The sequence below is a fragment of the Euprymna scolopes genome, chromosome 5 (genome assembly GCF_053919585.1).
Source record: "Euprymna scolopes isolate OS-2025 chromosome 5, ASM5391958v1, whole genome shotgun sequence".
Classification (NCBI taxonomy): Eukaryota; Metazoa; Mollusca; class Cephalopoda; order Sepiida; family Sepiolidae; genus Euprymna; species Euprymna scolopes.
Window position 1 is genome coordinate 117837336 of NC_136486.1, and position 527500 is coordinate 118364835.

At 34.0% G+C, this 527500-nt stretch overlaps 1 protein-coding gene across 2 annotated transcripts; it reads right to left on the reverse strand.

Moving 5' to 3' along the window:
• Nucleotides 1-158976: 158976 nt before the first annotated feature.
• Nucleotides 158977-419273, reverse strand: LOC145276965 (protein O-linked-mannose beta-1,2-N-acetylglucosaminyltransferase 1-like). Of its 2 annotated transcripts, XM_080128507.1 has the most exons (27): nucleotides 418738-419258; nucleotides 400047-400115; nucleotides 390851-390925; nucleotides 384473-384514; nucleotides 349568-349594; nucleotides 345857-345959; nucleotides 341815-341873; nucleotides 336177-336227; nucleotides 322747-322831; nucleotides 322104-322230; nucleotides 318462-318525; nucleotides 315215-315398; nucleotides 309839-309948; nucleotides 304584-304668; nucleotides 296504-296630; nucleotides 274732-274801; nucleotides 269445-269543; nucleotides 266306-266401; nucleotides 263374-263450; nucleotides 258717-258810; nucleotides 248092-248141; nucleotides 220898-221024; nucleotides 219707-219839; nucleotides 182330-182479; nucleotides 177125-177292; nucleotides 166321-166449; nucleotides 158977-161420 (listed from the first exon to the last, which is right to left on the reverse strand). In XM_080128507.1, exons 2-27 carry the CDS (start codon nucleotides 400105-400107, stop codon nucleotides 161303-161305), a joined length of 2511 nt encoding a protein of 836 aa, XP_079984633.1. In that variant the 5' UTR covers nucleotides 400108-400115; nucleotides 418738-419258; the 3' UTR covers nucleotides 158977-161302. The 2 variants fall into 2 exon arrangements, with proteins under 2 accessions (XP_079984633.1, XP_079984634.1); XM_080128508.1 differs by lacking the exon at nucleotides 349568-349594 and having other exon boundaries at nucleotides 418738-419273.
• Nucleotides 419274-527500: the final 108227 nt, after the last annotated feature.

The following is a 527500-nucleotide window of genomic DNA, read 5'->3' on the forward strand; positions in this document are numbered from 1 at the left end:
GTGTGCGAGATTTTTTTATTCACCTTCACCCCAAACAAGGCATATCGTCAATTGGACGCAAGGGGCTTCTAATTGGGAGCATGCCTAAGAAAGATTAAGATGTTGGTTTACGTTACATTTGAACTTCTGCATATCAATACAGTTAAGCAAGCAGGTTGCAGGAAGAGAATTCCAAAGTGTAGCTGCTTGACGGAACGAGGTATTAGAATGGAAAACTTTCTGACATTTAGGTAATTCAACAATAAAGGTGTATTATTTTGTTGCAAGGCGTGTTTGTTGGGGATATGTATGCTAAGGGGGCACAAGTGCAATGAGTTTATCAAAGCACATTCCATAAACTTGTAAAACACACACAGGGATGCAACATTGTGGCGATAGGACAAGGCTTTGAGCCTATTTGACAAGCGGGACCGATTTTTTGATCCTGTGGCACTATATCCTAGTGCCCCGGTAGTGGTAGTTGTTAACATACCTTTCAGCTAGGTAGAAATTTGGCCGTAAGCGGAGGGATACACAGAAAAAAAATGCAATCCCATGATTCCCTCCTTTTATCGACCTCTTTCTGTCCGGATCGCCATGAGGTGAACACGTATTTTCTGTCCCTTTGTAAATGAGAGGAGGGGGAGCACCTCCCTCCCTCAGCACTAGTTAGGTTAGTTAGTTTTAAAGACGTAATGGTAAAAGCCAATTGTAGAATCTGTAAATGTCTGCATTAAGTAATGAAGCGGCCCTGAGGACAAGGAAGATTCTAGCCAGAATGCCATCAGAGATCAAGACATTTTCCTGGGAGATGAAGGAACCACACACCCACATCCGACATCTTAGACATGCTTTTCTTATTGATACTCAGACCTAAATGACTGGCCCATCGTCACATTAGCATGGGACCGTTTCTAAGACATTTAGTGTAACACGTGGGTCGGTCACATGCCAGTGACCGACAGATCGTGTTATAATCCTACCCGAGAGACTAATGGTAGATACATCAGCCCAAATGTGGCAACAATACTCCATGAATAGGCAAATGGTGACTTTGTAGAGATGCAGGGTACTGTCAAGTGTGAGTACTTTTCTAGCACGATAGAGATAGCCTACATTCCTTACAGCAGTCTTAACAATGTCCTCTATATATTAGTTCCAGTTCATATTTCCTATTAATGATAAACTGAGGAGTTTGAAGGGAAAATTCTCAGGTAGGGAGTTATTTATCATGGATATTGGTGGTTGGGGAGGCTTCTTGTAATTGTTAAAGAATAGCAGCTTAGTCTTACTAGCATTAAAAGTTACCTTCCAATTTCGTCCCTATTCGCCTACGGTCTGGAGGTCATTCAACCATTGTCTTAGATTTGTGTGCATCCATTCTTCTCTCGTGCATGTTATAGAGAGTAGTATTATCAGCAAATATAATCATCAATATTTGTGTCCGAGATGAGTATATCTACTGATGTATATTAGTGATGGTTACAAAATGGTATATCAGTGCTAGTTATAAAACAAGACAAGGAATAATGAAAATGAATTAGACGCTTACTTGTTTTCATATTGTGTTTTAATATATACTGATTAGCCACTGCATATCAAGACGAAAGGATACTTTATCTTGGACTTATTTCACTACTAAGATCAATTGCCGGCGACACTTCGAGGTAAGCGACATCCTATTTCTATTCTTGCTTGATCTACAAAAATATTATTACTAAAACAACTAACTCATCATGTATTCGTTCAATATTCACGATAAAACGAAATGCTTCAATAGAAACCCCATCAAACTGACCAGTTATATAATTCTCCAAGAATAAAGGAGAGAGAAGAGAGAGAGAGAAAGAGAGACAAAGGGAACCTATTAACAGTGATTGTAACGAGACGAGATTTTATTGTGAATGTTTTACAAATGAAGCAACATTTTAAATTCCATTGCGAGCTTTTATGTAAAATATACAAATACAAAGTCCCCATTATAGAAATATTTTTCCATTACTACATTACTAAGGCGTATTAAAACTAGTTAATTTTATCATCTTTATTATTTATTATTATGGCGTATTAAAAGGTAAATCGTTAGTGACAGCGGGAGGAATCTAATTAGCATAAAGGCATACAACAACGCCACGCCGCCACGCCGCCACGCCACCCACCTGTGATAAGTAAATGCATGACAAAAGAAAACTAAATAATAATGGCCGTTTATTGTTTGAGTGGCACTGATGCAACCCACAGATCTGGTTGACTTCATCTCGCATTATGTTACCTTGAGAAAGGCAAGAATGTTGGTTAATACGTGTGGAGAGTTAAGTGTCCTCGGAGCATCAAGCGATTGCGCTGTGGCCGATGAGAGCTGAAAACCTTAGAATTTTGATTATCCTGATTAGCATGGAGACTGAAGAGTGGGCGACAGAAGAAGAAGAAGAAGAAGAAGAAGAAGAAGAAGAAGATTATCTCTTCTCCTTCTTCTTATTCTTCTTCTTCTTCGTATTGATAACAGAAAAATGAAGAAGATATAATGAAGAATGAACAAAAGCGAAAGGATTATGATTTGGAAAAGAAAATGATGATGATGAAAAAGATTATTATTATTATTATTATTATTATTATTATTATTATTATTATTATTATTATTATTATTAACTCACAAGGAGTATCCAAACAAGCCATCATCAAAGATTTTATTTGATAACAACTTGTGGTGTCCCCTGGTGTCTGAGTGACAGCAAGTCTCCCCAGATTTCCAGTACTCTTCACCTCTTTCGATAACCTTTGCAAACTATTTTGCGTTATCACAACAGCCGCTTACCATTGATTTCTCGTTGGCAGCGACCATTGGTCTTCGGTAGAATTTGGGTGGCAATAAGCCTCCCCAGATCCCAGTCTTCATTACACATCTCCAGCGGAGGTCTGGCTAGGTCTTCCTCTCCTCAGTCTTTCCCTCTTCCTTGACGTTTATTATTTGGAGTTGTGCCTGTTTATGATGACACTCACAAAAAAAAAGGAAAAAAAAAAGTGGACGCAGTCTTTTCCATGTATACAGTTTCAGTTTTCATGATTTCATTTGATGTTTCTTTCTGTTTTGATCTGTAGCCGTTTCTGTATCCAACTTGTGTGTAGTTTATGTGTGATGTACGTCTTCATATTCAAGTATTCTTCACTTAGTATTTCTGCAGTTTTCAATATTGAAATTCGTTGTATTTTCTCGGACATTCCTCTGATTCCAATATCTCTCATTCTATTTTCAAAGTCTTTTGGTATGTTTCCTCTTGTTGTTGTTGTTGTTGTTGTTATTATTATTATTATTATTATTATTATTATTATTATTATTATTATTATTATTATTATTATTATTCTCACTAGCAGTTCTCATACATGCCATCGTCAGAAAACTCATTGACAACAATCGGTTGCTGTCTCTAGAGTCTGAGTGACAACAAGTATCTACAGATTTCCCGTATCCTTCCTTTCTTTCAATAAAATGAATTTGCGTATTTGCAGCAGCCGTTTACCATTGGTTTTCGTTATTAGTGACCATTGGTCTCCATTGAAATTTGGGTAGCAATAAGCCTCCCCAAAATCCCAGTTCCCTTTATACTAATCCAATGGAGGTCTAGGTACTGCTTTCTCTCCTCGGTCTGCCTATCCTCCTTGGCCTTCCTCGAATATTTGGTGTGTTATCCGTTGACGTCGACACGTTGTTGTTGTTGTTGTTGTTGTTGTTGTTGTTGTTGTTGTTGTTACTATTATTATTATTATTATTATTATTAGTTCTCGTTCAAATTAATTAAGAGGATCAAACTGATATTCAAGATCTCTCAAAGAGATACCGTGAAGGCCGCATGTTCCACATTAATGTCTCACTTGAGGATATGGCGAAAGCCGAAGGATATCTGTCCAAATTCTGTGTATCTGACAGATAATTCTCTAAGAAATGCATTTCTATTATTAGTCAACATATGATGCTTATTATTTCCGTCCTGAGAGTGTCAAATGTATCCCGAAAATCTTTTGCCTCTTTATCTAGCTCAGAGCACACTTCGTTGTACAGGGTTCAAAATCAACTTCGAATTTTAACGGGAGATAATCTCCACATTATATAAAAGTCACTGTGTGCGTGTGTGTGTGTGTGTGTGTGTGTGTGTGTGTGTGTGTGTGTGTGTGTGTGTGAGAGAGAGAGAGAGAGAGGGAGAGAGATAGGGATAGTTCGTTCCTCATAGGTACTGAAACAGTTGAGCTGTATTTTGCAAATTTCAGACAAAAGTAAATTATACGTCTTAACCGTGTTCTTAGCCGTTTTGTATAGACATTCATTCAATAAGTATAAAAAAATTCGATCTTAAAAATAATCTTTTCTCTATTATAGATACAAAAAGAAGAATTTTTACAAGGGAACATTGTACGCTACATTCGCTAAGAGAAATAATAAAATCTCAACAAATAATTTTCGAAAATACAAAAAAAAAAAACGATTTAAAAAAATAGTCTTTCTCTCTTTTAGATAAAAAAGAATAATTTTACGGGGGAATATTTTACATTACACCGGCCAAGGAAAATAATAAAATCTCAGCAGATCATTTTTCTTAAAAAAGGCAGGTATACTATCATCCGGAGATATAGTTCAGTGGTAAAGCATTCGACTTTGAGATCGAATGGTTCCCCTATTCAAGCCTGGTAGTACCTCACCACTTTAATTAATTTTTTTATTAATAATTTACGATAAAATAAGATGCACCATTTAAAATCGCCTCACATTCTTTCTTCGTTTGCATATTTTAAAGCTAAACATTAATCAGAAGTGACTTTTTTATCATGAAGCCCAATTATCAACTGAGGTTATATTGTAAACAAACACAGACGGAATTTGATGAACGACATTATCATTTTTATTTTTTTACTTTTCTGTTATTGTTTTGCGAATTAGTCTACTGAGCAAATTATTTTTCATTATATATAATAATCAATAGAGGATTGATTCTATAGTAATGCATATGCAATCTGCATAAATAAAAATATTATATGTAAGCGTATTGTACGGCCGGGCCACGCCGCGCGTCCAGCTCAGCTAGTCTCTTCTATTACTGATGAGTTATTACGGAAGCAACATTGTTATTCTCTCGTTACTCTATCATTATTTCTCCGGAAGATACATACATGTTATTCTCAGTAATTATTTCACTGACAAGTGCAAGTTGTGTTCTCTGGTGTCTAAATGACAGCAAGTCTCCCTAGACTTCCAACACTTTTCACCTCTTTTGAGACCTGCTGTGATAGAGAAAGGAATGGGTAGCAGGAAGGACCATCATAAATCAAAGTTCAAAATTGACTGCGAAATCTAGTGGGTATGATCTATTCTATTCCTTACAGCCTTTTTGTTTGTTTGTTTGTTTGTTTGTTTTTCACAGAAGCGACGTTACTACTCCATCTCTACTCTATCCTTATTTCTGTAGAAACTACTCAGCTGATCCCCAATATCTGAATCATGTTCTTGTATTCTTATCACGATGAAATCTTTTTTTTTCCTCAATGTATCGGGCGGAATTTCGATGAATAGAGATTCTTTACAAATTAAACACATTAAAAGGGGGTTGTTTACCTACAATTTACAGCGAGGTCGCCTTGAAGTTCAATTCCAACAGATTATTGCCATAAACTCTTCCTGTACATGGTAGGAAGATAAAATTATCGTCATAAGAAAATAATACTACAGCTTTATTTTAAAACTTTTATTGAAAAATCAATTCAGGTAACTTGATTATCTAGTAGAACTGACATCTGTTATATGTAGCCGTCTTCAGCCTCAATCACCGCCTCGATACGGGTTTGAAACTGGAAGCATGCCTTTTTCACAACCGCCGGCGGGAGCTTGACGATTATTCGGCGCCTAGCGGCGATCAGGCTGGCTTTCGTGTTGTGGGAGCTCATGTTGGTGATGTTCTCGACATATGACCAAACAAAGTAGTTCAGCAGGTTCAGGTCGGGGGAGAAGTGGGACCAATGAGCGAAAGATACAAAGTCGTAGTATTCCTTTTGAAGCCAAGCCTGCGACTCTTTGGACTTGTGAGCAGACGCCGAGCCCTGCTGTCACAGCCAGGTTCTGGCAGCGGCCACCTGGTTGCATCACACTCCTCAGCACATCCAGGTACACATTGATGTTGACTTTCAAGCTGACTTCGAAGATTTGAGGACTCATGATGTGGCCCTCACTTGAAACTATACCAAATACCACAACCATGGGTCGTGCGATGCGTTGAACTATGCCCTCAAGCGTTTAACCGTCAGAGTTTGCATTTTAAGTGTGCCGGCAATCGTCCTGTCGTCAAAACTGGAGCATTAATTGTACAGCGGCGTATCTCCGATCTTTGTTAAACATTATATCACATTCGGACATGATAGACGCCTTTTACTGCTCTTGAGATTTGTACACAAATGGCCAACTAGTAGATGGTCTGCAACAAAAGAAAAAAACTGGTTTTCATCAAACGGAAATGGAATCATATTGTCTTTTCTTTTGCGACAATTTTATCGTGGCACGCTGTATATAATCCAATTTCGTTTATTTTAGTAATGATCTTAATCTACTCATACATTTATACATCTTTCAATTGACAATCATTCTACATCATTAACTCTTGTTTTCAAGTGGCCTGTTAGCCTTGATAAATGATATCTCATTAGTGAAAATGGGATTTTTACGATTCAGTGGTTAACGACGCAGACTGACGATCTAGGTGTCCTAATTTCGAATCCAGTTCGTTCCACAAAAATCACTTTGACTTAGGACGTTGGCAACCTTCACGTGGTCTTTCCCGTAAGTACCTGAGATCTTTCTACAAATTGTTCTGAACAGAAAAATATCGAGGAAACCAATGGCATCAATAGAATATTCGGATCCATACGAGATGATGATGATGATGATGATGATGATGATGATGATGATGATGATGATGATGATGATGATGATGGTGATGATGATGATGATGATGATGATGATGATGATGATGATCCACGGACTCGATGGGATACGAACTCATTTTGTTCATTTTGTTATTCATGTTGATAACCATTTGGCTCTCTTTATCGATCAATAAAGTTAACAAAAAGGATAAATTATAAGAAAAAAGAGAAAACAATAACAATCATTAAATTTCAAGCGAATGATAAAACTAAAAAGGTGCAACAAGACGCAAAGTCTCTTGAAATTTAAACATTAAATAAAAATAATAAAAAAGCAAAGAATGAACAAAATTTGCTTAATTATGCCACTTCTGGACAATTTGCGTTATGATAAAAGGGAAAATACTTGGTTCAGAGTAAATTTTTCATTTTAATTGAATCGATAAAGAAAACTTGAAAATTCAAGAATAATTAGGTTAAAGTCATAATGGCGTCCATTTCAATTACTAAGATACACTTGTTTAATAAACTCCTTTAATTCATGTTGTTTTCACGAGGTCGATTTTATTAGAGATTAAAAGCACTTGACATTATACGATACGCTATAATACTTTTATTGCAGCGTTCGTGTGTTGTCTAAGCTATTAAAACCATGTTTAAAGATGAAACTAATGCAGATCACAACGATCACATGACACGGAATAGTTATGGCCCTTTGTCGACTCTAAAAACCTGAGGTTTAAAATGTTGAAAGAAGAACAAGAAGGCTTCGTAACAGTGAAAATAACTATATATGAACAGAAAATGCAGAAACGTATATTAGTTAAGTGGGACACCGTTCAACAGAAAGGACAAAGCAAGATTACGACCCATTCCCTCTGTGTCTCAAATCCAGACTACTCGATAGTAGAAATTGGTAACCGGAAGTGACGTCAGGAATAGTCGATCGTCAGACTCTGTAGAGGTGCTACTCCAACAAGAAGAAAAGCTTGAGTCAGGATAGTCAGGTTTATCTGACCTAATTTCCAGCAAAATTACGGTCTCTGTCGTCTTCTGCTTCTCTAATACCTCGATTGTTTTGTATAAATATAGAAACATTTAATTTATAACCAAATAAAGCTTTTGATTACAGTTAAAATTATATACACTAAAACGTAAATACAAAAGTAAATTAACAAACGATGAAACGACTACAAATAAAAATGGTAAAATGTCCAACAGTAATAGCATTTTTACGAATTTAAATAACAAACATTAAATACTAGTTTTAAAAACATGCAAAGAAAAATGAGGAAGTAAATAATAACTAATTAAATGACTGTAGTTTGAGATGCATTCATTTGCAGATAAATGAATTGGTTGGGTTAAAAATGAACGAATTCGGGAGAAGAGGGTGTCGAATGTTTGTCACTGAAGAGAACACGTCGGAATTTAATTCTATATATTTTTTTTATTATTGGACGTTATTGGATAACAAGCTATTTACAAGAAGAAATGAGGGAGTTTTCACTATGTTTCAATGTTCAGACTTTGAAAATCGCCGTATAGAGAATTAAAAATAAAATTCCGAGAGCCGGACTTTGTGAAAATTATCGTCGCCCTTTGAACAGTTGTAAATACGTATTCGAGCATCGGACTTTTGGAAAATTATCGTTGCGTTATGGAAAATATTTAATTTCGATTCGAGTCGGACTTTTGAAACTTGGCGACGTAATATTACGGAAAAAATTAAATTACGATTCAAATAAGGCTTCTTTTTAAATTGTCATGGTCATGTAAAGGAGAAGATAATTACGAATCGACATATATACCCCCACTGACACGACAATCAGCAAAATTCCACCCCTTTATCATAGCGGTCCATAAATGGTAAAAAGTTGTTTTGACTTTAATACTTTTCTGTATCGTACATGACGCCTTTGGTGTTCCTTTCTATATCACTGTTTTTCAGGCTATGCAATAATCCAGAAATTTAAACGTAATGTTAACAAAAACCTCGCTTAACAATTCGCCACCTAAGATGCACTTGTACGTATGGCCTATGATTCATAGTAGCGCGTTACGTCACAGTGGCAGTGTGCCTTGTTTCGGTTGAAACAAAAGAAATAAATGATCAGCACATGAAAATAGACCACAAGGGAAATTATAGATGGTGTGCTATCATAAAAGTAATCACCACATAAAGTGGCTCTTGTACATATAAATATCAGAATTCTTATATTATGCCATCGATTTTCAAAACAGCTTTTATAGATATATACAGGATTGATAGATAAAATTGCCGCTCTAGAAAAGACAACATGATTCCATTTCGGTTTGATGAAAACAAGTTTTTTTTGGGGGGTGCAGGCTATTTACTTGTTTGTCAGTTGTGCACAAATCCCAAGAGGGATAAGAGTCTTCTATCATATCTGAAAGTGACACAATGTTCAACAAGCAAGATCGAGAATGCGCCACTGTACAACTCATGCCCTCTACCGAAGTTATGAAAACAAGACCTTTGTCAGCATCCTCAAAATGCAAATCTGGACGGTTCAACACTTGGGGGCACAGTTCAACGAAGTTTTCGGTCACGGTTATGATCTTTGGTGTAGTTTCAAGAGAGACACATCATGACACCTCACATCTTTTAAGTCGGCTTGAAAGTCAACACCAAAGTGTCCCTTATGTGAGGGAGAGTGTGGTAATCCACTGGCTGGTGCAATCAGATGGCTGATGGTAGACCCATGTGGTATCAGAACTCGGCGCAGGTTCAGAAGTCCAAAGAGTCGCAGGCTTGGCTTCAGAAGGAGCGCTACAAATTTGTATCTTTGTCTTACTGGTTCCCTCTTCATCCAACCTGAACCCGCTGAACTACTTCGTTTGGTTATACGTCGAGAATATCACCAACACGACCTCCCATAATCCCAAAACCAGCCTGATCGTCGCCATGCACAGTGTATTCGCCGAGTTCTCGCTGGCGCTTGTGGACAAGACACGCTCCCAGTTCCGGACCCGTATCAAGGCACTGATTTAGACTGAAGGCGGCTACATTGAATAGATGTCAACTCTACTACATTATCAAGTTACTTTAATTGATTTTTTTTCAATAAAAGTGTTTAAATAAAACTGAAGTGTTGTTTTTTAGGCTGAAAAATTTATTGTTTTACACTGTACCTAATACATTTTTAATAATTTTTATATACTTTTTAAATTTGTATACTTAAGCATTACATGGTTTCTTTCATAAAGAAATACTTGTTCTAATAAACTCTTAACGTCGGCCATATTTATTTCAATGAATATAAATAACTATCACATTTGAATTCATTACGAAAGTCGTTTATTATTTTATTTTATTTTATTTCTATCTTCCTTCTGTATTGTTTCTTTTTAAGTTCAACTCTATTTACAAGCTTGCATATTCCAATTCTAGATCGCATTCAATATCGTATTCCATTCTGTTATTTTGATTTTATAATTTTATGATCATTGGCTTTTCTCCTTAGTTTTTATAAAGACCATAGTTTCTGGGAGGCTTTTACATGGATCAATTTAAGTTAATTAAAAATACTAATTTGCCTTTTCGATACATATTAATTTATTAACCTTGTATCTTCTGGGGTGTGTTGTTTTTATTTTATTTCTTTGTTTATCATGAAGAAAACTGAACTTTATCAGCATAACAACCTTTATGTCAATGAAACTTGCGAAGTCTTACGGGGTTGATGCTGCAGGACGTTTCATGGTGTTAACAATGTTTACGATTGATCGAATCAAAATTCTAATGTAGAAATAGTTTTTCTATAGCTATGCTAATAACCGAATTAAATGAGTGTTTTCTCTTTATCTGGTGCTTTTGAACATTTGAAAAAAATGTAATCAGAAAATTACAGTCTTTAGGCATCTTCGCACGAGAATAGAATGTGACACGAGTTCGTTCATCATGGAGGAGCCACGCACCAAACCACACAGCTTTATGGTGACCTACCACAAGTATCACTGAAAGTACAGCAGAGAAGAATGGGGGTAGTCCGTCACTGCATGAGACACAGCGAAGAGGAAGCCTGCAAGCTAGATCTTTGGATACCAACGGATGGACACCCAACCCGTGGCAGAAGAAGAATGACCCGCGTTAATAATCTGCAGCAGGACACAGCATTAGAAAGTGTTCGGGGCGTGCAAACTGTCATGCGAGATCGAGAGAACTGGAGAAGTCGTGCAGATTCGATGGTGAAGCGTCCTGAAAAAACGACAGAGATGAGATGAGATGGCGAGTTCGCTTTTATCTGGAATAAATTTAACTGCCCAAAAAACGGAACATTCCGAATCGGAACAAAAATCAAAATTTCCTCACTGTAGAGGGATTTTTTTTCCTTTCAAAATCGCCTCCCACGGTGGTAACATTACGCTTAAGGTTAATTTATAGTGTGAAGCAACTGATACAAATAACTTTGTATTAGATACTGTTTTACTACGCCAGACAGAAATTAAACTTTCATTAATGTTTACAAGTGGATGGAAATGGATAAGAGACAACACAATACGTGCAAAGAGCTGTAGCTCGTGGTTCTTTATTCAGGGTCAAAACCACAATAAAACCGCTAAAAGTGGTGTAAACCCTAATTCAAGACGTCTTAAACCAGTAGCTTCTGCGTGAAAAATATTATTTTTGGTAGAAAAAATTGCAATCAAATAGAAAAAGAGGCACTTGGTATAATATTTGCAGTAAAAAACATTATGACATATTATAATTCGATGAACAAAGAATCTGTGATTTTTACCAAATTTTACACCTTTCACATCCTAACATAACAAATGCGTTCGAGAAGTTTTATCACCACACAAGCCGAAAGGCTAGACATATAACATCAATGATAGGTTCTTTGATATGTTAGGGGTGCGTTCGAAATAATTTTTTCTGCTAAAGGACAATTATATCATGATAACTGATGTGTTCACTTTATATTTAAACCCAAGCTATTATCACCGTACAGGTAAAGACAGATATAGAATCAACAGTAGGTTCTTTGATATAACAAGGGCGCGTTCGAAATGAGTGTTCTTGTAAAGAGCACGATTAAAGCATGATACTGAAGTTTTGCCATTCAAAACTCAATTTAACCGATTATATATGAAAATAATTTTATAAAATCCATAGTAGCTTCTCTACAGTGAAATGTAGATAATGTGTTGTGGACTAAGTCGGTGCGGAAAGGCATGTAAAGCTTATTCACTGTAAACCGCGATGGGTCCCCAACTAAAGCAAACAATTTATCGAGTTGATTTTTTAAAAATGTCGATTTAACCGATTTCGATGACAATAAAAGCATGGGGGTATGAAACATTCGTTGACCATCATTCAATCCTGGACAACGTTGGGTCTCCTTGCTTATATATATATATATATATATATATATATATATATATATATATATTACGTACACGGCACAAGGCACAATCACGTTGTCACACCGGTCCCCGTCAGATCACCGAAGTTAAGCAACGTTGAGCCGAGCTAGTGCTAGATGTGTGAGCATTTGGGGAATTATAGGCGATGTATGTGCTTTCCGCTTATCTCGGCATTATTTCCAGTCGTTCTGAACCTCCACTTGCCACAAAAATTTCACGCGCAGGCACTCTTACCCTGGGTATCCATAGTCTGTCAAGCCTGGAGGAAGCCTTTATATATATATATATATATATATATATATATATATATATATATATATATATATATATATATATATATATATATATATATATGAGAGAGAGAGAGGGCAATGTATGTTATTACTTGCTTGTAATCTGCAAACCTACTGGGCGGATTGCTACGATATTTTGGTATAGCATTTTCATCGTACCCATGCGTGTTTTTATAATCTCTTTTTAATTATAAGGTTCTACTTAATTTTTATTTAATAAATTAGGTATTTTTCTTTGTAACTGTGTTGCTATCTTTTTATATGAGAAACTATTACCGCCGGTAATTCACTGGTCACAGGACTCCGATTATACCTATACAATGCAATTTTTTTGGTATTCTGTCAATTTTTGCAATCTACCGAAAGAAAAGGCAAAAAAGAAAAAAAAAATATTTAATGACTTTTAGAGGGTGCTCAGTTTCTAATAAAATCTTTCTGGTAAATCTATTCCCCATAATTGAACTGTTTGACGGATACAAGAAACCGATTTATTGAAGAGTGGCTTTGTTTATCATTGTTTCGTAGCAATTTTACCAATTGTAGTTAATTCCTATTTTAGTCGCCTAAATTACTTTAATTAAAATGAGTTTTGGAATTTCCACCCAAACATCGTATTTTACTTTAAAAAATAACATTAAGACTCTAAATGTTTACAAGTTTCATCGTGGAATCATCACAAACTTTTACTTCTACTTACGTTGTATTAGAAACTGAGCAACTCCTTAAAGTCTGTAAATAGTAATTTTTAGCATTTTTTTTATTTTTGAAGAATATATTAAATAAGTGTTTAATCAATAATATTATATTGAAAATATTGAAAAAGACGAAAGGAACCCCCGAACAATAAATCGGTTTTGGGTTTCCGTCGAGTGTTTTTAATAAGGAGCATCAATTTATTCGGACTCTGTATTAGAAACTGAGCACCCAATGCATATTATATTTTTTAGTTTCATTTTGGATACTCTAGGATATTAGTTCCAAATCGCTAATAGTTCGCTGGAAAAATTGAATAAAAAAACGAAATAAAAAGTATATATATAAGGAGTGTTTATTGTACAGGTTTCCCGATAAAAAAAGTGCTATTTCGTTTATTGTAGCGAAATCCGACGACTGAAATGTTGATTTTTAATTTTAAAAATGGCAATGCTAACTACTTACATGTTTGTCAATTTCAACAATAAATAATATCATTTACCTAATTGACATGTTACAGTTAGTTAAGCATTTCTGGAATATTTCATAAAACATTTACTTCCATTATTACACGAAAAAATGATTTCGACTATGTTTTTATTGTACGCCATATGTGATGTAAACACAAGGAAAATAGTTAAAATTTCTAATATCTGCGAAAACTATTCTCTTTTAAAATTAATTTTCTACCTTATCGTGTCACGTTATGCTGTAGTTCTATTGTTTTTATCGAGTTTTCTATTTACTTCATAAATCGTGTGCCAAAACACGCGGCGAATATATATAGCAGACACTGACAATTTTGGGTATATAAAAAGTGGCAATTTATTGTCTTCAAAATACTTTCACAGTATGCTAGAGAGAAACGGAGAGAGAGATAGAGAAAGACAGAGGTCAGCTTCTTCCACTGACTTTTTTCTTCTCTCCCATTTCCAATGTTATGATTTCTGATGACATTTCTTGGTTAGAAGACTTGTCAACAATATTTACGTGTGTGCAAAATATTTGCATGTGTGTACAACCACATGCCCAGAATACTATTTAACAATCGTTTTACGTAATTTTTGGATATTGTCATTAGTGCGAGATGATAATTGAGCAGATATCACTTAAAAATAGTCAATATTTCAATTTTTTAATTTTGCTACAATAACGAAGAAACGCAAAAATGTTTACGAGTATTAAATTTGAAAGCGACATTTTTTCTCCAAAAAGAACGCGCGAAAATAAGCATATTTATTTGAATAAAAAGCACAACAGTTTGACGAACTATTTCCTTTTTTCTACAACATTTTTTACGTTCGTTTCTCCTTTATTTCTTCTTTCTGAATTATCATCGGCCTCCCACTTTCTTTATTATTCTTCAAAAGTGTTCTTTTCATTTTTCTATCTATTTATTGTCGATAATACTTTCATGCAAAAAGAAAATCTGCTATTTTTTTTTAAATATAATATTTTCCAGTGCGTGCTCACTTAGATGTCCATAGTGAAATTAATCCCTCATATTTTCCCTCTGTGTGAGCTCAGCGAACATTCATAAAATTATTTCAATAGATATACCATTTTAATTTGACGTATTGCACTTGACAATTCGCTTGGTGTTTGCAATAAACATCAACAAAGGTTACGGACAATTTTTACTTTTTTTACTTACATCTACTCACTGATTGTTTCTCACATGAACAAGTATATGTTGCGTGTTCTACAGTGGTAAGCAGAGACTTTTTATATCTGCACAGAAAACGGAACAGCACAAAATATTGCGTAGCCACAAGTATTAAAAACATAAACATATAAGAAGAATGCATTATCTGTTTTGTTTATTTCCATTTAACCTAACTGAGCCACAGCAACGCCTGAGTGGCTAGTATATATATATATATATATATATATATATATATATATATATATATATATATGTATATACTAGCATTTCAGCCCAGCGTTGCCCGGGTGCTTGAGGGTGTTTGGAGGTGTTTAGAGGCGTATGTTAAGCAGAAAAAGCGGTCAATTTTGTTAACTTTGACCTTAATTATGACCCCTTTACACTTAAGAGGAAAAGAACGGGAAAAACGTGACGTCTTTGCTGTTACGACCACAGCCAAACCGGAAGTGACTTATGTTTATCTTAACGCTAGACAATCGAAAGGAGAGGATGATTTTCGAAAATAACGGCGAAAAAGCGACCCCCCCCCTGTAGAAAAGTGCCCAGTTATGGTTAAGATATTAATGTTTTAGCCAATTTTTCGATATTTGTTGTCTGAAAGGTTGAACTTCAAAACGATAGTGATCTTGGTAAAATCCGTCGCCCCGGCGAAAGTTTTAGGCAGACATGTAAACATACCTACATACATTTATATATTGGTAACTAAAGATTTTCGACCGAAACCGATTAAAAAGCTTACCCTATCTCTGATAACTCTTTATGTAAAATTTAAAATGTTTAGACCAGAAATTGTTTGAGTAATTTGGTAGAGACCACAGTAGTCAATTTCTTTTAATTTTTACTCCTATTATGAGCTCTTAAAATTTATTGTTTTGGGCTCAAATACAGTTATTAAGTTAGATTCATTTCTAAGGAAGGTATATCTAAAATTTCAAGGGTTTTGACCCAAAATTGTCGGAGGAGTTTGGTAGAGTTCTCAGAGGTCAAATCGTTGAACTTCGGCCCTTTAACAGCCAAATTTCTGATCGAAAAGGTATCACAAAGATTTTCCCAAATCTCAGTACCCCGAGTTAAGGGATCATAAATACTAGTATATATATATATATATATATATATATATATATATATATATATATATATAGCAATTACAATTAATGATTTTTCTCTCTTTTTAATTCATTGTCAAGATTTATCATTGGTGTGGTTTTCATTTGTTTCCCGTTTCCTTTTCTAACTAAGTGCAAAATCGTTAAACTGTTGAAAATAATGTTCATGCTTCTTTCTTCATTTCTATTATATATATATATATATATATATATATATATATATATATATATATATATATATATATATATATATACATATCTATCACAAAAGTTATCATGTTTTCCGTTTATTTTTTCTGTTAAATATGGAAACAGACATTGAACCATTCAATAATATTGGACTGTTTACATTCGTTGTTCCTCGAATGTTTCTCTTTAGTTTTTTGGGTTTTTTTTTTTTTAACAGCCTAAAGAAAGAGGTCACTTTTTTTCTTTTTTCTTTGTCATTTCCAATCGTCTCCGTTTATTTTCTTTCTCTATCTTCGGATTTTCTTTTTTCCTTTTTTTTTTTTTGTCGTCTTTCCATGGAACCTAGTTTGTTACGCACCCTTGTGGTAAGCTTAAGGCAAATTTTGTTATATATTTTCAGAAAACAATAAAACGTTCAATGACGGGAAGTACAAGGAGCACACAGTCTTTTTACGCACACACACATACACTAAAAACACACACACACGTGTTCCTGTGCATTTTAACAAATGAACACCTGTGAGCAATTAGGAATAAAAATTATTTTTAAGTTTTTAGTACAGACGTGCGGTGTAGTCCTCGTCCTTTCCACCATCACTTCTCCAGTGGTCAGTTGCTTTTGATCTTCTCCTGTTTAGTCAAGACAGATAATTGAAACACAAAGAAATTTGTAAAGATTTTAATGAAGATAGATTAGTTCACGAGGAGAAGCTAAAAATGAATCTTTTATAAAAAGAAAAACTATTAATTTTTTTTTATTGAATTTTACTTTGCTTAATTAAAAGTTGGTCGACAAACGGACAGCTCGTGTTGATTCGTCGCTCCTCGCAGCTGTAACTGCTTGAATAACTCTGTGTTGATCACATAGTGCAATTTCTATCTATCAGTTCGACTCCTGCTTCGCGTGTTTTATTTTTTCGGAAGCTGACCCCTGAACTCACTTAATGCACCAAGTATATTTCCGATCATTGCTAAGCCGTGCTGAGATGCACTTAATGACACATTCTCGAATTTCCCACTAGTTGGACTAAGGTAGAGCCTTAATATATGACACACCCATAAACACATTGTATACAGATCCCCATTAGAGGACGAGCCTTAAACACATATCTTCTATATACAGTATAACGAGACAAAAGTGTTGAAAATATCTGATCAGAAATAACTTGATTTCGTGACGTCTGCTTTGGATCACCTCAGATCCTTAAAAATGACACTCGGTCTTTTTTCAATCGAAGACGACTCTCCTTATATAACAATGTAAACTTCGCTTTTATTCTCGTAATTTCAGAATTACTGTTAGAAATTGCGTTTTTAATTCATGTGCGTTTTAGTTGATGCATTTGTTATCATTTGTTAAAAATTACATTCAAAAGAATCCATCAATTAAATTAACAGACGAAATCAAAACAATACCAACCAGCGAAGTATACTTCAACGATGTTCGCATCAATACATCTCGTGTTATTTGATCCAACTGCTATTAAGAATAAAACAAAATGGTGACTCAGATTTGATAACCACATGCGTGTCAATACATTGATAGATTTTGCTAATTTTTGCCGTATACACCTCAATAGATTGTATGAAAGAAAAAGACTACATATTTCACATGTAAGAGTAATCACAACCGTGAATAAAGATATTTATTTTCGCTGATCCAAACTGAAGTCTGTTGATATCGGTTCATTTAGTTTGCTTGGCTAATAGAACAATTGTTATTTCACAACATTTCTGATTCAGATACGCTTCGTCTAAATTGGTCACCAGATATTCGTATCAGTCGTCTCATTACGCACAGACAAAGAACGTCGGTCTAATCACAAGTTGCATTCGACATAAACTGATCAATTTGCTTGAATATAGAACAATAGAGACGGGGCATATTTCTTACGACTAACATTCCAGACTGTCTCTTTCGTGTTAATGACATCCCTTACATGTACGCTTACCTTGTCCTCCCTCCCTCCCTCTCTCCTCCTCCTCTCTTTCCTAATACATATATATATATATATATATATATATATATATATATATATATATATGTACTCCTTAAATAGAAGCAAGCGCCAATCTAACGGTCTATTACACGTCGTATTACCGTTTAATTACCTCGTTTCCGTTTCGATTATTGTCTCATCTTCTACGATTAATCTGCTGTTTCTTTTAGGCGTTGAAACGATCGACCCGCCAATCTCATGTCTAAAATGAGATAGTATTTCACAAAATGGTTGAACGAGGTAGTACAAGTTGTCTGGTGTAGGAACAGAAGTACCTATTTACCCCAACCCCAACACACGCACGGATTTAGGCCAACAAATATATTCACTACGGATGCTGATTTATATCACGTCCTACTTCCCGCCATGTGCCAGCAAATCCTCCATTACATTACGAATCATTCGACCTCACATAAAACGATTTCTGTCATTACAGCGACTTTTATGATTTTTTATGCGCGCAATTCCTCTTACAAAACTTGGATACGTTATCGATTGTATTTCATATTTCCCATTAAATCGATTCACAACGTTCAGGTTGATCAGAATAACATTCATTTTTTGACGTCATGAATAATATATCAGAGGATGTTTAGAAATATAGTTCCAACGTATTTCATGAAATCGTAGTCGTCCCCATTGTAAACTTGTTAACGTCTTTGTCTTGCCAATGGCTTCCATTTCCCAAGTATGAGCATTATCAGTTGATTTCTAAACACACACACATACACACACAAATGTATGCATACAGCTGTAATATTTTTCAAATAAATATAAACAATTAGTTTTATGCCTACAGATAGTAGTGTTTCATGCTTACACAATGACCAGAGTAGAAAGTGATAATTACAGCTCATTAAAAGATTCGAACCAACTCGCAAAGTAGCTTTTTACTTCGTAGACTAGCATCTTACCTCAAGTGCACTGAATTGAGAGAAATTAGCTTCATATTAATGTAAAATCTGCGCATCCATATAATAAACAGTCAGAGAGAGTATTCACCGATGACAATTTGATATGGCAATTTTTTACATATATATATATATATATATATATATATATACTCCTATAAAGTTGTTGGGGTTTTTTTTGCGTGTATCGATATTCATATTATAAACCCTTTTTCCTATTTATTTAAAACAATGAAAATTTAATATATGTATCGTGGAATTGCATTCATCTGCAAAAGATCTAGCTAACTTGCATATTCTTTTAAAAATTCATTTTAATTAATTTTCTATTAGTTTTTTTTCGGTTTTCTCATGTGATGTTTATCTTTAGTTAACTATTACGTGTAATTATATTTATGCAGATATTCTGCATGATTTATATTTGCGTAATATTTGCACAAAGCTCTTTCTATAAATATTTGTGTATGCGTATATACATTTGTTTTAAAAAAAATGCTTAGCAAACTCCTCTGTTAGTTTTTGGTCTACAGACATGAAAATTCATATATAGGGTATTCAAACCCATGCAAAACTTAATATTAGCTGAAGAAAATCGATGCAAAAATGTGACAATTTAAAAAATGGAATTTGTCAGGTGAAGGTCAAACGACGACATTACGAATATGCATGCGTAACGTAATAGCTATTTGTGTATGTTTTAAATTTAGCTTTGTAGCAAACATGTCTTCATAGCTCATACATTATCGTCAAAGTAAATCGTAAGCTAAACGTTTTGGTTTCGATTCTCGGTGGTGCACGGACCATTTTTTTTTAATCATTACTACATATTGGGTCCAATATAATATAAAAATAAATTTAAGCGTATTTCACGACGGGGCAATTCCTTAGAATTGCACTCTCTTCCTATTGCCTGCTTTCCAGCTGACTACAATCTGTCTTCAAGTCCAAAGTAAACAAGTTCTTGATTAACCGTCCCCCTAAGTAATCCAATTTACAATATTCCCACTTCTTATGTTTACTACGCTATAATTACATTGACTAATGTATATCCATTAACACTTATCCTCGAGTGGCCTTTGGACCTTGATAAGTGGTTATTACTGTGTAAAAAAAATACAGATCGCTTAATTTAAGTTCTCATTCTCCTTTTCAGGCGTCTTTTAAAATTATAAATATAGGAATCACGATTTACCATTACAAACATAACACTTTTCATATAAAAAGTACGTATTGAATATTCTCTCAATTTTCTAACATCAAAAAAAATTATATTAAAGTGCAAAGATTGCATATTAAATTACAATTTTATTTTTCAGTTTTACACCCGGTTTTCATCTTTTTACACGTCACGAAATAAACACATCAAATTCATAGGCGTCACGTGTGTAATTCTCTTCCTGGGTCCTATTTTTCGTTATTTGTTTGTAAAATGTCGAATTCATACCTCTGTTCGAAAGTATACTTCATTTAAAAAGAAAATAGATTTATTTGATGGATATAATTTCCTTTGAAAACACCAAGGACAAATCACTTTTTATTTTCAATTGGAATTTGTTCGCAGTTATATTTTATTTCTCTCTTTTTTCACTTACCTTTTTTTTAAAGTTTGACATTTCCTCCTCTTTTGCTGTTTATTTTCTAAACGTGAGACTTGTTCTTTAACAAAACACGTACAAATAAATGTACAGATACCCACGCCTTTCGATGGGGTCATTTTTCTCTTTAATGTAACCTAACGTTATTCTATTGGATCAGTCATATTCGGCATTTTTTCTTTTAGTTAACATATCGATTATTCATAAAATCACTACCGTCTCGACATCTCCCCATCCCCATCTGCCTGGATGACACAACCATGTTGGTGATCAGCTTAAAACTTGGAGGACAACAATTAAGGATGACCTGACGATATTATCGGGCCTACAAGTTGTTGGTATCGGGCGTTGGAATAGGAAGCGGTTAGACATTTCTGTGAACCTAGCCCGGATCGATGAAACAGGACTGTGATGGTTCGAGATGCAATTCGTGCTCAGGAGGAAGCTGGTTCAGTCAGACTAGGATGATAGCAACTACAAATGCAAGTACGTTTCTACATCGGATATTTTATGGACGACTATTTTTTCTACTTTTTTGTTTTCTTTAAGTATAAACTAAGCCCGATGCTATTTTTTCTTTTCATAGTTTTGTTATAATTTGGGGGGAATTTGTGCATTGAAGAAAGATGGTAACAACATAATAGACTTAATCTGTCTAAAATTGCTATACACTAAGGAAAAAGTAAACAGAATAACCGTGAGTAACGTTGTCCGCGGACTAACACACGCTGTGTACAGTTTCAGTCGCAAAATAGATCAAGACAAAGAATAGGAAATAACTCCGACTCGATGTTTGGTTCTGTACAACGATATTTATTTCCTCATCGTTTCGGTCGTGATGTCACCCACGTGGTCTCGAATATTATCACGTCTCTCACGAGATCTCGAACGTTACCTTGTCTCTCTCGAGATCTTTCTCGTTTGTATAGTCCTTTTTTCAACGCCAGTGACGTCACTTCTCACGCATTTACATACGTGCATCCGCGCTATGTTACACGTGTATTTTTACACAAAGAGCAGGCAACACCATTCCTACGTGTAGTAGATGTACGAGGGCCGTTCCAAAAATTATGCCTCTTTTTTTAACCCAAAAACTAAAATCTCGAAGAACTACGAAGACGGGAGTGTTACCATTAAATCTTTTATGCTTCAGAATTTATTTTTCTAGATAATAAGCATCATTCTCCGTGCACTTTTACCAGTCTTTTATATGCTTAAGTCGTAAAAGTCTGGAACGCACTTTGTCACCCATATTTTTGTCGCCACTCTGGACTCAACGAATCCGTCTCCTTATTATGCTGACATCAATTGCATCGTGCTCGTAAAAGTTCAATAAGTAGATATTGTTTGGCTCAATCTTTTTGCATTTGGAGTACTGAAAGACGTATATCTACTTCTGACGCACATCCATGACAGGGGTTGCTTTCTTATAGCGAAACACCGTCAATATCTGCATCAGAGAGATGCGTCTTCTCGGTCATAAATGTATAAGTTCTATCTTAATAACTATGTAGTTTTAAATTCTCTTTGATCCTTTCGGACGATATAAAAATAGGAGTCATTTTTTGGAGCGTCCTCCGTTACAGTTTATAGTGGCCCTCAGCAATTTGGAGAAACCTATGTGACGTAGATATATGAAGTAGCCAAGTACCAGCTTAAATTTTACGATGAGAAAAAAGTAAGAAATGCAATATAGCAAATAAGCGTTAGAAGACGTTAGAATTTTCATATTTCATGACGTTTTCAACTGCCGCAAATTTCATCTTTGATTTTATATATGAAGCAGATTTATTTCACATTTATTTTTTAAAAGTTGCTAACACACAATTAATTGCCTTTCACTTCGTTTAACAAAATGAAGCATTACATTTCTGATTTGCTTTAAAGATGAGGATTAGTTATTCGTATTATTTGGATTTTTCGGATTATTGTTCTCATTTTGATTGCCATTTTCACAAATCTTCGGTCGGTGTAACCTCCGACTTTCTTCGGGTGTATCTTGTCGAACTCAGGAATGTGTCTGTCGAAATCGAGAATCTGGACGGGATTTCGAACGGAACCTTTATTTACTTCACGGAGGTAGTATGCTCTTGTTCCGTCAGCTATGACTGGCTAGAGGCCCTAAGTAATTCGCAATTGTATTTTCCGGTCGCCACAATAAGAATTAAACCATTTAACGTGCAGAAGGATATCACTTTTACAACTGATTTTTCCAAGTACGCCCACCACTGCAAGATGAGAACAGTAGTTCGAAGAAGCCAAATAATTACGAATAAAATGCAAGATGTTATATAAAACCATTAATTATCACACTTTAAAATGAGGTTTTAATTTTTAATATGGAACCAAAGAAATGGAAATAGCTAAATGAAATTAATATGCAATTAGACATAGGCAGTAAAATTATTCCTATGGGAAAATTAAAACAAAAAGTAATTACTCTGCGCTTGGATTCTTCGGACTACTGTTCTCATATTCAGTGCCATTTTCACAATGGCATTTGCAATGATTATTATGATTATTGGTTGTATGATTATAGTAAGAAAGAGTTCAAATAGGTATTATGTTTTTTTACATAGACATCACCACGTATCAAGGCCAAGAGACCACTCCAGGATAAGGGTTAAAGAGTGCACAGTAGAAACTGGATAATATAGTAATCGTTAGTAATGGAAATTCGGTAAATTTGTTAACTTATATAGAACGGCTCATCAAAAACTTCTTTACGTTAGACTTGAAAACAACCATATTGTAGTCAGCTGGAAAGCAGGAAAACAAGACAATTCCACAGGCGGGCAGTTCTAGGGAAAAAGATTTGTGAGATGGGTATATATGCTGATGACACCACGCTCTATAATAGACACGACAGGAAAACAAATGAGCACATATCTAAAGTAATGGCAGAAACACTAGAGGATGACCTCCGATCTTTAGTGGAATGGGGACAAAAATGGATGGTCACATTCAATGCTGCCAAGACTAAACTTGTTTCCTTCAATAATTACAAGAAACATTCTCTACCACCAATAGCAATAGCCAAAGACTCTTTATCTGAAAGTACATCTTTTAAACTCCTCGGCCTAACGTTCACAGGAAACATGAGTTGGAACAATTACATTGAGAGTATTGCCAGGACCGCTGCGAGAAAGGTAGGTTCTCTACCGTGCTAGAAAGCTACTAACGCCCGAAAGTATCCTGCACCTCTATAAGGCCACCATTCGCCCATGTATGGACTACTGTTGCATCTGCTACTAGTCTCTCGCTCCTGGACAAGGTTCAAAAGAGAGTCGCCAACCTAATAGGTCCTGAACTGTCATCTAAGTTTCAGCCTCTGTCCCATCGACGAAATGTTGCATCCCTCTGCCTGTTCTACAGTACTTTAACGGTGAATGCTCTGACGAACTGCAAACACTTGTACCCCCCCCGACGTAAATACCCCCGAAAGACCCGACAAGCAGCTAAATTCCACCCTTTCACAGTAGAGATCCCTAGACGTAAGAGAGACTTCTGCTCCAGTAGGTTCTTCCCCAGAACCGCTAGACTTTGGAATTCCCTTCCGGGACCCTGCTTCCCCAACTGTACAGACATGCAGAAGTTCAAGTTTAACGTGAACCGATATCTTGCTTCCCAACTCCCTACATAGTACCTCTGTAGCTTATGTCCCTGATAGTACATCAAAGTGGCGATGTGCCTTGTTTGGGGTGAAAATGTAATTAATTTGTTTTTTTATTAAGTTATATATAATTGTAATTTGATATTTATATAGTAATATGAAATATTCTTACATCAACGTATTTCATTTTAAAACAAGTTTAAAATTAGTTTGAGCTGTTCTCTTTATTTTTGTTGTATTGATTTAAAAATATGTAATAATTGGGCTATACCTACAAATAAATGTAAACACTATATAAAATCAATGGAAATTATTCTCAGTGATTTTATTTAGAAATATTTTACTTAAATTTCTGTTGTGATGTATTGGTATGAGGATCGACAATTGGGATTATTACGGGGTTTTTTTCGGACACTTGTTCTCATTATGAGTGTTATTCTCAAAACGTTTCGGTCAACGTAACTTTCGATCTTCTCCGTGTGTTCGCAAGGATCTATGGCTTAACGGATACATTACTAGGTAAAATTCAGTTCCAGTTACATTCTTCTTAAAGATGGGGGTTCAATATTGAATGCGGACGATACTAAGAATACAACTGTAAATTACTTAAGACTTCTGTCTGGTCATGGCTGACTGAATGAAGACACGCTACCCCCATGGATTAAATAAAAACTTCGTTCGAAACTTAGTACTAATTCACAAGTTCGACAGAAAGATTTACGAGTTTGACAAGATATACGTCAAGAAGGTCAAAGGTTACATCGCCAAAACGTTTTAACAGTAACACTGAAGATAGGAACAGGATTGCGAATAATATAAATAATACAATAATTTCAAAATTACTCTCGGTTATTTTTTGTAATTTATTGTGTAAATATTTATTTGTATATCTTATAGAAATCAGTTAATTCTTTAGTTAGCACGAAGGGGCAGGCATTTGGCCATACAATTTCAATCATGTAATGTAGCACCGTGAAAGCATGCGTTAGAACTAACTTATCCGTGCGTTAGACAATCGCGGTCGAGTTGATGGCCTTTGTTAACAAGGTTGACATCACTGAATCACTAAAAAGGATGCTATTAAAATAGCGAACTCGCCTACATGGACACATCATTGACTCAGTTATAGTCCAAACCAATGACATACCCAGTTTCGTTTAAAGAATACAGTAGAACCCCGGGATGCAGCATTAAAAATTAGTTACAAAATACAGTACAATATATAATCAAATAACATTATAAATAACACCGTAAGGCGAGGCAAATATTGTCACCAAAGACCGGAAAAACATCGTATTCCACATCGTAACCTGAAAAAAAAACGTATCCTAGAATCACCGTGCCCCGGGGTTCTACTGTATTTTTAAGAAGCAGTTTGAACACACACACACACACACATACACACTGATATATTGGCATTTTTTTATTTATATAGAAGCAAGTACATTCTTACATTTACAACAGTTTTTATTTCGTCTGACAAAAATGAGTAGCGTAAAGTTAATTTCAAAAAGTGTTAAATGAATAAATTTACGCATCATTAAAGATTAAACTAATTCGAACGAGATACTCTTTCATAAAAAAGAAAACAACTGATAAGAATCGTGAAATCCGCGTGGTTTATATTTTTTTGCAACAAAAGAAAATGTTGCACAACTTCTACGATCATAATCAGCTTTTGTTCATATACTTTTAATTTATCTTCTTTTCGATTCAATCATATTTTATTCTAATCTTAATTTATTTTGTTTGAGTTTGGTTTAATTTTATTTGCATTGTAATGTACTAGTCAATATATGAACATATTTTTTTTATAATACATCACTACTCCTTCCAAATAAGGAGATCTTGCCATGAGAACAGAAATATATATATATATATATATATATAGAGAGAGAGAGAGAGAGAAAGAGAGAGAGAGAGAGGGGTGAAAGAAAAAAGAGAGACAGACAGACAGACAGTCATGCGAGATGAGAGATAGTAATGGAAGCGAGAGTGACACACGACGTTTACATTAAAGAGGGGCTGTCAAACAACATATAATTAGAGAAAATTAACGTGCTAGATACAAGGTTAGAAACGGATGTCACCTGATGAGTTAATTGCAAATTACCTTTAATGAAAACAATTAAAATTTAGGTTATTTCAAATATCCTTTTTAACACTTAATACAAAACTACTTCACCTTAATATAACACTACCTCACCATAAGGAAAAGTGGGTAATGCCCGAGAGGGTGGTACCATGACAAATGAACATATACCACACTACCTGCCTCCACTAAAAAGATAAACAGTGATACTAATGTCCGCAGGCATGGTCTGATGACAACAGAGCAAATATTACAATAGATCACTAAAAAGGGGAGATGCCTGGGAGAATGGTTTTATTATTTAAAAATAACTATTAAAAGCGTTTTTGCTTATATGTATTGTTATCATTTCGTTGTATATAACTGAAAACGAACACGTCTGGAAACAGTTGTGAACTTGAAAGTTTTAATGTGATTTCATTACCTTGAACTATGATGAGCTACTAATTTATATCTTAATGCTTCCGTTCATTTTCAAGGGCCAAAATATACCCACTGTAAGGATAACAGCACGTGTAATTGTGGAATAAACGTTGCGTAATTTTCAACCATACGTCTCCTGAATCGGCACTGCTTGTGCCCAATGCTAATGAGAAGATCAGAATGACTGGAAACAATGTCGAGATAAGTGGAGAGCACTTACAGCACTTGAAATTCTCAAATGGTCACCCGTTTTAGTACTAACAAGTCTCAATGCTGCTAACTTCGGTTTTCTAACGGGAGCCCGTGGGTTAACGTAATTATGCCTTATATAAAAATTAATACCTATATATTAATACGATAGTGTTTGTGTTATTTAGTGTGTCATGTTTACATCCTTTTTTTTCTTTCGAGTGACTGTTGTTTAATTGTTATGACCTTCCATTTCTTGTAATAAATAATTTTACCAAGAATTCTTCATAAGTTTTAGTTTCGATTTCGATAATAGCTGATGGCACTAAAGTTACATTTTTTATAAATAATTTTACCAAGAATTCTTAATATTTTGGTTTCAGTTTTAGTTTCGGTTTTGATTCAATTCATATGGATATATTTTCTTATTTTTTGAAATCGCTACTTTATAATATATAAGAATCAATAGAAAATTGACTCTATAATAAAATATACGAAATCTGCATGAATTAAAATATCATATTTAAGCGTATTTCACGACCGGGCTACGCCGTGCGTCCATGCTTGCTTAGATAAATACTTTTGCAGATTTAAGAAAAGAGCTCCAATAATATCAGGGCGTTTCCATTTACGCTGAACATCCATAAAAAAGAACACATCAATATATTACATATGAAAGAGACCGCTGTGAAATTTCAACAGGTCCCGCTAGTATATACATACTAGATATACTTATGCATCATCCTTTCATTTAAGCGTATTTCATTTAATAGCGCAGATATTTTATGCCTAATAATTCAAGTTTTGATCGTTTCCAACCTTATAATTATATTTTTTCTTCAGACAAGAATCGGCTGATGTAGTTGTCATAATCACTTTAGGTCCAAGTACTTTCGCATCCGTCTAGCTTTATAGTCAAGGAGAATTAATCCGAACTGATTTCGAAATAGTTATAAAACGATTTTTTTAACCATTCATCATTCGGAAAACTAGGTCATTGCTAAACTCCTTATTTACTATGCTGATTTTTTTCTCTAACATTCATATTAAAAGCCGACGTTTTATATTAAAAAGTATTAAAACAAGCTTCTTAATATACATAGTTATAGATATGTGAGCGACTACATGGAGGTTTACTAATTTTGCATATTCCTTTGAAAAACTAGCGTTAATTAATTACTTATTTATTTTAATAGTTTCTTATTTAATGATTATTTTCATTTAATCAGTATGCTGGATTTTATTTAGGCATAGTTTCTACATTCTGTATAATTGTGTAGAATTAAAGGCGAACACATTCTAGCACACAGAAATATATATATATATATATATATATATATATATATATATATATATATATATATATATATATATATATATATATACGTAAATATTTCAGCGTGTGAGCGAAAAGTTTCTATCAAACTCCTCTCTGAATATTTGGTCTAGAAATATGGAAATTTGATATATAAGATACGTGGACTTGTAGCACACTATATTTGCTTTGTAGCGCGCAAGAATTGTTACTAAGGAAATTAAAAAAATAAACAAACCTTGGCAGGAATAATCAACTAAACTTGTTTCCATACACAAATCTACATTCATTTGTTAAACAACGTTATTTTTGCACTATTTATATGCATATGGGCAAGGGTAAGAGGCTATGGAATTAAGCTGGAAGGTCCATATGAAGTATTTGGCCCTCCCGCTGAAATAATAACGTTATTTGGAAAGCCACCTGACTAAAACTTGGACGTCTTCAAGTCCAACATAAACAAACTCCTGACAAACCGCCCCCTTAAGTAAGCCAGTCTATCAAAACCACCAATACTAATGATTACTACAATACTATCTCATTGATTACTGTACACACAATAACCCTCATCCCTGAGTGGCCTTCGGGCCTTGATAAATGGTGACCCCTATGTAAAAAAATGGGGAGGGTGTTTTGTAACTATTATGTACTGTCCCTAACATGTTAATGAAAAACAATATCAGAAAACTTGAATTTAACTTGAAAATATTATTTTAAAAATAGTGACTGTCAAATTGTTCATAAGCGCCTGTTTTATGTTCAATTCTAGACAATGAAACCCAAGTCATATTTTTTTTTTTTTTTGACATTTCGAAATCAATATACAGGTAGTCCGTAAAATTACTATACAGTCTTATTGTTTTATTGTATTATATTTGTATTAATAGTTAATATTTTGCTGTATAGTAACTTTACGGACATCCTGTATATTGAAAACACAATAATAATCGATAGAGGATTGGCTCTTATAATAATAAATACGAGATCTACATGAGTTAAAATATATTTAATTTTTTTTTTTTTTTGCGACTGGGCAACGCTGGGCGGTCTGTTTTCTTACCTATAAAGTTGAATTATTTCTCGCTCAGACAGTAATATTATAGCGTTCTTTTTCTACTCAAATATTAGTAAAATGAGCATTTTAAAATACTCAGTCATGGATATGCCTGCGACTACATGAAGGTCAGTTAATGTGTATATGCCTTTGAAAACAAAAGAAACAGAAAAACGCGCATATGCAAATTAGGAAGCGTGCGCAAAAACGAGGAAGGATAAAAGGAGAAAAATGCAACAGGTGCTCACAGCAAAAGAATCTCGAAGTCTAAGGAAATAGACGTGTAAAGTTGCAGCCGAGAATGGGCCGACTGTGTCCGGCGTGCGCTGGGAAAATGGTGGCATCTTTCTACCGCTCCAGTAGATACCCCACTCCTGATGCAATTCTCTACCTATATAAAAGCAAGGTACGGCCAATGATGGAGTACTGTTGCCACATCTGGGCAGGAGCTGCTAGAAGCAGCTTATCCCGCCTTGAGAGAGTTCAAAATAGACTTAGTGGGGTATGCCCTTTTCTCTTCCCTGCAACCGCTTTTCCACAGAAGAGCCGTTGTGAGCCTGTCTCTGTTTTACCGTTATTTCCATGGCAATTGTTCGACTGAGTTTCAATCTATGGTTCCCCCCTCTCCAAACTTTCACGAAAAACACGTGTCTAGCCAAAACCACCATCAATAATGTTGCACACTCTTTATCTGTGTCTAGAACTACACGCTTTTGGAACTCTCTTCCAATGTCCTGCTTTGCAGTTGACTAAAATCTGATTGTCTTCAAGTCCAACATAAACAAATTATTGATTAACTGTCCCCCTAAGTAATCCCATTTACAAAATTTCTACTACTTATGTTTACTGTTTACGCTATAATCCCATTGACTAATGTATACCCATTAACCTTTATCCCCGAGTGGCCTCCGGGACTTCATAAGTGCCGATTCTTATGTAAAAAAAGAAACTCAACCAGGCTAAAATGGACATGTGGCAGTGAAAGATAATAAAAATGTTTGTTGAGAAAGAAAAAATGGTGACCCAGATTTTTATTTATCTATTTGCTTTATTTGTTTGTCCATTAACGACGATAGCATCGTTACGTATGAGCTTGACGATAAGAATGTTACTGTCTCTATTCCACTTAAAATAGTGATTTTAATTAATTGGTGCTAAAAGAAAGACAAAGTGGTATATATATATATATATATATATATATATATATATATATATATATATATATATATATATATTTATATATATATATATATATATATATATATATATATATATATGGTTGTTGAGCTAGAGTAAATCCGACGATATGAAATAAAATGGAGGTGAAAGGACCTGAATACTCGAATACTCAACGCTTTGCCCGCTTTATGCGGGCTTTTTCAAGAGGGATGGTCATTGACGAAAGAGTCGGAAGATTTGGGGCTATATATAATGATGGGGGAGAGCAGCGTGTTTTCCTTATGTAAATTAGATGTCTATATGCATAAATACATTTTATGAGAGAAAATAAATTAGAGTAATACTAGCGTAGTGGATTACGTCTAAAAGTTAAAATATCGTAGAGATTTAAAAGATCGCGTCTGGAAAAATAACCGTGATAGATTAAGTAAATAAAATGAAACGAGATTGCGAAGGGAGTTTTTAAAAATTAGAGATAATTGAATTGGGATAAAATAGCGTAGTAACTGTAGATGGCGTCTAAAAATAAGAATAGGAGGTGATAAAATGGGGTCTAAAAATAGAAATAAAATACAGTAAATAAGTAAAATAAAAATAATAAAGTGAAGTGAAATTACAAAGGAAAAACTGCTCTCCCCCATCATTATATATAGCCCCAAATCTTCCGACTCTCTCGTCAATGACCATCCCTCTTGAAAAAGCCCGCATAAATCGGGCGAAACGTTGAGTATTCAGGTCCTTTCACCTCTATTTTATTTCATATATATATATATATATATATATATATATATATATATATATATATATATATATATATGTATATATATATAGGAATGAAAAGTAATTAAAACTGTAAATTAAAATTTACAATTAAATTTATTATCCGACAGGACTCCAAAAACAATTTTCAAAAATTCTTATTCAGCAGAGTTTTAAAGAATGCTATTCTTGCTATTCTTCTAATCAAAGAAAAGAAAGCAATTATCAAATTATTTTAATAGCAGTGCTAAACTTTGCTGATTAAGACATTAAATAAAACAGCAATTTATGATAGTTAATCATAAATTGCTATAGTTCATGTTAGTTAAAAACATGTGAAAATCTGGAGGAAATGGGAAAGAAAGAACAAAGAAAACCTGGAGGAAATGGAAAAGAAAAAAAAGACAAGTCGGAATTAAAAGAATCACTCGATGGTAAATCTGAAAAGCGAAGGAAATTGAAAAATATAAATAAATATAAATAAATTTAAAAGTCAGTGAAACGCCAAGTAGGGTAAAAACAATAACCAGAATCGAGAAGTAATCTCAGAGCGATAAATAATCCACTGATGAAAAAGCCCCAAAATCGCAAAATTAATTTTCAGTCAGTTACACATAACTATCAGGGCCGGTTCCACGGTTGGCTTGGCGTCAAATAGTAGGAGCAGACTTTATATTTGAAATTTAAGTCAGTTCAAATTAAATTTGCAAAAGGGTAGGCGTAAACCTAGACAGAGTAAATCGTCTAGACAGTATGATTGGCATGATTCAATGCATGCTAAAAAGTGTTACAAGGTCATACAATCCTAACATTAAAAGGAGAGAAGGTTAAATTTTATTTAAATGTGATATATATATATATATATATATATATATATATATATATATATATATATATCTTTATACTATCAATGCTGAGATTTTTCTGCGACCCAGTTGCCACTTCGATTCTCAGTTCACATGGTTTAAGGAGATTTTAAACAATCGCCATTTAAAAAAGAGGATTTTCCTCGAAATATATTATGGAACAATATCATGTACAGTATATCACTCTGCAGAAGCGTGACTTTTAAATAAGTCTTAATATTGATATAAAATAACATAATAAATATATATGTACGAGGGGGGGGTGCAATAAGTAATGCCCTGACCAACTTCTCATAGCAGTAGAGCAACGAAACTTGGCACAGTTATTAGTTTTTCTCTACATAGGAACCACCCAGAGTTATGCATTTCTCCTATCGATTGATGCAGCTCTGGAGACCGTTTTTGTAGAACACCCCAGGTTGGTCCTCCAACCACGACGTGACTTCAGAAATCAAGGCTGCATCATCTGGGAAACGCTTTCTTTTCAAAAACAACTTCATAGCTGGGAAGAGGTGAAAGTCAGAAGGTTCAAGGTCAGGAGAGTAGGGATGATGGGGGAGGATTTCATAACCACACGCCCATGCTTCTGATATGGCGACATGCGAATTGTGGACCGGAGCGTTGTCCTGCAGGAGGAGGGTACTTTTGCTGATCTTGCCCTGCCTCTTGATTTTGATAGCTTCCCTTAATTTCCTCAAAAGTGAAGCATAATAGGCTCCTGTAATTGTGGTACCCTTATCCAGGAAATCTGTCATCACTACTCCGTCCTAGTCCCAGAAGACTGCGAGCATGACCTTGCCAGCGGAGGGCTGCACGCTTGCCTTCTTTGGAGGTGGTGAGTCCAAGTGCTTCCACTGCATTGACTGGGCTTTAGTCTCTGGATCATAGTGATGGACCCAGGTTTCATCCTGTGTAATAAATCTTTTGAAAAACTTTCACTCATCTTCTTGGCACATCTCCAAATTCATCCTCGAGCACTCGACGCGTTCTCCTTCTGAAATGATGTGAGCAATCTGGGAATCTATCTGGCAGACACCTTATGAATATGCAAATGGTCATGAATGATAGTTTCCACAGACCCTGTACTAATCTTGACATCTGGGCTATTTGGAGAATGGTAATGCGCCGATTTTCCAAAATGGCAGCCTCAACTTGACGGACAGATGCCTCATCAATGGCAGAAGGGGGAGACCAGGTCTGGGAGCTGTTTCCGCAGATTTCCAGCCATGTTTGAATTCACGATGCCAGCGTTTTACAAGGTCATATGATGGGGCATTATCACCATAAGTTTCTATCATTTCCTCAAAAGTCTCCTGTGGTGTGCGTCCTTTCAAATACAAAAACCGGACCAATGCTCGACATTCAACAGGCTCCATTTCACACTTGACTCAGTTCAAACACCTGTAAAACAGAAACCGCAATTAGTTCAGAGCTGTAATTTGCTACATAACCTGTCGAGATCTAAATCATTGCACATGCAAAATTTTAGCTAGATCAGACAGTGATATTTATTTCCGGGTACTTTTTCAAATAAAACGTGATCGTGCCCCTTCTCTCTGACTTCTGTTCTCTCGAACGTGATCGTTGGTCTGTGCACGCGTTTTTGTTATAATCTTTTTTCTTTTTCTTACTCGTGACGTCACTTCGCACATACAGCTGCCATACGCACGCCCGCTCTCTGCTACAGGTAAACATCATCAATATCGTTTGAATTTATTTAAAAAGTCCTTAACAATTTACTTAAGTAGTGTATGCAGTTGTTTCACAATTATATAATTCTCACATGTTATGAATAATACGCAACTGGAGGGAACATATATTTGTTAGTATAAGTAAAGCTTAATTTTTAAACTCCCCATTAAATGGTTTTACTTGACAGCAATTACATATAAAAGTTAATCTGAAATTGATTGATCTAATTCAATCTATTCTGTTATCCTTATCTTTAGATTTATTTACTAATTTATTTTTCGCATTCATTAATCAATGAATCAACTTAGACTTAACTGAAATAATGTTTCTGTCATCGTTGTCGTTCAATTCAATCTTTAATCAAAGTTATCATTCTAATAAAAGAATAAAACTTATAAATCTCACTAAATATTTTTTTCTGTTAGATTAACGAAAAAGAATTTTAAAAAAAATACTGGGAGAATTCGAAATGGATGACTTCTGTATAAATATTTTTTTCTTTGTATTACATCTAGCATCGTAAAGTTTTTTCATACAAGATTTGATGCACTTCTCAATAGTGTTTGATCTAAGTGCTAATAATAAAAATAAATAGTGGTAGTGTTAGAGAAAGAAGAAAATTAATTTGGACTTTATAAGATACACTCAGCATCCTAATGACAACTAATGATAAATTATCATATTTTGCCACGGTTGAAATAAATATACTATACTCGGGTCGGTGCGTAGTTCCACCTATCACAAGGTAATATACATAAAAAATGCTATACTTTTAAAAGCTCGTTAGACTAGTATATACTCCGGATCTGAAATCAAAGACCCGTATAAAATCTGTTGCTAAAGTCCTTAAAAAATAGTTGGTTCATTCTACCTCTCCAGACGTTTCATGCAATCGTCTATCTATATAACGATTAGAAACGTCTTAGGATGAAGCATTACTGCCACATCTGTTGTTATTTCGTGCAAAGCCATCTCTTACACCTCAACAAAGTGCAAAACCGACTTCGCAATATAGGAGGAGTAATATCTTCTTTTGAAGATACGTTAAAGATATGTTGCTAGTCTTTTTCTACTCTATCGCTTTTCCATGGTATATGCTCTAAAATCCGGTACCTCCCTCTGAAACATTCACAGTCACGTTTTTAAAAATGTTCGAACAGAACCCTTTATTTAATCATGGGGTATTGTGCACTGATTCGATCAGCCTAGACCAAAAGTAATTCGCAATTGTATCCATATTATCTCCCACACTAATGATTGAACATTCAATCTACAGAAGAGTGTCACTTAGAACTGAATTTTACTTAGCACTTCATACGTTTCTCCACGAGAGCCGTATGTAATGGATAATATACTAAGTTTCATTCCTGAGTTCGACAAGATAGACCTAAAGAAATTCGAAATTACATCAGTCAAACAGTTGTGAGAAAAACATTCAAGATCTGAAGGATAGTTTGAATAATCAAATAATACATATTCCCTTGTAATAGATGGAACAGCGCACCGGCCTGAGTATAGTATCGTGTTGTATCACCATAGATAAATCCCTAGGAAACTCAGGCGATACGCTATGGCCTCCAGTCGGCCACCGTAACAAATGCGCAAGGGCGGCGTTAGTCAATGAAACTATCCCTTGTATTTCGTTTTGCGATCCTGAATATCGGCATGTTGACTAAACGGTTTAGCGAACTGACTGCTGCCCTCAGAGATGTATTGACATGCTAACAAATCAGAAACACATTTGAACGGATCCAAGGCCAGACATCTTGGTGATGATTACAAGCTATATTAAACTTATTTTAAAGAGTAGGGATTTTATACAAAAGTTGGAATGGAAGAAATGTTTTATCTGAGTTTTAAATTTAGATGAGATCAGATATAAAAAAAAAGATACGACATGGATTATCTTCCCCTGCAAAATCTACTTTTTGATTAATTTTAATAACAATTAAACAAAATTCTTGTTGAATGGAATGTAACTATTGGACCGATAAAATTGTCGCCAATAAAATTGGCGACAGAATTCTATTTCTGTTTAATAAAAACTGTGTTTTTTTTGTTTTTGTTTTTTTGCTGCAGCCCATCCACTAATTGGTAAGTTGTGTATAAAACCCAGGAGCAATAAAAGCCTTCTATCATGTCTGAAAGTGGCAGAATATTCAACGAGGTAGATCGGAGATGTGCCTCTGTACAAATCATACTCTCTACCGATCCAAGTTATGACAACAGGACCATTGCCAGCACTCTTAAATACACAGCTGGATTGCCATGGCTAACAGGGACTACCCGGAGTGATGAAAACAAAGTTTCCAGCCACGGTTATGGTTCTTGGTGTGGTTTCAAGTGAGGGGCACGTCTTGCCAACTCACATCTTTGAAGTCGACTTGAAAGTCAACACCAAAATGTACCTTCTCACTGGCTGCCCTCCTCTCCCCCAATCTGAACCCACTGGAAAATTTAGTTTGGTCATAGAGAACATCACGAACATGACTTCCACCAACCTCTCTGAAAACCCTTTATGTAAAATTTCAAATGTTTAGATCAACAATCGTCTGAGTAATTTGGTAGAGACCGCAGGGGTCAATTTTTTTTTATTATTGACCCCTATTATGACCTCTTAACATTTATTGTTTTGGACTCAAATAAAGTTATTAAGTTAGATCCATGTCCAAGGAACCTATATCTAAAATTTCAAGTGTTTATACTCAAAATTGGCGGAGGAGTTTTGTAGAGTTCTCAAAGGCCAAATCGTTGAACTTTGACCCCTTACCAGCCAAATTTCTGGTCGAAAACGAATTCCAAAGATTTTCCCAAATCTCAGTACTCTGTATATCAAATTTTGAGTTTGTAGACTTAAAATTGACAGAGTTATTGTGTAGGGAAATGTGCACAGACAGACAGACACTTTTATAGATACATAGATTTTACGTAAAATGAGCTCCTACCTTACGGACAGCTTGTCTGTAAAGTGAGTGTATATTTTACGCTAAATTAATATAGAAAAGTGACCCCCCACCCCACTTTTTAAAACTATAATTTATTCATATCATTGAAATCACTCGTTTCCTGGAATTGTGGAGATAATGCACCTTTTCTAATATTTCAACTATAGTCATTTGTTTTCCTAGTTTTGCATATGAATTAAAAATATCTCTGGGCTTTCACGGAGGGAAGACTAAAACTTACTGCTAATGACCTTAAATAACAGCAAGGGGAGACTTGATTCCAACTATTTTTCAAATGTTATATCTTCCCTCTTTGGTTTTCATACATAAAGTAAATTTCAAAGTGTATAAAGATATTTGATACTGGAGATATTCGTAATCATACCCTATTTCCAAAAGAGGGGAAATATAACATATGAAAAATATTTGGAATCAAATCTCCCCTTGTTGTTATTTCAGATCATTTCAAATCATAGCAGCAAGTTTTAGTCTTCCCTCAATCAAGGCCAGAGGTTTTAGAAATATATATATATATATATATATATATATATATATATATATATATATATATATATATATATATATATATATATGATGAAAATGATGGAAATAGTATTCCGACAAAATAGAAAAAATAAAAAAGAACAAACCGTATTATGTGTTCATCAACGTTTCGTCTTTATTTCGATTCATTTAATATTTATTCATCCAGAGGAAGTCTCGAAATAAAGACGAAACGTTGATGAACACATAATACGGTTTGTTCCTTTTTATTTTCTCTCTCTCTCTCTCTCTCTCTCTATATATATATATATATATATATATATATATATATATATATATATATAGTATAAATAAAGAGCGAACACTTTCTGCCTTTGAAGTTTTGTTCTCTCAACTGAGACATAATGTCCCTAATTCTCCGGAAAGAATTTCTGAGATGAAATCTAGTTTAGTTGCCTTAGCTCACCGATACAGTAACACACCTGTTGATTATAACGACTTTGTCTGGAATATAACGCAATTTAAAACCATGAAAGCGTTAAATTTTAATACTGATATTTATATGTGCAAACCAGACAAAGGTGCAGGACTGGTGATTTTGGACAAATCGGACTACGTTGAGAAAATGGCAGTTATTCTCAATGATGTTTCGAAATTCCGTAAACTCGGTCCTGTCGAGAACGAGGCAAAAATGCAAAGACGTCTACTTGCATTATTTAAAAAGAAAGTGTTTTGCAAGGACGTCTATGACAGGATTAGACACTCTGGTTCACAACGTCATAGAATGTATGGCCTCCCCAAATACACAAGCAAGGTGTTCCACTGAGACCTATTTTATCAATGGTTGGTACGGCACAACATTCTTTGGCTCAGTCGCTTGTTGAAATTCTGCAACCTGTGCGCGGTTTATATACCACGCAGTGTATCCCTGATTCTTTTCAGTTTGTTGATTATGTTCGTGGGTTGGATTCTAATGCAGAGACGTCTTTTATGTGCTCTTTTGCTGTCTCTAGTCTCTTTACCAACATACCGTTGGATGAGACTATACGTATATGTACCGACGCGCTTTACGATGGTCGCCTGATTGCTCCACGTTTTTCTAAAGAGATTCTTATTGAACTCATTTTAATGTGCACAAAATCTGTGGAGTTTAGTTTATGTGATATTATGTACTCTCAGATTGATGGGGTTTCAATGGGGAGTCCGTTCGCCCCAGCTTTAGCGGATATTTTCGTCGGGTACAATGAATCCATTTTGTTTAATTTTATAACAAAACCCACTGCATATTTCAGATATGTTGACGACACTTTTGCTGTTTTTCCATCGCAAAGTGAAGCGTCAATATTTTTTGATTGGTTGAATTCTTTGCATGGAGCTCTAAAGTTCACTATGGAAAGTGAGAAGGACAATTCGCTTCCCTTCTTGGATGGTCTTGTCGAACGTTCAAAGGGGGGGGGGGGCTTTCTCACTACAAATTATAGGAAGCCGACATTTACTGGCCTATATGTGAACTGGTTGTCTTTTGTACCAAAATCACGTAAGGTCGGCTTAATTAATACTTTGGTACATAGAGCCCTGATGATTTGTTCACATAACAGATTGGACGCCGAACTCGATAAGATCAGGGAAATATTCATCAATAATGGTTATCCTGTTGACCTTATTGATGACTGTATTTGCAAAAAGGTTGCGGGTTTTAAATCCCCTAAAAAGTTTGGACCTTTGAAATGCCCGGTTTATTTAAAATTACCGTGGATTGGGGAAGAGAGTAACAGACTTTTCAAACAGATTCGCAGAAGTATTTATGACTGCTTTTATTCTGTGTCCTTGCTTTTGGTATATATTACGAGACCTGCATTTCCTTCTTTTCGCAAGGATAGTTTGCCTTACATCAAAAATAGCAATATTGTATATCAATTCAAATGCCAGTGTGATGCTGGTAATGTTGGGCGAACATCCTTGCATCTTTGGACTCGTATAAACCAGCATGTTCCATCGAAGATAAGACAGATGGGGTCTGGTAGTCTCCTTCCTTTTGCAGCCTTGGACGCTGCTATTGGCCAGCATTTGGTTGACAACCCGTGCTGTGCCGATAGATATAAAATTGAATGGTTCGAGGTGCTTCATAGAGCGGACTCCAGAAACAATTTAAAGATTTTGGAGTCTGTCTCTTGCTGTGCGGAAACCTTCTTTGTGCCGGCAGAAAGAAACATCTAATACATTGTTTCTTTTTTGGGGAACTGTGAATCTTTTCTCCCGTTTTTTTTTTTGTTGTTTGTTTTCCCCCCTCGTTGTGCCATTATTTTAATCGTTTTTTAAACGTTATTAAACTTTATTTTAGTGTCCCCGTAATTTTTGGCACATTCAATAGTTCCCCATCAGAACTCTTTACTTTCGAGATAGTATTATTTTTACGCTAGCGATTTTCTCCTGATGAGATGATAGCTGAAAGAGCTCTCGAGAGACTTCCGCCCATTATATTTAAAACTTTATTTAGCTGCTGTACCTCTAAACACACACACACACACACACACACACACATATATATATATATATATATATATATATATATATATATATCTTTTATAAGTTTTGGTTTCGTTTCAAGCTGATGCACCCAAGTCATATGGATATATTTTCTTATTTTTTAAATCATAACTTTAGATTATATTTCGATAGAAAAGTGACTCTATAGTAATATACACGAAATCTTCATTAATTAAAATATCATATTTAAGCGTATTTTGCTACCGGGCTACGCTGGGCGTCCCTGCTTGCTTAGATAAATACTTTTACAGTTTTAACAAAAGAGCTACAATAATCTCAGCGCGTCTGTATTTACGCTAAACATCCAGAAAATACCAACATCAATATATTATACATGGAAGAGTCTGCTTTGGAATTTCCACAGATCCTGCTAGTTGTAGATTAATAGGAGTAACAGCACAGGTGCTGTTTGAGATGGATATATGCTAAATCTCCGTTAATTGTAGATAATACATGATATATTTCTTGCTCTACTGATGTGATACGCCTCCGTCCTTTCAAACCAAAAGAAAATTTTTTTTCTACTGAAACTTATGTATCTAAAACCTGACAGGCCGAATAATTGAGCCAACCTCTTGAATAATGCCAACCAATTTCCGCCGTCTTTCAACACAATCGTTCGCCCAAAACAATTTGCAGGTGGCTGGTTTTGTTTTATCATTTAATTCTGCTTTGTTTATTTCACATGCTAGATTTTTCAAGTCATAACACTCACCAATTGATACGCGATGATTACTATTCATTTCACCTGCCATTCTACATTTCATTTTGAAAAGATATTTAAGAGAAGTGTTGTCACATATGTTCAGATGCGTTTGCACACACAGGCACATTCAAACATATACATCCACACTACATACATGCGTTTTGACGCATGCGCTTAAAAATACACACAATAACACACAATAACACACATAACACACAATAACATACATAACACCCACGCACACAATTTGTTACACTCGCATACGCATGCACCTGTTGGCATTGTCAGCTTGTTTTCAATCTCGATAGACAATAGATATATCATGTGGGGGCATTATTTTAGCAAAGGTTGCGCAATTCTTACACTCACATGTTCTGAATGGGTATTCTTTTAGAAAGTATAGTATAGCGCTTGTTATTTCGGGGTTTTCCTTCTCCTAGATTGATTGCACAACTAATGCGTATGACTCTAAGCAACTTTTAAACCACTATCTAGAGGACGGATCCAAAGATATTACTGAAACGTATGCAGTTACACGGAGAAAAATCGAACATAGTACGCCGACACCACAATCCCCGTCTTACACCACTACACTAAGTCTAAGACATTTAGGCGTTTATATACACACTCACACACACAAACAGACAACATTCCCCACACTCAACCACATACACTCACAAACTAGCACATAATTCAACCTCACAAAAACTTACCATTTTAGACTCACTCAAACAAACACATTGTACGGCCCAATCACGTTGGCACACAGGTTTTTGTTGGATCACAGAAGTTAAGCAATGTTGAGCCTGGTCAGTACCAGATGGGTGAGCAATTTTAGAATTCCAGGCGTTGTATGTTGGCGGACGTCGACACTGCCCTGCAAACGTTACAAAAACCTAACGTTGTCATCTCCCTTAACGGAGATATACATGCGACTGGCGATTTCTTGTGAATTTCATACTCCCATGGAACTTCCTCCTCTAGAGGAAGCCGGTTAAACCCGCATATGGTTAGTGCCGTTTTTAAACAAACAAAATCTCGCACATATACGTTTACATGATAGGTTCTTTTAGTCTTGACAGACTGCAGATATCCACTATAAGAGTGCCTACACGTGGAATTTTTGTGGCAAGAGTTGCGCAATCACCAACCACATTTCTCCTGAGTTATTGAATACCAGTGGCAAGAACAGGTTTAGAACGACTGGAAACAATGCAGGGATGTGATGATAGCACATAGAGCGCCGAGAATTCCCAAATTGTTATTCATCTGGTACTAGCCAGGCTCAACGTTGCTTAACTTCTGTGAACTGACGAGAACAATGATTATGCCGTATATATATATATATATATATATATATATATATATATATATATATATATATATATATATATAGACACACTTGTCTGAATAATAGATATAATGTTTTCATCAAATATTTTGTCTGGTCTCCGCTTTATATAAGTAATTATACTCAGCTATGACATTGTTAATCAAAGATAGTACAGCTTGACATTCGAAGAGGCATAAAAGATGGCCAAAAACTCAGTAGGTGCAAAAGTACTAAAATATTGTCAAGTATAAATGGAAATGCTGGCATCGATATTCGAAGAAGGTAAATCCTTTCTATATTATACAGCGTGGAACGATAAAATTGTCGCCCTAGGAAAAACGACATGATCTCATTTCCGTTTGATGAAAACAGGTTTTCTTTTTTTTTTTTTTTTTGCAGACAATCTGCTAGTTAGCCAGTTGTGTACAAATTTCAAGAGTGATAGTAGTCTTCTATCATGTCTGAAACCGACACAATGTTCAACGAGCGAGATCACAGATGCGCCACTTTAATACTCATGCTCTCTACCGATCCATTTTATGACAACAGATCCATTGCCATTACCCTCGAAATATATTGCTGGATTGCTACGAATAACAGTGACGTGCCCTGGATAATAAAAACAGTTTCAGGCCACGGTTACGCAATTGGTGTGGTTTTTAAGTGAGGGCCGCATCATGCCACCTCTCATCTTTGAAGTCGGCTTGCAAGTCAATACCAGAGTGTACCTTAATATGCTGAAGTGTGTGGTGATCCCTTCGTGCAATGAGGTGGCCGCTAGCAGACTCTGGGTGTGGCAGTAAGACTCGGCACTGGTCCACGTCCAAAGAGCCCTGGCTTCACTTCAGAAGGAGTGCTACGACTTTGGACCATTCTCCCACTGCCCCTCTCCTCTACCGACCTGAACCCACAGTCTTTGGTCATACATGACATCCCACAACACCAAAGCTAGCGTGATCGTCGTTATCCGCCGAGTATTGGCCGAGCTACTTGCGGCGCTTGTGGAAAAGGCATGCTCCTATATCGAGGCGGTGATTGGGGGTGAAGGCGGCTGAATAGATGCCAGCTCTACTACATAATCAAGTTAACTGAATTGATTTTTTCTATAAAAAATTAAAATGAAGCTGTAATGTTATTTTCTGTAGGGTGACAATTTATCGTTCCACCCTGTAATACTAGGAGGATAGCAGACGTTACACGGGGCAAAAGTGTACTTATTTTATTAAAACTTCGATCTTTTAACCCCCCCCCCAATCATCTTTCTCCATTTCCTTCTATCGCGTTCCTTCACCCTCCCCTAATCCCCACTGTTTCCTTCACCTGAATCGAGATTTTTATTTCATACTTAAGACATGAAATGGCTGAAAAACACGCCTTAATGAATGCTGACACAGATGATCCTGAAATAATATTTTTTTAGATATTCATCCAGGATAACGCTGCTGAAAAAAATATAACAACCTTTTGGGTGTTTATTTTGTAGAATATTTAAATATTTCTAAATACTATATCGAGTTTAATATTGTTTTCTTTTTGTTTTGAACTGGCATAGCTACCCAGCGTTAGCCGACGTGGGGGGTCATATAAAACATTTATCTTTTCTCTTCGTTCTTCTTTATAGAAAGGATAAGATTTGTATGATAGGTTAGGGAAACAGATTGATAATCTTCTAAAACCAGGCTAAAACAAACCTGATGGTTCCAACTTTGAGCTAATGCAATGAGAGATAGATATACAAGCATCCATATTTGGCTTTTATATGATAATATCGGAGGTACCCGACGTTACCCGGGTGTTTTGATGTGTGTGTGAAGGGGGGGGGGTAAAGAATAAGCGAAGTAATAACTATGTTTAAACTTCTTTAAAAAATCGGAAAACCAAAACAAAAAAAAACAGCAAACGAACGTAAAACTTCTTTTAAAAAATCGGTAAAACAAAAACAAAAAAAAGGACGGCGTTGCCCGGGTGTTTGGAGGTGTGTATGTGGGGTGGAGGGGGGGTAAAGAATAAGCAAATTAATAACCCCGTTTAAACTTTTTTTAAAAATCGAAAAAAGAAAACAAAAAAAAACAGCGAACGGACGTAAAACTTTTCTAAAACAATCGGATAAACAAAAACCAAAAAAGGGGGAAAACAGCGAAAAGTGAAAAAATTGGAATAAATAACCTTGTTTCAATATTAAATGTTCAAAAATCGAGAAAATAATATACCTGATAACTGGGATTGAACCTGAAATCTTAAGGTAACGACGCTTTCACCCATCGCGCTATAGACGTGTAGGCGTAAGTACGTCGGTTTTTATAGTATTTAAACGAATTCCAGTACAACGTCTTTGCTGGTGTCGACGCATGCGTAGAAGCCATCTTGTCATGAAGATAAGATTTTTTCCGACTCCTCCTGGTAAAAACGGGTCTGGTTGAGGGTGAAGGAATTAATGTTTTGGGCCAACTTTTTTATATTTGTCGGCGAAGGTTCGAGCTTGAAAATTATACCTATCGGGCGAAAATCCGTGGCCTGCGTCGAAAGTTTTTGACGGACATATAAACACACACACACACACTAACACACACACATTTTGCCTTTTATATATATAGACCATCGGGATACTCGGCGTTTCCTGGGTGTTTTTAAATGTGTGTAGGGGGTAAGTAATAACCTGTTTAAATATTATTTAAAAAAAAAAAAAACGATGTTAAAAAAATCGAAAAAAGTAAAACAAAAAAAAACAGCGAACCTCTCCTTCCCCTCCCCCAAAAAACAGCGAAAAGTAGAAAAAGTGGCATAAATAACCCAGTCGGATCGAACCTGCAATCTTATGATGACAACGCTGTGTGTAGGGGGGGGGTAAACTAAAGAATAAGCGAAGTAATAACCCTGTTTAAATTTAAAAAAAAAAAAAAAAAAAAAACGTTGCCCGAGTGTTTGGATGTGTAAAAGAAAAAAAAGTTTTGGGAGGGAGGTAGGCTTGAAACCGAAGCCTCGAGACTAAGGCGGTAAAAACAGTTTCGACACGGTTCTCCTACGCCAAAGGGACATACAACAGAGACGGGATAAAATTCAACCTTTAAAAACACTTGCAGGTGGTTCAAACAAACGTCAACGTTTTCTAGGTCAAACATGACGTCGTTGTTATAGTAGCAGGAGGAGATAAAATGAAGAAACGATTTTTTCGCCACCACTCCTTGTAGAAAAGAGTCCATTTTAGGCTGAAGGAATTAATGTTTTGGGCCCTTTTTTCGATATTTTTCGGCCGAAGGTTCGAGCTTGAAAATGATACCTATCTCGTGAAAATCCGTCGCCTCTGTCGAAAGTTTTGGGCGGACATACAAACACACATACATTCATACACACACACAGTTTGCCTTTTTTATATATATAGACTAGCGGGAGTACCCGGCGTTGCCCGGGTGTTTGGAGGTGTGTGTGTGTAAGGGGAGGGGGGTAAAAAACTTCTTAAAAAATCGGAAAACCACGAACAAAAAAAAAACAGCCAACGAACATAAAACTTCTTTTAAAAAATCGGAAAAATCAAACCCCCCTCCCCAAAAAAGGACGGCGTTGCCCGGGTGTTTGGAGGTGTGTATGTAGGGGGAGGGAAAGAATAAGCGAATTAATAACCCTGTTTAAACTTTTTTAAAAAATCGGAAAAAACAAAACAAATCAAACAGCGAATGGACGTAAAACTTCTTTAAAACAATCGTATAAATAAAAAAAAACAAAAAAAAGGGAAAAAACAAACAAAAAAAACACAGCAAAAAGCGGAGAAACTGTATAAATAACCTCGTTTCAATAATAAATGTTTAAAAATTGAGAAAAAAGTATATCTGATAATCGGGATTGAACTTGGATTTTTTAGATACTGACTCTGTCAGGTAACCCATCGCGCTACAGACGCGTGGATGAAAGTAGGTCGGTTTTTTAACATTTAAAACGATTTCAATGTACAACATCTTTTGCGCGTATTGACGCATGCGTAAAGCCATCTTGTCATGAAGATAACATTTTTTTCACCCCTCACTGTAAAAAAGAGGGCCGTTAAGGATAAAGGAATGAATGTTTTTGTCCAATTTTTGATATTTGTCGGCCGGAGGTTCGAGCTTTAGAATGATATCTGTCTGGTTAAAATCTCTGGGCTCTGTCGAAAGTTTTTGCGAGACATACAAACACACACACACACTCACACACATTTTGCCTAAAATATATATAGACTAGCGGGGTGTACCCGGCGTTGCCGTGTGTTTGGAGGTGCGTGTGTTAAAAAAAAAGACGTTGGCCAGGTGTAAAAGAAAAAAAAAGTTTTGATCGGAAGGTAGGATAGAAACCTTGACGCGAATATGGTAACGAAAGGGGAAAAAAGCCCGGCACCTAACCATCTCGGCCACGAAGGAGAGGAATTGATGTGTGTTCAGTTAAGGTTTATAAACTTAAATATACAGGTGCGAGGAAGTGGTGTGATATTTGACCTACTTTTGCGCTGCAAGCCAGTTACTATTTCCCAGCGTCCTATCATTCGCTTTTCGAAGACGCAGTGAGCTGGTAAAAGTCGGGCAAATTAAATAGACAGGCCATCCCCGTTGTTAAGTCGTAAATATTATCATTTAGACGTGATATAAAAAGTTTTAAGAATGAAACACCAGTTCCCTTTTCTGTACCCATATAAACATTTTACTCAATATTTTAATATTTATAAGTATTATCCTCGCAGCAACGTACTTAGAAAAGATTATTTTTATGTGCTTATTTTTGTGAGTTAGGTGCGCGTATATATTAGTTAATATCTACAAATATTGGAATTATAGGAATTAGAGTATTTTTAATTAATTAATTTTATAGATGTTATTAGTAAAAATATAAACGATTAAACGAATAATTTGTTTATAAGCCGATTCACAATTTGAATGATAATTAACATATAAATTAAATTTAAGTTACAATAAAATAATAAATAAAAATGTATAATTAAATGAATTCTAATACATTGATCTTGGGTTGAATTATTTTACTAGTGCACCCTACAACTATGCTATGATTTCTATTGCAACAGACTGGTAATAACTGTGGGGTTTTCTTAGCTCGAATTTGTTAACTCCTATTAAGACCTTTCTTGTATGTTAGGCAAAGAGACCAAAAATCAAAACGCGTAGGCTTAACAATTTATAGTAAAATATATTAACTGTAAGGTATGTTTTATTATGAATTTAAAAAAAAACATAACCGGAAAGAAAATTGTTAATGTTACTATAGTAATTATAATATGGAAACCTAGCTTTAAAAAGTCGCTTTTATTAGCCACGTAATGGTTGATATGTGCAATGATTAATACAGATTGCGCTTAGACCTGGTTTAATATAATAAGATAACCTTAATTAGGTTGCTACTCTATTATTATAGTGCTCTACAACTATAGATGAGAAATAAGCACAAGAAAGGCATTACCTTTGAATTCAGAGTTGAATTACTAAGCAAACAAAAACGACAGAGAAGGTAGAATTCAAGCAAAACATTTTGGGAGAAAGCGCATTCAAATAAGCTACTGAGACGCATACAAAGCAGATTCTATACGTAGTTTTCATTCATAAACTATACCGGACAATGAAATTGAGGGAAATTCTGACTTTAGCTTATACACGTTCTCATTATCTTCAGAGCGCCATGAGATGATTTATTGCAAGATATAGAATTACATTGTTTCGTCACTAAGTGTAACTATATTTATGCAAGAGACTGTAGGACTATTACAACTACTACTACTACTAATAATAATAATAATAATAATAATAATAATAATAATAATAATAATAATAATAATAATAATAATAATATGAAGAATAAGAATTATACTCATGCGATAATCTAAATAAATATGACATGACGACGAGAACTGATTTTGTTATAAATGTCGTCGTTTCAAACATTTCTGATAGATTCAATTGCATGTCTCGGTTCCTTTTAGAAGTTATTGCTAATTTTGTTTTGAAATGCCATTATTTATGTAAACTTGTAGGTGAAACTTGGAAATAAACATTGGGTCTGTTTGTTGGATAAACACAAGTTAAACAAAATAAAGCAGCAATAAAAAAAAATAAGCAATCTAATATCGTTTGTATTTGTAATCCAATTTAAAGAAAAGGAATTTTCTCTAAATACAAGATAAATATAATGGTCGACAGAAACAATGGCCGATTTTTTAGTTTTTCTTTTTTTTATAACGTCATGTATTCAATGACGATATTTTCACGGCTTATGAATAAAAAATAAACAATACCACGAATAACAATTTAAAGACTATTGCTGATGACTGTGTGTGATAGCCTGAGTGTTACACAAGTACTGTGTTACCACTGGTCTAACTTCAAATTTCGCTCTTATATGATTAAATTGATCAAGTATCTATCTTCCTATACAGTGACAACGCGGTGGAAAAACTCGTCACTCATATCTACGTAAACAGTTGCAGCTAGCAAGTTATTTCTATGCTTATCTGCAAATGCACATGGTCTCATTGATATGATAAGCCGTTAATATGAGGTTGTATTGATAGAATTATTGTATTATAATCAGATATCACAAGTTCAATTCTGATTCCCGCTACTTTCGGGAACTACCAAAAAAGTGCATGGTGACACTATATGCTATCCCACCCGACAAACTTCTGTGCTGTGACTTGTTCTCCATCTTTTGTTCTTCTTATGGAGGTATCGTCATTTTCTCACATTGGAGGCTGTCGATGGAACGCACTTGTTCACAAGTGGAAAAATAAAATAAAAGCACAACGAAGCAAAACACAGACGCTGATGCTTTACATAGATGTCGGTTGGACTCTATTTGTGTGTCCACGTGTTAAGGTTCACATCTATATCTACTGCCAAGGACATTTCTGTAAGTTAATCAATTCATTTCGGTCTGTGCAAGGGCTCTCGATCTGACTCAAGCCATGATCCATCTTCACCAGCGTCCAAACTCGAACTGCTGTTAAAGCCCAAATGGACTCCTCGGAATCCGAGCTCCAACTGTTCCCCGCAAGTATACTGTCGTAAATCGTTTCTATTGTCGCTCACTCAACGTCACTCCTTAATGTAATAAAACTAAATAAATCTCTATCCATTGTTCGGTCCTTTTGTTATCATCATTCATCACACTCTTATTTAAACCCTATTTTTGCCTCTCTTTTTCTATCTTGCAAAACCCACTTCCTTTTCTTTTTTCACCTATATTTTTGTATTTTTCTCTTACTTCTTAGCACTTAACGACCATAGTATCACAGAATGCCAGGGATCGTTCACTGAAATTCGGTGCAATGAAACTGTTTAGAACCGCTAGATAACATTTGTCTGGATTTGTACAGGTGCAGTTAGGGTTTGTTAGGACAAGATGGTTTGTATGATTAATCTCAATTATTAATTTATTTCTTATGAATCAGATGATTCTATTATTTGTATTTGTTTCCTCGATATTTTTCAGTTTGAATTATTTGTAGAAATATACCGAATACGTACAGAAAGGCCACATAATTGTGTAAAGTTTTAAGGAAATCAACACGTTTTAACCTCCGTCGCAAAGTAGACAATGAATAGGAAAGAACTTTAACTCTTTTCTTTTCTTATTGTACAGCGACATTTATTTTCTTGTCCTCTCGTTACGCATGAATTCTCGTTACGGCTGTGATTTCTTTTACGTGATCGTCTTCTTGAACGTGCTCTCACACGTCATCTACATCCCTAATGTGATCATCTTCTCTAGCGTGCTGTCTCTCTCCTTTTTATAGTCTTCCTTTTCCTTGCCGTGACGTCATTTTCGGTATTAGCATATCGCCACCCACGCTATGTCACTGTTGCCAACCTTCTCAGTGAAATGAACTGTATTAAAACTTGGCACACCCAGGTTGCCAGTCCGTGTTGTAAACTAATTAGCCACTGTCACCTTTCAACAACTATTATGCAATTCACCTGCAATTCTGAATTAAAAAATACGTACGATTAACGCTAATACTAGCTTAACCTGCCATCGCACATAACTCGTTGTTTGGTTTATTAATCATGTTACCTACAAGGATTCGAAGTTATAGAAGTTGCAGATCAGTGCTTAGTGATGTAATACCATGATTGTTAAAACAGCAATAAAACATTGTAAGGTGCTTTTTAGGAATAGGTATGTAAGAATATTTTAGTACTTACGCCATAAATTTGTAGTTTCATCTGGATATCTATTGCTAAAATTGTAAATTAAATTTCATGGAATTTTCCCCAGTAACCTTCAATCACTGGTTTATTATTATAATTTTTTACAGCAAAAAACTCGGCAGAACTTTATTTTCTCCCCAAGTATGCCTAACATCAAACGGATTTTTACCATGAATTCAAAAATGTCTAATTTGTTGGAAAATTGCTGCAATATTTTTTCCCTGAAGACTACAATATATGTAAAATAGCGCGGATAGCGTAGGTAACTGCGTGCGAAATGACGTCACCGGTAGAGAAATATAGAGACTATTAAAAGGACGATCAAATTACATAACGTTCGCGGTCACGTTGGTGACGTCAAGGCCATAACAATGAGGAAATAAATGTCGTTGTTACAAAGGAAAAAAGCGAGTTGAAGTTCTTTTCTATTCCTCATCTACTTTGCGACTGAGATTATGTGTTTTGGTTTCCGGGCCACGTTACATATAGTCATCTTTAGATCTAATGCTAACAAACACTTGTCATGAACTGTTCTCATATGTTATCAAATTTTGTTAATTTCTCTTATTATTTCCAACCTGCTTATAGCATTCGTCATCAGTCAATTTATCAATCGATGCATCTCATCGAATATTTTCCTCGGGTGGTGTTCAGTTTTAATAAGTGCTCACTCATTATTTAGAAAAGGAAAATAGTTGCAAATGAGTGTACAGGATGTCTCAAAAGAAGCTGATGGATTTGAAATTTGAGTTCAACCGAAAGCGCTACTCTACGACAAATATCCGCTTCTCGGTAGGGTAACAACATAAGATGACTTTAGTAGAGTTTCTTTCGAAGCTGTGAAAAAAATAAAGAAAAGAAAGATGTGAGGAAAATGTTGTTTGGTTGCTTGAGATATAACGTGTAGAGTTAAAGGATGTTTTTTTAAAGCAATACAATGTCATTTTTTCCGCTGCTTGTACGCTTTTACAAGTATTTGAAAATATTGAATAACAATTTTTGGTCCCTCGATATAAGGAAGGTGGATCAGTAAATTCATCCTTATCCGTTCGTCCGTTCGTCCGTTCGTTCATTCGTCTGTCTGCACTTTTCTCAATAACTACGCTTTAGAATTTTTTTAATTTTTACACAAACAGTAAACATGATACGAGTAAAAAAAAGTAAGAGAAGGGATTTTTCGGGAAAACTCCGGTTGCCCCCTTCCCCTAGTTTCGGGTTAAAATGACTAAAATTGACACTTTTGTGCTTATTAACCAAAATTAATGCCTTGGAATTTTTATAACGCTTTCTGAAAAATTGTAGCTAACTGATTTCTATATAATTTTGTTTGTCTATACTTCACGATGTCTCTTAGGTGTGCCCAGGGGCTCTTTTAGGGTTAATAAAAACAGTCCATTTTTGGGACTATTTTACCATATTTGCCCGAAATTGTCTGTGTATGACTATTTAGCAGTTTTGCATGGTGCTGAACTCAAATTTAAATATGTTAAGGCCTTGGGGATTTTGGGGGCTAAATGGGGGGGGGAGAATAATGGACTTAGTCATTTATTATTTTTTTTTTTTTTTTTTTTTTTTGCATGGTGCAGAACTCAAATTTACTTCACGGCCTAAAACAGCACCGTTTGTTCATTTTCATCAGGATTTGACCTCCTCTGGGGACTGTTGGGGCTAAATGGGAGGGGATGCTGAATTTAGTCATTTTTTATGCTTCGTTCACTGGGCACTTACGGGGAACAATGCATGCTTCACTTGTTTTTCAATAATTTTCTTTATAACCTGTTAGGTGTACAGGGTGTTGTTAGCGTGGAACCCAAACTTACGGGATTAAAATCCCATTGTTAAAGATAACGTTAGAAAAAGATATGTTTGGTCTTATATTTTTCCTCTCTAGTCTGTCGTTATTGGAACGAACGCAGATTGACATCAAATCAATTTCGATTTAATTTCTTTTTCAACATTTTGCATGTACATATAATAAGTATGTTTATTTACTTGTTATGTTTCTTTATTTATTATTTATTTGTTTCCTATTTATTATTAATTTACTATAAAATTTATTATTAATTTACAATAAGATTTATTATTAATTTACTATAAATCTTTATTAAAAAGGTAAATTCATTTTTCTTTAACGGCATCCCTGACAATGGAATTTTAATCCAGAAAATTCGGATTCCACAGAAACAACGCCCTATACAGCCAAAAGGTAATAATGAAAACTAGCGGAACCTGTCGAAATTCCACAGGGAACTCATTCATATGTAATATATTGATGTTGGCATTCTGTAGATGTTCAGTGTAAATGGAGACGCTCTAACGTTATTGTAGTTTTTTTTAACTGCAAAAGTATTTATCTAAGCTAGCACGAACGCCCGGCAAAATCCGGTCCTAAAGTACACTTAAATATGATATTCAAGTCTTGCAGATTTCGTATATATTATTATAGAGATAATGTTCTATCGATTTTCATATATTATAAAGTTGCGATTTAAAAAATTAAAATATATATATCTATATGACTCGGTCGCATTAGCTTGAATCGAAACCAAAATAAAAACTCATAAAAAATATATGTATATTTATATAACTTGTGTTCCTTCAGCCATAATGAAAACCGAAACCAAAACTTATGAAGAATTCGCGATAAAATTATTAATATAAAAAAAGATTACCGGAATGCCATCAGTTATAATCGAAACCGAAACCAAAACTTATGAAGAATTCTGGATAAAAGTATTTATTTAAAAAATAGATGACTAAAGTGCCATCAGCTATAATCAAAACTGAAACCAAAACTTAAGAATTTTTGATAAAATTATTCATGACAAGAAATGGAAGTACATAATTATTAAACGACCTGGATGTAAACATGACAAAGAAAATAACAGCCACCTATCGTATTAATATATAGATTATTGAAAAAAAAAATTGTTATTTAATATTTTCAAATACTTGTAAAAGCGGAAGAGAAAAAAAGAGAAAAAATTACATTGCATTGCCTTTTAAAAGAAAAATATTAAAAATGAAGGAAGTTAAGATGTTTTTTTATCGGTCAGCTTCTTTGGGAACACCCTCTATATATCAATTTAGCAGGAAGTTATAATTCGCCAATAAATTACGTGAAATAATGATAAAACGTAAAAATTAACACATTTTAAAAATCCAGGTGACAACATGTTATTTACAAAGAAATGGTTTGTGAAGAGATTGTGATATTAAAGTTTAAAGGAATAAAATAGATTTATTTCTATGTTCTTTTTTATAAAACAATTTTGTACTTTTCGGTTTTTCTTTGGAAATTTGTTTGGCTGCTCCCGGATGATTGCGATGCGCATGCGTGCATTTTTATTATTGTCGTGGAATTCTTTTCTGTGGATTCGTTGATTTATCTAATCTTGATAAATCTCCGCCATTGTTCATGCTTTCAAGGAGTGGACAGGCGCCTCAAATATTTATGAAAGCCTAACAACGCCTTATTATATTTGGCCGCGAGACATTGATACATGGATTTCAAATAGTTCAATACGGCATTTCTCCAATAATACATGTGTGTATGCATATATATAAACATATATATATATATATGTATGTGTGTTTGTGTGTGCTGCTACAATCCTTTGTGCGAATACATTTTATTTCCATATTATATTTTGTTGACTTGTCGTTTTCTCGTTGAGTTATATTTTTTTTTCTCTTTTGTCAATCGTTATAAGATCAATAGTGTTTTCTTTGAAAACTAAAATCATAAAAACGGGAACTTATATGCACACAGAAACATCTCTTTATATATCTTTCTACATATCTAACAAGCTCTCTCTCTCTTTCTTATTCTATCTCTCTATCTTTATATATATATATGTGTGTGTGTGTGTGTTGTGTGTGTGTGTGCGCGTGTGTGTGTGTATGTGTGTGTGTGTACTTACTAGCAGGGAGACTCGACGTTGCCCGGATTTGAATGGTGATCAACGAATGTTTCAAACTTCCATATTTTTTATTGTCATTGAAATCGGTAAAATCGCCATTTTCAATCAAATCGATTCATTGTTTGCTCTAGTTGTGCACTGGGGGTAGGCTTCACATGCCTCCTCGCAGTGACTTAGTCTACAATACATTGTAGTTTACATTACACTGTAGAGAACCTACTGTTGACTTTATAAAATTATTTTTATATATTGCAACTCCAACGCTTTATTTGCCACGTTTCTGACAAGCGTGCTGTTTTCTGAGTGGAATTTGTTTATATGATACTTATTGTTGGCTGTATTTTTTTTTTAATTTTAAGTGATATTTAGTTCCTTACATCTTTATGCCTTGTCTGAAGTGACTTTCATTAAAAACAGTTATAGAGAGGAACAAGCTGTACAACACACTCACAGAACAGCGCATAATAAAGTAAAGATCTAAAAGTTTGTTCAAATTTACAAAAACAAGAATCAATACAATTAAGTGCCAACTTTAATTAGTAAAAACCACGAAATAAATATATACAGTGAACGATTACAAGGAAATAACTCAAAAAGCTTCCTGTCCGCAAACAAAATAGAATACACTTAGCAATTTTTAATTCAATAAGTCCGCACCACATTCGGAGATGATGCGAGCTTAACGGGAAAGCTAAAAGAAGATAATAGGTTTTTTTTTTTGTATTTTTTTATGCGTTATCTGACTGAATATAATTAATAGTGAGTATTATGAAAGATAGTAAGATCAATCTTATTGGTACTGGAAAACAAGAGACTTGTGGCGCAGTGGTTACAGTAAGTGATATTCTCCTAAAGGTTGAAGGTTCAATTCTCAGCAGGGGGGGGATTGCGAATTACTTAGCATCTCTATGCAGTCAGTGCTGATGGAACACGCAAAGTAAATAAAGTTCCGATCGAAAATTGTGTCCAGATTCGTCAGAAACATTTCCGAGTTTTTTTGTTTTGTTTTTTTTATACACAGTGACCACCACTTATCAAGGCCCGGAAGCCACTCAGGGATAAGGGTTATTACAAGTACATTACGTTAGTGTGGAGATTTGATGAAGCGTTTACTTAATGGGGCGGTTCATTAGGAATTTGTTAACGTTGGACTTGAAGACATCCAAGTTGTAGTCCGGTGGGAAGCAGGCAGACGGAACAGAGTTCGACAAAATATACCTGAAGAAGGTCGGAGATTTCATCGTCCGAAACGTAATGAAAATGACAATCAAGATGAGAACAAATAATAGGAATAACCAATGTGCCATCGTTGAAATGTATTTTTTCCATTTTGATTTTGGAATGTTACTGATCCTGTGCGGTTTTATAAAGTCCGCTATCTAAGGTATTGCCTTTTTTCTTCGATAGGAGTTAATTTATTGCGAATCGCCTGATGTGCCTTTACTTATGCAACGTCGATCAGGTTGCCTTGGCATTTTTTTTTTTTTTTTTTTTTTTTTTTTTGCAGGACAGTGTATTCTTCATTTATGGTGCTGGCTCTTTAATCTTACTTACCCATTCTTGTGTCACATCATCCCACTGTGAAAGGACGATCAATAATGCGGTGGAGCTTATTTTTGAAACAGAGCTTGAAACATTCGATGCGACGATGCCAACGATCTGAAGTAATCCGTTAGTTGTGCATGCGCCTACATGAGGAGAATTTTGCACCTTCTTCTGACCTTGCGCTTAACGCTGAGGGTGGGTGTATTGATTAATAGTATTATGTGGACGCATAATAAAATATTTAAATAACAATATTTGCCTGACTACATTCAGAAAATCATTGTTTCGGATGTTGAAAGAAAGACAAAGTAAAACAGAGGATAATCGCAAAGCATGGCATATATATTCAGCAAGGTTTAGCCATAAAAAGAATATGTCTAAAATATTATTATTATGGTTTTTGTTTTGTTTTTTACTTTATATAATCACTACTCATCAAGACGACTCAAGGATAAAGATTAATGGGTACCGTTATGGAAATTTGATAATAATTTATTTTAGAGGATGTTTCTTCAAGAAACTTTTCACGTGGGACTTGAAAACTAATAAAAGATCGGTATGATCTAAGCCAATCACGATCACGATAGTTGTAAGGGAGAAGTCATTATTTTTCGAATAGACGGACGGCTATAAGCTTATGAATTTGGTAATAACGGTGTAAACGCAGTATCCGTAACTTGTATATAAATGTACACGGTGTGGAATGGGGTGTAAGAGGACTGGTGGACGAGGTGGTGAAAATCTCGCTACTTCCTATGTAGGTTACGACGATGAGGAACATGGCGCTCCTCGGAATATAAGTAATGTTTTAATAAAACGAAATAACGTGCATTTAAATGCGTTCTAGAGGTAAATAAGGTAATGGCTAATGGTGTAACCGTAATAATTTTTTATGTGTCCTCTGTGAATTTCAACCTGTGCTAGTTTCGTCCAGAGAGGAAAAATGTCACCTACTTTATATATATATATATATATATATATATATATATATATATATATATGATAAATATAAATATATATAAAATATATATAATAACAATATATAATATATATAATATAATATATATATATAATTCAAAAGCGTAGTTTATCAGGCAACAATATTTGCGAAAGAAACCCCGAATAACAAGAAATATTACGTAGGTATGATTTCCTTCGATTTCAAAACCCGATACTATGACCACAAAAGTACATTCAACAATAAAAAACACCGTATAAAAACAACACTAGCGAATAAATACTGGGAATTCAAAGAAAGCGGGCATTCGCTGGAAGTCGAATGGAAAATAATAAGACAAGCTACCACGTGTAGGGACCTAGACGACCCATGTAGATTATGCCTTCATGAAAAATTTGCTATGCTGTACTTTAAAGAACCCCAACATCTATTAAACTGTAGAAGAGAAATAGTAAATAACTGTGTTCACAAGATAAAATTTACTCTAGGATAGCGATACAAAATAGTTTTAAAAATAACAAAAACAATAGAAAATAAACAAATAAATAAATTAATAAAAATAAATTAAATAAACATGAATATACATAAACGATCACGCATATATGTATGTATATATATGTATATATATATGTGCATATATGTATGTACACATATATATTTATATATAAAATAACAATAAAAAAATAAAAAATAAAAAAACACTAACCTAGTTTTAAAACAGATCCTTTGTCCTATAAAATGCATGCCCATTGGCTGATAGGAAGGGCGCGGTGGGTACTAGAAAGCTGATTGGCTAACTAAAATTTCAATAGAAGAAGAGCATATAAAAACGATAAACAACCACAGAATTCGCGCATAAGCCTGAAGAGCTCTAGAGTGGATGAAACGCGGAATATTCAGTGTAGCTTAATTACCATATATATTTTATAAATTACTATATATATATATATATATATATATATATAATATATATATATACAGAAAGAATATAATATATATATATATATATACAGAAAGAAGAAGGCAAGAAGACAAGAAGACGAGAAGAAGAAGAAGAAAAAGAAGAAGAAGAAGAAAAACATTCATCCAGATTATAGATATTAGAATTGTATTTATTTTTTCTATTAATTTAAACAATCGAGTTATTTTTATATAATATACAATGTGAAGTCATCATTTCCTAAATTGTATTATTATTTAAGCGAATTATCGTTGTATTTATCACAAGATGGAATTTTTAAAAAGAGGTCTACCATACTGCCACATGATCATAATGTTGCGAGATCAGGATAAGAACAGTTCATTTAATCGATGCAATTGTCAGTAGAGTTACCAGGACCTGAAGATCCAGAGTTTCGTGATTAAGTTAAGTCTTTAATGGTACATGGTCTAACTTCAATATAATTGTTTGATTATGTGATAAGATGTTTCTTACTGATGTTTGTGTTTTTTTTTTCAACTACTGTGAAATTTCTACGGCTTCTGCTAGTTATTATTATTACTCATTAAAAATTTTCACACAGGCCATCAAAGAATTCTCTTTGAAACAACTTGTGATGTTTTCTGGAGTCTGAGTGACAAATACCATAAATTTCTAGTAGTCGCCACCTATTTCAATAACCTTTGTAAATTAGTTTGCGTTATTGCAACATCCGTTTACCATTGATTTCTCGTTGGTAACGACCATTAGTCTTCACTGGAATTTGTATGCCAATAAGCCTTGACAAAGGTTCTAGTCCACGTCACACTCATCCAGTGTAGATCTGGTTAGTGTTCCTCTCCTCGGTTTTTCCATCTTCCTTGACCCTCCTCGCTTATTTGGTGTGGCACTAGTTTATGGTGACACTTGTGGGGGTAGGGCGGAAGGTGGTGAATTAGGGGGTTAACTTATAATTATAGTTTTAGTTTTCATGATTCCATGTGCTGTGTATTTGTGTTTTATATCTGTAGCAGTTTCTATATGTCTAGCTTGCGCTTGTAGCTCATGTGTCTCCACATTCAAGGGTTTTCTTAATATTTCAGCCGTTTTCATTATTGCTATCCGTTGTATCTTCTCAGCCATCCTTCTGATTCCAATCTCTTCCATTCTTTTTGCAAATAATTTTTGTGCTCCTACTATTATTGATGTTATTTTTACTTTCTTCATCTTCCAGGTCCCTTTCAGATCTTTAGCCAGGTCTGTGTATTTTTTCCGCTTCTCTGTGTCTTTGATCTTCACTTTGTGGACTGCTGGAACAGCAAAATCTACGATCTGGCAAAACTTATCCTTTTTGTTAATTATTATAACACCTGGTCTTCTTGTTTGGCTGTATATCCATATCCCATAAGATTTTGTAACTTTCATGTTCAAGCACTGTTGCTTGTTTGTGCTTGTATCATTTGTCTGGGTGTTTAGTTTAATCGTGTCTATTTTTATATTCTTTTTGTCTAGTTTGTGCATTCGCTTATTATATGGTCTATCGTTTTCTCTCTTTATTGTCATCTTTATGAATCGTCACGTAGCTGATTCTCGTCCCACTTTTCTTTTCTCGTCTTATTCATTGCCTCTCTTTTTTTCTGTTTTGTTCATTTTTTTAGTGTCTCTTGCTGCCGTAATTTTCGTTTGGTGTTCTGCATTATGTATTTTTCTAATTCCTTTTTTGTATTATTTACACAGTCCCATTCCTCTATTTTTCCTTTTCGCATAGAGTCGATCAACATCATCCTTTGGGTGTGGTTCATTCTACATAATCATGAGTTTCCTGGTCTTCTAGTCGAAATGTTTCAGTTTTACTTTAGTCCATATTATCAATGGTCCAGAATATCTTACTAATAACACTGCCAAAGTGTTTATAACTTTTATTACGTTTCTACTATATATTTTAGTTCTAAAGAGTTTTCTAATTTTTCTGGGATATTCCTTTCTAATTTACTCATTCATTTTTGTTGCATTGATGGTGTCTGCAACAGAACTTCCATATATTTGTAGCTATTATGTTCTTCTAGTGTTGTCATCGCTGTTTGGTTGGGTAGTATAATAGCTTCCGTTGCTTCCAGTTTTCCCATTCTGATGAGCAAAAGTGTGCACTTTGCCATGCCAAATTCCATTCGGATATCCTGGTTGAATATTCTAGTTATTTATTAGCATCTATAGTTTCTTCTTTTTTAAAACAGTTTCAAGACATCCATGTACATTAGGTGGTTCATTTTTTCATCTGCGTTAGTAAACATGTATCCGCATTTTTTTTAGTATATTGTTAAGGGTATCATGCTTATGATGAACAGTAGTGGTTTTAGGGAATCACCTTGGAAGATACTTCTTTGTATTTTAATCTAAGTTTTGTATTATTCATCAGCTCTCAGTTGAAGTCTTCATGATCTCATAGCATTTTCTTTTAAATTGATAATCTTGCCTGGTATTTTGTAAATTCTCAGGCAATCTTTTATCTATGCATGCGGGGTCTTATCATATGATTTCTAGTAGTAGTCGTAGTAGTAGTAGTAGTAGTAGTAATTTTTTGTCAAATATATTGTATCCTGCATTCTAGAGTGAACTTTCAATTTATAGGCTTTGAAAAGGGTTTACTTACGTATAGTGTTGACTTATATATTAAAAACTTGAAACCTAAGAACTTTGAGACGGATAAATGGATTCATAATTAAATAACATGAAATCGGTTGTATGTCATCAAATCAATAAAACGGACAAAATAAAACAATAAGCTCTGTATTTTGGTTCATGGTTAAATTTAATAAAATTATTTGATTCGATTTGTTCATTTTACTGCCTATAAACCCAGTTTTTACTCATCTAATGCTGAAACACAATATATATATATATATGTATAAATATATATAAATATATATAAATAGATATATATAAATATATATATATATATATTAAACGATTCGAGGTATACGATTAGTTAAAAACATATTACTAGGTGCTACATAAAGCTTTTCTTTCCTGTCTTAAACATGTACAAAATCGACTTAAATCTCTAACAAGGAGTCATATCTTCTCTAAAAGCCCTTTCTTTAGACATTTATCTCTCTCTTTCTCTTTCTCTCTCTCTCTCTCTTTCTCTGTCTATCTATCTATCTATCTCTTTACTGTATCGTTATTTCCATAGAAAGTGTTTGACAGAGCTCCAGTATTTGGTTCCACCATTGTAAGACGTTCACAGTATAAACTCATCTTTCAGAAACGACATGTGCGTCGCCTTTTTGACAACCAATACCCTAACCGTTGTAGATTGTGGTTTTGTACTCGTTTTTAACTAATCTTCTTGTGCTCATTCTCATTCTGATCGTGTCGTCGTATTTGACATTGGCGATTGTCGAGGGTGCGAACACTGGCTTACAAGAATAATAAAATAGAACAATGCAAACTCACAAGTTAAAACAAAACTCCGTACATCATTCACAAATCAGTTGTGAACCCTGAAATCTTGTGTGTTAATAGCTGTCTGTCAAGGTATGTTTGTCAGTTGGTTGATTAATTTATCACATTATCTGCTAAAGCTTTTCCATCATGTACCAAGCTGCAAATTGTCGCTAACTGTCGCAAGCATAAAAACTACCGGAAACTAACTCTTACTTTTAAATTTATTGGTTCAAAATCAGAAATCTTTTCTGATCTTTTGCTTAAGCGTGATTGATGAGTGGAAAATGATCAGCTGTCTCGGCTACACGTAGATGACCCACTCATCGCGTTTTTGACGTTTTTGTGCCTTGATGAATAATTTCTAACCATTGCGATGGAGTTTTTTACTTCTAATACATTTTTCATCATTTTTATGACTCACTTCCTAACACTCTGGGAAGGGCCTCAAGAGTATAATATTTCTACCATAACGTAAAAGGCTATCTTTTATTTTTCCATGTGTCTCTATGAAAAGAAATATTTGCCAGGACTTTCCAACTGTAAGCAAAATTATCACGATACAGCTTTCCCGTTACTTAAAACTCGATCTTCTTCAAATTCAATATCAGCAAATTCCTATTATTGACTGTGATCAATTGCTATTAATCAATGTATGTACTATAATAGTACTTTTTACGTACGCCTTAATTTGCTACAATATCGACCAAAATAGTGAGTATCTAAGATAAACAAAGTCAATGTTTTCACCAAAAGTGTCACCTTTACCTTTTTCGTGATTTTTAACCCAGATATTCGCAAATTCAATCAGTTCTAAGTTAGATTTGATCGATATTTTGGTCAAATTTTAGTGAAAAAGTGGACAAAGTGGATGCTAGACTGTACACAAACAAAATCGATTAAAAACGAAAACTTCGCATTGATGGAGGTAATTCATTAAAACAAGCAAGCAAACATTATTACTTGATTTACGTAATTATTAGCAGCACGTCGAAATACGATAAACATGATTGGTTCAAAGAGTTAGTTGCACTTAAAATATGTCCGTTAATGAAATTTAAACCTTTTCATTCTTAAAGTTTTCTATCGTCATATGGAAATTTATTATTACCTCTTTTTTCTATTGTTGTTTTCTTATTTATTTCCGTCTCTTTTATCTTTGAATGGATATTTGTTTGGAAAAGTGAAAAGTCCAATATTAAAAAAACTCCACTATTCGTTACGTTCAAGTTGGAATGTGGTTTCCTTTTTAACGAGTGATAGTTGGTTGCACACATATATAATGACCTCCATTCTGCCTGAGGACACATTGTAAGAGTGCCTGCGCATGTAATCGTGAAGTAAGGTTTGCGCAACCCCAAACCTTACCTCTACTGAGTCAGCACTGCCATATTCCAGTGGCACTAAAAACAATGCCGAGATTAGCAAAGAGCACATACAGCATCTGGTATTTCGAAATGGTAATCCATTTACTAATCAGGATCAATGCTACTAAACTTCAGTGATTTAATGAGAACTGGTGTATTAGTAGAATTATACCGACGATATTATTGCGCAATTTAACACAATATATCCCATATGATTTGAATTCGAACTAACCGATTCCATAGTATGCTACGATATCTATTATGCCAACACTGCTCCTCTGACATTGCTGAGAATCGTTCTCATAAAGTTTTCTTTGTTCTGGATACACACAGACTGATACCGTATCTCCAAGTTACTAGATCTGACTGTCTGAAAATACTGATTTCCTGGAAGAAAATAATCTCTATATACAATTTCATAACTTACTATCTATCTACGTATGTACCAAGTATTGATGTTATTGTTTTGGGTTTTTCCCCCTTTGCAAAACTCAAGCATGTACTGCAAAGCCAAAAACAACAACGTTTTCTTTTTGTTTTTCTTTCTTTCTCTTGCTACCTTTTTTTCCTTTTCAACGGTTGGAAAAACTGTGGCGTTTAAGGATGGGTTGCTAATCAATCCATAACCCTGAAAAGTGGATATGCGCACTATACTTTAGTGCGTTCTTGGGCTAGGCTGGTGGTCGGACGGGCCTGATCTATCTAATAGACTGATCACGTCAAGTCCCGCTATGTAAAGCCTGTATGAACCTACTCACAACAATTAATAATCCCATTCCAAACGCCACTTGGAATTACTAATAATTATTCGCCAAAATATGGTTCAAATGTTTGAAAATCATTTTGTTATTTTAAGATATAAAGAATTAAGCATATATTTTTACCAAAATTACTGGATTCGGCATTAAATAACATGACAAAAGTTTATTTATTGTAACACAAAGCAATCAAACAAAATCCCATGAATAATTTTTTAAATTTCAAAATTAAGAAAAACGATCAGCTATAAGCAAAAGTAAAATTTATCGAGTAATGTTGTTTATCGTTATTATATTTGTTTATTTTGAGGAGTTCTCATAATCCGGGGAATTAATTATAGCCAATCAATTTAACCAAAGGATTCTAATTTTTTAATAGCCAATATGTATATATGTTTTACTGTGTTTTTTTATTTTTGTTATTTAAATAAATTCCTACTATTTTGATATGTGTGTGTATGTTTGTTTTTTTTATTTTCTAAAAATGTTTTTTATGCCAAAAGGGTTTCTTTTATTCTGTATGACAAACTGACTTATATCTCTTGCTTTCAGTTAAATTATGTGATTTTTCAAATTAAATAATAGCAGATTAAGAATAGATATTTGTTATTTGTTAAAATACGAAGTGCCTTCAATAAGTTTCCATATTTTTTTGTACAGCCATTTAAAATTGTCGTAGACTCTTGAAAATCCAGTATGTTATTGCTATAGAACTTATGAGATGACTAACCAATGTTTATTATTTTCAGGTTAAAATGAAAAACTGCAGCAGGAATACACTCTACTAAAACCTGATTGTCAGACCCGGCAAATTTCAAAAATGCAAACTGGGGGTGAGGAAGCTTTACAAGAAAGATAATTAATAAAATTCGGTTTTAAACTTGGAAAAATTCCACAACATATGGGACGCTTCAGACTGCTTTTGAACCATCTTGCATGAATCGAACATCAGTTTTCGGGTGGCATAAAATTTCAAGGAAGGCAGGGAGTCTGTGAGAGATGATGAGAAGTATGGGAGGAGTAAGGAAGTTGGAACACCAGAGTCGATAGTTCAAATAAAGAATTTCATAGATAAGGACCGCCGTGTGTTTAAAGAGACAATATGTGCAGAGAACTGCAGTGTGAGAACTGTACACACAATTAATCGTAAGGAACTGAAGATGCGGAAGATTTACGTGAAGTTTGTCCCAGTAGTGCTCAGAGAAATCAGAAAGCATGACAGCAGGGAAGTGGTTAAGCTGATTAATTCACATGATTCTTGATGCTCTGGTGACACGCGATAAAAGCTGAATTACCTAGACCTAAGAAGCCTAAACAGAGCAAACTCATCCGGAAACTTATGATAGATCCCCTTTTTTAACAGAATGGGTATGATCTACAAGCACTGGATTCCCAGTGAACAGACAGTCAACAAGGAATTCTATGTTGAGGTTCGAAGGGAGTTCAAGAAAAAATTCCATCGAAAGAGGCCAGCACTCTTCAAATCAGGTCAGTGGCATTTCCACCAGGACAATGCACCTGTTCAAAACTCCATCTTTGCAACAGACTATTTGACCAAGATTGGCATCAAGACAGTTCCTTACACTCCTTATAGTCCAGATCTTACACTCCTTATAGTCCAGATCTTACACTCCTTATAGTTCAGATATTGCTCCGTGTGACTTTTGGTTATTCCCTAAGCTCAAAGAAAACCTAAGAGACTGTCGTTATGGGACAATTGAGGGGATGAAAGAGGCTGTGACAAGGGTCATTAACACGCTCACACAAGAGAATTTCCATGGGGTCTTCCAGAAGTTGTTGGTACAAGTGCATTGCAGCCGGGGAATATTACTTTGAAAGGGAACTAGAGTTTCGTGTGTGTAATATCAGTAAAAGTGTCCATACGAAAATTATCTGGAAACTTATTGAAACCACCCAGTAAGGTACCTCGTACTTCAACTAATGTGAACGTACAAGATTTCATTTTTTCTTTTTCGTTTTCTTTTTCTTTTATTTTTTGTAGAAATCGGATTCAACCGAACTACCAGAGAGAATTATGTTTGGCTTCTCGCCCAAAAGAAAAATAAATAAATGATATTTTTTAAAAAAAGGTGTTTTGTGGCTGTTTGTTTATTTGCTTGTTTTACGTAAAATTGTGGTTTTACCTTCTGAGTGGAATAAAAAAAAGAATTGATAATATGAAGAAGTTGGAATGACAGATGAGCATTTATTCTCTAGGCGAGAGAAAACGGAAATGGAGTCAAATCCATTGGAACGACAATTTCTGGAAGATCTATCAATCTTTCAATAAATTATACCCTTGATAGCTTCCACCCCTTATAACTTCGCTAAATAGAAAAATACAAAAAATATGCAAAAGTGAGATAAGCATCGACAGATACATACACAATGTTAAAACGAATGTAGAATATTTTAATTTATTTTTGTTTTATTTCTTCTGATATTTTATGGAAAATATGTACACGCTTTAAAAACTGAATATTCGATCACTACTTTGATCCGCCTCTGTGTGTTGAAAATAGGATAAAGTCATATATGTATGTATATATATATATATATACATATATATATATATATATATATATATATATAGAGAGAGAGAGAGAGAGAGAGAGAGAAAGAGAGAGTGAAACAGAAGGAGAGTGGTGAGGTCGAAAATGTGAGCGTGATATAGATAGATGGTCAGGTGAGATCAGGAATGTATGAGCAAAGAGCATATGGAATAAATAGAGGACTATCAGTCATTTTTTCACTTGAAATTCCAAACACACACACACACACACGCACACACATACACACACACACACACATATATATATTATTTAATGTATTCACATAAAATGTTATAAGGATATGTAATATTTTATATATCAATTTTGAGAAATTATTTCAACAGTGCTAAATACGTAGATAGATAGTCAGTTATGAAATTATATATAGCAATTAACCTACACAGAGGCTCATCAAACTGTTCAGCTAAAATGCATTTTCCTACTGTTATGCATGAGTTTGTTTCCTATGGATTCGGAAAGGAATGGGTTGATTTTTATGAACTTTCACACGAAGGTACTTGATGTGTTTAGGAGTGTTCTCGCGTACGTTTGTATCGGAATGCATCTGATAAGTATCGAAAATCGATGATTGAAAAATCCAAATAAAGAAGGAAGTCCCATTTAAACTAAAGTTAACACTATTATTAAACCTAACATCACAAGTGCATTCGAGAAGTTTTATCACCGTACAAGCAGTAAGACTCAGTCTATAAAATTAACTGTAGACTCTTTTATAAAACAGTGGCATATTTGAAATGAATGTTTCATTTTAGAGCATAATTGAATAATAATAATACTTTACTTATATGTTTAATTTTAATACAATTGATTATGTGAAATAATTGCATAAAATCAACAGTTGGTTCTAATTACCAGGAGCGCCTTTGAAATGAATGTTCTGCTAAGAGCACAATTGAACCATGAGACTTGAGGTTTGCATTTTAAACTTTAAGTGACGTCATTATTAACAGATAATTTTATAAAATCAATCGTAGATACTCTGCAGTGCAATATAGACTACAATGTATTGTGGACTATATCTCTGCAGAGATGCATGTGAAGCTTCCTCCCAGTACACTGCGGTGGAGGTCCCTTACTAGAAAAAGCAATCAATCGATTTGATTTTTAAAAAAATGGGTGACTTCGATGACAATAAAAGTATGGGAGAGTGCAACATTTCTGGATCCTCATTCAATCCCAGACAACGTCGGGTCTCTTTGCTAGTATAATAATGATGAGGTTCGTCCATCACTTGCGAAGATCACCATGATCATACAATTTTTCTGTGGGTTCAGAGATGGCTTGTAAGACCGATTCGAGCTCTGAAGTATTTCCCACATGTTGGACACCTGTGGGATGATGATGATTGTGTACCGGAGGTGCTGACTGTTCTCTCTTTTCTAATGCTATGTTTCTTTTTGTGTTCTTCATTGCATGCGAATTCAACAATTGTAGCCCCTTTTTGAGTTGTTAATTTTTAATTTTTCCCATGAATTAGAATGCAAACCAAACCTATCTCTGCAGATTGTCTTTGAACCGTTTCCGCTGTCTTCTGTGAGTCTTTTTTCTTTGGGCAGTCTGTCGTAAAGGAAGCTGTTTTGTGAGCCTTGAATCAGGAATGCAGTATATATGACCTGCCCAACGAACCTGGCACTGCTGTAACATGGTATGCACTGAAGGAAGATTTGACCTGGCTAAAACTTCTGTATCTGATATTTTCTCTTGCTACTTAATTTTCAACAATCTTCGGAGGCAAATCATATGAAAATGGTTCAGTTTCTTGGAATGGCTAGCATATATGACTCAAGTTTCACAGACATTCACGAGGATTGTAAGAATCAAAGCCTGAAATACTTGAAGTTTGGTCTGCAACCGAATTTCTTTACGCTCAGTAATTCTGAGACGTCTAAAGGCAGCACTAGTCTTGGCTATCCTGTAATCGACTTCATTATATATGTGTATTGCTCTTGACAGAATACCGCTAAAGTAAGTTAACTCGTCCATGACTTTTAGGTTCATTCCACGAATTAATATCTGAAGCTCAACATGCCCTTTTTCCAGAGCAGGTTGGTACATTGTTTCGGTCTTCTTTAGATTAATAATGAGGCAGAAATTGTTGCATGTCTCAAAAAAACTATTAATAATATATTGCATGTTTGGCTCTGTCTTGAGATTAAGGGCACAATCATCAGCAAACAAAAGGTTTCATGTGATTGTGGTCTTAATACTAGTTATAAAACTTAGTCGTTTGAAGCTGAACAATTTCCTGTCTGTACGGTAGTTGATACTTACTCCAGAGTCTTTTGCATTGATTGCATTAACCAGTACCACCAGGAAAATCATGCTAAAGAGCTCTGGGGTAAGTATGCAGTCTTTTTTTATACTGTCATTGACTGGCAACTCATCAGAAGCCTCTGGATACGCCCACTATCCCATCATGAAATTGTTTCATGACTGAAATGAATTTGTTAGGGGATGCAAATTTAGCCATGATCTTCCATAGATGTGCCCGGTTTACAGTATCAAAGGGCTTAGTTATATTTATTTACGGACAGTTTTAGGAAATGTAATTATATTTACAATAGTTGGGAACAGTTTCATGAAGTGGACAGCAGGTTGTGGCCTAGATTAGATCGAGATGAGCTCACGTCAATCGATCAGCATGGCCTCGACAGACAACGTAGATGTAGACTTAAGCGCCTAGAGGCTTGTTTGGCACGGTTGTGTTACAACCGCGCCTAGAGCCCAACCGATATCTACGGAATGTGCCTAGATCCTTTGTTTCTCATGAGAGAGAGAATATATATATATATATATATATATATATATATATATATATATATATATATATATATATATATATATATATATACTTTTAAACAATTGTGTGCTCCCTCGGCAACCGCCAATGTTATGGACGATGACTCGGACAGAAGAGAAGATGAAAAAGAAAAGCACAAGAAATTTAGAGGTCGGCGAGTGTTACTGAGTAGGGGAGCACGTAATTGCAAAAGATTAATGCCTATTGAAAACTATTCATGTGGAGGGTAAGTGTGAGCGAGAACTAGACTGAAGAAAACTGGGAATGACTCATTTAAATATGACTTCAAGTAAAACATATCTAAACCAAGGTAAATGATATTTCTATTGTAAAAGTCATTTTCTGCCGCCAGGGCCAATTTTCCATCTGCATTAGGTATGGAAGTGACACGTTAAACAATATTGAAAAATACTTTTTTATTCAAATGAATCACAACTTACAAAGGCCAAACTCATTTCGGGGATGATAATACGTTTGTAAGTTAGATGTTGAACAAGACTATAAAATGCTTGAAAACGATAAATGGGGAAAAATTAGTATTTAAGAAAGGTTCTCCATAATTATTTGTTGAGATTGTTCTTAAAAACACGCATGTTGTAATCTGCAGAGAAACGGTCCATTGATAATGCGCTCCATAGATAAAATGCGCTTTGCGATATTCATAGCTATTGAGCAGAAGTGACTAGCTAAGATCTCAGAATAAAGCACAGATCTGTAATGCTAGTTTATTTAATTTATAATTCTTTTCCAACAAATCCTCGGCGCATTCATAACACTAGTTATTATTTTTATTTTATTTATTTATTTCTTTGTTTATTAGATTTGATCGGATAATTCTGTAACAGGTTTTTCTCAATAAAACATTTATTTTCTCAAAGTTTAACATTTATTCTTCCTTTTCAGTCACACTTTTTTTGTTTTTTACGGTTGTTGTTGTTGTTGTTGTTGTTGTTGTTGTTGACTTTTGCAATTATAAAAGTAATTGTTCGCCTAAGATAGGATAATGTAAACTTATTCGCAAATATTTCAAATGGTAAAAAAAACACTCGATTATGTTGGCAGACATGAAGAAGTGAAGTACTTAATTTCCATCAGTACGAATGAGAAGATCTAATTCGGAAAACATAATACATATCCAACTAAATCAAGATATGCATGAACGAAGCGATTACTTCATAGAAATATGTGGGCACGGATTTAATAAGTTTTCATATATTATCACTATTCCTAACGTACACACACACGTACACACACATATATATATATGTGTGTGTGTGTGTGAGTATGTGTGTGCTTTATAAAAATATTTGCATATTGTTATAAGATACGAAAACTTATTAAATAGTGGATACAAAAGTAAGTATAACGTAGTGCTACATAAGTAAAGTAAGTAAGGTAAGTAAGGTATCAAATAAATGTTCATGTATTGTTAGTTCATTTCTTTCAATAAAAATGTATCTACTTCTAAGCATTATTTTCAGTTAAATTGCTAAACTGAGGGCAAGAAATTCGAGTGACTTAGGGATTAGGGCTGCTTATCACACGAGTTTACTATTGTTATATATAGGAGTCTTATTAGATGTGATTGTTGTTATTGTTCGTATGTCTTGTTTTTGTTGTTATTAGGAAGTCTTATTAAAAGTGAGTCTTAGAGTCTTGTTGAGAGTTTTATTAAGAGTGATGTTGTTGCGTTCTGTGTTCGTGTTATGAAGAGATTCATATATATAAAATGTTCATACTTAGTAGTGTAGATATGAGATGAAGAGTTCACATTGTGTATGTAAAGGCATTTTAAAACACATGATATATAAGACATATAATGACAATTTTCACTTTACCTTTTGGTAGAATTACAACACAAAGACGACGTTTATAAAAACACATGATGGGTTTATTTCTTTTCCGACCGGCCGTGGTTTTCTTAGTCAAGAATTCAAAGTTTTACATACTATGTTTCAAAGGTGACCGTCTCGCTTCCAGACGTTCGACTCCCATGTCTGGACCCCAGACTGTCGTCTCTCGTCCTTGGACTCTCTCTCAGACTCCCTCCGACTCCCAACTTAACTCTAAAGTTTTTAACTATATCGAGAACTTCCCATTTTCCATGACGTTATACACATGTTAAAACAGGTGTCTTCTTTCACGTGTTCTGGAAATGCGTGTCCAAAACTTTTCCCTTTGTTTACAAAAGGAATTTTAATCTATATTCCCAGTAACCTATATTTCCAATATGTTAAAAACATGTTTATTAAATTATCTTATAGTTGCATTCTTCAATTGAATTGCTAATTCTCTCTCGTAATCTATTTCTAAAACTAAATTACGAGGTTCGAAGTTCGTCTATTCTATTTCATTTTCATTTTAACTAAATCTCTCTATTTTTATACTTACATGAAAAGGGGACAGTCCTTATCATGTAACACTATTACACATGCTTTTTATTACATATTAATTCAGCATATGTTTGTTTATACTAAATACTGTTTATAATAAATGCAGTAAATAATATGTACACGTACATCTCTGTATGTATGTATGTATGTAGAATTCCTCAATAGTCATGACGACATAGTGTGTGATCGGGCTCTGTTGTCTAAGGCAGGTTTTTTTTTATCACATGAAAGCCCTCGATGATACAGGTTCCGCTGCTGTTAGTTTCATCCAAACCAGTGAACGTTTTCAGTGTCATGTCTGTTTGAGGATGTGCAAGTCGGTGGCAGGTCTAAAAAGATATCTTCGGGCACATGGACTTTTAGTGACTGAGGGAGTGGCACATGGACTTTTAGTGACTGAGGGAGTAGCTCTCGTCTGACAAGACGTTGCAATCATTATGTATGTATGTATGTATGTATGTATGTATGTATGTATGTAGGGTGGCTAGTCTCCCTGAAGGATTAAAAACAAGACCTTCCAAAGGCCGAATTAACCCTTTTTGGGGGTCAACGGCCAACTAGTACCGTGTGTGTTTGTGTGTAGGTATGTGTGTGCTGGGGTGGAGAGGACTCCCGTAAGCCGTGGTGAAGGCAACCTTTCTAGGAGAAGCAAATCTCTGATTTAAAAAACCATAAAGCGGGAGACCAGTACCCGCATTAAGCTGGTCTGCAGTTTAACTTGTTGCTGGCTATCTTGCTCTTGCTTGTTGCTGGATCTCAACATTTTGAACCGAGAGAGAGACTTAGCTGTCGTACAAACCTAAGACTCTGTAACATCATCTGTGTATAGATACTCCCTCAGGCAGTTGTCTATAAAAATGGTCCTGTGGCGATGGAAGTCATTTTCGGGCTCATGGACTTTAAGTGGCTGAGGGAGTGGCACTCGTCTGACAAGACGTTGCAATCATCATGTATGTATGTATTTATGCTTTGCTATTTGTATAAATCTTTCTATAACTTTTTGGAGAGGTCTCGCTATCTATCTCAGTATGCAGATGTGTTTTAATTCACATATTTCCGTTCGTGGCTATGTGTCTATCAATATAATTTAATGGTATTTTATGATAATGGCGTTATATCTACCTATTAAGCTATTTACACCTATCTACAGATCTATTCCAATCTCTTCGCATCTCTTCTCTTCCCTTTTCGTATATATATATATATATATATATATATATATATATATATATATATATATATATATATATAAAATGGGTTAAGAAATTCCAACGAAAGAAAGATGCATATTTAAATAAGGGGGTTAGGGTTAGGGTTAGGGTTACTAAGAGTAATAAAAATTCAACATTCCAATAAATAGTAGACACTTACACGTTTCCACCTCTTGGAAACACTTCAAATCAACTAAGAAAATGCTATTTTTACATCTCCAACACATTTTGAAAATAATTTCTGAAGAGGACGCTTCACAGAACGTCTGAAACGCGTTAAAAACGATTTCAATGATTTAAAAATATTATTACAATGATCTAAACATAATTCTCAATGAAAAACCAAGACACGGAATAATAAAATAATGTTAAAAAATACACATTGTTGATGACTACCCCCTTATTTAATATATATATATATATATATATATATATATATATATATATATATATATATATATATATATATATATATACTAACAGGCCGCTTAACATTGCCCGGTCGTAAAATACGCTAAAATATGATATTTGATTAATACATTTAAATATGATATTTGATTAATGCAGATTTTGTATTTATATCAATATTGTATTGAACCCAATATATAGTAATGATTTAAAAAGATTTTTTTAATGACTAGTGCGCCACCACTGAGAATGGGAATAAAAAGCTTTTGCTTCTTTTTTTTTTACACAGTGATCACCACTTATTAAGGCCCGGAAGCCACTCAGGGATAAGGGTTATTGCAAGTACATTACATTAGTGTGGAGATTTGATGAAGTGTTTACTTAAGGGGGCGGTTCATTAGGAATTTGTTAACATTGGATTTGAAGACATCCAAGTTGTAGTCCGGAGGGAAGTAGGCAGATGGAACAGAGTTCCACAGGCGTGCAGTTCTAAGAAAGAAGCTTTGTTCATGGAATCCGCGTTTTGATTTAGGCACAGATAAAGAGTGGGGAAATTTTTCACAGTGGATTCAGCTAGACGGGTGTTTTTCGTGAAAAATTGGCTAGGGGGGACCAGAGATTGGAGTTCAGACGAGCACCTGCCATGGAAATAACGATAAAACAAGGATATGCTCGCAACGTCTCTTCTGTGAGAGAGAGGTTGCAGTGTAGAGAAAAGGGCATCTCCCACTAAGCCACGAAGTCTATTTTGTACTTTGTCAAGGCAGGATAGGCTGTTTTTAGCAGGTCCTGCCCAGATATGGCAACAGTATTCCATCCTTGGACGTACTTGGCTTTTATATAGATAGAGAATTGCTTGCGATTTATTTGTCCTCTTACGTTAATGTCTGAGCTATGAAGGCATGTTTATTGCAATGCTAAAAATCAATGAATCAAAAACCATTACGTTATTCATGCATATTCGTAATGCTGTCGTTCGACCTTTACTTGGCAAATTCATTTTTTTAATTTTCAGACTTTTGCACCAATTTTCCCCGGCTAAAACCCAAATATAAAGTTTCACAGTGGTTCGAATACCCTATATAGTAGGTTTAGGTCTTTAGACTAAAAACTGACACATGAGTTTAGAGGACAAAATGATTTTTTTTAAATATATACGCATACATAAATATATAGAAAGAGGCTTGCGTTTACTCTAATATTTTTACGCAAATACTGCGCAAGTATAAATCATGTAGAATATATGCATAAATATAATTACATGTAATAGTTAACTTAAGATAATCATCACACAAGGAAACCAAAAAAACTTAGAGGGAATTAATTAAAATGAATGTTTAAAAAATATGCAAATTAGCTAGATCTTTTGCAGAGTGATGCAATTCCAAATTTATAGGAGTATATATTAGCATCATACCATATACGAATATCAAAAGGAAAATTATTAAACAAGCGGCGAGATGTAATCTACGGATGTTTGCACAGAAACATATTTAATAGCACACACTAGAGCAGATTAGGAAAGAAAATAGTAAAAACAAAACGTATAATATAAGGAAAGATAAAAGAGGCAAGGGAGTTAATCTTAGATATAAAAATGATACCATGAGAGTTACCCCCCCCTTTAAACAGAAGGAATGGGTAATAATACGAATTCAAACACCAAGCAAAAAAGGAATATTAAAATAAACACGCATAAATCTAGAAATAAAATTATATAAAATTATATTATAATTGGAAAAAACAAATAGAAAAAGGGGAATTAAAACAAAAATAAATAATTAATAAATAAAAAATAAATAAAAAATAAAAATACGAAACTACGGGTTAAAACGGAAAACTATCTTCACATAACATCAAAAGATGGAGGAAGTGAGGAGGCATGGCTTTGGAAATCTTTTTACCCGAATACGATGTTCAGCATCTTAAAAATATACCTTTCTTGTAAAAATCTAATTGATAAATATCTGAAGAAGTTCGTGGGGACAGGATATTTTATGGACAAATAAATTGTAAAATTGCCTACCCACTAATGAAACAGCTGTAATGGAAAAAATCCAAGAAATAAACGAAGGTTATAAAAAGAAAACGTGAGTCTTTTAATTTTCAACAAAATTTTACACTATATATATATATATATATATATATATATATATATATATATATATATATATATATATTATGCATAGATGTGTGTACAGTTATATGATGTTAAATTATATTATGAAAGAATGTGCATATGTATATTTATATTTATATATTTATATACAGTGCCGGCAAAAAGAAAGTCCGCACTTCATTTATTCGCCTTTTATTTCTCTGTAATTTTAACTGTTCATATTTGACTTTTAATTGAAATATTCTAGTGTCCACCTCAATTTTAAAAAAATAACTTCAAATTGAGGAGGCAAAAAGAAAGTCCGCAGCAACAAATTCGCATAAAACCTGATTAAATTATCGCCCCTAAACCAGGTTAAAACATCCACCAACAGTCAACAAAGCATATTTAATTGTAATTGTTGTTGTTCCAGGTTACACAACGTAACATTTAGTCCATATGTCACGAGCGTCAGGGGCTCATTAATCTCCATCTTTCTGGTTTATCCAATCGAGAAATAAGCCGCAGATTGCAATGCGATGAGAAAACTGTACGAAAGACTGCTCAAAAGTATGAAAACACCGTGTTCGTGATGCCTCTAAATCTGGTCGTACTAGCGTTACTTCTAACAGGGAAGACAATGCTATCAATATCCGAAACCTAAGAAACAGATTTGAAACGGCTCCTCAAATCCAACAACACGACAATCTTGTTAAAAAATGCTCTCTTTCTACTGCCAAGAACAGGTTAAAGGAATTTAATTTGCGAGGATATGTTACAAGACGCAAGCCAATGATTTCTGTAAAGAACAGAAAGCGCCGTCTGGACTTCGTATTTTGATTAACCTGCACAATCTCCAGGCCTCAATCCTATCGAAAACGTATGGCATTACATCAAGCAACATCTACGCAATGATAAAATTTCAAATTTGGAAGAACGTTGGACAAAAATTAAAGAACAGTGGGATGCCCTTTCCTTGGAGTATTGCTGCAGTCTAATTCAAGGAATTCCCAAAAATTGCAGGCTGTTAAATTGCAGAAAGGCTATGCTACTAAATATTAACTAGTTCATTGTGTTCCTCTTGTATTTGTGTTGCATTAATGTCCTAAAGTTACATTTAAATACCAATTTTCCATTGTGCGGACTTTCTTTTTGCTTCCTCAATTTGAAGTTATGTTTTTAAATTGACGTGAACACTAGAATATTTCAATTAAAAGTCAAATATGAACAGGTAAAATTATAGAGGAATAAAAGGGCAATCAAATGAGGTATAGTTAATTTACATTAAATTTAGTTAAAATTTGCAGTTTTTGAAAAAATTGCAAGTTCGGGCTTTCTTTTTGCCGGCTGTGTATATACAGGCTCTTAACCCTAATATATATATATATATATATATATATATATATATATATATATATATATATATATATATATATATGGTTCCATAATATAATTATATATATAATATATATATACAATTATATATATATATATATATATATATATATATTATGGAACCAAATAGGATGTGATAATGTTATATAGTTTATTCAGATCTGGTACAAATTGAGGTTCATAGTGGATAAAATAATAATACGGAGAGAAAAGTTTTGTTTAAACCAATTACTTTTAGTTTATAAAATAATGTATACATTATATATATATGTGTGTGTATACATTCATACCAGGTTAAAATATCCCAAAATAAAAAGTATTGAATTTCAACGAGGTATATGATAGTGCTCAATTAAAAAGAACAATATATTTTTATTCAATTTAGGTAAACAGAATCACCAGCCGCTACAATAGATTTACTGTTTCAGTCTTAAAAGACATCGTCAGGCTTCAAGAGGCCTCTAGTCTTATTCGAGGTCAGTCATTTAACGAAAATGGAAACCGAATAAAAAAAGACCGAATATTTTTTTTAAAGAAGAAGAAAAAGAAGAAAGAAAAATAGGAAGAAAGGAAAAAGTTTTTTGAGACTTATTCATAAAACAATGCGATCAAACATGCATGTTTTTTAGAAATTGGACGCCAGTTTAATCAATTATAATGAAAGTATCTTTTGGTAACGTAAATTATGTCGGAACGCCCACGTGTTTTATGTATTCATAAATAACGAATCATCCAAGTAAAAGCTAGACACGAGAAGGTGAAGGGTAAAGGTGCGATGCTTTTTCAACAGATTTTGTTCTGGATCCATAACAATATGTGCAATATATCCTTTAATTTTTTTATTCTAAATTTCGCTACAGATAATCTTGATAAACTTTGTTGGTATTTTATAATAAGTTAAAATACTCTGTAAATAGTTTATATTAGTTATCTGTATAAATAAAATAAATAGTTAAAACTCGAACAAAAATAATGATAAAATACATTAAAATTACAATTATATATTTATATGCATATATATATATACATATATATATACATATACATATATATATATATATATATATATATATATATATATATATATGCATATATTCCTAAAAGCATTTACAATTATCGTAGACTTTGAAAATTTAGTATGTTAGTGCTATAAATTTTATTAGATGACTGACTAATTTTTATGATTTAAAATAAACAGCTACAGCAGGAATTTGAATACACCCTACTAATTCCTGATTCTTACAGCTGGTGATTTCCAAAAATGCAATCTGGACGTGAGGATACTTTAGAAGAATGATATGCAATAGAAGACTGCTTTAAAACCATCTCGCATGAATCGAGCATCAGTTTTTGAGTGGCATAAACGATTCAAGAAAGGCAGTGAGTCTATGAGATGATGAGAGGTGTGAGGGGAGGCAGGAAGTCAGAACACCAGAGTTGATTGACCAAATAAAGAATTTCATGGATAAAGATCGTCGTGTGTCTAGAGATACTATATGTGTATCGTGTGATGTCAGTGTGGGAACTCTATACAACATTTTTCGCGAGGAACTGGAGATGCGACAGATCTGCCTTAATGAACCAGTCTCCAAGTCAATCAGATTTTTTGACCAAGATGGGAATCATCCACCCTATAGTTCAGACTTTGTTTTTTTTTTAATTTGGATTATTCCCTTAGCTCAAGGAAACCCTTAGAGGGTGTCGCTACAATTGAGGAGATGAAAGAGGCTTTGACGAGGGTAATCGACACGCTTACACAAGAGGACATATATGGAACTTTCCAGATGTTGTTTGAACGGTACAAATGCAGTTTAATCGAAATAGACTAGACTTTTATTTGTGTACTATCGGACACAACAACCAAAGAAAAGAATTACTAGATGACTCAAAATCCACGGACACAACAACCAAAAAAAAAAAAAAGAAACACTAGATTATTATAAGTCCACGGAAATACAACAACGCAAGAACTCAAGAACAGTCACTTCAACCCAGCATCTACAGAGGAAAAAGAAAACACGAGAAAACTCCAGAAAAATTAAGGTAGGTGACTATTTACTCTGCTCTTTTTGTTACCCTGCAAATTTTTTGTTTTTAAAAATTTGTAAAATTTATTTTGGGGATAGAGCTTTTTGTTTAAACGTCGACTATTTAAAAATATGTATATTTAGACAAAATGGCTAAAACTAACCAAGCCGAATTTAACAATCCTCACAGCCATCGTTAGCAGCTCTGCAAAAGAAAGAGCGGAGCTACCAGCTAACAGACTCCGAACTAGTTAACCTGGCATACGATTTTACGTATGGGCTAGTATCGGAAATGATCAGAGAATTTCTTAATCATCATCCGAACTGCACCAGTAAGGATCTGCTCGATCAAATAGCAGTCCAGTGCGGCGAGTTCACAAATTCTGCCGACACTGCTCGGTCTCTAATAAGTATAAAACAAGATCGAGGTGAGGTACTTGCAGATTTAGCAAGTGGGATGTTTAAAAAGAAGTCCATAAATTAAATGAACAAAAAATTAACAGGGGAAGATGAACGTTTTTTTTTTTTTTTTAATATTTTATTTAAAAAATGATCAAATAAATTTATGTTTCAAGAAAAAGAGTGAATAATAATTAAGAATAATTGAGAGAAGAGAAAAAGAATTTTAAAAATAACCATTGTGCCTAACGACATAACGATGTTATGACCTTTGCTAGTGAGAACAAAGGTCGCAAAAATGGATGGGGGACGAAATGTGGCACAATGGAGAATGTGCCTTTTGGAGGAACTGGGGGCTTCTACATTAATAAACCTTGTGCCTAACTTGGACTGCACTTGTGTGGAGGCAAACTCAAACATTTCAGTAAGGACACATTTTTTAAAGGTTGAACTGTTGGCACACGAAGATTGACAGGTGTTTATGAATCCAGTGTACAATGAAAATTAAGCTATGTGGACATTTTAATTTGAAAAACAAAATATGGGCGATGAAACATATCTCTCTATCTCTCTCTCTCTCTCTCTCTCTCTCTCTCTCTCTCTCTCCTTCTCTCTCTTTATCGCTCACTCGCTCGCTTTCTCTCTCTTTCTCCATTTCTTTCTCTCTTTTTCTCTATTTCTCTCTTTAATTCCCTTTCTCTCTCTTTCAATGAAGAAAGAGAGAATTAAATATGATTGTATCGTGTATCGTTTTAAAACAGTTGAAGCTTGCACCGCGTACGCGCGGGATATAGTAGTTTGGTGTGCACGCAATGGGTCGACTAAATATGCTTTCTACTTTTAAATGTTAAATAAATTATATATTTTTTTATAAAAATGCATTTGTTCGCTGTTTCTATACAAGCGCTTAATTTCAGTATGCGGTCCCTGCTGACGATAGAAATGCTGCCTGTGACGACGCAATGAATATTAGAGAAGCGACCCATGCCAGCCGATTATAGTCGTCGACCTATTGACTCGTTGTGTTACTGTTTTCATGTACCTATCGTTTAATATCGCGTCTAACACCCGAGGAACTGGTGTCGTTCCCAGTACGTTCTTCAACCAAGTAACTCTCCCCGGGAAACCATAGTTCCATATATATATATATATATATATATATATATATATATATATATATATATATATATATATATATATGCGCGCGTGTGTGTGTGTGTGTGTGTGTGTGTGTGTGTGTGTGTGTGTGTGTGTGTGTGTGTGTGTGTGTGTAACAGGCATATTAGGGAACCAAATGAGATAGGTTAATGTGGTATGATATTATTAATATCCGAAACAAAGTCAGGTTCATAGTCGATAAAATAATGATAATCAGAGGAAAGTTTCGTTTTAAATAATTACTTTTACTTTATAAAATAATGTTTAGATTCCTGATTCTTAAGGCGTACAATGTATAGAGTTTTCTTGTATTCTTATTGAGTAAATAATCGTTATCTTTGAATCTCGTAACATATAATTTTACAGCAAGACATAATTAACAATGTTAATAAAGGAAGAATATTTTTAGCTTTTTTTTCAGTATATTTCACAACAGTTAGCGTGAAATTTTGTTTATTTAGTTCAGTATAATACATAGAAAGTGATGTTTTACCTTTATTGTTTGGATTTTCGAAGACGCATTTATAGTCGGAAACCCTTTCCATTGAAAGTTTAACTAGCCATATCAAAATAAAATTGATTGATATTTAGGTACTTTTATTGATATTGTGGCTTTATATTCTACGGAACTTACTAAGCAATTTTCATTAAGTGCACATTGGTATTTATTCAAGCAGTTACGTGATTTACTTAATCTACTTGGGCTATCTGTATTGTTTAAAATTTTCCTATTTTTTTTCTAGATTGTCACTGTAAGTATAACTACATTTTACTGTGATTTTGTTGAAGATTTTATGCAATTTCGAGGGGAAGGTAACTTACAGGATTTAGAATTTTTTTTTCCTAATTTGGTTTTCGCATTCAAATTGAAAAGGGATAAACCATTTAATATTCTTTTTTTTACTCTTTTTGGTTTATTCGTACTAAAATATTTATATACATGTGTGTGTGTGTGTGTGTGTGTGTTGTGTTGTGTTGTGTGGGTGTTGTGTGTGTGTGTTGTACTATCTCAATTTATTCAAATCTATTTAATATCTTCAGAGCTATCTTACTATCTGTCTATTTAAAAATATATATATATATATATATATATATATCCATGCATCTATTTCAGCTTGTTCACATCTCTCTAACTATAAATCTTAGTCTCTTAAGGGAGGAGAGCTCATTCTTCAATAATGTGCCTAGATATTCACAACAATGAATATTTTATAAAATCAAATTACTGAAAGAAAAATATATTCTCTAACAATTTTTTAAAGGAAGCCAATTTCAAATGTAACGGAATTTATGTTTGAATACCGAACGTATCGAAATCATCAATCCAATAATTGTTCAGATGGGATTTTGAAAATCATATGTATTTTATTTAAAAAGCATCCATTTCTTTTTTTATGAAAACTATTACGTGCATTCGGTGTTTTTCAACGCAAACAAGAATTCCACAAAAATTTTCATTCAATTTTATACATAGAAACGTCATCTTTTATGCATAAATGTTCATTCCCATGAATTCTAGTTATATAATAATCATTACATTGAAATAAACCTTTATACAACTTTTCATCTTTTAAATATCGTTGCTGAGCTATTTTTACAATATATTATACTAGCGGAACTCATGGAAATTCTAACGCTGTATCTGTTATTTGTTATATATTGCCGCTGTGATTAATATGTTTCAATTCTATGAACGTCCCCTCCGAATAGGATAATTTTGCACCACCTTCATTAAAACTGATATATATATATATATATATATATATATATATATATATATATATATATATATATATATATATATATATATATATATATATACTAAGATTGATTTTGTTAAAGAATATATCTGGCTGTCATGCTATGAATGTCCAGAGTCAGAACTCCGGGAGGCGTTAGCAAGTGATTTATAAAAAGAGAAAATTCATTGTAAGTAAATGATCTAGAACAATGGTTAGAAATGATTCACTAAAGCACAAAATGGCAGTAGGATGAATATCGGAAACAAATATGCAAATATCGAGCTAATTATCAAAATATATGTTTTTCAATGTAATAAACAAACAGACTTATTTATCGAATGTATATCTTTTGAATAATCGTATATATATATATATATATATATATATATATATATATATATATATATATATATATATATGTAGAGAGAGAGAGAGGGAGAGAGAGAGAGAAATCGTGCTGGAATAAATATGTACATAAGTCTGTTTTCAATATGAATATTTATTTATAAAACAGTGTACCTTTTGTAGATATCTATTAAATTCTGAACAATTAAAGTACAAGATTCAAGCAAGCTAGCAAGACCGCCCGAACTATCCACAAAGTTTAATAAATACACACATACGCGCGCGCATATATATATATATAAATATATATATATAAATATATATATATATATGCGTGTGTGTGTGTGCTTTAAATTTACATTCTAGTTACTACAAAAGGTCAGTCCAAAGTCTCATATTCACGTCTTTCCTTTTTAATATTTTTTTTATTTACGTATTGTGAAAGTTACATTTTCCATTAACGTTTTACATGTATTTCATTGTGTATAAAGCCGATGCTGCAATCACACAAGTCATCAGAGACAGATAAATATCATACATAAATGGAGGGACTAAAAATGAAAAAAATAAAAGAACCGTTCAAGGAAGGAAAAACATCAATTCTAGAAATTCGAGAGAAAATTACTCAGAAATGATATACATGGAAAAATATCTTTGCAAGATAAGTACATTCAATCGCACGCGGAAAACATTCCACGGCGGCATTACCTACGTACACACACGTGTAAACACACACACACACACACACACACAAACGAATATATATATATATATATATATATATATATATATATATATATATATATATATATATATATATAGTATCACTTTATATTTGGGTTTTAGCCGGGGAAAATCGGTGCAAAACTGTGAAAATTAAAAAAAAACGAATTTGCCAGGTGAAGGTCCAACGACGGAATTATGAATACGTATGCGTAATGCAGTAGCTATTGGTTCATGTTTTAATTTTTAGCCTTGCAGAAAATATGTCTTCATAACTCAGGTATTAACGTCAGAGGACAAAATAAATCGTAAGCTAAAGGTGTTGGTTTCGATTCTCGTCGGTGGCGGATGAGTCATTATTTTTTTTTTTTTTAACTTTTTAAAGCATTACTATATATCGGGTCCAATATATTATAACAAGTACGAAATCTGCATTAATCAAAATGTCATATTTTAGCATATTTTAAGACTTGGCAATGCCGGGCGTCTCGCTGGTGTATGTATAAAGTCAATTTGCTCGAACCGTTCCCGCCAGTTCTTTTCGATGCTACACGAATCCTAAATGCATGGTCGACTCAATAAGCCATACCACGTAGATCGGCCGCTTATCTTTTCTGCGAAACAAAAATAGTATAATCGACAAAGAAATCGCCTAAATGGACTGAATGATCATGCGTGGAAGATCAGGAAATAAATGAAATGGAATAATAAAAAAAACGTATGCGTGTACGAGCCCTAGCATCACGTAGCCACCGGGTACAGATCAGCGTAATTGGGTATTAAATCTGCTCGAAAGCAGTTTGAAATGATATCTAAATCTGTATTTAAATCACACATCTAGCAAAAAAAAATGCGTTTTTTAATAACACCGGGCAGCCTGCTAGTGTATATATATATTTGAGTTGCGACGTTGTTTGGCTGTGGAATTTATTATATATATATATATATATATATATATATGTGTGTGTGTGTGTGTGTGTGTGTGTGTGTGTGTGTGTGTGTGTGTGTGTGTGTGTGTGTGTAAAACTCAAATGATATTGTGATGGGTGGTGTAACCCAACATTCGGTTTACGGCTTCCGATTGCGCATGCGTACATAAACAAATAATCAACGTGACAATAAAACGCATTGCTTTACCGTGTACGTTTACTGTGTCCCAATTGGTTTTTCTTTTGTTTTGTTTTGTTTTTCGCGTTTAAATTATCCAAATAAACATAACCGCCTTCATTTATTCTCCATTTTTAATACACCTTTCTTAAACAAAATTCCTACATTTTCTTCTACACTACCAATATAAATAAATAACCCCGAAAATATGATTTTTTTAATTTGCGTTACAAATGAATAATCAACGCTACAATAAAACGTATTGTTTTACTGTGTACGTTTTCAGCGTCCCAATTGTTTTTTTTCGCGTTTTAATTAAAAGATATATAGAAATTTGAATTTACCTTTAAGTATTATGGTATCTGTTCAGTGCACATTTACCTGTAAGTATCGCAAACTATTTACAATTTAATGGCTGTAAGTTTGTTTGTTTGTTTTTTTTCTAAAAATAAGTTATAAACAGAACGACTTATAGTAATCTATCTATATTCTTTTTCATTTTAATAAACTTTCATAGAGATGTTTCTGTTATGTCACAAAACACTATTTTTTTAGGTCACAAGTGTCACGCTCATAGATTAATTCCATAGCTAATGTAACATACTGACCTAACGGATAACGGGTAGTCTAGTATATATATATATATATATATATATATATATATATATATATATATATATATATATATATACTAGGAAAAGTACTCGTCGTTGACTGGGTTCAAAAACAGCATACAGAAAATGCATTCTGATTTATGAAAGTATGATAGGTTATGAAAAGGAAGGGTTGTAAAGAGATAGCTTCGAATTTGGGGGCATCAAAACCAAAGCAAAATATGATGAAAGTAAAAATAAAATAGATAAACCCCATAATTTATTATACCATACCTGTTCACACTGAAACACTTATCACAATATTCTGTGGATCTATATAAAAAAACCTTGTTAAACTTTGTGACATATTTCCATTTTATGGGGGTCAGGTGCGAACGAACACCCCATAATTTTATTATACCATATTTCTTCAAACTGAAACATAATTATCAAAGTATACTGACGCAGATAGATATGCAAAGTCTTTATTAACGTTTGTGCCTATTTCCATTCTATGGAGGCAAGGTGCGAATGCAGACCCCACAATTTTATTAAACCATCTCTATTTAAGATAAAATATACTTATCAAAGTATTCTTATATACATCTATATCAAAAACACTTGTAAACGTTTTTTTTAATTTTATAATTTTTTATTTCCATACTTTGTAGATCAGGCACGAACGCAGACCCCACAATTTTAATGAAACACAGTTCTGCCTGATCAAACATACCCATTCCTTTGTCTCGATACACCTTCTATCCTTATATGTAATCAGTTTTTTTAAATAGTAAACCATATAGGAGCCTATTCCTAGCCAGACACACACACACACACACACACACACACATTCAGCTTTTTATATATATATATATATATAATATAATATATATATATATATATATATATATATATATTATTGTAAGACATACAGTTTCTTTCTTTTTCTTAATGAATAAATCTAAGTAGCTCCAAACTTATGGTCGGTAGGATAAATATATATATATATATATATATATATATATATATATATATATGTATATATATATACTAGCATGGGTATCCAGCGTTGCTTGGGTTGACTTGAAGTTCCGTTTGAAACACACCTGTATACTAATCATTATCATCATGGGTAACTTGGATACCCCCACAACAAAAATAAAAAACGGATGAAAACATGTCAATGTAATCGCCCCAAAAAAGAAGAAGTGTGTGATACCCGGCCATCAGATATTTCGGCAGAAGGGCTACAAAGAGAAGAAACTATCCTCAGGATATTGAGCACTGGAAAGACCCTCCACTCAGCAAAATAATTAAAAATATATCATTACAACTTTTGTTTCAATAAAAAAAAAATAGCAGCGAATGCCCGTGCGATCTCAAAAAAAGAAAAAAAAGATCTACCAAAAATTCATTCCAAAAACAATTAAATGAAATTTTTCGTCATTTTATATTTCTAATGTAATCCACCCCCCCCCCAAAAAAAAATATATTTTGGGGTTCATTCTGTTTATAAAATTGTTAGGTGAAAGTACAGAATGGTCTCATAAAATTAATTAAGGTATTTTATGTTTCAAATGTAATTCCCGCCCTCACCACAAAAAATTGTATTTGTCATGTTTTGCTCTCTCCCCCCTCCCATCGATCGCCAAACTTGATAAAATGATACAGATGACATTACTAGTTGAACGCTTTGTGGCCAAAAAGTGGATGCTCATTTTACGTTAAATTTATATAGAAAAGTTATCCCCCACAGTAAAATGTTAATTTTTTTTTTTCAGAATTTCTTCTTTATAAAGACTGGTTAAACATAATAAGCCCCCAAAAAGCAGGTCTTTGCTATTTTAGGGGTTAAACGACGCTGAGTCACGTCGTAAAATTGACCATTTTTTTTATTTAAGATAAATTATAAAGAAAATCTGTTTTGCAGGTCATTAAACACACTTGCTATGGTATAATTATTATAATAAATCCTGGGAAACACCGATTAAATTTTATAAACAAAAAAAAGTCTGATGGATTTTGCTCACATGGAAAATTCGTCCTGTGTCTGACTAACTCTGCCCTCGTAGGGATGCAAGTAAATGAGGACATTAGTTTTAATTATTTTTCTCGGTAAATATGAAGAATTACTCCATCCTCGAAAATTCCTTTAAAATTATCACTTTCATAGGTTTTTGGGGGCGCTAAACACGAAAATAACGTTTAAAATTACGGCAAATGAGTTGGTGCATTTCTTCATATACTATAAATTACTTGCTTGCTGGAATTTTTTAAGTTAGTGTTAATTTTAAAAGATTTTCCAAGGGTGGAAAGAAACCCCTCCCCCCCCAAAAAAAATGGTGGCCACGAAGTGGGTTCTCATTTTATGTTAAATTATTATAGAAAAGTGATCTCCCACTTTTTGGAAATAACATTTGCTTTCATATCTTGGAAACTACTCGTCTGCCGTAATTTTAAACGTTATTTTCGTTTTCAGCGCCCCCGAAAACAAGAAAAGTGGTAATTTTAAAGGAATTCTCGAGGGTTCAGTGATTCTTGATATTTACATTTTTCTCTAACATAAAACAGGTTACTTAAAAATTAAAAATAAGCGAAAAATAATTCCTCCGAATTTAAAATAAAAATAGTAACTCAGCTTAGAAGAATATTTCAAAATCAAAACAAATCTATTACAGAAAATATTTAATAACGTGCTCCTCTGTTTAAAAAAAAAATTAAACTATCACTATTATTTCCCCTTTCGTTTCTGGTTTGAAAATTAAACGATTTCAGATTTCAGATAAAATAAGTTAAATCAAATATAAATTGAAATTAAAATAAACTAAATAAAAAAAAATCAATTAGTACAGTTACAACAAAGCTATTATTTCGAATAAGTAATATCATCGAGCTACTTATTTAAATAGATTTAATTTAATGTGATATGCTAATGACGGTACCTCAATCAATGTAGATGTGGTTTGAAGAATGCTATATATGGAAATTTCGTATAAAATGTAATATCCCCGTTGGCAGAAATATCCTATCATGGGCATTAATATTTCTTGACCAGGAGAGGTGTACACACATATGATAGTTATATTTCTTTGGTCATTAGGAGTTGTACACACAGACACACACACACACGAACGCTACTACTTTATATATATAAATGTGCGTGTGCGTGTGCGTGTGCGCGTGCGTGTTTAAGTTAAGGACACTTGTACAGCCATTACGGTTTGGTTTATTAGATGATTGTGGCGATCTATGATGTCGAATATAATAATATGCTTCTTTGAGAGTGTCCTCACATACATCAGAACAAAATGATGAGAATCGACTTTCAAGTGTTTATTCAAAGCTGATTCTTTGCTTGTGTTCGTAAAAATCAAAACAAATTCATGATTCCCATCGGTGGGGGAAAAAGTCGATAAGTGCTGCTTTTGGGGCATGGCGACGACTATACTTTACCGGTTTGGCAAGTTGGAAATTTAAAATGCTTTGAGAGAAAATATCCAAGTATCAAATGGGTTCTTAATTGACAATGCGAATAGAAATACCGGATTAAAAGAAATATCTACTTATCACACACGTACACACACACACATATATATATATACATATATATATGTATATGTATATATTGTATATTTAGGCAGCATGTTTCATTTAGGCAGACATTGTTGAACAACGCGGAGTGTTTTTGCTTAATCGTCATTTTTTTTTTTTTTTTTTGTAATTACTCTATTTTCCTATGGTCGTTATAATATGTCGGTCGAATTTGTGTAAGAAAGTCCCATAGTCGGTTTCGTCCATCTGTTTTTGTTTTTCTTTGCAAGTACTTTCTATTGATTTTCTTCAGTCGTCTTCAAGCAGTTTTTGATTACTATTTCGTATGAAATCTAGATGGTTTTATGCTTCAGTTCAAATTAAATTTAAATTGCTTCAAATAGTGAAGCATTTCGTGTTTTAAAAAAAAACGGCAAAATGAAAAACGGAAACATTATAAAAAAAAAAAAAAGACGATTAAGCAGAAACGCTCCGTGCTGTTCAACAACGTCGGTATATATATATATATATATATATAAACTTGCTTACAGCCCGCTGCTGCCCGGTCGTACAATATGCTTAAACATGATATTTTACTGCATGTATATTGCGTATATATCATTATAGGATCAATCTTCTGTGATTATTATATATTACAAGGAATAATTTGACCGGTGGACTAATTCACAAAAACAAATTTAAAATAATAATGATAATGTCGTTCATCAAATTTCGTCTGTGTTTACAATTTAACGTCAGCTGATATTTGGGCTTGAAGATGAATGCCCTGGAAAAATCACTTCTGATTAATGTTTTGTTTTTAAATATGCAAACGAAGAAATAACTAAAAAAAATAATACTATAAACAAATAAATGACACCTATAAAGTAACTCGACATATTTCAGTACTCGCGAAAATTGCCAAGTTTTAGGCGAGAAGAATGTTGCTCCAGCTTCTGGAAATGGTATCATGAAGTTCATTTTTTGTTGTTGAATTGTATTTGCCATTTCGATAAACATCTCTTGTCATCCATCCCCAAACATTTTCAATTGGGTTCAAGACCGGTGAGAATCTAGGATGTCCCAAGAGATAGACCCCATTTTCTTGCAGAAAGGTCAAGGTCCCTCGTGCAGCGTGAATTGCAGCATTATCCTCTTGGAATAACTATCCATCCCCACACAAACGATGCCCCTCCCTCCGTCACCAACGATGCTTTTTGTAGCATGTTAACATAATCAGCTGCTGTCCGACTACCCTGCACCACCTGGAGCTCCATCGCCCCTCTGTAAAAAAAGGTAACGCATCCCATTAAGGACCCTTCACCACTATGACGTGGGAAGAAAATTTCTGGAGGCAGGTTTCCATTATGGCAAAATCGTTGGAAGACATCAGCACTATCTAAATTGATTTTTTTTACATTAGAAAACATGACTTCCTTCCATTTTTCACCGTCTGATGTTTGGTTTTCATGACTAAACCTTAAGCGGTCCACCTTGTGACGTTGAAGCAGGCGAGGAATTTGTTTACGCATTTTTGTCGTAAGTGTCGTCTTATAGTTACTGGACTGCAATCCGCATCTGTGACTGCCTTAATTTGACGAGGAAAGCCCCCTATATTTCATAGCAATCTGTATTATTCTCCGAATCAATGTAGGAGAAATTTTTGGGAGCCTACCAGTGGATTTTGCTTTTCCATAATTCTCACTGTTTTTTTCAAAAGTTGCCAATCACAGTTTTACTGCGATTTACATTAGCTGTTATCGCTCAGTGTGACATACCTTGCTTATGGAAATGGAAATTTCGAGCATGCTCAATTTTGGTAAGTTTGCTTACTTTAGGCATGGTGGCACTTTTACGCAGTGATTGCTAATCTGTAATTGAACTAAAAAAAAACATTATACCCCTGGTCTTATAATTATGATCACGTGTAAAATGCACCATTTTATAAAAATGTAAATTTCTTTTTGGAATGTAGCTTTTTTCCCCCATAACCTTTTAGGTTGTAGTATTGGTAACCTTAAGTATTTTTTAACCTTTAAATCTATACTTACAAAAAACGTTTCTTTTTAAAGATTTTCAAGTGGTTAGAAATTTTTGATCAGGAGTAATATATATATATATATATATATATATATATATATATATATATATATATATATATATATATTAGTGATGGGACGATGCCATGGTTTGTTGTTAATATTCTTACTTTCTCATACCTGTTATTTTTTCTTTTTCAGTTTTTACTTTTTCTCTTTAAATAAATATACCTGTGAACTATGCACTAGCCTTCAGAGTCCTTATTTTTTAGAATAGTTTATCTGACTGTAAAGCGTAGATGTGTGCGACGACAGTACATTAGGCGTGTTTCTATATACATTCTAGCTTCATAGTTACAATTGGAGGTTGTTATTGTGATGTGTGTTAATCGATTATGATATCACAAACCTTAAAGTAATAATCAAATTTATAATACAATGGGATAGGTAGTTGGTATGAGGTAGACACTTGGTAGTAGATAGCCCTACCGATTGTGGCATGTTTGTGTTGATTTCTGAGTTAAATAATGTTTACTCTCTTAATGTTAGGAATTCATTTATACGTCAGACAGGAAATAATTAAATTGCATTATTTTACTTTCGCTACAGATTTTTTAAGCAAAAATTAAGCATGGAAACATCATCTTCTAAGCAACGTTGTTTAAACAATCCGAATATGCTTTGCTATATTTGCGGGGAATATACATTGCATTCCAACAGGAAAGGAATTATAAGCTTCTACAGAAAATTTCATATTGAATTCTTGAAATATTTCACTCAGAAAACAACATGGAACATTGCAATGACGTTGCCGGCCTGCTGCAGCAGCTTTGTGTCGAATATATTATTTTCAAGATTGGTGCCTTTTTATAGATAGTTCCAAAATAAGTTTAAAATGTCTTCTTCACAATGGCAACTTAAATGGATTATATGGATCTAAACCATTGAATGGCCGTCAAAGAAAAAAAATTATGATGAAATCGAATTTGTTCTGGAAATAATTTATATCAACAGCACAAATGAATCATATGTGTCTATTTGAAAATATTTTGTTTTCTCCTCGGGCTACAATGATTGCTACACAAAATGTTCTTGCTTTTTCTATTTGTGGGATAGCAGGGCAATAACAGAGCATTGGATAAAAAAGATTAGCCCGTGTGCAGTGAACTGATTTCTGGCTCTCTCAATGTTCTTACTTCTCCTTTGGTGGAGCATTCCAAAATTGTGTTTCTTCCTGTTCACATAAAGCTTTGCATCATGAAACAGTTTGTGAAGCCTCTTGAAAAAGAGGGTGATTGTTTCAATCATAGTCGCATGAAATTTCCAAGCCAACCCACAGAGAAATTAAAAACTGGGATTTTTGATGGACTCCAGATTCGAAATTTAATTAATGACGCAAATTTCTGTAATTTGTTTAATTCTGCAGAATTGAGTCCCTGGATGGCATTCACGAATGTAGTAAAATTCTTCTTGGGAATAATAAAGGCGCCTAACTATAAAGAGCTTGTTAAAACATTACTCATAAGTCTCCATCAACTGGATGCAAATATGAGCATCAAGTTATATTTTTGCACAACCATCTTGCTCGTTTTCCAGAAAATCTATTTCATGTGAGCAACGAGCAAGAGGAGCGCTTCCATCAGGACACCAGCAACATGGAAAATCGCTATCAAATTCATTGGGATGCAACCATGCTTGCAGACTACTGTTGGTCTATCAAGCACAATGATGCCAGAACCCCTTATTAAAGAAAATCAGTAAGGTATCAATTTATGAATGATGGTGTCCATGCTTAGCATTTTTTACGACTTCAAGTTTTAATTGTGAATATTTTGGTGTGATTTCATAAATATGTGTCTTAAGGTTACATAAAAATATCGTTTCTTCGATTTGCCTGTTTTTATTGTAATCATTGGCTTCTTACAGAAGGGGTATACCCCAGCAGAAAAAAACTGACCAAATAGAAAAAAGTAACAGCATTTCTGGAATCAACGCCCTCAAATTAGGTAAAAACAGTTGAAACATGTCAGACACCATGACAATTATTATTGCTGGCTAGTGTAATAGTACTTCTCTGACAACCTTAATCAGAAAACTAAAATCCAAAAATGTACCTTCCTCAATAAAATGAGCTCTACTTCAAAAATCAAAATCGTACAACCCAGGCTCTAAATTCTCTAATCTTTGCATCTCAGTGACAGTTGAGAATTCAAAGAATTAACTATTTTTACGATGCAAACATATGTAGAAATTTAAATACAGATAATTTGAAATCACTTACTTAGGTCTAATCTGTATATTATGACCCTCCATATAATTATGCATATTAATACTCCCGTACATATATTGTTGTTTTCATCTTAAATAAAATTACATTATTTCCACATCCAAACTCCACAGGATTTAAAACTTTAATATTTGTTTTCGAGCTACCTTCCACTAAAACTTTTTTCTTTTTTGATCTACTCCACCCCACCCCCAACACACACATACACACACACCTATAAACACCTGGGCAACGCCAGTACCCCGCTAGTATTATATAAAAATACTTAAAAATTAACAATAAAAAATATAATAAAAAATGTATATATTTATAAATATGTTAACCTTTATATATTTTTAATTTTAAATAAATAAGAATGTAAATATATAAAGTACTAATGATAATAGGGGGTGATAAATAGTCAAATGGATTAATCCTAATCTTATAAATACAAGACTGGTAACTTAAAAAAAAAAACATATCCATTTTGAATTTGGAAACGAACGAATCTCACAGGTAAGGAATTCATTTTTATAACATGAATAGGATAGCCAAATTAATTAAGAATAGGAAACTAGATCTAATATCCGTAACATTTTTTCTTAAGATTAAAGAAGGTGGTGTTTGATCAACACTGCTGGGGAGTCATGATTTAATATAGTGTTTTGTTTTTAAATCTCTGAAACAGTATTTCATCGTAAACAACTGATGATCCCTTAAATTAACATTAAGACTATTTTGAATTCGCGATTTATTGATTGCAGGTGATTAAATGACTTACTGACTAAATAGTTTTCTAACGAATGATAAAAAATATAAAAATTAAATATTTTTTATATATATTTAATAGGTTAAAAAACTCCAGAACTATACATATATATATATATATATATATATATATATATATATATATATATATGTGTATATATATATATATATATATATAACTTAAATACCACTTTAAACATATCCAAGGGGGTCTTTATAGAGACGATGCCCTTTTTACTACAACAGCCAGACCAAGAGAGTACAACAAAACTATTTAAAAATTACGTAACTTCTTCAATAACTTTGGCCTTTTTATAATTATTGAACCAAACAAAACACTTCAAATTTTCTAGATGTTACACTTAATCTTAACACTGAAACTCATAGCTAAACTCATAAACCTAATCTTACACTTTTATACGTCCATAAATCTTCTAACCATCCCAACTCAATTATAAAATCTATAGTAACATCTGTCTCTAGAAGAATTTCTGCTCTTTCTGCTGATAAAAAACTTTTAATCAAAATTCTACTTTCTTCAATAATGCCTTATGGAACTCAGGATACAAAGAAAAGATTAAATACAACAATTATGCTCCTCCTTCAGGCCGCCTTAAATCTGTAATCACACACAGTATGACTCGTAAGAAACCAGTTCAAATAACAAGATCTGCCGCTATCAATAACAATGAACCAGTCTATATTTATAATCCAAACTAAAATACTAATCGAAATGCCTCTAACCCACCTATTCGCATCAGGAGAAAGAAAAATATTTGGTTTAATCCTCCATTTAGCCTAAATGTCAAAACTAATATGCCTAAGGAATTCTTCAACATTGTACAAAACTCTTTCAAATACCACACAGATATAGTTCTATTTTCAATACAAATTCAATCCGGATTTCTTATTCAACAATTCCTAATTTAGCACAAAGAATCTTAACATCTAATAACAAAAAAATTAAATCAGCCCAAAAAAAAACTTTCCCAATTAAACCCAAAACTAACTGTAATTGTAATAACAAACATCTTTGCCCACTCAATAATGATTGTATCCATAGAGATGTTATATATTCTTTCACTATTACTGAGCTCCCACGCAATCCTCCCATAACAGACACTAATATTTCGTCTTCGTTATTCTTCTTCCCATCCTCCATCTGATATAGTTACTAATCCAATACACCATTCGAGCAGCCTTTCCATTTACAATCATACAACAAGTAATAATAATAATAATAATAATAATAATAATAATAATAATAATGAGAATAATAATATTTCTCCTAACAGCCATCCTAACACTAACAACACTTATTATCCCCTCCAAAATAGTCCTCATACAGACATTGTCCCACCATTTGTTGAACACTATGAACAAAATTCAAACTATTTAACTAATACAAATCAGCAAATTAATATTAATACCAGACCTCGAGCTTTTAATAAAGTACATACATATATCGGCGCTACTTAAATATTAATAAAGAAAAGAATATCAAACCACATTTCTTCTTTTAACAACCATAATTCTAATAATAACCAAGGAACTTCTCTAACCACTTTAATTTAAAAACTTACCTCTAATAATACTCCCTTCTCAATCAAATGGACTATTATAAAAAAAATTAAGTCCAGACTCTAAGTCATGTCGCCTCTGTACAACCGAAGCTATAACTATAATTACTCCCCTCAAAGTAACAATATAATAAATTCTAAAAATGAACTGATCTCTTTCTGTAAACATAAGTCCAAATTTAATTATGGCAATTTTGAAATTACATAGTTATTACTTTTACCTTTTATATAGATATAAAATATTTTTTTCTTTTTTCTTTAACTTGTTCGTTTTTCGACATACTTCTTAATACTTTATAATTTAATAATCCTTTATTTTGATTCTTTATCTCTTCTTTGCATGGCCGGTTTTTTATCTGCATTTTCTGTTTTATTCTTTAAACTTTCCTATCTAATATATCAATCTACCCACTTTCATATCTTGTATGTATATTTACTTAAATTTTACTATATGAATTTTCTTACCTTTTTTTCCTTAAATTGAAGATACCGGCCATTTTCTCCCCTTAAATAATTTTTATTTTATATTTTTATTTATTTTTTTTTTATTTATTCTTATTTTAATTTATTTTATATTATATATTATATTTTATATTTTATTTTTTATTATATTTTTTTATTTATTTATTTATTCTTTATTTTCTATTTATTTATTATATATTTATTTATTTATTTTATTCCCCTTTTTTATTTTCCTTTTAGTGTCGTTTAATAACTCTTGCTGACATTGTTTTAAGTGATGACTTGTACATTTAAGTTGACCTATATTATTTTGCCCTATATATATTTTCGCGCTTTCAACATTTCCTGTCTGGGTCGCTTTGACATTTGTTTCCCTTTATTTTATATTTAACTTTATCATTTTTGTTTTTCTTCTCAGATCTTTTTTATTTATAGTTATGTCTCGGAAGTAGAGTGAAAAGCACATCTTATTTTTCTTTTATTAATATTATTGTTTCCTTGTACACATTTTTGTGAATTATTCCATGGATTTCTGCCTTTGGATTATTATGGACCATTTTCTTCCAATTACGGGATTTCCTTGGATTTTACTTGTACAAATGGAAATTCTTTTAACTTTCTTGAAGTTTTACATTTGTATTTTACCGTCACTGGATTTTTTATCTTCCACCAGACTATCCATTCATGTGTAATCACCTTTTTCTTTACCATATTCCCTCTGTTTAACTTATTTTGTTTTCAAGTAAGATCTTTGACTTACTTGTTGTTTCATCAAATACTTCTGCATGCAAAATCCGATCCCGCATTTTGCTAATTCCTACCCTCTTATGAGAAGGAGAGTATTTCTTCGAAACTCCGCGGATTAAGGACTATCCATTTATCTAGTGTTTCCTTTTCAGATTAAATATGTTTTTAACTCATTTCAAAGTGTTTTTTAACATATTTAATTAACTGTTTATATATATATATATATATATATATATATATATATATATATATATATATATATATATATAATTGTACACGGATACGTGTTTCTCGTTTACGACTCATCAGCATAGCTGAATAAAGCCAGATTCGAAACAAGGATTTTACAGTCTTACGCTTTAAACTCTACCAGAAAATCTATCACTGAATTTTCTTATAGATGTCAGCAAGGTTCTGTCTTTATTTCAAAACTTTCTCATGATAACAGATTTTAAGAAAAACATAAAAGTAAATACTGAAAAATACGTAGTGTCTAGGACGTGGGAATCCTTTTTCTTACGCAGAGTAGAGGTTAAAATTTAGAACATTGTGTTCGAGTATCACGTGAGAAATGTTTTTATTCTTTTTTTCTGGCGAAACATAGACGTTAAACTAAAAGCAGTTGAAAATCTTAAAAACGAATTAAACGCAGTTATACCCTCCATATAGCTCATCCATTAAACAGAGAAAAATAACTTGATACCATTTCTGGAATATATTTATGACAAAATCGAACAACAATCTGACTTTTTAAATTATATTACAAAAATGCACACAAAAATTATTACATGCAGTTCTACTCACGCTATAATAAAACAGAAAAAAAGATCAAACCATGAATGATAAACGATTTCTCCATACATGTAGTCAGAAGTTATGACGCACAATATCTACAAAAACATTTTAAATACATCAGAAATTCGCTCAGACATTGTAATTAAACACATTCTTTATATTAAATTAAATAAAAGGCCATAGAAAAAATATCATATAACCTAAACATTTCTCTTATAAATAGTATAAATAAACTAGGAATTCCAATAGTACAAACTACATAACAAACCATAAAATGAATACTAAAAACAAAAAAAACATTCTCCTAAAACACTCGCGTTTAATGCTATTAATATGTTACGTGCAATGATAAAAATCAGGTTGGTGAAAGGTAACGCAAACTTAAGAACATAAAATATGTGTAAAATAACAATTCTTTTTATCTACAATTTTCTCGTGCATTATATGATCATTCTTTTAATTTTAACACTACTACTACAAGTGTTTGAATATATGGTAAAGTGTCAGTTTTAGTCATTTAGATCCGTTTTCAAAATTCACCGCTCATTCATTTTTCGACCAAATTTCAAACAATTATTACAGTTTATACGTCACTTTCTCAGCTATATAGGTGTATTGTGAATAAATTGTCAATTTTCGTTCAGTAAAACAAAAGTCCTAATGAATTTTCTGGTGTTCAAAATCGTAAAAATATGTAAGGAGGTGAGCGACGCTTTTTATTACTGGTTTTCATAGCAACCACGTCGTTTGCTACTAAATCACTACTGGCGCGGAGAGAGAAATAACAAGGGAAACAGAGGCTGAAAGCATGAAAGGGAGATAATTAGGTGGATTTTATTGAAAGCAAACGAGTGCTGTACATTGTTATTACACATGTGTTTATGGGGGGCGGAGTAGGATTGAAATTAAACAAAGAATAAGTGAATTTATTGGGAGTTTGAAAAAATCATGCATTACAATAGAAAAATGACAGCATGAAAAGTATTAGGATTAAGCTTAAACATGGAAAAGTAAAGGACTCGTTGTTAAAACTGGAAAGAAAAGGACCAGGTATTCTAGTAAAAAATATAATATATTTATAACTTAAAATATTGCAGCATTATGAATTTTCTTTTAAATTCAGTTTATAACATTATATAATCAATTCTCAATGCTGCAAGATTTTAAGTTATAAATTTATTATATTTTAACAAGAACATCTTGTCCTTTTCTTTTCCAGTTTAACAACTAGTCTTTTACTTTTCCATGTTTTATCTAAACCATATTACTTTTCATGCTCGCATTTTTCTATTGCAATATATATAAATATATATATATATATATATATATATATATATATATATATATATATATATATATATATATATATGTATGTATGTATGTATGTATATAGAAAGAGAGAGAGGGGGAGGGAGAGATAGATAGATACCTATGTTGTTAGGAATATGCAGAGTGTTAAATTGTTAACAGTACAAACTTTTGCCCATATGAGGGGCATGCAATAAGTAATGTCCCTGACCCACTTCCCATAGTAGTAGAGCAACGAAACTTGGCACAGTTATTAGTCTTTCTCTACATAGGAACCACCCGGAGTTATGCATTTCTCCCATCGTTTGATGCAGCTCTGGAGACCGTTTTTGTAGAATACGCTAGATTGGTCCTCCAACCACGACGTGACTTCAGAAATCAAGTCTGCATCATCTGGGAAACGCTTTCCTTTCAAAAACAACTTCATGGCTGGGAAGAGGTGAAAGTCAGAGAGTGCTTCTGATCTGGCGACATGCGAGTTGTTGATCGGAGCATTGTCCTGCAGGAGGAGGATACCTTTGCTGATCTTGCTCCGCCTCTTGATTTTGATAGCTTCTCTTATTTCCTCAAAAGTGAAACATAATAAGCTCCTGGAATTGTGACCCCCTTTGCCAGGAAATGTGTCATCACTACTCCGTCCTTGTCCCAGAAGACTGAGCATGACCTTACCAGTGGAGGGCTGCACCCTTGCCTTCTTTGGAGGTGGTGAGTCCAAGTGCTTCTACTGCATTGATTGGGCTTTGGTCTCTAGATCATAGTGATGGACCCAGGTTTCATCCTGTGTAATAAATCTTTTGAAAAACTTTGACTCATCTTCTTGGCACATCTCCAAATTCATCCTCGAGCACTCGACGTGTTCTCACTTCTGGAATGGTGTGAGCAACCTGGGAATCCATCTGGCAGACACCTTATGCTTATGCAAATGGTCATGAATAATAGTTTCTACAGATCCTGTACTAATTGGTGAATAGTAATGCGCCGATCTTCCAAAATGGCAGCCTCAACTTGACGGACAGATGCCTCAACAATGGCAGGTCTGGGAGCTGTTTCCACAGACTTCCGGCCATGTTTGAATTCACAAGGTCATATGATGGAGCATTATCATCATGTTTCTTTCATTTCATCAAAAGTCTGCTATGTGGTGCGTCCTTTCAAATACAAAAACCGGATCACTGCTCGACATTCAACAGGTTCCATTTCACACCTGACTCAGTTCAAACACCCGTAAAACAGAAACACCAATTAGTTCAGAGCTGTAATTTGCCACATACCGCGTAGATATATAAATCATTGCACATGCAAAATTTCAGCTAAATCAGACAACTGGAAGTGGGGCAGGGGCATTACTTATTGCACGCCACTCGTATTTATTAAATGAATTAAACAATACGGATCACCCAAGTATTACTAGATTCAAAATATCCAAAGTTTATATTATCAAAAGTAATCTTAAAGTTAAACTTTATCCATATATATGTAAAAAAGATTAAAAAATTCATGAAAATTCACTATACACATGCATTGTATCAATAAATGTGACACTTCATAGCTCGTTCCATCATTATACTTAAAAAAGTTGTGTCAGTTTGAGTCAATCCGTCACACCTTTGCACAGCCCTGCATTCTATAAATTTAAATTTCTTCTTATATACCCATTAAACAATGCTTAAAGCAAACTACTTTAATCTATTCAGACAAATATATATATTTTTTATTTTAATTGTGGAAGAGTAATTCTTTTTTACAGTAAAAATAACCGCCAAGTAAATATTTTTAAGATCAATCAAAATAATGCGACTTTTTTAAAGTCTATTTATTTAAAAGTCTACTGTTTTAGTTAACGAGACGATAGAAATTTATTTTGGATCAATCAATTCATTTTCTAATGGATAAAGTTGGTATTTTTACGTAAGCGACATCAGATTAATCATCAAAGATAACGCACGTCCGAACACGAAATGCCTTAGAGTGTTGTTTATTATATTAAAATCTGTTTGCTACTTCGTCGGGAAAATTGACTAAAATCTATGAGTGATTGTTACCTATCTGCTTACGGTCACTGTTGACCCTAGGAAAACTTTGCTTCAGTCCCAAATGTTTGACAATCTCTAAAACATATTCTCCTTAGTTGTTGCACCAAACTCATTATATTATGTGACCAATCAGAGGCTTTTACACCACCCAGTTTCGCTTTACCCGGAAGAAGCATGTATGTTCTAGTAGAGTTAAAGTCTTATAATGATGCTGGTATGAAAATAGGTTTTATGTATTTTCGTAACAAATGTTCAGATGTAGAGAAACAGGAAGACAAAAACTAAACAAGGAGTATCATTAGAACCATTCTCCTGGTGATATCATTTAAGGTAAAAGATTATAAACCCATGGGCAATGTCCATATATAGTTATAATGAGCTGAACTGCAACTGAACAATAAAAAATGGAAAATAATTGGATGCTTGAATCCCTAGATAAAGACTATTTATGCCTGGATAATCCAACAACGCAGTATCGCGTGGACAGGTAGACATGAGGACGAATTAGTATGAAAGTCTAAGCTGTGCTTTGGTGATTGCTATGCTTATGTGTTACTGATATATATATATATATATATATATATATATATATATATATATATATATATATATATATATATATATAAGTGAACGTGTCTGTGTATTTATGTGTGTGTCTGTGTATCTGTGTGTCTGTGTGTGTACGTTTCCCTACTCAATAACTCTGTCAATTTTTAGCCTACAGACTCGAAATTTGATATACAGGGTACTGAGATTTTGGAAAATCTTTGTAATCCATTTTCGGCCAGGAATTTGGCTGTTAAGGAGTCAAAGTTCAACGATTTAATATTTGAGAACTCTATCAAACTCCTCCGCCAATTTTGGATATAAACAATTGAAATTTTACATATAGGTTCCTTGGACATGGATCTAACTTAATAACTTGATTTGAGCCCAAAACAATAAATGTTTAGGGATCAAAATAGGGGTCAAACTTAAAAGAAATTCACCTCTGTGGTCACTACCAAATTACTCAGACAATTTCTGGTCTAAACATTTGAAATTTTACATAAAGGGTATTCAGAAATAGGGCAAGCTTTTTAATCGGTTTGGGTCGAAAACTTTTAGTTACCAATATATAAATGTATGTATGTATGTAAGTTTGCATGTCTGCCTAAAACTTTTGACAAAGGCGATGGATTTTACCAAGATCAGTATCGTTTTGAAGTTTGATCTTTCAGCCGACAAATATCGAAAAATATGCTAAAAACATTAATATATTCACTTTCAACTGGGCACTTATCTACAGGTGGAGATCGCTTTTTCACCGATATTTTCGGAAGTCATCCTCTCCTTTCGATTGTCTAGCCTTCATTTAAACATGTCACTTCCGGTTTGGTGGTGGCCGTAACAACAAAGATATCAGGTTTTTTCCGCATTCTTTTCCTCCTTCGCGGTACGGGTTTGAGCCTGCCTTCCTACTATCACATTCTTTTTTTTTTTTTTTTTGCTCAACAGATACATTTAAACACCCGGGCAACGCCGAGCTGAAATTCTAGTATATATATATAAAAGTTAAAGTATCTGCCTGTGTGTGTGGGGGGGGGGTCTGCCTGCACATTTCCCTACACAATAACTCTGTCAATTTTCAGTCTACAGACTAAAAATTTGATATACAGGGTAATAAGATTTGGGACAATCTTTGTAATTTTTCGGCCAGAAATTTGTCTTTTAAAGGGTCAAAGTTCAACGATTTAACGTTTGAGAACTCTACCAAACCCCTCCGACAATTTTGGGTCTAAACACTTGAAATTTTAGATATAGGTTCCTTGGGCATGGATCTAACTTAATAACTTTATTTGAGCCCAAAACAATAAATATTAAGGGGTCATAATAGGGGTCAAAGTTAAAAACAATTGACCTGTGCAGTCTCTACCAAATTACTCAGACAATTTCTGGTTTATACATTTGAAATTTTACATAAAGGGCATTCAGAGATAGGGCAAGCTTTTAATCGGTTTGGGTCGAAAATTTGAGCTAACAATATATAAATGTATGCATGTATGTTTACATGTCTGTCTAAAACTTTCGAAAAAGGCGACGGATTTTCACAAGATCAGAATCGTTTTGAAGCTAGACCCTTCAGGCGGCAAATACCGAAACATTGGCTAAAAACATTAATTTCTTCACCCACAACTGGGCACTTTTCTACAGGGAGGGGTCGCATTTTTCCCCGATATTTTCGAAAGTCATTTCCTCTTTTCGGTTGTCTAACCTTAATTTAAACCTATGTCACTTTTGGCAGTGGTCGTAACAGCAAAGACGTCAGGTTTTTTTCCCCGTTCTTTGCCTCCTTCGCAGTACGGGTTCAAGCCTGCCTTCCTATTACCACTTTTTTTTTTGCCCAGCACACACCTCCAAACACCCGGGCAACGCCAGGCACTCATGCTAGTACATATATATATATATATATATATATATATATATATATATATAAATTGTAATTCAATGAATTTAAAAAAAACTTTCATTGAAATGAAATGAAGTGGTTGAGTTTCATATCAAAGAATTTTTATTTAGAATTTAGATTAATTTTCTAAAGCATTCTTTATCTTGCTTAGAATAATAAAAATTCTTTGTAATGAAATTCAACCACTTCATTTCATTTCAATGAGAGTTTTTTTTTAATTCATTGAATTACAATTTAATTTATTTGCTCTATCTTGCATATCGAGCAATTTAGATGGGATAACTTATAGAATATTACTGCCAGTAATATTTTGTAAACCTACAATCTCACGTTTCCATAACAACTGATTGTTTAAATAAAAACTATTCTGAAGTATATATATATATATATATATATATATATATATATATATACTAGCAAAAGTACCCGTCGTTGACTGGGTTCAAACACAGCCTACAGAAAATGGACTCTGATTTATGAAAGTATGATAGGTTATGAAAAGCAAGGGTTATAATGAGATAGCTTCAAATTTGATGGTATCAAAACCAAAGCAAAATACGACGAAAGTAAAAATAAAATAGATAAACCCCATAATTTATTATACCATACCTGTTCACACTGAAACACTTATCACAATATTCTGTGGATCTATATTTAAAAACCTTGTTAAACTTTGTGACATATTTCCATTCTATGGAGGTCAAGCACGAACGAACACCCCATAATTTTATTATACCATATTTATTCAAAGTGAAACATAATTATCAAAGTATACATACGCAGATAGATATGAAAAGTTTTCATTAAAGTTTGTACCTATTTCCATTCTATGGAGGGAAGGCGCGAACCCAGACCATACAATATTATTATACCATCCCTATTTCAGTTAAAACATAGTTATCAAAGTATTCTTATGTACATCTATATCAAAAACACTTGTAAACTTTTTTTATTTTTTTATTTCCATACTTTGTGAACCAGCCGCGAACGCAGACCCCACAATTATATTAGAACCACTGTTCTGCCAGATCAAACATACCCATTCCTGTGTCTCGATACATCTTCTATCATTATATGTAATCAGTTTTTTAAAATAGTCAACCATATAGGAGCCTATTCGTGGCCAGACACACACGCACACACATACACACACAGACATTCAGCTTTATATTATAGATTAAGAGGAATATATGATAAAAACCAGGATAAAGAGTGCTCATTACATTAGTAGAGCCAGATATGTTTTTATTATTACAACCTTAAGTGTATAAACTTAATTCGTGGCAAATTGTTTCAAGAGTAAGATGAAAATTATCCGCCCATATCGTCAGATGATTATAAATTAAAATCATTGATTTATTCCATGCTTCCGTTCAGTCTTGAAAGACAAAGGATAACCCTTAGGGGTAGTAGCGCGTGTAATTGTGAGGCAACGGTTGCGCAAATCCAACCACACCTCTCCTGAATCGGCACTGTGGCAAGGAGAAGACCAAGACGACTGGAAACTATACCAAGATAAGCGGAGAGCACATACAGCACCTGAAAGTCCCAGATGGTCACCCATTTAGTATTGACCAGGTTCAACGTTCCTTTACGGGAACCGCTATGTCAACATCATTATGTCGTGTATACCAATTCGGTTTGATTTTAGCCGGTAAAAATAGCTGCTAAGGGTCAAAATTGATAAAATTGTAACTTTGCACGTGTAAGTAAACTTAAAGTACGTTTCTACATATACGCAAATATACATTAATAAGTTAATTTTAATGCTTTGGTATCTATCTGTTAGTGACTCAGAAAGAAACAAATACCGCTGGAGTACTATAGATTTTAGTTTTAATACTACCTGATAACTCGCATGTTATTTTTTTTTTACTTTTGAAATGAGCACTATATAATAGGTATTATAAAATAATCGAAAGAGTATTGGTTTTATAATAATAAATATGAACCCTGCATGGATTAAAATATCATATTTAAGTGTATTATACGATTGTGCCTTGCCGAGTAGCTACTATTATATATTGGTAATAATATAATAATCAATAGAGAATTGGATCTATAATAATAAATATGAAATCTGTCTCAAATATCACCCCACTATTATATATATATATATATATATATATATATATATATATATATATATATATATATATATATATATATATATATATATATATATCAAAGCATAGCGCTGTGCAATTTGATTGTTGAACATTTACTTAATTGATAAAATTTGACTAACATCCTACTTAGGGATGGGACGATTCCAATATATTTTACCATTTCAATATTTTTTCGATTCCGATATGTTTCCGATTTCGATATTTTTTCGATTCCAATATTTTTTCGATTCCGATATTTTCTCGATTCCAATATTTTTCTCGACTCCAATGTCAATAAATTCCTGTTATAAATCGTCCTAAGAAGTATTTGAACTTGGTTTATGTCATAAATCATTCAAAGGTTCTCCATTTCTCCACTAACATCAACGCTTATCCTCGACTGGCTTTACCCCTTGGTAAGTAGTGGTCCATTATTAAGAAAGAGCGTTGTCTCCTGGGTGATATATTTCAACTTTCATCGTATCTTCAGACGAGATAAATCAGATTACTTCTTTCTCGGTACAAAATGCATGCCTAGCATCCATGTGTTTGCTATCCTTTAAGCAAAGAAATGGAACTAGTTTTAATATCAAGCCTCGGTATTGATAATTTATTGATTTATTTCGGTCGATATTTACTACTTAAACCGTTTCATGTGTTCGTCTCTTGATGAGTATCAATCGAAAATAGAAACAATTTTACAAACTATTGATTTTTGCCGTTTATGTCTGCAAATGTCTGTGTGCTTTGTAAATATATGTCGTGAGAACATGGATGCAATGATTTGCTCGTCAAACTTTAATCGTTGATAAAGAAGTAAGGAACTATAAAGGCCGTGCCACTGTTACAAGAACAGAAGCCTGTTCTTATAAGTGAATAAATATGAAATAGGATAGTCAAGGATTCGAACTTGTGAAGCTGGATTTGGAATTGATAATTCCAATCATAAGTTAAAATAAATACAGAATGTTATTGAAAATAAGGAATGTGGAATTGCCATTGTTTAGCTCACACAAAATATTTACATATCTGTTTATTGAAAAAGGAATGTAATGATGAAATTTGTTTCTGTTATAAAAATGAAAATTAAAATAAGAAATTTAAAAACGGACAATGGAAAATGTTATTTGTGAAGTGAGTTACGAAAATTAGGTTAGAGGGTCGGCTTTGTAAGAAACACGTGAATAACAATGCATACTTTAAAACGTGAGATATAGTCACGTTGACCAGACATACGTGTGATTTCTCAATATAGGAAAGAATTCGAAGTTAGTTAGGAGGAGCTAGATCAGTCAGATCAGAGAAGCAGAGAGATTCAGACCGATTCTCGGTATGAGTCAAGGCACCCTCTGGGAGCGAGAGGGTTTATAAATAACCATGTAACAACTTTGAATCCCTGAAATACAAAATCATGCCCGACCGGTCGAAGAAGAAATAAACGTATCAACGTGTGATTTTGTATCTGCGTCTTCGTGTTGTTATTCAACAGAAAAGGTAGTGTCCATTTATATTTTAAGAACTTTGTGAAAATCATCATCACTAAAACAAAGGTAAAGTGAAATTGTATTAATATGAACTTTGTGTTTATAAAAATGTGCAACTGTCAAACGTAAATGTCAAACGCACTTTCGGTCTATCTATCAAAATAGTCAAAAATCTCTTCTAGTTCAATTACAGGCTCTCTTGTAGTAACATGTACACTATCTATTATATATATATATATATATATATATATATATATATATATACAGAACTGTCTCTCTCTTTATATATACCTGTTTATGTCTCCAATATGCTATCTCCACAAACATGTCTCCATCTCTCAACAATATGAACACTCACAATGAATATATATAATATGAGCATCTCACAACATCCAACAACATGATCATAACATGAACCTCTAAAACACTACTAAGACGAACATAACAGTCAACACCAAAGAATAATACATATGTCATCTTAATACCAAGCAAAACACAACACCACCACCTGTGTTGCTTTTTTATCTGTTAATTTATTTGGTCAAACTGCTCTTAATAATCTAACGTGATTGATTCAGTTTGAATTACATCGTATTAACTTCATAAAGTTTTTTTGATTAAGAGATTATTTTACTAGATTTGGCGGTTTCACATGTAAGTGAACAATGAGTATTGAGTGATCGCAGCTTTGTAACAAAAAACAAAAAACCTCAGAAGAGAGTTCCGCTGAGTTTAATACTAAATGGCAGCAAGTAGACACTTTCTGCCCTGTTTATTATTGCGTCTAGAGAATCTTTCACAGCCAATTTCAACTCGTTTAATATTACGTCTAAAGAACGCTTCGGTACACATTCAAGGTTGACAGCGAAATGTCCTTTAGGTGCAATATTAAACACGTGGGAGTTGGTTATGAAATGTTACTTCGGGATTGGTTCGGAATTAGTTTAGAATTTATAAATTCAACCTTGGTCGCCTTTCGAGGCCCGTGGCGCAGTTGATAAAGACGTTGAATCTCTACGGTTCCAGGTGAGAATAGCGGTTTCAATCCTACCCAAAGCCGGCCAGAGGCCTACTTGGCCAAAATAAACGTGGTAAGACGACAACAACTACGGAGACAGTAATTGCAGTGAATGCAGTCAGAATATTCAAACGAAGGCCAGAGGAATAGTTGGCCGAAAGGTCGTGAAACAACTAAGAACAGATGAGGATAATAGTCTGCAATAAATAAAATTAATAAATAATACTCATCTAAATAATGAATTCCAATTGAATAGAAATTGGTTGTTGAAGATTGTGAATTGATTGTAAAAGATTGGGAATTGTCTGCTAAAGATTGGGAATTCGTTATTGAATATTGGAAATTGGTTGTTGAAGATTGTGAATTGATTGTAAAATATTGGGAATTGTCTGCTAAAGATTAGGAATTCGTTGTTGAATATTGGAAATTGGTTGTTGAATATTAGAAATTGGTTGTTGAATATTAGAAATTGGTTGTTGAAGATTGGAAATTAGTTGTGAAAGATTAAGAATTGTCTACTAAAGATTGGGAATTGTCTGCTAAAGATTGGGAATTCGTTGTTGAATATTGGAAATTGGTTGTTGAATATTAGAAATTAGTTGTTGAAGATTGGGAATTGGTTGTTGAATATTGGAAATTGGTTGTTTAAGATTGGGATTTGGTTTTGAAAGATTAGGAATTGTCTGCTAAAGATTGGGAATTGGTTGTTGAAGATTGGAAATTGATTGTAAAAGATTGGGAATTGATTATTGAATATTTGGACTTGATAGTTGAAGATTGGGAATTGATTGTGAAAGTCTGGGAATTGTCTGTTAAAGATTGGGAATTGGTTATTGAAGATTGGGAATTGGCTGTGAAAGATTGCCTAGTTTTATACTGCATCTAAAAAAACTTCCCACTTACTATCATTACCCTGTTTGGCATATCGTTTATAGAGCACTTCAAAGCCAATTCGAACTCTTCTGTTTTAGATTGAATTTAAGGAATGCTTCATGGTTAACTCTCCTTGTCATATAGTAGCAATAAGTAGTAAAATTGTACATCTAAAACTAAGAATAGATGTCAGACTTCCAAGGATTCATACCAAAAATGTACACAAGCAAAGTAAATGAAATTCAATATCGAGTGACTCTCTTCTCGATGTTGAAAGTTAAATCCTCAGTGCTGGCGATATTTAGAATACAATTGCGAATTAAGACCTTAACTCGGTCATGACTGACGGATCGAAAAGATGCTACTGTCGTGGGTTAAATAAAGAGCTCATTTCGAAATTCTATGCAGTATCCCGAGTTTGCAGAAAACTTTCCGAAATCTTGTGCGAATAACACTTAAGATGAAAACAGTAGTCCACATGGTAAAAATTATCAATCCTCCTCTAAAAAATCCAGAAACGTAATCTCACTTTTGTGGTTCATAGCCAACTTTGATTTTCTTGGTTGATATTGCGTATAAAGAGTGCTTAAAAGCCAAACAATTAAAATAAAATATCACGAATTTAAAAGGATGCCTGTATGTCAAGATTTGTCTCACAACGAATAAAGAAACTGTTACATCTTGTACAAGTCTCTGTTGAATCTGCTCTTTATAGATTAAATTAATTCTCCCACTGGACAGATATTTTGTTAGATATATGACAATACAGTGTAACCCGGATATGAGATATTCTCCTCCCCCATAGCTCTCTTATATCCGGGTTGAACTTATATCTGGCAGATTACACAGTACATTAACATACGCTCTAATTTGAGACCAGCTAAAATATCTCTTACATTCGTTTTTCTTATATTAGGGTCTTTTATATCCGGGTTACACTGTATATTATAACAGTTTGAATGTAAAATCCAATTTGTTCGAATTGGAACATTAAATGATAAAAGCATGACTATACTAAAGCTACACTTTGACTAAAATCTTATTTTAACTGAAAATAAAGATAAATGCTGCCCGTATCATATTAGCAAAAGAGATCATTTTGATGTTATGAAATCCACCGCTTTTCGTGATGGTAGTTTCGTAATTTTCCAAATGATGTTTACCGCGTTTTGCACGCGAACTCTTTAAATATAAAGCTGAATAAATGGCAATATCAATTTATTTTTCACTTCTGTGATCTTTTTTTTTCGTGTATGTGTGTGTGTGCGTTTGTTTGTGTGTGTGTGTGTGTGTGTGTGTGTGTGTGTGTGTGTGTGTGTGTGTGTGTGTGTGTGTGTGTGTGCGTGTGTGTGTGTGTGTGTGTGTGAGTGAAAAGTAAATCTTTCAATTCTATAAATCGATAAATAGAAGAAAGTGATTGATAGGATGCTTGTGTTAGAAACGAAGTAAAAAAAATAATTTGTTTAATCGCTTTTTTTATATATTTTTAAACAATCTTTTTCAACTGTCAATTTTATTTTTTAATCAGTTTTTAGGTAGTTTGTAATATCAGGAAGTTTTATCAGATGTCCTACTGGCTTATTGAGCCAGAAACAGGTTCAGAGTTTTCTCTCAGATAATGGCGAGAGAAAGACACTGATGGATCAATGTCAATTTACGACAATCCCCGTGTCCGATGTCGTTAAATAATCGAGGCGGTTGATAAAGGCCCGCAAGGAGAGCCCAATCACTCCACTGGTTCTCTTTAATTGCCGGTTGAAATAGAAATCTATCGAGCAGACCTGCGTATTTTAATCGTTTGTGTTTCTCTGATGACGGGTTTGCCGTTGATTACGTTATTGACGAGGCCGCCAAAGTGCCGAGTGAAGTTGCATCACATATTAGCGAATTGCTGTTTAACTGCCTTTCGCTCTGAGAAATGGCAGCAGTTAAAAACGAATTAAACAAAGTGTTAGATAGTATGCAGTTTGCGTACCGATCGTTGCAGGTCACTTTTCTTTCTCGCAAAGGCCTGACTTTCCAGTTTTCAGCTCAATCCTTGAATTCTACACAAAAAAGTTCTTCAAAGCGAACGTTGATTTAGTCATTGGGTTGTAATAAGATTCCGTAATCGATTCCGTAATCGATTGCTGTAAGTTTTTGTTTCCGAAAGCAATAGTGAAGTTGTTAACAAACTTTCTGAAAAAAAAATTCAATCAAGCGTAATTGTTGTTGCATTAATTGCTGTATACTGCAATCTATTTTTGAAAAGTCTAGACGCCCATCCTTACGCGGTTCTTAAACCGATCCTCTATGCTAGTTGATACGTTTTTGGTTTAATACCAACGCAAAACACCAGCAGACGACAATGTGTAAACAGATTTATTAAAAAAAACTAACACAGCAAAATGCTCAGATAGAAATCACTTAATGCGTGCTGATTAAAGTCTGTGATCTGAGACACATTTTTCACCTCATAAACTGTCATGACGACACTGCTTTTTTGTTAAGGGCGATAATTCTCCTTTCGTCGTTCCATGGGAAATAACTCTATCATTTTCTGTACCTAACAATGTAAAAATTTATTAACATTTTTAAAATCAAATTAAGTATATTTTTGAGAACAAAGCTAAAACAGCTATTATGATCTTTCTTAATAGTCACTGCTTCCCCATCTTCGTGCTCACTGATTTCAAAATTTTCAAAAAGCACTGAATTACACGTAAGATTACTGAATCTTTGTTTTATCCCAGCGTTAATGATGATCATAATCACTCTCTTCTACTATTCCAATATTTTTCAGTCGTTTATGGTTTCCAGCTTTCAGACCCATCAATAGTACACAGCAACATGTTTCTATTGCACTTCACTGCTATCTAATACTTCAAATGGTTCCGAAATAAAAGGATATACAAATATCAAACTTGTCATAAGCACCCAGTAGTAATTTCTGATTGCGGTTGCCAGAAGAGATTCTGTTTATCTATGCGTGTTGTTTTTTTTTTTGTTTTTTTTTTTTCTTGTTTTTTTTTTGTTTTTTTTTTTTCGTCACCAGGCTTATCGGTTTTTGTGCCAGTCTTCTTTCGTCCATCTTCTAATTTCTTTCACACGGTGGCTTCCTTTCCTAATTTAGTTTTCTCGCTTTTTTTCTCCAGTTTCACTGTTCTTTACATTTTTTGTTTGGATATTTCTTTATCAGCAGTAATAAGTCTTTCTCTGCTTTAGTTTATATGTTTTTTTAGTCCGCTCCTTCTTTTCCCTCTTCTTCTTCTTCTTCTTCTTCTTCTTCTTCTTATTATTATTATTATTATTATTATTATTATTATTATTATTATTGGCTCACAAGGAGCTTTCACGCAGATCATCAGAGATCTCTCCTTGACAAGAACCTGTGGTTTTCCCTCAAAGCTGACAACAAGCCTCCTCTGGTTTCCAGCACTCTCCACTTCTTTCGGTAAAATTTGCAAATGAATTTGCGTTATCGCAAAAGCCGCTTACCACTGATTTCCCGTTGGCAGCGGCCATTGGTCTCCACTGGAATTTGAGTGGCAATAAGTCTCTCAAAGGTCCCAGTTCTCTACGCGCTTGTCCAGCGAAGGTATGGTCAGTGCTCTCTCTCCTCGGTCTTTCCGTCCTCCTTGACCCTTCCCTGGTTATTTGGTATCACTCTTTTGGGTGGCGGTAATGCGGCAATGAGTGGGGATAGGGAAGAGGATAGCAAAATTAGATATATGCAGCTTTAATGTTCTTAGTTCCATGTAACGCTTCCTCATGTTTTGTCTCTGTAGCAGTTTGTCTGGCCCGCTATTATTATTATTATTATTATTATTATTATTATTATTATTATTATAAGTTCTCACGCAGTTCTTCATCAGAGATTATTCACTGACAATAAACGCAGGTGTTCCGATATTTACGAGGAGTTTTCATACAAGTCATCAGTGATTACTCACTAGCAATAATAAGTGGTATTCACTAGAATCTGAGTTACCATATTTCTAGTCCCATCCGTTTCTTTCGATAACTGCTGCAAGTCAGTTTGGTTTATCACAAGAGCCATTTACTATTGATTTCTCCCTGGCATCGACAGTTCATCTTCTTCGGAGGTTGAGTTGTAACGTGCCTCCTTAAGGTCCCACTACTCTTCGCCCCCTTTTAGTAGAGGTCTGGTTAGTGTTCTCCCTCTTCGATTTTTCTATCATTCTTTAACTTTCACGACCCTTAAGTAGGGTATCAGTTGAGGCTAGTGCGATCACACTGCATGTTTTGTAGACGATTTCCTGCAGTTTCAGTTCCCTTGGTTGAACGTGTTGTGCTTTCTATGCTTTTATTTTGTGTCTATTGGAATTTCCGTGTGGTTGGCCAAATTTTGCTGTTAATATAGATAGTTTCCCGAATGAGAGCATTTTCTTTAAGATCTCAGGCGTTTTCGTCATTGCATTCCCTTGTATAATATCAGTCTTTTCTCTGATTCCACTTCCTCTTTTCTATATTTCTTGCGACTATTTTAGTTATTAATGAAGACAGCTGTTCTTTTGAACCTGAAATCATAAAAATTGGTCAGTCTTCTCATAAGATGTATAGTAATCACAGACTGAATTTTCAAAAGTCTATGACAATTTTAAATTCCTGTACCAAAACGTCTGGAAACTTGTTGAGGGCACCTCGTATTATAGAGATAATTGAATGCATCAAACAAATTGTCTTCTGTGAACCTTTAACACTAGTTATCGTGCCACCGCATTTAATAACGCAAAAAGAGTCGAAATGCCATTATAGTGATAGACCAAACTAAACACGGATAAAACTCATAACTTACAATTTATATTCAGTTTCCTTCCCAGTTCTTAATAGGTGTGAACGCTCTAGGTTTTATTTGTCTGCCTAATTTTATAGCCATAGCACTTAACCGTTTTACTGCCTGTTGTCGTAGCTCGAAGTACAGCGTGAATAAGTTACACGAGCACAATTTGCAGAATTTGTACATTTACACTTAAATACATTTCCGGGCTAGTTGCTCTATGTACAGTCAATTAAGGCGATGGACAAAGTTCAAGACACAGCATTGACCATTATGTCCATTTTCAGACTAACGTCCTAAGGAGACGGAGACGCGTACATCCTCCATTTTTTCTCAAATTTTATGTCTTAGTATTAGCTAGTCTTATTAACATTGTTGTGCTAACATATTTGGATAGCTGCTCTGCCAGACGTTCACAGCAAGAACTCGTCTTATTACCACAACGAAAGAAAAAAAGACTTACCTTTCTTGTTCCATGTGACAAACGCCAGGCGATATTTACATGAACAGAGCTCTTTCTCCATCTGCGGAACATATACTAAGATTGCTTTTCTGTAAACAAGATATTCGTGTTCAAGTCTAATGTTGACAAATACTTGTCATAAATCGTCTCATAAGTGAGCAAACCTAGTTCGTTGCATTAATAAATTTCGACTGATTATCATTCTATTTTATTAGCCCTTATACTCGAATGGCTTTTGATCTTGATAAATGGTGACACCACAGTAAGCAGTTACAATTGGTCGTCCAGGTAAAAGCTGCAGGACAGCATACTAAGAGAGTTTCATTGAGAGATATGGGATAAAAAAAGAAAATCAATTAGTAAATATATATTCGTTATTAGTTAAGCTTTTGTTTTAAGTACTTGCACATTCAAGTGTGTCTAGCCTTAATCACATACTTTTAGTCCATGGTAATTGTTATACATGACAAAGGGAAAATGGTGATTGCCCTTATGAGAATTATTAAGGATTATGAATTAAATTACGTTCGGATATATTGTGATCGTTTACGCACTGATATCATTAGCAAAGTTATGAACTCAACCCCTCCCAGCTGTGGTTAAAGTAACAGCGTGTGTGCAATCACTCGGATGAAATGACTTGTTTAAATAGTTAGTTGTATACGACATAATCAAGTTAACACATCGGTTATCAAGCCTGGCTAATTCCAGATGGGCGAGCATTTGTGAATACTAGGTGCTGTATGTATCAAGTATGCGAATATGTATAAAAACTCAATGAGCTGTCCAACAATTCTAGGTCATCCTTGGGCAAGTTTTAGTACCTTTTATCTTCCCTTTTATATTCTAGAGAGTTACTATACAGGAGTAGAGGGAACTTCTCTGCTGTGGTGAACGCAATCCATCTATAAGAATGAAATTCTGATGAAAAATTAAAACCGGTTAGAAAGTCTGTTAAACCTGTAATTCTAGTCATGGTGTCACAAACAAAACATCCGCATGCAATTTCTCATGAGTTAGCACGGAAATAAAGCTTATAAAAGCATCGTGGGAATGATCATGTCAATGTGCAATTTTGTCTAACTGAAAATAGTAAATTATAAATTGGACAATTAATTTGTAACAAGAAACGTCGCGAGCCTGTCTCTCTGGCAAGTGCTCAATTGAATTCTAATCTATGCTCCCCCTTGCTAAACTATCACCAAAAATACTCGACTAGCTACAGCCACTATGTATGGTTTTCCCCACCTTCTATCTGTGACTAAATGTAAATGCAGATTCCATGAACAAAGCTTCTTTCCCAGAACTGTCCGCCTTTGGAATGCTGTTCCACTGGCATGCTTTCCGGTTGAATACAACATTCTAGTTTTCAAATCTAATGTAAACAAGTTCTTATTAGGCCATCCTCATAAATAATTAAATTCTACTCAATTTATATCATAAGTGATTACTGTACTTATCCTTAAGGGGCCTTCGGCCCTTGATAGATGGTGACTCCCAAGTAAATCATTGTTGTTGTAATCCATTCAGCTTTTGTAAATAATCATGCATCTTCACTTTCAAAATGATACATGCTCTGTTTCTAAAACCCAGCACCTGTCTCGGTGTCTTGTTTGTTCTTATTAATCCATGAAACGCGAACGACTTCGAATGACTCGCCTTAACCAGGTTGATATGTCGTTAAACAGAAACACTGTGAATAGCAAATGAAACGGAGCGGACAAATACTAAATTGTGATTAGCTGAACGAGACATGGTGGCGTTCAGGAGAAGAGAAAGATTCTAAATCACAAAATTAATGGAAATAAATGAAAAAGGCCGATAATACAGATTTCTGCTCTGCTTGTAGGAGCACATAAAGTAAACGAAATGGAAAAAGTATTTCAAGAGAAAAGCAAGCAAATGTCAAAATAATGTAGATGTCTACTTTCTTAGTTATTGAGTGCGTACTATTTTGAGCAACCCCGAGGCGGGACGCATAATAACCGCCCTTATAAAATTGCTACTTGTCTTAAGATATGTTTTGCCGTCTTGCCAGGAAATAACATTGAAGATCATGTATGATTTTGAAAAGCCAACGCACAGGGACAAACGCACCCTGCCTACAAAAAGAAAAACAGCCTGAGAATCAACGTCGGCATTCTCCGGTAGGGGCGAACCAGAAGATTAACAATATGCTAAATCCTTCCCAGAGATAAGGTAAAGTCTGGGAACGTGGACCTTGTGGGACATATTCATACGCAATTTTCCTATATCTTTATCTATTGAAACGAATATAACCACAACTTCCGAAGAAACCAGCGAGAAACATAAATAGGAGTTAATCTCCGCAAATGTTACATGATAAATGGCTTATGTCGGATGGGGATTATATGTTATGAATATGTTAATTTTAACAAGAGTCGAACCAAGTATAAATCGAAATCATGCAAAGTTTAAAAAATAAATCAGTTCCCATAAAAATGACAAAAAAACGTTGCAAAGGTTACGTAGAATAAATAAATAAATCTAAATAGCATCACAACATGACGAATGATGTCATGGATATTGAGGTTGACAGAGAAACGAAAGTTTCGGGTTCCGTCTATAAGATCCGAACGAGACGGATCGAAAATAATGTTATAACAACTGAAAGGAAAAATTTGATAATCGCTAAGATCGAAATGTCTCCCTAAGATCTCTATTCGCCGTATCCACGTATTTATGATTAATAAGATTGTTGACTGATTAATTAAAAACACTAGTCTCTTTATTTATTTCTCTCTCTCTCTCTCTCTCTCTCTCTCTCTTTCTTTTCTCTCTCTCTCTCTTTCTCTCTCTCTCATGTGTGAGCACACATAAAAAGCGTTTAAGAAATGAAAACGACTTTTAAGATAAGCTCTTATAATATTTTTGTAACAATTAAAAAAACTGTCAAACGAAGGGATATCAAACCTTTTTAAAAGTAAAAATGAAATGTATTTAAGATATTGCATCGTTGCGTATAAGTTTGCGAAAATAAAGACAGTGTCAAAGTGCAGAAAGGAATTAAGTAAGCAGCTTCACTGTATGCTTTGTTATTAATTCCTCGGAGAACATCTTGCTCAGATGTTCGGTGGGCGAAGGCAAGCGAGGAACAATCTTACTTCGTTACTTTAAAAAAAACTCTATAATAAATGCTGTCCAAATTTTAAAGAGGTTGAATTAGTCCTCTTGTGAAGGCTGAAATCAACACGCAGTTTGAGTGAACAAATCACTTAACATGGATTTTGCTCTACGAGGAGAAATAAATTGTATGCTTATGACAGTTACACATTATCAACGCAATGTCTGGTCAGATAACGAACTAGACTAACATAACTCTTGATACTTAGATAAAGATTCGATTTCTAAGACTCTCGCTACATATATTACTACAAAAATGATAGAACTTAACTATCTCGTATAAATCACTCGCTGATCTCATGAAGTGTTTCCTATAAGTTTTAAACGTTTCAAATTTTAGGTGACAATATACTTTATTTGATGTTTCTAAGTTGCTAAGCTATCAACATTACTGTAATTGTAACGTGTGCAAATAAGGGTTGATGCCTCCGTTCAGTCGTAAAAGACAAAGGATACCCCCTGTAGAGGCAGCTGCGCATGTAATTGTGTAGGAAGGGTTGCGCAATCTCCAACCACACCTCTCCTGAATCGGCAATGGTTGAGCCCAGTGGCAAGGAAAAGCCCAGGATGACTGGAAACAATGCCGAGATAAGCGGAGAGTACAAACAGCACCTGGAAGATCTAAATGGTCACTCATCTCGTACTGGCCAGGTTCATCGTTGCTTAACTTCAGTGATCTGACGGGAACCGGTGTGTCAAACGTGATTATGCCGTATATCAAACAAGGGTAATAGTCTTATATTGTTACTCTCCCAGAAAACGCCAGTAACCTAATCATGGACGATTGTGAGGGTTTTTGAATAGAAAAACGGTTGCATGGCAGAAAAGAATGTTATCGAAACAAATTAGGTATGTATTTTAGAGAGATGAAATATTTGTGTTAAAATGTATTCAATAACTTAGGAGTTTTAAACATTAAAAAAAGTTAGGATAATAAATAAAAACAATAATAAAAGGAATAGAAGTAAGTGACAAAGATCAGGTCATTGATTCTTTAGCGCTACGTGCAGTGATGACGTAGTTAGAAACAAAGATACTTTATATATATATATATATATATACGCGTAGAGGTAGAGTTCGTCAGAAAAGAGACGGAATTAGTGTCCGGCTCTGGAGAGAGATAGAGTCAGAAGTTGGTTGCGTTGGAGAGCGAACGCATATCAAAATGTAGAGACCTAGGTAAACGTACAACTCTCAAAACGGGGGAACGCCAAGAAATAAACTTGCCTAGAAATAACTAGTGTCGATTATTGTTCCTCAATAAATCTGCTCGCAGTTTACAGATCGTCAATGAAGATCTACCGATGGAAGAAACGTCTCTTCCCCTATTGGGCCTACTGTAACTCGCAGGAAGATGTGATCCGTCCCTTGTTTAAAAATTGTTATATTGACCGGTTTGTTTAACTGTTTGTTGAACTGTCTATCTCTATCTCTACGATTATATAAAAGTCACTTTGTGTGTGTGTGTGTGTGTGTGTGTGTGTGTGTGTGTGTGTGTGTGTGTGTGTGTGTGTGTGTGTGTGTGTGTGTAGAAGTTCCTTCCTCATAGGTTCCGAAACAGCTGAGCGATTCTTTTGCAAATTTCACACAAAGCAAATTCATATGTCTGGCAGTGTTCTTAAATATGTTTTGTACAGAAATTCATCCGATTAATATCGGGAATCGAAAAAAAATCCGATCTTGAAAATAGCTTTTCTTTCTTATAGATGAAAAAATAATAATTGTTACAGGGAAATATTTTGCATTACACCAGCAAGGGAGATAATAACATTCCAGCAAATCGTTTCTTAAAAAAAGAAAAACAACAAAAAAAAAACAGATTTATTATAATCTAGAGATATAAATTAGTGTTAGAGCATGTTATCTTAATTATAAGTTCAATTTACGATAAACGAAGAGGTCCCATTTAACATTGCCGCAAATTACTTTTTGTTTGCATATTTAAAACTAAACATTAATTAAAAGTGACTTTTTCAGGCCATTCATCGTCAAGCCCAAATATCAGCTGACGTAATATTGTAAACAAACACATACGAAATTTGATGAAGGACATTATTATTTTTTTTTTATTGCTTAATTGATTTTTTTTTGGAGGGGGGATTAGTCAACCGGACAAATTATTCCTCGGAATATATAATAATAAATAGAAGATTGATTCCATAATAATAGCTACGCAGTCTGCATAAATAAAAATATCATGTTTAAGCGTATTATACGATTAGGCAACCCCGGGCTTCCAGCTAGTACACTTATAAACGCATGTGCATACACACTAGACAATCACACGTATGAACACGGAAATATAGACGACACGAGTAAACACATTATATAAGCTCCAAGAGTATAATATGTATTTTGATTTAGTTAGACGATCACACCACGTAAATATATACATGCGTCATGTACGCTTCGACTATATATTATTTGTCGTTTTCGTGTCCGTGATCCTGTTATTCTATCAAATAATAAAAGAACCTGAGTTACACACGAAAAAAAAAACAACGTGGAAAACTGTAAGCTAAAAGAAAAAAAGAATAAAAGAAACACACACCGACACAAAGTAAAAGAAAATAAAACGAATTATATGTTAAATGAATTGTAAAGAAAGAAAAAAATTGGGGGAAAACACATACACAAAGTAGACATGGTCCGTAAAAATATATAGAAACGTTTTTTTATTAAAAAAGAACAAAGAAAAAAAGAAACACATACAAACAAAGTTAATGAAAATAAGAAAAGAAAGAAAAACAGATTATGGACATATTGTCCCAATGACTTCTATACACATATTAACCCTCATCTCCGAGTGGCCTCCAGGCCTTCACATGTGGTGATTCCTTTGTAAAAATACAAGCACACACACACATATATACTATCGGTGTTCTCTTCAAGTGTTTGAGAGAGAGAGAAAAATAGAAAAGTAAGTATGAGAAAAGAAACAGGGAATAGATTTATCGACAGAACAATGGACAAGAAATTGTTCACAAAAGAAACACTAAAGGAAGCTGAATAGGTTGTTTATCAAGATGGGGCGAACAAAAGGTTCCGAAAATATAGTATACATTCGTGGAAAAAAGTGGCCATAACAGGTTTGGGAGGGGGGATTCTTAGTAAATTTCGCCTAGATTCATTTGGCAATGGAATGTTTGTTTTAATGTCTAAAGGGGGCAATGAATTCCCATTGTTGTTGGGAAGTGTATTCTTCTATTTAAACTTTATTATCCGATATTTTATTCATAGTAAAATCTGCATTTTCTGTTTCCACGTACCCCTATGCATGCATGTTCTGTTGTTTTATGTTGGGTTATTTATGATCATAATGTCGTAGGTATATCTGGCTTTGAATGTGTTTAATATAAAGTCTATGTGCACTTTTTTCTTCGTTGTTGGCGTTGTTAAACTCAATGGCTATATTGTTTTCAGGCACTTATTCTACAGCAGGCATTTTCTCATTATGCTGCAGTTGCATAAGTGAATTCTGTTGCCGGTATTATCATTATTGTTATTATTAGATATATTTAGATATATTTAGAGTTAATTTATAGATAGATATATTTAGAGTTAATTTATGAGCAGCTTTAGATGTAGCTGAGGGTTTTGTGACAGTAAGGGACGTTGTTCGGTTGACGAGAGTCTATTTTTGGAAAGTTGAAGACAGAGGCTAGTCTGGCACGATCGAACTCAGATCACAGCTTTGAAAAGATGGGGAAATAAATCGAAGATGGGCAAATGAATTGATCAATCGACTTATGAAAACAACCTCGACAGTAGATGTAGATGTGCACCTTAGTGTTCAGTGGGTTGATGATGCCATCCTCACAGCTCTAATGCAACGAATGTTTGCAGAAAAAGTTTTAGTACAGCAATAAGCTTATCTAAATGTTGTTCTTATTATAGAGCACGCTGTAACTGGTAAAATGTTTCTCTAATAATTTAACTTATAACTTATTGATAAATATGAATACTTCGCTGTTGTGGGGTGGGTTGAACCAAATGATATTATGGTTTCTGTTGAGTCTATTCTTTTGAAGTTCTTTTATTGGAAGTTATCCTTCGGTGCACTATTTTAAGTATAATTCGGTACACTGATTATATGGTTATATCTTCTTATATTGCTCAAATTTCAAGATTTTTTATGATCCACCGATTTGTAAATCTGTCTAAATAATGTAGGTTGGTACTTTGAATATTTTATTTTGTACAACAGTATGATATCGCGCTTTTTGTGTGGTTTAGAAGTTTTATTAATATGCTATAAAACAACTAACAGCAAGACACAACAGCAATAGATGTAAATAACAAACACAACAGCGAACATTCTTAATATACAATATGTCTACAAAATATTTAGACAATTTTATAAATTAATTAATATTAGAACTGAAATTGGAAATCTGCGACATGTTCAAGACCGGCTGACTGGCTAAAGAAGACATGTCAAGTAAATTTTCTAGGCCCACTATCTTAATCTTTCGTCAAAAATAAATGTTTATAAACAGCTCATTTCTGGTTCTGTCAGACACAAGATAATTACGTATAATCCTGCTACAGGGTGGAAATCAAGTATTTCATTTTTTTTTATTCATTTCTGAAATTTTAAAAAGACAATATTAAAACATTTATGATTAACTAATTAATAAAAAAAAGAATTAGTTTAATAGTACTTGTTTAAAAGATTTTAATTAATTTAAATTCTGTTTAAAATATTTCAGTAAGTGGGCAAGTCGAACGAAAATGCTATTTCTAACTGACATAAGTCACCTTTTGAACTGATATGACAGAATGATGGACACAGCCTATCATTGCGATTCGTGTATTAAACATTCGAAAATGACGTTCTCGCTGTAGAACATGAAAAATATTGTAAAGAGTGTATATCTACGTATATTTATATCCAGTGTTATCTACGCATATACTCCAATCTAAGGATATTACGTTGGATATATGCAATCCAGGTTACCTTTTTTGCCTCTTCTTCTCTTATATTTTCCAAACTATTGATGCTAAGTAAGCAGACACCTACGCAAAAGCACACGTCCGTGCGCTTACCAGCCAAGGATCACCGATGAGTGGAAATGAATAGAAGAAAGGACTTGATCAGCGCCATGTTCGCTCACATCAAACAATCCCCTTTTATCTCTTCTTTTTTTTTTCTTTCTGAAAGCCAGCGGTTAGTTTTCTTATCCCCATGTTTTTGTATCTCACCGTTGTAAAAATTTACTTCCAGCTTCGAGTGCATGCACGCCGCTGACGAAAAGGGATGAATGATTCCGCTCCTCGATACAGCACTTGTTAATTACGGTTGACTGCCCCTTTGCAAGCAAACGGTTTTATTCGCCATTTTGTATCCACAAGAAACATGCATGATTGGCTGGAATCAAACTACATCATAAAGCCTTTTCAACCTTGAGGTTTTCGAGAGAATTGGGAGAAGCCATGCCGATGCACAATTTTGTTTGTGAGGCATAAAAACACTCTTTTATACAAACACTTGTGGCGTGGTCCCTAGACTTGGTAGAGGCTATCTTCGGAACGACGATAGCGTTTTTTTTTAACCAAACCAACATTTAATATAAATTGGGGTGTAAAAGTTGTTTTAATATAAATTAAAGTTGTTTTAAAATAAAATAAAATAGTTGTTTTAATATAAATTGGGGTGTAAATATTGTTTTGGCAAAGGAAGAAAGTGATTGGTATATACTCATGTTGGAAAGATTAATCGGAATCGGAAAAATTAGAACTTTTAAGAGTATCGGAATCGGAAATAATAAAAAGTTATGCCTATTTTCTGATGCCGAAAACGATTCTTTTGATTGTTATTTTATTTGATATTGTTTAAAAATAAAATTTTTCACTGCTGGTAATAATAATACAACAATACATATCTATTGATTTTAAATTGTCAGCAAAACTAACATCTATAAATCACCCACACTAATGTATCTTTACGTTTAAGAAAATATATGCACATTTAACGGGTGTTTTTTTACGGTAATCAGTAAAAAAAAACACACGCATAATTTTATAGTTAAATATTTAGATATTTATAAAGAATTTGAATCGGTAATTGTGTCGGAATCGGGAATTGGAATCGTCTCATCACTAGTATTTACAAAAACATTCATGCGTAATAAAAATAGAAATAAATGAAGCATTGAAATAAAAGGATCACTAGGTAGAAGATGTTGCCTAAAACATCAACAGACTTTTTAGCAACTGTAAATATTTGATACAAATGAAAGTTTGTAACAAAACATTTTAATATAAGAGATAAGACTATGAAAGTAATTTTACTATTATAAAAAAAAACGTTTAGTAAATAGTTACAAGAATTATAAATGTGTATTGTGTGAATATGCGTGTATAAGTAATAAATATATGTGAGTGTTTGGTAGCGTGGCATTGTGTATGCGTGTGTGTTGGTTTACCTAGTTCTTGTTAGTGCGGGTAAATTATGTGCGTGAACTGAGTCCTTTTTCTTGCGACCTGCCTCTTTTCAGCCAGGAGGAGGTAGGAGAGCGTAGATTCAATATCTTAGTGAAATCTAGAAAAACTGATTTTGTAGATTTGTTCTTATAAGAATTTCCAGGTTCGCATTAGCTTACTATTTTCGTATGTGTGTATTATTTTGGGGGTTGGAATGATTTCCATTGGCTAGAAATACTTGTAGTTAACATATTCATGTTAAAACTTGCTAGAATTAAGAAGCGACGAAGAGAACGCACTGAAACGAACCGAAATATAAAGAAGGTAACTTATTCGAGCCATTTGCGTTTTAGCGTTAATTGGAATCACTTCACAATTGCGCTAAAAACTCATGAACACATGCTCCCCCCTCTTTTTAACTTTATTACGTGTACTCTAATATATAACGAGTGTTTTTAACACAGAGAAAAAGGGCACTTCTCCACACAAAAAAAAAAAAACGAAAAAAGAAAGGGTGAATTAGAGGTCAAGTAAACTTCTGCATGATAAACACGCAACTACTGGCTGCGTTAAATTAACGAGAAAACTCAGAACCATGTGACTATATAAACACACGCAGTAATATAGATTCAATGCCTGAGGTCCTGGATATGATCTTAAAATATATCCGATGATGATACCCCAGCTTGCGGGCTTTAGAGAGTGTAGAGCCACCACTTAATTACCATTGCTCCCAGGTCCACTCTGACCCAGAGTGTTAGTACCTGTTAGGGTCTCAACTAATATATATATATATATATATATATATATATATATATATATATATATATATATATATTCTATTAAAAGGATTTTCTTCAAAATCACTGGATTCGGCATTAAATAACCTGAAAAGGGCTATGTTGTAAAACAAAAACAACCAACCAATCAATCAACCAACCAGTAGCCTGACGAATCCTTACGGGCGTTGTCCCTAGACTTGGTAGAGGCTATCTTCGGAACGACATTAGTGCTTTTTTAATGTTGCCAGGAACCACACCTACATTTAATATTATTTGGGGTATAAAATATGTTTTAGCAAGCAATGAGTGATATATATACTAGTGTAGGGAGGATTAATCAAAATCAGGAATCGGAAAAAATTCGAATTATTTATTATAGTATTATTAGTATCGGAATCGGTATCGGAATCGGAAAAACTTGTGCCTATTTCAAGATGCTAAAAACGATTCTTTTGAATGTCTTTTTTTATTTGCTTTTTTTATTACATTACTGGTAGTGATAATAACATAATAAATATCAATTGATTTTAAACTATCAGCAAATGTATTATGATTTAATGCTAATCGGTGGAAAAAACAACTTCATAGTTAAATATTTAGATATTTATAAAGAATTAGAATCGGTAATTGTATCGGAATCGCGAATTTAGTACGAATCGATAATTGTATCAGAACATGGAAAATATTGAAATCGTCTCATCACTAGCATATACAAAAGCATGCATGCATAATTAAATAGAAAGAAATGAAGCATTAAAATAATAAAACGATCATTAGGGAGCAGGTGCTGCCTAAAAAACATAACCTGGGTTTTTGCAAATGCAAATATTTAAGAAAAACGAGAGTTTAAAACTAAATATTTATATAAGAGATAAGAATATAAAAGTTATTTTACTATTAGAAAATGTTCATGGTACAAACACGTGTTTTGTAAAATAAAAGCGTTCAGTAAATAGTCACAAGAATTATAAAGGTGTATGTCAAAATATTTATTGAGTGAATATGTGTGTATGAGTAATATATGTATGCGAGTGTTTGGCAGCGTGGCATTGTGTATGTGTGTGTTGCTTTACCTAGTTCTTGTTAGTACGAGTGAGTTATGTGCGTGATCTGAGTCCTTTTTCTTACGACCTAGTTACTTTCCGTCGGATCTGAAGAAACTGATTTTGAAAGTGACGAAGAAAGCGTACTTAAACGAATTTGAGAAATAAAGAAGGCAGCTTATTCGGGTCATTTGCGTTTTAGCGTTAATTGGGATCACTTCACAATTGCGCTACAAGCTCATACACACATGCTCCCCCTTTTTAACTTTATCACGTACACTCTAGTATATAACAATTGTTTCTATCATAAAAAAGAGGACTCTATCTCACAAAAAAAAACGGACCTCTGCAGGATGAACACGCAATTATTGGCTGCGATAAATTAACGAGAAAACTCAGCACCATGCGGCTATATAAAAACACGCAACAATATCGATTCAATGCAGTACCCTGGCAAATTCTCATGTGATGAAACGCAGAATATTGTTTAGCGTAATTGTTATATATAAATTTACAAAACTTACTATCTGCCTCTACTTATCTATTGAGCACTGTATAAGTAAATACTGAAAATAAATACATACAATTTTATTTATATAGATACAATGATATATATATATATATATATATATAGAGAGAGAGAGAGAGAGAGAGATAAATACATAGATAAAGAGAGAGAGAGGGGGGAGAGAGCATTTAAGCTGAACTCATGTTTTTACTAGAAACAAAATATGACCCGTTAAGTCTTCCTTCATCTGTTTACTCAGGAAAAATTTGACCGGTAATAAGCTTACACTTTTTCGAAAGAGTAGATAATGCTTGGGAGGATGGCCTCTTTTAATGCAAGCGAATCAAACTTATGAAGAACGATTAATCGATCCCATTCTGTACCAGACACTTCAATTGGAAGATGACAAGCATTCTCTAATTGATATTTAAAAAATAGCTCGTTTTTACCGACGACTGTAATAAAACATGACACAAGGTTTGTTCATAGTGAGTGTTAACCAGCTGTAAAGGAGTCCATGGCATGAATAGCTCGGTTAACGCGGTACTGAGTGAACGCAACCTGATGTGCCAGGGAGTGCAAATGAATCAACAAAGATTACCGATGACAGAGCATGCACCTGCGTTGCTATACACGTCAGTGGATGTATTTTAGTATCAAGCCGATTAATATGAAATTACAGCCACCCCACACACACACCTTGGTATGAATAGAAACGCACATGGGGATTTTTTTTAGTCAGTGAGTTGAGTTTGGATTCCGACAAACACAGTGGTCAGTGTGAGTACTCGTGGAGCGATGAGGTGTAGCTATGTATGTAAGAAAAATCAAGGGAGATATTCACACCTTCCTTATAGGGGTAGAATGAGAACAGGGGCGCCATTCAACCATGAAACCAATAAAGTCCTGATTGTCCAGAAAATGAGGTTTGCGTTGTTTTTATGAGCTTTTTGTTCTAGGCGAGTCGACACGTTCAATAGATGCGACTAAAATATAAAAAAAATTACGTTTCTGCTTTTATTTTATAAATCCTAAAAAAAAGGGCTGAGGTGCCGTAAATATGAACGTTTACTCAAAATAAGCAGACACCATCCTTCACCACACGTTTCCCCTAGAGATGTAACATAGTTCCTCTAAGTGTGCGCTTGGAAAATACAGTAAATGTGAGAATATAGTTAAATAAATGAGATAAAACAGACATAGAAAACAATCGGAAATACATTGAGACATATAAAAGCGAGGATTAAAAAGACCGAAAGATCAGAATTTGTCTACAGTAGAACCCCGGGATACGGTGACTCTAGGATACGTTTTTTTCAGGTTACGATGTGGAATACGATGTTTTTCCAACCCCTTGTAATCGTATTTACCCCACCTTACGGTGTTATTCATAATGGTATTTGATTATATACATGTGTATTATATACTGTGTATTTTGTTACTAATTTTTAACATGTACTGTATAAAATTTTGCTTAGGCTCGGTCATAAGGTGATTTCACCTTACGGTCCCTACCCCGGAACGGATAATTGTCGTACCCGGGGTTCTATTGTATAAATGTCTATAAATAGTCATGATGAAATTGGTGAAGTTCTCATCTAGTTTTTTGGTTAACGAGAAAACTGCGTTAGGAGTAAGAACGTAAAAATAAATGTTATACATAAGATACATACGCCAAGATCAAAATGTAGTATCTGTTCTGATACTACACTTAAGTTAATTGGTCCTTGGTCAATGGAGGAGAAGCCCTCTATAATGAGACAATTACTATTTTGGATACTGCCAGAGTGCCCGCTTTTTACCCTTCTTTTAGGGGAGCTGGTTTTCCCCCACATTAAAATGCCTTTGTGTCACATTTGTTTTCGTGGGAAAGCAAATAAATACCTACATGAGATAGATACGTAAAGAAATGTATAAATCAAAATTAAGATTGAATAATTATTTCAAATTTATTTAATCATTTATTTCATTTCTAATTTCCTTTCCGTTTTGTTGAATTCATTTAAAAATGACATTCCGAGGTTCTTAATGTTGCAGACATATTTTTAAGAAACAAATCAAGTCAAAGTAAATATATCTTGCAAAATAACCATCGTGCAAAAATCATGTAAATTGACAGTCGGGTCCTCTTTAAACCCACATGCAGTTTGAAAGTGTGTGCAAGGACTCTTTAAACCTGACAATGGTAGTCATCGTCACGACCTCCTCTAGCAGGTTGCATTGCGAAGCAGAAACAAGAGTAAAATGCTATATTTCTTCCAAGAAAGCAAATGATGAAGTAAAGCATATTAATATTCAAGTGTGGTCAACATAAATATAAAACCATTCCATTAAAGTCGCGTAATACAGTACAATGGTAGCGGTCAAGCGATAGGCAACTATGATGAGAACAGTTATTTTCTGTTTCAATTCTTAAAGGAAGTACCGAGGGATTTAAAAAACTAAGTGTATTTTCTTTTCCGAACGATAACGAATTATTTTACATTTGAACATCTACAAATAAAAGGGAGTATTTTTGCCGAGAAAATAATACAGTAAAGCGTATTTAATTATTAATTTTAGAATGCCCCCTTTTATAAAATAACCATCGTAATAGTCATATTTCGCCCAAGCAAGGCCACTATTTTATTCTGCGACGTCAGCAGGTCATGTGACTTTAATGGGAGGCCCTTCTATTTACGCTTGCCAAGCTTGTTTTTGAGTGTTTGCACATAAGGACTAACAGTTATGAAAAATACATAGTTAAACATTATATATATATATATATATATATATATATATATATATATATATATATATAATGCTCCACATGTTGAGTTGAGCATATTGAGAAGTGATACACGAATTACCAGTAGCGTATAAAGCGATGCTCTTTGTGTAAAATCGAGCTTACGTATTTCGGACGATGTCAAAACATCGTTAATTCACGACTCACACAGCAGCCGCCGATTAGCGTAATGGTTAGGAGCCTTGACTGTCGTACAGGCGGTCGGGTTTCAATTCTGGCTTTAGGTAGTTGCCTGTCTAGCCGCACTGATCAGCTGTGAAAGCGAAACGTACTGTATGTGGATGACTATATATATATATATATATATATATATATATATAATCGTAAATTACAAAAAAATGTACTCTCGGCAAACTAAGTTTATTTTCGCATTCAGTTGACTCAACAGCTTTATAATGGATACACGAAAAATGCATTATCGCACTACCTTCATGGATTGTATACGTTACACGGGTCCCGTTTTGTTATATTATGGACGACCGAGCGTCGCCGGATAACCTGATGATTATTATTATGATTGTTGTTATTCGAAATTTAGATGTTTTGAATGCTAAAAATGTAATAGAGAATAATGATTTAAACGAGATTTCTATAGGGTCTGAAATTTGGGAAAAGAAAAAACAATTATGGAATTCGGTCTCAAGCAAGAAAAACAACTATGTGATGTTGGAAACAATCTTGGGAATTTTAGTTTTTACAAATAATGAGTGGATTACGCGATAATAATGAGATGATTGTTTTTTGTGTGCTACGTAGCATTTATTAGAAGTCACGTAGTTAGAGAGTTAAACAAACATACTTTCACATATGCACATAGGCAGTAAGGGAGTCAGTAAACAGACGAGTTAGTTCGAGGGAGATTGAGTCGAATGTTGTTCGAGATCGAACGCATAGTAAGATGTGAGACCAAGAGAAAGGTGCAACTCCAAAAATGGGAGGATGTCAGGAAATAAAGTTGCATCAAATAACCTGAGCTTCGATAGTCGTTCCTCGGGAAATCTTCTTGACGAAAGAAGGTATGTTCTCTCCTTTTTTGCCTGAATAACTCTTCACAAAGATGTTTCTTCGTCCCGTAAGGAACTGTTTGTAAATTGTCGTATGTCAGCATTTGTTGAACTGTATATACACATTATACACACCAGAAGAGAAAACAGACGCGTATATATCTATATCTATATATCTATATCTCTCTCTCTCTCTCTCTCTATATATATATATATATATATATATATATATATATATATATATATATATATAACGTGCACATATATTATATAGGTGATCACCATCATCACATATATTTACAAATATACACTCAACACTCTAGAAAAATACACAGTGATGCAAACATACATAAACACTAGACGATCAAAAACAAGTGACGTATACACTCGTTATATAGTTGGTACATAACTTGATATTATATGTGTTAAAGACAAGTAAACACATTATATACGCGTGTTATATATAACAATGAATGTTTATAAATGATATATGAATATTGATGGGTATGTTTGGAGTTGTAACTTTACTTCCGGTAATTATTACTGTAACCGACATAAATTATTTTAAAGAATGTGCTGTTGAGAAATTATTCTGATATGCCAACTAATTTGTGACCTGTTTGCGTTGAAATAATTTAATGTACTATTTAAAAAGAAGTTTTAAGCCAATTTACTTCAGCAAAAATTGCCAGTGTGGGAAATAATCTATAGTAGTTTTTTTTTTTTTTCTGAAAAGAACTTAGTACATGACCGGAGCGGAAATGAGTAAGGGCAAAAAAATCATGAATCAAATATTTAGTCTTTACTCGTTTCTGCTCGATTATATTATACATATTATTATTATTGTATTAAAATCGTAAAAACTCGACGACGTTTCGCGCGTTTAGTGCTGGCCTTTTCAAGAGTAAACTAATATGGCATATAAGAGAATATATAAACATAAGAGAGATATAAAAACTGGTAACACTCTTAGCCACACTATGGAGCATGATTACCAGTTTAGCTTTGAGAATGCAACTATCTTAAAAACGATACATAACAAATCAGTTCGTCATTCAGTTGAATCCGCTCTAAGCTCCTATTCTTCCAATTGAGTTAAACAAAGAAAGTTTTTTTTCACATCCCTCCAGATCTGTCTAAAATAATAATTCAAGAAAATAATTTAGACAAAATCTAAACAAAAAAAAAGCCTTTTTAATTAATAGTCATATATATAATGTATATATGTATATATAATTTCTTTATTTACATTGAAATCAGTATGCTGATCTTCCCTCCTCATCTCTTAATATAGATACCCCTAATAAATTAACTTTCACGTCAACGAACATTTTTTACTCTTGAAAAAGCCCACACAAAACGGGCGAAACGTCGTCGAGTTTTTAAGTCTTCAACCTCTACTTTTAATATAATACATGTCGGATTTTCATCCTTGTTCATATTATTATGAATAAAATAAAATGCACATCAAGTGCACTTGAAACTAAATCACAAGGTAATATTAGGAAATAAACAAATATTTTTTCTTGTTTGAAATTTATAACATAAATATATTTCGGAACTATACTCCATCTTCAGTATATTGTTTTCTTTCTTTTTTTTTCTCTTCTTCTTCCTTGCCATGGTGTAAAGTTTTTTCTTTCTCTATCTTTACAACATGACAAAGAAGAAGAGGAGAAGAAAAAAAAAGAATGAAAACAACATACTGAGGATGGAGTATAGCTCCGAAATATATTTATGCTATAAATTTCAAACAAGTAAAATATTTGTTTATTTCCTAATATTACGTTGTGATTTGATTTCAAGCTCATTTGTTGCGTATTTTATTTTATTCAAATTAAATCAACGTTTCTATACGGAACTCACACCCTTGACGATATTATTATTACTTTTTATACCAAATTAAATATACTAAGCAACATCTTTAGTTAAATAATTTTAATATTCGCCACGAATATGGTATGCAAGGTAAACGTCCACGTTGTCTAGTTCATTAAAACTTAATATCGAAAATATGACAACAGTTTAGTTTAGTTAGAGAACGCAATCCAGTATGTAAACATTAAATATATGTTTATGAAGGGCGATAATTGCCATCAAGTAATTTCATTAACAACCAACTTCGTTTTAAATTGTCTTTTTAAAGCATAATTTTGAACTAGTATGAAAACAAAGAAAAATGGTCAGACGTAAATACATTTTTACAAATCTATCCAATAGGAAAAACAATTTCCTAAATTGTAAAATCTAATTATCTTTTCCGGTCATTTGTTGCAACATTAAAATTATGGGTTTAGTGTTCGATTTTGTATTTCGTTTGACTCCAGTTTTAATGTCAACTCATGACAATCAAACCCGCTGAAACTGTGTTAATTTGCGTGTAAATGTTTCCAAAATTATTACTACACGATTTAAAGTCTTAAACATTTTATAGTAAACTAGCAGGGAGACCCGATATTACTCAGTATAATTAGGATCAATCAATGTTCTCTACTTCCAATACTTCTATTTTCATCAATATCGGTGAAATTGCCATTTTTCAATCAAATCGATTAATTTCCACCTCTAGTCATGGACCCACCATGGTGTAATGGAAGAAAGCTTAATATGCCTCTCCGCAGTGACTAAGTTCACACTACAGTGTAGACTACATTACATTATAGAGAAGCTGGCGTTGATTTTATACAATTATTTTTATATAATGGCTTGAATTAAAGTTTAAAATTCAGGAGTTAAGTATCATGGTTAACTTGTGATCTAAACAGGAACATTCATTTCGAACGCGCCCCAAAGAAACTACTGTTAATTTTATACGCTTGGCCTTACTGCTTGTGCAATGATCAAACTTCTAAAATGCACTTGTGATGTTGTGTCAAAGTATTAACTTTGGTAAAAATCTGACTTCTTTCTTTAGTTGAATTTTTCAAATAATCGATTTTCAAGACTTATCAGGGCCATTTCGATACAAGACCTATCTAGGAACACTGAAGTACAAAATCAACAATTTATTACCTACATTTTTGGTATACATGCACGCGTGTACGGGACATTGCTTGAATTCCTGTTCTATTAAATAAGTTCTGGAGTGGAATATTTTGCAACATTTTCACCAACGACAAATTTAACGACAATTAGAATTTTATTACAACTTGCCGCTCAATACAATTTTAAAATACATCAAATTGATGTAAAAAATGCTTATTTAAATGCTCCGATTGCCTGTGAAATCTATATTTACCCTCCGGAGGGATTTAAAATGAAAAATAAAAATTGTGTGTGGAAACTGAATAAATCGTCATATGGACTAAGACAAAGTGCTCACAATTGGAATCTAACACGCCATAATCATTTAATAGAACAGGAATCCAAGTAATGTCCCGTAGACGCGTGCATGTATACCAAAAATATAGGTAATAAATTGTTGATTTGGGATTTTTGGGTTGACGATATATTACTCGCCTCAAACTGCAACAACACTTTAAAGATATTAAAAATAAATTAAATAAAAAAATTAAAATGGCCGATCTTGGACGACTGTTATCGTTTCTCGGTATAAAATTTACCTGTGAAAATAAAACTATAACTATGAACCAATCACGATACATTAAAAAAATTCTGCTCAAGTTCGGAATGCAAGATTGCAAACCGCGTAAAACTGCCGTCGAAATGGACATAAATAAAAATATAGAGACCGAAACAAAATCCATAGATAATCGATTATGTAGAGAAATGGTTGGAAGCCTTATTTATTTGATGATCGCAACTAGGCCTGACATATGGTACACTGTAACAAAGCTATCTCAAAACTTATCGAAACCGACAATTAAGGACCTTAATCATGCAAAACAAATCCTTCGTTATCTAAAAAGAACCAAGGAACAATCTTTAATATTTAAAAAGTCTACATATCCTCTAAATTTAGAAGGATTTTCGGATTCAGATTGGGGTAACTCTGAGGATAGAAAAAGCACAACTGGGTATTGTTTTAGACTGTCAAAGACTGGAACTATGATCTCTTGGAAAACAAAAAAGCAACAAATTGTTGCCTTTCTACTAGTGAAGCAGAATTTGTGGTCATTACTTATTCCACGCAGGAGGTTATTTTTCTGAACACTCTTCTAAATCTATTTTAAAACCTAATCTAAGTAAAAAAAACTATAGTAATTCATTGTGATAATCAGAGCAGTATCTTAATAGCAAATAATTCTATGATTCATCAAAGGTTGAAGCATATTGATATCAGATATCATTTTATAAGGGATGAAATTAGTAAAAAAAATCTATTACTCTTACTTATGTGACGTCTGAGAATAATAGAGCCGACATTTTCACTAAACCTATAAAAAGAATAAAATTAAAACATTTTATAACCGAACTTTTTGGAATCTAATTATGAACAAATCTCTTTTCAGAAACCCAAAAAGAGAAGCATGAAGTCGAAATCACTCAAAAAAAATTGTCCCGGGCACGACGTTAAACTGCGACCATTTCTATCTTACTAACAAAATTAACCAACGAATACCTAACATAATGTTTTCAGTTTTTGTTTTAAAAAATGTATATTTGAATTTTTGTGCATATATGTTTATATGTATTTGAATAAGATTCTATTTGTGTGTTTGAACATATATATTTGAAAAGTGTCTATTTTTATGTGCATCAAAAAAAAAAAACTCCATGTGATTTACAAAAAAAACGATGGCTTCTTTTTGCACATATTATACCAATATATTAATTCTTTTTGACCAATGAGAATAAAGACAAATTCCTCCAAAACAAAAAAACAACAACAAAAAACAATTGTTTTATTGGTTTATTTTCATTTGTCCATTTTTTTTTGTTCGTTTGTTTATTTATTTATTTTTCTTTCCTTTTCTCAAGTGAAACCAAAATTGAATCCGAAAGGATTTTTCCATTATATCAAAAAAGGGGGCGTGTAAAATGTTTTTGACTCCTAATGGGGGGCGGTAGATATTTATTTGCTGTGCACCGCAGCAAAATGTGGCACAAGGCCGGAAGGCGCAGGACAGGCGAGCTCCGCTAAAGAAGGGCCACTTTCACCTCAACAAAAATTGCCTGGGGGTCCCTCATCGGCATTCCCCGGTACGGGCGCCTCAGGCGACAAGCAGTTAACTTGCCCCACCGGAAAGGTTGTATAGATCCTTTGTTTTGGCCAGATTTGTTTCAGCTTTAAGTTTTATGCCTAATTTTGCTACTACATTACTACTACTACTACTACTACTACTACTACATCATCATCATCATCATCATCATCATCATCATTATTATTATTATTATTATTATTATTATTATTATTATTAATTCACTAAGGGTTTTCACACGGGCCATCACAGATTTCTCTTTGGGAACAATCTGTGGCGTTCGTTTGAGTTTGAATGCAACAAGTCTTTCCAGATTCCTAGTTCTCTCCACCTCTGTCGATTACCTTTCCAAATTAATTTGCGTTATCGCAAAAGCCGTTTACCATTGATTTTTCGTTGACAGCGACTATTGTGGAATATGGGTTACAATAAGTCTTCTCAAAGTTCCAGTTCACTTCGCATTCATGAAGTAGATTTCTAGTTAGGGATTTATCTCCTCATCCTTTCATCCTCCTCCTCCTCCTCCTCCTCCTTTCATCCTGCTTCACTCTCCTCGATTATTTAGTATGGTATCAGTTGAGTTTTTAGGAGTATTGGCTTATTATACAGTTTCAGTTTTCTTGATTCCATGCGGTGTTTCTTTGTTTTACTTCTGTAACAGTTTCTATACGTCTGGCTTGCATCTTTTGCTCATGTGTATTTCTCTCCGCATGCCAAGGTTTTTCTTAACATTTCAGGCGATTTCATTATTGTTATCGTTGTATATTTTCAGCTATCACTCTGATTCCACTTTCTTTTTTCCAAGTTTTTCAGGATTGTTCGTCGTTCTCCTACTATTATGGTGTTGTTTTTTTTTCTTTTTTACTTTTTTTCATCTTCCATATAACTTTCAGCTCTCTGGCCGGTTCCGACTACTTGCTCTGCTTCTTCGTCTCATCTATATTTACTCTGTGGTCTGCTGAAACAGTGAAATCCACGATTTGAGAGAATTTTCCCTTCTTGTTAACTATTATGATCTCCGGTTTTTTGCTTAGGTGGGTTTGTCTGTTCGTACATTCATGTCCAATAAGATTTTGTGATTTCTGCTTTCAGTTGTTGCTTGTACCATTTGTCTGGGTGCTCAAGGTTCAGTTGTCGGCATAATTCTAAATGTACTGCCTTCCCGCCTTGATCGTGTCTATTCTTATGATCTTTTTGAGCTAGTTTGCTGCATTCGTTTCTAATGTGGCTTATTCTTTCGTTTCTTTCATTAAAAAAATATATACATTTGCTGTTTTCTTGTGTTTTTTTTTTCAGTTCTTGTTTTGATATAGGTAGTTCTAATTGCGTTATCCTGTACAGCTGTTATTAGGGTTTCAGTTTTCCGTTTAGTTTTTCGTAGCCATGTCCAAGTGTTTGTCTCATGTTTTGTCATGCAGTTGAAAACAGATAAAAGTCTGGTTCCCTCCCGTGTACCAATTTCTCAATTTTGACCTCTTAGCAAGCATTTTCCAGATGAAAAGTTTTCCACGTGTCTGAATATCCTATATACCAAATTTCGAGTCTTAGGTAAAAAATTCGCTGAGTATATAGGTTGATAAGTGGCCTCACACACATTCTCACTTTATATATATATATATATATATATATATATATATATATATATATATATATATATATATATTTTTTTTTTTTTTTTTATTCAATTTTCACCCCAAACAAGGCACAGTGCCACTTTGAAGCAGGGGGCTACTATTAGGGAATTAATTAGCGGGGTCATTATGAAGGGAGAAGAGTAGAAAGATGTTTGTTAACATTACACTTGAACTTCTGCATATCATTGCAGTTGGGAAAGCAGAATCCCGGAAGGGAGTTCCAAAGACCCGCAGTTCTGGGGAAGAAACTATTGGAGTAAAAGGCTTTCTTGCACCTAGGGATCTCCACTGTAAAGGGATGAGACTTAGTAGCTTGTCGGGTTTGTCGGGGGTAGTTACGTCGGGGAGGTACAAGTGTTTGCAGTTCGTCAGAGCATTCACCATTAAAGTATTTGTAGAACAGGCAGAGGGATGCAACATCTCGTCGATGGGACAGAGGTTGAAGCCCAGATGACAGTTCAGGACCTATCAGGTTTGCGACTCTTTTTTGAACCCTGTCCAGGAGCGAGAGACAAGCAGCAGATGCACCAGCCCAGATGTGACAACAGTACTCCATACATGGGCGAATGGTTGCCTTATAGAGGTATAGGATACTGGCAGGCGTAAGTAGTTTTCTAGCACGGTAGAGGGAGCCAACCTTCCTTGCAGCAGCCTTGGCAATGCTCTCAATGTATCTATTCCAGTTCATATTCCCTGTAAACGTTAGGCCGAGGAGTTTAAAAGAAGTACTTTCAGGCAATGTGTTCTTGGCCATTGCTATTGGTGGTAGAGAAGGTTTCTTGTAGTTATTGAAGGAAACAAGCTTAGTCTTAGCAGCATTGAATGAGACCAACCATTTTTGTCCCCATTCCACTACGGATTGGAGGTCATCCTCTAGTGTTTCTGCCATTTTCTTGGATATGTGTTCATTTGTTTTCCCCTCATATCTGTTATAGAGAGTGGTGTCATCGGCAAATATACCCATCTCCGAAACAATATTATCAGGGAGGTCGTTTATAAATATCAGGAACAATAGAGGTCCAAGGATAGACCCCTGAGGCACTCCCGCATTTATGTCATATTGTTTGGATGTACGTCCGTCGAGGACAACTTTGATTTTTCTATTACTTAAGAAGGATTTAATTACGTTATGAATTCTTCCAGTGATTCCATATGATCTAATTTTCCTTAGAAGACCATCGTGCCATACCCTGTCAAAAGCCTTAGATATATCAAGGGCCACCGCTCTACCCTCCCCTGTTTTATCCAATGAACGGTATATACGTTCAGAAACTACAGTTAAGATATCTGCTGTTGAACGGGCTTGCCTGAATCCATATTGTTTGTCAGTCAAGAGTTTAGCAGCTGTTAGGTGCTGGACTAGGGCTTTATTAACTAAGGACTCAAATATTTTGGCGGAAAGCGGGAGGAGGCTAATGGGGCGATAATTTAGTGGGTCAGTTCTTTCACCAGAATTCTTGAAGACTGGTACCACAGAGGCGGTTTTCCAGCAGTCGGGAAAACAAGATTCGTTAAGGCATTTATTGTAAAGTTTGGACAGAACTGGAGCAACCTCGGCAGAGCATTTTTTTAATAGCACAGCCGGGATGAGATCTGGTCCACATGCTTTAGAGGTGTCTAGGTTTTTTATAATAGCATGTACCTGAGAAGGGGTGATTTTCAAGTCGTCAAGTGTGGCGTCTGTTCGCAGAGGAAAATCAGGGAGTGAGTGGTGTACCGAGTTCAGTGTGGAGTTTGAGGCAAACCGACTGGCAAGCAGATTAGCCTTGTCAGTTGCCGTGCAAGCAACCTCATGATTGTTTGTTAGTGGGGGAATAATTGACTGTCCATTATTAACTACGCTGTTGTAGATTTTCCAAAAATCCCGGGTTCCTAATTTCTGTGCTTCGGTGCGCTTTCTGGTGGTTTCAGAGTAATCTGACTTAGCTGTGTCTATCACTCTCTTACAATTATTTCTAGCTTCTATAAACTTCTGTTTATTTGAGCTGGACTTATGTCGGTTGAATCTGCGGAACGCATGCTGCCTTTGACAAATGGCAGCTGCACAAGCAGAAGTAAACCATTGGGGGGAGTGGGGCTTGCTATAGTATTTCCGTGCGGGAACATGTGCTTCAATAGCAGTTTTGAACCATTCAGTTGTCTCATTTGCACACTGTTCCGCTGGAAGAGTAAAGATATTTTGCCATGGGGCATCTCTGATGAGCTCCCTGATGGCTTCCCAATCAGCCTTTTTGTAATACCTCGTTGTTTTGAGTAGTGGGTCTTCAGTTTTAGGGCGAGAATTTAGGCTGATTTCTACCATTATCACAGCGTGATCAGCATTCCCGAGTGGGCTATGGGCATTTGTTGTACAGTCATTGGGAACTGTTGTCAGAAAGAGATCTAGAAGTGAGGCATGTTGATCGTGCTGGTCTGGGAAACGTGTCGGAAATGTAACCATCTGAGATAGGGAATGAGATATAGAGAAGCTATATGTGGCGCTACCAGCTACGTCTGTGTGATTTGAGAATCCTAGCCAGTTACTGTGGTGGACATTGAAGTCACCAAATACATGTATTTGTGCGCTAGTATCGAGGGAGAGTGCTATATCTATGCTGTCTGAGACTTTGTTTATTAGGGTACAGTCTTGGTTTGAGGGAGAGCGGTAGAGAAAATATAAGTAGCTAATATATATATATATATATATACGTGTATAATTTATGTGTATATATATATATATATATATATATATATATATATATATATATATATAAAGATTTTTATGGGTACAACATTTTATGAAGGATTTTAATAGCACTGGGGGAAATGCAATTATTGAAATTGAGGACTTTTTTTGACGTTTAATCAATAAGTCTGAAAATCTAATCTCCAAAACCAGTATGTAGTTCAAATTATTTGAACCGCATGAAGCGGGAAAAACGTATGAAAAAGGGGGATAAAAAGAATTAAATTAACGAAGATATCTTTCGGCCGATCCTTTTCAACTATAACATCGGCGGATTTAAGAGAAAAAAAATAATATCGAGGTCTAAAGACCAAAATTAACGAATGAGGGGGTGAAATTAATAAATTAAGTTTGGTGAGACGGGGAAGCATTCTCAAACTACACCCATAAGTTCTAGATTATGGGTGTGTTCTTTTTGTTTACACAGAGTTGGTTTTCGTAAAATAATCGTGACCGCTTCGAGAATTTTCAAATATATTCTCGAGCGGGCTCTGTGTAAAATGGAGAATGCCCCATCCGTGTAACCTGTAAAGTCCTCAATTTCAATAATGGCATTCCCCCCCAGTACTACTAAAATCCTTCATATATATATATATATATATATATATATATATATATATATATATATATATATACATGACAATGGATCTCCAAACTTTTTATTAAAAATTTTGCATAAATACAAATATTATCTCCATATTTAATTTTCATTAATAATTTCATTTAAATATTTACTACAATATTTACCTTAGCTTTATCATTATCATCATCATCATCATCATCATCATCATTTTTATTATTATTATTATCTTCATCATTTTTATTATTATTATTTTCATCATCATTTTTATTATTATTATTATTATTATTATAATTTTGTTTGTTATTATCATTATTGTGTTATTGTTATTTTATTATTATTGTAATTATTATTATCATTATCATTTTTATTACTATTATTATTATGGTGTTATTATTATATTATTATTATGATTATTTTAATATTATTATAATTATTATTATTATCATGATTATCATCATTATTATTATTGCGTTATTTTTATTATTATAATGATAGTTGCCATTGTGGATATTCTTATCATTATTATTATTATTATTATTATTATTATTATTATTATTATTATTATTATTATTATTATTATTATTATAGCTTACTATAGCTATGCTTTTATCGCTTTTAAATTTAGTTTTCTGTCTTTATTAATGTAAGGATTGTGTGATCTTGTGAGGTTTTGTAGACTGCATTGTATCATTACTCTTCTGCTGTCTAGACAACTTCCGCTGTCTGGGTGTATGCCTACACATTTGCAATTCTAACTTGAATTGACCTTATTTTAAAATATAAAGTCTGCTCTTACCATTTGACGCCTGGCCAATGATGAATCAGTTCAGTTGATTACATTTAAGTGACTGAATATCAACCTTTAGATTTTGGGGGCATTTTCGGCAACTGCAAGAGGAATTTTATATTCTTGCAATCTACATTAAACTTCTTTTCCAATCGGATTATTCTTCACTCTACAACTCACTTGCGCGTTTCACTGACATTGGACTTCTGACTATTTGTTAAAAAAAAATTCTTTGCTTTTTGGATTTACCATCGAATGAGTTTTCATGCACTCTGGAATTTCTACTCCCGTTTTTTATTTTTATTTATCTTATTTTTTTTTTTTCGCTATTTCCCCCTATTTAAACATGTTTTAACTGACATGAACACCTTTTTTTGCAACTTATGACTAACCATCATAAAATGATATTTCATTTAATGCCATAACCAGCAAATTTTAGCTTGGCCCTAATGATAATACGCTAATATATTTTTATGAATTACTTTTATTTCCCAAAGATAGTGTTAAAAAAAACTTAAAGAAACATTTAAAATAAAGACAAATACAAAAAAAAAACGACAATTCTTTCTTATAAGAAAGGCTGAAAGAAAAGAACATATAAAAAACAGAAAATAGTTCTTTTAAGTCCTTGTTTTAAGTTCAGTCTTTCTTTTAACAAAATGTTTTTTTTTCTTTCTCGAAAGGGAATCACAAACGAATAAAGTCTCTTTGACTTTAAATGGAAGAAAAGAGGTAAAATAGTTTCCTTTGTGAAGGTTCGGGTACCTTTAAATTCAAAGGCAGTAAAAGAAAACCACTTGGTACGCTTTATGTGTACAAATAAAATGATTTTACGTCTGTGTTTCAAGACTGCCCAGGATGTCGTGTCTTTCTTACACGGGATAAATTCTGGTATTAATGTTTTTCTTTTCTTTTAAAATAAAAAATGGTGTTCTGTGAAGGAAACTTCGGTTGAATTGTCTTCCAACATGGTCTCTTTCAAGTTCCTTGAACAAAGCAGGAATTTTCTTTCCTGGTGGTCACATGTGCCGATAATCTGCTCGACTACTTCTCGGCAAGCCGGCGAAATTAATTTTTGTCTTTTACAGAAAGGAAATACCAAAAAAAAAAAAAACCAACCGGTTTCTTCCGCTGGTCTTTTTGAGACTAATTTTCCAGTCGATAAAACATTGTTGCTTTTTAATAACTGGGAATGAAATTACGTTGAAAGTTTAGTAACTATCAATGGAGTTCCAAACAAACGCCTTTTTCTAAAGGAGAAAAACCAAGAACATTATATTTATCTTTTTGACGGAGAACGAAGTAAGCCTCCTCCTCGAAGGCTGGGGATACTCGAACTGACGAAAATGGACAAAGGTTCTTTCTTCCTCCTCCTCTCCAGGCAAGAGTAGGAGACTTCTAAAAGGGAATTATGATATGAGGGAAAGGAGTGGCGATAGTGGGCAAGTGACCTGCAAAAGGGCGGTCGAAGAGTGCGTCCCTTTCACCAAATGTTGAATGTGTGTATATAAAAAATAAATGAAAATTATTTCTTTATTAAAATTTCAACAATTTTTCATTCCCATCGCCTTAAGGTATATGTATGTATATATATATATATATATATATATATATATATATATATATATATATATATATATAATATATATATATATATATTCAAATATATATATCCATATATATTCGAATATATATATCCATATATTTGTGTATATATATAATATATATATATAATATATAATATATATATCATATATATATATAATATATATATATTATATATACATATAATATATATATATATGGAAATACATTCGAAAACATTAGTTCGCCTTTTTCTGGAAAAGAAAATCTGCATTATCTATTGTGTAGATCAGTCGATATAGTTCGAGCATGATGTGTGTCGCTATAAAATATTGTAAACATTCACGTGGCTAGTGCTTACACAAACCGATAGATAAATACAAAAGCGAAAATAAGAATACTTTATGATATCCAAAGGACGAGCATATATCATTGTTTTTTCTCATATTATTTTGAGATTTTTTCTTGCAATGGGGATTGCAAAACTAAGACGAATTTAAATGTTATCTTTCATTCCGTTGTCTTCGTTTTTACTTGGCAGTGTAAAGGGCAGCGAAGCAAGTCACAACGGGAATTCGATCAAGTTGAAAAATGGTATCCGACCTCTTGAAGATATTGGAAGAATATCCCATAACCACTCAGTGGTGCCATCTCTTTTATTGGTAAATATAATATAGCGACTCATCTCAATATTGCTGGAGATTTATTCCGATTTCAAGGTCTTGCTATTTATTTGCCATAAATTCTTAGCGGTAATGACAAAAACCGTTCTACATCTTTCCGTAAACAGTAAATAGATCTCTTGTTATTTGAAAGATTCGGATCAATAAATCTTTTTTTCTTTTCTTTTTTTTTTTCTTTTTTTTTTTTTTTGCACCAGTGGAATTCTATATTCGATATTGTTTTATGGTGTCAACATTATATAAACAACATTATAAAAACTCGAATGGAAATATAATTGAATGAAAAAAACAAACATACGAGTGTATGAGTACACTTTTATATCGTCGACATAGATATAACGACATTGACACGCATTTCTCTCCAAATATATATATATAACCTACAAAAGATACTTTGAATACATTACTCACACACACACACACACACACACACACACACACACACATATATATATATATATATATATATATATATATATATATATATATATATATATACTCGTGAGCAAAAAAGAAATGGGCCAAACAAATGTTATACATTTTATTGCACTAAAAGCTATATTGAACAATGAACAACTGAACAAAGAAATTAAATGAGACTAATGACACAGAACAAGACATTTAATTCAATAAATACTTAGTATGGAATCGCATTCCCTTTTTATTTATTTAAAAGATCAATTCTTTTAGAATTGCTCTCAACCAAAGTGGAACACTGTGAAGAGGAGATACTATTCTCTTCGCTTCGCACAGCTTCCCACAGTTTGTTATTGTTTGAAAAAGTTCTTCCGGCCAATGCACGAGAGATATTGTGAACCAAATATTCTTGATTGGGTTTAAATCGGGGCTTTGACCTGGCCAAAACATCACATCAATTGAATCATCAGAAAATCATTTTTTGTGACTTTAGTAGTGTGTACAGGGGCATTATCATGTTGAAAATAATGTTCTGTGATACTCCCAGCTTATGGATACTTGGTAACATCCTGTTTCTAATATTAAAATGTATACCATTTGCATTGATTGTATTCTCACATCTAATAAGTTTCCCAATTCCTGCTGCAGTAAAAGTTCCCCATACCATTATTCCTCCATTCCCGTGTTTAACTGTCAGTTTTATGCAACCTGGCTAAAATCTTTCTCCAGTTCTTCGAATGCACCGTTCGGGAGCATCACTAACAAGACAAAATCTTGATTCATCTGACCAGAAAACATTCCTGAACCAGTCTGAATCTTTCTTGCCATAACATAAGAAAAATCTCTTTCTATCACTGATGTTCTGCTTAGATAAAAATGGACTCTTTGCACACTTTTTAGAAGAAAATCCCATTTCTTTCATTCGTCTAGATATTGTATATCTAGAAAGAGAATTTCCAGCACCTGTTTTGAATTCTTTACTATGGTCAACATAGGTCTTCTTTCGATCTTTCAAAACAGTTAATTTAAGCCTGTGATCGTCCTTTAAAATGAATGCTCTAGAGCGACTAGATCCAGATTTCCTTTATACCGAGCGTCCGACTTCGAACCCTTGACCAATTCGCTTCACTGCAGAAAGTGATGTTTTCACGTTTTCTTTTCTTAAAATATCAAAAATCTGCTTGTAAGTCATTTTTGACTGCCTTAATCCTGCAATTCGGCTTTTTATATCCTCGTCAAAGTATGGTCTCATCATTTTTAGTATTAATTTTTTCACTTATTTTTTTTTTTATTACATTTTCACCCCAAACAAGGCACATTGCTACTTTGGTGTAAGGGGCTACTATCAGGGGCAACAACTACTGGGGTACTATGTTGGGATTTGGCCAGCAAAATGTCGGTTCACGTTACACTTGAACTTCTGCATGTCAGTACAGTTGGAGAAGCAGAGACCTGGAATGGAATTCCAGAGTCTAGCGGTTCTGGGGAAGAAACTACTGGAGTAGAAAGATCTTTTACATCTAGGGATCTCTACTGTGTGGGGGTGGGATTTCGCTGCCTGTCGGGTTTGTCGAGGGTATCTACGTCGTGGGGGTACAAGTGTCTGTGCTTCGTCAGAGCATTCACCATTAAAATACTTATAGAACAGGCAGAGAGATGCAATATTTCGTCGATGGGACAGAGGCTGAAGCTTAGATGTCAGTTCAGGGCCTATCAGATTGGCGACTCTCTTTTGAACCTTGTCTAGGAGCGAGAGACTAGCAGCAGATGTACCAGCCCAAATGTGACAGCAATACTCCATACATGGGCGAATAGTGGCCCCATAGAGGTACAGGATACTTTTGGGTGTTAGTAGTTTTCTAGCACGATAGAGAGAGCCTACCTTCTTCGCAGTGGCCCCGGCAATGCTTTCAATGTAATTGTTCCAACTCATGTTTCCTGTGAACGTTAGGCCAAGCAGTTTGAAAGATGTACTCACTGGCCATTGCTATTGGTGGCAGAGAAGGTTTAGTGTAATTATTGAAGGAAACCAGTTTAGTCTTGGCAGCATTGAATGTGACCATCCATTTTTTGTCCCCATTCCATTACAGATTGGAGGTCATCCTCTAGTGTTTTTGCTATTTCTTTAGATATGTGTTCATTTGTTTTCCTGTCATCAGCATATATACCCATCTCAGAGGCAATTTTGTCGGGGAGGTCATTAATGAAGATTAGGAATAATAGAGGTCCAAGGATAGACCCCTGAGGCACTCTCGCATTTATATCATTATATGTTATAATAATAATGGTCTGCAAAATAGAAATTTTTAGTTAAAATTAGCAAAAATTGATAGAAAAATATTGAAAAATCGATTTCTTCCTTCTTTCAGTCTTGGCCCATTATTTATACTCATGGGTATATATATATATATATATATATATATATATATATATATATATATATATATATATATATATATATATATATATATATATATATATAGCTTAGAGTGTTAGAGGAAAAGAGCGAGCTCAATTCTATGTGAGGAGATTTATCTGGACATTATAAAGCTCAACAAGTATCTTTGGAGCTTATATATGAAAACAATATGAGTGTGAAATGAAGTTACTGAACTATATATTGGTGGATATAGATTGGTTCATTTATTCAATAAAGGAATACAATCGATTAGTAATCCCCCAACTAATCGATTGTATTTCCTTATTGAATAAATGAACCCATCTATATCCACCAATATATAGTTCTGTGACTTCATTTCCCACTCCTATTGTTTTCATATATATATATATATATATATATATATATATATATATATATATATATATATATATAGTAATTTATAAAATATATATGGCGATTAAGCTACACTGAATATTCTGCGTTTCATCCACTATAGGATTCGTCAGGCTTATGTATCGTATATATATATATATATATATATATATATATATATATATATATATATATATATATATATATATATATATATATGCATGTGTATATATATATATATATATATATATATATATATATATATATACACGAGGATCGTTCTAAAAGTAAAGCCTGCTATTTTTTTAACTCAAAACATTGAAGAGTTACAAAGACGGGACTAGTACCATCGAAACGAGAATTTATTTTTCTACATAGTCACTACTATTCTCCGTGCTCTTTTTCCAGAAATTTAATGACGCATCTCTGCTTCTAATAGAGTTGGTTTCTTAAAATCTCACATCTTAAATATATAGAACAGAGAGATGAAGCTATTAAGTCATGAATGCTAAACTACAATCATCATAACAATGATTTGCAAAACCCTCTAATTCATTCGGGTGGAATAAAATATAGGAGGCATTACTTTTTGATCGCCCTATGTACGAATATATATATATATATATATATATACATATATATATATATATAACAAATAAAAAACCAAAGTCTATATTCTAAATTTTATGATGTTGACTATCTTACAATTTATTCCTTTAATTCCGTTGACACTTACAATTCTTAACAGTAACTATTTCGTGGCGCAAAATCATTCATTTAATTATTACATCAATCAATGAATTTATTTTGGCCTTAACTCATCAGAAGTAGCAACTATCAGTGCACTAAAAGAAAATAAAATGCATTTGGGCATCAACGCAAATCCGAAAATTGGAGGGAAGTTAAAATTACCTTATTTTTATCTTACATTATGCCATTTTGAACTTAGAAATAAAGCCGCTAACATTTAAATATCCATATTAATAGATTTTAATAATTTTGATATATACTACTAAAAAATATTCTATTTAGTATTTGATTTATTATTTATAATTAATCTACTTATATTTATTCAGATAATATTAATAGTTATGAGATATATATTTTAGTAATATGTACGGCATAATCACGTCGACACAGTGGTTCATGTCAGATCACCAAAGTTAAGCAACGTTGAGCCTGGCTAGTACCAGATGGGTGACCATGTGGGAGTTCTAGGTACTGTATGTGCTTTCCGCTTATCTTAGCATTGTCTCCAGTCGTTCTGAACCTCAACTTGCCACTGGTATTCAACAATATCGACTCGGGAGAGGTGTGGTTGGAGATTGCGCAACTCTTGCCACAAAAATTTCATCGCAGGCACCCTTACTGTGGGTATCTATAGTCTGTCAAGACTTACGGAAGCCTTATATTATTTTAGTAATATATAGCAAAATTAATAAAATTTATTAATACGAATATTTCAATGTTAGTGACTTTATTTCTATGCTATTGCTATGAAAATGGGCTGCTTTGATGGAAGAGATCGAGTGACGTATAATCTCGAACACAATAGCCAATATGCTTAACTTTTCCTCCCGAGTTTAATAATTCTCCCTAAGAAGATAACATAATAGTAATTGAACTGGCCTTTATATATATACATCTGTCCATACTCCTTGTCCGTTCTTTCTGTTTGTGTATTGTTTCTTTTTCGTTCCCTATAGCTGTTAGCAGCAACTATGGTGTAACATTTCAATAAACAAAGATTAAACGAACAGTACACACGTGCCAGCTCTAATGAATGTTTATTGTGCTCATTGTAGCATAAGCAGTGATGGACGATGCCAGATAACCTTGCTGGATAAATTATTGTTTGAAATTAACTTCTAGCTGAAATAAACGTTTATATAAATATAAACTAAAAAGATAATCTTTAGAGAAATAGTATTAAAAAAATGGGGTTTAGAACGATTAAATTAACAGCAATAATTTAAAAATAGGTTTGACCTCTAACAATCTGACATAGTTTGACGCAGAGGTCATTTAAGATGTTGTAGATCTTTGAATGGGACATGGAGATTAAGTCAGTTACAGGAGTTGGGTTTTTGAAGCTGACAAGATAAGTTTGGTTCTCCGAACAATCAAGAGACGGGTCGAATCCAACAGACTGGAAATGTGAATAAGAACAGTGCTTGCAACTTTGAGAAGAAAGGGACTGCCATGAATAAAAAAGTGTAAATATTATTTTATCGATGGTTTCTGTGTTGGTCTTTTTCTTCAGAGAAATGGAAAATATTTATTTCAGGTCTAATGGTCCAAACAGGTGAACCAAGAACCATCTGAATGGAATACATCGGAAAAGAAGGTATTATCTTCTTCAATGTTTTGCAATCTGCATATGTTTTGTCAACAGTCCCTTAAATGTTATACACATGTTGACATAATCACTAGACGATCAATATAGAATAGAGCTCCGGGATACGGCATTAAAAATTAGTAACAAAATACAGTACAGCATATAATACACATGTATATAATCAAATAACATTATAAATAACACCATAAGGTCATCAGGGGCCGGAAAAACATTATATTCCATATCGTAACATGAAAAAAACATGTCCTCGTGCCACTCTATCCTGGGATTCTACTGTACAAATATATATAGTTATGTATACACACATAAACCCATATATATCTACCGACGTTTCAAATCCTTATATTGTTATCGTAAGTGAGTGATCAAGAAAAGAGATCAACAAAGTCTTTTTACATGTGTGCATGGTCGCTTGTCCTCATTCTCAGATCATTGCTTTTCCATGCGTTGGCCTTTGATCTCCATGTGGTTGTGATCTTCTGTTTGACTCAAGACGAATAAAATACATGTATTGAAAAATAATGGAGACTTGCTGAGGCTTCAAAAGTTTTATTCAGGGGTTTGCTCTTTGGAGAAGAGGCCATATTAATTGATTCCTTATTTTCTTACTTAGCCCCAACATGATCAATGCACAGGCAGAGTTTAGAGGCAAAATATCAACTTAGATTGTCTGTACATATTTAAAACATGTATCGTCTCTCTCATTTCCCCCGAGCCCAACAGTCAGAAATTGTTTTCTGACCCAAACATGTGATATATTAGGTTGGTGCAAAAATAATGTCGTTTTTTGACGTTCAACATATATAAAAAAAACATTATTTTTGCACCAAACTAATAATTTTCTATGTAATATCATCCAACACCTGCATTAGGTATATTTCCGTTTGCTGCCAGGTTATCCTGACATGTATTTATGTAACCCTTGTTAAAAGTCATACTAGTTAACATAATCACTACTTACTGGCGTAGGATTCCAATGTATAACAGTGACATTCCTTAACAATATGATAATTACATATAAATTTGACATAAAACAATGGCTATTTATGTCCAGGTGCTAGCTGCAATTATTTGACAATAAAAGTTACCATAATTCTCCCACTAATGCGATATGGTAACCATACTATCATATTATTCATCGGTTCTCATCTATTACTAACAGAGATTTGCTATCTGCCTGTCTGAAGCCGAAACAATACTATTACTTCTATTAATTTATTATTGTAATTCTTTTTTTATTAATTTTGTTCTCAAGGTCTATTGCCACAGAAGCATGTTTACTGTGAGAAGAGTCCAGATTCATGGAGATGCAGTCTGGGTTAAAAAGTGTTTGTGTACATTAAATTTAAATTTCCACACGTTGGCATGGTTGATTAAATGGAGCAGGGAGGGAATTCCAACAGAACGTGGTTTGAGGAAAAGCTATTAAATTAGAAAACTTCCCAGCATCTAAGGACGTCAACATCTGTTGGTTAAATTCATCATCATCATCATAGCCTTGAGCCCTGGGAGGGCAGAGGACATCCACAATTTTATAGATGCTTTTGTAGCGAGGAGTTCTCTTTTCAGGTTGAGGGTGCTGGCCCCTACGCTCAACATTCCCAGAAGGGGCATATAGCGCCTAGCCTTCCCAAATGGTCACCCATCTGGTACTGGCCAGGCTCATCGTTGCTTAACTTTGGTGATCTGGTGGTTGAATTGGTTGGATGTATTTACATTGATAAGTAAAAATGTGGTAAATTCAGCATGGTAATTCATTATGTAAAAGTACTTGTAATACAAGCACAGGGACACAAGACTGACGTAATACAACATAGGCAAGAACTTAGAATCTGCCTTCCTTTAAAAAGTTTCGAATGTGATGTATTAAGCATAATCTAAAGCTTATTCATCCTACTTTCACCTTTTAGATTTGCATCTGCAGTCTCTGAAATTAGACAAAGGACTGGCTCCAAATTAACATCAATGCTTCTTAGATTGAAGACAAGTAAAATAGTCAGTATGTTCTGCCTCCTGGATACCAGCTAAGCCAACTTTTGATAATTCAACTAACTGTACATATCCGGCGTTGCCAGGTAAAAACATCTTGTCAGATGAAGAGTTTAGTCACATATTAGTTAAGATATACCAAATAGCTTAGCTTGTTACGATTTTCCTGAAAGTTGACCATATTTTGGATTTCTGGAAGCATAAAACATAACCATCTTCATCTATGGAATTCAAACTGGGGAATAAAGTCTCATAACTGAAATGGAAATAACTGATAGGTTAAATGAAAACTTACTTCCGTTTTTAAATGCAGCTATTGGTTAAAATAATAATTGGTAATAGTTGGTTATAATAATAATTGGTAATAATTGGTTATAATAATAATTAAAAGTAAATAAAATTACATGTAAATTAAATTTAAAATAAATTAAATAAATTTTATATAATATTTCTAAATAGAATACTTAAAACAAATTTATTACAAATTTCCATTAAAAATTAGAGCTAAGCAACACTAAAAAAAGTACAGGATATCTGCAGCAATTTTTGTATACCTAGTAACGTGGAACTTTTATTTCTGGCTTTCTTTTTGTTGAATTAGGTATAATTTGTGCAAAATTGCCACAGTCGTAAATTTCAGTAAAAACGTCAAAAATGGGTTACTGACGACTTTGCAGTCACATATTATGTGTATTAAATTATAAATCTTAAGAGAAAAACACAGTTTAATATACACATATTATGTACATTATTTGTTAAATCATTTATTTGAATCATTTATTTGCTAAAGTCAGCCGAAATGAGCTATTTTTCCAGATTTAAGAGAGCTAGATGACAGAGCTAGCTTGGTTAGCATAATATTTTCTAGACCAAGGGCTAATTTTTTCAAAAGTAAAAACATAATGCTGTAGCACATGGTTTGGTGTTCACCACCTTCCAAAAAGCCATGGTATTCGTCAAGAAAGACATTTTTTAATGTAGGCTAAAAAAATCAAGGAAAAGAAGCTAAAACCTGCCTCAGAACCTTATTTGTAGGGCACGGGAAAAAATCTGAGGGTTAAAAATAGATATCCATTTAATAAAGTATTTTTTAACTAAAAACTACAATAAAGACCGGATTATTGTGTATTTTAATGTTTTAAACATAAAGGGGCATTTTATACATTCTTTTCTGAAAATTTACTAAATTAAATGCAAAAAATAGAAATGAAATTTTATCAACCCCTTACTTTATGTACGAAAGAATCTAATAACTTGCTAGTGGGCGTTTATAATGGCTTAACATGTTCACATTATGGAATCCTTATTTTTCTTTATAAAACAATTTACTTTTTTTCTTGTCTTTATTCTTTAGATGCAGTATAGGCTTTGACGATGACTTCAAGACGGTGCAAAAATGGTCTAAGCAAATTCTGCTACATATGTGGCGAATTAACATTTGCTAAAGAAAGGCGCAGCATTACCAGCCATATCAAGAAATTGTACAAGGCGTACTTTCATTTTGATATAGGAGACCAAGACAAGTCATGGGCTCCTCATGCCTGTTGCCTTACATGTGTGAAAACATTGAGCACATGGTATGCAAAAAAGAATGTTCACATGAAGTTTGGTGTGCCAATGATTTGGCGAGCGCAGAAAGATCATTCTAATGATTGCTATTTTTGTCAGCAACACTATACGAGCTGTACAACAGCAAAAAAAAAGAAACACATTGTTTACCCAAATTTGCAATCAGCAATGCGCCCAGTTGAGCACTCAAAAGAATTACCTGTACCAAAACCCCCTGATCAGGAAATGTGGAGTTCAAGCAGTGGGGATGAACATTACAGTGATGAAACAGTAGAATTTTCGAATTCAGAAAGCAATAATAAACCAATACTATTTTCTCAAGATGCTCTAAATGACTTATGCAGAGATCTTTATTTAACCAAAGACAAAAGTGAACTTCTTGCATCAAGGCTTAAAGAACGAAATCTTCTTAGAAAAGGTGTGAAAATAACATTGTACAGAAAACGTGCACAAAACTTGCATGTTTTGTTCACTTTGACAGATGATATATGCTTCTGAAATGACATTGTTGGACTTTTTGAACAGCTGGAAATACAATATGATAACATCAACTGGCGACTTTTCTTAGATGCATCCAAGGAAAGCATAAAAGCTGTTTTGCTTCACAATTGGAACACCCTGCCATCTGTTCATATAGCTTACAGCACAACCATGAAAGAATCATATGAAAATTTAAAAACAATTTTAGCAAGCATACGTTATGAAGTCCATAAATGGCATGTTTGTGCAGATTTCAAGGTTATAGCCATGCTCACTGGCCTTCAGCCAGGCTATACTAAATTTTGTTACTTCTTGTGCTTATGGGACTCTAGAGCAAGAGCTGAACACTACGTACGCAAGCACTGGCCTGCTAGAGATGAAATTGAGCAAGGAAAACATAACATCAAACACAAACCACTTCTGCTAAGTGATAGAATCCATTTACCACCTTTGCATATTAAACTCGGTTTGTTCAAGCAGTTTGTGAAAGCACTAGACAAGGAGTCCTTGGCATTTGCATATCTTCCAGAAAAGTTTCCTTCATTAAGTCGAGCTAAAATAAAAGAAGGTATCTTCATAGGTCCCCAAATTCGAAAAATTGTTCTTGATGAAACTTTTAGCACACATCTCACGAGAAAAGAAAAATGTGCCTTTGAGTCATTCAAGAAAGTTTGTGATAACTTCCTGGGAAAACATCGTTCAGAAGACTATGTGCAAGTTGTGAATGATCTATTGCATCATTTTCATGATATGGGATGTAACATGTCTCTAAAAGTTCATGTGCTCCACTCTCATTTGGATTTTTTTGCTGAGAATCTTGGCCATGTGAGTGATGAACATGGCGAAAGGTTCCATCAAGATATTTCATTAATAGAAAAACGTTTTAAAGGAAAATGGAACACTGGTATGTTGGTAGACTACTGCTGGAATTTAAAAAAGGATGATGACACTCTACACAAGAGAGTTAAGAGGACAAATGTTGTTTAAACTGGTGAATTCGGTGTTTTTATTTCAAAATAATTAATAATAAAGTACATGAAAATGGTACCTAATCCAGAGAAATAAATGTCAGATTTGGAATCAGCATACTTTTCTTACACCGAAACAGGTCTTATATGTCTTGTACTTTTTTTCAATTCAAATTTGTTGCAGTGTTATTGTAGCAGATTTTCTTTAATGTAATATGCAAATGAAATAACCTCTTGAATGTTGATTCTTTATTAATAAATAGTATATATATAGAAATCATGCATGAATAAAATATATATAAAAGTTCGTTTTCAGTATTAAAATCTATTTGTGAAACAGTCTACCTTTTGTATCTATTAATCAAATTGTGAATAAACAGACAGAAATATGATGTTATAATAAATATATCATTAGGTATCGAAACACTATGGACTAAAGAGGGCTATTTTTCACTTTGTTCTGATTATACAATAAAGTTATATATAACTTATTTTTCATCTTTTATTTTACATTGTTTTTGTTTGTTTATTTACAAACAGTTTGAGCACTGTAAAAGTGCTGGTCGAATGTTTATTTAATGGACATTTAAAGACATCGTTCACAAGCACCAACTCGAAAGGCCAGTGATTAAAAGTGCCGAATATCAATGCGATGGTTGTAGGTTCAATCGCTGGCTGAGGAAAGGTGCTAGTCTAGCCACACTGATGAGTTGTAATAAAACAAAACAGTGCTGTATATATATATATATATATATATATATATATACACACATATAATGAATATATATATATATAATCGGCATTGCTAGACTTTCTATGTTTATATTTGAATAAATATGTAAATAAAACTGTTTGCAAATCGACCACAAATCAAAATAAACAAATTTTAGTCTGTAAAATCGATGAAGCAATGCGATGTTTTACTTTTAGCATACAAACAAAACAAAACTTTTTTTTAAAATTAATTCTTGTTTTCTTTTCTTTTTTTAATTAATCTATATAATTATAAACTGTGCCCCCGTCCGACCGCCTTTGTTTACATCTTGTTTATCGAAAACATTGTTGTCCTGGAAACCAGCTTGTATTCAAAAGAATTCACACTTCTTTCCAGAGTCTACCCATATTGAGTACGAATAAATTTCTGTCTTTGCTTAACTTGTAGACATAGTTTCAATCATGAAACAATGTTTTGGTATCAGTTTCGATTCTAACTAATGGCATTCAAATCATTTTTTTTTACTTTGAAATCATGACTATATATACTGGATGAAATATGATATATAATAATTGACTTTATAATTATAAATACCAAATTAAAATACTATATTTAATCATATTTTACGACCGGGCGCACCTGCTAGTAATGAATAAAGTTCAGTGCTAATATAAAATGTTTCTTATTTTTCTCTTTTCTAATGTCATTTCAATATTTTTATATTTCTTTTTTAAAGCTCTCATTCATTATCGACAGGTTAATACTTCAACTTGTACCACTAGCATGACGTCACTTTTCCAGTGAAAATGCCTTGTCAATGAAGGTGATGATTAGCCTAGTTTGATGATTCACCTTAAATTACAAGAACCTTTAAAATACTTAATGCTATCATCCTATCAAGATTTTGGAATCCATCAATACATTTAAGACGACTGTATTTATCGAGACAAAACTAAGCCTAATACTTACAGAATCCTTTCATGTTAACTTTGAACATTGTCACTTTTCCTTCAACTGGGAGGATCATATAATTGTGAAAGAACTACGTACAATATACTGGTGCTACCAGATCAGGCTATCTGAAGATATTGGCTTCGGGAGATGAAATGCACCTAATATTGATGCTTTTTTTTGTTTTTCTACTTCTTTTTGAAAAACTTAATTATGTTCTGCAAAACCAAAAACAACCCTTTTCCCTCCTTTTCCTTCTGGTCCTGGATATGACCTTAAACTATATCCGATGGTGAGGCCCCAGTTTGCAGGCCTTAGGGAGTGTGGAGCCACCCTTTAATTGCCATTGCTCCCAGGTCCACTCTGACCCGGAGTGGAAGTACCTCTTAGGGTCCCAACTATGGGTTAAATAGAATACGACTTAAAAAACAAATATACTATATTAAAAAATCGTTCTTCAAAATCACCAGATTCGGCATTAAATAACCTGAAAAGGGTTGATATGCCGTAAAACAAAACAACCAACCTTTTCCTTCTTCCCATTTCCTCCTTTTCTTTCAATCTCCCCCACTTTTTGACTGGTTTCCTAACTTTAATACTGTAACTCTTTTCTCTCTATTATTGCAAAACTCATTCATGTTCTGCAGGGCAGGGAACAAAAATGATAAAATCCACTTTAAACAATCAAATCAAACACTACAAACTATCGATTGAAGATACAAAAAGCTTGAAGAATAAAAACCTTCTAAAAAATAACTGAATGCAACCTGAATACGATTTCTAAAATAATTAGATTCGGCATTAAAAAACCCGAAAAGGGTTGATATGCCGTAAAACAACTAAACCAACTCAAACAATATATAGCAAAAGTAAAATAAATTGTTTTGCACTGTTCAAGTAATTTTCTATTATTTATGTTTTTTAAACATTGTTTTATTTTCGCTCATGTTTGAGTTCATGCTTATTATTTTATTTAATATCTATTTTACATGTTAACATGTGTTGAACAGCTTTTAGAAATTGACTTCCAAACAAGCTTATCTATGGCTACGTCTTTATTTATCACTCTTTCTCTTTCATCTGTTTTTATCGCTTGCCCATCTTTATCATGACCTTCCCCTGCCAATTGAAACTGCTATCTCAATTATTTGATGTAACTCTCTCATGCATTCTTCTAACATGGGAGGATCATATAATTGTGAAAGAACTACGTACAATATACTGGTGCTACCAGATCAGGCTATCTGAAGATATTGGCTTCTAGAAATTTACTTCCAAACAAGCTTATCTATGGATACGTATTTATCACTCTTTCTCTTTCATCCGTTTTTATCGCTTGCCCATCTTTATCATGACCTTTCCCTGCCAATTGAAACTGCTATCTCAACTGTTTGATGTAACTCTCTCATGCATTCTTCTAACATGTTCATACCATCGAAGTCATCAGAGCACAGGAACACAACTCTGCAGTAATACAACATGGGCAACAGCTTGGCAGCCAGTGCAGAATCTAACATCCTGTTAAAGGTTTTCCATAAGCATAATCACAAGCTTATTCATCCTCCCTTCCCTTTCATACCCTCTTTCATTCATTAATCTTGCTCAGAGGTCATCAGAACTAAGGCTATCTTTAAACTCACCTTATATATCGATTATATCATTCTTATATCATTTCTCTCCATGCAATGCATGTCCTCAAACTTCACTAACCAGGAGTTATTTTCATATATCCTCACATTGATCTGATATGCTTTACGGATACACGCTTACAACAATGTATTCACTTTGTCTTTTGAGAAGTGGCATGTTGAAGTAGATATTGACTCAAACTGAGGAAATCCGCGTTCAAAATTCACAGTATTTGGACCTTTCTAAAATCTTAATTCAAATTAGCGGGACCTGTCGAAATTCCATGGGGGGGACTCATTCATATGTAATATATTTATGTTGCCATTCTGTAGATGTTCAGTGTAAATGGAGACGCTCTGATATTATTGTGACTCTTTTGTTAAAACTGCAAAAGTATTTATCTAAGCTAGCATGGACGCCTGGTGTAGCCCAGTCATAAAGTATGCTTAAATATGATATTTTAATTCTTGCAGATTTCGTATATATTATTATAGAGTTAATGTTCTATCGATTTTTATATATTATAAAGTTGCAATTTCAAAAATAAAAAAATATATCCATATGACCCGAGTGCATCAGCTTGAATTGAAATCAAAACTAATGAATTATATATATATATATATATATATATATATATAAACTTGAATTCCTTCAGCTATAATCGAAACCAAAACCAAATCTTATGAAAAATTCTTGGTACAATTATTTATATATATATATATAAAAAAAAAAAATGACTTAAGTGCTAGCAGCTATAATCAGACTTGGCCTTTTGGTCAAGATCAAAGTATAGTATCTGTTCTTCAGATGCTGCACTTCCATTTCTTGTTCTCTTTCGGCGGAGGAGAAATCCTTCACGACTGAGACAATTTTTATTTTTGTACCTTTTCTCCACGTTAAAAAAACGACCCTGGTGTCTAACTCTGTCCCGTGGGGAGGCATAGTAAATAGGTATAATCAGAACTGAAACAAAAACTGATGAAGAATTCTTGGTAAAATTATTTATTAGAAGAAATGGAAGTCCATAACAATTAAACGACAGTCACTCGGATGTAAGCGTGACACACAAAATAAATAACACACACGCTATCCTATTAATATATAGATGAAGAAAAAAAACAAAGAGTGTCCATGCTAATTCTGTATTGATAATCTAGTTTATACGTTTAATTCATAAAAAAAGAGAAAAAAATGCAAAACAAAAAAGAAATAAGAAAATAATAAGATATATCTGTATTAAAAGTAATTTTAATAAGAAATTAACAAAAACAATTATTTTTCTGATTTCTTTATTTTTCATGTTGCGTTTTATTTTTTTACAATTTTTTTATGGATGAGAGTGTCGCAGCAGTATTATAGAAAATAAAGTAGAAATCAAAATGTTTTTGATTTAATTTTGAGCCTTCTCCAATCTTTTTTCTCTCTTCAACAAAATTCAATAAAACCTATTCATATCAAGACATTACATATATATATATACAAGAGACATGTTTCAGATTTTATTCAGTTCAACATAGAATGATTACTTCAAAGTTCAATACTTAATAAGATGATATGAAACACTAAACTTTCTCGTTGTTTAGTTTTGATTTTGTTTTTTACACAAATGAAATGAATTTATACATGTATTAGTAGCTGACCAAAAGGTTTGCTCAGATTTTGTGTCCTATTTTCAATTTAAAAGTGGACATTTGATCAACCTAATATATATATATATTACAAGATCTTGTTGAAATCCAGACTTACATTTTTTTATAACTTGTTTATTTCACTGTGGAACTCCTCATTACAGCCGTTTCAAAATGGCTGTAATGAGAAGTTCCACAGTGAAATAAACGAAAGTTATAAAAAAATGTAAGTCTTTGAATTTAAACAAAATCTTGTAATATATATATACTCTGCTACTATAACATAGATCCATTGCTTTACTGGTATTTAACAGGGATTGTTTTTATCTACACAGTTTCAACCCATTAAATGAAAACGGTATACAATGAGGTTAACAATATTATATATATATATATATATATATATATAGGTTGTCCCAACTTAATATGGATACATGGTGTCCCAAAATAATGTATATAGATTGTGCAACTCCGAAAATTGAGAGCTTATCTAAATGAAAACATGCAAAACAGATAGATTGGAAGAAGGAGAGTTGAATTCCCACATAGATGATGAGATTAGAAACACTTGTTTTTTTTGTGAGAGTTTTTAAAAACAAAGTTGTCAGAAAAAAAAACATGAAATACTTGTTAAATTCAAAGTAGCAATAGAAGAAGAATGTACTGAAGTCTGGATGGAAATGTAGGTGCATTTCCTTATGATATGAAAGTGGGTTACAACAAACTTTTTAAATGCATGTTATTTCTCTTCAATCCATCTTGTTTACAAGTCTAAATTAATGACTTCAAAGGGTATATACATATTTTGGGCACAAATATATATATATATATATATATATATATATAATGGTTGCATCGATTGGTTTCCTAGATGTAAATCTAATGAAACTCATGTGATTATCAAAGAGTGCTCAATTCAGGACAGAGCTTGTATATAGTCTGTTTATTATGCAAACACTATTAGTTACATATACCTCATCAGATCAGCGATTCTTTTTTTGGTCAGATGAGGTGTTATACTTGAATTGGGACTCCACTGAAACATGTATGCACATATGTAACCAATAATGTTTGTACAATAAACAGATTATATATATATATATATATATATATATATATATATATATATATATATATATATATATATACTCGAATCTTTTATTTCATGTGTTTTTTCCATATTTAAACATTTATTCATTAATGAAATCTATATTTATGAAAATTAAGAGTAAAAACAGTTTGTTTTATTTAGCAGAAAATAAAAAATATTAAAATGAATTTCATGAATAAATTTCATTTAGTTTTTACTGGAAAATTTACTGTTTGATAGTTTTCAAAGATTAAAGAAATCATATATACTCATGTTAACACATTGGTTGAAAATAGATCAGGAAAGTTAAGCAACATTAGGTTTGGTCAGTACTAAAACGGGTGACCATTTAAGAATACCAGTATGAACTCTCTCCTAGTTTCTCGTTGCCAGCTAAAAAAAACATGGCCTATTCAGAAGAGGTATGGTTGAGATTGGTCAACTGTGGCTTCACAATTACATTACAGTGGGTATGCATTGTTTCTCAAAACGAGACAGAACCCATGCATTTCATATATATAAGAGGTGGGTGTAGTTTGCCTGAAGCATTGTATAGTATGTAGTTAAATAGAATTGTAGAAGGCGTTACTTCTGCATTGTACCGCCTTCTACAATTCTATTTAACTACATACTATACAATGCTTATATAAAAACTTTGGTAGAAATTATTCCTAAGATAGATGGTTAGACTGTTATATATATATTAGGTTGGTGCAAAAATAATGTTGTTTTTAATGTATATATATCTGATAAAAAAACGACATTATTTTTACAACAACCTAATATAGAAGATCTGTCCAAGAAAAGTAAAAGTAAATCCAAGTAAAAATTCCCTGAACAGTATCCGTTCACAGGACACATTCATGTTTTTTGTTTGAACACAAGTGTTTTCATTATTTACATTGTTTTCTTCTTGATATTCCTATCTCTACAATATTTAGTAGAAATGCTCTTTGGTCTTCTTCCGGTGTGTTTTTTTTTTTTTTTTACAGTGATGCTTTTTCTATCTTTAAATGTCACCATGGCAAACAGGTATTGTACAGGAGCATGAACAACAAAATAGATGAGCTAAAATGTCTATCCAACATTTTTCTTTTAAATTTCTCTCTCTGTGCTATCCCTCTCCATAACATTTCCCCTCTTGCTACTCTTCCATCTCCTTCCCTACTTCCCCCCCCCGCCTCTTTCTGCTTCTATTCCATTCTTTTAAAACTTCTCTCTTCCTCTAGCTCTCTCTACCTTTCCTTCTAATTCTCTTTTTTATTCATTAATTATAAATAAAATTCAAAAGATTTCTCTACAAGTTGAACTCGCCCCCTTTCTGACAACAGAATGAATATAAAAAAAATAAAATATTCCCATATTTTTTCTGAGGCAATGCCGAAAAAGAATATATCAGTTCTTTGCAGAATGTATGTCATTTTTTATTACAAATCAACACTTTATCAAGACTCAAATGCCACTCAAGGATAAAGATAATGAGTATCAGGAAGTCATTGAGACAACACCGTGATGATCATTACTACCGGAAATTGGTAGGATTTGATTATATAAGAAGTTGTTTTTATTTCAGTTGGAAAACATCTCTGCAGTATTGTTTCACAGTCGGGCAGTTCTAAGAAATAAACTATGTTCATAGAATTTTCGTTTTTAAGCACAAATAGAAAGTTAGGTAAATTATTGACAATGGTTGTCAAGCTGGTAGACCAGTATTTGTTGAGGATATTTTGCAGGGAGAGAAAGTCAAAGATTAAAGTTCAGTCAAGCACCTGCTATAAACATAATGAGAGATATTCCCACAATGTTTAGCAGAGAAAACATTCTTTTATACAATAGACAAGCCAACTATAGCTGAGAATGGAACGAGATTAGAGTTTAATTCATAACTTTCTCAAGTTTAATAGTGAAAATCAAACAGTAGTTTTAGTAAAACTTGAACACTGCATTCCACTTCACCATTTCATATAAGTAATGTTTGCATACATAGAAATTTGTGCAGATAACACTACTGTGTATGGCAACATTTCAAAGCGACAATTACCCAGATCTCTCTGTTTCTCTCTTTTCTGACCTTGAGCACATGGTACAATGGGGAAAAGGATGCCTAGTTAATTTTAATCCATCTAAAACCAAGCTTCTTTCTTTCAATCATCAACGCTCTGACCCCCACCCCTAAATGAAATGGATGGTTCTCGTCTTGGGGAAGCATTATGCTTTGACAAGCTTCTGGGACTGACCTTCATTTATGATCTGAAATGGAACCGTTGCCAAACTCGCCAAGAAAATGGTTAGATCATTTTACTGCCAATGCAATGCTCTAACTGTATAAGAGCCAAATATGTCCTAGGATGGGAAGGAGCTGCTCAGAGCATCCTCTCCTGCCTTGAGAGGGCATAAAACAAACTTTGGCATCTTGTGAGGGCTATCCATCTTTTTTGTCCTTCCACTGTCTCATAGAAGTGACGTTGCCAACCTCTCTCTCATCTATTATGTTCACGGCAAGTGCTTGACTGAGCTTCACTGTATGCCCTCCCAACGGTAAGTATTTTGTGGCAAACACCCAACTAGCTACAATAACTATCAGCATCTTCTCTTGCTCTCTATTTGTGCCGAAATCTAAGCAAAAAAATCCATGATCAGAGCTTTTTTTCCACAAAGCTGCTTCCTGGCTGTCTATGGCATGATCGTTTTCAAGTACAACATGAACAGGTTCTTGAAGAGCGATCCTCTAAAATAAATTATCAAATTTCCATTACAGTAACCATTAACCGGCATCCTTCAGTGACTTCTGAGATTTGCTGAGTGGTTGACTATATGAAGTAAAAAAAATCACTATTGCTTGCAAAACATAACAGAAACAGAAATATTGTAGATAATAGTCGGAAGAAAAAAAGAGTGATATGAAAGAGATCACATTTGTCGAGGACTAAAAAATGTTAAAAAATTTCAATACAAAAATCTTTTAAATTCTTAGCAACCGTTATAAGTTGCTTTCCATATTGACGTATTGGAAATGAAAACTTGGTTGAATATAAAATCAACTCTTCACTGTGCATTTTGTGTTTAAACCAATTCTTTTGCAATCAGCCAAGTCTGCACTTGCAGCACTTTGGAAAACGGTTCAGACAATTGAATAAAGATGATTAAATCTTGCCTAAAACTCTTTCAAAATATCAAAACACATTGCAACTTCAATTATCTCGGATATGGCAGCAGACATCGAATTGACTAGGCAACCACTGGAAGTGTTGATTTTTTCGTGAGAGGTTCAGCACTTGAGGGTTTCAGTTCATAGTAAGATGACTGGGAACCAAGGAGAAATATTTGATTACCATGGTGGGTAAATCTGAAAATAATAAGTTTTTCTTTTAGTAATACAAAATGCAATGATTTCCTGTGAAAATACATCATGGAAAAACATAAAAACCAAAATATTAAACCATATATTAACCTTGTTTTTAAAATGTACAAAAATATCAGACAGATTCAATAAATAAAATGTTGAGTTACTGTTATCTGTAATTTGGTTTTGGTATTTCTTTTCTATAAATATATTTTTCAAGTCTTCTAAACTAATTATTTTATATTACTTGCTAAAGTGATACAAATTTACTTAAGAGAAAAAAAAACAAATATAAAGTTAGTTTTATTATAATCAAACAGTACAACAAAGATTAATTAAAAAAAAAAAAACTATAAACTAATATTTAATTTATTCAGCTTGTAAAGTATGTAACCATATTTGTTTTAATGTCAAATTCTCTTTTATACACGAGAAATGTTGAAATAATTAAAATAAAATTGAAAAATGTGCAAAATTTATTAAATCATCAAGTGTTCAAGCAAGGAAAATGTCTATGAATTTAAAAAAAGGGTAACAGAGGGTGTATAAGAAAACATCAGCAACTATTATCCTCATCTTTTTTTTTTTTAGTTGTTGTTTCACACCGTTTCGGCCAACTATTCCTCTGGCCTTCGTCAGGATAGGAACTCCGAATCTCCTCATTGCAGTCTCATAGTTGTTTTTCCTCTCAACATATTTTTGGCCAACTAAACCTATGGTCGGCTTTGGGTAGGACTGAAACCGCTATCTTCAGACAATGCTCACCTGGAACTGTAGAGATTCAACGTCTTTATCCACTGCACCACAGGATCTGAACAGCAATCAAGGTTGGATTTTTTGGTCTTATAAACCCACGTTTATTTATTATCTGATCTTCCATTGTCCGATCCTTACCAAATGGTACATATTATTTAATCAATTGGAATGTTTATTGAGATGAGTATTATTTATTCATTTATTCATTGTGGACTATTATCCTCATCTTTCTTTAGTTGTTGTTTACTGACGTTTCGGCCAACTATTCCTCTGGCCTTCATATGTGTGATATAAATGCGGGAGTGCCTCAGGGGGTCTATCCTTGGACCTCTGTTGTTCCTAATATTTATTAATGACCTCCCCGACAAAACTGCCTCTGAGATGGGTATATATGCTGATGACACCACACTCTATAACAGGCATGACAGGAAAACGAATGAATACATAACTAAAGAAATGGCAAAAACACTAGCAGATGACCTCCAATCTGTAGTGGAATGGGGACATAAATGGATGGTCACATTCAATGCTGCCAAGACTAAACTGGTTTCCTTCAATAATTACAAGAAACCTTTTCTGCCACCAATAGCAATGGCCAGTGACTCCCTGTCTGAGAGTACATCTTTCAAACTGCTTGGCCTAACGTTCACAGGAAACATGAGTTGGAACAATTATATTGAAAACATTGCCAGGGCCGCTGTGAAAAAAGTAGATTCTCTCTACCGTGCTAGAAAACTACTGACACCTGAAAGTATCCTGTACCTCTATAAGGCCACCATTTGCCCATGTATGGAGTATTGTTGTCACATTTGGGCTGGTGCATCTGCTGCTAGTCTCTCGCTCCTAGACAAGGTTCAAAAGAGAGTCGCCAATCTGATAGGCCCTGAACTGGCATCTAAGCTTCAGCCTCTATCCCATCGACGAAACGTTGCATCCCTCTGCCTGTTCTACAAGTATTTTAATGGTGAATGCTCTGACGAACTGCAGACACTTGTGCCCCCACGACATAGACACCCTCGACAAACCCGACAAGCAGCTAAATCCCACCCCCACACAGTAGATCCCTAGATGTAAAAGATCTTTCTACTCCAGTAGTTTCTTCCCCAGAATTGCTAGACTCTGGAATTCCATTCCAGGTCCCCGCTTCCCTAATTGTACTGACATGCAGAAGTTCAAGTGTAACGTGAACCGACGTCTTGCTGCCCAAATCCCAACATAGTGCCCTAGTAGTTCCTGCCCCTGATAGTAGCCCCCTACACCAAAGTGGCAATGTGCCTTGTTTGGGGTGAAAATGTAATAAAAAAAATTTTAAAAAAAAATGTATAACAACAGTTATTGGATAACTGACTAATGAAAATATTAGCAGCAGCAGCCGTTAAAGTACTATGTAAATTACAAGTATGCACAAGCTAGCATAACAAGAAAAGGAGAAAAAATAAATCAAGAAGAGAAGCAAATTAATACCGGGCAAGATGGATGTGTGAAAATCGAGAGTGAGGAGGCAGTGATAAAGATTTTTAAAAAGTATGTGCATTCAAAAAGACTTTGGAAATATAAAGAAATGCGTTGTTTTGAAGGAATAAATGCATTTCATTTGCACTTAAAGAAATGCAGAGTTGAATTTTTTTTTTCTATTTATGTTTTATTTATTTGTTCCTTTGCGTTGGTATAAGACAGTGTGTGGGTTCAAAGTGTAACAATTCACTTAAAAAGCATGAGCATAGTGAAAAATACAGAGTAATGATCTTCATTCAATTCCGAACAGCCTCTTTCTTCTAGTAACATTAATATGAGTACCGCGTCATTGTCTTTTTGATAAAATTTAGCTTGCAAATCCATGCATGTGCATTGCTGATTCAAAACAGTATTTAATACTGAGAATTCTACATGTGAATGCCCTATTTGCTTCTATATAAAAGACAACTCACTGTCACTTTAAGAATCAAGATAACATTGGACTAACACGCTCAGTCATCCATAACAGTAGGTGGTACAGACAATCTGGTCTGTTTATCACTACAAAAGCCTGGTACATGTCTCTGTCATATCAATCTTCCCCCTTAAAATTAAACTTTATTCCTTTAGTTAACAAATAACATCACCAGTAAAATGATGAGAAAAAAATACAACAAAACAAAATGTCTTTTCAAAAACGTGTCTTATGAAATAACTAGCGGGGGTACTCGGTATTGCCTGGGTGTGTTGAGGTGGTGTAGGAACCCCAGAAAAAAAAAAGTGGTATAGTAGGGGGAAGGGAATCAAAACAGCAGTAGGCAGTGCGGGTGGAGAGAATTATTGTTAAAAAAAAAAAAAAATGGTAGTAGGCAGAGGAGGAAAAAAAAAAGTAATGTCTTAGCCGATGCGTCCATGGCGAAACTTGAAGTCGAGAGTGTTGAAGTTAAGCTTAGTCAATCCAACAGAGATGATGACTTGTGAAAATGTCAACGAAAAAAGCGACTCCTCCTTATCAAAAATGGGCGAGTTAAGGGTGAAGGAATTAAAGTTTTGGGCCAATTTTTTGATATTTGTCGTCCAAGACATCAAGCTTCAAAATAGTACCAATCTCATCATAAACCGTCGTGTGTGTTAATAGTTTTTGGCAAACATGCAAACAAACATACACATAAAATGAAGTTTGAGATTTATATAATAGACTAGGCATTGTCCAGTCGTAAAATATGCATGAATATTAAATTCTAATAAATGCAGAATTATTATTTATTGTAAAGAGAAATACTGTAAGTATTAAACATAACATTACATTCCTTTAAAAACATGAAGAAAAAAAAAAGTGGAAAGTAACTGAGACGTGCATGTGAGTATTAAATAGTTCACTTCATGTAAGTAAAAAAAAAACAAAAAACTTAAGCTGAGATCAAAACCAAAACCTAAAGACAGCGAGTCAAATACAATAACCATTAGGCCAGCTTGACATGACCTTTAAAAAGTGTTTTCAAACCTACTTATTCTTATCATAAGTAATGTCATGTGAACAATTCATGCATATGCATTCGTGAAACAGTTGACAAACAAATAAAAATCAATGACCTTCCCGCACATATCAAGTTTTTAATTTTGACCTCTTAGCAGCCGTTTTTTCAAGATGAAAAAAAAAATGTTAAAAAGTTTTTCACGTATCTGAATACCCTATATACCAAATTTCAAGTCAGTAGACTAAAAATTTGTTGAATACATAGGTTGAGAAGTGTACTCACACACATTCTCACTTATATATATATAATGAATATATCCGGGTTTCTCCACGCAAGAATATGATTGGTTATTATAAGACACTAGCAGAACTATTCGGTTGCTCAGAACCGTGTAAAACAATGAGAAAAATGAAGTTACTTTTGAACATACCATTATTCTTAGGATAGAGGAATTTTTGATGTCTATGTATCATTTACTATTTCAAGCAAAAGAATACTTTACTTACCCTAGGACGGGTCTTTGAAAAAAGTGTCTTACATCGAAAGTTTCAGAAAAAAAAAAAAATGATTTTAATCATACAATAAAATCTATATAATTATAAAACTCTATAGACCTTCCAGTTGTCCTTGCCTGCTTGAATCTTGTCTTCAACAATTGGGAAATTCCATCTTTTAAAAAAGGGATGATATATAAATATATGCACATGAGTGTGGCTCAGAGGCCAAGGAATGAGGATGGAGAGTTGTACATTTTGGTTTCGATTCTAGCTCATGCCACCTAAGTCATATATATATTTTTTAGTTTTGATCTCACTATTATATATTAAGGTTTAATATAATAATCGATAGTGAAATGTCTCTAATAATAAATACATGATTTGCATGAATTAAAATATCATATTTAAGCGTATCTTACAATGGAGATACATCGGATGGCCTGCTATTATTTTATAACATTATTTGGTTTTCTAAAATGTTCAAATTAACCTTACATAATGTTATCAAATATGTGTCAAATCTCTTTCTATTATTCCTTCATTTTTTATAGACCGTAAGTTTGGTTTCTATGAACGATTTGTTAAGAGATTATTATTATTCCATACTTAAAGTGTGAAAAATACTTATCCCATTTGCCATTTTTTAAAGGCTCTAATCCCATGTAAAAAACAAAATGACACTTTTAAATAGTTGTGTGAGTTAGCAAGCAGTATTACCTCAGCAATCCTTTGTGCAGACCTTTTGGTTTGTAGTCCACGTGTGTAAAGAAGCCAAAACACTTGGCAATGTTTCCCAGAACTGTGAAGTCTTTAGCGCTGGATTGTTCATAATAAATAACATAGTTTCTGCAAAAGATAGAGCAATAAAGTTTGGAAATAAAATTTATAAAGTAAAAAAAAAAAAAAAACAGAAAAAATAAACCCAGAATAAATAATCAATGATTGCGATTTAGTGCCTGAAACAGAAACTACATCACATTTCTTTAAGTGTTTTTTTTTTAAATTTTAGATGTTCATATATTCTTTTTCAAAGAGTAATTAAATATAGATGCTGGATCAAATTAGTTAAATTTAAATTTTTATCTATACCATTCATTAATCCAATATATATATATATATATATATATATATATATATATATATATATATGATGGTTGAGCTAGATTAAATCCGACGATATGAAATAGAATGGAGGTGGAAGGACCTGAATACTCAACGTTTCGCCAGATTTATGCAAGCTTTTTCAAGAGGGATGGTCATTGACGAGAGAGTCGGAAGATTTAGGGCTATATATAATGATGGGGGAGAGCAGCATGTTTTCCTTATGTAAATTAGATGTTTATGTACATATATACATTTTATGAGAGAAAAAAATAAATTAGAGTAAACTAGCCTAGTGGATTATGTCAAAAAGTTAAAATATCGTAGAGATTTAAAAGATTGCATCTGGAAATATCACCGTGATAGATTAAATAAATAAAATGAAACGAGATTACGAAGAGAGTTTAATACAAAATATTATATATATATATATATATATATATATATATATATATACTAGGTGGATGCCCAACGTTGCCCAGTTGTATAATACGCTTAAACATGATATTTAAATTTATGCAGATTACATATGTATTATTATAAAATCAATCCTCTACTGAATATCATATATTACAAGGAATAATTTGCCTAGCGGATGGACTAATTTGAAAAAAAAATTTTAAAAAGATAATGATAATGTAATTTTTTTTTATTATTGGAATCCTTTTCAAATGAGTAATTTATATATTTATTTATTTATTTATCTGCGGACTATTATCCTCATTGTTTCACAACGTTTCGGTTAACTATTCCTCTGGCCTTCGTCAGATGGTAAACCACAACATGATAGAAATTCTGAGTTTTTTAGCTGTATCCTCAATAATTACTGCCTTCCATAGTTGTTGTCCAACAACAACTAGAAGATGAGAATAATCTGGAAATAAATAAATAAATAAATAATAATGTCGTCCATCAAATCCTGTCTGTGCTTGTTTACAATATTACGCCAGCTGATATTTGGGCTTGACGATGAATGCCCTGGAAGAGTCACTTCAGATTAATGTTTAGTTTTAAAATATACAAACAAAGAAATGATTTGCGGCGATTTTAAATGGTTACACTTCTTTTATAGTAAATTGAACTCATTAATAAGAAAAAATTAAAACAAAATGGTGAGGTACACCCGGGCTTGAATAGGGGATCATTCGATCTGTAACCGAATGCTCTACCACTGAGCTATATACACAGATGACAATAAATCTGTTTTTTATTTGTTTTGTTTTTATTTTTAAGAAAAAATGATTTGATTTTATTATCTCCCTTGGCTGGTGTAATGTAAAATATTTCCCTGTAAAAATTATTATGTTTTATCTATTTTATGTATAAGAGAGAAAAGCTATTTTTAAGATCGGGTTTTCTGATTTTTGATATTTATCGAATGAATTTCTGTACAAAACATATCTAAGAACACTGCCAGACATATAAATTAGTTTTGTGTGAAATTTGTAAAAGATAGGTTCAGCCATTTTGGAAACTATGAGAAAGGAACTCGCACACACACAAATTGACTTTTTTTTATAATAGTGTGTGTATATATATCATTTAAACATTATACAATTATTTAATACAAAATATTAAGAATAATAGTGTTAATAATGAATTAATATTTAAATTAACAGAAAGCTCTAATAATATATATATTTTTTTTAAATTGAGCTATAGTTCGATTGAATCTTAGAAAGTACACCTTTCCAGACATTACCTTTGAGAGGTGGGGGTTTGTTTTAGTGCTAATTGATTGATTCCTAATGAGAAATGTTGATTGTTCTGTTGGCAGCTTTTCTTCAGTCAGAGTACATCCTTCATGTCTACCTTTCTACAGTGGTAAGCAGATAAACAGCAATGGTTTTCAAAGTTCAAACGTATATATCATAAGGTGATATAAAATTAATTTTCTATATATTTTCATTATTTACTTCAACATTGATCAACACACGAGTACAGATTAGTAATAGTAATATAGAAAATATAGTAACACAGATGTTCATGTTCCATTACTGCAGCAAGCTGAATAAATCCATAGGTATTTTTTCATTAACACAAAGATTAGGATAGAATAGTTTAATCAAAATATAAAGAAAACTAAGTGAGAAGTTTGGACTGAGATTGTTATAAAGAACATAATGTTAGAATTATAAGTTTGAAATTGAACAAAGGTGATTTATAAATACTTAAGTCTAAATATTAAAATATTAATGCTTGGAATTTTGATAAATGATAAATTGGTAAAAATTGACTGAATAGAGTTTTTTTTTTTTTTTAATTCAATTTTCACCCCAAACAAGGTACAGTGCCACTTTGAAGTAGTGGGCTACTCTCGAGGACATAAGTTGCAGGGATATTATGAAGGGAGATGAGCAGCAAGATGTCTGTTCATATTACACTTGAATTTCTGTATGTTAATACAGTTGAGAAAGCAGAATCCTGGGAAGAAACTATTGGAATAGAAAACTTCTTACACCTATGGGATCTCAGTGGTGGATTTAGCTGCTTGTCAGGTTTATCGAAGGCGTATAAGTGCTTGTAGTTCGTCAGAGCATTCACCATAAATATACTTGCAGAACAGGCAGAGGGATGCAATATTTCGTCGATGGGACAGAAGCTGAAGCTTAGATAAGAGTTCAGGACCTATCAGGTTAGCGACTCTCTTTTGAACCCTGCCCAGGATTGAGAGACAAGTAGCAGATGCATCAGCCCAAAATGTGACAACAGTACTCCATACATGGGCGAATGGTGGCCTTATAAAGGTATAGGATACTTTCAGGCATTAGTAGCTTTCTAGCATGATAGAGAAGCTCCACCTTCTTCGCAGCAGCCTTGGAAAGTGTAGATTTTACAAATGATAAGGAAGTGGAAGATAAAATACTTGGATATAATGAGAATTGAAAAGATATAATTTAAATTACTGGCATATCCAGTATGGGATAAAAATAAATTTCAATAAATAATATATAAATTAACCTTTTAAGCACAATTCTTTCTCAAGAAATAAAATGTTGAGCATAAATTAATCAGTAGTTTGTAGAATGTAAACAAAGTTTGTATGAAACTATCGTAGATTGTGGAAGAAATAATTGAGCATACAAGTATAAAGTAGAAACTAAAAAGGTCGATTAGTATTTAGAAATAAATCAATTAAATAAATAAATTGGGGAAGAAAAATAATATTAAATTAAAAAGCATACAAAAGATTAATCAGTATCAAAATAGGTTGAAACATCATTTAAAAAGTAGAGATACGAAAATGTGATAATTACTAAATATAAAGGCTATCAAAAATGTGCAACTGCTTGTTTTCTAAAACTTAAGATTATGAATGTATTCATATATGTATAAATAGTGTATTTGGCCGTCTGATGAGTAGCTATTTTGAATTTTTTTTTTTTTTTTTTTTACATTTTCACCTCTAACAAGGCACATTGCCACTTTGATGTAGGGGGCTACTATTAGGGACATAGGCTACAGGGTTACATGGTGGGGAGTTGGGCAGCAAGATGTCGGTTCACGTTACATTTGAACTTCTGCATGTCAGTACAGTTGGAGAAGCAGGAACCAGGCAGGGAGTTCCAAAGTCTAGCGGTTCTGGGGAAGAAACTACTGGAGTAGAAGGCTCTCTTACATCTAGGAATCTCAACTGTGAAGGGGTGGGATTTTACTGCTTGTCGGGTTTGTCGGGGGTATTTATGTAGAGGGGGTACAAGTGTTTGCAACTCGTCGGAACATTCCCCGTTAAAGTACTTGTAGAACAGGCAGAGGAATGCTACATTGCATCAATGGGACAGAGGCTGAAGCTTGAATGATAGTTCAGGACCTATTAGGTTTGCGACTCTTTTGAACCTTGTCTAGGAGTGAGAGACTAGTAGCAGATGCACTGGCCCAAATATGACAACAATACTCCATACATGGGCGAATGGTGGCCTTATAGAGGTACAAGATACTTTCAGGGGTCAGTAGCTTTCTAGCACGGTAGAGAGAAGCTACCTTTTTCGCAGCGGTCCTAGCAATGCTCTCAATGTAATTGTTCCAACTCATGTTTCCTGTGAACGTTAGGCCGAGGAGTTTAAAAGATGTGCTTTCAGATAAAGAGTCTTTTGCCATTGCTATTGGTGGTAGAGATGGTTTCTTGTAGTTATTGAAGGAAACAAGTTTAGTCTTGGCAGCATTGGATGTGATCATCCATTTTTGTCCCCATTCCACTACAGATTGGAGGTCATCTTGTGTTTCTGCCATTTCTTTAGATATGTGTTAATTTGTTTTCCTGTCGTGTCTGTTATAGAGCGTGGTGTCATCAGCATATATACCCATCTCACAGACAATTTTGTCAGGGAGGTCATTTATGAATATTAGGAATAATAGAGGTCCAACGATAGAACCCTGAGGTATGTTCGCATTAATATCATATTGTTTAGATGTACGGCCATCGAAGACAACCTGGATTTTACTCTTATATAAGAAGGATTTAATTATGTTAAGTATTCTTCCAGTGATACCGTATGATCTGATTTTCCTAAGAAGAACTTTGTGCCATACCCTGTCAAAAGCCTTAGACATATCTAGAGCTACCGCTCTACCCTCCCCTGCTTTGTCAAGTGAATGGTATATACGCTCAGAGATTACAGTGAGGATTTCTGCTGTGGAACGGGCTTGTCTAAATCCATATTGTTGGTCGGTAAGAAGTTCAGCATCTGTAAGGTGATGGACTAGAGCATGGTTAATTATGGACTCAAATATTTTGGCAAAAAGTAGGAGGAGGCTAATAGGTCAGTAATTTGCTGGGTCAGTTCTTTCGCCAGAATTCTTGAAAACTAGTACCATAGAAGCAGTTTTCCAGCAGGCAGGAAAGCAAGATTCATTAAGGCATTTGTTGTAAAGTTTGGAGAGAACTGGAGCTACTTTGGCGGAGCACTTTTTTAATAGCACAGCCGGGATGAGATCAGGTCCACATGCTTTTGCAGTGTCAAGATTTTTTATAATAGCATGCACCTGAGAAGAGGTAATTTTCACATTGTCAAGTGTGCCATCTGTCCGCAAAGGAAAGTCTGAGAGAGTGTGGTTTGCAGGGTCTAGTGTAAAGTTGAAGGCAAACCGACTGGCAAGCATGTTAGCCTTCTCGGTTGCTGAGCAAACAACTTCATGATTGTTGGAAAATGGGGGAATTGTTGATTGCCCATTATTTACTACACTGTTGTAGATTTTCTAGAAATCACGCGTTCCTAATTTCTGAGCTTCGATGCGTTTTGGGGTGGTGTCAGTAAATTCTCTCTTAGCTGTCGCTATTTCTTTCTTACAGTTACTTCTGGCTTCTATATACTTCTGTCTGTTTGAACTGGATTTATGTCAGTTAAATTTGTGGTACGCATGCTGCTTTTGCACGATGGCAGCTGCACATGTGGAAGTAAACCATTGGGGAGAGTGAGGCTTGCTATAAAATTTCCGTGTGGGGACATGTGCTCCAATTGCTGTTTTGAACCATTCAGTGGTCTCATTTGCGCACTGTTCAGCAGGAAGTGAAAAGATATTTCGCCATGGGGCGTCTCTAATGAGATCCCTGATGGCTCACCAGCCGGCCTTTTTATAATATCTCGTTTTGAGCAATGACTCTTCCGTTTTGGCTTTAGAGTTTAGGGTGATTTCAACTATTATCACTACATGATCAGCATTCCCAGGTGGGCTGTGGGCGTTGATAACACAATCATTAGGAACTGTGGTCAGAAACAGATTTAAAAGTGATGCGTGTTGTTCTTGCTGGTCAGGGAAACGGGTTGGAAACGTAACCGTCTGTGATAGGGAATGAGATATAGAGAAGCTATGTATTGTGGTACCAGCTGCGTCTGTGTAATTAGAGAATCCAAGCCAGTTACTGTGGTGAACATTGAAGTCAAAAATTACATGAACTTGTGCACTAGTGTCAAGGGAAAATGTTGTATCTATGATGTCAGAGACTTTGTTTATTAGGGTACAGTCCTGGGTCAAGGGAGAGTGGTGGAGAAAATAAAAGTAACTAATATTATGTTGCATGTTAAGTCTAAAGCACATAAAGGCTTGATCGTTCGATTCTAGTTTTCTTTCTCTAGTTAGGGGGAGGGTGTTTCGAATATAGATTCCAAGCCCGTGCATATGTCTGTCAGAGTCCTTACGGTAGAGTGAGAGATATCCGGGCATATTAAAGTAGTTAGAGGGGATGGAGGAGTGTAGGTTAGTCTCACTTAGTGCTAAGATATCCAGGATGTTTGTTAGGAAAAATGCTTCAACATCATTTAAATTAGTTCTAAGCCCACGGATGTTAGTAAATGCAAGCCTAACGGGAGGACGCAGTTTGATTTTCTTTGAGTTTTGTCCTGGTTTAAGCGTAATTTTAGATTGTACTGTCATTTTTTTTTTTTTTTGTAAGTTTCAGTTTAGGTAAGGGGTGCTGAACAAGTGGTTATGAAGAACACTAGGCATGCAACACAAGTAGAGCATCAGCTGACCTTCCATCTACTAGGACTGTGGCCTCAGGAAAGCCCACCGGGGATGAGTGCAGGGTCCCTTTCCATGAGCGACATGGCACTACAAAGATCCAGATATTATTCAACTGTTGATGGAGCAGCCGTTCTAAGTGCTACCAAAGAGTTAGGGCACCTGTACTACCAGTCGGGAACAGCAGCCAGGAACTGTCAATCCGGTACCTCAACCCATCAGACGATGGTCAACCCAATCTACTTGTACTGGCATTATGATGTTCAAGCACTCTAAACTGCCCAGTTTAGAGGGGGATGGGATGTGTCGGGAAAGGGGGAAATCGGCGTTCATTGCCCTAGTCAGTAAACAAGATTGACCACTGAGTGTTTCTGTCGAATCCCTGTGCTTTGATCTCTATGCCTGGTCTACGCCTGGCTAATAGACAAAGAAGGAGTATGGAAGCCGGGTGATAGACAGTGCCTTTCTACTCCTTAAGCAGTTTAGGTTTGTAGACCTGTAATTTGTTTGAGTCACCAGCTCTAGGAAGGATGTCATCCAAGAATGGAGGTGCCTCCCTCTCCTTAGGTTTAGCTTCAGAATTTTCCTTCTCCTAAGAAGATCTACAAGTCCATCAGCACCGAGAGGGTTTATCCTGCGCCTGGGTCCTAATCCAGGTATTTCTGTGACTCCTTGTGGGTAGTTAATGTTAGTATGTAAATGTTATGTCTACTGAGGAATTACACTCCTCAAAGTGATTACGGGACATTGCTATTACATTGTTACTGGAGGAGGGGGTGAGTAAAAGTTCATGCAGTGGAAGCAACTATATTTGCAACAGATTAGTTGGAAAGAGTTAAGATATGGTTTAATATTTTTCCTTTAAATTTAGAAAAAAATTTTTTTTTAATTTTATTTATTTATATGTTGGTTTAGGAATAGGATAACACGTTACAGAATGACTTTAAATTAAGCGTGTGTAATGTATGAGTGTTAGTAGCAGCTTGGGGAGTAGGGTAGACTTAGTTTTTAGGAAAGGATTAACTTAGAGTAGAATTAATTTTTAGAATTTATAGTTAAGTAAAATTTAGTTATGGAGAAAAAAAAATTCATTTCTTTTTTCTTTTTTATTTATTTAACATGCAAATCAGGCAATGACAGTCGTCTTGGAGGAAATGAATATATTAGATATACGTAGCATGCAAGAGAGGGTTTTTTCTACCGTAATAAGACTACATGGCGCGTCGGAATTCATAGTTAACGACAGTCAATTAGGTCAGGCATAAAGAATTGTGTATCTATTCAGAAAGTCATAGTGATGTATCTAAAATCACTGTATATTTCATGTACATATATAATTGAAAGTAAGGTAAACTATATTCCATGGTTTGTTATAGATAGCAAGGAAGCCCCATATTCAATACAAGTGAGTTTATAGTGATTGTAGATATTAAGTATATTACTTAAATAAAATTGTATCTTCTAGTGTGGAAAAAAAATAAGTCAATTTTTCTGAAACTTTTGGGATTTGCTTTGCAAAGGCTTTTTTTTCCCGCTAGTTTACTTGGAATATAAGAGTGAAACCGTATTTTGCCTATAAGGAGTGGGGGGATAACGAATTCCAGCTTTAGTCAAGATAAGGTTGGCAAAATATAATGTCAGGAAAAAGAAAATTCATAGAAGATTTAACATTGTGTGTTTGTTCTGGCAGCAATCTGAGTTCATATGAACAGATGTTCTTAGATATATATATATATATATATATATATATATATATATTATAGAGGAAATTAGACCTGGAGTCTAAAGAGCAGAGTTTATTTTAATGTATTAGTAAATGTATTAATACTTTTAAAAGAAACAGTGTCCATTGTACTGTAGATATATAATAAGCACAATAGGTATAGGTATCATGTATATTTACACTGCGAAAACTACTTGCAAATATTTCCAGGAATATCTGCCTTACTCACGACAAAAATTCTAGTTTTATTTTGATGTCTTTAACTTCTCCCCACCCCTATTTTTGCTGATGAGAAGACTATGTTCAAAGGACAAAACCTTTGTCAAATTATTGTCAATACTTATTGTCAATTTCAATAAAATGAACATCGTTTCCGAAACGATTGTACACTTCAGTTGATTTTGTTGGTTTTTCCTTTTGAAACTGAATTTTTAATTCACAATTATGAATCGTTTTACTCAATATATATAAGGGGAACATCTTTCTGTCTATCCTTAAAAAAGCAAAACATAGCTTAGCTTTTTCAAATTCGGTCTGTAAGTATCTATTACAAATGTAGTGTACATGAAAAAGGCATGAAAACATTTCTCCCTTTGCCTTATTTCAGCATTCAAGATTTATCAATTTTCAAAAATATTACTTATAGAAAGCATCCTTTCAGATGTTTTCGATTTTATTTTGATTGAAATGTTTTTCTTTTCAAATTCTAAAAGTTCTAAGAACAAAAAGCAGGCATTAAAATATTCAGAAAAGAAATCATTTTTTTTTTCTAAATATTTTAAAATCATATATTTAAAATCATCCAAACAATTATGAAACAATTGTAATTCATAAAAAATACACAGTACAATGTTCTTATTTTTTTTGTTACATGATAAGGGCTGTCCCCTGTTCATGTAAGTATAAAAATAGAGAGATTAGTTAAAATGAAAATAAGAGAAAGCAGAAATCGAACCCTGGACATAAGTTTTAAAGAACAATAGGTTTAAATGGAATGTCCAGTAAATTGTTAATTCGGATGAAATAAATAATAAATAAACTATTCAATTGTTAAAAGAATGTGGATAATAAAATATGGGTTAAATAAATTAGATATGTAGGTTAAATTCCTTTGTGGAAAAAACAAGAAAAATAGGTTATTGGGAAATCAATGTCGGAAACGTGCAAAGTCGCGCATGTTGAAACACGTGAATTTTGCTCACGTGGCCGGGATGCATGGATTTCTCAATATAGGAAGTGGGAGTTAGTTGGTCGCGGAGACAGTCAGAGAGACAGTCAGGGGGACAGTCAGAGAGACAGTCAGGAGAGACAGTCAGGGGAGACGGTCAGTGAGAAAACTCAGAGACAGGCGGACGTCTGAAGCGAGACGTCACTTCAGAAACTAAAATGTGAAACTTTGAGTTCTTAATGAGGAAATCCCGACCGGTCGTAAGGAAATAAATTCATCATGTGTTTGTGATAAAGCTCATCTTTGTGTTTGTGATTTCTACAAAAAGGTAAATTGTATTGTTATTATATGTCTGTGTTATAAAATGTCATTACATACACATCTCTCTCTCTAAGATACATCATATGTAATAAGACAAGAACTCTCACTAAGACTCGTAGCTTACTAATAAGAACTCTCACAAGAAAAAGCATCACTTATAATAGTCTCTCTCTAAGACTCTTTAATGAAACCCCTATATAACATTTTGTCTTGTTTTTTGCGAAAATATTATATATATATATTTAAGTTATTTAACAGTTAGTGACAGTTTATAGGGATTCAATACAATTAAGAAAACTAGAAATGGGGAAACAAGATATGTAAAAATCCAATGAGAGAGACGTTTAAATGCAGAATAGAATAAATCTGAAATGAGACCATATATATATCAGGTATATTTTGATCATGTAATCTAGCACAAGTAAAAAGTGGATCTAGGTTTGCTTTCGGCAGCTGCATAACTCTTTTTTTCCCTTAATTTGTTTTTGTCCTCACATTCAATGAGCGATGGTTCTGGCAAAGAGGGAAGAATTGCTGTTTTCTAGGTCAGTGTCTATTCCCTCTAACACTTATTGTTGGCAAGTTTTTGACCATTAAGTAGTATCTTTTTACATCCTTACATCAAGTGGCTTCATGCCTTGTCCGGAGCAATTTCCATAAAAAAAAAAAGAGAAATGTCTCTTCTGTGAGATTCATACAAATTTACATTTTTTTAAGAGATGAGGCAAAAGAAAGAATGAGATACTCACTTTTTTTTCTGGGGAAACTGGAGGTGTAAAAACGTAGGGGAATCTTTTAGGCAGTCTTTAAAGTAAGAGATATCAAGGTTAATACTGTTCTTGAGCAAATTTTGTAGTGAACTTTCGTAGACGTCTTTCTTTAAATCTTTTACATCAGAGAGTTTCACACGTTGCTCTCTACAAAGAAAGGCAAGAGAACAGGACTGAAAGGATGCAATCAGGTTAACAGAAACTATGACAATTATAAAGGGATAATCAGACAAAAAGAAGCTTAAAAGTTGGCAGTAAAAATAAAAATAAATTATATACTCAAGAAAGTGTTATTTTTAACCGTATTTTTAAAATACATAATCTGTGATATAAATCTCACCTGTCTGTTTAAATGTATGTATATATGTCTGCCTAAAACAGAGGCGACGAATTTCCACAAGATTGATACTGTTTTGAAGTTCAACCCTTCGGACGACAAATATCGAAAAATTGGCTAAAAACATTGATTCCTTGACCCTCAATTGGGCACTTTTCTTCAGGTAGAGGGTCGCTTTTTCCGTTGATATTTTCGAAATCATCCCCTCTTTTCGATTGACTAGCCTTAATTTAAACCTTTGCCACTTCCGGTTTGGTGATGGGCACAACAGCAAAGACGTCACATTTTTTTTTCTCCTTTGTGGTATGGGTTCGAGCCTGCCCGTCTACTACCACATTTTTTTTTTTTTGACAAACACATATAAACACCCGGGCAACGCCGGGCACCCAGGCTAGTTATAAATAAGGCTACCACACTATTTTCATATACCCTTATCCCATCCTAACATTCTCTTCTACTCTGATATCTTACATCTTTGATTCTAACCATTTAACTAATGCATATAAAAACATTGTTTCTGTTATATTCATCATGCATTCTTTATGAAGCTGTTCTGGGTAAAATATTAAATGAAATTATGACTATGTTAATTTTTTTATTCTAACTTGACTTTTTGGCTGGTTTTACTTTAATCGTCAATGGTTGATTCGTTGTTTCATTTTAAAAAGCTAAATTTGGAACGTTATAATATCTGTGTAGGCATGATCCCATCAATAATACGTTCGCTTATGAACTTAAGTTATGTGAGTTCATGCCCAGCACACAACATTTTTTTCTTTTTTTTTTTTGCTTTCGGTTTTACTTCTGGCTGATGTAACTCAAGTCCATGTTTTTTTATTATTTAACCGTATTTTACAACCACACAATGCCAGGCGCCACGATCGTCAAGAGCGGTTGTTGTTAACAACAAACCGCTCCTGTTAAAGCAAATCTTGTTGTTGCAAACAACAGCCGCTCCTGAAGATAATCAGATGCAGTGATAGAAAGTGCTTGAGAAAAACATGGCCGAACAACAACATTTGGGTGCCATTCTATACAACAAGCCAGCCAATATAAAAAAAGACTGCTCAGCAACTAGAAAAGATATCCAGAAAAATCGGAAAAAGGAATAACTATATTGCCTGAATATATATATATATCTTAATTTTACAGAAGGTCAGAAAAACATTCTTCCCACCAGTTTCAAATCCAATACAGGGAGATCAGTTTATGGTCAATAAATATCGGACTCTCATCAACCTTTGTTTTTTGTCTGTTGTTCCTCGTGCAACCTTATGTAAATTTTAAAAAAATAATTATGTACTCATATTGAATTTTCTTTATAATTAAGCACTTTGCTTGGGTGTTCTCACAAACAACACACACTTTATATATATACTAGACTACATGTGACCCATTGGATCAGAATATGTTATAGCTACCTATGGAATAGTGAGTATATAGAATTAATGTATAAAGACACAAAAATTGAATGTATGCGTTTGTGAATACGAACATGGCTACCAGTGAAAATAATAGGGAATACATTGGATAATAAAGGTCTTAACATCATTGCACTTAGATTAAATGAAAATCCTTTATATAAAAAGATGAAAAGAAAAAATACAAGGAAGGAATGCGCATTGTACATAGCCACTCTAGTTTTTTTTTTTTGTGTGTTAACAGCCTAAAAAATATTGGGAAATAATAATTAAGTAATATTTAATGGTGAAACCTCCTCAAAGCAAATCTTAACCCCCCACTTCACACACATGCATGTTTTAAAATGTTTGGAACTTATGACCCTCATCACTCCGTACCCTCTTTTTGCCCCTCCCTCGCCACCAAACTTGAAAAAATGCTAACAATTACAGGTCTTGTTTACTGCTACATGGTCAAGAAGTGGGTGCTCATTTCATGTTAAATTTATAAAGGAAAGTGATCCCCAACTCTAAAATGTAAAATTTTATAATTAAAAGTTACTTATTTTATATTATCTTTAAAGGCCGTTGAAATGTTATTAGCAAAAAAAAAGTAGGTTTTTGATTCTTTTTTTAGGAGGTACGCTACGCTGAGTTATGTCGTAAAAAAAATACCAAATATTTTAAAATATATGTAAATGTAGTGTTTTGCTTTGTTTTTAAATTAGAAAAACATTTGTTTTGTTTGTTTGAAAATGATTCTAACTTACAATGAAAATATAATCGAAATAATCCTTTTAAAAATTTGGGATGCCAAAACCATAAATGGTATAATTAAAAGCATTAAATTAAAACTCAAAACGTTTACATTGTATAAAATCATAAAAACTTCTATTTATATTGTTTAAAATAAAAAATGAAAAAGTTTACATTGTACAAAATTATAAAAACTTCTATTTATATTGTTTCAATGACTGGGCAAGCTGATTTGAGTAATTTGTCATCTCTAAACTGTCAATTACAGAATATTGATATAAAATCATCAACATTTTTGTTTTTGTTTGAAAATGATCCCAACTTACAATGAAAAATACAAATTAATAAAAAGCAGAAAAGATTCAGTTTTCTTTTATTTGCCTATTTTAAATGCGAAAAAATTGTCAATTAAAAAAGCTTGCATGGCTTTGTTTTTATTTAATCATGCATGTGCAAAATTTTTCAAACTGTAGACCAACGCCCAAGCAAGATGATTTTAGTTTTATAATATAATAGATAAATCACACTGTCCCTATCATCTGAAAATTTGAAAAAGTTTTAATGATCTTCTCTTTGTAAGTGAAGAGAAAATCTTCTTAAGCTTAATGTATTTCCATTACATTGTTTTTTTTCATTTGCTTCAATCTCCATATCTTAATCAGAATCCTAATTTTGATTTAGTTCAGTTAGTTTGAAATTGGTTAGCTATCCCTTTAAATCTTTTGATTTTTTGATTCATTATGTCTAAAAATAAATATGGTTTTATATAGCCACTAGCGGGAGGAGGGTACTTTGCCCGGGCGAAAAATAAATATTTTTTTAATGAAATATATTTTAATTCGTCCAGATTTCGTATATATTATTATTATAGAGTTGTGATTTCAAAGGTAAAAAAAAATAAAATGTATTTGGGTTCCATCAGCTAGAATCGAAACTGAAAGCAAAACTAACATTCAAAGCTGGAAAACAATTACCACTGTACCAACGTGACATGCACATAAACTGATTAAAAATTAAAAAATAAACTAAGATGAATGTAAAAAATGTATAACTATTTTTCCAATTTTTACCCCTTAAAAACTATTTTAACCAGCTAAAGACCATAAAAGAATGGTTTGTAAAAAATCCATTCATTTGAGGACCTCAGCACCGTTCTGCGACTTTTAGTTTCGGAGGAGATAGAGTTTGAAAATATGAAGACAGACAGGCATTTTATATATATCAGACAGCCTTTTATATATTAGATAATATATATGCTTGCAGGATTTTTATTCATAAAACTAATGTACAGCTATCTTTTTGTATAAACTTTTATTCATAGAAACATTTTGGCTACATATGTGCATACATGTTTCAGTTATGATCTTATTTTAGGTCTAATATAATGCTGATTGGAATTATTTGAACTGAAATTTTTCCATGAAACTAAATTAAACTAAGTATAGCTCGCATTATTCACTAATACACCTAACAGCTGCATTTAAAAACTAATAATGCCAAGTTAATTATTTTAGGAATGAATTCTATGTATAGACATATATATACCTAACTTTATACAAATGAAAATATAATGTATATGTACAAGTATCTAAATTTTCGTAATACAGAGTGATTGCTAGAAACAAGAGAAACTTGAGATCATAAATCTTATTGTTGAAATTTTATTGTGTCTGGCTAACTTCTTTTGTTGCGATACAGCAGAAAAAATGTTAAAACTCTTAAGGGTAGTTTTTCTTTTCAAAAGTGAAAATCTGACATGAGGACTGAAAAAAATGTCTTCCTGTGTTATCACAATTTTTTTTGAAGGATTACAAAGCATCAGTTTGATAATGCTGTTTCAACTTTGAAATGAGGAAGTCTTAAAGCTGCTAACCAAAGAGGGATGAGTCTAAACAAAAATTTCCCAATTTTTAAAAATATATTACTATTTAACAAATTCCTTGCTTATCTAGCTATCACCCTATTCGATTTTTTTCTAAACAGATAACAAATCTGATAAATGGTGGGTTATCCAAACAGCAGTACAATTCTCTGCAGTAGTTTAGAGCATACTATTGACAAACACATGTTGAATATTGAGCCGTAGTGATGCCGATAAAATCGGGGGAGGGCGGGTGCACAGATAGATTTTGATTTACATTCTTGTGTCTCATAAAAATTACTTAAATTGTAATTATTACCAAAAACAAAGAAAAGCTTACATTCCAGATTAGAGAGTTAGAATTTCGTAATGCAAAATAAAAATAACAAATATTTTAAATATTTACATTTCAGGAATGTCGGTTGATGTCTTTATAAGACACAGATAACATAAAGAAAGAGAGGAGAGCCGATAGTCATCTAGTGTGAGTGACAAATTCTGCCGTCACATCACACAAACACACCCTTACCGCTAAATTCAGTTGTTCTGTTCCGTCTCTCTCTTGTCAATGGCTAACAGTAAATTGTAAATAACTTGTATGTTGACAAAATTCGTCAGTGTTCATTTTGAGAATGACAAAAGAATTGTCAGATGTATATAATTTCACAACCATTTGAAAAGGGTAAACTCGAAAGTTATATATCCATTCAATATTGCAACACAGACAGACAAATAAATACACATTAATATGGGATGAGCTTAATTATAACATAAATTATGCCATCTCCTCTTCCAAACATAAAAATAATGCAATAAAATTGATCACTTACAAATTTGTCATCCGTGGTTTGTGAAATAAAATTTTGAGGTAGTCTTCATTGCTGGCAGAATTTAAGAATGGCTGCCGATAAACTCTGGAGACGTCAGGCACGATGATCTCGGCATCTGCTAAATTCTTGATCGACCATCCATCCCATATTCTTAAAAATGAGAGAAAGAGTTTTAGATATACAGAGTTAGACTAGAATGCACTCGAACAGGGAAACAAAAGTTGGCAAGCAAACTGAGGGTTAGGGTTAGTAACAATGGTTAGGGTTAGGGTTGGTAACAATGGTTAGGTTTAGGGTTAGTAACAATGGTTATGGTCAGTAACAATGGTTAAGTTTAGGGTTAGTAACAATGGTTAGGGTTAGTAACAATGGTAAGGGTAAGTAACAATGGTTAGGGTTAGACTTAGTAACAATGGTTAGGATTAGGGTTAGTAACAAGGGTTAGGGTTAGGGTTAGTAACAAGGGTTAGGGTTAGGGTTAGTAACAATGGTTAGGGTTAGGGTTAGTAATAATGGTTAGGGTTACGCTTAGTAACAATGGTTAGGTTTAGGGTTAGTAATAATGGTTAGGGTTACGCTTAGTAACAATGGTTACGGTTAGGGTTAGTAACAATGGTTAGGGTTAGTAACAATGGTTATGGTCAGTAACAATGGTTAGGTTTAGGGTTAGTAACAATGGTTAGGGTTACGCTTAGTAACAATGGTTAGGATTAGGCTTAGTAACAATGGTTAGGTTTAGGCTTAGTAACAATGGTTAGGTTTAGGGTTAGTAACAATGGTTAGGGTTACGCTTAGTAACAATGGTTAGGTTTAGGCTTAGTAACAATGGTTAGGTTTAGGCTTAGTAACAATGGTTAGGGTTAGACTGAATGTGAGAAGCAAAATCACTTTTTGTCATAGCAGAAGGGTTTACACTTTATAGAGAAATAGCGAGGGTACCCGGCGTTGCCCGGGTGTGTGGAAGTTTAGTAAGGAACCCCGGGCCATTTTAAAAAGTGGTAGTAGTGGGGGAGGGTGGAATCAAAACAACAGTTTGGGTAAAGAGAGGTGTTAAAAAAAAAAGTGGTAGTTAGAAGGTAGGCTCGAATCCCATAACGCAAAGGAGGAAAAGAAGGTGAAACAAAACGTGACGTCTTTGCCGATGCATCCATGGCAAAATTGGTAGTCGCGAACTTCGAAATCAAACATAGTCAATGCAAGGGTGACGATTACTTGCTAAAATGTCGGCGAAAAAAAGGCCCACTTCCTTGTACAAAACGGCTGAGTTAAGGGTGAAGGAATGAATGATTTTGGCAAATTTTTCGATATTTGTCGCCCAAGACATCGAGCTTCAAAACTATACTGATTTTGTGAGAACCAGTCACGTGTGTCAAAAGTTTTTGCAAGACATACAAACACACACACATTTTGCCTTTTATATATTAGACTAGCGAGGGGTACCCGGCATTGCCCGGGTGTTTGAAGGTGTGTGTGGTTTTGGGTAAATCAAAACTCCGGGGAGGGGGTTAAAATAATAAAAAAAGTTTTGGTAGGTAAATATGAGGATCGAACCCGAACCCTTGAGGCAAAGTTGGAAATTAAAGTGTGAAAAAAAAACGTACACTGGGCCACCGCGAAATACTAATGGAAACACGTTTGAATTAATTACTTAGAATTGGCAGGTGTACGTCTTAATGACTTAATGACGTCAACTTTGACTGTGGGGTAGTATTTTATTTACTGTGGGAATGCTTTTTTTATTTTTATTTTCCCAATATGTTGGGGGGGGGATCAGCTCCCCAGAAAAAGGAGATTGTCCAAATTTAATAGCAATTGTCTGATATGAGGAAAATATTTTTACATTGATCAAAGCTGATTGCTTTTGGACATTTCTGGCGACCAGAAAAATACCGTCAGAATTAGTGTCGCTTTTATTATACAAAAAAACCACATGCAGCGAGCGAAAAATGTTGAATATTTATCTTTTCAAAACGAGCAAATTAAATAGACAGGCGACCTCCATTGTTAACTCGTAGATATTATGATTTATATGTGATATAAAAAGTTTTAAGAAGTTGTGAGCCGACCAACCGCTTCTCAGAAAAAATCCTTTTTTGGACATACACAAAAAGCGAACATACATACACACATTTTTGCTTTTCTATATATAGACTAGCAGGGGTACCCGGCGTTGCCTGAGAGTTTAGAGGTGTGTGTGTTGGGAGGGGGGGCAAATCAAAACAAAAGAATAAGCGAAGTAACAACCCTGTTTAAATATTATATATATATATATATATATATATATATATATAAAACAATGTTAAAACTTCTTTAAAAAAATCGTTGCCCGGGTGTTTGTGTTGTGGGGAAGGGGCTTAAAAAAAACAGTTTTGGTAAGTAGTTAGGATCGAACCCGACACCGTGAGGAGAAGGTGGAAAATAAAGTGTGCAAACCTGACACGGTACCTAAGTAAGATGTTTGAATTTATTTAAGTATTAAAAACAGAATTGACACGTGCCTGCAAAAAAGTTAACTTTGCTCCTTTTTTTTTTACCTCATTAATGAGGTCAAATAAAAGTAGCGGAGTTAACTTTTACTGCAAGGCAGCTTTTGGGTTTGTCTACCCAAATTTGGCTGGTTGTTTCTCCAAGATGTTGGGGAGGAGGAAACCAGCTCCCCATAAAAAGGGGATAGTCCAAATTGAATAGCCATTGTCTGATATAGAGAGTTTGGCCCCACATTGATCAAAGCTGATTGCTTCTAGACGTTCCCCGGTGTGATTGCCGGGAACAGTTCTTAGCTTTGAATTAGTTTTGCTTTTTATACGAAAAAGCCAAATCAACACGTGAGAAGCCAAAATAGCAATAATTTTGTAAAAGTCGTTGTAAATAAATCTAGATGCGACCCACGTTCCCAAATCATAGATATTATTATCTAGGGGGTATATAAACACTTCTAAGCGATAATAACGACCCCAGGACCGTTGGCGAAAAAAGCCTTTTCGAGACATATAAAAATGCGCGTGCCGCATCTGCCTTTTATATATATACTAGCGAGGGGTACTCGGCATTGCCCCGGTGTTGGGGGGGGGGTTAAAAAAGTAAGTATGAGGATCGAACCCGAACCCGAACCCTTGAGGCAAAGTTGTAAATTAAAGTGTGAAAAAAAAAACATGCGATGTTAACCATTGCCCCACCGCGAGATGCTAACGGAAACACGTTTGAATTTATTTAATTAGTTAGATTTAGCAGGTGCCCGTTTTAATGAGTTAATGAGGTCAACTGTGGGATAGTATTCATTTACTGCTGAACGCTTTTTTTTCCCCACCCCCAAGATGTTATAGAAAAAAGACTAACCCACATGCGGCGAGCGACAAATATTGAATATTTATCTTCCCGAAATCGAGCAAATTAAATAGACAGGCGAGCTTCGTTGTTAACTGTGAGATATTACGATTTATATATGATATAAAATGTTTTAAAAAGTTGTGAAGCGAGCGATCGCTTCTCTGAAAGAAGCCTTTTGTTGACACACAGAAAAAGCGAACACATATACATACATACACACATTTTCGCTTTTATATATATAGATAGACTAGCAAGGGGTACCCGGCGTTGCCCAGGTGTTTGGAAGTGTGTGGGGGGGGGGATTTAAAAAAAAAGTAAGTATGAGATGAGGATCGAACCCGAAGCATTGAGGCAAAGTCGTAAATTAAAGTGTGAAAAAAAAACGTATGACGTTAACCATTGCCCCACCGCGACATGCTTACGGAAACACGTTTGAATTTATTTAATTACTTGGATTTAGCAGGTGCTCATTTTAATGAGTTAATGAGGTCAAGTTTGACTGCGAGATTTCATTTACTGCTGAACGCTTTTTTTTCCTCCCAAGATGTTATAGGAAAAAGATAAACCCACATGCGGCGAGCGACAAATATTGAATATTTATCTTCCCGAAATTGAGCAAATTAAATAGACAGACGAGCTTCGTTGTTAACTGTGAGATATTACGATTTATATGTGATATAAAAAGTTTTAAAAGTTATGTAGCGAGCGACCACTTCTCTGAAAGAAGCCTTTTGTAGACACACAGAAAAAGCGAACACACATACATACATACATATATATTCGCTTTTATATTTATATATATATATATATATATATATATATATATATATATATATATATATACTAGCTGTACCCAGCCACGCGTTGCTGTGGCTCAGTTTGTTAAAATGGAACACATGTGAAAGTAGAGAAAAGTGTGATTCTTTTTTTCAAGAGAATGTACAAATTATTTATTTTTTTAACAGATGTTAAGAAAATAAACAGAAAAATACTTCCATCATTAATTATGCAAAAAAATAAATAAAATGTTGATTAATATGCTTATAAATTACGATAAAACTTGCTGAGTATGCACTGTTTTACGGTTGTTGTAAAAATGGAATGGAAACTTAAATTTTGCTTCATTTTAATCTTTCTTAATTTTTTAATTGTGCCCCCTCCCCCAAACGAATATAATCAAAACAGTAACATTCAACAATTGTACTTTATGTATATAAAACACAAAATATTTATTAAAAAAAAAATTAAAAAAAAAAAAGTTAATAACGAAAGGGAAATAATTCCATTTTTAAACGAAAAAGTCAGTTTACCTAACTTACTGTATTAATGCTATTTTTTTTTAAGCAAGAAAAATAAAAAGGTAAATATCCAGATACGCTACTACAGAACACCGACCACTCTAATTTGTTTTTTTACAGGTAATTGAGGTCGCTGACAACGAATCTGATAGTCAAACTTGGGGCAAATTTACCGTTTGCATGGTATTTACCCCTGAACCCACGAACTTCTTTCCACCATTTTGCAGCATCCGTTTATGCTTCACCAAGCAAACTATGTTGGGGGGGAGGGGATTTTTTTTTCCAGGACATAAAATTTTCTAATTTTCAAAAATACATTATAGCGCTTTTTGGGTGGAAAATTTAAAATTAGCTGAAAAAGAAATAAAATAAGAAAAGGAAAGCACACCAAGTTGGAGTAGGGGGGGTAATTTATCTGGAGTTTTTTTTTTACCTGGAACATCGAATTTTCAAATTTTCCGTAAGTAACGCACCGACATTTACCAATTAGAACACCATTTAACATTTTCCGAAGATTTTACTTTGTACATTGGGGGCGCGAGCGGGGGGGGGGATGTGATGTTGGCGCGTGCGCGCCCCAACATCACACCCCCTCCCCCAAACAAATTAGAGTGGTCAGTGTTCTGTAGTAGCGTATCTGGATATTTACCAAAAAAAAAATATTTAGGTTTGGCTATAAATTCCTAAACTCATTTCACCCTAAATAATTTAGGTGACTGAAATAGGAATCTAATTGAATCTTTAATTTTCTGAATAGTATCCGATAATTCATTTTTCTTTGAGTTATATCGAATACATTAATACGGACTTTATGGGCTTTTTTCGTAATGTTACTGTAAAAATTATTTTTTATTGTTACAAATTACGATGCTTTAAAAAAAGCAAAAATAAATTCTTGCGTTTTTTATTTACTACTGAAAACCATAACTTTAGTAAAGGTATTTTTTGTTTAAACAAAATAAAACATTTTCAATAAGAGTTAAGTTACTAATAATGTGAGGAGTTCCTACTGAAGTTTCTAACGACCATTTAGGAGCTGGTTCTCATAACCTTTCAGCCTTATACCTCATTTTACTATTATGGGGAACAAATAAATCATGCAACCAGAAAAGGGTTGATATGCCATAAAACGGACAAAACAAAACCTTTATTTTTACTAATTATTAAGTGTGAATCGCAAACACTCTGTAAATGTTTTTAATTAAGTATAAAGGTTTGTTACTTTGAACTTTGACTGTGTGTGTGTGTGTGTGTGTTTGTGTGTATACAATTAAAACATATATATAATACACTACGGCTGTTTTATATTTGTACCTACATTATAATTTTTCACTCCTTTTTTAGAAAAGGACGGAAGCTGCAATTTTATCTGATGACAAGCATTAAACTCAAATAAAATACTCTTTTCTAGTATTTGGGCTAGGATCAAGGTGGCACCACCTACTCCAAACTTAATTTCTGTTTTATTCCCACATACAGACTATCCATTGTTTTCCGGTTTCTTTTGAACCAAAAACAAGTAAAAATAATCAACAGGTTTACCTAAGGTAATTAAAAATATTTAAGTGAGCTGTAACTTTAAAAATTAAGTTTTTTTAATGTAAATAAATAATTTATAAATTTCAAGAGAATTTATCAGAACCTATTTTAATTAAAAATAAAAAAAACGAAATTCTTAATTTTTTTTAATTACCTAAGCGGTCAATCTGTTGATTGCTTTTAGTTTTGATTTCAGTGACCAGGAATCAGCCTGTAAATGTGACATATCGAGCCATAATTATGAGTGCACTATAGATGTCTATAGAATAGAAATATGTCATAAACTCATCCAAAGGCTCTGCAGATAGATCCTAATAACCAGATATATTCTGAAATAACATTAACCAGAATATATACATAAGCATATTTTAGTTAAAAAGTATTTTTTTAAATAATAATATAAATTAATTATATTTAATGAAAATAAAATAAAATTATTTCTAATAGCTAAACAGATTTTTCTTGCGTTCTCCCATGACCGCATCTTTATAAATGGCTAAAACTATTCAGTTTGTTATTTGGGAATAAAATAATTTTTTATGACACCAGTCTCGTTACTTTTATGAAAAATCTTGTATGGGTTTGTGAAAGAGCAAAAAAAGTTTGTACTTGTTTTTATATAACTGAACTTGCATCTGCTCAGGTGGGAATAAAGAAAGATGTAAAAAAAATAATTAAATGAATGAGAAGTTGACGTCAATATGTTCATATCTAGAGCAACTGGGATAACATTATCAGGATCCATCAATCCATTATTGACTCCTGAAAGAATCAGGATTTTATGAGAGATGCTTTTGACAGCAAAACTTTGGGGAGAAACAATATAAAGGAAAGACTTGCATTCAGCTTGAAAGCAAATATAACAAACAAAAGAAAAAAAAAATTGTGAAAAGAAAGATGAAAAGATTAGAAAAATTAAAGTTTGAGTCAAGTGTATAAAAATCAAATTCTAGATGAATTGATTTTTATTTTCTAATTCTTTGAGATTTCATCTTTTTTTTCATTACATTTTTAATCAAATACAACTCTAAAATAGAAAAATAACATACATTTTAAATTGAACAACATTTATAAATTTTTTCATGCATTTACAAAGTTAAAATTATACAGTGATATATATTGTGTATAAATTTCCAGTATTTACTTCAGTAGTGCTCAATACACTATTAGAGCTTAGTAGTAGTTCATAAAAAGAGTCACAGAAATTAGTACCGGTAAGACGATTAATCGGAATTGTTAATCGTGTATTATGGGGGGAATCAGAATCACATCATTAAAAATACCTTAGATTTACAATTCTTTTGTTACGATTCTTATATTTTTAAGTTGAACTGTTTGTTTGAAGTGAGATTAATGCTGTCAAAAATTTATGATAAAAACGTCATAGAACTTTTCATAATATATTTAATATGATATACAAGAATTTTACTAACTACTTTAAAGGTAATCTTTATTTATCTTAATGAGCTTTCTTATTCCATCACATACATAAGCACTGTCTGATTTGAAACTTTGAGGGCCATAATTAGTTATCTGTTTGCACTGTTGCGAGACTTTAGCGGCCACGAGGTAACATTTTTTTTTCATTTGTGAGCAAAGTTTATTTATGTATAAAACAGCCTGATAACGCCAAGTCCATGAAAAAGTTGATGAATACTTAACCCTTAGAGAAAAAAGATTTACTTATTATATTACTCATTGTGAGTAAATCATGTTAAAAATCAGTGGTTTTTTTTCTAGCTGGTGACTAAAAACGGGGGGGGGATACTTCTACACTTTATCGCCGAAACTGAAGACGCCATTTTATTTTGCACATTGTCGTTGAAATCCAAGGGAGAAATCGTTTAAACTATGACCGAAGCATGAAATAATTTAAAATACTGAATTAGATAATGATTTTTTGGTTTCATTCGAATTAATTTGTTGATGACCTTTCAAAGTTGCTTTAATTCCAAAAATTGTTTCATTAAAATTATTTGTTTGAAAAAAAAAAAAAAAAACTATTTTATAAAAATCCAATGTTGCTTTCATTACAAAATTGTTTTATTAAAATTATATTTTCTTATGCAAACTTTTCAATAAATGTTTTTACAAGTATATTTTGACAAATTTTAAATTTTTTTGTTTTCAAATGGCGTTCACCCAGTTTAGACAATAGTGAATGTCATTTTCATTTTCAGTTTTTAATAAAAAAAATATATATATCCGTTTAATGAAAAACTTTCCCGTTTTCATTAATTAAATCAGAACATTTCCAATTAAGCAATTACAGATATATGTTCTCTTTCACTTTCTTTATTTACTTTTTTTCATAGTTCTTTCCGGAAGTAATTAATATCTAGTTTAATTTTTTTGGTATTTATTTCTAACTTCGGTCATAGTTTAAAATACTGATTTCTCCCTTGGATATAATGACTGGTGCACAAAATAATATGGCGTCTCCAGTTTCAGCAATAAAGTGTCAAAAAGGGGGCGCTTATCTTTTGGCAAGTTTTTTTTTTTTTTTTTACCGACACTCTTCCATTAATAAATGAATGAAAAATTCGATAAGTAAATGAAAAATGTCTTATCAACCGTTATATTTTTTTAGAAATAAAACAAACAAAGTCAAATTATTTAAACATTAAGAAGTTTAAAAGAACAATATATACTTTCTATTTTCTGAACCAAGAAACTAAAGTGACACTGATCACGTGGAATCAGTTTGCAAAACTTTGACATTTGGTCGGCTTTTTTGAAGTATCCAAAAAAAAAAATGTTAGAACTATATATTATGCTGACTGACAGTTCCGCTTAAGGCCTTTCGAAAACTACAAAAGAAAACAATCATCTTGCTATCTGTTAAATAAATGCGGTAAGTGAATTTAATTTTTTTTTCTTTTAGAAATATTAATTTCATTAAAATATTCTGCGAATGAAGCAATTAAACATTTCTTTTGGAACTTCTTTGCACAACAAAAACAAAAAAATGTAAAAAATTTATTAAAAAGGAAAAAGTTTAACTTTTCTTTTTTAAATCCTTTGAACCCTAATTTTGCAAACTAGTCACTCAGAGCCGTTCAATTAAAGGACTGTATGGGCTTGGTCGACGTTCACCGATGCCTGCTATCACAGTCATGATGTGAGCATAGATAAATGTTTCTCAACCCCAAACAAAAAATAAAAAGGTTGTCAGAAACAGCATTAAGGTGGAGGCGATTTCGAAAGTTCAATAAATGATTTATTTAACAATAGAAGTAAAAAATTACCAAAAATTTACTTTTTTATATAAAAATAAAGATGTAAATTAAGACATTAAATAAGAATAAACATTAAAGGAGGATAAGTATATAATTATATTATAAAAATAAATATAGAAATAAACCAATTTATTTAGATTTTAAAAATAACATTATTATTGTTAAAAATATGTTTTAAAAAGTTAAATAAATAAATAGGAATAATTTGAGACGATTGAATATAAAAGGCTAAAAATGTAATCAAAGATTAAATTATTTTAAAATTTTATTTACAAATAAGAATATTCTAGAAAGTGGAACAAAAATTAGTTAGCGATTGAAGCTGCAAAAAAAAATGTTAAAGAGAAAATAAAACAAAAAAAATGAATATTAATAGATAAACAAAACATGTTATTCTCCTTGAAATTTGATGTTATTGTATTCTTGTTGAATTAATCGTGACTTACTTTTTCTTTATATTTTTTAATGTATAAAATAATTCCTGAAATTGGTTGTTATTAATTTCATGGTGCATGTTTAATTCATGGTTAAAATATTTGTTTTGACTTTTATCTTCAATGAAAGAAATTTTGCGAAAAAAATCAAATCATTTTCGAAATTCCCTTGATAGAATTTCCACTTTTTCGCTGAACCAAATTTTTCCGATACACAAAAATTTTCGATTATATAATGGTATATTTCAAAACAACAATTCCACGGGAATCGGAATCGTACTTGGTATTGGAATCATTATTCAATATTTTCCTGGAATTGGAATCTGAAAAAAATTTAGAAATCGTCCCAACACTAGAAATTAGAAAATCACGTCTAGAAAATTTATAATAATATAATAAAAGTGTGATGGATAGTAGGCAATAAAAATCCCGGTGCTTACAAGAAAAATCTGAAAAAATCTTTATAATGTACATACTTGTCACTGCATGATATTTTCGTTTTTAGCGTCCCCAAAAACCTATAAATTTCTTAATTTTCAAGTTTTTTTTTTTCTAGAGGGTGGAAAGTTGATTGTCTGCCCTTGTTGATCCTATATTTCCGACAATCTCAAATAGGTGTCGTTAGTAGCATATCATTCGCAAACAAGATGGCATGAAGCAATTCTTCGCTAAAATATGTCATAATATTTGATTTTCTTAAATAAAAAAAATACTTGATCGATTTACATGATTTTTGGACCATGACATCTACATGCAGTGACAAGTACGTACATTATAAAGATTCTTTTCAGATTTTTCTTGTAAAAAATCTTTTTTTAGGCCCAATTATAGACAAGCACTAAAATCCTTATCCACTATCCAACCACTATGACATCACTTGAATGACAATGGATGAGGCTAATCCACTTAGCGGTTTGCCTTAAACCCTAACCCTATCTTGAACTCTACAAACCATTCCCTTAAAACTTCCCACTACAAACAGAAGCCACACTTGATCATCTGAAAATTTATAAAATATCTTGACACCTTCAATGTGGGTCTGTTTTTATCCCTGCTAAAGTATTTAAAAAATGCTCTGCTAAGTTGGCCCCTATTCTCCCCCAAATACTAGTCCCATCAAGTTCTTTGCTAAAATCTTTGAATCGTTAATCAATTTAGCAAGACTCCACAACCAAGTAAATGCTAACTTTCTTTTTGAGTAATACTATGGCTTTAGACAAAGCTATTCTGCAGCAAAAATCTTCACAATCTTCTCTGAATGAAGATACCATATACTGAATAAGCCAGGTTAGATTAGGAAGGTAGCACTTGATTAATCCCTAATGTTTGGCAAAGTCTAGCATGAAGATCTTGTTATAAAAATTTAATTCTGATAGTATTACTGGTGAATATTTTATACTAGCAAGACCTGTTAACCAGCATTGCCCAGTGGAAGCATGATCCCCCCTCTTAAAAAAAATAACTAGCCAATTGCTGGCCGTGGCGGCTATGGCTAAAATATGAAACAAGCAAGTAAAGGAATGTGTAAATGCAGAGGTGAAGCTAATGTAAACATTTACCTTTCTCTCACAAAAAAGTAAAAACAAAGTAAAAAAATATAAAATACAAAGTTAACGTGTGTGCAGTCTAGCAAAAGTCGTAAAAGCAAAACGTTCTGTAGCCAATATAATTTACGTAAAAACTAAAGCCTAGTAAACTAAAAGAAAATGAAATGGTCCTCAGGAATAGAAGAAAAAGTAAAGAAAAGCAAAACAAATATAACATCTGGTAAAGGTCGATAATAACTTCCAATCCTAAAATTAAATATTGCTGCGTTTTATTTGAGAGGAAAGTGGATATATATATATATATATATATATATATATATATATATATATATATATATATATTATAAGGTAAAATTAAAAGCCAAGAACAATGCGAGATTTTTTTTTTTATAGAGTAAAATTAAATGAAAACAAAAGAAATAAATTTTTTTTTTGTTGTTTGTTTTTTCTTTTTCACACAAATTTTAACTCTAAACAACAGTAATTTTTTTTTTCTGTTGTATTCAATGGTGTTATAAATCTCAATATATTTCAGACTTATTAGTCCTTTTTCAAGAGAAGACAGCGGAAGAGTGTTCAAAATTGGAAAAGTAGCCACAGAGTTTGCCACGTGATACCGCGAAATATAGAACAAAAAATGACGTTAAGAGAACGTTAAAATAAATCAGTTGATGTTTGAAATACTTGTTGCGTTTGTGAATCAAGGGAGATGAATATTCAAGCAAGAGTTTTTTTGTTTTTTTGTTTTTTTTATATTATTTTAATTATTGTTTTTCTTATGTTTTAAACTTATATTATAAAAGAGGAGCTCAATTCCAGTCTATTGTTTAGTGTGGGAGTATTTTTTTAAATAATTAAAGATTCGAGGATACGAAGTTGACCTACGTTTCTTGAAGAAGCAAGAATGTTGATGTGAAAATCTGGTTCTGAATTAATGCAAGTGCGAATATGTTTATAGAACGACGATGCAGTAGTGTTTAAGTGCTCTTTAATGCGGTGGTGAAGCAATCTGGTAGTGCTTCCGATGTAAGATGCACTGCATTTAGCGCATTGTAGTCGTAAACAACGTGGTTCTTAAAGCATAAACCTGTGTGTGATATTGGGCAATTAGAGAGTGAACAAGGGGAAGGTGTATGCGATGGATGTTTTCGGTTGAGCTGTTGTCTTAAAGTAGATCCAGTGTGGATGAGTTGAATGTTGAGCCCCTCGCTGCGGATGGCTTTTCGGATTGAAGATGAGATTTTGTCACTGAGGAAGGGTAGTTTTAGAAAACAATTGTTAGAGAAGGGTCGGTTGTTGCGTTTTTTCTTTTTAAGTGAGGATAGGATCGTATTAGGGTAGCCGTTTAGTGAGAGGGTCTGTAGGAAATTGTTAGTGTGTGTATGTTTGTCAGAGATGTTAGTGCATTTTTCTTGTATGCGTGAGATTTCGGCATGTGCGTAGTTTAGTTTGTCCTTGAGAGGTAGTGCAGATTTGAAATGTACGGAGAGGCATTTGCTGGCGGGTTTTCTGTAGAATTCAGTGCATATGGCACCATTTTTTTTTATTTGTATTTTAAAATCAAGTAGAGAAAGAGATTCAGAAGAGTCTGGGTGTTCTATAGTAAATTTTAAGTTTGGGTCGGCGTTATTGAATTTGTGGAAAATGTTAATAGCTTCTTCGCGGGAGTATGTGATAATTAAAATGTCATCGATATATCTAGTAAAAAGGAGATAAGAGTAGCAGGTACTAAGGGTGTGTCTTTCGAGTTTGTCCATATAAGCAATGGCAAGAATACCGGATAGACTGGAGCCCATGGGTAGTCCAGATACTTGTTTGAACGTGTTTTGTAGGAAAGTAAAGTAAGTGTTGTCTACTATAATACGGAGGAGTTGTAAGAGATCTCCTGGAGTAATTCCGAAGCATTGTGGGTTTTTAGATGCTATAATGTCATGAGATTGATGGCTGGATGTGCAGGAATGGAGGTGTATAAAGAAACGACGTCTAGACTAAATGGGTATCTGTATAGTTTGAGTAGATGGTGTGGTAGATCGTTGAGTCTGTTAATTACTTGGTTGGAACTACTAACATGGGCTGGGAAGGTAGAGAGTAGAGGTTTAAGTAGGCGGGATATTAACCAAGAGATTTTATAAAGGGGACCGTTAACGCTTGAAACAATGGGTCTGATCTGTGTGTGTGTGCTATTTTTGTGGGTTTTAATAAGGTGATAAAAGGTAGGTAATTTGCTGTATTTAGTAATAAAATTTAGTCTGTGTTGTTTTGGTAAAAAAAAGAAGTGTTTTCAACTTCTCCTAAAGAAAAGAAGTTGTTACGTTAATAGTTTATTATTTTGTATTTGTTATGGCTTGCAATAAGCCACAAAGAAAACAGAACAACGGAATAGAGTTTAAACAATGTATTACTGGAACAACAACGTTAAAAGGTTACAACTGAAAAGAGTAGTAAACGTCACCGAGCAGGCGAGGTTCGCTCTGGTGTTTAATCCACACCTGGGATCAAAAGGTCTATGGTTTATATAATGGATAGAACAGTCCATTTGGAAGGTGATTCCCCCACCCACCCCTCCCAAGTTGATTTCCGCGGTTGTGAAAATCAGTATTTCTTCCTTTTGGGGCAGACCACTAAGGGGTCTGTGCGCTTCCTCTTTCTGCTGGAGCATCTCGGTTCTGACATCCCTTTTGGAGGATCTATGTCAAAACAGTTATACACAGTTTCAATCGCATCACTGCTGTCCTGTGGTGTTTCTTCTTGATCCTTGTAGAAGCGTTTCATGATTTGGTTCAGGTGCCTCTTATGTTGGAACTTTGGGCCCTGAATGGTGTAACATGGCCGATTCTTCGTAAGATTGTGCCCTGTTCCCAAAAAGAAATGTTATTTCCAAAATGTCTAAAATACACGTTATCTCCACGGTTAAACCGTTTCGTTGTCATTGTAGAGGTTCTGTTGTGTACTATGTGTTTGGGTAGCAGTTTATCAAATACGGATTTTATTTTCCATCCAAACATGATTTCTGCTAGGGATCCCCCATCTTGTTTGTTCAAAATTCTCATGATTCTGTAAACCTGCAGAAATTGCTGAAGGGCCTTTTCTGTCGGTGTACCGGACGCTTTTTTTAATGCTCTTTTAAGTGTATCGACGAAGCGTTCGGCCTGGCCGTTGCTTCTGGCGTGGTACTGGGGTATCATAATATGCTTGACTTGATACGTCTCGCAGAATTCTCTGAACTCTGTCGAGGTGAACTGTGTAGCACTGTCGCTAACCAGACAGTCTACAACCCCAAACCAAGCAAACAATTCCAAAATTTTATCGCTGTTGCCGTGGTCAGTTTTTTGCATCTCAGTACCTCTGGCCATTTAGAGTAAGAGTCAACTACTATCAAGTAGTAAAAATCCTCCACAGGTCCCACATAATCGATGTGGATCCTCGACCATGGTTGTTCAGCCTTAGGCTAAGGTTTATATGTTATCGGTGATGCTTTTGCAGCCAAAGCACAACATTTGCATCTGTTCACCATGTCGGTAATATCTTGGTCCATAGCTGGTCAATAAACAAAACTTCTCATTAGGCTTTTCATTCTGTTTATTCCTGGATGCACCATGTGCAAATCCCTGAGAATTCTTTTTTGACGGGTTTGGGGGATGACAACCCTTTCACCGTATAACAGTATTTTGTCACAACCAGAAAAAAATGTCTGAACTGGTGTCACCCAGTGCTAATTTCTGCTTCGTGGTTTGAATGAAATTGTCATTTAGGGATTCTGACTTAATTTCCTGAAGTGTGACCGGCAGTTCATAGATAATATTGTTTATCATGGTTTTTACATCACTTATTAATATGTAGTGCCGCGATTACTGAATCTTCAAGAGGTTCTATTTTGGCAGGAATCAGTCTCGATAGACCGTCTGCATGAGCTAGTTGTTTTAAGGGGAGAAATTGAATTGTAAAATTATAGTTCAGCAGAATAGTTCCTATCTTAATAGTCGATTCGCAGTGAATGTTGGAAGTCCTTTTTTTTATCCAAAAATGGATATCAACGGCTTATGGTCAGTTTGTAGAAAAAAATGTCTTCCGTACAAGAACTGATGGAATTTTGAAACTGCAAATATAATTTCTCGACCTGAGCATAATTCTGTTCCGCTGGCAAGAAAGTTGGTGATGCAAAAGCAATAGGCTGTTTCAAGCCATCCGACATTCGATGTAGCATGCATGCCCCGACGCCATATTGACTAGTGTCACTAGCTACTATTATGTCCAACTGCGGGTTGAAATGCGCTAGGAATAGTTTGGAAGTCAGGATTCTTTTTATTTCTTGGAATGATGTCTGGCAATCTTCTGTCCACTCCCAAGCCTTATCCTTTTTCAGCAATTCATTAAGTGGTGCGCGCAATTTGTGCATATTTAGGATGAACCCCTGGTAATAATTTGCCAAACCTAAAAAACTCTGCAATTGAGTTATGTTTACTCGTCCCGGCATTTCTTTAATAGCGGTCGCCCTATCTGGGTCTGGGCGTCTGCCATCTTTATCGATTATTTGACCCAGGTATTTAATTGTTTGTAAAAAGAACTCGCATTTATCTGCTTTGATCTTAAATCCATAATCTTGTATTCGACTGAATACTTGTCTGATATGTTCTTCCTGTTCCTCCCTGCTTTTGCTCACTATGATAATGTAATCAATATATGCGATTGTGGTGTCCAAGCCGGACAGCATAGTATCCATTACTTGCTGGAATATTGCAGGTGCCACTTGATACGAAACAAGTCTTTCGTATCTGTACAAACCCCAATGTGTTAATACAGAGGAGGTTAGCGCTTTTGTCGTTTACTGGAATCTGTACGTAAGTGTTGCTTAGGTTGATCTTAGAAAAAAACTTGCCGACATTTAATTTCGTGAACACTTCTTCTGGACTAGGTAATGGATAGTGAAAATCTTCTAAGGACCCATTCAGTCCGGTCGCGAAGTCGGCACAAACACGAATTTCCCCGGACCTTTTCTTTGCGTAAACTGCCGGAGCAGCCGACTCACTATATTCAATTTTAGCCAATATACCGATGCTTTCTAATTTGTCTAGTTCCTGATCTATTTTGTTCAGGGAAGTGAATGGGACATTATGTTTCTTTTTAAACACCGGTTGTGTGCCAGGTTTCAACTTAAAATCTGTGGCCATTTTTTACATCTCCCCAGGCCAGAAGTAAATGTTACATGATAAGGGCTGTCACCTTTTCATGTAAGTATAAAAATAGAGAGATCTACTTAAAATGAAAATAAAATGAGAGAAAGCAGAAATCGAACCCTGGAAATAGGTTTTAAAGAACAATAGGTTTAAATGGAATGTCCAGTAAATTGTGCATTCTGATGAAATAAATAATAAATAAACTATTCAATTGTTAGAAAGAACGTGGATAATAAAATATGGGTTAAATGAATTAGATAGGTAGGTTGAATTCCTTTGTGAAAACAACAAAGAAAAAATAGGTTATTGAGAAATCAGAATGTTCGGAAACATGCGACTCGCGCATGTTGATGGCACATGAATTGTGATCATGTGGCTGAACATGCATGGATTTCACAATATAGGAAGTGAAGTGAGAAGAGGAGAGTCTGAGAGACAGACGATAGTCTGGGTCCAGACATGGGGTTTCACTCGTCTAGAAGTGAGACGATCACTTTGAAACTTAATATGTGAACCTTTGAATTCCTGAACGCAAAGCCACCGGTTCAAGTGGAAGAAGAATAAATGCTCATCATGGTTTTATAACTGCGTCTCCTGTGTCCATCATTACATGAAAAAGGTATTGTCTATTTATGTGTACAAACTATTTGAAATTCATCATCGAAAAAATATGTGTTAGAAAGTAAATGTGTCTATTTATGTTATACAAACACTCGTTCATACGAACTGTCAAAGCATAAATGCCAACCTGTTAATCCATCGGCATAAATGCAAACCTCTCAATTATCGGTTTGTCTATCTAGATATGAAAACACTTTCACAAAATGTATTTATATGCAATCGCGCACATTTATAAACTCTCACTCTCTCTTTATATACACCTGTTAATGTCTCTATATCTATCTCTTCTCACAACATGATCACACACATAAGACTCAAAGATCTCTTACTTCCAGGAACAGTCTTAAGACGCTTATCTTTACAAACAAGAACACTAAATAAGAACTCATGTAACATACACGCACAAGTGGTACCTTCGTCTAAAAATAATAATAACACCCTTATATAACATAAATACGTTTGTGAATTCTTTTTTAAAACAAGTTATAATTTTCTCCATTTCTGCTGAGCAGGTATCTATTTTCTTGCAGAATGTGGATATAGGAAGATCCCAGAGACAAAACTCCTCCATGCTGACAGAACCGAACAGGTTCTCAATATCTTTTAGCACATACAATCTTAGTTTTTTGTTTTCCCCCGTAAAGTGACGTTTGTAATTAATTCACTTTCAAAATGAATTTTTGTACCATTAACAGCCGTCGCTGTTCTGTTAGTTTTTAACATAGTCGGCTTTCGTAATATTTTCCACGTTTTGAGATTTATTATTGAAAGATCCGATCCACTGTCTAATTGGAATTTAATAGCCTTGCCGAAAATGTTAACCGTTACATATTTGCGTAGATTTTCATCTACGACGTCCTTAGTTATGGTTGTTTTTAGCAATTTATTTTCCAAAAGAAATCTTGTTAGCGTTTTTAAACAAAGGTAAGCACACAAACACTCGTACATACAAATAAGGTGTGTTTTTGTTGTGAGACGCCCATGCAGCAAGACACACATATAAACAAAGCATTGCACGAATGGGGAAATTAAAAAAAAACATAAAATTTGATATGTATAGTAGATATATAAAATAAAAATATTTTCAGTAAATTATTTGTCAGCGGAGAAGTTGTACGATGGTAAAAAGTTGCATATAGTGTAGCCATATTTCAATTCCAGTAATATAGATAAGAATAGGATTCTAGAATAATGAAATCCTCCAAGCACAGCCAATCGGAATGGGTGGACAATGTCAAGGGAGATTTTAGTAATTATGTGTAGGAAAATGAAAAGATGATGTTTTGTCTGTGTATGTAATAAACAGTTAAGAGCGGTGCAATACCAACAGAGTAGGAAAATTAGAATTGTACATGGTGTCAACTGGTAGTGGTGGTAGGACTTGATATTGAGAGACAAAAATAGGAACTCCTTCCTCTGTAGATGTGGCGATCGTGATGATGTTTCTCCAAGGATGCAATGTAGGATTTTATTATAATGAATAAATATGTCTAAAATGACGTTCTATTATGTAAGACGATGGATAGTGGTTTAAACATAATAAATTTTTATGTGGCATCTGTTGTTGCAAACCTAAGGTAATTTGGTCTGGAGGGGAATTTCTGCAATCAAAATATTATATACGGGACAGGAAGGAAAGATAATCAGATCCTTTTTAGCCAAAATAAAGATCCAGGTTGTCTTTGATGGTCATACATCTAAATAAGATATTAATATGGTTGTGCCCGAGGGCTCAATACTTGTCCTTTATTATTCCTGATTTTCAAAAAATGCCATCCCTGATACAATTGCATTCAAGATTGACATCATGCCCCACTATCAACATGTGGGCAAAACAAATGCATAGAAGATACAGCCAAGTCTGCTGCAAAGAAGGCAGGCTCATATTACCAGGTTAGAAAATTTCTCACAACTGCCAGAAATTCTCCATTCGTCCATGTCAACTCTCAACTACTCCACTAAGCACTAGCCTTTTTTTCTCTTAGATAGAGTAAAAAAGAAAACCTAATTCAAATGGCCCAATACTGTTTACTAAGGTCCAGCTTTTGTTCGATCATTGCAATATTGCATACCTGTGCTTTTTTTAAAAGTACTACAATGGATTGTACTCTGACGAACTGGCTGCATTTGTTATCCCTCAGCATAAATACTTCTGATCATTCTGTCAAGCAGCAAAACCCCATCCCTTCACTAAAGAGATCCTCAGATGCCAGAAAGCTTTCTATTCTAAAAGATTCTTTCCTCAAATTGTTTACCTTTGAAATTTACATTCAAGACTCCCATTTTTAGAGGAACCGACTTGATTATCAACATGTTGCAATCAATTTTTAAATTCAAAGTAAAAAGTTAAATTGATTTTCTCTTTCATTTCTATTTCATATTTTCTTTATGGTCACATTTAGACGATTAATAAATTTGTATCGAAATTACAAAAATGCTAATGTTTATCTCTATGAATGAATGAGAAAGCTTTTGTTCCATGTTTACAAGAAAAATATGAATGAAATGTTTTACTACTTACATTAATATTTAGAGTATTTAAAGTAACAAACTTTGTGAAGCAATAGCGAGCCACCAAACCAGCTTCCATAATCAACCAATGCTTTGACATGAAAATTTCCTATGAGTCCCAACTAAACATATTTATATGGAAACGTTGGTTGATGCACATAGGCTGTTTCTAATATTTATTTAATTACTATCATAAAAAGCTCTCCTTTACATTGAGCATTTTTTAAATATTGATTCTAAGATCATGCTAACAATATATTTAAGCTTAAATAAACACACATATATAAATACTAAATTAAACGTCTGTTTATTTATTTTGTAAACTTTTATGTTTATATATGAGCACTTTTTCTATATTTTTGCAGTTCATTATTCATTTAGAGTAGGTTTTTAGCAGGTTATATGTGTGTGTGAGTGTGTGTGTGTTGTCATGTATTTTCTGAGAAAGAAAACATTAAATTGACTGTAAAACTTCATAAAATCTTATTACGATTTGATAAACAGATATTTCTGAAGCTAAGGGGATGTAATTGCATTTCAGCAGGAGATAATGGTATTGCATATGTACAAAATATTGATATTAATAACCAATTTAATGCTCACTACACTTTTCCACCCGACCAAATACATAAGCTACAATTTTTCACGCCTCGTGTCTTGCATTCAACATCTCACATTCAACATTCGACGTTTGCAGACATTTCATTTTTCTCTTTTCTTTGCACGTAATTTAATTTCTAAAGCACAAAATAAGATTTCTTCATTCTCAGATAATCGGAACTTCAGTAAATTAATTATGTGCTTTTTTATGTCCTAGTCGCTCTGCAATACATAAACCATTACCGGTTTAATTTAGCAAATCTTTTAACACTGTTGTTAAAAGTATAGAATGATTCATGTGTATTTAGCAGCCATATTTTTTGCCTATGCTATTTTGTTTCAATTATCGACAAGCATTTATTTATGAAGGGTGTTCAAAAAGTAATGCCTCCTATTTTTTATTCCGTCCAAATGGATTAAAGGGGACTACAAATTGCATTATTATGAGCATAAAGTTTCATCTTTCTGTTGCAGATATTGACGGAATGAGGTTCTATGAAAGTAACCCCTGTCAGGAACAACCGTCTGAAGCAAAGATGTGTCATTGAATTCCTGGCAAAAGTGCATGGAAAATAGTGATGACTATCGAAAAAAAAAAAAATTCTAGTGCACAAAAGGTTTCACGTTTTAATGGTACCACTTCTGTCTTTGTAGTTCTTCAACTTTCTGAGTTAAAAAGAAATGGGTTTTTTACTATTGGAACAAACCTAGTACAAGAATAAGGTTTTCATATCTAGTGATGACCCAAAAAACGTATCTTGTCCATCCATCTCTTCAGAACATGAGCCCAGTTTTACAGAAAAAAAAAGTACCTATAATGATTTACTTAAAGCTAGCAGGGTTACACGGTGTTAACTAGGGCAAAAGTCTAACACAGTTCTATTAAAACTTCTATTTATTTACGTACCTTTGTTTCTCTATTTCCCTCTCCTCAATTTTCTCCCTCCTTATCAGTGCCCACCCTCTTTGTCCTCCTACGAGCCCATTCCTGTCTCAGCATACACATACATACATACAGAAAATTCCCCTTTGTATAAATTCCTTGAAAAAGGAACTAATTAGCATAATTGTGATGTAATTTGGTAAAGTACTTAGAACAATTATAGGTATTTATCTTTGTATGTAGGAAATTAATGCTGGTCGTTTTTGCAATACAACTTAAAAGTCGTTTTACCTCAAGTATTGCAATTGATGTTTTAAATAAAATAAATGCATAAGTGAGTGCAACGGTTCAAATTGCAATATATCAATAAAATGTTATTATTTAGTACAGGTTTAACAGATTTTGCCTCTCCACTTTCATTTTCTCATTAGAGAGATGTTACAAGTCTATCTCTGCTCTACCGCCACTTTTATGGTAGGTGCTCGACTGAGCTTCAATCTATAGTCTCCCACTTCCCTCATAGGACATTTGCAACAAATACTCGTCTGACTACAATAACCATCAACAATGTCACCTCCACTCTATCTGTGCATAAAACTAAACGAAAATTCTATTAATAAGGTTTCTTTCCTAGAATTGTATGTCACTGGAATACAATACCGTGGGGCTGCTTTCCAGCTGACAACAACATGGTCGTTTTCAAATCTAATGTAAATCAGCTCCAGTTGAAACATCATCATAAATAATCGGGCCTTTCCTTACTTTCCACAACCAATGATCATGCTGTCCCACTATCAACCTAACGCTTATAAACCCTTATCCTTGTGTTGAAGAGTTACTCCCCTTTAGTTAGCAAATAACACGGTTGGAAAACCGACCAGCCCTAACACATTGTGCATCAGTTTAGAGTCAAAGAATCAATACTTTATTTTTAATTTAAGATATTGATCTGAGGCAATGCCAATCAAGATTATATTAATATTGTGAGAGATTGGTTTGTAGTTTTTGACTTTTAGCTAGACGTACATATATAAATGTCATTTATCTATCTATCTATAAAAGTGAAAGTGTCTGTCTGTGTATCTGTGTGTCTCTCTGTGTACATTTCCCTATCAAATAACTCTGTACATTTTAAATCTACAGACTTGAAATTTGATATACAGGATATTGAGATTTGGCAAAATCTTTGTAATCCGTTTTCAACCAGAAATTGTCGGGTAAGAGGTCAAAGTTCAACGATTTGACCTTTGAGAACTCTACCAAACTCCTCTGCCAATTTTGGATATAAACAATTGAAATTTAAGATATAGGTTCCTTGGACATGGATCTAACTTAATAACTTGAGTTGACTCCAAAACAATAAATGTTAAGGGGCTATAATAGGGGCCAAATTTTTTTTTAAATTTGACCTCTGCGGTCTCTACCAAATTACTCAATTTCTGGTCTAAACATTTGAAATTTTACATAAAGGGTATTCAGAGATAAGGTAAGCGTTTTAATCGGTTTGGGTCAAAAATTTGAGTTACCAATATATAAATGTATGTATATTTACATGTCTGCCTAAAACTTTCGACCGAGGCGATGGATTTTTACTAAATCAGTATCGTTTTGAAGTTCGACCTTTCAGACGACAAATATCGAAAAATTGGCTAAAAACATTAATATCTTCACCTTCATCTGGGCACATTTCTACAGGGGGGATCGCTTTTTTCGTCGATATTTTTGAAAGTCATCCTCTCCTTTTGATTGTCTACCCTAATAAAAACCTACGTCACTCTCAGTTTGGGGTTGTCGTAACAGCAAAGACATCAGGTTTTTTTCCCATTCTTTTCCTCCTTTGCATAATAGGTTTGAGCCAACCTTCCTACTACCACTTTTTCTCTTTCTTCCTTTTTTTTGCTCAGCACACACCTCCAAAACACCCAGGCAACGCCGGACTAAAATGCTAGTATATCTATAAAAGGGAACGTGTGTGTGTGTACATTTCCCTACTCAATAACTCTGTCAATTTTAAGTCTACAGACTTGAAATTTGATATACAGGGTACTGAGATTTGGGAAAATCTTTGTAATATGTTTTCAGCCAGAAATTTGGCTGGTAAGGGGTCAAAGTTCAACAATTTGACCTTTGAGAACTCTACCAAACTCCTCTGCCAATTTTGGGGATAAACAATTGAAATTTTAGATATAGGTTCCTTGGACATGGATCTAACTTAATAACTTGATTTGAGCCCCCACAAACTAAATGTTAAGGGGTAATAATAGGGGTTAAAGTTAAAAATATTTTACCTCTGCAGTCTCTACCAAATAACTCAGACAATTTCTGGTTTAAACATTTGAAATTTTACATAAAGGGTATTCAGAGATAGGGAAAGCTTTTTAATCGGTTTGGGTCGAAAATTTTTAGTTACCAATATATAAACGTATGCATGTATGTATGTTTGCATGTCTGCCTAAAACTTTCGACAGACGCGGCGGATTTTCACAAGATCAGTATCATTTTGACGCTCGACCCTTCTAATTAGCTAAAAACATTAATTTCTTTACCCTCAACTGGGCACTTTTCTACAGGGAGGGGTTGCTTTTTTCACCGATATTTTCAAAAGTCTTCCCTTTTTTCGATTGTCTAGCCTTAATTTAAATCTGGTTGGGTGGTGGTCATAACAGCAAAGACGTCACATTTTATTCCCTTTCTTTACCTCCTTCGCACTACGGGTTCGAGCCTGCCTACCACTTTTTCTTTTTTTGCTCAACACACACCTCCAAACAACCGGGCAACGCTCAGCTGAAATACTAGTATATCTATATAAGTGATAATATCCGTTAGTGTGTGTGTGTGTGTGTGTCTGTCTGTCTGTGTACATTTCCCTATCAACTAACTGTCAATTTTCGATCAACAGACTCAAGATCTAACATAAGGGTTATTGAGATTTGGGAAAATCTGTTTAATCAGTTTAATCGGTTTTGGGCCAAAAATTTGACTGTTAAGGGTTCAAAGTTCAACGATTTGACCTTTGAAAACTCTACCAAACTCCTTTGCCAATTTTGGGTCTAAACACTTGAAATTTTAGATATAGATTACTTGGAGATGGATCTAACTTAATTTGATTTGACCTCCAAAACAATAAATGCTAAGGAGTCATTATTGGAGTCAAAGTTTTAAAAAATTGACCTCTGCAGTCACTTTCAAATTACTCAGCCAAATTTTGGTCTGAACATTTGAAATTTTACATAGAGTGCATTCAGATATAAGGCAATCTATTTAATTGGATTTTTGCTGAAAATTAGGCTTATAAGAGAACAAATTTCAAAAGATTTTACTTTTGTGGTCACCACCAAACTATTAAGCCAATTTTTGACATTTTACATAAAGGATATCCAGACATGCAATAAGCTTTTTAATCAGTTTTTGAGCGAAAATTTGGCTGGCAAGAGGTCAAACTTTACAGAGTTGACCTTTGCAGACTCTAAAAACATCCTCTGCCAATTTTGAGTCTAAACACTAGAAATTTAAGATGTAGTTTACTTGACATGGGTCAAACATTTTAATTTAATTTAACCCTAAAACAATAAATATTAAGGGGTCATTTTTTTTTTTAAATTGACGTCTACGGTTCTACCAACTTTTCTCTATGGTAGTTAAGAAAGCCTATTATATAGAAAGGCATTACCATACATATGCACACTGTTTAATATATGTATAAGGAATGAAAAAATATACCAGCGGTGGTTGACGTTATGTTTAAAGAAAAATAGAAAAACCAAATGAAATTATTAAAAAATTCAACGTTTCGTCCTTGTTTCAGAGGACATCTTCAGGATAATTGAAATAAAGATGTAAGAAAAGAAAAAGTCATAGATCGTGCGAAAAAAGACAGTTTTTAAATCCTATCCATGTCGGGAAGGACAAATATGTGTGCGTATGTTTAATATATATATATATATATATATATATATATATATATATATATATATATATATATATATATATGCACATAAAGTTATGAACAGTACGTAGGGCCCGAGCAAAGCCGGGCGTAACTGCTAAGTATAATAGAAAATCAAACGTTCCTAACTATAGAAGGTCTTAATAAATCTAGCATTTTTCTCTATCTTTTCTGAACATGCACTGAGTTTAATAAATTAATATTTATTTATAAAAATCACAATTTTATAGCTATGAATAGACCAAAAAATCTATAATTTTTCAACATTTCTTCTGAACATAAAACAAGTTTAATAAAAAAAACACCCTCAGGTATTTATAACTACTTTGCCCAGTTATAAAATACACTTAAATATATTTTTAATTCATACAGATTTCATAGACATTATTACAGAGCCAAATTACAAAATAGTATTGAATACTATAGTATAATGATTTCAAAAGTTTAAAATAATGACTGGATGCCATCAGCTAGAATCAAAACAAAAACACTTTGCATCCAGCCGTGTTCCCTACCGTTTAAGCTATTGACAGATAGATAATAAAGATTTAAAATGAAACCACTTCCAATTTTGAATGAATTTGCACATGCCCAGAAGTAATAGAAATATGTTGGCAAGTTGAAATGAACATTTTGCATTTCAACTTGCCTGTACGCGTTATTCATTCATCCAAACAAAGATTTTACTCGTTATAAACCATCCTTGGTGTATGATTATTATTTCCTGTTAATTTTAGTGTTGTGTGACCAGTAGTTTAAAAATTTATTGGTTAAATATTTTCACACAGACACACACATACATACATACATACATTTACTGTTTTATTTATATAGAAAATCAGACTTTCATAACTAGAGATAGCTCAAATAACCTATAATTTTTCTTAATCTCTCATGAACATGTGCCTAGTTTAATTTTGAAAATTAAAAGTGTTTATAAAAATCCGATTTTTATAACCACACATAGCCCAATAACACATTTTCGGTATCTCTTCTAGTGATATTGTGGAACGACTTTCATACGAGCAATATATTTAACCTGTTAGTACATGAATATAGACAATAGAATTCACGCTTGGATATGGGTTGATTAACACGTACATTCTACCTTCATGTATATATGTATAAATAAACCAGTAGTTATATAACACTATGTCTTTGTCACATTATATAACAGACAAAAGCCCAGTTTAATAGAAAACATTTATTTATGAAAATCAGACTTCCATAATCATTACTTTTAAACATGAGCTTTGTATAATAAAAATAAACTTTCTAAACATTTATAAAAATCAGATTTTCATAATTATGAATGGCTTAAATAACACATCTGGTGAGTGCTATGTAACTATTCTGTACTTTCACCTAACAATTAAATAAACAAAAAGATATCGTAAAACTTGAATTTATATAATCATTTTATTCTATATATTTTTGAGAGGGGTGAGTGACTTATAATGCATGCAATTATGTTACCGAACTGGCAGGTGTATTGTAACTACTGTGTACTTTCACCTAACAATTTAATTTTTTTAAAAAATGGAAAACTTGAACATAATTTGAAAATACTATTTTCAAAAACAGCATGGTAGCATAAGTGCATAAGCACCACTTTATTTTACATATTTCATTTCCAAAAGACCCTTTGAATAAATTCATAATGATTTAAATGTAAAGTGTTATGTAATGATTTCTAAAAAATAATGCACATTTAGTCATGGTAACATGTATTTATTGTATTTTTTTCTTTTTAGAAATAATTACACAACATTTTAAATTTCAGTCATTGTGAATTTATTCACACGGTCCTTAGGAAATGAAATATGTAAAATAAAGGGGTGCTTATGCACTTATGTTACCGTGCTATTTTTGAAAATAGTATTTTCAAGTTAAATTCAAGTTTTATAATATCTTTGTTTTTTTTAATAGATTGTTAGGTGTGTCTAAAGTAAATAAAAAATGTGTTCAAATGAAAACAAAAACAGATCTCTCTCTCTCTCTCTCTCTCTCTCTCTCTCTCTCTCTCTGTCGTTAGCGTGCTCGAAAAGGCATTAATGGATTCACAATTAAATCAATGATAAATTTAACTCACGTGTTAGGAAAAAGATAATTTTTTTTTCAGAATTAATTACACAACACTCTAAATTTCAATCATTGTGAATTTGATACTTGTGCATAAATTTGAACCAGTTCCGATCGGCTTTGCTTGGAATATAACGTCATGTGCTCAGGTTTGATTGTAAGATTACATAAGACGTCGATCAACCAATCAATGCACTGCAAAGTAGTAGATGAACTTTTCCAAATAAAATTGGAAAGAAATAGAAATGATTGAATTCATTAAGGAGCACACACCTGTAACAGCCCTTTTCTGAAAACTGTAAACAAAACAAATGGATATCTCCAGTTTGAAAAAAATATTTGATTAGGCCGGAACAAGTGCTTGTGTGAACCTTTTCCAGTCTCGCACAAAAACACACATTCACATTTCAAGCTATGTCATATACATAGTCGCAGGGATGTTGACGCGCGCGAGCGTGCGCCTCCCGAAAGGGAGGTGGCTGGTTAGCCCAACCTCTCTGGTCGAGAGCTGGTTCTAAGAAGGAAGATGCCGGTTGTTGCTCTCTCTTTTATACTCGTTTCCGGTGGTCTTTTGCGCATGTGTATTTCCTTAGAAAGCGGAAGTGACGTCGTCCATGTGTGCGTTCGTGTGCGCGTGTGTGAGTACATGTGTATACGTTAGCGTGTGTGTATATACACGTGAATGTGAGTGTATGTACGCGAACATGAATATATGTACGTGTGTGGATGTGGGCACGTATGTTTGTGTGCGCGTATATATATGACATAGCTTGAAATATGAATGTGTGTTTTTGTGCAAGACTAGAAAAGGCTCGCATATGGTCTAATATTTTTAAGAACAAAAAATTAATTGCAAAAAAAAAAAAAACTGTTTCCTGTGGCGAGAAGTGCATCATCGCCAAAAGGAGTTCTGAGAAGAATGGATGTGGGTGGAGATGCGCATGCAGGCAATGCCCCCCCTCCCACCTCCCCATGTTAAGAACGGCTTTCAGAATGAAATGTTAAGAACGGCTTTCGGGAAAAACACCCTTCCCAAACCTCCTCATGTTAAGAATGGCTATCAAAATAGACACCCTTCCCCAGGTTCCTTATGTTAAGAACCACCCTTTAAAGAAAAAAAAAAACAATTTATTAATCTTTTTCTTGAAAAAAAAAAAAAAAGAAAGTTTCGTTAATTGTTACACAAAAACCAAAGAAAAAAAAACAAAAAGAAACGCCTTTGCCTATCTGTTTTGTTTTGAACTTTTCGTTGTACCAAAAAAAAAAAAAATTACAGTAAAAAATAAAAAAAAACAACTTATATTACAAAAAATAAAATAAAAAACTTGTTACTGTAGGTTGTTGTTTCTTAGTTTATTATTTGTTTTGTTTATTTCTTGTGTTAAAATTGTTATGCTTACATGTTTATTTCAAATTTTTTTTTATTGTTTTAGCAGCATTTGTAACACTTTTATAATCGGCGGAGCTCGGCGGTTAACGTTGTGTTCCGAGCAACGCCGATCGAATGTTGAGTCACGCCTGGTTCAAATTATTCACAAGTATTTTTTTTTTTTTACATAGGCATCATCACTTATCAAGACTAAGAGGCCACTCGAAGATAAGGGTTAAAGAGTGTACAGTAAAAATTGAACAATATAGTAACCGTTAGTAATGGAGATTCAGTAAATTTGTTAACTTATATGGAACGGCTCATCAAGAACTTGTTTACGTTAGACTTGAAGACAACCATATTGTAGTCAGCTGGAAAGCAGAAAAACGGAAGACAATTCCATAGTCGTGCAGTTCTAAGAAAGAAGCTTTGCTCATGGAATCTACGCTTAGGTTTAGGCACAGATAAAGAGTGGGGGAAACTAGTGATAGTGTATTTTGCTAGACGGGTGTTTCTTGTGAAAGTTTGGTGAAGGCGGACCATAGAATGGAGCTCAGGAAAGAGATTGCAGGGAAGAGAAAAGAACATCCCCCACAAGGCTACAAAGTCTATTTTGAACTCAGGATAAGTCCTTTCTAGAAGCTCTTTCCCAGATATGGCAACAGTACTCCATCCTTGGACGTACCTGGCTCTTATATAGATAGAGAATTGCATCAGCAGTGAGATATCTACTGGAACGATAGACGGAGCTTACCATTTTTCCAGCAGCCTTGGCAATGGATATTATGTATATATTCCATTTCAGATCAGGAGTAAAGATCAAGCCCAGAACCTGAATTTATTATGTAAAATGAAGTGGTGCATACCACGCTATATTTGTAAATAGCAATTTGAAGTAATTATCAAGGCTTACACTATCTTTGTTTTTTATTAAGTTGTTAGGTGTGTCTATAGTAAAGAAAAATTGTGTTCGAATGAAGACCAAAAACAGATATAAGTGTCTTTCTCTGTCATTACTGTGCTCGCAAACACGGCAATAGATTCAGAATTAAGCCAACGATAAAAGTAACTTATGTATTGTCTCTCTCTCTCTCTCTCGCGCGCACTCTATCTTTGTCTCTGTATGTCCTGGTCGTTACCGTGCGCAAAAACGCATTAATGGATTCTCAATTAAGCCAAGGCTAAATATAACTGACGTGTAATGAAGTCTTGGGGGGGGGGGTTATTTTGTTTTGGAGTGTAATATTTGCACAAATAAACAATAAAATGTAAGAGTATTTCAGTGAGAAAATGTCCTGAAATATATGTAAATAAAACGTAAGAAGATCGTGTACATACAGAAATGGCTTCCTGATTTAGTTTCAAAGTGTTCGTTTAATGGCTGAATAACAGAATGTTGGAATCGTAGAATAAATACTTATCCAATCAGCGGCACCGGATATTTTTTAAGGGAGAAATCATTATTTGTGTCGGATGTAACTGGTAAGAATATGCTTTTCTGTAAAAAATCTGTAGTCATTTAATGACGGTTAACATGCAGAAAAGTTAGAAAAACTATAAATGCACTCGGTGTAGAATGGTGTTATAACAGGACTTGGTATTGAGAGGGTGAAATTTTAGCTACTTCCTTTGTAGCTTAGGATGATGATGGTCATGGTGTGACGGGACACCGGACGATGCCGGGTGTCCCGTTCAGCTAGGTGAAGATAAGAATGCTTATGGCCGGGCGGGGGGGGACGTGCTGATACTGTGTCAAAGATTAAGACAGGCGTTTATGAGATTTGGGGGAGACCTGGTATCTGTTTTAATGGCGAAAAAAAAAGAGATTATTTTTCTAGTTGGATCTGGTGAGAATGAGTTTTAACTAACGTAATTGATTCGGACAGTCTCGAGAATTGGGTTCCAAAATGTCTGCTCGGAATCGGGGACCCGTGGTGTTTTAACTCAGAGACCACCAAGCTAGTTTGACAGATATGTTCACAAAACAATAGAGAAAGGGAAAAGTATAAGAAAATAGAGGGATAGAAAAAGAAATTCACAAGAGAAGAAAGAGGGGGGAATAGAAGATAATGGAGAAAAGGAAGGAAGATGCTTTTGATATAAACAACGATCGCCTACTCGAAAAAGAGTTAGAAGGGTTTTGGCAGTCTTTGGTCAGCGAGCGAAGCGTACACATCGGCTCTCGCCCCGCCTGGGGGTGAGAGGGGCAGAAATCTCTAGACTAACTTGAAAAGATCTTGTTCTTAGCTAGAGAATTAACCTGATATCTCAAGTATACAACCTGCATCACGAAGCGCGGATAACGAAAACACGACGTTAAACAAATGTAGAATGATTGCAAATAATTATTTTATTTGGTTTAAACGAAAATGACCTCAGAGTTTTTTCTTTGTTTTTCGATTGCCGGCATAAGTGAAGATGCAGTTTATTTCAGGTATGCCCTGACGCCAGACGACGAAGACACAGACACGAAAGCAGAGTGACGGCCGAAGAGGACAATGTCGCCACACGGACTTGGGGTCATGCACGTTTAACGTGCCTGGAGCAGCGGAGGCATGTTTTCCAGGAACCAGTACGAGTCTGGTCACGCTGGAGGGGTCCACCACTAGATGACGCAGGCCCGGGACATCCTTCCCGTTACAATGGCGCTCCTTGGAATAAAAGTAAAGTTTTAATATTACGAAGCAATGTGTATATAATTGCGTTCTCTAGCGAGATAACGTAATGGTTAATGGTGTAAACGTAATAATCTTCTATGAGCTATCTGTTGTTGTCAACCTACGATAGTTTCGTCCAGAGGGGGAGAATTGTATCTACTTTATTATATAGAGAAGAAGAAGAAGAAGAAAGAAAAGAAAAAAAAGAAAAGAAAAGAAAAGAAGAAGAAGAAGAAGAAAAAGAAGAAGAAGAAAGATAAACGACTCTAATCATTTATTCAAAAGAAGTCAGACTTTTATAGACACTGGTGGCACAAATAAATTAATTTTTATTTACCTGTTCTGAACAGTAGTTCAATATGTTAATACTACACTGGTAGTAACTGTGTATATATATACGGAGAATGTAAAAATATGCATTCAAATATCTTAAGCTAAGACATGCAGTCGTAAATGCATTATATAGAATACAAAGATAATAAAAAAAAGAGTGTAGAAGGAGGAATTAAGAGAAAATAATGTAAAAATGATCAAGTTAAAAAAACAAGGATAAGAATAAAGAATTAAAATATCATCTAATATATAAATCTCACTATGTCTCTGTGTGTGTCTCCGTTTTTCAATTTATATCTCCTCCTAGACGGATGATCCTTAGACGATGTGCAATAGCTCAGAAGATTGCATTTTTGGTGCAGAATTTTATTAGAGGCATATAATTGATTAAAATAATTGCTAAGAGCTTAAAAAAAGGGTTCAAACTTGAAAGCAATAACACCTTGACGAGCGTAGCACAATAGCGTCATTATGCGCATGCGTTACATCGAGTAAAAGAGAAATGTATTTATTAAGATATTTCACATTTTTAAAGCATCCCTTTGGTGCAACGGATAACGTGACCGATTACTAGCACAAGTGTTGCGGTTTCGATCCTGATCATTCCTTTCTTTTCTTTTTTACATTCCGATATTCTTGATTTTTAAATGCATTATATAGAATATAATGAATACACAATAACACTTTTATTTTAAAAAAATACAGAGAAATGTTTTTGCTTTACGTAACAAAAATGTCATATTACCAATATATATATGATATATTGGCTTATTTGTTACATTCCAAAAATCACGTAAATAGATCAAGTAATGCCATTTGTATTGGATTTACTCCTAAACTAATTAACCGATCATAAAGAATATTAATTATGTGTATATGTTTATATATTTCTATGTCTTGGATTCACTCCTAAACTAATTGACAGATCATTATGAATTTTAAATATGTTTATATGATCATACATTTGTATGTATTGGATTCATTCCTAAACTAATTAACCGATCATTATGAATTTTAATTATGTGTGCATTTTTATGTATTGGATCCACTCCTAAACTAATTAACCGATCATTATGAATTTTAATTATGTGTATATGTTTATAGATTTGTATGTATTGGATCAACTCCTATTTGTATGTATTGGATTCACTTCCAAACTAATTAACCGATCATTATGAATTTTAATTAGGTGTATATGCTTATATATTTTTATGTATTGGAATCACTACTAAACGAATTCACAGATCATTATGACTTTTAATTATGTGTATATGTTTATATATTTTTATGTCTTGGAATCACTCCTAAACTAATTAACCGATCATTATTAATTTTAATTGTGTGTATATGGTTATATATTTTTATGTATTGGATTCACTCCTAAACTAATTAACCGATCATTGTGCATTATAATTATGTTTATATGTTTATATATTTCTATGGATTCACTCTTAAACTAATAAACCGATCATTATGAATGATTAGTATATGTATATATTTGTATGTATTGGATTCACTCCTATACTAATTAACTAATCATTATAAATTTAATGTATTATATATGTTTGTATATTTGTATAGTAATATTCAAAAAATCGCATATAATGATCACTTTTTAATGTATTTATGTGTATAAGAAATTCTATCAACGTAATAAGGTACTTGTGTAGTATAGTACTCATGAAAAAACAAAGAAAATCTTACATGTGACATACATGAAAGTTATTAAAACCGAAAATCCTGTTTAATATTTGAGTAGTATGCCTTACATATGAGAAATAAGGTGCTTCTTCACTATAGCACCCAGATAACAAAATAAACAAATTCTTACCCCTGGCATACAGAAAATATAACACAACAGAAAATTACATAGATGTATTGAGTTCTTTCATTTTTACATTAGAAAAAACGTACTTGTACAGTATCCTAATCGAGAAATAAGGTACTTGTACAGTATAGTACCCATATGAAAAACAAAGGAAATCTTACTTGTGGCGTACATAAAAGTAATCCAAACCGAAAATTATATAATATATTCGAGTAGTATGACATTTATATGAGAAATAAGGTGCTTGTTTATTATAGCACTCTATTATAAAAACACACTCTCACCTATGACATACGGAAAAGTTCTCACAACAGAAAATTATGTAAAGTCATTGAGTAGTTTCATTTATATATTATAAATAAGGTACTTGCACATTATCCTACCCAAGAAATAAGGTACTTGTGTAGTATAGTACTCATATGAACAACAAATAAAATCCTACCTGTGACGGGCATAAAAATCATTAAAACAAAAAATCATGTTATATATCCGAATAGTATGACTTTTAAATGAGAAATAAGGTGCTTCTTCACTATAGCAATAGATGAAAAAACAAACAAATTCTTACTCTAGACGCACAGAAAATTTAGCACGAAAGAAAATTATTTAAAAGTATAGAGTTTTTACATTTTTGATTAGAAAAAAAGGTACTTCTACAGTACCCTACCCAGGAAATAAGGTACTTGTACAGTGAAGTACCCATATGAAAAACAAAGAAATTCTTATCTGTGACGTACGTAAGTTATCAAAATCAAAAATCATGTAATATATTAGAGTAGTATGACATTCATATAAAAAATTCCGGTGCTTCTCCACTATAGCACTCTGATGTAAAAACAAACACACTCTTACCTGTGACATACCGAAAATTTAGCACAACAGAAACTTATGGTAATAATTTTAAATATGTGTTGTACATTACCCGCCCTAGGTAAGGAATTTTTTCCACATACATGCTGTAAATTTCCTGTCCAATGAAGGTACAATTATTCCATACATATATTGTGTAATACTCGTCCTAGGGTACGTAAAATATTCTTTTGCTCAAGATGGCAAATGATACATAAACATAAAAACATCCTCTATTCTAAGAATAACAGATGTTCAAAATTTTTCTCATTGTCTTATACGATCTCAAGCAACGCAGGGTGGCCTTGCTAGTTGCAGATAAAAGATTGAAAAATAACAACAATATATAAGAAATATTGAAATGATGAAAATAAAATTGGAAATTTATAAAATCTATTAAATCAAGTGTTCTAGCAAGGAATATCAAAACCTGTATCGGAAGTCTTTGTCTAACGCAAAGCAACAAAACTTTTTGGTTAAAATGTCAAGCGGATGTTTGTTAGTCATAAGTTGACTCAAGCAGAGTTTGTTGTTCGACGTTCTCTATTCTTAAATGCTTCTTTCACTCCTCCCAGCGACTTGCCTTTTATAATGTTTTGGGAACGGAGGCTTTAAAAGACAACAGCCGCCATCTTGGGCCTCTTTTTTTCTTTTTCTGTCTTTCGGCCTGCTGCCGTGACAGATTCACACCCGTTTCTGAAGTAGGTCCTCTCTATGTCCACCACAAAACCAATGCTTAATCTATGTATTTTCAAAGATAAGCTCTTCTCATCAAGATAATGCCATAAACTAACACATTATTTGTTAGCATCAATTTTAAAAAATTAAAACTAGTAAAAGAAAAAATATACTAGTAAGCATAAATGTTAAAAATTGCAGCCAATTAAAAAAAAATTTATTTTGTTGATTTTATTCTTAATGTATTATAAAATTTTATTGTTTTTAATTCAATGACTATGTTCATCTTATAATAAAAGATATTTTTATCTAAATATATTTTTATTGTGCAGGATTTTTTTTTTTTTCACCAAGATGTTGTGGGGAAAACCAGCTCCCCATAAAAAGGGGATTATCTAAATTGAATAGCAATTGTCTGATATAAGGAGAAACTCCACATTGATCAAAGCTGATTGCTTTCTGATGTTTCTGGAAAAATGCCGCCAGTTTCGCTTTTATTCTACGAAAAAGCTTAAAACACATGCGTCGATCGAAAAATGTTGAATATTTATCTTTTCAAAGTCGAGCAAATTAAATAGACAGGCGACCCCCATTGCTAACTCATGGATATTATCATTAGGTTGTGATGTGAAAAGTTTTAAAAAGAAGTGAGTCGACCGATCGCTTCTCGGAAAAAAATCCTTTCTCGGACATACACGAAAAGCAAACATACATGCAAACATACATGCATACATACATGCATACATACATGCAAACATACATGCATACATACATGCATACATACATGCAAACATACATGCATACATACATGCATACATACATACATGCATACATACATGCAAACATACATGCAAACATACATGCATACATGCATGCATACATACATGCAAACATACATGCATACATGCATGCATACATACATGCAAACATACATGCATACATACATGCAAACATACATGCATACATACACATTTTCGCTTTTATATTTATAGATTACCAGTTTGCAGTGTTGTGTAGGTTGGTAGGTACATCATCATCATCATCATCTTTCAACCATAGTTAAGATGGAGTTCAAACACATATGTGAGGCAAAATTGATGATGAAGATAATGATGACTGTACATAATTCTCAACATCTAGAATATAATGATTTACATTAAATTTACAGTCCTTAAGAGGATCTTGAAAATTACATCCAGTAATTAAGCTCAATTCTTTTAGCTTTGGTTGGGATAGAATCATTTCTTGGTTCTTATTACTTCCAGGCCAACTCTGATTCTGAGTGACATCCACTGACAGGTTCATATCTATGAGTTAAATAGAATCTACCTGATAAAACTGCAATGAATGATATAGGCATACGTTCATATCATGAATAGTTAGTCAAAACAAATACTATGAATACTACTACTACTACTACATCATCATCGTCGGTACTTAGGGTGCTACAAATGTCTATGAGTGGGTAACACCAGGTAACATCCCACATCTGTTTTCAATTTGGCTCAATTCAAAGGGTTTAGATCTGTCAAGTTGCATGCAGTCATATAACACACTCAAGCAAGGTCTTCCTTCTTCTATAACATTCTCTAGTGCCTTAGATATCTAGGCATTTAATAGAGTTTATCTGGTTCTTCTTCATTATAATAGCAAAATTCAAGAATCGAAATATTGAATTGCAAATAAATCCAATGGTATCTACTTAATGTCGCAGTAATAAACATATCACAAAATTTCGAAAAAAGATAAGGTAGAAAATTAATTATTACTGAAAATAGTTTTCGCAAACAATTAGCGAAAAATAATTTTGGTCTACGATTTTCAGAAACTATTTACCTTCCTTTTATTAGAATTCTTTTTTCCCAAAACTTAATTTTCGCTAATTGTCTTTAAAAAAATTGTTTTCATTAATAATTAATTTTCTATTATTTCTTGAATTTTGCTGAATGAAGGAAACCCATTTATGCAAGCAGTGACATGCTGTACATTGCAGAAACAACTGAGATGTCCAACATACAAGGCATTTGAAAATGTTAACACCGTGAAGTTTAAAATATTTTTAGCCAAATGACTGTATTTAGCATTAGATAACCTGAAAATGGTTGATATGCTTCTGAGCTTTGGGGAGTGTGGAGCCATCCTGACCCAGAGTGGTAGTACCTGTTAGGGTTCCAACTATGGGTTGAATAGAAACCGACTTGGAGAAAAAAATAAAAAAACATATTCTATTAAAATTTTTTCTTCAAAATAACTGGATTTGGCATTAAATAACCTAAAAACGGTTGATATGACATAAAACAAAAACAACCAAACCAAACCAAACCAAATGAATACCGAGTTTTTTTATCTGACTGCATATTACATTTACATAAAAGTATTAATAAAGAATCAAATAGTTTAAATTAAAAAGTGAACAAAATAAGCATAAAATAAAAGGATGTAAATGAACAATTGGTATTCACCTCCTGCTGCAACATTCTTTTAATCTGCCTTTCATGTAGTTTAAGTAAACATCTTTCTTCAGCATGAAACCCAAGCCCGGGAAATCTTCAACACGATAAAGCAGGGAGCGATTTTCAGATGTGTTCTCATAACCTGAAATTAGACCAAAAACACATTTTATTACATTACTAGCGAGGGGTACCCGGCGTTGCCCGGGTGTTTGGAGGTGTGTGTGAAAACTCCGGGGGGGGGGGTTAAAATAAAAAAAAAATGTTTTGTTAGGAAAGTATGAGGATCAAACCTGAACCGTTGAGGGAAAGTTGTAAATTAAAGAGTGCGACGGTTTTAACCATTGGGCCACCGCGAGATGCTAACGGAAACACGTTTGAATTTATTTAATTACTCGGATTTGGCAGGTGCACGTTTTAATGACTTAATAAGGTCAAGTTTGACTGCGGGACAGTATTTCATTTACTGCGGGAACGCTTTTTTTATTTTTATTTTCCCAAGATGTTATAGGAAAAAAGACCAACCCACGTGTGGCGAGCGACATATGTTGAATATTTATCTTTGCGAAGTCGATAAAATTCAATAGACAGGCGAGCTTCATTGTTAACTGTGAGATATTACGATTTATATGTGATATAAAAAGTTTTAAAAAGTTGTGAACCGACCGACCGCTTCTCTGAAAAAAGCCTTTTGTAGACATACAGAAAAAGCGAACACACATACAAACATACATACATTTTCGCTTTTATATTTATAGATTGCACATGAAAAATCAAAGTTTAAAACAAGGATCAAACAAAATAACTAAATGCAAAAAACAATTTTTACATTTAAATCTTTCCTAATTATTCAAAAAATAGTGAGTCTTTTTCTTCTTTACATAATATTTTTACAGTACAATTATTCATTTAAAACAATATATATTAATATGTGTGTGAGTTTCCTTTTATAAACATTTTTTTCTTATCAAATCCTTTTCTATTGCAAGAAAAAAATTCATCTAACTTTATGATACTGAAGCAAAGTCCGCAGTAAATTTTCAATCTACACTTGCTTCATTGTGATGAAGGAGTCACACCATTTGTCACATACACCAATTTTTCTTTTCCAAATAATCAACTGTTAGTTTATAATCAAAATAAGGAAACAGATTAAAATAACATTTTGTCAACGTTTCTGACCAGGAAATGAATTAAACCTACCATTGTAATTCCAAGCTGAAATTGTGAGTAAAGAAGGGTCAGCCTCCAAAGCTGGCAATGATTGAGCCATATAAAACAGAAAGTCAGGTGACAATAACAGTTCTTCTTCAATAAAGATAATATGTTCCTGCACAAAGAATAAAGAAAGAAAATGTTATGCAATAAACCATTGTAGTTGTTTACAATAGATATTTTATTAAACACAAATTTTAAGTAATATTTAAGGAAAGTCAGACATTGTCTCAACAACAAGATAAGACTATATTTTGGGACGAGGATTAAAGTGTATTATCTGTTGGGTTTCAGTATTATAGAGGGTGGCCCACTTAAAAGTAGCCCAGTAAATGTAGTAAAGAAGAGAAACATTCTTTTATTGTTTAAATTACATGTAGTGTTGTTTAAATTACCTGTAGTGTTGTTTAAATTACCTGTAGCATTGTTTAAATTACGTGTAGTGTTATAAAAAATGCTGGAAGTGCTCCCCGTTGATATCTATGCATTTCTAGGCACGTTTAACAATATTTGCAGATACTGGCTGTAGATTTTCTTTGGTGATTCTCCTTATAGCATTAGTAATTTTCTTTAGTTGGTCTAGATTGTGAGGATTATTTGCATAAACTTTTTGTTTTAAAGTCCCCCAAAGAAAAAATCACATGTTGCCAAGTCCGGAGAACGTGGTGGCCATAACACTTTGCTTATTGTTCTGTCTTCCGTAACCATGTTATAAACTTGTGTCAGTGATCTGTGAGACGTGTGGCATGTAGTGCGATCTTGTTGAAAAAAGGATTGCATTTTTTGTGGTGTCAGTCGGTCATTAAGACAAATATAAGACATTGGACTACTTTTAAGTGGGCCACGCTGTATTACTGCCTTGCCTTACATATCTAGGTGTTAAATAGAGTTTATGCAACATGCTATACATGCCAGAAACAACTGAGATGTCGAGCATGTAAGGCATTTGAAAATGTTAAGATTGTGAAGTTTAAAATATTTTTAGCCAAATGACTGTATTTAGCATGAAATAACCTCAAAATGGTTTATATGCATCCAAATGAATACCAAGTTTGCTTTATCTGAATACATATTACATGAAAGTAAAGCAAATGAAAGTAAATGACACATTTAATTTTAATGATGGTGAAGGATGGGGGGGGGTTATTGGGAGGAAGATGTATGCACAGAAACCTGACAATAGGTTCTCAAACAATCCTGATCCATTTTAGGTCATTGTTCTATAACAATTTGTGACCATCTCAAATGCCCTAAGAGAAGGCACTGTTACTGTAGCAACGCCCCAAGGATATTTTATTCGGTGTCAGTTGTTTCAATAAACTGACAATCCAACCTTTTTTTTGCTGAATGTGACTGGACTGAACTTGTATGTTGTTCTTGTCAAATGACTTTTCATATATACAACATTTATCTTATTTTTTGCCAATTAGTCATGTTTATGTTGTCTTTCCCCAAACAGATCCCCCGTGATATCAGATGCATTCTTTTTATTCAAATGACCATTTTGGAACATCCGATAATTATTTTATCTCTTGACAATTGATCCGGTTATGTTGTTTCTTGCATCTCGTTGCCAGATGCATCTCCTCTTGTTGAAATGAGGTTTTGGTACACACAGCCCGGATCTTTAACAAGTGACCATCTTATCAAGTATTAGCCCCTCGTTTCAGAAGATGTAGCAGTTGATGATTGCCTGTTGTCTGGAGATCCCTCATTCATAAGGAAATATAATAGGCATTGTGCAGGTATTTTTCTTCATATCTAGTATCCCTTTTTGTTATCAATGTGTGCCTTATGTAATGCATAATGTATGCACGTCATCATCATTCGGAGAATAAATAATGCCATCTTGCATACTGGTCATATCAATGTGTTGTGTGTTTAAAGACATACAATAAAGAGTTCACTCTACACATAATAGTCATAAAAAAAAATTTAACTGCCAAATACGCAAGCAGTGACAGCAATAAACCTTTCAAAACCTCTGACTCATCAACTCTGCTTCCAACTGCTACAAAGTAGTACTAATAAGTACTGTTTTGTATTGTCCATCTTCAGGGTATTAAGCCAAAGTGTCCTCTTATTCTCCTCTTGAAGGATGCTTTTGAAGAAAAAGATAATACAAATTTTATAAGTAAACAATGTTTTATTCAGTTAATCAGTGGAGCTTCATCTCTACCAAAATTTGATCCTCATCATATCAAGTTCGTTTGGCCATAATCAAAACCGAAACTATGTTATGAAGTTGTGATTTCAAAAATCGCAAAATATATTCATATGACTTGGGTGCATTAACTTGAATCGAAACCGAAATAAAAACTTATGAAAAAAAAAAAATATATATATATATATATATATATATATATATAAAACTCAAGTTCCTTAAGCCATGGTCCTGGATATGACCTTAAACTATATCCGATGGTGAGGCCTCAGCTTGCGGGCTTTGGGGGGGGGGGGGTGGAGCCACCCTTTAATTGCCATTGCTCTCAGGTCCACTCTGACCCGGACTGATAGTACCTGTTAGGGTTCCAACTATGGGTTAAATAGAAATTGACTTGAAAAAAAAATAATAAATAAAATATACTCTATTAAAAATTTTTTCTTCAAAATCACTGGATTCGGCATTAAATAACCTGAAAAGGATTGATATGCCATAAAACAAAAACAACAAACCAACCAATCTTCAGCCATAATCGAAACCTAAACTAAAACTTATGAAGAATTCTTGATAAAATTATTTAGGTCTTTTTGCATGCTGATATGTGTTCAACTGCTTTTAAAAATTCATTTCCCAAAAAAAAAACAAAAAAAAACTGATCTCTAGCCAGATCTTTATTAAACTCTTGTTCTCTCAAACCTATTTTTATGACTTCCTCCCTTACTTTTTCTTTGCCTTCCTCTAATAACTGACCTTGCCAACTACACTGTCCTAAATATACTAACTGAACAACTGATGCATTCTTTCAATTTGAACAAACAAACAATATCACCTGAAAACATCTCTCCATACTGTACATATTTAATCACATGAGACCATCACATCTAAGCTTGGCTTTCACACTCACGTTACACATCCACTGCATCTTTCCTACATCATTTCTTTCCATGCAATACATATTTTCAGGCCAGACCATTGCCTTTAAGATGGCCCTCAACACACTGTCTCTCTCCAGCTTAGACAATATGCTAGCTCTATAAAATCATGAGAAATAGGAGTCAATAACTTAACTGTCAGTCTCTCCTACATTAGGTGCTTAAGTTAACGAACAGTCTATCTTACATTCATGTATTATATATAGGTGGGTACGTTTATTAGTATAAATATTAACATATTTATGCGTGACTGACGTGCTGTTGTAAAAAGTGTATGCTTTAGACAAAGATTACAAAGAATTTATATGGTTGACTGTCTGGAAAAAAGATGAGACTAACAAAATATGAAGTAATAGTAATTAGTAGAATGTGACATCATTGAGAAGGTGACAACTGCAATTCTCTTTGAGTTTTCAGTGGAAACTTTGATCAACAAAATTCTAAATAATTTTCACAGCTGGTGACTGTAATTATCATATATATTATAGATACCTAACCGTACCCAACCATGTGTTTCTATGGCTCAGTTTGTGTAAATGGAAGCAAACTTACCAAAAAAAATAAAAAATAATTTATTTTTATTAAGAAAGACTTAGGGTGGCAAACTTTGTTTTCATTATAGAAAAAATATCCATAAATTAATATTTGCTGACTGTTATCCTCATCTATAATAATCAAGGTGTGAGAAGAACGAGTGAGAGAGAGAGAGAGAGAGAGAGTGTGTGTGTGTGTGTGAGAGAGAAGAAGAATTGGGAAGAATATATACAGAGAGAGAGAGAGAGGGGGGGGAATAAAAACTGTTGTAGATAACGTTCTCGGCATAAAAAGAAATGTACAAAGCAAGCGAGACAGAGAAAATAAAAACTGTTAGAGATAATGTTGATGTTGTGAAATGTTTTTTTTTTTTGCATCACTATGAAATGTTTTTTTTTCTTCAGCATAAAAAGAAATGTAAAAAGTGAAAGAAAGAGAGTTCGAGTTCGGAAGAATATATATATATATATATATATATATATATATATATATATATATATAGAGAGAGAGAGAGAGAGAGGAAATAAAAACTGGTGTAAATATTGTTGACACCATAAAATGTAAGAAAATGAACACAGCAATTTACTCAGAGGACAAAAGTAGGTATCATTGTGATGGCATATTTGAATGATACATTAGCATTTGTTTAGCATACGAATACAGTTAATTTGGAATATAAGACTGGTCAGAGCTTACCCAATCAGAATGAGCAAAATTAGTCTGGAGAGACTTTATTATTTTTTAATCGAAAAAAGGCAAGATTATGTTATGTCTATGAGTTTATAATCCAGTTACGAAGAGTGCAAGCACAATATATGTATAATGTGTATATTTTCTCCCGGTGTTGACTAGAGGCGGTAGGAGAACTTGATATTTAGAAGGAAAAATAGGAACTACTTCTTCTAAAGATGGTTGCGATTGTGATGATGTTGTTCCTATGATTAAATGTAGGATTTATTATAATGACTAAATATGTCTAAAATGTTCTAAAGTTACATATGATAGTGGCCCATATTCTAGACATAATAAATTTGTATGTGGCATCAGTTGTTGCAAACCTATGGTACTTTCAGCCAGAGGGGAATTTCTGCAATCAAAATATTATATATGGAGATAAGTGGCTGCTCAGAGATCTCATCTCCATCTTTTACATTATGTACAGCAATTACAATGTGCCCTGTGCCCTCTTCTTCACACTAGCTCTGAAGGGAAGGCTTTGAATAAAGTCAGATCAACTGGATTTGAGACGATTTTGCTTAATTGTGGGAAGATATTTTTCAGTTCCGGTCACTGCACTCTGTACAAGCTGCAAGTCAATTAAGTTTCAAGGACTCCAGTAAATAGCAAGGTTGAAAGGGATGAATTCAGTTTTTTTTCTGGCTGACCTGTGCAGAATGAATAATAACCCTGAGTCATTTTGTTTTTCATCACAAAATCGATTTTTAATATAAGAGAGCAAATAATCCCAAGAAAAAATGGGGTAATATAAAATATTTATTTGTTGGTGCATTTCGTTTTGTTTCTTTCTTTTACTAAACTTTTTATAAACAAACAAAATATTTGTCAAAACAGAAGATTCTATTTTTCGGGTTATGTACGCTTTCAGTGTCCTAAATTCTCATTTGCAAATTGCTTCAAACAACTAAGGCTTATCATCTATTTGGTTACAGTCTGTGCAGATTAACCAGAGGAGACTTTTTTTTTTTTTTTTTTTTTACATGGGTGTCACCACTTATCAAGGCCCAGAGTCCACTCGAGGATAAGGGTTAATAGGTATACATTAGTCATTGTGATTTTAGCATAGTAAACAGTGGGAATTTTGTAACTTGGATTACTTAGGGGGACAATTCGATTAGAACTTGTTCACATTGGACTTTTTCTTTTTTTTTTTTTTTTCATAAGTATCAAGACATTATCAAGGCCAAGAGGCCACGCAAGGATAAGGGTTAAAGAGTGTACAGTAGAAATTGGACAATATAATAATAATTAGTAATGAAAATTTGGTAAATTTGATAACTTATATGGAACGGCTCATCAAGAACTTATTTACGTTAGACTTGAAGACAACCATATTGTAGTCAGCCGGAAAGCAGGAAAACGGAAGACAATTCCACAGGCGTGCAGTTCTAATAAAAAAGCTTTGTTCATGGAATCTACGTTTAGGTTTAGGCACAGATAAAGAGTGGGGGGAATTATTGATAGTGTTTATAGCTAGACGAGTGTTTCTTATGAAAGTTTTGCGAGGGGGGACCATAGATTGAAACTCAGTCGAACACTTTCCATGAAAATAACGATACATCAGAGACAAACTCGCAACATCTCTTCTGTTAGATAGAGGTTGCAAGGAAGAGAAAAGGACATCTCCTACGAGGCTACGAAGTCTATTTTGAACTCTATCAAGGCAGGACAAGTCCTTTCTAGCAGCTCCTGCCCAGATGTGGCAACAGTATTCCATCCTTGGACGTACCTAGCTCTTATATAGATAGAGAATTGCATCAGCAGTGAGATATCTACTGGATCGATAGAAAGATCCCACCATTTTTCCAGCGGCCTTGGCAACAGATTTGATGTACGTGTTCCATTTAAGATCAGGAGTAATGGTCAAGCCCAGAAGCTTGTCAAAACTTGAGGCCTCCTGAAGACGAGAGCCATTCATTTCAATTGATGCCAGATGGGGATCAGAATGTTGATGATGTAAAGAGAGAAGCTTGGTTTTAGATGCATAAAAAGTAACCAGCCACTCCTTTCCCTATTGTACTACATGCTCAAGATCAGAGGAGAGAGAATTGGAGAGAACTTGGTCGTTTACTGTCTTAGATGTGCTACCATAAATGGTAGTGTCGTCAGCATAAATGTCTACAAATGATGTAAGGATGTGATTTGGAAGATCATTAATGTAGATCAGGAAAAGAGTTGGGCCCAGGATGGCCCCCTGAGGGACACCGGCATTAATACTGTGGGCTTCTGATTTTTGCCCCTCAACTACTACTCTTATGAACCTATCAGAAAGAAATGATTTAATAATTGAGAAGACATTTCCAGCTATACCATAGCTAGAGACCTTATGAAGTAAACCTTTATACCATACCCTATCAAAGGCCTTAGATATGTCAAGAGCAATTGCCCTAGAAAGGTTGCCTCCGTCGAGAGATTTGCTAATCCTATTAGATATAACTGAAAGCACATCTGCTGTAGATCTAGCAGAACGGAAACCATATTGAGTGTCACTAAGAAGGTTATTTTTGTTGAGATGGTTGATTACTTCTGTATTTAACACAGATTCCAGCAACTTACTCATGGCGCACAGGAGACTTATTGGCCTGTACTGAGAGGGGGATGAGTGATCACCTGAATTCTTAAATACAGGGCATACTGATGAAATTTTCCAGGGAGATGGGAAACTATTCTCCTTAAGACAACGTTTAAATAGTTTTGTAAGTATGGGCGCAAGTTCAGGTTGAAGTTTTTTGAGTACTATAATTGGAATACCGTCCGGGCCAGTTGCTTTAGTGGAATCAAGGTTTTTGATTAGCTTCGCAACATCACGTACAGATATACGTATATCACATAGTGTGTTTTCAGATACAGGAGGAAATATTGGGGGTTGGCGGCCTTGATCGCAAAAGGTAGAATTAGCTGCAAAGTTCTTGACAAAGAGTTTGGCTTTGTCTGATGCTGACGAGATTACCTCAGGTACATTGATGATAGTTGGGATGGAGCACACGCTTCTGTTCAGAATTCTGTTTGCTATTTGCCAAAACTGGTGCGAACCAAGCCGCTGCTCAGCTACTTTAGACTTAACAGATTGAGCATACAACCATCTTGCGCTCTTTATTACTTTCTTACAATGGTTGCTGGCAGTCCTGAAAGCGGCTTTAGTTTCCATACATCTATTACGTTGGAAACAGTGGAAAAAGTGATTTCTGTGCGCAATGGCAGCAGCACATTCTGGAGAGAACCATGGCTGGCTGTTAGGTTTTGCTGAAACTTTTTCGAGGGTATGAAACGGTCAATACCTACAATTAACCATTCAGTCAGGTCTAATACTATAGAGGACACATCCTTTTTAAATATGGAATGCAGAGGTAGATCAGTTATAAATGTACGGAAGCTATCCCAGTCATTCTTAGTGTATCGATATACTGTACGATGGAGAGGTACGTCTGGGGACTTATTACATTTCATTTTTATCTTAATTGATACAACAGAGTGGTCGGAAGATCCAAGAGGCGACAGAACAGAAACTGAACATAGTTCAGGGCAAGTTGTGAGAAAAAGGTCTAGTAGGCTCGCATACTGGCTGTCATTGTCGGGCACACGGGTGGGTTTCCTGAACAATCTGAGTGAGGTCATAGGTAATGGAGAAATCATGACAGAACCTCCCCTCATCATCGATCTTGTTTGAGTGGCTCAACCATTCGACGTTGTGAAGATTGAAGTCTCCACAAACGTGAATGTTAGCTGAAGGATAAGCAGATAGGACTTGGTCAATTTTCTCAGATATGCTTTTAAAGATAGTAACTCCGCTGTTGTGGGGGCGATAGAGAGTAAATAAAAATGCCGTAGTGTGAGCTAAAGCAACCCGGAAGCACATATAGGGTAAGTAAAGGATCTTCCCTGGAGATGTCCCTACCACATGGAAAGCTATCTTTAATATAGGCACATATTCCATGCCCATGGCGATCTTGGGGGTCAGTTTTAGAAGTTAAGTTAGAGTATCCTTTAGTTGCAAACTCTTCTATCCGAATTTGCCCCTTTCATCTTTCCTTATTTCTGAGGTCCTTGAAACATAATTGATTCCAAGCTTCCAAAAGCTGTCTAACCTGTAGATAGCTAAACAGTTGAAAGCATAATAAAAAGCATTTGAAAACAGTTGGATGCATAATAATCTTTAGATAATTGTGCCTCAAATGAGAATGAGTGGAAAATCAAGTTTGGTGTAAAATAACATTAATCAATATTTCGAGAAGTTTTTCACCAAAGCACCAAGTCATGGATTCAACAGATGATACAGCAAAAGATTTTACACATACACTTTTCTCTAATTAAAAGACACCGTTTCTGCTTAGCGACGATCTGTTACAAGAATTGTAAATTGCCTTGTTATGATGACTGAACTCATGCATTCATGATCTGAAAGGTTTATCTCTTTGTTGCAGTTATTGACAGTGTGAGACTCTAAGAAAGCAACCCTTGTCATGGACGTGCATCAAAAGCAGAGATGCATGATAGAATTCCTGGCTAAATTGCTGTGAGAATGGTTGGATCTATGTAGAAAATTCAAACATTCTGATGCACACATTTTTTTGTTTTATTTTACATAACTTGTTTCACTTTGTCTTTTTACAGTGTTTATGAAATATAAAATAGAGAAAAAGAAATAATAAAGTTTGCCCTTTTTTCTAAATTAAAATTTTGCTGTTTGAATTCTTACGTTTATTGAAAAAAATTTTTTTTAACCATAGTTCAGTTAAAGAATATATTTTATCAGAATTATGACAAATTAGTTTATTTTCATATCGACAGAACAAACATTTTTATTTTAAATATAAATAGTACATTTAACCCCAAAATTTCTGGTAAAATTCAAATAAATTTAAAATATTTAATTATGATGAAAAGAAAGTAAATTTTCTAATAAATAAAACAAAATGATATTACTTCAAGAAAAAAAAAAGTCATCTTTCCTTCTTCTCTTTAAATGATCTGATTACCTCCATTATTGTAAAATGAAAAGTTGTAGTTGAGATGATTGTGAATCAGAAGAAAGAAGAGAACATATTTTCATTATTTGGGAGATCCTAAAAACATTATTTTTCAGAAACGTTTTTAAGACAAAGTTTCACCGTGACAATTTTGTATGCACACGGACAACTTATTATATACTTTTAGAGTTTAAGCATTAGAGATGCACAATGTGTACATAGCAACACTATTTTTTTAACTCAAAAAGTTGAAGAGCTACGAAGACAGGATTAGTACTATTAAAACAAGTAACCTTTTATGCGTCAGAATTTATTTTCCTACATAGTCACCCCCATTCTCAATGCACTTTTGACAGCGATTAACAATGGTTGTGCATGGGTGTCCAGAGTGTGCTTGGTCATACAAGGCTTGTTCCAAAAGTAAACCCTTCTATTTTTTTTTTTAATTCCAAAAGATCAAGAGCTACGAAGGCGAGAGTGGTAACATTAAAACAAGCAACACTTTGTGCTCCAAAATTTAATTTTTTTACATAGTTCCCACCATTCTCAATGCACTTTTGCCAGAAATTCAATGATACATTTCTGCTTCTGATGCACATCCATGACAAGGGTTGCTTTCTTAGAGTCTTACACCGTCAATATCTGCAGCAGAGAGATGAACAAGTCAAGTCATGAATGCATATGTTCAGTCAGCATAATAAGGCAATTTGCAATCCTTGTAACAGAGCGCAGACGTGTGTATGGTAGCAGCAGAAACAGCTGTATGCAAATGACTGAGTTGTGTGAGAGATGACGTCACAGCAAAGAAGAAAGTAAGAAAAAGATTATAAAAGAAAGAGACGTGTTACACACGTGAGCTGAGTGAGAACAACAGGGATAGACGGCCCTAGACATGGTCAGAGTGCCACATATTTGACACGGCAGAGTCTTGTTAAGTGCATTGCAGTATGAGATGTTTGAACATGAGACAACATTTATTCTGAAAGTATCTGTAAACAAAAATCAGTTTCCACAGAAAAACAAAATTAATAAAATTCTTTCCTTGTCTTTGTTTCCTTACGAATGTCTACATATAATGTGTGGGTCTGAAGTGTAGACATGTAACGATAATGTTACATCCCCTCTGATTCGTTTGGATGGAATAAAAAATAGGAGGCATTACTTTCGGTTTGGTTTGGTTGTTTTGTTTTATGGCATATCAACTCTTTTGGGGTTATTTAATGCCGAATCCAGTTATTTTGGAAACAGTTTTCATGCTTCAAGTTCTTTATATCTTCGATAATTTATTTGTAGAGTTTGGTTTAGTTGTTTTGTTTTACGACATATCAACCCTTTTCAGATTGTTTAATGCTGAATACAGTTATTTTGGAAATAGTATTCATGTTACATCCAGTTATTTTGTTGAAGGTTTTTATTCTTCAAGTTCTTTGTATTTTCAATCGCTAGTTTGTAGTGTTTGGTTTGGTTGTTTCATAGTGGATTTTATTGTTTTTGTTCACTGCTTTGAAGAACATGAATGAGTTTTGCAACGGGAGAGAGAGAGGGCTGCAGCATTAATGTTTGGTACATTTGAAGTTAGGAAACCAGTCAGGAAGTGGGGGGGGGAAGATAGAAAGGGAAATGAGGAAAAAGAAAAAGGGAGAAAAGGTGGGTGGCTGTTTATGTTTTTGCTTTTGCAAAGGAAGTAGAAAAGCAAAAAGCATCAATGTTAGGTGCATTTCGTTTCAGGAAGCCAATATCTTCAGACAGTCTGATCTGGTAGCACTAGCATTACTTTTGAGAAATATTTTTGGAACACATATCATATATATATACTAGCAAAAGTACCTGTCGTTGACTGGGTTCAAAAACAGCCTACAGAAAATGGACTCTGATTTATGAAAGTATGATAGGTTATGAAAAGGAAGGGTTATAAAAAGATAGCTTCGAATTTGGGGGGTATCTTGTAAACGTTTTTTTTAACTTTTAAATTTTTTATTTCCATACTTTGTGGACCAGGTGCGAATGCAGACCCCACAATTTTAATGAACCACCGTTCTACCAGATCAAATATACCCATTCCTGTGTCTCGATACATCTATCTTTATATGTGATCAGTTTTCTATAATAGTCAACCATATAGGAGCCTATTCGTGACCAGACACACACACACACGTTCAGCTTTATATTATATATATAGATAGATAGATAGATATATATAAATTATCTAAAGCATTTACTTTACTGAGGAATCACTTATTAAGACTAAAACTACTCGAAGATTAAGATTAATCATGATAAAAACTATATCACTTCGTTTAAAGTGACTGCAAGCTTGAAACGAAAAAGTATAGATTTTTATGCCAAACCCAAGGTCCAATCACCAATACTATATGCTGTAAAAGTATTTTAAGATTAAATTCCATATTAGCTTGGCATAAGATTTATTTAAGGAAACTTCATCAGCACTCGATTGTTTCAATAAATATTTGTAGAGGTTGGATTTTAAAATGATAAAAAATTGTTTAAAGAATAATCAACATTGTGGAAAACAAAAAAGAGGGGAAAAAAACACTATATTAAGAATGTTTTATTGACCAAAGTTAATTGATTAAAAGAGAAAAAAGATATTCACAAGAAGCATCCAGTTAATCAGTATATTTAGCAGTGAAAATGCTGTTTTAAAATTAAGCATAACGGAATGACCTCTTCTCATGAATATATACACTCATGAGCAAAAAAAAAAAAAAAAAAAAACCAAAAAAAAATGGGCCAAGAGTGAAAGAAGGAAAAAATCGATTTTTCAATATTTTTCCATTTATTTTTATTAAGTCTAACTGAAAATTTCTATTTTGCAGATCATTATTATTATAGCATATAATAATAAGTGGAAAAATTAATCCTAAAAATGGTAAGACCGCATCTTGGCGAGGATATAAAAAACCGAATTGCAGGGTTAAGGCAGTCCAAAATGACTTACAAGTAGATTTTTTGATATTTTAAGAGAAGAAAATGTGAATACATCTCTTTCTGCAGTGAAGCGAATTTGTCAAAGGTTTGAAGTCGAACGCTCTGTAAAAAGGAAATCTGGATCTGGTCACCCTAGAGTATCCACTTTGAAGGATGACCGCAAGCTTAAATTAACTGTTTTGAAGGATTGAAAGAAAACTTAGGTTGACCATAGCAAAGAATTCAAAACGGGCTGGAAATTCTCTTTCTAGATATACAATATCTAGACAAATGAAAGAAATGGGAGTTTCTTCTAAAAAGTGTGCAAAGAAGCCATTTTTATCTAAGAAGAACATCAATGGTAGAAAGAGATTTTTCTCGTGTTATGGCAAGAAAGATACAAACTGGTTTAGGAATGTTTTCTGGACAGATGAAGTGATGAAGTTACTGATGCTCCCAACTGGAGAAAGATTTTAGCCAAGTTGCATAAAAACGACACTTAAACACGAGAATGGAGGAATAATGGTATGGGGAACCGTTACAACAGCAGGAATTGGGGAACTTATTATATGTGAGAAGTCGATCAATGCAAAGGAATACATTTGAATATTAGAAACAGGACTATTTCCAAATATCCAGAAGCTGGGAATATCCCAGAACATTATTTTTCAACATGATAATGCCCATGCACACACTGTTAAAGTCACAAATAATGGTTTTCTGATAATTCAATTGATGTGATGTTTTGGCCAGGTCAAAGTACCGATTTAAAACCAATTGAGAATATATGGTCCATCATATATACATATGCATTGGTGCATTGGCTGGAAGAACTTTTTCGAACAATGACAAAATGTGGGAAGCTGTGCAAAGCGAATGTAATAGCATATCCACTTGGTTGAGAGCATGTCTAAAAGGATTGATCTTTTTCACTGACAGACAATATGTCTGAGGATAACTTTTCAATCTTACCAGCGACTTGCACACCCTCAAGAAGACAAGACACTGAAGGCAGTCATTGGTATGCATAATTATATATACATACACACACAAATATATATATATATATATATATATATATATATATATATATATATATATACATACACAGACACAGATACATACATATATACATATGATGATCGCAGATCAGTTATTACATGCTTCCAGCCTGTCAGGCCTACACGTGTCATAACTTTTCCATCGTCACAGGACTTTTTTTTCTGAGGGAGTAGCTGTACAAAGATGTTATTACAAAGTTTGAACTTTGTAGGACAGCTAAGTCTCTCTCTCGATTCAAAATGTTGAGATCCAGCAACAAGCAAAAGCAAGATAGCCAGCAACAAGTCAAAGTGCAGACCAGCTTAATGCCTGTGAGTTATGCATATTGCAGCTGACAAGGCTCAAGCTTCTCTGGAGGTTTCTGTCACAGTTACCTCACTTTAGCCGTTGGTTAAAGAACCTTGGCCCACAAGATAGTGGAGGAGGGATCCAGTTATACAGCACCGGACACATGCAGTTCATCAGAACACACACAATGAATAAATAGAAACAAACCCAACACACACAACACATAAAACAGGAGGTCATAAGTTTTGCTGTCTGAGCAAATCCCAAACTAAAGGAGTGTCCAAAATGGAAGAACTCCCCAGCGATCACGATGATGATGGGTCCAATTTAATTAATTTAATTAATTTGCTTTTACCTATTCATGTTCGAACCAATTTAAATAGATTAATACATAAATAAAAACAATACATATTCGACAGTAACGATACGTGTAATAGGCAGATCTTAGTTGCTATCTTCTGTTAAAAATTTAATATAGGAAAACCGTTTTTAGGATACCAGGTGTCTTTGATGTTTATGGTGATGATGAACACAATAAATAAAAACATAAATAAACACAATACATGTCCGAAAGAAACGATACATGTAATGGGAAGACCCTGGTTGTGATCTTCTGTTAAAATTTCATATAGGAAAACCTATATATATATATATATATATATACACACACACACACACACATATATATATATATGTGCACACCAACACACACATATATATATATATATATATATATATATATATATATATATATATATAAAATATAAAGCTGAATGTCTGTGTGTGTGTTTGAAGAAATATGGTATAATAAAATTATGGGGTGTACATTCGCGCCTGACCTCCATAGAATGGAAATATATCACAAAGTTTAACAAGGTTTTTTAATATAGATCCACAGAATATTGTGATAAGTGTTTCAGTGTGAACAGGTATGGTATAATAAATTATGGGATTTATCTATTTTTACTTTCATCATATTTTGCTTTGGTTTTGATACCCCCAAATTCGAAGCTATCTCTTTACAACCCTTCCTTTTCATAACCTATCATACTTTCATAAATCAGTCCATTTTCTGTAGGCTGTTTTTGAACCCAATCAACGACGGGTACTTTTGCTAGTATGTATATATATATATATATATATATACTGTGGAAGCAAAATCAAGACTTCAAAAAGGGTGTTGATGACAACAAAACGTGTATTTCATTTTACGTTACAATTGTTTCCATGTCCAGTATATATATATATATATATATATATATTTAGTAGAAATGGTAATTAATAAAAACTGAAGAAAGTGCTCAATACTGTTGTAGAGCAAATATGCGTTTTATTTTAATTACCGTATCTTTCTGTTAAGTTACATTATTGTTTCAGCTACCCGGCCGTTTTTTTGGCTGTCTGTAGCTTCCTCAGACTTTTACAGAAATGCTCGTTATGATGGGATGAAAGAGTGAATGATGTCAGGGGAGGGGTGCGGGAAGAGCGGAAAAAAGAGGAAGGGAACAAGAAGAAAGGTGGGAGGGGGGTGCTTGGTATGTCGGTAATGTTTTAGTTTTGGAGTTTAAGGACCTTGTGGGGGAGGGTCTGGGAAGTTCATTTCTGGTGTGGCTGAGGGCATAGGGATACATGGAAGGGGAAGGGGGATATGTGGGGGTAGGAGGAGGGGGTTATTTTAAAATTCGAGTCTTAATGTTAAAGTTTTTGGTGTCTCGTTGGTGAGATGATTCTTTGATAAGTATGTCTTGACCTGTTGGGTGTTCGCTTAGGTTCGGAGGAGGGAGGGGGGCTATGATTCGGTTTATTTATTTGGTTTTTATTTGTTGTTTGGAGAGGGTTAGCTAGCGGCCGCAAGCACACACATGTGCACGTACACACATTTATACTTAAAGTAACGTTCACATGTACACATACATCTCCGACCTGGTGTGCAAATATATACACATATGCGCGCATGCATGCATAGACAACCGCGCATCTCCCGCTGACGTTAAATTTTCCTTAAGGTGCTAAATTGGGTACGTGTGCGTAAGCATGGATTCGTTCACGGTAACTGAAACAATAATGTAACTTAACAGAAAGATACGGTAATAATAAAAAATAAAATATATATATATATATATACACGTACATATATGTACGTATAAACAGATACATGAAATATATATACACATATAAAAATTAAAGTACTGCTGCTGTAGGCTAACCACCAACCTCCTCATGTTAAGAACGGCTTTCGGAATAGACACCCCTATTTTGTAGTGGTGTGGGGTGTGGTTGTCAAAAAGTTTGCCTGAAATGTAATTTTGATAATTGCTGTCAGGATTCCCACATGCAAATACTATGAACAAACAAAAAATTTGGCGGTTGCAGTTCTGACCAACCCATGCATACTAATCTGGTGGGAAGGATACGATTCAGAGTATGGTATTTTTGTTGGCAAGACTGAAGTTTAGGTGGCAAAATACTCTCGAACCCTCTATCATTTAAAATGAACTAAATTCCTGCAGTCACCTGTATGTTACAATATAAATATTACTAAAAAAGAAACACTATAAACAGAACGTTTTCTTTAAATAATAAACAATTATTATTAATTTTAAACAGAATTTATACAGAATTTTGTTTATATTATAAATAATAGAAATAGAACAGTTTATAATTTGAAATAATGTAAACATTTAATTTCAGATAACAGAATTTTTTTTATTTTTGAAAGAAATATTGCTCACAGACATTTTTCAATATGTATTTTGCTTTGTGACCTATTTGCGTTTAAAAGTAAAAATAAAACAGTTAATATTAGTTATGACTCATGCGAGCCTGCAGAAAAACTTTTTTAAATTAAACAAACCCTATAAAAAATGAAAATAGCATCGAGTACCATAGAGAGTGCTAAAAAAAAAAAAAAAAAGAAAATTTATCTGCGGTTGCCAGGCTCGAATGTGTAATGCTAAGAGGCAAAGGAGGTGAAGAAAAAGAAAACACTTTAGTTGCCTTGCCTTTGAAATAATGCTTTTAAAATGTATTGGGAGGTGTGAATGACTTTTCAACCCTAATAAAATGAGTACAAAAGTTTAGCATGGCTATGATGATGATGACACTCCTCTCTCTCTGTCCCTCCCTCTCTCTATCTTTCCCTCTCTCTCTTTGTATCTATCCCCGTGTATACTTGATTAACTAAATAAAATGAGTTCAAAAGTTTAGCACAGCTACTATGACAACAATGCCTCTCTCTCTCTCTCTGCCTCTCCCCCCTCCATGTATACTTGCTACGATAATGATGCTTCTCTCTCTCTCTTGCTTTATATATATATATATATATATATATATATATATATATATCTGTGTATATTTGCTTCTATAGTCTCTTGTTCGCTGTTATGCAGGAAAAAGGTGTAATAAACATTAATATAGTAAATGAAGTATTTGGGAAAAAAGGAAAAACAAAAACAATTGGTTTGTTTTATGTTTAAATGATTGCAGGTTGTAGATAGAGTGGCCATGTTTATTAAGGTCTAGCATGTTCGTTTATTTAAGAAAACGTGTATTCCCAAATAAGCGATTTTCAACTCACAGCCAATGAGAATTGCCAGAACTGAATGAGGTAGAAATTGATATTTTTGTAATGGGAAGAGGAAAGGTAATGGTTTGTATATGAGTTTATGAGCCAGTTAAGAAGGTAGACAGGGCGGTATATGTATAATGTGTATATTAGTTCATGATGACTAGTAGTGGTATGAAGACTGTAGATTTAGAGGAAAAAGTAGTAACTACTTCCTCTGAAGATGTTAACAAGACTGATGTTTTTCCTAGGATGTAATGTAGGATATTATTATAATGAATAAATGTGTATAAAACAGCGTCCCAACGTTACATAAGATGGATAATAGTTTAGGCATAATAAATTTGTATGTGGCATCTGTTATTGCAAACCTACAGTAATTTGGCCCAGAGGGGAATTTCTGCAATCAAATATTATATTTGGAAATGAATATTACCAAATTTTTATATTTAAAAATTTTTTGGTAAAAACATATTAAGATTATATATATATTAGTTTTGTTTTATTGGTGCTATATTGACAAGATTTCGCAGCAATTGAATATTTTGTAAAAGTATTAGTTATCGAGAAGTGCTCTTCATGGAAATATAGGATCTTTCTATAATTAGGTTTTAGCATTTTGGTCATAAACTAGTGTAAACATGATATATCTTTCTTCCATTTTTATTTTATTATCACGTTGCTTATATTTTAGTTTTAATGTTGCTATCATGTTGCTTGTATTTTAGTTTTAATGTTGGTATCATGTTGCTTCTATTTTAGTTTTAATGTTGGTATCATGTTGCTTCTATTTAAGTTTTAATGTTGGTATCATGCTGCTTCTATTTTAGTTTTAATGTTGGTATCATGCTGCTTCTATTTTAGTTTTAATGTTGGTATCATGCTGCTTCTATTTTAGTTTTAATGTTGATATCATGTTGCTTATATTTTAGTTTTAATGTTGGTATAATGTTGCTTATATTTTAGTTTTAATGTTGGTATCATGCTGCTTCTATTTTAGTTTTAATGTTGGTATCATGTTGCTTGTATTTTAGTTTTAATGTTGGTATCATGTTGCTTGTATTTTAGTTTTAATGTTGGTATCATGTTGCTTATATTTTAGTTTTAATGTTGGTATCATGTTGCTTATATTTTAGTTTTAATGTTGGTATCATGTTGCTTATATTTTAGTTTTAATGTTGGTACATGTTGCTTATATTTTAGTTTTAATTTTGGTATCATGTTGCTTGTATTTTAGTTTTAATGTTGATATCATGTTGCTTGTATTTTAGTTTTAATGTTGGTATCATGTTGCTTGTATTTTAGTTTTGATGTTGGTATCATGTTGCTTATATTTTAGTTTTAATGTTGGTATCATGTTGCTTATATTTTAATTTTAATGTTGGTATCATGTTGCTTCTATTTTAGTTTTAATGTTGGTATCATGTTGCTTATATTTTAGTTTTAATGTTGGTATCATGTTACTTGTAATTTAGTTTTAATGTTGGTATCATGTTGCTTGTATTTTAGTTTTAATATTGGTATCATGTTGCTTGTATTTAATCTTGATATTATTATTATCACTAATTTTAATGTGTTACAAATGTTACTTAAATACATTTTTAATGTGTTACAAATGTTACTTAAATACATTTTTTAATATCTGCAACAGAGAGATGAACCTTTCAGGTCATGAATAAATAAGTTCACTCATCATAATAAGGCAATTTGCAATCCTTGTAAAAGAGTGCAGACGCGTATATGGCAGCAGCAGATGAAGCTGCATACAAATGACTGAGCCATTTGAGAGGTGACGTTACAGCAAGGAAGAAAACAGAAAATGATTATAAAGGAGATAGATGTGTTACACACATGGGCTGAGTGAGAATGACCGAGATAGACATATCCTAGACATGGTCATGTTGTTTATATTTAATCTTGATATTATTATTCATACTAATTTTAATGTTTCACATGTTGCTTAAATACATTTTTCGTTGGAAAAGTTAATGCTAATTCCACATTTGATAGGAGTGTTTTATAATAGATAGGAGTGATTGGACTTCAGGTTTACATACATTGAACTCGTATCCTCCTTCCAATATGGCTCATATATATTTTTATTTAAGTTTAAAAGTGACATCTAAAAAGCGAGATGTTATGTTAGCTAATATATCTACTTTAGGTCAAATGTTTTAATTTCATATGTGTAATTTTCTTGTAGTTTTCAATCTTGACCTTGTTGGAATTCATTATTATAGCCAACTCATAATTTTTACATACGTTGAGATCTGTTTTATGAAATACTAGCATGGGTTCCCGGCGTTGCCTGGGTATTTGGAGGTGTATGTTGGGCAAAAAAAAAAAAAAAGCGGTCAATTTTTTTTAACTTTGACCCCTATTATGACCCCTTAAAATCTATTGTTTTGGGCTCAAATAAAGTTATTAAGTTAGATCTATGTCCAAGGAACCTATATCTAAAATTTCAAGTGTTTAGACTCATAATTGTAGGAGGAGTTTGGTAGAGTTCTCAAAGGTCAAATCGTTGACCTTTGACCCCTTAACAGCCAAATTTCTGGCCGAAATCCGGTCACATCGATGTTCCCAAATCTCAGTACCCTGTATATCAAATTTCGAGTCTGTAGACTTAAAATTGACAGAGTTATTGTGTATAGAAATGTACACAGACACACACACAGACACTTTCACTTTTATAGATATATAGACTAGCATTTCGGCCCGGCGTTGCCCGATGTTTGGAGGTGTATGCTGAGCAAACAAAAAAACAAAAAAAAAACAGTAATTTTTTTAACTTTAACCCCTATTATGACCCCTTAACATTTTTTGTTTAGGGCTCAAATCAAGTTATTAAGTTAGATCCATGTCCAAGGGACCAATATCTAAAATGTCAAGTGTTATGACTCAAAATTGTTGGAGGAGTTTGGTAGAGTTCTCAAAGGTCAAATCGTTCAACTTTGACCTCTTAACAGCCAAATTTCTGGCCGAAACCCGATCACATTGATTTTTCCAAATCTCAGTACCCTGTATATCAAATTTCGAGTTTGTAGAGTAAAAATTGACAGAGTTATTGCGAGGGAAATGTACACAGACAGACAGACAAACACACAGACATGTTCACTTTTATAGATATACTAGCATGGGTGCCCGGCATTGCCCGGATGTTTGGAGGTGTATGCTGAGCAGAAAAAACGGTCAATTTTTTTTAACTTTGACCCCTATTATGACCCCTTAAAATTTTTTGTTTGGGGCTCAAATCAAGTTATTAAGTTAGATCTATGCCCAAGGAACCTTTATCTAAAATTTCAAGTGTTTAGACTCAAAATTGTTGGAGGAGTTTGGTGGTAGGGTTCCCAAAGGTCAAATCGTTGAACTTTGACCCGTTAATAGCCAAATTTCTGGCCGAAAACTAATCACATCGATTTTCCCAAATCTCAGTACCCTGTATATCAAATTTCGAGTCTGTAGACTTAAAATTAACAGAGTTATTGCATAGAGAAATGTACACAGACACACACAGACACTTTCACTTTTATAGATATATAGATATTTGTGAGAATATATAGTATATATAACCCAACAAGATCCAATGTCTCTGCAGAGTCAAGTGTGCTTCTATCCATAGAAAGCAAACACTTCTGTGTAGTTTAATTGCCTTACATATATTTTCACACTTTGCTATATACTTGTATGTATATATCCTTAAGTAAAAGTGTTCCAAGACAGCTGAAATTAATTATCTGGTTAGAACAGTTGTTTACATATTTTATAACCTTGTATAAAGTTATCTTTGTCTAGAATCCTTATTTCAGTTTTAGTCAAAATCTATTAAATGATTTTGTGTCCTAAACATACCTTAAATTTAAGATTTAAGACTAAGTGCTCTTAAGAAAAAAAAAATAATTTCATGAAATCTTGTTTAATTAAAAATGCTATTTATATGTATACTCTGCTTTTATACATTTTAATGATGAATATCGTAAATAGCACTCATTTCCATTTCAAAAACTCATCACACAGTTTGAATTCTAATGATTACGATTCGTCAGAAAAAAAGCAAAACGCATTCTTTCTACTATTTACCAACAAAAGTCATTGTCAAAGTATACATTATGGTCAGCCAAAATGTGAGAATAACACTAAATATGAGAACTAGTCTGAACTGTGGTTAAATCTGACTGCCCAAAATTTGGTACACTGCTGTCCAATACTTGCTACTCCAGTTTATAAATCCAATACTTGTTACTCCAATATCCAACTCCAACATTCGAATCCAATGCATACTACTCCAACATTCGAATCCAATGCATACTACTCCAACATTCGAATCCAATGCATACTACTCCAACATTCGAATCCAATGCATACTACTCCAACATTCGAATCCAATGCATACTACTCCAACATTCGAATCCAATGCATACTACTCCAACATTCGAATCCAATGCATACTACTCCAACATTCGAATCCAATGCATACTACTCCAACATTCGAATCCAATGCATACTACTCCAACATTCGAATCCAATGCATACTACTCCAACATGAAAAATCTAGCTTTTTATTTACCCCAGAATCATCTCATTTACTTATCAGGTGACAAGATTGTAAACATATTAAAAAATCAGCAGCCATTTTTTTTCCTTCATTTTTTTTGTCTGTGCCAGACTCTATAAGCTGTAGAAAAACAGGTTTGTAATAATTTTTAATCACATGAACAACTGAAATAGTGCATATCATCAATTCTCGTCTACAAAATTCAGAAATATTATATTCAGTTCCTTTTATGCACAACTTAATGTTTCAATTCAAGCTTCATTTTTAGTGAATGCAGTGCTAAAAATTTTCAGAAAAAACAGTTTCCTTACTAAATTTTCGGATAGCAGGTTGGTTGCAACAGAATGTTTTTGTACATGTAAACATTAAAGCGTATGGAAGTGTAACCTGATGACCGTGAAAGAATTAAATATACGTTCTTGGGTTAGTAGATGTAAAACAGTTGAGGTAGCAGAGCCAGTTCGCAGGGGAAGGTCAAGGAAACATGGGATAAAATGTCAAGGATAAACTTGAGAGAACAAAGAATAAATAAAGACATGGCCAGAGATGGTGTGGAAGTCAATTTGTAAAAGCTGTCCACCATATGCCAGCATGTAAATCGGATGTAAAACTGAATATGATGATAATTATGATTTAATGATTACAATTCTAGTTCAAAGTTAATTAGTGATATACTAAAAGACAGAATCCGTATGTATGTGCATAGACTTATTTCTAATAATCAACATTGTTTTTGTAACAGTGTTACCTTAGAGCAGCTTGAGATGGCATCTTTTCTAGCCTGAATCATATCTGCATCATAACTAGAGTTATGACAAGAGAATATTCTTATAATTGTTTTGACTCTCGAATCCAACACGATTAATCAACCGAGAACCACATCACATATAAAAGCATATAAGATATCAACGGATACACACTCAAGAGTCAAAACAAGGAAAAGAATATGCAGTTGTCCTAGCCCTAATCATAACCCATGCACAGCTGCTCTTAGCAAAACCACATAAGATGGTTACCCAATCATGATATCACTATGGAATGCCGACCTTCTGTAAGGATTGAAGCCCTACTTGACAGTTATTGCCCAAGTTCTCAGCAACTATATGCTTACAACACCCAGGCAGTCGTTGATGTGAAAAATAAGAAAAAATCCAAAAACTATAATTTTTTTTAAATATTTATCCATCAAAACAAATCTATGACAAAATTAATTAAAGTAACCAAAACTAAAAAAAATAAATAAAAGTTTCTTTTTGTTATGAAAGATATTGGAAGCACATGGAAGAATCGAAAATTTATATCCCAAAGAGAGAAGTGGGTTAGAAGAAAATTCCATGAATCCGCCCAGCATCAATCATAAAGCCAAGAACTCATTGTTCTCTGCCGCAGCCAAATGTCTCTATTTTGCGAGACAGTCATATAATTTGGCACCAAAACAAAATCTATAGCTTCTTGTCTGTCAACTAAGCAAGAATGAATTTATTTTTATGGAATCCCAACAGGGAAATAAAATTACTCCAGACAAAAGAAGAAGGTGCAGATGAGGCAGAGCGTGAATAAAAGCATAACTGATAATAATATACTTGAAAGAGACATCCATAGTATTTGCAGACTTAAACTCTTAGCATTTGCTTCTACAGCATCTGGCAACTTGCGATCCACAAATCAAAGACATAAATTTTCATTAACTCTCCATTCTTGTCAGAGGACAAAGAGAATCCTGGACAATTCTAAGAGCTTTATGTATTGGTTTAATAAAGCATAGATAAGGTCATTACTTATTTTGGTGAATGATAGGTTTTAGACAATGGAAACAGAAAGAAAAGAGATGGAGAAAGAGAGAAAGACAAATATATATAACGGGAATAAAAACTTTGTACATTTTTCATTAAATGTGATTTGTTTCTATAAAAGTCTACTTTTACCTTGCTTAAACATATTTGCATACCAGGTCTTAATCAAGGGTTGACGTGAGGAACAAAATTGTTATTTATTATTATTGTTGTTGTTGTTGCTATTATTATTATTATTATTATTATTATTATTATTATTATTATGTATCTAAATAAAATTTTATGTAAATATTTTCAGTATTTCCTTCAACAGTGCTCAATACATAAGTAGAACTAGGCTAAGTTTTGAAAATATATATAGCAATTAAGCTACACAGAATTTTCCCTATTTCATCCTCATGAGTATTCATCAGGCTATATATATATATATATATATATATATATATATATATATATATATATATATATATATATATATATAATACTTCTTTTAACAAATTAAAAAGGTACAAAAGTAATAGCTTGTTGACTCATGAGCACTTTATGCGGTTGAATATAATTAAATTTATTTATATAATTAAACTTATGAGCACTTTATGGCTAACTGGTGGTTGAATATAATTGAATTTGTGCTCATTTTTTCATTAAACACTAATCCCTTATAATACTTCACTATGCATTGAATGGATACAATAACACTTAGTGTTGCGGAACAAAGATCTATAGAAAATTTTAGACAGATCGACCCAGTAGTTTCTGAAAAGAAATTCTGCAGTAAATGTGGTATTGTGGTGACTAACCCCTATTAATCCCTAACTGTGGATCAAACAGATACCATAATACTCTACTCACTGTACCTTATAAAAAAAAAAAAAAGGTCCATGCAAAATTTCAGCTAGGTTACTCAGTAATTTTCAGGAGAAAATGGAATGGACTGAAAGACAGACATACTAAAAGAAATATAGATGATAATTTTGCAAATGTTCTGGAAGGATGCAAAGAGGTGGATGGTATATAAGGGGGTAATAGACATTAGAAGGAACTTAATTTCAGCTTATATACATGATAATCATCCAACAGACATATACATAACAATTACCTAAGCAAAAAGTCAAATGAATAAAAAGTAAAAATGCATAAAATCAGCACAAAATAAGGAAATAAAAGTATAAGAAAAATAAAGATTAAAGCAAAAGACATCGATCCACTTACACATTTGATAATTTCAACATGTTTCTTTCTGTACAGTTACAGACCTCATACAAACACTTAATACACACACACATTTTGACTGCAGAAATTCTGCTCTGGACCAAAGTATCAGAGGTTTGCAATAACAGATGCTACATACAAATTTATTAGGACTAGGCTATTATCCACTATCTTATGTAATTTTCAAACACAATTATAGACACATTAAGTCGTTATAATAAAATGCTACATTGCATCCTAGGAGAAACATCATCAAAATTGTGACATCCATAGAGGAAGGAGTCCCTATTTTTCTCTATAAATATTTAGTCCTCCCATTGCTACCAGCTGACACCGGGACCTATTCTACATTTTCCTACGATACTTACATTGCACCCATCGTAACTGGTTATTAGCTGCATACGCACGGGTACCATTATTTATTTTTCGATATTGAAGCATCTTTTCAACCCTTACATGATCCTATTTTCTTTGTTGTCTTGTTTTCATTTGTTTTATTGGGGGCGTTTTTTTTATTATATTTTTCTTTTTTTTTAACATTTACTATTACTGTAGACGATTTTACTTACTTATATATTTTTCTAGGCTTCAGTCATGTTATTTATCATGTCAACTGCATACAACCCATACACAATGTTATTTTTTTGTTTCATTTTCCTTTGTTGACAGACTAACAAATCATAAAAACTTTATATTTTTATATAAAACACACTATTAGACCCAAAGGTTCAAATAAAAACCAGAAAAAAATTTCATTTTTATTATTTTTTCATCATTTTTTATTTGACTAAATTTATGCCAGTCAGGTCGCCATATTACTTTTATAATTTGGCATTTCTAAAGTTTGACAGATTGGCCTTTTTATGGCCAAATTTAGCCTTTTTTACGCTCATAAAACAGTTCCATGAAAGAGCATTAACAAGGCTAAAGTTGGCTTTAAAAAGGCCAATGTGCCAATCCTTAGAAAGGCCAAATTTTTAAACGGTGACTTTTACAGGTTTTCAACTATGCTGAATTAAGACAATCTCTTAACTTTGGTTTTGAGATTTAAAAACATGCATTATGCACAGTGGCTGCCAGATTTGTATGCACATGGGATAAACAAATCTACTTCTCTCCACTTGACACAACCATCCACCAATTTTTTAGGGTTTATAGTCTTTGCAGGTGGGTATGCTGACAATGAATATCAAGGTTTGTTTTTTCATCAAGATTTAGAAGCCGCAGGATGAGATTATATTATACTTAATCTCTTGGTAGGGAAAACAAAATTCCAATGTTTAATATATAGAGAAATTGTCCATCACTGTTATGTTCATCCTAAACTTAAATGAATGTAATAAGATGACCACATTGATAACTGTTAAACTGTAATCTCTACTATTATATAAAAGGAACTGTGTGTGTGCGTGAGTTCACTCTCTATGGACTCCAAAATGGTTGAGCTGATTTTTATAAATTTTACGTGAAGATCTTTTATGTGCCAGCCAATGTTCTAAGATAGCTTTTATATCGAAATGTCTTCAATAAGTATCAATAATCGAAATAATCCAATGAAAGAAGGAACAGACGATTTTGACAAAAGTTAACACCTTACACAGCCTAACATCACAAGTGCATTTGAGAATTTTTATGACCACACAAGCCGAAAGGCTTAACATAAAATCAACAGTAGGTTCTTTGATATGAAATGAATGTTTCGGTTTAAAGCATAATTGTACCATGATACTTGACCTTTTCATTTTATACTTAAATTCAAGCCATTATCACTGCACAAGCAGTAAGGCCAGGCATATAGAATCAACAGTAGCTTCTTTGATATAGCAGGGGTGCATTTAAAATGAATGTTTCTGTTTAGAGCAAAACTGAAGTAATATACCTGACTTTTGCATTTTAAACTTTCAAGCCATAATATATAATTTTTTTTTTTTATAAAATCAACCATAGGTTCTCTACAGTGCAATGTAAACTACAATGTATTGTGGACTGTCACTGCAGGAGGCATGTAAAACTTCCTCCCAAATGGATCCCCAACTAGAGCTGACAATCAATCAATTTGATTGAAAAATGAGTGATTTCACCTATTTCAGTGACAATAAAAATATAGAAGTGTGAAACATTCATTGATCATCATTTAATCCCAAGCAACGTCGGGTCTCCCTGCTAGTGTGAATATAATGAGATCTTTTAGATAGCCATACTGTCAACATATTTCTATGCAAAGGAAATGCCATGTAATTACGCAGTGACCAATTTATAGAAACATTTTGCTATGTAAAGAGACCAATCTCTTGAAGCAATTACTCCATTTTTAAATGAATAAAAAGAAATCGTTATGATACTGGCCCAATATATGAACCAGTTCTGTAGAAAGGAAATTAAAGCAACTTCACTGAGATAAATGAAAGACTAAATCTTGATAAAAAGGTAAAAGTGGTGTTTACCTGTTGAGGGAACACATTCCAGGCCATATCAATAGCTTTCATCATCACCTCTGTAATAAAGAAAAAATGTTGGAAACTGTAGGTATTCTATAGCAAAAATAAAATAAGGTAATCAATTTTAGACAATCAAATTATCACTTCATAAATTGTCTACTATTTTTTGCACGCACATATATAGGACAAATTAAAGTTATATTATACTATGATTAAAAGAAAATTTCGGAGCAAAAAGTATGTTTTCTTAAGATTGAAACTAACATTAAATCATAGTATATAACACTTATCTGCCATTTACTTGGACCTCCATTGCAAATTTTGCAATAACTATTAAAGCTAAACTATATGAAAGAATTGTTTTACATGCAAACACGCATATATATACCATATATGTTTCCACACACGATATAAACATACAGATATATATAAACATAGAAATGAATATTTATTTTTATTTTATATATTTCTTTATATTATTTTTATTCTATTTTAAGTTTGATTCATACATTTTTACTGTACTTTATATGTATTTCATATTTTTCTATACCCCTCTCCCTACATATCTTTTTTATTCTTTATATATATATATATATATATATATATATATATATATATATATATATATATACAGGGGGATGCAAAAGTAGGTATGCAGTGGTCAAAAAAAGAAAAAAACGTATAAAGTTTAAGGCAATTACTATACAGACAAACAAATATTGCGTAAACAAGTAATAATTAGCATGTATAATAAGAAACACATGTAATAGGAAGCCCTATTTCCACAGGTATTCAAATTGCTTGCCGTCAGCATTAACACATTCCTCTAATCGAGAACGAACACTCATGCACACTCTAGAACAAAGATCTTTATCAGCATCAATTTCCTGACAAGCTTCCAAAATGAACTGAATCATGTTTTCGACAGTGCGAGGCTTGCGTGCAAAAACCTTATCTTTTACTGTGCTCCAAAAAAAGAAATCCATAGGAGTTAAATCTGGCCAGTGTGGTGGCCAGTCAATGGCGCCATGGCATCCAATCCATCTGTTGGGAAATTTTAAGTCAAGTAGTGCTCGCACAGTGAGTGCAAAATGAGGTGGGGCCCCGTCTTGTTGAAAATAAAAGTCATCATTTTGGTATTGTTCACGTACTTGGGGTATTATTGTATCCTGCAACATGTTTAAGTACACAGTTTGATCAATGCTCGTGTGAAGAATAATGGGGCCAACAACACCTTTGCAAGAAAGCCCTGCCCATACTGTTACCCTGGGTTGATTGAGTTGTTTTTCAATAGTGATGCGAGGGTTTCCGGTTGCATAATAAACGCAATTGTGTCGATTAACGGCACCTGATAATTTAAAGTTTGCCTCGTCAGACCATACAATTTTATTTAGAATACTGTTACCTTCAAGTTCCTCGCTCAGGATGTTTTCAGAAAATTGTAAACGATGATCCGAGTCATCTTCCAATAAACCATGTATCAATCGAGGCGTGCACATCTTTAGACCGGCACGATTCATCAGGTGCCCCAATGATCTACGCTCAATACCAAGTTCAGATGAGGCTCTGTATTTTGATTTCTGTGGGCTCTGAGTGAATGCCTGAGCAACTTTGAATTCATTTTCTTGTGTGGTTACAGTAATTGGTCGACCACTTCTCGGTGCATTGTGGATATTCCCTGTCTGTTCAAATTTGTCACGCAGTCGATAAACCGTGAGCCTTGTTGGGGGAGGTGTTGCAAAGGTTTTGACCCACTGTTCTCTTACGCGTTCACTATTTTCTGTGTTCCAGTATTGTTTTAATATCCATTTTCGCTGTTCGTCAGTCAAATTACCGGCCATGGCTAAATTGCCAATTTAACTGAAAAAATAAAAATAAATGATTCAAAGTACATGCACTTTAATCGAAAGGAAATTTAATTAATAAAAACAAAAGACTAAAAGTATATGCATTTTTACTTTAAGGTATGTAGCTTTCAGTTCAATAAAATGTCAATAATTTCAATACTGTATACCTATTTTTGCACCCCCTGTATACCCTATATACTATCTTTTTATCGCTATTATCACCCACCTCTTATATATATATATATATATATATATATATATATATATATATATATTATTTAATTTCTAAGCTAATGCCATTTTACCAGTTTTTAGCATTTTTGTCCTTTTCTGAAAAGAAACATTAGATTTCAAAATATCATGGCTAGAATAAGTTTTTTCTTTTTTTCTTATTGATCTGATGATGTAATAAAATTTTAGAAATATAGTGCAGCAACATTGCACTACATTTGCAAATTTTATTTCTAAAATAAGAAAAATTCTGAAAAGTAATATATCTCTACATGGACAATGCCTGGTAAATACGACTATTATATATATAAGATTTTCTCGGAGGTGTGGTGGGCGGAAGGTGGGAATATGGACCTACCCCACCCTTGTTAAAGCCATTATTTTTAGAGGGGAGAGGTTAAGTGATCTTTTAGCTTGGCAGATATTTATTGTCCTGGATTTAAAATTTCTCATATCCTTAGGTGGTTTATGGTTGTATATCTTTTATTGGTGGAAAGAATGAAGAATAGCTAAGAATAAAAGAGTAAATAAATATATATAAAATAAATAAAAATATTGTGTCTGCACAAATAATTAACAAGAACATAAAAGTAAAGATATACAATAATATATTAGGAAGAAAAGTTATATACATATTTACATGTCTTCAGATATACTTCAGTTGGAGATATTCCGGCAGGTGGCGTGTTGCATGTCTTACTGGAGGCAGCATAAGTGTCTTGCCTATTTGACGGTCGTTGCCGGACTCTCCCGGTATTGGTGATCGATACCTTTATATATCTCACTCACCCGCCTATATTAATTAGTAGGCATCTTCACAACCCCCCCCTCCCAAGATTTGAAGTCGTGTAGATTTCAATATCTTTTCCTCTTGGGGTTCATTATCATTGGTTCTGTAAACTTTTTTTTTTTTTTTTTATTACATTTTCACCCCAAACAGGGCAAATTGCCACTTTGGTGTAGGGGGCTACTATCAGGGGCAACAACTACTGGGGTACTATGTAGGGATTTGGGCAGCAAGGTGTCGGTTCACGTTACACTTGAACTTCTGCACGTCAGTACTGTTGGGGAAGCAGGGACCTGGAATGGAATTCCAGAGTCTTGCGGTTCTGGGGAAGAAACTATTGGAGTAAAAAGATCTTTTACATCTAGGGACCTCTACAGTGTGGGGGTGGGATCTAGTAGCCTGTCGGGTTTGTCGAGGGTGCTCGCGTCGTGGGGGCACAAGTGATTGCAGTTCATCAGAGCATTCACCACTAAAATACTTGTAGAACAGGCAGAGGGATGCAACATTTCGTCGATGGGACAGAGGCTGAAGCTTAGATGCCAGTTCAGGGCCTATCAGATTTGCGACTCTCTTTTGAACCTTGTCAAGGAGCGAGAGACTAGTAGCAGATGCACCAGCCCAGATGTGGCAGCAATACTCCATACATGGGCGAATGGTGGCCTTATAGAGGTACAGGATACTTTCGGGTGTTAGTAGTTTTCTAGCACGGTAGAGAGAGCCTACCTTTCTTGCAGCGGCCCTGGCAATGCCTTCAATGTAATTGTTCCAACTCATGTTTCCTGTGAACGTTAGGCCAAGGAGTTTGAAAGATGGACTCTCAGATAAAGAGTCGTTGGCCATTGCTATTGGTGGTAGAGAGGGTTTCTTGTAATTATTGAATGAAACTAGTTTAGTCTTGGCAGCATTGAACGCGACCAACCACTTTTGTCCCCATTCCACTACAGATTGGAGGTCTTCCTCTAGTGTTTCTGCCATTTCTTTAGAAATGTGTTCATTCGTCTTCCTGTCGTGTCTGCCATAGAGTGTATATATATACCCATCTCAGAGGCAATGTTGTCGGGGAGGTCATTTATGAATATCAGGAACAATAGAGGTCCAAGGATAGAACCCTGGGGCACTCCCGCATTTATATCATATTGTTTAGATGTGCGACCGTCGAGGACTACCTGGATTTTTCTCTTATCTAAGAAGGATTTAATTATGTTAAGTATTCTACCAGTGATACCGTAAGATCTAATCTTCCTGAGGAGACCCTCATGCCATACCCTGTCAAAAGCCTTAGATATATCTAGAGCTACCGCTCTGCCTTCCCCCGCTTTGTCCAGTGATTGGTATATACGTTCAGAGATCACGGTGAGGATGTCTGCTGTGGAACGGGCTTGTCTAAATCCATATTGTTTGTCAGTCAGTAGTTTAGCATCTGTAAGATGATGGACTAGAGCATGGTTAATTATGGTCTCAAATATTTTGGCAAAAAGTGGGAGGAGGCTAATGGGGCGATAATTTGATGGGTCTGTCCTTTCGCCAGAATTCTTGAATACTGGTACAACAGAAGCAGTTTTCCAACAGCCCGGAAAGCAAGCTTCATTAAGACATTTGTTGTAGAGTTTGGAGAGAACTGGAGCTACTTCGGCTGAGCACTTTTTTAATAGCACAGCTGGGATAAGATCGGGTCCACATGCTTTTGAGGTGTCAAGGTTTTTTATGATAGCATGCACCTGAGCAGGGGTGGTTTTCAGATCGTCTAGTGTGGCGTCTGTCCGCATAGGAAAGTCAGGTAGGGGGTGGTTGGAAGGGTCCAGTGTGGAGTTTGAGGCAAACCGACTGGCAAGCATGTTAGCCTTGTCGGTTGCTGAGGAGACAACCTCGTGATTGTTGGTTAGTGGGGGAATTGTTGATTGCCCATTATTTACTACACTGTTGTAGATTTTCCAGAAGTCTCGAGTTCCTAGTTTTTGTGCTTCGATGCGCTTTTTAGTGGTTTCCGTAAATTCTCTCTTAGCTGTCACTATTTCTTTCTTAACGTTATTTCTAGCTTCTATATACTTCACTCTGTTTGAACTGGACTTATGTCGGTTAAACCTACGGTATGCATGCTGCTTTTGAGTAATGGCAGTTGCACAAGTCGACGTAAACCATTGGGGAGAGTGGGGCTTACTATAAAATTTCCGCATGGGAACATGCGCTTCGATTGCAGTTTTGAACCAGTCAGTGGTCTCGTTTGCACACTGTTCAGCAGGGAGAGAGAAAATATTTTTCCATGGAGCATCTCTAATTAGTTCCCTGATGGCTTCCCAGTCAGCCTTTCTTTTCCTTCCCGATCTTCTCGGTTCAGGCATGGTTTGTGGTGGTTCGATATCAAACGCTTCGTATCGTATATCAATTGGATTTTCCTTTTCATTAGGTTTGTCATGTTCGTTGTCTTTTATATGACGTTTTCTCAATTGATTTTGATGTCTTTTATGTATCCCTTTTGGACCTTTTATCATGTAGATCAAGTCGCCGATCCGTTTATCTACCAAACTCCCAATATGAAATATTATTTTTCATACATTTAAAATATACATGATCACCAGGTTTAAACCTTTTACGTGATGTGTGCGTAGTTTTATTGACGATTGCTTGCTTTGGTATTAATTTATCAAACGGTGATTTTATTTTTCTAGCAAACATTAATTCTGCTGGCAATAATTTCAACGGTGTATTTGGTTTCTTAGTTATCCTGTATATTTGCAGGAATTGTTGTAATGCTTTATCTGTCAGGTTCCCTATTGATTTTCTAAGTGCATGTTTTATCGTGTCTACGAACCTTTCTGCTAATCCATTTGATCCAGGGTGGAACGGTGGTGTAGTTATATGATTTACCTGAAAAGTGTCACAAAAGTCCTTGAAATCACTTGATGTAAATTGTGTTCCGTTATCTGTGACTATAATGTCTGGCACACCAAAACGTGCAAACATTTCATGCAGAAAACTTATTGTGTTATTTGTCGTCGGGTTCTTGAAACGCTTTACTTCAGGCCATCTGGAAAAACTATCTACTATGATTAGGTAGTATTGTCATTCAGTCGGTCCAGCAAAGTCTATATGAATGCGTGACCATGTATGGTCAGTTTTTTCCAAGGTTTATGGACTATCGGTGGTGCATTAGTGGCTAACGCACAACCTTTACACTTGTTTACTGTTAGTGAAATATCCACATCCATGTTACGCCAGTAAACGTAACTCCGCATAAGTGCCTTCATCCTATTTATACCCGGGTGTCCTGTATGAAAATCATGTAAGATCTTTTTCTGCAAGGTTTTCAGGATAACAACTCTTTCACTATATAAGAAAACATCATTGCATATGGAAAATATGCTTTGCGTTTTTTCATCATTTTCCCTTATTTTTTTCTTTATGTCTGTGATATGAAATCGTCATTTTCAGCCTCCCTTTTTATATCGGTTAACGTGACTGGTAATTATTTTATTATATTTGCCACCATGTTTCTTTTCTTATAATTGGAACGTATAGCTGCAATTACTGACTCTTCAAGAGTTTCCTCCATTTTCAGTATAAGTCTTGACAGGCCATCTGCATGACCTATTTTTTTTTTAATCCAGATGTTTTATTTGAAAGTCATAATTTAGCAAAATCGTACCGTAACGGAGTAGGTGATTTGCCGTATATACTGGCAAGCCCTTTTTTGAGCCGAAGATTGTCACTAGGGGCTTGTGATCAGTTTCCAGTATAAAGTGTCTCCCGTACAGGTAACGGTGGAATTTTGTCACCGCGAAAATGATGCTTAACCCCTCTTTTTCTATTTGAGAGGGAGCCTTTTCTGCCGGAAGTAGTGCCCTGAATTCGTTCGAGTTTTTTTTTACATACACTGTAGGGGCTGCCCAGACGCTAGTTTCCATTTTCGATAAGATGCCTGTTTTTTTTAGTCTATCTAGCTCACTATTTATTTTGTCTAAACCAGCGAACAGTACGTTCCGTTTTTTCTTAAACACCGGTGTTGCATCCTTTTTTAGCTCGAACAAAGTCTTAAATTTATTGCATCTTCCCAGTCCAGTAGTAAATATTTCTGGGAATTTCTTTTTTAAATCGTTTTTAATATTTTCTGATGTTGGAGTGCAACTGGTTATTTTTCTACAAAAAGCGTTCATTGGTTTATCCCAAAGATTGAATTTTTCAATCCAGTCAATTCCCAGTAAGTTCTCGCTTTCTTTAATTACGAAGATTTTCAATTTCTTCGTCGTGCCATTTAAATTAATGCGCAGGATGACCTCTCCTTTGAATTTTATTTTGTTTCCTGTCACTGTTCGTGCACCTTTACTTGACTTTTGAAGAGTCGGTTTACCCAGCTTTTTCCAAGTGTTTACGTTTATTAACGACAAATCCGATCCAGAGTCAAGCTGAAATTTCACTTGTTTGTCGAAAATATTTACTGATACATATTTTCATAAATTATTTTTCCCTTTGTCATTTGTTGTCATTTGGTGTACTCTATTTTTTGTTCTGCATCAAACACTCTTATGTTCAACTTTATCGCAATTGTAGCACCTGATATTTTTGTAAGGACAATCCTTTTCCAAATGTTTTTCATCACATCTTCTGCAATTATTACCCGATACTGTCTTTTTATAATTCCTTTGATTATTATCGTAATTTCGTTTTCTGTAGTTATTATATTGATTATTATCGTAATTTCGTTTTCTGTAGTTATTATAATTTGAGTATTTATAATTTGGGTATTTTTTGAATTTTGACTAGTCTCAAAATTTCTTTGTCCAGAGTTTCTGACAGGTTTTTTAATCTTCCTAATGTACGCCACTCCTGCTTCTTCTATATCCCTGGAATCTTTTTTTAATGATACTGCCCTTTGGCAATTTTCTGCTAATTTCTGCAATATCAGGCCTTGTTCTGTCTCTAATTTTGAGAGAACGCGTCTTCGGATCTCTGAATTTTTTGTGGATACTAGACCCTGTGCAAAGATTAAGCATTTGAAATCGTCCACCGTGAGTTCCGATAATTTGAAGTTGTCACAGTTTTTATTTACTACTGACGCGTATGTCAGGTAGTCCTGCTCATCAGTTTTCTTAAGATTCTACATGATAATCACTTGTGGAAAAGAGACATGTTCGGTTCGAATAACTCCTTAAGAAGCTTTACGGTCTCAGCGAAATCTAACTGATTCGTTCTCCTTGGCAATATGAAATCAACAAATTTGCAATGTTCACTGGTACCAAGCTTTCAAAGTAATAAACTTACTTTCTTTCCATTTGGCCAGTTTTCGCAGTCTGTTTCGAAAATATCTTCATACCTCTTGAAGTATGCATCAAAAGTTTTATCCTCTTTCAGTACGTATGTGAACACATCTATGCTGTTAACAATTGTTGTGTTGGAGAAGGTTGTATTACTTTCTTGTATGGAATTAGCTGTTAATCTTTCTAATAGTTCTTTCTGTTCAAGTTGCATCTGCTCGAACCTTTCTTCCTGCCTTTCTAGGCATTTTATGAGTCATTCATTTTGTCTTTCGTGTCTTTCGATTCTGCATGAACTGTATCATTATTTTAGCAAATTCCTCTATCTTGTTTTTTTTATTTCAAAAATTAGGAAAATCAGTCTATTTTACTAATTCACTTTTTACAATAACTACGAACAACTGTTTTTTAGGTTCGCTTTTTTTTCTTTTTTTTTGTGTCAACCGAATTCTATCGATATTTTATTTTTTACGTTGCACCTTTCTTTTTCCCTTTTTCTATTGAGGGATAACAAAAAATGTATTTTATTTTTTTCTCTTAATCCGTTAAGTTTTGTAAAAGAAAAAAAAATCCTTTCTTGGTACAGCTGAAAAAAAAAAAATCACTTTTCTCCTTCAAGACAAGCGAAAACACCTTTTTTTCTTTGACTTTCGTAGTCACTTTGAAATGGTTATTGGTATTTTGCCTTCAAGTATCCAGCGGTTCGAATATCTCACTCGACAATTTTATAGTTACTTCCGTTTGTTTTTCTTTTGTTTTGAGTAAATCTTCGCTCGACAAATTTTGAAGTTACTTTCGTTTGTTTTTCTTTTCTTTTCGACCGTGATAACTTTCCGCGTAAATTATTTTTCAAATACTGTGTTGTGTCTAACAGTGAATTCTCGAGTAAATCTTTTTCAAAATCCTCGATGTTACTGTTGTGTTCAAACAGTAGTTTTTGTTTTTTTTCCTTCGAGTACGTTTTTTTTTTTAATCTTTCTCGAGTACATATTTTTAGTACATCACTGTTGAATTTAGTAGTGGATTTTAACCTGCGTAAGTCTTTTTTCGAATTCTTGATACCACTGTTGTGTTTAATAGTGGATTTTATCCTGTGTAAGTCTTTTTCGAATTCTTGATACCACTGTTGTGTTTAATAGTGGATTTTATCCTGTGTAAGTCTTTTTTTCGAATTCTTGATGCCACTTGTGTTTAATAGTGGATTTTACCCTGCTTAAGTCTTTTTTTTTTGAATTCTCGATGCTGCAGTTGTGTTTTAATAGTGGATTTTATCCCGCGAAGTCTTTTTTCGAATTGCCATCGCCACTGTTGTGTCTGCACAAATAATTAACAAGAACACGAAAGTAAAGGTATACAATAATATATTAGGAAGAAAAGTTATATACATATTTACATATCTTCAGATATACTTCAGTTGGAGATATTCCGGCAGGTGGCGTGTTGCATGTCTTACTGGAGGCAGCATAAGCGTCTTGCCTATTTGACGGTCGTTGCCGGACTCCCCCCCCCCCGTATTGGTGATTGATACCTTTATATATCTCACTCACCCTCCTATGTTAATTAGTAGGTGTCTCCACAACAAAAAATAAATAAAAACACAAATAAAAACACTTATTAATAGGTAGTTCCCAACAGTAAAGAAAGGACAACAATAAAAATAACCTAGCATATAGATAGTAGCGACTATAGGAATATAAAAATACTTTAAATCAAAGCAGGAAAAGTAGTGTCCAGACTAATAGTTCTAACACCTACCAACTGTCAATGGCTTAACCTGCATGAAACAGCACTTTCCTCCCCCAGCACCTCTACTATGAAAACTAGAAAACTAAAAATCAAATGAAGGAATAAAAAATAAAAAATGAGAGATAAAAAAACAAGAGATAAAAAATAAACAAATAAATAAAAACAACACTTGTCAAAAGGAAATTAAAGTCATCACCAATAAAAGATATACAAACGTAAACAACTAAACAACTTAAGGGTATGGGAAATTTTAAATCAAAGGCAATAAATATCCACCAAGCTAAAAAAAACACCAAACACCTCCCTACTAATGATTGCTTCAACACAGGGAAACAACATCCCCTCTCCCCCCACCACCACACCAAGAAAAGCATACCCACCTCCGCCTGGAATGCAAATCACACTCAAATATCTTATAAAAACTAATGTTATCTTGACACCTGTTTCAATATTAATTCTTTTTTTGGTCTGATGAAATGTTGTCCCTGAATTGGGACTCCACTAAAACATGTATGCACATATGTAACCGATACTGTTTGTATGAAAAACAGACTATATATATATATATCAGTCAACACTTTTTTATCTTATGACGGATCAAAAAGATTAGGCATGATACTTTACCATTGAACAAAGATTCCTGCTAGTAAAAGTGGAATATATGGGTCACTCATATAGATGTTGTTTTATTTATTTTTGAATATAAATAAAATGGCATATATATATGTCATTTTATTTATATTTATATATAGTAAGAGTTAGACAACTTACCTGTATACCTTGTACTGCTCAACAATGATTTATTTTGAAAGCCAAATAATTCAGCTAATTCAGCAAATTCTGGAAACTTTTCATCCCAACAAACCTGTAGACAAAAGATGCCTTTATTAGTTTTAAAACATTCATGAATATTTTCCTGATCAAAAGTAAACAAACAAAACAAGCCATTAAAATCCATACAAAAGGTATTTAAGTAAAATTGATCACTTTGTGCATTTATGTTAAGCATTTTAAAACAGTGAATTTGCTTGGCCATAAAAAGGGGCTCAATAATTCCATAAACCCTATGTGAAGCCTGGCTTTTGACAAACCATGTATGTTTGCCATATGTATATAAAATGTATAAAAAGGAAAAACTAAAACTCTTCATACATTACTTTATTATTTATATATACAATAAATACAGATCCATAAGATCAAAAGTATAGGGATAAAGAGAGTCATCCACTGACAGACTATTTTGTTGCATCACAGCTCTTCAGTGTGGCTAGATCAGCACCCATCCCAATACCAGGATCAAACCAACAACCATTCGATTGATAGTCAGTGGGTCTATCCACCAAACTACTGATATCTTATGACGTTTCTCCTGTCCAGTCGGCTGTCCCTGCTGGGAAGAGAATTAAAGACTTATATTTACTGAAGGAAACGTTCTAACATGTACTGTGAAATACTACAGCAAAGCATGATCCCTTCTCTCCAAAAACTGAATAACAGGTCAGTGTTCCAACATGACAATGACCCCAAACACACCTCCAAGACGATCACTGCTTTACTGATGAGGCTCAAGGTAAAGGTGATGGACTGGCCAAGCATGTCTCCAAACTTGAACCCAATAGAACATCTTTTAGGGATCTTCAAGCAGAAGGTGGAGGTGCACAAAGTCTTAAATATCTGCCAGCTCTGCAACGTTGTCATGGAGGAGTAGAAGAGTATTCCAATGGCTACCTGTGAAGCTTTGGTAAACACCCTGCCCAGGAGAGTAAAGGCAGTTTCGTATAATGATGGTGGCCACATAAAATATTGACAATTGTAGTGTACGTTAATATTAACAACTTTCCCCAAGGGATGTTCTCACTTTTGTTAGTAGGTGTTAAGCTTTTAATGGTTATATTTTGAGTTATTTTGAGGGGAAAATAAATCAACTGTTATATAAACTGCACACAGACTACTTTTCATTATGTCGAAGTGTCATTTTGTCAGTGTTGTCCAATGAAGAGATATAGTTAAATATCTGCAGAAATGTGAGGGGTATACTCACTTTTGTAATACACAGTATATAAATTACACACACATATATATATATATATATATGTGGCAATTACGACATATTTTGCAAAAAAGGTATTCCTACAAATTGCACTGATGGGTTGTAAGCAACTAATGGCTTTCGTTTGTTCATATATACATTTTTTTCTCATTGTCTCTTATATAATTGGTTGTTGTTATGTGATCTGCTCTGGTTGAGAAGGCAAGTTCTGGACTGACGGACTCCACCACAGACATTGCACCTCTGCTTAGAGTGATAAGTTCTTAGGAGGTTCCAAATAGTGATGTACCATTTCTCCAGAGAATGTCTTTTACTTGTTTTTACTCATATTCGCCCCTAACAAGGCATCTCACCACTTGCATGTAAAGGGCTACTATTTGGGACTAAAAAAGATTAACAAGACGGAGATGCAACATTGTGGTGACAGGACAGGTTTTTGAGTTTAGTTGATAAAGTGGAACCTTTTAGATTGAACACTTTTTTGAACCCTATCCAAGAGGGAGAGGCTAGTAGTAGATGCAGTAGCCCAGATGTGGGAACTGTACTCCATGCATGGGTGAATGGTGGCCTTGTAGAAGGACAGGATACTCTCAAGTGTGAGTAGTCTTCTAGCTTGATAGAGGGAACCTACCTTCTTTACAGCAGCCTTTGCAAAGTCCTCAATGTATTTGTTCCAGTTCATATTGCACATCAATGTTACACTGAGAAGTTTAAAGGATTAATTCTCATGTAGGGTGTTATTTGTCATGGATATCTGTGGTTGGAAAGACGTCTTGTAATTGTTAAAGGAGAGCAGTTTAGTTTTACTAGCATTAAATGTTACCATTCATTTACAGCTCCATTCCACTATGGTCTGGAGGTCATTTTCTAATGATTCTGCCATTCTTCCCTGGCGCATGTTATAGAGCATTGTATCATCAGCAAATATATCCATCTTGGAAACAATATTATCAGGGAGGTCGTTTATGAATATCAGGAATAATAGTGGTCCAAGGATCGACCCCTGAGGTAATTTGCATTAATGTTATGCTGCTTGGAAGTACGTCCAGCAATAACAACCTATTTTTTAAGAAGGATCTAATTTTATTTAGTATACGTCCAGTTATACTGTACACTTTAATTTTCATTAGCAGCACTTTGTGCAAGACTTTGTCAAAAGCCTTGCATATATCAAGGTCTACAGCCCTGGTTTTGCCCACCTTATCCAGTACATGGTATATACGTTCAGTGATGACTGTTAAAATATCTGCAGTACAACATAATCCATACTATTTGCCAGTGAGAAGATTTGCTTTTGCAAGGTGATAGACTAGTGCTTGATTAAACATCTCAAAGATTTTGGTGAAGATTGGGGAGAAGACTGATAGTGCAATAATTGAGAGGGTCAGTCCTTTCACCAGAATTCTTGTACACTGGTACCACAGAGGCTATCTTCCAGCTATTTGGGAAGCAAGATTCAGCAAGGCATTAATTGTAGAGCTTGGCAGATACAGGGGCTAGCTCAGCTGAGCATTTCTTAATTAGTATATCAGAGATGAGATTAAGGACACATGCCTTGGAGATGTCTGTTTTTTATGATATTGCGGACATGAGAAGGGGTTTTCAAACTATCTTGTGTGTCTTCAGCTCACATAGGGAAATTTGGGAGGGAGTTATTTGTTGGTTGTAAGGTGGAGTTAGAGGCAAATTATTGGGCAAATAGTTCCACCTTCTCAGTTACCATGCATGGAACCATCTGGTTGTTGGATAGTGGAGGAATTACTGATTGCCCTTTATTCACTACACTATTATAGATTTTCCAGAAATCAAATGTTCCTATCTTTTGCAATTCGATACGTTCCCTGGTTATTTCAGTATGCTTTCTTTTGACTGTCGCTATTTCTCTCTTACAATGATTTGTAGCATTTATGAATTTTTGCCTATTTGTATTTGACTTATGACGTACAAACCGGCAGAATGTATGCTGTCTTTGTGCAATGGCATTGCACAAACTCAATTGAACCATGGTATAATACTTCTGTGTGGGAACATGCTCTTCAATGCCCGCTTTGCACCATTCAGTTGTCTCATTGGCACTGTTGGGCCATCTCTGATGTGTTCTCTGATGGCTTTTCAGTCAGTCCTTTTGTAGTAATTTGTTGTTTTAAGCCATGGCTCCTCACCTTGGGGCTGGGATTTAAGTGTGATGGCAACTGATACCACTGTGTGGTCTGCGTTTCCAAGTGGATTGTGGGCATTAGTTACAGAATCCTCAAGTACTGTGGTGAGGAATAGGTCTAAAAGTGAAACCTACTAGTGTTTACGATCTGGTAGGCAAGGTGGGAACATTACTATGTGTGTTATGGAATGGACTATAGAGAAGCTATAAGTAGAGTGTTCAGCTGCATCTGTGCAACCTGAGAAACCAAGCCTATCTATACTATCAGAAACATGACTTGAGAGAGAAAGGTAGCGAAAATATAAGTAACTAACATAGTGATGAAAGGCTAGTTGAAAGCATATAAAAGCCTGGTCATCCGATTCAAGACGCTGCTCTCTAGTTAAAGAGAGGATCCTATGAATATACACTCAAAGCCAGTACATATATCTATCCATGTTCTTATGGCAAATATCCTGTCATGTTAAAGTAGTTAGAGGGGATTGAGGAGCATAAGTTTGTTTCACCTGATGCTGCGATATACAAGACTCTACATCATCTATATTACTTCTAAGTCCACGGATATTTGTGAATACAAGCCTTGACTTTAAACTCCTACAGCCATCACAAGTATGTCATCTAAAGAGTGTTTCAACGTATCACACCTATTCAGTGTGGTTTACATTGGCAAGGACCTCAAGCTGAGATTGGAACCCAACCATTTTTTTAACAGTCAGATTTCTATCTACTTTGTCATCATCAAAAGCCATCAGCGAAAGAAACGTTACCATATACATGCATGGATTATCTTGGATGGGCTTACTCTAAGCAAGATAAAATAAAAAAGTTCATATGTAGTATACAAAAAGTAGTTTGGTATCTATTTCTCCAGCAGGGTTGGCACTACATGGGTACTGAGAGCTTACTTGCATTTCCATTTATCAACCCCTTCTCAAATAAATGAAAGTAAGTTCAGAGAGAGTGAATTTCCTAGGCCTGAGTTCTTTCTTTACATCTGTCTACATCAAATTATAAGATTTTACAGACAATTTTTCCAGCTGATGTCTTAAATGTACTTATTCAGGTTTTCACCTTTGAATCCAAATGCATACTCCACATTACCTTTAAACCAAATGTGTTAACATTTGTTATAAGAATTCAAATTTTGCAAAATAAATTCAAACATATAAAATTCAACAAAAATAATCAGAAAAAGATTTTAAATGCCATGTAAAACTTACTAAAACCATTTTAGGATTTAAGCCAGATTGCATGATAGTAGTCTGGAAGGTGTTTACAACAGCATTGTGGTCAACACCTGGAAAACAAAAGAAAATTGGTAAAAAGTTCAGATTGACGTCAAGAAATTACAATAAAACAATTTGTATAAAAATGATAAAAATGGTTTTATTTAAAGCTTGACATGATTAATCTGTTAGAGTTAAAATTTATTTAAAATTATGCATGAAATCTGAAGAAAATCAACAAATTTCCAAGATGGCAGTATACTTGATGATCGTTTATCATGTCAGGATCTTAAAAATAAAAAGAATTAATATTGCTTATACATGATTTTCAAAACAATTGTTTCCAACGCAAATGAATGAAGTGGTTTATTTTAATTACAATATTAATTACTTATTAAGATTAATAATTTTAGTAATGCAAATCTGTGATTATGTTTAGTTTTAGAATGAGATTTAATCATTAGTATGGATGAAGTATTTCTTTTTTATTGATGGCGAAATTAATAAAATTTTAACGTTCTTCTGACAGTTTGCTTCATTTTGATATTTTATTAAATAATTACAGGGTAATAAAATGCTTTTATTAAATAATTATAGGGTAATCATGATGAAATTGAAAGTACTTGTTTTTAAAGAATTTGTTTGTTCCATTGAATTTTCACCTGAGACAGAAAGCCCACATCAAAAAATTTGCAGGAATCAAATAAAAAGACTACTAGAAAACAGCTGATTAGTTTGATAAGGCATATATTAGTTTGTTAAAAAAAAGACAAAAATATTATAAAAAAATATAATGCATCATCTCATCTATCAAGATTTCTCTTGATCATCCTTTATCGCTTTCTCTTGAGTGTCTGTTGTCTTATCACATTGTTCTTATCTCAACCTGCTTTACGAGAGGCGGGCAATAAGTAATGCCCCTGATCCACTTCCAGTTGTCTGATCTAGCTGAAATTTTGCATGTGCAATGATTTATATCTTTACGGGTTATGTGGCAAATTACAGCTCTGAACTAATTGTGGTTTCTGTTTTACAGGTGTTTGAACTGAGTCAGGTGTGAAATGGAGCCTGTTGAATGTCGAGCAGTGATCCGGTTTTTGTATTTGAAAGGACGCACACCACAGGAGACTTTTGATGAAATGAAAGAAACTTATGGTGATAATGCCACATCATATGACCTTGTAAAACGCTAGCATCGTGAATTCAAACATGGCCGGAAGTCTGTGGAAACAGCTCCCAGACCTGGTCGTCGTCCTTCTGCCATTCATGAGGCATCTGTCTGTCAAGTTGAGGCTGCCATTTTGGAAGATCAGCGCATTACTATTCACCAAATAGCCCAAGATGTCAAGATTAGTACAGGGTCTGTGGAAACTATCATTCATAGCCATTTGCATATGCATAAGGTGTCTGCCAGATGGATTCCCAGGTTGATCACACCATTCCAGAAGCGAGAACGCGTTGAGTGCTCGAGGATGAATTTGGAGATGTGCCAAGAAGATGAGTCAAAGTTTTTCAAAAGACTGATTACACAGGATGAAACCTGGGTCCATCACTATGATCCAGAGACCAAAGTCCAGTCAATGCAGTGGAAGCACTTGGACTCACCACCTCCAAAGAAGGAAAGGGTGCAGCCCTCTGCTGGCAAGGTCATGCTCACAGTCTTCTGGGACCAGGACAGAGTAGTGATGACAGATTTCCTGGCAAATGGACCACAATTACAGGAGCCTATTATGCTTCACTTTTGAGAAAATTAAGGGAAGCTATCAAAATCAAGAGGCGGAGCAAGATCAGCAAAGGTATCCTCCTCCTGCAGGACAATGCTCCAGTCCACAACTCGCATGTCGCCAGATCAGAAGCACGGGCGTGTGGTTATGAAATCCTTCCCCATCCTCCCTACTCTCTTGACCTTGCACCCTCTGACTTTCACCTCTTCCTAGCCATGAAGTTGTTTTTGAAAGGAAAGCGTTTCCCAGGTGATGCAACCTTGATTTCTGAAGTCATGTTGTGGTTGGAGGACCAATCTGGGGTGTTCTACAAAAACGGTCTCCAGAGCTGCATCAAACAATGGGAGAAATGCATAACTCTGGGTGGTTCCTATGTAGAGAAAGGCTAATAACTGTGCCAAGTTTCCTTGCTCTACTCCTAGGGGAAGTGGGTCAGGGGCATTACTTATTGCAGGCCCCTCGTAATTCTCAACTTTTTTATTTTCTCAATTTTCATTTTCTTCTCAATTTTTGTTTTCCTTTCAGTCTCAAATACTAGGCATTATATAGAGTAGTGGGATAGCACTACTGCCAAAGGAAAAGTTAGGCACCTCCTTTTCTCCATTAGTCTGTAGGAAACCTCTAGGCAAGGTTGAGTACCCACTTCAGCACATCTGATAAGAGTAACACGAGGCCATGGAAATCAGATGACTGATGGAATACAGAAGCAATCAGAGATTATTCTGTCCATGGTTTCATATTTCATTGTGCCGGGTAGAAGATCATGGGCACTGCTCGGACAGAAAGAAACTGCAACCTACTGTCTGTACAACTGCAAAGGAAGCTGTGGCAATACATCAAAACATTTTCGAGAAAACAGCATGAATGGGGTTGTGAAAGATGAGCAACAATAAATTCGCGAATGGCTCAAGGGAGAGAGAGAGTCATAGACATCAATGCTTGAACCAGGCAGGACACCACTTAAATGAAAAAACTTCAGTTTTATACTGCTTCTCCTCGTTCCCATAATTTCTCTTTTTCCCAAGACACTTCTGCTGATCTTAAAAGCTTCTCCAGAAAAGATGTTTATCACTACTTTGTTGTTTTTCAAAAGATAAGTAAACTCTCTTTCTTGATTTATTTTTTAATCACGTACATATATTTCCTCCTGAAATAAGATAGATGTTAATATATTTTATCAAAATAAAACATATTTGACTCACCTGGAATGATGACAATTGGTGTTGCAAATATCTTATGACCTCTGAATGCATTATCAACCAGGCTGACTGGTTTAATCATGTCATCAATATGTCCATCTGTGATTAAACATTAGGTGAATTAAGAAAAAGATTCCCAGAAAAACAAAACATGACAATTGGAAAATAAAGACTTGAACAAAAAAGCAAAAAATATAGAGAGACTAGCAGGAAGACCCAACGTTGCCCGGGATTGAATAGTGATCAATGAATGTTTCACACTCCTATATTTTTAATCTCATCGAAATTAGTGAAATCGCCCATTTTTTAATCTTTTCTGCTCTAGTTGGGGACCTATCACGGTGCACCAGGAGAGACCTCACATGCCTCTTACAGTGACTGGGATCACAATACATTGTAGCGTACATTGCACTGTAGAGAACCTACTGTTTATTTTATAAAAAAATTTTTATATATAATGGCTTGAATTAAAGTTTAAAATGCAAAAGTCAAGTATCATACTTCAATTATGCTCTAAAGAGAAACATTCCTTTCGATTTTGATTATTGTTATTTATCAAAGATATTTTGGCTTTTATGTACCTTTATATGAGATTTCATAAAAATTGGCCCAGCCGTTTTCGAGTCCATAGGAAATGAACTCACATGAATACAGACAATATTCCTTTTATATAATAGTAACAATAATATGTAACTCAATAAGTTCAGGATTTGTCCTCTAGATGATGCCCTTAATAAAATATCCACATTATTTTAATATTTTTCAATGCAGCCAATTCTCATGATAAAAAATAATCAATTTTTATGTTAAACAATTTGATTATATACAGATATGTTTTTTTTTATAATCAAATTGGTTAGCATATAAATTGATAAGATTATATTTTTTATCATGACAATAAAATGCATTGAAATATCACACACACTGGAAAAGCATTAAGGCATAGATGTGGGTGGAGAGATGAATTAGAATTTATAAAATTGGAGGGAAAAAGTAAAAAAGATGTTGGCTCTCAAATAGAAAATAATGTAAATCACTTTTGAATTAATGCAGTTAGAAATGTCTGGGATGATGAAGACATCAGGAAAACTAAATGCAAAAAAGAAAAATTGAAAAGGTTTAAAGTTTAAATGAAAATTTGCCTTGTAATATTTCACAAAATTGAATATATATATACATAGACATGAAAGAAGTAAAAAAAACAAAAACATTTTGATTGTTATTAGAGAGTTCTGACGAAGTGAGTCCAGATTATATTGATTATTTTCCCAGTCTGATAAACTGGACAATATCTTGATTAAAGATGGAAAGTGGAATGTTGAGGTTTGTAGTGATTTTCTCGGCATTGTTATGAAAATCAAGGGTGATAATTCAAAGTTTTGAGAGAGAAATGATTTTTTTTTTTTTGTTTGAATTTATCTCCTACAGTAAGTTTTTTGAATATCATAATGGTGATATTTGGATAAAAGTTCAATTTATTTTTTAAAAACTAAACTACTCAATGAATTCTTGTAACTTTGGGTGAATGGTATTAATTTTCCCTCACAAGTAAGTACATTATAAAGATATTGTCCAGTTTATTAGACTGGGAAAATAATCAATATACTATAATTTCTTCAAGTCGTTTAATATTAAATCTTTCTTACCTATCTCTCGACAGCTACATCGGTAGGAGACACGGTTGGAACACTAAGTGTTTTGGTTTTGATCCTACCTGATGTCACTCAAGTTTTATTTTTGAACTATTGAACTCACAACTAGTACAATGTAATATTCAATAGAGAATTAGCTCTGTAGTAGTAATACAAAATCTGCAGAAATCAAAATATATCTAAGCATATTTTATGACACAACAAGGTTGGGTGCTCACCTCCACTAGTATACATATCATTTCAGATCTTATTAGTTGGATGCAGAAATCGTATATAAAATGTGATATTAAGAGTTGATATCATATTATATTTGAAAACAGATGCAAGAAAAACAGTATACATAAGAAGCTGCTTGATTTAAAATCTGTAGATGCATTTAATTTGGAAATATATACACGCATGCACAAAATAAATATATATTAATAACTATATCCTAGCAAGAACTCTACCTAAAACTAAAAAAAACTTCTATGAGCAAAAGTTTCTTACCTAGAACTGCCATATCGGGAACATTATATTAGTGGGCTACTTTCCAGCAAACTAGAAATAATCGTTTTCAAGTCCAATGTAAACAAACTTTTGTTCAGCTGCCCTCTTAAATAATCAAATTATGCCCAATCACCACCATCATTACCAATCATTATGGTGTGGTGTGGACACTTTAATAAGCCTTATCCTTGAGCAGCTTTTAGGATTTAATAAGTGGTGACTCCCTTCCCTTATATAAAAAAATATACAATGGATTGAGTAGGAAACTATGCATCTGGTTGTATTTATTTATACTTTTTATATTTTATAATATTTAGTCTTGGATAATGAAACACAATATAGAAGTAAAAACATAAAGATTAGTTCTGTCCAGGATATCTTTCTCCATTACACTGTAAAATTTGCCTAACATTTCTACACCACATATAAAAGGTTTTATTTTTTTTGTTGTATTCATATGAATTAATAAATAACACTTAAAACATATAAAGTTTTTATTTTTTAGTTGCATGCATATGAATTAATAAATAACACTGTTAAAATATAGAGTCTTTATTTTTTTGTTGTATACATATGAATTAATAAATAACACTGTTAAAATATATAATCAGTTTTTATTTTTTGTTGTATGCATATGAATAATTAAATAACACTTAAAATATATAATAAGTTTTTTATTTTGTTGTATGCTTATGAATTAATAAATAACATTTAAAATATATAAAGTTTTTATTTTTTAGTTGTATGCATATGAATTAATAAATAACACTGTTAAAATATATAAAGTTTTTTTTTGTTGTATGCATATGAATAATTAAATAACACTGTTAAAATATGTATAAAGTTTTTATATTTTTGTTGTATGCATATGAATTAATAAATAACACTGTTAAAATATATAAGAAGTTTTTACTCCTTATTCTTGGTTATCTCAAAAGCATAACTTGCGACAAGAAACTGATAAAAAAAATGAAAAACAAAAGTAATTCTTTAATACGTACAGTCACAAAATTCCACATAACCTTCGTATTTTAAACAGAATTCCCGCCTTGCATCATTACGATAAACCATGGGATCAGGTCGGACTTTAGTTCCTTTCACTGTAATAGACACACAGACAGACTAATGAGATGGAATGGATGAGGATGGATTTGCTCAGCAATTGGATAATCAAATACGACATGGAAGTAAGAAGCAAACAAAAGAAAGAAAAAAAGAAAGAAAGCTGGATAAATATCAACAACGCGCTTCGGTCTTTGGATTTTTTTTTTTTACTTGTTTTATGGAATATCAACCTTTTTCAGATAATTTAATGTTGAATCCACTAATTTTGGAAAAAAAGCTTTTATGTCTTCAAATATTCATACTGTTTGGTTTAGTTGTTTTATGGCATATCACCCTATTTTTATATTTTCACTCAATTCTGAATCTAGTCGTTTTTGTAAACGTTTTTATTTGCATTTTTAATAATGTCAAATATTTATATATATTTATATATTTATACATTATGTTTGGTTTGGTTGTTTGGTTTTGGTATATCAAACTTTTTGGGGCGATTTAATGTCATATCCGGTAATTTTGGTAAGGATTTTTATGCTTCAAGTTATTTAGATCTTCAAATATGGTGTTTGACTTGATTTTTATTTATTTTTATTTTTTTGTTTTTGTAGAGAAAAATTGTTGGTTTTGCTTTTGACTTTGATGAACATGAGTAAAAAGGGAAGGAAAAAAACAATAGCATCAACGTTTGATGCCCTTTAAATCGAAAAGATGCCATCTTCAGAGAGCCATCTTGTAGCAACAGAGTTTCTGTCTTTATTTTTTATCATCATTTACAACGTATTTCTCTTTGGACCATTTTCCCATTAACATTGATATTTATATTTTGACTAGATTTCAGCCAATGTAGCCTGTAAAGCAGTTGTGAGCCAACTTTGGCTTGCGTGTAACCTTCCAAAGGAATTCATATGGCCTACCAAATGTTAGCACCATTTATCGTTTAAACTGAGGTACCTTTGTCTCAGAAATAAATGCATTTCATATGAATATTCAACAGTACTTAAAAATATTGAATGATAAAAATTGTACTTTTTTGTTATGATCTACTTATTTCAAGAATAAATGGGTTGCAGTTACATCTAAACATTTTGGCAGCAGTTAGTGGCAGTTATTGCCTCAAAATCATAACGTGTACTTCTGTGATATACTTTTGTTAATACACTGTTTGCTAATTATACCACTGTGTTTGACTTTGATAAGCTTTCATTGTGTCTATTTTAAATCTTGATTATTTACAGTTAATATATTCAGTAACCTTATAAATTGTGGAAATTTTTAATGCGGCCTTCTAAAATTGTGTGGTCCTATAAAAGTTCAAATTATTTAATGTGGCCTTCTAAAATTGTATAGTCCTATAAAAGTTTAAATTATTTAATGTAGCCATATAAAATCATGTGGTCGCATGAAATTAAAAACCTTTAATGTAACCCTTGCAATGAAAAGTTGGCCCACTTCTGTTCTATAGGATTAAAACTAAATCTAACAATGCTCATGTGTGCTTAAATGATTATTATGCAGATGTATTCATTAATTTAATTTATATATGAAAAAGAATTCATCTGAATTAAGTCTGTAATAAACATTAACATATACAAATAATCAACAATAATCATATATAATATTTGGATAATTATTTTCATCTTGGTTATTATATTCACAGCATTTCCGTCAATATAACCTCTGATCTTCCTAAGGTGTATCATTTTAAACTTGGGAAGCTTCTAATCAAACTAGGGAACCTTCATGGAACTGAACCCTTTTTTAATTAGAATGATATTTTGTTAACATAAACGAACAATACCCTTTAAGAAGGCTGAAGGAAACAGGAGATGAAACAAAGTTGCAACAGAAATACCAATGCTGATGAGGACAATAGTCAAAATAAAAAAATGTAAATAAAGAGGTTTACAGTTATTTAAGAATAATTTTTTAAAAAAATAGAAGTTTGAGTTTAATGATGGGAAACAATTTTATTTCACAAGTATTCATTTTTTGAAAAAAAAAATTTTTTGTATTTGTAAGCATTCATGGAAGATCTCAAACATATACATGGCAGAACCAACAAAGTAGTTTCACAGATTTAATAGTTAAATAGGTTGTATTTACAAGTTCAAAGCTGATTGGTGCAGGCACACAGCTTACTTCCCAATCATACATCATGTCTCAGGCAAGCTGAGCACGTGATGAAGTAAATTAAAGGTTAAATCCAGACATTTCGCTTTCTTTTCCCTCTCTTCCGTACTTGAAAGGAGAACTGACACCACGTATGAACAGTACCCCATTAGAGGCCTGTTGACACTAAAAAATTTGTCACGACTTAAACACACATAAAACATTTAAACATTCTAACGAACATTCTCTTTAATAACTTTTAATTGAGAAAATATAATTCATATAATTGAGCAAAGAAGTTTGGATACAATATTTCAGACCCATGCATTGGAACTTTTGACATTGGAACTCTTATATCTAAAATAAATCTCAACTAAAGTTATGCAATTAGCAAGAAGTAATTATAATTTTAACACATGATACAACTATATATCATGATCAATAAAGGGTTTTAACCTCGCAAATCAGATTATATATATATATATATATATATATATATATATATATATATATATATATACACACACACACATGCATACATACACACACCTCTTTTATAACTGATATACAGAATTAATATTACATTAACTGTATTCCATAACATTGTGATTTATCAAAACTTATCTACCGAAAACCAGATAAGCAATTAACAGTCTTAAATACCATTTGACTATTATCTAACCACTATTAAATATATTTAACATTATTTTAATTGCATTTAACAGACTGGTTATAGTCAATGCAGTTTCTTTAACTATGAAACAACCACTCATACTTAAAATCTCAGTGATAATTAAGCCAAATATTTTGAACCTTTCATGAATCCATGCATGCACACAAGTAACTCCTTTAAAAAACACGATTTATCAAGCCATATATTTATTTTATGAATATTTTACTGAAGATGCAAACATGCATGACTTTGTATTTATTCACAAACTGTTCTCCATTGTGTACTCTTCAACTACAAGTGTAGAATTATAAATAAACAAACACACTGCTATTATTTTATCTTTGTTTTTCACATACAGACATATACACATATTTCATAGGCTTGTACATTATTTGAACTTATACATTTTTCAAGCCGTTTGGTCACATAAGAATTCATTAACCCAAGTATTTAAATCGCATTTCTGTTGCAAATAACATTGAACAGATTTTGTGTTATACATTTTTGTCCGTACAATAATTAGACAAATGACTGTTCAATGCATCCAAAGATAATATATATATCTATAAAAGTGAAAGTGTCTGTCTGTTTATCTGTGTGTCTACATTTCTCTACGCAATAACTCTGTCAATTTTAACTCTACAGACTCGAAATTTGATATACAGGGTACTGAGATTTGGGAAAATCAATGTGATCGGTTTTCGGCCAGAAATTTGGCGATTAAGGGGTCAAAGTTCAACGATTTGACCTTTGAGAACTCTACCAAACTCCTCCGACAATTTTGGGTCTAATCACTTGAAATTTTAGATATAGGTTCATTGAACATGGATCTAACTTAATAACTTGATTTGAGCCCAAAACAAAATATTTTAAGGGGTCATAATAGGGGTCAAAGTTTAAACAAATTGACTGCTTTTTTTTTTTTTTTGCTCAACATACACCTCCAAATACCAGGGTAACGCCGGGCACCCATGCTAGTATATAAATAAAATAACTTATTTATGTACGGTTACAGGCTTCTAAGACACTTCAACATTTTATTTACTTTTTTGTTGGTATATTTACTATTACTTCTTTACACTTACATGTGATTTTATATTACAACATAAACGTAGGGTTGATCATAAAAACATTATTCCGACTAAGCTATTTTTTTTTTCATTTTTTTTGTTTGAAAAAAAAACAAAAAAAATGCGGGATCATTTTTTTCTTCAATACTTCATAGAAGAGGTGGCGGGGGAGGGGCTACCAAAATTAAAGTATAAAACATTTTTTTATTTTAACAAGTTGTGTAGGTTTTAGAAAAAAATTTACAAGACCATTGTGCTACTATAGGCACCCTTACCTCAAGTGTTGAGAAGTAAAAGAAAAAACAGAACAAAAATCTACAAAATAAAAATAGGAAATAGGGTTTATCAGAAGCCAAAAGATAGGAATCTGTTCACTGGGGTACACAAAAGAAACTTGACATGAGGATGTTGGTCAGGGTAGAGCAATGACTGTGACAAAAGGACTGAACAATGGATAGAAATATATTTAGTTTTATGATCATGGGAACGGTTTGCTGAGGCTAGTATTTTGCAATTTTTTTATGACAGTGTCTGGTTGATGATGATTTGGAGCATTTTTGCAATAGTCAACGAGTTAAGTTGTAAGTTTAGATGCAGCTGATCATAGATCATGGCTCGGGGCAGATGGTGAAGTGAATTGATCAAAAGAGTGAGAAACGCAACTTAGACTGTAGATGTATATATGGATTTTAACATTTAAAGAGTTGATGGCGTCACACACACCCAAGTGGAACAAAAATTTACAGAATATGTTGGAGTCTGTGTTTTCATTTTGTTTTTTCAGTGTTTTATATTTATAATTGTTAGCCCATGTGCTCCCCTGTAAGAAATTACACCGATATGGCCTTGAGAGTACAAACCCATGGCACACAACTTTGTGGTCAGAGAGCTGTCGAGTGGGATAGCACACGCCATCACACCATTACAACCTTTTAACACACTTAACTATTTCATTTATATTACATGGGCTAGAATAGGTGCATTTGATTTAAGAGGGTCTGATTAAGTGTGGCTTTATGCTATTGCCACTCTGATTTAATGACATTTTGTTAACTGCTCTAAAAGCCTTCCATTGCCAGAAAATGATGATTGGTTTTTGGGTATTTTTAATGAATTTGCACCAAATTTTAAAATGATTATTTAACTATCAATTATTAAACATGTAAATTAACTTCCATAGTGATATTGTCGATGTTTATATAAAAGAGTAATTCCAATTATATCAGGCTGTTAATTCTCTAGCAGCAAAGATACATTAGTAAGTCTGATGAATTGAGGAAATTGATTGATATTTATCTAAAAAAAAATGTCTTCAATGAATCAACTTAAAAATAAAAGAAAAAAAACAAAGAGAAAAAATAATTCTGTACTTACTCTTGTATGGAACACAGGCAGATAATTGCAAAGAATTGGGCCAACCACTGTCAGGTTTTGAATAACTAATCTGCAATTTAAAAGAAAAGAATTTATTATTATCATTATACCAAATGCAGTTCTGATTTTATGACAGGACATCATAAATTCATTTTGATCATGATTCAAAATGATTTTCTCTAAATATGTCATGGTTCTATTGATCATTGCAAAAACTACTCATACATGCATAAAATAGCACACCACAAATTCTTAATATCTTTAATCTTAGTGCTATTATTTCTGCAATATGCTCTGCTATTATTGCATCTATTAATTAACTTACTAATGGTTATTATCAATCATATGTTGAATATCACAATTAACTGTAGGAAATTTTAATTTTTTTAATTTTTAATATGTTGCATATTTTATATGCAAAATTATACATTTTTAGTGATACACACATTCAGGTACATCTTTGAAGATTCAACTTTCACTGCGGATGATATTAATAATACAGTTGCAGTTTATTTAAGACTTTCACCTGGTCATTACTGATCGAATAAGAGCATTAAATAGCTGGTTCTGTTCAAAATTCTGTACAAATTTCTTATTTTGCTAAAAAGATTCCAAAGTTTTTAATGTCACCTGCACTGAGGATCGAACCTTGTGGTTTTATCCTTTTTTTCTTTTTAAAACCTTTTTGTCTTTTTTGTAGTTTTTTTCTTTTTTTGTGTAGTTTTATCTTTTTTTTTTTACCTTTCTTGTCTTTTTTTTTTGTTTTATCCTCTTTTTTTTTAACACTTTATCTTTTTGTAATTTTGTTTCTGCAAGTAAACTTATCACTTAATATCTTCTGTCTCACAATGAAAAAAGAACTCTGCTCAATATTCTGTTTAGCTCTAACAAGGGAAGAAAGAAAATTGTTTTATAGTGGTTGTAGCCAAACACCATGGAAATTTCGAACAAAATTATGTTATTTTTCAACCAAAGTGTCTGTCCTTTTGTAGTTGTGTCTTCTTTGTCGTCAACTCATGACAAATTTAAATGTTTTCTACCCGATAATGTTATATTATCTCAACCAGTGATGATGTTTATTACACAGAAAAGTATCATTTGAGCCTTAAAGAGCTGTTCATCCTATACATCCTATTGCAGGTGTAGAAGATGCACGATTTCTTCCAGCGTCCTCGATATATAGAAAAGAGTAACTATTATAGATCAGCACATGGTGACATGGTATTAGATTAGCATGCAACAAAAATGGTCGTAATTACAATTATACTCGTTGCTAGGAAGATATTTATTCTAATATTTCTACAAAATATCTAAAGCGAAAAATATTTATTCAAAAGATTTTTATATTTTTTTTTCTATTTGCTTAGACTGATTATGTTTTTTGTTTCTTTTTTATTAACAGGTCACCCGTTATCATGACAAAAAGCCATTCGAGGATAAGGATTAATGAAATATGAAGAACCTTATGAGAGAACTGAGAATGATCGCTGGAATGAACCAATATACATCAAAACTATATTTTTCATTTTGTTAAGCACGTACAGTTAAAATGAAATAAAAATTGCAGGTTCCAAAATCAAGTTTCGATATTTATTTTACTGTTTGGTATTGCCAAATTTTTTAATGCCATATATGCTTTGCATCTCAGGCAGTCCGTACATGCACATTATGGCTCCTCCTGCATCAACTCAATAACACGCATGGATACCCTAGGCATAAGGAAAAACTCACCGCTTGAATGCATACAAAGGAATACTTGCAACACTTTCAATTTCAAAATGGGATGGGATGGGATGATGATGATGATGATGATGATGATATGGGTAAACTTATACAAGGTGTGTTTTATGTTGAGACAAGTTAACAACCAGGATTACTTCGAAAAAAAAAATGTCTCTTTGTATTATTACTCCCTAATTGAGTGTCAGAAGGGATGAATTCACTAAATATCAAGCATACTTCACTGCTGTCGACTGAATTAAAAAAAAAAAATCGAAAAGAATCACTTTAAAAATAGAAACAGTGAAAAAAGATTAAAACATCACAACCTAATTGAAAACCGTGGGCTGAGCAGCGTAATTTCACTGAGGTAATTGATTGAACCTAGGTTTCAAAAGAGTTCTAATTTAAATCAGAAAAAAGAAAGTTTAATTAAAGATGTAATTTAAAAATAAAAAGAAGCAAAGTAATAAATATTATGAAACAAATAAAGTAAACTCGATATAAATATATTACAAGATGTCTTCCCCATATTTTGATGGATTCATTTTAATTTTTATCCTACAAATTTAAATTCAGCTTCAATTCATATATATCAAAAAAAAAAAAAATGCTTATTACTTTTGATTATTCAATTTTTAAAAATTTTAGTTGAACAATTTTTTAGATTATCTGATCACTATTTTATTATTTTGTTTATATATATGTTTTTTAGATAAGGATTGACAAACTATATTTTTTTAGACAACTACTCTCATTTTGGTTATCATTTTTATACCATTTCGGCCGATGTAACCCCATACCTTCTTCAGGTGTATCTTTTGAAATCTTTCTGTCAGACTCTGGAATCTATACAGAATTTTCAATCGCACTATGTATTTAATACAGGGTGTTAGATTGTTTGATGTAAATGCTATTAACATCGCCTACAACATATTGAAATTAAAAAAAAAATAAAGATGCACTTTTTTTGGAGTAATCAGTTTGGGAGGGGGAGTCATGATAGACTACCTGCGTTACCTATGAATGAACTGATCCATACACAATAAATACCGGAAGACAAAGCCGTAAAGTGATAGTCGATATCAGGTTGGACCAACCAAGGTTGTTCGTCAGCTGGACGAACAACTCTTACTTTTATCTGTTCTCGTCAATATATTTTGTTACTCTATTTTTTTTTTTTTTTAATTTTCTTCCCTTGAAGATTGTAATGCCGGGTATGGGGCAGTCAAACCAGATGCCAACATTGCCCTGTTTTTTATTGAAACCAATGGAGAGCTCTTTTTAGTATCCTCGTTGTTCCCTTAAGTGCCTGGATCTCTTTTGCACTTGGTTCACCAGGAATATTAGTTAGGTGTTGTTTTCCTTGTAATTCCTTAAACAGGGTCATAACATAAGATCAGCCTTATTTGATAACCTCTCCATAGGATATTATCTTGAGTTTGCCATTTCACTAGGAGTGGTCGGCTAGAATGAAACTCCAGGATCCAGCATTTGTTTATTGACAAACAATTCTCATTGTGCTGCATTGTTCCTTTTAATAAATTTTATATATTAATCTTATTGTGGCAATGTGGTTTTATTTATGGAAAATGGTGACCCTTTTTCTTGTTCAACATTTTATTACAGTCAGGTGGCCAGATATAACTTACTCTATTAAATTATGTTCTTCATAGCTATAAAACCACATAACCTTTAAAAATGAATGAACTGAATACATTGAAGTATCATTAAAGTAAGAAAATTCAACTCTAATGGTGACTCATCTTTGAAAGTACGTACATCTTCTATTGTATAAAGGAGATATGTCTGTTAGTGTGAATGTATGCATGTGTGTTTGTAGGTCTCACTAAAACTTTCAAAATCCAAATTGAATAAGAATGATTCTGATACTGCCTTAAAGGACAGGGACTCAGATGAATAATATGTGAAATTTAGAACAAAATATTCACTTTTTCTACCTTAATGACTGCAGAATCTGATGGGGGAAGAGGGGGTCACGTAAAATTGTCTCTTTCTATATGATTTTAACATTTGAACTGCTTCAGCTCTCAGATACGTTAAGTAGATAAATTTGCAACGTCATAGTATGGATATTGCTGTAGCTAAATGAGTTAGACCGTCGTCTCATAACTTAGTTTTTTGCGTTCATGTTCAGTTTTTCATTTTTTTATTTTTAACATACTTTTGAAAATGTTTATTTTGATAAGCTTTTGCATTTAAACAGGGTTGAAAGATTTTTTTTAATATTTTTTTGTTTTTTACTTTGTATCATTTACTTGGCTAAAACAAATGTATTATATTATTTTATTGGCTGTTAATTAAGATAAAAATCATTTTTTTTTTATTTCAAATTTTTTTTTTATCGGCAGTTAATTTATTACTTATGTAAATCACAAACATTTTTTTTTTTTAAATCATATCCACTTAAAACTTTTTTCTCACTCGCATGCTCCCATTCCAAATTCATAACAGTGAGCCAACATCAGTGGATTTATTTTTTCAAACCGATATAAATTATTGAACAGTAAAAATAATTAAATTAAAATAAAAATCATTTAGCAAGTGTCGTCAACCACAATTTCATTTATTTTTATACAACCCAGGCAACGCCAAGTACCTCTGCTAATCTTACATAAACAGAGATTGTGTCATAACTTTTTCCGTCGGTCACAATTTTTTTGTCTCATTTCAAAATATCAGAGATCTTCAATATTTTCAGAAATGGAAAATAATTCATCTATCTAGTGATGAGTGGACAACAGAGACCTGAGGCGTTATATTTTGACAGGTTGTCAAACATATCAAACTCTGGGATCGGTCAGTGTGCACCGGAAAGTATCTGAATAGGAGACCAGACATGGTGTGTCGCATGTCACGTGTTCTAGATTGTGCAAGCATCGTTAAGTTGGATTGGAGATGTTGACTGAACATGATGGGCTAAAATGGGTCTCCCCATGATGGGGGAGAAGTCTCAGAATGGAGATGTAGAAGAATCACCCCATGCCAAGATTGTCGATCACTCCTTTGCTATGAGGAATACCAGGGAGTGAAATAAATACATAAAATCTCATATCATCTTGGCTGTTCCTTGTTTTGAGTGTTCCTTCCTACAGATTCCAGCTCTTCCAATGATCGTTGACAAACCTCCCAGGAGAAACAATAGCAGAACAGCTAGGTTGTCATGTTGTTATATGATCTGACACGCACGCACCAACACCATTAGATGAGAGGAATCATGGGCCGTAAAATAGGATACAAGGACAACAATCCGTTACCCAACATACATAGTTCCATGCATATAGTCCATTCATGATAAGAAACAAACATTTGTTAGTACCATGTATACACATTCAAAACATCATGATGCAAATAGTATACACATATATAGAACCCCTCCGCAACGTAAATGCGTCACAAATTCAAAAACATATAAACACAAGTACCATTCAACTATATGCACACATACGGTCATGTGGTACAGCATATACACGGTCATATAACCCCCTCCCCTGCAACGTGACAATAGAATTTACATTTAGTTTTAGGCACAGATTGATAATGCAGAAAGTTGTTGGCAGTTGTTGCAGCTAGTCGTGTATTTGTTGTGAACGTTTTATGGAAAGGGGACATAGATTGAGGCTCTTAATTACTAGTGCGACCTGCGAAAATTCCACAGGGAACCTATTCATATGTAATATATTGATGTTGGCATTATGTAGAAGTTCAGCGTAAATGGAGACGCTCTGATATTATTGTAGCTCTTTTGTTAAAACTGCAAAAGTATTTATCTAAGCTGGAAGGGACGCCCGGCATAGCCTGGTCATAAAGTATGCTTTTATATGATATTTTAATTCTTGTAGATTTTGTATATATTATTATAGAGTTAATGTTCTATCGATTTTTATATATTATGAAGTTGCAATTTCAAAAATTGCAAAAAATATATCCATATGACTTTGGGTGCATCACCTTGAAATGAAACCAAAACTTATAAAAAATTCTTGATAAAATTATTTATAAAAAAAATAGATTACTTGGTAAAATTATTTATACAGAAATAAATGTCTTGAGTGCTATCAGTTATAATCAAAATCGCAACCAAAATTTATGAAGAATTCTTGGTAAAATTATTTATTACAAGAAATTGAAGTCCATAACAATTTAACAACAGTCACTTGGATGCAAGCATGACAGACAAAATAAATAACACACACACTATCCTATTAATATATTGATTATATTTATTTGTGGATAGAATATTATGTATTATATAAAAAGCAATTTTTATTTGTGTTTTTTTTTTAAGTGATATGTTAAGCATTTGCAAATATTTTGGTATTAAATGATTTTGTGTATTAATTGCAAATAATTATTTCGTGTGAAATGATATTGTGTATTTTTAAATATTAGTTTTATATTTTTTGGGCTGAAGAGTTTCAATTGTGAGTTTAATTTTTGCTTTTTTTTTACGTTCAAATGTGATTTTGCATTGCATCGAGTGTTAATGAGATGCCCACGGAAGCATAACTAAATACATTATTTTTTTCACAAGATTTTGGGTTAAGAGATTTTCCATTCTAAGAATGTAATTAACGCCTTTCAGGGTTTGTTCAGCTACTTTTCGTTTACTTAAGATTTGTTTTTTAATAACAGTTTCCCAAGGGAGTTTTTCTAGAAAGAAAATATATTAAAATACAGTTATTCTCATTTGCTCCTTTTTTTTTTTTTAATGATTCACTGCTAATCTAGACCAAAAGAGTGTAAGGGTGAACAAAATGGATCAATTGTCAGTTGAATGGTGATGATGGTTATCATTTTTTTATGTCAGTTTTACATGCTGGCATGTGTTGGACAGCTTTAAGAAATTGACTTTCAAACTATACTATGAAGTGCCTACATAAGTTTCAAGACATTTTTTTTTTTGTACAGGCATTTAAAATTGTTATAGACTCTTGAAAATTCAGTATGTTATTCCTATACATCTAATGAGATAACTGATCAACTTTTTACGATTTCAGGTTCAAATAAACAGCTACAACAAGAATTGGAATACACCCTACAAGAGCCTGATTGTCACAGCTGGTGAATTTCATTTTTGTGTGCGTGTGTGTGTGTGTGTGTGTTTAACGGCATGTCCATTCTTGTTGGGTTATTTTATGCCGAATTGTGGTTTAGTGTTCAAATATATTTTTTTTTATTTATAAACAAAAATATGTGAACAAATATATTTATAGTTGAAATATAGTTTGCATTAAAATTTAATTAAAAATTTAATTAAATTCGTAAACGTTTTAATACAAAATTAAAAAAAGTAAATGCTTGAAATAAGTAGGTAATAAGAATTTGTTGCACACTTCTCGAGAACTGTGGTCAGAAAGAGGTCTCGAAGTGAGGCTTGCTGATTCTGTTGATCTGGGAGTCCAGTCGGAGACGTTATTGGCTGTATTAGGGAATGTGATACAGAAAAGTTATGTGTGATACTTCCAGCTACATCTGTGTAACTAGAGAAACCAATCAAAAAATCACCAAATACATGAACTGAACCTGCTACCCCAGTTCTTCTACATTGACTAGCCAAGAACTTTTATACTTTATTTCAACATGGCCATACTATCCAAGTTACGTGTTCTACACATATTTACATATACTATTTGAAATTAATTTCTGAGGTCATTATATCCAAGCTCGTCCTTAAGATTCACATTACAAGTTAATTGTGTCATTCTCATATCATTTCTCTCCATGCATTACATATCATCAGCTTTTATTGGCCAGGTTTCACTTCTATAAATCATCACACCACATATATATATATATATATATATATATATATATATATATATATATATATATATATATATATATATACCTAATAAACTCTTTCCTTTGTCAATAGTGACAGCAATTAGTAATGACAGAATTCCCTGAACTTATTCCATTCATTCTTCACTCTTGCAATCATAATAGCACCTACTCCACTCTGTGCTCCAAAAGTATCACTAAGATCGCAAGATTTCTCAAAACACTCAATAGTTTCATACAGGTATAATTCCTGTACATCTGAGTTCTCATCCATCTTCATTGCATACAAACGAGTAATCCTCTCTGTTGAGCAGATTGAAAATAATGGATAGAATGATTAAAGTTTGAATACTTATGGAAAGAGTTTATTTTTTGACAGGAAACTTGAAGATGACCATGTTACAGTCTACAGGAGAGCATTGCTGTGGTAATGTGTTTCACAGATAGGAAGTTCTTGGAAAGAAATGTAGGCCCCTTTTTCATCTTTTGAAGAATATACTTTGGGATCAGATTGCGTAACAAATTTAATAAACATTGAATTCATAAGATATTTCCATTTAATCTGCAGGTTTAGCAAAATAAAAATACTGACTTGTGTTCACCCAAGTGTATACAATTGTTGACAACAGAGGTTAAATGAAATATAGTTTTTAACTCATAACTTCCTTCTAAATGTTCGGACCAATTGCATTTTACCATAAACTAATATGAAACAATGACTTCCACCTCACTCCACTTTCAGAAACTTTGAAAATACATTTTTCTTAAATATTATTTTAGTTTTACTAAAAATAATATTCTGCATGTGTATTGATTATTATCATCATTAACAAATAATAATAATATAAGATATTTTATTACGAACTAGATGTGCCTGGTCTTGCAGACAACACTAAATTCTTTAAAAAAATAAATAAAGTATAAAAACTGAAAGAAACCAAGACATGTACATGTGAGTATTATGTTTTTTGTAAGTAAAAAAAAAAATGAGCTGCGATCAAAATCTAAACCTAAAAACACCGAGTCTAGTACAATAACTATTATGTCAGCTTGATACTATCTTTAAAATGTGTTTTCTAATATACTTATTCTTAACATAATGTGAACAATTCACGCATGCACAGTCGTGACACAGTTGACAAGCAGATAAAAATCCAATGTCGCCCAAGCACCAATTTTTCAATCTTGACCCCTTAACTGCCCGTATTTTCCAGATGGAAACAGATTAGAACGTTTTCCATATGTCTAAATACTATATATACCAAATTGCGAGTCTGTAGATCCACAGCATATAGGTTGAGAAGTGTCATTACACAAACATTTTCACTTTTATAGATAGATGCATTATTTATTTTTTTTAAATATATGAATTTGACATTGAAACAATTGATGCTTTAAGATAAATAGCATCAGGATTATTAAGAGGAATTTCACTAATAACTAGTGCATTGGTCATCTAACCTTTATGAATTCCACCATTTTGAACTAACTTTTGAATTTAAATATTTGATTAATAACAAGCTAAGTTTGATCAATAACAAGCTATTTCGGCTATAAGTAAAAAATCCAACAAGACTAAATAAATATAGCAAATGAACATAGTATAAACCCATCCAGGGATGGGAATTTTTTTAGTACATAGATAATCCCATTTAGGGGTTTGTAAGGATTAAGGATCTTTCATTTAGTTTTATATTTCTGTTTGTTGAATTCACAACAGAGTTTCCTTTTTTTTACAAATGAATTAAATTTGTGAACATCAAATTCTACCTTTTACTTTTGCATCTCAATTGAATGCTGTTTATTAAGAATCGTATCCGGAAGAATCAGTCAATTATTCTTGAAACAAAAATATTAAATCTAGTCACTGTATCATAAAATTGTGGAATTATTAGCACTGTTTATAAAATATTCATTCAAAACAATTTTTTAAAATAGTTGTTAAAATGTTTGATCCCTGATTTCTTTTTATATGTTTATAAAAAAATTGAAAACCTCTTTATACCTTTATTTGATATGATTTTTGAGGATCAGTGGTTTTGTTTCCTCTTAACTAAAATCCCCAATTTATTTGTTCTTTTTTTTTAAGGTCAATATTAAATTTTCTCATTCCTTTTAAAGCACTACAGCATGTGCTGCTGTTTTTGTCTCCTTTTTTGATCTAATGAAATTTAATGAAAAGGTTTTTTTTTTATATTTTTGTTCTTGTAATGTCTTGCAAGATAAAACCCAGCAAGCAAGGTTGGACAAAAAAATAAACAACAAAAAAAAAAAAACAGATTTAAATTTCACCCTTTATTTTGGCAGAGCAAAAAGAAAAAAGAAAAGAATGTTTTCATTCAAATGACAATTTTTTTGACAGCCGTTTTTATTCATGTTGAATCGCACATCTCGTTTTATTCATGGCTTTTTCTGAAATGAATCCCAAACAGCTTCATTCAGAAAACTTTTTTTTTTCATATTTCTATCTTCCACCTGCTTTCTTTAAATGAAATGAATAATCAATACTCTCAAGGATATTTAAACTAAAATAAAACTATATAAGATACATATAACTACTTAATTTACTCACATAAAATTAATATATGAAAGTATAGATTTATGCGTAAACTTTAAGTATTTACTTCAAAAGTGCTCAAGACGTAGGTAGAGCTAGTTAGTAAGTTATAAAATGTATATGGCGATTAAGCTACACTGAATATTCCGCGTTTCATCCACTCTAGGACTTCTCAGGCTTATGCGTGAATTCTGTGGTTGTTTGTCGTTTTTATATGCACATATAAAAACAACAAACAACCACAGAATTCGCACATAAGCCTGAAGAGTGGATGAAACGCGGAATATTCAGTGTAGCTTAATCACCATATACATTTTATAACTTACTAAGATACGTATCAAGATTTAAGAGAAGTAAATGAAATATTTAAAGATTAATTTGGATGGACAGCATATTTATTTATATTTTTCTATCAGATTTATGAATAAAAGAAACTATTAACAGATTAAAACAGAACTAAATCAAAGGGTCCTCTTTATACTCAGACCTATTGACTGGCTCGTTTCTAAGGCTGATCATGTTATATAAAGCCACCATCCATTCATCTATGCATAGATTATTGTATTCACATCCAGGCTAGTGCACCAACCACTAATCTTTCTTCCTTAAACAGAGGACAAAAAAAAAAAAAAAAGAGTACTATCTACCAAGCTCAAAACCGTGTCATATCATCGCAATATTGCATCCCTGTGGTTGTTTTGAGGGTACTTTTACAGAATGTGCTGCAATTAACTTACTGCATTTGTATTGCCTCAGCATAAATATCTCTGTAAAACCTGACTATCCGGAACATCTTACCCCTTTGCTGTAGAGGTCTAACTCTTATCCTCGAGTGGTCTCTGGGTGATTCATTTGTAAAAAAAAAAAAAATGTCTAACAAGATTACTCCACTGTGATCAGAAAAGGACAAAATAAATAATAGAAAAGTTAGTGCAAGTCATGGTGTGGGTGGGTATCACATTTGGAATGTGGATGATATTGTCTTAATTACTGCAAGGTTGAGGATAAAACAAATTGTAAACATTTGGTATCATTTGCATTCTACTGTTCGTATCTTGAGTTATTTGCACAATGTTTCAGCCAATATAAATATATATGGCATAATCATGCTAGCACAGAAGTGTACCGTGTTAAATTCAGGAATCTACACAGATTTTAAAACAGAATGCTTTATATAATCCACAGGTGCAGCATGCTCTTAATCTCTCAGTCATGACCGGGTAGAAGTCCGTAGCAATTTGCAATTAGATTTTTCATATCACACGCACTGCGGATTGAACCATCAACCTCCAGAATAGTGTCAACTGCAACATAATTTTATCTAGTACTTTATCTGTTATGCCATGGGTCTTTCCAGATAATTCTAGTATGAATTTTGTGAGACTTAAACCAAAATTACATAAGATTTCTACCTGGTTATAACTGAGGAAACAAGAGCATCTTACCATCATGAATTAAAATATAGGCTTCCATGCAAAATTCTGTGCAAATTCTAGGTTAACAGAAAGATTTGCAAGTTAGATTCAATGTTTATCTGTCAGAATGGTGAGGTTTGGTTGTTTTTGTTTTACGGCATATCAACCTTTTTCAGGTTATTTAATTCAGAATCTAGTTATTTTGAGGAACGATTTTTAATGGGGTATATTTGTTTTTTAAGTCGGATTCTATTTAACCCATAGTTGGGACCCTAACAGGTACTACCACTCCGGGTCAAAGTGGACCTGGGAGCAATGGCAATTAAAGGGTGGCTCCACACTCCCCAAGGCCCGCAAGCTGGAGCCTCACCATCGGATATAGTTTTAGGTCATATCCAGGACCCAGAACGGTGAGGATCATTGGATCGTCCTGGAGGGATGATAAGTGACATAAGCTAAATTTGAAGCAAGAGCTGCACAATCTCTAACCACTCCTCTCTAGAGTTGGCACTGCTTGATTCCAGTGACAAGGAGTAGTTCAGGATAACTAGAAAGCAAGTGGAGAGCACATACAGTACCTGGTATTCTTCAAATGGGCATCCATTTTAGTACTGAAAAGGCTCAATGATGCTTAACTTTGGTGATCTAATAAGAAGCACTGTGTTAGCGTGATTATACCATATAATTTTAGTTAGATAAGATACACCTAAAGAGGTTATATCAGCAAAAACGCTGTGAGAATAACACTCAAGCTGAGTACAGTCGTTCTAATAATCCAAATTACTTGTTTGCTCTTTCATTGCATGTTTAATTTACTTTTATTTGTTTGTTGTTTTGAACCTGAAATATTTAATGCGTGGATCATATTTTAAAATTTTACACTCTTGCACACTCAACAAAGGAGGTTTGAAAATCTACTGGGAAGCGTTTTCACTCTGACTTCAATGGAACTGTTAAAGATACTTTTACTGAATTAAATAAAAATAATTGACGTGCTGCCTCTCCCTTTCCCCCCTCTCTCTTTTTTCTACCTTAAACAAGGCATATTGCCACTTGGAATGTAAGGGGCTACTAGTTGGGATCATGTCCAACAGGGGACTGTGGCGAATAGAATAGTGAGATGTCTGTTAACATACATTTAAAGTTCTGCAAGTTATTACAGTCATGGAAGCAGGGAAGAAATACCAAAGTCCTACACTTCAAGTTGGTTGGTTGGTTGTTTTTGTTTTACGGCATATTAACCGTCTTCAGGTTATTTAATGCCGAATCCAAAGATTTTGAAGAAAATCTTTTTTTAATAGAATATATTTGTTGTTTTCATGTCGGTTTCTATTTAACCCGTAGTTGGGATCCTAACAGGTACTACCACTCCGGGTCAGAGTGGACCTGGGAGCAATGGTAATTAAAGGGTGGCTCCACACTCCCCAAAGCCCACAAGCTGGGGCCTCACCACTGGATATAGTTTAAGGTCATATCCAGGACCCCCATTGAGGGACTTTTACCCTCTGCAGGGAGGCAGTCGGCGTATTCTAATGCCCCACCGACAGGGCCCTACAGTTCAAGGGAAAAACTACTAAGGTTTTCAAGAATTTAGAGACCTCAACAGTGAAGTGGTGATGTTTCGCTGCTTGTCGGCTTAGTCGAGATTATGCATGCTGAAGAGGCACAAGTGTTATGTGTTCACCAGAGCATATTTGATTAAAGCACTTGTAAAACTGTACAATACGACAGTTCACAACATCAGAAAATTAATTTTAATGCAAATTATGTTCCTTTTTTATTCACTTAAAATAAACAAATGCAAACTAATTTGATTTGCATAACTGCATCGCTGCACTATCTCAGATGTCAAAAGTAAAACATTGCAAGTTGTCTCTGGTGATGTCACTATTTGGAAATGTTTGAATCTTCACTAACAACTTATGATGTAAACATTTCTTCCGCTTTCTGGTTTAGGATTATCACATCCATCAAAACACTTGTTAAAAGTGCTATATAAATTAGTGATGTGACGTTGCCAATATTTTTCCCAATTCCGATACAATTACCAATTCTGATTCTTTTAAATTTATAAATATAGAGTTGTTTTCATGGGGGGGGGGGCTGAATTACCATAAAACCCATGTAATATGTACATAAATTTTCGCAATTATAAAAATACACTTGTTAGTGGTAATTAATAGATTTTAGCTTTACTGATAATTTAAAATCAATAAATATCTATTTTTCCATTATTAATGCAAGCCGTGAAGAATTACGTTTTAAATAAAAACAAACAAAAAAAAAAGAAAAAGAATTTTTGGCATCAGAAAATAGACACACATTTTTCCGATTCCGATACCCCAAAAGTCCTTATGTTTTTTGGATTCCCAATTCAAAATAATCGTCCCAACACTAATATGAATTAAAAACTTTTTAAAGTCCTAACAATTAAAGTATTGTTTTGACTATAATTTGGTATGATGGAAAGACCCTTGCGCCCAACTGCAGGAAACTTTGAAAATATACTTTTCCAAATTTTTTTACAATAAATAGAAAGTTTGGCATCTAATCGATATCAATTTACTAAATAAATAAAGAAAGAAAAATTAGAGGAGGAGAGAACACATCTCTAAATTCTGAAACAAAACAAAAAATTAGAAAAGAACCCCTTTCCTTGTAAGTAATTTTGGTGATTAAAATAGGATTTACCCATGTTTTTTTATGGGAAGAAAAAAATTAAATGTTCTAAAAACATTTTTTGTAAAACTATAAATATATAATGTTGAGTTATTTGTCGCACTGGCATTGATATTAAACATCTATTTTTTTTTCTATTTTAAACGTGAATACAACTTCCTTATATATTTAGTTGTGACTATACCAGTGACTTCAAAAACGATAACTAATTTGCATATTCCTTTAAAAATGAACTTTTATTAATCTGTTCTTTTTTTTCTGTTTTCTTATAGGATGATTAGTTTCATTTTACTATTACGAACAGTTTTATTTATGCATATTTTCTACATTGTGCATAATTGCATAGGATTTGGAGCTGCATTTAGAATAAATCTATATCTGCAGAACGGTCTCTACCAAACTACTGTCAATTTTTGGTCTACATACTTAAAACTTGATAAATAGGGTATTCAGACCCCGAGAACAAGACTGATTTGTTTCTTTTAGCTGGAAAAATAGCTCCTAAGGGGTCAAAATTGAAAAATTGGAACTTGGCAGGTGTAAATTGACCCAATGTGTATGCTCTTGGTATGCACAAATATACATTTACATGTGTAACTGTTAATCTGTCAAGTTTTGATATATATGTATCATTAGCTCAGATGGTGCTGAATATTGCTAGAGAGCTAAATGTTTTGGTTTCAATTATAGTTGACAGCATATATATTATTTTTTTAACTTTTGAAATCACTAATATATATATTGAGTGATAATACATACTAGTGATAATATAATAATCACTGGAGAATTGGCTCTATAATAATAAAAATGAAATTTGCATGAATAAAAATATCATATTTAAGTGTATTTTATGACTGAACAATGCTGTGCAGCCTGCTAGTAAGTAAATAAAATCAATTTATGTAAGTTTAGAGCGGGGGCTAGGTTCCCTATGCTATAATTGTAAATAAAGTTCATTTACCGTCGCAGAAGTTATTTCTTGGGAATGCAAGGAGGCCATGGTTAAATTCTTTTAATATCAATTGTGTTGGAAAAGGTAAGTACTAGGTAGTCTATTAGTAGAATATCAATTAGGGTAGAAGGAATACAATGTTTACGTGTTCCTCTTTTTGCGATTCAACTGAACTGGAAGTTCTAACGGAGTTGAATCATACTTTTATAACTTTTAGGTCACATATTTTTATTAACGAAAAAAGTTTTACTATTTAACAACGGTTTTATTTATAAAAAGCTTGTTGTTAATTAAAAATAGGCGTATAACAAAATAAGCTTGTCATTAAAATTGCTTTTTTGAATACAAATATTTTTAACTTTGCCATTATAAGACGTCGAAAAAGGGGTAATACGCAAAAACATTTTAATTAAAAAACACTATTTTAAATTGTGTACACTTTACAGAGTAATAAAAAAATATACAAATATATTTCTTTTAAATTTTACAGATGAAATAAAATTTTACGGGCTTTTTCTGGAGGCAAACAAACGAAAAACATTTTTAAAATACATTTTATTTACAATTTTTAATAATTTATTTTTTCATAAAAACAAAATCTTTGAAATTTACTTGACTGCAAACGATGGTAAAGTTAGGAGTTTACCATTCAAAAATGGTTTTATTGGATAACAGTTTTATTTAAAATTTAAAAATGTGTGTTTATAACAAAACTTTGTAAATAAAATATAGAATAAAAAAGTTTACATGTTTATACTATGAGCAAACAAAAAAAATTAAAATATACATAATTTCATTTACAAATCGTTTTACAACTTTTTATATAAAAATAAAAACAAACTTTGCTAGTTACTAAGCTTATTATAAAAGCGGTGTTACATACTCGTCTTGTTATTGCACATTTTAATTTAAAAAACTTTGTTCAAAGCGTAAAACTTCTTATATTGTCCTCGTGGAAGGTAAATAAATGCTAAAGCTTATATATATATATATATATATATATATATATATATATATATATAATGTGTGTGTGTATATATATGCGTGTGTGTATATGCGTGTGTGTATATATATATATGTGTGTGTGTATGTATATATATGTGTGTGTGTGTGTACATATATATATATATATATGTGTGTACATATATATATATATGTGTGTGTGTATGTATATATATGTGTGTGTGTGTACATATGTATATATGTGTATATATATATATATATATATATATATATATATATATATATATATACACACACACACATTATATATATATATATAAGGTAAAAACATTTCTAATTAAAATGTATTTTAAAAATAAAATTTTCTTCGCTTTTCTATACAAAAAAATATAAATATTTTTTATTCTGTAAAGTTTAACTACTACAAAATAAATAGATTTCAAACTACTTAAAAACACAAACAAAATAAGCCATATAGGTAAAAAAAAAAAAAATGACATTAGTCGCGTTGGTAGCTTCAAGGCTAAAAGCCCGAACACTTTTAATTAAAAAAAAAAGTTTGGCATATTGTATATTTTTGTCTGCTTGAATCGCATTTAAAAGTGTGGGAATTTTTTTTTAAGGTGGAGATTTTATTTACAAGAACACGTTACACTTTTTAATAATAATAAAAAGAAAACATTTGTAAACAAGCCTCTTAAAAACGAAAATAAGCAAAAACGCGCAAAGACCGCATTTCACGAGCGTTTGGAACTGCGGAAATTACAGCTACAAATTGGCTCATATCGGCAGTCTAGAGCGGGCATGCGCACAAGCGAACTTCACTAAGAATGTGCAACTGTGAATTTCGCAGCTCCAAGCAAAGTTTTACTTTTATGCTTATATGAGTATGGGGACAATTATCGACATTAAGCTTAAGGATTATATATATATATATATATATATATATATATATATATATATATATATATATATATATATAATTAATGATATATTATCACATAGAAAGAAAAAAAAATAAACATATTCTTTTTAACGTGTATCGATAATAATGAGTAGAAATGACTTGGGAGTGCTGCAGTCCCACAGCTCCAGGCACGAGCCGCCACTAAGATACTCCACCCCATTATTTTAAAATAAATATTTTTGAATAAATATTTGTTTTCACGCAAATAAAATAGATTGATCTAAGCTTTGGGGAATTGAAGGGCTAGGCTATGGTTACTATAGGTTTAAATAGCAACTAAGTTCCTCTCGAGTACAAGAAAAAAATCTGTATCAATAAGTGTGTTCATGTGGCTATATTTCTACCATTACTAAAATAATAAGATATCATATAATAATATAAACAACAACAACAAAAAAATTATAAATAAAAATAAAAGTAACTACAACAAAGAAATAAATGAAAAGATTACTGAAATAAATGTCTTAGCAGACATTTGTTGTTTTTGCTAGAAAGCAAATGTTTGGAAATAGAATTTGCTATTCTCAAATAAAATTAGAGTTCTAAATAAGTTATCTGAATTAGCTTAATTTCTCTGGTGTATTCCAGTAATGTTATTTTGTTAAAAATGCAAAAAGGAACATAAGGAAAAAGTCAGTATGTATAAGTAATAAAAAAGACGTAAAAATGTTAGTATTCTGGAATGTTATAGAAAACGTATAGTAGGTAATAGAGAAAAAGAATAACATATAAAATGAAACACAAACAAGGTTCATTGCATAATTATATCATGGACAATTGGTATCCAGTGATATTGGGAACAGTGGGAGTAAACATTATGAGAGTTAAAATAGTGGAAACTTTATCTTTTAAAGTATGAAATTTTTAAAGGAATTTAAATGAATGTATATTTTCTGGAAACATGCATGAAGACTTCACTTAAGCTGATGGAACAAATTAGCATATAAAGCTTTTGGTTCTAAACCTAAGATAGCCAAAGTGACAGTGAGCGGAAATCAACTAACTTTGTTATATAGATATAGATAAACAATATAAATTCAGATTCTAGTGATTATATCTTTATTTGTAAAAAGTCTAATTCTTTATAGTCTATTTTATCATTGTTCAGAAAAACAAGATATATAGACATATCCTGGATTTTTAAAAAGGGTGATTCATCAAGAACAAAGACTAGAACAATATCCAGAAAAAAGAAATTTTCTATGCATAGTTTTGGGTCACTGTTAGTTTCATAATTAATAACCAAAAACTAATATTTAACATGAAGCAGTAACCAAGCTTTCTGTTTCCTTCTACAAGTTACAGGGTCGGTTGCTTTTCATTTATGTCTTAGAAGAATTGTATAGGGAGTTCCATATGGGTTGTCCATAAGGGAGATTGTGTGTTGATTTAGTACTTGCTTGTGAAAGAATGGAAGACCTACTTGTTAAGCTAAAGAAATGCTGTGGAAAGTAAAGGTTTGAGAGTGAATATTATCAAGACCAAAGTTATGATCAGTAGTTGTAGTGTTGGAAAGTTCCCAATAAGTCGAAAACTCTGCTGCTCAGTTTATGAAAACAGAGTCAAGTGCAATGCAATCTTTTTCTGGTACTTGAAAGTATTGGGTACACAAGTTTATATATAAATGTGTAAGACAATAGAGATGGATGAGAACTCAGACGTAGACAAAGTAAATTTTGATGGCTAAGCTATTGAGGTCATCAATAAGTTTTTCTCTTAAAATTGAATCTGTATTGATCATGTTTAATACTTGAGCATTCTATTTTACACCAACCTTGTGTCAAATATGTTTGACTCAACATGACTTTACTTTAATAATCAAACAAGAACCAAAGTATCACCATGATTATGTTGTATATAATGGAACAATAATATGTCAGAATTGTAAACGATGAAAGAAAATGGACAAAATTTGATTGAGACAGCTTAACATGTATTTGTTGACATTGGTTTGATTTGGTTGGGGTTTAACAGCTCATCAACCACTGTAGAGTCATTTAAGGAACAAACACTATTTCTGGTCATATCAATTTTAATCAAATTTCATTTATTCGTTTATTAAGGTTTATTTCGGTATTTTTTTAGTTTACCGACCCCTCGGCATTCACCTTTAATTTGTCGACTTTGAAAGGTTTTCGGGTATGCTGAGAACGAATATCGCATTTTTGCGCAAACATGCAGTTATCCATATTTGAAGACATTCAGTATCCAACGTAATCACTATTGTTTTTGCTGGCGGCCATCTTGTTTCCCATTTAGGAAAAAGAGCCAAACGGAGCCAAAACATGACCCCCAAAAATATTTTTCGGCTTCAATGTCGAAATGACCCCTCACCCCACCCTTCAAATATTTTTCCGCTTCCCGATATCGAAACGGACAATCTTTTTTTAACTTTCTTAATTACATTAATTTTTTCACTTTCTTAATTACATTAATTTTTTCACTTTCTTAATTATATTCATTTTTTCAACTTTCTCACTAAAATGCGTGCCCGCGCGTAGTCACTTGACATTTCACAAGGTGCATGAATATATGGCAGTCATTTTAAATGACAAGAAATATTTTTTCATAAAATAAAGTTTTCACCTCATTTAAGAGTAAAAATATTGCTGTCAGTAAGTTTTCATGAGCGGTTTACAAAAGCATATTTTATGTTTTTTGTTCTTTTTGGGGGGAACAGGGGTATTCAATTATAGAACTTGCAAAGTTTAAAAGGTGCTTCTGCTGTTTGATTAACCGTTTTTCCATGGAGGGGCAGGGACGGGTGTGTTGTGGTGTGTGTGTGTTTTTTTTAGATCAATTAAAAGGGGTTAATACCATGGAAACTGTAAATTTGCAATGGATTTGATGATCAGATTTGTGGCCAGCAATTCTGAATATCCTTAAAAAAAAAAAAAAAAAATTTGGTGTTCTGTTGTAGCAAAAGGTAATATTTACCTTTTAATTTATTTTAATAAATATTACTCTAAATACTGTTTTTAATTTGTGGTCTTTTATTTATGTTTTTTCCTTTCACTCAAGATTTCTTAGAATTTACCCCTTCCCCCTCCAATAAACCTTACTTTTTTTTGCGCCAATGCCGGTGGTGAGGAGGAGGGCATATTTAGGTTCTTTTGCCGTTTTTGTGTCATTGGAAAACAAGATGGCCATCATTAAAAATGATAAGAATTACGTTGGATACTGAATGTCTTCAAATATGGATAACTGCGTGTTTTCGCAAAAAATAAATGCAATATTCGTTCTCAGCGTACCCGAAAACCTATAAAAGTCGACAAATTAAAGGTGAATGCTGAGGGGTCGGTAAACTAATAATTTACCTTTATTTCTTATGCAAAGTTTTATTTCTTGGTTAGGGTGTATATATTATTTTCTTGTTCTATCATTTGTTTTGGAGATGTTGTAGTATATTTGTGTTATTTTGCTTACTGATGTAGTTTTACATTTTTGTTTCAAATTTTATTGAATAATTTTATTTCTTTAAGATATGCTATTAATTGGTCTATCTTCATGTATTATTTAAATAGATCTTTTAATGCTTTTACATTAAAGTATTTTTTCCGAGTGTAAATTCAGTGCAATCAATCATGAAATGCCTTACAGGGCATGACATTCTATTCACCATGGAGGCTTTTCTGCTTCACATAAAAATTGGTAGGTTATTTTATTAGAGTGTTCAATACGAAGTCAAGAAAGGATAACTCCTTCCTTTTGTGATTCTTTGCACTCTTGTACCCATTCACCTAGAGTTGGTTTTATTATTAATAATTTATTTGGGTTACAGTTGTTTTAGTACATTTGCCATTTGTCTTGGATATATGATTGTTGACATTGAAATTGAAAATGGCTATGTTGCATTCTGTAGGGAAGCATTCCCATAACATTTTCCACAACTGGGAAGTTTTTGAAAGAAACTGTTTATAAAAGTTCTATTTGATTATTTTTATATGGAGGAATAGAGAACAATTATTTCTGGTGTTTATAAGTTATTTTTTTTATGGCAATTGCTCCAGATAAAACAGCACACAATTTGGTGTAAGGATGAAAAATTGACAAGATATATCTGTTGGTCTTAGTCTTGAATAGAACAAGATTATATTATAGGTAAAATAGTAAAATGAAGAGATTTCATAATTTTTCTGTTTTTAGAAAGAAATTATTGGAATAAAAAGTTATATTACAATGAGATATCATAACGATGAATTGATGGAGACCACTAGACCAACAAATCAAACGAGCTGGAACAAAGGATGCAGGGAATAGATGAGACAATTTGGGGAACACATGTCATAATAATATTTATAGAAAAGACTGAGACTAGCAACATTGTGTCTGTGAGGGTGCAAAAAAGAATAAAGGGTTGGGTTAATCAAATTACAGATACATTTCTGTACCTTATCAACAATCCTCAAATGAGACAGAGTTCTTGCTATAAATGTTTTAAAGGAAGAATCCGAGATTGGAGCTCAGTATAGCATGTTCCATGGAAAGAGCAATAGGGAAAGACTAAAAACATCTTTTCTGTGAGAAAAAACCTGGAAGGAAAGGAAGAGAGAGTCTCTCACTAGATTACAAAATCAATGTTTAATTTGTCCAGGCAGGAAAGGGTGCTTTAAGCAACATCTTCCCAGATGCAGTAGCAACACTCTGTCTTGGGCCATATCTGACTCTTGTCGGTATACTTATGTTTTAAGGTTCAAAAAGTATGCAGATCTTACCTGTTCAAATGTACTGAATCCTTTAATTCCTTTCTGACCAATAAAATACCAGACATCTCGAAACTTGAGGTTTTGAATCATGCTGCTGCCCAAAGAATTGAACAGAATCCTGGCATGGTTGCTGAGTCTAAAAGAAAATCAAAGAATTATACTGTTACAATAGCCAAATCTGTTTTGTTTGGTTTATTCCAAATATATTCTATTAGATATACTATATATATTTTATATGGTACTAGATAGGAGATACAATTTGAAAAACAGACACACAGACATAGTGAGATTTATATATTGGACTAGATATCTCTATGATAACTTCTACAATAATAAGATATCATAAAAGTTACAATAGGTAAGTAAAACACATGGGTAAGTCATGACATAACATTATGTTTTAACTCAACACACATGAAAATAAAACTTTGGTTAATAGAACTGTGTATAAGTCTTGGTTGTCCATGGCGTGTCCATTATACATCTATTGTGTTAAGTTTTGAGACATTTGTGTTGAACAAAGATGGCGGCATAGTTCAGATCAGTAACCAAGATGCCGACCAAGAATCAAATGCGGTCCGTCGCGTAGTTAACCTCTTAAGTTCTGAGATATTATGTTGAGCAAAGATGGCGGCGTAGTTCAGATCAGTAACCAAGATGGCGAAAAAGAATTAAATGCGGTCTGTGACGTAGCAAATGGTAAACTGATTGAATCCAAAATTCGACGATTTTTATAATAATTTTGCGACGTTTTGATTGGTTGTTTAGCACAGCCATTGGTTATAAAAATGATTGGCGAATCCAGTTGTCTCATACCCCCCCATCACAAGTCAAAAACATTTTACACACCCTCCTTTTTGATATAATGGAAAAATCCTTTCGGATTCAATTTTGGTTTCACTGGAGAAAAGGAAAGAAAAATAAATAAATAAAAAAATAAATGAACAAAGAAAAATAAACCAATAAAATAAGTTTTTTTTTTCTTTTTTCTTCTGGTTTTATGGGAATTTGTCTTTATTCTCATCGGTCAAAAAGAATTAATATATTGGTATAATGTGTGCAAAAAGAAACCATTTTTTTTTTTTTTTTTTTGGATACATATAAAAATAAACACTTTTTAAATATATAACATACAAATAGAATACTTTTCGAATACATATAAACATATACACAAAAATTCACAAATATACATTTTTGTTTTGTTTTAACAAATGTTTGGGAAAAAAAAAGATACAAAAAGAAATATTTGACAAAATAGGAAGTTTACAAAAGGGTTTTAACAAGTGGCTTTTTTTTCTTTTTTTTTTTTTTTGTAACAAAAACTGGAAACATTATGTTAGGTATTAATTGGTTAATTTGGTTAGTAAGGTAGAAATGGTCGCAGTTTAACGTTGTGCCGGGACAATTTACAATTTTTTTTTTTTTTGGTGTGATTTTAACTGTTCATGCTTCTTTTGTGTTTCTGAAAAGAGATTTATTCATAATTAGATTCCAAAAAGTTCGGTTATAAAATGTCTTCATTTTATTCTTTTTATAGGTTTAGTGAAAATGTCGGCTATATTATTCTCAGACGTCACATAAGTAAGAGTAATAGATTTTTTTCTTATTTCATCCCTTATAAAATGATATCTGATATCAATATGCTTCGACCTTTGATGTATCATAGAATTATTTGCTAATAAGATATTGCTCTGATTATGACAATGAATTACTATAGGTTTTTTACTTAGATCTGGTTTTAAAATAGATTTTAGAAGGGTGTTCAGAAAAATTGCCTCCTGCGCGTTATGAGTAAGAGCCACATATTCTGCTTCACAAGTAGAAAGTGCAACAATTTGTTGCTTTTTAGTTTTCCAAGGTTCAGTCTTTGACAGTCTAAAACAATACCCCGCTATACTCTTTCTATCCTCAGAGTTAGCCTAATCTGAATCCGAGAAGCCTTCTAAATTTAGAGGATATGTGGATTTTTTAAATCTTAAAGATTGTTCCTTGGTTCCTTTTAGGTAACGAAGGATTTGTTTTGCACGATTAAGGTCTTTAATTATCGGTTTCGATAAGTTTTGAGATAGCTTTGTTACAGTGTAACATATATCAGGCCTTGTTGCAGTCATCAAGTAGATGAGGCTTCCTACCATTTTCCTGTATATTCGGTTATCTATGAATTTTGTTTCGGTCGCTATATTTTTATTTATGTCCATTTTGACGGGAGTTGAACGCGGCTTACAATTTTGCATTCCGAACTTGAGCAGAATTTTTTCAATGTATCATGATTGGTTCATAGTTATAGTTTCATTTTCACAGGTAAATTTTATACCGAGGAACCATGACAGTCGTCCAAGGTTGGCCATTTTAAATTTTTTTATTTAATTCATTTTTAACATCTCTTAAAGTGTTTTCACAGTTTGAGGCAAGTAATATATCATCAACCCAAAAAACCAAAATCAACAATTTATTACCTACATATTTGGTATACATGCACGCGTCTATTAATTTCTGTCCTATTAAATAATTATGGAGTGTTAAATTCCAATTGTGTGCACTTTGTTTTAGTCCATATAACGATTTATTTAATTTCCCCACCCAATTTTTATTTTTCATTTTAAATCGCTCTGGAGGATAAATGTAGAGTTCACAGTCAATCGGAGCATTTAAATAAGCATTTTTTACATCCATTTGATGTATTTTTAAATCGTATTGCGTGGCAAGTTGTAATAAAATTCTAATTGTCGTTAAATTTGTCGTTGGTGAAAATGTTGCACAATATTCCACTCCAGGAATTTGTCAGAAACCTTTCGCTACAAATCTTGCTTTAAAAGTTTCACTGCCAGAAGCTGTGATTTTTTTGGAAAAAACCCAGCGTGAAGAAATTATATTTTTATCTGTTGGTTTTGCCACTATTTCGTATGTGTTATTTTCAGATAAAGCTTTCAATTTGGATACCATAGCTTGTTCCCATTCTTGGTGGTTTTGTGAATTAATCGCCTCATTATAACTTTCCGGTGCGCTGTTCAACGAATAACAGTAATCCACGGCGTAATCTTGTATCTTTTCAATTTTTAAGAAGTCTGGCCTTTTTCGCTCCCTTATTGGGTATCGACGTGTCTGGTTACTGTTTTCGTCAGAAGTACTGTAATTGTCGTCATTATTAATATTTTCATTGTGATCAATTAAGATGCTAGGCAATAGTTCACTTTTTCATTCACTGGATCGCCATTTTTAAAATTTAATGCATCATTGAATTTTACACATCTAACCCTTTTTATGGCATTTTTAGCTGCAAAGTAGATTAAATATGCCGGACTATATTTATCGTAACCTACGAAAGTACCTTTTTCGCTTTTAGTATTTAGTTTACTAGTGTTTTCTATAAAAGCAAAACAATCAGAACCAAATAGATGCATTCTGTTCATTTTAGGTTTTACACCGCAAAACGCTTCATACGGCATTTTTCCTAGCCTCTTATTGAACAATCTATTTCTGATATATGCTGCTGCCATTAACGCGTATGTCCATAAACTATGCGCTAATTTCAATTCGATAAGTAGGCATCTTGTCATCTCAAAAAGGGTTCGCCATGCCCTTTCAGCTGTGCCATTTTGGAAGGGGGAGTATGGCACCGATTTCTCGTGTTTAATACAGTGGTTAATTAATAGAAGTTCAAAGTCTTTACTAGTAAATTCAGTCCCATTGTCTGAGCGAATACATTTTACTGAACCGTACGGGGCAACATCAGCTAAATATTTCTTATTAGCGAGGATAGTGTCAGATTTGTTTTTTAGAAAGTAAACCATAATTAAACCGGAAAAATCATCAATAAAGTTCAAAACGTACCTTAGATTGTTTCTCCCCATCGGGCTGATCGGACCTGCTAAGTCACAATGCACAAGTGAGAGAATTTTCGTAGCTTTTTTGTCTGGCATTCGGCTTATATCTTTTGTAATTTTCCCCTGTGCACACACATCACAATTTGGGAGATCGTCTGAAGGTATTATTTTCATGCCTTCGATTACATTTGGTAATTTTTTAATATCAGCTGTATTGCAGTGTCCTAGAATTTTATGCCAGGTTTCCAAGTCGTGACAGGCAGTTTTTGAAGGAACCATACTTTTTAAATAATATACTCGGCCATTTTCTTTAATGTCAAATACAGTTCCATTGCGGTATGTCAATTTTGATGTATTTTGGCCAAATTGTATATTCGCGCCTTGTTTAATTGCAGCCTGCACGGAAAATATGTCTTGCTAAAATGTAGGTATGAACAGAGCATTTTTTAGAATACAGTTACAGATTTCGCCTTTATTATTTTTTAGGTATATTTTAGCATCGCCTTTTTTCAAGACTATATCATTTATTTGACTACCGTCGGCAAGTTCAACAAAACGACTTTGGGGATTAAAGTTTGAATCAAAATTAATAAAATCAGATTCCTCGGTGATAACGTGCGCTGTAGCACCACAGTCTACAAGGAGGTTTTTACCGTTTGTGGTATTGTCAAAGTTACATGTGAATAGAAATGTATGTTCTTCCACAACGTTTTTTACGGAGTCCATTTTAGAGCGTTTATATCGACATTGGAAACTTTTGTGGTTGGGTTGTCCACAATTATAGCAGATAATTTTATTATTTTTCTTGGGAAAATTACTTTTGGAGAATACGTTGCGGTGAGTTGCGTAATTTGGTGGTGTCTGCTTTCGAGAAGCATTTTTGAACTTCATAATATTGCTGGAGTTATTGTCCACGAGCATACGATTAGTCTCTTTGTAACTGCGCAATGCCACTTTAAATTCGCTGAAATTTAGTGGTTTGGATTTCTGAGTTATTACAATTGTAAATGGTTTAAAATCGGCTGGAAGTCTCTTGAGGGTCATTGATATCAACAAGCTATCGCTTATTATTTCACCTGAGAGTTTTAAGGCATTGGCGGTTGTTTCTGCCCTTATGACGTAGTCGGTGATCATTTCATCCTCGTTACGTTTCAAAGAGGTTAATTCTGTATATAGGGATATTATTTTCGGTTTCCCTTTCGATAAATAATGTTCTTGTAATATGTTCAATGCTTTCCTCCCATCATCCAATGCGTCTCTTATAATCAGAGACAGACTTCTATCGTCTAAACATTGAATCAGTTCTGCAAAAACAGTCGCGTTTTTTTCGAGAAATTTAGGGTCGTTTGGATTCTCTGTTGTAGATTGTATGACTTTGTGTAGTTTTTGAATCCTTAGATATCCCAGAAATTTTACCTGCCACAATTCGAATTTAGATTCCGATCCGTCAAAGAAAAGACGGTGGCTGGGCGCATAACCTGTTAAGTTTTGAGACATTTGTGTTGAACAAAGATGGCGGTGTAGTTCAGATCAGTAACCAAGATGCCGACCAAGAATCAAATGCGGTCCGTCACGTAGTTAACCTCTTAAGTTCTGAGATATTATGTTGAACAAAGATGGCGGTGTAGTTCAGATCAGTAACCAAGATGGCGAAAAAGAATTAAATGCGGTCCGTGACGTAGCAAATGACGAACTGATTGAATCCAAAATTCAATGATTTTTATAATAATTTTGCGACGTTTTGATTGGTTGTTTAGCACAGCCGTTGGTTATAAAAATGATTGGCGAATCCATTCGTCTCATACCCCCCATCACAAGTCAAAAACATTTTTTTACAGGAAATCAAGTTTTTTTTAGCATTTATAGACAAAATCATATGGATACTAATGGTAGCTTATTAGAAGGTTTATTACTAAGAGAGGAATAGTCACAGAAAAAACAACACTTTAAAGTGATAGGTGGTAGGGTTTGCTTTCTAATTTTAAGTATTTTTTTTAAGAACTCAATTGGTTAATAGATCTTATTAGTTTTAGTAATTTTTAGTTATAAGTAAATAATTCAGAAATTATTTGGCTTGATATTTTTATTGACTTTGTATTTTTTTTGTAAATTTACTTTCAACTTAATTTAAAGATGAAGCCTTAGAAGTATAGAGCAAAACCTTTTCCTTTACCAAAAATAGCGACTTATACGCCTGAAAAAGGTAAGAGGTTACATTGACAGAAACGTTGTGCAAAAAAAAACAAAAAGAAACACTCAAGATGAGAACATTAGTCTGATTAATCCAAAGAATTCACGATATTATGATGTCCAAATTATGTGGTTCACTTAGCAGCCATGCTAGTGGAGTGCCAGATTATTACATACAGGCTATTTATAGGCAATAAGCCAGGTTATACTGATTACACTAAAACAACCATATTATACAACTAAAAATAAACATTTCACTGGGTATTACTTGTTTAGAATATACAAAACAAAAGAACATAAAAGTTAATATTCATATTTTTCTGTAGAATTGTTTTACTTGAATGTGCATTAGAAATTACCTTTAAAAAATATATTTTATTTATAGACGCTTTTAAATGCTGACTAAAGTATAGAACCAATTAGACAAAAAATGACTGAGTACAAAAACACAATTGAGTGTGTTAAAATATTTTTGTTTCATTTTGGGCTTTAAATCTTTAATAACAAAGACGAAAATAAAATATGCATATTTTTGTTCCAGACTTTGTCATTATGCTTTCAAACAATTGGCAACATCAACAGTGCATGAAGAAAAGGGTTAGCAATAATGGGATAGTAAACCAGTGGTTTTGCAAATTTCATAGTAGCAAAAAGGTGATGAGTTTGACAACGTAAGCATAATATAATAAAAAAAATGTGTAAATATGCAACAAGAAGCATAATTTTCACAAAATCTTCCAGGATCTCAGCATGTTGTTTTTTATATTACTCAAGGCAATAAAAGACTTATATATTTCCCTATTACTTGGTAATACTAAACTGATTTTAACTCCCAAATATTCATAACATGAAATTTTATAGATGCAAGGGTCGTTCCAAAAGTAAAGCCTCCTATTTTTTAACTCAAAAAGTTGAAAAACTACAAGACAGAAATGGAACCATTAAAACAAGCTACCTTTTGTGCACCATAATTTTTTTTTAAATAGTCATCACCATTGCCAATGCACTTTTGCCAACGATGAATGGTGACTGTGCAGTAGTATTATTGAATCAAGCAAATTTTATGCTTCAGAATTTCTTTTTCTACATAGTTACCACCATTCTAAATTGACATCTACTGCATTGGCTTCATAAACGTTCAACAAGTTCTGATGAATGTTGATTGGTTCTATTTTTTTCTGGATGGAGGAATTCAATGATGCATCTCTGCTTCTGACATACATCCATGACAAGAGTTGCTTTCTTAGAGTCTTAAACTGTTAATATCTGCAACAGAGACATGAAACTTTCAGGTTATGAATGCATATCATAACAATGCAATTTGCAATCCCCTCCAATTCATTAAAGAGAATAAAAAATAGGAGGCATTACTTTTGAAATGCTTCTCATATTACTACTTTACATTGATTTTTATTAAAAAGTTTTGGAGAAACTGTTTAAACCTTAAAACTCATCATTTATCAGCAACAAGACCCTTAAAGGTAAAAATGGTTGTGGATAGTAATGTGCTCTTAACGATGAACGGTTGAAAGCAATTGTTAAACAAAATCCATGTTAAATCATTAGAGAAATGTTTGGTTGGTTGGTTGGTTGGTTGGTTGGTTGTTTTACGGCATATCAACCCTTTTCAGGTTATTTATGCCGAATCCAAACTTTTTGAAGAAAAATTTTTTAATAGAATATATTTGTTGTTTTCAAGTCGGTTTCTATTTAACCCATAGTTGGGACCCTAACAGGTACTACCACTCCAGGTCAGAGTGAACCTGGGAGCAATGGCAATCAAAGGGTGGCTCCACACTCCCCAAAGCCCACAAGCTGGGGCCTTACCATTGGATATAGTTTAAGGTTATATCCAGGACCAGAGAAATGTTTAAGGCACTTGATGTCAGTATTTTAATAGCATCCAGCCATCTGAAGCAAATTGTTAAAATGAAAAAGCTTGATAAATGGATTCAGAAATAAGTCTCTAAAGCTGGTCATTATTTTTTGGACAACAAAATAGTCCAGTTACAGCATGAGCAATTGCCCCCAACTCCCCAAGAATGAAAAAAAAAAAAAATGTTTTGGTCACTTACTTAATGGCAGCATCGTCCCACACAACTACCATGATAATGATGTTTGTTGGCAATGATTCTAAAAACATTTCAAGATCTGTACTATCTGCAGAAATGGAAAAAATAAAACAATAAAAACGTATTGATTTTGGGAGATTTGAGATAAGTGTTGATTATTTGGATTATTTACACTATTATTCTCATGTTTACGCTGATTATAAAATGCAGATTAGAATATTTAGTTTTTTATTTAAATTAATGCACGTGTGAAATTTAGCAGTTAAAAATAAAGTAACAGAAAAATATGAAATTAATATATTTACTTACCCATCAAAAGTGTTTGTATTCACCAAAAATTATGGAAAAATATCAAGTAGAAATTTACCAATAAAAAAAACTTAATTTACTATTTCAGGTTAACAAGCTTCAAACCAATTCCATCTTTGTATGGGAAGAATAGAGATAATCTTGTACAATGTACTGACCTAAAGGCACATAATGATGTTGCTTTAACATAGAATCAGATATAGCAAAAACTCATTTTTATCTTTTTATTAAATGTTACTCAAATTTTCTTGTAATTTCTGTTGTACACAGACATCTGACTGATAAGTATGTATCAGTGATGAGACGATTTCAATATTTTTCTGATTTCGATTCTTTATAAATTTTTAAATATTTAACTATATAGTTGTATTTTTCTCAGATTATTGTAAAAACACACATGTTAAATATGCAAATATTTTCCGAAACATAAAAATATACTTGTGGGGGACGCTCTATCGATTTTAGCTTCACTGGTGGTTTGAAATCAATAAATATTTATTATTTTATCATTATTACCAGCAATGGAAGATTTTGCTTTAAACGAAATCAAATAAAAAAGACAAAAGAATCGTTTTGACATTGGAAAATCAGTACAAATTTTTCCAATGATAATACCAATGCCGATACCCTCAAATATTCCGATTTTTCCAATTAATCATCCCAACACTAGTATGTATAATCATAATTTTTTTATTATTCTATTTTAATTGTCATATTTCATTTATACTGAAGTGGCAATTACTCTAGGGAGGTTGAACTGGCTTACTCTGGAGGAGGAAGCTTCATGGGAGTATGAAATTCATAAGTGATCCTCAATCACATGTATATTTCACTTGTGCATCAATCTGAACAAGCATTTTAAATTAAATAAGAAAAACACAAGATATCATTGTTGGGGATTGTACGAGCCTTTTTCAAACCTCACACAAAAACACACATTCACATTTCAAGCTATGTCATATACATACGTGCACACAAACATACACGCCTATGTCCACACATGTACACATATTCACGTTCGCGTACATACACTCACATGCTAACGCACACATATGTACTCACACACGCACACACGAACGCACACATGGACGACGTCACTTCTGCTTTCTAAGGAATTATACACATGCGCAAATGACCACCGGAAACGAGTATAAAACAAAGAGACAAGCTGTTTCTAATCCTTTTAACACCAACTCTCGACCAGAGAGGTTGGGCTAACCAGCCGCCTCCCTTTCGGGAGGCGCACGCTCGCGCGCGTCACGCCCACTTACTACTATGTATGGGGCACGAGCTAACAGACTGTATGTACACATTCCCACTCTTTCTCTCTCTATCTACTACTGGTCCCTGAGAACACCTTCGCGTAGCTGACTACTAACTGACGTCAACTCTCATATCCTCTTCTTTGTCTACACGCTGGACTATCATTCTCATTTCCACTACAACACTTATTTCTCTTCCCACACGCGAACAAACGATAGTGAGATGAACACACATTTCCTATCCTTCTACAACACCTACCCCGCAACGAACATTGGTTACACTCGCGCGGACATGAACACATGTTATAACTAAAACGTTCATTCTTTCAACAGCAAATAAACGACGTTTATCTTATCCATCAATTGAGTCTTTATTTCCTTCGATTCCATTCGTTTCATTATTCTTTTGTAACGGGATTGGGATATTTATATATCGTAGTCCCTTACAGGATGCACCCCTACTGCCTGGAATAATGAACTATTCCATGACGTTACTTCCATCCATGATGTCACTTCCGGATAACGAGGACCAGTTGACATAGTGAGTCAGAGACGGATACGCGGAGAGTATAATCGGCACCAACTAGTCCAGCAGTTGATCAAAGATATTGCTCAATTTACCTTTTTCATGTATTTTTGTTAATACAGAGTGACCCAAAAAAAAACGAGCCCCAACTCTAATTAGGCCCTATTTCTTAATGTCTTGTCCGAATGAAATGAAACTTTGGTCATAACTAGTTTATTATATTCAAAACATCACATCAAAACACTTTGGCCTTTTTTTTCTCTGTTCTACAGCATATGTTCTAGATGGCCTCCATTTAGCTTTTGTTTTTGGGGGTCACCCTGTACATATTTATTTAACAGTTACTGTGTTCTTCCTCATCAATTATTCAAATACTAACATCACAACAGTCATGAAATGAAAATCCATGGAGACAGGATGTATGAAAAAATACAAAAGAAAAAACAAATTAAACACTGGAATAAAGCCTCAAACACGACAGTTTTATCAGTTTCATTTGGATTTTTTTTTTTTTAAGACATTTGGTGACCTGAACACAACAGCTAAAACGCTTGTTTTTGAGGACTTATTCCTGTTTAATTTTTTCCCCCTTTTGTCTTTTTACCCAAACACTCACAAGTAGTAATACTAAATATCCGATAGGCTCATAAGAGTAGTGGTAGATGGACAAAAATCAGAGGCCTGCAATATAAATGCTGGAGTCCCTCAGGGGTCAATCCTGGGCCCAACTCTCTTCCTGATCTACATCAATGACCTCCCTAAACACATACTTAAATCATTCGTTGACATCTATGCTGATGACACGACCATCTACGGCAACACATCAAAGGCTGTAAATGACAAAGTTCTCTCTGATTCTCTCTCCTCTGATCTCGAGCGCGTGGTTCAGTGGGGGAAGATGTGGCTGGTTACCTTTAATGCATCCAAAACCAAACTCCTATCCTTACATCATCAACGCTCTGATCCCCATCTGGCATCAATTATGATGGATGGCTATCGTCGTGGTGAGGCCCCGTGTTTTGACAAGCTTCTGGGTTTGACCTTTACTCCTGATCTGAAATGGAACACGTACATCAAGTCTGTTGCCAAGGTCGCTGGAAAGATGGTGGGATCCTTCTACCGCTCCAGAAGATATCTCACTACTGATGCAATTCTCTATCTATATAAAAGCCAAGTACATCCAAGGATGGAATACTGCTGCCATATCTGGGCAGGAGCTGCTAAAAACAGCCTATCCTGCCTTGACAGAGTACAAAATAGACTTTGTGGCTTAGTGGGGGATGCCCTTTTCTCTACCCTGCAACCTCTCTCCCACAGAAGAGACGTTGCGAGCCTATCCTTGTTTTATCGTTATTTCCATGGCAGGGGCTCGTCTGAACTACAATCTCTGGTCCCCCCTCGCCAATCTTTCACGAAAAACACCCGTCTAGCTGAATCCACTGTGAAAAATTTCCCCCACTCTATATCTGTGCCTAAATCAAAACGCGGATTCCATGAACAAAGCTTCTTTCTTAAAACTGCACGCCTGTGGAACTCTGTTCTGTCTGCCTGCTTCCCACCGGACTACAACTTGGATGTCTTCAAGTCCAACTTTAACAAACTCTTAATGAACCGCCCCTTAAGTAAGCACTTCATCAAATCTCCACACTAATATAATGTACTTGCAATAACCCTTATCCCTGAGTGGCTTCCGGGCCTTGATAAGTGGTGATCACTGTGTAAAAAAAAAAAAAAGAAAAAAAAAAAATCCAAAATGAAATTAGATTTAAGACTCCCAAAATTCATAGCAAAACTGTCCACAAAGACACATAAGAGATAAAAAAAAAACCCATTAATAATCAGATTTATGTGACAGCCACTTGGAATTGAAGGTTCATTCAGCAAAATCCCACCCCTTCAATGTAGACACCCCTTACCTTTTGGAAAGCTTTCAATTCTAATAGCTTATTTCCTCAAATTGTTTGTCTTCAGAATTTCTCCTATGCTCACTGTTTCCATGACAGTACCAACTTGCAGAAATTTTAATGTAATGTGAACAAACTTCCACTTAATATGTTCTTATAAATCTGATCCTATTTCACAGCTGTCTCATACATCTTAGAAGCAATTGGTCTTGTTTGTACTGAGTATAAGAGAAAAAATATGTATTACTACTAAGAATGAAATAAACTTTACACATATAACCCCTGTATATACACATTATATGGCAGAATTATGTTGACACACCAGTTCTTGCCAGATCACCAAAGTTAAGCAACGATGAGACTGATCAGTACTAGACGGGTGATCATTTGGGAATACTAGGTGCTGTATAGGTTGTCAGGACAGCTCTACTGTCAAAAGAAAAAGTAAGGTGCCTCCTTTCCTCTGCTAGTCTGTGTGAGACCCCTGGGCAAGGTTAAGAACCCACTTTAGCTCCCCCACCCCAATCAGGTAATGTGAGGTCCTGGAAAGCAAGTGACATGGAATATAGGTACAATCAGAAATAATTCCGTTCATGGTTTCATATCACATAAATAGTTTCAAAGATTGTATAGATTCTTAAGTTTGAAAAAAAATCCACCTGAAGAAGGTCGGAGGTTATATCAGCTGAAATGTGAAAATAACATTGAAGATGAGAAATACTCATCTAGCTTCAACAGCCGTCAACAATTTCCCTTACTCTCTATTTGTGCCTAAAACTAAACGAAAATTCCATGAGCACAGTTTCTTTCCTCGAACTGCCTGTGGAACACGATACTACAGAGTTGCTTTCAAGCTGATTTTAACATGGTCGTCTTCAAGTCTAATGTAAATAAGTTCTTATTGAGCCATCCTCTTAAATAATTAAGCCCTACCCAATTTCCACCATTATTGATTATGCTGTCTCCCAATCTACTTTTATGCTGTCTCCCAATCTACTTAACACTAATTAACCCTTATCCTAGAGTGGCCTCTGGTCGTGATAAACGGTGACCTCCAACTAAAAAAAAAGTCCAAATAGTCAAAAATATAATGGATTAATTTCAATGTTATTAAAATTGATCTGTTCTAGACTGTAGATATAAATGCTTCATTCTAGACACAGTCATCAGTAAATGATTAAAAAATAGATACAACAAAGCAAAGACAAAATTCTACTTTAAACTCAAACATTCAAATCTTTAAATAAACGCACTTACCTTCTTTATATGTGTCAAATCTGCTTACATGTTGTACTTTTTTTGTATCAGTATTAAAAGTGACAATGTTCATGCCCCGACCTGCATGATTTAGACCTTTAGCCATTAACCTGGAAACAAAAACAATTAAGAAACCTAATCATTTTGTATTATCCTAACAATCATACTTTTTTTTTTTATCTTTCTAATGTAGATAACACTGTGCAACAAATTTCATGTTCCTATATCTAATAAAACTGTGCAACAAATTTCATGTTTCCATCTCTAATGAATAATAATTGCTACCGGAACAGTAGCAGAAACTCGCAATGAAGCAAGCAACCGACAGAAGATATTTTTGCTTGGATGAAACAGCTTACCTTGCAGCAGTATTATAATTAAGGTTATCAGATGTTTCAACATGTAGGGTATCTCATTTCAGTCTTGAGATTATGTCAGGTAATCAGAAGAGAATATGCACCATTTCGGAACCTACCTCTCTGTAGACTTGTATATAATAAAGTTTATCTTTCTTTTTATCTTGTTAAATAATCCATTCTGGTATACAGAATATGTTGGGTTGTCAGGAGAGAATATGCATCGTTTCAGGGATTACCTCTCAATGACTTTATATGTATCGCCCCCCCCCGCCCCTCACTAATCTGAGAACCTATTTTCTGAATTGCATTTCAGGTTAAATAAAAATATACGTGCCACATAAGGCCTGTTTTGAAGTAAGAAAAGTATCTTGATACTAAATCTGATATTTATATCTCTAGACTAGGCATCATTTTCATGTACTATAAATTATATCTTATTATTATTGGTTATGAATGAAAATCATAGAATTGTCAGTTTAAATAAAATTTGTCCTCTAAATCCTCTTGTGCTGAGTGTCATTCTCCATTTTATATTTCAGCAGTTATCTGCCAACATGCCAGGTTTCCATTTTCCTTTAAAACGTTTTCCATCACTGAAATATCCTGATGGAATCTCTTGTTATATTCAATACTACTATCACAAAGATTCTCACAAAAATTCTCGAAATTGACAGTTAAAAAAAAAAAACTACCTAATTCGACAAAAGACGGTCGGAAATTGATTTCCCATGCTATTGTACAAAAAAAAAATGGCCACAGATGTCCTGTAGTTTTCTGAGTGTTGCACAGTGTAATCAAATGTGTCTCGATTTTAAGATAATGCATTTCAGATCATTATTATATTTTATATTCATATAAAAGAATATCTTTTGAGTGTGTTGTAGATATAAATTTCTACTTGTGTCGCAGTTAAAAAGGGCTTTATTTCTCCAACTAAGATAGTGGTTGAGATTAAGACTGGATAAATCTGCTGGCAGGAAATATATGCATTATGAATTAAATGATCCTAATTATGATATAATAAAATTATTAATTTTTATGTAAATTATAAAATTATTAATTCCATCTACTAACTAACTAACTAATGAATTAATTTTATTCAAACAATTTTCACTACATAAATATATGCAAATAATAGGGGGGGAAATAAGTTCAATCCAGCGACTGACACCCTTTCTAACTCAACAATAAACAACAACATATGCAAATAATAAATAAAATATTTATCAATATTCAAATTTTATTTTTAGCTGCAATATTTTATGTCTAAAAAATTCTTATTTTTTACTTTACTAGAATATCTTGTTCTTTACTTTTCCAGGTTGAATTTCTTGTCCTTTACTTTTCCAGGTTTAATAAAATCTTAAGAATATTACTTTTCATGCACACATTTTTCCATATAATTATACTTGGTTAAAAAAACAAAAATACAGAAAAAAAATTATGATGTACATACTTGTCATGGAACAAAGACGTTATATTCCAAAAGTCACATAAATTGATCAAGTATTTTTTTTTAATTAAGAAAATCATATCTTATGATACTTAACAATTAAAAAGTTTTAATTATTTTGAATAACAACAAAATCTTTGCAGTCGAATTAAATTGTTGACCTTGAATTTTGGCAAAGTTTAAAACAGTATAGCTGCACCCAATCTCCGTCCTGCTTTGCCATAAAATTTAACTTATTTATTAGTATTTTTATTTTAACTAAGTGTAATTCTAAATACGTACATTGATATTGATATTATTTTTATTAAAATTTTATTCCCTTATTTTCTGTAACATTTGCTGTACATTAATATTTTTCATTGATAACTAAGTACATCCACTAGTTTTCCTTTTTTATTTTATTTCAACCTGCCATATAAGAGAGTCACCAATCTGATACGCCCTGAACTGGCATCTAAGCTTCAGTCTCTGTCCCATCGACAAAACGTTGCATTCCTCTGCCTGTTCTACAAGTATTTTAATGGTGAATGCTCTGACGAACTGCAGACACTTGTGTCCCCACAACGTAAATACCTCTGACAAACCCGACAAGCAGCTAAATCCCATCCCTTCACAGTAGAGATCCCTAGATGCAAGAGAGCCTTTTACTCCAGTAGTTTCTTCCACAGAACCGCTAGACTCTGGAATTCCATTCCAGGTCCCTGCTTCCCCAACTGTACTGACATGCAGAAGTTCAAGTGTAACGTGAACCGACATCTTGCTGCCCAAATCCCTACGTAGTGCCCCAGTAGTTGCTGCCCCTGATAGTAGCCCCCTACACCAAAGTGGCAATGTGCCTTGTTTGGGCTGAAAATTTAAAAAAAAATATATATATATATATATATATATATATATAAATTAGCACACATTTCTCTAATAAACTGTACTACTTTTAAATTAAAAATTCTAAATTATGCTTTTCGTAAATAATTTGCAGACACGAAAATGGAAACATATAAAGATACACTGTGTATTATTTCAATTATACTTCTCATCTTCAATGTTATTCCTACATCGCTTCAGCCAATATTGTAACCTCTGACTTTCGTCATCTGTAGCTTGTCATTCTCCGGAACGGACTTTGGAGCCAAACCTTTTATTTAATCAATGGAAGTAGATTGTTCTTATTCTGTCAGTCATTAATGATGCAACGAATAAAGTAATATAATAAAATAATATAATAATCTGTTTTAAATTAGTCTCCTGAAAGTCGAAGGTTCAATCCTTAGTACAAGCAACTAATAATATAATTAAGAATGATTTAAGAGTTCTATCCGGTAATGAATGACAAAACAAGAGTATTCAATCCTTCAAAGTTCCATACAGATTCCAGAGTTTAACAAGATGCACTTCAAAAAGGTCACAGGTTACATTGGTTGAAACTTTCTGAAAATGGTTTGGCATAAAAGTCTACTTCACAAGATTTCTAGCTACAGAATATAAAGAACTGTTTTATCATCGATTAAATCCTTTCTCTTTGACAGCTTTATAAAAGTAGTCATCGACGGGCACAAGACTGAAGTATTTAATAGCAACACTGGCATGTTTCAGCGTTCTGTTTTTTTGCCCAACTCTCTTCCTGGTCGTCATCAATAATCTCCAAAATCACATTCTTAGATCATTTGCTGAAATCTATAAAAAATGGTACTATCATCTATAGCAACATTTCATAGACCCACAATGACCAAGACCTTTCTGATTCTCTCTTTTCTGACCTTCAGCACGAGGTGCAATAAGGAAAAGGGTGTCTGGTTAATTTTAATGCATCCAAAATCAAGTTTCTATCTTTTCACCACCAACACTCTGATCCCCACTTGGTCAAAAATGAAGTGAATGGCTCTTTTTTTGATAAAGCACCTTGACTTGACAAGCATCAGAGACATACCTTCACTTCTTGTCTGAAATGGAAGACTCACATGAAATCATTGCCAAGGCTGCTGGCAAAATGGTTGGGTGATTCTACCACTCCAGAAGCTATCTCACTCCCGACTTAATCCTTTATGTAGCAAGTCTATCTCTGCTCTATCATTATTTTCATGGCAGGTGTTCGACTGAGCTTCAATCTATGGTCTCTACCTGTAAAACATTCATGACAAACACATGCCAGAAAGTATCCAACTTTAGATGCAATCCTCTATCTGTACAAGATTCAGATACGCCCCAACATGGAGTACTGTTGAACATCTGAGGTGAAACTCCTAATAACATCCTTTTCTTCTTGACTTGATACAAAACTGTCTACAGAATTTAGTGGCCGATGACCATTTTGCCTCACTGCTCTCTCTTTCTCACAGAAGCGATGGTGTGAGTCTATTTCTGCTCTATCATAACTTTAGTAGGTGCTCGACAGAGCTTCAATCTATGGTCCATCCTCCGTAAAATGTTTGAAACAAATACATGGCTAGCTGCAATTCCATGAGCAGAGTTTCTTTCCTGGAACTGTCCGTCCGTGGAATGCAATACAGTGGATCTGCTTCCCAGCTTACTATAACACTGTTGTCTTCAAATCCATTGTGAATAAGTTCCTATTGAACTGTCTTCTTAGATAATGTAGCTCTACTCAAATTCCACCATGACTGATCTTGTCTCACTGTCTACCCAATGCTTAAACCTTATCTGGGCCTTGATAACTGATGACCTCCCATGTAAAAAATTTAAAAAAAAACATTAAATGTGAATATGAATTATGTTGTCATCAGGGAAGCCATCTTGTAGCTTTAGTTCCATTACTAGTAAATTGATACTTATCTCCCTTTGATTATAACTTAGTTAAAAACTGTAAAGGAATAAAGCTTGAATAAACTCATTTTAATTAGAAATATTGGTCCTTGGCAAGAATTCCTCCATATTATTAAAAGACAAAATTAAATAAAAAAAACTTTATGATGTATGTAACCGTGATGGAAAGAAAGTATCGTATTCCAAAAATCACGTAAATTGATCGCAGTTTTATTTTTATTGAGAAAATCATTTTAAGTGAATTTGAGTTTTTCTAATGTCCCCATGTTAAGAATGGCTTTTTAAAATCTTGCAAGTTTGAATTATTTGGAATTATTTCACTTGTTTTCTAGATATTGTTGCAATATTGCTGTTGTTCGGTTGGTAACAAAATTTGATTTTTGTATTTAAAAATAAAATTACTTGATAAATTTACAGGATTTTTAGTGTATGCTATTTTTTCTATCACAAGTACTTCATACAATTGTTTTTACTTTATTTTAATTTTTAATATAGGTTAATTCTGGACAAGCAATAGTAATCGCTGAATTTCTGACAGCGAGGAATACTGAAGATTTTGATTGTAAAAGATACTTTAAAATATTTTTTTGCAAAAACACTTTTAATAATCAAAATGTGACACTGCAATAATTTATTTTCATTCTATAAATGTTGGTACATGATTTGCCATTTAATATTCAATGTTGGAATATAGGAATTTCTGATATGGTTATATATTTCCAAATTTGATCTCATTGAATAACTTAAGTATTATTTAATATAAAAGTCAAAGAATCTAACACTTACAGGTCTTCATTGACACATATTTGGGGATATTCAATGTTATCCTTTCCTGTGTAGACATGAACAGGAAAAGTGTCATTGGTACACGCACTTTTCATGCCACAGAATTCAACTCGTTCTCCATATTTTATTTTATCACCAACCAAGATTTCAGTAATCATCATTTGAACAGGAGCCAATGGACCCACTGAAAAATAAAATATAACAACATTATATATATATCTATATATATATATATATATATATATATATATATATATATATGTATTCCCCACTGCCTAAATATATATTTTTTTCGCCTATGTTCAAAATTCAACCTAATTAGAAAACAGAAATATAGAAAAATCTTTGTGATATACGTACCCATCATGGAACGAAGATGTCAGGTTTCAAAAATCATAAGTTGACCAAGTAGGTTTATTTTTAACTAAGAAAATCAAATCATAAAAGTAAGCAAAAGAGGATTGTCTCTTATCTCTGTCTTGAAGAGAACAAGGACCGATAACTCCACAATAATTCAAACTTGCAAGATTAAACTTGTAATGCTAACGATTTGCCATTAATAACTTAAAAATGGCTTTCTTTAAAAAAACAAAAAAAAACCTACTTGATCAGAATACATGATTTTTGGAATATAACATTTTTGTTCTATGACAGGTACATAAATCGTAAAGATTTTCCTGTATTTTTTTATCCCCCCCCCCAATTAGGTTGAATTCTGGATAAGAAACTATATCTTTCTACCCCCCCCCCCAGAGGTACAAAAAAGTGGCCAAAAAAACAATGTATAACAAATAAATGTTATTAAAGGCAAGATAAGTTACTCTTCTACCTATCTGGAAAAGTTTTTTGTGGTTTTATTCACTTTAAAACGTTTATTTAGTCTGAAAAACATATAGCGTCAAGCATTAGGTGAGAATCAGAAAAAAATGTCTTAAAATAGAAAGAATTATACAAAATACTGTTAGAAAATCACCCAATGTTTGTCATGGTAACATACTAATATGTCACAAATAATATTTACAGCCTATGTGATTTATGTACATTTTTTTCAGGAAATGTTATATTAACATAGATGGAAAAGTAGATTTAAATAAAAATAATATCGACTTAGTATAAATTCTGTTTGAAATATTTAAACTTTATTTCTTAAAACATATTTCCACTAAATAACATTTTAATACTGAAACGTGCACAGATGCTACTAATATAAAATATAGCTTGTCAGTGGACAGAAAATTTTATTTTGAAATATATTAAATTTGAATGCTTTAAATATAAATAAGATGAACACGAAAGTAAATATTTTATGCTAGCTGTCAGTTTCAGTTTTTCTGTAGTTCAAAGATTAGGATGCGTTCATATTTTTCAGTATCATGATTTTGGTTACTTGTAATGCAAATGAAGGGAAGTAACTAAGGATTGTATTTCCAAAGTTATTTGCCTTTGCAATCTTTTTTTTTTCTTTTTTCCTAAATTCATTCGTTTTAATTTTTTCCTTTTGTTTATTAAGGATTTTATAATGAATAACAAATAAAAATAAGGCCAAGATCTGATGCTACACTTCACCTTTTCTATCCTCCGTCAGCGGAGGAGGAATCCTTCATGACTGAGACAATTTTTCTTTTTGTTCCTATCTAAAGTACCCTTTTGGGGGAGCTGGATTTTCCCCCATATTAAAAACCGACCTTGTGTTTAACTTTGCTTTCGTGGGGAGGCAAGTAAAATAGGAACAAATAAAAATAAGTCAGTGTATATTCATCAAAAATAAATATATGCATGGACTACTATACTATTATTATAGTAGGCCATAATATACGTGAGAAACAGACAAACAGGATCTAATACAGTGATTTTGCAACATGGCACGAAAGTACACATGATTTCATGGTTAAATCTTAAAATATATTTTATTGTTAAACATTAAAATATATTTTCCAAATATTGAGATGATCATTTTCAATATAACGAATCCATTAAACAAAAAGCAGACTCCACAAATTCTGTAAATGTTATTTATTATTTCCAGATCCATTGTTTTTCACTCTCCTATAACAATATATAATTTAGCTTTCCCGAAAATGATTAATGTCCTCAAAGAAAACATCACATAAAAAAATGAAGTTGTCTTAATAAATTTTTAAATACTTATTTCCTTATCACTAAATTTACCTTCGATTTGTTTACTTTTTCATCCAACTTTTTATTATAGATTGGAGGATTTATTTCCAAATTACAATTAGGGTAAGTCTGATTTGCTATTTCATTTCCCTTTATAACTTGAAATTGGTTTTGTCTGCCTAGAAAAGGTGCACACTTTTTAATTACTAAATTTTCCAACATGACAAGGAACAACACATATTTTTGTAGACATGAATATACAAATAAATACACCCTGATTTTTATTATAGTGAAATATCCAAAAACGAAGAGTAACTGAATTTCAACAAAAGTTATTGATAGTGCTCAATCAAAGAGAGCAAATTATATTTTTTTTATTATTCTTTATCTAAATACAGTCATATTTGGCTACAATGTGTAGACCGTTTCAGTCATAATAGATCTCATCAGGCAAGAAAAATTCAAAATTCTAAATTTAAAAATGGTTTCAAGACCATTTTCAATTTTAAAGGAGATATACTTAGCCATGACTGGCGTGGAGCGAAGTTAAAGCGCTTTAATTTAAAATTTTTCCTGCCTCATGAGATCTATTATGATAGAAATGGTCTGCACATCATAGCAAGATATGACTGTATTTACATAAAGAATAATATATATATATATATACACACACACATACGTAACAATCAACTTCTCATAATTGGAACAAAACTGAATTAAAACAGATAACTTTGAACAAATAAATGGCTCTTTGTCCTATAAACTTTTAAATGTAAGTACATTTTATTATCATTTCTTATATATGGTTTAAAGGAAATTTTAAAAATATTCCTTGCTGTAATATGTGAATATAATAAACTTGTAAAGAGAATGTAACTTTTCATGTGTCTTATTTTCTTTTCTATCTTTGTACTGTCTGTCTGTCTCTCTCTCTCTCTACATATATATATATATATAACAAATAAAAATGTATGGATAAAAATAAATATAAAATCAATATTTTTTTCTCTGAATCTTCAATTCAAGGACGAGTTTTACATTATATAAACATTTAAGATGGTTTATATATATATTTTTTTTACCATTGAAAATTTATATATAATGTATACATTCCCACACACATACTTACTTGGCATAGAGAAACAGCCACTTTTTTCGATTACAGGTGCAAAATCTTTCTTATTCTTCCGATTCTAAAGAATAAAAAAAATTAATGGCAAATATTTCTTTTTAAGTTATATTCATTTCTGGCATGCATGTAATCAACAAGTTTTAAACTGAAGATTTTAGTGACAAATAGATTCAAGGAGACTTTATGTTGCAGTATGTTTTGTATAATAAAGGGTATGATTACAAAAAAATAAATGGTTCTATTTATAGACAGGTGTGATAAGAACTGACCAATCAAATGGAGGCATATTAATCTAGCAGCCAATCAGAATCCGGAATCACTTCATAAATATACTGAAATTCTCAAGAATTCTTGTACCTAATTTTTCGTCTCCACAGGGAAAGGAACTTTGTCTTCATCTGCAAGCTTTACAATTGAAGACTTCTTTGGATTGGCTACCTACCAGAAACTCTGCTGTTAGTCTGCAAATTTTTATAATTCAAAACTTGCGTGGATTGATACTGGCATTTTGTATGAAACAACATTTCTCTTCTAAAACTAAAATGACTTACAACTCAAAAGTATATCAATAAGGGAACTCTATAAACTTTTTACTTTTTTGCAAGCTACAAATTACCAACTTTACTTCCGAAGAATCCATACAGTTCAAAACCGCAATAAATAAACGTGATGCTCGTATATGTATATTGCACCACACCACATCAAATGCAAACCTCTTTTTTTTAAATCGATTTTTAAATATCTGAAAAATATTACAATTGAAATTATACACCTATAAACAATTAATATACAAAACATCACCATGGTTTCAGCACACATACTGTAAAAGCAATCAACAAAGCAATGCATACAAAATGGCACTTTACACACTGTCCAATGCATACCAGGATTTAAAATAGTTGTTAAGTCAATCATAAGTGTGATGCACCAACTATGTCCACAGTGACTCGCATGTTGAATGATTCAACAGTTCTTAATACTGATGCAAGTTACATCATTTGACTAACCAAAGCAGCACTGACCATAGTTGGTTTGAACTGGCTTCCTCTGATATCCATATCAGAGGAGATAACAACATTAGGTTTTTTCAGTTCTTGCAGGGAGATGTCAACACACCCCTACATACAGTACCAGGTACAATGTCGCTTAACTTTGGTGATCTAACAGGAACTAGTGTCAATGTTATAGTTTATATACTACATCATCATGTCTTCATCATCCAGGTTTGATATTTAACGGTGCTGGAAGTTGGTAACAGCAAGCAACATTCATTAACTGTTTCCGATGCAGTACAGTCCAAAGAGTTGACATCAGTTAGGTTTCATGTAGATCTTTCACTTTTCATGCACTCAAACAGAAAGCCAACAATGTAAAAACTCTCTACTCAATTTCGATGCAACTGATATTTCTCTACTTCTAAAGGATCGAAATAAAAAAAGATGTACTAGTGGCTGTCATTTCTCAAAATTAATTAATACTAGCAGGCCGCCCGGCATTGCCCAGTCATAAAATACGTATAAATATTATATTTTAATTAATTCAGAAACTGAGGCATGTGCATGCGAGTATTGTGTGTGTTTTTCCTAAACAGTTCACTTCTTGTACATATAAAAAAAAATACTCAAGCTGAGATCAAAATCAAAACCTAAAGACATTGAGTCAAGTATGATAACCATTAGGCCAGCTTGATATGACATTTACAAATTGTTTTTAAAAAATCTTATTCTTAACATAAGGGAGCTGTTATGTTTCTCAACTGTGCATGTGCAGTCGTGAAATGGTTGACAAACAGAGAAAAATCCAACGGCTCTCACATAATAATTTGCTCATTTTAACCCTTTAGTAGCTTTTTTTTCCAGATGGAAACGGATTAAAAAGTTTACCACATGTCTGAATATCCTATATATATATATATATATATACCAAATTTCAAGTCTGTAGATAAAAAATGTTGAGTATATGGGTTGAGAAGTGTACTCACAAACACACACAAACACACACATTCTCATTTTTAGAGATATATAGATTGATCAATCAAAACGATTTTCTGGAATTTTAGGATTTGAAAAATTAAAAAACTCTACTTTGAAATATTTTGTTTACTTTTTTATATTTAACATGATTTCTGTAACAGTTTTCAACAATGCTGATAAAGTGAGTGCAATTTGAAGGAGTTCAGTCAGTCTCAAATAAAGTTTCTTTATAAATTATAGACCAAGACTATTTTTTATGATTTCCAGAAAAAAAAACAATTTTCATCATCTAAAATTACTTAACAGAAGTATTTTCTTTTTACTTGACAAAATAAAAGGTGAAAAATAAAAAAATTCAAATCAAAAACAATTATTTAAGCTGAGTTCAACTAAGTAACTATTTGGATTATTCAGACTACTGTTCTCATCGAATGATATTTTCACAATATCTCAGCTGATACCATCTCCAGATTTCTCATGTCAAACTCGGGAATCTTTCCAGCCAACACTAGAATCTGCACACAATTTTGAATGGAGCTCTTTATTTAATCCACGGAGGTAAGATGTTCTTATTTTGTCAGCCATGACCGGGTAGATGTCTTAAGCAATTTGCAATTGTATTTTGGGTATCACTAATACTGAGGATTGAACTTGAACCTCAAGAAGAGTGTTACTGATGACTGAATTTTAACTAAGACTTTATCCGTTATGCCACAGGTCCTTTCAGACTGAATGATACAACTAATACACAATTATTAATCCTCATAAATATAGTAACTATTTTTTTTTAGAAACAAGAAAAAAAGTTGCTATTTTTTTCAATGGACTGAACAAAGTTATATTATTTTATACAGAGATTAAAAGTCAATTTGAGCATGACAACATAGAGTTTGCAATAAATAATTACACCATTCCATTTAAACATGTTAAATCTAACATGGACATGTAACATATGAACACAAGGTATATTTAAAATAAAAATGGAAATGAAATAAATTGCTTATCAAAATGTTTCTTACATAAAGGGGGAGGGGTGCCCTACCTTGCTTGGTCCTAATGTCTGTTTCCTCTCCATGTTAAGAAATCTCTCATGCTTGAAATACTTGGAATTATCTTCCTTGTCCACCAAACTACTTGCAAAATGGCATGGTGAGATTGTTGATAATCGTTTAGCCATAAAAAATTTTTTTTTAAAATTAAACTATCTAATTAATTCATATAATTTTCAGTGTATGATATTTTCTTTACGTCACCATTTTTTGTTTTTTTTGGAGGGGGAGGAAGAAGAGTGCTAAACTTGGAACAGTTTTTGTTTCAGGACAAATTTGTCCACAACAACCTGCATAGAAAACGGAAATGCATCCTGGAATCTAGATATGCAGAGTTTAGGACATCTATCTAATGGTATCTTTGCTGTTTAACACTAGTTTTTACCTTTTAGTTGTGGTTCATTATGAATACAATAATAAGTATAAGAAAGATACAATTTCTAAATCTAAAATGAACACTATTAAATAATGTATCTGAAAATTAAAATAACTTTCAAGCAGACCTAATATGGAACCCCCACCTGCCATCCAAAAATAGCAGAATTATGTTTTAATCTCCATTGTCTAATATTTTTCTATTTTCCTGAGAAAGATAAGGAATTCTCCATTTTACTTACAAATTCAATGGCATGTCCTGGCTTGAGTCCACGCTGTCCAATCAAAACAAATGCATCTCGGAAACCGACTTTGTCAATCAAGTTGCTGCCAAAGGATTTCAACCATTTTCTTCCATCCGTTTTCAAACTATGAAAGAAGTGAAAAAAACTTATGCAATTTCTATAAAAACAGCAACAACACAATTAATATATTTTTCTTTATCCCTTGTTGCTACAAAATCAATGCAATCAATCAGAATGTATTTAATTGTGAGTGGGGTTTGACATGGTATAAAAAAGGCCACTTTTTTTTAAGTTCTGAAAGTATGATGCAAGAGTTGTTTTTCTTTGATATGGTATACAAATGAGTTGATTTTCTTTTCTCAAGCGATATGAATAGGTAAAGTGTGTACGGCATATGTTTATTCTTGCTAATGTGACGTTTTTTCTGTTAAATTTAGTATTCTGTTGCTGATTTTAAATTATTAACATTATTTCATACTCGGATTTGAACTTATATAGCTAATCCCATAGTCTGCAATGATATCCATTAGGTCAATACCCCACACATTTTAGGTTGTACCTAATACTATTCGTATCTTATTTATATTTTCGTCTGCTAATGATGTAACATGAAGCTGATTAAAGTCAAAGAGAAAATTACCTTGATGACATCTCATCATAGCTGGCCATCAAAACAATCGCTTCATCAGGAACGTCTTTCTTTAGATACCTTATCAAAGCAAAATCTGAAAAAAAAAAAAAAAGTGAAAAAATGCATAAATGTCAGTTGACCTTTGGAAAGACACAAAAGAATCAAACATTAAGAAATTAACCAAATTATTATTTTTTGTTGAAACACATTGCTACAAGATTGCTACTTAATTTAAATATCTTATATTTTTTTGTCACTGCTGAAATCCAAGAGAAAAGACAGGAAAAAAGACAGGAAGTTGAAGCCATCTCACCCTCTTCCAGTGCTGAGAATTCCTAACTCAAGGGTAGACAACTTGTCCTCTCTTTCATTGGCATTCATCGATAGTGTCTTATCTTGGCTCTGTGGCCTAACAGGGAAGGGAGGCTGGTAGCAGGCGGCACAGTTGTTCTTCATGTCAGGTTCGCTTCTCCTGCCATGACTGATAGAATTTCTCCTTGCTCCACTTGAGGTCACTGGTGATCTGGTGTTTTCACAGATCGTGTCGATCAGCAAGTACCTCTCAGCTTCTACAGTCTATGCTGACCTTTTCATACCTCTTTTACACGTGTCTTTGATTTGAAGCTGAAAGCGACCCCTTTTTCTCTTGCTGATTTTGAATTCTCTGTAGAGGAGGTGGGAACAGATCCACAATGTGACTCACACCACATCCTTCTTAGTCTCTGATAGAAAGCAGAGCAGGATCCATAATTGGTTTGATACCTATGCAGTTGAGCTGACTCCACAAGAAACAGCCAGCAAACCCTCCATGCAGCCTACATCAAAGTCCTATACACTATCAGGAGTTGTGTCAACCAATACTGAACTGACCTCTGTCAGGACATTCAACAGGCCATTGACATTGGTAACATCAGGGCTGACATACAGCAAGACAGCTTGTCTCTTAATTATAGTATTTACCAAGATTTCCAGCAGGAGGTGTTATTTACATGCTATGATATTAATTTTCTTCTATTTTTTTAAAAGAATTTTAAATTAAATTAAAAATTTTTGTATTTTTTTATTTTTTTACTTTCATTCACTGCAGGTAAGGCATACTGCTACTGAGATGTAAAGCATTACTGTGGATTAAGGATTATGATTAAATAATTTATGACAAACCTGTTCTTTTGGCATCCTGTAAGATCGTGTACAGACAGAGTGAGTGAACAAAAAATAAAAAAGAAATGGCCACCTTTTTATATGCTTGTTCATTATGTAAATGAGACGCTTCTGGTTGGATATAAAAGAATTTTTCAGTAGGGGTAGATTTGGGACTTGACTATTGAAATGACGAGTGGTGTCAGCTGTGCGTCATGTTTTGCAGTTTGGAAGTTCTTGACAGCAGAACAAAGTGTTGGAAGTGTGGCATTGTCTTTTGATTTTTTTACCAGGTCAGAGTTTCAGGTGACATCCGAAGTAAGCAGTTGTGCAACAAGATGTTTATTTATATTACATTTAAATTACAGCAAGTCAATACAGCAACGTAAACAGGGAGTATGAAGGAATTCTAAAAGCAAGTAATTTGAGGAAATAAGCTAATAGAATAGACAGCTTTCTGATATCTGAATGGGATTTAACTGATTGTCAAGTTGGTTAAGTGTATTTAGAGATCAGTAAGTTCGCCGAACCAAATTCTATTAAAGTACTTGCAAAACAAGCAAATGAATGCAACAATAGGGTAAAAGTTAGGGTTTGATGAATGTAATGGGGTTAGTGTTAGGGTTTGATGAAAAGTGAGAGACCTATTAGATTAGAGATTCTTTTTTAGACCGTATTTTATGTTATGTACATTTCGTTATACTTAAAAAAAAGTATCTATTATTTAACAATTAATAATATAATTTTCAAGTAATTTTTTTTTAAACGGCAATAAAATGTAAATAACACAAAATAAATACAAAGTAATTTTTAGATTCAGTTTAAATCAAATCTTTATACTTTACTTTATAAAGTTTATAAAAGTGCACGTTCAAAATCGATAAATCCCAACCCAACTGCATAGGTATCAAACCAAAATCGAAAAATCCCAACTCAACTGCATAGGTATCAAACCAAAATCGATAAATCCCAACTCAACTGCATCGGTATCAAACCAAAATCGAAAAATCCCAACTCAACTGCATAGGTATCAAACCAAAATCAATAAATCCCAACTCAACTGCATAGGTATCAAACCAAAATCAATAAATCCCAACTCAACTGCATATGTATCAAACCAAAATCGATAAATCCCAACTCAACTGCATAGGTATCAAACCAAAATCGATAAATCCCAACTCAACTGCATAGGTATCAAACCAAAATCGATAAATCCCAACTCAACTGCATAGGTATCAAACCAAAATCGAAAAATCCCAACTCAACTGCATAGGTATCAAACCAAAATCGAAAAATCCCAACTCAACTGCATAGGTATCAAACCAAAATCAAAAAATCCCAACTCAACTGCATAGGTATCAAACCAAAATCAATAAATCCCAACTCAACTGCATATGTATCAAACCAAAATCGATAAATCCCAACTCAACTGCATAGGTATCAAATCAAAATCAATAAATCCCAACTCAACTGCATATCAAACCAAAATCAATAAATCCCAACTCAACTGCATATCAAACCAAAATCAATAAATCCCAACTCAACTGCATATCAAACCAAAATCAATAAATCCCAACTCAACTGCATATCAAACTAAAATCAATAAATCCCAACTCAACTGCATATCAAACCAAAATCAATAAATCCCAACTCAACTGCATATCAAACCAAAATCAATAAATCCCAACTCAACTGCATATCAAACTAAAATCAATAAATCCCAACTCAACTGCATATCAAACCAAAATCAATAAATTCCATCTCAACTGCATATCAAACCAAAATCAATAAATCCCAACTCAACTGCATATCAAACCAAAATCAATAAATCCCAACTCAACTGCATATCAAACCAAAATCAATAAATTCCAACTCAACTGAATATCAAACCAAAATCGATAATCCCAACTCAACTGCATATCAAACCAAAATCGATGAATCCCAAATTAAATCTTGTACCTTATTTTTTAAGTTTCATAAAAAATTATTAAGAACAATTTTCATGCCTTGCAAGAAATGCTTTTCTAACTTGTATCTCATTTTAAGATCATATTTTACTTAATTTTTTAGTTAAAATTAAACAAAATTAATATGCTTTTGCATACCTGCATAGCGTTGAAATTATTTTTATTTCAATATTCTACTTGGGTGAAAAAGTAAAGTTATTTGTACGAAAAAAAAAAAAAAATGATTAAAATCTCATATAAAACATTAGTAAAAAGAAAACAATTACATCAAATATTCTGTCTTTCTCCTTTACTTCTTTACTCTTATTTTTCCTTTGTATCTCTATTCTTGTCTGTCACAGCCCTCATATATATTCTACCTAGGGAATTGAGTACTGTTCCCTTTAACATAAGACTTTATAAGAGTAAAATCATATTATAACACATGTCAGCTGTATTTAAAGTATTGAGTTCGTTTGCATTCAGCATCTACTACATTTCAAGAGGCTTATTGTTACATACAGCAAATTGGTCTCCACATAAATGCGGATAAGACAAAGTTTATAACTGTGAAGGGAGAGATCAGGGCTTTGGTTGGATCAACACTGAAAGAAGTCGCTGAGTTTATGTATCTGAGCAGCAACATAGTTTTCACAGAGAGAGATATCGGAATTTGCATCTCAAAAGCATGGACCGCATTGGATGGGCTACATTCAGTATGGACTTTGAGACTGGATGACAAACTGAAAAGGCAGTTCTTCAGGGCAGTGGTAGAGTCTGTCCTTGTTTACGGTGCTACAACCTGGACACTCACCAAAAGATTGGAAAGAAAACTAGACGGCACATACACCCGTATGCTAAGAACAATATTAAATATATCTTGGCAAAATCATCCCACGAAGCAGCAACTTTATGGCAAACTACCTGCCATATCTAATACCATCAGAGAAAGACGCCTACGATTTGCTGGTCATTGTCTGAGGAGCAAGCATGAATTGGTGAGTGATGTATTGCTATGGACTCCACGACACGGACGCGCAAGCAGAGGACGACCTAGATTCACGTACATCCAACAAATAGCACACGACGCCAACTGTGAACCTGAAGAACTGAGGCAACTGATGGAAGACAGGAAACTCTGGAGAGGAAGAGTCACATTGGTCTGAGCAAGGAGCCCGTCATGATGATGATGATGATGATGATGACAGCAAAATGAGCAGTATTATTATTATCTCATTTTTTAAAGATTATATTTTACTTATTCTTTTTTATTTAAAGTAAAAACAATGAGTATGCTTTTGCATTCCTGTAACAAATTGAAATTAATTTGTTTCAATATTTTTCTTGGTTGTAAAAGTAATGTTATTTGTAATATTAACAGATTCAAATCTGATTTAAAACATAAAAGTAACAAAAAAAAGCATATACAACTAAATCTATTCTTTTGTCTTTCAACCTTTCTTCTTTACTACTATTTTCCTACTTTCTCTCAGCTCTCGTTTACATTCTATCTAGGGTATTGAGCATTGTCCAATTCAACATAAGAATTAAGAATGAAATTGTAGTGAATAATTATTTCACAAACAGATTCGCTATATATGTTCAAAGGGAAATAACTCAGTTGAAATTATTTCAGATTTTAAAATAGACGTTAGATCAAAAGAAACACTATTCACCCATGCAAACGGCAAAATGTTCACTGCGTGCTTTGTCTCAAAGTTATGTGAATTCTGCGGGAACTAGTTTTCATCTTCTCGTGTATGGGTATAATAAACAGGCTGGGAGCATTGTAATTTCCATTATAAATACAGGAAAAATCAAATGAGTTTAGTAAGAAAAATCTGTCCTCCTAACTTCATCACTAGATGTAAAAATTATTGACCAGGAAATATGCATGCTGAAGTGATTCCTACCACTGGATAAATACCTAATCAAGGGATTTCTATTTACACAAGTAACAATGAATGACTTTCTCTAAATCTTTCTTTTTTATCCAGACATATGGATTTATACATAGCTATCTATAACATTTCTAAGCTTGCTCTTTAAAAAAATATCAAATGAATTTTAATTCCATATTGATGAACATCAACCTTCCTAATTTCATAATGGATTACCAGGAAAAAGAGTTAATACTCCACACGATTAATAAAAAAGATGAGCGTCTTAAAGCTATTTTTAAATATATAAAAATGCTGTGTTCGAGTTGATTGCTATTTGTTGGTGTTGTTCTAAAGTGTTGCATTTTATCTTATTTTTTCTATTATAAAAGGAATCTATGATATTTAAATGCCATTGATAATATTCTCCTTTATAAAATTATGTTATAACACATACCAGCTGTATTTAGAGTATTGAATACATTTGGATTGATTCAGCAGCAACTACGTTCCAAGTTACATTTACGGAATTAAGTAATATTCTATGCAGCATAATTATTTACTGAGTGTCCTATATGTTGTCTAAAGTTAGGGAGATAGAAGTCTTACCACGTGTGTGTGTGTGTCGGGTGAGTTCGGGCGATAAAGAGAGACTAAAGATGGTGCCCATGGTTTTATAAGCAGTGGTCTTGCGAAATCTCACCACACACATGCAAATGAGGAAGATAGGCTGTATAAAAGCAACGTGAGTTGAGAAGTAGGATTGGGACCTTTGACAATTGTTGGATTTCAAGCCACGTGTTTGAGTGGCCGCTGTTATGATTTCTCACGAGTTGATCAACAAAAGAACACTATAGCATTAATAATTTATTGTTTCAGAGTTTCTTTCAGATTATTGATCGAAGTCATAAATAACAAAGCAGTATTAAAAAAGTGTGCTTAACATATTTCTGGAGCAATTTCACATGTTCTTTTCTGTCTCGACACGGTAAGAATATTTTGTTCTGTGGAACTGTCTACTACAAACAAGTTACCTCCCAGAACTTGTGTGTAACAGCGAACCATCTGAAACTGTTCTGAAACTCAAAATGGCTTACACTTCTAGAGGTTATGCGCCCAGCGTGCATCTTTATTTCAATGGATCCGAATCAAAATTCGAATTGTGGCAAGTTAAATTTCTAGGATATCTACGAATCCAAAAGCTACACAAAGTACTACAAACACAACCTGAAAACAGAAACGACCCTGACTTAATTGAAAAGAACACAACTGTCTTTGCGGAATTAATACAGTGTTTAGATGACCGAAGTCTATCACTGGTAATGAGAGAAGCCCTGGACGACGGCTGCAAAGCATTAAACATATTGAGAGAGAGCATTATTTATCGAAAGGAAAACCCAAATTTATTTCTTTATACACTGAACTGACCTCTCTAAAACGAATGGAAGCCGAAACTATTACTGATTATATTATAAAAGCCGAGACAACTGCAAATTCTTTAAAAATGTCTGGTGAAGTTATAAGTGACAGTCTGTTAATTTCCATGGTCCTTAAGGGATTACCGAGTGATTTCAAGCTATTTACCACCGTGGTAAACCAGAAAGAAAAACCCATGACTTTTAGCCAATTCAAGGTAGCACTCAGAAGTTACGAAGAAACTGAAAAAATGATCACAGAACAAAACGAATCCACAAATATCATGAAATTTAAAAATACACACATAAAAACACCAAAATCAAATTATACCCATGCCAGGAATAAAAAACGCAACGTTGCCAAAAGCAAGTTTTTTCCTAAGAAAAGTACAAAAATTATTTGCTATAATTGTGGACGACCTAATCACAAGAGTTTCCAATGTAGATACAGGACTCAAAATGGCGACTACATTAAAAATGTAGAGAGCTTTGTTAGCGAACATACATTTTTATTTTCATGTACATTTGATGCTTCAACAAACAATAATAATTTTCTTGTCGATTGTGGGGCCACGGCACATGTGATTACAAAGGAATCTGATTTTATCAGTTTTGATCCCAACTTTAAGCCACAAAATCATTTTGTAGAACTAGCTGACAGGAGTCGAGTCAATGATATCGTTTTGAAAAGAGGCAATGTGAAAATCTCGCTAAAGAACAATAAAGGTGAACTGTGTTTCTGTATTTTAGAAAACGCTCTTCTAATCCCAAAATTTAAACAAAATATATTTTCTGTACAAGCTGCCACAAAAAAAGTGCAAATATAAACTTTAGCCCCAATAAATCAAAACTGGTATACCCGAATGGAACTGTATTCGACATTAAAAAAAATGGAAGACTATATTATTTAAATAGCGCAGTCCCATCAAAACCGCCTGCCATGATCTACAGACATGGCATAAAATTCTTGGATACTGCAATATTCCTGATATCAAAAAGTTGCCGACTGTAGTTGATGGAATGCAAATACAAACATCAAAAACCTTCAACTGCGACGTCTGTACGCAAGGGAAAATGACAAACTATCAAAACAAGATACCAGACAAAAAGGCCAAAAAAATCCTATCAATCGTGCATTGTGACTTGAACGGTCCCGTAGAACCGATGGCCAGAGAACATTATAGATATGTGTTGAATTTCGTAGATGACCATTCAGGTTTAATAATGGTTTACTTTTTAAAGAACAAATCTGATACCCTGCTAGCAACTAAGAAATATCTTGCCAACATGCCCCCCTACGGTGAAATCAAGTGTATTCGCTCTGACAACGGTACGGAATTCACCAATAAAGACTTTGAACTTTTACTAATTAACCATCATATCAGGCATGAAACATCAGCTCCTAGATCGCCACACCAATACGGGACTGCTGAACTTGTGTGGCGGACACTTTTTGAAATGGCAAGATGCCTACTCATTGAATCAAAACTCCCTAAAAACTTCTGGACGTATGCACTTATGGCGGCAGCTTATATACGCAACAGGTGCTTTAACAAAACACTATCTAAAACTCCATATGAATCTTTCTGCGGTAAAAAAACAAATTTAAGCAGAATGCATATATTTGGTTCAACTTGCTTCGCATATATAGAGAAAAAGAGTAAATTGAATATTAAAGCCGACAGAGGTATATTTCTTGGATACGATAAAAAACAGTCCAGCCAATTTAATATTTTTTCCCGAAAAAAATAAAATAAAAAGAATCCAGTGTGTAAAATTCACAGACACGTTTAATTTTACAAACGAAAATCCGTCATATGAAGAGGATGAAATTATATTACCTCAAATAATTAGAACAAACGAAAACAATAAAAATGACGGAGACGAGAGTGTCCATGATGATGATGATGATAAAATCGAAAGATATCCCAAAAGAAATAGAAGACGACTCGATTTTTTTGTGGTCGACAATATAAAAGATTATCAAATCGACTATTGTTATTCAATGGAAAATGGGCCAAAAAGCTTCAACGAAGCAATTAATTCAGAACATTGTGATGAATGGAAAAGTGCCATGAAAAAAGAAATAGATGCCTTAACCGAAAATGATACCTATACGGTAGTGCCTCTCCCAAGATATAAACATGTTATTTCTACCAGATAGGTCTTTACAAAAAAGAGTGCAGCATCAGGCGTAGAACAGTACAAAGCAAGATTTGTTGCTAAGGGATACTCTCAGATTTACGGTAAAGAATACTTTTCTACGTTTTCACTGACCACAAACCTAACAACAATCAGAATATTACTGCAAGTCGCATCACAATATGACATAAACATCCATCAAATGGACGTAAAAAATGCTTATTTGAATGCCACAATAGACTGTGAAATTTATATTAACCCTCCAGAGGGATTTATAATGAAAAATAGAAATAGTGTGTGGCGACTTAACAAGTCATTATATGGTCTAAAGCAGAGTGCTCAGTGTTGGAACACAGTATTTCATGATTATATTATTAAACAACAATTTAGACAATACGCTGTAGACCCCTGTTTATATACCCAACACAAAGACGATAAACTACTGATTTTGGTTTTGTGGGTCGATTATATTTTAATCGCATCAAATTGTGACATAATGTTAACTGATGTTAGGAACAAATTAAGTAAAAGATTCAAAATGACCGATCTTAGCAAAATATCCTGGTTTCTGGGGATAGAATTTACTCAAAGCAAAGGACTTGTTACGATGACTCAATCGAGATACATCGACAAAATACTATTAAAATTTGGAATGGGAGAGTGCAAGAAACGCTCTACACCAGTCGAAAATGATATTAATAAAAATATACACACAGAATCTGAAATAATAAATGACACACAATATCGCGAAATTATAGGTAGTCTTATATATTTAATGACTGCAAGCAGGTCCGTCATATGCTATACAGTAACAAAACTGTCACAAAAATTATCAGGACAGACAATGAAGGATTTAAACAGAGCTAAATAAGTCCTATGTTATTTAAAAGGAACTAAAGAACAGAAGTTAGTATTTAGAAAATCAAGAAATCCCCTAAAATTAGAAGGTTTTTCGGATTCAGATTGGGCAAACGACGAAGATCGCAAGAGTGTATCTGGATATTGTTTCAGACTCTCAGAAAATGGGCCTATTATTTCATGGAAATCTAAAAAGCAACAGATTGTATCTCTCTCTACGTGTGAAGCAGAATTTATCGCGATCACACACACGACCCAGGAAGCACTCTACCTTAAAAATATCCTAAAGACTATTTTAGAGCCAGAATTAATTACACGCCCCATAGTAATTAATTGTGATAATCAAGCCAGTATAGTCTTGGCACAGAACACGATAATCAACCAAAGATCTAAGCATATAGATATAAAATACCATTTCATAAAAAACGAGATAAAAAAGGAATCCATTATTTTGAATTACATATCAGAACAAAATATCGCTGATGTATTTACGAAACCCGCAACAAGGATAAAGCTACGTTTTTCTCAAAACTTGTTGGGGAATTCGACCGAATAATTTTTTTTTTTTTCACTGTCCTGTATGTATATAGATTTCTATATATCAAAAAAAAAAAAATAGTAGTCCTGGACAAGACGTTAAACTGTATCCATTTTATTTGTATTAACACTTTAACCTACTAATGTGTAACTAATACTTTTGCTTAAATAAAAAAAAAAACTCTTTGTAATTTTCCTTTTTGACATTTGAACACAATTAAAAATGGTGTCTTTTTAAATGCTAAAATTCTAAGATCCAAATAATTTCTAATTTTTGTTATGTCTAAGTGAATATAAAAATATATATTTATTTTTGAGCAGAACAAACACAAGGGACTTCCCCATTATAAAAAATAGGGAGGATGTTGCAATATTTTGGGGTATAATGGGGTATGATCCCACACAGTCGGACGATTCTATTTATAAACGATGCTGCTAAGAACTGACGAATCAAATTAATTCACATTCTGCTACCAACCAATCAGAAACCAGAATTGCTTCATAAATATTAAACCTTTTCTGGAGCAATTTCACATGTTCTTTTCCGTCTCGACACGGTAAGAATATTTTGTTCTGTAGAACTGTCTACTACAAACAAGTCCCCTCCCAGGGCTTGCGTGTAACAGCGAACCATCTGAAACTGTTCTGAAACTCAAAATGGCTTACACTTCTAGAGAATTGATCTGAACTATATAAAACAATGTTTATTATATTGTTAATATCTAACATTTTTTTAATTACTAACAAATATTGAGGCATATTTAAAAAATAAAAACAATAAAAGAAAAATGTTTAAAATCTACTATCCTGGAACAAAGATATTATATTCCAAAAAATCATCAAAATTAATCCAAGTATTTCTTTTTTTTAAGAAAATCAAATTTCACAATTTGTAGCGATTAAGTATTTTTGGCAGCCATTGATGATCTTATTACTTATGAACAAATAGATAAGTCTTGTTAGTAAAATTGAGTTGTTTGCCCTTGATTTTTAATTCAATCTAAAAGAAAAAAATTATGGTGCCTACCCCATCTCGATGGCTAGTTATAAAATTTGATTTTCTTAAATAAAAAGTTTTAAAAAATACTTGATCGATTTACATAATTTTGGGAATATGAACTCTGCATTCTGTAATGGGTACATACATCATAAAAAATTTTCTGTGTTTTCTGGGGTTTCTTTTTTTTTTTTTTTTTTTTTTTTTTTTTTAAATAAGTGCAATTCTAAATAAGAACCCAAATATTTATATAGCTAATACTTAAGCTTTATTTTTTTCTCCAAAATAATCAAAACAGAATTTTTACACACAGGAATCTGAACATCTTGCACTTCTCTGAATCATGAGAACATATATATGTGTATTCAGATTGGATCTTATAGCAACAATAACAAACGAAGAAAAACTGTTATATTGTACCTACTTGTCACGGAATGAAGATTGTACATTTTAAAAATCACTAAAATTGAGCAAATACTTGTTTTTTTTTATTCTCGAAAAACAAATTTGCCCTTTTTTATCCTATAAGTGACAGACTAAAGAACATAAAGAGAGGTAATCAATGATGATTTTGACAGCTTCCACGTGTATCTGGGTTGTCTGCTCTTGTCTATCTATGCTTTTTTTTCACCCTCATCAGAACAGAGTTAAATTTGATTTCCTTGAATCAAAAAAGCTACTTGATTAAATTACATGACTTTGGAAATTTTTCATCTTCGTTCCAGGACTGGTACATACATCATACAAGCATTTCTGTATTTTTGTTAATTTTAAATGCCATCATAAGTGCCAATCTGAATTAGCAACCATATTTTTCATTAAAAAAAAAAAACTGCTGATTAAAAATCTGACAAATAGACGAGTAGGAAGGACATTTTTTGAAGATATGTTCATGTGGATGAAATGTAAAAATAGATTTTAATATTCATAATCCAATGTTAAAATAGATGTTAATATTCATAATCCAATGTTAAAATAGATTTTAATATTCATAATCCAATGTTAAAATAGATTTTAATATTCATAATCCAATGTTAAAATAGATTTTAATATTCATAATCCAATGTTAAAATAGATTTTAATATTCATAATCCAATGTAAAAATAGATTTTAATATTCATAATCCAATGTAAAAATAGATTTTAATATTCATAATCCAATGTTAAAATAGATTTTAATATTCATAATCCAATGTTAAAATAGATGTTAATATTCATAATCCAATGTTAAAATAGATTTTAATATTCATAATCCAATGTTAAAATAGATTTTAATATTCATAATCCAATGTTAAAATAGATTTTAATATTCATAATCCAATGTAAAAATAGATTTTAATATTCATAATCCAATGTAAAAATAGATTTTAATATTCATAATCCAATGTTAAAATAGATTTTAATATTCATAATCCAATGTTAAAATAGATTTTAATATTCATAATCCAATGTTAAAATAGATTTTAATATTCATAATCCCATGTTAAAATAGATTTTAATATTCATAATCCAATGTTAAAATAGATTTTAATATTCATAATCCAATGTTAAAATAGATTTTAATATTCATAATCCAATGTTAAAATAGATGTTAATATTCATAATCCAATGTTAAAATAGATGTTAATATTCATAATCCAATGTCAAAATAGATTTTAATATTCATAATCCAATGTTAAAATAGATTTTAATATTCATAAGCCAATGCTAAAATAGATGTTAATATTCATAATCCAATGTTAAAATAGATTTTAATATTCATAATCCAATGTTAAAATAGATGTTAATATTCATAATCCAATGTTAAAATAGATGTTAATATTCATAATCCAATGTTAAAATAGATTTTAATATTCATAATCCAATGTTAAAATAGATGTTAATATTCATAATCCAATGTTTAAATAGATTTTAATATTCATAATCCACTGTTAAAATAGATTTTAATATTCATAATCCAATGTTAAAATAGATTTTAATATTCATAATCCAATGTTAAAATAGATTTTAATATTCATAATCCCATGTTAAAATAGATTTTAATATTCATAATCCAATGTTAAAATAGATTTTAATATTCATAATCCAATGTTAAAATAGATGTTAATATTCATAATCCCATGTTAAAATAGATGTTAATATTCATAATCCAATGTCAAAATAGATTTTAATATTCATAATCCAATGTTAAAATAGATTTTAATATTCATAATCCAATGTTAAAATAGATTTTAATATTCATAATCCAATGTTAAAATAGATGTTAATATTCATAATCCAATGTTAAAATAGATGTTAATATTCATAATCCAATGTTAAAATAGATTTTAATATTCATAATCCCATGTTAAAATAGATTTTAATATTCATAAGCCAATGCTAAAATAGATGTTAATATTCATAATCCAATGTTAAAATAGATGTTAATATTCATAAGCCAATGCTAAAATAGATGTTAATATTCATAAGCCAATGTTAAAATAGATTTTAATATTCATAATACAATAGTGAGTAAAACAACTTACCCTCAACATAAGTATCAAAATATGTTACACTGGAAACCTTTTTTGTTTTCACTGAAAAGGGAAAGAATAAATGAAAATTGTTATTTAACGAACATTAATTCAATCTTCAAATCTAGCACTCTACAGTTTTTCACCTCTTTTTTCTTTTTCACGTTACAGGTTTGAGTCTGGCTACTGCGGTGAATTTTTTTTTTCTTGCGTTCGCAATGCGTATCGTGCTATTTCGCTTAAAACAAAAGTTGTTTTGTTTTTTTTCAGCATAGGTTGCTTAATAGCCTTAGTATACCACTTTTCTCCACCCAGGAAATGCCGGGTACCCATACTAGTCTATTATATAAATCTCAAATGTCGGTTTGTGTGTGTGTTTGCATTCACACTAAAAATTTCCCTCATTCACATTGGACCGGGTTATAACCAGTACCATCTGAAAAAGCAATCCCTCAGATGCATAATGTAAAAATTAGAAAAAAGACTAATTCTGTGGTGGTCAACTGGACCATTTCTTGCAAAGGGGTCACCTTTCGCATTGTGATTTTTGCAAAGCACACATGCATAGAAAACTGGATGTTTAAAAATGTTATTTTGCAGCATCATGACGTGATAAGTCGTCGTGGTCATAACAGCTAATGCGTCAGCTTTGTTCCCTTCTTTTTCTCTTTCTGCATTTCAGGTTCGAACTAGGCTGCCGAAGCTCACTTTTTGTTTTTTACTTTTATGGTCGCACTCGCTGTTATTTTGATTGAAAGAAAAGTTATTTAGCTTCATTTATTTTTATTGGGAAGGATCTGGAGTATAGCTCCTTCTCTTTGTATCTCTTCTGCCAAAATATATGGAGAGTTTTTTTTGGGGGGGGGGATTCCTTCTTTTGTGGGGATTGCTCAATATTCTTAGTATAGCAGCTATGTCCAAACTTCATGTCCACCTGGACAACACCAGGTATCCATGCTAGTCTATTATACAAGAGGGACCTGTGTGCATGTGTCTGCTAAAACCTTTCATCATATGCATCATACAATCATCAACTTGGCATCATTATAAAGAATGATCTCTTGAACAAATAATATCTAAAAATGAGAAAAAATCGTCAATTATTTCATATAGAAATTGTTTTATTTTGAAAGTGATATCACCTCAAATTGTTTTATTTTGAAAGTGATATCACCTAAAATTGTTTTATTTTGAAAGTGATATCACCTAAAATTGTTTTATTTTGAAAATGATATCACCTAAAATAATCTCTTCCCAACTGATTTCAACATCTACCCATGCATCAACCATTGTTTTCTGAATTAGTTTAAATACAAGGATTTTCAATGTGATTTCATTATCAGCACTGTGGCCCGATGGATTAGAAGGTTGTTTCACAACCATTAGTTTTGAGGTTCACGCACTCATACTGGTGGGCATTTTTTTTTTTTTTTAAATTTTAAACAGGGTTGTTTACCAGCAGCTAATTATATTATCTCCTGCAGTCACAATTATTTTTTTCTGGATGAATTAAAGCATCATATTTAAGCGTATTTTATGACCGAGCAGCACCCCTTCCTCTCTCCCTGCTGTCACAATTTTATTTATTTATTTTTTTTCAATCAAGCAATATCGTTCCAAATTGTCATAATTTTTTTTTACAACCGGGCAATGCCACATGCCCCCCCCAACACTACTATAATCTAAATCAAAGGTCTCCAAAGTTTTCAAACAAAACGGGGGGGGGATATTTATTGTGGGTTAAAATAAAAATAAAAATGATCTTGATATGTTTTACACTGTTTTGCTGATTAGCTTTTCCTTTTAGTGAAACTGATTCTCCAAAACCTCATTCTTCTAATCATTTTCTGGACAAAAAGAAAAACCACATTATTTTCACACGTCTCCATTTTTTTTTTTCAATTTATTTTACCTGAATAATATTACATTGTTTTTTATAAGAGCTCTGCAGGCCAGATTAAAGACTTTGGCAAGCAGGACCTGGCCCATGGGCTTTAGTTTGCAGACCCCTGATCTAAATGAATAAATGCATTAGAGTTATAGTAATTTTTCTCAAAAAGTTAAAAGATCCTATTTAAAATTGAAGAATAAAATGCAGAATTATGTTTTCTATCTAAAGCCTCATCATTATCTATATTAGATGCTGTCATTGTTTGGAGGAAAGGCTGGCACTTTATTCTTTTCTTGTGTTCATCTATTTACATCAGACAATATCGATTTTGTTTGTTTTGTTTGTGAAAAAACCTGACGCGTTAGCTGTCTCGACTATCGTAACTTATGATGTTACTAACCTTCAAAATAATGTCTTTTAAATGTATATTGAGACCGCTAGGCGTATGCCTTTGCAAAAATGTTGACAATAAAAATTGACCCCTCTTTGAAAAAACAGCTCAATTGACCAGCACAGACTTAATCTTTTGGGCCAATTTTTAGATATTTGTCATCTGAGAAATTGACCTTTTCAATAATACCAATTTTGTAAAGGTCCAATGCGTCAGTCAAAAGTTTTTGGCAGACATACAAACACACACACACATTTTGCATTTTATATATTAGACTAGCCTGGGTGCCCGGTATTCTCCGGGTATTTGGAGGAGTATGTTGAGCAAAAAACACAAACAAACAAAAAAGTTGTAGTAGGCAAGCAGGCTCGAACTTGTAACGTGAAGGAGGAAAAAAATGTGAAAAAAAAAAGTGACATCTTTACGTTACATCCATTGCCAAACCGGAAGCGGCAAAGATTTAAATTAAGGCTAGTCAATCGAAAAGAGGTGATGACTTTAAAAAATATCGGCAAAAAAAGCAACCCCACTCTTTGCAAAAAAAAAGTGCGCAGTTGAGGGTGAAGGAATTAATATATTTTAGCTAATTTTTCAATATTTGTCGTCCAAAGGGTCAAGCTTCAAAACGATACCAATCTTGTGAAAATCCGTCGCCTCTGTCGAAAATTTTAGGCAGACATACAAACATACATACATTTAAACAGACAGGTGAGATTTATATATATTAGGTGAATTAACCAGATAATCAACGATCAATAACCCTTCAAACAAATTGATTTGAGTTATTTCCCTTTTTACAAATGCACATTTTCAAGATGGTAATTTGACTACATAAACACATTGTCAAACACTTGAAGTACATCCATATGAATAATTCAAATCAGTTATTGTGAACACAATCATAGAAATTACTTTTTACCTCTTACATATTAGTATTGATGTTTGTGAAATATTATATAAATATACAGAACTTTGGTCACAAGTCATGCAATAAATATCTACTGGCAACATATAATTTCTATAATAGCTGTTATTTTACGGCTTATTGCTTTATTAAAAATCTATTTCTATTATACACTAGCCGGGGTACCTAGCATTGCCTGGGTGTAAAGAGGTTTTATCGTAAGCATATTGAGCAACCCAACCTTTAAAAAAAACAGCAGCGAAAAAAAAAAATACCTGCTATAGCCAGGCTCAAACCTGCAACACTAAGAGGAAAAGGGGGTGAAAAAAGCAAACTTGTCACGTCACGGGTCTTCGATATAACATCTTTTATGCATATATCGAGATCATGAGGTTTGAATAACTTTGCAAAAATGTTGATGCAAAAACTGACCCCTACTTGGAAAAAACGACCCATTTAACGGTCAAAGAATTAATGTTTTTGGGGGGAGGGGGGTCCCCAGGCGGTGGGTAAACAAAACACTGAAAAAAAACACAAAAAAATCTAACGTAAGGCAAACGAACGATGGTAAATGTAAAACGAATGCATAGAACTGATCTCGTCATGAGAGGACGGTTTTTGCTGACCCCCTTCCCCTGTAGAAAATTGTTGATTTCAGGGTGAAAAAATTAATGTTTTTGGCCAATTTTTCGATATTTGACGTCCGGAGGGTGGAGCTTCAATATGAGACCAAGTTTGTTAATTTTTGTTCTGTCTGTCGAAAGTTTTTAGCGGACACACAAGCACACACACATACATACACACATTTTCACTTTTATATATATAGATTTCCATGTGGAAGAGAGAATTGTAGTAACATGTATAACTAGTGTCACAGGTTTTGTAAATTATGTGACAAGCAAATAAACGTTTGAATTCCAAGTAATCAAGATAACAAACACAATGGTTAAAATATAACAGCAGTTATTGAAAGATGTTTCAAGATGTTTGAAAGCCTGAATGTCAGCTGTATTTGTGTAGTGCAAGAGTTTCTTGGTGAATGAAATTTCCCTGTACTTTTTTTTTGATTTTATATGTCAGACCTTTCAGCTTGTGTGGTAATAAAACTTCTCAAATGCATTTGTAATATTAGGCTATGTAAGGTATTAACTTAAGTTTAAATCGCCTGTTCCTTTTTTCATCAGATTATTTTAATTATTAATACTTATCAAAGATATTGTGATACAAAACTATCTAAAAACACTGTCAAGCACATAAAGTACCTTTGCGTGAAATTTCATAAATGCTGGTCCAACCATTTTCAAACCATAGGGAATAAACTCTCACAGAGACACACAGCGACAAAGTTCCTTTTATATAATAGAAAAGATTTTCAAAATATAAAATACTTTTTCACAAGTTTATTTCTGTATGGTGTTCAAAACTCTGAATTGAAAGGGATACTGAAGAAAAGGTTACTATTGTTTTAATGAATGTAAAGGAGTTCATTTGAAAGTAAAGAAAGAAATACAACTCTGGGGAAGATAAATAAAAGTTTTGGGGAATTTGCTTTTGTATTTCCTTCAATATTTTTTGTTTTTCAGTTTCTTCAAGCTGGGGAATAGGAATGCCAGACATTCACCCGCTATCTCATACATTCCAGCTGAGGGGTCTTTTTAAGATTCTAACTATCCCTTTAAGTGTAATTGTTTGAAGGTCTCTTGCACTTAGTCCACCGGATATATTTACCAGGTAGTTTTGAAATTCTTAGAGGGGCTGTTTCGGGTTTTTCGTTGTTAACTGCTAGTGGTGAAAAACCTATAGAGGAATCATTCAACAAAGGAAATCCTGATACTAAAGTGGATGCCTGTTGAGGTGTCATGGGCACAGATAGTTTGGATGGCTAAACAGATGAGTGGTGGTGTGATTCTTGCTGTGCTTCTGAAGTGGTGCATTGATCATTCTTAAACTGTTTGTGACAGGTTATTTTTGACAGGTGGAACACTTCTTTTGCCTGGAAAGAAATGGAAGAATATCTCCTTCCAAGTCTCTGTCCTTTATTTCTGTTTGGCATGTGTGTAACGTTTATACAAACAATATTTGCAATGGCTGAGGAATGTCTTGAATAGCTGTTACATTTGCAGGATGAATTTTAAATCTATAAATATTGATATCTTTTTCATAAAAAGTAGTCACATTTTGATTTAATCAAATAAAAAGGATAGTTAAGTAAATAAAAAATGCCCCATTTTGTATTGATAATAGAAAGTGAAATAGAATATAAATAATATAGAATTAATATATAATTAATATAGAATTAATAACCAAAAATTGGTAAGCACAGATTATAGTAATAACATTAAGCTTTAACAATGAAACCTTCTCATTTCAACACTTTATTTTAGTTGTTTAAATAACAGATTTACTTACCTTATAAATATTTATGAAAATCAAACTTTTTTAATTAAAAAACTTGTTTACTTACCATCGACAAAAACTGCATTGATTCCCCGGTGAATGTTCTTGATCCGAGGACTTATCAATCTGATGAAACAAAGGAATTCTGACATAAATGAAATGTTTAAATTTTATAAAAAAAAAAAAATTGGGGATTTTAAATTAAAAAAATATTCATGTCTAATGTTCAAAGTACTGTTAAGTGTTTCCCTTTGATTGTGCTTGAAAGGTGCCAGGGAGTATTAAGAACTCACTGTGTCAGACCTCTCCTGTAAAGCTTATACAAAATGAAGAATCTAGTAATCAATGCTCCTATCTGAAAAATAGAATAAGAACCAAATATCTTTTGTGTTTTTTATAATGTACATTGTTTTCTTATATAATTGTAAATGGTAAGTAAATATGCAAACCATACTTGGTCTTGACTTTTTTTTCTGATAATGGTTGGATTATGTTTAATGTGTAGGGATGACAGAGTTACCTCCCTTCACACGTATTCACTTTTTAATATCAGGTTGACAAGAAAGTTCTTGAAGTTTTTAATTTTTAAATTCAGATGAACATATCTCGACTCAAATAAAAATTTATTAATCGAAATAAGCACCGTCAGAATCAACACACGTTTGCCAATGCAAAACAAGTGTATTTATGCTCGTAACATAAAAACCTTGTGTTCTGGTGGCAATGAAGTGGCTAACGGTATTTTTAATATCGCTTAGATTTTTTAAGCATTTTTCTCACACAGAAAGTTGTCTAGATCTTGAAATAGCGGTAGTCGGTAGGTGAGAAGATGAGGCAAAGCTTTGTAGTCCAATTTGTTCAACTTCTGAAGGGTCGCTTTAGCAACGTGCAATCGAATATTGTCATAGAAGAGAATTGGACCATTTTTGTTGAGTAATACTGGGTGTTGTTGTTGAAATTTCTGATGCATTTCATCCATTTGTTGACACTACTTTTCCATCATAATGGTTTTGCCTGCATTCAAAAAACTAATGAATGAGACAGGTTGGAGATCACCAGTCAGCACAACCTTTTTTGGTACAACTCTAGCTTTGGCAACTGTTGTGGAGCTTTGTTGGCATCTAACCACTGATCTGAACATTGCCGATTGTTGTAAAGAACTCACTTTTCATTGCAAGTCACAACCCAGTCAAGAAACAGGTCGTTCTTGTTGCGTAAATTAAGAGAAGATGACACCTCATAACAGTGTTTCTTTTGTTTATCATGTTCAATTCATGAGGTACCCATTTATCTAGATTTTGTCTTACCAATCTCGCTTACATGGTTGGAAATTGTTATATATGTTCCGTCTAATTCAGGCCAACATAAAATTTCTTAAACCACCATTGTGCTGTGCGTTCACTAATGGTTCCTGGGCCAAACGCTTTGTTGATATCGCGAGCTGTTTCAGCAGCTTTTCAGCCTAGCTTGAATTGAAATAAGAAAATTGTGCGAATTTGCTTTTTTCCATCTTATATTCAATGTTCTGAAAAGTAGACATAATTGTTTTAAAACGATTGTAATTCATATGATTAGATAGAGCATAAAGCACTCTTTAAAATGACATATAAACTAAAGGTATTATAAGAAAAACATATTAGAAAATACATCATTTTAAATAAGAATTAAAAATTCTGCAAGAACTTTCTTCTCAAACTAATATTTAGAGCTGTGCTCTCTTGAGAAAAAAGGTCAGGTTTTAAGCTAAAGAGACATGTGACCTTGTCATCGTTCTTGCAAGATTCAGTAATCTCCCTGGTTTTCACTTTCTGTTGGCTGTTCCCAGAGAAAAACAACCCCTATAACAGATGCTTAGGAAGTTCTATTTCATTTTCTAGTTACACTGTACAAGGGAATATAAAATGTCCCCATTTTAACAAATGCATGAAATTGTTAATAAAATAATGTATATAGCAGAACCTATGGAAATTCCACTGTGGTCGAAAATGTTTAAAAACAAATGAACAAAAAAAAAATGAATAAAACAACGAATTTAAAATGATTTGTTAGCAAATTCTTTTTTAGCCCTTTAAAGCTAGAAAGAATTGATTAAAAAAAGATTTAGGATGGACATTTAGGAAATCCCCCACCCCCGGCCTCTAAATTCCACAATTTATACTTTTTTTTCTCTTTTTCATGTTAATCTCATTGATTACAAACTTAAGTTTCAGATTAAAAATAAATGTTGAAAAAAATAATTTTTCTGACTTTTATCATCCGGGTTTATAATGTTCTACTAAATTGAACACATACTTCATGACCATCAGAGAAAAATAATGCAACTCTCTTACGCGACCGGTGTTAAATTTCATCTAAAATAAGGAGTTAAAGTAAAATTTTTATCTGAATAGACATAGCATGTTCACAAGAACATAACTTATTGATCGCAAAAAGATGTCTTGTCTGTGCATACTGTAACACATTTTTTTTTCCGTAAAATTTTGAAAAATTTCCATTTTTTTTTAGCTGGAATTTTCTCATAGTTAGGATTTTTTCCAGCAAGATGAAAGTTTGTAATCGATGAAATTAATGTGAAAAAAGAAAAAAAAAGGTGTAAATTGTGGAATTAAGAGGGTGGGGAAAACCTAGCTCCCCAAAATGGGGCACTCTGGATAGGAACAAAAATAAAAACTGCCTCGGTCTAGAAGGAATTTTCTTCCACTGACCGAGGACAGAAAAATAAAGTGTAGTATCAGAACAGATACTACACTTTGCTCCCAGCCAAAAGGCCACCTGACATGTTTATGAAGAAACTGAAATGTATTCTGATGAGATAAATTTTGGATTTTTTTTTAATATGATTTTTTTAAACTTTAGATTTGTGCAAAATGAATGGCTGATCCCCAAAATGTATAAACATTTTGATCCCTCCCCTTAACTTTAAAATTCACCAAAATTCAGGAAATCAACCAATTTTAATGAAATTATCAGCATTTATTAAATAAGATCACGGAATATAATGGACCCATTATTTTTTTAATCTTTGTTAGAATTATTATTTTATTTAAACAAAAAATACCTCGACTAAAGTACTAAGAAAAAACGCATGAATTTATTTTTGCCTTTTTCTTATCAAAATGAAACATCATATAGGTTAACAATAACAAATTTTATACTTATGCATAAAAGGTACTGCACTGAAATAATAACATTATTCTTTAGAAAGCCATTCTAAAGATTGGAGGGAATGTGTTTTGTAAGTATTTTCTGTACTTTAACCATTCAATGTAATAAACAAAAATATCATAAAAATTGAGTTTAACTCGAAAATACTAATTTAAAAATAGCAATTGTAAGATAGATGCATAAGCACCAGAAATTTTGTTTTTTTAATAGTTAAATATTTCAGTAACATTACAAAAAAAGTCTTTTAAAGTCTGTGTTAATGAAATCAATATAACTTGAAAAAAAAGTCTGTATTTTCACCTAACAATTTAATAAACAAAAGATGCTGTAAAAATTGAATTTAATTTAAAAATGTCATTTTAAAATTATGCATTAATAAATGCTTGTATTATTTCATTACACATTTTCAATGTTATTTTATGACATTATGGTTAAAGGCATTGATTATTAATCATTTTTAAGTAACAGTCTTCCAGGGCATTAATAGCTAAAAAATAACAGAAAATGATTTAAAATTTTGAATAAACAGACAAAATGCCATTGAAACTATGTTTCAGATGCAAATATTTTCTTACACATCATTAGATTTATTTTATTTTTTTAAATTTCTTATTACAAAAAAAACTTTATCTAATCACAAGTGTTTTGCTATCTGAAATTAATAAGAAAAAAAGTCAAATTTAAAATAATTCCAGTGATTATAAATATTTGCATCTTAAATGTGCTTTCCAAAACATTTTGTTTATTTGTTTAAAATTTCTTAAAGATGCATCTAAGAGCTTTTTTGCAAGATCTCATTTCAAAGAAATAAACAAAGAAAAGAAAAAAAAAAAAAGAAAAAAGAAAAAATAAGGAAAAAGGAAAAGGAAAAATAGAAAAAAGAAAAAGAAAAAAGAAAAAGAGAAAAAAGAATAAAAGAAAGCAAGATAAATGAAAATACATACTCTTCATTGTTGAAGCAGATAATAGGACCAGATTTGAGACCATCTCCTGATTTGACATAGAATGAAAACTGGCTCCGGGGGCAATCCACAATGCACTTATCCCCTATACAAATCAGACAATGTGTATACCATTACATATGATTATGTGAAAATAAGTCTATGTAAAAAAATTAAGACACATAAATTGATATTTGTTTGTTTTGTTTTCTGCCATATCAACCTTTTTTTTTTTTTCAAAGTTATTTTAATCTTTTTATTATTACTTTTATTCAACCTAAACAAGACATAAAGGGGCTAGATTTAGAGGGGTATCCTACTTGTAAAGTTGTACAGCAAGGTATTTGTACACATTACATTTAAATGTCCAATTTAGTATAATCGTAAAACAGATAGTAAGCAGACATAAGATTTCAAAGGCAATCGGTTACTGGAAATAAATTATTAGAGTAAAAAGTTTCCCAACGTCAGGAGACCTCAACAGTGAAGATGTGGGATTTCACTATTAGTCAGGTTTGTTGGGGGTATTTATATTGAAAGGTAGAAGCACAGTAAGTTCATCAGTGCAAACTGCCTTGCAAAACAAGCACAGGAATTGAACAATGACTGGAGCTTGTTAAACAGTGTTAGATCTATTAGATTAGAGATGCTTTTTGTAACCTTTCCAAGTGGATGAGTAACAGTTGGTGCATAACAATACTCCATGCACTGGTGAATGGTGGTTTTTTTAGAATGCCAAATCTAGTTATTTTGGTAATATTATTTATGCTTCAAGTTTTTAAAATCTTCTGATATTTATTATTGCCTTAAATATGTTTTGTAGATGAATATCTATGGATATATTTATTTTGCATTAAGATTATTTTATTAAATATGTGGGCGACTATTTGGGAATTTCAAATGCCACATGTCTGAAAATAGAGACATCTCTCAGATAATTTATTTAATATGTTTAGCATACTGAAGGTATTACCCAGCTCTCCTCAGCTATAGGTAAATATATAGTAAACTAAACGGTAATTTATTAATTTAATGGCATAAATTATTTACAATTAAATCAGTCCGCATTGATTCTAAATAATTTTAGTAAATGAAATTGTACTAAATTAGTTTGTTATAGCAAGCAGAATTGAATCAGTGAATAAAATGTAGAAATTTTGGAAAAAATATGATAATACAGGATGACTCAAAAAAAACGGGCCCCAACTCTAATTAGGCCCTGTTTCTTAGTGTTTTGTCCGAATGAAATGAAACTTTAGTCATAACTAGTTTATTATATTCAAAACATCACATCAAAACACAAGGGTCTTTGGCCTTTCTTTCTCCGTTCTACAGCATATGTTCTAGATGACCTCCATTTAGCTTTTGTTTTTTTATGGGTCACCCTGTATTTAGCAAGAAAAAAGGGAGATAAGTAAATTCTATATGTCATCAATGAAGATGACCATTTCACCCTTTCCTTTCTTTAAAGAAAAAGGAATAAAAAAATAAAAAGAATGTGTAACGAAACAGATTAACAAGTACAGTGAAAACAGAGTGTGACATATACCTTGTGTTATTTTTGCTGTGTAATAATTGTCGAAATGAAATGTAGTGATGATTCAATGCAGTGGTGGGATTCAAGCGATTTGCAACAATACTCGGTACTTGTACAGTTTAATCAAGACATTAAAAAATGAAAATATCAAAAAAAGGTTATATTGTATGTAATCATTATGGAACGAAGTTCTCCGGAAAAAAATTTCACTTAATTTTATCAAGTTTTTATTTTACAGCGAAAAAACAATTTATGATACAGAGTAAAAGGTTCGATTTTTAGGAAGAAAACCTAGTAATAAAGATGGGGAGGGAGTGTCGGTGCTTCAACTGGAATTATCTCCCCATGGCATGTTCAAAAAATTTAATAATGGCTGACTTCAACGCGCTCTCATAAAAACGTGTTTTTCTGCTGTAAAATAAAAACTACTTGATCAAATTAAATTACATTTTTTTTTTGGATATCTTCATTCCAAAACGGATATGTACAATATAACCTTTTTTCGATATTTTAATTTTTTAATGTCTTGATTAAACGGTACAAGTACCCAATACTCTTATCAATGATATGAAAGTTCATAAAACCAGTTCCTGAATTGTATTTTGGCCTTTATGTTTTGTTTAATTAAAGTTTCATTGGATATAATGCATATGTATATAATGTATACCTGAAATAGTGGTAAAAATTTGATAAATCTATAATATTATTTCTCTGAGTCAATCTGCATTTATTGGAAAAATTGGATATTTAAATAGAAATATATTGATCATAAGTTACCTCAAGAGTTTCCTACAGATGAACATAAAATTGGTTTGAAGATTCAAAATTTAACAATTATTATCTAGGTTTTTTACTAGAATCATCAATATTTTCAATGGATAATAGGTGTAAAATAAATGTGCCGATTTAAATGTATGCAAAATGACATCACTGGTAAAAAAACAAGACTTTAAAAAAACGAACGATCACGGGAGAAAGGTGGAACACGGAATGAGATCTCGTGAGAGGCATGGAGAACGTTCTAGATCACATGGGTGTCGTCAGAGCTATAACAATGAGGAAATAAATGTTGTTGTTACAAGGAACAATCAAGTTAGAGTTATTTCCTCTTCTTTGTCTTGGTCTCCTTTGCGGTTGAAACTGCACATAAAGTGAGTTAGTCCGCTGACAATGTCACATAGGTTATTATGTGGATAACGATGTCGACTGATGAGTTGGCTGTACTAAGTTTGAATCCACTTAGTTCTATCACCACTTTCACTTATGCATTAACATTAGCAACATGAACCCTCCAGTTTCTTGCTTGGGTGGGGAGGGGACAGTGCCAACAACAAAATCAAGCCATGCTGATTCATACAAAGTGACTTTACTACTAAATTTTTAATACAGAAAATAATATCAAAGAAATTAATTAAAAGAATTGTATTATAGAATATCTCTCATAAATTGTATTTCTGTGATGTCATTCCTTCGAACAAGACATCTATAAGGTAACTCCAATTGGTATTTAGACAGATATGCAAAATCTAAATGGTGACCATATCAGCTGGCCTGATAAGCATAAAAGAATAATTAAACGTTTCAGAAATAAAACACGTTACTCATTTCTTATTAAAAGTAAATACATTTTCAAAGAGAAGTGACACTTGTTTAGAAAGTAATTTTTATTGGAAATTACTATATATCCAGGCTGTATATTAGTTGAGTGAGTTAAACATAATTTGTTTTCGGCTAGTAGTATGTGTCTAGGTGATATCATAATAACAAAAAGTAGTCTGAGTGGTTTTATGTGGATTCCACATGTGAACCAAGTTTTAATCATTATTTTGTTGTCTTAAAACTATTTAAATGGTACTTTTAAGTTGAAAAATCTAGACATCCTGTTGAAACATTAAGATAAAAAAAAAGTGGTATTACTGCTTTCTTTTATCAGTTGTTGAACAAGTCTTATACATATTCCTTGGAGTGAGAAGGGAACATTTAGATAAAAAAAAAAATTCTTACAATTCATATAATGAAAAATGTAAAATAAGAAAACTGTTGGGTAAAAACATTGAATCCCACAATGGATTAGAAGCAGCGTAGGGTTTTATAAGGACAACTAATTAAAATTGATATTAATCTTGTGGGGGTGTTAAATTTTAAAGGTGGAAAGCAGTTTGTTTGAATTCACTCACTGTGAGACTTCTTCACATGCAATGATCCTTTTGAAATGAAAAATAATAAAACTTTAAGATTATTTTAATACAAAACATTTGATTAAAACAAATACAAATTGCACAGACAAAAAATAAGCAATAAAAAAGATTACACTCAGAGAATTTTCTAAATGTAATATAAAAACATTGTAACACAATACATCAAAACATTTTTCCAAATACTATATCATTGTTTTAATTCAAATTAAAAGGGATGAATATTGTAAAAAATTAAGAGTAATATAAAATAAACAAAAGCAACAAATTCAGTTCAGAAGTAAAATTGTGCCAATATATATATTTTTTTAAATGTTGGCCAGATTTGTTTTGATATTTCTATAAGATAGCACCTATATTAGTCCAGATATTTTCAATTGTGATTTATGGAATCAACTAAAAATTGCAAAGACATTGTCAAACAGTTAATTAGTGTAAAAGAAACAACTTGTTTATTTTTTCTTGACTTAAGATTAAGGTCTGTAGCAGAAGTAGCAATAACTAAAATGAGGGGAAAAAGAGCTTACCTCGGGTACGTCTGTTATGTCACCGGTTGGGGGGGGAAAAAGAGAATTCCAAGATGGCGTCCGGGGGGTTTATTAGCGTTTACCCCATGCAACTCTCGGAAAATCACGTTTCTTTCTCATGTGATTATGCAAATGGATAATTCCCGGCCACTATAAAAGCAGGAGGCTAGAGACGAGTCGGCAGTGTCCTGCAAATTGTGTGTGTGGGTGTTTCTGGCGATTGGAGTGTGTCTTCTTTTACCACGGTTATCACGGACAGGAATTCCCTCTCTTCTGGAGGTGGGCGATATTGACTATTTTGAAGTTGTACTGTTGCTGACAGAACATTTATTTTTTTTTTTTTGCCTACTACATTTTTGTTTCAAGCTATTTCGGCCCGAATATGGCGAAGGTGCGGATAAGCAGTGATATTATCAAGCCGTTCTCTGGCGAGAGAGACGTTGTAGCGTGGCTGAAAAAAGTGAGACTTGTCGCACAACTTCAGCAGGTGGATGACGTAGCGAGTCTGCTACCTTTATACCTGGAAGGCGATGCGCTGGCCCTCTACATGGAAATGGAGGAGGACGATCAAAAGAAAATAGACCAGATTGAGGCTCGATTAAAGGAGGCATTTACTGATGACGCGTTTGCAGCATATAGAAAAATAACTATGGTTAGATGGGCTGGTGAACGTGTGGATGTGTACGCCAACAAAATCAGGCAGTTGGTTGGATTGGCCGGATCCACAGGAGAAAGCTTAGAGAGACTCACAAAATTAATTTTTGTCACTGGATTCCCTGACACCATCTCAATTGCTCTTCAACAGGTGCCGAACATCAAAGCCCTGACCATGGGGGAGCTAATGTCGAGAGCGAGAATTTTGACGACAACTGGCGAACAAAATCAGGATGTGGTTGCGGCCACACGCTCACCCAACAACAGGGCCCAGAATAATCCTGTTAACGTGACCTGTTTCAAATGCAATGTTAAAGGCCACCTTGCAAGGGACTGTCGAAAACGTGGAACACGGTGTTACCGTTGCGGTGAGAGTGGACACTGGGCTCGGAACTGCTTGGGAAACGAGCAAGGGGAGGATGCATAAGCGCCAGTCTCCTTCCCAACCAAGATGTGAACACGATGCTCCCGGTGATAAGCATCCATGTTGACGGGACGCGATGTTTGGCGCTTATTGATACAGGATGCTCCAGGACAATTTTACATGCAGACCGGTGCCGGTCTTGGAGAAATACAAACGTAAATGTCAACACAATTGGTGGAATGTCCCATGCGTGCTGCGGTGTTGGAACGGTCTCTGTATCCACTGATGAAGGTGTGTCTGCCAGAGTCGATGTGTTGGTGGTGCATGGCAAGCCACTGGGATTTGACTTGCTTCTAGGGATCGACGCCATAAAAGCTCTAGGAGGTGTCGTTGTCAAGCCTACAGGATCAGTGCGGCTGGGCGCCCGGAAAAGTATTAAATGCACAGCCATTTCTATCGATGAACCAGATTTCACTGCTACCTTTGACCATCAAAACCGAACGTGGACCGCATCATGGAAATGGTCTGTGGACCACCCCCCTGAAAGGCTGCATAATCGAGTGTCAGAGTACCCAGTGCCAGCAGAAATTCGTGAAGAATACACGCAGGAGCTCCACACCTGGATAGATAATGGTTGGCTCGTGCCATACCCAGAGGATAAATTGGGACCCCTCTGATGGCTGTGATACAGCAGAACAAAGCCAAAGTGCGCCCGGTGATGGACTACCGGGAGCTAAATCATTACGTAGACGCATTTACGGCCAACGCAGATGTTTGTGCGGCTAAGCTGCGTGAGTGGAGACAAAAAGGTGCTAACGTGTCTCTACTGGACCTCAGAAGAGCATACCTACAAGTCCGGGTCCATGAGACACTGTGGCCATACCAGACTGTGGAAATCGATGGGAAAAAATACTGTCTGACCCGTCTGGGGTTTGGTTTGAATGTGGCTCCCTTGATAATGAGAGCAATTGTCAGCGAAGTACTATCTCAGGAAGAAGTTATAAGCCGCGCAGCATCTGCTTACATTGATGACATTTTTGTCAATGAAGACGTGGTGCCCGCGACCCGTGTGAGAGAACACCTCGCGCAGTTCGGGTTGGAGTGCAAGAACCCGGAGCAGTTGAAGGACGGTGCACGGGTGCTGGGATTGGCAGTCAGGATGGAACGCAATGAGCTGCGGTGGAAGCGAGGAAATGCAATTCCGGAGGCTCCCAGTATTGTTACGCGACGAACAATCTTTTCCCTGTGTGGTCGACTTGTCGGGCACTTTCCGGTGTGCGGTTGGCTTCGTGTGGCTTGCAGAATACTCAGAAGGAGAGTAAGTTCGGTAACGAAGGGCTGGGATGATGAAGCAAGGGACGCCGTACTACATCGTATGATGTTCGAAACCTTAAAATCTGCGCAGCAGAACGATCCGGCACAGGGAAATTGGTGTGTGGACGGCAAAGAGCTGAATGTATGGGTCGATGCTAGCTCCCTAGCAATTGGGGCAGCCTTGGAGATGTGTGAAACTGTGTTGGAAGATGCATGTTGGCTGTGACCTGAAGATGACTCAACATATCAACTTGGCTGAGCTGGATGCCGTATTGAAAGGCATCAATTTGGCTCTCCAGTGGCAGAGCAAGGTGCTACACATAGACAGATTCTGTTTGCGTATACCATTGGGTCTTGGACACGCTAACTGGAAAGGCGCGAGTACGCACCAAAGCAGCAAGCGAGATGCTTATTAGGAGGCGATTAAGCACTCTTAAGGAGCTCGTGAAAGAGTACGGGCTGACAGTGGATGTGACGCTGGTTCCATCAGCACGAAACATTGCTGACCGACTGACACGAGTGCCACAGCGGTGGTTTGAGGCAATGAAAAAGAAAAACGGTCTTGACCCAGTGATAGGCGCAGTCCACACAGACGAGCTGGATGAGAGTCAAATCATGGCTATTCACAAAGATAGTGGACATCCGGGGGTGCGACGCACTACCTACTTTGTCAGGAGAAGATGTCCAACCACGACAAAAGCAACTGTCAGAACGGTCATACAGAAATGCGAGGAATGTCAGTCCATTGACCCAGCGCCAGTCAGGTGGGAAAAGGGAAAGCTGGAAGTTAACGAGAATTGGCAGAGAATTGGAATGGATATCACGCATTATGGCACCTTCCATTTTTTAACTTTAACAGACTGTGGTCCATCGCGTTTCTCCATTTGGAGGAAATTGGCAAGACAGGACTCGGCAAGCGTGATTCATCAGTTGGAGGCAGTATTCCTCGAGCATGGCGTGCTGCATGAACTCCTTTTAGACAATGACACAGCTTTCTGCAGCAATATGTTCCAAGCATTTGCATGTAAATGGGGAGTTCACTTGCGATTCCGTTGTGCATACGCTCCAGCCGGGAATGGCATAGCGGAGCGATGTCACCGTACAGTGAAACGAATAGCGGCTAGAATGTGTTGTCCCATACAGGAGGCTGTCTACTGGTATAACATCACACCAAACGACACATCTCCCTCCACTGCGCCTGCCAACAGGATTTATCAATACAAAGTTCGAGTAAAGGAGACCAATCTCGCAACTGCGTCCCCAGGTCCCAAGAACAGCTTTTACCAGGTTGGAGATCGCGTATGGGTCAAAAGACCGCAAAATCGATGTACCACGAGGTTCGGCAAGGGTGAGGTGACCAAGGTGATCAGCCCTCAGTCGATTTTGGTGGACGGTGTGCCTCGTCACGTGAAGGATTTGCGCCCTCGCCATTATGTTGTTACATCGGAGGAAGAGGGAGACTCAGACAGTATGATGTCTTCTGAAAAGACAGAGAGTATGATGCAGGACGACGGAGAGGATTTTGAGCCATATAATGTACATACTGAAGAAGCGGAGGAAGGACCACCCGTCTTGCCTTTACGAAGGAGTACCCGACAGAGACGAATACTGCCCCCCTGCCCTGATTGTGAAACACCGCCTATGGAGCAGACTGGTGGCAATAATGGCGATGAGGAGGATGGCAGGGAGGAAGTGCTGCCTCCGGTTCTTCGGAGAAGTACCAGACAGAGACGACTGCCCCCCTGCCCCGTTTGTGATCATGAGATCAGGGGGGAGTGTAGCAGAAGTAGCAATAACTAAAATGAGGGGAAAAAGAGCTTACCTCGGGTACGTCTGTTGTGTCACTGGTTGGGGGGAAAAGAAAATTCCAAGATGGCGTCCGGGGGTTTTTATTAGCGTTTACCCCATGCAACTCTCGGAAAATCACGTTTCTTTCTCATGTGATTATGCAAATGGATAATTCCCGGCCACTATAAAAGCAGGAGGCAGTGTCCTGCAAATTGTGTGTGTGGGTGTTTCTGGCGATTGGAGTGTGTTTTCTTTTACCATGGTTATCACGGACAGGAATTCCCTCTCTTCTGGAGGTGGGCGATATTGACTATTTTGAAGTTGTACTGTTGCTGACAGAACATTTATTTATTTTTTTTTTTGCCTACTACATTTTTGTTTCAAGGTCAATTTATTAAGTGTCAATAATGCAGTTAACACAGTACTGAGTTGAACACAACTTGTTTGTGCCAAGGAGTGCAAAGGGGTCAACAAAGATTATTGGTGACATAGATCAGACCCAGAATTTCCATTGACAGGGTGTGCACCTGCGTTGTGAGACAGGTCAGTGAGTGTATTTTGGGTGCAAGCTGGTTAATGGGAATTACAGCCAGTCACACACACATATACACAAAATAAATAAAAATAAAAGGAGTACAGTTAAGTAAGAGTTGACTTTGTGAATCTACAGCCCACCGTTTCAGAGTCGAGTAGAAAATGAACGTTCTCATAGAGTAACGAGGGGCAGCTATGTATGGAAGATGAATCTATAGAAGAATTGCCACCCTCCTTCAAAGGACAGGTAGAGAACAGGCACTACATTCAACGGCAAGACATATAAAGTCCTAATTGTCCAGAGAATAAGCCTTGCATTGCTGTTATGAGCTTTTTGTTCTAGGTGAGCCAATATGGTCAAGAGATGTGATGAAAATATAAAAAGATACTTTCTGCTTTTGACACCATTCTTTCCTCCATCTTTCCTTCCATATATGTAACAAATTACCCCCCTCTCTTATGTGTTAAGAATGAACACAAAAAATTTCTTTAAATTATCAAGTGAATCCACTTTATTTCTTTCATTTTCTTTATGAGCAAGTTTTTTTGACATTATTTTTTTGAGGGGTTAAATATTTTTTTTCAAACCTGACCCTAACATTGTGTCTTTTCTTTTTTAAACTTTAAAATCATAAATTGCTTCAGTTTGTTTTGTAAATCTCAATTAGAAATATTCAAGCCAATAAAAACATACTTTTTTTAGATGAACTATGTTATGTGATTTTGGATGCATATATTTATGGAAAAAATTGTTTGTGAATTATATTCCTTTATAGGGGCAATTTACTCATGGTATAAATAAGTAATGAAATAAAAATTACAAAAAATATTAAGTGTAATTTAGATAAAAATAAAATATATTAAAACAAAAATTTCACACACAAAAAAAAAACATACATAATAAAATAATAGACAGCTGCTTTTAATCTATATATTATTAAAAAAAAAGTTATGGTGGTTTTTGAGTTTGTTTATTTGTACAGAAACAGTAACATGATTGTTGACAAAGAGAAAAATGAATTTGCTTAAAAATAAACATCTCTCATGGTGTTTGCTAAAAAGCGTGACTTTGATTTATTTTTATTTTGCTATACAAGAGTTTGAATCTTATTCAAATTTAACAAATCTTTTTAAAAAAGAAAAACTGGATAAGTGTTTTATAAATTTAAAGAAATTAACATAACATAAGAAATATGACATCATATTTTTTAAATTATTACCTTTTTTTATATTTTGAATGCCTACGGTGGGGGGGGGCGGTAAAACTTGAATGCCTACCGGGAGGGTGGAGAACTTGAATGGCTACCGGGAAAAGAATTTGAATGCCTACCAGGGGAAGAATTTGAATGCTGACCAGAGGAGAATTTGAATGCTGACCAAGGGGGGGGGGGAATTTGAATGCTTACCAGGGGGGAAATTTGTATGCTTACCAGGGGGGGAAATTTGTATGCTTACCAGGGGGGGAAATTTGTATGCTTACCAGGGGGGGAAATTTGTATGCTTACCAGGGAGGGAAATTTGTATGCTTACCAGGGGGGAAATTTGAATGCCCACCTCAGGAGAACTTGAATGCCTACTAGGGACTATTCTTGAATGGCATGAGGATACTATCCCTGAAGGAAAACCCTGACTAGATATTCAAAATAACATAGTATTTGCAAATATGGCCAACCTACTCTGGCTTTTACAAGGAATGGTGCACCTTCTCCAAGTGATGTTACCTCAAGTAATAGCACGAAGCTGGATACTCCACCAGACTAGATGAATTCTTATCCCGGAATCCAGTAAAACTAAGAGTCACAAGAAAGAAATACTATAACATATTTAAATGGTCAATTTTTACTAACTCAGTGTTTGAGAGATAAATGAGAACTTTAATGGAATATTTATTATAAATATCGATGGATCTCATGTAGATATCAAGTGTTAGCCCCAGGAAAGAGGCCTCTTAATTTCTGAGAACTTTGAAGTAAAATGCAACAGTGAAAAACACTTTTGTTCAGAAAATTTATTTTAACCTCTCATAGGAAGAGTATTCTCTTGCAAAATAAATAGCAATATCGATAATCCCTGACATTTTCCAATAAAAATATTTTCTTGTGGTGTCGGTCCAGAGAGACAGTGAGCTAAGTGACCACAAATAGCATGCACCTGCTGCAAGGAATTAGTAGCCACGTGCAAGCACGAACCTAAAACTGATTTCGAGGCAAGTGTCAGGATTCTGCAAAGTAGGCAGTGTTGCCAAAATTGTTAAATAAAAAGAAATGAGATTTTGCTTCAAGATCAGATTGTGTTTCAACGCTATGTCATTGGTGAGAGTTTTGGATCAATGTCAGTTATCTCTTATTCTTGGACTGTTGTTGGTGAAGAGAAGAAAGTACTGCTGCTACTACTAAGATCAAACTTCTTTATTGTTGATGAAAAAAAGAAAGGAGAATAACTACTGCTGATATCAAGAACAAATGTCAACTGTTGTTAGCGAAAGGTAGAAAATAATTCAGCACTCCACATGAATACTTTTTTTTTTAATTTTCTTACAATTTTGTTCTAGCTGGGGATGGAGCATCCTACGAGATGCCAGACATTCACCAGTTATCCCATACATTCCAACTAAGATATCATTTAAAAATTTTAGCTTTGTGTACAATTATTAGTATCTCTCTTGAACGTGGTTCACCGGATATATTCACCAGGTAGTTCTGGAAATTGTTTTTCCTGAGTTTAATTGCTCCTATAATTACTGGAACGATGCAGATCTTCCTAAGATTCCAGTTTCTTTTCATGTCGTACATAAAACCTTGGTATTTCATTATCTTTTATATCTCAGTTCTGTTTAACCCAGTATCATAGAGTTGGCATCGTGTGTGTTTTTCCAACTCTATATAATTTACCTGACTGAAATAGGAATTAATTAACCAAGCTCATGTCCAATTTCCTTGGAAATAAAATAAGTATTATTAAAATAAAAGAAAAATAGAATCAGAAAGAAAAGATCAGATAAAATTGTATGAGAAAAAAGTGTTATGATCACTTTGAACAGGAAAAATAATGAAAATTTACTTAGAAATAAATTGACAGGCAATAATTCTAGATACATTTACTTAGATTATGAATCATTATCATATCGTATGATTCCAAGAATTCTATTGTTAGCATTGGTTTCCTGATATTTTTCTAGTCTGAATTCTTTCTAGAAAGACATCAAGTACTTATGGGAGGGAACAAGTGAAGATCAGCAATATCCTAAGTGAAAGTGATTTTTTTGTGAAACGAACTGGATTTGTACATGAGACACCCAAGTCATTTTTTTTTTGTTTTTTTTTTACATGGTGGTCACCACTTATCAAGGCCCAGAAGCCACTCAGGGATAAGGGTTAATTCCAAGTACAGTACGTTAATGTGGTGATTTGATGAAGTGTTTACTTAAGGGGGCGGTTCATTAGGAATTTGTTAACGTTGGACTTGAAGACATCCAAGTTGTAGTCAGGTGGGAAGCACGCAGACAGAACAGAGTTCCACAGGCGTGCAGTTCTAAGAAAGAAGGTCATCAGTTTGTGTTCTTAACCACTGGACCATTGTCACCTCTCAGATTATGAATAAAATGGGATAAAAAAGGTAGGATTATAATGCAAAAAAGGATACATAGACATTGGTGAATAGTTGATGTATAAAAAATACAGCAATGAAAAAGTAAATAAATTTGATGAAAATGAATCAAGTTGGGAATTAAGATAGAATAGATCAATACACAAATGCATAATGAGCTTGATGAATTTGCATATCAATGGGACTACACACAGGAATGAGGTAATATAAGACTACACACAGGAATGAGGTAATATAAGACTACACACAGGAATGAGGTAATATAAGGCCGGAAGTCAAGATGATGTGAGTTGAGTTGGCAGAACCGGACAGAACAGGGCGGATTTAACAATGTCATTTGAATGCTGACAAGAATCCAGTTTTTTTTTTTATTATAAGCTATTTCTGCCAGAAAAATAAAGTCGATGTGACCAAGACGATATTCGAAAGCACTGCAAAAGGGAAGATTAAACAAGTCCCGTCAAGATTTGAAATCTTCGAGGAAATGATTAAATGAGTCGTGTCAAACCATGAAAATTGAAAGTATCAAAAGAATGGGAATATTAAATGGCATGCATCGAATTTTCAAAATTGAAAGCATTGAAAAATGGAAAGATATAAATGATTTGCGTAGACTGTTAAAAATTTTAAGCATTGAGAAAGCAAAAACTTAAACAAGTTGTGGTCAGAGAGCTGAAGATACGATAACGATGAAGCGAGTCAAACCATTTTTTTTTTTTTTTGCTATACCATTTTTTTTTTGGCTATACCCAATGGGATTTGATGGATTTTCTTTTTTGATTGTCATCATGTAATGAACGTGTTGGAATACGATTCAGTTAAATGTTGGAGGCACATTTGAAAGTCAACATGAAAATTCATCATGCTATGGATAATTTAAAATACATGCATATTTATTGAAACCCTTAACCGGTAGTTATTTTATGAAAGTGCAATTCGAGTTGCATTTTTTGTTTTCTTTGTTTTTGGAAAAAGTTGTCGCTTTTAAAAGAACTTAAAATGCGATTCAGTCGACTTGTATAGTATTAAAAAGTCGTGGTTTTTAAATGAGAAATTTACAATGAAATTCGGTTGTATTTGCTGAAAAAAAAAGTTGTCACTTTGAAACCGGAGAGTTATTTTAATGAAAATACAATTCGAGTCGAATATTATTTGTTTGTTTTTTTGAAAAACGTTAGTCGTCGCTTTTTAAAGAACTGACAATGTGATTCGGTCCACTTGTATGTAAAAAGTCGTCATTTTTAAATGAAAGATTTTAAATGAAATTCAGTTGCATTTGCTAAAAAAAAATTGTCACTTTTAAATGAAAAAGTCAAAAAACGAATTTGGTTGGATTTCTTAGAAAAAGTTGTTCCTTTAAAATGAAGACTTTTAAAATGCGATTCAGTTGGGTTTTTTTTGGTTTTTTTCGAAAAGTCCTCACTTTTAAATGAAGAACTGGAAATGCGATTCACTTGTGTTTTATAAAAAAAGAGTCATCACTTAAGTGAGAGTTAGCTGTGTGCTTAGCCATGTAATGAGGGCTAGCTATGTCTAGCCGAGTGTCGTGGGCTAGCTGTGTCTAGCCGAGTGTCGTGGGCTAGCTGTGTCTAGCCGAGTGTCGTGGGCTAGCTGTGTCTAGCCGAGTGTCGTGGGCTAGCTGTGTCTAGCCGAGTGTCGTGGGCTAGCTGTGTCTAGCCGAGTGTCCTGGGCTAGATGTGTCTAGCTGAGTGTCATAAGCTAGCTGTGTCTAGCTGAGTGTCATGAGCTAGAACAGAGACTTTTGTGTAGTGAGGTGTACATATCGGGATGACATAAAGGAGGATCACACATTTATATACTAAATTACATTGTCTTGTCTCCCTATCTGGTTCGCTTCCGAAAGGGGCTTGAGCTAACTTAACTCTCCCGACTGTAAACTACAAACTCCTCTCTCGTCCGACTGCCTCTAACTTAACTGAATATATTGTAATCTATCTGTCTTTGTGACATCAGAACATGCTCACACATGTGAATATCTCCTCACGTGAATTTAGATATGTCTCCAACACGCTTTTGGCAATACAAAGAAAATTCCTTAATTCACATTGTCCGATTATACTTGCTCTGACCCAATTAGTTGTATAGTTATTTCTAACACAACAGACAATGCTTCACATTCCTATCATCGTATCTAAATTGCAATGTGTATTCTTTTTAACTTTTGATTACTGGGTTCGATTCTAGTCTTTATCTTTAATAAATGCTATTTTCAGTCCTATTTACTTTGTTTCCCTAATTACCAGAATCTGTTCCCTTCCATATACAACAAGACTAGCAGGGTTTTAAGTTTATTAGGTGATCTTTAAGGATCAGGGGAGCTGTAGTTTGATGTGTTGTATATCAATGAGGCTACACACAAAAATGAGGTTATTTAAGGCTGGATTTAACAATATCGTTCGAATGCTGACAAGAATTCAGTTGTTTTTTTATTATTATACTAGGGGCGTGCAATAAGTAATGCCCTTGACCCACTTCCAGTTGTCTGATCTAGCTGAAATTTTGCATGTGCAATGATTTATATCTCTACGGGTTATGTGGTAAATTACAGCTCTGAACTAATTGTGGTTTCTGTTTTACAGGTGTTTGAACTGAGTCAGGTGTGAAATGGAGCCTGTTGAATGTCGAGCAGTGATCCGGTTTTTGTATTTTAAAGGACGGACGCATTTTTTATGAAATAAAAGAAACTTATGGTGATAATGCCCCATCATATGACCTTGTAAAACGCTGGCATCGTGAAATCAAACATGGCCAGAAGTCTGTGGAAACAGCTCCCAGATCTAGTCTTCCCTCTTCTGCCATTGATGAGGCATCTGTCCATCAAGTTGAGGCTGCCATTTTGGAAGATCGACATATTACTATTCGCCAAATAGCCCAAGATGTCAAGATTAGTACAGGGTCTGTAGAAACTATCATTCATGACCATTAGCATATGCATAAGGTGTCTGTCAGATAGATTCCCAGGTTGCTCACACCGTTCCAGAAGCGAGAACGCGTCGAGTGCTCGAGGATGAATTTGGAGATGTGCCAAGAAGATGAGTCAAAGTTTTTCAAAAGACTGATTACACAGGATTAAACCTGGGTCCATCACTATGATCCAGAGACCAGAGCATTACAATTGTCGCCCAAAAGAAGAGTCTATTAGTGTACATAGCGTAATGATATATGGAACTGAAATCTGACCAGTGAGGGTTGAGGATATGGAAAGAAAACTGACACCTACAGAAGCGTTATTTAGCAGTGCAGGTTTATAAAAAATAATATTCATAAAAATATTGTAGAGTTAAAATGGAAAAGAAAAAAAATAATCATTTAATATTGTTTGCAATACCCACCCTATTAGGGATTTACAAATCTTGTGCTCCCAAAATAAAACAATTGCTTTTTTTCTACAATAACTATTAGCAAACAAAATCAAGACATATAATGACTAAAATCTAATCTACATATACCATGAATGCATCCAGACTAACATGCATGCTACAATAATTGGATAAAGTACATAGGAAAAATAGAATTAATGTCTGTTTGTATTAATTAGCCATAATATTTCAATGGGACCCTCTCACTAACATAATTCGTGAAAAATGACAAAGACAATGGACACGTGAAATAAAACCTTGAAATATCGCATAGCGCAATAAAGGAATCCATACTTGCAATGTTGATGGTATAATATGTAGAAGAATATTTTTGAAAACCAAAAAATGAATTCTTTTTAATAAATTTATTTTCAAGTTTTGAGACTTTTCTGCATTATACACCTTCATCAAAATTACAGTCATTTAATCCTCTTTGCTTGTTTTTTTTTTCTTTGTTTATTTTAAAATACCAACTGTCAAAATATCGAGATGAATTCTCATCTTGGTTGTGAAAATATGTCTCGGTCAAGAAGGATTAAAACAAAATAAAAAGGAAGGTACAAAGTGAATAAACTTCTAACAAGGGTGTATAATTGCTTAAGTAGCACCATAAACAAGGAAGCCAGTATGGACCATGAGTTGTAGTGCAGGATGGCCTCGCCAGCATTTAACCAGCCCTGCAAGATATGTAGAAACAAGAAATTCACCCGCATATCTAAATTAAGATTTTATAACAACATCTTGTATACGCTGCTATACGAAAGTGAAACTTAGCATCTCAAAATCAGCCAAGTGCATTAGAAATTAGATGCGCTTGATTCCAAGTGCATTAGAAGGATTCAACAAGAAATTGAGTAGCAGAAATATTCATGTTTTTTATCAGACTTCACTTTGCAATTAGTTTCAGTTTACATAGGATATAGCAAAATATTTTTCTTGGAACTGTATAATTTGACTATTTAAGGGGATGGCTCAACAAGAACTTGTTTAATTGGACTTGAAGATGACAATATTGTCGTCAGCTAGAAAGCAGGCCAGCAAAATAGTTCCACAGGTCCACAGTTCTAGAAAAGAAACTTTGTTCATGGAATTTCCATTGAGATTTAGGTACACATGGGGAGTATGAGAAATTGCTGAAAGTAGTTGTAAATAGACAAGTTTTTTTTGTGAAGGATTGGCAAGAGGGGACCATAGATTGATGCTAAGATGAGCACTTACCATGAAAATAATGATACAGCAGAGAAAGGCTTGCAACCTTTCTTGTGTAGAAAGAGGTTATAAAGAAGAGAAAAGGGTTTCAAAGCTGGTTTTAAGCTCTTTCAAGGCAAGATAGGGTGTTCCGAGCAGCTCTTACCAAATATGGCAACAGTACTTCATTTTAGAACATATCTGGCTTTTATGCAGGTAAAAAATTGCGTTGGGAATGAGATACCTTCTGGAGCGGTAGAACGACACAGGCATTTTTCCAGTGACCTTGGCAACAGATTTTATGTAGGTCTTTCATTTCAAATCAAGGGCAAAGGTTAGACACAGAAGCTTTGTAAAAGTAGGGAGCTTCTTTGAAACAAGAACCATTTATAATAACTGGGGCCATGTGGGGATCAGTGACTAATTGGTCTGTACTGAGATGGAGAAGACCAATCTCCAATGTTTTTTAATACTGGGCAAACTAATGAGGTTTTCCATAGTGTCATAAAGCATTTCTCCTTTAGACATCGATTGGACATCTTTCATCATATTGTATAACTAACTAATAATCTACTTGAGAGTTCTTCCTCCCAACTCCTCGGCTTAACATTCACAGGCAATATGAACTAGAACAAATACACAAAGACATTGCTCATCTCCCCAAAACATGGTCCCAAATAGTAGCCTCTTATGCCAAAATGGTCATGTGGCTTGTTTGCCGTGAATGTGAGTAAAAAAAAAAAAATTCGATTGTTGGCATTGGTTTCCCCAGATATTTTTCTAGCTAGAATTCTTTCTAGAAAGACATTGGGTACTTACAAGGGGGGGGGGGCAAAGTGAAGGTTACCAACATCCTAAGTGAAGGTGATTTGTGGAACGATTTCAATGATTTGTGGTTTTTGTATGTTACCAGATATTATTTATATTTTGTTTTGTTTTTTTGATTTTTAATTTGTGATAATCCAGTCTCTTAATACTGAAATAATTTTTTTAAAAATATAAACATCAGAAAGCAAATAGCAATTCAGACAATATCTCACCATTTGAAATGAATTTGGAAAGAACTCCATTTTAAATAAATAAAATAAAACGCTTAGTATTTTTTCTTTCCCTTTAGGTCAGCCATTCTGAACTTTTTCCTTTATAACTGACACATTGGTTTTGTGCATTTCTCCATTTACCCCCTACTCCCAGACGAAAAATTCATAACCATCATAAAGTGACAGAAAAACAAGAAGGTCAAAAAGAATCTTTTTATTGTTTAGGATTTTAGGTTTTTATATAAAAAAAATATTACAAAAATAAAGAAAATCAAACTTTTCTAAAATAAGAAAATTATGAAGTTAATTTGTACTACATTTCTTAGACATGACACAATCTGAATAAAAATAATTATTTGTAAATTATCAGGTACTTCAATTTTTTTCCCCCGACTATATAATTTTTTACCCCCCCCAGGTGTAAATTCACCCCTAGTTGAGAACCTCTGCTTTAGGTCATCAGAAATGATACCAATAATTTATATATGAAACATTAAATTATCAATGTAATTCTATGATTTTCTATGATTAGCATAAATACAAGTAAAGTATATTTTCTTTCTTATGTGACAGAGGGTGCTCACTAGTGACACACACACACATATATATATATATATATATATATATATATATATATATATATATATTTCATGTGTCCTCATAAAATGTTATAAGGTGACATAATATTTAATGTATCGATTTTCAGTTTTTACTTCAACAATGCTTAATATGAGAGTAAACCTAGGAAGTAAGTTATGAAAATATATGGCAATTAAGCTACATCAAATCTTACTCATCTCCATAAGGAATTTTAGCCTAATGGTTCCTTACAACAATGAAAGAAGCATCTCTAATCTAATAGATCCTGTACTGTCAACTAAGCTCCAACTCCTGTCTCATTCTGTACCTGTAGCGGCTTTCACCCAGAATTGGTTAAGCCGGCTCCAATGGTGTTAACTGCATCTCATGTCAAAGCCATCCAACCTTGTTGGTTGGCAGGAGAGTCGATGGCATGATCCAGACATTTACACTTCCAGTGACAGACACCAAAAACATGAGGACCAGACACGATCTCCATATCTGCTTTGACTGTCACAAGCCAAGTCTTAAATTGACTACTTTAATGCTCCTTCCAAGCATTGGGTGGATTGGGCGTCACCAATTGATAGACAAAGTCATCCCCCAGCTGCCGCAGCACATGACCAAACCACCAGAGTCTCCTTTTCAGCAGAGTTTCCTCCAGGCAAAGGATGTTACATCTAGCGTGTATGGTCGAGTTAGGGATCTGGTCGGAGAGGTGATCATGCAGGATACAGCAGAGGCAGTAGTGATTGAAGATTTCAAGTTTATGAAGATCCTCTCTGCGCAGTGGCCAGGTTTCACATCTATATAGAATAGTTCTGACCATGGCCTTGTAGATTCGCAGGTTTGTGGAACATCTTATCTCCACGGTCGTTTTTGAAGACTGACAAAGGCTGCTCTAGCCAGGTGGATACAGGTGATGATTTCATATTTCGCTTGACTGGTGGCTCTAAAATTGGCACCAAGGTATTTGAAGCTTTCAACCATCCAGGGTTACAGCACTTGGTCAAGTGGGATTACCAGAGACGATTTTCGTCTTAGAAGCACTGATTCTCAGTCCAACCATTTTGGTTATGTGACTGACCTCGTTGAGTGCCAGCTGGACTTTTGTGTAGGACTCACTAAGGATTGCAACATCGTCAGCAAAGTCGAGATCGGTGATGGAACAGTTGTGGCCTACTCTGAGAGCAGCAAAGCCAGCCAAGCTCTTCTCTAGGATCCAGTCAATGATATAGTTGAACAGGATGGGGAAGACCACACATCCTTGGCAGACGCCTGTTTGGATGACAAAGGAATCAGATTCTTCACCTCACTCTAGTTCGGGTGTGCATGTAGGATGCCTTGATGAGGTTGGGAAGCTTGGCCAGGAAGCCATTATGGTGTATTATGTCCGAGAGGCTTCTACAATCCACCGAAATCAATGATGCAGGTGACAGTAGATTGCTGATAGGCCCACTGCTGCTCTAAAATTTGCCTGAGGGAGAAAATTTGATCTGTATATCCTGTGTCGTTATGAAATCCTGCTTGGTTTGGTTGGGTCCAGCAGTCTCAGATATTCTGGATATGATGAAAAAGGATAATTAAGATTTTAGAGGCAACATCAATCAAACTAATGCCTTTATAATTGCAGCAATCATGACGATCACCTTTTTTGTAGAAGGGAGGGAGTATTGCATCACTTTAGTCCTGAGGTAATTGCTCCTGTCTCATCACTGCAAGATTGCATCCATGTGCCTGTTTTACAAGTATTTTCATAGAATGTGCTCTGATGAACTCATTGCACATGTACTCCCTTGTTGTACATACCCCTGACGGACCTCCTTAGCAACAAAATTACACCCCTTCACTGTAGAAGTTCCTAAATGCTAGGCATCTAGATATTGGAATTTCCCTTCCTGTTACCTGCTCCCCTGACCCCTGACTGTACTGGCATGCAGAAGTTGAAAATGTTAATATAAACTGATATCTTGCTCATATCCCTTAAGCATAGTCCCAAATAGTAGCCCATTATGTCAAAGGGGTGATATGTTTTGTTTGGCGTGAATGTGAGTAAAAAAAAAAAAAAAAAAAAAAATATTGTTGGCATTGGTTTCCCAGATATTTTTCTAGTCAGTATTCTTTCGAGAAAGACATTGGGTATTTACAGGAGGAACAAAATGAAAGTTGCCAAAAAGAACCAAAAAGACAATGAAATGCAGAAGATTATAGCTTAATTGCCATAATGATTTTTTTAATTATTGCCTAAATTAATAAAAAAAAAAAAAAAAGCAGGTGTTTGTGTGTGACCTTTGTAAATAGTGCTGAGTATGACCTTAAAAGACATCCAGTGGTAAAAACCCATTTGGGAGTTGTGGAAATGTGAAGTTGACCCTTAGTTACCGTTGCTCCCAAGTCCAATTTGGTCCAGAGTGGTAATACCTGTTAAGGCATCTGGTGCTACCAGATCAGGCTATCTGAAGATACTTGCTTCCTAACCAAAAATGCACCAAACATTACAGGCGACTAGGAACCACCTGTGAAGTTATATTCCCTTAACACTTCCTCCTTTGGAGGAAGCCAATTCAATCCGCCTAGGGTGAAGTGAATACCATACAACAACAACAGAACCATCCCCCTAAGTTATCCAATTTACAAAATTCTCACTTACTTATGTTTACTACGCTATAATCACATTGATTAATGTATACCTATTAACCCTTATCCCCGAGTTGGCCTCCAGGCCTTGATAAGTGGTGATTTCTGTGCAAAAAGACAAAAAAAAAAACCTTTGTGAATCAAACTATTTTTAGGTTGGAAACAGATCCATAAATTTGAAAAGAGGCACTTGGAGAAGGCCAGAGATTACATCAGCAGAAACTTTGGAAAAATAATAACCAAGATGTGAATAGCAATCCAAATAATCCATCCTCATCTCTAAAATTCCGGAACAATCATGCACTATGTTATCACGCTGAGAATTCGATTGGATGTCCTATTGATCCGCAACAGCATTTAGTCAATAGGGTTACAATGTCTGCAACCACATGCTCGAAATATTTATTGGCTCGATAATATGACTAAGAGAAATGTTCTTCTGCTTTCCACTAAAACAGAATCAATAGTTTGTCTGCTTCATGTCTAACATTTAATTTGCTGATACACAAGTCATTTATATATATAAAAGCGAAAATGTTTGTGTGTGTGTTTTCATGTATGTCCAAGAAAGGCTTTTTCCGAGAAGCGATCAGTTGCCTCACAACTTCTTAAAACTTTTTATATCGCACCTAAATGATAATATCTATGAGTTAACAACCGGGGTCGCCTGTCTATTTAATTTGCCCAACTTTGAAAAGATAAATATTCAACAATTTTTGATCACCGCATGTGCATTAAGCTTTTTCGTATAAAAAAAAAAGAAGCGAAGAGACTCGCACGTCAATAACTTGTCAAAAACGGGCACTTGCCATTAAACATCACACTTTTTTTTTTCACTTCATTATTTTCCAACTGCGCGTCAAGGCTTTGTTTTTTGAGGGGTTTTTTAAACAAACACCCGGAACACCTGGCCAATGATTTTTCTTTTCATTTACCCAAAAACACACACACCTACAAACACCTGGGCAACGCCGGGTACCCCCCGCTAGTTTCATATAAATGAAAATGATATAAACACTTTTGTTGTTTTTTGTAAAGGTTTTGAGTACTTTTTCGTTTTCTCTGTACGCAATAGTTATACAAATTTATCATCATCAACATCATATTTGGTTTTACAAGTTGGTATGTGTTGGCAGGTCTTAACAAATTGAATTCCAACGTAACCTACTTACGGTGAAATCTTTATTTAACCTTTTTCCTCCTCAAATTTATTTTTAACATTTCTGACCATATTTTTCTTAGCCTTCTCCTGTAAACTGCATCATATAGCCTAGTCATAAGAATGTATGCGAGTTCCTCGGTTAGTAGATGTAGAACAGTTGAGATGGTAGAATCAGTTGACAGGGAAAGGCCAAGAAAAGCATGGGAGGAAGAGAAGGGTGGACATAAGCGAATGGAAGACAAATAAAAACCGAGTCACAGATAATATGGTTTGAAAGTCCTAAAAGTTGTCCAACTTATGCCAGCATATGACAATGGTGATGATAACAATGAGGTAGCAGTACACATCTCACAAATAAGGGCATCAGCATTGTATGCAGTTAAAGATCATATTAAGGGTTTGATTGGAATCGCCAGAAGCTGGGTACTTGATAGTGTGTGCAGTTCAGAAAAAAAAAAATAAAACAAAAACAAAAAAAATCAAAGCAAAGCAATGAGACAAAAAGATAAATTTGGCTCCCATCAAGAAAACTCCTTTTGCGAAGTTGGATTCCAACAATAAACTAACCTTATGCCGACATTTGCCATTGTAGGAGAAGGTGGTATTAAGTTCTCTGTCACTGCAAGAACTGTGACACCAGGGTCGGATAGTGGGATTGAGACATCAGCGCCCCTGATGAGGGGCACTCTGACCTGCAAAACATGCCTAGGCAGCACTGTCAGTATTTCCGTGTAAGAGCACTTCAGGCAAATAGCAATAAACTAACCCCTTTCTCAGAGAGAATGCAAAACTTGGGAGAATAGACCTCCTAGAACTGCACAAAACCACCATTGGACAACAATCAACACGAACTGGATCATTACAGGAATGGTCTTGTGATAGATTAATAAAGTTACATGTTTTCTTTGAATATCTGTGTCTTGCAGGTCTGAAATGTTAGTTTCTCTAAGGAATAGAAGACTATGAACTACACAAAGGCGTTTGCATTTCATCCCTACAGAAAATCGTCAGACCAAAGACTATGCGTATGTATTTTTGTTTCATCCTAATGACCAAAAAAAGAATTAGTTCACAATCATAATTTTTTTTTTAATTTTCAGCAAATGCCTTTCTATATGAGTCAGAGAGAGCGCCTCGTAGATTGTTTTCATTTGTATTTCACAACCACAGCTTTGGCTTCCCGGTATAGCTGCCTCCAAAAAAGGAAGTTTCTACTGAAAATTTACCCGAATCACATGTGTACTCTGTTAAAGTAGGATAATTTTAACATCTGGTTTTGAAGTTATTATCGAAGATTGGTTTGGTTGTTTTTGTTTTACGGCATATCAACCCTTTTCAGATTATTTAATGCCGAATCCAAAGATTTTGGAGAAAAATTTTTTAATAGAATATATTTGTTGTTTTCAAGTCGGTTTCTATTTAACCCATAGTTGGGACCCTAACAGGTACTACCACTCCGGGTCAGAGTGGACCTGGGAGCAATGGCAATTAAAGGGTGGCTCCACACTCCCTAAAGCCCGCAAGCTGGGGCCTTACCATTGGATATAGTTTAAGGTCATATCCAGGACCATATTATGGAAGAAGATGTCACGTCCTTCGACATGAAACAGATGGTTATCTATCTGGTACTGATAAGGATCTGCGCTGTTTAATTTTAGTGATCTAACAAGAATCAATGTGTCAACATAATTTTGCTGTATATTTGGTTTCACCAGTGGTCAATCTGTGATACCATGCACACACAGATTTAAAATGTGTAATGCTGCTTTATGAAAGCACGTATATGATATCGATATGAGAGAACTTGAATGTCCACTGGGCACTATCCTCGAGTGTCTAAGGTCTCTCTGTACAGGACAATCTGGCATGAGAATATTTTTCCCTACAAGTAAACCCTGATTAAATATTCAAAACTACATAGTATTCGCTGCCCAAATAAGATTGCCTTCACATGGGTAGCCAACACTGGCTTTTATGAGGAATGGTGTACAGAGTGATGTTACTGTTAAAATATTTTTGACTACTGAAGGTATGACCCCAATGCTATGGATGATCTTATTTATAACTATGATTAGGACAATCAACCAATGAGAAGCCTCCGACCTCATAATAAAAATATCGAATTTTGGATTCAAGTCAGTTTGTTGTCAACCTTCATCTTGAATGACTGAACCACTGCTGATCGTGATTGCATTGATTCTTCACCGATCTAATGCCACAATCTTTATTCTAAATAATTACTCAACACTCGAGATCGTGACTGCATTGATTCTTCACCATCTTTGTTCAACATAATGGTGTAACATTTAACTGCTGGATACTCAACCAGACAAGAGGAATTATTGTCCTGGAAGCCAGTAGATACAGGAAACCAGAGGAAATTAATGCTATTACATATTTAAATGACCAAAATTATGTTCCAACTTCTTGACTAAGTCAGTATTTGAAAGGTAAAGAAGAACTTTACTGTAATATTAAGATATATATCCCATACAGAGATCAAGTGTTAGTCGTCGAAAGGGATCCCCTTGATTTCTGACAACTTCGACTAAAGTAAAATAAAACAGCAAAAAAAAAAAAAGATATCAGTATTAAAATGTTATGGTTTATAATTATTTACATGGATAAGAACAGAGTATCTATTAAGAGAAAAATGAGTTCAGGATAGGATTTTTCACTTTGTGAATTTCTTAGGTTTTTCAGTCCTATAGATAATTATAAAAATGTTATTTGATTGTCGACACAAACATTTGTGTGCACCAAAGTTCATTTAAAAAAAATGTTACAAAAAATACATATCCCTTTATTTATATAAAAATTTGATAACAATGGAAAATACACGTATACATCATTACAATTCCTTTATAACAGTCTAACATAAACATAAAGAACGAATATATATATATATATATATATATATATATATATATATATATATATATATATATAGAGAGAGAGAGAGAGAGAGAGAGAGAGAGAGAGAGAGAGAGAGTCAAGCAAATATTAAATGCAACGGAGACACTTTGCTTTAGGATTCCTATTTTTAATCTTTCGATTTTTCCGTATAATCTTTTTTATTTCAAAATCAAAAATATTAATAAAAGTTCTATAGTTGTTGCTGTCACGAGTTCTTTCAATTCGTCCACGAATCATCTTCAGGTGTTGAAGTAAAAGTGCGAAGGAGCGAAAATAAATGAGAAAAAAAAAAAAAAAAATATATATATATATAGAGAGAGAGAGAGAGATAGGGAGAGGGAGGGAGAGAGAGACGCTACTCCTACACACATAAAATAAGACATTTGTACACATAAAATATACCAATAAAAGCACACCTAAATTATTCTACATGCATGTACAGACACATACACACTATAAGACAAGTATCCATACATACTGGACAAAATTAACAAAACACACAAAAGTCACACTTATAAAAGCATTGAAAAAAAATACAAATACACAAACATAATCGAACAATACACACACGCACACACAGAAGAAAAATACTCTAATAAAAAAATTAAGTTATAGAATTCATTGATTTATGACTATTCTCTGCAAAACCTCTGCTAATTTTGTTCTCATTTAAATAAAGACCACATTGCTTTTTGAAGGTATTACACCCCAAACACATGTCTGAAATATTAGTTTCTCTAAGGAATGGAAGACTATGAGCTACACAGAGGCGTCCATATTTCATCCCCACAGAAAATCGTCAGACCAAATACCATATATATATATATATATATATATATATATATATATATATATATATATATATATATATATATATATATTGCATCCTAATGATCAAAGAAAGGGATTAGTCTACAATCATAATTTTTTTTTTTTTTTTTTTTCAGCAAATGCCTTTATATATGAGTCAGGGAGAGCAGGAGGAGGAGAAATTTACTAGAGAGTAATTCGATCTTTATGCCTAACTAGTTGGGAGGGGGCCCCAGCCTTGCCCAGTAGTAAAATATGCTTAAATATGATATTTTAATTTGTCCAGATTTCGTATTACATTATTATAGAGTCGTGATTTCAAAAGTAAAAAAAAAAGTATTTGGGTGCCATTAGCTGGAATCAAAACTGAAAACAAAAATGTAGCATTCAAAGCTGGTGATATTACCGCTGTACCAAAGTGAGACACCTATGAACTGATTAAAAATAAACTAACATGAATGTACAACAATTTTTCATGTTTGACCCCTTAAAAACTATTTTAACCAGCTATAGACCCATAAAAGAACAGTCTATAAAAATCCAATCATTTGCAGCCCCTATCGCTGCTCAGCGACTTTTAGTTTAGGTCGAGATAGAGTTTGAACATATGGAGACAAGCAGACGGAAAGACAGACATATAATCTTTTATAAATTAGATTATTCATACAATATCTAATTAATGCCTTTCAATTCATATCACACGTCATGACACTAATTAACTTTTGATAGTTGATCTTTTGTTTGAATTAAATTTTCAAGGCTCAGATTATTTCCTTTTAATGATCCTAAAATGGTTATGGTTCACACACAAAAAAGAAATTACTATTTTAAAGCTGATTTAGTTAAAAATGAAATTTTGTATTTGAAAAAAGTCAACATATACAACTACAGAAAAAAGAAAATTGCAATAAATCAAAAATGTAAAAAAACTAAATCAAAAAAAAAAAAGGAAAGAGAATATCCTACTAAAGAAATAAATTTTAAAAAAAAAAAAAAAAAAAAAAGATTTTCTGGACAGCAAAGCAAAAACTACAAAATCTTAAATCCAGCCAGACAATATATAATATATCTATCTTTTTTTCTTTAACACATCTAAAAGAAAGAAGTTAAACAAGTCATGTGATACACATGACATTAACCGGACATTGTTTCATCAAAATCAAGCAATAGATAAGTTATATTTTATTCACTTGAATAAAAAAAGATTGAAGTTTTAAGAAATAACTGATATAAGCAATATTTTCATCCTCTTCAGGCAAAAAGAATTAATTAGAACATCACAGGAAAATATTTATTTATTTATGTTAGAGGGTTACTTTTGTTTGGTATAATGTGGATTGATTGTAGGGAGTACTTCGTTAGCACTAAATTTAAGGGATTCTTACAAAATTCTGCTTGGCACTATTTCAAAACAAAATATTCATAAAAAATAAGATAATAAATCTGTCCATTATTTTTATATTTTCTCTCCTATATAATTTCTTTTTAACCCAATAAGTTACAGTTGCTATTCATTTTTTTTAACATAATTTCTAAATCCAGTGTTAATTTTGCATTTTGAAACATTTTCAGGTTATGGAAAACCTCAATTTTATATGGTTATTTTTCTAGTTTTAAGCAGTTAACTGTAACACAATATGCAAATGTAGTTGTTTTTTTTTCATTCAATAAAAATATAGTTATTGATTTTAAAAATGAACCGAATTAAACAGAAATATGTGGCTTCTTCATGCAAATATATAGTTATTTCTTTTTATTATTTTTATAATCATCATCTATTTCCTGTATAGTTTTTTCAAAATTCCATAACAATAATATAAATCAACTAAGTCTTCTTTAATCTAATTTAATCAATAAAATTAGCATTTTGTCAAACATTTTTAAATGTTTTATTGTAAAGAAATTGTTTGTTCATTGAAAAGCTTTTAACGTTTATTTTTTTTTTATATATAACGTAGGAGGTTGAAACCTGATATTTCCGATCACGTTACAACTTCATGGATTTATCGGATTTTGCAAAAAACATCCCGTATAGTGCTTATCGCATTTTTGCAATAAAACCAAAAACGAAAAATAGAGAAAATATCACAATGTGTGAAAAATAATCATGCTGTCTGATAAATCGTTCATATCTTAACAGCTTGGTAGTGTTAACTCCAAAAATTTGAAAATGGTGTTTGTCGCATTTTGCATTCAAACTCTTCCTGTCACAAACTTCCTGTCTAAAACTGCCTAATGAATAAAGGAATAGAAATCAGGCACCATCACCTTCATTCTATTTCTATGAGACGTTTTCTTATTTTTGTCTTTCTGATTTCTATACCGATTTATACGTTTTTCTTTCCTTTCTTTCATATCTTTTTTTTTTGTTGTTGTTGTTGTTGTTGATGTTTTTTAAAACCAGATGTCATTTGTTTTAATGCCTATTAATGTCAATTAAATTATTGTATATAGACATATTGATTTTAATAATTTTTTTATCATTTGGTAAATTAGAACAAACTCTAGAGTAAATATAGTATTATGGCCAGTGATGATTCTAGGTAAGACTAGAATAGACATTTTCTAGTTATTTTGATTAAGTATGAATATTTTGCAACGGTTTTTAATGACATTATGCCTAATTTGTTTTTGATGTCATTTTTTTATATTGTTGCAAATAAATATTTCAAAATAGTAGGAGAAGGAATGGTTGACCCACTCAAACAAGACCGATGATGAGGGGAGGTTCTGTCATGATTTCTCCATTGCTTATGACCTCACTCAGATTGTTCACGAACCCATCCGTGTGCCCGATAATGACGGCCAGTATGCGAGTCTACTAGACCTTTTTCTCACAACTTGTCCTGAACTATGTTCAGTTTCTGTTCTGTCTCCTCTTGGATCTTCCGACCACTCTGTTGTATCAATTAAGATAAAGATGAAATGTAATAAGTCCCCAGACGTACCTCGCCATCGTACAGTATATCGATACACTAAGGCTGACTGGGATAGCTTCTGTACATTTATATCGGATCTACCTCTGCGTTCCATGTTTAAAAAGGATGTGTCCTCTATAGCATCAGACCTGACGGAATGGTTAATTGTAGGTATAGACCATTTCATACCCTCAAAAAAGTTCCAGCAAAAACCTAACAGCCAGCCATGGTTCTCTCCAGAATGTGTTCCTGCCATTGCGCACAGAAATCACTTTTTCCACTGCTTCCAATGTAATAGATGTATGGAAACTAAAGCCGCTTTCAGGACAGCCAGCAACCATTAAGAAAGTAATAAAGAATGCAAGAGAATTGTATGCTCAATCCGTCAAGTCCAAAGTAGCTGAGCAGCGGCTTGGTTCCCACCAGTTTTGGCGAATAGCAAACAGAATCCTGAACAGAAGCGTGTGCTCTATCCAACTATCATCAATGGACCTGAGGTAATGTCGTCAGCATTAGTCAAAGCCAAACTCTTTGCCAAGAACTTTGCAGCTAATTCTACCCTTTGCGACCAAGGCCGCCAACCCCCAATATTTCCTGCTGTATCAGAAAACACGCTATGGAATCTGTGTTAAATACAGAAGTAATCAACCATCTCAGCAAAAATAACCTTCTTAGTGACACTCAATATGGTTTCCGTTCTGCTAGATCTACAGCAGCTCTGCTTACAGTTATATCTCATAGGATTAGCAAATCTCTCGACGGAGGCAACCTTTCTAGGGCAATTGCTCTTGACATATCTAAGGTCTTTGATAGGGTATAGCATAAAGGTTTACTTCACAAGATCTCTAGCTATGGTATAGCTGGAAATGTCTTCTCAATTATTAAATCATTTCTTTCTGATAGGTTCATAAAAGTAGTAGTTGAGGGGCAAAAATCAGAAGCTCACAGTATTAATGCTGGTGTCCATCAGGGGTCCATCCTTGACCCAACTCTTTTCCTGATCTACATTAATGATCTTCCAAATTACATCCTTACATCATTTGTAGACATTTATGCTGATCACACTACCATTTATGGTAGCACATCTAAGACAGTAAACGACCAAGTTCTCTCCAATTCTCTCTCTTCTGATCTTGAGCACGTGGCACAATGGGGAAAGGAGTGGCTGGTTACTTTTAATGCATCTAAAACAAAGCTTTTCTCTTTACATCATTAACATTCTGATCCACATCTGGCATCAATTAAAATGAATGGCTCTCGTCTTCAGGAGGCCTCAAGTTTTGACAGGCTTCTGGGCTTGACCATTACTTCTGATCTTAAATGGAACACGTACATCAAATCTGTTGCCAAGGTCGCTGGAAAAATGGTGGGATCTTTCTATTGATCCAGTAAATATCTCACTGCTGATGCAATTCTCTATCTATATAAGAGCCAGGTACGTCCAAGGATGGAATACTGTTGCCACATCTGGGCAGGAGCTACTAGAAAGGACTTGTCCTGCCTTGATAGAGTTCAAAATAGACTTCATAGCCTCGTAGGAGATGTCCTTTTCTCTTCCCTGCAACCTCTATCTCACAGAAGAGATGTTGCAAGTTTGTCTCTGATGTATCGTTATTTTCATGGAAAGTGTTCGACTCAGCTTCAGTCTATGGTCCCCCCTCACCAAACTTTCACAAGAAACACTCGTCAAGCTGAAAACATTATCAATAATTCCCCCCACTCTTTATCTGTGCCTAAACCTAAACGTAGATTTCATAAACAAAGCTTCTTTCTTAGAACTGCACGTTTGTGGAATTGTCTTCTGTTTTCCAGCTGACTACAATATGGTTGTCTTCAATAAGTTCTTGAGCCGTTCCATATAAGTTAACATATCTACCGAATTTTCATTACTAATGATTACTATATTGTTCAATTTCTATGGTACACTTTTTAACCCTTATCCTTGAGTGGCCTCTTGGCCTTGATAATGTGGTGATGCCTGTGTAAAAAAAAAAAAAAGGAAGAGGTAGTAAAATGCATTTAAAAATAAATTACAATTTTATTTCCAAAGTAAAAAATAAAAGAATCAATTTGTAATTGTATTTGTAAACTAATCTATTATCCAGCTCTTTATTACTCTTTTCAAGTGATTTTTTTTTCTTCTTCTTTTTGGTTTTGCTTGCTGATTAGGCTACAATTGCTTTCTATTTAAACATAGTAAATACAGGTTTGTGATTGGATTGGATTTATTGTTCATGTATAGTTTGTGCTAGACAAATTACAATCACTCTTCCAAAATAAATAATTTATGTTTTATGATAATTTATGAAGCATAAAGAAATAGTGTTGGTAACATTTTTTTTTTTTTAAATTAGACAAAACTGTATTTTTTTTTTTTAATATTTTCAAATTTTTGAGATAAAGATTGAGAATTTGTATTATTTGGATGACTGTTCTCAACTTAAGTGTTATTTTTATGTTTTAGTTGATGTAACTTTCAAATTTCTTCAAGAAAGGGTTCCATTCAAATTCTTTGCAGATTCACAAGTTTGACAGAAAGATTCCAAAGTTTTATAAGAGACACCTGAAGAAGGTCAGAGATTACATTGACCAAAACGTTGTTGAAATAACAATCAAGATGAGAGGAGTGATATAAATAATACAAACAAAAAAGAAACAATGATTTTATGCATCATTTGAATTATACAGACTATTGTTCTCATATTCCATCCAATATAACTTCAGACATTACTCAGGTTTGTTTCGTTAAATATAAATAGTCAATCCTCATCTAAAAAAATTTCCAAAACATAATAATGGTTTTATGAACTAATAACTTCGCAAATAGTGCCAAGCAGCATTATTAGGATTTCTATAAAACTTATGGGAACTATAAAATGTATTTCAAATTACTATCAAGGTTAATTACTGTTACATTTGTTGGTGGATGTAAAATTCTTCCATTCTTATGATTTCAGAAGAACCAGAGGTGGGCTGCTTTCTCAATCAGGATTCTTGTACATTAGAATGGACTTCAAGAATATGTAGTCAAAGCACAAGCCATGCAGCAATTCAAAGTGAAAATGAACAGGCGTTGGACTACTCTATCGCCTTCTGTATGAATTTCTAGTTTTTGCTTTATATGGGAACTGAAGAATGTTTATTTTACTTTTTGCCAAATTCATTGGATACTTATGCAGAATACAAACTGTGCTGAAATAATAATATTATCGTTTAGAAACTCATACTTAACATAGAGGGGATAACTATTCTATACTTTCTCCAAACAATTTAATATACAAATGATACTGTAAAACTTGAATTAAACTTGACAATCCTATCTAAAACCTTGCACCGTTTGTATTCTGCATAAATATCATTCATTGACTTGATTATGGAATTGAACTGAAAAAGTGCTGGTAGGAGTACTTTTTTTTTACTCAAAGAAATAAAAAAAAAACTCCTACTTCCTCTTAATATCATTAACAAAAAAATAAAATATCCAGATATTGTATCTTAATGAATTTGATGAAAAGCACATTTAGAGTAAATTTATATTTTCCTCTTAGCAAACTACAATTGTTTTTCATATTTTCTGAAAATCTGAAATTACCTACAATGTAATAAGCAATATATCTACATGAGCTATGGAAAAATATATGAAAGTAAGAAATAGAAAATGAATAGCAAAATGAAATGCGGAAATAAGACAACCATGCACTTCGGTGGAGTAAAACCTTACCAGCCAGATGCTCAGGAGCTTTGGGACAAATAAGAAAAAAAAATGAAAGACAAATTGGTATGAAAAAAAAAACAAAAGTCAATAAAAGTGGGAAATGAGCTAGAAGACAAATGAACAGCAAAAAAAAAAAACAAAAAACAAATGCATCAAAATGTGAAATCTAAATGAGCAGGTAATGGAAAAATATTTCCAAACTCGATTTTTGATTATCGTTTTATTTTGTTTGAAATATTTCTGACAAATATGAAATAATTCTTCCTTAAACACATAACCAACATGTGTGATTACACACACATGATCAACACATGTAGCCACACATGTACATGACCAACACACAAGTAGACACACACCTGGCAAATACACCCGATGAAGAAAGTGCAAGAGAGATGGAAACAATTGCACTTAAAGGAACGGCTGGAATCTTAAAACGATTTCTTGGTTGGAGTGTTTAAAATAGTGTGTGAATGTCAGGTATCCCCAATTAAAATAAAATAAGAAAATTTGGCACCTGTGCACTACTTTCATGGGGTAACTCTTGGTTTCAGGTTAGATAGCGCACAACAGGAGCAGACAAGTGCACATCAAGGGCTTATGAAAATAAACCTATTTTGTGTTAAATCATGTATGATGTGCTATTACTTTGCAGTGAATAAAATATTTTTTTTACTTATTTTGTGTTAAAAACTCTCTATTTTGTGTTATTATGAAAACGCGGCAGAAGAAAGTCACTGTTGCAAGAAAACAATCATAAACCATGCTTGCAGTTTGCTACAAGTCAGGTGGGAAGCATAGCAAACATGTGGACCAAACTACTCTAATAAAATGAGATCAAAATTGTGACTTTAATCTTAATGCCAAATGCTGCACATGATAGAAACCTATAATTGTTCATCACTTTTTGTGGAATAAGTTTGGACAAAATACAACTCTAGGACAATCCAAAGGTCCTGAAATATAATGGCTGAACGGACCAAGAGCTGCTCATCTCCAACCAACACCACTTCGAACAAATATCTATTAACATGAATAACTCTAGCAACAAATGATGTTGATGCTAAAGACATTCCAATTTAATACATAAACAGTCGAATCATTCACCTTATATGGAGATAGAAATGAAGAATCAATGATAAGCCAGGCGTTTTCAGTTCTAATCAATTTTTTTTAATATTTAAAACTACAGTACATTACACATTTTGGCATTCAAAGCTTTTATGGCACAGGAAATCCGTTGTTATACATAACAGAGGGATCGACTTTGCATATTGCAACCCTAAGTAGATTACCTCCAACTCATGAAGCATGGTGATAACATCATTATTCAATGAGAATGCCATCCCTTAGAATGGACAGGAAAGTTGATCAGAGTTGATGTGAACATAGAATAAAATACAGGTAAATCCTCAAAAAACAATACCATTAGGTCCAAGAAAAACAGGGATCGAAACAGTGGGTCAGAAGAGATACAATGGCATAATTTAAAAGCAAAGCACATTAATATGTTAAAACGGGACAGTGAAAATCCAGACCTACATCAAATTGTGGATCTGTAGGAAGACTTAAAAACTGCTGTTAACAATCCCTATCAGATATGATTAACTTTCAAAAAAGAAGAGGGAAGCAATTCCAGGGTTTAAATGTGCAATTCTGCTAGGGACATACCCAGAAAAACTTGCTGTCATTGTAAATGAATTACACCTGCAGAAAAATAAAATAAACACAGCAAATAGTGACTGTTGGTAATTTCTGGTGTTGAAATGATTTATGGGCATCAAAAATCGTAAAAATTAGAACTTTTTGAGTTATCAGAAATGGCATCAGAAAAAATTGCGTCTATTTCTCAATGTCAAAAACGATTCCTTATCTCTTTTTATTGGACTTTGTTAAAAACAAAATCCTTCAGTGCTGGTAATAATAATAAGATAAATATTTATTGCTTTTAAACTAGCAGTAAAACTAAAATCTATAGATCATCATCACAAGTGTTTTTTTTTTTACATTTGAGAAAATATATGCACATTTAACATTAGTTTTTACGGTAATCAAGGGAAAATATTGGAATCATCCCAATCACTAGTAATGTCCTTACACTTTTCAAGACTACATTTTCTATCACACACACACACACGCCTTGAGTGTCTATAAGATGATAGTGTGTACACCTTTTGTCACATATTACAGAAAGCAAACTGAGCATGCACGGTCCTCCTCCACAAATTTATTTTCACCATGACCAATGTTCGTGCAAATTTTTTTTTTAAAGTGTGAACAAACAAATAGATGAAAGATTTGGGGGCAATTTTACCATTACAATGGCCCTTAGGAAAAATTTACTTTTCCCATGACTAATGTTTGTGCAAAAAAATTTTTTTTTTTTAAATCCAAGGAGTGATTATTGAGAAAAATGTGAAAGGATGAACAGGAGTGAATTATTAGGTCCAATCCTTCCTTTGTTAAGGGACTAAAAATGTTTCACAAGTGTTTGAACTAATATTCATAGAAAAATGGTGGATTACATCAGCAATTTAATTTTGTTTATGCAAATTATTATAATTTCTGATAGCTTAAAGAAAAAATATGCAATAGTGATTTTTTATTTGGAATGGAGAATTTTTTTCCAGAGTTAATTGCAGATTATAGGTGGTGTCTTACTTGCTATTTGCTTTCTCACCTCTCACTACTTGAATTGATTTTGTCCGGGTGCTAGAAAAATGCACGTTTTTTACTCGCCAATTTTTGCGTGATGGCACAGATTTATATTTATTCATATGCAGATACACATTGGTATTTATTATAGAGTAAAGGATACACCAACTCCCTTATCGAAAAGATTAACTTTGACACATATTTTATCAAAGCTCAATCGCAGACATTTTACTAAACAAGAGATCACTCTACAGAAATAGCTTTTTCAAATAACATAAATTCCTGTGGACAATATGTGTATACTCAACAAGATCTACAATAAAAATGACACTACAGATTTCTACACCTTTTATAACATGAAGAAATCTAGAAACATTCAGTTTTAAGTCTTTTTGGTCAGTTCTTTTTGTGTGTAATTATTTAATCTTTTGCAATTAGATTCTTCAGTGTCTAACATAACTAATAGGTTCCAATATGGCTGTACTTTTTGCGGAAGTAATTAATGCAAAAATAATTCTAATTATAAATAATAGGTTCTAATATGGCTGGACTTTTTGCAGAACTAATTAATGCAAAAATAATTCTAATTGTAAATAATAGGTTCCAATATGGTTGAACTTTTGGGGGAGGTAATTAATACAAAAACAATTCTAATTGTAAATAATAGGTTCCAATATGGCTGAACTTTTTTTTTGGGGGGGGGGGTAATTAATGCACAAAATAATTCTAATTGTAAATAATAGGTTCCAATATGGCTGAACTTTTTTTTGGGGGGGGGGTAATTAATGCACAAAATAATTCTAATTGTAAATAATAGGTTCCAATATGGCTGAACTTTTTGGGGGAGGTAATTAATGCAAAAATACTTCTAATTGTAAATAATAGGTTCCAATATGGCTGAACTTTTTGGGGGAGGTAATTAATGCAAAAACAATTCTAATTGTAAATAATAGGTTCCAATATGGCTGAACTTTTGGGGGGAGGTAATTAATGCAAAAACAATTCTAATTGTAAATAATAGGTTCCAATATGGCTGAACTTTTTGTGAGAGGTAATTAATGCAAAAACAATTCTAATTGTAAATAATAGGTTCCAATATGGTTGAACTTTTTTTGGGAGGTAATTAATGCAAAAACAATTCTAATTGTAAATAATAGGTTCCAATATGGCTGAACTATTTTTGGGTGGTGGGGTAATTAATGCAAAAACAATTCTAATTGTAAATAATAGGTTCCAATATGGTTGAACTTTTTTGGGGAGGTAATTAATGCAAAAACAATTCTAATTGTAAATAATAGGTTCCAATATGGTTGAACTTTTTTGGGGAGGTAATTAATGCAAAAACAATTCTAATTATAAATAATAGGTTCCAATATGGTTGAACTTTTTTTGGGAGGTAATTAATGCAAAAACAATTCTAATTGTAAATAATAGGTTCCAATATGGCTGAACTATTTTTGGGTGGTGGGGTAATTAATGCAAAAACAATACTAATTGTAAATTATGGGTTATGGTTGAACTTTATTTTTTTTTTGGTGGGGGGGGGAGTAATTAATGCAAAAACAAGTCTAATTTTAAAGGTCTCATTCGAGACAAATTCTTAGCTGGACCGCAGATGTTCATACATTTCATTTCATAATAGAATGGGTAGGTTAACTAGTAGAAGAGTTAGATAGTCTATATTAGTGAAAAGCGGTAGATGAGAGATCAGAACAGATCAGGAAGTAAATCCTAACTGGGTAAGGCAGACATTGAGAAAGTTATATGTGAACATGAGAGAGAATTCTTGTAGGTCGAGGTCGCTTTTAATGTGGGGGAAAACCAGCTCCTCCAAAAAGGGTGCACTCTGGTAGTATCCAAATAAATAATAATTGTCTCAGTATGAAGGGTTTCCCCTACATTGATCAAGGACCAATTGCATAACAGATACTACCCGGCCAGGTGTTTCGTTTTACTTATACAAAAAAGACAAACAAACAGCCGACATAACGGCACAGTGGAAATTTTGATTAACTCGATCAAAGAAAAAAAAAACAGATACAAACGATGTTCGTTTGCGAATGTGAGATATTATGATCTAGGAAGTATGCAAAAATTTATCCCGGAATCTAACCGACGCAAGAACCCCCAGCCAAAAAGCTTTCGTGGACAGACACAAACGCTCGTGCCCATTTTGACCTTTATATAATAGACGATTAAGCAGTAAATAAACAAATAAATAAAACTTACTTCCCCCAAATACAAAATTTCCATTTAATCATGAATGAAAACAAAAATATTTCTGATTCTAAAAAATGTAAAAAGACTGAGTCAAAAGCAATGAAATTTTTGCATATTGCAATATTCTTATAAAAAAAAATTTAAAAAAAAAACAAAAAAAAAAACAAAACAAATATTTGGCATTTATCCATCATATTAGTGAGATTTGAAAATCGAAATATTGAATTTCACATCAAGCCAATAGTATCTTATTAATTGTCATGTGACAGAAATGGGCATATCCAAAAATTAGGTAAAACATTAAGATAGAAAATTAATTATTAATGAAAATGTTTTTGAAGACAATTAGCAAACATTAAGTTTTGTTAAATTGGCTTCAGATTTTAAGTTTTCAGAAAATAATTACTTCCCCTGCTATGATTCTAACTCTCCACTTTCTTTTTTTCTTTTAGAAAAACTCAATTTTAGTTTATTGCCTTCAAAAAAATATTTTTATTAATAATTAATTTTCTATTTGAAATTAAGTATATACCATTGATTTTACTTAGAATTTTGATATTTGGATTTTTACGATTATCATGAATATTTTGTAGTGCTAGCTATTTTTAGTTAATGAATGTAATTTTTATTCACTTTTATTTTGTGGTATTCTTTAATTTTTACATGTGTAGTGTAAGATATTAATGTTGGTTATATTTTCAAAGTACAGGGAAAGAAGGGATTTAACTAAAAAAAGAAATAGAAACAAGAAAAACTATTAAGCACATAGTTACCAACAGAATAGAAATTAAGTTTTTAACATTTCCTCCTAAAAAATGAAAATTTACTGTTAGCTTGAGTGATAAAAAATGTGAGAAATAATAAACAAATTCTGAGTTGTTACCTGTGATGTTTGAATGTGAGATATCCCAAACCTGGCGTTTTCCTGTAAAATAAATTAATTATCTTCATCAGTAAATAAGATTAATATAGTGATATACAATCACAATGAAAATATATTTTATTTAAGACTTTTGGGAATTTTAAAATATTAATACCGCTGTTTAGAATTTTTAAATATTAATACCGCTGATCGGAATTTAAAAAATTAATACCCATAATAAAAATAAAATAAAATTAATACCCAGTATTAAAATAAAATAAAATTAATACCCAGGATTAAAATAAAATTAAATTAATACCCACGATTAAAATAAAATTAAATTAATACCCACGATTAAAATAAAATTAAATTAATACCCACGATTAAAATAAAATTAAATTAATACCCACGATTAAAATAAAATTAAATTAATACCCACGATTAAAATAAAATTAAATTAATACCCACGATTAAAATAAAATTAAATTAATACCCACGATTAAAATAAAATTAAATTAATACCCACGATTAAAATAAAATTAAATTAATACCCACGATTAAAATAAAATTAAATTAATACCCACGATTAAAATAAAATTAAATTAATACCCACGATTAAAATAAAATTAAATTAATACCCACGATTAAAATAAAATTAAATTAATACCCATGATTAAAATAAAATTAAATTAATACCCATGATTAAAATAAAATTAAATTAATACTCATGATTAAAATAAAAAATAACATTAATACCATGATTAAAATAAAATAAAATCAATAGCCATGATTAAAATAAAATTAAATTAATACCCAGGATTAAAATAAAAATAAGATTAATACCCATGATTAAAATAAAAATAAGATTAATACCCATGATTAAAATAAAAAATAAGATTAATACCCATGATTAAAATAAAAATAAAATTAATACTCATGATTGAAATAAAAATAAAATTAATACTCATGATTGAAATAAAAATAAAATTAATACTCATGATTGAAATAAAAATAAAATTAATACTCATGATTGAAATAAAAATAAAATTAATACCCATGATTGAAATAAAAATAAAATTAATACCCATAATTGAAATAAAAATAAAATTAATACCCATGATTAAAATAAAATTAAATTAATACCCATGATTAAAATAAAATTAAATTAATACCCATGATTAAAATAAAATTAATACCCATGATTAAAATAAAATTAATACCCATGATTAAAATAAAATTAATACTCATGATTAAAATAAAATTAATACTCATGAATAAAATTAATACCCATGATTAAAATAAAATTAATACCCATGATTAAAATTAATACCCATGATTAAAATAAAATTAATACCCATGATTAAAATAAAATTAATACCCATGAATAAAATAAAATTAATACCCATGATTAAAATAAAATTAATACCCATGATTAAAATTAATACCCATGATTAAAATTAATACCCATGATTAAAATTAATACCCATGATTAAAATTAAATTAATACCCATGATTAAAATAAAATTAATACCCATGAATAAAATTAATACCCATGATTAAAATAAAATTAATTCCCATGAATAAAATTAATACCCATGATTAAAATAAAATTAATACCCATGATTAAAATTAATACCCATGATTAAAATAAAATTAATACCCATGATTAAAATAAAATTAATACCCATGAATAAAATTAATACCCATGATTAAAATAAAATAAAATCAATAGCCATGAATAAAATAAAAATAAAATTAATACCCATGATTAAAATTAATACCCATGATTAAAATAAAATTAAATTAATACCCATGATTAAAATAAAAATAAGATTAATACCCATGATTAAAATAAAAAATAAGATTAATACCCATGATTAAAATAAAAATAAAATTAATACTCATGATTGAAATAAAAATAAAATTAATACTCATGATTGAAATAAAAATAAAATTAATACCCATGATTGAAATAAAAATAAAATTAATACCCATGATTGAAATAAAAATAAAATTAATACTCATGATTGAAATAAAAATAAAATTAATACCAATGATTGAAATAAAAATAAAATTAATACGTATGATTAAAATAAAAATAAAATCAATACCCATGATTGAAATAAAAATAAAATCAATACCCATGATTGAAGTAAAAAAATTATCCCCAATTAAAAAAAAATACCTCTGATTGAAAGTTTTAAACATCAGCGAAATTCTTTGTTATAATAAAATTTTCATATTTATCAATTAATAAATAAATACTAAGAAATGTATTTGCTTTATTAAAAAAAACATGTATCAGTTCCACAGTCATAATACAATCATCCCAGGGATTATTTCCCCAATCATAAAAAGGGTAGTGATTGTATATGGTTGTATATTTTTAATTGCACATATGTTCTTAAACAACATTTCAAATTAAACAGGATATATTCATCACAACTGCAAATATTATACAATAAGTGGTTCAGATGAAAGTTCAGCTAATAATTATGCTGAAGACTAAGCACACATTCTTTCCTCAGTTAAAGGTCAACATAACTTCGCTTCCAGGCAGAAAGGCTGTATTTCATAGTAAAAAAAAAAAGTTCTGAGTGAGAATGTTTTTTCGTAATAACAGAATTAATTTCCTGTCATTTATTTTGCACTCTCATATTTTATGATGTGGAATTCATACTAAGCAAAGCCAAAACAATTGATGAAAGAAGAAAATATGCGTTCAACAAAAAAATATCAAAAAGCGTATTTTTTAATAATGTAACATTAAAACTACAAAAACATAAAGCATATACACGAAGGTGTTTGATTTTAAAATATTCATGCAATATCGAGTTTAAAGGAATGCATAATAGAAAATTATGTACGAGTGAAATATTAATTGACTTAGTAGATGTGTCTGTATTATTATATGTTATTATCTCTAGTAGTTCACAAGCTCATGCAGGTCCATAAGGAAAAAGAGTGAGGGTTGTTCATCGAGGATTGAACCCAAAGCATTCTGCTTGCAAGATAGAATCTTGTTATTTTTTGTACAGCAACAATAGTTCACTTATGCAAATGAGTTTTCTTTTGCATAAGCAAATTCAAATTGAGATAAAATAAGGAGGAAGTTCCCTCCCAGTGCAGAATACTCGGCCTTACTTTTGTCAGGTACTTATTAACAAGATTCATGTTTTGGAAAATTGTTAATTACAATTTGAGAGTCAGACATTCTAAGAGTTGCTATCATCATTTTTGGGGGAGGTTGTTAATACAAGTCAAGAGTCAGATTCTTTATCATGTTTTTCGTATATGCATGTTTTCAAATTTTTGCTATGTCAGTTTTTATGTGTATCCATATACTAAACATTCAGTGTCAAAGAAGAATGTGTTCAGTTTTTTTTAATATTCATAAAAGCTGTTTAATTTATTTTCTTTTTATTGCATATCAACATTTTTGGTTATTTAATGCAAGTAAAACAATTACTATCAGAAACGATGTATTGTATATGCTTAATTGAATACAAGTTGCTATTTTTAGCCATTGCTAGAGTGAAATTGATGACTCATACTTTTCCTAAGAGCATTAGTATTTAATGGAACAGAAAAGATTGGGTTGGATTTAATCCTTTGATAGTGTCGATTGAAGCAGTATTCAGTCTAACTATAAGAATTTAGAAAGAAATGGTACTGGAAGCTGTGAATAAGATAAAGAGTAAGGATGTAGGATGCTCGGGCATTGTTGCAAAAATATTGAAGACTGTAGGCAATATGGCATTGAGATGGTCACAGATTTGACAAATCAGATTATAAAATTGATTGTCCTGAAAGACAGAGCTTTGTTAAGTCCTACAAGAATAAAAGATAATAGGAGAAATACAGAAGCTTTAAGTTGATAGATCAACTCCTGAAAGTGATTGAAAGAATAATTGAGCAACGAATACCGAGTTGGGTAAGCATAGATAAAATTCAGTTTGGTTTTATGTCTAGACAAAGTACTACTGGGGATATATATATTCTGAAACAGGCAAGAAAAGTAACTTAATGATAAAAATCTGTATCTTGTCTTTTTTTTATTGGAGAGAATGCCAAAAGAAGTTGTTTGGTGGGCCTCACATAAACCAGGGGCAAATGAGTGGTTGATGATGGTTGTTAAAGCAATGTACAGAAATGCTAAAAATGATATTAGAATTAACAGTCTATTAAGTGACAGTTTTTCATGTTAAAGTAAGAGTACATAAAGGTTCTCAGTGGAATCTGTTACTTTTCATTCATTAGAAGCATTGTCCAGGGATTTTGATATGGATTGTTTAGAAAAGATGTTGTATGCTGGTGATCAAGTACTTTTCTGATAAATTTGAAGAAATTCTATGAAAAGTAAAGTTCAGAGAGTGAATGTTACCAAAACTAAAGCGATGATCAATGATTGTACTGTTGGAAAGCAGTCAAAAAGAGGAAAAGGTTCAGTTTAATAGACACATTCTAATCCCAGGGTTAAATGGCTTCTCAGTTGCAAAAAAACAAATAGTTGATTAGTCAATTAATTAAGTTATTAGTCAGATAAATATTAAAAATAATAATTGATGAGAAACTATATTGAGATAGTAGGAAGTATTATATATTTAATGATGGCTACGAGATCCGATATATGTTACACAGTAACAAAATTATCACAAAATTTATCAAAACTAATGATTAAAGATTAATACAGAGTAAAATTCTTCATTATCTAAAAAGGAACTAAAAAAAAAAACAATCATTAGTATTTAAAAAATCTACAAGTCCCCTAAAATTAGAGGGATTTTCAGATTCAGAAGGTGGAAACGATTACGATGAAAAAAGTATAACTGGATATTGTTTCAGACTATCAAAAGATGGGTCTACTCGAAAAAGCAACAGATTGTGGTTCTTTCTGCTTATAAAGCCGAATTTGTTGCACTTTCAAATTCTGCACAACAAGTGTTATATCTATATTCCAAAGACTGTTTTAGAACCAGAATTAACTAAAGCTCCCATAGTAATTGTAATAACCAAGCAAGCATAGTCTTAGCACAGAATCCAGTAATTCACTAAAAGATCCAATATTTTTATGGAACAATTCTGATTTCTGGTTGGTTGTGAGAAGATTGCAGCTCTATTTGATTGGTCAATTTTTATCACCAGTGTCTATAAGTATAACCTTCAAATTTTCTTTAATTATATCCTCATTAAGTAAAAAGTATTGCAACAAAAATATAGTCAGTTGCAGTCACAAAGTTGGACCATAATGTAGTCAGATAATATAAGAGATGTTTTTAACTCTTTGAATATATTGGCCAAAACCCAAATCTTAACCAATCAAGCAATCAAATCCTCTTGCTGCTTTTCTTTCACTCACTCGCTCTTTCATCATAAAAAATAGAATGATCGATGCCTTACTCAAACCTAATTGTATTCATTGTGACTATTAACACAGACATATAAACCAACACTTTTACCTGATCTGTTGATGAAATAATTTGTATTCAATTAATTGTATACAGTGAATAAATTAAAATAGGCATAGTGTTTCATCATTGTATAACCCAAAATGATTTGCCCGTTCTAAAACATACAAAGCAAACCTCCGAAAATGTCTCTAAAAATAAAGTCACAATAAAGTTTGATAGCAATTTAAATTTTTATTCTTCATTCCACATCCATATTTTCATTGTCAACATATCTAAGTTCACATGAATTTTGTTTATGCTAGCTAATATCTTAATTTACACCCGGGCCCCCACTTCTTGTTTCAACCTCATCTGCTCCCACCCGTTCCATAGAAAAATGGATCCATATTTAAAAATTATAGATATGACTGAATTGCCATCATGTCCTATTCTTTTACATGTTTGATCGAGAGTTCTAGCAACCTGTCATAAACTATACTGTTAGCGCCAGTACATGAGGGAGGAAGAAAAGTGTCCAAAAAATGTAAAGATAATTATTAAAAGATGAGTATTCTTATATTACTAAATATTCTTTTGAACATAATTAAATAATTCCAAATTTTATTTAAAGTGCAGAACATGGAACTCTATAGATATAGCCATGTTGAAAGAATGGATGAAAATCCGCAGGTTACTAGATGTATAATTGTTGAAGTAACAAAGTCAATTGGTAGAGAAAGGCAAGGAAAACAGGCAGGAAGTGATAAGACTGGATTTGAGGGGGGGAAAAAGAGAAATAAAAATTTGACCAGAAAGAAGTTAGTTTGGAAATTGATTTTTAAAAGCTAACAAACACAGCATGTTAAACAGATGATGATGAAGGCTTTGTAGTTTCAACCACATTACTAAAATGTTTGTTTATGCTCTATCCTCTGACCTTTATCAAGTTTAGTTCATACTCTCTAGCCAAAATGTTGACAATAAATTCTCCATCCCAAATTATTCTTACCTTGCATAGCTTGGAAATTCAAGAAATAGAAGATGCCCACCATCAGAAGACCACAAACAAGAATTACTTTGACATCTGAAAAAAAAAAAAAGAAAAAAAAAATTTTAAACAAAAATAAAAGTCAGGGATTTATAGTTTAAAAAACGTAAACAATGCATTTAAAATTTCAGGTAATATAACTTGGTACATATCAAAGGCAATATTACCCCCTTGGTTATATAACAAAATATTTTTAAATTCAAAACCAGGATTGCAAAGATATAAGATCTCACTGAATACTACGATTTACAAAATTCCTACTCCAACTCCTAGAATTCCAATATATCCGGGTTCAATTCCTTTAAAGTTTCCTAATATTTAGAGTGTGCATACTTTGAAGATTAAAAAAAAATCAGACTTTGCTCTTAAGTCCAAATTCAATTCCTTCCAAAACCAGACTAATTCAGACTATTGATCTCTGGAAACTCTTTTATCATCAAAACCTGAAAATCTATTTGTTCTGTGCATATTGTTTTATATAAGACATTTTAGACTGATGATTTCAAAGACTATGTAGCTTATTGCCACACACGCACAGACACACATATATATATATATATATATATATATATATATATATATATATATATATATGCGAAACTTACTTTGACTTGCACTTATCAAACACAGTTCTTTTACTTTGCATTCGTCCCAAGTTATGACGAGGTCTGCAAGAACAAATTTTTGTGTCCATTTGGCATGATCACAGGCTTGGTCTGATTGAAGACCAGTTTTGCTGAGGTCCACTGTCATTGTACAATATGTTTGCCTATCTCATCACCAACCTTTGTTTTAATCACTTCCCAACAATTTCAAATTTAAAAGCGAGTTTCACAATGGTGGTGGTGGTGTTGTTCGGCATTAGCACATGTCCAAGCTATCTGATCTGACATTCCCTCATTTTGTCTTCAGTCGGTGTGATGTCATAGCTCTTTCAGATATTGTCATTACAGATGTGGTCAAGCAGTGTAACATCTGAGATCCAATCGAGCATTTTAGTTAACACAACAAAAAAACTCTCCAATCTGTTTGCCTTGTTATTGGCAAACACTCAGAGTTGCACAAGTGATGAGTCTCACAATAATTTGATAAATCTCATACTTTACATAATCAATTATCTTGCCGTTAAAAAAGATGGCAGTAGTGGTGCGGCATTATTAAACACAGATACTATTAATAAATGAGAAAATACTTTAGGAACTAAAATTGTAAAATTTATCATGAATCGAATTCTTATTGATTTTAAGTAATTAACAATTTGATTTTAAAGCTTTATCTTCATTTTAATCCATTTCGTAAGATGCAATATTAATATTAGTTTTTACAGAAAAAATAAATAAATTTGTGCAAATTCTGAAAAAAAAAAAAAAGAAAAGAAAGAAAATGCCCTTATTAGTGTATTCCTGCATGTGGGAGAGTTCAGTAAGCAGTGTATACATTGTGTGTAGAATTATATCTGGTTTCTGTAATTGTCACTCGAAAAGAGTGTTAGCAGTTTCATATAGTCCCTGCCTCTCAAAGATGGGAGAGAGATATGTTGTTGTGTCTTTACAGACTGTCTTCTGGTTCTTTGTGTCTTTATCCACTTTTCTGTTTCGGTGTTATTGTTTTGGTATTTATGCAAAATATGGACTGTGAAAAAATGTTATTCTTTACAAACCCATTCTTAATATAAGAAGGCGGGTCCTTTTGAACTATTCTGAGCTTTCATCCACAGAGTATCAATTTGAAATTCTAAATCTCCTTTCAAAAAAAATCAACGCATAATTTTTCTCAGAAGTATCAGTTTAAACTTTTTCAATTTTCTTTCAATATTCTTTTCAATTTAATTTCCAATTTAATTCACAGAAATTTCAGCTTAAATTTCTCACAGTTTTTCAATTTATCAATTCGTATTTATCTTCCTTCCCCGGGGGTGGGGGGCAATTGGTCAACTCTTTAATTATTGTTTATAAGAAATATTAACAACACGCAGACAATTTCATTCTTTTTTGTTTCAAAATCAGAATAATTAATTTAGAGACATCACGGGAGTTAACACTCCCGTGATGTCTCTAAATTAATTATTCTATCAAAACACACACTTTAATTACTTACAAGTTATTATCAACACAATTTCCAAATTAGAATTATTCACTTTAAATGCTTTGAATACAATTTAAAAAAAACCAGAGACAATCATTTCCAATGCATACTAGTTATTCTTAAGCATAATCTCAAGGTGACCAAAAAAGTTTGTAAAGTTAAAAAAAAAAAAATATCTGTGCTGTAGATTTCTTTTTTCTTCTTCTTCCTAAGTTATTTTTGAGTTCGTCTAGACTTTCTCTTTTTTTTCTGCTTTTTTCACCGGTCAGTCCTTTGTCACTGCAATCAAATTAACACAACGCTATTTGAAGCTACATAGTTGTTCAAACAAAGCCTTTTTCTTTGTCTTTAACAACCACTTCCTTGCTTATCAGTGGATGAGTGCTTTCACGAAGGGTGGGGTGGTGGATAGTCTTCTCCAGAGTCCAAACAGACTCCTAAACTCAACTCCAGATACCAGAAAAATTAACTTTTTTCTGTTCTGCAGCCCTTATAAATGGAGAAGTGACAGAAGTCGGGGCGAACCTGGTTTCCTCATTCAGCCACTCTTCGTCCAGCATGTCATAATCTGGTTCGCTCTGATTGGATAATTAGCCACCTCCCCTATGCACACTAATTAGTTAACTGCAGAAAGTTACCCACCAGCAATTCTCACAGACAGGTTGATTAACAGTGACCTTAAGTTCACCACTCTAGCCTCAATATAGCTAGATACTTCAAAATAATCGCGTTTACAGATATATTGTTTAATATCCTCAAAATTGTTCTTATTTCCTTTATAAAGAAAATGTATTTTAGATCAGCGATCAACCATGTTCTTTTTAACTAGCAAGGTTATCTGATATTACCCTGGGATTGTTTACATAAATAAAAAGCTCTAATTCGGGTGATCCTACTCCCCACCGCCTCTGGGGCAATTTTCGACCATAGCTCTAATTCAGTTCTCCTTGACCCCCTATCTGGGGGCAATCTCTGACCATCATAATTGGTTGGGTCACACAGATAGAGAAACTAGTTATATTTACAGAAAAAGTAGATAAAAATGCAGAGAGCAAGAGAGAGGAGAGAGAGAGAGGGATGAACGAACAAACAAAAAAGGACATGTTTTTTTTTTTTTTTACATAGGCGTCACCACTTATCAAGGCCGATAGGCCACTCAAGGATAAGCGTTAAAGAGTGTACAGTAGTCAAAAGGACAATATAGTAATCGATAGTAATGGAAGTTCGGTAAATTTCTTAAGTGGAACGGCTCATCAGAAACTTGTTCACGTTGGACTTGAAAACAACCATATTATAGACAGCTGGAAAGCAGGAAAACGGAAGACAATTCCACAGGCGTGCAGTTCTAAGAAAGAAGCTTTGATCGTGGAATCTATGTTTAGGTTTAGGCACAGATAAAGAGTGGGGAGAATTATTGATAGTGTTTTCAGCTAGTCGAGTGTTTCTTGTGAAAGTTTGGCGAGGGGGGACCATAGATTGAAGCTCAGTCGAACACTTTCCATGAAAATAACGATAAAGCAGGAACAACCTCGCAACATCTCTTCTGTGAGATAGAGGTTGCAGCGAAGAGAAAAGGACATCTCCCACCAGGCCACGGTCTATTTTGAACCTTATCAAGGCAGAACAAGTCTTTTCTAGCAACTCCTGCCCATATGTGGCAACAGTATTCCATCCTTGGACGTATCTGGCCCATATATAGAGAATTGCATCAGCAGTGAGATATCTACTGTATCGATAGAAAGATCCCACCATTTTTCCAGCGGCCTTGGCAACAGATTTGATGTACGTATTCCATTTAAGATCAGGAGTAAAGGTCAAGCCCAGAAGCCTGTCAAAACTTGAGGCCTCCCCAAGACGAGAGCCATTCATTTTAATTGATGCCAGATGGGGATCAGAACATTGATGATGTAAAGGTAGAAGCTTGGTTTTAGATGCATTAAAAGTAACCAGCCACTCCTTTCCCCATTGTACAACATGATCAAGATCAGAGGAGAGAAAATCGGAGAGAACTTGGTTGTTTACTGTCTTAGATGTGCTACCATAGATGGTAGTGTCGTCAGCAAAAATGTCTACGAATGATGTAAGGATGTGATTTGGAAGATCATTAATGTAGATCAGGAAAAGAGTTGCGCCCAGGATGGACCCCAGCATTTATATTGTGAGCTTCTGATTTTTGCCCAGCAACTGCTACTCTTATGAACCTATCAGAGAGAAAAGATTTAATAATTGAGAAGACATTTCCAGCTATACCATAGCTGGAGATCTTGTGAAGTATACCTTTATGCCATACCCTATCAAAGGCCTTTGATATGTCAAGAGCAATTGCCCTAGAAAGGTTGCCTCTGTCGAAAGATTCGCTAATCCTATGAGATATAACTGTAAGCACATCTGCTGTAGATCTAGCAGAACGGAAACCATATTGTGTGTCACTAAGAAGGTTATTTTTGCTGAGATGGTTGATTACTTCTCTATTTAACACAGATTCCAGCAACTTACTCATAACGCACAGGAGACTTATTGGCCTGTACTGAGAGGGGGATGAACGATCACCTGAATTCTTAAATACAGGGCATACTGATGAGATTTTCCAGGACATAGATAAACAGATGTACATAAAAATAAGCAGAAATGTAGGCAAACAGACATACAAACATATATGAATAAACAGAAGAAAATACAGAAAAAAGGTCATATTTAGAGAAAAAATAGAAATGCAGAGAAAAAGAAAAATACAAATATGAATAAACAGAGCAAAAAAAAAAAAAAACAAATACATGTAAAGACGAAAAAGAAAAAGGCCATTCAATCAAGTCAGTGTTCAGTTAAATAAATGCGGATATGAATAGAAAGAATCAGTTCTAGATGATTCTCAATAAAAGACTTAATAGCAGACAATTTAGAAAAGCTAAAAACTAATCACAGATGGCAGGAATCATCATGATGAATTATCTGGGATATTAACAGCCAAAATAGTGGAGTTGATGTTGTCCAGACAAATAGTAATTCTTACTGATTTTGATTTTCATGATAGATATTGATTACTGACTGGAAGTTCCACCTACACAGATTAATAGACTTTAAAACTACATCGATTACATTTTCTTACAGAGCGTTACTCACAATATGTAAAGAATAAGTCCTTGTTTACTTACTTCTACATAGAAGGAAAAGTCAGTTTTTTTTTTTTTTCATCGAGACTTAGATGTCATGGGATGGCATCATAATTGGTATTGGGATGACTAGTTGGGATCAGAAATTGGAACTTTTGGGATATCAGAATCGGAAAAATCTAAATCTAATTTCTTATTCCAAAAACGATTCTTTTAATTTTGTTTGCACGTTTTGTTTAAAACTTAATTTTCTATTGCAGTATAATAAATGTAAACTACAAGTAAAGCTAAAATTTATATTCGTATTATTTGGATTCATCGGACTACTATTCTTATCTTGAGTGTCATTTTCACAATGTTTCAGTCGATGTAACCACCGACCTTCTTCAGGTGTATCTTATAAACTCAGGAATGTTTCTGTTGAACTCGGGAATTTAAACGGAATTCTGAACAGAACCCTTTATTTACTTCACGGGGTAGCATGCTTTCGTTCAATCAGCCATTGAGAATTGAACCTGTGGACGACTGAAAAATACAATTGCAAAATATTTTACCTCTATCCAGTCATGGCTGAGGGAACAAGAGCATGCTACCCCCATGAAGTAAATAAATGGTTCCATTCAAATTTCTGTTTAAATTCCCGAGTTCAACAGAAACATTCCTAAGTTTGACAAAATACACCTGAAGAAGGTCGCAGGTTACATTGGTTGAAATGTTCAAGATGAGAACAGTAGTACAAATAATAAAAATAACCAAGACTCTTCTCAAAAGTTCAGAAACATAAAATTTATAGATCAAAACAAATTTAAGTAAAAATAGTACTCGGAAAATTGGTAAAAATGGCTCTACCAAGCGACAAATATAGATAAAAATCTAACGAGTTTATCAAAATATTAGATTTAATACATAAAGAGGGAACATCCACGTTTAAAAGTAGAGGAGGATTCTTTGTTGTATCACTGCCTCTCCTGCCTTCTATTCAGAAATTATACTGTTTTAGGCAATTTGGTAAATTTAGAACAAAAATTGTATCAAATTGTCTAAAACAGTATAATTTCTGAATAGAAGGCAGGAGAGGCAGTGATAAAATAAAGAATCCTCCTCTACTTTCAAACGTGGATGTTTCCTCTTTATGTATTAAATCCAATATTTTGATAAACTCGTGAGATTTTTATCTATATTTGTTGCTTGGTAGAGCCATTTTTAATATTTCATAATAGACATGGGCATCCCTCAAATGATAGCTAGAGAGAAGTCAGCTAGTTGTATTTGTTGTTTTTTTTTTTCGTTTTTGGTCTTTTCAAGAGAAATTCTATTTGGAAAATTGGTTGTTGAAAGAAATGTACATTGGGGATATCGTCAAGAGATTCAGCGACTTAAAATGAAAGAAGAATATCACAACAGCCAACAAAACTGGACAACAATCAGCAGACAACATTTAGGGCCTTTAGTCACATTCACATGAAAACAACAAGATTATATCTACGACTTGTCTTGCACAGTTTTTATCATCACCCAACCACCGAAACAATCAGTGGCCTACATGGTACTTTTGGAGATTTAAGAATTAGGATATACGTACTAGCGATGGAATGATTCCAATATTTTTCCCGATTCCGATACAATTACAGATTCCCGATTCCGATTCTTTATAAATCTCTAAATATTTAACTATAAAATTGTTATTTTGTCCTGATTACCATAAAAACACATCTTAAATGTGCCTTACTTTTCTCAAACGTAAAAAAACACTTGTGATGGGGTTATCTGGAGATTTTAGTCTTACTGGAAGTTATAATCAATAAATATTTATTACTAGCATGGGTGTCCTCCGGCGTTGCCCGGGTATTTGGAGGTGTATGTTGAGCAAAAAAAAGTGGTCAATTTTTTTAACTTTGACCCCTATTATGACCTCTTAAAATTTATTGTTTTGGGCTCAAATCAAGTTATTAAGTTAGATCCATGTCCAAGGAACCTATATCTAAAATTTCAAGTATTTAGACGCAAAATTGTCGGAGGAGTTTAGTAGAGTTCTCAAAGGTCAAATCGCCAAATTTCTGGCCGAAAACTGATCACATCGATTTTCCCAAATCTCAGTACCCTGTATATCAAATTTCGAGTCTGTAGACTAAAAATTGACAGAGTTATTGCATAGGGAAATGTACACATACAGATACACAGACACGTTCGCTTTTATAGATATATAAATTTTATTATTACTATCAGTGGCGGAAAATGTTTCTTAAACCAAAATTAAATAAAAAAAGATAATTTAAGGAATCAGTTTTGGCATCGGAAAATAGGCTCAACTTTTTTCGATTCCGATAAATCATCTCAGTACTATTACGTACCAAAATGCTCAGCAAACAAATCCCTTTTTTATTTTGAAAACAATTTATTGGGTATTTTATTGACTACCCAAAAGAAGGACAAGTTTTTAAATGTTGTTTATTTTTGTTATATCTTTCTAGTTTGATTTTTGTTTTTTTTAAGATTAAAATTAGAGTTAGGAAGACTGTAAATCAAGGGTTGAATACCTATGGCCTGCTGGGCCAATAAATTGCTTTGTTGTTTTTAGTTCTTATTCTTTTAATATTTTTTTTTGGGAGGGAGAAGGGTTTGTTGCCATCTGGACTTATGGTTAGTGGTAAAGTTACATTTTTATTTTGTTTGTTTGTAAATCAGTACAAAGAAGAAATCTGCAAAAGTTAGCTGATGAGAGGGTTAGGTTTTTCAAATATTTACCTCCACAATTTATCATCTGCATGTCTTGCGAATTCTGTGATTTATTTGCGAAACTTTTAAATCATCATTAAATTATTAGATTACAACAGTAGAATGTACATCACTAATGTGTTAGATCTTTATGTTACAAAGAAAAGAAAACGCATTCTAGTTGATTAAATTCAATTAATCAATTTATTTTTTTTTAATATTATTTTCATTAAAGTATGGATTCATAGTATGTCTGTAGATCAGGTAGAAGGAAAATCACAAATATATGAGAAGTAAATACAATTTTATTAATTCAGAGAAATACGAAACTAATGCAATTTAGCATTAAAAATTGGATTTTACATTAGGGATTACATCATCCAATATATGTAGGGATTAGATCAGCCAATATATATATATATATATATGTAAGGATTAGATATATGTAGAGATTAGATCAACCAATATATGTATGTACATATATATATATATATATATATATATATATATATATATATATATATATATCAACATATCAACTAGAGGCAGAGGGGGGGGGCTTCACCCGGGCATAAAATACGCTAAAATATGTTTTCATATGTCCAGATTTTGTATATATTATTATAAAGTTGTGATTTCAAAAGTAAAAAAAAGTATTTAGGTGCCATCAGCTAGAATCGAAACTGAAACTGTAGCATTCAAAACAGATCAGTGCAACAGAGTTCCACAGATGGGCAGTTCTAGGAAAGAAGCTCTGTTCATGGAATTTGCATTTAGATTTAGGCACAAATAGAGAATTGTGAGGAATTATTGATAATGATAGTGGCTAGAAGAGAGTGCTTTTCTTGAAAGTTTGGCAAGAGGGGACCATAGATTGAAGCTCAGATGAACACTTGCTATGAAAATCACAGTAGAGCAGAGTGAGGCACACAATGGTTCTCCTGCGAGAAAGAGATTGCAGGAGGATAAATGGACATCATCTACTAGATTTTGAAGCCAGATTTGAACTCAAGGTAGGATAGGATGCTCCAAGTGGCTCCTCTCCAGATGTGACAAGAGTATTCCATTTTAAGATGTATTTATGTAAGTTATCAATCCTAATCTCAAAAATTATAAAACGGATAATTATTTGCTAATTTTAAATGCACCATTTTTGACAACTTAAAATTCATCAAAATTTTCTATTTAAAAGAAAAATCTTGTTTTTTAAAAAAAAAAAAAAATATAAAAAGAAAAATATTACTTACTGACAAAATGTCGTAGTATTAATCTTCGTAAGTTCCGTATCATCCTTACGATTATTTTCATTCTTCACTCTGAAATAAATAATAAAAACACAGAGATGATTCCCTCAGTTATGTTAACAGTCGTATTTGTAAGCGGAACATTTTAGTCAAGCTATATCGATTTCTCAGGAAATATCAAAGCACATGAAAAATTGGGTTAATGCACAATCGGAAAACGCAGAGAGAGACAGAGAAATCTTCCATGAATTGAAAAAACAGAGAAAAATGTATGAATTAAAAAAAATAAAACAAAATAAAGGAAGAAGATTCTTAAAAGATAAATTAAAACAACTGACATGAAATATGATTCTCATTCTAGTAGAATTTCTGAAACATTACACACGGAAAGGGGTTACTTGGTTAATTTTACCAATTGTAAATATATAAATGCTAAATTTCTCCTGTTAGTGACATCATCAATTAGCTTAATCTTTGAAAAAAATTTTTGTTACATGGGAGTCACCATTTATCAAGGCCAAAAAGCCACTCGAGGATAAAATTATACCTTAGTCACTGAGACAACAGCATAGATAGTGGTGGAAATGGGTTAGAAATGAATTATTTAGGAAGGACAGCTCAATAAGAAATTGTTTACATTGGACTTGAAGACGACCACATTGTAGTCAGCTGGAAAGCAGGCAAGCGGAATAGGGTTCCATAGGCAGGCAATTCTAGCAAAGAAGCTTTCTCCATGGAATTTGTATTTAGATTTAGGCAAAGATAGAAAGTGAGGGAAACTGTTGATAATGGTTGTAGCTAGACAAGTGTCTTTTTTTGAGAAAGTTTGGCAGGGGGGGGCATAGATGGAAACTGAGACTAGCATCTGCCATGAAAATAATGATAGAGCAGAGACAGACTCGCAACCTCTTCTGTTGCGAGGAAGCAAAAGTGCATCATCCACTAGGTTTTGAAGCCGATTTTGAAGTTTGTCAAGGCAGGATGGGTGTTCCGAGCAGCTCCTGCCCAGATATGGCAATATTATATATAAACTAGCCGGATGACCCAACATTGTTTGAGATTGAATACAGATCTTTATAATCTACTTTTTCACTAGGCTCATAACACTATGGTACTTTGTTTTTACTGCCTCTCTTCTTCCGGTTTGCACCCTAGTAATATAGTTAAATGTTTAAAAAAAAAACTCCCTGCATTACCGTTTTGTACAAAGGGTTTAAATTTAATTAAAAATCTGGTATCTATCGGTATTTGAAGTTTTAAGGAGCTTCTGTCACCATTAGATAATTAGAGATGGGGAGGGGGTCACATAGATATTAGACACATAGTGTAACAGATTCAGAATCACTTCCATTGTCTGCTTGTTTATATAAATTTCATCAAAATAAGATACATTTGAAGCTTTAAAATAGATTTGAGTCCCTAGAGCCACTTTGTGTTAGGAGGGCACTTCAAGATTTCGGACTACTTCCATTTTCTTTCCCAGAAAATTTTAAATATATATAATTTAAATTTCATAAAAAAATAGAACATACTTGATGTCTTAAGGGGGCTATATCCTCATAGACTCCTTAGGGGTGCACTTAGCAATCCAGGACTAAGTACATTGTCTTATCTAGTAAATTTTACATGAGAATAATTTTTAAATTTTATGTAAATTCTCTAATCTTTCTTTCTATAGGGAACACACAAATATCACAAACACATGCACACAGATATTGAGTTTTATATATATATATATATATATGTCAATGTCTGCATGTATTCCCTATATAAAGAAAGATTATGGGAATCTATATAAAATGTCAAATTTTCAAGAAAAGACAATGAAGTGGTCCTGAATCTCTATGCATCCCTAAAGGGTCTACGTGAGCAGAACTCCTTAAAACTTCAAATATATACCATTTTCATTAGATAATGATATCTGCCGTTTCTGAATTTTGGAGATGAGGACCCGTGGTGCAGTGGTTTGAGTACTTGAAAAAATCAATTGTAAGAGTGACATACTCCTGAAGGTTGATGGTTCACTCTTCAGTGTGGGCAACCGAAAAATACAATTGCGAAATACTTAGGATCTCTATCCAGTCATAGCTGTCAGAACAAGAGCATGCTACCCCCGGGAAGAAAATAAAGGGTCCTGCTCGAAATTCCATCCAAATTCCTGAGTTTGACAGAAACATTCCCGAATTCGACAAGATACACCTGAAGAAGTTCGGAGGTTACATCAACCGAAACATTGTGAAAATGACACTCAAGATGAGAACAGTAATCCAATGAATCCAAATAATATTAATGATATCTGCGGTCTCATAACTCTTGCTTGTCTTATTTCGTCCATTAGTCTTAACATTCCATGAAAGATATCTCTGACAAAGTGGAAAACCTGCTGATTTTTGGGTTGATAATTGTTTTGAGTAAATGGTATGCAAAAATTTTCAATCCTCTCATATTATTGATCATAATTTAATGGTCACTCTATCCATGCTATTAATTCTTATCCTCAAGTGATTTTAGACCTTGATAAATGATGACTAATTAGTAAAATAATAAAACAAAAACAATTATATATAAAAAAAAAAAAATAGGTATAGAATTTTTCTGGGGAAAACAACGAAAATGCTCCAGAATGTCTGAATACCTTCCTAAAGGAGTTATTAAAGTCGAAACTGTGTTAAAATTTCAAAAATATCCTATTTTGATAAAATTTAAATCATGTATAAAACTCTCCAGAAAAAAAAACAAAAAAATAAAACAACGGAAGCACTCTCAAACATCAACGTTCCCTTTACATATCAAAGAAAATGCTATTTCAAATCCAAGCATTACAGACTAAAGAAAATGCAATTTCAAACCTAAGCCTTGCATACTAGGGAGATACTATTTCCAACTTAAGTGTGGTGTACTGATGAGAATTATATTTCAAACTTAAACATGTTAGACCAATGAAATTGTCATTTCATATTCCAACATTACTGAACAAAGAAAAAAATGCTATTTGACACTTACTGTTGAATACAAATAAACTAACAAATGGACAAAATGCTTATACATATTTTAAACAAGTTGCATCCATCCAATCATGAATCAATAAAAATGCTATTTCAAAATGAAGCGCAATCGACCTGATAAACAGACTCTCGCTAGTGTCTGGCCATACCCACATGGGGAGACAAATAAATAGAAACATTAAAAGAAATCCCCTATACATATTTTTAAATACACCCCTCTATCTAAACAAACATAATATAAAGAATACCCAAAAAGACTGAAACGAAAAATCAAAATACTAAAATCTAAGAATCTAAAAAATAAATATCAAAATAGAATGAAAGCACCTCTACTCTTATTTCAGAAGAGCTGGTTCTTCCCCACCCCCTCCTCATACATACAGATTAGTAATGACCTTGGATCACAGTCACCTTCCTAGGGAAGCAAATAATCTCATAATACTATAAAACAGTACACACATTTTCAAACCAATAAAAAATAAATAAATACACACACACACACACACACACACACACACACACACACACACACACACACACACACATCCTACCCTAAAGGAAAATAAAAAAAACACAAGCAGCGGGAGAGAGTGAGAGAGAGAAACACAACACAGGAGTGACCACAGCCGACTCGCCACAGTCCAATAAAATAGTAATAAAAATTGAACCTTCCAATGAATAGTAGACACTTACACGTTTCCACCCCTTGGAAACACTTCAAATGAACTAGAAAATGCTATTTTTATATCTCCAACACATTTTGAAAATAATTTCTGAAGAGCACGCTTCACAGAACGTCTGAAACGCGTTAAAAACGATTTCAATGATTTAAAAACATTATTATAATGATCCAAACATAATTCTCAATGAAAAACCAAGACACGGAATAATAAAATAATGTTAAAAAATACACATTGTTGGTGACTACCCTCTTATTTAAATATACATCTTTCTTTCGTTGGAATTTCTTAACCCATTTTATATATATATATATGTAGAGTGATCTAAAATTAATAAAATCCATCAAAAATATAATGTCTGTTTCTAATCAAATTTTTAAAAACGTTATGCATGTAGAGAAAGGGGTGGGAGCTGATTGTGTTTTTCACCAGTTCAAAATATGTGAAGATTAAATTGTGTCCGTTTCGTAAATTAATCACCAAGTGTCAACATCAGATAAAACTAATTGAATTTCAATCTGCGACAAATGGCAAATTTTCTCATTCTTCACAAAGGAATTGATCAAATTAATTACATTGACATTTAACAATGGAAGAATGGATATTTTTAAGAAAGAGTCACTGTAAGAAATTTGTGGGTATGTCTAAAATATAAAATACATTTAGCAATGAAGAATGCTTTTTAAAACTCACGCTTACCAAACAGTTGGGGGTGGGGGGTGCGTGCTTTCAAACTCACACGTGACTGACCCATAGTGGGGGGGTCGCTCTTTCAAATTCACGCGTAGCAGACCCGGGGGGGGGGTCGCTCTTTCAAACTCACGTGTGACAAACCCATGAGGGGAGAAGTCGCTCTTTCAAACTCATGCACGGCAGATCTATAGGTCGCTCTTTCAAACTCATGCATGACAGCCCAATCAACGGATCTTCTATCATCCGTCATTATTTCATGTGTCATTTTAGCTGCACATCATATTTGGTTTAATGTTCATGCTGTCATGCATTGGATGCCGTTTAAAAATTGACTTTGTAACCGACCTATTTCATACTAGAAGTTTATTCATCACTTTTTTATCGCAAGTTCATGTTTATCACTTCCTTCTAAGTTTTCTTTGGTTTTCCCTTAAGAACTGAACTTGTTACCTAAACTGTTCTTAATCTGCTAACTTATAAGCTCACTCATTTTTCAACATGGCCATATGACAGAAGACTCCCGTTCTGTACACTTCTCTATACTATCTGGATTTAATCTTCCTCTGAGATCATCAGATTTAAGCTTGGTTTAAAGACTCACATCACACATCCGTCGTATTAATTTTCTTCATGTAATGCATGTCCTCAGGTTTTAAGTCCATACATCATCATTCTGTTACACATGTCTGGTCAACAATGGTAACACTACTGACCATTAATGGCAGAATGTACTTGTACTTACTCTATCCATTACTAGTCATTGCAAACACTAGTACCTGTTCCTACCTCTGCTCCATTTAGTATCACCAAGGTAACAAAACAACATCAATAGCTTCACCATTCAAATATACTTTCTCCATATCAGAATTCTCCGTTTCCACTGTTATATATTACTCATAAAACTGGTTATCAACTATCAACCCAACAGTTGTTTTATTATACATCTTCTGTACCCAATACTTACAACTAGCACAAAAACTAAATTGCACCAAATTTCCTTTCCACAAACTGAGCTTAGGATCTTAGCACTATCCAAGATGACAACTACTAATAATCAAAAATAATTTGTCTGACAATAACTTTGTCATTTATTTCTTATTGTACTGTTAAAGAAAGTATGAGGTGGGGTATGAGAAAGTAAAAACATATGCTTTTCTTAATCCCATTCTTCGATTTCAAGAATAGGTTTAAAAAAAAAAAAAGGACGCACGTACTTGTAAGAATACATGCTTTTACATTTGAAAGAGATTACCGAAATCCCTTAATATGAACTTAATCGAAGGGCAACTGTAGTATCAGAAGTTAATCCTTTAGAACACAAAGGGAAAGTGCTCAAAACCGTTTGTGTGCCTTTGAGTACACATTTGTATGAATTAATAAAAAAACAAAAATATTTTAAGCCATTCAGAAACATCTGTAGCAACCGACACTTGCTACATCACAAGTAGAAGCTACTTCTCACAACTTCGAGATTTGAAATTCATTTTCTCCCTGGCTTGTCCAATCATAAGCCAGCTCTCTATCACGTGACAGAGTATATAAAAGGCAAAATCTGTAACCATTAATCCTTTTTCTCATTGGTCTGCCCAACAGCGCACAATGGATCTCTTCTAACTACCATTTATTTCCACGTGCTGTACTTAAACGAACATTCTTTATCATGCCAAAGAACATACAACTCACACTCATGCAGGCCAACACATTAATACACTGAAGATTTTGCCTTTTCTTTCTCTTTTAACCGGCTTCCTTTGTTCCGGCAACTACTAGCTATAAACATGTGTAAACAGAACTGAACTGTTCTCTTCTTCAACCAGCCGGCATGATATTAATTCTATCTCTACACAAGAACACTTCAATCTACTAATATGTTTCTACTAACGAAAATGACAAATAAAGTTTGTTTATTAATATAGAATGAGACTTTGATTGCGTTCTTCTATCTCTATACATCTATAAAATTGTCAAATTTGACTTTTTGATCCACCTCGAGCACATGTAAGGCCACATATTTACTTCAATAGACAGTTAAGTAAAACTCTAACATCATTCTAACATCATTAAGTAAAAAGCTAACATCTATGTTACATCAGCTTCTCTCGCCCCTCTGTCCGGCTTGGCAAAGCTAAATTCAGAAGGTTATCACAATGCGAGGAATGAGATATAGTCGGTGTTGATGAGAGAAGACAAAAACAAGTGGTGATTTACAAATCAATAAGTACATACATATACATTTATATATACATTATTTATCCAATTGTATTAAGTATAAATGTCTTACTTGTTTGTGACCATATCTATTATATTTCAGGAAAAAATTCCCCTTTTCAAAAGGTAGATGTGACTGTCACATCTACCAGTTGAAAAGGGGAATTTTTTCCCGAAATATAATGTGGCTATCACATCTACCATTTGAAAAGGGGAATTTTTTCCCCGAAATATAATAGATATGATCACAAACAAGTAAGTCATTTATACTTAATACAATTGAATAAATATATGTATATATAAACATATATGTATGTACTTATTGATTTGTAAATCACCACTTGTTTCCGTCTTCTCGCATCAACACCGACTATAAAGCTAAATTCATTTCTAAACTAATGAATACAACCATAGTCATATGTACTCTAAAGCTAACATGACTCGCAATGTTTTCACTATCACATTCTCACATGCACATTCATGCTGATCGAAAACATATATAAACATCCTTTTTAATAGTCATAATTTTTTTAATGAAAACAAATGAACATTAATTGTGATTAATAACTTTCACTCAAATGTAATTTTTATAATTGAGTAGAGAAGTTTTGATTACAAGTTTTCAGCCCCATAGATAATTTACAGTCCTTAAATTATTGACTTTATTATCTCAGCTAAAGAATCTTTTTTTCTCTACAAGGATGAACAAACATTGTTGTCCTATGTAAATCTCTACTTTTAAATCTCTCTCGTTAACTTGTTCTTTCGTATCTATTATTTTGCATGCGTTTATCATTTCTCTCGCTCCCTCACATTTGTGTGTCGCCTAAAACTGTAAAAACGTTTCTCTAAAACCGCGTCTCCCAAAGAGAGATCCCTAAAAAAATAGAACCCTAAAAATATGGTCTACTAAAAAACAACCAAAACAGAAACGTAAACAAAACTTCGATCTACGATATCAATAAAAGCATCTTGAGTTTTCCCTTGTTTATACAGTTTTCATTTAAAACAAACTGAACACTTAACAAATATTTCGGTCTTACCATTTTTTTTACAAGGGAGATACCACTTATTAAGGCCCAAAAGCCGCTCAAGGATAAGGGTTAATGAGCGTATGATGGTTACTGAGACAACAGTGTAGTTTTGTTTGTTTGCCTGTTGTGCAGCAATCACTTTAGGTGGGTTGAACCAGCTTCCCCCGAAGGAGAAAAGGTCAAGGGGGTATTAAATTCATAGGTGCTCCCAAGTCACCTGTATTTACTTAACTAGCCAATCATATTCTTGTGAGGAGGAACCTGGATTTACTTAACTAGCCAATCATATTCTTATGAGGAGGAACCTGGATTTATTTAACTAGCCAATCATATTCTTGTGAGGAGGAACCTGGATTTACTTAACTAGCCAATCATATTCTTATGAGGAGGAACCTGGATTTATTTAACTAGCCAATCATATTCTTGTGAGGAGGAACCTGGATATACTGATATTCATTATATCACCAAACAAAATTAAATTTTTATAACAATTTGGTTCCAGTTAATAACCAACCGATATGATAATAATTGAATTAAACTTTTAAAGTAATCGTTAGTGAAAGGAATTGAACAGAAATTGAGGTATTCAAGGGGACGGCTCAACAAGAACTTATCTATACTGAACAAAGACAATCATGTTGTAATCAGCTGGAAAGCATGCTACCGGAACAGAGTTCCACAGGAAGGCAGGTATAACAAAGGAGCTTTATTCATGGAACTTGTGTGGCACAATGATGTAGCCTCTTTTCAGGGAGCTAGGGACTTCTACATTAATAAACCTTGTGCCTAACTTGGTCTGTACTTGTGAGGTGCAGATGTGTTAAGCAGGTGTTTGGTTTTTTTTGAAAATGTTCTGCTATGACTCAAGCCAAGAATGACAGTTTGTTTATAATATTGAACCAAGGCAAAACGATATAAAACCTTAGAATTTGAAAGGTCAAACCCAAAAGAACTCATGGATACAAAAACAAAATGCTTAAACGTTATGTATGAATGTCCCCCTCTCTCTTTCTCTCTTTCACTCCCCTTCTCTCTCTTACGATGAAAAACGAGAGAATTGAATATAATTCTATTGTTTTAAAAAGTTGACGCTTGCATTCTAGAGGCGGCAGACGCGGCATAGCATGCGTCTGGTTTCAACTGGTCTTTATAAAAATATGCTCCTCATTATTAAATCTGAAAAAAATTATAATTTTATAAAAATGCATTTGTTCGCTATTTTTGTATAAGCATTAAATTTCAGCATACCATTAATGCCGACGATGGGAAGATGGCTGTAATGATGCAATGAAGACAAGAAGCGACCCATGCCAGCCAGTTATAGCTGACATCATCTCAAGATGTTTTTGTTGATGTTTCCAACATGTGCCTATCGCTTGGATATCATTGACTATCATTTATTCCCCTGGGGAGCTGGCTGCGTTCCCAGGATGTTCCTCAACCAAGTTACTCTCCCCGGGGACGCAATAGTGTCATATTTGTATTTATACAGATAGAGAGTAGGGGAAATTGTTGATAGTGGTTGTAGCTAGTTGAGTACTTTTTGTGAATGTTTAGCAGGCGAGAACCATAGACTGGAGCTCAGACGAGCATCTACTGTGAAAATAACGATAGGACAGAGCCAGGCTCCCAACGTCTCTTGTGAGAAAGAGGTTGCAGGGTGGAGAAAAGAGAATCACCAACTAGTAACTGTGTTCCACAAAACTATGCACACATTCTATTCATGCTGAAATTGTTACATTTAATGCAAACAAAATACTTCTCTAAATTATGTACTCTCATACAGAAGGTGGCAGAGGGTTTCACTCTATATACATTAAATACTCTAACACCACTCGCATCACCATGTTATATTAACAGGTATACTTATTTTCCTGTAACTGTCATTATTTCCTTTGATCCTCCAACTACTTATATCACATCACCACAGATTAACAACCTAAATAATAGGCGCCCCATCCAATTCAAATATATTCTACCTTGCATCATGCTTATATTCGGAGAATAAGATTATCCTACTGTTTGATTTGCAGTACAAACCTCTATTACTATTATTTTTAGCCATTCTTCAGAATACAAGAATGATTTACTGAACACCTCCAATCATATGCAACTGTAACACTGAAGAGAGGCCACATCAGACCTGTAGGGTTGATGTGACGTTTCTTTTGGTTAAAAGTAATTTTTTGTTCCCGGACGATGATCGGGTTTTGAAGGAATAAAAATTATTATTAATTTTTTTTTGTCAATAAATTCTGAGCTAAGTCTGTTATTGAGATGGCGGCGGCAAAAGTGCCTTTGTAGCGGAAAGTTGAATCACATTCTAAACTTCAAAAGCGAAAAAGAATGCATAAAATATTTTAGCCAAAATACACAGGCGTTTGATCTGAAATGGCCGAAATCATAGGTGTGCAGGAGCCGGAGGGTTGGGGATTGCACACCCGCAATTGGCAAAACTATGAGCCAAGTTTGATCTGTGAGTTTGACAGTTGAAAAATCGGGTCGTTTTTGATCTGAGAGAAACACACGCAGTGACTCAGCATTATGTTTTAGAACAAAGAATAGGAAAAAATAAATTGTCCGAAATTTCAAAACAATAATACATATTTTTATGACATATCGAGAATTGTCATTTGGTGAATCAGGTCGAACGAAAATTGAAGTGATGAAATATTTTTGCTCGGATGGGAAAATGTGTTGTCCGATAAGTTCAAAGCGACAAATGCATTCTTGGTCTTTTGACGTAAACAAAATGTCTGATATAATGGAATGGCCGACAACCAGAACTTAATTCAAAGATAAACTAAAATTCCTTTGAATTATCAAAGCGAAAAATGAGATCAATAGATAATTTTAAAACAAATAAAATCGCGTGATTTACTTTAAGTCAAAGGAAAAATAATTTTCCTGGATATGGAAAAATTCCATTAGTAAGCCAGGGAGGAGTTAAATAATACAACGTGTAAGTTGGGCGTTAATTAAAGGAGGAGTCAATCCAATTTTGGAAATGGACCAATGAAAAAGGGCCCTGTCGAAGTATAATCAACCAATGAGAAAAGGCCCCGTCGAATTATAATCAAGCCATTTGATTGGTCGATGACGCACATGGGTGTCGTCATCATTCCATAATTGTATCATAAAAGAAATGAAAAATCAGAGATTAAGTCAGAGAGTCCGGGTCTGAGATTGGGGATCAGAGTCAAAGAGAGCTAAGTCGAGTTGCTCCGTCTCGGCAGAATCACCTCTCCTCTCTCTCCCCCTCGCTTGTTGCCTGATAACTCAACGCTTATAACGTGTCGATCACTTAACGAGAATTACGCAAAGTCCGCGATACCGACCAGGTATTTCAACAACAGAAGCTCAGTTGTAGAACTAACTGCTTGCTTGAATTAATTGTCAACTATATGTATATGCTGTAAATACTTCTTTTATGAATTTCCGAAATATATATTATATTAACCAACCTCCGGAGTTTTGTTGCTGATGTGCGTTGATCCCTATATGTGTATATTTCTTTATTTGCCATTTGTGACACCGTATCCGTCAACGAACACCCAGAATAACTAGACGATCCACGGAGAACAGGCCTTGAGGACCGAGCATCCGAGAAGAATCCCCAACGCTTTAACGAAGAACTCACTGGGTGACGCAATGTACTAACGGTTGGCAGACCTGGTTGCCCAGTTGACATATCATAACTGTACCGACCAGGGTGCAGATCATAACTGGGCCGCGATCAGAGGTTCAAGGTCGTGTAAGACCACGTACAAGGTCACACAACCAGTCAGCCACAATGACTGAAGCATTATTCTCTTAAAAATAGTTTTGTGTAAACAATTCACTTTGCACATTGACTATTCCAACATTGACTTCTATACATTTGTTAATATGGAAAAAAAAAAGTATGAGAAAATCTACAAAATTCCAAGACAATTTACATTCTCCATTTAATGATACTTCCTTACATGCTGACATGTATAGATAATGATTCCAGCAATAATCCAGGTTGCCCTCAATGTTCATACGTTAAAACAATATGATGTAAATGCGAGTACCTCAGGGGTCAATCCTTGGACCTGTATTATTCCTAATATTCATAAATGACCTCCCTGATAAAATTATCTCTAAGATGGATATATTTGCTGATGGCAGCACACTCTATAACAGGCATGAGGGGAAAATTAATGAACACATATCCAAGGCAATGGCAGAAAACCAGGAGGAAAACATCCAGTTTGTAGTGGAATGGGGACAAAATGGATGGTAACATTCAATGGTGCCAAAACTAAGCTTGTTTTTTTTTAATAATTACAAGAAACTTTCTCAATCACTAATTGCTGTGTTTTAATTTATTTTTTGTTGACAGCAGAAGAAAACTTAATTCGATAAGTAAAATAAAAAACTACCCCTTCCACACACAAATAGTTCTACACTATTTTTTTTATATATATTGTACACTAAAAGACATTAAATATCGTTTCCATATGTTATTTTATTGTAAAACACAAAACAAAACAAAAAACATAAATCTTAGTTAACTCACACCTTCCACATCTTGCACAAATTCTAATTTCTGCCCAAAAAATTGAAAAAAAAAAAAATAATAATAATAATTGGTTACATGCTTGCATTAAATGCTAACTGGCCAAGAAGTGTCTGCTTATTTTATGTTAAATTTATATAAGAAAATGATCCCCCATGCTAAATTCTAAAATATTTATATTTTGATGCTTCTTTACAATTAGTTACAACAGAAATTTGCATCCAAAGTAAAAACACTTTGATGTTCTTAAATTACCTGCTGAAGTTTTTAAAAAATAATAATCGAGTATAAAGATAATTGTGATTGCAGTTTCATAGTATTATATCGTTCATTTTTATTTGCGTATATGAAAGACTGACTTACAAAGTGCCTTCAAGAAGTTTTCAGACTTTTTTCATATGGCCACTTTTATTGATAGTACATGTATAAAACTCTAGTCATCTTTGAAGTAATCTCCTCCGGCTGCAATGCACTTGTTGTACCGTTCCAACAACTTTTGGAAAGCCCCATGGAAGTCCTCTTGCGTGGGTACACCAATGACCCTTGTCACAGCCTCTTTCATCTCTTAATTGTCTCATAACGACAGTCTCTAAGGTTATCCTTGATCTCAAGGAATAACCAAAAGTCACAGGGAGCAATGTCTGAAGTATAAGAAGGGTGAGGAACTGTCTTGATGCTCATCTTGGCCAAATAATCTGTGACAAAGACGGAGATATGGACTGGTGCATTGTCCTGGTGGAAATGCCACTGACCCGATTTGAAGAGTACTGGCCTCTTCCAACGGAATCCCTTACTGAGTTCTCAAAAAGCTCAACATAATCTTATTTATTGTCTGTCCAGTGGGAACCCAGTGCATGTAGATCATGCCTGTGCTGTCCAAAAAAAAGAAAAGGATTCATCATAAATTTTTGGGTGGATTTGCTCTGTCTAGCCTTTTTGGATTTGGGAGAGCCAGCATGCTTCCACTGGGAACTCTGTCTCTTGGTTTCTGGGTCATAGCAGTAGATCCAGCTTTCATCACAGGTCACCAGAGCATCAAGAACTCCGAGATTTGAATTGATTAACTCAACCATCTCCTTCCTGTCATGACATTTTTCTTTCTGATCTTCTCTGAGCACTCTTGGGACAAACTTCATGCAAATCTTCTGCATCTTCAGTTCCTCACAATAAATGTGTATATACAGTTCCCACACTGACATCAAACTATGCACTTATTGTCTCTATAGACATACGACGGCCCTTATCCATGAAATTCTTTATTTGGCCAATCAACTCTGGTGTTCTAACTTCCTTACTCCTTTCACACCTTTCATCATTCTTCAGACTCCCTGCCTTCCTTGAATCTCGTATGCCACTCAAAAACTGATGCTCGATTCATACAAGATGGCCCAAAAGTAGTCTGTAGCATTCTATAAGTTTCTCTGGCATTTTTCCAAGTTTATTTGTCTAGATTGCATTTTTGAAATTCACCAGCTGTGACAATTTAGTAAGGTGTATTTCAATTCATGCTATAGCTGTCCATTTGAACCTGAAATCATAAACATTGGTCACTCCTCATAAGATGTATAGCAATAACATACTGAATTTGCAAGAGTCTACAACAATTTTAAATGCCTGTACAAGAAAAGTCTGGAAACTTATTTAAGGCATCTTGTATTTTCCCTTTTTGCTTTACGGCAACTTCCGGTACTTCTACTGTTATTAATCAAGAAAATACAATGAAACCGGTCTTTATTTTTAATATAAAGTTCTAGGTGATCTTCTACTTGCTCATTTTTTTTTTATTTTTGGTGAGGAGATTTTAACTTCTCATTTTTTAAGGGGGTAAATTATGACGGGCGTGAGAGTAAAAATTTACATAATTTTTTTTTTAGCTTTCCAAACATATCCATTTATATACACAATTCTTATTTTCAATTAATATGCAACGCTTCAAGCGCAGGTAAAGAAAAAACAAATTTTTTTACTATTTCAATTTGCACGGCTAACGCGATACCCCTGCTGATGACTGTTTTTTTTTTATTATTATTATTAAAAATCAAACCATTACCAAAACCCATGGACGGACATACTCTCACTTGCAGAATTCCACTATGCGACAAGGAAAAGAAAAAAACAGACCTTTCATTGATAAGGATGTATAGCATCGAAATATATCTGATAAAAACAAATAAATTTGTTTATTTAAAAAAAACAAACAAGTGAAGCATGCATGGTCCCCTGTGATTGCACAGTAGACAAGGTATAAAAAAAATGACTAAGTTCAGCATTTGCACCCCCCCCCCCGCCATTTAGCCCCAAAAGTCTCCAGGGGACGTCAAATGCTAGTGAAAATGAACAAACAGTACAGTTTTAGGGCTTAACATATATAAATTTGATTTCTGCACCATGAAAAAGAAGAAATGACTAAGTCCATCATTTCCCCTCCACCCACCCACCATTTAGCCCAAAAGTCCCCAAGGCCTTAACATATTCAAATTTGAATTCAGCACTATGCAAAACTGCTAAATAGACATACACAGAAAATTTTGGACAAATATGGTAAAATAGTCCAAAAAATTGAGTGCTTTTGCTAGCCCTAAAAGAGACCCTGGGGCACACCCAAGAGTTATCGCGACGTATAGACAAACAAAATTATATAGAAATCAGTTAGTTATAACTTTTAAGAAAGTTTCATAAAAATCCAAGGCATCAATTTTTTTTTAATAAGCACAAAAGTGCCGATTTTAGCCATTTTAACATAAAAGGCACCCAGAGTTTTCCAGGAAAAAACGTTGTTACTTTTTTACTCATATCATGTTTAATGTTTGTGCAAAATTTCAAAAAATTCCAAGATGTAGTTATTTAGAAAGGTGCAAACAGACGAACAGACAAGGGTGAATTTACAGGTTCAGTGGTTCACCCTCCTTTTGTCAGAGAGACAAAAAAAAAATCGTTTTTAGCCTTCAAACGTAAACATTTATATATGTAATGCTAATTTTAATTTTTTAATTAATATGCAACATTTCAAGTTCAGGTAAAGGAAAAAAAAACATCTATTATAATTTATTTTGCTATAAGAAAAAAAAGAAAAAATATAGTTTGTTTTACTCAAAATAAATCTACATAAAAAACCTGATTTTAGAGTTTTGTTTTGTTTTTTTTATTATTTATATTTCTTACTGATATAAAAACAAATTGGTACTTATTCAAGAGAAGCTACCGTGCAATTTAAAAAATATATATTTTCAAGTTGAATTCAAGTTTTACAGTATCTCTTGTTTGTTGAATAGTTAAGTAAAAGTATAGAATAGTTGCAAAACACCCTCTGGGTTTGTAAATAATAACATTATTATTTCGGCACGGCACCATCTCTGCATAAGTACCAAAAAAATACTAAATAGATCAGCGAATAATGAATTGGGCACTAGTGCAGTTTAGCAGTTTAATTGTTTCCATCTTAGGAATGTTCTGTCCGCAGAACTTAAGAATTAACAAGGCCACCCCTCCCCATATTAAGGGTGGCTTTTTAAATTTGCTTGGGAAGGATAAATCGCAGAAGTGCTATAAATTATATATTATTTAATTAGAATTCATTATTGAAATGAGTATTATTAATTTATTTATTGTGGACTACTATCCTCATTTGCTTAGTTGTTGCTTCACGACCAAGTAAACTTACCAGAGGCTTAACTTGGTCAAAACGTGGTGAGACGACAACAACCATGGAAGACAGTAATTGCTGAAGATGCAGTTAGGAGATTCGGAGTTCCTATCCCGTCGCGATTACCACCTGACGAAGGCCAGAGGAATAGTTGGCCGAAACGTCGTGAAGCAACACCTAAACAGATGAGAATAATAGTCCGCAATAAATAAATTAGTGCTGCAAATTGTTTTAAACTGTAAACTAGGGAGCTTTTTTTTTCTTTTTTCTTTTCTTTTTTTTTTTTTTTTTTTACATTAACACCGGTAGTAACATGCAGACGACACAATGACGTCACATTCTACCGCCATCTTAGGTACAAAATTACATTTTATCTCCCTTATACACGGCGTAGCGTCGTCGTACGGCAACAATTACAATCTCTAATTTTTCCCCATTGACAGTGTGGAACAAAGGGTAAAATTTTATCAATAAGAAACAAACAAATGTTGTGCATACATTGAAAGAATTACTGAAATATTAAAAGTGAAAAAGAAACGCGATAAGGGATATTTGATAATAATAATAATAATAAAATAATGAAATAAACGAAATTAATTTCTTTTAGGTACTTATTTGACATTTTATCAAAAAATATGCTTAAATGAAGAAATATATAATTCAGAAAAAATAACGAATGAATTTAATTCGAAATGAATAATGGAATAAATCGAAAATCGCCGATTGGGTCCTATTTTCTTTATAAATAACAAAAAGCAAGGGAGATAACTCGAATTTTCCTTCGTTATTGGTAGTGAAATTCGAAATGGAAATTCAAGTGAAACCAATGGTATCTACTGAATTTTCATGTCACAGTAAAAAAATTAAAAAATTACGAAAAACGATAAAGTGTAAAATTAATTATTAATGGAAATGATTTTCGTAAACAATGAGCGAAAATTGAGTTTTGTAAAAAAGAAACCAAAGAGTTCGAAACATAACAAAAGGGAGGTAAATATTTTCTGAAACTTGGAAATTTTTTACCAATTTAGCAAAATTACTTCGCCTTTTGGCCAAGATCAAAGTGTTCATTTTCACGAAATAAATTATATCTGAAGATCAAAGTGTAGTATCTGTTCTTCAGATGCGGCAGTTTTTTGCGGCACTTCCATTTCTCGTTGTCTTTCAGTGGAGGAGAAATCCTTCACGACCGAGACAAATTTACCCTGGTGTCTAACTCTGTTCTGTGGGGAGGCATTGTAAATAGGTACTTGTCTTCGTAAACTTTTAATTAATAATTAACTTTCTACCGCATTGTTTTTCGTAGTTTTTTTTGTTTTTTTGTTTTTCATTACTGCGACATGGCAGTACCATTGGTTTCACTTGCATTGTAATTTTCGAATAGTGTAGTATCTGTTCTTCAGATGCTATTGCTGCACTTCATTTTCTTGTTCTCTTTCGGTGGAGGAGAAATCCTTCACGACTGAGACGATTTTTATTTTTGTACCTTTTCTCCACGTTAAAAAACGACCCTGGTGTCTAACTCTGTCCCGTGGGGAGGCATAGTAAATAGGTACAATAATGAAGAAGAACCGAATTTAATTTGATAACCAAACAATTTAACCATATATTTAACATTTTTTTTAAAGACTCTCGAAGAAACAACGGTGCTTATTCACATTGGCACTTTATGGCAGCAATTAAAAGTAAAGAAAATACAGAAAGTCTGTATGATGTACGTAACTGTTACAAAATGAAGATGTCATATTCCAAAAATTACGTAAATCGAGGAAGGAAGTAGTTTATTTTTTAACAATAACAAAAAAAAAATCAATATTTACGATTTTTAAACGATTTGAGCACAAGGCTGATTTTTTTTTTACTTCGAAACTTCGATTTGTTTCCCTCTTATTTATTTCATCAGATTTCATTACTCTCGATAACGTCTCACTTAGTCGTAGAACTTGATTTTTTTTATTATTAAAAGGAAAAACAAAACACTACTTGATCAAATTACATAATTTTTGGAATATGACATCTTCGTCCTGTATTTTCTTTACTTTTAATTGCCGCCATAAAGTGTCAGTTTGGCAGACCTGTACGAGAATGCCGACCTCGTAAAAATGCGTGTTTTATACGTTTAATTTAATGGTTTGCAGATCAGAGTGATTAAAAAAAAAAGAAGAAAAAAAAACGGCACTTAACCGTGCTGAAATAGAACGCCATTCTTAACATGGAGAGGGAGGATGTTTATAATTCTTCTGTACTTTCACCAATTTAATAAAAAGATATCGTAAAACTAAATTTTACTTGAAAATACTATTTTTAAAAATAGCACGGTAACATAAATGCATAAGCACAAAAAATACCGCTGCTTGTTAAGTCAGCAGATCGATTTAAAAACAAATATATAAGTTGTTTTAAGCAAAATCAACAGTACTTATGTCGAAAATAGTAATGTATCCAAAAATTAATCTCGTAGAAAATGCTGTTCTAGTCCACTTTCCCCCCGTTAACTACTATAGTTAAAATTAATTTTACAGAAAATTGGGGGAAATGGCATTTTCCCTATATGTGAACACCTTGAAGATTGCGAATACAAGGGACATACTTATCTCCCTTTTCGTCACTTTAATAGCCGACGTTTTGTTTTAACCAATATAGACTTGTATTTTTTTTTTTTTTTTTTTTTTTTTTTTTTTTTACTAAAAACCCAATAGCGGTTGTTCTACTCCATGAATTTTCGTAATTTTTGGATAAATTACTATTTTCGCCATGACAATTAAGTACTGTTGTTTTGGTTTAAAAACATAATCGATCTGTTGACTATCATGACAAGCAAGCACCAAAATACTTAAATAGATGAATGGGAATTCGTAAATAATAATTTAAAAAATGTTTATACTAACCAATTGAACTGGAAATATGTGTTTCATAGTTGCACCTGAGTAGTGCTACTGCTAGAACCAGAAAATTGTTTCGAAAAGAAAAGGGGGGGGGGGGCGAATATCGAAGAACAGTAGAAATAAATAAAAGAGGTAATTTTCTACCTCCTCGAGTGGACACTTTCGTCTCCTTGTTTTCTTAACGTCTCCACATTAACGTGTGCCCTTCCGAAGGGGGTTCGGATGCGTTAAATATCATCATTGATGACTGATCATCGTCACAGTCTGTTTTGTTGTTATTTACACTTTTTTTTTTTTTTTTCGTTATTCTTTCTCTCTCAACTCATCGGCGCAGGTGAGTTCATCATGTAAAATTCGGCAACATAATAATCGAAGTGATGGAAGCATTCGGTCTATTTCGTCCTTGAATAAACACGCAACAAAACTAAAGAGAACGACATCAAGCAAATCAACACTTTCATTCATTAAAAAAAAAAATCCGTCACTGCAATGCGTGCGTAGTATTATTATTACTATTATTATGTGAAACGGTGTCGAACAAAATTTGTCTCGCGTGAAGATTTTATCCGGGAATTCTCTTGCATATTTTTCTATTTTGTTATGTGGAACTAACTCCTATACAAAATGTTAAAAAAAACTGTATGCTTTAATTCGACTTTATTTAACAGACATAAGCATATATAGAGATTTCTTAGTCATAATCTATGTTGATGCGTACGTGCGCTGATGTGTGTTAGCCAGTTAATATTATAGTATTGGGATAATCCTATATGTATTTTGCGTGTGTGTGTTTTTTTAAGCGGCAAAGTATATTTCCTTTACATATATATATATATATATATATATATATATATATATATATATATATATATATATATATATATATATATATAATGTGTGTGTGTTTGTGTTATTGAAGAGTATCTTTATTTCAGATTTAGGATTTGTGACCGTCTCTAGTACCGTCACTCTAGATCGTGTTGACTTGTTTTTTACTGCAGCAAGAAGTGGCAACCAATTCCCCGCAAGAACCGTTTTTGGTTGAGTGTAGAAATAGTCATAAACAAGCCATATTATTTAGATTCTTTAGACGACTGTTCTCGTCTTAAGTGTTATTTTCACAACGTTTCGGTTGATATAACCGCTGACCTTCTTCAGGTGTGGTTGTCAAACTCAGGAATCCATCTGTCAAACTTGTGCGAGCCTTTTCTAGTCTCGCACAAAAACACACATTCACATTTCAAGCTATATTACTTGTTGCATACACACGCGCACACGAACGCACACATGGACGACGTCACTTCCTCTTTCAAAGGAAATCCACAAATGCGCAAAACACCTCCGGAAACGAGTATAAAAGAAAGAGCAATAAGCGGCTCCTTCTTTTAGGACCAGCTCTTGGGCTGAGAGGTTCGACGAATCGTCACCTCCCTTTTTGGAGGCACGTACCTCACGTCCACTTACTACTATGTGGTATAAAAAGCTAACAGACTGTATGTACACATTCTCACTCTTTCTCTCTCTATCTACTACTGGTCCCTGAGAACACCTTCGCGTAGCTGACTGCTAACTGATGTCAACTTTCTATCCTCTTCTTTGTCTACACGCTGGACTATCATTCTCATTTTCACTACGTTACTCCTTTCTCTTCCCACACGCGAACAAACGATAATGACCCGAACTTGAGATGAACACACATTTCCTTTTCTTTCTACAACACCAGTCCCGCAACGAACATTGGTTACACACGCGCGGACATGAACACATGTTATATCTAAAACATTCATTCTTTCAACAGTAAATAAACAACACGTTTATCTTATCCATCAATTGAGTTTTTGTTTCCTTCAATTCCATTTGTTTCATTATTTTCTTGTGGCGAGTTAGGGTATTATTATACTCTGGTCCATTACAAACTTGAGAATCTGCACAGAATTTTGAACAAAGCCCTTGATTTGACCCATGAAAGTAGCATGATCTTGTTCCGCCAGACAAGACTGGGTAGAAGACCTAAGTAATTTGCAGTTGTATTTTGGGTGTCGTCCACAATCAGAATTGAACCTGCAATCTCCAGAAGAGTGTAACTTCACAATTGAACCACTCTGCCATAGGTCCCCTCATGAGAACATTAGTCTCAAGAATCCAAATAATATGAAACATAAATCCCAATCTCAAAAATACGGAAACATGATTGTCATAAACAAGTATTTCACCCTAGGCGATCAGCAATGAACTCACCCCAATCCTGAACAAAGTAGTAATGATTGGAAAAGTCTACCTACTGGAACCATACCTCATTTCAACAAAGAAGGCATTAGTAATTCAAGGTTGTCATAAATATGTCAAGATTAACTCTTAATGATCGCAACCCATAAGTTTGGGTTAGTAATTGTCATCTACACAGTAACCTTGTTCTCGCTATCAACAGTAGCATCATTGAACAAGTACAAAACTTGTATATGTGGTGTGGTCCCTGGCCTTGGTAGAGGGCATCTTGGAACGTCTTTGTGCATAGCTAACACCGACATTTAATATGAATTGGGTATTATAAAAATTATGTTTTAGCAAAGGACGAAAATAAAAGATATATATGGAACATGTGTGCATATAAAATTGGAAAATAAATGAAACGTTGAAATAATAAAAGAGTCACGAGATAGTTAACACTACTTAAAATATACACAGAGTTTTATTAATGTAAAAATACAGAAATACGAAAGATATAACAAAACAGATAAGATATAAGTATATACATTATTGGTCCTCCGACTTAGTCGGATTTGGATCTTAGAATTCACCCTCGTCCATTCATCAGTTCGTCCATTCGTTCCCAAAATTCTCAATAACTACTCATAACATTTTTCTGAAATTTTAAATGAAGTTACAACCATCCATGGGAGGAAATGTAACATTCTCAGATTTTTTATAAAAATTCTGGTTGTATCCCCAGGAGATCAAAAGGGGTTAAAATGGCTCAAAATAGCACTTTTTGGGGACAGAATTTTTTCCGACCATTAGATTTTGCTGAAAATTACCCGAAAGCAAGATCACATGTATATGCATCTGGAAAACCCTGGGAAAATTCTTATTACGTCCCCAGGGGGGCAAAATGGCCAAAAATAGCACTTTTTGGGACATAGAATCTTTTCTGACCATTAGATTTTGCTGAAAATTACCCAAAAACAAGACCACATCAATACACATCTGGAAACGTAATATTTGACCCTGGAAAAATTCTTGGGCTTGAGCCCCACGGTGTTTTAGGAGTGAAAACCACACCTTTTGGTGCTAATTTATATTTTTCTCCTAAAATTCAAGGCATCAGTCAGGGGACCATATAGTTTTGGGCTTGTTTTCATGTTAGTAAATGTTTGTAATGCAACATGCATTTGGGTAAAGAAGTTAAATGAATAGTAGTCACAAGTTAATATGTTCATAGAATAAGTAATATGCATATGTTTTTGAGCAGCGTTAGGGTTGTGTATGTGTGTGCATTTACCTTTGCTTTGTTAGTGCCCGCATAGATGTGCATAAGCTGATAAAGGTTGGATACATGATTCATTGAGGTCTTTCACTTTGCCACCCTTAATCCTAAAGGACACAGAGTGGTTGGTAGAAAGTATATTCTTGTGTTCTAGGCTAGCTGCTGAAGTCTCTCTTAAACTTACTTTCTTGACCAGGTTCTATAGTAATTTCTAAAGTCACACTGGTTTACTACATTCACATATAGGTGTTATTTTTAGGGGTTTTGAAAGATTGGCATTGATTAAAAATTCTTTGATTTAAAACTTTCATGTTAAAAGTTAGTAGCTTTAGGAAGTGACAAAGAGAGCGTTTTGAAATGAACTGGAGAAAAAGGGTAAACAATTAGAACCATTCGCATTTTCGCATTCAATCAAATCGCATATTGATGTCTAATCTACCACATGTACATTGAGGACACAATAGTGGATTAGCTGCTCTTAAACACAGAATAAACCTAGGATGAGTGACCTTCTAGAAAAACAAAGTATTATTAATTGTAAAAAGAGTACTGTATCACATTAAAAATAAACTGTATAACATTTACATACTCATTTGATTGTACATTATGGCTGAAGTGCATAAATTAAACAACTTCATTGCTGCTGAAAATAAAAACATTTCAAAACCTTATGATGGGATTCATGACTGACAGCAGACTCATAGATCACATCCTAATTAAAGAACTTAACCCTATCAGACCAAGTTACCGATATACCGGTAATTTCCGAAAATGCTATGTACTGAGTTACTGCTAAGCCAGTATTTTTCTGATCATATCTTTTTGTGTTGTCAGAGAGCTAAAAATAGCTACCTAATCGCTGAACCTCATTTGTGCTGTGTGTATGGAGAAACACCTCAGATAAAACAAACAGCACCCTGGAATATCTTACAAAAACAACCCCCAAAAGAAGGTGAAGATAAAGTTCTGGTGCACCAACTGCAGAAAGTACCTGTGCATCAAGGAGGACTCCACTTGTTGGGTGGAGTGGCACACGAAGGCTGAATACTGGTGGTAGATGAAAGGCAAAAATAATTAATGCATTTACAGTTTTTTCACAATTTTACTCAGGAGGCCAGGTACAAAGGAAAATTAGGTTCAGTAGCCTTTCATGAATTCGTCTCGTCGGTTAGTTTTAGCAGGAGACTGGAACACGTTCCTGGATCCCGAGTTAGATCGCAGGGTTAATACCACAAGGGCTACTAACCAGAACCAGGATGCTTAGGCGTTTCGAGACTTTGTCGACAAGTTTGATCTTGTCGATAAATTTCAAAACGAAAAACCCAGGGATTTAGCATGGACTTGGACAGGTAGACGTGGCTTTGATCCGATGCAACTTTCGAGTTACATCAATCGGTTCTTAGTTAGGAGAGTCGACCTAGGGCTTTTAGGCTATCCAAGTTTTCATAGTATAGTTTATTCGAACCAGAGGCTTGTCCGGGTTCGAGTAAACTTAGATAGTGTTAAACCTAGAATGGCTACTTACTGGAAGTTCAACATGTTGTTCGACATGAAGGACTTCCGAGAATAGCTTCTACTAACCATACAGAGGGAATTGACAGGGCCTATTATTGGGAATAAGTGGTGGGGTAACCTAAAAAAAGTCATTAGGTCCTTCGCTGCTTATTTTAGTCGCCAGCTCAATCTTAGTTCTAGAGCAGTAAAAGCGGCACTAGAAGATAGATTAGAAAGGATGGTGGAGGAGGGTTATACTATAGTTAAGGCTGAACTGGACTCCTTGGATAACAGAGAGGACCAGGGATTACTAGCTAGGGCTAGATTAAAAAGAGCGCCAAACGAGGCAACAAACATGGCCACGTCACTGCGTGCGGAGGAGTTTCGACATTCTGCTGATCGACACATCACCAGTGTCACATTGCCGGACGGACGAACCGTAACATCTAACGACGGAATTTTGGAGGGTTTTCGGATTCACTTTCAAGAGCTTTTTACCAAGGAGCCCGGTCTGACTAATGAACAGTTTGACACCTATTTAACCGACTTTTCTCGCTTTGAGGCGACCGAAGCGGCTAGGTGTGAAGGTAGCATAAAAGAGGAAGAAGTCCTTGAGGCCTTGAAACAGATTGGGCTAGACAGGACCCCTAGGATTGATGGTCTGCCCTACGAGGTGTATTTGAGGCTGTCGCCCATTTTAATTCCTTTGCTGGCCGTACTTTTTAACTCCTCGTTTAGGAACGGGTGCATACCTCAGTACTTTACCAGGGGGATCATTAAATTGCTGTGATAAAAATGGAGGGGATGGGATAGATAATTTCCAGCCCTTAACGATGTTAAACACAGAGTTAAAGATTTTGGCCAAGATCTTAGCAAATCGTCTGCAGGTTGTCTTACATGGTCTAATGAGTCCCAAACAGAATTGTTCTGTTAAGGGCCGGACGATTCAAGATAATTTGCACACGATACGCTTGATCGTAGAAAAAGTTGACACAGAAGCCGCGCTGATTAATTTAGATCAGTCCAAAGTAGACTATTGATACCTAGAGGCTGTTCTTTGCTCGGCTGGGTTTGCTCCCCAGTTTCGCTCTTGGATTCGCCTCCTATATGCCAACCTCATGATGATGGAAGTGAATGGGGTGCGGTCGAAACCCTTCATGTTAACAAAATCTATCCATCAAGGTTGTCCGTTATCACCAATATTGTATGTGCTGGCGCTTGAGCCATATTTGCGCCAGCTTCAGGTGAATCCGGCCCTTCACGGGATTACTTTGCCAGGTGGCTCTACCCCGGTAAAGTATACTGCCTATGCTGATGATGTGACCGTGCTTGTAATGAGTAGTGCTGAGATTAGTGTTGTTGACATAGAAACAAGTCGGTATGCTAAGGTCACAGGGGCCATAATTAACTACGTTAAGTCTATTGGCTTATGTATCGGTGACTGGAGGTGTATGCCCCTTCAGGGACCCTTTGGTTTGACTGATGGGCCATGAAAGCTACTCAGCGTCTGGATTGGCCCCGGCCTCCAGCTGGAGAAAAATTTGTCAGAAGTAATGGAAGCGGTCAAGGCCACATCTCATTTGTGGGCCTTGAGAAACCTGTCATTGAAGGGTTGGGCGAAGGTATTCAATTCTCATATCTACCCCCTAATCCAATACCGTCTATCAGTACTCCCACTCCTGGAGGCCTCACTAGTTGATCTGGTGCGTGCTCTTTTCACGTTCTTATGGCGTGGAAAGCAAGTCATGGTTACCCGGGAGGTCTGTTACCTGCATCTGTCTGAAGGCGGTCTGAGTATGCCTAGTGTGGAAATACATAGGCACACTCTTAGGCTGATACACCTGGATCGAATGTGTATACCTAGTGAGGGAAACGGTGTCTTCTGGATGGAAGACACTAAGAAAGCCTTTCAGGCTTTGGAGAGTGTGCATTCGGCTGAGGGGGGGCACACAAGTTGCCCCGAAATGAGTGCCCTTTCTATCACAAGTGTCGGCAGGCCTTGAGATTCCTTCTACGGGTGAAAGAAAGCCTCTCTGACACCCAGCTGTTGTCTTGCAAGGCGCTATATCGGGCCTTAGTGAGGAGATCCATTCAAGACGAAAAGATTGAGGAGTTCGGTTTTACGAAGGAGGAGCACCGCTTAATATGGCCTTGGGCGCCTGGGTCGTGCTGCTTTGATAATTACAAGGCATCACTCACCTGGCTGGTAATTTGAAATGCCCTCTGAGTCGGAAAAGACTCTACGCAGCGGGTTTTACTGAGACACCTAATTGTGTCCGATGCAGAGATTGGGAGGAAGACCTCGATCATGCTTTCTTCCACTGCGCCATCGTTCGACCGCTGTGTGAGTTAGTTGAAGGCTTCATGGTTTGCATGCTAAACGGGCAGGTTTTGTGCTGGATTCGGTTTCCCTGTGCTGCAACTGGGCACCGACCATGAAGAAAGAAGAACGCTATATTTTTCTGTGTCTGCTAGCAGTTATGAGAGGCATGATTTGGACGACGCGACAAAAGGAGGTTTACGGAGATGAGACCATCACTGCGCCCCAGCTTGTTCTCATTTTCAAATATCAACTGAAAATGCGAATTAAGCTGGAGAAGGTGAAATTCGCTCCAGTAAATTTCAACGACAGGTGGGTGAAAGTTTTGCAGCTGTGTAGATTGAATCGAGCTAATCTTGAGTTCCTTTTTTGAGTTTACTTAGGATTTCAGAATTTTGGGTGACCTGAACAAACATAGACATGCATCAGACCACCTAGAATAGGCTAGTTATGCATTTTTGTTCGATTTTTAACTTAGCTAGAGTATGTAAGTTGTCATCATCCCAATCCCTTTTTAGTTTGCCGCTGTCCAATCGCCCCCGTTTTATTTTTTCTTCCCCTCTTTTGGTTCGATAATCCCCACTCCCGGCCCCATTAGGTGACGGATAGACTGTTTTATCAGTGATGTAGCCATTTTTGTGGTGTTTAGTTTATAAAGTCAGTTTTCGGGGAACCTACATCTTTTCGACTGACAAAACTTTCTACCTGCCGCAATTATTAGAGAGGGGGTTCTTTTTACTAACCAATTTTGTTTTCATTGTAAAATTTTTTATTCATTATTGTATAAAAGATTTTTATCCCCAATCCCCTACATCATGTATATATTTGTATTTATCGGCTTTTAAGTAGGATGTCCACAGAGTGATTCTGGTATTTTGGTGAAAGATAACGTTATGTTAGTTAGGTTAACATTACCCCCCCCCTTTTTGGCCTTGTGCCACATTTTTATTATATTTTATTTATTTCAATAAAATAAATATTTACCCCCATTAGGAGTCAATAACATTTTACACACACCCTTTTTTGATATAATGGAAAAATCCTTTCGGATTCAATTTTGGTTTGATTTGAGAAAAGGAAAGAAAAATAAATAAATAGAAATAAAACAAATAAATAAATGAACAAATAAAAATAAACCAATAAAATAATTTTTTTTTTTTTTTGCTTTTTTTTTGGGGGTGGGGGATTTGTCTTTATTCTCATTGGGCAAAAGAAATTGTTAATATATTGGTATAATGTGTGCAAAAAGAAGCCATTTTTTTTTATACATCTTCTCTTCTCTTCTTCTCTATTCTATCTTCTTCTTCTATTCTTTCTATCTTCTTCTATCTATCTTCTATATAAATAAAATGAACCCATTTTTTCCCGTCTGATTTTGACATTAATAGGATTAAAAATCAAGATATTTCATGCAAATATAATATGCACAAACGGCAGAACAATATCTGAGGTGTGTTATAGGCTTATTATTTCTCAAATTCCTCGATAATCTTAGATTTCTATACTTTTTCTGCTGAGAAGTCACGGCCAAAATCGGTTAAGATCAATGGAAGTGGTAAAATATTTTCTCTCTAATAAATTCCTCCTCCCCCTGCCACCACTTAACACCGTTTGGGGATCGTTCACAAGGAACAGTTGAGAAGAGAACACCGGTTTGGCTTCGTAGTTCTTTCATGTGAAGTTATTTAAAATCACTAAACTAAGCTGCAGTGCTCTGTGGCGTAGTGGTTAGCGTGCTGGACAATTCACATTATATTTTCACGTTCGCGCCGACCTACCGTAGTCGTTTTTTTTTTTTGTTTTTTTTCCTAAACAACTGGAATGGACTTTTCTTGGTGGCTGAACTGTTAACGTTGCAGATGTTTGTTTTTTTTTTTTCACACTTTATTTTCCTACTTTTACTCATGACTCCGGGTTTGATCCTTCCTACTTACCTACCATAACATTTTTTAAACCCCCCCCCCCGTCCCGGAAACAAACACTCGGGCAACGCCGGGTACCCCCGCTAGTCTATATAAATAAAATGAACCCATTTTTTCCCGTCTGATTTTGACATTAATAGGATTAAAAATCAAGATATTTCATGCAAATATAATATGCACAAACGGCAGAACAATATCTGAGGTGTGTTATAGGCTTATTATTTCTCAAATTCCTTGATAATCTTAGATTTCTATACTTTTTCTGCTGAGAAGTCACGGCCAAAATCGGTTAAGATCAATGGAAGTGGTAAAATATTTTCTCTCTAATAAATTCCTCCTCCCCCTGCCACCACTTAACACCGTTTGGGGATCGTTCACAAGGAACAGTTGAGAAGAGAACACCGGTTTGGCTTCGTAGTTCTTTCATGTGAAGTTATTTAAAATCACTAAACTAAGCTGCAGTGCTCTGTGGCGTAGTGGTTAGCGTGCTGGACGATTCACATTATATTTTCACGTTCGCGCCGACCTACCGTAGTCGTTTTTTTTTTTTTTTTTTTTTTCCTAAACAACTGGAATGGACTTTTCTTGCTGAACTGTTAACGTTGCAGATGTTTTTTTTTGTTTTTTTTTCATACTTTATTTTCCTACTTTTACTCATGACTCCGGGTTTGATCCTTCCTACTTACCTACCATAACATTTTTTTAAAACTCCCCCCCCCGCCCGGAAACAAACACTCGGGCAACGCCGGGTACCCCCGCTAGTATAAAAATAAACACTTTTCAAATATATATAAACATACAAATAGAATACTTTTCAAATACATATAAACATATGCACAAAAATTCACAATTATACATTTTGTTTTTAACAAATGTTTGCCAAAAAAAAAGATACAAAAAAAATTATTTGACAAAAAGGAAATTTACAAGTTTTTAACAAGTGACTTTTTTTCTTTTTTTTTTTTTTAACAAAAACTGGAAACATTATGTTAGGTATTAGTTGGCGAATTTGGTTAGTAAGGTAGGAATGGTCGCAGTTTAACGTCGTGTCCTTTTATTTATTTTTTTTTTTTTTGTGTGTGTGATTTTGACTGTTCATGCTTCTCTTTTTGGGTTTCTGAAAAGAGATTTATTCATAATTAGATTCCAAAAAGTTCGGTTATAAAATGTTTTAATTTTATTCTTTTTATAGGTTTAGTTAAAATGTCGGCCTTATTATTTTCAGACGTCACATAAGTAAAAGTAATAGGTTTTTTTACTTAGATCTGGTTTTAAAATAGATTTTAGAAGGATGTTCAGAAAAATTGTCTCCTGCATGGAATGAGTTAGGGCCACATATTCTGCTTCACAAGTAGAAATGGCAACAATTTGTTGCTTTTTTGTTTTCCAAGAGATCATAGGTCCAGTCTTTGACAGTCTAAAACAATATCCTGTTATACTTTTTCTATCCTCAGAGTTACCCCAATCTGAATCTGAAAATCCTTCTAAATCTAGAGGATATGTAGACTTTTTAAATATTAAAGATTGTTCCTTGGTTCCTTTTAGGTAACAAAGGATGGATTTGTTTTGCACGATTAAGGTCTTTAATTGTTGGTTTCGATAAGTTTTGAGATAGCTTTGTTACAATGTGTGAGACTAACCGTAGCCCTCAGTGCAAGAGGGTCCGTGTGTGCCTGGCGTGTGGGGTGGTGGTTGATCCTGTGGTCGGGGCAGCGGACGAACGAGTTTCAATATGGCACCTGCCTGCTTTTATTAGAGACGGAATCTCGCAGGATCGCAAATTAGCTAGGCCATCTTGAGGAATAAAAATCGGTCCATTGGAGGTGCGAGGCAATCGGGTTCTGACGTTCGTGGCGATCAGTACAGTGACCGTTGGGTTCCGTTTCTATTCGTGCAGTCAGCTGAGCTTTGTTAGTTACCTTCGCGCCGTGGCTGTCATTGGTTGTTGGTTCGCTGTGTGTTGCCGTGGTTCTTCAGTGAAACGCTTCGTCGCCCACGACGAGACTCCCCGTCTCCTATACAAGATACTCATACAAGCTATTTCGGACCCCCCACTCCGAACTTGGTTTTCTTTTCTTCAATGGCGGATAGGTTCGATCTAAAGTTGATACCGGAATTTGACGGATCCGACCCGGTACTCAGCTGGGTTGAGAAGGTCGAGTTACATTGTCAGTTGTCTGGCGTGAAAAATGTCGAGCGCGTGATTCCTCTGCGGCTGACCGGCGGGGCCTTCGCTGTATATCAGCAACTCAGCGCTGAGGAGAAGTGTGACTACTCGAGTATCAAGGCGGCGTTGTACAGGGCGTTCGCCACTGACCCCACCACTGCATGGGAGCAGTTTGAGACGAGGTCTATACGCTTGGGCGAAACTGTGGACGTGTATCTCGCCGAACTTAAGAAGCTGACGGTGTTGTTCGGCGGTCTTCCCGAGAGGGCCCTAGCCTACAAATTCCTGTCAGGACTCCCGCTGGAGCAAAGCAGCTCCTGCGAGCAACATCTACCATATCCTCACTACCGCTGAATGACCTAGTGGACAGAGCCAGGACAATAATGAAGGATGACTCGACGGTGCAGGAACCGGTAGTCGCCGTCGCACAGGCTCCACCAAGTGGCGAAGGACCGTCTCAGGGACCCAGCCCGCAAGGTGATGTCATCTGCTATAGATGCAACGGGCGGGGCCACATGGCAAGAAATTGTAGAAGGCGGTCGACGGCTGTTCGCTGCTACCGCTGTAACAAGACTGGGCACATGGCCCGAGACTGTGCGGGAAACGGGGACGGGGACAAGGTGCCAGTGCCGACCTCTTCCCCGAACAGAAAATAAACAAGGCGCTCCCTGTCATTCAGGTCCGAGTTAATGACACGTTATGTTCAGCCCTCCATGATTCCAGTTGCTCCCGCACCATAGTGTGTGCGGACTTCTGTCGGGCGTGGAAAAAGAAGAACGTCAGGATAACTACCATTACTGGAAACATACGAATGTGTTGCGGCGTGGGTGTGGTACACATTCGCACAAGAACTGGGAACTCGGCCAACGTCGAAGCGCTGGTGACACGCGAAAAGCCACTGAGTTTCGACCTGTTGCTAGGCTATGATGCCGTCAAAGCCCTGGGCGGCATGCGCATAACACGCGCTGGCGTTGTAGAGTTTCAGGATAGGCCCCCGGTGTGCGCAGCACTAAGAGTCGACCAGCCGGACTTCAGTGTGGAATTCGACGACCAACAGAAGGCGTGGACTGCCACTTGGAGATGGTCAGAAGACAAGGAACCGGCCAAACTACAAAACAAAGTGGCAGAGTACCGTATGCCCGACCAGATAAGGCCTGCATATGAAAGCGAGCTACGTGAATGGATTAAGAACGGTTGGCTGATTCCATACCCCTACGACAAACTTGGACCCCCCAAGGGCCTGATACCGCTGATGGCAGTTACCCAACCTAACAAGTCAAAGGTGAGGCCGGTAATGGACTACCGCAAGTTGAATGCGCATGTTGATGCGTTCACAGCGGACGCCGACGTCTGTGCCAGCAAGCTGCGAGAGTGGCGCCGGCAGGGGTCCAATGTGTCCCTACTGGACTTGAAAAAAGCATACTTGCAGGTCCGGATCGGCGAGGCGATGTGGCCTTTCCAGACAGTGATGTTTTCCGGGAAGAGATACTGTCTTACGCGACTCGGATTTGGGCTAAACGTAGCACCCCAGATAATGAAGGCTATCGTCAATGCCGTGTTATCACAAGAAGAATGGATCAGAAAGGGAACATCGGCGTATATTGACGATATATACGTGAACGAAGATATTGTGTCATCTTCGCGCGTAAGATCCAAACTTGCCGAGTTTGGTCTAAACTGCAAGGACTCTGAGTGGCTTGAGGATGGCGCCCGCGTATTGGGCTTGAGCGTTCAAGAGGAGCGAGGGATCCTGAAGTGGAGGCGTGGAACTGCAGTTTCCGACGTACCCGACGTTTACACAAGACGTGCCGTGTTCTCCCTGTGCGGGAAACTTATGGGGCACCTTCCAGTATGCGGATGGGTTCATGTGGCGACAGGCATCATAAAAAGGAGGGCAAATGCGGTCACCAAAGGCTGGGACGATGAGATAACCGACAAACTATTAGTCCGAATGTTAAAGGAGACCGTCGCTAGTGTGAAAAGAATGACCCCGCCACAGGGGACTGGTGCGTGCAGGGAGACGAACTGAGCGTGTGGGTGGACGCAAGTTCTCTAGCGATCGGTGTAGTTTTGGAGAAAAATGGGGCCGTAGTTGAGGATGCCTGCTGGCTGCGACCGGCGAATGATGCTGCCCATATCAACCTGGCAGAACTCGACGCTGTAATAAAGGGCATTAACCTGGCACTTCAATGGGAAGTGAAGAAACTGCGTGTGCACACTGACTCACTTTGCGTGCACCACTGAGTGTCGGACACACTCACGAGCAAGGCCAGGGCACGCACCAAGGCAGCCAGCGAAATGCTGATAAGACGGAGGCTGGAGACTGTGAAAAAACTGGTGACGGAGTACAACTTGTCCATAGACGTAGTGCTCGTCACCTCGGACTACAACCTCGCCGACAAGCTCACTCGGGTACCACGGAGATGGTATGAGGCTATGAAGAAAGAAGCTAAGTCATTGCCTCTGTGTGCTGCCTCTGTCGAGGAGGACGAAATCAGGAAGATACATCACGACAGTGGGCACCCCGGAGTACAACAGACCTACTACATTGTGAAGTTGGCTAGACCATCAATACCAAAAAGCGCAGTAAGAGCAGTGGTCAGGGAGTGCCAAACGTGCCAGTCCATCGACCCCGCCCCAGCCAGATGGCGGTAAGGACAGCTGGGAGTGGATGCGACTTGGAGTCGGTTGGGTATGGATATAACCCACTACGGCAGCCAACACTTCCTCACGCTGATAGACTGCGGGCCAACGAGGTTCGCGATTTGGCACCAATTAGCGAGGCAGGATTCCACCAGTGTCATCCACGAATTGGAATCCATATTCTACGAAAGGGGGCCGCCTGAGGAGATCCTCACGGATAACGACACGGCGTTCTGCAGCAGGGAATTTAGGCATTTTATGGACAACTGGGGGATCCGCCTTCGACACCGATGCGCGTATGTGCCGAGCGGCAACGGCATAGCGGAGCGGTGCCACCGAACCGTGAAGAGGATCGCAGCCAGGAAGAAGTGTACGATCGCGGAGGCGGTTTACAGATACAACACAACGCCTAGGATGCCGTGACTGGCGGCAGTGCGCCCGCTGATGCGATTCATCACGACCACGTGCGCATCAAGGACGTTGAAGTGTGTCTACCCGACCAACGAGAACCCCAGGGGACGTACCAAGTGGGAGACACCGTCTGGGTGAAGCCACCCGGCGGCCGGTGCACCAGCAGCTTTTGGAGGGGGTGGGTCACTGGCGTCATCAGTGAACAGGCCATACTAGTCGATGATACTCCGCGCCACGTAAGGGATGTCCGGCCCGCTCTAAGCGCTGACCAATCGGCGAGCAGTGGAAGTAGCGAGTTATCCGACGATGAGCGATGGATCCAACCCGTGCCCCACGAACCTGGTGACTCAACTGCGAGCAGTGGAGGGAGCGAGTCATCCGACGATGAGCAATGGATCCAACCTGTGCCCTACGAACCTGATGACTCAACTGCGAGCTCTAATGCTGATGCTGATGCTTCCGATGACACTTCTGAGAGCTCCGATGAGGAAGTCCCGGCAATACCCCTCCGCAGGAGTGCTCGAATCAAACAGCCATGTCACGTATGTGATCTGGAGACCAGGGGGGGAGTGTGAGACTAACCGTAGCCCTCGGCGCAAGAGGGTCCGTGTGTGCCTGGTGTGTGGGGTGGTGGCTGATCCTGTGGTCGGGGCAGCGGACGAAAGAGTTTCAAGATGGCGCCTGCCTGCTTTTATTAGAGACGGAATCTCGCAGGATCGCAAATTAGCTAGGCCATCTTGAGGAATAAAAATCGGTCCATTGGAGGTGCGAGGCAGTCGGGTTCTGACGTTCGTGGCGGTCAGTACAGTGACCGTTGGGTTCCATTTCTATTCGTGCAGTCAGCTGAGCTTTGTTAGTTACCTTCGCGCCGTGGCTGTCATTGGTTGTTGGTTCGCTGTGAGTTGCCGTGGTTCTTCAGTGAAACGCTTCGTCGCCCACGACGAGACTCCCTGTCTCCTACACAAGATACTCATACACAATCTAACATATGTCAGGCCTAGTTGCGGTCATCAAGTTGATGAGGCTCCCTAGCATTTCTCTGTATATTCGATTATCTATGGATTTTGTTTCGGTCCCTATATTTTTTTTTTATGTCCATTTCGACGGGAGTTGAACGCGGTTTGCAATCTTGCATTCCGAACTTGAGCAGTATTTTTTCAATGTATCGTGATTGGTTCATAGTTATAGTTCCATTTTCACAGGTAAATTTTATACCGAGGAACCATGACAGTCATCCAAGATCGGCCATTTAAAATTTTTTATTTAATTTATTCTTAACATTTTTTAAGGTGTCGTCACAGTTTGAGGCGAGTAATATATCATCAACCCCAAAAACCAAAATCAACAATTTATTACCTATATTTTTTGGTATACATACACGCGTCTATGGGACATTGCTTGAATTTCTGTTCTATTAAATAATTATAGTGTTAAATCCCAATTGTGTGCACTTTGTTTTAGTCCATATAATGATTTATGCAATTTCCATACGCAATTTTTATTTTTCATTTTAAATCCCTCTGGAGGGTAAATATAGATTTCACAGTCAATCGGAGCATTTAAATAAGCATTTTTTACATCCATTTGATGTATTTTTAAATTGTATTGAGTGGCAAGTTGTAATTGTCGTTAAATTTGTCGTTGATGAAAATGTTGCAAAATATTCCACTCCAGAAATCTGTGAAAAACCTTTTGCAACAAATCTTGCTTTAAAAGTTTCACTGCCAGAAGCTGTGATTTTTTTGGAAAAAACCCAGCGTGAAGAAATTATATTTTTATCTGTTTCGTATGTGTTATTTTCAGATAAAGCTTTCGATTCGGATATCATAGCTTGTTCCCATTCTTGTTGATTTTCTGAATTAGTCGCCTCATTATAACTTTCCGGTGTGCTGTTTAACAAGTAACAGTAATCCAGGGCGTAATCTTGTATCTTTTTAATTTGTAAGAAGTTTGGCCTTTTTCACTCCCTTATTGGGTATCGACATGTCTGGTTAATATTTTCGTCAGAAGTTCTACTGTAATTGTCGTCATTATTAATATTTTCATTGTGATCGATTAAGATGCTAGGTAATATTTCACGTTTTTCATCCACTGGATCGCCATTTTTTAAATTTAATGTATCATTGAATTTTACACATCTAACCCTTTTTATGGCATTTTGGGTAGGAAAGTAGATTAAATATGATGAACTGTTTTTATCGTAACCTACGAAAATACCTTTTTCGCTTTTAGTATTTAGTTTACTGGTATTTTCTATAAATGCAAAACAATCAGAACCAAATAGATGCATTCTGTTCATTTTAGGTTTTACACCGCAAAATGCTTCATACGGAGTTTTGCCTAGTCTCTTATTGAACGATCTATTTCTGATATATTATGCTGCCATTAAAGCGTATGTCCGTAAACTATGCGTTAATTTTGATTCGATAAGTAGGCATCTTGTCATCTCAAAAAGGGTTCGCCATGCCCTTTCAGCAGTGTCATTTTGGAAGGGGGAATACGGCGCAGATTTCTTGTGTTTAATACGGTGGTTAATTAATAGAAGTTCAAAGTCTTTACTAGTAAATTTAGTCCCATTGTCTGAGCGAATACATTTTACTGAGCCGTACGGGGCAATACCAGCTAAATATTTCTTAGTGGCGAGGATAGTGTCAGATTTGTTTTTTAGAAAATAAACTAGAATTAAACCGGAAAAATCATCAATAAATTTCAAAACGTACCTTAGATTATTTCTCCTCATCAGCTGATCGGACCTGCTAAGTCACAATGCAAGTGTGAGAGAATTTTCGTAGCTTTTTTGTCTGGCGTTCGACATATATGTTTTGTCATTTTCCCCTGTGCACACACATCACAATTTGGGAGATCGTCTGAAGGTATTATTTTCATGCTTTCGACTACATTTGGTAATTTTTTAACATCAGCTGTATTGCAGTGTCCTAGAATTTTATGCCAAGTTTCTAAGTCGTGACAGGCAGTTTTTGAGGGAACCATATTTTTTAAATAATATAATCGGCCATTTTCTTTAATGTCAAATGCAATTCCATTGGGGTATATCAATTTTGACTTGTTTTGGCCAAACCTTATATTCGCGCCTTGTTTAATTGCAGCCTGCATGGAAAATATGTCTTGCTTAACTGTAGGTATGAACAGAGCATTTTTTAGAATACAGTTACAGATTTCGCCTTTATTATTTTTTAGGGATATTTTAGCATCGCCTCTTTTCAAGACTATATCATTTATTTGACTACCATTGGCAAATTCGACAAAATGACTTTGTGGATTAAAGTTTGAATCAGAATTAATAAAATCAGATTCCTTGGTGATAACGTGTGCTGTAGCACCACAGTCTTCAAGATTTTTACCGTTTGTGGTATTGTCAAAAATTACATGTGAATAGAAATGTATGTTCTTCCTCAAAGTTCTCAACGTTTTTTATGGAGTCCATTTTAGAGCGTTTATATCGACATTGGAAACTTTTGTGGTTGGGTTGTCCACAATTATAGCAGATAATTTTATTCTTTTTCTTGGGAAAATTACTTTTGGGGAACACGTTGCAGTGCAGTGCGTAATTTGGTGGTGTCTGTTTTTGAGAAGCATTTTTGAACTTCATAATATTGCTGAAGTTATTATTGTCCACGAGCATACGATTAGTCTCTTCATAACTGCGCAATGCCTCTTTAAATTCACTGAAATTTATGGGTTTGTCTTTTTGCATTATAACAGTTGTAAATGGTTTAAGATTGACTGGAAGTCCCTTGAGGATCATTGATATCAACAAGCTATCGCTTATTATTTCACCTGAGAGTTTTAAGGCATTGGCGTTGTTTCTGCCCTAGTAGTCGATAATAGTTTCATCATTGTTACGTTTCAGGGACGTTAGTTCTGTATATAGTGATATCATTTTCGCTTTCCCTTTTGATAAATAATGTTCTCTTAACATGTTCAATGCTTTCCGTCCGTTATCCAATGCATCTCTTATAATCAGAGACAGACTTCTATTGTCTAAACATTGAATCAGTTCTGCAAAAACAATTGTGTTCTTTTCGAGAAATTCGGAGTCGTTAGGATTCTCTGTTGGAGATTGTATTACTTTGTGTAGTTTTCGAATCGTTAGATATCCCAGAAATTTTACCTGCCACAATTCGAATTTAGATTCCGATCCGTCAAAGAAAAGACGATGGCTGGGTGCATAACCTGTCACAACACTTAGTGTTGTGACATTATGTTGAACAAAGATGGCGGTGTAGTTCAGATCAGATCCTGACTGTAATTGGCAGTAACTAAAATGGCGGCCAAGAATCAAATGCGATCCGTGACGTATTTAGTGGCGAACTGATTGAATCTAAAATTCAACAATTTTTGTACTAACTTTGGAAGGTTTTCATTGGTTGTTTAGCACAGCCGGTGGTTATAAAAATGATTGGCGAATTTATTCGTCTCATACCTCCATTAGGAGTCAAAAACATTTTACAATGTGCACACACAACCCTTGAACGCTTGTTTCCATGGCCACACAGCTATAAGGTGAAGGAGACAGACAAAGTTAGCTCACCTAATACTCTACCTCACAAAAATAGAGTGAGAAACGATGTCAATATTCTTTGGTAAACCAACTGCTTCTTAAATAAAGAAGGTAAAGCTTCTGAGTGTTCATCACCTAAATCTGAACAGATTCATGTAATGAAAAACTGAGTGAGTTATGACAGAGGCATTTTTGTTATATTAATGATTTATTAACATATATACAAAAGGTCATGTCTGTCATATTTGTTAAGGCATGCTGTTAAAATTGAAAATCGAAATGACTGTTTTGTGTGTTCCTATGCCAAAAGGTTACAATCCTTGTGTAGGAAAGTAGTTTTATGATATTACTGCAATCCATACCTCAACCCAACGGAGATGGAAAAACTGATACTTCAATGAAATAAACTCTGCGGGACATCTTGAATAGTAGAGGGTGGAACAATGAAATTGTCGCTCTAGAAGATGACATGATTTCATTTCTGTTTGATAATAATCGGTTTTCATTTTTTTGTTGTGTACACATCTCAAGAGCAATAGAAGCCTTCTATCATGTCTGACAATGACACAATATTCAAAGAGCAAGAACGGACATGCACCACTATACAACTCATGCTCTCTACCCTCAAAATGCAAGTCTGGCCGGTTCAACGCTGCAGGGTACAGCTTAATGAAGTTTCCAGCCACGGTTATGGTCTTTGGTGTGGTTTCAAGTGAGGGCCCTGTCATGACACCTCACATCTTTGAAGTCAGCTTGTACTTGGATGTGCTGAAGGTGATCCCCTAGTGCAATCAGATGGCCGCTGGCAGACACTGGGTATGGCAGCAGGACTCGCGCCGGCCCACAAGTCCAAAGATACCCAGCTTGGTTTCAGAAGGAGTGCTACAACTTTGTGTCTTTTCTCCCACAGGTTCCATTCCTCCACCAACCTGAACCTGCTGGACTACTTTGTTTGGTCATATGTTGAGAACATCACCAACATGACCTCCCACGACACCAAAGTCAGCCTGATTGCCGCCATCTGCTGAGTATTCACCAAGCTCCCACCAGCGCTTGTGGAAAAGGCATTCAAATGCACTTGCATCAGGGAAAAAGGTAACCTAATAAGCCACTTTCCATCTTAAAGGAGTTACTGCCTGGAAAGGCTGCCTCCAATATGGCAAAATAGATTCTAAATTCAGGATTCCTCGTTTAATATGAAACAAAAAAGCTACAAATAGCAAAAAATACTCTCTAAAAGTAGTCCCCAAAAAAAGAACTAATTTTTTTTTTTAAATAGTACACCTGAAGAAAAGCTAAAATAAATAGCAAAAAAAAAGAAAAAAAAAGCCAAACGAATTCATAATAGCATTCTTTAAAAGCTCCAAAAAGCAAAAAAAAAAAAACAAAAAAAAAACAACTCACATGTACAAAAAATAAAACCTCCAAAAAGAGCTAACAATAAACCTTATTGACATATTCTCCATGAGTATTATATAAGGTCAGTTTAATAGAGGAAAACCAGCTCCCTAAAGAGGGCTCTCTGGAACAGTATAAAATTAGCCAAGAACAGACCATCTGGCATTCCTCATTAGTGGTGCCTTAGCCAGGCAGCAAAAACCAACCGCCTGCCAAAAGCGGAGGTAACCCTAAGGTTATCACCTCTAAGGTTTATCTTCATATAAATAAGACATTTCTGGGTTGCCAGCATTCGCAGCTGGTATTAAAAAAAGAATAAGTTTAATTTAAAACAATAAAAAGAAAAAAAACCAAAAGTACTTTTGCTGTTAACTATATTACTCTTGTTTCCTTCCCCATTCTCTTGCCTTCAACATAGTGTAAAATCATTCATGTAATTATTATGTCGATTTTCGATTTTATTCCACCCTTAACTCATCAGAAGAAACTCATCAACTTTCAAAGAAAATGAAGGAATATGGACATGATTACAAAATCCGAAAATGGAAGAGAAGTTGCATCGGATTTTGTAATCATGTCTGTAGTGATATCATGGAACTATTTTTATACACACAATATCTTTAACCCCTTGGGCGTATGAATATAGACAATATAACTCACTTCATGCTTGGATATTGGGTTGACTAACACGTACGTTTCTACCCTCATGTATATATGTATAAATAAACCATTAGATAACAGATATAAATAAACCATTAAATAAAGACGTAACGATATGTCTTTGTCACATTATATAACAGCTTTGTCACATAACAACCAAACATCATTATTTTACAATGTCCATATTCCTTTATTTTCTTTTATAGTTAATGAGTTCCTTTTCTTCTGGTGAGTCAAGAGCAGAATAAATTCAAAAATTGACATTATAATTACATAAATGATTCTGCCCTATAAAACAGTTACAGTCAAGAATTGGACATTCTAACATGGTTAAAGAAATAAACGGTAAGATAGAAAAGATCTTGAATTTTGGAACACTCCTGATCAAAAATTTAAGACCACTTGAAAATCTTTGAAAAGAAACCTTTTTTTGAAAGGATGGATTTCAAACTCCTCCCACTTAAGGTTATCAATACCACAACCTAAAAGGTTATGGAAAAAAAGACTTACATCCTGAAAATTTAATTAAGAAATTTACATTTTTATAAAACGAGACATTTTACACTTGATTAAAATTATAAGACCAAGAATATAAATTCTATGAAATTGTACGAAAAGTGTATGAAAACATTCAGCAATCAAATTTAATAATGAGTTCTACCTCCATTGGTTTAGATGACCTCAAAAATTCTTTGTGGCATGCTTGAAATAAGCGTTTCCATTAAGGTGCAGAGGATGTTGCTCCAGCTTCTAAAGATGGCTTCACAAAGTTCATTTCTTTTTGTTGAATATTGTTTGCCATTTCGATAAACATCTCTTGTCATCCATCCCCAAACATTTTCAATTGGATTCAAGTCTGGTGAGCATGCAGGATGTCCCAAGAGATGGACCCTATTTTCTTGCAGTGTTGATTGCAGCATTACCCTAGTTAGAATAACCATCCATTTCCACATAAACGATGGCCCTCCATCATCAACAAGGTTTTTTGTAGCATGCTAACATAGCCAGCAGCTGTCTGGTGACCCTGCACTACATGGAGCTCCATCGTTCCTCTGTAAGAAAAGGTAAACCATTAGGGACCTTTACCACTATGACGTGTGAAGAAAATTTCAGGAGGCATGTTTTTGTTATGCCAATATCATTGGAAGCCATGAGAACCATCTAGATTGAATTTTTATCATAAAAAAACAGAACTTTCTTCCACTTCTCAACGTCCCATGTTTGGTATTCACGGCTAAACCTTAAGTGGTTTACCTTGTGATAAGGAAGCAGGCAAGGAATTTGTTTATGCTGTTAATTTACTATATCGTAAGTTTCGTCTGATGGTTACTGGACTGCAATCAGCATCTGTGACTTAATTTGACTAGAAGAAAGTCCCCTGTCTTTCACAACAATCTCGGCTTAAACAAAAATTTATTGATCGAAATAAACACCATCAGAATCAACATATTTTTACCAATGCAAAACAAGTATATTTATGCCAGCAATGTAAAAATATTTTGTCTCGGTGTCAATGAAGTTGTGAAAGGTGTTTTTGATATTGCTTAGGTTTTTTAAACATTTCTCACACAGAAAGTTGTTGGAATACTTGAAAAAGTAGTAGTCGGTAGGTAAGAGGTCTGGAGAGTATGGCGGATGAGGCAAAGTTTCATAGCCCAATTCGTTCAGTTACTGCAGAGTCGGTGTTATATCCTTATTTAAATAAGAATACAGCAAGAAACACGGGGTTATGGGTGAAAGACAAAGGGTTTTATTTACAAGAGAATACATGTGAAATAAGAGTTACGCGTCCTCTCTTCTTATTCTCTTCCTGTCTTTTTTCCTTCTCCCTCAGTCACGTGAGAGGGTCAATATCTCTATAGTTCATTTCATCTATGAAGGGATGTTAGGTTATTCCATTACATCACCTTCCTCCCAAGCTAAATTCTTCCATAGAATTTTGCTTCTATCATTTTTTTTTCCTTTTTAGACTTTGTCCAAAACAGTTGGTCCTTTTCCTTTTCTTTTCACTTCTCCTCACCATTGCTGATTTTTTACTTTTGGAGAGTGACTGGATTTCTGAGTTACTGGTACTTCCTTGTTTGGAGGTTGTATATGGAAAGTGTCATATAGCACTTCCATTGCTAACTCTTAGTTTCTGACTGTTTCTATGTATCGGGGTTTCAGTTGGTTAATATGATTTTGTGGAAAAAAGTCTGCTCTTTTATAATGTAAACCATTCTCTCAATTCTTCTTGAAATTATGCCTTCTTCCCAAAAACTCTTCCCTGCCCAATAATTTCTGAAGAAAACTTTATCCCCATCATTGTAAGTCTTGTACCTTACATTATCCTTGATACTTTTTTTTACTTTTTCTCTTGGGATTAATCGGTCGAACACCGAACGTATCTACCTGGCAAACATAATTTCAGCTGAGGATAATTTAGCATTTGTATTTGTATTTGGTGTTATCCTATATATTGCTAAGAATTTTTTAATGCTTTCTTCTTCCATGTCGATGTTATTACTCGTTTTTAAACCTTGTTTAAAAGTATCAACAAATCTTTTCGGTTGTCCATTTGATCGAGGGTTAAAAGTTGGTGTTGTAATGTGTTCAATGGCCAGTGCCTCACAGTAGTGCTTGAATTCTTGACCTGTGAACATAGTGCCATTATCACTAACAATTATTTTCGGAACTCCGAACCGACTAAATACCTCGTCCAGCGCTTTTATTGTGTTTGCCGCTGTAGGGTGTTTGTATTTAAAAATTTCTGGCCATTTTGACATACTATCTTGCGGCTAGTTGGCAACTTTTACATAATTTCACCATTTTCTCAATGTCTTGATCCACTGCAGGCCAGTATGTGAATCCTCTCATTAGGGCCTTCATTCTGGAGATTCCAGGATGTCCCATGTTGAATTCCTTTAGGATTTTCTTTTGTAATACTTGTGGTATTACCACTCTGTCTGTGTACATCAGAGTTTCATCACACATAAAAAATGGAAACACTTTTAATCCTTTTCTATTCTTTTCATCCTGTCCCACTTGTTTTTTATCTTATTAATATATTTATCTGTTTTCACTACTTTCTTTATTTCCTCAAGTATAACAGGAAGTTTCCTAACAGTATTTATTAATATATTTGTTAGTTCATTTTCTTCTTTTAGTGCTGCTATAACAGTTTCTTCAAATTCAGTTTTACTGGGGATCAATCTCGACAAACCATCTGCGTGTGCAATTTTACTAGATGCTAGGTGTTTCATTTTAAATCGTAATTGAGCAAAGTAATACTCCGTCTCTGTAATCTATTTGCCGTATGAGTAGGACTCCCTTTTTTTCGAACCAAAAATCGATAGTAATAGTTTATGGTCCATTTCCAAGACGAAAGATCTTCCATGAATGAATCTATGAAACTTTCTCATGGCATACACAATCGCCAGACCCTCTTTTTCGATCTGACTGTACTTTCTTTCAGCAGGTAATAAAACCCTCAAGGCATGAGAAATTGGTTTAGTAGATCCATCTTCCATTTTGTGTAGAAGCACCGCTCCTAAACCGTATTCGCTCGCATCTGCCGCTACAATTAAATCCTTTTTTGGATCGTAATGTGCTAACGCTAGATCCGATAACAAACATCTTTTGATTTTTTGGAATGCTTCATCACATTCTTTTGTCCAGAGCCAGTTTTTCTTCTTCTTCAATAATTCATTTAATGGTGCTCTTAGTTTGTGCATATTTGGGATATAAGAATATAATAGTTTGCTAGACCCAAGAATGACTGTAATTTCATTACATTGTCTGGTCTTGGTATGTCTCTAATTACTTTTGTCCTATTTGGGTTAGGTCTTCTACCTTTCCAATCAATTATTTGTCCCAAATATTCAATCTTGTCCATACCAAAATTACATTTTTCGAGAGCCACCTTAAATGCGTAGTCTTCTATTTTCTCGAATACCAACATTTTTGCTTCTTATCAAAATGTCGTCTAAATATGCCATTACAAAATCCAAGCCTGCTAGCATGGCATCCATAATTTGTCGGAATAAATTTGGTTACTTTCAACCCAAACAGCAATTGTTTTAGGGAAAATAATCCTTTATGAGTATTCATTGGCAGGTATTTAGAACAATCTTTGTGGACTTTGACCTGCAAATATGCTTCTGACAAGTCAATTTTTGTGCAAATTTTTCCTCCATTTAATATTTCCTCTAGGGTAGGGAGTGGATAGTTATGATCCTTTAAGGAATCATTCAGTCCATCGAAAAATCTCCACATACCCTGATTTTTTTCTTTATGCCATTCAAAGTAGTCAGCTTTTTTTATTACTCTGATTTCTTTGAGTCTATTTAATTCTTTCTCGATTGTTTCTAATGCCGAATACGGAACCTTCCTTTTGGGTTTAAACACCGGTTTCGCTTCATCTTTCAGTTCAAATTTCACTTCCGTTTTAGTGCAACAATCCAGACCTTCAGAAAATACATTTTTAAAACCCTTCTTCAAATCCCCAACAAATCTTCCTAGCAGTTTGGGACTTTCAGATCCTGTCACATTTACTCTTTTACAAAATGAGTTTATTGATTTCTCCCATAAATTGAAAAGTATCATCAAATCTATACCGAATAGATTAGAATTTTTTCCAGGTATCACATACATTTTAGTTTTTAATATCTTTTCATTCAGGGTCACATTAGTATAAAATCAACCCTTAAATTTTAATCTATTTCCAGACATTCCTCTGGCAATTTTCGTTGCGTTTTGCAGCTTTGGAGAACCAATTTTCTTCCATGTTGTTTCATCAATAAAGAATATGTCACTTCCAGTATCCAAAAGACAGTTTACTTTCCGGCCATTAATCTAACTTCAATATATTTCCTTTTTTTACCATACATGGACTCTTTTTTTAGAATCAATGTTTTTTTATTTCAGGCTTACAGTATTTCTCCTTTTTGCATACGGTTGTCCTTTACACCTGCACTTATAGCATATTTTGCTTTTGAAGTAGTAATCTTTTCTGAAGTGATTCTTTCTTTCACACGTCTTACAGTATTTTTTTACATAGTGGTCACCTTGCTTTATCCTTTGTATTTTGTCAACATTTTTCTCTTCGATACTAGTATTATCTTGTTTTAAATTTAATAGTTTCTGGCATTCCTCATAAACTTTCTGTAAGGTTATTTCTATGTCTTGGTTCATTAATGGATAATATCCTAGAACAAATCTCTTTATCCTTTGAGAATGTTAACCCTTGCACGAATATCAAGCATTTAAACATGTCCTCTTTTAGGTCTTTCAACTAAAATAACTCGCATTGGGCATTTACTCTCCCGGCATAGGCGATAAAGTCTTCATCATCTTGTTTAAAAATATTTAAACACCTATAACGAGTATAAAATAAGCTATCCCATTCCCCAAAAATGTTTGATAAAATTTCTATAGTCTCTTTAAAAGAAATATTTCCTTGGGAGTATAAAATTGGTATACTTGGTATTTTCATGGAAACCCAGTTTTTGCAAGAGTAAAATAATTTTTTCTTCATTCGATCAGGCCTGACATCGTTTGGAAAACATATTTTTGTATCTATGATAATATGCTGGAAACGTTAAGCCATTAGTTGGTTCATATAAAAATTCTGTCAGCGAATTTGCAATTCCTTCCAGAGTGAACCGACAATCCTTTTTTTCTTCTTGTTTCATTAATATTATTTTTAATACTCCATTTTGTTTTAACTGTTCTTTTTGTAAAAATTCCATCTGGCTTTGTTGAGTTGCCAGTGCTAATTGTATCGTTTTTGTAAACTCGGCTAATTGTTCCATGTTGAAGAATTTTTTTTAAGCACAGTAATAAAACAAAAGGCTAACAGTACCTGCACAAAACATTAAATAAATTCACTGAATAGTTTTTTTTTTTTAAACCATAAAAAAATTCTTTTGTAGACAAGGTTTTTGCAACACACACGAAATTGACACTGAACCAACAGCATGGAAGCATTCTTTACCGCCATATTTTTTCTCTTCGTTTTCCAATATGTTTTTGGCTTAAAGTTTCCTTTTTGTGAATTCGAATCCTGTCGCGATTTGTTATATCCTTACTTTAAATAAGAATACAGCAAGAAACACGGGGTTATGGGTGAAAAACAAAGGGGGTTATTTACAAGGGAATACATGTGAAAGAAGTTACTCGACCTCTTTTCTTATTCTCTTCCTGTCTTTTTTCTTTCTCCCTCAGTCACGTGAGAAGGTCAATATATCTATAGTTCATTTCATCTATGAAGGGATGTTAGGTTATTCCATTACATCAGTCGGTTTAGCAACATACCATCAAGTATTGTCGTGGAGGAGAATTGAGCTTTTTCTGTTGAAGAATGCTGGGTGTTGTTGATAAAGTTTCTGATGCATTTCATCCATTTGTTGACAGTACTTCTCTGCAGTAATGGTTTCGCCTGCCTTCAAAAAACTGAAATGGATGAGACTGGTTTCAGACCACCAAACAGTTAGTATGACCTTTTTATTGTGCAACTCTGATTTTGGGAAGTGTTGTGTAGCTTTGTCGGTGTCTAACTACTGAGCTGAGCATTGCCAGTTGTCGTAAAGAACCCATTTTCCATCACAAGTTACAACCCAGTCGAGAACTGTTCATTCTTGTTGCATAAAAAAAGGCAAAATAACATTCCAGAATGGCGTTGCTTTTGGTTGTCATTCAATTCGTGAAGCACCCATTGTGGGAACATGATGAGAATTAGCAGCAAACCGGATGTTAACGCATCCACCAGGAGAGACAAAATGAGAAATCGTCTTTTGCACATGCATCGCTTCCGCTTGGGAAGAAAAAATAAGATAACCACGAAATAGTTATCAACCAATGGCAGAGCTCTGCGCCTAAAATAAACACCTCAAATATCACAGTCGCTGGGAGCCAGTTTGCCACTATAAAAACGAAGTATTTGAGGGAACCGAGAGGAGGGAACAGGAGATTTTCGCCCAGCTGCATCAGTGAGCGCACGGACATTCTCCCACCCGACCTAAAGAGATGAAGAAGAAAAAGAAATAAGGCACCAGTGAACTGAAGCTGACTACCCTCTCATGTTATGGGCCAAATGCCTTCAATTCTAAACAATGCCTAATTCACACAAACCAAAGAAGAGGGAGGAGGAGGAAGAAGACGAAGACGCCGGGCTGTTAGTGCTGATGAAAGAAAAGACTCGCTTTCCAGTTACAAGCCAGGATACGCATCACCGATAGCAGGATGACCGGCCTACCCTAACCCTCTCCATCGTCCAAAAGATAAGTTACATTCTACGAACATTCATTCCTTGTCAATTCATACATACCTAAAAACAGTTTACGAACATTCATTCCGTATCAATTCATACATACCTACAAACATTTTACGAACATTCATTCCTTGTCAATTCGTACATACCTACACACATTTTACGAACATTCATCTCCTTTGTTAAATCACATTCCATCCTACGAACACTTTGCCTCTCCTAATACAAATTGTTGGTAGTAAATAAAATCGGTTCTCAACTTCCAATATGCGTCTGTCTTTATATAAAAACAAAGGCTATACCATTTATCAAGTTTTTTTTGTCTTTTCAGTCACTCTTAAATGGTTGTAAATCATTGTATATGTTACGTCTAATTAAGAAGCAACTTCTTGAATAGTTGAACATGGATTGGTTTCAACTAAGGCTCTTAATAATCCTTGTCAACATCCGATGGCTGACCATTATGCTCATCATCTTCAAAACTGTAGTCACTGCCACAAAATTTCTTAAACCACCATTGTGCTGTGTGTTCAGTAGTGGTTACTGGGCCAAATGCTTTGTTGATATCGTGATTTGTTTCAGCAGCTTTTTGACTTAGCTTGAATTGAAGTATAAAAATTGTGCAAATTTGCTTTTTTTCGATTTTGTATTTAACATTATGAAAAGAAGACATACTTGTTTAAAAAGGATTGTAATTTAAACGATAAGATCGAGCGAAAATGCTATTTAAAATGATATATAAAGCAAAGGTTTTATAACGAAAACTTATTTGAAAATTATCATTTGAAATCAAAATTAAAATTTCCGAAAGAATTTTTTTCTACTTGCAGAATAAATCCTACAGAGTGCTCAACTATTTAAAATTATTTAAAATTTTTTTTCAAAATATTAAATAAAACACAATATTTATCTATTAATGGTATTACAGAATATATATATATATATATAATTGAGAAATTTTGAAAACTTTGAAGTGTCGAATACAATGATAAAATCATTGTTTATTGCTTTTTTTTTTTTGTAAGTCCTATATTTCGCTAATACATAGCCTCATCAGGGTCGAAAGTCCGGTTTGTGAATTTCTTTTTCTTTTTCTTCATTTTGGTATTATGGCGAAGGGACGAGAATTTACGTGATGGTCCGGTGGTTTTAAGTCTGTAGTGCTCCAGTTTCGAGCCGGATTTATATATATATATATATATATATATATATATATATATATATATATATATATATATATATATATATATATATATATATATATAAACAAATTTACCTAGTTGCAACACTGGACATCCCAATGTTTCGGACAAATGGTTGGTTAAAGGACATCTGGCTTTAACTGAATTTTTGTTTGAAACATTAGGATGTCCAGTGTCGCGACCATGTAAATTTGTTTATAATTATAAAAATACATCTTGTTCTTCTTTTATTTAGCTTTCTTAATAACCTTGTTAAATTCATTAGTTATCATTCTTGAGTACTTTTAACCTAGAGTGTGTGTGTGTGTGTGTGTCTGTGTGTGTGTGTGTGTGTGTGTGTGTGTGTGTGTGTGTGTGTGTGTGTGTGTCTGTGTTAAACATATTTTATATTAAATGGTTAATTATTTATCAAATTAAGTTCAGAAATTGAAGGCAACATGGAATTAATTATAAGGGAAGCGCACAATTTGTGCGCTTCCCTTATAATTAATTCCATTTGTGCGCCGCACAAATTACATTAAAAACATTTTATATCTCAGGCACGCACAGCGGCAGCGGCACACTTAGCAACAAATGCTATGTATATCTTACTCAAGTGTCGGTCAAAGGGAAGTAACTCTAGTTTAAACGACAAAGTTGTTTCCCTTAGTTTTCTATGAAACCTGAAAAGGTTTTCATCGTTTTATGAATTCATTTGGCTACTTTCCACTTTTTGTTTCTGATATTACAAGTAAATTTGGCTCCGCCCCCTTCACATGCCTATAATCTAAAATGTTAAGATTAAAAAAAAAAAAATTATTAAATTCATTTAATCATCAGATAGAGAGCTATTGAGAGTAGATGTAGACAGACGAATTTCTGTTGTGAACGTTTTACATAGATTGAAGTTCAGTTGAAGTTCTGTTTTGTTTAAATATTACCTTTCTCGATGTAGACTGTTTAAATGCTTCCACAATTATTTGAAACTGTTGAATAGTTATAAAGTAAGTGATTGTTTTTTTTCAACTAGTAATAAACCATTAAAATGACTGACCTTGTTACGAAAAAAATAAAAATGGAAATGCATTGTGGTGGATTTCAATTGCGCAATCGAATTTGTATTTAAATAGAATTTACAAAAGTGCTTTTTTACTTCAATAGATAATTTAGCTATAGTAAATAAATAAATAATAATGTGTAAGTCCCGCAGACCTGAGAAACACAGACACATAAGGAATGGTTACAAGTTATTAATTGTGCATCATTAAATTTTACAAGATGTAAAGTAAATAACAAACTATATTTCGTGTCTATTATTATTCTCTTCATTAAATAATTTCATTCTTGCAAATGTTGAAAAATTAGAACTTACATATGATTGCTAATTATTTAAAAAAAAAAAAGAAAAAAAAGAAAGAAAATGGAGAAAGAAAGGAATGTTTCTAATTTTTTTTTTTAGATATGGATTGATAATTTGGATTAATTGAACTACTATTTATTCTCATCTTCGTTGTTATTCACACAATGTTTCGGCCGATGTAAACTGACCTTCAGATGCGTCTTGTCTCACGCGAGAATCTTGACATAGAACGTGTAAATCCATACAGAATTTTAAACAGAACCATGTATTTAATAAATGACAGTAACTTTTCCTCCTTCCATCAATCATGACCAAATAAAGGTAATTCGTAATTTTATTCTTAATGTTTTCTGCAGAGAGAATTGAACCTCCAACTCCCAGAAAACTGTAACTTACAATTAATTGTTCCTATTTACAATGCCTCTACACGGGACAGAGTTAGACACCAGGGTCGTTTTTTAATGTGGAGAAAAGGAACAAAAATAAAAATTGTCTCAGTTGTGAAGGATTTCTCCTCCACTGACAGAGAACAAGAAATTGAAGTGCAGCATCTGAAGAACATATACTACACTTTGATCTTGTCCCGAAGGCCAATAAATTTACATATATTTTTCAAATATTCAAGGGACATAACTTTTGTGCAGTTATTTCCCTTGATTAAACCTTTTTTTTTTTATACATAGGCGTCACCACTTATCAAGGCCGATAGGCCATTCAAGGATAAGGGTTAAAGAGTTTAGAGCAGTCAAAAGGACAATATAGTAATCGATAGTAATGGAAGTTCGGTAAATTTGTTAACTTAAGTGGAACGGCTCATCAGAAACTTGTTCACGTTGAACTTGAAGACAACCATATTATAGACAGCTGGAAAGCAGGAAAACGGAAGACAATTTCACAGGCGTGCAGTTCTAAGAAAGAAGCTTTGATCATGGAATCTATGTTTAGGTTTAGGCACAGATAAAGAGTGGGGAAATTATTAATAATGTTTTCAGCTAGTCTAGTGTTTCTTGTGAAAGTTTGGCGAGGGGGGACCATAGATTGAAGCTCAGTCGAACACTTTCCATGAAAATAACGATAAAGCAGAGACAAACTCGCAACATCTCTTCTGTGAGATAGAGGTTGCAGTGAAGAGAAAAGGACATCTCCCACCAGGCCACGAAGTCTATTTTGAACCCTATCAAGGCAGGACAAGTCTTTTTCATGGAATTTAGCGATTTTCCTGATTCATTCATTAAACATATTTTTATTTTTATTTTTTTATCAAAATAATTTAACCAATATCATGCATTTATTTTCAGCTTTATTTTTTTTTAGGTATTTTGTTAGTTGGGGGGGGGGCTGTGCCCACGCCCCTGCCCCTTTGGTTAATTAAACTGCAGAAGCACCTGTTAAAGTACACACGTTCTATAATTGAATACATTCCCCACCAAAAAAAAGAACGAAAAACATAAAAATACGTTTTTGTAAACCGCTCGTGAAAACTGAATTTTTTAAAATCAATTAAAAGGGGTAATACTATGCAAACGGTAAATTTGTGACGGAATTGTTCATGAGATTTGTGGCCAGCGACTTTGAATACCCTTAAATAAACAAAAATAGAGTAGTCGGTGTTCTGTTGTAGCAAAAGGTAATATTTACCTTTTAATTTATTTTAATAATTATTACTCTAAATATCCTCCATCCACTCTAATAAAAAGGAAGGTATAAAGCCTGGGAGGATATTCTCATTAAAACAATCGTTAATCCACGTGAGCATAATCTCAAGTAGTAACACACCTACTACCATAATTTGAAGAGGAATGACGTCATCACCGGAAGTTAACCCCCCTCTCTACTCGCCTATCCCCTATCCACTCTAATAAAAAGGAAGGTATAAAGCCTGGGAGGTTATTGTTATTAAAACAATCGTCTATCCAAATGAGGATAATCTGAAGTCATAACACACCTACCACCATAAGTTGAAGAGGAATGACGTCATCACCGGAAGTTAATCCTCCTACTCGCCTATTCCCCATCCACTCTAATAAAAAGGAAGGTATAAAACCTGGGGTGATATTCTTAGCAAAATATTCGCACAACCATGTGTGAATGCGGGAGGTAATTCGTTTCTCATGAATTAAAGTTTGCAATGATGATGATGATTTTTGTGACACAGGATGTCGGATAAACAAGCGTATTAATATATAAATAATAATAATAATAATAATAATAATAATAATAATAATAGTGCTTGTGCAGTGTACGCACTGTGCTATATTATAAGTTAAATTAAATTTTTATAGTATCTTTTCTTCATTAAATAGTTAGGTGAAAGTGCAGAATAGTTATAAAGCCCTCGCATGTAAAGAATAGCTTTCTAAATAATAACATTATTATTTCAGCATGGTGCATACATTACATAAGTACCAAAATAATAACAAAATAACATTTATTCATAAGATAAAACACAAGAAAATATGGTTCCTAAAATTTAATGTACTCTTTATTTTTAGTTCATATCAAAACTTTAATTAAAACTAATTAGTTAATGAATTTTTAAGATTAATTTGTGTTCGTGTGTCTTGGGAGAGAATAGGGAATTTCCTATTTCATTTCCCATTTCAGTCATGTGAATTATTCACTGTTAAAGTGTTATAAAACAAACAAATAAAAACTTTAGCAGTTTTAAATATATTTCAAAGAAATAAATTATGTCCGGTGCTAAAATAGTGAATTCAGTGATCGTTTAAAAAAAAAAAACAACAAAAAAAAAAGTGTGGTAAAAAATGCTTCTAACTTTAAAATATTAGGAAATACTCAATGAAAAGTTTTATTTATTATTAAAAGAACGGACTGAAAAATATTCTCATATAAAAATTGTTTGTTTTGCAGTTAAAAAAAATAATAAATAAAATGAAATATTCAACTTTCTTCGATAGACATATAAGAAAAGTTAAAAGCAAACAAGTTCACTTACTGCCATATTTTGTTAAATTAAAATTGTCCTTCCCAATGTGCCATTATAATAATTGTAATTATATAATTATCCAAATAGAGAATTGTTCTTTCTCTTTAGGAGAAGAAAATACATACACATTTGGACTACCTTCATAAAATTACCATGCCCATTTTCTAAGGCAACAGAAAATATTTTTTATGCCTACTAGCGTGGTTGAACACAGCAAACTGAAATGCTATCTATATAAAAGCCAAAAAGCCAAGTACGTCCAAGGATGGAATACTGTTGCCATATCTGGGCAGGAGCTGCAAAAAACAGGCTATCCTGCCTTGACAGAGTACAAAATAGACTTCGTGGCTTAGTGGGGGATGCCCTTTTCTCTACCCTGCAACCTCTCTCCCACAGAAGAGACGTTGCGAGCCTATCCTTGTTTTATCGTTATTTCCATGGCAGGGGCTCGTCTGAAATCCAATCCCTGGTCCCCCCCTCGCCAATCTTTCACGAAAAACACCCATCTAGCCGAATCCACTGTGAAAAATTTCCCCCACTCTTTATCTGTGCCTAGATCAAAACGTGGATTCCATGAACAAAGCTTCTTTCTTAGAACTGCACGCCTGTGGAACTCTGTTCCGTCTGCCTGCTTCTCACCGGACTACAACTTGGATGTGTTCAAGTCCAATGTTAACAAATTCCTAATGAACCGCCCCCTTAAGTAAACATTTCATAAAATCTCCACACTAACGTAATGTACTTGCAATAGCCCTTACCCCTGAGTGGCTTCCGGGCCTTGATAAGTGGTGATCACTGTGTAAAAAAAAAAAAAAAAAATAGGCAGCTTCTCTTGGTAAGTACCCTTTATCTACATGCGCTCTGGTAATGATGTCACACTGTCCGGTTCACTGGTCTCCTATATCTCAGTAGCCGTGATTTCGTTCATCAGTTTAAGGCCAGCAGACATTAGTTTTTAGGGAATGTGTTTGTTGTACCTGTTATAGTTTCAAATTACCCTTGTCCCCCTGCTCCTTTGGCTTAATTCCTTCCAAAAACCCTTAGAGGTAATAAAATGACATAGGTCATCCTCTTTAGGCGGAAGAAGCCCTTCTGTCATTACAGCATTGTATGAAACACACAGCACATGCAACCTATATCAATGGTTTGCCAGTCTTTTCTCCCTTCTCAGATATTCTTTTCAGTTTATTACAATTGTATAAACTTACAAAACAAAACAAATAAAAAAAAACAAAAAATGAACAGACTACTGTGCCCTGAAAGATTCGATGTCGACCATACAGCTTCAAACATGGAGAAATTATACAAGCATTGTAAACTGACTTTCGAAAACTACTTAACGACTATCAACAATGGCAAAATTGAAAACAACCGCCAGAATTTCTTTGCCTTAACATTTCTGACACTGTCTACAAGATAATGAGGATGCGACAGACTAGAATAGCGTGACAGAGGCCCTCAACGCTACTTATATTAAACCAGAAAATGTTCTGTATAAAAGACACCAACTACTGATACCCAAACAGCAACCAACTCAAACTATTGTGACGTTCATGCAACAGTTGGAAATACTCACAAAGTCATGCAATTTTCAAGCTGTAACTGGCGAAAAAAAAAAAATAGTACATTTGAGACGACTTTATGAGTGGCATCTCTTCCTCCTCAATTCTACAACGTTTTCTCAAGAAACCCTTCCTCACCTTACAAGAAACCTACACAATGGCCAGATCACTGGAACAAGCAGGAAAATTTTCAGAGAGTTACGAAAACAACCACAACATAGCCGCTGTCGTAATTCCTTTGGAAGATGCCCACTTAGCCTCTATAAAAGAGAATGCCCAACTTACAAGATTTTGCTTCTTCTGTGGGAATTCATGGCATCTCCGACTGCTATGTCCGGCATGTAACACCAAGTGTACAAAATATAAAAAACGGACATTTGGCTCAGGTATGTGAATCTTCCTCTTTCACTGCTGCTGCATCATACGACCCTGACTCACCCCACCTAGTTTCGCCTGACTAGTGACAGAAGCAAAAGACAGTACGTTCACTAAATGTAAAATAAATGGACATATCGTGAATACAATAGTATATTCTGGTAGTGTGCCAACATTTATCAGCAAAAATACTGCAAAATAACTGAAACGCTTCATGATTACTAAAAAAAAAAAACTGTAGCTCTGACAGACCCTAACCAACACACCAAAATTATTGGTGAAACCATTGTAGACATTGCACTAAAAAATAAGACCCATCCCGGCATGACAGTCAAAGTGATTAAAGATATCTTTATCGACATAATTATTGGGAAAGACATCCTAAAAAAAAAAAAAATACAAAAGAGTGACTCTAAAATTCGACGGTCCTGAGGACGAACTCGTTATTAGAGCTATTAACAAGAATAACTCTTTTCCATCTATAAACACCCCTCCTCCTCCTCTTCTCTTTTGTCAACTTTCTCTACATGCAACTCCTATTGCCACTAAATCATGTCACATGATTGCTGACTACAAATTCATAATGGAGTAAATTACGAGGATAGCGCCCTCATTGTTTCTTTGGTGAGCTCAGGTTCTGGTGACCTCCAACGAAAATCACAAAAAGGAAATGGTCGTTGGCTACAGTGATACTATAAATAGATTTACAGAACTGGATGCTTATCCTATGCCTAACATCAATGAAATGATTGACAACATAGCACAGTATCTTTACTACACTCGACCTGAAATCTCCCTATCACCAAATACTGATAAATCACATTGATCGGAAATACACAGTTTTCGAAGTAAATGGTAAACTTTACCAATTAACTTGCCTCCGTTTTTGCCTTGCTAATGGAGTGTGTTCCAAAGATGTATCGATGACATTATAGATAAGGAAAACCTAACAGATACTTTTGTGTAGGTAGAAAACGTCACAATATATGGAAGAAATCAAAAAGAGCATGTCCACAATCTTCAAAGATTCTATGGTGTAGCAAAAAGATATAACATTATCCTGAATGAAAGCAAGAGCATTATTTCGGCTACTACAATCACTCTACTTGGATATGCTATACAAAACAACCAAATTGCTCCCAACTACTAAAGACTGAAACCACTTCTCGAGATGCCAGTACCTCTACATCTCGCATCTCAAAAACGATTAGGCTGAATGTTTTTGTACTATAGCAAGTTTATTCAAAACTTCTCCAACAAGATACTATTGCTTAATCATAACAAGAAATTTCCACAGCCTTCGTCTGTTTTAAACTCTTTTCTGACTTTGAAAAATGACTTAAAAAAACACTACTCTAATAACAGTTGAGCCAGATAAAGAATTTGAAGTAGAGACGGATGCAAATAATTTCTGCGTAGCTGCTACATTAAACCAATAAAGTCGATTCATTGCATTCTTTTCACGGATGCCAAATCTGAACAAAATCAAACATCATGCTGTCAGACAGATCTTCAAAAGTGACACCACTTCTTATTTGGCAGACACTTCAAAGGCATTACGGATCAAAAAAGTATTAGTTGTATGTTCGACAATAGTAGAAAATCGAAAATTAAAAATGACAAAATATGTCGATGAACAGTCGCAGTTCAAATTCAGTATTGTCTACCTGGGAATGGAAAATGCAGCTGCTGACACATTCTCTCACATCTCAGCTCTCACTCACACTTTGCGAGACCGACGTGATTTGCATATTCAATTATGTCATCCTGATGTTAGACGGCTCTGCCACTTTATCAGAACAAGGAATCTCCCATTCTCTTTAGACCAGATAAAAAGCATAACCAACTCCTGCTCCTCATGCCAGTATCTGAAGGCCAAATTTTCCAGTAGTAACAAGGGAACACTCATAAAAGCCATACTACATTTCCAGTGATTGAACCTCGATTTTAAAGGCCCATTACCAACTTCTTTACATGGTAACAAATAGCTCCTTACTATAATTGATGAGTATTCTCGCTTTCCCTTTGCTTTTCCCTGTAAGGATATGACAAGTGTGCTGTCACTTACTCTCTCACACACACACACACACACACACACACACACACACACACACACACACACACACACACACACACACACACAGACGCTCGCGCACAAATAAACGAACGTTTATTAATTTCAATTTTCCGGCACATTTGTACAAAAATAAGGTCTTCCACCAACGACACAATTTCAAATACGCCCACACACTTTTCTCACAACAACAAAAGTAAAATAGACATATTTCTGGCGGACGTAGTTGACGACAGTACCACATGACACAAGCAACCAATGAGAAAATGGTACTTGTGCATTTAACGAACCAGACGTAACTCAGCATTTGCTCAGCTTTGTCCGGCGCATGACGTCAACAGCCGGATAAAAGCGAGCATTGGCGATAAAATAAAAAACAACGCCACAACAAAATAACTGTACAATGAAATTGTAAAATGTAGAAACATAAAAAAATTAAATAAGTAAAAAGCAAAAACCTACCGTTCATTTATGATTTTTTTATTATTGTTTGAAATTGTTTTCTGTTTTCAAAATAAATACATATAAAACAAGTTTTTTTTTGTTGTTAAATGATAGGAAACTTTTTTTTTGTCTGAACTCTTTTTTGTTTTTTTTTCAATGTTTAATGTAAAAAAAACATATTGTCTATGTCTTAAACACGTAAAAGTTAATATATATATATATATATATATATATATATATATATATATATATATATATATATATATATGTAATTTAAAAGAGATTAGAACAATAGTCTAAAGAGCTGAGTGTATTTTAATGTAACAGTGAAATTACTAGTTTAATTAAAATACAGGAAATGGAAAGTGCTCGTTGTAATTTAGATATATAATAAGCTCGATAGTTAAATGTCCTAGAGCTAATTCAATATTAAGTAATGTGCTTGATAATTTAAAATTTAAAAATCAAATTATAATTAAATTAAAAATCCGTTTCATAAGAAGGAACAATAACAAAATCAATTATCTGTACGATCGTTTCGGAAAACAATGCTTTTTATTGTGGTATACATCAAGTTATGTACAATAATTACATATAGTTTTTTAATAAATTCAAATTCAAAAAGCGAAAAATTAAAAGATTCATCTGCCTTACTTTTAATGCTAGGTTTATTTATGGTGTCTTTTAAATTCAATAAAAACCCTTCAAAATTTGCTGACGAGGAGACCTTGCTTATTAAAAAACTATATGTAATTATTGTACATAACTTGATGTATACCACAATAAAAAGCATTGTTTTCCGAAACGATCGTACAGATAATTGATTTTGTTATTGTTCCTTCTTATGAAACGGATTTTTAATTTAATTATAATTTGATTTTTAAATTTTAAATTATCAATCACATTACTTAATATATATATATATATATATATATATATATATATATATATATATATATATATATATATATATATATATATATATTTTGCAACTCTTCATGCCAAATAAATGGAAAAGCCTAAAAAAGGGCAATAAAAAACATTGGGGGGGGGCAGGAACAAGGATTATTTGTACATTTTTTTTTGCCAGAAACAAGGATTTTTTAAAATTATTTATCAGTGGAAGGAGGGTTTCGGCGTTCCTGTTTGGTACAGTGGCCAAGAAACCCTCCTTTTCGGCGGGGTCGTATCCACCGAAGACCCAGAGACCGGTGTCAGAAGTCTGTCGACGTTGTGTTTTCTGCGGTTAAAAACGGACTCGTCGATTTCTACCGTATGGGTGGCCTGGGCCTCCAATCTGCCGGGGATTCCTAAGAAAATAGTCCCTGCATATATCACGCAGGAAAATTTTCCAATCCACAATTGTTTGGCGAGAACGTAACCCACATTCGCGATGGAGATTTTTTGTAGATGCCATCTCGAACGCCCATAAGTATATTATTTTTTATTATACATGGTTAGTCGGGATTTTGAGAAGGTCCCAATCCTAATGGAGGTCCATCGACGACATGTTACACTTCTACACCTCCAACCGTAATCGTCGGAAAAGCTTGTTCTCTTTGCAAGTACACAATCCTGGCCAAAATGTACACACCTTTTCTCTTCTCCCAACCATTTCCGTTGCTGGCAAAAGTTTAGTGCAGCCTCTGGGGTCTGGAGCTGGTCTGCAAGGTTTGTAATATTCATTATTATTTCGCCAGTTATCTTTTTAAAACAATTTTTTTTTTTTTTTAACTCTCTTCAAATAAGCGTTTCCTGAGTTGTGACACTCTTCCAATTGATAGCGAAATTCTCGTCTGCTTAATCGGCAACGCTCGGTTATATCCGGCTGTTGACGTCATGCGCCGGATAAAGCCGAGCAAATGCTGACTTACGTCTGGTTCGTTAAATGCAGAAGTACCGAGAAAATTTAGAAGATTGTCTTTTTAACGCTTTTTCAAAATTCAAATATCAGGAGCAGAAATCTTGTGTTGAAACCGGTTCAAAAAGTATTTAAACGCAACAAACATTCTTTCTTCCCTTTTTCCCTTCTTTCTTCTTCTCTTCTCATTCCGACATGACACAAGAACATGCCTCTCGTTTTCCTCTCATTGTCACTTTCAAATCTGTTGAAACCATAATTACACATGCCACGCGGGCACTCAAAAATCACACTTATGGGCACACGTACCCATTCTGTACATTTTCTATAAGAATTAATAACAACGGATTACTTTCCTCATGCGACTTTTGAATAAAGCGAACTTTACCAGTTAAAAAACAAACCTTGAAATAAGGACATTATTTTCACAAAAGACTTTCACCTTCCAATCTTATTAATTCAACGAAGGACTATCATCTAACATGATATTTTAATCTTAATAATTCCACAAAGGATTTTTCACCTACTTTGAACATTTTAATCATAATGATTTCTCGAGAACTTTTACCGATCAGACCTTTGCTTGTTCATCTTGTTATTTTTGTTGAAAAATAAATGTGGTGCATTTTAAACGAGAAGGAGGTGTCATTTTGTTTTATTCTTTTTTTTTTTATTATTTTGTTTAGGGCAGAGAAATTAAATTTCACTTAAACTTCTTTTCCCCTACACAAGCAAAAAAATCATCTGCTGTCTAAACCAACTATTTTCAATTTTTGGGATGCCTGATATGATACATACTGACTAGGCTGCTGATTTCTTTGTGTGAGAAATTAGAGATTTCTTACATGGAAAAAGTTTTGCTACCTCTAACACAAGTGGATACCACCCTGAAGGTAATGGACAGGTTGAGAAACTGAACGCCACTTTACGGAAGGCCATTCAAGTAACCTTACACTCTAGCAACATGAAGATGCCCTGTTGAGAACACATATTGCCTGATGACCTCCACTCAATTAGATCGTTACTCTGCACTGTCACTAATGCGACTCCTCATGACAGACTATTTAAATATAATCATAAGTCCTCCTCTGAGACTTTGATTACTTTTTGGGCAAAACCAGGCCTAATATATGTGAGAAATCACATTAGAACTCGTAAGCTCGACTCTCCTGTTATTCCAGCCACTCCTTTAGACATGAACCCTTAATATGCTTATGTGCAACTACCTTTTGCACAGAAACTACAGTCAACGTGCAAGACATAACTCCTAACTCCTCAAATGAAAAAGACTTTTATAATGAAAACAACCCTGCTAGCCCCAAGGCCTCTCAAGAACTATCTACGGCTGATGAGAAAGAAGATAATACTTTGCCCGCCCCTGAAGAAACCAACACTCCCCCCCAAGAAGTTTATACAAAGGACGTTGATCCCCACGAATCAGCATGAAAATCGTCCAAAGTACGAAGACTCCCAAATAAATTTAAGGATTTCATAACGATGTTGGATAAACAACCCTTACTAATCCCTTTTTTACCCCCCTTCATAACAATTCTTGAAGACGAAAAATTTTATAGTTTTAAATTATCCTTGTCCTTCCTGCCCCTATGGCTTTATCTGTTCGAAGGACCCCTAGCAGTAATAAAATTACATAGAAGAAGCCCTTCCGCCATTACAACACTGCAGGAGTTAATAAAATCTATATCAGCAGTTTACCAGTCTTTTCTCTCTTCTCCTGTATTCTTTTCAGGTCATTACTGGTCGATGTAAACTCTGACCTTCTTCAGATGCGGCTTGTGTGACTTGAGAATCTTTACACAGAACGTGTAAATCCACATGGAATTATTTAATAAATGACAGTAGATTTTCCTCCTTCCATCAATCATGACCAAGTAAAGGTAATTCGTAATTGTATTCCTAATGTCTCATGCAGTGAGAATTAAACCTTCAACCCCCAAAAATTGTAACTTACAATTGATTGTTAATCAATGCCTAAACATTTACAGAAATTTACATATATTTTTCAAATATTCAAGGGACATAACTTTTTAGCAGTTATTTCCCCTGAATTAAACCGTTTTCATGGAATTTAGTGATTTTCCTGATTTATTCATTGAACATATTTTTAATTTTATTTTTTTTATCAAAATAATCAAATCAATAGAGTTCATTTATTTTCAGTTTTATTATTATTTTTTTTTTTATTAAAGCGTGCTACTACAATCTGATGACATGTTAATATATGGGGTTGTTGCCATCAGTTATGGGATTTCGTTCATCAGTTTTTTTTTGGGGGGGGGCGGTCATTAGTTTTTAAGGAATGTGTCTGTTGTATGTTTTTAGGATATTTGTTGGTACAAATAGATTATAAGTAGAAATAACGAGACGTCATTGAGCTGCAAAAAGAGTTATTATTTTGATTCAAAGGGAAACAACTGGTACAGCCAAATAGCAAAACAAAAAAGATAAGATAAGGCGTATCATAACATCCCCTTTTCATTAAAGAATTTAATGTTCAAACAAAGTTTGCTGATAGGGGTTCAAGGTATGAACCCTTCCTATAGGTCGTACCTTTTGAGTGGTTTTACGACACGACCCAATCTTGTGATTATTCCAGACAGCTCGCTATAACTGGATTGTGTTTTATGTACAGGTCTGTGTGTTTTTGCAGAAGTGCAGATGATGTTGTATGTATTGGGAGTTTCTATGGAATGTATGTATGGGGTATTGGGAGGTGTAAGCTGAGTGGGACGCAGGGGTGTATTATGCAGAAATATCTGTATCGTATTGGAAATGTGGGCATCTTCCTTGAGATGCTGTGGTTTTTGCAAAGAACCTGTCCAGTTGGGGTTTCAACAATGTAGGATGGTGGTTCAGTGCAAGCTTATCTGACGATCGCTGGAATTCATATTTTCATGTCTCGGTCTTGTACTTGCACCCCTTATACTGTGCTAAGATTAGGGAGATTCTTAGTCTGTTTATTATATGGTCTTTTCTGTGACAACTATCTTTGTAGTAGGCGATCTTGAATTTTCTTTTGTTCAAAAATTTGGCTTGGTGCATTTTGTAGGGAGATTACTGGCCAGTTTACGATTAAATAGTAGTTCTCCAAGGGATGGGATAACATGATCAATCGGAGTTGATTAGCTGACAGAATAGGCTTATGTTTATGTCGTGCTTGCTTAGCATAGCTTTCTTCGTTGATGGTTTGTATGCAGTGTTCTGCCATGCCGTTCGATTGGGGATATTTTGGGGAAGAAGTAATATGCTCAAAATCCCATGCTTTAGCAAATTCTTTGAAACGCTGAGAGCTAAACTATGAGCCATTGTGGCTGATAAGTTTTTCTAGCACTCCTTGTTTAGCAAAGATTTGCTTGATGAAATTGATGACTTCCTTGCTAGAGAATTATTTTAGTTCACAGATAAAGGGAAACTTTGAGTAGTAATGAGGAGGTAATTAATTCCTTTAAGGCTGAAAAGATCAGTAGCTACGATTTGCCATGGCCATACTGAGATCTCATGTGGTATGAGGATCTCAGCAGTTTGGAGTTCTGGAGTTCTTGACATATGGCACATTGGTGTCATTATTGATGCACTCCAAAAAACACAATTTTTGCCTCTTAGTTTACACTTGTCTCTTCCTTGGTTCTCATAATGTAACTTTTCTAATATCTCTGGTTGCATTGATTTAGGGATCAGTATCCTGTTATCTTTTAGCAATATACCATTCTCAATAGAGAGTTTGTTTTGATAAGACCAGTGTGGTTGAAGGTCTTTTTGTAGTTTTCTGTGAGATTCTGGCCAACCCTTAAGGATCAGCACCCCCAACTCGCACAAAATTGGATTGGCATTATTTTCTCAATCGAGAATTGCAGAAAGTCTACCTTGTTTTCTAGGTCAATGACTTCTTTATCCCTTTTGCTGGACAACCTAGATAAGTTGGGGAGGTGCTGCTGTTTGGTTCTTGAGGCAGATCATTCTCAAAGGTTTGTGGTCGCTTTCAACTTCAAAAGAACAACCATAAATATATGTTCAAAAACGTTCACAACCAAATACGATGGCGAAGAGCTCCTGCTTGATATTTGCATAGCACTGCTCAGTTTCGGTTAAAGATTTTGAAGCAAAAGCTATGGGTTTGCCTTCTTAGATTAGGACTACTTCCAAACCTCTGGATGATGCATCAACTTACATAATGGACCTTTTTGAAGGGTAATAATAGCAAAGTAACATCTTGCATATTAGGTCCTTTATCTCCTGCAGAGATTTTTGATTACTGTTGCTCCATTTGTAGTCAGTATCTGTTTTCAAGAGTTTTCTAAGATGAGCTCTGAAAGTCTAGGAATGAATGGTGCCATGTAGGTAATAATGCCTAGTACCTTTTGTAACTCAGTAACATTAGTTGGGCTTGGGAGTGATTTTATTTTCTCGACTTTTTGGGAATCTCGAAGATAGGGCCAAAGAAACTGATTTGCTTCTGATTGCACATTTGCTACTGTTGAATATGAGACTAGCAGTCCATGAAGTCGCGATCAACATCCGTAAATTGTGGTCGTGCTCTTCTTTGGTTTTCCATGAATGATCATGTTGTCGATTAATGCTAAAGCTCCAGGGCACTTCTCAATGATCATGCCCATTTTCTGTTGGAAAACATCCTGTGGCATAACTAGGTCAAAAGGCATTCTTCGGAAATAATATCCCCTGAAGGATGAATTGAAACTGATCAATAACTGTGACTCTATGTTAAACTTGATGTGACAGTTGGGAATTTGTGATGGCAACACATGATGTTCTTGTTTATATCTTTTTAGTGTCTAAACATAGGCTAAGTTTGCTATTGCTATTGCATACATATACAATGATATTTTAATTGGAATTCATTATTGAGATGAGTATTATTTATATTAATTTATTTTATTGCGGACTATTATTCTCATCTTTATTAGTTGTTGTTTCACAACGTTTCGGCCAACTATTCCTCTGGCCTTCATCAGGTGGTAACCACGACGGATAGGAACTTCGAATTTCCTAACTGCATTCTCTGCAATCACTGCCATCTGTAGTTGTTGTTGTCTCAAACAACAACATTGGCCAAAACATGGTGAGACAACAACAACTACGGATGGCAGTGATTGCTGAGAATGCAGTTAGAAGATTCAAAGTTCCTATCCGTCATGGTTACCACCTGACGAAGGCCAGAGGAATACTTGGACGAAACGTTGTGAAACAACAAATAATATAGATGAGAATAATAGTCCGCAATAAAATAAATTAATATATACAATGCTGTTCACCCAGTTTGTTGACTTATCAACCTTTTTGATTATCTCTTGGGATACCAGTTTATCCAGTTCTGCCTTTATCTCGTCCTTCATATGGATGGGGCATTTCCTGTGTGCATGAATTATGGGATGTCTGTTTGGAGAAAGCACAATGTGACATTCTCCCTCGAAGTTGCCAATCTGATCGAATTCGTCTGGATATGCTTCTAGCAGCCTGCTCGTAGAGTTGATTGAAACATGCACTGTTAATAGTTGAGTGGGGAACATTTTGTTCTCTTGATGGAATAATGTAATGTTACCAATTTTTACTCCTGCAGGGAGGGTAACCCTAAAATGGTAAGCCCAACGGAGGTTACCACATAGAACTTCACATATCTCCACACACCTTTGTAGGAACATTGAATTTCTATGGATCCGTGCTGTAGGATACTAGAACTATTATATGCAGTAAGAACTGCTGTTTTATTCTTTGTTGTGCCTTGACGTGGATATCCATTCTGGTCTATGCATTCCGGAAACATTTGCTGGAAGGTACATAAGGGGAGTATATTTCCTTCTGCGTCTGTGTCTACTTTGATCTTCAGTTTATGAACACTTTTCCTGTTTGGTAGTATAACGTCCAATGTGGTGAATGCTTCTGAGAGCTCTTTTTCCGATGGTCCTGTACTGAATTAAATGATATCTCTTCAAATTCATCAGCCACTTGGTTCTGAACATTAATACAGCTCTGGTTTCTAAATGTATGTTGTGCCAGTATGAATTTCTTGTACTTTGTAAGCCTGTTTGTTTGTTGCTACCTGTCACTTTTTCTTTCTTTTTTTTTAGTTTGGCACACCTAAGCCCAATGATTCTTTCATTCACATGCTGAACGAATAGCTGGACAATCCCTAAACTGTCTTTTATTGTGTTAATTTGGTTGTCTTCCTTTCCTTGTAACTCGGCCAGTTTTTTCATGTAGGCAATTAAAGTCTTATAGCTTCTACACATATCCAGCACCTCTGTCATGGATATGACCTCGTTTTTGCTTAGTAGTTGCTTTTGCAACTCTGGAAATTTAGTTCCAACAATTACTTGGTCAATCACACGCTATTCTAATTCATGTTTATCTCTAAATTTACATTTATGGTCAAAGAAAAAATATTGGACAACTCACAGTTTGCAGGTGTAAAACCAATATGGGCAACATTCTTGTCAGCCGGTAATAAAACTGAGATATTGTTGTACTCTGTAAGGATTCTCCTATTTAAAAAAAAAAAAAAATGATGCTAGAATTCCATAATCGAGTTTCGCCATTACCACCATGTTCTACCTTTTTGGGATATTTATTCATACTAATAGGTTATAATAAGGAGAAGAAATAACGGGACATCATTGAGCTACAAAGAGATCTATTATTCTGATTCAAAGGGACGCAACTCGTACAGCCAAATAGCAAAACAACCAGGAGAAGATAATCCATATCATGACAGTGTTCACGTCGGTTTTGGAGGCTGAGTGGAGAATCAAAATATTTGAGTCACCTTTTACTTAACATAAGGATTACCAAGCGATCCATCCCTTCTTTCATCAAATGACTATGGAAAACACAAAAGTGGCAGTATTTCAGGTTTGTTGTTGTCAAGCAACACCGATATCACAATGACTGATTGATTGATATGAACAACCACTTGCAACTAAAAAGTAACAACACCAGAATGCGTGACGATGCCACACTCGTTATAACGCGATGAAGACCGTAGTGTTCACTGGTACATATATCTAGTTCCGATTCAAACAACTATGAAGGTCTAATAGTGTGGTCTCAGTCGCGTCTACAATGACGGGGTTGGAGTGAGATTCCTGTAGTTCTTCGCTCAACAGCGACTCGCAGGTAAAGAGCAAAAATAAGGAAAAATACCAAAGAAAAAATCTCCAAAAGTCCAAATTCCTCAACTCCAGTCTCCAGGGAAGACATGCGCTGTGGGCTCGATGCACAGCATTAGGCTGACTGCTATCTCTGCTTGCTTGTTGCTCGATGAAAGAGATTACTTCAATTTAGAATCATTCATCAGCAAGTTAATCACAAGTTCTTTGAGCGATGAATAACTGACTCCAGTCGCAAGCTTGGGTTTTCTGTTTGTATGGATTAATTTATGGGTAAATTCTGACTTCAAAAAAAAAAATGTTTTTCTTTTGTACAATTATAAACAGGAGAAAATAAAATAAAATATCTGCACTGTTTTTTCCACCATCAGTCTGCTTATATAGTTACTCAAACGAGACCTTTTTTGGCAACCTATCTTCTATTCTCCCTTTATCAGACGGTCAGTAAACGAAGAGGTGGGGGCGGCCATGGGATGGACGATCCCGACTTTAATTGAGGATTCCTGATTTTTTACTCTCAACTGGTGACTGACTGAAAAATCGCTCCGCGGCTCCATTTATAGGTAGGAAGTTGTTTAGGTTTGGCGGGTCTGGGGTTCTCATTTAACCAATCTCTCTTTATTACGTCATGCTCTGATTCGCCTTGATTGGCTAATTGGCCACATCACCTGTGCATATTAATTATGTGATGCCCCCAACAGAAATTAAGTTTTTCCATTATCCGTTTTCCCATACATGCCAAAAACCTTAAGGTCAAGTCAAAGACAAAACATTACTCGACAAAATGTAACGATTTTCTTCAAAAAACAATATTATTATTAATTTTCCTGAAACTATTTTTTTCCTTCATGTAAGTTGCATCAGCAATCAAACTGTTTTGTTAATCAGCAAGGCCATCTGCTGGTACCCCGTGATCACTCAAATAAATAAAAGCTCTAATTCAGCTCTCATTTCCCCACTACTGAGGCAATTTTCGACCGTCATAGGTGGTTGGATCGCACATCATAAAACGAAAGACCCTGACTGCAGTGTAGTGCTACACATCCCAAGTCAGACTACAGTCTGAGCTCCAACCTATGGTCCCCCTTGTCAAACTTTCACAAAAAACACTCGACTAGCTACAACTATTATCAACAACTTTCTCCACTCTCTATCTGTGCCAAAATCTAAACGCAAATTCCATGAACACAGATTTTTTTCTTAGAACTGGCTGCTTGTGGAATACTTGTTCTTGTTGAGCCGTTCCAATAAATAATCCAAATTCTACCGAATCTACACCATCAAAGATTACTACACTACACTATCACCTTATTTCCATTAGTCCTTATTTCTGAGCAGCTATCGGGCTTTGATAAGTGGTTATTCCCTTGCAAAAATATGTTTAACAGGGTTTCTTTCTCTGCCAATTGCAGTCCCAGACAAAACAAGTAATTTCGCTCAGTAACCGACTCATCTGGAAGCAGTTGACTACTAAACTAACCAGGTTTGGGATTCCTTCTTTATGAAGATTGAGAGAGCATTAACAAAGTGAAGTAACCATGTGAACTAATGTAGCCGGAGTTTCTCAGATAACCAAGCAAATAAATGCCACACATGTAAGTGTCGTGACACTTAGGTGTCTCAGTCATCATCAAAATAACCGGATCATATATGCTTCAACAGAAGAAATGTAATGTTCTAGAAGATGACTCATGTCTAGAGTAAGTAAGAACTACTGGTACAGTTTTCACCAGAGAAATGTAACAGATCCACCATCAGCCGATGTAATAAAGAAAAAGAGAAAATCACATTTTACAATTTTCCCTTTAAATCACACTGAAGGATTTCCTTGGCCGACATCTCAATGACACATGCACAGTCTCCCTTAACAAAGATATGCTCTGGCTTTAGGAGAAACTTGGTCATTTGGACCTTAGGCCCAGCATGAATCTCTAAGCACTTCTGATGGAGAAACTTCACCAAGTGGTCAGGGACTGTTGCATTGAGCACACATGAAATAATGGGTTCCTTTACAATGCTGGACAATGTGGTCGGCTTTATTATCCTCGGTGTCACTCATAAATCACAATCGCCTCGTCCATCCCTGACCTTGGTGCTATGATGCCTACATTAAAGATTGGTGCCTTTTATGAAGAGACTTAAAATAACCCTGCTAGAATATGAAATCCATAGGTGGGACACTTTTATGCTTCTTGCTGAAGCTAGGTTGACCCTGACATGAGATAAAACCAAGTACCATAAAAGTCTCTCATGCGTCGATTTAATATCCTAATATGTCCTGTCGTGAGATAAAACCAACATTTCGATCCAGCAGGCAGCAGTTTCAGCACTATTACAAACCACCTGATCTCATGTCACAAAAGTGTAATTTATTATGATCTAAAAGGGTCTAAAAGGAACACTCATCTTTTTTTAATTAATTAACCCATTTTTCAAATCTGGTGTTCAAAACTACAAAATACATGTTTTCACTTTTAGCATGATGAAATTAAATTCGGTAACACTGCACTTTAAAGATTGGATACATCTAGATATTTTGAGAGTCAATTTGTTTCCTAGTCACTCACTTTTATACTTACATTTTTTACATAGATTGTAAAAAGTATTGTCTATTTGTATCCAGTGTCCAGAAATTCTATACCGTTTAATCCTCTTTAGTTCAAATAATACATCGGTCTGACCAGTATTTAAAAATGCCAGAGATATTTTTTTTGCATTCAAGTACTGACCAATCTACCAAAAGTAGCAATGAACTCTTGATTGGATGAATCTCAAATCAACAATTCTTTCAATCAATCAAAATGTAAAGAATAATCACTTCCAAATCTCGTATGCAGTATAAGGTCTCATGTATCATATGAAAAGAAACTGGAACCTAAAGGGGATATCGATCATACCAGTTATCATAGGTGCCACAGGACTTACGAAGAAGAACCTGAAGTCCTACCTAACTAATATTCCTGGTGAACCAAGTGCAAAAGAGATTCAGACAATTGCACTTAAGGGAACAGCGAGGATACTAAAAAGAGCTCTCGGTTGGTTTCAATAAAAAAGCGGGGCAATGTTGGCAGCTGGTTTGGCTGCCCCATACCCAGCATTACAATCTTCAAAGGAAGAAAAAAAAAATAGAATTTCCTTTTCTTCGTCCTATTATCTTTCAGAAAGCACACATGCCTACATCGCAACTCATTCTATTTATTTTTTGAGGGAGAAAATTGTCAAATGGCAAACAATGGACACCTAAGGAGAGACTTTCAAGGATTTCTTAATGCAACACCCGGCAAAGAATACCTGCATATTCCTCAGCAAACTTATGTATACTGTTTATAAATATATACATTCTCTCAATAAGAAAACAGACACGCTAATATAAACACAGGCTTATATGCCTATCCATTTACAACCACTGAAACATATACGGTTCAAGATGACACAAACATAAGCATGCAATTTTTAAAGACACGAAAAAAAACAATTCTTTCTCTTAGAATATTCTTTGGAATTTTCAAGCCTCATTTTTTACGAATACTTAATTTTGCATTGCTTTAAGAAAATTGTTGATCAAAATGAATTTAAATTGATTGCCATTTGTTTTTTGTTTTTCCAAAATAAGTGAAATAGTTGTAAACGTTTTTGACGAACTGGGGTACTAACCTAATCTATCAGAGTGTGCCGAATAGAGGATGGTTACTTTATTTCCTTTCTGCCGTCACTTAAAAAAATATTTTTGTGCGGAAGAAATAATGTGTGTGAAAGTTCAAGCAGGGGGAAAAAAGGTTATCACAAAGTTACTAAACGCCATGTGATGATAAAATCCCGATTTTCACAAACCTTTTTTTTTCATGAATATTTTAATCTTGATGCGTGTCACTTGATGCATTTAATCCATCAATAGTTTATAAGACTTATCTCAGTTAAATGAAGATGGATGTAAGAGAGGATGAAATCTCTACTGATGATATGTCTATGGCAGGTTTCCCCAAGGTATTTGAATGGGGAAGGGAAGGCATATTGCTGAATTTTTATAACTACGCAAGCCAAACTAAAAAAAAGAAAAAGAAAAAAATGACATTGACGTGTGTTATACTGTTTCGCTCATAAGCTTTGCTTTTCAGTGAAACTGATTCTCCAAACCTCATTCTTTTAATCATTTTCAGAACAAAAAGGAAAACCACCATATTACTTTCACACATTTACATTAAAAAAAAATCCTACATATTTTTATATTTTGTATAAGAGCTATGCTGGCCGGATTGAAGACTCTAGTGGCTCGCGGACCATAGTTTGATGCACCTTGTCTATAGTAAAAGTTTGTATGGGCAGACCCTGTCATCCCTTTTTTTTTTGATAACATTGCATCCTTTAGTTCCTCCAATCTTTGGCCACAAACCAGATAGCTAGTGTCTGTCGTTGAATTCTATTGTTGAATTAACATTGGTTGATAAAAATATTTTAGCGACAGGATTCTTAATTGATGATAAATTTTCCAGTTGCGTTGTTATATTCATTTCCGTAACTAAAAGATCATCTGTCTTTTTCCTTGTTTTCTGTTTGTCGTTTGTTATAATACAAATGTGATGCTAATGTCTGGAATCCTATTCCAGATAAACTGCTGACAATTCCTTAATTATTTTCATAATTATCATTTTCTCTTATTCATACGTTTATTCTTAGATTCTCTTATCAATTAGGGCACTATACACCCTACGCAACATGTCATCAATTCATGTCAATATGAATAATTTTCAAGGGCGTTCGCCATTAAAGGAGAATGCTTTCCATTTGTTTATTTAAATTCTCTTAATAATATTTTCATGACGTGGCTTAAAAACTTGACCAGGGGTTATGTATATTTAAGGAGAGAGTACTTGAGAGTTAAAACAGACACGAAGTCTATTATTGTACCTATCAGAATAAATCTATTCTATATTATTATGTTTTCCACTCGAGGATGCAACAATTATAAATCAGTAATGTAACGTAGTTGTTACATGTCAACACTCGGGATCCGCACATTATATACAGACAGTTGTAAGGAAATGAAGACAAGGAAAGAATTTGACTCACATTTTGTTGAAACAACAGACATTTATTTACAGGTACTTCCATGATAACAGTTTGCCTCTTGTTCAAAAGTCTTTTCGTACTCTAATGTGTTGAACAAGACAGCTGTTTCGAATATGTGATACTGTCTTTGGCTGGCCATGTTTAGGCCATATCGTTCTTGCGCCACGTGTGTAAAACGTCTATTTTTGTCCTTTTCGGGGCATGTGTTTTTATAATCCTTTTCTTTTCTTCTTCCTCCCTATGACGTCACCACGCACACGGCTCCGTCATTTACATAGATTGGCTATTACTGCTGCTACTAACATACACACGCTATGTTACAGTAAAACAAAAAGAAATACCAACACAGAAATATATGAAAATAACTCTCATGTTTTCGCTATTCTGTTTATTTGTATATATGTCTCAGACCTGTTATCTCTAGCATTCATTCAAAATTGAAAATCTGAGAGCTAATAAAAATATAGATTATGGTTATTAGTATAGTCATACACGATGATATTTTATGAGAGACTAAATATTACTCATTGATAAAATATGTTTTGTTCAATGAGAATCATTTGGATTTCTTTCTTTAATTTGCAAAGAACTTTCTATAGTGTAGACCCTGGCTTGAGTAGGATATTAACATTAGTCGTGTCTTTGGAAATGTTTCAAGACCCAGGTGGACAATTAACTATGTTATAAATTGAAGAAAAAAAAAATAACACACAAAATCCGTGTTAGGATTGATTGAGAATTTGACGTGGTTTACGTATCTTCTTTAGTTGGTTTGTTGGTTGTTTTTGCTTTACGGCATATCAACCTTTTTCAGGTTATTTAATGCCGAATCTAGTTATTTTGAGGAAGGATTTTTAATGGAGTATATTTGTTTTTTTTAAGTCGGATTCTATTTAACCCATAGTTGGGACCATAACAGGTACTACCACTCCGGGTCAGAGTGGACCTGGGAGCAATGGCAATTAAAGGGTGGCTCCACACTCCCCAAGGCCCGCAAGGTGGCGCCTCACCATCAGATATAGTTTTAGGTCATATTCAGGACCATATCTTCTTTAAATTAAATTATTTTTCATTTATTAAATGAATGTAATGCAAGGGTAAGCGCCGAATCTCTTGTCCTCAGATTTCTCGGCAAAAGCTGTGGTACGAGTCACTGTAGTTAAAAATAAATTCGTTGAGAAAAGATTCAATTTATAGTTTAAAAAGCAATACTGATTTAAATAGGATTTATTTAGTAAAACACAACGAAAACGAAAGAGAGGAGGAAGAAGAATAAAGAAGAGGAAGAAGAAAGAAGAAAGAACAAAGAAGAAGAAAAAAGAAGAGAAGGAAGAAAAGGGAATAATAACAGCAGACACGAGAGTGACATGAATGGCAAGGGCGAAGGAGAAGCTCTAAGAAAAAGAAAAAGAAGAAAAAGAATCATACGGTAGCGTGGATAGGGCCACGGCCACCGAGAGTAAGAAGAAGAAGAAGGCCTGTTAACTGAAAAATAGCTGCAGACAATGTAGGTAATATTTGGCACACTGTCAGTACTATATAAGGGCCATTTGAAAAAGAGTAATAAAACGTTTTTAAAAAGAAAAAGGAACACAGTTCCATTAATACTTAAACTAAACTTTATTTAATATAAAATATAAATATTATCTATGTAAAATTAAGTAATTTTAAAGCAATATACTGATAAAACTGAATTATGAATTTAGGGAACAAACAGTTAAAGAAACATTAAACACAAATATGTTTTGGCCTTCGGGACAAGATCACAGTGTAGAATTTGTTTTGATGCTACACATTACCTTTTCTGTCGTCGGTCAGTGGAGAAGAAATCTTTCATGACTGAGATTATTTTTGTTTCTATCCAGAGTGCTCCTTATTGGGAAGCTGGATTTTGCCCACAAGATTATATGTTAAAATATTTAAATAACTATTACTTTAAATACAGAAATTATATTTAAAGTTTTGGTTTTCTGTTCTTCTATGTCCATTTTCTCCCATGTTTTTCATCAAAATATGTAGCGTATTAGTTGTCTCACAGACCATCGTCAGTGATCGCTCACTGGCAGTAAACTGTGAGTTCCCTGGAGACCAAGTGACAACAAGTCTCCCAGATTTCCTGTGTTCTCCACCTCTTGACCACTTGTGCAGATGATTGCATGTTATCGCAACAACCATTGTCACTGATGTCTTGTTGGCATCGGCCATTGGTGTTTCCTGGGGTTTGGGTGACAAAATGCCTCCTCAAGATACCAGATTTGAACTGCACACTTCCAGTGAAGATTTGGTTAGTACTCTCCCACCTCGGTCTTTCCATCCTTCCTGACCCTTCACAACTAGTTGGTGTGGCGCCAGTCGATGTCATCTACACTAGTTTTTTTTATTATTATTATTATTACTATTATTATTATGATTATAATGAAGGTGCTTGCGCAGTGTACGCATGTGTATTTTAAATATTATTTTAAAGTTAAATTAAATTTTGGGTTTGTATTACTGTACACATAGATTCGAAAAAGTTGTCCAAAAACAAATATATCACAAATAAATGTTATCAAAGGCAAGATAAGTAACTTTTATACCTATCTGGAAAGGTTTTTAGCGGTTTGTATTACTGTACACATAGATTCGAAAAAGTGGTAAAGCATCAAATATATACCAAATAAATGTCATCAAAGGTAAGATAGGTTACTCGTCTACCTAACTGGAAAGGTTCTTAGTGATTTTACTCAATTTAAAACGTGTAATCGCTTCGAAAATCATGCAATGTTTTTCGATATATTTTAAAAAGAAAAATGTTGGCATGATCGCTATAGAACTCGGTAAGTTTGTGAAAATGAGTTCCAACAAACAAATTATACAAAATACTGATAGAAACCCACCGAATATATGTCCGCCTATGTCACGGTAACATATATTGAGCGAGTTTCTAACAGTATTTTGTATAATTTTTTTGTTTAAACACGTTTTCCCAAACTTACCGTGTGCAGCAGCAAACATACCGACATTTGCATTTTAAAAATACATTGATAAACACTGTATATTTTTCGAGCTGAATAAACACTTTACATTAAATAAAAACACTAAAAAATTATCCAGTTTGTTAGAAAAGTAACTTATCTTGCTTTTGATAATATTTATTTGTTATATATTTGTTTTTTTGACAACTTTTTCTAATCTATGTGTATAGTAAAACAAACCCATCATGTTAATTATTTACAGTCAAAATGTTATAAAAAACAAACGCTTGAAGTTTTAAATATATTTCAAAGAAATAAATTACGCCCGGTTCTAAAATATTGAAAATTCAACGATCGTAAAAAAAAAAAAACTGCTATGAAAAATGCTAACTTTAAAATATTTGGAAATACTCAGCGAAAAGTTTTATTTATTATTAAAAGAACGGACTGAAAAATATCATATAAAAATTGTTTGTTTTGCAGTAAAAAAAAAAAAAAATAAAATTAAATATTCGACTTTCTTCCGATAGAAATAAAAGTTCAAAAACAAGTTCACTTACTATATTTTGTTAGATTAAAATTATCCCAATGCACTTATAATAATTATTATCCAAATAGAGAATTGTTCTTTGTCTTTAGAACATACATGGACAATCGATAACACATATTGGTAGCCATGGACAATCGGTAACACAATCGGTAGCCATATTTTTTTATGCCTGTTAGCATGACCACGTGGTTGAATACAGGAAACTTTCTATACCTACAAGTTGATCAGGAAGTGACGTTACGCTGTCATGTTCACCGGCCTACTCTCTCGGTGGTGGTGATAGGGCACGCACCATAAGTTGGAATTTCGTTCACTTCGACATCAGTTTTGATTCGACTGAGATAAGTCTTATAAACTATTAATGGATAAAATGCATCAAGTGACAACACGCGCATCTAGATTAAAATATTCATGAATAAAGTTTTATGAAAAGCGGGATTTTATTATCCCATGGCGTTAAGTAACTTTGAGATAACATTTTCCCGCTTGAACTTTCACACACATATTTCTTCCCCATGAAAGTATAAAAAATAAAAATGTCGTCAGAAATAAAATAAAGAAATCAGTCATTCCCTATTCAACATAATCACATAGATTACATTGGTATCTCAGTTCCGCAATGAACTGAACGACTAGTCCACCCACTTCAAGATCAAAAAAGATAAAATACAAAATCAAACGGTAATCAATTTAGATTGGTCGAAAGGATCATGGCCGACGCTGTTGCAGCCAGTGCTAAAGGGCAATCATAGAAGGATTATGCTTCATTATTCGGCAAAAAATGGCGCTATGTAGTGTTAAAAACAGACGTGCTAAAAAGTTATGAACTTAGGCTTATTAAAGTTATGAACGACGCTTATTGCTGGAAGTTTAGGAAATTCATAAATAAGGAAAGCGAGACTTATGAGGTGCCTTCAATAAGTTTCCATACTTTTTTTTAATAGGCATTTTAAATTGGACTAGACTCTTGAAAATTCAGTGTTATTGCTATACATCTTATGGGATAACTGGCCAAGTTTTTTTTATGATGTCAGGTTCAAATGAACAGCTACAGCAGGAATTGGAATATCCTAAAGTCTGTTGGTGAATTTCAAAAATGCAATCTGAACACGAGTGCACTTTAGAAGAACAATATCCAATAAAATCTAGTTTTAAACTTGAAAAATGCCACAGAAACACATGGAATGCCTCAGACTGCTTTTAGAACATCTTGCAGGAATCAAGCATCAGTTTTGGAGTGGCATTATATATTCAAGGAAGGCAGGGAGTCCGTGAGGGATGATAAAAAGTGTGGAAGGAGTAAGGAAGTCAAAACACCAGAGTTGATTGGCCAAATAAAGAATTTCATGGATAAAGACCGTCGTATGTCTATAGAAGATGCAGAAGATTTGGCAAAGTTTGTCCCAAGGGTGCCAAGAGAAGATTAGACTATTTAACCAAGATGGGCATCAAGATCCCTCAACCTCCTTACAATCCAGACCTTACTTCCGGTGATTTTTGTTATTTTCTAAGCTCAAGGAAAACCGTAGAGGCTGTCATTTTGAGACAATTTAGGAGATGAAAGAGGCTGTGACCAGGGTCATTGACACGCTCACAGAAGAGGATTTGCATGGGGCCTTCCAGAAGTTGTTCGAACGGTATAACAAGTGCATTGCACTCGGAGGAAATTACTTTGAATAGGACTACAGTTTCATGTGTGTACTATCAATAAAAGTTTCCATACGAAAAACATCTGGGAACTTATCAAAAGCACCTCGTATGTAGAATAAAAACAAAACAAGACTCTTATTTTAACATTTAATAACTTTTTTGATTATCGTCGTTAGTATTACTTGTAAGAAAAAGGAGAGAATTAGTAATTGCAAGAGTTAATCTGTATGGACGTAGATGAAAGAGAGTTCACAGATGTGTGTTGACGTTAGTAGTAGAAGCGTGTGTCTATGTATGGATGGGGGCAAAAGATTAGACAGTCATGTGAGAGAAATATAGTTCATATATTTGTGGTTGAAGTCAACGTTTAGCGGTAGCCACGATGAATTTTATATCTTCTAGTCTTACTAGACCAAAGGCCTGGGTGTCAGTTAAACACCTTGGAAAATCTGCACGCAAAAAAGTATGGTAAAATTTATTTCTCCATTATAAAATTGAAGGAATCTGCACAGGAGAAGATTACCTTAGGAACATTCAACGTTGTAACGCGGATGCAGAATAAAGAATAAAGGCAGAAGAGATCCAAACGTTTAGAACGTAGCTTATGGTTGTTTTTATGGTCCATTTAATTTAATATTAAATCACAGGATCGGTTAACTTCCATATAGATAAAAGCAAAACAGACAAACGCATTCAAAGTTTTACCTAAAGGGATCTGGAAGATAAAGAAAGTTAAGATAACACCAATAATAATAGGAGCGCTAGGAACAATACCGAAAAACTTTGAAAAAAGAATAGGAAAAAAGAATAGGAGAGATTGGAATCAGAGAGATGGTTGAGAAGATACAACTGATAATAATAATGAAAACGGTTGAAATATTAAGGAAAACCGTTGAATGCGGAGACTAATATACATGAGCTACAGACACAAACTGGACATTCAAAAACTGCTACAGATGCAAAATACAAAGGACCATCACATGGAATAATGAAAACTGAAACTGTATAATTATAAGTTAATCCCCCTACACCCTACCTTCCGCAACCCTCTTTTTGTGTATGTCACCATAAACTGGCGTCACATCAAATAAGTTAGGAGAGTCAAAGAGGATGGAAAGACCGAGAAGAGAAAGCACTAGCCGGACCTCTGCTGGATTAGTGCAAAGAGGACTGGGATTTTGGGGAGGCTTAATGCCACCCAAATTCCAGTGAAGACCAGTGGTCGTTGCTAAGGAGAAATTAATGGAAAGCGGCTGTTACGACAATGTAAATTCATTTGCAAAGTTTATCAAAAGAGGTAGAGAGTACTGGTAATCTGTGGCGACTTGTTACTCAGGCTCACAATAACACCACAAGTTGTTCTCAAAGGGAAATTTTTGATGATGACCTGTGTGACTGCTCCTAGTGAGTAAATAATAATAATATTCAACAAGGACATTGGAATGGCATTTAAAATGAAAATATGTACACTACTTGATATGAAAAGCGAAAATCTATAAAAATCTACGAGCATGTAACCAACCAACCAAACAAAAATGAGAGTACTTAGTAAACACGAAATCTATCTACAAATATTTTGGAATAGACATTATCAAATCCAAAGAAAGGAAATAGAATATTGGAAAGGAGGACACGAGAAGCACATGGAAACTCTTAGAAACAAAACTATATAGTAAAAATCTAGTTAAAGGCATAAACACATAGGCAGTATCGCTAATAAATGGTCCTGCAAACGAATGAATCTAAAAAATGCGGACAAATGGTATAAACACAATCAAAAGGCGGTAATGGAAAACGAAAATCACAAAATCTATAGACATAGAGGTACTAACAGATCAACTCACCCAAGTAAGTAGACCGGACGTCCCAATAATTAAGAAGAAATGGATTTTGCAAGCCCAGCAGTTCAAAGGGTGAAGATCAAAGAGGCAGAAAAAAAAACGAAACTATTACGTCAAACTTACTAGCGAACAGAAAGACATATGGGATACAAAGAAAATTAATAAGATATCAATAATTGCAATAACACCAAGAATAATCCCAAAGAATTTGGAAAAAAAAAGACTAGGAGAAATCAGAATTAAGGGGAAGACTGAGAATCTACAACAGTTAGTAATGCTGAAAACAGCTGAAAACTTAAGGAAAACCCTCGGATGCGGAAACTAATCCGCATAAGCTACAAAAGCTAACCAGCCATTTAAAAACTACAAGAAAAGTAAAACAAAAGATAGAGAAACACCACATGGAACCAAGAAAACTGAAACCGTAGAATTGTAAATTTAATATATCCCCCCTCACGAAAACAATAGTAGTGTCGCCATCGACTGACACCACACCAAATAGTCGAGAAGGGTAAAGGAAGATAGGAAGACTGAGAAGAAAAAGCACTTACGAGACATCCACTGCATTAGTGCGAAAAGGATTAGTACTTCATGTGGCGTATTGCTACCAACATTTTAGTGAAGACCAATGATCATTGCTAGCGAGAATGGCAAGCGGCTGTTGAGATAATGCAAATTCATTTGCAAAGTTTATCGAAAGAGGTAGAGAGTACTGGATATCTGGGGAGACTTGTCTTCACCTAGACTCCATAGAACATAGTGAGTATTCTTTGATGATGACCTATACAGTCTGCACAAATAATAATACGACAATAATGTAAACAGCTGAAATCTTAATTAAAATCTTCGAGTGTGGAAACCAGCAATATAAACTGGGAGTAATCGACAAAGGAAAGTTGTAATAGAAATAAAATAAGCAAAACAGAACACGACATCATGAAACCCTGCGAACTGAAATCGCAAAAATGTTAACTGTCCTCTCCCAATAAAAGGAGTGGCGTCGACCTTAGTTAGCATTACACCAATAGTTGTGAAAGGTCAAGTAGGATGGAGAGACCAAGGAGAGAGATCACTCACTAGACCGCCACGTGGACAATACGGCGAAAATTGAAACTGGGGGTGTCATACAGGCCTCAGGAATACTAATGCCCATTACCAGTGGGAAATCAATGGCAAGCAAATGTTGCGATGACGCAAAATCATTTGCAATGGTTAACAAAAAAGATGGAGAGCATTGGATTCCTTGGGAGGTGTTTTCACTTGGACTCTAGTGAAACAGTAATGATTCTTATCAGTAACCAATGATCAGGGCCTGTGTGTAATAATAATAATAATAATAATAATAATAATAATAATAAAGGAAAGACCGAGGAGTGAGCACTGACCAGACTTCCACTGTATAAATTCGAAGAAAACTAGGACCTTCGGGAGGCTTATTGACACTCAAATTCTAGTAAAGACTAATGGCCGCTGCCAACGAGAAATCAATGGCAAGCAGTTGTTGCGATAATGCAAATTAATTTGAAAAGAGGTGGAGGGTACTAGAAAATTTGAGGAGATTTGTTGTCACTCCGCTTCCAGGGAAAACCACAGGCTGTATTCAATGAGATCTTTGATGACCTGTGTGAAAACTCCTTGTGAGCCAATAATAATAATAATAATAATAATAATAATAATAATAATAATAATAATAATAAGGAAAACGAGGAACACATGACCTGTTATATATAGATCAAAAGATCCTAAAGGAGGTAAAAAGGAGGAGAAAGAATTTAGACATGCAATGGATCGACTACAAAAATGTGTAACACAGGATCCCCCCAAGCATGGATAATAGAATGCCTAAAAATGTATAAAATAACAAGAAGGATCACCAACGTAATAGAAAATGCAATAAAAAAAAAAAAAAAAAAAAAAAAAAAAAAAAATAATAATAATAATAATAATTCACAACCTTACACGAAAGGCTAGCCCAAAACCTGAGAAGATGTATACAGGAAGCAAGCGTACCAGACTGGATGACAAAAGGTAGAACCACACTGCTACAGAAGAACACGGAGAAAGGAACCGTCCCTAGCAACTATAGACCAATCACGTGCTTACCAACTATGTGGAAGATACTGACAGCACAACTGAGAGAACAAATCTACCACTCCCTTAAAAACCGTGGACTCATCCCCGAGGAGCAGAAAGGATGCCAAAAAGGAAAACGAGGAACACATGACCTGTTATATATAGATCAAAAGATCCTAAAGGAGGTAAAAAGGAGGAGAAAGAATTTAGACATGCAATGGATCGACTACAAAAATGTGTAACACAGGATCCCCCCAAGCATGGATAATAGAATGCCTAAAAATGTATAAAATAACAAGCAGGATCACCAACGTAATAGAAAATGCAATGAAAACATGTAGACTCGAATTGACAGCTGATGGGCAACACATAACAGAAATTAACGTACAAAGAGGCATCGTCCAAGGAGACTCGCTATCACCAATACTATTCATCACAGCCATGATGCCCTTGAACAGTATTCTGAGAAAGTGCCAAGCCGGATACAAGTTCTCCACTACAGAGGAAAAAATGAACCACCTGATGTACATGGACGATCTGAAACTTTTTTGCAAGTACCGAAAAACAGCTAGAGACACTAATTAATACTACCAGGATCTTCAGCCAAGATATCCAAATGGAATTTGGAATGGAAAAGTGCGCACAACTAGTTATAAGAAAGGGAAGACTGGAAACGACAGAAGGCATGGAACTACCCAACCAAACAGAAATGAGGGCACTAGGGAAACAAGACGACTATAAATACTTGGGAATTCTGGAAGCGGACACCATCAGAGCAACAGAAATGAAAGACAAAATTGGAAAGGAATACCTCAGGAGAACAAGAAAACTCCTGGAAACTAAATTATATAGCAGAAACCTAATAAAAGGTATAAATACATGGGCAGTATCACTAGTAAGATACTCTGGACCGTTTATAAGGTCGACAAAAGAAAAACTGAGACAACTCGACCAGAAAACCAGGAAACTCATGACCGTGCATAATGCACTGCACCCAAAGGACGATATTGACAGACTCTACGTGAAAAGGAATGACGGCGGGAGAGGGCTGATCTGTATAGAAGACTGTGAGAAGGACACGACAAAAGACTAGAAAAATACATAATGCAAAACACTAAAAGGATAATTATGGCAGCGAGGGACACTGAACCCCCACCCCCCGAAAACAGAGAGACAAACGACAAAACGAGAAAAGAGAAATGGGAAGATAAACAACTCCACGGAAGATTCATAAGAATGACAAAAGATGAGAATAACGAAAACACCTGGACATGGATGCGAAAAGGATATATAAACCGAGAAACTGAATCTCTAATATCTGCAGCACAAGATAACTCGATAAGAGCCTACCACATAAAAGCAAGTATCGATAAAACACAAGAAAACAGCAAATGCAGACTCTGTGGACAAAGAGACGAAACGATAAACCATATAGTAAGTGAATGCAGCAAACTTGCCCAAAAGGAATACAAAAACAGGCATGACCAAGTAGGGAGGGCGGTGCACTGGGAATTGTGTAAACGACTGCATTTTGAGCGTACGGACAAATGGTACAAGCATAAACCCGCAACAGCACTCGAAAACGAGAACCACAAAATCCTATGGGACATGGACATACAGACGGACAAACCCATCCAAGCAAGAAGACCAGATGTCGTAATAATTAACAAGAAAGAAAAATCCTGTCAAATCGTAGACTTTGCAGTCCTAGCTGATCACAGGGTGAGTATGGCAGGTGCTCGTCTGAATTCCAATCTCTGCCCCCCCTCGCCAATCTTTCACGAAAAACACCCGTCTAGCTTAATCCACTGTGAAAAATTTTCCCCACTCTATATCTGTTCCTAAATCAAAACGTGGATTCCATGAACAAAGCTTCTTTCTTAGAACTGCACGCCTGTGGAACTCTGTTCCGTCTGCATGCTTCCCACCGGACTACAACTTGGATGTGTTCAAGTCCAACGTTAACAAATTCCTAATGAACCGCCCCCTTAAGTAAACACTTCATCAAATCTCCACACTAACGTAATGTACTTGCAATAACCCTTATCCCTGAGTGGCTTCACTGTGTAAAAAAAAAAAAAAGGAGAAACGAAGCAAATACACAGAGCTAGCCGGAGAGTTATAAGGGATTTGGATGATAAAGAAAATCAAAATAGTACCGATAATAGTAGGAGAACTAGGAACAATTCCGAAAAACCTCGAAAAAAGAATGTCAGAAATTGGAATCAGAGGAATAACTGCAAAAGTACAACGTCTAACGATAATGAAAACGACTGAAATATTAAGGAAAACCCTTGAATAATACAAGACAATATAACGAATAAGCGTTACAGGGAATGAAGAACACCGAAACTGCATATTTAAAAGTTCTACACCCGCCATCATGCATCCCCCCATTGTTTCATCACCGTCCCCCCGCCAAAAAAAAAATGATACCAAAGGGCCGAGAAGGGTCAATAAGGACTAAAAAACCGAGGAGAGAGCGCTAGCCAGACCTCGGTTGGACAAGCGCAAAGAGAACTGGGACTTTGGCGAGGCTTAGTGCCACGCAAATTCCAGTATAAACCAATGGCCACTACCAGCGAGAAACCAATGGTAGACGGCTGTTGCGATGATGCAAATTCATTTGCAAATGCTATCGAAGGAGGTGGAGAGAGCTGGACGTCTGGGGAGACTTGTTGTCACTCAGCTTCCAGAGAACACCACAGGTTTTCAATCAGATCGTTTGTTTACGTGTGAAAGCTCCATGTGAGCCATTAATAATAATAATGCCCCACCACATCTCCTCTCCCCTCCCCCCTCTATCCTTCCCTTATTCCTCTCCATCTCCTATTCATCCTTCCTCCTCTCAAAATTTGTAGTGCCGACATCGGTTGGCACTACACCAAATAGTTGAAGGGTCAAGGTGTATGGAAAGACTTCTAGTGGATAGATGCGAAAGGGACTGGAGCTTAGGGGAAGCTTATTGCCACCCAAATTCCAGTGAAGACCTATGGTCATTGCCAGTGAGAAATCAACAGCAAGTGACTGTTGTGATAACGCAAATTTATTTTCAAAGGTTGTCGAAAGAGGTGAAGGGTAATTGAAATCTGGGAAGACTTGTTGTCACCCAGACTCCGGGGGACATCAACAGTTTTATTAGTGAGCAATCTCTGATGATGACCAGTGTGAGAACTCAAAGCCATAATAATAATAATAATAATAATAATATCAACAGAGTGGATGAAATTAGGAAGGGGCGAAAAAGAAAGATTGGTGGAGGAGCAGTAAGAGATCGTAAACAGAGAAAATCACAAAAACGAAATAGGCGCTAAACAATACCATGAGATAAAACATAGAATCAATTCAGATCTTGGCTAGCGAGGAGAAAGGTGTCACACACTCCCCTGAGCAGAAAACGCACTTGTGATTTTGTCCACGTCGACATCAGAATTGATTTGACCAAGATAGCTCTTAAAATCTATTGATGGGTAAAATGCACCGAATGACCACACAGGCATTTGAATGAAAATGAACAAACAGGATCCATTATATGAAAGCCATGATTTCATTACACCACAGACTTAAGTAACATTTATATAGTACCTACGTACTCGTATTTCATATGCATATTATTATCTCTTCGCTCAGAAATCTGCATAAATGCAGGTAGGGGAGTCTATAAGCAAAAATGCGCCACCCATCTCTCTCCCATCAAATGAAAACCGATGAAGAAAATCCTCAAGGGATACCGAACAGTGTATGAGATAATGTTCATATATTATAGGAATAGCAACTGAAATGTTAATGGTAGGTTATTTGGCAGGTTAACACAAATCACGCATATCTACACCAGCAGCAACTGAAACGAGAATATGAATCTAAGAAAAATATATTTTATATATACATTTAAAATTTTTTTATTTTTATAAAATCAACAAAGTAATGAAGACGGAAAAATAATAAGTTCGAGAAATGAAAATCATTCAAAGTTCTTGATTGCAAGACATAACGTCGAGATAGAAAGTTCTTATGGATATGAAAATGCAAGTCGCCACATGAGCCAATGCGCATCAATTTTAAAATTACTAGAAGTTCAAACTGAAAATTTCTTAAAAAGAATAATAATCCGACAAGTCTTTCCAAATAAAACAAAACTATACCGAGATTAAACAAAGGATAAATAGAGCTTATCGAGCAACATTTTTTTCTGGTTTAGTATGTGCATGTGAATAATGTTCCCGAATAATCCACATGAAAATACACCATGGCGTAGCACCATCTGTTACCCTCATTCTTTTTATCTCATGTTTTTCGTTTCCTCTCCAATGAATGGAAAATCTACGGCTCGCGAATAACAACCTAATGCCATTATTTAATTAGTCGAATCCATGCCTTCCTTTATTGTGTCAAATATATGACTCTCAAATAATTGCCTCATGTATTCCTTTAATGCATCGAATCCACGACTTTCAGGTAATGACCTTATGCCTTCCTGTGGTATGTCGAATCCAGGACTCAGGTAACGGCGTTTTGCATCCTTTTAATATGTCGAATCCACGAGTCAAATAATAGCCGTATGCATTTATTTAAGGCGTTGAATCGAGGACTCTCAGATAACGGCCTAATGCCTTCCTAGGATGTCCTGAATCCACGTACTCAGGTAACGGCCTCGTGCCTTCCTTTAAGTTGTTGAATCCGCGACTCTCAAGGAATGTCCTTGTGTTGCATTCTGCCCTCGTTGGGAAATACGTAAACAGACAAATGTACACCCCATCTCTGTTCTTTTCTCTCAAAGATAAGATGTTTTCCGACCTCGGTGAAGTTTTTAGCAGTCTCACTCTTAATTTTTTTTTTTTTATAAAGCGGCATCTTTTATTTCTTCTAAATGCCTTTTTATTACAAGCTGTTGGCTTGGAGAGAGAGAGAGAGAGAGAGAGAGAGAGAGAGAGAGAGAGAGAGAGAGAGAGAGAGAGAGAGTTGTTCACTGATTGGAACATAGTCTCAAACTGATTTGATTTTAACAATCGCTGTTCGCACATGGCTTTCACGCATGCGCCCGCCCAAGCACAAAAATGAAAGGGTTAATTTGATTGGAGAACTGCTTGTTGCTGGGCTGAGGTTCTAAAAATAGTTCAGACTCGCGTGTCGCAAGTTTCGACAGCAATGGCGATGTGTGATCGAAGGCCAGTCTGGTACCGTTCGGGATAGAATCGTCACAGTACTTAATCGCTACGAACAAAAGATGCTTGTTTACATTCGTGATCATTTAAACCAATGCATTTAAAATAACAAAAAATATATCATTTACTTACATGTCATGGCGAAACTAATATAAATTCAAAAAAAATTACGAAAAATGATATAGTAAAAAATAATTACAATTAAAAATAATTTATAGAATCATCTCGTTTTATCGTATGTTTTAATGTAGAAAAGCTATGCGACCAATTCTGTATGACAAACTGACTTATCTCCTTTGCTTTAAATTAATTTAAATTAAAGATTTGCCATTTGTAAACCAACGTAATTGTAGGTGATATTTTTTTTCCCAAAGCAAGTTAGAGTTTTGCACAGGAACATATTTACCCACTATTTTTTAACTAATGAAAATAGTTTTAAACTCAAAATCTAACAAGACTATGTCAAATAAACAAACCTTGTAAAAATAGTGATTTATCAACGAAATTAGAATTCTTTCGAGTAACATCTTCAGCGTGCCTCGACTTTCAGCATTAACAATCGCTCATCAAAGAAAAATCAACTCGAGTGCTCCAAGCTGAAATTCCTTTAAGCCTACTGCTATTCCTAGTGACAACTCAACCAAGAAGGGAAACTCTCACTCACACACACAGGCCTGCAGATACACACATACGCAGGTGTACACCCCTCACACACTCGTGCGCACACACACACAGGTATATTTTACATGCCTGTAAAATTGTTGGTATATAAATATGTTTTGTTCGATAACCCATGTTTCCTCGCTTTAATTCGCAAAAATCTCGTGCTTCAATTTAGCATTAGCTAAATCGTGACCCATTCATACTTTTCATGTTTCATCCCTCCTTAGCTTTCAATATTAGGTGGGTGCAAAAATAATGTCGTTTTTTGACGTTCAACTTCCAAAAATCATAACTCCTTTCATAATAAACGTTATTAATCGAAATAAGAACCATTAGAATCGACACACTTTTGTCAACGAGAAACAAGTTTATTTATCCCATTAGCATAGCAATACCGAGTTCAGGAAGCGACGAAGCCATTGAAGACCGATTCATTTTTTTTTGCACAGAAAATTGTCGAGATACTTGAAAAAGTAATAATCGATGGGCGAGAGGTCCACTGAATATGGCAGATGAGGCAAAGTCTCGTAGCCCAATTCGTTCAGCTACTGCAGGGTCAGTTGAGCAAAATGCGAGAATTGGTCCCCTCATATTGACCAATCTCGGGCACATACGTTGGAGCTTCTGGTGCATTTCGTGAATTTGTTGGCAGTATTTCTTCGCCGTAATCGTCACGCCCGGATTCAAGAAGTTATGATGGATGAGACCGGCCGCAGACCACCAATTAGCCACTATAACCTTTTTTTGGTGCAATTTCGTCTTCGGGAAGTGTTATGGAGCATCCAACCACTGTCGCCGGTTGTCGTAGAGGACCCACTTCTCATCACAAGTTACAATCCGCTCGAGAAATGGGCCGTTTTTGTTGCGCAGAGGGAGCATAGAAAACACCTCAAAATAACGATTTTTTAATTATCGTTCAATTCATGCGGCACTCATTTATCCAACTTTTTGACTTCCCTATTTGCTTTAACTGGCGAACGATTGTTGAGTGGTCGACCCAGAGTTAAACAGCAACTTCTCGTGTGATTTTGCGAGAATCGGCTTCAATTAAGGCTTTCAAATGTTCGTTATCAACCGCAGTCGGCCGACTCTGGTCACCATTGCGTAATTTCTTGAACCACCGTTGTGCAACACGTTCGTTAGTGGTTCCTGGGCCAAACATATCATTGATATCATGAGCTGTCTAGGCAGCTTTTCTGCCTAGTTTGAAGTGGAACAAGAAAATCGTGCGGATTTGAATTTTATCCATGCTTTCTAAAATCCTGCAAAAACATAAATGAAAAGATTGAGGACGGTAATGAATAACAAGATTCGATAGAACGAATAACGCACTTTAAAATGATATACAACATGGCTATATATATATCAATGAATTAATTCAGAAATCATATATAAAAGTAACGTATGTGAGAAAACGATATTGTCTTTGCACCAATCTAATACATTTATAATAATTGTTAGTGCTGTTATTGACCCTTTTTAATGATGCCACTATCGTAAAGAATCAATATCTGAAGTCAGGAAACGCGCAACAATAATTAAAGATTATAATCAGCGTCGCAGTTTATTGGGTAAATATTTAATATAATTTTTTGGTACAGACATTAACCATTTCCTGCAAATTACTAAAATTAAAACGTATAATATTCGAGATAAAGAACGTTACACAAACAGAATGTCCAATATAAACGACCCCGACAACTGCACATTAAAAATAAATATTTGACATGACTTTTTATGTGGAACCGTTAGAAGCTTAAAAGTTATTTTGAAGGCTGCCACTTAATCCATGAGGAAAACGCGCTTACGGAAACACACGTTTATATTTGTCCTTTTAAGATGTTGACGGATTTGGTAAGCGATGACCTTTTTGCCTCCCTAATCCCTCGTTTTCACAGAAAGGATGTTGCGAGTCTATTTCTGCTCCATCGATACTTTTATGATAGGTGTTCGACTGAGCTCCAATTTATAGGCCTTCCCCCGTAAAACATTCACAACAATTACTTGCCTAGCTAAAACAACCGCCACCAACTTTCCTTACTCCATACCCGTGCTCAAAACTCTACTATATATATATATATATATATATATATATATATATATATATATATATATATATATATATATATATATATATACTATTTTCTGAAAATTAATTAAAAACATAACCACACAACAATTTATCTTGCCTTGAGCCATCCATAAATAAACGAATTTTAAGCGCTACGTTGTTCACTCACACATTGCAATAAACTAATATGAATAGGTATACACAAAATCCATTAACATTTATGAAATAAAACCTATTAAAAATCAAGTTAGAATATTTAGTAAAATAAAAAGAAAAGTATTTTTCTAAAGTCTGGATTTCTTACAGTAGCGAATACCGTATTCTTTAAATGAGAGAGGTGTTGCTATGGTCAACGATGCAGCTGATTAGCCGATTGGTTCACAACTACGTTAGTGACGTCATTGGCAACTATTAATGTAGCAAGCAATGCTATACTATTAACCGTTTATGTTTGCGAAGAGCAAAGTATAAAACGAGAAGACAGAAAAAATGACTTCCATTCGAGAAGCAGAAAGGGAAAGTGTGCCGGATTTAAAGGATCCGCAAGTGTCTCAACAACCCAGAATCAATCCTTCAACGTCCAACCAACAAGGGTTTAAGAAATCTGATGGGTCTCTTCGGCGCCAGGGTGCCATCAGACGAAAAAAGAAATCTCCAGAACTAGAGAATCGACTTAACCAATACTACTATAGCATGGAAACTTTACAAACACGAAACTTCGCTTCGAAACCAGCGAATATCGTATCTTAGATATGTCGTGGGATCAGAGAATGAACCAGAAGAAATATAATGCTGTTAACTTATTTCAACTTAAAATAAGTCTTAAATTTTACTTTTAACCATGAAAACTCGTGACCCCCCTCTTTTTTTTTTTTTTTTTTTTTGCCGTTACGTTTTCGCTCCATTGATTTCGATTTTCCCTAAACATTCAGAATTTCATTTGGTCCTGGGTATGACCTTAAAATATATCCAGTGGTGAGGCCCCAGCTTGCGGGCTTTGGGGGTGCGTGGAGCCACCCTTTTAATTACCATTGCTCCCAGGTCCACTCTGACCCGGAGTGGGAGTACCCGTTAGGGTCCCAACTATGGGTTAAATAAAACCGACTTGAAAACAACAAATATAGTCGATTAAAAAAATGTCTTCCGAATTTTTGGATCTGGCATTAAATCACCCGAAAAGGGTTGATATGCCGTAAAGCAATCAAACCAACCAACCAGAATTTAATCTATCAACATAACATTTCGCCTGTCTCCTTATGATTTTCGCTTCAACAAATTCATTTAAAGCCGTTTTGTGATTTGTTATAACACTTTTCTGCACTTATCGTTAATACTTTTTTAATTATACAGACCTAGTATTTTACGTTTCATAACGATAAACCGATAGTTATTTCTTTCAATTTTCCGCTTGCAAATAGAATCTGTTGCGCGTCCATTTTTGAACCGTAAACCCTTATTTAACAATTTCTTACAAATGCCTATAAATATTATTTACTCAACATTGTAACGATATTAAATTTGACCGAATATTAACTCTTCAAGATTTACTAAAGTCAAGATTTTTTTAACTAATGTAACTGATCGGAATAACCGTGTTTATATAGGATTTGATCCGAACTAAACTTGGATTAGGGGTCAGAACAGTCCGGTACAAATTCTGTAGATGCACTTAAAAATTTCTAATTTGTTTTAATGTTGCGTGATGACGTTATTAATGAGCATTTCGCTGCCTCTAGTAATAACTAGGAATATGCACTAGAACCTCTAAGCATTCTGTTCTTGCATAAACTGTCACTCTACTTCTATATCAATCAGATCCCTGAATCTGCTAATAGTACTTTTCCACACTTATCTGCACATTGCGTAAACTAGAGTATTTGCGCACCCATTTTTCACAGTAAAAATGGGTTTCTAAATAACTTTATTTAAAAACGCTTTCTTAACATGCGGTAGAATTTTTAACTGTTCTGGCCTCTAATCTAAAATTTGGATCCTATTTTATGTAACTAATATTAATTGCACAAGTTATTTTTCTCATGGAGAAATATCAGTGAAAAAGGATTTTGTTTTTGTTTTTTGATTCGTTTTAACTTCTAAATATGCTTAAAGATTTTATTGATTTGTTTACCTTTAATTCTGTAATACCGACAGTTTCAATAAATTCAATATTACGACTTTGGAATTAAAATTTATCAAGCTTGCATCGACCTTTTCCCAAAGAATACGTTTCTCTTGACATATTCAGATATTGCAAGCTTTAAACAAAATTCTAGATATAAAAACCTGTTTTTTTTTTTGTTTTTTTTTCTTCGAATAAAAAAAATCAATTTTCAATAAATTTTATGATGCAACCTGATATGGCAATTAAACATTAAAAAGAAAAAAAAACTTAAATATTTTATTGCTGCATTTTCCTGATCTTTTTATTCCAGAGAACCTTGATTTTATTTTTTTAATTCTTATTTTATCGTAAGGTTTACTCGTCAGCCCTCGTTTAAGACTTCATTAATATTTAGATTATCATAACATTTAATGCGAGCTATATTTGCCTTGCTGGAAGATAAATTTTTTTTATTTTTATTTATTTTTTTTATTTTAAATATTCGAGTGAGATTAAATGATTTAATGTATTTTTTTTTTCAAATTGCATATGAACGAGAATCCCTATTTCGGAGATACAAAATAATACGCTTAGACATTTCGTGTTTGTTCGTACGTTATCACTTTTCACATCGATGTGGATGCAAATAGTAATCAAAAAGTAATGTTACTATCTTCGAAAACTTAGTTTTATCCTTTTCAAAATGAATTACGTTAAAATCGAATAAACTGTCAAAAACATTGTGGTTCCCCTCGACGTGATCAGTTGTTCAAATTATTCCTTGAACTTAAAATTAACACATCTAATTGTTAGAAAGCAAATTTAAAATTGTTTAAATTTTGACGATATATCTCTACATGTAAATAGACAAATTAAAAGGTGAAAATGTTGGTTTTATTTAACATATTCAGCTGAGAAATTTCTATGCAAAGAAAAAATACAGAAGGAAAGTGACCGTGAAATTTCCACTGGATCTAGCTACCAGATTTCTAAATACAGAAATATCGCTTTTTCAATATTGATCAAACGACTGAAAATCGTAATTCGATTCCGATTAATCGTCCCAACACTAATATATATATATATGGCAATTAAGCTACACAGAATATTCCGCGTTTCATCCACGCTAGGATTCATCAGGCTTACATATATATAAGGCTTATATACTTATATATATATATATATATATATATATATATATATATATATATATATATATATATATATGTGTGTGTGTGTGTGGCACGCGGCGACCAGTTGTAGAAATTTCCAGGTTGGTATCTGGGTGCGCATTAATTTACTGGAAGAGATGCAACCCAGTCTTTAAGACATGCATCTAGAAGGAAACTCTGATGTAAAGACCTGCGGTCTACTATATACTTTGTCCTGTGGCAGTCATCTGCACCGACAAAGGTTAGCAGTAATACCAAAAGTGTGATTAGTTCTACACAAAGCCTTCACCATTCCTACTGTATCGGTTATTTAGACATTGTAGTTTACCAATATTTCAAAGAAGACGTGTCAAGCCTTACCATCGCCGTGGCGTGTAAAAAATACCCCCTGTATTTCCCTGATGAAAATTCAATTATAAATCGAAATATTAAATTTAATTTTAATAAATAAATGTTTATTCATTGTATTAGATTCTGCACTTGTTGGGTCTTAAACCGTTAAACTATTGAATTTTGTATTCCATATCAACAGTGCTTAGTATAAAATGAACTTTCTATTACTTTATATATGTGTGTGTGTGTGTATACATATATATACTTCGTATCAAATTATTAACGAGTTTACATTTTTTAAAAATATTTAAGGAACGAGTGAATAAAAATCCATGAAACTTTGAGAGAGTGCTTACAATACTATTCAGCTACTCTAGTCAGAAATTAAAAGTATTTAAAGCAGTATTAGTGAAACTATGACAGAAGACAGGAATATATGTTGATTTCAGTGTGTCAAGCTATTAACGAGGTTGAGAAAAAAACACAATATACCCAAAACTTGTTTATTGAAATAATTTTCAAACATTAAATGAACTAGGAAAAATGCTTAGAACACAATAAGTACATAGCAATTTCTACGTTGACATAATTAGTAGGGGATATGCGATCCTTTTTTATGAATGTCTTGTAAAAGAGGTTGGGCCATAGAATTAGTCAAATTTGTGTTTGTGTCAACAGTTATTCCTAGCGATACCTCTTTGAGAGCACCCCACAACTCGCGGTACCTCTTAGAGAGCATCCCACAACTCATCTTTGCTTATAAATTGGCGTCCACTGGCATGGAAACATCGCTTCATGATACTGCAAAGGTTCTCAATTGGGTTCAAATCTGGTGAATTTGAAGGCCACTCCATTTTATGTAGCACAGATAACCCCAGTTGTTGCAAACACTTTTTGCTTTTGTTTGCTGCATTGCTACATAAAAATAATGGTTCTTCTGAACGTCAACCTTTGCTTCTTCAGCCATGGTTCAAAGAGCTCCTTCAGAAAAGCTATGTAAACATTTGACATCATTTTTACGCCTTCTGGGACTCTCCATGGGCCAACTAAAATACATTTGATAATCCCAGCCCAAATCATTATCCACCACCACCTTGTTGGCGCCTTAAACGCTGATGACGATGCCGTCCATCTAGGACCCATCCCTTGCTCCAGCCATCTGAGCCATCAAGAGTGACACGCACTTAATCTGTGAACAAAACTTTAGAAAAATCCGTTATCATATTGTCCTCTGCCACTTTCAATCGGTTTTGTATGTGCTGTTGTTTTACGGAGGCTTTGCCACAGGTTTAACAGACTGTGCCGCTTCTTTCAGAAGGCGACATCGAGTAAATTTTGAGACATTCTTCAATCCGGCTTATTCAAAGACTTCTCGCCTTGTCTGGGTAGGTTTTTTTAACAACTTCACGTTTAATTTGGAGTAGAGAACGATGTGAATCGTCATCAGAGATGGTAGCATGTTCTTTTTTCCCTTTCTATTTCTCTTTACTTTCTACTTTCTTACTGAAGAAGTTTCATCTTCATCGTTGTTGCCAACTTGGGCTGACCGTTTTGGCTGCCAATCTTCATCACCTTCAGTGTCACAATTGAACTTTAGTTCGGACTCGTCATCAGCAGATATTTCCACTCTTACTTTCTTCCCCTTTCCTTTTCCCTTTCCTTTTCCCTTTCCCGCCTCATTTTAGCTGGTCCGAGTTTTGCTCTTTTAGGCTGCGTTTCTTCTTCTTCTTGTGCAATCCTCTGAATAAATTCAGACTCTCCCTATATATCATGGCAACTGTTTTTCTAGCATAATCCTTCAGGGCTCTACAGAATAACTGTTGGGAAATTCCACCCCTAGGAGGTTGATTTCTCCCAAGAGGCATAGATGATAAAACCCACTCGTTGACTATACTAGGCCTAAAATAGAAAGATTGAGTTTCAAAGTGAAGAAAAAAGGGTAACAAATTAGTATGTTAGATTAAGAAAGCAAAACCTTGACTCTATGATCTCACCATAAAAAGTGCGAAAGGTGTAATTACTTGATGAGTGGAGAAGGATCATGCTTTCAAGCTTGAAGCAGTCAAATTTCCCTCCAACATGCCTTCTGGAAAGGAAATGCTATTCTAGGGAAGCAACTCTATTAAATGGACAACTCAAATTAGGGATGAAACTGAACTCCTGACAGAAGTTATTTCCCATTATATGTAAAGCGGGTGGAATTCTCCCATGGGTGGATTTACCCAGGTTCACCCCCCACACACATATATATATATATATATATATGTATATATTTATTCAGATATATATTCCTATATATATACATGTATATATCTATATTTATAAATATATGCATATATATATATATGTATATATATATATATGCATATATATGTATATATATGCATATATATATGTATATATATATTTATATATATGCATATATATGTATGTATATGTATATATATGCATATATATGTATGTATATGTATATATATGTATGTATGTATATATATGTATGTATATATATGTATATATATGTATGTATATATATGTATATATATGTATGTATATATATGTATATGTATATATATATATATATGTATATATATAATTGTCTATATATTTATATATGTGTGTGTTTATAATATATATATATATATTATACACACACATATATAAATATATATATGCATACATATATATAATTTTTATATATATAAATAAAATGAATAGTGACTGAAGAAGAGTATTGAAATCCGAAGCCGCGCGGACCCTCGCGACACCTACTGTTTGTACTAGTTAGTAAAAATTTTCCATGACCCAAGGCAACGCTCCCTGCACCATGTGCATCGTAAGGATGGTGCTCTCATCAAAGAGAAGAGCAGTATCCTAGAAATATGGACTGAATAACTACGGGAGCTGCTAAATGAGATCAATTCCACCGATCTCTAAATTGTCGATGATCTCCCTACTCTGATATCCAGTCACCTGCTGGACAAACTACTATCTATCAACGAAGTGAAGGAGGCCATTCACAGCCTAAAAAACAACAAGGCAGCTGTTCCGACAGCATAAGTCCTGAGGATCCTCAAGTGTGGCGGAATTGACCCCCTCCTGCGTCACCATTCTAGACTACTGGTCAGCAAGATGTCTTTCACAGCAGTGGAAAGATACTAACATCATCCTCATCTACAAACATAAGGGTGACCGCGCTTACTGTGGCAACAACCGAGACATCTCTCTCCTCTCTGTGGCCGGCAAAGTATATGCTAATATCTATCCGAATTCTGGAAACTGTTGCCGATCTTGTCATTTCAGCATAACAATATGGCTTCTGCTGAAAGCCTAATACCACTGACATAAGTTTCCTTGCTCGTCACCTTCGGGGCAAGTGTCGTGAACAACATCGTGAGCTCTATTTGGCCTTCGTAGATCTAACCAAAGACTTCGATATCGTGAACCGTAAGGTTTTATGAAACATTCTCCGGAAGTTTGGTTGTCCTTCTACTTTGTTGCCGGTCCTCCAGCAGTTTTACACTAGCATGCGTGTTACCATGTCAGGTGCAGATACAGACACTTTCGCTGTGAATGTCGGTGTGAAGTAGGGATGCGTCTTGGCTCTGGTCATTTTCAGCCTGTTCCCAGTTGCCGCCACTTTAGTTTCGCGCCGTGACCTTCAATCTTCTGATGCTGTCGCTATACAGTACCGTCTTGATCGCAGCCTCTTACACCTGAAACGTCTTCAAGCCAAGCCTGAAACCTCTGAAGAGCTCATCTTCGACTTACAGTATGCTCATGATGCTGCATTCCCTAGCCATACCCCCAGCGGACTTCAACGCAGTCTTGACGTAGTCTCCAACATCTACCATCAAGCTGGCCTTATTATCAACACCAAGAAGAAGGGAAACCTGCAAAACGTGTCTCCAACTGATGCTCCCATTGTTGCGTTGTGTGCACTCAGTATATATAACTGCGTGGACAAATGGTCGCCGGACAAGTTTACCGACGAGTGTATATTTGGAATGACAACTAAAAGACTCGACTGTTTACAAAAGAATTCGAGTTTATTTTAAACAATCTTTCTTTACACTTTGGTGTCGGTTGTCACTGATTCCACTAGCGAGGAGAGAGGTGTTGGGAGAGATTGGTGGCGTGGCGGGGGTGTTGACAGATGACAGATTTGTTCTCACCGCGTCGGCCGGCTACTCTTTTCTAAAACCAAAACATCTTTGTTTATATTGGTATCGGTCATGTTTCTCTAGCCCTAGCTGCGAATGTCAGCTGCATTCCGATCTGGTCATAAAATATTTGTTGATGTTATTATTTTTGATTAATTCAAAGCATAATTGCCCCAATAATCCACAACCGTTGTTTTCGATTGTAGGCCAATTTCCTTTTGTTTGTTTGGCCTTGAAACATCACCGCATTCCAATTATGTGTGTCACTAGCTCAGGTGACGCTCGTGTCCAACATTCCATGTTGCCATGCTTGAAACGTGACCCTCACATCACGTTCTTGGCTTGCCTCTCCGATTTCTTCACAGCCTGTCCCCTTATTATACAACACCATCTTCACTGTCAACGGTACCCCACTAAAGAGTATCAGTATCTTATCAGTACCTTGGCTCCAATCTCTCCTTCTCCTGCGACCTTAGCAATGAAGTTCAGCGCCGCCTTAATCTCGCCTTGCTTTTGACCGCCTGAATGACCGAGTGTTCGCCAACAGCTATCTCGAGAGACATACAAGGGTTGTCATACTCACCTTCCCGTACGGTTTCGAGGCATGGGTCCCGTATCGTCATCACATCAGGCTGACTACAGTAACCACTCACCATCAAATATCCTCTCATCCTGTGCTCTATCTGTGCAAAGAAGTGCAGATCACGTACCGGGCTTCATAGTCATTCACGGAGCCACAGAGTCAATAAGAAATAAATATAAAAAAATAAATGAAGACTACCATGCCTAACTAACTAATATATATATATATATATATATATATATATATATATATATATATATATATATATATATATATATATATACATATATATATAAACACCGGGCGGCTTACTAGTATATTGTAAACCCTAACCCTAACCCTTACCATGCCTTACTAACTAATATATATATATATATATATATATATATATATATATATATATATATATATATATATATATATATATATATATATAAACACCGGGCGGTTTACTAGTATATTGTAAAATTCATAATTCGTTCATTGATTTAGGTTAAATTGTATACATATCTAACATGAAATATATTTTACACATAGAATCGAGTCTTGAGTTTTTCAACTTATGTTTTTTCGAAGATTGCAATGTAGCAAGTTGTCGAAAGTCAAGTTTGTTGCCATAAAGAAAGTAACAAGGGGAGAAAGCGGAACCGTTTCCATCAAAATGACTTGCCATTTTTCCTGTTATTACATTCGACGAAGTAATAAAAGAGACAGCAAACATAATCGAACTTTATTTTCTTTCTCTTTCTTGAAAACCTCACACAATAAATGATTTCCACGAAATTCAATCATTTTTTTCGTGGCTGTCCATTTTCTTTTTTATGTCGTGGAAAAATGAAAATAAGGTAGATAAAAAATGAAAAACGAAAATAAGGTAGATAAAAAATGTAAAACGGAACCCATCTTGTTCCTTATTGATGAATTATGGACTGATCACGTATGAATACGAGAAGCAATCTTGTATGTACTCCTTAAAATAGTACTTGTCATGACTCTCCGCTTAAACACGGATATTTACAAAAAATAAATGTAAAACAACGACGATCTTCACCTTTCATGGTTAATTTTTCATTAAACTTTTCGCCCCCACATTAAATTAACACACCGCAAAAGGGGAGAAATTAGCAAAACCGATATATATAAAATATATTTGTAGTCATCGACAGACAGTCCTGTTTCTTTGTATCACAACTCATCAGTGCCGCTAGTCTAGCACCTATTCCAAGCCGACGATCGAACCTAGAACCGTCGTGATGACAGTCGGCAGTTCTACCCCTTGACCACGGAAGCGGTGCCCGCTACTAATCTGTCCGAATGTCTATTTAAATAAACATCCGTCCGCCACTTGTAAAGTGCTCAAACGTTTGTTTGTAAACAAACCGCGAGCTTCGCATTTTTCAGCCAAATTAATATATATATATATATATATATATATATATATATATATATATATATATATATATATATATATATGTGTGTGTGTGTGTATGATTCAAACACGGTAGTGTTTGAATAGATGGTTAAATGGCAGTTTTAGTCATTAAGAACTGCTTTAAAGATTCACCGCTCACTCATTTTTCGACCAAATTTCAAACAATTATTAGAGTTTATAGATCACCTTCTCAGCCATATTGTGAAAAAAGTTTTTTCAATATTGTTCAATAAAACAAAAGTTATGATCAATTTTCTGGTATTCAACATCGTAAAAATATGTAAGGAGGCGAGCGACGCTTTTTATGACTGGTTTTTATAGCAACCACGTCGCTTCAGTGATTACTGTTGCTACTAATTTACTACTGCCTCAAAAAGAGAAGTAACAAGTAAAACAAAGAGAACGAAAGCATTAAAAGGAGATAATTTTGGTGATTTTATTGAAAGCAGACGAGTGCCGTACATTGTTATTACATATGTGTTTATGGGGACAAAATATAAGACTGAAATGAAACAAAGAACAAGTGAATTTATTGGAACCTGGAAAAACCATGGATTACAATAGAAAAATGCAAGCATGAAAAGTAATATAGTTAAGCTTGTAGCACACGACACCCCCCAAAAATGAATTTATGAACATATTAATAAAAAAACACTATTTTAGCAGGTTCACATTGTGATCTGCGCCTCCCAATCATGAAAGCACTACTTATTCGCATAAACAAACCGACCATCAATCAGGCTCAATATGAGGGGGAGAGGTTTTAACGATTTTAAACGATTTGAATCGACTTTTTCAATAAATTCATTAAACGTAATATTTTAATTCATCTCTCGCTTGAAAACGACTCATGGAAGTCGAAAATGTTCGCGACTATGGAAAAAAAATTTTTACACTCGAACAGAACGTTCTAACATTGGCCCTCCAAATTGAAAAAAAAAGAAAAGAAAACAGATCACAAGAGAAATAAACATGAAATAGTACCATTAAAATGAACAACATTTAGTGCTTTAGAATTTTATTTTTTACATAGTCACTACCATTCTCAATACACTTTTGCCAGCAATGAACAATAGCTGCGCATGGGCGTCCGGAGCGTGCTTGTCATACAAGGATTGTTCCAAAAGTAAAGTCTTCTATTTTTTAAGTAAAAAATTGAATAACTATAAAGACGGAAGTTGTTCCATTAAAACGAGCGACCTGTTGTGCTCCAGAATTTATTTTCTACATAGTCACCATTATTCTCAATGCACGTTTGCCAGAAATTCAATAATGCATCACTGCTTCTGCTTCACCACCTATACAAAAACTAAGATGAGGAAAGCCCTAGAAAGGCGCGTTTTCTCTCTTGATATTAACTTTATCCGAAAAGCATTAATTCGAAAACAACTGATAAACATCATTATATACAAGCTAATAAGATAAGATGTTTCTTTCAAAACACAACATCTGTTGTTCGCTTGCTTCATGGCGAGTTTCTGCTGCTGTTCTGGTAGTAATTTTTATCCTCGTGTTTCAAGACTGTTGTAATTGTTTCCTTACATATCGTATTGTATCTCATGCCCTCCCCCCCTCTGAAATCATATTAAATTAATTTTCTGTCCAGCAACAGGACGTTTCTTGTTTTTTGGGCAAACTTTAATACCTCACGATTCGAGTAACATTTCTTTCTACCCAGCAATCGACTAAGTCAGCTACTCTTGTTGATGATCCTGTCTACTGCGTCCGTTACAACGATTTTCCCTGGTGATGTTCTAACGTCTTCCTTTGACTGTTGATTACCTTTTGCTTTTTGAGACGTTGACCAGTTGAGTCTATCAACCGAGCACAGCAACCCATGCCCTTTTTTCCAGAACCAGATATCAGTGTTCTATTCGACAACTAAGACAAAGCCTATTATTGTCAGGGGAACCTTGCTACAAATTAATGTGTGACCTGTTATTACCATGACTACTTCATTTTTATTGTTCCTAGTCCTGATTAAAATCTTGATGCGTCTTTCACACATGAGCTGCATCGATTGAAGGGAGCGATTACATATTCCATTCTGATCGGTTTTTCTAATCTCAATATGTCAGTCATCGTTCACCGTGGAACATATACTCATTGCTAGCAAAGATCAACGAATCAGAAAAATACTACCAAATAAGAATGATCTGTTTAACAAAGTCTATGTAGAAAATATATTCAACATTCTGAATGTTACAAGACATTAAAGAAAATTTGAAAAACACAAAAATCTCCTTTTCCACCTCGCTAATATTTTACGTTATGTTTTTTTAAAGAAACCGATACGATCCTATTGCAAATAACTTTCAAATAAGAATCTACGATAAATAATTTTTGATGGCTTTAAATGGTCTAATAGCATGTAACAGGATTGTTTGCAGGGAATTGTTACTTGGTTTGTCCTGTCGACGTTTCTTGGGCTCTGTTGTTTTGTCCTGGAACGGCAACCACCTTCCGTATGTCAGACACGATGAAACGATAGGCACAACCCCTTAACTCTAATGGGTTCACATATCGTCGGCTATATCTGCCGTGTGTCGTATCTCCGATCTTTTTTATCGGCGTCATTACGGACAGCATTTTATCGGCATTATTGATAGCAGAGACGATTGGGCTAGAATTGAACGCTGGTATAAAATAAGACACAGTACATCATTTTTAAAAATAAAAATAGATTTCTTTTATTTTTAACATTTAAGGAGCATTTAAAATTCAGTGACTGTAGAAACACGTTCGTCACGGATGGGATCGGACTCCAAACAACTTTACGTTTGTCCTCGATCGACGGCGGGTTTGCGAAACTCTTCAATACAATTCTTCTTTCGAGAGAAAAAGAGTGATTAGAAAAGAAAGAAGAACGAAAGAGAGAGAGACATACAGAATATGTGTGTGTGTGTGTGTGAGAGAGAGAAAGAGAGAGAGAGAGAGAGAGAGAGTGAAAGAGAGATGCATACACGCTAAAAACAAAGCCGCTGAAATATTGTCATTGGTAAATTCTGATTACAGCAACCAGGTTTGACCTTTGTCTCTTTTACACTCGGTTACATAAGCAATTTCAGATCGGCAGTCGTCGCCAACCAATCTGAGCCAAGGTGATATGCGTTGCCATTTTGAATGTCTGCACCTGCCTATATCTGCGTATCTTCCTCTGCGAACAGAACAAGTCTGATATAAGGCTTATTAACGCGGGAGGCCTCAGCTCACTAAAAAGGGAGCTTCTTATTTTGCCACATTCGCCTCCTCTTTTTGTGATGTTTGCGCTAATTTGCGTTATGACCTGTACTGATACACAGTCAGTAACTGGATAAAGAACATGGTAAAACTCACAGACGAACCGGTGATCGGTGTATAGTTCCTGTGACACATATGCCTCAGAACATGACAGAAAGAAAATCACCCTGATTGAACATTGCGCCGAAAGGTGACTCTACGAAACCGAGCGAAAATATTTCCGAGTCATTGGCTTTGTATCTGATGCATAAATGTTTGGCTTATCGAACATCCCCATCATATTTCAAGAATTACCAATCCTTTTCAGCAAAGATGACACGGTCAACTACGTGTGGACGCTCATCAAGTACGAAAACTGCCCTAAATTTTAACCGATAAAGTTAATACCATGAAAAGTCTCTTCAATATTTTTTTATATTCTAATGTGTTACCACTTATCAAGGCTCAAATGCCACTTCAGGATAAGGATCAACGAGTTTGAAGTGGACTTTAAGACACATAGTGGTGATTGGTAACGATGGTGGTGGTTAGGTATAATTTGATTATTTAAAGAGATTCAGCAAGATATGTTTTATATTAAATTTTAAAACGACCATGTTATAGTCAGTCGATAAAGCAGCGTCGCAATATTGTGTTCCACCAACTAACTGCTCTAAAAGAAACTTGGCTCATGAAAGTTTCATTTACTTTTGAGTTGAGATAGAGAGGGAGAAAGGGTGATCGTAGCTAGACAAGTTCAAGTTGTGAATAATGTGCAGAGGTTGACCATAGATTGCAACCCAGTCACGCACCTGTCATGAAAATAAATATACATTAAAGAAAGAATATTACGGTCTCTTCTGTATGAAAGAGGTAGAAGAACGACGATAAAAGCACCACTAACTTGATTTTGAAGTCGATTTTGTACTCTGTCAAGGCATGAAAAGGTTACTCTGAAAACGAGTACAGACGTATTGTACTAATTAATTTCTCGACAATTATATATTTGTTGATTAACTCATTGATGTAGGATTCACAAGGATGCACGAAAACAACCGTTCACTTTGCATATCATTTTGCAATAAATAAATAAATGAAATAAAAACCCAAAACGTAATAACAACTCTATATACTCACTTTTCCTCATCGTTTCACACGCGCTGACACGCTTTCAGTTATTATCTCGCCGAACTTTCGCAGCCTTTCTTGCACATATACATACTTTGATTGCTTTCAGAAAATATCCATTTCGCACAATTTTGCCTAGTCACTTACAACATCAACACAATACGATCAGCTTTTCGGCCCTTTTTTACTAGCTGGTCAATGTAATATCAGCACTTATTGTTGAGAAATACAGTCGACCAGAGTTTAGACAATTGTTTACTGTGAAATTCTAGGAGGTCCACAATCTTAGGCTGTTCCTTCTTTATTTAAAAAAATGGTTGATTTATAGCTAGTCGCCCGAGGCGTCTTTACCAGGGAATACAGACGAAGTTACGCAGACATTTTTGCAGGCTATGGCTTTTAAAATTCCATTTTCCGACTCTTTAGCTGCATTATCCCACCATGGGCAAGAGATAAATATCCAGTCGACCAGTGTCTAGGTTGTTTTCAGGTTGTTTATTCTCTGTTGGGTGTGGCATGGTCCTATGTTGTTATGGGATGTCCACATTTCCAGGATTTGCTTTCTCACCTTTTCATAAATAGTTAGTTTATTGCTTGTCACTCCAAACGCCCCTACAGCGAAATGCCAATGGACCTGGCCGAACATTTTTATAGGCAAGAGTACTTTTCCTCTACGGCGTTTTGCACGTCCATTTTTTTCGACTTCGACTTTCTTTCTGCCTCGAGCACGTGGTGCATTTATCTCTTCTTTTTTCCGTTTATCTTCTCAAGCACACTTCCTAATTTGCATATGCGCGTTTTTCCGCTACTGCTGCTAATCTCTTCGCAAGTCAGCCATCCTCCGCTGCTGCTGATAATTTACAACGCACTCATATGCACTGTTGCCCTTGTACAACCGGTTGAAAATACGCACAGTTTAATGTAGAATAGGGAATAATCAATAACCCTATACATTTGACGGTCTTTTGACTAATTTGTAAAATTAGTCTCCCGCTTTTTTATGCAAATAAAAATATATACATATAATATGTGTTCTTATCGGTCTGAGAGGGGCATCATCTTAGAAATTACTTCCTTTGAACTGTCTTTAGAGTTTATCGGCTGTCGAGAGATCATGATCTATAATGATACTTTTATAATTGAATAGTGCTCATTTTGGAGAAGTGGAGCTGAGTTTTCACTACAAACTGACGTTCATCTGCATTTGCCTCTATGGAAGAAAGTAATATATATATATATATATATATATATATATATATATATATATATATATATATATATATCACGAGAACCCTTGTAAGTCTAAACTTTAGCAAATTATCTTCTTGGAAGACGACAGCCATTTTCTATACAGATAAAATTGAATGGATAGGAAAATATGAAATTGAGTAGGATTAACTATGAATAAAGCGTCAAAGTTGATTCTTACATTGACAACGTCCATATCTGTGGTGGTAATTCCAAATAAAATGAACATGCGTGACAACACAGTCTGCACGTCAGCTTTCTATATAAATGACAAGCGAGTAATTTTACATTTTATTGAAAAACATTGAATATACCGTTAGTGTGTTTGATTGTATGATTGTAAACTAACTACTTGTTAGTTATAAGATGTAGGAGCCTGGCATTTATCAGGAATTATACTTTCTCTTTCAAACGTCTTAAAAAAATTGAAGGTGTCTGCATCCAGGGAACGCTGTGAAACCACGTATGCTCTTTCCGGATAATCGCCGACCCCATCGCTGTTTCCGTGGTCTTCTTTTTTATTTTCGCTTCTGGCCATGTCATCGTCTCCCACATTGGCGGCTGCCAAGTGGCACACAGATGTTCACAAGTATAAAACAAATTAAAAAATCAAATACATGTATATCAGTTGGTCCTTAGGTACGTGTGTGATGTGACACCATCGCAGAAAACAAGCCTCTAAGCACGAAAGTTCACATCTACGTCTTCTGTCGAAAACATGCTCATCAATCGATTGATCTATTCATTTCCTTATTTCGGTCTCCTAAAAAATCTCCGGATCTAATGCAAGCCGTAGCCTGCCTTCAACTAATTCAAACGGGAAAAATTGTCCTCAACTGTCGCAAACTCAAGAGTGTCGGTAACTGTCCGTAACTGTCGTAAACTTTCAGAAAATTCAACACCACTACTAAAACTGTCCCTAAACTAACTAAAGGCATGTCTAATTTTTGTCCAAGTAACATGCCACATATTGATTAGCAATTCTATTTCAACTGCTTTTGTGTTCCTTGACGAACAACTTCCTCTTCATTGTTTGTTTACTTATATTATAGTTTCACAAAACAAGTCAGAAAAGGACTGGCTAATCAAACACGAATATCGAAAAAAAAAGTGTTGTGTTTTATATGGTGCTTTGAATTCCACAACATAATACTAAAAGTGAATACTAATTTAGATTGAAAAAATATATACTGGTCCAGGTTTTGAATCTGGCAAAATTATTTGGCTAAGACAATTTCGGTTTCCATATTGTAAAAATCACGAGAAAGCACATCACTTGATATTCCATAACATTTATACCTGCTTTAGTTAATAACTCTTCTGGTCAGTCAGTTGTTATGCTTGTTATATAATGGTGTATTTTTGGAAGAAGGTACTAAATATTCGTATACGTGATTTGTTCTTATTTAGTGTTCTTGTTTAGATGACGACTTATATATTTGTTGTTGTTCATGTTGTGTGCTGTGGGAGATAGCATATTGGTGAAATTAACAGGTACATGTTAGGAGAGAGACAGTTGTACATTTTTATAAACACAAAGTTCATATTAATAAACTTTGAGAGGCGTTTTGATATATAGATAGATAGACCGAGAGATTGGCATTTATGCTTTTGACAGTTCTGTATGAAACGGGAGTGTTTATATAACATTTATAGTTTGACACATATACTTTGTAACACATATTTTTTTAGATGATGATTTTATCAAAGGTTCTTATAACATAAATGGGCAATACCTTTTCTGTTGAATTACAACATGAAGACGCATGCTATGAAAAACATGATGATCATTTATTTCTTCCATATGACCGGTCAATGGCTTTGCATCCAAGTCTTACATGATTTCTTCTTCTAACCTCGCTTCCAAGGTTCCATGTCAGGTCTCTCTCTCTTCTCCCCGACTCTCCGACTCCCGTCTGACTCTCGTCTCACTCTCCCCCTAACTAACTTCGAACTGTTTCCTATATTGAGAAATCACATGTACGTCTGGTCAACGTGACTATAACTCACGTGTTATCTACATGTGCGATTTGAACGTTTTTGAAACCATTTCTGATGACCAGGAAATTTCCCATTTTCCTTGTTGTTTTACAAAGGAATTTAACCTACTTATCTAATTCTGTAACCCATATTTTATTATGCATTCTTTCTAACAATGTGAATAGTTTCCAGCCAAATTTGTATTTATTAAATATTTTAACAGAATCAACAATTTACTGGACATTCAATTTAAAACCTATTGTTCTTTAAAACTTATCTACAGGGTTCGATTCCCGTTTTATCTGATTTTATTTTCATTTAACTAATTCTCTTTTTATTACTTACATGAAAAGGGACAAGTCTTTTCATGTAACAATGCTGATGATTTTCAAATTGACTTGCTGTGTAGTAAACATGATGGACGTTGATATCTATATATATCTATATATATTTCGATCAAAACGGAGAGAAAAGGACGATGCTTTGCGTCTAATCACATGAGATGGAAGAAGATTTGTTTTTGTATTTAAAGTTTTTCGTTTCTTACGGAAAGCATGTTTTAAATTAAATAAACATTGTTACTTGTTGTTAACCTGAATTAAAAAAAAATATTTTTTGATAGGAAAATCCCTTTGTTACAGTGCAACCCGGAACCACATAATCCATCTCAATGGTGAGTGTTAAAATCGAGTAACCGGAGTTTGGGGGGGGGGAACAAGAGCCAGACGGTTATAACACTGATTATATATAATATAATTATACTATAATATTAGTTGACAAACAATGACGAGGAAATTGTTCACCAAGGAACACAAAGACAGCTGAAATAGTATAGTAAAGCGCCATACGCACAAATTCATATCCGGAGAGGATTGTAATAGAGACATATATAGAAAAACTGTTTTTTTTTTTTTTTTTTTTTTTTTTTTTTTTTGCAGACCATTTACTAGTTGACCAGTTGTGTACACATCCCACGAGCGATAGGAGCCTTCTATCATGTCTGAAAATAATACAATATTAAACTGCAAGATCAGAGATGCGCCGCTGTACAACTCATGCTCTCTACTGATCCAAGTTATCACAACAGAACCATTGACAGCACCCTTAAAATGCATCGCTCGACTGCCAAGAATAACAAAGACGTGTACCCGGTGATGAAAACAAAGTTTCCGGCCACGGTTATGATCTTTAGAATGGTTTCCAGTGAGGGCCACCTCAAATCTTCGAAGTCGGCTTGAAAGTCAACAACAAAGTGTACCTAGATGTTCTGAAGAGTATGGTGATCCCCTAATGCAATCAAGTGGGCGCTGGTAGACCATGGGCGTGGCAGCAGGATTCGGTGCCGAATCAAAAGTCAAAAGAGACCACGGCTTGGCTTCAGAAAGATTATTACGACTTTGTACACTTTTCTCACTGCCCCCTCCTCCTCTGACCTGAACCCGCCGGACTACTTTATTTGAGCATACGCCAAGAACATAACGAACATGACCTCCCACAACACCACATCTAGACTTATCACCGCCATCCGTAGAGTATTCGTCGAGCTCTCGCCGACGCTTGTGGAAAAGGCAAGCTCCCAGTTCCGGACCCGTATCGAGGCGCAGATTGAGGCTTAAGGCAGCTACGTTAAATTCTTGTCAGCTTTACTACATATTCAAGTTATCTGAATTAATTGTTTTAATAAAAGTTTAAAAATACAGCTGTAGCGTTGTTTTCTTTAGGGCGACAACTTTATCGTTTTACCCTGCATTTATCTTTTTCGTGATTTAAACTATAACAAAGTTGTAAAGAATTAAACAGATTTTCGGGAATACGATCAGAAAATAGGCCTCTTATACATGCCCGGTCATGCCACGTCAGCTAGTTAACATATGAATTATGTCGCACCCAATGTTACTTCTGAGTTAAAAGTGCATTTGCTGAAAATAAAAGTCAGGATTTTTAAAAATCCACTAGAAGAAGAAGAAGAAAAAAAGAAGTCTTGCAAAATGAATCTTTAAAAGGTGCACTTGTTTAGGAAAACAGCATAAACTGACGCGTTTGTTTATTTCAGACTATCTTCGCGTAAAAAAACCTAAGAAAACTCATAAAAATAGATTTTTATGGGGAAGATAAAAACAAACTGTCAAAACACTTCTATCAAAAGGATACAGAGATAAATAGATATGTAGATAAAAAGAGAAAGAGAGAAAGTAAAAGAAATGGGAAAAAGAGGGATGAAGACAGACAGATAAAGAAATAGAGAGATAGAAAGAGAGAGAGAGAGAGAGAGAGAGAATCTTGGAGTGATTAGAGAGGAGGAGTATTCTCTTGATCTAATCGAGAATTGAGTTGTCATTTGGGAATTGATGATAACATTTTATTGCTAGTAACAAACATGAAAATAGAATTAGTTTTAAGATTCGTTTCCAACTGTTTTTTTTAGTAACGCTTCACCATTTACAGAAATACAAAGCCACTCGAGGATAACAGTGACACTTTCAGCTGAATGACGGATCAGTACCAAGAAAAGATTGAGAATTATATTGGATTAATTCGCTCGACGACTCCACAGATATTTGTTGATCTTGAACTTACGAAAAGCTATAATCTGTAAGATGAGAAATTTCTCGAAATAAATTTTATTCGTGGTAGTCTAATTGGATTTTAGATACAGAAAATAACAAAGGACAATCTTTACTGGGTTGATAGACGAGTTCTTGCTCAGAAGGTTTTACGGTTTGGAAAGGGACAACAGAGTGAAGGTCGGTGAAGCACCTTGCGACCAGAGATATATGACAAAAGATTGATTTGTAATCAAATTGATTACTACTGCGCAGATTGACAGAGCATAGTTTTAAAGAAAACAAAACTTAGACATGCATTTGTAAACATGTCAAATAAACAAAGAAAACATTTGTGAATATAAAGAAACACTAGCAGTAGAAGGAACGAGGAATTGAACTAGTGCAACCAGGAAATAAAAAAACGACGTGCATATATTCTTGTTAGCATTAGTTAATTATGATTATGCTGAATTTTAGTGAATAATAACTGAGAAAACGTACAACGTAATAGGATACTAGCTGTATGTATCCGGCGTTGCCTGGGAGATTATTTACTTGAATTTTCGTTCCGCTTATTGCGACCGTCCCTTTTTGTCCTTTTCTCATAATTAATTAGTTGAAAGAAAATATTAACACGTTTGAAATAATAATTCCATTTTAGGGACTAAAAAGTTTCAATCTCTTCAAGGTTATCATCTTTTATGGATTCAGAGTTATGTCCCTTTAAAAATTTGTCAAGACTCGTGAGAACACGTGACCTTGTTCTGGCTATCACGATATCCGAGATTCTCACAAGATCCCGAACTTTATTCACGCCGCTCACGTGATCTCGAATTTTCTCCACGTCTCTAACGTTATCGTTCTCTTTCTCTTTTTTATAGTTTTTTTTTCTTTACCGGTGACGTCATTTCGTATTCAGTTGCATATGCGCGTCCGCGCTATGTTACATTATGACATTAAATCAATTGAATCAAAATTGTTATGAAACTATGACTACAATTGAGTAAAATAGGCTTTCCCGTCTCGAAAGATTGATTGATCGAAGCGAAAACAAATTCGAAAAAAACGATCACCACTTGATCATTCGATCGAGTTTAATCAGGTAAAAACTCTATTACATGCTCCCTTAGGATTCTATTTCTAAATATTCCAGGAAATCAGAAATAATCCATGTGTCCAGAGGGTCATCAACAGGAGCATGCACTAGACAACATTTCGACCTCTCTCGCCGTCAAAATTTTAAGAACATTTAAGTTATCACGGTTTTAACTTAGAAATGCTGCCTATAGGCTTCGGATGGGGTTACGCCAATTATCGGTGCATTTAAAAAGAGTTCGCATGACAATGCCTACCTAGAGAAAGGTAAAAACGACACCTTTGGTTAAAAAAAATTTATTAATATAAACCTTCTGTTTTTTTCCCTCGAGAACTCATAATATATACAAAGTCAAGCAATAGAAAAAATGACGCAGCTTACGGTCTCCTGCAAGATGGTTCATGTAATGCAGATGTACGAGCACGCAAAAGCCGATTTATTCGAGGAATTTCGTAAATTCTCTTCTTTTTTTCCATGTTACCATTTGCTTGTTGATACTGGAGCCCAGAAATCATTTAAGAGGTGTGGACTGGACGGGAGCTTAATAGCAACTGACTGATTGACCGATACCCCAAATAATGGTTGCTTTTATCTTTGGCGCTAGAGTTGGTTAAGTTTTTTTTTTTTTAATCCAATCTGATTGGCCACTGGTCTTCCTTCATTAGAATGCTACACTGTTACCTCTTTTAGGTGATAATGATCTTGAATCGTCACAACTCTGATTCATTTTAACAGAGTGTGCCGTGTATGAATGCATTTGACCAATCTAAAATAGGCCGTTTGATTCGAAAAGCGCAGCCATTTACGGTGAGGGGGAATCCGAATAATAAAATTAAAACATTAAGTAAAAAATTATATCAGAACTCCTTCTCACTAACACCGCAAATCGTACCAACTCGTTCTAACTTAAACTGTAATTCAAAACACCAAATCTCGACAGCTATACTTTCTCTCGGCTGTCAAAAACTCAAGCCCCTGTTCGCTCTTCAATTCGTTCTCCTTATAGCCGCTATTTCCCTTATATACAAATTAATGCTGCACATATATAAAGAATTCATCTACAAACTTAAATTTTTCTTTACTTTTTTCTTCCACGATCTGCTCACCTGACAGGCCAAACAGAAGCGCCGTCTCTTGTGTAAGTAGTAGCTACAACACGAATAGGCAGCTAGCTAGTGTAGCCTGTCATCTTTACAAAATTAGTCAGACTGTAAATAAGGAGAAGATTTATATTAATTATATGACGCTTACCCGAAAGCAGAAAAGTGTCTACGTACTGTCGGTCTCAGTTTAAATGGAATAAAAAAAATCGTTTGCTATCATTCATTCAAATAAATATTCCATTAAGAGTAAATAAAAAATAATAATTCGATTAGTAATTAATGAAGTTTTTTTCCAGCGGAGAAAATAACATACACATGCACACACGCGAAATTGTCACATAATGTTATTAATATAAACTAGCAGAACCTGTGGAAATTCCACGGTAGTTGAAATTTTTTTAAAGACATTGTAAATAATAAAAAAAAATAACGACGAATACAAAACAATTTTTTAACGAATTCTTTTTTAACCTTTTAAAGCTAAAATGAATTGATTTAAAATTTTTATATTTTTTGCTTACACTCTTTAATGCTCCACATCGCTTTCCTCTTCACTTCTTAAAGCTATTATAATAATTTTGAAATGGACGTGTAAACGCAAAAGTATTTTAAACTATGGAAAAATTTACACCGGATCCACTCTCCACAAAACACTGACATGCGAAAGTAATAAGCCAGTGCGAAGTTGGATCCTGCAATACGAGGAAATAAACATAAAAAAACTAATCAAACTTTATCAGCCGCACGCGAACGAAGGAATTAGAAGGTCTACTTAACAGTCACTCGGTCATTCGTTCGCGGACATATACACACGCATTGCAAGAACAAAGGTAAATGCACACACATACACAATGCCACACTGTTAAATACTCAAATACATACATATTCATACAATAAACATTTTGATTGTAACACACACGACACACAACAAGATGGTAATTATAGATGCAACAAACCGCGATGCCACATCTCTTTTCAATATATCTGAAACTAACATTCATTTAAAATCGCCGCATCTAACGTGTGACAGTCCTAATATCATATATCATATATATTGCTCCATTTGTAATAATAGAGGCTATATTCGAGAAACTCTGAAACGTTTTCGAATCCGCCCAAACAATCATAAAAGTACAACCAGAAAAAAATCCACCACCCCACTAGCAAGCCACTTCAATTTACCTAGTCACACAATAGACAATATTAGATACCTCCTCTAAATTCCCATAAGAAAACAAAAAGAAATACAACGGATCATCCGATTCAACACAAAGACAGGTTTTAGCACAGACTTCGGCCCTCTCAAATTATACAAATATTTCCCCCAATATTAATTAACACCTGCATCTATACATATGTATTATACGCATGTATAAACTGCTGCTTTTTCTATATTTATTTCATGTCTGTTTTACATGAAATTGCTCTCCTCTTCTCATGTAAGTAAGAAGACATACTAGATAAGTGAAAATGATATTAGGATAAGGCTAGAATCGAACTCTGTAAGCAAGCGTTAAAGATAATGGAAAATGGGATGTTAGAAATTAAGTCCATTGTTAATTCTATTAGAAATAGTTAAATATTGTTTTGTCGGAGAAAGAGTCGATTGTCCATTCTTTTATAAATCTGAATATTAAATATGTCAGTTAAACGAATGGACAATGCAAATTAAAAACATACTATTTAAAAATAGGTGAAAATTAGTCACGTTGGTAAACATACTTCTGACGTCATAAAAAAGGAGATTTCTAAATATAGGAATCTAAGTGTTCGAAGTTAGAAGTCAGTTGAAAGTTGAAGAGTTGATGAGAGAGAGAGAGTCAGTTGGAGAGGAGAGCCCTTTAGAAGCGAAGGGTTGAAAATAGACTACGTAAATCAAAGATTGAATTTCTGACACCACCGATCGGTCGATTGAAGAATAAAGAAACCAACTATGTTTGTAACTGTTGTCTCGCGTCATCATTCTTTACAACAGAAAAGGTAAATGTGATTTTATCATCATCTTGTAACGAACTCTTATATAACCCTTCCAAGTATTATGTGTCCTCACCATCATCATACGTTAAGTATCTCCTCCTCCCTATATGTGTATAAGGACTGTTGCATCATATATCTCTCAGTCGGTATTGATATGAAACCTCCAAGAATTGTCATCTGTTCTGAATCCTCGTTATATATGTCCCCAATATGTACCCCTATGCAACATGTGTATGTATATATAGGTATGTGTATGTTTATGCATGAGTGTATATATATGTATACGTACATTTACGTGTGTATACATGGATACTGGTATGAATATTCATGCACAGTTTTAAGTGTAGGCCTTACTATTAGACCTGTTAAAATACTCATTATTATTATTATTATTATTACTATTATTATTATTATTATTATTATTATTATTATTATTATTATTATTATTTATATATATGCGTGTATAATTTCTATATATAGTAGTGAGGGGGGCGCTCGACATTGCCCGGTCATAAAAAAAAATGGGAAGGGGGTCGTAGGTTGCCCGATCGTAAAATCCGATTTTAATTAAAAGAAATTGTGACAACGGGGGTAGGCCGTCGTTTGAGTGTCATCAGCCAGAAGCGAAACCGAAAGCGAAATTTTGGTAAGCAAAAAAAAAAAAAAAATATATATATATAGCATGGATATTGAATAATCAAAGTCCCTATAAAAATGATTAAATACTCGTGAGTACCCATGTGAGATAAAAAAAAATAGCCGCAGTAGCCAGGCTCGACATTGTAGCGCTGAGGAAAAGGAGGCGGAAAAAAAGAAAACCGTTTAGTCGTCTCGCCCATGAGACTTATGACGTTATAGGCGTTCGAAATAACGTTTTATGCCTACGTCGATGTCGCGAGGCGTGAATAACTTTGCAAACATTTCCGCGAAAAAAGTGACCCCTCCTTGTAGAAAACGGCCTAATTGAGGATAAAAGAATGAATGATTTTGGCCAAAATTTTTATATTTGTCGGCCAAGAGTCTAAGCTTTTAATTTTGTCAGTATTAGTCGTGTGTATCGAAAGTTTTAGCGAGACATACAAACCTACATACATACACACACACTAACAGACAGGTGAGATTTATATAATAGATATTTCTATGATATATATATATATATATATATATATATATATATATATATATATATAAGAGCAAATAGTTAATAAAACATGTTAAAAACACTTTGAAAAAGAGTTAAAACATATTTAATCTGAAAAGAAAACACTTAATAAGTGGATAGCCTTTAATCCGTGGAGTTTCGAAGAAATACTTTCCTTCTTATCAGAGGGTAGGAATTAGTAAAATGCGGGATCGGATTTTGCATACAAAAGTATTTGATGAAACTGCAAGTAAGTCAAAGATCTTACTTGATACCAAAAAGTGAAGCAGAAGGAATATGGTGAAGAAAAAGGTGATTTCACGTGAATGGATAGTCTGGTGAAAGGTAAAGTATCCAATGACAGTAAAATCCAAAAATGTAAATTCAAGAAAGTTAATTAAATTTCTATTCGCACAAGTAAATCCAAGGAAATCGCGTAATTGGAAGATGGCCCAAAATAATCCAAAAGGCCGAAATCCGTGGAATAATCTACAAATATGTACAAGGAAAAGGGGGAAAATTTCAATAATATTAATAAAAAAAAAAAAAAAAAGATATGCGTTTAACACGGCTGCTGAGACAAAGTGTAATTAAGAAAAATCAGTGAAAAGGATAATAAAAAAAAATGAGCGAAGAAAAAGAGGAAAAATAAGCTCTGTCTCCTATTTGGTTTTATCGAGCTTTTACATCTGGTTGAGATTATTTTATAAATATTAATTCTTTAATATTTATAATATACTTTAGTTTTACCATCCGTGATCATTTTGGTAAATTTAATTGTAATATGTACGTGTATTTGTGTGTATGCGCTTGTATGTATATGCCGTAGCATATGTGTGCATGTACACATGTAGGTGTATGAATATGTATGCGTGTGTGGATCTGTACATGCTTTTGTATATGTGTGCATGTGTGTATACATGCATGAAAGTCTTTTACATATGTTTATTTATATATACATGTGTGTATATGGGAATGTATGTATATTGTATGTATATACATTGCATGCAGCTATATATGGATATGTATGCGTATATGTGGATGCTAATTGGAGAGGTATGCATGCACTTGTACACTTATGCCCATCATTTTTTAGGTAGGCGTTACTATTGGTCTGTGGTTTAATTATTATTATTATTATTATTGTTATTGTTGTTGTTGTTGGCTCACATCAAGCTTACACACAAGTCATCAAAGATCTGTTTGGAAACCTGTGGTGTTCTCTGGAAGCTGAGTGACAACGAATCTCCCCAGACATCCAGTTCTCTCCACCCCCTTCGATAGCAAATAATTTTGCGTAATTGCAACAGCCACTTACCATTGATTTCTTTAGTATCACACTCTTTTTTTGGGTGGGTGGGTGATGAGACAATGTGGGGATGCGTGATGAGGGTGTAGGACTTGTAGATATGCAGCTTCACTGTTCTTCATTCCCTGTAACGCTTCTTCATTATATTGTATACTTGTATTATTCTCCGCATTAAAGGGTTTTCCTTAATATTTCAGCCGTTTTCATTATCGTTAGTCGTTGTATTTTTGCAGCCATTCCTCTGATTTCAATTTCTGACATTCTTTTTATAAAGTTTTTTTTTAGGATCACTCCTAGTGCTCCTACTATTATAGGTATTATTTTGATTTTCTTCATCATCCAAATCCCTTTTAAATCTCTGGCTAGCTCTGTGTATTTGCTTTGTTTCTCCTTTTTTTTCATACTCACCCTGTGGTCAGCTGAGACAGCAAAGTCTACGATTTAGCAGGATTTTTTCTCTTGTTAATTATTACGACATCTGGTCTTCTTGCTTGAATGGGTTTGTCCATCTGTATGTCCATGTCCCATAGGATTTTGTGGTTCTCATTTTCGAGTACTGTTGCGGGTTTATACTTGTACCATTTGTTTCTATGTTCAAAATGCAGCTGTTTGCATAATTCCCAGTGTACTGTCCTCCCCACTTGGTCGTGCCTGTTTTTCGTATTCCTATTGGGCCAGTTTGCTCCATTCACTTACTATATGAGTCTGCATTTGCCGTTTTCTTGTATTTTATCGATCCTTGCTTTGGTATGGTTGGTTCTTATCGAGTTATCTTGTGCTGCAGTTATTAGAGATTCAGTTTCTCGGTTTATATGTCCTTTTCGCATCCATGCCCAGGTGTTTTCGTTATTATCATCTTTTTGTCATTCTTATAAATTTTCCGTGGTGTTGTTTCTCTTCCCATTTTTTTTTCTCGTTTTGTCATTTGTCTCTGTTTTCTGTTTTGTTGTTGTTTTTTCAGTGTCTCTCGCTGCCATAATTATCCTTTCAGTATTTTGCATTATGTATTTTTCTAGTTCTTTTTTGTGTCATCCACACAGTCTTCTATGCAGACCAGTCCTCTCTCGGTGTATTTCCTTTTTACGTCTGTCAATATCGCCCTTTGGATGTAGAGCATTATGCCTGGTCATGAGTTTCCTCGTCTTCTGATCGAGTTCTTCTTTTGTCCACCCTATAAACGGTCCAGAGTATCTTACTAGTGATACTGCCCATGTATTTTTACCTTTTATTAGGTTTCTGCTATATAATTTCGTTTCCAAGAGTTTTTTGTTCTCCTGAGGTATTCCTTTCTAATTCTCTCTTTAATTTCTGTTGCTTTGATGGTGTTCGCTTCCAGAATTCCCAAGTATTTATAGTCGTCATGTTCCTCTAGAGCCCTCATCTCCGTTTGGTTTGGTAGTTCCATGTCTTCTGTCGTTTCCAGGTTCCCTTTCTTATAACTAGCAGTGCGCACTTTTCGATTCAAAATTCCATTTGTATATCTTGGTTGAAGATCCTGGTAGTGTTAATTAGTGTCTCGACCTCCTTCAAATCGTCCATGTACATCAGGTGGTTTATTTTTTCCTCTGTATTGGAGAAGTTGTATCCGGCTTGGCACTTTCTCAGTATACTATTCAGGGGCATCATTGCTATGATGAACAGTAATGGTGATAGTGAGTCTCCTTGGAAGATGCCTCTTTGTATGTTAATTTCTGTTATGTGTTGTCCATCAGCTGTCAATTCCAGTCTCCATGTTTTCATTGCATTTTCTATTACGTTGGTAATCCCGTTGTCATCATTATTAATACACACAGAGTGGGCTTGGGGCTAAGACCACATTTGATTATCTGATCTGATACTGCACTTAATCTTTTTGGATCTAGGTCAGTGAGTGAGAGATCCTTCATGACCGATAAATCCTTTGTTTTTATTTTTATATTTATTTTTATATTTATTTTTGTCCTTATCCAGTGCGCACTTTTCTTATAAAAAAAGGTAGGGGGGGGGGCAGAATTTACTCCACATAAAAAAAGCACATTATCTATAACTTTGCCCTCGTGGAGTGGTAAATAAATAGGCACTATAATATTATTAGCAATATTATTATTATATAAACCTATCACTATTGTTATTAACACTTTACTATATTTATCTATTAATATTTTTGTTTCAAGTATTACTATTATCATTATGATGACTATTAATAACAGTATTTTTACCGCTCAACAAATTTGTGTCAGTTTCACACTATTTATTACACATATTGGAATCAATTACGTCTGACATAAACGCTGCAAAAAGAATAAAAAAATAAAAAAAAAAATAAAAAAAAACAACATCCTTCTTCCACAAACGGCAAAAATAATTCACCGGAACTCTTTCGAACATTGTTGCAAGGAATGAACGCTGTCCAAAATACAAATTTCCTATTTCTTTCAACGTTTTTCATTTTCATTTCGATACTTGTTTGTGACCAAGAGCGGAGGACCGCTTGAAATATAAATAAATAAAATATTGCATACAAAAAAACTAACATCGTTTTGATACTTCAAAAAGCCTCATAATCTTGCATTCATTATCCGTTCATTTTTCTTTGTTAAAACAATAACTTTTTACCCCAATTCGTATTAACTGTTGACGTCGTTCTTGGCTCTATTCAACGACGCTCCAATCTGGCTTCTACCAAAGCCAAGAACTACGATATAGTACTTCATTTCTCAGTAGGAATGCTTGTTAGATTCGATGTTTATATTGTCCTGTTAATGTTAGGTTGAACCGAAAGTCTATCTCTAGTTACCCTCCCAGCAAACCAAGTGTTCCTTTATGCGTCTGAGTGATTTTCTTTTACTAATTCGTCACGACTTTTAAAGGTTTTGAAGGAACGCGAGGATAAGGGTTAAAGAGACCGTCAGTTGGATGATGATGAACGCAGTCACATGAGGATTTAGAACAACAGATTGAATGATCAAAATATTGCTTAAGAATAATTGATTGTTCAGTATGTATTTAGGTTCAACTGAATTGAAGATGACAATGTTGTTGATAACTGACAAGCAGCTTCGTGGTAGTTTTCCACAGTACAAATACTCTAGCAAATAAACTTTGTTCAAGGAAGCTATGATAGATTTTTGGTACAGGAAAAGAGAGAGGTATAGAAAGAGAGAGAGAGAGAGAGAGAGAGAGAGAGAAAGGGGCGAGAGAGGTAATATTCTTGCTGTGAATGTTAGCCAGGTGGATTATTGTTGTTAATGTTTTAAGAAGGGCAATGATTAGAGTTCAGTCGAACACCTGCTATGCACATAAAAAGAAGAGGCTAGCAATATTTCATTCTCTTTGAAAGGGGACACCATCTTTCCACTAGATTGACAAAAAACAGTATGATACTAGACAAATTAGTGTTCATGAAGAACGCTAAGCACCATTATTAAATATTAAAGTCTGTTGATTATTAACTGAGGATTGAGATAGATGCTTGTCTTATGCTGAGAATTGAAAAAGGTTAACGACCTCATCAAATACAGTCATTTATTCTGCATAAGATGTCAGAAGTAGCCACCGCCGCATGGAAGATACGGTGTTTTAGACTAATAGTCTTTTATTTCAATTTTGTAGGCTACGACTTTTTAGAAGACTATATAGAGAATAAGTAAGAAAGACAACCTACGCGGTGCTTTACCCTACGTCGACAATACACTAAAAGCACGAGAAAAATTTTAAACACGATTGTTTAAAATACAGAACTAAAAATATGAAATCGGTGGTTTCGGTTCGGTCAGTCAATGTACTTGGGTGGCATATTAACAGTACAGTTAAGGTCAGCCTACAATGTATTTTTTACAATTGGGTCACCAATTATTAATGCTGAGAGCAACCCGGGAATAGAGGTTAATGCGACTGAAGTGGTTGTTATCTGAAAGAATAGAACTATTGGAACACTAACATTGATCAATCTTATGAACTGATTACACTGGTCAACAGCAAATTTGGTGTCTCAGTTTTGTAAGCTGATTTTGGAAAATTTTGATGTGCTGAATCCAAAAATAACACTCTTTTTGCTGGGTCAGGTCGACATTTTAAGCTATCGTTAATTTTCTATTTTTTAACTTTTAAATACCCGAGAAAGGTACAACGGAAGTATTAACCATTTACCGTTTAAAGTTCTATTACCTGAACAAATTTAATTTTTTAGCACTAGCAATACAAAGAAGAAATAAATAAACAATTTTTGATTAAATTTTAATTAGGGAGTCTAAGTTTTGCGATTATTATGCGATATTTAAAGATAAGATAATACTTTATTTGGCCCATACGGGAATTAAATGGTAAAACTTGTTATTAAAACACACCAACATATGAAAGCAAACGAGAAGGTAAGTCTTACGTATTGGTTCTGTGTGTTTCAGAGTCAAATTATTTCATTACTGTGCGATTAAAACTGTTTGCAGGACATAGATATAATTGTGCCGAATTTTTTTGATACAGACTTTAAATTTTAGGGAGACAACGTACACAAATTTAATTTTTAATTTTTTTCAGGTATACAATGGCGACTCGAAGAATGTGTGTAAATAAGCCAGATATTTTTTGCTATGTTTGTGGTGAATACAGACTTGCACCAAATCGCAATACTGTCACCACCTTTATCAAGCGCGTTTACTATGCATATTTTGGCATGAAGCTCGGCGATCAAGACAAAAGGTTGGCACCTCACATGGTTTGCAAAAGATGCACAGAGCATCTCCGTCAATGGAGCAAAGGCACGCGAAAGTCCATGAACTTTGGCATCCCCATGATTTGGCGAGAGCCTTCAAATCATGCAACCGATTGTGACTTTTGTCCTATCAATGTCATGGGGATTAACAGAAAAAATCGCACAACACTGGAGTATCCCAATCTGCCGTCAGCTATGCGCCCTACTCCTCATAGTGAAGAAATTCCCGTACCTGTATTTGAAGATACAAGTATTGAAGAAAGCAGCAGTAGCCAGGATGAAACTCAAAGCATTACCACTACCGATGATCATCATGATGTATCCTTTCCCGATGACAATGATGAGCAGCCAAAATTGTTTTCCCAAAACGAACTAAACGATCTTGTTCGCGATTTAAATTTGCCAAAAGACTCTGCCGAACTTCTTGCATCTCGTTTAAAGGACAAGAACATGCTAAATGGTAAAGTTAAGGTAAGTTTCTTCCGTACCAGGCACCAGGAATTTTTAAGATATTTTGCTCAAGAAAAAGAATTAGTCTATTGCAATGACATAGTAGAGCTACTGAAACATCTCGGTGTAGCTGAATACCAATCAGAGGACTGGCGACTTTTTATCGACAGTAGCAAAAAGTCTTTGAAATGTGTGTTGTTACACAATGGAAATCAATTTGCATCTGTGCCATTGGCACATTCGACAACATTAAAAGAACAGCATGAAGCAATTAAGTACGTCCTAGAAAAAATTTCTTATGACCAACATAAATGGCTGATTTGCGTTGACTTAAAAATGGTCAACTTCTTGCTTGGTCAACAGTCTGGATTTACCAAATACCCATGCTTTTTATGCCTCTGGGGTAGTAGGGATCGTACTCAACATTACGTGAAAAAAGAATGGCCAGTACGTGAAGAGCTTGCAATTTGTAGAGCAAAATATCTGATAAACAAGCCTCTAGGGACTATTTTATTTCCTCCACTGCACATAAAGCTCGGTTTGATGAAGCAATTCACAAAAGCCCTGGATAAAGATGGACGGTGTTTTCAGTTTCTGTGTAAAACCTTCCCCAATTTGTCAACTGAAAAATTAAAAGCTGGTATTTTTGGTGGTCCTCAAATTAGGCAGCTGATCAAAAACTCTCCCGCGTTTGAGGAGACCATGAATCCTGTTGAGCAACAAGCGTGGAATTGCTTTGCTCAGGTTGTGATGAATTTCCTAGGCAACACAAAAGCAGATAACTATAAAGATCTAGTAACAAACATGTTAGTGGCCTTTAGGAACCTTGGCTGCAATATGAGCATAAAAATGCACTACCTGTACTCGCACATGGACTGCTTTCCCGAAAATCTTGGCTCTTTAAGCGATGAGCATGGAGAGCGCTTTCACCAGGAGTTGAGAGAAATGGAATCACGCTACCAGGGAAGGTGATGATGGCGGACTACTATTGAAATTTAAAAAGAGATGTGCAAGTACCAAAACATTCGCGACAATAAAAAAAAACGAAAATTTACACCGTAATAATGCAAACATTAAGTTTTCATTTTTAGTTACATGTACTGTACATGAAGTGTACATGATTCTTTGTTAGAATACAGCAATTTTATCATAAAAACTGACATTTTGCCATTGAAACATCATTAGTAAATCTTGAAAACATTGTTTTAAAAAATATAAGTCGCATAATTTTAAATTCAAATTTACAAAATAATTTGACCTCCGAGAGCAAAATGGATGTTATTTCTAGATTTAGCATGGCAAAAATATAGTAAATCAGTTAAAAAATATCAGACACCTTTTAAAAAGTTTATTTTTGTTGATCAGTGTTATTAATTATAATTATGGGGTGATTTTTGATAAGAATTCAGTTACATTTTGATTTAGAGACAACCCAGTTGTAGTCAGCAGGAAAACAAGGAAGCAGCCCCGTGTTAATGTGTTTCACAGACAAGAGGCCATTGCAGAGAAGCCGTGTCCGTGAAAATTCTACCTGGCACTAGATACATAGAGAGAATAAAAAAAGGCATTTTTCGGGGGTGTCAGCCAACCCCTCTGCAAATATCTTACAAAGAGGAACCAAAGGTTGGAGCTTAGTTGAACAGCTTTCAGGGTAATAATGATAGAGAAAGTGCCTTTTGTAATATAAAAGTGGAAGGAGGGGGACGATCATTCTCGGCTAAATAGTGTTTATATAGTAAACTACAATATCTATCTATATATCTATCTATCTATCTATCTATCTATCTATCTATCTATCTATCTGTCTGTCTGTCTTTACTTTATATGTAATATTATGAGATTGCTGCAGAAGAGACGTCTTTGCATCATCTAAAGTATGATACAAAATAGAAATTCGAAATTATCTTAGAAAATTTCGTACGCCAAATATTTGCTTGAATTCTTGGAACTGATATAAATAATGTGTTCCTAAATCGGGATTGAGAACTAGCAAATAAGATCGCATGTTACTTTGGTGATAAGGCACAGCAGTTCGTTAAAAATATATCACTATTGGCTACTGATAATGCTTAATATCAGCATTAAGATTTAACCTACACAGCATACTTTGCAACGGGTAAGAAGCTTCACTTGTAATAAAAAAGTTCCGTTGTGATCTTAGCTTGAACTATGTGCTTAACTAACTATACCGAAGAGCTATGCTACAGTGAAAATATCTATAGACGACTACATACATACATACATACATGATGATGATGATGATGATGATGATGATGATTGCTGCGTCTTTCCAGATGATCGCCGTCACATTGAGTTCTCCCAATCTTGACGTCCATGCCACCTCAGGTGACTCTGAAGCAGATATGACATACAAATTGAGCAATTTCCAGTGAGTTGACTTCCTCTGGAGGTTGAAGGGTATTCCTATGAACAATCACAAGTCTTTTCAGACCAGCAGTAGACTTGCAAACTTTACTGCATGTTAAACAGATCGTTTAGTTCGGACTAATAGGCGCAAAGTTGACCTGAATAGGAGTTTTGTGCGACTTAAGGTGGTTGACGTACATACATACATACATACATACATACATACATACATACATAAAGATTAACTTTAGTTGATAAAAACTAATCGGACCTTCTCTAAGCCAATTCTTTTTGTGTTTATACACGTCACTCCTCCCCCTCTGTGAATCGCTTACCTCTTTTTCACCTTTTCGTCTAATAATTTTCTAGTACCCCCCCACTGATAACCGTGACCACGTCTTGCCGCCCCCTTTTTACTTTTGTTCTTCTTCTTTTGTTTTTCTTCTTTCTTTTCTTTTTCTTCTGCCTTCATTTTTAACTAGCCTTGGTGCCCAGCATTGTAGGTGTTTGTTGAGCAAAAAAAAAAAAAAAGTGGTAGTAGGCGGGCAGGCTCGAACTCGTATTACAATGGAGCCAAACCGAAGTGGCGAAGTTTTCAATTAAGGTTAGACAATCGAAAAGAGGCGATGAATTTCAAAAATATCGGCAAAAAGCGACCGCTCCCTGTAGAAAAGTGTCCAGTTGAGGGTAAAGAAATTTATGTTTTTGGCTAATTTTTTAATATTTGTCGTCCGAAGGGTCGCGCTTTAAAACGATACCAATCTCGTGAAAATCCGTCGCATCTGTCGAAAGTTTTAGGCATATATACATACATACATACATTTAAACAGACAAGTGAGATTTATAATATAGATGTCTAGAGTCATACAACCTCTCTCCCCCTCCCTTTAATTTTTTAAATATTTTATTTCAAGTAAATCGAATTTTTTTATTCATTCAGAACTGGTTTCTTCTGTGGAAAGCAACTATTTATTAAGTCGCCTGTCAAGGAGTTGTGGATTTAACCGACAATCTGTCTAAAACATTACCATGTCCAGTGTCGCAACCATGTAAATTTGTTTATGTCAATAAAATATATATTGCTCTTATTTTATTAAGCACTTTTAATAACCTCGTTAAATTCATTAGATAGCACTCATGATATATATATATATATATATATATATATATATATATATATATATACCAAGATAGATATGGAGATGGTGTCAAAGCTGTTCATAAACGATGTGTGTAGACTTATATACGTATTAAAATAGACCGTCTATACCGACTGCATGTGTAAATAAATATGTGCTATATATACACACATAATACATGCATGTATACATATGTATATGCATACTTGTATATCTGTATGAGGTGTTGTTAAGAGCACGTGAAACTAATTAGCTCGGCAGTATAGCAACGATGCACTGAAGTGGCCACAGAGCTGCAAGTCAATTATCATTTTTTAATTGCAATAGACGACGAGGCAAGATTAAAAAAGAAACACAAGTATAAAATAAAACTAAATGTTCAAATCTCTCTAAATGAGTAATTAAAAAAAAAAACAACAAAAAAGAGAGTAAAAACAGGGCATGACTATGACACGAACAGCAAAATCTTTGAACATGGCTGCGAAAAAGCAGTTTTCACTGTCATTTAAGCGAGAAGAGATGAACTCGTCACGTTAGCCATTCTATGAATGACGTATGGAATGACGTATGCAGTTTTTGTTTTTAAACATGATTTGCACGATTTTGCTTATATAGCACTTTGTCAGATTTAATTCTGTTTCCTTTTTCTATTCTTTTTTTTGTCAGTTAACGTGTCGTGAGACTTGACACTAATTTTAACGAAAAATACTGGTTATTTTGTTGGGTAATATCAAGGGAACCATGGAGTCTTTTCGGTTGCCAATTAAGAAAGAAAAGTCTAAAACCTTTTTCTCAGATTACTGAGCTGGTGCTTGTTTGGCAGTTGTCTGCGTGTTTATATATATATATATATATATATATATATATATATATATATATATATATATATATATGAGGGCATGCACTTATTTTACAACATACATATACACATGTCTGCATATATATCACTATATACATTGGAGATGACGGTGATTAAACGACACGAACTGACGACCTGTATGTTCCAAGTTCGAAAACAGTTTGCTCTACAAAAATCATTTAAACTTATAATGTTGGCAACCTTAAGTACCCCGCGTCTTTCTAGAAATACTTCCGACAAAAAAAAAATTATCGCGTAAAAGCTAACAATAATATTTTCGAATTCATACGAACTGATGATGACCATATATATATATATATATATATATATATATATATATATATATATATATATCAACTATTTTATAAAACGAACTTTGTGCCTGTGAATTCGTACCCTATAGACTCGAAAATGGATGGGCCAATTTTTATGAAATTTCACAGAAAGTATTTTATGTGCTTGGCGGTATTCTTTGATAGGATTTGTACCAGAATGATATTGATAAATATCGATAATCGATATAATCCAATGTAAAACGAGAAATGCGATTTTGACCAAAGTTGACACATTACAAAGCCTAAAATCACAAGTGCATTTGAGAAGTTTTATTACTACACAAGCTGAAAAACCCGACATATAAAATCAACAGTAGGTTCTTTGATATATCAGGGGCACGTTCGAAACGCAGGCTTCTGTTTAAAGAACAATTGCACCATGGTACTTAACTTTTTTTATTTTAAACTTAAATTCAACCCATTATCACCACGCAAGCAGTAAGGCTAGGCCTACAAAATCAACAGTTGATTCGTTGATATGAGAGGTGCGCGTTCGAAATGAATGTTTCTGTTTAGAGTACAATTGAAGCATTATAAACTTTAATGCAAATCATTATATATAAAAAATAATTTTATAAAATCAACAGTAGGTTCTCTACAGTGCAATGTAGGCTACAATGTATTTTGGATTAAGTCACTGTAGGAGGCATGTAATGCTCCTTCCATGTGCACGTGATGGATCCTCAACTAGAGTAGGCAATAAATTGATTTGATTGAAAAATGGGCGATTTCACCGAATTTGATAAGAATAAAAATATAGGAGTGTGATACATTCATTGCGTAGACTCGTCAATATGACACCAAGAGGTCCTATCGAAAACTACTACGTCATTCAGACTTCTTAGCAAGAATTATATAGTACTTCTCATCCATCCAGGCATCATGAAACATTGACATGGTTTGTTAATGACAATTTCTTTCCATTTGCACATCTCTTCTTAGCGCCTTGGCTTCAATTTTATAAGTCATGATTATAAGTCATCTGAATTCACCTCCTTTAGCATCTCTTCGCGAAATGAATACAATTAATTTCCTTGCACGTGTTCGTCCCCCACCCACATCTTCCGGAAGATGTACGGTTACAATAAAGCGAGGTCAGAATAAGGTCTCATTTATACATTTTTGTTATTCTATTTACCTCAAGAAGGTTAGACAGGAGGTCAGCTGTAGGTTTGATAAAAGCGTTTCCTTGGAACGAACTGGATTCGAATGTGGCATTCTCATTCTCAGGTTTTCAGTCCATGTGGTTGACCAGTTAGAAACAATCACTTCCTTTTTATTATGGGATACACTAATCTACCCATTTCCGAAACAAATAGACTTATCCAGATAGGATAAATACATTTACATCTAAAAGTCCTGGTAGCGGTTCGTGATATTCCTTTGCTATTCGCCCATGACTGCAGACACATCCCATTCGGAATTTCGGTCGCGACAATCAGTCCGGTAGAAATTGGGCCATTTCGACGGTCTTTTATCTGCCGGGTCGAGGCATTCGTTCTGAGCAGCACTAGGAGGTTCACTCTACCAGGCTTTACCTCTACTCTTTTGAATGGAATAATTTCATTTCTTACTGTCTGAGAGAACCTGACCGTGGACTGCTGACGGGGCTGCACTCGCCATTTTAAAAAGAACAAAATGCTCCATCTTAAAGAGTGCCGGCTTTATTCTTTCCACTTTCTGACCTTACGTCACATCTTCCCACAGTGGGGTGAAGTAAATACCAGAGGCCTTCGGCAGTATGGCATCAAAATCATGTCACATATTCCTGTAACATAACTTTTATTAATGCACATTTGTTAACTAATCACTATGTTTGTTTTGATTAATACTTTTAATCCAGCATTTTAGTGTACGTTAATTGTTTCCTGTCCGATTCTGTTAATGTTCCGTGGTTCGTTAATTGCTTTACAATCAATTTAGAACACATACAAAAGAAAATGACAACATTTGCTTCATATCCATATTTTCCGAATAACCTAACATCCATCACACTAACAGTAAAAAATATACTCAGTAAAAGAGAAAGCATAAAGGATTGTTTAATTTTATAACACTAAAATATATAAATATTTAAAATATAAAATATGCACTATGCATTTAAATATTAAATGCCAAAATTAAATAATACAAAAACTGAACGCACATCATTTTCGTAACAGGCTAATATTTCATTACTTTCCTTATAATAATTTACGATAATAAATTTAACCTATTTAAAGGGTCACTTTAAATCTTTGTATTCTCTGATATCTTGACTCATCTTGGCATAACACGAATGTCTCCTTTGCGTCATGAAGGGGGTGGGGAAAAAGGTGTTCCGGTGATTTTCGCTATTGTGAACTTTGAAAGCTGTTTGTGATTTGAATGTCGTTTACGACAAACAGCTATTATTTTGCTAACCACACTAACGGAATTGATACTTTTCCAAACGCTTTGAATTGCAAAGACTTTTGGCTCTCGAAGCTGACAAGCGAGTTGAATTAGACGAGCCGCCCGCAGAACAATTCTCATCGAAAATTACAAAGCGAAAATTTCTTCTTTGAAATATATACACATTGCATTTACATTGTTGTTCCAGTTCGGAAAGAAGTGCAACATATACGGATGCGTAAAACATGTGGAAATTCCACGGTGATGCTAGAAGGGATTAGACAGATTAAATGTAATTCGTTGACTTACAGTGGATTTCAACGTATCATTTTCCACTAGAATTAACATATTTGGCCCTAGCTCTTATATTCTGCAAAGATAATTAGTCTTATTCCCAACTTATTTTTGTAAATTTCTGGGATTTAAGCAAAGGAAACAAATATTACAATTAATAATGGGAAACCATCGTGTTTCATCGATTGGAAATCGCGACATAAAAACATACATAAAAAGCTAAAAGTAAATATTTTTTCACAAAGTATGTTAGTTTTGAATTACGCTTGGTTACGTGAAAACTGATCACGTATTATTGTCATAAAAAATATGCGGACTGTCAAGCACAGGGTGTTCGAGACAAATGTGAAACTTTTAGGAAAGAAAAAAAAACTCATCAGTAATACATAATCAATAATAATTTTTATATTCTCAAAATTCCAAATGGGTACTCATCCAGTTTCCGACTCAATATCTGGCAACTTCATGTCGGCATCATCTGTTA

Bases quoted from the DNA above. Each gene is read 5' to 3' on its own strand.
- LOC145276965 (XM_080128507.1), bottom strand. From the start codon at position 400,107: ATGAAAATAATCGTAAGGATGATACGGAACTTACGAAGATTAATACTA. The intron at 341,874-345,856 runs GTATGTATTTTC...TTGTTTCATCAG, and splicing joins ATCTGCTTCAACAATGAAGA to ATTGATAAGTCCTCGGATCA. The intron at 304,669-309,838 runs GTAAGTGCGTTT...CCATTTCTGCAG, and splicing joins ATTTGACACATATAAAGAAG to ATAGTACAGATCTTGAAATG.